The 511,934-nt window shown below is 43.4% G+C and overlaps 3 protein-coding genes across 4 annotated transcripts; 2 read left to right on the forward strand and 1 right to left on the reverse strand.

Moving 5' to 3' along the window:
* The first annotated feature begins 49,014 nt into the window (after window positions 1–49,014).
* On the forward strand, window positions 49,015–290,840 carry LOC139277203 (IQ motif and SEC7 domain-containing protein 1-like). The gene is made up of 14 exons (XM_070895348.1): window positions 49,015–49,052; window positions 200,915–201,197; window positions 219,146–220,428; window positions 240,455–240,616; window positions 245,456–245,578; window positions 248,765–248,931; window positions 255,177–255,316; window positions 264,287–264,316; window positions 268,851–268,976; window positions 276,806–276,905; window positions 277,064–277,225; window positions 277,513–277,689; window positions 282,566–282,615; window positions 286,966–290,840. Exons 1-14 carry the CDS (start codon window positions 49,018–49,020, stop codon window positions 287,551–287,553), a joined length of 3,426 nt encoding a protein of 1,141 aa, XP_070751449.1. The 5' UTR covers window positions 49,015–49,017; the 3' UTR covers window positions 287,554–290,840.
* A 12,611-nt stretch (window positions 290,841–303,451) lies between these two features.
* On the forward strand, window positions 303,452–370,891 carry acad9 (acyl-CoA dehydrogenase family, member 9). 2 transcript variants are annotated; one of them, XR_011596049.1, is made up of 19 exons: window positions 303,452–303,674; window positions 311,208–311,301; window positions 314,339–314,440; window positions 314,625–314,731; window positions 318,078–318,178; window positions 323,831–323,909; window positions 325,540–325,714; window positions 326,658–326,731; window positions 335,450–335,525; window positions 336,302–336,372; window positions 339,360–339,479; window positions 340,178–340,306; window positions 341,417–341,496; window positions 343,195–343,321; window positions 351,269–351,346; window positions 359,824–359,952; window positions 363,208–363,280; window positions 365,297–365,819; window positions 369,587–370,891. XR_011596049.1 is itself a non-coding variant. In XM_070895349.1 (18 exons), the coding sequence occupies exons 1-18, from the start codon at window positions 303,489–303,491 to the stop codon at window positions 365,395–365,397; spliced, it is 1,902 nt and encodes a 633-aa protein (XP_070751450.1). In that variant the 5' UTR covers window positions 303,452–303,488; the 3' UTR covers window positions 365,398–366,722. The 2 variants fall into 2 exon arrangements, 1 of the variants encoding a protein (XP_070751450.1); XM_070895349.1 differs by lacking the exon at window positions 369,587–370,891 and having other exon boundaries at window positions 365,297–366,722.
* On the reverse strand, window positions 365,781–491,805 carry cfap92 (cilia and flagella associated protein 92 (putative)). Its single transcript, XM_070894768.1, has 16 exons — window positions 491,629–491,805; window positions 488,814–489,033; window positions 487,774–487,893; window positions 483,274–483,340; window positions 476,169–476,293; window positions 462,133–462,255; window positions 452,282–452,466; window positions 404,762–405,657; window positions 402,261–402,455; window positions 389,149–389,422; window positions 387,795–387,959; window positions 380,496–380,708; window positions 378,264–378,408; window positions 374,320–374,519; window positions 366,665–366,846; window positions 365,781–365,895 (listed from the first exon to the last, which is right to left on the reverse strand). The coding sequence occupies exons 1-16, from the start codon at window positions 491,803–491,805 to the stop codon at window positions 365,781–365,783; spliced, it is 3,402 nt and encodes a 1,133-aa protein (XP_070750869.1).
* Between the last annotated feature and the right edge of the window lie 20,129 nt (window positions 491,806–511,934).

Here is a 511,934-nt window from a genome sequence, read left to right on the forward strand (position 1 = left end):
TGCAAAGAGATTTAGATAGGTTAAGCGAATGGGCTAAGGTTTGGCAGATGGAATACAATGTCAGAAAATGTGAGGTCATCCACCTTGGGGGGGGGAGGGAAACAGTAAAAGGGAATATTATTTGAATGGGGAGAAATTACAACATGCTACGGTGCAGAGGGATCTGGGGGTCCTTGTGCATGAAACTCTTTTGAGTTTACCTGCAAAACATAAAAACATTAAACGGTGCCACCCGACCTGGGTGACACTCCAGACATTTACAAGGCCCTTTCCCCCCCCCCCCCCCCCCCTTTTTTGTTTTTTTTTGGGCACTAAAATCACAATTTTTCCCCAGTGCCCCCTATAAAAGGGAAGGGGGACACTAAAAGCACCGGCAATTAAGACAAATGAAACTTAAACGTAAAATCAAATTAAAATTTGGTTGCCGGGCGTGATGATGCACTCCAGTCCCTCCGGTGCCCACCTCTTCCTTGTGCATGAAACTCTTTTGAGTTTATCTGCGAAAACATAAAACATTAAAGAGTGCCACCCGACCTGGGTGACACTCCAGACATTTACAAGGCCCTTTTTTTTTCCCCCCTTTTTTTTTTGTGTTTTTCTTTTTTTGGTTTTTTTTTTTGGGCACTAAAATCACAATTTTTCCCCAGTGCCCCCTATAAAAGGGAAGGGGACACTAAAAGCACCGGCAATTAAAACAAATTAACTTTAAAACGTAAAATCAAATTAAAATTTGGTTGCCGGGCGTGATGATGCACTCCAGTCCCTCCGGTGCCCACCTCTCGCGGAAGGCCGCGAGCGTACCGGTGGACACCGCGTGCTCCATCTCCAAGGATAAAGACAGTACCTCCAACAGTGCACCATTCCCTGGAGTACCAACCTAGATTTTTGTGCTCAAGTCTCTAGAGTGGGACTTGAACCCACAACCTTCTGACTCAGAAGTGAGCGTGCTACCCACTGAGCCACAGCTGACTTTAATGTTTCCACCCAGGATCGAACCAGGGACCATTTGCGTGTAAAGCAAACGTGATAACCACTGCACTGCAGAAACCTCTGGGTCCTTGTGCATGAATCCCAAAAAGTTAGTTTGCAGGTGCAGCAGGTAATCAGGAAGGCGAATGGAATGTTGGCCTTCATTGCGAGAGGGATGGAGTACAAAAGCAGGGAGGTTCTGCTGCAACTGTACAGGTTATTGGTGAGGCCGCACCTGGAGTACTGTGTGCAGTTTTGGTCACCTTACTTAAGGAAGGATATACTAGCTTTGGAGGAGGTACAGAGACCATTCACTAGGCTGATTCCGGAGATGAGGGGGTTACCTTATGATGATAGATTGAGTAGACTGGGTCTTTACTCGTTGGACTTCAGAAGGATGAGGGGTGATCTTATAGAAACATTTAAAATAATGAAAGGGATAGACAAGATAGAGGCAGAGAGGTTGTTTCCACTGGTCGGAGACTAGAACTCGGGGGCACAGCCTCAAAATATGGGGGAGCCAATTTAAAACCGAGTTGAGAAGGAATTTCTTCTCCCATAGGGTTGTGAATCTGTGGAATTCTCAGCCCAAGGAAGCAGTTGAGGCTAGCTCATTGAATGTATTCAAATCACAGATAGATAGATTTTTAACCAATAAGGGAATTAAGGGTTACGGGGAGCGGGTGGGTAAGTGGAGCTGAGTCCACGGCCAGATCAGCCATAATCTTGTTGAATGGCGGAGCAGGCTCGAGGGGCTAGATGGCCTACTCCTGTTCCTAATTCTTATGTTCTTATGTTTATGGTCACATTTACAATTGCAATTCCAGTGAATAAATGAAAATATTACACCAATTACTTTAGCAAGGTCCTGCCACTTTTTGCACTGGCCTCCAGACCTCTGGGTGAATACCACTGCACAGCAATCTTCTGCAAGTTGGTTCCAGCATTACTTCATTTCTTTTGGTGAAACTTTTATGTGAAACTTATGCTGGGGTCCAGCTCATGCCATCTGGCCTCAATTACAGTAACTAGTGCCTCCACTTCCTCTTATGAGAAATACTTGGTCCTTGAGCTGCGTTGCATATTGAAGCTCTGATTTTTCCACTGAGAATTATTGCGTTCTCACAATTCTCTCACAACTGGCCGAATGCACACCGGGAGGTGTACTGGGCATGTGCGCCCATAGCAGTCACGTTTATTAAAATAAAAATTCTCGCATGGGCAGAAGGAGGGGCATTCTCTTTTCGGTGCAGACATTAGGCTCCACCCACCTAAGCTAAAGGATATGCCGTGTGGTGCCAATTAAAAAAAATTAGAATGTGAAACATTCAAGTTATTTTTTTGGTGTAGTAGAGGCCAAAAAAAAAACAGCCATAACACTTGAAATACGCAAAAAAAACGACATTGGGGAAAATTGAGCCCCATAGCTTAGTTTTAAATGAAGGATGTTTGTTCAATAAATATTTGAACTTTATCTTAATTGAAGTCAATATGAGTGAGTTGCAAAGTAATGTTTCAATCACTGCCCATTGAAATTTGCAGATTGTTGATCTTTGTCATTCTTTGAGACATAGCTGGTGTTCTGTAACGTTAGCATAATAACTAACAGATTTTAGAAATCAATTGCAATTCAGTCACAATTCAAGGTGGCAAGCACCAGATGCAAAGACATATGAGCTGTACAGGCAGAGTTGCTTGGTACATTGGTGTTCCATTTTGGAATTCGATATCTTTGCATGTTAGACTATAGCCTTCACCCTTCTACTGCCACCCTTCGTGAAGAATCTATCCATCTCATTACTTCTGGATGACGTAACATTTTTTTCACTGTATTTTGAGTGTTTATTTCTTATTTACAACTATTAAGCAGAAACAAATTTGTGCCTTAACTCTTATTACATTATCTTACCTATGTTATAATTGGCCCAGAACTTACGATCGGAAATTTCCCAAGGGCGGATGCCTCCAACCGCAATAATTTCTACAAAAGTACCTGGTGGTCCAAGGTTCGGCAACTTGAGGTCCTGGGGCTCTACGTGAAGGCCAGCATAGGGGCCCAGGTATCTCGGGATCATACGGGTTTCGACGGATCTCTGGGATCACAGGTTGGGCCGGCCCAACCTATCAGAGTAGGGGGTATCCCCATTCACACTTCTAGTAATTCTGTATATACGGAACTGCGATAAGTATGAATGGGAATTCCCCCCCACCCCACCCCCCCAACACAAACGCTGAAAATAAATTTTTAAAAACAAATTACATATTTAAAATTAATTAAAATCTTTTATACAAATACGGGGCTAAAAATAGATGCGCCATAATGGATGATGTGGAGAAATCTTCCTTTCTCCTGAGCGGACCCACTGAAATAGAGGATCGACGCCCGATTTATGACAGACTCCAGAGAGAGATTCGAAACTTACCTTTATTCCGGCATATGCAGGGGAAGCTCTGTCTTAGCAGCCAAAGACAAAATCTTCAAAAACCCAAAGGGTTCACACACTATTATACAGATTTCAAGTAGGCTGGCCGACAACTAATCAGTGGCAGTGAGTCTAAGAAAAGTTATCTAACTGCCACAGATAAAACAAATGGGAGAATAGAGACAAAGCAGGGGATTCAGTCAAAGGGGTACTGAGATAATGATCAGCCATGATCTTATTGAATGGTGGTGCAGGCTCGAAGGGCCGAATGACCTACTCCTGCATCTATTTTCGATGTTTCGATGTTTAACCCTTATCAGACTGCCTGCTGAGTTGCCTGTGATCTCTTCACCCTCCATAGCATATGGAACCACTCTCTATAGGTTTGACCTTGCAGCCTCTTCTGCATTCTTTAAAAGATCTTTATGTTCCCTCAAAATCTTGAATATCTAAAGTTTCATTTTATGTTATGTGGCCATTTTTTTATAAGCAAGTTTTACATGCACTCTTTTGGTATTTTCCTCACCCACCTACAATGGACATGGTTTGTAAAATATAAATGAGTGATAACACTTATTTTTCTATTTTTTTTTAAAACTCTTGTGCTGGCAAAAACAGGCCTTGCGCCTGCTGTTACCAGCGTAAGAATTGGAAGGACATTCGCTGGACAGCAGTTGGGCAAATACAGCAGCAGCACTACAGATCATATAATTTGATGACAAGAGCCTGCTGGCATGCACATAGGTTTTAAAAAAAGAGAAATGTGGTAAAATCCACTGTGTTGAGCACACCTGTAATATATTATTATTGAAGACTGGATCAAAGATGTCAGCACATCTTGGTTGCAATAAATCATGAGGAAACTTGAATAGTTTATGAAGTCATCTCAATCATTCGATACGTCACTGTGTTGTAATCCACTCCAGATTGTGTCATATTGTGTAGCTATTACTTGCATAATAATGTATTAAACCTTCAACATTTTTGCCTGAATAGTTTATTGCAAACAACTAAAGTGCACTAAATTAGTGCAACTCAAAATGCATCATCATAGGCACTCCCTCGAAATCGAGGAAGACTTGCTTCCACTCTCAAAGTGAAATCTCAGGTGACTGTACAGTCCAATACAGGAATTACAGTCTCTGTCACAGGTGGGACAGACAGTCGTTGAAGGAAAGGGTGGGTGGGAAGTCTGGTTTGCCGCACACTCCTTCCGCTGGCTGCGCTTGTTTTCTGCATGCTCTCCGCGACGAGACTCGAGGTGCTCAGTGCCCTCCCAGATGCTCTTCCTCCACTTAGGGTCTTTGGCCAGGTGTCGGTGGGGATGTTGCACTTTATCAAAGAGGCTTTGAGGATGTCCTTGAAATGTTTCCTCTGACCACCAGGGGCTCGCTTGCCGTGTAGGAGTTCTGAGTCGAGCTCTTGCTTTAGGAGTCTTGTGTCGAGCATGCCGACAATGTGGCCCGCCCAACGGAGCTGGTCGAGTGTGGTCAGTGCTTCGATACTGGGGATGTTGACCTGATCGAGAACACAGACATTGGTGCGCCTATCCTCCCAGGGGATTTGCAGGATCTTGCGGAGACATCGTTGGTATTTCTCCAGCGATTTCAGGTGTTTACTGTATATAGTCCACGTCTCTGAGCCATACAGAAGGGCGGGTATCACTACGGCTCCGTAGACCATAAGCTTGGTGCCAAATTTGAGGGCCTGATCTTCGAACACACTCTTTCTCAGGTGACTGAAGGCTGCACTGGTGCACTGGAGGTGGTGTTGAACCTTGTCGTCTATGTATGCCCTTGCTGATAGTAGGCTCCCGAGGTATGGAAAGTGGTCCACGTTGTCCAAGGCTGCGCCGTGGATCTTGATGACTGGGGGCAGTGCTGTGTGATGGGGTCATATTGGTGGAGGACCTTTGTCTTACGGATGTTTAGCATAAGGCCCATGCTTTTGTACGCCTCGGTGAAGATGTTGACGATGGCTTGGAGTTCAGCCTCAATGTGTGCAGACGCAAGCGTCGCCCTTGTACTGTAGTTCGGTGACCGAGGATGGGACGGTCTTCAATCTAGCCTGGAGGCGACGAAGGTTGAACAGGTTCCCATTGGTTCTATAGTTTAGTTCCACTCCAGCAGGAAGCTTGTTGAGCGTGAAATGGAGCATTGCAGTGAGAAAGATCGAAGAGGGTTGGCGCGATGACACAGCCCTGCTTGACCCCGGTTTGGACGTGGATTGGGTCTGTGGTGAATCCATTGGTCAGGATCACTGCTTGCATGTCATCGTGGAGCAGGCGAAGGATGGCGACAAACTTTTGGGGGCAGCAGAAACGGATGAGGACACTCCATAGTCCCTTGTGGTTAACAATGTCAAAGACCTTTGTGAGGTCAAAGAAGGCCACGTCCAAGGGTTGCTGCTGTTCCCTGCATTTCTCTTGCAGTTGTCGCACCGTAAAGATCATGTCCATTGTACCCCATAGTGGACGGAACCTGCACTGTGACTCCGGGCGGAGCTCCTCCGCCATGGGGAGAAGACTGTTGAGGAAGTTTCTAGCGATGACTTTCCCAGTTCCTCTCTAGTTGCCACAGTCAGAGTTGTCCCCTTTTTTTTTTTGAAGATGGTCACGATTACGGCATCTCTGAGATCTCCCGGCATGCTCTCCTCCTTCCAGGTGAGAGAGATGAGGTGCCAATAGTGCCTCTCTGCCATACTTTAGTGCCTCTGGAGATTCCATTTGCTTCTGATGCCTTGTTGTTCTTGAGCTGACGGATAGCCTTTTCTACCTCGTGCAGGGCTGGGGTTTTGCTGAGATGGTGGCTGGTAGCATGTTGCGAGATGGAGTCGAGGACAAGGACAAAGACAGAGTCTCGATTTAAGGATAACTTTGAAGTGCTCCTTCCAGTAGGTCCTGACTGCCTCGGTGTCATTGATGAGTGTTTCCCCGTTCTTGGCCAGCAGTGGGGTGGGGCCTTGGGTGCTTTGGCCATAGGTGGACTTGACTGCAATGAAGAATCCTCGCACATCATGGCTGTCGGCCAGCTGCTGCATCTCCTGTGCTTTATCCACCCACCATCTATTCTTTCGGTCATGGATTTTTTGTTGGACCTCTGCTTTAAGCCGTCTGTAAAGCTGCTTTGCTGCTCCCGAGTTAGGTTGTTGTTTTAAGTTCAGAAATGCCCTGCGCTTGCAATTTATTAGCTCTTGGATCTCCTGGTCATTTTCATCAAACCAGTCCTGGTGTTTCCTGGTTGAGTGACCGAGCATCTCTTCGCAGGCATTGGTTATGGTGGCCTGGAGGGCAGACCAAGCGCTGTGGGCACTCTGCGTCTCGGAGTCAAGGGTTGCCAGGTTAGCAGTGAGGCGCTGGCTATATCGGGCTCTCTGAGCTGAGTCTTTGAGTGCCCCAGCGTTGATTTTTCAGAGGCACTGCTTCTGTTGCTGTTGTCGCTTTGGGGCTATATTAATGCTGATGATGGAGCGGATTAGGTGGTGGTCTATCCAGCAGTCATCGGCTCCTGTCGTGGCATGGGTGATGCGCACGTCCTTGCAATCCCATGCTCGCACGATGACATAGTTGAGCAGGTGCTTGGAGCGAGGGTGCTGCCACAATGCTTTGTACTTGTCCCTCTGGCGGAACAAGGTGTTGATGATGACAATATCGTGTTCTCGGCATTTTGTCAGGAGCAGGGTACCGCTGGAGTTGGTTTTCCCTACTCCCTATCTGCCGATCACACCTCCCCAGAGGTCTGTGTCCTAACCGACTAGCATTGAAGTCGCCAAGGAGGATCAGTTTGTTGTATGCCGGGACGCGGGACAGGGATTGTTCGAGGCTGGAGTAAAACCCCTCTTTGGCCTCATCTGTTGCAACGAGTGTTGGGGCATTTGCACTGATAACTGTGGTGCACTGGTTCCGAGATAGGGTGAGCCAGAGAGTCATGAGACGTTCGCTAATCCCACAGGGGGAGTCTCTGAGGTGATCGACCAGCTCGTTCTTGATGGCAAAATCAACTCTGGAGGTGGCGTTCTTCTTCTGGTTTGCCTTTCCAGAAGAAGGTGTAACCTCCACCTTGTTCTTTGAGCTGGCCTTCCCCTGCCCCCCGGGTCTCGCTTAGGGTGGCGATGTCAACATCGAAGCATCTAAGTTCCCGGGCAACGATAGCTATGCAACATTCCGGTCTGTCGCTGTTGGAGTTGTCCATGAGGGTCCTGATGTTCCAGGTCCCGAACTTAATTTTGAAGGGTGAAAGATGCCAGTGTGTGAGTTCTTTTAATGTGGGATGGTTGTTGCACACCAGCTACCACACGGGCTTAGCAGAGCAAGGTCTTGGTCCAGTGGCAAGGGGGTCCAAGACGACTGGAGACCAAGCCCTGCTGTATGAGCCTAGTTGCCTACGGCGGGATGCGAGCCGTGAGCTCGGCGCTGAGCCGCGCCCTTCGGTTAGGTGGTGAGAAAACCGAGGTCTGGCTGAGGGCAGGCATTGGGATGGTCAAAGGTCTACTTCATGGAAGGAGGAGATGTCAAAAAGGCCAGAGTGGCCACAGCCATTGTGCACACCTTGTGCTCGACAGTGACTCCCCGCCGTTGAGGAAGGCCAGAACCTCGTTGGAGGGATGAAGGCCAGGACATATCAAAATGCAAGGAGAAGACAACTCCTGTGGCCTGGGAACGTGGTGGAGAAAGGTAGGGGTGCAGACTCCCCCCCCCCACCCCCCCCCCCCCAAAGGCCGTGTATCAATAGGCCGGGGATCACCACTCCGAGTGGCTTTAGTACAGCTGCCCTCCATTGCCAGCACCTCCAAGAAAATGGGAGAGGTGGTTAAGATTGAAAGTTATTAAACTCAATGTGCCTAATAGAAAGATTAGGTGCTGTTCCTCATAATTATACAAATGAGCTCCTTTTAAGAAATTTAGAGTTTTGAAAGGAGAAAAGGCTCAATTATTTTAATTAATCTTTCCGTGGAAGATGTCCCATGTGCCCTTATATATACTTACGACTGAAATCCGTTATCGTCACCTGAGAGGAGGACAATATTCACTTGTTGTGGCAACCTATTGAGTTGGAAGGTAAGATTGACTAGTTGATTGTTCAAAAGCAGCTAAACTTCTCTACAATTGTGAACAAAGAATTTTATTTATTTTTTAGTGCTGTTCATTTATTTTTAGTGCTTTGATAGTGAGGTAACTATGTTATAATTTATGGGTAGGAGTTCAAAAATTTTTGTTTAAACTAGGAGATATGTGAAGTATGGCCATTCACCAAATGTAAATTGACTGATTAGGAAAAAAATTAGATGTGATTTGAATAAAATTAATTGATACCATGATCAAATGTAGCTGAAAATCATTTTGAACATAGTTGTTTGAACATAATTTGTCACAGTATGTTACTTACTTCCACATTTTACCTGAATGAATTCATCAAAGGTCTAACCTAGTGTCACTGGGTGTAGCAATATGCTGTCCTCTAAACAATAGGATGTGAGTTGGTTCCCAGTCTCAGACATCATCACGAGAGCCAACCGCCAACTGGAAGCAAAACACATTTCCATATGAATGCTGAATCTTGAACTAAATTGTAACAGCAGCAACAGGAGATGGAAGCTTGGAGCCATGCTTGGGGTGGGGTGGGAGATATATGATGATGCTGGTATGAACTGTGGGGTGGTGAGACAAAAGAGATGAGAATGTTGCCAAGAGTGAGACAGAGAAGATAATGCCAGCATAAATGGGGAGAGGAGAGGGGGAGAGTGCAGCATGAATTGGGTGGTGGTGGGGGAGAGGGTGGAGAGAAAGTGTGCCAGAATGAATGGCAGTGGAGGAGGAGTGAAGAGAGTATACCGATGAGCTTAAGCTACAAATACTTGTCCCATTGCACTTTGTGTAAACTACTTGCATGCACAAGCCGGAAACGCTCCTTCCTGTCTTGTTTACATTGCAGTGATGGACGTGTGATTATTGCAGGTGCAGGCCTAGCTCCACCCTTACCTCCCCCTGAAATCCCAGGGCAACATCAATGGCGGAGACCTAGTGAAAACTGGTCTCCACCCCTTTTCTTGACCTTTTCACCCGGGGAAGCAAAGGTCAAGAAAATCAGTTTGTGTATATTTTTACCAATCGTTCTTCCACAACCATGCAATTGTGATATTTGAAATATTCTTGCTGAGTATCTGAAGAACCTTTAAAGTATACAAGATTGTCATTCTCTAAATAGCTTGGCATAATTCCTTTTGGAAGTCGGCAAACTAATAATTACATGTCAGGCATTACATGTGCTTTTAAATTATAGCACTGGGTTAACTTTTCATTGAATTTCCTTTTTTAGGTCAATTGATAATCACTTTTAAGTTTTAAGTTATTTGAAATGCAGTCCACAAATCAGCCTCCTTCCTAAATGGTTGAATTTAGATCTTTTGATATAAGTTTTGACCCTTAATGAAGTAATGCAGTCAGTAATTTTAAACTGGCTTGAGCCCCATTCCAGGGTTTAAGTACATAATTTAGATTGGCACACTAATGCAGTATTGAAAGTGTGGTGCATTGTCATCAAACCCTTTCATTTGGATGAGAAGTTAAACCAGAGCCCAATCTCCCTGTTCAGGTGGATGTAAAAGTCCCATGGCTCTAGTGGAAGAAGAGCAGGGAGTTCTCCCTGTATCCTTGTCAACATTCCTCACGGAATCAATGTCACATTGAGACCTTGCCAGCTGTCACATTTGTCTACATAAGTGTACTTTGAAAGTAATCCTTTGAATCTAAATCACTGTGAGAAGTGCTACATAAATGTAAATTTGTTTTTCCCCCTTTCATTTCTCTATCTGTCTCTGCCTCTCTTTCATATCCCCCTTCTGTTAAAAAGAATCTTGTTTTTATTATACTTCTACCATTGTATGTGCTTAAAGCTTTTCACCACCAATAGCCTCAGGAATTTTTTTTAATTACATTTTGACACATCGTCCTTTTGTGTATTACTGTCACATTTGTTCCCCCAGTCTAAGTATGCATGTTGAATATAAATTCAGATGAACAGCTTGGTTCTATAAAAATCCATTGTGTATCTGGATGCAATCCTATTTTATCACACCCCTTAAACAGTGTTACCAATTTCATATTCTGGAGAGGATCATACAAGAGCTTGCATATATTTGCACAGTAGTTTTGAATAGGGTTCTTAAAGCTTCAAAAGACTAGATTTTTAACATGATTGCTTGGATTCCGTGGTAAAATCTTTGCTTCATTCTGCAGTTTCCTGTGGAGGTGCCCCATCAGCTTTGTATGGAACTGTTATATGTATATATTTTTAATAATGATGTGCTATTGTTCAAATTAACCGATGAGGACATTTGTTAAAGGTGCTTATTTTTAGTGAGTCAGCAAGTAAAAATCACTTCATGCATTGACACTTAAGGCCAATTTTATTTTGGATTCTAATACATTTCACTGTCGACTCATTACTGTTATCAGCAGAAAGTGAAGAACAAAAGATCATTGCCCTTTTGTGTCACAACTGATGTTTCCTGAGCAACATGCGTTCCTCTAGTGTGTCACAAGATTAATGACCTCCGATTTGGTCACTGGGAACAGTGGCATATGTTACTGGACTAGTAATCCAGAGGCCTGGACTAACGATCTGGAGACACGAGTTCAAATCCCACCATGGCAGCTGGGGAATTTAAATTCAATTAAATAAATCTGGAATTAAAAGCTAGTAATGGTGACCATGAAACTATTGGATTGTCATAAAAACCCATCTGGTTCACTAATGTCCATCTGCCGTCCTTATATGTGACTCCAGATTCACAACTGCCTTCTAAAAAGCTACTCAGTTATAACAAATATTAAGAACATCTTCACTACAGACTGCAGGTTCAAGAAGGCGGCTCACCACCACCTGCTCGAGGGCAATTTAGGGATGGGCAATAAATGCTGGCCTTGTCGATACCTACATCCCATGAACGAATAATTAAAAAAAAATTAAATTTACATGTTCATAAACAGGCTATAATTTTTGAATTCCAAATTATTTTTCAGTATCTTAAATTTTCATATTTAATCACCAAAAGTATTGATTTTTCTTGAATTAAAGAGAAAGTTATGCAGTCCCTTGTTACATATAAGATACTGCCTGTTCAACTTGCAATATGGCTCCCAGAGTGGATTTTCAAAATGCAGTGCCATCTTGCAACTTGGAAAGATTCCTCCCTCCTTGCTACACTGCTTCCAACCCAATTTAGGAATTTCAGTGGGATTACCAATCCAGTATTTTAAAACTGCTTCTCTTCAACGTGCTTCAATAACAATAATGTGGCTCCAAAAGCAGCGGAGGTAGAGAGACCCTGCTGCCAAGTCCTCCCAAAGCTGCACTGCTGTGAAACCCAGTAGGAATCTGCACAGTCTGCTTCCCATTTCTCTGCTGCAACTGTCCTGGCCCATCTCACTGACCCCAGGATTCTTGGACCCACTGTTCCGTATGTATAAACACCACTTCAGTAGCCTCAAATCCCCAAGCAATAAGCGAGAATACACATTGCATTAAACTGGTCAAGATCTACTGGACCACCCAGTTATACTGAAGTTCCCTTAGTTTAGCCAAAATGCTCAGTGCTCTAATGTCATCATAGAGAACTGTAAACTCCTCTTTGTCACAAATCATTTATTCAGTCCTCGTTCCTCCATAACCCTATATTCAGCTTCAACTCTAAATACAAGGGGCTTGTGGACCATTATATGTCTGAAATCAAAACCATCTACATAGCTGTCAAGTGCCTCCTCTAACTGTCCCCAGCTTCCTTCAACACCCAGCTCTCCCTCTTGCTCTTCATGCAACTCAACTGTCCTGTTCTGTTGTTTGTTTGCTATCTTGCTCCTCACTCAGACTTCAACACACACACTTTATCCATAATGTCTACCATCTGTTCCCTCAATCCTCACCCATTCATCGTCACCAATGCCGATTTATTTCCTCTCAACAAACTCATCCCTCTGGCAGTGTGACACATGACAACCAAAGTAAACCTTGGCCTATCTCCCCCCCCCCCCCCCCCGCCCCGCCTTGTGCCAGGTTTTGTAGGATATATTTCCTGCGTATCCTGATGAGAATAAAGTGAAGTTGCATGCGCTGGTCTTTTGTTGGAGTGAAGCTGTGTAAATGATTGACAGAGGATGTATCTTGGAGGTGGCGCAAACGATCAAGGCAATTTGCATGTAGCAATGTTTCAGTTAAAATCGGTGTAAATCAAATACAGTGTGTGAATTTCTTCACCCAGAAAAATGTGCTACACTGCTACTGCACTGTAGTTATGCTGAGAAGTTCTGCGCTAGCCATTCTTTTTAAGGGTTAAGAGATGTACTTGGAAACAACCCAGTCAGCTTACTAGAAGGTGCAGGAAGAAATATTTGAAACAATTTTAAGGGATCTAGTAGAGAAATTATTGGAAAAGCTATGTTTGATAAAGGCATGAATTCAAGAAGGGGAGCTCGAGCTCCACTAACTTTTGCAAAAGATTACTGCTATAATGGACAGGAGCACTGCAGTGGATGTTACTTACATATTGAAAAAGCATTTGACAGGTTTCATTTTAAGAGATCAATGGCTGATATCAAGAGTAATGGAATATATCTAGAGAGTGCTGGATAGAATATGGCTCGAAGGGTATCCATAAATGGGAAAACTACAATTTGAATGCCACAGGAGTTGGCTTTAGCATCCCTGTTAGATAAGGATATAAAAAGCAAAATCTCCTTGTTTGCAGAAAATTCTATGGTTTCAGGCAGAGCAAATAATGAACATTGCAATCAGATACAGAAGGATTTGAATTATTGGGAAACTGATGAACGAAAACATTTAATTCTTTATAATGTTCCAAATCGTATATTGATTGTAATATCCTCTAAACTACCTGAATAGACAGGGAAAGTCTATTATTTTATTAGTGAAACATCATGGAGGATGTGCTCCAGAGCATTGATTAAACTGTTTATATCCCAAGATGCCCACTTGTTTGATATTGGCCCTAAATTTGGGGTCGGAGGCTTCCCGCGGAGAAACGTCTCCGATCCGCAAATAAAATGCCTGCGTATCTTGTGGTCCAGGAGGTGCAGAGACTCGCGGTCCTGGGTCTCTCCAGGTACCCACGGATAGAAGCCCATATTTGTATGGAATCTCCATAAGCTTGAATGGGAATACCCCAAAAAATACATGAATACATTTAAAATGAATTAAAATGCAATTTCATTAAATATTTAAAACAACAATTTATTTTTTTGGAAAAGTAATGTAAATGTTTTAAAGGGGCGAAAAAAATAATCTTGCCTTATTGTACAGGTTTTTTTAATTATTTAAATGATTGAAAAAAAAATTAGTTTTGTGTACATTTAAACTCTTATGCTGGTAAAAGCAGACCTTACTCCTAAGAATTTCACGGGCATTTGCTGGGCAGAAGGATGCCCTTTTCCCGAAGAAGTGTTGGATTGATTAAGAAGATTCTTGACTGATCGCAAGTTCCAGGTTTTTGCAAATGTGCATTGTGCGCAAAAACCCAGAACTTGCGCAGCCCTTATGGGCACGTACACACCCGAAGGGGCTGCAAAATACAGGCCATTTGCTATTTGTATTCAAGTACCGTGAGTATTGTTAAATAGATGGTTTAGTGTTACTGGAGATGCAAGATGCATTTGCTACATACAGCTAGAGGGAGTTGGAGTGCAAAATACTGATTATTTAGTTGTTCATTTACTGTGCAGTACCTGATAATCCCAATAGAGGTTTTCCGAATATAGTATATCGTAAATTATCTGATAACCTGCTCCATGTTGGGGGCTAAATTTGATGTGAAAATCTTCTTCTAACAAGGATATAATTGGTGTCCAAAATGCTGTTCTCAAAAGATAACAGCTTTTAAATGGTTTCTTTTGAATATTATATAAAAGAATGAGAGAAATAATATAGAGTTTGAAAATTGTTGATCTCAGAACTTGGAAATTAAATTTTTGGTACAAAATAGTTACTGTAACTCTTGGTCAAAATATTTCAGTGTCTGCACTCTCTAAGCTAAGAGATATCTGAATGAAAGATGTTTTTACTTCCTTCAGACAGTATTACTGAAGATTGTATTTTATGAATACTTAAAATGGGTCCTGTACTTCATGAATAAATCAAAAGAATACATTTTAACTAAATATTATTTACATATGTTATAATTGAGATTCTGTTTTTATTTAATGTAATTAGAGTCTAATTTCAGGGACTCAAACAAGTTACACAGCCTAAACTGCAATTCACAAGTAAATTTTCCACAAATAGTTTGAACTCCTTTCATCTATAAATATCTCAAAATATTGCTATGCGCAATTATGGGCTGTTTTTCATCATAATGCTTGTTCATTTTTAAATTTCTGTTTTCTGTAATTGAATCTTCTTGCACAATGCATCAGATTAAAAGGGCAGGTGACCATATCCAATACCTCTCTGAAACTGGCTACTGGAAGTGCAAACAACCTAATGAAGATGATTTCCACCCACCCCCCTAATTTTTTTTATTTTGCCATTTCTGTATAGAAGTAGTTAGCCAGATTATCGAAGTCAACTCATTGCTGTGAACCCAAATCTCACCCCTTATTAGTGTTGCTCCAGCAATCCATTACTGACTGCAGTTGTATTGGTTACTCCATAATTTTAGTCGATTCACTTTTGCTTTTTAAATTCTTTGTTAACTACTGGATTATTATCACGTGATTGAGTCATTAAATTGTGCAATCTAATTAGATGTGCAATGTCATTGTCTAGAATTATTTTAATAGATTTATCAGAAACTGCAGAAAATGTATAGATTTACATGCTGTTGAGCTGATTGCCTAAAAAAATAGGGATTTGTTGCTATTATCAGGATTTCTTTTTATGTTGAATTATGTCCCATATATCGGTCAAAACCATTTTGACTAATAAATTTGTTGCTCATAATTTATAGAGCAGATGTCGGAATGTAGGTTTTGTATTGATTTGAAATTGTTCAGAACAAAGACAACTTTTATGAAACTTCTGAGTGCTGTACTTAAACTGCAAGCTTTATTTCCACTGACAATCCTCCATCTGGGTACTTAACAATTTACGTAGCCAATCTTTTATCTGTCATCTACTCAGAGTGTATTCTGTTTCTGAAATAGTACAGAATGGTAACCCTATCATTTTGATCCTGTGTAAACCAAATTTCAGAATTATTCTGAATAGTTACCATGCTGCGATACAATAGATGACCTTAATATTAGCAACATATCTCCAATTAGGTAACTATAGTGGTGTAATGGAAAATCTTAGTCCAAGTTGCAGTTTTTTTTTCCATAGAAGGGGTTGGAACAAAGCCCTCCTGGTATCACCTAAAGTGAAGCCTGAGGAAATTGGAAGCTCAGCTGTTGGGACAAAGACAGCATAATAACACAAATTACCCAGCGGAATAAAATGCTGTCAAAATACTGCTGGGGAAGGGTGTGAGGTTTTTAGTGAAATGTTTATATTGTGTATTAGGCTAATAGCCTGGTTTCAGCAAACTGTTTTCAGCCTTTAAAGGTAGAAAACAATCTAATTATTAGAACAATCTGGGTGTGGATTTATGGCAAAAGTAGATATTAATTCAGTTAACTCCCTTTAGATGAAACAATGAATCATTGCTGAAAGAAACAGCAGATGTTCCCTATTTAGAAAAGAAAGCGAGCAGCTTAGAGAGCTTGATAATCATATATTGCCTGTGCCTTATTTAATTGGAAATGAGTATTGTTTGAGGTCGAGTAATATCAGCTGGTGATGAAAATGTGTAACATATATAACGAGCACCACTTTAATCTAGTTAGAACACTTTGTAAATCTAATTGCAAAACAATGCAATAGTCATTACAGACATGACTGCCAATGGTGAGCAATTGATCACAAAATGGTAAACTTATTTACAGAATTCTTTTATAGGCCTTATTTCACAGACTGTCTCTAAATCCACTTTGCAGTTCATTATGAAAATTAAGACAACTTTTTCAAATATCAACAACTATTTGAACAAACTAACGAGAATTTCATTACAGCTGTACTTCATCAAATACTAACATGCATAGTTACTAGCAATTTATGTAACTGTTTCTATACAGATTTGTATGTACTACAACCTTTCAAATACATAGAAACTCTTCGATCAGAACCTGCAAGCCAGCTCATAAGAACATAAGAATTAGGAACAGGAGTAGGCCATCTAGCCCCTCGAGCCTGCTCTGCCATTCAAAAAGATCCTGGCTGATCTGGCTGTGGACTCAATTCCACTTACCCGCCCGCTCCCCATAACCCTTAATTCCCTTATTGGTTAAAAATCTATCGATCTGTGATTTGAATACATTCAATGAGTTAGCCTCAACTGCTTCCTTGGGCAGAGAATTCCACAGATTCACAACCCTCTGGGAGAAGAAATTCCTTCTCAACTCGGTTTTAAATTGGCTCCCCCGTATTTTGAGGCTGTGCCCCCTAGTTCTAGTCTCCCCGACCAGTGGAAACAACCTCTCTGCCTCTATCTTGTCCATCCCTTTCATTATTTTAAATGTTTCTGTAACATCACCCCTCATCCTTCTGAAGTCCAACGAGTAAAGACCCAGTCTACTCAATCTATCATCATAAGGTAACCCCCTCATCTCCGGAATCAGCCTAGTGAATCGTCTCTGTACCCCCTCCAAGGCTAGTATATCCTTCCTTAAGTAAGCTGACCAAAACCTGCACGCAGTACTCCAGGTGCGGCCTCACCAATACCCTACAGTTGCAGCAGGGACCTCCCTGCTTTTGTACTCCATCCCTCTTGCAATGAAGGCCAACATTCCATTCGCCTTCCTGATTACCTGCAAACTAACTTTTTGGGATTCATGCACAAGGACCCCCAGGTCCCTCTGCACCACAGCGTGTTGTAATTTCTCCCCATTCAAATAATATTCCCTTTTACTGTTTTTTTTTCCCCCCAAGGTGAATGACCTCATTTTCACACATTGTATTCCATCTGCCAAACCTTAGCCCATTCGCTTAACCTATCTAAATCTCTTTGCAGCCTCTCTGTGTCCTCTACACAACTCTCTTTCCCACTAATCTTTGTGTCATCTGCAAATTTTATTACACTACACTCTGTCCTCTCTTCCAGGTCATCTATGTATATTGTAAACAGTTGTGGTCCCAGCACCGATCCCTGTGGCACACCACTAACCACCGATTTCCAACCCGAAAAGGACCCATTTATCCTGACTCTCTGCTTTCTGTTAGCCAGCCAATTCTCTATCCATGCTAATACATTTCCTCTGACTCCTCGTACCTTTATCTTCTGCAGTAACCTTTTGTGTGGCACCTTATCGAATGCCTTTTGGAAATCTAAATACACCACATCCATCTGTACACCTCTATCCACCATGCTCATTATATCAAAGAATTCCAGTAAATTAGTTAAACATGATTTCCCCTTCATGAATCCATGTTGCGTTTGCTTGATTGCACTATTCCTATCTAGATGTCCCGCTATTTCTTCCTTAATGATAGCTTCAAGCATTTTCCCCACTACAGATGTTAAACTAACTGGCCTATAGTTACCTGCCTTTTGTCTGCCCCCTTTTTGAAACAGAGGCGTTACATTAGCTGCTTTCCAATCCGCTGGTACCTCCCCAGAGTCCAGAGAATTTTGGTAGATTATAACGAATGCATCTGCTATAACTTCCGCCATCTCTTTTAATACCCTGGGATGCATTTCATCAGGACCAGGGGACTTGTCTACCTCGAGTCCCATTAGCCTGTCCAGCACTCCCCCCCTAGTGATAGTGATTATCTCAAGGTCCTCCCTTCCCACATTCCCGTGACCAGCAATTTTTGGCATGGTTTTTGTGTCTTCCACTGTGAAGACCGAAGCAAAATAATTGTTTACGGTCTCGGCCATTTCCACATTTCCCATTATTAAATCTCCCTTCTCATCTTCTAAGGGACCAACATTTACTTTAGTCACTCTCTTCCGTTTTATATATCGGTAAAAGCTTTTACTATCTGTTTTTATGTTTTGCGCAAGTTTACTTTCGTGATCTATCTTTTCTTTATTGCTTTCTTAGTAATTCTTTGCTGTCGTTTTAAAATTTTCCCAATCTTCTAGTTTCCCACTAACCTTGGCCACCTTATTTGCATTGGTTTTTAATTTGATACTCTCCTTTATTTCCTTGGTTATCCACGGCTGGTTATCCCTTCTCTTACCGCCCTTCTTTTTCACTGGAATATATTTTTGTCGAGCATTAAGAAAGAGCTCCTTAAAAGTCCTCCACTGTTCCTCAATTGTGCCACCGTTTAGTCTATATCCCCAGTCTACTTTAGCTAACTCTGCCCTCATCCCACTGTAGTCCCCTTTGTTTAAGCATAGTACGCTCGTTTGAGACACTACTTCCTCACCCTCAATCTGTATTACAAATTCAACCATACTTTGATCACTCATTCCGAGAGGATCTTTTACTAGGAGATCGTTTATTATTCCTGTCTCATTACACAGGACCAGATCCAAGATAGCTTGCTCCCTTGTAGGTTCTGTAACATACTGTTCTAAGAAACAATCCCGTATGCATTCTATGAATTCCTCCTCAAGGCTACCCCGTGCGATTTGATTTGACCAATCGATATGTAGGTTAAAATCCCCCATGATTTCTGCCGTTCCTTTTTCACATGCTTCTATTATTCCCTTGATTATTGTCCGCCCCACCGTGAAGTTAACATTTGGGGGCCTATAAACTATGCCCACCAGTGACTTTTTCCCCTTACTATCTCTAATCTCCACCCACAATGATTCAACATTTTGTTCATTCGAGCCGATATCATCTCTCACAACTGCCCTGATATCATTCTTTATTAACCGAGCTACCCCACCTCTCTTCCCTTCTTGTCTATACTTCCGAATTGTCAGATACCCCTGTATGTTTAATTCCCAGTCTTGGTCACCTTGCAACCACGTTTCTGTAATGGCCACCAAATCATACCCATTTGTATTGATTTGTGCCGTCAACTCATTTACTTTATTTCGAATGCTGCGTGTGTTAAGGTAGTGTTTTAATACTAGTTTTTAAACCATGATTTTTAGTTTTGACCCCTCCTGCAGCCCCTTTATATTCATACATATTGTCGCTTCCTATCACCTTGTGGTTTACACTTACCCCAATGCTACTCTGCTCTGTTGCCTCCTGCCTTTTGCATTCTTCCTTGGGGTCCTGTTCATCTGCGCTCTCACTCACTCTAACTAGCTCAGAGCCTTCTCCTGGGTCCCGAATACTCCTCGCATTGAGGCACCGAGCTTTCAGGCTTGCCTTTTTATTACACTTTGACCCTTTAGAATTTTGCTGTACAGTGGTCCTTTTTGTTTTTTGCCTTGGGTTTCTCTGCCCTCCACTTTTCCTCATCTCCTTTCTGTCTTTTGCTTCTGTCTCCATTTTGTTTCTCTCTGTCTTCCTGCATTGGTTCCCATCCCCCTGCCATATTAGTTTTAACTCCTCCCCAACAGCACTAGCAAACACTCCCCCTAGGACATTGGTTCCGGTCCTGCCCAGGTGCAGACCAGACAATCCGGTTTGTACTGGTCCCACCTCCCCCAGAACCAGTTCCAATGCCCCAGGAATTTGAATCCCTCCCTGCTGCACCACTGCTCAAGCCACGTATTCATCTGAGCTATCCTGCGATTCCTACTCTGACTAGCACGTGGCACTGGTAGCAATCCCGAGATTACTACTTTTGAGGTCCTACTTTTTAATTTAGCTCCTAGCTCCTTAAATTCGTCTCGTAGGACCTCATCCCTTTTTTTTTAAACCTATGTCGTTGGTACCAAATGTGCACCACGACAACTGGATGTTCTCCCTCCCTTTTCAGAATGTCCTGCATCCGCTCCGAGACATCCTTGACCCTTGCACCAGGGAGGCAACATACCATCCTGGAGTCTCGGTTGCGGCCGCAGAAACGCCTATCTATTCCCCTTACAATTGAATCCCCTATCACTATCGCTCTCCCACTCTTTTTCCTGCCCTCCTGTGCAACAGAGCCAGCCACGGTGCCATGAACTTGGCTGCTGCTGCCCTCCCCTGATGAGTCATCCCCCTCAACAGGCCTATAAAGGCCCAGCGGCTGCAAGAGGCGGCGGCAGATCGGAGGCGGGAGTTCGAGGTGCGTGAAGAGGCCTATAAAGGCCCAGAGGCGGCGGCAGATCGGAGGCAGGAGCTCGAGGTGCATAGAGAGGCCTATAAAGGCCCAGCGGCTGCGAGAGGTGGCGGCAGAACGGAGGCGGGAGCTCGAGGTGCGTGGTGAGGCCTATAAAGGCCCAGCGGCTGCGAGAGGTGGCGGCAGATCGGAGGCGGGAGCTCGAGGTGCATGGTGAGGCCTATAAAGGCCCAGCTTGTGCAGCTCCAGCTGGGAGAAAAAGCAAAGAAGAAGTAGAAAGAAATCAAAAGGTGACGTCACAGCCAAAGGGGTAAGTGATTTGCTGGTGATTGGTGAGTAGCTTTTCTTTTTTTTTTATATCAGTAAGTAACCTGTTAACATTGTTGTTGCCAATTTAAGTGTATCTAAGGGTTAAGTCATGGCAGGAGAGCTCGGTCACGTGATATGCTCCTCCTGCACTATGTGGGAAGTCAGGGACACTTCCGGTGTCCCTGACGACTACGTGTGCGGGAAGTGTATCCGCCTCCAGCTTCTGACGGACCGCGTTGCAGCCCTGGAGCTGAGGTTGGATTCACTCTGGAGCATCCACGATGCTGAGAATGACATGAGTAGCACGTTTAGTGAGTTGGTCTTACCGTAGGTGAAGGGTCCACAGCCAGATAGGGAATGGAAGACCAGCAGGAAGAGCAGTGCAAGGAAGGTAGTGCAGGGGTCACCTGCGGTCAGCCCCCTGCAAAACATATACACCGCTTTGAGCTCATACAAAGCTATTTTTTTCAACTGACTTGATTTCCCCCAAAAGACAGCCAAGTTGTTTGAAATATAATTCAATTGGCAATAATCTCCTGAGTATTCGACTTCAATGATCCTTACATTTTTATTGGATTGTGGAAACCTCAAGTGTTTCACTTAATTAATTGCAGTGACTGATTTGCACATGCCTTCACATGCACTTCTTCAACCTTTCTGTCGGTGGACTGAAACATTTGAGACAATAATTGTTAAGTTGCTTTATTTTACAAGACAGCAAATGAACATAGAGTAAACCATAATCACATTTCACCCCTTCATTCAATTTACTACAGAACTCTTTTCGAAATCAAGAAAAATATATATGTTTAAATACACCACACTATCTTTTTAGCAGATTCACTTAATATTTCTTCGTCATTATTCTGATTCTGAATAAGTGTGCTTGAGATGAGAGCATTTCCTATTCCTGAGCCAGCTTTTCTTGCCAGATCTCGTTGGCTGGCCAATTGACCTGCCTTCTTTATTCTGATTATTCACATCTGTTGTGGGGAAGTTATTGGAATCTATTATTAAGGCAGAATGATTCAGCACTTCAGAGAAATTTGGACCAATTGAGAAAGCCAACATGGATTTATAACGGTTAGGTCATGTCTAACAAACCTAATTTAATTTTTTGAGGAAGTAACTGAAGTAGTCGACAGGGAATGTCTATGGATGTAATTTATATGGACTTCTAAAAGGCATTTGATAAGGTTCCATGCAAGAGACTATTAGCTAAAACTAAAGCTAATGAATTGAAGGCAAATGATTGACCCAGTTAGGAGATTAGTTAGGCGGTAGAAGACAGAGTAGGAATAATGGGTATATATTCAAATTGGAAGTGACTAGTGGCCTACAAGGATCTGTTTTGGGGCATCAACTATTCACTATATTAATGACTTGGATAACGCAATAGAGTCTCGAATTTTGCCAATGACCCAAAGATTGGTGGTATAATAAGGGATGTAGACTGTAGCATAAAATTACAAAGAGATATTGATAGTAAGTGAGTGCGTAAAACTGTGGCAGATAGATTTCAACACAGGTAAGTGTGAGGTCATCCATTTTGGACCAAAGAAGGAGAGATCGGAGTTTTTTTTTTAAAAAGGTGAAAAGTTAGGAACAGTGGAGGTCCATAGAAATTTAGGGGTTCATGTTCAGAGATCACTAAAATGTGGTGGTCAAGTACAAAAATAACCAAAAAGTCGATTGGAATGTTAGCCTTTATAACTAAAGGGCTAGAATATAATAGGTGGGGGGAGAAAGTTTTGCTACAGCTATACAAAGCCCTGGTTACATCACATCGGCAGTACTGTGCACGGTCTGGGCATCACACCTTGGGATATATTGGCTTTGGAATGAGTGCAGCACAGAATCACCACGGCTCCTAGGGTTAAATTATGAGGAAAGATTACCAACTAGGCATGTATTCTCTGGAATATAGAAGATTTAAGGGTGAATTTGATTGAGGTTTTAAGGATTTTTAAAGGAATTGATAGGATAGATAGAGAGAAACTTTACACTGGAGGGGAAATATAGGACATGGGGACATACCCTTAAAATCAGAGCCAGATCATTCAGAGGAGAAGTTAGGAAACACTCGTTTATGCAAAAGGTGGTAGAAGTATGTAACTCTCCTGCAAAAAGCAATCGATGTTAACTCTGTTAATAATTTTAAATCTGAGGTTGATAGATTTTTTTACTACCAAGGGTATTAAGGGCTATGGAGCCAAGGCTGGTGGATGAAGTTACGATGCTGCTCACTGTTCCAGATTAATTCTGGAATGCAAAGATCAACCCCGGCTTCTAATCTCTAATCTTTAATGTTCTAATCTCTACTGCTAGCCGTCGTCTTAAACCCCTGTCTCCTCCACCCTCACCTCTGACAACAAGTGGGAGGAGCTCATGGATTTCTTTGTCTCTAAGATTGAGACAATCAGCTGCCTCTGCCACTTCCCTTCCTTTCCCGAGCCCACCAGGCCAAACCTCCTCTAAGGTTCCTGTTATGTCTTGCATAAAGAATCTGACCAGATACTGTGAGCTCAAAGTAACGTGTGACCGTAGTCCTTTATTCAGGTCTCCAGAGTGCCTCTCGACCTGTGAGGCCTCCTTATGTACAGGTGCTCCCAAGGGATTTGGGATCCCTTGGGACTCCAGGGGATGAGCCTCTGGTGGTTAAACATGGTATTTACAGGTTTACATATATAACAGTTCCTTCATGACCTCTCCGTGCTTATCTTGTCTATGAGACCCACTTCCTGCTCCCTCGACCTTATTCCCACCAAACTGCTGACCATCCAAGTTTCTTTTCTGGCTCCCATGGTAGCTGACATTAAAGGTTCCCTCTCCTCTGGTACTGTTTCCCTCTCCATCAAATCTGCTGTCATCACCCCCCTCCTTTTTTAAAAAAAAACCTTGACCCCGTCCCCTACCCGACTGTCCGTGCAAACTACCGCTCCCTTCTGCAACCTTCCTTTCCTCTCCAAATTCCTTGATAATGGAGAACAGGGAAATGGCAGAGACATTGAACAAATATTTTGTATCGGTCTTCATGGTAGAAGACACTATAACATCCCAATAGTGGATAAACAAGGGGCTATAGGGAGGGAGGGAGGAACAATCACTCATGAAGTAGCACTCGATAAAATAATGGGATGGGACTAAAGGTGGACAAGTCCCCTGGACCTGATGGCTTACATCCTAGGGTCTTGAGAGAGGTGACTGCAAAGATAGTGGATGCATTGGTTGTAATCCACCAAAATTCCCTGGATTCTGGGATGGTCCCAGCAGATTGGAAAATTGCAAATGTAATGCCCCTATTTATATATTTAAAAAAAAGAGGAGGCAGACAAAAAGCAGGAAACTATAGACCAGTTAGCCTAACATCTGCCATTGGGAAAATGCTGGAGTCCATTGTTAAGGAAGCAGTAGCGGGATGTTTGGAAAAACATGATTCAATCAAGCAAAGTCAGCATGGTTTTATGAAAGGGAAATCATATTTGACAAATTTGCTAGAGTTCTTTGAGGATGTAACGAGCAGAGTGGATAAGGGGGAACCAGTGGATGTGGTGTATTTGGATTTCCAGAAGGCATTCGACAAGGTGCCACATAAAAGGTTACTGCACAAGATAAAAGTTCATGGGGCTGGGGGTAATATATTAGCATGGATAGAGAATTGGCTAACTAACAGAAAACAGAGAGTCTGGATAAATGGGTCATTTAAATGGCAAACAGTGACTAGAGGGGTGCCGCAGGGATTGGTGCTGGGTCCTCAACTATTAATGACTTGGATATATATTAATATATCAATCTATATTAATGACTTGGATGAAGAGACCGAGTGTAAAAATGTAGCCAAGTTGGCTGATGATACAAAGATGGGTGGGAAAGCAAATTATGAGGAGGACACACAAAATCTGCAAAGGGATATAGACAGGCTGTGAGTGGGCAAACATTTGGCAGATGGAGTATAATGTGGCAAAATGTGAAGTTATCCACTTGGGCAGAAAAAATAGAAAAGCAAATTATAATTTAAATGGAGAGAAACTACAAAATGCTGCAGTACAGAGGGACCTGGGGGTCCTTGTGCATGAAACACAAAACGTTAGTATGCAGATACAGCACGTAATCAGGAAGGCAAATGGAATGTTGGCCTTTATTGTAAGGCGGATGGAGTATAAAGGCAGAGCAGTCCTGCTATAACTGTATTGGTGAAGTCGCATCTAGAGTACTGTGTACAGTTTTGGTGTCTGTATTTAAGGAAGGATATACATGCATTGGAGATTGTTCAGAGAACGGTTCACTGGGTTGATTCTGGAGATGAGGGGATTGACTTAAGATAGGTTGAGTAGGTTGGGCCTACACACATTGGAGTTCAGAAGAATGAGGTGTGATCTTATTCAAACTTATAAGATAATGAGGGTGCTCGACAAGGTGGATGCAGAGAGGATATTTCCACTCATAGGGGAAACTAAAATTAGGGGACATCGGGCTCAATTTTCCCCGAACCCATTTTCTAGCGTACTTACCCGAGTTGCGCCGCTTCATTACATCAGGAGATGCTCCAGAAAAAAATCTTCCGACTTTCGTCGCTGTTTGGCCTCTACTCTGCAGCCGCACAGTGTGGCCAGTCGCCTCAGGGGGTGGAGCCTGCGTTCCGTGCTGGAAAAATGTGCCGGGACGTCTGCGCATGCACGGTGGAAAAAATGACATTCATAACGTCTCTAAAATGGCCGCGCAAGCGCAGTGGAAAAAAGTGACGTTCCTAACGTAGCGCTCAGAGTTGGCAATAGGCCATTAACCCCACACCAGAGCATTAGAAGGGCTTAAGTCCACAAGAGGAAAGTATTTACTTATTTAATAATTTATATTTGTTCTTGCATTGAGTACCCTCTCTTCTCTTCACCCCCACCCCCAGCCTCTTCGTTGACTGCCGCCCCTGCGGCCCCCAATGCTGGCCAGTTCGCTCCCTCCCGCCCCTCCCAGAGTGTTTTCCTGCCTCTAGCCCAGGCCAATATTAATTTTACATTGCTAAAGCTTGGTGGGTTTATATAATATGTGTTGGTTTAGTTTGTAGAGTGCTACATAATTTCAGAGTTCCTTTTTTTTCCAACTGGGCCCCGATGTCTGGTTTGAACTGAAATTCCGACCTTTTGAGGGATCTCTTGTAAAGCTGTATATGTTTTTCCCTACATGTTTTGCTTGATGCATAATCCCATGGTTTCTCTTTGTGGTGGACTGTTCAATCTCATTCTTTTTGTAGTTATGTCGTCATCATCATCATCATCATAGGCAGTCCCTCGGAATCGAGGAAGACTTGCTTCCACTCCTAAAGTGAGTCCTTTGGTGGCTAAACAGTCCAATGCGAGAGCCACAGATCCTGTCACAGGTGGGACAGACATTCGTTGGGGAAAATGGGGGGTGGGACTGATTTGCCGCATGCTCCTTCCCCTGCCTGCACCTGACCCCTTCATGCTCGCGGCATTGAGATTCGAAGAGCTCAATGCCCTCCCGGATGCACTTTCTTCACCTCGGGCGGTCTTCGGCCAGGGACTCTCAGGTGTCAGTGGTGATGTTGCACTTTACCAGGAAGGCTTTGAGGATGTCCTTGTAACGTTTCCGCTGCCCACCTTTGGCTTGTTTGCCGTGAAGGAGCTCCGCATGGAGCAATTGCTTAAGGAGCCTCGTGTCTGGTATGTGAACTATGTGGCCTGCCCAACGAAGTTGATCGTGTGTTTCCCCGTGCTTCAATGCTGGGGAAATTAGCCTGGGCAAGGACACTGATGTTGGTGCGCCTGTCCTCCCAGGGGATTTGCAGGATCTTGCGGAGACATCGTTGGTGATATATCTCCAGCGACTTGAGGTGTCTTCTGTACATCGTCCATGCATCTGATCCATACAAGAGGGCGGGTATTACTACAGCCCTGTAGACCATGAACTTGGTGGTAGATTTGAGGGCCTGGCCTGGTCTTTGAACACTCTCTTCCTCAGGTGGCCAAAGGCTGGAGTCGATGTTGAATCTCCGCATCAATGTCTGCCTTTGTTGATAAAAGGCTCCCGAGGTATGGGAAGTGGTCCACTTAGTCGAGGGCCGCGCCGTTAATCTTGATCACTGGGGGCAGTGCAGTGCGGCGAGGACAGGCGGGTGGAAGACCTTTGTCTTACGGATGTTAAGCATAAGGCCCATGCTTTCATATGCCTCGCTGAATATATCGACTATCTCCTGGAGTTCAGACGCAGGCGTCGTCCACGTACTGCAGCTCAACGACAGAGGTTGGGGTGATCTTGGACCTGGCCTGGAGGCGGCGTAGATTAAACAGCTTCCCACTGGTTCTGTAGTTTAGTTCCACTCCAGCGGGGAGCTTGTTGACTCCACAACGACATGCAGGCCGTGATGCTTAGCAGCAGTTCCATTCCAGACCCAATCCATGTCCGGATCGGGGTCAAACAGGGCTGCGTCATTGCTCCAACCCTCTTCTCAATCTTCCTCGCCGCCATGCTCCACCTCACAATTATGTTGTCGCCTTCAGCCTCCCGGTCTGCTCCCACGCCCCTAGCCCGGGCCGAAGGGCTTGCCGGTGCGTTCTCCCACCCCTAGCCCAGGCTGAGTGGTCGTCTCCCTCCAGGTCATAGGCTTCCCCCCCACCTTTCTCTCCCCCTCTGGGTGGCTGTCTGGGTATCGGCTGCACTTACCTGCGCCGATTTCCTTACCTGCGCTGATTTCTTTCTGTCTGCAAGAGTTTTCTCGAGTGGCCACATACCCTGGCCTAAGTAGAACTGGAGTAACTGTTAGCTGGCCAAAGTTGCCTAATGGCCAGAATTGGCGAAGGTGGCTGATAACTCCCCCTTTTGAGCAAAAAAAAACTTACCTAAAAAAAAAAACATAACTAAATCAGTTACACTGGTGCAACTTGATTGGGGAAACTGGGGATTTTTAAGTTCGGCCAGAAAAAGCAGCCTACTTTTAAAAAGAAAACAGAGCAAATACTGGGGAAAATTGAGCCCATAATCACAAAATAAGGGGCCGCCCATTTAAAACTGAGATGAGGAGGAATTTCTTCTGAGGGTTGTAAATCTATGGAATTCTATGCCCCCGAGAGCTGTGAAGGCTGGGTCAATGAAAATATTTAAGGCAGAGATGGACAGATTTTTGAGTGATAAGGGAATAAAGGGTTATGGGGAGCGGGCAGGGTAGTGGAGCTGAGTCCATGATCAAATCAGCCATGATCTTATTGAATGGCAGAGCAGGCTCGAGGGGCCAAATGGCTTACTCCTGCTCCTAATTCTTATGTTCATATGTTCTTCTGTTCTTCCAGCCTTGTTGCAAACATCTACTCCTAGTTCTTTATGTTTTATTATCTTGTGTCGCCTCCCAAATCCGTGCCCACCTTTCACGCAACTCCATATTTGAATCCCTCCAAACAGGCTTCCGCCCCTGCTACAGTACCGAATTTTCTGCAATTAAATATTGGGAGACCGAAGCCAGTGATTTCGGTCCCGGGCACAAACTCCATTCCCTAGCCATCGACTCCATGCCTTTCCCCAACATCTGTCTGAGTCTGAACCACACTGCTCGCAAACTTGGTGTCATATTTGACCCTGAAACGAGCTTCTGTAGCATAACTAAGCCCGGGTATTTCCACCTCCGTAACATTGCCCGCCTCCGTCCTTGCCTCATCTGCTGCCGAAACCCTCATCCATGCCTTTGTTACCTCTAGACTTGCAACGCACTCCTGGCCTGCCACCCACATTCTACACTAAGTAAACTTGAGCTGATCCAAAACCCGGCTGTCCGTGTCCTAACTCGCACCAAGTCCCGTTCATCCATCACCCCTGTGCTTGCTGACCTACATTGGCTCCCTGTTAACAAATGTGTTAATTTGAAAATTCTCATCCTCGTTTTCAAATCCCTCCATGGCCTTGCCCCTACCTATCTCTGTCGTCTCCTCCAGCCACCCCCCCCGCCCACCTCCCAAGATATCTGCACCTCTAATCCTGCCCTCTTAAGCATCCCTGATAATCACTCAACGATTGGTGGCCGTGCCTTCTGTTGCCTGGGCCCTAAACTCTCGAATTCCCTGCCTAAATCTCTCTCCTCTCAACCTCTTTAAGACACTCCTTAAAACCTATCTTTTTGACCAAACTTTTGGTCATCTGCCCTAATTTCTCCTTGTGTGGCTTGGTGTCAAATTTTTGTCTTATAATACTCCTGTAAAGCACCTTGGGATGTTTTACTACGTTAATGGCACTATATAAATACAAGTTATTGATGCAGATCAGCCTTGATCTCATTGAATGACGGCTTGAGGGGCTGAATGACCTGCTCCTGTTCCCATGTTCACAGGAAGTAGAAGGGTTGGCCTCTGACTCCTTCCTCAGTTATTTGCCAATAGGTCTGTCAACCAAACTGATTTCCCTTCTCTCGAGTATATTCTCAGCAGACACCTTGTGCTAGGCTCTCAAATAAAAATATCCGCATCTCAACAGGTGTGAATGTCAGATATCTCTACTAAGTTCAAACTCTTCATCTGAATGCAAAGCTATATTTCCTGTTATATATGCAGACGATAGATATACTCTCTGTGTAGTCACTATATGGTTGCATAAGATTGAGACTTAGTACATCAGGTAACATCAATAAGGTTTACACTGTGTATATACTATGCTGGCACCACTAGAGGGTGCAACTGGTGGAGACCGGGGTTTCCTGCCCCTATAGCAGAGGCTGCCCACCAGAGGGCACTGCAGTGGGAGACCTGAGGGTCACCTGCATAGGTGTGCAGGGCCCAGTATAAAAGGCTGCCCACCATGCTTGTGCCTCACTCTGGAGTTACGAATGAAGGACCAAGGTCACTACAGTTTGAGTACAACACATTGCCTCGTGGAGTCATTCATAAGTACATTACAGACTTAACATTTCCAAATTCTGCTGTTGTGTAAATTGAACCCCTTGAGGGCTACATTTAATTTAACAGTAACATCTCCTGTGGTGGCATGATCAGAAATCCTAAAATAGGACCATATATATCATTTTATTTCTCAAATGTGTGCAACGGTAAGGTATAATCTGCAAAATGGGGAGGAAGTGTGTAAAAATAAAATACATAAATAAATAAATACATTTTTAAAATTGTTTAATGGAATAATGCTAGAGACACACTGGTGGGAATAATACTTTTTGTCTATAACCTTGCATGCCACAGGCATATATTTGTTTTGAGTTCTGAATGCTGGTGTGATGTAATGTTACTGTTTATTTGAGGATTGAATGTTACTATGATGTGAATGCTGGTTCTACCGTTTCATACATTAATGAAGAGAATGTTACGAAACATATGTTAACTGACCTAGATAATTTTCATCACCAGATTCTTACTATTGAATAAAAGAATCATAGAAAATTACGACACCATCAAGGAGGCCATTCAGCCTATTGTATTTGTGCTGGTCGAATAAGAGTTAACCAGCATAATCCCACCTTCGAGTACTAGGTCCGTAGCCTTGTAGGTTACGGCTCTAAGTGCTCATCCAAGTACCTTTTAAATGTGGTGAGGGTTTCCGGCAGTGAGTTCCACCCTCTGGGTGAAGAAATGTTTCCTCATCTCTCCTCTAATTCTTCTACCAACTACTTTAAATCTATGTCCCCTGGTTACTGACCCCTCTGCTAAGGGAAATAGGTCCTTCCTAACCACTCTATCTAGGCCCTCAGAATTTTATACACCTCAATTAAATCTCCCCTTAGCCTCCTCTGTTCCAAGGAAAACAATCCTAGCTTATCCAATCTTTCCTCCGAGCTAATGTTTTCCAGTCCTGGCAACATCGGTGTCTCTTTTTTTCCTATCCTGACATGAATCCTCATACATTGGGTCCTGTCTAGGTTTTCCCTTTGCTTTGACTCATCTTTATTATTTAAAGCTTTGTATCTGTTAAGCTGTAGCATTGTAGTAAGACATATGTTATCTCTCCATTGAAACATTTCCAGTGCTTCACACACTGAATTACCTTTTGGATTGTTAGATAAGTGAAAACAGTAGCCATTAGTAGCATAGAATGCAGCTGTTTAAGACAATTATCAGTAAATCTTGATTTTCTTTGGTAGTTTTGCTGAAGAGCGAAATGTTGTCCTAAAACACGAAAACTTCCTGATCCTCTTCCAGAAGTGCAGTTGGACCCTTCACATGCACCACAGGCAGGGTGTTGGTTCATGTTCTACTGTGCTGCAGTACTACAGTATTGCAGGAAAGACCATTGTTTCTTTGACTATTGCATTTCAGTACTTTGACAAATCAGATCCCAAAGAACATCATCCTTTCAAATAATCTGATATTAGATCTCATGCAATCTTCATAAACTTGAGCTCATCCAAAACTCTGCTACCCATATCCTAACTTGCATCAAGTCCTATTAGATTCATAGTATGGCCACAGCGTGATAAAAGGCCATTCGGCTCATCTCCCTTGTGCTCACATTGGCTCCTGCTCCTCCAGCTGACAATCCTTCGAGGTCTCGCCATTCCTCCCATTCTGCCCTCTTGTTCATCCCAGATTATAATCACTTGACCATTGGTGGTCGTGCCTTCATCTGCCTTGGCCCTAAGCTCTGGAATTCCCTCCCTAAACCTCTCTGGCTCTCTACCTCTCTCTCCTCCTTTGATGCTTCTTAAAACCTACCTCTGTCCAAGCTTTTGGTCATCTGCCCTAATAGCTGCTTGTGTTCTGATATTACAACAGCAGCTACACTTCAAAAAGTACTTCAGTGGCTGCAAAGCGTTTTGGGACGTCTGGTGGTCATGAAAGGCGCTATATAAATGCCTTTCTGTCTTTCTGTTTTTCTGTCGGTCTGCCAAAGCTGTGAAGTGCCTTGGGATGTTTTACTATCTTAAAGGCACGATTTAAATGCAAGTTGTTGTTGACTAAGAGTGATCACTGAGGTGAATGGGAATGTGAGACAGGCCTCCTTGGGGGAAAATTAGTATGAGAAGGGGGAGAAAACCGAGATGCATGCGCACGCGGTTTTTGGAGATGGGGAGGAAGGAGGAGGGGTGAAGAGTGGAGTGGGCACTTGGTTGCAGTTATTTTTGCTGGGAGCAGGATGGAAGATTACTTTTAGCCTTAGTGGGCCCATGTCATAAAGCGGTGTCGTCTCTGACGTGGAAGATTGACTGACCTGTTAAATTCTTTAATGTGCACTTCATTCTAGTTCAGAAACTTTTCCTAATCACCATGGCAAAATATGAAAAATTAATTTACAACTTGAAATAAACTTAAATACCACAGGAGACATCTAGAAAAACAGTGGCCTGTGTGTCTTTTTGTGTTGGAGACAGGCTTATATATTCAGTTTACAAATTTCAGAACCTTTTTTTAATGTTACATTGTGAACAATCATTTTGTACTCCTAACTGAGCTCTTCAATGTTTGCCACAGGTTCTAAAGTCACTCGTTAGATTTCTAAAACAAAGAAAGCCAGAGCAGAGTCGCTCCCATTTGAGATTTGCCTAGCTTCTCCATCTGATGTGTAGGGGCATTTAATATATACAGGTATTATACTTTATTTGAAATACTTTTGGAGGATACTTCAATAACTTGTATTTATTGAAAGAATCCTCACTTTAAAGCTATCTTGCGCATTGTAGTAAAGCCACTTTTAGAAGTGTTTTCAAATAATGATACTTGGAGCAAAGCTTTGAGTAATTATTCAAATACAAGAAAAAAAATGTGAGGCATTAAGGGACTATTAAACCTATAAATGTAAAAATATTTTATTTTTTTTAATGACCCTGACTATTCATGTTACACTTGATGTATATTTGGCAAATCTAAATACACCGTCATTCTGTTGTGGTTGCTTGTCATGTCTGCATTTTTCCAATCACAAATGCATTATTTTACAATTGGTGAGTGAACTGCCACCCATGCTCCACTCCAGATTTTATCAAAGTGATCCAGTTGCTACAGCAACCATCATCAGCCTATCTATACAGCTTTAGCTTGCAACCTCCTACGGGTTGGGAGGTTGCCCACTGAGCACCATGTGGTACAGATGATTAGCTTCTCTGCTCACAGAGCTGATTGGCAAAGGGTGCTGGGAATTAGATAAGGCATAATTAACACCCTGATTGAGTAAGGTATTGTTTTCGTTGTCATTTTGGGTTACTGGGAAAGCCACATTTTTCATAGTCAGTGCCAGACAATGGAGCAGCTGTAGTTCTGAATTCAAGTGTCTGGTGAAGGCAGTTTTGTTCGTACTGTAATTACCACAGTTCAGCCTCTTATTTCTTTGACAGAAGAAGCCTAAATTTGAGATTTCTTGTCTTTTTTGGGAAATGATCATGCATTTTTTTCCAGATCTCAGTATTTTTTTGATGCATCTTTAGCAATCCAGGAAACAATGAACACTTAAGGTTTCTCACGTCTGGATTAAAATCGCACAGTAAAAGTAGGTTTCAAATGACAAAGAGGTACTGATTACCACGCTTAGTATGTTGAATAGGCTTTGCCAAGCACAAGTCGATTTTAAAAAGCCCAGCGACTAAAGTAGACATGTGCTGTTGTCCTTGTCCTAAGTTTTTATCCCAGGAAGCTAAATAAGGATACGAGGAACGTAACTATCTCCTGTAAATATTAGTGTTTTGAAGAATGGAGCTCCAAGATTTGTGGAAGAATATTGAGCTGCTTTGTGAACGTAAATACTGATGTGAACTCCACACTGAAACATCAAGAATTTCATGTGAATTATTTAAAACAACTTACTGAAATAAGAACTCAACAAATAATTTGTAAAATGTTGAAATTGAAAGCCTTCTGTTTGGATTATTGGCAGTTCTTGTGTCTACAACCAATCCATGGATTTTATAGAAGGTAAGGCATTATTTATATTGCATCATTTGAGAGGGATGATCCATGTACATCTTAATCATTGTATGAGAGTGCAATTTCTAGTTATGCTTTGTTGGTATATTAAGCTTGTTTCACACTTGAAAATAATTTAATACAGTGTGCTTCTACAGTTACACACATCAATTGTTAGCACAACTTGGTATATAGTTTACAGCATATAAATTTGAAAAACCAAAATGAATGACTTCAATAATACTGAATCACAGATCCTCATGTAAAGAAATCTGCCATGTAACCTTTGAAACTTGATACTTATACTGTTTCAGGAACTCCAAACAAGGGAGTTTTACCATTCATCTGGCAAATAGATTTCTAAAGAACAGCTTTGATGTGAGTGCAATGCCAATGAAGTTCATTGTTGCTTGCTGCTATGGTAGCCATTTATATCATAGCTACCAAAACAACAAAGCTGAATAGTTACAGTGCATACAGCCCTTCCAAAAGGAGTGCCCTTTTGTGATTCATTATAATTCAGGGGAGTTCTAGGGAGTATCAGCTAATTTTAAAATGGGTACCAAATAAGAACAGGAAAGGGAGGAGGCCAAACTTGCTTTTTTTTTAAAGCTTTGTACATGCTCCAAATTGAAGCACAAGTTTTACTATTTCTCTTCAATGTAGAACAGTAAATACTTTGGTTACGGTAACAACTGAAAAATCTGCTTTGTCCCAAATCTCTTGCCCTGCACCCTTCCCCCATACCCTCCACATCAAACCATAAGATTGAAATATAAAGTTATCTTTTCAGTGAACTTCACAATTCAGTGGAATTCTGTTGCATGTATTCAGTGTGCAGACAGACCACCCATGCAGTATTTTGTTTTGTGATATTAACTTAATGAAGCATGGCTAACGTTCTGGCACTGCATTATTGGAAGTTTCAGAACTTGTGAGTAAAACATTGCTTGTGGTGAGCATCAAACCAGCTTCGATCTGATTTTGATTCTGGCACTATCCTCGCTTTTCCAATGACCGTTCTCTTCAATTGGCAATTGTGTTCTTGTTCACTCTCAACTCCCCTCTTCCTGCCTGCTTTCTTTATCCCTTTCTCCCCTTTCTCATTTTTCTCCCCCTTTACACTTTTCTTCCCTTATCTCTCCACTCCTGAAGTTAATGACTGACTCTGGTAGTTCACTGCTTTCTTGCCTAATTGGCCAGTCTTCATGTGTAAGCATTAGATGGTGAATGTTGGCATGATACTAATGGGAGCTTCATAACTGATCTTCAGCATCCATACACACTCATTTCCAGCAGAGTATACCAGATAACAATCACGTGTAGGAATCATAACCACGTTTCACTCTTTCTCCCCCTCGCTCCCAATAGCTTGGATACACTGAACAAAAATAATTCCCTTGCTGCTGATCTAACTTCACTTTTCAGGCTCTCTCTCTCAAACTTAGGTGAGAAGGCAGAGGTTCACTAGCATTAGTCAATAACATCAAGATTTGAGAGAAACTCGATAGAAAAGCTGGGACCTTTCTTAATTAGTACTAGATTACACATGCATTTGCCCATTGTTATGGGGAAGCATTATTACCACTAGCCACCTTCATATCGAAATTGTGCCGAATTGTTGCTCCAGAAATGTGGAGGGGAACTATTGGCAAAACATTAAGAACTGAATTTTCAAACTTAGTTTTTGTAGTCTACATGATTCAGTTCCACACCATGTAGTGATTTTAACCACACAGCATTCGGAAAACTTACTCGCACTGTTTGATTGGTGTTCCTCTCCTTTCATCCCTCTTCTGAAAGTGATGCCTACCAGTATGTGTCTCTGGTGGCCAGTCTTTGTGTGAACCAGCCAGCATCTATAAGCAGGCTATTGTACTGTGGGACCATTGCAGCCTTGGCTGATCCTCTCATTACCCAACGTCCATCTGCACATTTAACAGCAGGAGCTATTGAACTTTCGTTGATTGAGAGAAGGAACTTTAGTTGATTTTCTTCTGACACCCTTGTTGAGATAAGATAACCAAGCAAAGACCAGGGATCAAATTTAAGACTTTCCTGGTTCTATGTCTAACTGGGAAGAAACACTTACATGTGTATAGTGCCTTTCACTTCCTTAAGATGATCAGCGAAGTATTTTGGGAGCACACATTGTTGTTACTTAGATAAACCGAGCAGCTAGTTTACACAGGAATGAGAAGGTTTTTTTGATATGTTGTGACTGTTAATAATAGAGGCACACATTTCACTTGTATCCTGACACCAGAATAAGAGGATTCTTTTACAGTTGGGAAGTGAGACAAGTTTTAATCACAAAGAATGGATCTCAGTGCTTCAGTTAGAGTTGAATTTCCAGGATTGTTTCTGTGTTACCTACATATAACGATTTGTCTCGATCAAATAAATCGTCCTAATAAGACTTGGATTGAAACACAGGAAATGTGCTTCTATTAATTCCATAGCTTTGATAAAGCGTCCAAGGCACTTCACAGGGGTGTTATCAAACAAAATTTGACACTGAGCCCAAGGAGATATTATGATAGATGACACAAAGCTTAGTCAAAAAGGTAGGTTTTAAGGCGCATCTTCAAGGAGGAGAGTCGGGTAGAGAGGCTCGGAGATTTCGGGAGGGAATTCCAGAGCTTAAGGCCTAGGCAGCTGAAGGCACGGCTGCAATAATGCACCAATTAAAATTGGGGATGCACAAGAGGCCAGAATTAGAGGAGGGTGGAGATCTCGGAGGGCGCAAGGGGCCGACTGGCCAGAAGAGGCTCAGATAAGTAATAAACTTTGCCTGTCTGTCAAGGAAGCCTTGAGCGCCCTCCTTTCCCGATTGAGGCCACAGCCTTGCTTTAATCAATCATAGTCAGACCCCCCCCTCACACTTCAACCAATCACAGCCAGACTTCCCCCTTCAGCCGATCATGGCCACATCCTCCCTTCAGCTGATCATCTTCCTGAAGTGTTCCTGGTTGGCCTAATTCACAGATTAGCAGGCTCAGGACTCTGGCCACTATTCCCACTTATGGTCACTATTTCCACCTATGCACTGACTGCTGGGGACCGTTCCTATGGGTCTGCCCTGTATAAATTGATGAGCACATTATGTTCTGCATGCATATGGAATAACCATGCTTAAAATTCCATTACTCTATAATAAACGTACAAGGAAATCCTTTACAGATCTTCTGTGCATGTTTATAAGAGTCAGAGTCGAACAATATTCTCGCAAATCATACACTTTCAATCTTCTGGATCACATATAAATAAATATAATAAATCATCTGTGTCAGGTCAGCACTGATGGAGCCTGGGGGAGCGAGTTGTGGGGTCATGGAGCATGAGGCAGGCACTGCCTTGGCACCTGGGGCTGCAAGCAAGGATAGCCAGTGAGGCTGGAGAGCAGGCAGCCTGACTTGTACAACTTTTAAATAAAATTAATTTTTTGGAGCTCTAGGAGCTGAATAAAAATTTATGTACAAGTATTTGGGCAGTAGCTGGCTAGTGGAGCAAACAACCTTGCCATTAACAAATGGGACTGCTGTGGGGTGGAAGACCTGGTTTGACAGGGTAGTATTTACAAAAGATGGAAGAGAGTTGGCGAAGCTCTCCTGAGGGGAGAGCAAGAAAATAAATGCATTTTTAAAAAAAACTTGTAAGTGCACAGAAAATGTAAAAACAAGTATAAAAAGAACCACATGTAGTTAGATCCTTATTTACTTGAAAGTAGAAAAACAACACACTGACCCAGTGCACAGAAACACTTGATTTTGCTCAAAAAGCCTTCCTGTGGTTGAATTGTGACCACAGCATGACCAGCTTACATAGGTAAATCCCACCATAAAGGTAAATGTAGAAAATTATAACGGGGAATAAGTTGACAGAAAAAGTGCAACAAGAACTGAAGTGCTGCAAACATTTTCCATTTTTTATATAAAATAAATTGTTTCATATTTGTTTACAAAAATCTCATTGTTTTGTAATAATGTAGTATTGATCGCAAGGTTCATCAGTAACTGCTCCTAATTTCTGCCCTTGTCCTCTCTAGCCAGCCGAGATGCTCCTGATCATGGCCGTCTGTTTGTCTACATGTTGATCCTGTTCAGTAGTTTCCTGATGTTTGTTAATCAATGCCATTACTCAGCAGGCATCCCAGCTCCACACAGATTCATTCACATACAAATTCACTTCACCCAGCTACCCACCTTGCGTGTTCTCGATCCCTCCTTGCTGTAGCCCTGGTCCTCGGGTCTGGTCCCCTGCTCATGCTGCGATCACTCTCGGCTTCTGATTCTTCCCAGCCCGGGCATTGCTATATTCCCTGCCATTAGTTAGTCTCTCTCCTTATGTTGCAACACCTCCTGCATGTAGCAGTACTGGTAGGCTCTGCATATCAATCCAACATGAGTAAGGTCACCCAGACAGCATTTGGTTCCAGTGGCTCCTCCTTAACCTAGGCCTCCATTTTCTTCCTCTGCTTCATGCATTTCAGCAATTCCTTTGCAGACTGGAAGCAGAAGGAGCAGTGTCGTGGCCTGGCCCAGCAGACTGCATGGCCCCCTGCCTGCGAGCACCATCAGAGCAGGCCGGGGAGTGGAAGTTGCAGTCTGACGGCCTGGCCCAGCAGTCTGACGGCCTGGCCCAGCAATCTGCGTAGCCCCCGGCCTGCGAGCACCATCTGAGCAGGCCGGGGAGTGGAAGGAACAGCATGGTGGCCCGGCCCAGCAATCTGCGTGGTCCCCGGCCTGCGAGCACCACCGGAGCAGGCCATGGAGCGGAAGGAGCAGTGTGACGGCCTGGCCCAGCAGTCTGCGTGTCCCCCGGCCTGCGAGCACCATCGGAGCAGGCCGGGGAGTGGAAGTTGCAGTGTGACAGCCTGGCCCAGCAGTCTGCGTGTCCCCCGGCCTGCGAGCACCATCGGAGCAGGCCGGGGAGTGGAAGGAGCAGCATGGTGGCCCGGCCCAGCAGTCTGCGTGGTCCCCGGCCTGCGAGCACCACCGGAGCAGGCCGGGGAGCGGAAGGAGCAGTGTGGCGGCCTACCACTCCAGGGAGCAGCACGTGCTGGAGCAGGAGAGCAACGGCAGTGAAAAGAGACATCATCAAGGTCCAGGTCGGTGATTGGAGCGTGGACAGGAACAGCAGAAGTGGCGAGAGATTGTAGAGGGACGTGATTGGGACCCAGGAGAAGGTGCGGGTTCGGGGCCCAGGGGCAGCACGGGCCAGCCCACACTGCGATATGTGTGTGCACTAGGTCCGTGCAGCAGAGCTGGTCCCCAGTCGTCGTGGTTAATCCTTGCTACTGGGCCAAGACCTAGCTCTGTCAAGCCCGTGTGGTGGCTGTTGTGCAACGGTCACCACACGTTTAAAAAAAAATCCAAGCACAGGCATCTTCCACCCTTCAAGATTTAGTTTGGACCTGAATTTTAGGTCCTTCATTGAAACACCTGTGAACTTTTTGGCGTGGAAGCAAGTCATCCTTGATTCGAGGGACTGCCTATGATGATGATGCAGACTGTTTCTGATGCTGTCCCCATTGCATTTCTTCTTATCCAGTACCCACTCATTACTCATTCCCAACCCCTCCTATAAACTGACTACCAAATACAAATATTTTAAAATGTGCAATATTTAAATAGAGAAAAAGAAATCCCTTTGTTGCTGTGGCTGCGTTGCCATCAACTTCTATTGAGGGTGAATCGTAGTAAACTTGTCCCCGTCAGATGCACAACATCGACGTGCATGCGTGCTCTCGTTCTTGCTCTCTCTGCCCCTATGCTTATGAGTAATGTTGGGCCCCCTTTAGGTTCCGATGTATCTCTCCCTTTCGTGAAACCTCTAGTGGACAAGTTTCCACTCCAGGATGGTACAAATTGAGCTATTTAACAAATTAATCTGAACTGCCCCATTCATTTCACCTTTCCCTCATTATTCTTCCACCAACAAATGCTACCCTGTCTGTTTTAAAAGTATACCCATGCATGTGTGGAGAAGTTGGCCTAAATGTATCTCAATTCGTTCTTTCCTAAAAGTTTGCAGTAAATATTAATTGCAAGTTCAAAATTAAAGTATCTGATTTGCACTGTTTTGAATAGGATAACATGTACTTGGACACACACATTTACTGTTACCATAACCTTGGTCCTAATGCTGATGAAAAAATATAGAATCATTCCATTCATGTCTGATCTGACCACTGCATTGGTAATTAAGAATAAACATAGCCTTGTATAGCCGTTTCTTGTGAGTAGCATATACACAAGCCATCTTTTTTTTTCTTGACAGCTGTTAAAATGTTCAATATAACTCTTCAGTGTTACAGGATGGTGATATTTAATTAACATTAACTCTGGTAATTTTTTTATCAAACATTTTTGGTACCTCAGAAAACAACCCAAATGTAATTTAATAAGTTGAATGTTTAATTTGTGACACATTTGTAATGGTTAATTATAGCAGTCATCTCCCTGACAAAGCATCTTAGCTAGTCTGTAATGGTCACAAGTAATGTGTATTGGCTTAAACCCAGACAGAAATTCTGCATAAAGGCTGTACTGATGGCCACTTCCCCTTTTTCTGGAAGAAAACTGTGTGTGGAGGTTTCCTGAATAAGCCACGAGAGACTGATTTGCAAGTAAAATGAGCTGAACTGTCTATGGTTTGGAATTTTTGCAACAAGCAGACACTTTAAGGACATTTGAAGACTGTATTGGATATAAAATACTGCTATGTGTAATCGGTGTTTTTGTAATTCCTATTTAAGCTATATTTTCTAATGTAGTTGAAGTGCTTCTCTATGAAGCTGCACAATTTTGACTTGATTTGAAGGTAATGGATTGTTTCAAGTTTTTGGTGCTGAGCACTTGGCCTTCATGGTAAGTATCTACGTTATGTGGATCACTATCTGGTTATTGCATGATTGCTAAATAGCATTTCCATAATCTCTGATTTTGTAATTTGTTAAAAATGAACTATGGCATCTTCACATGCTGCTTAGGTTATTGATAAAGGGTAGCATGTGAATGTACAAAGATTTCTCCTTGGGCAATTTGGTACATTGTTGGTTCTTAAATACATCTTTAGAATTTCTTGAAAGATTTCAAAATGCTAAACAGGCTCTTGCTTCAGCCCATCTGCTGCTGAAACACTCATCCATGTCTTTGTCACTTCCAGACTCGACAATTCCAATGTTCTCCTGGCCGGTCTCCCATCCGCCCACCCTCTTTAGTTCATCCAAAACTCTGCTGCCATTATCCTATCCTGCTTGCCTATCTCCTCTGTGATTGCTGACCTACTTTGGCTCCCAGTACCCGGAAGCTTAACATTTATAATTGTCATCTTTGTTTTAAAATCCATTCGTAGCCTCTTCTTCCTATCTCTGTAACCCCCTACCCACCCATTGAACTTTCCATTCCCCTGACTCTGGCCTCTCATGCATCCTTCATCCTCTCTTCAGCCCACCATTAGCAGCTATGGCTTCAGCCGATTAGTCCCCACATTCTGGAACTCCCTCTCTAAACCACTCAACCTCCTTCTCCTCTTTGAAGACCATCCTTAAAACTCACCTGTTTGACCAAGATTTTGATCACCCCTCCTAAAGTCTCCTTTGGCTTGGCATCCATTGTCTTTATGCCTCTGTGAAGAGCCTTGATTTTTTTTTTAATGTTCAAGTTGGTGTCTTGATGCAAGTTGTTGGTAGCTTTGGATTGTAAAACCTTTAGAAATTCAACACAGCTTTATGCATCGCCAAATGATCTAATTTCATCTCTTCTGTCATGAATATACTTCCTTTTCAAATTTTGTTTTGAAGAATGATTTATATTGCTGGCCTGCAATTTTACACTTGTATTCATTTTAAAATTCCAGTGTTTTTCAAAGAAAAATTGTAAGTGGATAAAACATCATTTGAAAACAAAGACAATTTGAAAGCAGTTTGTTTTGTTATCTTTGATTGTGTTGTTTGAAGCTGAACAAGTAGGGTCACACACAGCCGCAGAATGTTGTCATGACTCATTATCAGCAGCTGCTTGGCTTGCTCTGGCGTTGTTTGATGTCCTCATAGAAATGATAAAGAAGTACTGTTTTTTTTTCACAAATTGAAAATCTCTATAGCAGAGTTTTTAGTTTGATTAGTTTTTAATTTCTGGCTTGACTAGTTATTAGACAAGTAGGCTGTAATGCTATAATGAACTTTTGATGCCATATTTTATAAAATCCTTACAACGCCATGTATTTTGATTGTGTAGATGAATTTGAGTAATGGCCTTTGTTAAAAACGCAAGTAATGGATACCTGGAATATGTTGGTGACCCTGGTCTATTGTTTGAGGAGAGTAGTGATGACCTCAAATGGCAAAGTTTTATGAATCCTGAGATTAAATGAGAGCCTTGTACAAACACTGGCATGAGCCATTTTTAAAATTGTTCCAGTGACGGCCGAATTTGTGTTTCTTCCTTCAATAAGTGATTATATTGACAAAGCACTATTGATGCTGTGAAATTATTATAATAACTTATATTATATATTATATTAAATATGTTCCTGAAAAGCAATGCAAGCATAAACAACTGTCCCATAGTAAACCAGTGTAAAAAAAAATCTATTGTGAAATACTTCAAGATTTAATATACCCATGTGCTGAAGTGTACTGGTATGTTGGAGTATTAATAATACTCTTGAATATTATGGTCGGAAAATGTCTGCTCTGTGCTCACCAGCCCAGGATTGTTCCGCCCATTCACTTTAATAGAGGGAAAATTGTGGGCTGATGAGCACCGAATTAGAAAAACTCGAGCCTATAAATGTAGAATATGAATACATGGCTGTAATTTTCCCCTTTCCAATTTGGTTCTTAAATCTCAAGAGATTATCCAGCTGCCTCAGTTCTCGTCTGTGAATAATTTCATGACTGCTGTACTGTGGATGACTTTAGAATTGCTGCACTATGCTCTCAATGACACACTCGATGTTGGGTTGGCATGAGGTGCTGCTCAAATAGTATGAGACTGGGAATGTCCTTCCAAGTTGGAAAACCTTGTATCCATAGTGCTCTTTTTTTTCAAGCAGCCTGATGAAAAGATTAAAGCCAATCAGGTGAGGTCACCCCATGACCTTTATAGTAGAGGCAGCTGCTTTTGATACCAGGCTATACAAAGCACCTGACTCTACTCCATTCGTCCATCCATAAAGATAAATATTTGAACCAGTGATACTAATCAAACACTGCACTCTCCCGAACTAAGGCTCTGAAGCCACATACACAAAAAGACCAGCAGTCAAACCTGGTGCCTTTCCAGTCTGTGAGGCACAAGTATTGATATGGTAAAACATAAAAGATCAGATGTTCTGTCGGTCTGCAACAATGATGTGATTGAGGAACTGTGGTCCAACTAGACATTTTCTGGAGGGGGTTAAACAGTTAACTGGAGGAACCTTCACGTGTATGCATTCCGGTAAAACTCAAGTAGTGTTGGAATGCTAAAGCTTATATTTAATTTATTCTCATGTTTAGTTCTAATTTGGAACAAATTTATATTTAAATCTGTAATATAACATGTTGCTAATTCTGAAAAGAATATTTTGAACATGATGGTTCTCATGATTTTGCTGATTTATGGGACCTTGCTATGTGCAATTTGGTTGTTGCGTTTGCCTATATACCAACAGTGACTGCCGCCCTTGCCCGGTTTGGCCTATATGGTTGACTTTTAACTTCCCACTGAAATAACCTAGCAAGCTGTTCAGTTGTACCAAATCACTATGAAAAAGTAAATAAAACTGGACAGACCACCCGGCATTGACCTTGGCACCAGATTCACGAAGGCATACCCAGCCCAGTCAACCTTGCAAAGTCCTTCTCACTAATACCTGGAGACTTGTGCCAAAATTGGGACAGCTGTCCCACAGACTAGTCAAACCTCTACCACCTGGAAGAGTAAGGGCCGCAGATACATGGGAACACCACCACCTCCAGATTCCCCTCCAAGTCAAACACCAACCTGACTTGGAAATATATTGCTGTTCCTTCATCATTGCTGAGTCAAAATCCTCGAACTACCTCCCTAATAGTACTGTGGGAGTACCTTCACACACGGACTACAGCGGTTCAAGAAGGCGGCTCACCACCGCCACCCTTTTGCGGGCAATTGAGGATGGGCAATAAATGCTGGCCTTGCCAGTGAGACACACACCCTGCGAGGAAAAAAAAAGCTCAAAAGTAATTATCGACTGTAAAAGTGCTTTGGGACATCCCAGGACCCTAATAAAATCCTATATATGCAAATTCCTCCTTAATCCTAATTGCAGTTGGTACACAGACCATCTCAAAATACTCCAAATAGGTGCTATGTTCAAAAAAAACAATGCCTAATAGTCCATTTTACTGTAGTGCTGAATTTGCAGCTGAATTGGTAACAAGGCCATCTTTGTTTTATAGTGATAGCAATAATAAAGTCCTATTTGTGTATCTGCTGCCTGTGAAATGTTCTGTCATTGGTAGAATCCAATGACAAAGAGTAGGGACAGCACTTGAGTATGAACTGAACATTCCTAAAATCTGCTTCTGCAAAACTCTAATTTCTTAATGGATGCAGGAGAAAATCTTTTCACAGGATATCCTCTTCAGTCCTGCAGCTAAATCAAAAAAATACAAATTGGCAACAACTTTGGCAGCCAGCAGCTTTATACTGATCATGATCTATTTCCCTAATAAACGACGGAGTAGTGAGTTCTAAATCATTTAAAATAAATCTTTATATTTTAGGGGAATTTCCATTTAATACATTTTAAAATCCATCCTTTGTTATGTACATGCAAAAGTGAACGTAAATAGATTTTCCATCCTATTGGTAATATTTTTTTTAAATGTGTGTTGTTACCTTTGAATTACTGTGGACAGATTTACACTGGTCTGAATTAAATATGGAAGTCTCTTAGAATTTTGTTAGCTATTTATTCTAACAGATTTGTGAAGTTTGCATGAAAGGGCTAATGTCCATGTATTCCAGGAAACAGCAGGCAGTGACTGGTGCACGGGGCTGACTGTCAAAGAAATGTAGCATTGTGTCTGCTGTAAACAGCACTATTTTATCTCAATGCAATTATCATTTTTAAAGGAGAAATGTATCCTATTTTAAATTTCAATAGTTTATTCAAACAAAGTCATTCTGAATCACATGCTGTGTTGTGCAATTCAGTTGATCACATTAAACCATAGTGCCATTTATTTACTGGACAGAAGAACAACAAATAGTTTATTTTAATTTGTACCTCTCCAAAACTCAGACTGCAATGCAAAATTGTTTTTAATAGTCAAGTATCATAAAATTGATACTTGTCTTGTTTTTTTTAAACTAGGAACTAGATCTAACTTTGCATCCTTCCTTATTCGACATGCAGCATACTGATTAAGGAAACATTCCTGGATGAATTTTAAGAATCTCTTTCCATCTGACCACAAGCCTTTGGCTTCTCTTAGCCCAGCTTAGGATAGACAAAGTCCCCAATTATTCCAACTTTTTTACTATAGCATACCTCTCTCGATTGCCTATAAATCTTACCCACTCTTTCTTTTCCACTGTTGGGTGGCCCGTAATACACCCCACTTTGGAAAACATATCCATTGGTACTCCGGAACTCAACCCAGACAGACTCCTCCTGAGCACAACGATCATTAAGAACTTTTCCATGGATGTAATCATGTTCTTAAGAAGGCCACCCATCCTACATTTATTCCTTTTCTATCTCCCCCAAAAATTATATGTGGCAATATTCCGATGCCTATCCTTTATTGTCCAGCCGGGTTTGCAGATGACACTAAGCTGGGTGCACTGTGAGCTGTGAGGAGGATGCTAAGAAGCTACAGGGTGACTTGGACAGGTTAGGTGAGTGGACAAATGCATGGCAGATGCGGTGTAATGTGGGTAAATGTGAGGTTATCCACTTTGGTGGCAAAAACAGAAAGGTAGAATATTATCTGAACTGTGACAGATTAGGAGAAGAGGAGGTGCAACGAGACCTTGGTGTCATGGTACATCAGTCATTGAAAGTTGGCAAGCAGGTACAGCAGGTGGTGAAGAAGGCAAATGGCATGTTGGCCTTCATAGCTAGAGAATTTGAGTATAGGAGCAGGGAGGTCTTACTGCAGTAGTACATGGCCTTGGTGAGGCCACACCTGCAATACTGTGTTCAGTTTTGGTCTCCTAATCTGAGGAAGAACATTCTTGCTCTTGAGAGAGTGCAGCGAAGGTTCACCAGACTGATTCCCGGGATGTCAGGACTGACATATGAGGAGAGACTGGATCGACTGGGCTTGTATTCACTGGAGTTTAGAAGAAAGAGAGGAGATCTCATAGAAACATATAAAATTCTGACAGGATTGGACAGGTTAGATGCAGGAAGAATGTTCCCAATACTGGGGAAGTCCAGAATCAGGGGTCACAGTCTAAGAATAAGGGATAAGCCATTTAGGACTGAGATGAGGAGAAACTTCTTCACTCAAAGTTGTGAATCTGTGAAATTCTCTACCGCAGAAAGTTGTTGAGGCCAGTTCGTTAGATATATTCAAGAGGGAGTTAGATGTGGCCCTTAAGGCTGAAGGGATCAAGGGGTATGGAGAGAAAGTGGGAAAGGGGCACTGAGGTTGAATGATCAGCCATGATCTTATTGAATGGTGATGCAGGCTCAAAGGGCCGAATGACCTACTCCTGCACCTAATTTCTATGTTTCTATGACTACCCTCGTCTGGTTCCATTCTTGTCTATCCAGAGAATCACCTGCAATGGCTTCTCTTTCCACTCTTGCACTATTGCCTCTCGAGTCCCCCAAGGATCTATTTTTGCCCCCCTTCTATTTCTCATCCACATGCTGCCCCTCGGCAACACCATCCGAAAATACAGCGTCAGTTTCCACATGTACACTGACGCCACCCAGCTCTACCTACCACCACGTCTCTTGACCCCTTGATTGTCTCTGATTTGTCACACTGCTTCTCTCTCGCTAAAAATGCAAGTTGTTGTTCACCTCCCGGTTTCCCCCTAGCTGAATTTGAGTTTCAGCTATCCAAAATTTGCAGAGCTATGGGGGACGTGCAGGGGAATGGGACTAATAGGATAGCTCTTTCAAAGCACAGGCACAATGGACCGAACGGCTACAGTTTGTGCGGTGTCATTCTGAGCGCATGCTGGCAAGGCTGCATTTATTTTCCATCCCACAGTTGTGAGAAAAAGGAAGATTAGAAGATTGCGACCAGTGTCTCCACAATTTTCCTCTTGCTTCCCTCCGTAACCTAGGATGCATCCCATCCGGACCAGGTGACATTTCTACTTTTGAGCGCTGCCACCTTTTTAAGTACCTCCTTTTTATGCTCTCTAGTGAAAATAGATGCGAAGTACACATTCCGTACCTCCGCCATGCCCTCTGCCTCCACAAAAAGATGTACTTTTTGGTCCCTAATTGAGAACAAATTCAAATAAAATTGACACTTGTCCTCTTATAATGATTTGCTCACATGCTTACTCAGCTTAAGCAATGTTAATAGTTTTATACTTCATTACAAAATGAATTTAAACTTTCTCAAGCTCTTCAAAAGTACAGAAAATATTTTATTTATTATAACACTGTTGATGTAATTATCAAAATTGAACATTTTCCATGTTTTGTTGGGAAGGAAATAGTGGAATTCCAGAACTTGTGAAATCTGATGGAGTTACTGAAGAATATATGCTCTTAAAATCTTGTTTTTTTTATTCATTATCGGGATGTGGGCATCGCTGACAAAGCCAGTATTTATTGCCCATCCCTAATTGTCCTTGAGAAGGTAGTAGTGAGCCACCTTCCTGAACCACTGCAGTCTGTGTGGTGAAGATGCTCTCACAGTGCGGTTAGTTAGGGAGTGCCAGTATCTTGACCCAGTGACGATGAAGGAACAACGATATATTTCCAAGTCAGGATGGTGTGTGACTTGGAGGCGAATTTTCAGGTGGTGGTGTTCTCATGTGCTTTCTGCCCTTGTCCTTCTTGGTAGAGGTTGTGGATTTGGGAGGTGTTGTCGAAGAAGCCTTGGCGAGTTGCTGCAATGCATCCCGTAGATGGTGCACAGTGTGCTGGTGGTGGAGGGATTGAATGCTTAAGGTGGTGGATGGGGTGCCATTTATCTTGGATGGAGTCGAGCTTCTTGAATATTGTTGGAACTGCACTCATCCAGGCAAGTGGAGAGTATTCCATCAAACTCTAACTTGTCCCTTGTAGATGGTGGAAAGGCTTTGGGGAGTCAGGAGGTGAGACACTCGCCGCCGAATAATCCGCCTCTGACCCGCTCATGTAGCCACAGTATTTATGTGGCTGGTCCAGTCAAGTTTTTGGTCAATGATGACCCACAGGATTTTAATGGTGGGGGCTTCAATGATGGTAATGCCATTGAATGTCAAGGGGAGGTGGTTCGACTTTCTCTTGTTGGAGATGGTCATTGCCTGGCACTTGAGTGGCACAAATGTTACTTGAATTTGTTGCAAGTTACAATATCCTGAAATCCAGTCCATGTTTTACAATATTACTACTTAAGCTTTACTTGAATAGTTGAGTAAAATGTTTCCAGATTTGGATATATAATTAGATAAGAGAGTTGTGCTATAAATGTTTTAATTTGTTGAACTCTGAAATTGTGTAATCTTCAAGTAGTGACTTCACTGATGTAAACAATTTCTAAAACCACAATTTATGGTTTCTTGTCAAATGTTTTACAGGAAGACACACAGATCTATTCATCACTAACTACATATGAAATGTTTTATTATACGAGACAAGGAAGAAATTCTGCAGGCAGCTTAGAGTTTAAACAGTCCCCACCAGATGATTTAGGGCGTATTGTTGAATGCTTACTGTCTTCTGGTAAGTGATATTCAGGGGCCCACAGTCAGTCAGCCAGCCTTACCCAATGCCGAACTCGACTGTCAAACCTCATAGGACAGTTTGGGCTTTTACCTTACTTGGTAAATTGTGAGCGTCCGACGTTTTCAGTTACAGGGTTGCTTTCGACGATCAACAAAATAGGGATCAGGGAAACAAACCTATGTTGCGAAGTACAATGAAAAACAAAACTTAAGAAACTTAACAATGTTCTCTTGAGGCTTTAGGACATGCACATTTTCCTTAAATAAGTTGCAATGGAAATTGCTTCACGCCTGTGAGTCATTAACTGCCTGCTGGCTGCACCAGGCAATAACTTGCTTGCTCTTGAAAGCAGCCTTTTTTTCTGCTGCAACAGTAAAACCCCATGGTTTGTGCGAATAGTATGCTCAAATGGGTGATGCCATGTGGAATCTAATGTGGAAGTACTGCATCTCTGTGAGGACAATCAGGTAGGACATATTTTGAACTCATTTATCATTTGGTGTGGCAGAATTGCATGTGTATCATGTTCAAGAATTTGAAGACTTTTAAAGGTTTTATTTTTCCTCTGGAAAATTAGGCAGACACAGTTAAAACAGTTACTGGCAAACACAAAATTCCTGAGGCTTGATGTGAATCATTTCTAAACAGACCGCTTGTAATTTTTGTGCCTGGTGTAGATATGCAGAGTTGGTGCTTCTGACGGCTTATGTGGTAAATTCACTAGCCGTTATGTTAGTGAGCTGCACAGATCAAGAAAGTACAAGATTTAATTCCTGGTTTCTGCTGAGCTCGTGACTCTCAATGAGAGCATCACTGGGGTCACTACAATTGGCTTCAGTGCCCTGACCTGGTAAGTGTATACAAATCAGCTAAGGTTCTCGAGAATGCAGGAATAAGATCCATTCTGATGCCCTCCACAGTCTCTTAAAACCTTTCTGTCGAATCCGAAGCATGAAGAATGATGTCATGCTCGAGGTTACAAAGTATCCATGAGCGAGTGTCTCAAGGAAAAAGCTAAAGGGAATTAAAAAAAAATGTTTGTTGTGAAGTTGGCATTTTTAATGCAATTTGGTTATTATTGTGGTACAAGACCTGCATGTAAATGCAACTAGCAATATTGAGCACTGCACCTAACTCCAGTTAGAATCTGCATTGGGTGGATTGATGGAGCCAAAGCAAGTCATGTGTAATTATAAGGACCATTCCCATTGAATTAGTCTGTGGGTGAGAGAGTAAAAGTCTTGAGTTTAATACTTTAGGATGTAAGTTGTTCATTCTTTACTCCAATTTTGTTCATGTCCCATGACAGGAGAAAACATAGACAACCTATTCCTCTGCCTTTGTCAATGGCATTCTGCAACCAGCTTTTTTGTGATTTGGGAGCAGGCCTTTGTCTTTTGGGAACTACTTAGTCTCCTCTTCGTGTCTCAGTAGCATGACAGAGAATTTGAACTTGTCACATGAGAAAGGCATGAATCTAATTTTAATGCATTGTTTTCGTTTTGCTATTTGTCAGAAATATAATTTAGTTTTTTTTAAAGGTTTAATGAGAGTTTGTAGACAGCAGAGTTTGTCAGCAGCAGTAACGTGAAGAGGAAAAAAGCAGCCTGGGTGTACGCACTGCATCTCTTCCATCATGTTGCTCTGTGGTGTCTGGCGTGCTCCTGCTGCTAATCTCTCTATACAAGCATCATACAGTGATTGAAATATAATTTGAAGTTTAATTTCAGCACCGACCTAAATAAAGATAGTGTGGACAAAAACAAAGAAATGAAAGTTGGGACCGAACGTACAGGATATATTTGGTGTGGTTAGTGAAACAAAATCCCATCCCAGGATAGATAGGTAGAGGGAATCACTGCAAATCAGCAAGTGTAACAGTTTAAACTTGAAAGTTTGAGGAATAGTCAGTACAGAATAACCATTATACCTGGCATTGCTGATGGACTTCCACCCCCCCCCCCCCCCCCCCCTGTGCTGGAAGTTTTTATTTGTTTGTTTTAACTGTTCATTTGCAACACTTAAATCTGTCACTTTAACATTGAGAAATGTATCTGGGCCAATGAGTGTTTTGCAACTAAAAGTTTTTAACTATCACACGGCTGCCTTTCCGAACATAGAAGCATAGGATCTATAATGCAAATAGTGTTTTGTGCCTCGCGATTGTACTGCATACTGGTCGAATTTAATTCCATCAATTAAAGATATTATAAGAATGGGATGGTGTCAGCTGTTGGAACGAGGGTTCATAACATAAGAACATAAGAATTAGGAACAGGAGTAGGCCATCTAGCCCCACGAGCCTGCTCCGCCATTCAAAAAGATCATGGCTGATCTGGCCGTGGACTCAGCTCCACTTACCCGCCCGCTCCCCATAACCCTTAATTCCCTTATTGTTTAAAAATCTATCTATCTGTAGTTTGAATACATTCAATGAGCTAGCCTCAACTGCTTCCTTGGGCAGAGAATTCCAGATTCACAACCCGCTGGGAGAAGAAATTCCTTCTCAACTCGGTTTTAAATTAGCTTCCCCGTATTTTGAGGCTGTGACCCCTAGTTCTAGTCTCCCCGCCCAGTGGAAACAACCTCTCTGCCTCTATCTTGTCTATCCCTTTCATTATTTTAAATGTTTCTATAAGATCACCCCTCATCCTTCTGAACTCCAACAAGTAAAGACCCAGTCTACTCAATCTATCATCATAAGGTAACCCCCTCATCTCTGGTATCAGCCTAGTGAATCGTCTCTGTACCCCCTCCAAAGCTAGTATATCCTTCCTTAAGTAAGGTGACCAAAACTGCACGCAGTACTCCAGGTGCGGCCTCACCAATACACTGTACAGTTGCAGCAGGACCTCCCTGCTTTTGTACTCCATCCCTCTCACAATGAAGGCCAACATTCCATTCGCCTTCCTGATTACCTGCTGCACCTGCAAACTAACTTTTTGTGATTCATGCACAAGGACCCCCAGGTCCGACTGCACCTCAGCATGTTGTAATTTCTCCCCATTCAAATAATGTTCCCTTTTACTGTTTTTTTTTCCCCCCCCAAGATGGATGACCTTCACATTTTCCGACATTGTATTCCATCTGCCAAACCTTAGCCCATTCGCTTAACCTATCTAAATCTCTTTGCAGCCTTTCTGTGTCCTCTACACAACCCGCTTTCCCACTAATCTTTGTGTCATCTGCAAATTTTGTTACACTACACTCTGTGCCCTCTTCCAGGTAATCTATGTATATTGTAAACAGTTGTGGTTCCAGCACTGATCCCTGTGGCACACCACTAACCACCGATTTCCAACCCGAAAAGGATCCATTTATCCCGACTCTCTGCTTTCTGTTAGCCAGCCAATTCTCGATCCATGCTAATACATTTCCTCTGACTCCACATACCTTTATCTTCTGCAGTAACCTTTTGTGTGGCACCTTATCGAATGCCTTTTGAAAATCTAAATACACCACATCCATCGGTACACCTCTATCCACCATGCTCATTATATCCTCAAAGAATTCCAGTACATTAGTTAAACATGATTTCCCCTTCATGAATCCATGTTGCGTCTGCTTAATTGCACTGTTCCTATCTAGATGTCCCGCTATTTCTTCCTTAATGATAGCTTCAAGCATTTTCCCCACTACAGATGTCAAACTAACCGGCCTATAAACCTGCCTTTTGTCTGCCCCCTTTTTTAAACAGAGGCGTTACATTAGCTGCTTTCCAATCTGTTGGTACCTCCCCAGAGTCCAGAGAATTTTGGTAGATTATAACGAATGCATCTGCTATAACTTCCGCCATCTCTTTTAATACCCTGGGATGCATTTCATCAGGATCAGGGGACTTGTCTATCTTGAGTCCCATTAGCCTGATCAGCACTCCCCCCCCCCCCCCCCCCCCCTAATGATGGTGATTGTCTCAAGGTCCTCCCTTCCCACATTCCCGTGACCAGCAATTTTTGGCATGGTTTTTGTGTCTTCCACTGTGAAGATCGAAGCAAAATAATTGTTTACGGTCTCAGCCATTTCCACATTTCCCATTATTAAATCCCCCTTCTCATCTTCTAAGGGACCAACATTTACTGTAGTCACTCTTTCCCGTTTTATATATCGGTAAAAGCTTTTACTATCAGTTTTTATGTTTTGCGCAAGTTTACTTTCGTAATCTATCTTTCCTTTCTTTATTGCTTTCTTAGTCATTCCTTGCTGTCATTTAAAATTTTCCCAATCTTCTATTTTCCCACTAACCTTGGCCACCTTATACGCATTGGTTTTTAATTTGATACTCTCCTTTATTTCCTTGGTTATCCATGGCTGGTTATCCCTTCTCTTACCGCCCTTCTTTTTCACTGGAATAAATTTTTGTTGAGCACTATGAAAGAGCTCCTTAAAAGTCCTCCACTGTTCCTCAATTGTGCCACCGTTTAGTCTGTGTTCCCAGTCTACTTCAGCCAACTCTGCCCTCATCCCACTGTAGACCACTACCTGAGTACCTCAATGTCCTTTCTGGGCTCTCTGTGGGACCAGCACATGATGAGTTGAATCAGCTTTCTGCTGAGCATGGCATGAATTGTGTAAGGGGGCCTAACGCAAGAATATCTCCATCGAAAAGGAGGATGATGGAATGTGTGAAAGCCATGTCTGTGATTGACTGGAATACGTCAGCATGGTCACTCGTGTTTATGGGAATGGGAAGAGTTTGAGGGCAATGTAACCATGGTAACTAGATGATAGGAAGAGATTGAGAAGAGTTAAGTACATGTTTGTTATGTTCATGTTGTTCTGTTGTCATTTGTATGTATCTTTGTTTTACTATGATTTATTGGTGGTATGCATAGAATATAGTGATCAAAGGTAAGGATGGTATCAATTTGTGAATGAATTGGTTTTAGCAGCTCACTTACTGGACTGGTGTAGTATGAAAATACCTGAGCTCTCATACTGAATTCGTGAAGTACGATTCAATAAAGGCATTGCTACAACTGAATGTGTGGGTACTCTGGTGTTTAAAGTAACAAGATGAAAAGGATCAAGAAAGCAGTCCACATCAAGAAGACCAGTAGAGCTGATGAGCCTTGCTTGTGTGTAGTTCTAACATTGTGGAGCGAAATACTGAATGATATTCTGTGGTTGAAGATGAGTGAATATGCATAATCATCATCATCATAGGCAGTCCCTCGAAATCGAGGAAGACTTGCTTCCACTCAAAGTGAGTTCTTAGATGACTGTACAGTCCAATACGGGAATTACAGTCTCTGTCACAGGTGGGACAGATAGTCGTTGAAGGAAAGGGTGGGTCGGGTGTCTGGTTTGCTGCACGCTCCTTCTGCTGCCTGCGCTTATTTTCTGCATGCTCTCGTGACGAGACTCGAGGTGCTCATCACCCTCCCGGATGCTCTTTCTCCACTTAAGGCGGTCTTTGCCAGGGATTCCCAGGTGTCAGTGGGGATGTTGCACTTCATCAAGAAGGCTTTGAGAGTGTCCTTGAAACATTTCCTCTGCCCACTTGGAGCTTGCTTGCCATGTAGGAGTTCAGAGTAGAGCATTTGCTTTGGGAGTCTTGTGTCAGGCATGCGAACAATGTGGCTCGCCCAACAGAGCTGGTCAAGTGTGGTCAGTGCTTCGATGCTGGGAATGTTGGCCTGATCGAGAACACTGACGTTGATGCGTCTAACCTCCCAGAAGATTTGCAGAATCTTGCGGAGAGATCGTTGGTGGTATTTCTCCAGTGATTTGAGGGGTTTGCTGTATATGGTCCACATCTCTGAGCCATACAGAAGGGCGGGTATCAGTGCAGCCCTGCAAGACCATAAGCTTGGTGCCAGATTTGAGGGCCTGATTCTTGAACACACTTTTCCTCAGGCGACTGAAGGCTGCGCTTGCCAATAGCAGGCTACTGAGTAACGGAAAGTGGTCCACGTTGTCCAAGGCCGTGGATTTTGATGATGGGGGCAGTGCTGTGTGGCGGGGTTAGGTTGGTGGAGGACCTTTTGTCTTACGGATGTTTAGTGTAAGGCCCATGCTTTTGTACGCCTTGGTGAAGATGTTGACGATGGCTTGGAGTTCAGCCTCTGCGCAGACGCAAGTGTTGTCTGCGTACTGTAGTTAGACGACAGAGGATGGGACGGTTTTGGATCTAGCCTGGAGTCGATGAAGGTTGAACAGGTTCCCACTGGTTCTATAGTTTAGTTACACTCCAGCGGGGAGCTTGTTGAGAGTGAGATGGAGCATTGCAGCGAGGAAGATTGAGAAGCGGTGGAGGTTACACCTTCTAGAAAGGCAAACTAGAGGAAGAATGCCGTCTCCATGGAGTCAGTTTCACCATCAAGAATGAGCTGGTCGACTGTCTGAGACTCCGCCTGTGGGATTAGCGAACGCCTCATGACTCTCCGGCTCACCCTATCCCAGAACCAGTGCGTATGCACTAACATTCGATGCAACAGATGAGGTCAAAGACGGATTCTACTCCAGCTTTGAACAATCCCTGTCCCGTGTCCTTAAGGGCGATTAAACCGATCCTCCTCGGCGACTTCAATGCCAGAGTCGGTAAGGACACGGACCTCTGGCGTGGTGTGATCGACAGAGAGGGGATTGGGAAAACCAACTCCAGCGGTACCCTGCTCCTGACAAAATGCCTAGAACACGACCCTGTCGTCATCAACACCTTGTTCCACCAGAGGGACAAGTACAAGGCATCGTGGCAACACCCTCGCTCCAAACACTGACACCTCCTCAACTATATCATCATTCGAGCGAGGGATCGCAAGGACATGCGCATCACCCACTCCATGACAGGAACCGATGACTGCTGGACAGACCACGGCCAAGCTTGTTTAGTGATCAACATTAATATAGCCCCAAAGCAACGATGGCAACTGAAGCAATGCTGCAGAAAAATCAACGCTGGGGCACTTACAGACCCAGCTAAGACAGCACTATACAGCCAGCCTCTGACCCTGAGAAGCAGTGTGCCCACAGTGCTTGGTCTGCCCTCCAGGCCACCATAATCAGTGAATATGCAGGGCAGCAGTGAAGGATTTCTGACCGTGGGTTCGGTTTTAATATATGTATTCATGGGGTAAGAAGCTGCCGATCGATTTTGTTCAGCATTGATGCTGATTGTGTTTCTTTTTAATGACTTAAGTTGGAGTACATGGCTGAAAAATAAACTAGAGACAAGCCAGCACGGTTGCTATCTTACCAGTAGAATATCAGGATGCAAGAACTTTGAGGTGATGGATATCTGAAACAATACTACCTTACAGCTTTGTGAAATTTCAAGTTTTCACTTTTATTTCAGTGATCAATGTAATTAACTAAAGCACCTTTTATAGATGCCAAAAATGTCTATTAAGTGCAGTTTGCAGTAAAAAGGTAATGAATCTGAAACAAATGCTTTACGATGATATCCTCCTGAAAGAATGTCTCGAGCGTGCAAAATACATATTCCAAGCAGCAGAACTGCTCTCATTTTTATTAGTGTGCGTCTAGTATTAATTTGCAGCCAGCAAACTGAATCAAATTTGGATCGAGTCCATCAGTTTGGCTTTTGGCTGGCTGTATAAAACAAATGAAGTAATGGTGAAACTGGGACCTTCTGTTTCTGATTGGATGTTATTGTGTTCCTATTTTATTTGCTTGATTGTGTAGTTCTGTTTGTTTTGTGTGTCATAGTTCTGCAGCACACCTGCATGATGATTGTATACCTTCAAGGGTTGTTTGTGGATTTTGGTGAGCAGAGGTTCTCAAAAATAGCAAAACTGGAAAGTTCTGTACTCTCTCTCTACATGCTCAAGTCTCTAGCAGACAGTATTACGCAAATCTAAAATCTGGAGTCTACCCAAGCCGAAGGTAGGAGGCAACTATAATAATCCACAGTTTAAAAAAAATGGTTGTGAATGTGTCTAGAATCAGTGGTTGCAGGGGCTGCAAACTCTGAGTAAATTGGGCATGACTCACAGAAACAAACTTGTTTTTTCATATAGGCAACAGATGGTTTCAAGGCTAGTTTGAGGCTCAATTTTCTATTTATTTCCATATAAGCAACTAAAAAAAACTTGGTTTGTTTGTATTTGTTCCATGGTCTGCTCCCCTTTTCCTGTACTTTGCTATTCTAGTTTACAGTACTGGCCTTTCTATTGTGTATGTCAAAAAAATAAAAACAGAAAGAAAGAAAAAGACTTGCATTTATATAGCGCCTTTCACAACCACCAGATGTCTCAAAATGCTTTACAGCCAATGAAGTACTTTTGGAGTATAGTCTCAGTTGTAATGTAAGAAATGCGGTAGTCAATTTGTACACAAGATCCCACAAACAGCAATGTGATAATGACCAGATAATCTGTTTTTGTGTGACATAGAAACATAGAAGAAGAAATATTGGCTAGGGCACAGAGGATAACTCCCCTGCTCTTCTTTGAAATAGTGCTATGGGATCTTTTACACCCACTTGAGATAACAGACAGGGTCTCGGTTTCATGTCTCATCCAAAAGATGGCACCTCTGACAATGCACTACTCCCCCAGCATGGCACTAGAGTGTCGGCCTGGATTTTTTTTTGCGCTTAAGTCCCTGAAGTGGGACTTGAACCCACAGCCTTCTGACTCAGAGGCAGGGGTGCTAGCCACTGCGCCACAGCTGACAGTATGCCGAGATTTTGCTGTAGCAGGGCATCTGCTATTGGTTAAACTTGCCCTTGCACAATTGGGTTTTTAATTTCTTTGTGTGGCAAGTTGCTGAAAGTGCGAGCTGATGATGGTGTGGCAAGTGAAACCCGACATCTGAGACCTCAGTAAACAGGGAAAGCAACTATATAATATATATATCCTTAACCAATCAGATTAAAGGATTGAGAAACAAACAGGAACGACAGAGAAGGAAGTGTAAATCAGAGTAGGTAATTTCAATGCCAAATTAGAGGAAGGGATGGGAAATAAACATTGGATTACGATAGAGAAAAAGAGACAAAGGAGAGGTACAATTTAAAACAAAAATTATATTTGCCTTTTTAAAAATCTCCAACAATTAATACTTGAAGGAATAAAATTCCACATTTGTAATAAATTTTCAGGGAGGTTGATTGGCATTATTAAGTTATCGCACCATTAAAAGGCTACTTGCAGTTGTAATACTATGACTTAATTTTCTGTGGAGCATTTAGTTTAGGTCTACCGCGCAATTACAGCAACTTCACACCATTTCAATTGTGAGGCAGACACCAATGTCGGCGAAGTAGCGCAACCTGGACAGCAACATTTAGGTATTGGCATTTAACCGTGCATCTGCGCCTCTCAAAGTTGCTATACCATTTACGCTTAAATAAAGGCGAGCGCTAAAAGTCATACCGGTACTTTGACAGCCATTGTAATAATCCTTTTTCTTTAGGACTATAGTACCTTTATTATGTATTACATTTCTGATATGTTCACATATGTTCACTTCTGTGCATACTCTCCCACATAGTCTTTGGCATTTTTTTGTCTTGCATACAGATATTTGTGCCACACACAATCTGTCCATTCTCACATTCACGCACACATGTAGATAGATTTATTCATTCAGCAGTTGTAAAAAATTTTAAAATGTACAAATAACCTCCATAGATTTAAGTGGCTCAGTTGTTAGTACACTCACTTCTGAGTCACAAGATTCTGAGTTCAAGTCCCACTCCAGAAACTTGAGCACAAAAGTCTAGGCTGACACTTCAGCGGTGTACTGAGGGAGTGCTGCACTGTTGGAGATGCCGTTTTTCAGATGAGTAGTTCAACTGAGGCCCCGTTTAGTGTCTTGGGTGGATGTAAAAGATCCCATGACACTATTTTGAAGAAGAGCAGGGGAGTTATTCCCGCTATCCTGGTCAATATTTGCCCCTCAATCAACGTCACTACAAAAAAAATATTATCTGGTCATTTTCACATTGCTGTTTGTGGGAGCTGGCTGTGCACAAATGGCTGCCACATTTCATACATTACAACAGTGACTACACCAAAAGTACTTCATTGGCTGTGAAGTGCTTTTGGACATCCTGAGGTCATGAAAGGCTTGTTTTCTTGCTTGTTTGGATAACTGTTACTGTAACACATTAGGGCCAATGTCATACTGCATTAGATATTCAGCACAGAAATTCATAAAGTACCATGAAATAAATGTCTCAAGGGGATTTAGGGATTTTTACCAGGATCATAGAATCCTAGAATCTTGCAGAACAGAAGGAGGCCATTCAGCCCACCGTGCCTGTGCCAAATGTGTCGTGGTTTGCTAATTGGTCAATGGATTCTGACTACGATGAGCATAGATAGTCATATGCATGCTAAATATTTTATTTAGAGATAACCGATTCAGATCATTTCAATTGCCATTTCTTTTGTTTAAAAAAAGATTCTGCCTGCTGGCAACTTTGAGGTAGAGGGTTGCATGGTCAGCCGTGCAGTAGTGCGATTATATTTTCAATTATGGAGCTTTCACTCTCCTCTCCTTTACTTCAATATTGTATTATTACTCCAGAAAGCACAAGGTAAACAGTCCTTGTGGATGCATAGAATAGTGAGATTAAAAATAAGTCACTAGTAGAATTGTGAAATAAAATTAAAAATTGAGGAATATCTACAAATCAGTTGCATTAGTTGGTTCTATTTATTCAATTATCCTCAGCAATTTTCTTTTTAATTTTTATTTGTTTTAAAACCAGTCTTTCAAATGTTTTCTATTCATTTTTCCCTTTTATTTTTCTCATTGATGAGATAATCTCAGCCCAACAATAGGATCACTGTACATCTGGGTAGAAAGATGGCACTGTGTTTTGACAGCCACTGAATACTATTAAAGGGTAATCTTAGGACATCTGATGTGACCTCGTACTGATGCTGGGATACGATTGCACTACGCTGTACAAGTTTGTACAAAGCAACTTTGCTGTCCGTCAGCCCCGAGCCCAAATTCAAGCTGCTTTTATGCTATCATTATTGACTTGGTATCGAGGGCAAACCACTTTGCACCAGAGGTACAGTTGTCATGAGTGCTGTGAAATTGTGAAGAAAAATGTGTAGATCAGACTTTTGACACAGAAATCAACAGGAGCGAGAGCTTTGCCCTTTTAGATGCCACAATAAAGTCAGTGAATAGAAAAAGAGGCCCCTGCATTCAATGCACTGCATAAGGCCAAACTGCTGATTTTAAAGGGCAGTAGTTTTCAGTGGCGAGTGCGTAGTTTGTTTGAGGTATGACATTTATTTTTGAACCATTTACATATTTAGCCAGCTCACATGACATCTGTATATACTATATCAAGAATAGTGAACAGTGCATACTGTAACACCACATTTGAAATTGATAGTACAAATTGTGCTGTGGTATCTTATGTGCAAGTAATCTTGTGGTCAAATCATTTTTTTGATCAATATTTCATTAATGAAATTATGAGAATTTAAGGTGCTCATGGTGGACTAATTTGGAGTTAGTTTTGCCATTGACTTTAATCTAATCACCTGCTCTGCAATTGATAACATTTCTGGGAACAGTCTCCCTAAAATGAATGAGACACTGTTGCCTTAATTCCAAAATACAAAGTTTCAATGAAATTAAAAATGAAAAGCTACAAAGTATAACAAATCCTAATTATCTGATATATCACAAAGTATTAGTTTACGAATCAACTTATCTAATGTCTCTCTTCCTTTTGTACAATATATTCTCTACCAATTTTCTGTTAAGGTTCCAGGTGTCCAATCGAACAACTTTATTGGAGAAGGAAATATTTTCAAGATAAATTATTAACCCTCTGTGTGTCTCTTATTAATTAACTCCTGTTCATATGTTAGTTTGGCTCAGTGATGCACTCTTGCCTCTGAATCCTACTGTTGTGATCACCCAATGCATAAGATAAGCTGAGTACTGTTGGAATGTTAAACTGAGGCTACATCTACCTGTTAAGGTGGATGCAAGAAATCCCATGGCATTATTTGAAGATTAGGAGTTCTCCTGGTGTCCTCGCCAACATTTATCCCTCAACCAAAATCACCAACGTGCATTAACTGGTTATTTATCTCATTTGTTGTATATAGAACCTTGGGTGCTGCATTTGCCAAGACAATAACAGTCACCCTTTAAAATTCATTAGCTGTGCAGCAGTTTTGGATATCCTCACTAAAAGAATGAAAGACTTGCACCAAGCACTTTTCACAACCTCAGGACATCCCAAAGCCCTTTACAGCCAATGAAGTATTTTTGAAGTCAAGTCACTGTTGTAATGTAGGAAAGGTGGCAGACAATTTGCAGCACAAACAGCAATGTGATAATGACCAGATAATTGTTTTAGTGGTGTTGATTGAGGGATAAATATTGGCCAGGACATTAGTCTTCTGCTCTTCTTCGAAAATCTAAAGGTCCAGAATTTGCGGTCAACGGCGAAGTCACAGCAAATTGCCTCTGACCTCGAAGAAAGCTCCCCAAAGATCTTGCGATCTCTGTGATGAAGCCTTTAGCTTTCTCAACCTTAATTTGATGATAGCGCTGTCAAAGGGGGATCCACAGCATAGAGCAGTAGTGATGTCATCAAGCTGGCGAAACAGCCAATCACATTGAAAAATTCTTAGACAGCAAACCAGGAAATAAAATGCACTGATTATTGATTTAAAAATTTTTTAGAGAGCGAAATAAAGATTGGGATATACACATGGGGTTAAGGTAGAAGCTGAAATATAAAGTTTAAAAGGAAAAAATATTTTTTATTTAAAAAAAAATCTAATTTTTATTACCAAGGAGAAATTTGATCCACAAATATAAATCTAGGTTTTCAGGGCTAGAACGGTTGTTCAGCAGTCAATGCGCCATTTAAAACCCCAGTTAACACCTATTCCAACAAGGCTTAACTTTTTATGGAGTGTTTAACAGCGATATTTCTCGTCAGTTCAAGTGTACCTTTCACATCTTGCTATCAGCAGTGTTACAAAGAAGTAATTTGGTTGGTATCTGATTTAAAAATAAGGAAAGAGAAACTGAGCCTAAGCTTTTTTTGAAGGCTAAATCAATGTGATAATTAGCACCACGATGCAATAGTTTTATACTAATAGGTAAAAAGGAAATGAGTGCATCTAACAGAAGAGAAATATAAAACTGCAGCACATCCACTGGTAATTTTGGGTATTTCACAGAATAAGAGACTTGGATTTTAGGGACATATAAAACTAACTTTGAGCAGTAATTACATAGAAACATAGAAAATAGGTGCAGGAGTAGGCCATTCGGCCCTTTGAGCCTGCACTGCCATTCAATGAGTTCATGGCTGAACATGCAACTTCAGTACCCCATTCCTGCTTTCTCGCCATACCCCTTGATCCCCCTAGTGGTAAGGACTACATCTAACTCCTTTTTGAATATATTTAGTGAATTGGCCTCAACAACTTCCTGTGGTAGAGAATTCCACAGGTTCACCACTCTCTGGGTGAAGAAGTTTCTCCTCATCTCGGTCCTAAATTGAGAGTTATTATGCATGAAAATGCTATGCAACTCCAGTGATGTTTTGTTTGGCAATGTGTTTATTTTAGTTTCCAACTCCTGAATGTCTGATGGAAAAGCTAATGCACATTGTGGAAGTATTTGGTCAGAAGTAGGCGCAGTTGCATTCCTTTAGACATAGATTTCAGCAGAATTTGAGTGTTTACTGAAACTGAATATGTGAACATGATCGAGGTCAGTGGAAGTTGTGATCAAACTGTATAGTGCTCTGCTCAGATCACACTTTGAGTATTGTGATTAGTTCTGATGACTGAGAAATTGAGAAGATATTCAAGCACTGGAGGCAGTGCAGAAACTACAGTGATGATTCCTAGTTAGGGGGATGAGTTATGAGGAAGGACTTCAGCTTTTCAGTCTTGAAAGGAGGCATCGAGATGTGATCTTTAAGATATATAAATTAGTATAACCCCAGCATTCCCTAGCCACCAACTCCATCCCTCTCCCTAGTATATGTCTGAGGCTGAACCAGACTGCTCGCAAACTAAATGTGTCATATTTGAACCTGAAATGAGCTTCCGGCCACATATACGCAGCATAACTAAAACCACCTATTTCCACCTCCAAAACATTGCCCGTCTCCGCCCCTGCCTCAGCTCATCTGCTGTTGAAACCCTCATCCATGCCTTTGTTACCTCTAGACTTGCCTACTCCAATGCACACCTGGCTGGCCTCCCACATTCTACCCTACGTAAACTTGAGGTTATCCAAAACTCGGTAGCCCATGTCCTAACTCGCACCAAGTCCTGACTACCCATCATCATCATCATCATCATCATAGGCAGTCCATCGGAGTCGAGGAAGACTTGCTTCCACTCTAAAAATGAGTTCTTTGGTTCTCATATTGGACTGTTAAGTCACCTCAGTCCCTGTCACAGGTGGAACAGACAGTTGTTAAGGGAAAGGGTGAGTGGGATTGGTTTGCCGCACGTTCTTTCCGCTGCCTGCGCTTGGTTTTTGCATGCTCTTGGTGATGAGACTCTGTGCTCAGCGCCCTCCTGGATGCACTTCCTCCACTTAGGGCGGTCTTTGGTCAGGGACTCCCAGGTGTCGGTGGGGATGCTGCACTTTATCAAGGAGGCTTTGAGGGTGTCCTTGAAACGTTCCCTCTGCCCACCTTTGGCTCATTTGCCGTGAAGGAGTTCCGAGTAGAGCATTTGCTTTGGGAGTCTCGTGTCAGGCATGCGAACTATGTGGCCTGCCCAGCGGAGATGATCGAGTGTGGTCAGTGCTTCAATGCTGGGAATGTTGGCCTGGTCGAGGACGCTAATGTTGGTGCGTCTGTCCTCCCAGGGGATTTGCAGGATATTTCGGAGACATCGTTGGTGGTATTTCTCCAGCGACTTGAGGTGTCTGCTATATATGGTCCATATCTCTGAGCCATACAGGAGAGCAGGTATTAATACAGCCATGTAGACCATGAACTTGGTGGCGTTTTGAGGGCCTGGTCTTCGAACACTTCTTCAGGCGGCCAAAGGCTGCAGTGGCGCACTGGAGACGGTGTTGAATCTCATTGTCAATGTCTGCCCTTGTTGAAAAGAGGCTCCCGAGTTATGGGAAATGGTCCACGTTATCCAGGGCCGCGCTGTGAATGTTGATGACTGGGGGGCAGTGCTGTGCGGCGGGGCTGGTGGCCGACCTTTATCTTACGGATGTTTAGTGTAAGGCCCATGTTTTCGTATGCCTCAGTGACTATGTTGACTATGACTTGGAGTTCAGCCTTTGCATGTGCGCAGACGCAGGCGTCGTCCACGTACAGTTGCGCGAGAACAGAGGTTGGGGTGATCTTGGATCTGGCCTGGAGACGACGAAGGTTGAACAAGTTCCCACTGGTTCTGTAGTTTAGTTCCACTCCAGCGGGGAGCTTGTTGATTGTAGAAACATAGAAAATAGGTGCAGAAGCAGGCCATTCGGCCCTTCTAGCCTGCACCGCCATTCAATGAGTTCATGGCTGAACATGCAACTTCAGTACCCCATTCCTGCTTTCTCACCATACCCCTTGATCCCCTTAGTAGTAAGGACTACATCTAACTCCTTTTTGAATATATTTAGTGAATTGGCCTCAACAACTTCCTGTGGTAGAGAATTCCACAGGTTCACCACTCTCTAGGTGAAGAAGTTTCTCCTCATCTCGGTCCTAAATGGCTTACTCCTTATCCTTAGACTGTGTCCCCTGGTTCTGGACTTCCCCAACATTGGGAACATTCTTCCTGCATCTAACCTGTCTAAACCCATCAGAATTTTAAACGTTTCTATGAGGTCCCCTCTCATTCTTCTGAACTCCAGTGAATACAAGCCCAGTTGATCCAGTCTTTCTTGATAGGTCAGTCCCGCCATCCCGGGAATCAGTCTGGTGAACCTTCGCTGCACTCCAATAGCAAGAATGTCCTTCCTCAGGTTAGGAGACCAAAACTGTACACAATACTCCAGGTGTGGCCTCACCAATGCCCTGTACAACTGTAGCAACACCTCCCTGCCCCTGTACTCAAATCCCCTCACTATGAAGGCCAACATGCCATTTGCTTTCTTAACCGCCTGCTGTACCTGCATGCCAACCTTCAATGACTGATGTACCATGACACCCAGGTCTCGTTGCAGCTCCCCTTTTCATAATCTGTCACCATTCAGATAATAGTCTGTCTCTCTGTTTTTACCACCAAAGTGGATAACCTCACAATTATCCACATTATACTTCATCTGCCATGCATTTTCCCACTCACCGAACCTATCCAAGTCGCTCTGCAGCCTCACAGCATCCTCCTCGCAGCTCACACTGCCACCCAACTTAGTGTCATCCGCAAATTTGGAGATACTACATTTAATCCCCTCGTCTAAATCATTAATGTACAATGTAAACAGCTGGGGCCCCAGCACAGAACCTTGCGGTACCCCACTAGTCACTGCCTGCCATTCTGAAAAGTACCCAGGCATTAGCAAATGTTACCCCTCGGACATCAGTTCCAATCCTGCCCAAGTGCAGACTGTCCCGTTTGTACAGGTCCCACTTCCAGAACTGGTTCCAATGTCCCAGGAATTTGAATCCCTCCCTCTTGCACCACTGCTCAAGCCATGTATTTATTCTAACTCTCCTGCTCCCTCTACTCTGATTAGCATGTGGTACTGGTAGCAATCCAGAGATTACTACCTTTGAGGTCCTACTTTTTAATTTAACTCCTAGCTCCCTAAATTCAGCTTGTAGGACCTCTTCCCGCTTCTTACCTATATCGTTGGTACCTACATGTACCATGACAACTGGCTGTTCACCCTTCCTCTCCAGAATGCTCTGCAGCGGCTCCGAGACATCCTTGACCCTTGCACCAGGGAGGCAACGTACCATCTTGGAGTCTCGGTTGCGGCCGCAGAAACTCCTATCTATTCCTCTTACAATAGAGTCCCCTATCACTATAGCTCTCCACTCTTTTTCCCGCCCTTCTATGCAGCAGAGCCACCCATGGTGCCATGAACCTGGCTGCTGGTGCCTTCCCCTGGTAAGTCATCTGCCCCAACAGTATCCAAAACGGTGTACAAGAAGGTGGTGTAACCTCCATCTTGTTCCTTGAAATGGCCTTCCTCTACCCGCCGGGTGTCGCTTCGGGCGGCGATGTCGACATCGATGCGTCTAAGTTCGCGGGCAACTATGGCGGTGCGGCATTCCGGCCTGTCACTGTTGGAGTTGTCCATGAGGGTCCTGACGTTCCTGGTCCCGAACTTCATGTTAAAGGAGTGGAAGATGCCTGTGCATGCGTTCTTTTAACTTAGGGTGGCCGTTGAACACCGGCTACTACACGGGCTTAGCTGAGCAAGGTCTTGGTCCATTGGCAATGGGGCCCAAGATGATTGGAGACCAGGCACTGCTGTATGAGCCGAGTTGACTACGGCGCGATGTTGGCCACAGGCTCAGTGCTGGGTAGCACCCTTCGTTGAGATGGTAGGTGGTCCGAGGCTTGCCTGGGGGTAGGCATTGGCAAGGTCAGTGGTCCACTGGTGTTCAGAGTGGAAGGAGGTCAGGGTGGTCACAGCCATTGTGCTAACCACGTGCTGGAGGAGATGATGATTGCACCAGCCAGGTCGTCAGTAGTAAAGGAGAGACCCAGCCGCCGCTGGAGGGGAGGAGGCCCGAACCAGAAAAAAAACACACATTTTGAATGGATCAAAAAATTGCTACACCCAGTACATTCAGTACCTGAATGTTACAATAAAATGTTACAATATATATAATATGCCAAATGTCTGCCGACGGGTGCAGACCTAAATGGAACAAGCTGACCGCTTCTCACCAAGGACCGAAAATCCAACAAAAACTCTTCTTCTGTTCGTGATTGTCCCTCCACAGGTACAGTGAGCATAGGCACCATAACCCTGGCCTGCTGATTCCCAGAAGGTTTACAGAATCAGGGGAAGCAGACGAGGGAAAAAGGACTAGAAGAATGTACAGATAGGATTAAATGAAGAAGGGGGTGGGAGGAGGCTCGTGTGGAGCATAAACTCTGGAAAATTAGCGCATAATTTTAGTCCTAATTGCTGATTACCATCATTGAACTTGCATGGAAGTGCTCAACTTGAAACCAGAATTGTCTTGCAATTCACTTCCTCCAGCCTACTATCTCCTGTGTTGTGGAAGCGGCTTTGGAACATTTCTCTGTGATACTAAAATCTACGTTTTAAATTGTAGAAGAAATGAAAGCTTAAGGGAAGGGAAGTCTGCGACCTAGTGAGTAAACGCACCTATTTCTTGACTGCCAATCAAACGGTGACTGCACTTCAAAAAGTAATTCATTGTCTGAAAAGCGCTTTGGGATGTCGGTGAAAGATGCTGTATAAAATGCAGATGCATCATCGAGCAGTGCATTGGCATCCTTAAGCAGAGGTTCCATTGCCTGGACAACTCCTGTGGCACCTTGCAGTACTCTCCTCAATGGGTTTCCTCCATCGTCATGGTCTGCTGCATCACCCTGAGATGAGTACATTGGTGGAAGAAGGGTATCTAAGGTTACCGACAACCAGCCGACCTCCTGGGCCTGGTCAGCAGCCTTTTAAGTACCCTTTGTTTTTGACACTTTTTTAAAAAAAAAAGCTTTGGCGAGGGAAGAGTTGAAGAGAACTTTCATCATGCTACTTGCTGAGGGAGAGAGAGGGAGGGAACTACACATCGAGGTGCCCTGATCCTGATCACCCATCATCCCGATCACCCATCATCCCAGTAGTCGCTGACGTCCATTGGCTCCAGGTTAAGCAACACCTCGATTTCAAAATTCTCATCCTTGTTTACAAATCCCTCCATGGCCTCGTGCCTTCCTATCTCTGCAATCACTTTCAGCCCCACAACCCCACTCCTCAAATTCTGCCCTCTTGAGCATCTCTGATTATAACTGCTCAACCATTGGTGGCCGTGCCTTCAGCTGCCTAGGCCCTAAGCCCTGGAACTCCCTCCCTAAACCTCTCCACCTCTCTTTCCCAATTTAAGACGCTCCTTAAAACCTACCTCTTGGACCAAGCTTTTGGTCATCTGTTATAATTTCTTCTTGTGTGGCTCGGTGTCGAACTTGTTTTGTCTTATAACACTTCTGTGAAACACCTTGGGACGTTTTACTACGTTAAAGGTGCTATATAAATACAAGTTGTTGTTGTAGTAAATGGTATGGAAAAGATTAATCTGTAATGCTACTTTAAATTGAGCTGCTAGTTAGACAGGGGATGTAGGTTCAAACTAGTAAAAGGTAACTTTAGGATTGATTATCAGGAAGCTGTTCATATAGAAAGTGATCAACACTTGGAATGGATTACCAGACATCGTGGTGAAGGCATAAACCTTGGAATTAAGCAAGAAGGAATTAGATGCAGCAATGGGAGAAGTGTCCGGTTGTTCTGGATGGATGGATTCAAATGGAACAAATGGCCTGTCCTCATTTTCTAGTGATCTGCATGAGGACAGCATATTCTATGTTAACTTGCTGCAAAGTATATTGGTGCTATTATGGTTAATAATGCTACTTGCTTTTCAGCAGTTATTAAAGGGTCTAACTTTAATGTCTAGTGGGTCACCAGCATAATATTTGTGGGAAATATTAATTTTTTTGTCCACTGCTGGTAATAAATTTAGTTGTTAATCTTGAAAGGTTCAACTGGCTGAAAGTCATATACTAAAAATTAAAGGTTAACCACAAAAACTGGATATATTGAGTCCTAATTCTCACTTTGCTACTATGTTGAAATGGGGGATAAAGAAGAAAACACCAAGGGCTAGAAATTCGGTTCTCAGCGAAAACTGTATTTTTCGCCAAAATTACCGTGCTCGCTTTGCTATCGCTTTCAGGCCGGAAATTCAAGCTTTAATTTGTGCAGCGGTAAAAATCGGCATTACACGAGGATTCGTGGCGCAAACGGCAATCCTCGCCAACTTGAGTTCGAGGCTGATACCGCTGCACGTTGGGGCCGAGGGAGGGCAGAAAAACACCCAAATAAATTTGGGGGAAAAAAATTCACAAAACATTTACAAGGCGACTTATTAATCGAATCACTGAAAAAGAATTAAAAAATAAAAACTTCAACTTACCTTTTTTGCAGGTCTTCATACCTCTCCAAGGGCTGCAACGCAGCTTTTTCCCTGTCGGTATTTTTTGCGCAAAATACGGGTGCGCTCACAGCCAAATTTTTAGCGCAAACGCTATTTTGGGTCTTGCACGGCGGCGGTCCTCTCTCCAGCAGTATTTGAAAACTGTCACTTCAAAACGTCACCGAAATTACCGCAGACCAGTTTTGTGGCAAATATGGTGAAATAGCACCAAAAAAAAGTTACAACGTCAGCGAATTTCTAGCCCCAAATGCTTGACATCTGAAATGTTGGAAATACAAGTCCCTTCCTTCAGCATCTGAAACGTTGAAATGTCAACATACTCTTTAAGTGAAGACCCTATCTTCTCTCTCCAAATACTGATGGTTCTAATGCACATTTCCAGCATTACTTTTTTATTTTGAAATCAATTCTTCAAAATTGTAGCCATGAATAGTTTATTTGAAGTTTGCTTTCTCTTGAACTTATAAGTCGCCGTAATGACTTAAATTTACACGTTAAACACACTAAAGAGGCAGTAGAGGCCACAATAAAAGAAGGATGTATTGAGACTGTCGTATGCATCACAATTCTCATCTCAACTGTCTAAGAACTGCTTGATGCTTTTGCATAAAAGTAGTCGTGCCAGTTCAATATTTGGAAATAATTTGGTTACTTTTTTCATGTATTGTTAGTTCTCTACTGTGATTGCATTTGAGGTTTAATTGTAATAATATGAAGGGTATTTCCCCAATTTTCTATAGATCCAGTGATGGGGACAATGCTGGAGTAAATCCTCATAATTTTCTACCTCTAGCAAGAAATTATCACAAGTTTGGGCAGCATGAAATTCAGAGATCTGTTCTGATGGATTTAGATAATGTGAAATTAGCACTGCACATACAATAGGGTTTTTTCTGCATTAAATCAAGGCACTCATCCAGGGTGCAGTTAGTTCACAGATCAACCATCTGTCCTATTTACACAGAGCTGGTTTCTGAAAATATTCTCCCTCCAGGTTTTGCAAACCTTTTACTACTTGTTCTGTGTCTGCATCTAGTAGACTTGTCGATCCTTTGCAGAATTGTACATTTCTTCCTTCCTTTCCATTTTGCAGCTCCATCGTTCAATAAATTTGAATGCTTGTATTGTTTTAATTATTCTGTCATGGGCAGCACTGTTTGTTATGTTGAGTGACCCATTTATTGCTATGGAATGTTTATTTTATTAATGTGGTTCATCTAGTGATTCATAGTAACTATATAAATGCAAGCTCATTCTTTCTTTCATGGTAGTACTCTTAAACAATCCAGGGCAGCAGTTACCAGCACAAGGAACCAGTTTGTAGCTAATCAAAATCTGGATCTATATCAAAACAAGGTGTTTTTTTTAAACTGAAGTGTTAATTCTGTCTCAACACCCAGCAGCTGTCACGTCACACGGGATCTTTGTTTTCATACCTGATAATCTCATAATGGAGTAGGATGGTATACACAATCATATTTTCTGTCTCCTGGCAGCAGTCTTCCTTTATCCCAATATTTTGCCTTCAGCTTTGTAAATACCCAGTTTGAAGAGTGCAGCCTATCTACTTCCTCATACGCTAAAAGCTGTTTAGCTGGTGCCTTGTAATTTTGCAGCATGCACTCTAGAATCAAAGGGCCAGTGAACTCTCTCAACAAAAGCTACAAAATCTCATGGTACCTAGCCCCTCAAAGATCTGTCTGTCTTTGTGATGTGGTCTCCATCATGTCGATCCAGGAAGTAAAAATCCAGATCCATGTGTTGCACCAAATGTTATTTTCCCTCTCTGGTCAGTGAATATGTTTCTTCAGCTGAAGCAACAAAGTCTTGGAAGTAGTCCAGAAACACACTTTCCAAAGACCAGACTGTGTGTCAGCAACATTTAGTATTATTGAAGGGAGCTACTTGAATTCATTTGAGTGTTGTAACTTTATTTCCCCATAATTTTATTGATTTTGAATTAATGGTTTAAGGAGAACAGTAAAGCAGCTCTCACCATCTTCATTATAGGGCTGGTACCTTTCTCTAGTTTCAAACAAAAGCTCATAACTGCATCAAACTGAAGCACATGAAGAATATTGAAACCTGACCAAGAAAATGAAATTTATTATACCCCACCTGCTTAGGGATATAGATCAAAGAGATCATGTTGTCTTGAAAATATGCTAAATTACCAAATGTGGCAACAGCCATTTCTGTCCTCCATGTCTGTTTGCAGTCACCCTGCATACAGTGCCTGATCACAGGCATAAGGCAGTTACAAGCAGTAAATCTCTGCTCTTTAAGGTTGTCCCATAAAGAACTCTGGCAGTGCTTTAGCAATCCATCTTTCCCTTTTAAACAAAGAACTCAAACATACTACTTTTGTTAAGTTTGTTAGTGAAGACCAAGAGTTCAGAGTTAGCGCAATTATTTTGTTTTTGTACAAAGGAGACTAAGACATCAGGCCAATACAACATTTGGTGCAGATTTGCCTTGTTAATTTCTATTTGAAATCGGAAATCAGTACATATGTTGCTCTTCAACCACTGGCTTCTATAGTACACACTCCTGCAGCTAATGTCCGCGTCATCATAACGAAACTGTGGATTCTTTTAGAGCAGCAAAGAATAAGGGATGATTTTCATTGGATTGTAATGATTGCTATAAATCTTTTTGGGACTAATAAATGGACCATAAACCCACGTGATCTCTTCAGAGCGTAATTGGACAAGTAAAGCTATTTAATACATTTTTGTAACCTTTACCGGTCCTTTTGTTAATGCACGCTTAATCCCATGATTTACACCCATGAGAACATGCACACACCAGGGCACAGTCGAATTGTGTGGTATCCATACATGTGCCCTCATTGACGCTGAAGAATCACATGATGGCAGAAAAATTCATCTTTTCATGGCAGGTTGACATGACATTCCCACAGGCATTGATAGGGTAATTTCTTATGCCCTAAATGCTTGTGTTTTTTAAAAATCATTTTTCTTGCATAAAACATACAATGAATATGTTACAAAACATTACTCTCCAAGGTAAAGTTAGTTATTTGTGGTTTGCAAAATGACTGCACTCTGCCCCATACTTATTAGTTCCGGTGATAATGTTTATTGATCCGCTCCCATTGATGTGGGCTGATTTGTCACAAGAATACTTCCATAATGGGGAGGGGGAAGCCATCATGTAACTGGTGCCACTCACATCAGTCATGGACTTAAGTGGGACAGAAGTGACTGCTTTTTTAATTTTGATTTTGTTTGTTCCAAGAAAGAGAAAAAAAATTCTCTCATCCATTTTATGTACTTTTATATTCATAGAAGGATGACAACCTTTTTATATTTCTTTACCTAGATCTGTCTCTCTTCAGTCAAGTGTTGTGATTGTGTCCCAGTTTATGATTTCTTTACCCAGTTCCCTGATCTGTTAGTCTGGCCTAGTCTTTAATAATAGCTGCTACGATTGGGAAAAAAAAAATGGTGATCATTGATTCCAAGCTGCCACCACCTTTCTTTTCAACTGAATGATTAATATGGCTGTTCCAGCCCATGTCGTGATGACCCTATCAAGTCCATGTAACTGGCATGTCAGTGTTGTAATTATGACTTCATGATGAATGTTTGTTTGAAACTGATCCAATTTTTCATGGTAGCTGAAATTTACAACGATATGAACAAACGCCATGCTGAAAGTGTGGAGGAACAGATAATTTTGTGACTCTGTGGGTGGCACTGTACTGGGATGGATGCCCATTCTATAAAACGGAATACATGAATGCACTGTCGACTTGCATGTGCTGTAAAATGGTAGGGCAGCAAAAATCTACTCAAATGCATGTATGGAGCATGGTTTATCAGCCTCCAATTATTGGGCCCAAGTTTCCACACGATAAAAAACGGGCGCCCCCCCGAGCTGGGTGCCCGTTTTTCGCGCCGGAAAAAAAACGCGCGATTCTGGAGCACCCTGCAGCTCCATGTCCCCAGGGGGGTGGAGCCTACCACTCGCACCGATTTTGTAAGTGGGAGGGGGCGGGTACCATTTAAATTAGTTTTTTTCCTGCCGGCAACCCTGCGCGTGCACGTTGGAGCGTTCGCGCACGCGCAGTGTGAAGGAAACATTGGCACTCGGCCATTTTTGTAGTTCTTTGTAGCTGTTTAATTTTTGAACATTTTTTAATAAAAGCACATTGCCATCAGCACATCAGCACTGAGGCTTCTTGCAGCAGTGAGAAGGCTGCAGGAAGCCTCAAAGTTGAGGCAGCTGTTTCCCCCCGCCCGCCATCGGGAACGGCTGCCTCCTTCCCCCGTCGGGAACGAACGGCTGCCTCAACTTGTGAGGCTTCCTGCAGCATTGCTCCTGGTTGAAGCACTTTCACACAGGTAGGAAGATGGTTTATTTAATCTTTTCTTTGCTTATAAATTTTTATTCGGGTTGGATTTATTTGTATAAGTATAAATAAGGATTTATTGTAGAATTTAATGACTTCCCTCCCCCCCACCTCGTTCTGGACGCCTAATTTGTAACCTGCGCCTGATTTTTTTAATGTGTAGACAAGGTCTTTTCAGTTCTCCAAAAATCTTCACTTGCTCCATTCTAAGTTAGTTTGGAGTACGTTTTCACTGTGGAAACTTTGAAATCAGGCGTCAGTGGCCGGACACGCCCCCTTTTGAAGAAAAAATTCTGTTCCAAAGTGAAACTGTTCTAACTGACTAGAACTGCAGAAAAAAAAATGTGGAGAATTGCGATTTCTAAGATAGTCCGTTCTCCACCAGTTGCTCCTAAAAAATTAGGCGCAAATCATGTGGAAACTTGGGCCCATTGTGTTTTTTTTAACCAAAAGAAAATAGATGAGATTGTAACTCAGTTCAATTGATAGAATGGCCTTGAAAGGGATTGCCTACATTTAAAAAAAAATGTAAGTGAGGAAGTGGTCAGTCATTCACACGTAATACAGAAGCCAGCAATTTTGGACACACAATCTCAGTGACAAAGAAACAGTATAAAACTCCAAATAGATCTGCTCCCCGCAGTGTGCATGTTTTCTGTCTCTCATCTCCATTGAGCAATGGAGAAAAGGGAGCAAGTGTGGAAGAAGCAAAGCTAGTTGGGCCTGTTGCACTCCAGGTGAAGGGGGAACGGAAACACTAGTTAGAGAAATGACACTCTGCGGAAGCAAGGCAGAAACAAGAATGAGAGAGTGAATGCTAGCTGGACCAATCCCATCCAGTACTAGTATAGAACCAGCATTAAAATAGAATATGCTGGAAAGATGCAGCAGATTAGTCAGGACCTGTAAAGGGAAAAGACAGGTTAGGATATTTTGGGTAAGTACCTTGTATCAGAACACTAGTTTTGGTGAAAGGTACATACTCAAAATATCATAACCCATGTGTTTCTAGCATTTTCTGTTTTTATTTCACTTTTCCATCAGGTTCTGTTTTTCCTGTTAGTTTCATGGAACATACATTGACTTGGTCATGTATTAGCCTGTGGCTTAAATTATCTGCCATTCTGATGGGAAAAAAAAGTCTTATTGTGTTGTGAGGGATTTTGATTGTTTTAAAATAAAAATTGGAGTACAGTATTCATTTGCACACTGCAAATACAATTTCTGCATAGAATAATCTTTATTAAGCTGACCTATAGCAAATGAGTTACAAGCAAGAGTCATATTTAGCAGATAACAGATGAACTTATTTACTCAATTTATTATTTCTTAATTATCATCAATCAAAATGTGACGAGCAAGGGTCTGCAGATGGTGCATCCATTCTTTCGCCTCAGTATAATGAGCAGACTCGCATGTAACTTTTACAATGCTGATGGCTTTTCCTGAAGGGGTTGTCTGGGGCAGCTGGTGGATTTTCCCTTTGTTATACCTTTCAGCATGAGCACCACTGGAGGTCGGTGGTCTCCACAATGCAATCTGTCCTTTAGGACTAAATTAAAAGCAATTTCGCTTTGCGATCATCCATCTCACAAGATGTCATCAAGTATACAGAACAAAGAACACACAACCACTGACAGTAGCAAAATGGAGCCCATGATACAAAGTGACATACTTTATATTGCAGATATGTTCAATTTACCAGTCAAGTACTTTGTGAATCAAGTTGCTCTGCCTCAATGAAAATGATCATCTGCACATTTTTTTAGTAATTCAGCCTTGGTTTTGCAAATGCCTCGAGTTGGATACTTGAGGGTGCAATATCGTCATGTATCTTGTGTTGCATTTGGATGAGATGCAGAAATGCTGCTTGGAGAGATACTAGTTTCTAGTATTTAAAAATAAATTGAGGTTTAGGTAAAGCGTGATTGTATATTGACATAAAATGGATTTCCTCTGCTGGGAATTAATAAGACTTGAAACTTGAATATTTTGCTGTTATAATTCTTGTAACATCACATTAATAACATCATTCGTGTTTTACATTTGTAATTTTTATTTTTATAAGTATATTAACACTAAATTTGCATTGATAAATATATGGACATTATTATTCTAATTATTTATTAGTAACTGTTTTCTTATTTAACGCATGAGAAACTTAATGCATAATACATTAGTGCAGAATAATAAATAGCAGTAATGTGTGGATTTTTTATCATCTTGGGACAGAAGGGGCCTTGCAGTGCAGAGTTGAAGCCATATGAAAAATAGCTGAAGATAATGACAGCACGTTTAATGAAGCAGATCACCCTCCGGCCTAAAAATATGCAAAGGCTGACTTTGTTGCTGCAGTTCCAGCAGATGCAGAAGCTCTCCAGTCCTACACAAGCCCCTGAAGAGCTATTCTATTGGACGGAAGAACTTAAATATTCAGATTTTAGTTAACCAAGAATGGAACAGGAGCAAAATTGCATTTTGGAGTTCACTGTGTCCTGAAGCTAACATCTTGTGATGGACTGCAATCGTTTAAAATAACGTTTGTAACAAAAAAAATGATCAGCATTTCCCATCCTCTTGTGTTTCTCATAAATTTCTTGCCCACATATAGATGGTGCTGTTCAGATTTTTTTTTACTTTTATTTTAACGGATTGCAAAGCAACATTTAATAGCAATGAATTATTAGAAAACTGACTTCAGTGAAAGCTCCCGAGTATTATCACATGGTGACAGAGAGGCTATTTTCCACACCTCACTGAATCAGGCACAGCACCTGAACATATTCAATTGATCAGCATCATCAGGGTGACCTTAAAATGACATGGAGCAATGATGAGGACTGTTGTTCAACATTTGTCTGTATTTTGTTTTATTACTCATTGTCTGGAATAACATTAATTAAATACATTTTCAAAGGGGATGAAAATTGAAATAATGGGACTACATTTACTGTCCGTTGGAGTGGAGAGCTTTCGGGTGGCATTTGAGCCACAGATGCAGGGAGGATCTAGCCAGGGCTGCAGACTGGATTTTGAGGAGAGGGGTCAGCAGTGGAGGGATCTAGACTGCAGGCAGCAGAAAACAATGTGAAAAGGATGGACTTCCACCTTTCTCCTTGCACAATATCTCTCCTCATAGCTGCATACTCACTGTGTTAGTTATCTGTTAATCATCTCTCCCTCTCTCTCCTCTTCCCAACATTCATCTCTTCCCTACCACTTCTCACCACCCATCTCCTCCTCCTACCTTTTTTCATTCCCTCTGTATTCCCTTCCCATCACCCACCTTCCCTTCCCTGACAACTGTCTGTCCTTCCCACCACCCTCTCCCCCTGTATCCACCCTTGTCCATTTTATTCCTGTCATATCCCTTTCCTCTCTCAACCCTTTGTTGCCTCCTGAACTTTTCAAAAGAAAAGAAAGTCTTACATTTATAATAGGGCCTTTCACAACCTCAGGACATGTCAAAGCGCTTCACAGTCAACAGAGTTCTTTTGAAGTGTAGTCACTGTTGTAATATAGGAAACGCGGGAGCCAATTTGTGCACAACAAGCTCGCACAAACAGCAATGCATTGAAAAGAAAATCTGTTTTTTGTGACATTAATTGGGGGAATAAATATTGACCAGGACACCAGAGATAACTCCCCTGCTCTTCGAAATAGTGCCATGGGATCTTTTACATCTATCTGAGAGAGTAGATGGGGCCTCGGTTTAAATACTCATTCAAAAGACCACACCTCCAATAGTGCAGCACTCGGTTCTCAATTCTTTTACACCCCGATACTCCCCAATCTGTCACCTATCCTTTTGGATCTGGGACCTGTGTGAACAGGGAAAGCAGCTGTGCATTTCCTTAACTAATCAGAATGAAAAATTTGTTACTGAACACGGCAAAGTCTGAACCAGGAAGTGTCTGTTAAGAATAATTAATTCAATGCCAAATCATGTACAGAAAGCGAAATAAAGAGAGGGAAAGAAAGATGGAATTAAGAGACAAAGGGGAAAAAACATTTTTATTTAATTTTTTTTTTTTTAAATTGCAACAATAATTAAAAGCTAGAGGAATGAGACTCCATACTTGTAAAAGTTAATTTTCAGTGCCAGAGAGATTGTTTAGCAGTAATTAAGACCTATCACACCATTAAAAATGTACTTACACTTGAATGGATAATCCGTAACTTTCTCTGCTGACTTTAATGGGTATATTTTATGCAAGTACTGCAATTGCACGCCCTTCCAGATAATTCAATCTGGAGTGTCTTGGCGAGATACACAACTTCTGGAGGAGCAGGGCCTCTTGGACAGCAACTGTCTGATATGTGCGGTCACTGGAAGTTACTGTCTGACTTGCACTTTAATAACGGTGAGCACTGATATTTATACAGCAAAGTCTGGCCCATTATGGGGTACGGTAGCGTTGTGGTTATGTTACTGGGCTAGTAATCCAGAGGCCTGGACTAATGATCCAGAGATGGGAGTTCAAATCCCAGCATGGCAGCTGGGGAATTTAAATTCAGTTAATTAAATAAATTTGGAATAAAAAGCTAGTGTCAGTAATGGTGACCACGAAATTACAGGATTGTCATAAAAATCTATCTGGTTCACATGTCCTTTAGGGAAGGAAATCTGCTGTCCTTACCTGGTCTGGCCTATATGTGACTCTAGACCCACAGCAATGTCCTCTGAAATGGCTTAGCAAGCCATTCAGTTGTACCAAACCGCTGCAAAGAAGTATCATAGATTACAGTGGTTCAGAAAGGCGGCTTACCTTCTCGAGGGCAATTAGGAATGGACAATAAATGCTGGCCTTGCCAGTGACACCTGCATCCCATGAACACATTTTTTCAATAAATTGCCTTTGGGAGCAATTTGGATCACAAGCTTGTTATTACATCATATCTCTTCAGTTGATCTGCTACACCAATGTCTATCATTCTTGTCTTCATACAAATGATTTATTGAAAATACTTTGTGGTTGCGCTAAAGATTTATATCAATGTTTTCTTAGGGCAGTGTTTTTAATTACACTTTCGAAGCATGGTGATGAAAATATATTTGAATTCCAGTGGATTTTGCCACATTGTGAGCATGATGAATAGATTTGTGCTCGGTTATCCTGATTAACTCGAATTCCTAATCTTAGCCTTGATCTTGGAGGAGGCGAGCACAGAAGTGAGGGATGTTGTTTCTTGCCATCTTGTGGCCTGTGTGGAATGGCATTGCATGAGAGCTGGGGCTGAATGCATGTCTGGACACTCTTCCCATTTTGTTTTAAATTTTGAAGGTTTTTTTATTAGTAATCTGATCAATTTGCAGACTTTAAACACAAGAAGCAAGTAATAAATAGGAATGCAAGCTGCTCAAAAAGCATAAGCATTCATACCCCAAGCTCACATGCTTTCCTTCCAGCCAGCTGGAGTGATAAGTTGATGAACTCAAGGTATCGCGTGCGAAGCAGGAACGAGCTGCAGCGGATAGAATGTATAGCCCACCCATATTTTAAATGGCAGCCTTGGTAGGTAATTTAGAAAAAGTGGCATTCTTAATGGGTACAATTTATCAATTAAGGTATATGGATTCTTTAAGCGTGACATATGTTGCTCTTTAATGAATTTGAAAAGCTAAACTGATGACCAAAAGTATCTGTTTTCACTTTCTGATTCTAGCGCTATGTTCAATATTCTATGAAAAGCTTCACTTACGGGAAGAGAGATATTCTGGTATTATTTGAAAGTTACTGAAAAAAATGACTCAGGATAATTGCTCAAAGTAGCAATATCTAAATTTAAGGTTTGTTTTAATATCCTGTAATGCTTATGCCAGGAGGACTGGCCTTAATAGAAACAGATCAGTAATCATTGACACTTACTGCAAATTTGGTTTGCCCAGTCAATATGTAGATTAAAGTTCCCCGTGATTACTGTATTACCCTTGTTACATGAGCCTCTAATTTTGAGATTTGTATTCTGCCCTACATTACAACTGTTTGGGGGCCTATGAACCACTCCCACTAATGTTTTCTGTCCCTTGCTGTTTCTTAGCTCCATCCAAACTGATTCTACTTCTTGATTTTTGGAGCTAACATCCTTTCTCTCTACTCTCTTTATCCCATCCTTTATTATCAGGGTTACCCCTCCTCCGTTTCCATTTTGCCTATCTCTTCTAAAAGTTAAGTATCCTGGAATAATTAGTTCCCAACCTTGGCCACTTTGCAACCACATCTCTGCAATGACTATTTGATCAAACCTATAATTTCTATCTGTGCTATTAATTCATCTATTTTGTTGCGAATGCTTCACGCATTCAGATACAGAGCCTTTAGCTTTGACTTTTTTCTATTCTTCCCTGATGTTATCTTAGTCACTGCCTTATTACCTTTGTTACTCTCTCTGTCCCTTCCTGACCCACTCTGCTTATTTTTACCCAAAACTCTACTCTGCTCTAGAATCTTGACATTTCTCTAGCTGCTTTAACATTTACTCTTTCCTAAATCCTCTTTTCCCCCCCCCCCCCCCCCCGCCCCTGCCACCCCCAAACAACCTTCATTACTTTAAAGCCGGGTCTAATGCACTAGTTACTAGGTTTGGCAGGACACTGATCCCAGCCTGGTTTAAGTGGAGCCCGTCCCAACGGAACAGCTCTCCCTTGCCCCAGTACTCGTGCCAGTGCCCCATGAACTGAACCCTCTTCCTCCAGTACAACTCTTTGAAACCTCTAATCCGTTCATCCCTATGCCAATTTCCACATTGCTCAGGTAACAATCTAAAGATTATTAACTTTGAGGTTCGGCTTTTTAATTTAGATCCTAGCTCCTCAAACTCCCTCAGTAGAACCTCATTCCTGATTCTACCTTTTTGTTGGTTTCTATGTGGACCGAGACAACTGGATCCTCCCCCTCCCACTCCATCATGTCGTCCAGCTGTTTGAAAACAGTCTGTGGTGAAAACTCAGCGGGTCAGGCAGCATCTGCGGCGAGAAAAACAGAGTTAACGTTTCGGGTCAATGACCCTCGTCAGAACTGCCGAATGCTCCAAAAGAACACATTCTTAAGAAGCACTGAAAGGCGGAGGGGAAGAAAGAACAAAAGGAAAAGTCTGTGATTGGGTAGAAGGCAAGAGAGAGAAGAGACACAAAATGGGGTGATGGGCTGAATTGAAATGGTAATGGCCGGATGTAGAAAAAGATTAGTCTAAATAGGTTGTGACTGGTGGAATAATGACCAGATGCCATTGGAGACAAAAAGAAAATATAAGCTCGAGAGGGAGGGTGGGAAAGGGAGCCTAAGATTGGCAGCGGTTACGCTCTGAAATTGTTGAACTCGGTGTTAAGTCCAGAAGGCTGTAAAGTGCCTCAACGAAAGATGAGGTGCTGTTACTCGAGCTTGCATTGAGCTCCATTGGAACAGTGGAGGAGTCAGAGGACGAAGATATCAGTGGGAGTGGAGTGGAGAATTAAAGTGCCTATCCAGAGGAAGCTCGGGGTCACACTTATGGACTGAACGGAGGCGTTCCATAAAGCGGTAACCCAATCTGCATTTGGTCTCCCCAATATAGAAAAGGTCACATCGTGAGCAGCGAATACAGTATACTAAATTGAAAGTAGTACAAGTAAATCACTGTTTCACCTGGAAGGAGTATTTGGGGCCCTGGATAGTGGGAAGGGAGGAGGTAAAAGGCCAGGTGTTACATCTCCTGCGCTTGCATGGTAAGGTGCCGTGGGAAAGGGAGGGGGTGCTGGGGGCGACTGTGGAATGGACCAGGGTGTCGCGGAGGGAATGGTCCCTTTGGAATGCTGAAGGGAGGGAGGGGAAGATGTGATTGGTGGTGGGATCACGCTGGAGGTGACGGAAATGGTGGTGGATGATCTGTTGAACGTGGAGGCTGGTGGGGTGAAAGGTGAGGACAAGGGGAATCCTGTCATGGTTCTGAGAGGGAGGAGCAAGGGTGAGAGCAGAGGTGCAGGAAATGGAACAGACACGGTCAAAGACCATGTTAACCATGGCAGAGGGGAATCCTCGGCTCAGGAAAAAGGAAGACATGTCAGACGCACAAGTGTAAAAGGTGGCGTCATCGGAGCAGATGTAACGGAGACGGAGAAACTGGGAGAATACAATGGAGTCTTTATAGGATGCGGGGTGGAAGGAAGTGTAGTCCAGGTAGCTATGGGAGTTAGTGTGCTTATAGTGGATACTGGTTAAAAGCCTATCCCCAGAAATGAAGACAGAGAAGTCAAGAAAGGGAAGGAAAGAGTCAGAGATGGACTGTGTGCAATCCTGTGGCTCAATTTTGGAAGTTTTTATGGCAAATATATTCCTAGAAGTGCTTAATAAAAGTCTTGTTTTGCTTTACATTTTTTTGAAGGAATGTGTAAAGCTGATGTAGCCATCTTTTCATGGTCAGGAGGAAGAAAAATAAATTATATCCTAATTTAGTGTCACAAGTTTCACACATGATATAAAGATATAGATCACGTCAGTCTATTTTCTGCTGTTCCATCCCAAGCTCCTTGGAAGACACCCAAAGGGGTGGGGTACATTTTGATATGTCCAGCAATTAATGCAAGAAGGGAAGCGATCCATAATATATTAAAATTTTTGCAACTGCAGGCAATTGCCTTTGTCGCATTTAATTCCTGTGTCTCAGGTTATAACACCTGCCATCCCTTATTGTGTGGCACTGATTGCTTTTGGCACCACTGGCCTGTTCTAATTGGCTGTCTAATACTGTTAGTTCAAAACAAAACTGGGAAAGGAGGAAAGTATAGACTGGGCAGAGCTGGGAGAGGCACAGCAGTGCTGCAGAAGGATTGAATACCTCATCAAATGAAAGACTTGGAACTGGGAGAAGATTTGAGATTTGCAGTACAGCCAAGACCAGTTTATTGGAAAAGAAAACTATAATCTGGACAGAAGTGTGAAGCAAGTCAGAGGTTAAAAGGTGAGAAATGGAAAGAAAATACTGGTACTCAGTTCTTAAAAGTGGCAACCTGACTTTAAAAAGCTGCACTTCTGCCACACTTCTGCAATCCAGCTCAGATGGCAGTATCTTACTTTTGCCTTATAATATGCCTGACTCTAGATCTGTCCATCAAGGTAGTTGAATATTTCCTTAGCATTTTCAACCTACAAAAGTATCAGAGTACTATAAATGGATTGGGAGGAAAAGGTGAGCAGGAGATTGTACAGGGCCACTCAAGGTTTTTGCAGTATTTACAGATAATGAAATTAGTTTCAAGTAGCAGGCATCAAGTATAATTTCAGCATTGAGTATGTCTGTTAAAAATGTTTAAGCTTATTACTAATATGAATTTAAAAAAAAATAGTATTCTTACTTAGGGGGTGGGGGGGACAAAGTCCATTTACTTCCACCTCTGCAGTATTGCATACCTTTCCCTTTATCCCGACCCTTTCATTGCTGAAACCCTTGCACATGCCTTTGTCACTTCAAGACTTCCTTGCTCCAGTGTTCTCCTTGTTCTTCTATCCACAAGCCTTCATAAAAATGATCTAAGTCCTACCGTCCCTTCACCCCTGTTCTTGCAAACCTACATTCGCTACCTATCCTCCAAACTGAAATTGAATTTAATAACCTCCAATTTCTAACATCTTCGCACACACTCCTTACCATCTCTGCAAACTTGTTCAGCTCTATATCTGAATACTCCGTTTCTCTGACTAACCTTTTGCATCTCCACTCTTTGTCCGACCGTTGGTGCAAGAGCCTTCATTCGCCTGGATCCTACACTGCGGCATGCCCTCCCTAAAATTATACCCCTTAAAATTAAATCTGGAAGTGACAAAGACATGCAATAATGGTATTAAGCGACACTTGCTTCGGTAAAATGCATAAATATAATTACTTTAAGCTAAACATTGCAAGATCAATTAATCACAAACATTTACAAGGATAGAGTCTTGATTGTGAAAAGTTGAAGTAAATCCAATTGCCTCAATCAAACCAGTCTTCGTATGTCTTCTTACACATATTAACTTTTGGTAGTATTGCACATTAAGCAAACTTTTATATGCTCATTTTATTCCAGTTTTGAATATACCCAATAAACTGTGCTACTCTGTTCATCAGCAGTGGGGTGGGGAGCAGATGACAGAATTATCACTGGAAAAATGAAGGGAGAAGTTAATTATTTTTCCATAGTGGATTTTTAGAACATGGAACGCATTTCCATATGTGAAAATTGAGGCAAGGACAATAGGATCATTTCAAATACAATTAGATACGTTTTTGAAAATGATACTTCATGTGCTGAGAATAGTGGCTATTTTTAACACCAAGTAAGAATACTAATTTAGGCGAGCAGTGTCATTTCGGCTTCTCCCTCAAAACTTGGCCTGTCCCTACATATCCTGCTAACCTCTGCAACTGGTCACTCGGAAATGAATGAATACTTCAGGAGTGATGGGGTGGGGGGATTGATTTGTCCTGCTCTTTACTCTCCTTATTCTGGGGAAGTCATTGCATTGATTTTTAGTTTTATTTAATTCAAACAAGCTGTAAGCATTTCAGTATCAGCCAGATGCTGGCCCAGCAGGCTGAGTGGCCCCCAGCCTGCGAGCACCATTCGAGCGGAAGGAGCAGTGTGGCGGCACACCACTCCAGGGAGCAGCACGTGCTGGAGCAGGAGAGCAACGGCAGTGAAGAGGGATGTCACCAAGATCCAGGTCGGTGATTGGACCGTGGGCAGGTACTGCAGAAGCCACAAGAGATTGTAGAGAGATGTGATTGGGGCCCAGAAGAGGCGAGGGCCCAGGGGCAGCACGGGCCAGCCCACACTGATATGTGTGCGCACTAGGTCCGTGCAGCAGAGCAGGTCTCTAATCGTCTTGGGTAATCCTTGCCACGAGACCAAAACCTAGCTCTGTTAAGCCCATGTGGTAGCTGGTATGCAACGGCCACCACGCGTTTTAAAAAAAAAATCCACGCACGGGCATCTTCCAGGATTGAGTTCGCGACCTGGAATTTTAGGTCCTTCATTGAAACATCTGTGAACTTTTTGACGTGGAAGCAAGTCATCCTCGATTCGAGGGACTGCCTATGTTGATGATGACCCCATATAGTACCAGTGTATTCTATAAGTGTCATGTGCTTGGGTTTACTAGCCACCAGGTGATGCCACTGTCTGAGGTCATTGGGCTGTGTGCACGTGTGTGCAGCCCAGGTATAAAAGTACAGCCATCTTGTAATGTAATCACTTTGGGCCCTAATAAAGTAGAGCCAGGTTTGTGCCTGTTCGGAGTTTACAGTATTCAGTCTATTGAGTTATTGCATGCACAACAATAAGATTGAACATATCCTGTTATTTCTGTAAACTGTGTAATCAATTGCTGCTTCAGCCTAGTTATTTCTGCTTTCTGTACTGTCGCCTTGAGACACACGGGCTTAAGTTGTTTAACCACATTGTTTGATCAGAAAATAATTAGCAAATAAACATCCCAGTAGCATTAGTTGTTCGTCAAAAGGCAATTGCTTTGTAACTTGGTTGCCACATTAAAGTAGTCGCATTAAACTCTAGTCATATTGCAGCTGCTGTTGGTTCAATTTTGAATCCCTATGAAAGCTCATCAGCTTTTAAATTTTTTTTTACAAGTCTCTCACATCTCTGAATCTTTGGAATTGCCGAGTGTACACATTTGCATGGAGTTTTAAATTTTTTTAAATGTGCTGTAATCCCACCTCTCTTGAGCCACATACTTTCCGCATCATTGCTCCTATATCCTAATCAGACATTTTCCCATAAATGCCATTGTTTTCTTCTTATATTTTTCAATAGTAATATGAATGCAAATGCACCAAGACAAAAAGCATGGAAGCAGTTACTGTTGAATAGAGTTTCTGACTTAGAAGTGGAGAAATTGATTCTCATCGCTCTGTTTTGGGTGAAAAATTAGTGTGGGGTGGGTGAGAAGGGATCTAATTTGTGTCGTGGGCCTGCATTTTGCAGGGTTAATCGTCGTCATTACTCCTCTGAAACAGAGCGTAACTTCAGGGTTTAGGCCATGCGCAGATAAACGTGGAAATCCTGAAGTTGCGGTCAATCATTTACTGCTCCGCTACAGGCTGCGCTGTGGAATTCCCCATAGCTGGCAATCAGTGAAATCAGTTGAACTGATAAATGTAAGCTTTTCTGATCTAATATTGCTGTTAAACAACTCAAAAAGTTAAGCCTTGTTGGAATAGGTGTAACTGGGGTTTTAATGGCGTATTGACTAAATAATCATTCGAGCCCTCAAAAACGAATTTTATATTTGTGGAATGTCAGATTTCTCATGATAGATTTTAAAAATAATACAATAGTTTTAAAAAAAAATTAATGTCTGATTTTCAGCTTCTACCCCATGTGTATGTTGCAGTCTTTATTTTGCTCAACGTTTTTAAAAAGTGAAATGATAATCAGTACTTTTTATTTCCTGATTTGCAGTCTAAGAATTCTTCAACATGATTCGTTGCTTAGCCAGCTTGATGACATCACTGCTGCTGTAGGCTAGGGAACCCTTTTTGACTGTGCTATAATCAAATTGAGGTAGAGAAAGCTAAAGTTCTTGCCACAGAAATCACACCATCTTTGTGGACAACTTTCTTGGAGGATAGCAGACTCGCCGGCGCTTCTCTGTTGACCACAAATTCCGGGTCTTTTTTCTGGTTAAACATATTTGCCTTTAACAAATCCCCGCTGGCTTTCCTCAATTAATCTATCTTTATCCAAGTGAATGTTAATTTTGTCCCTGAATACTGTTTCTAATAGCTTCCCCACTCTGAGGTTAAACTCACTGGCCTGTAATTGCTGGGTTTATCTTTACACCCTTTTTGAACAATGGTGTAACACTTGCAATTCTCCAGTCTTCTGGCACCACCTCCGTATCTATGGAGGATTGAAATATTGTGGCCTGTACCTCCATGATTTCCACCCTCCATTCCCTCAGCATCCTAGGATGCATCCCATCCGCTCCTGGTGATTTATCTACTTTAAGTACAGCCAGCCTTTCTAATACAGATTGGACCTCCCTTATCTGGGGCTCCCTTATCCGACATCACCCCTCGTCCGGCATGATTCCGGCGGCTGGGGGCGCATGCGCAGAACGTTGCCGACCTCCACCCAACTTTGGGCCTGTGCGACAATCGGCCTGCTGGGGCCGCGGTAGGGCCCGCCAACACTCGGCCCGTCGAGGACCCGCCGACACTCAGCCCATCGAGAACCCGCTAACGCTTCCTTCGTAGCCCACCGACACTTCCTTTGCGGCCCACCAACACTTTGGGCCTGTCCGGTGCGCCGACCTCCTTCTCTTTCTTCCCCCCCCCCCCCTCCCCAAACCTCGGGCCGCTGACCTCCCCTCATCCGGCAAAATCCCTTATTCGGCGCAGGCAAAGTCCCGAGGGTGCCTGATAAAGGAGGTTCAACCTGTACCTCTTTCAATTTTTAATCCTATCGAGTGTCTCCACTACCTCCTCCTTCACTATCTATGGCAGCATCCTCTTCCTTGATGATGGCCGATGCAAAGGTACTCATTTAGTACCTCAGCCGTACCCTCTGCATCCATGCATAGGTCTCCTTTTTGATCCCTAATCGGCCCCACCCCTCCTCTTACTAACCTTTTACTATTTATATGCCTGCAGAAGACTTTTGGATTACATTTTATATTGGCTGTCGTTCTATTCTCATACCCTCTCTTTGCCCCTCTTCTTTTCTTTCTCACTTCTCCTCTGACCTTGCTATATATAGCCTGATTCTCAAATGTATTTGCAACCAGACATCTGTCATATGCGCCCTTTTTCTGCTTCATATTTTGTATCTGTTTTGTCATCCAGGGAGATCCGACTTTAGTTGCGCTACCTTTCCCCGTCGTGGGAATGTACCGAACTATTTCCTCTTTAAAGGCAGCCCATTGTTCCACTACAGTTTTGCCTGCCAATCTTGGATTCCAATTTACCCAGGCCAGATCCATTCTCATCCCACTGAAAATGGCCTTCCCCCAGTTAAATATTTTTACTCTAGATTGCTCCCTGTCCTTTTCCATAGCGATCTAAATCGTATGATACTATGATCACTGTTCCCTAAATGTTCACCTCCTGACACTTGCTCCACTTGACATACCTCATTCCCCAGAACCAGATCCAGCAGTACCTCCTCGTTGGGCCAGAAACATACTGATCAAAAAAGTTCTCCTGAATACACTTAAGAAATTTTTCCCTTTCTCTGCCCTTTAGACTATTACTATCCCAGTCTATATTAGGATAGTTGAAGTTCCCCATTATTGCTACTCTACAGTTCTTGTACCTCTCTGTAATTTCTCTGCAAATTTGCTCCTCCATATCTCTACCATTATTTGGCAGTCTATAGAATAGTGTAGTGGCACCTCTATTATTTCTTAACCCTAGCTACATAAATTCTGTCCTTGACCCCCTACAGGACACCCTACCTCTCCAGCATTGTAATATTCTCGTTAACTAATACTGCCACACTGCCTCCTATCTTTCCTTCCCTATCTTTCCTGAACACCTTATAACCAGGAATATTTAATACGCAATCCTGCCCTTTTTTGAGCTAGTTCTCAGTTATTGCCACAGTCTCATATTCTCATGTGGCTATTTGTGCCTGCAGCTCACTTACCTTGTTTACTACGCTTTGTGCGTTCACATGCATACACTGTAAAGCCATCTTAGACCATCCTGTATTCTCTTCATTGGACCCCACCTAATACCTTACTATTTCTTATTTTAGTACTCTCTGTTTCTCCCAATCCTTTGTGCATTTTATTTCTCCTTTCTAATGTTACATCCTGGTCCCCCATCTCGCTGCCAAATTAGTTTAAAAACCCTCCCCAACAGCATTAACAAACGTCCCTGTGAAGATATTGGTTCTGACCCTGTTGAGGTGCAACCCGTCCAACCTGTACAGGTCCAACCTCCCCCAGGAATCTGAAGCCCTCCCTTCTTCACCATCTCTCCAGCCATGCATTCATCTGCTCTATCCTCCTATTTCTATACTCTGTGTGGCACCGGGAGTAATCCAAAGATTACTACCTTTTTGAGGTTCTGCTTTTTACTCTGTTTCTTAGCTCCCTAAAATCAGGCTGTGGGACCTTATCCCTCTTTCTACCTATGTCGTTGGTATCAATATGGACCACAACCTCTGGCTGTTCACCCTCCGCCCACCCCACCCAACCCCCTTCAGAATGTTCTGCAGCCGCTCAGTGTCAACCTTAGCCCTGGCATCAGGGAGGCAACGTACCATCCTGAAGTCAAGTCTGCGACTGCAGAAATTCCAGTCTGCTCTCCTAACTATCGAATCCCCTACCACTATTGTTCTCCACTCTTCTTCCTCTTCCCCCCCCCCCTTCCCCCCCTTCCCCCCCTTCATGGTACCACGCACTTGGCTCTGGCTGTACTTCCCAGAGGAACTATTGCCCTCACTCAGAATAGAGAGCGAGATGTTCTCGGGAGACTCCTTTTCTGTCTGGCAGTCACCCATTCCCCCTCTGCCTGCTCACTCCTTATCTGCGGGATGACCACCTCCTGAAACGTGCTAGCCACAAAGCTCACAGCCTCGCGGATACACCAAAGTGAAGCCAGCTGCTGCTCAAATTTCAAAACCTGGAGCTCGAGTTCCTCCGGCTGATGACACTTTCTGCACATGTGGTTGTCCAGGACATGGGAAACATCCTGAATTTCCCATGTGGCACAGGGTATGAATTCCACGATACTGAGCTGCCCTGCCATGCTTTTATTTATTCAACTGTTAACTAGCTTTGCAGAAACATGAGAATAAGATGCATCTAATTCAAATTATTAATATAATACTGTATTACTGATCTGAGCAAAATATAATTAGTTGTCCCAGGTTCCCTTATTCAAGAAGAATTAACTAGTATCATTCAGTTAACACGGAGTAGTCTTTTCTATTAAATTCTCATTGCTGACAATTTTAATGGTAATCTTTTCCTTATTTCATATTTTTGTCAGCAACCATTTGTGGATCAGCAGGATTTCAGGTGCTGGTGCCTGTGTCAGATAGTGGCACCATGGAAGATAGTTGAACTGAAATGTTAGCCGATGACCTAGAAGAAAGTTAGCCACAAAGATCTAGTGATCTCTGTGGAGTCGATTTCACCACTCCAACATTAGTTTTATTTTGGTGCCAAGTCTAAGGGATCTCCAGCATCCAGCAACAGTGATATCAAGCTGGCGAAGCAGCTAATCACATTGAAGAGTTCTCACAGACAACAAGCCAAAAAGTAAAATACACTGATTTTCCTTCACTTTTAATCAAGTTTGGGACATACACATTGGATTAAGGTAGAAGCTGAAATCTCAAACAAACTTTTTAAAATATATTATTAAAAACCATGGTTTATCTTGACTGAAACATTTGACATTCCACAAAATATAAAATTAGTTTTTCAGGGCCAGAATGTTTGTTCAGCAGTAATTATGACTCAATGCGCCATTTAAAAACACAGTTCAACAAGCCTTAATTTTTGGAGGGTTATAAACAGCGAACTTCAAGCGTAAAAGGGGAAGTTTTCATCCATTCAGTGATTTCAATTGAGTGCTGGCTCCAGGGAGTTCAATAGCGAACCTGTGGAGAGCAGGGAATGACTGACGGCAACTTCTGGATTTCCATGTTTAACTGCACATCTGCATACTCCAGAAGTTGCTGCCTGATTCACTGTTGTAATGATGGCGTACACTGACACTTGCACCGTCATTGCAACCACAAATTCTGGCCTGTTATCATTTATGGAGAAGCCATTTGATTTTGAGTACCGACGGGGAAATCCAATTTAATAACATTGATTGGAACAGTTAACCAAATTGATTTCGAAGACATAAATAATTGGAACCATTAATTTAAAATCTGTCATTGGTGGGACCTGTTGGCTCATTCAGTTTCTGTAATTGATCATTAATAATGTAAATACAATATTGTCTCATTGCAATTAAATTTAGATATCATACGCTATAGTGTAAAGAATGATTACTGCCTTATCATTAAAGATTGTAGTGATCTATAGTTTACGCAATGAAGGAAGTTGTTCTGTTAAAGATTCTTGTCATCCTTCATCAAGATACTCATGTTTGTACAAAAGATATGTATGTGCAGAATGTATACCGGTGGTAAGGTAAGCAGAATTCAAGAATGTTCTTGAGGAAACGACAAAGCTGTTTCTGTACTATTTTGCATATGCTTTTCATCATTCTATTGTATAGAATCTACAGCACAGAAATGGTTGCTGCTACATTTTTCTTTGCATTCTTTTATTTGAAGGAAAATGCCTGGCTGATTATACAATTATAGCAATTCATTTTAAGTTTTCTTTAGCACCTTAATGATAACTTGGAGCCTGTGCTGCAAGTTTCTGTAAATTCCCTGAGATTCTTTTGAAAGATTTTTCTCAATATAATCCACAGGGTTAGTCGGCAAAACATGGCATTTCATAGAATAATAGAAATTTACAGCACGGAAGGAGGCCATTTCGACCCATCACGTCTGCGCCGGCCGACCAAGAGCTATCCAGTCTAATCCCACTTTCCAGCTCTTGGCCCGTAGCCTTGTAGGTTACGGCACTTTAAATGCATATCCAAATACTTTTTAAATGTGGCGAGGGTTTCTGCCTCTACCACCTTTTCAGGCAGTAAGTTCCAGACCCTCACTACCCTCTGGGTGAAGACATTTCTCTTCATATCTCCTCTAAACTTCCCCCCTATTATTTAAATCTATGTCTTGTGGTTGATGACCCCTCTGCCAAGGGAAACAGGTCCTTCCTATCCACTATCAGTCCCCTCATAATTTTATACACCTAAATCAGGTCTCCCCTCAGCCTCCTCTGTTCCAAAGAAAACAGACCCAGCATCTCCAGTCTTTCCTCATAGCCAAAATTCTCCAGTCCAGGCAACATTCTTCTAAATCTGCTCTGCATCTTTTCCATTGCAATCACATCTTTCCTGTAATGTGGTGACCAGAACTGCACACAGTACAGCCTTCCAGTCACAAAAACACCCATCAACCATTACTCTTTGCTTCCTGCCTCTGAGCCAATTTTGGATCCAGCTTGCCACTTTGCCCTGGATCTCATGGGCTTTTACTTTCGTGACCAGTCCGCCATGTGGGACCATATTTAAAAACTTTGCGAAAATCCATATACACTACATCATGTGCACTGCCCTCATCGATCCGCCTGGTTACCTCCTCAAAAAATTCAATCGTTAGTCAGCCATGATCTTCGCTTAACAAATCCATGCTGACTGTCCTTGATTAATCCATGTCGTTCCAAATGAGGATTTATCCTGTCCCCCAGGATTTTTTTCCAATTTTCCCACCACTGAGAGGTGAGAGAAATAGAGAAATATAGAAAATAGGTGCAGGAGTAGGCTATTCGGCCCTTCGAGCCTGCACCACCATTCAATAAGATCATGGCTGATCATTCACCTCAGTACCCCTTTCCTGCTTTCTCTCCATACCCCTTGATCCCCTTAGCTGTAAGGGCTATATCTAACTCCCTCTTGAATATATCTAATGAACTGGCATCAACAACTCTCTGCAGTCGGGAATTCCACAGGTTAACAACTCTCTGAGTGAAGAAGTTTCTCCTCATCTCAGTTCTAAATGGCTTACCCCTTATCCTTCGACTAGGTCCCCTGGTTCTCGACTTCCCCAACATCGGGAACATTCTTCCCGCATTTAACCTGTCCAGTCCCGTCAGAATTTTATATGTTTCTATGAGATCCCCTCTCATCCTTCTAAACTCCAGTGAATACAGGCCCAGTCGATCCAGTCTCTCCTCATATGTCAATGCTGCCATCCCGGGAATAAGTCTAGTGAACCTTCGCGGCACTCCTTCAATAGCAAGAACGTCCTTCCTCAGATTAGGAGATCAAAACTGAACACAATATTCCAGGTGAGACGTCATCAAGGCCCTGTACAACTGCAGTAAAACTTCTGTGTTCCTATACTCAAATCCCCTAGCTATGAAGGCCAACATACCATTTGCCGCCTTCACCCACCTGCTGTACCTGCATGTCAACTTTCAAAGACTGATGTACCATGACACCCAGCTCTCGTTGCACCTCCCTTTTTCCTAATCTGCCGCCATTCAAATAATATTCTGCCTTCGTGTTTTTGCCACCAAAGTGGATAACCTCACATTTATCCACATTATACTGCATCTGCAATGCGTTTGCCCACTCACCTAACCTGTCCGAGTCACCCTGCAGCCTCTTTGTGTCCTCCTCACAGCTCACACCACCACCCAGTTTAGAGTCATCTGCAAACTTGGAGATATTACACTCAAATCCTTCATCTAAATCATTAATGTATATTGTAAATAGCTGGGGTCCCAGCACTGAGCCCTGCGGCACCCCCACTAGTCACTGCCTGCCATTCTGAAAAGGACCCATTTATCCTGACTCTCTGCTTCCTGTCTGCCTACCAGTTCTCTATCCATGTCAGTACATTACCCCCAATACCATGTGCTTTAATTTTGCACACCAATCTCTTCTGTGGGACGTTGTCAAAAGCCTTTTGAAAGTCCAAATAAACCACATCCACTGGTTCTCCCTTGTCCACTCTACCAGTTACATCCTCAAAAAATTCTAGAAGATTTGTCGAGCATGATTTCCCTTTCGTAAATCCATGCTAACTTGGACCGATCCTGTCACTGCTTTCCAAAGGCGCTGCTATTTCATCTTTAATAATTGATTCCAACATTTTCCCCACTACTGATGTCAGGCTAACCAGTCTATTATTACCCGTTTTCTCTCTCCCTCCTTTCTTAAAAAGTGGTGTTATATTAGCTACCCTCCAGTCCATAGAAACTGATCCAGAGTCGATAGACTGTTGGAAAATGATCACCAATGCATCCACTATTTCTAGGGCCACTTCCTTAAGTACTCTGGGATGCAGACTATCAGGCCCTGGGGATTTATCGGCCTTCAATCCCATCAATTTCCCTTATACAATTTCCTGCCTAATAAGGATTTCCTTCTGTTCCTCCTTCTCACTAGATCCTCGGTCCCCTAGCATTTCCGGAGGGTTATTTGTGTCTTCCTTCATGAAGACAAAACCAAAATACTTGTTTAACTGGTCCGCCATTTCTTTGTTCCCCATTATAAATTCATCTGAATCTGACTGCAAGGGACCTACGTTTGTCTTCACTAATCCTTTTTCTCTTCACATATTTATAGAAGCTTTTGAAGTCTGTTATTATGTTCCCGGCAAGCTTACATTCGTACTCTATTTTCCCCTCCTAATTAAACCCTTTGTCCTCCTCTGTTGAATTATAAAATTCTACCAGTCCTCAGGTTTGCTGCTTTTTCTGGCCAATTTATATGCCTCTTCCTTGGATTTAACACTATCCTTAATTTCCTTTGTTAGTCACGGTTGAGCCACCTTCCCCGTTTTATTTTTACTCCAGACAGGGATGTACGATTGTTGAAGTTCATCCATGTGATCTTTAAATGTTTGCCATTGCCTATCCACCGTCGACCCTTTAAGTATCATTCGCCAGTCTATTCTAGCCAATTCACATCTCATACCATCGAAGTTACCTTTCCTTAAGTTCAGAACCCTCGTCTCTGAATTAACTGTGTCATTCTCAATCTTAATAAAGAATTCTACCATATTATGGTCACTCTTCCCCAAGGGGCCTCGCACAACAAGATTGCTAATTAGTCCTTTCTCATTACACATCACCCAGTCTAGGATGGCCAGCCCTCTCGTTGATTCCTCAACATATTGGTCTAGAAAACCATCTCTAATACACCCCAGGAAATCCTCCTCCACCGCATTGCTACCAGTTTGGTTAGCCCAATCAATATGTAAATTAAAGTCGCCCATGATAACTGCTGTACCTTTATTGCACGCATCTCTAATTTCTTGTGCGATGCTGTCCCCAACCTCACTACTACTGTTTGGTGGTCTGTACACAACTTCCACTCGTGTTTTCTGCCCTTTGGTATTCCATAGCTCCACCCATACTGATTCCACATCATCCAAGCTAATGTCCTTCCTTACTATTGCGTTGATTTCCTCTTTAACCAGCAATGCCACCCCACCTTCTTTTCCTTTCTGTCTATCCTTCCTGAATGTTGAATACCCCTGGATGTTGAGTTCCCAGTCTTGGTCACCCTGGAGCCATGTCTCCGTGATGCCAATTATATCATATTAATTGCTTGCTGCCTGCGCAGTTAATTCATCCACCTTATTATGAATACTCCTCTCATTGAGGCACTGAGCCTTCAGGCTTGTCTTTTTAACACACATTGCCCCTTTAGCATTTTGTTGTAACGTGGCCCTTTTTACTTTTTGCCTTGGGTTTCTCTGCCCTCCACTTTTACTTTTCTTCTTTCTATCTTTTGCTTCTGCCCCCATTCTACTTCCCTCTGTCTCCCTGCATAGGTTCCCATCCCCCTGCCATATTAGTTTAACCCCTCCCCAACACTGTCGCAAACACTCACCCTAGGACATTGGTTCTGGTCCTGCCCAGGTGCAGACCGTCCGGTTTGTACTGGTCCCATCTCCCCCAGAACCAGTTCCAATGTCCCAGGAATTTGAAAATCTCCCTTCTGCACCACTCCTGAAGCCATGTATTCATCTGAGCTATCCTGCTATTCATACTCTGACAAGCACGTGGCACTGGTAGCAATCCTGAAATTACTACCTTCTGAGGTGCTACTTTTTAATTTAGCTCCTAGCTCCCTAAATTCGTCTTGTAGGACCTCATCCCATTTTTTACGTATATCGTTGGTACCTATATGCATCACGACAACTGGCTGTTCACCCTCCCCTTTCAAAATGTCCTGCAGCCGCTCCGAGACATTCTTAATCCTTGCACTAGGGAGGCAACATACCATCCTGGAGTCTCGATTGCGGCCGCAGAAACGTCTATCTATTCCCCTTACAATAGAATCCCCTACCACTGTAGCTCTCGCACTCTTTTTCCTGCCCTCCTGTGCAGCAGAGCCACCCACAGTGCCATGAACTTGGCGGCTGCTGCTGCTGTCCCCTGAGGAGTCATCTCTTTCCCCCCCCCCCCCCCCCCCCAACAGTAGGGGGATGACCGCAGGGGACCTCTGCACTACCTTCCTTCCACTGCTCTTCCTGTTGGTCACCCATCCCCTATCTGGCTGTGTAACCTTTACCTGCGGTGTGGCCAACTCACTAAACGTGCTATTCACGCCATCCTCAGCATTGCGGATGCTCCAGAGTAAATCCACCCGCAGCTCCAGTGCCGCAATGCACTTCCTGCAAGTGTCGTCAGGGACACTGGGAGCGTCCCTGACTTCCCACATAGCACAAGAGGAGCATGACACGTGTCCGAGCCCTCCTGCCATGACTTCATCCCTAGATTAACAACATAGAAACAAAGAAGTTAGGTGCAGGAGCAGGCCATTCGGTCCTTCGAGCCTGCAACGCCATTCAATAAGATCATGGCTGATCATTCAACCTCAATACCCCTTTCCTGCTTTCTCTCCATACCCCTTGATCCCTTGGGTCATAAGGGCCATATCCAACTCCCTTTTGAATATATTCAATTAATTTGGTAACGACAAGTTTAAGGCTATCTCTGGTCACTTTAATAAACAGGATCGATTGTAAACCAATCTGGTGGATATATTGTGTTTAATTAGAGCTTAAGATGGAATATAACACATTAGTTATACAGCCAAAATATAAAATCGTCACAGATAGTTAATACCCATCCCGATCAGACAAACGGCTGGCGCACGTGAGCAGTTCTTGGGCTTGCAGTCTCTTTTTCTGTCCAGAACCATCTTTGGTGAGCATGGGATCATTCTCGAAGAGTATTTGACCAGTCTAACCTTTGGTTCTTCCATCCACTGCCTGTGCTAAACAGATCTCTAAGTGTTACTTTTATCTCTTTTTAGAACTGGGCCTGACCTTTTCACCTGTAGAAGTTTCCCGAAAAAACTTAATGAGCCCGAAATTGGTCGACATACTGCCCAAAAATGTGATTTTGGTCAAAAAGAATGCTCCTGCATACCGCCGACATACCACTCGGCGGAATACCGCCCAGAAGCTTATGACTGATTCCGAGAACTCAATACTGCAGAGACTCTAGAGGAGTATAAGAAGTGCAGGGATGTAATTAAGAAAGATATCCAGAAAGCCAAGAGCATGAAAGCATGTTGGCAAGTAAAATCAGGGAAAACCCAAAGATGTGTTATAAATACATTAAGAGCAAGAGGATAACGAGGAAGAGTGGGGCCTATTAGAGACCACAATGGAAATCTGCCTTCTGTCTCTATTACTCTTTTTCCTTTCTTCTGCTTTTCACTCCCATTAACTCGCTTTGCTTCTCTCTGTCCTCTCTCTTTCCTGTCTCTCTCATTTGGGTGGGAGTGGTGAATGGTTAAGTGTGGTGGGGTAAGGAACCACCAATGGCTATAATTGGGGTGGAGGTTGTTGGAAAAATGTGGCCCCGAGTGTGTTTCAACATTCCTCCCTCCTGGCTCCCATAGTGTCCCTTAGCCCTTCACCTTCCCATCACCCCCTCACTCCCATCATTATCTATACCTCTTCTCCTTTGTCCTACCCACTCCCACTCAATCCTTTTATTCTCCTCTTCCCCTCGTACCACTGTAACTCACCTCATCCTTAAACCTCCATCCATTAACACCCTGTAAGGATTTCTCCCCGCTCTCTTAGTTCCGAATATAAAAGGTCAAGGGTAAGGCGAGACATTAGTTATTTTCTAACTCTGAGGAACTTTATTCGACATACAACCGTGATAATTTCTACCATAAAGAAAGAAGTAGCTTCTCTTGCACCCTTTTTTAATGAGCACAACTTGAGAATAAGATTTGATCAAATCCTTTTTCTTTAGAGATAAGAATATTTCGGCCCATGCCATCTTGTTTCAATGTTGCAGTGTTCTCCGAAGAAAAATCATTATAAGCTGATCTTTTTATATCTTCTTTTCCAAGCTTGTTGCTGGACAGAACATATTTCGGATGAGACGTTAAACTGAGGCCCTGTCAGCTATCTCGGATGGATATAAAATATCCCAAGGCACTATTTTGAAAAAGAGCAGTGGTGTTAGCCCTGGTGCCCTGCCCAATATTTATCCCTCAATCAACATCACTTTTTAAAAAAAAATTATCTGGTCATTATCATATTGCTGCTTGTGGAACCATGCTGTGCGCAAATTGGCCACTGCATTTCCTACACGTCAAAGTACTTAATTGGCTGTAAAATGCTTTGGAATTTCCTGAGGTGCTATATAAATGCATGTCTTTCTTTTGGAACAGGCAAGCGTTCAGCGATGCATCTGTCCATGTTATTTGCTGCTTATCTGTCCCTTGCTCTTGCTAACAGACTGTCTTTCCAAGGCATTTTGAAACAATAGTAAGACATACTTTGCTCTTCAACATCTTTGCAAGTAAGCACTCTGTTTTTGGCCCAAGTTTAACATGGTCCTTTGATCCAGTTGCTCTTTAATACAATGAATTACTTCCTCGGCAGGATATCGACCCCAAATTAGTCTACCTGTAATTTTGTTTCGATTGTGTTGACTGCACGAGTTAATTCTTGAACCAGATTCTGCTTTATTGCCAATTCCATTCTTAGTCTTCCTTAAAATCACGTATGACAAGTCCAAAATCTTTTAACCTAATTACTCCCTCCAAACATTGGTGGTGAGATTAGAGGCATCATTATCCCCAACCCGTATCTCTCCTATTGTCCTTTCCTATCCATTGCCCTCTGAAGCTGTGTTTGCTTTTAAAAACATTAAATTATTTAATTTCTTTAAAAACAAATTAGAACGAGGAAAAACTCTGCCTTTCTCTTTCTGCCAGTCTTTCTTACTGTCACTCGGTTTAAAGGAGCCTGGAACTTGTGGTCCTGATTACGGCGAACTGGCAGCATTCCCTGTCATTTTGCCTTTGAAACTGACCGCAACTTCAGGATTTGGCGCACGCGTAGCCTAATGCGGAAATCCTAAAGTTGTGGTCTGTCATACACTGCTCCTCCGCAGGCTGTGTTGTGCTACTATGCCCCCTCTCTCCCCACCTCTCCCCTCCCCTCTCCCCACCTGATCTGGCAGTCCGTGTAATCTGTCAAATCATGGAAACTGATGAAAGCTTGGGCTCTTTCAAGGTAATACCACAGTCAAATACCCCATTCAAAGTTCGGCCCTTTTGAATTAGGTGTAACTGGGGATTTAACAGCATACTGATTGCTAAACAAAGGTTATGGCCCTGAAAAACACATTTAAAATTTGTGGAGTGTCACATTTATCCATTTTAATGCAAATTAAAATTTATAAGGAACTTAAAAATATATATATATTTGTTTAAAGTTTGTTGATCTTTATTTCAGGTTTGCCTTTTCCCCATGGGCGAGCCCCAATCTTTGTTTTGCTCTCTCTAACTTTTTTTTTAAAGTTAAAAATCAAAAAAGCTTTACCCACTTCCTGGTTCCCTGCCTGTGAGAATTCTGCATTTTGATTGGCTTCATAGGCAGTGTGTTAATGTCGCAGCAGCTCAGTTAGAGATTCCCCATTAACTTGTGTTGATTTCAATTACGCGTTGGAAAAGCTGAACTTCTCGCCACTGAGATCACGAGATCTTTGTGGGAACTTACTTTGGGGCTGGCAGCGAATGCCTTTGCTTCGCCGCTGACCGCAAATTATAGACCAATATAAATTTTACCTGAAAGAACTTTTGAAAATTGTTTACTTATAATCTTGGAAAAACAGCTGAGCAAAAACTGCTAGATTCAACAGATGACTGCTGTTAGATACGCTGCAAAATCCAAATTCAGTTCCCAGCTCTGGGCAAAAGTATTAACTCCAAGCCCAGGCTTTTGGGAGAGACTGAGGCCTTCAAGTAAGAACTTTAATTAAAGTGTTAAAAGATACAAACAACAGTTCAGTGAATATATTTAATCATATATGGAATATGCAATTTTTTGATTTTTTTTGTTGTTGCTTTATTTCAACTCTTATTTTGGACTTTATAAATCGCAGTTACTGAGGAAAAATTAACATGGAAAAAAACTGTAAAGGATTTTGAGAAATTTGCAGGAAAACACCATCCAGTGGTCAGAGCCTACAACTACATGCAGACTTGGTCTCAGAGCGTCAAGTGTCACATTGGGCCGTAAATTGCGGCATCCCCGGATGCGTATGATATGAGCACACGCCCGAAGAGACCTCGCAATACGCATGCGCCGAGAAGCAGCATTTGCGAACTGTCAGTTTATTTTGACAGATCGTACGCATCCCTGGGAGAAGGACATTCGCACGCAGAGATTTGGACTATTTGCCCAACAAATGTCCTTAAAACTCTTAGACCTGGTACCAGCATAAAAGTTTTAAAAGATTTTTAAAAATTAAATGTTATCACCAATTTTTATATTTAAAAATCCTGTCCATTAAAGTAAGTTTATTTTTACCCCTATTAAAACATATTTTTAAAAATTCTTGTCTAAAATATTTAATTAAATTCAATTTCAATTAATTTTAAATACGAGTTTTTTTTAATTTATTGTGTTCTGTTTCTGTGTTTTTGGGGGCATTTCTCATTGGTCATAATGGGAGATCGTACAAACTGAGCTCCCATTATTGTTAATGAGAATACTCCATGTTCATTGGTGATCCAGGCCCATGTGATCCCAGGTTGCGCTTGCGTTCCTGGGATGTGTGGGCCCATACGCTGGACTGCGAATGGAGGCCTCGGACCGCAAGTCTCTGTTCCTCCGGGACCACCAGGTACTTTTGTAAAAAAAAATTCAGTCGGCGGCGTTCGCCCACAGGAAGTCTCCTTCCACAAGTAACATTGGGAAACCATATTGGAGCAGTAGCTCTCAGCATCACAGGGCTACAATAGAAATGTGACAGATATACCAATTTTAATTATAGATAGATGTATTATTGGCACCGATAGTGATCACAGAAAAAGATTGTTACAATTCACCTATTTTCCTAAGGGTGGGGAAGATGATACTTAAGTGTGGATGAGTATGACGCTCATAAAGTTTACAGAATTTCTTAATATTTCTTAAAACAGGAGGTAGTCCAATACATGCAGACCAGCTATTGTTTCAAAATATCGTCTTGTGTAATGTCATTATACTCATTTGTAGAAGCTTGCCATTGATGTTTGCCATGATGTTTGCAAAATAAAATTTTAATAATGGGAAACTGTCTGCCTATATATATTATATACACCTGTGTGTGTTACAGAAGAAGAGGCTGGTTATTTGGTTTGATAAAGGGTTTCTACCGAAAACATTAACCTGTTATTTTTCTCTTTTTTAGATGCTGACATTTCACCTTACTTCAGTGCAGATTCTAATTTTTACCGAATCTCTAGTTAAATTCAGCATGCTGCAACTGAAGCATTGCATTGTGAAATTCAATGTTAAACTTGAGGCCAATGAGAATGATAATAGAATAACTTGGCCTTCCTGATGGTTTGGTTAATTCAGTTACAGAGCAGTCTGTGCCAAAATGTAAATGAATAACTCAATGTTCCCAATTTTAGAGCAGGTATAAATATAGCATTTAGTGCAGACTGTGGTGGTAAGGAGCCCTATTTTGACAATTCTGTTCATTTTCTAGCATGTATAGCAACTTTAATTATATTGGCAAAGGAACCAAAGGCAAAGCAAGAAAACACTTTTTTACTCAGTAAGTGGTTAAGATCTGGAATGCACTGCTTGAAAGGGTGGTGGAGGCAGACTCAATTTTATCTTTCAAAAGAGAGTTGGATAAGTATCTGAAGGAAAAAGAATTGCAGGGCTGCAGGGAAAGGGCAGGGAAATGGGACTAGCTGAGAGTCGGGATTGGCCGAATGGCCTCCTTCCATGCTGTAACCATTCTATAATTCTGTAAAACATCATACAATTCAATTCTTATGACAATTAAGATTTTCAATTATACTATCTATATTTTGCCATGGTGAACCAAAAATTGTCGTCGTATGATTCTGCTCAGCATGCTGCCTTGATGTCTAACATAGAAAGCAGTGGATTCTTGGGAGTGAATTGCAAGGGTTCCGGTGGACAAATCCAGGAAAGTGGCTATCAAGTGCTTGGTTTTTCCAGTTTAAAAAAAAATCTTTATATGATCTGTCACAATCTTAATTATTTTAGAGAAGCATTTCTCTGTCAACTATTTTGTAACTTATCCATTAAGTGGAACCTAGTCTCTCATGATCTGAAAATAATACTTTTCCTCGAGTTTCATGGTCTGTGGATTAATGATCAGCCTGTTGGTAATAAGATGTTTAACAGCTTATTGGCAGTCTCGAATTAAGATTCCTGTCTTTTAAGAAATCATGGAATGTTAAATGTTGTCCATTTGTGTCAACAACATGTTTTCTTAATATACATGAGCCATAAACCATTATTTTTAATTTCAAAATCTGCTGTATCATCAGTTCTGAGGTTATTTTGTACTTTAATTCACCGTTATAATCTTATAGGACAGAAGTCATCTCATTTTCAACAAGCTGACCTTTATTTTAAACTAACTGAATAACTCTACACTTAGTCATAGGGCTCAAAATTGGCAAGGAGTTGTTCTGTTTTTTTGGGAGCAATTTTAATTTTTCTGGAGTATCGTAAAAATCCCCATTTAGCACATTCAATTTGCGACAGTGTGAGTTCGTTAGGATTTTCTTAGTTTAGTTAAATTTTTTTCAAAATGGCCCATTTAGGCCAGCGTAGGTGGCCACTTGTGGCTGCACAGAAAACCCTTGCAGAGAGTTAAGAAATCAGTGCAGGTAGGTACATCGGAGGCCAGCAGAACTAGTGAATAGGATCAAACAGCTATACAGGATATCATATGACAAACTTCGCAAAGTTAATTTACTATACAACAGAAGTATTCATGGAAGCTTAAACTACAAAAATAAAAGTAAAGAGACAAAACATATTTACATCATTTTTTTCAAAATATCCAAATAAAAAATAGAAGTACATTCTGCTCGTAATTCTTATGTTCTCCCAGCCACCTAAGCTCACCCACCATCATAGAAATATTTTATACCATATAGTCAGGAAATTTACTGTTTATTTTATGCTTTTAAATATTTTGAAAATTCAAGCAAAATTATTCCACTAAATCTAATATTCAAGAATTGATAATGTATTTGAAAGTATTTTCTATCAACTTGGTTCGGAAAGTATTTTCATCAACAGGGTTAAGGAAAGTCTTGGGTAAGCTCATAAAAATTACTGGCTACACAGTTATCAACCCCCCCTCCCCGGGTCAAAACTCTTTCTCCCTTCCCCCCCCCCCGGATCAAAACTCTTCCTTGGGGCACCCCGCACCAACCTGTTTGTTGTGGCTTTAGCCCGGGAAGACAGCGGGCCGGCCTGTGCGGCAGGCAACTCATCCCGGGATAGGGGCCACAACTGGCCATACACGCTGGCCTAAGTTAGTTTGAAGCAACTATTAGCTATGCAAAGTGGCTTAAATGGTCAAAATGGGCGTAGGTGGCTGGTAACGCCCCCTTTTGAACTAAACTAAACTTTAAAAAAAATCCTAACTAACTCACTTACACTGGCACAAATTGAATGTGCAAAATGGGGATTTTTAAGATATCCCAGAAAAATCAAGTGGCTCCCAAAAAAACGGAGCAACTCCTGGCCAAATTTGGGCCATTTGAGAGGGAAAACAATGAAAGATGATTTCCACTGGTTAGTGAATTGGGAACAAGAGGACATCGACTAAAGATATCACAAAGAATGAAGGAAATAATTTTTCAAGTAATATAAGAAATGCTTTACCAAAAGTGGCTACTGAGTGAATTAAATAATCATTTGAAAAGATAGGATATAAAATAATACAGGAAAATATGGAAATAGGATTAGAGTGGACAGTGCTGATTGCACTTGTACCAATGCTATGTTTTCAATGAGTTGAATGGTCTCTTTCTATGATGTAACGTCTGATTCCAACAACAGATGTTTGCATTTGTATAGTGCCTCTAATGTAATACATTGTCCCAAGGTTCTTAACATAGAAGAGATCAGACTAAGCAGCAGTGGAAGACTTGATTGTCTATAAAAAAAAAAAATTGCAAAGATAGGAATCGAAGCATTGAAAATTACCAAAGCAGAGGTTTAAAGACTGAATCCCAGCGAACAAGACCAAATGTTTCAAACTCTGCCACCAAGTGTGGAATGTTGAAGGCAATGTACAGGTTAGAGTTGGGCTACGAGTGGCTGAGCCAGAATCTCTGCCCTATTTGTCTTCCATTTGTAATCAATTGCTAATAATATAAATGCCATTTCAAAATAAGTCTTAAATTCAGAGTATATTTAATAAAATTGCATTCCAAATTAGCTGAATTTGTTGTCATAATGGATGGTCTATTCTGCCATTGAAAGGCCATGTTATCATTGCATTTTTTAGTGGCATTTGGAATGTTGGCAAGGCAGATTTATTGTCCACCCCTCGTTTCCTTGAAAGGCATCTAGATCAACCATGCAGTGTCGGACTGGAGTTCTGTATAGGCAAGACCAGGTAAGGGCAATAGGTTCCTTCTCCTGAAGGACATTAGTGAACCAGTTGGCTTTTTATTGCAGTCCAGTAGTCCATGGTCATGTGTTTCTGGTGCCAGCCCATAAATTACCAGATTTTATTGCATTAAATTTCACAAGTTGAAATCCCACCTTGGCAAGTTATCACCTCTGGGTTCCTAGCCCAGTAGCAGAATCAGCAGGCTGTTCTATCCTTCCTTCCACCTCCCATTTGTACAGTTCCATCTCGTAATTCACAATAAGGTTGGCATGCTTTTCTTCCAGCGCCAGTTTGTGCATTTCCTTTTCAAACTGGAGCTTTTCCTTCGATGTAGGTGCTAGCTCTCTTTCATCACCAGCACCAATTTGCAGATTTCTGATTATTTTGTTGCCATTTTGGGACGTCTCTTATTCTTCGCACACTTTCTTCCGCTGTGTTTGTCCTGTTGCCTTTTGCTTCAGTTGGTAGAATTTAAACTTACCAGTCTGTTTGATCTGCATGTAATAAATAGCTGCTTCATTTTTCCTGTAAACTTGCACCGTTATAATGGCAAATCTATGATCTCGGGACCCTTAAATGGTGCAAAGGAAAGAGGAAGTTATGGAGTAAGTGACTTGCATCATCGCTTACGATCTTCCATATTTTCCTGCACCTTTTGCACCACTCGGCTATTACCCCACATCGATAAGTTGGAAATCAATTTTCCTAGCTCCGCTCACTCAGTGAAAACAATGGTGATCATGATTTTGCTGGATTTTGCATTTTTCCTTAGACTTAAAAATAATGGTGTTGGCTGCCATCTATTTAACACCTATTTCTATATGTAAAGCAGAGCAAAACACTTTACCCTTATTACCTTGCTCTGCTCAGTAATATACCAGCTTTATAGAGAATTGTATGCAAGTTTAAATAATAGTTGATGATGAGAGTCAAAGTTACAGGCTGGAATTTTGTGGCGGGTCGGCAGGCACGATCGATGTCGGGTCGGGTGGGAAAGTGTTTTTTTTTTAACAGCGGCTTGGGACCCCTCCAAAGGTGCGCACACATCTGTCCAAGAATGCAAAGTGTTGAAAATAAAGGTTTCAATGTTTGACAACTCATTACATGAACATCGGATAAAACACCCATGGGGCTACCCTTATGTGGTGTTAGTTGGCATGATTGCACTAGGGTGAAGGGTGGCTAGTGAGATGGGGATGTGATAATATAGATATAGAGAGGGGGATGGGTGGAGGTGCAAGCTAAGTTGGTGTGAGTAAGGATGTGCAGGATTAGGATAGGGAAGGCAGAGTGATGGGGATGTGATGAGCAGGATGAAAGCGAGTGCGGTTTTGTATTAACATTTCGTGATGTAATGAGATGATTGAAAAGTTTGCGTCGCTGCACCTAGGTCCTCCTGACGATATCCTTGCTTGTGCCCTCCTGTGCAATGTGTAACTCGGCTGTCTTGGTCTCTTCCGCCCATGGGAAGGGAAGAGGGCCTCAATGTGTGCTCTGACTCTCTGTATAAGCATATGGAGGGAGTCATGGGAGTACCTGGGTGTGCAGCCCTGCACCTCTGTGCAATGATTCAGTGTTTGCAACATTTCAATGCTGTCGAACAGCACAAATGTCAAAATAAAGTTGGCCATTGTCCCTTTAAGGAAATTGGCTGATGACACGTCATGAAATGATGTCACCAGACCCACTTCCTCTAATTGACCTGGGAAATGCGCTGGGTGGGCTTAACGAGCCCCATCAGCGGAAAGTCATTTCACAGAACAGGATGGAGCCAGCAGCAGGGTCAGGACCCGCCACCGATATCGCCTGCCATGGACCTGCCGAGGTAAGTAAAGTCGTGACCCAAAACTTGAGTTTGTCAGTGACCACTGCATTTGTATTAATGACCAGTTTTGTACAGAGAATTTAATGGTGAGAAATCCTTGAAAGGTTAATAAAGTCAACTCTGAGAGCAGCGGTTTCATATTCTTGTGGCATGGCAAATTCGGACATACCTTTTGATGCCAAGTTTGTGATGCTAGCTGGATTATTGATAAGTAGTGCACAAGTGTCAATATACTTCATGTAAGGAAGGTATTTCATATAGCACCTGCACGTGACCAGCAGAAAGATATAAAATAGGATACGCAGAGACATGCTTGCTGGCCTCTGTTGGGGATTAGAATTTAGCATAGGAAAAATATTTTAGAAAAGTTAAATGGGATGGGAAAGTAAACTTAATACACTTCCTCAAGTCCTTGTACAGTAGGGTTTATTTTTCTCTGTAAGACGAAACTGTTGTTTTATAATCAATTCATTAACTTGACACACAGAATAATAAAAGCCCTATCTTGGTACTTTTAATCAGTGATGTGGGTTATTGAATCAGTGATAGTACATTCAGTGTTCTAAGAGATCCAATGAATGAGAACTGCAAATACAAGTGACTTAGAAAAGATCCTCTGTTATCAACTCAACCAATGGATTACGGAAGGGAATAAAGCAATGGAGCTGAGAAATCAGGAGCACTCTAGGCATCTCCTTGAACTGTGAAGTGACATTGATCATCATAGGCAGTCCCTTGGAGTCCAGGATGACTTGCCTCCACACTAGAAATGAGTTCTCAGGTGGCTGAAGAGTCCAATGCGGGACCTACAGTCTCTGTCACAGGTGGGGCGAACGGTGGTTGAAGGAACAGGTGGGTGGGTTGCCGCGCATTCTTCCACTGTCGATTCTTGGCTTCAGCTTGCTCTCGGTGAAGAGACTCTGTGTTCAGCACCTTCCCGGATGCTTTTCCTCCACTTTGGGCAGTCTTGGGCCGGGGATTCCCAGATGTAGGTGGGATGTTACATTTTTTCAAGGAGGCTGTGAGGGTGTCCTTGAAGTGTTTCCTCTGCCCATCTGGGGCTTGCTTGCTGTGTCGGAGCTCCAAGTAGAGCGCTTGTTTTGGAAGTCTCGTGTCAGGCACGTGGGCGATGTGGCCCGGCCAGCGGAGTTGATCGAGCATGGTCAGTGCTTCGATGCTGGGGATATTGGCCTGAGGACACTGACGTTGGTGCGCCTATCTTGCCAGTGGATTTGCAGGATCTTGCGGAGGCAGCGTTGGTGGTACCTCGCCAATGTTTTGAGGTGCCTGCTTTGCATAGTCCATGTCTGAGTCATATAGGAGGGCGGGTATCACCACTGCTCTGTAGACCATGAGCTTGGTGCCGGGTTTGAGGTTCTCTTCTTCAAACACTCTCTTCCTCAGGCGACCAAAGGCTACACTGGCACACTGAAGGCAGTGTTGGACAACGTCGTCGACGTCTGCTCTTGTTGACAGTCGGCTCCAGAGGTATGGATAATGGTTCACGTTGTCCAAGGCCTCGTCGTGGATTTTGATAACCGGGGGGCTGTGTTGTGTGACGGGGGCAGGTTGGTAGAGTTCTTTTGTCTTACGGATGTTTAGTGTAAGGCCCATGCTCTCGTATGCCTCGGTGAAGGTGTTGACAATGGCTTGGAGTTCAGCCTCCAAGTTTGCCCAGGGGGCCAGTGAGATCAGACAGTGTGTAACCCGGGGGCCCAGTGAGGTGTCGTCTACATACTGTAGTTCGATGACTGAGAATGGGACAACCTTGGATCTGGCCTGGAGGCGACAGAGGTTGAACAGATCCCCATTTGTCCTGTAATTTAGCTCCACTCCAGCAGGGAGCTTGCTGAGGGTGAGGTGGAGCATTGCAGCAAGGAAGATCGAGAAGAGCGTTGGTGCGATGACACAGCCTTGCTTGACCCCAGTTTGAACGTGGAATGGGTCTGTGGTGGATGCGTTGGTCAGGATCAATGCTTGCATGTCATCGTGGAACAGGCGGAGAATGGTGACAAACATTTGAGGGCAGCTGAATCTGTGGAGGATGTTCCATAATCCCTCACGGTTGACAATGTTGAAGGCTTTTGTTGGGTCGAAGAAGGCCATATACAGGAGTTGATGCTGTTCCCTGCATTTCTCTTGTATCTGCCACACGGTGAAGATAATGTCCATTGTGCCCTTGGTGGATGGAATCCGCATTACGACTCTGGAAGGAGTTCTTCAGCCACAGGAAGCAGGCGATTTAGGAGGATTCTTGCGATAACTTTCCCGGTGGTCGACAGCAGGGAGATTCCTCTGTAGTGCAGTCAGACTTGTCACCTTTTTTGAAGATGGCCACGATTACAGCATCCGAGATCTCCTGACATGATCTCCTCCTACCAGATAAGAGAGATGAGGTCATGGATCCGTGCCAGTCGTGCTTCTCCGCCATGTTTTAGTGCTTTGGCGGGGATTCCATCTGCTCCTGCTGAGTTCTTCAGTTGTCGGTGTTTCCTGGTCGAGTGATCGAGCATCTCTTTGCAGGTGCTGATTATGGAAGCCTTGAGGGTTGACCAGGTACTGTGGACATTCTGCGTCCCTGCGTCATGGAGTTGTCAGGTTGGTAGCGAGACGTTGGCTGAATAGGGCTTTGTTAGCAGGATCTTTGAGTGCACCAGTGTTGATTTTCCTGCGGCAATGTTTCTGTTACCGTCGCTTTTTTGGTGCAAAGTTGATGGTGGTGATAGAGCAAATTAGGAGATGGTCCATCCAGCAGTCATCAGCTCCTGTGTAGGCGCGGCATATCTTTGCGGTCTCTCGCTCGGACGATGATGTATTCCAGCAGATGCCAGTGCTTGGAGCGAGGGTCTTGCCATGAAGCTTTATATTTGTCCTTCTGACGGAACAAGGTATTGGTTATTCCGAGGCTGTGCTCTAAGCATTTTGTCAAGAGGAGGGTGCCATTGGAGTTGGCTTTCCCTATCCTCTGCCGATCACACCTCCCCAGAGATCAGTGTTCATTCCGACTCTGGCGTTAAAGTCACCAAGGAGGATCAGCTTGTCACTCATTGGGATTCGGGACAGGGATTGTTCGAGGCTGGAGTAGAATTCCTCTTTGATTTCGTCTGTAGCTTCCAGTGTTGGGACGGATGCGCTGAAGACCATAGCACACTGGTTCCGGGCTAGGGTGAGCCGAAGAGTCATGAGGCATTCGTTTATCCCGCAGAGGGAGTCTCTGAGACGGCCCACTAGTTTGTTTTTTTACGGCAAAGCTGGTTTAGTCTTTCCAGAAGAAGGTATAGCCACCACCTTGTTCTTTGAGCTGGCCTTCCCCTGCCCGCCGGGTCTCGCTGAGCTGGGAAGTCGGGAGCACTCTCGGCATTTCCTTGAACTGTTGTGACATTCATAGAAACCTAGAAGTGGACGCGATCTCCTCATCTTATCTGAGAAATGAAGTATACAGTTTGAGAGCAATGAGTTATTGCTCATTGTTTCATTGCACTTTGTTAATGTTGTTCCTGAGCTGTGGAATAATACCTGCAGAGTTACCGATTTTATAAATGAAGTGGCAAGGAGTAACTTTCATCCTCTAGTCTTATAAATAGACATAAAAGATTACGAAACAAAAAAAACTTCAACACAACTTTGTCGGAAAAAGAGATCAGGCTATTATTTTCACTCACTTTGAAGTGCAGACTATGTGACTGTACAAAAGTAATTTGGTCTCTGATATCCTGGCAAAAGAAAAATGAAATAAAATCTTTCATGATTTATCAATGCATGCTTTGTGGATTTGATGTGCAAAATGTCATTGCCACTGACCTTACTGATGCTTATTGCACACATTGGCACTGCAGCCTGGTAGCTGATTACTTTCACCTGCAGTCTAAAGGATAGAAGGGGACCGCTCTATATCTGTAGAGTATTTAGAGCGAAACTAGCTATAGCTATTTCTATGTGATGCTTGGGCACGTGTGATGTTCAAATTCAATAAGTATTTGCCAGTTCCTGATTCCCACTTCTGATTTATACTGAAGCTTAGCAGGCGATGACCTTGAAGCATGATTGTTTAACAGAAGCAATTATCGGGGGAGCATGCATTAGGTTACACTAGATCATGAAAGCTGCTGAATAGGGAAAGCCACAAAATACAGCCCATCACATCGACGTTATGATTTTGCTGATCAGTAAATCCATCAAGTTGGGCCTGCCCTGAACTCCACAACGAGGCACTGTAACAGCTTCATCTTCCTCCGGGGCCACACAGTCACTGCAATTCCACTGCATCCAGAACCTTGACAGCTCCAGCTGTGTATTTTTTATTTATTCATGGTCTGCAAAAGCATGAAGTCAGAGGTAGGTGAATTATGCAGTGCAGCAAGTGACTGCAGTAACAGTAGTAATCTGATGAATAAGCAGTGTCTACAGAAGCTTCTACTTTCAGTGTTTACATACTGTACAACAATAGGACAATGGTGATATGAATAGATTTCCTTGCAGTAGCCTGTAATTTGTAGTCTGATATGAATGAAGGAAAGAAACGGAAGGAGCAGATAGAGGGCAGATTTGATGTAAGTCAGAACTCTGTTTTAGAGAAAAAGTGAAGCTTGGAGATACTACAGTGACCTTTCTTTTCCTGGTTCTTCAATTCAGTGACTTGATATACACTGTTTATATTTCCTTTTGAAGAAGCACACCTTTCAGTGAAATTGATGCGTGGCGATAAAGCTCAATAAACCCAGCATCAATTGCAGCTCTGGGCTGAGGTCATTTATTTGTGTCCTGTCAATGATGTATGGAGTTAAACTGAATGGGTGTTGGTTTATACTGAAGTTTTTAATTGATCCTGAGATTTTCATTATTTTCTATTTTGGAAATAGATAATCTGACTAAATTGGAATAAGCAGGGTGACCAGGTTATTTGGGCCGTGTGACCAGGTTATAACCGCCATAGATTTTAGATAAATATTTTAATAGGGGAGGGAGGGAAATCAGAGTTGTAATTTGAATTTATTCAAATTTCATAGTTAATAGATTAACTTGATATCTATATTAAATCATCAGTGCTACTTTTTTAATAGTTGCAAAGCTGAACATTTGTAGTAGTTTTGGCCCATTAATGTTCTGAAGTACATCATCTTTAAGCAGGCATAAATATTTGAAATGTTAGATATGGTGATGTTTGTAGCGGCGCTCCTTCAAAACAAAAGGTGAAATATGTAGGATAAGAACATTTTCATTTCTCAGACTTTAAACATTATAGGAATTAAATCTCAAACACTAATTGAACACTTCAATAAAAAAAATGTATTGTAGTTTATATTATTGGTACATTCTTATGCTTTCGCTCTGTGGCGAGGGATTGCTGAAGGATTATAGATGTTTCATTCTTTATACATAAAATATTGTGCATCTTTGAAATTCCTTTTCACATAAAGGCTCTCTCTGGGATGATGTACACAGGCCAGATTTGGTTTTTATTAACAGTAAATGGAGGAGTTTCTCTTGCAAATTTATGAGCAGAAGTTGTTTTCAATGAGTATTGCAGATGACTTCTTTGTAACAGAAAATCCATTGGGATCAGTCTGCTCTGACATTAGATAATGTTATAGAATGGTACATGTGAAGAGAGATTTTCAATTTCTGCCTGCATATTTCTCCATCCCATTGTGAAACGTGCGGAGAATTCCTTTTTTAAATGCTTCAACTTGGAGTGAAAGATCTGGATTTTTATAATTTTACAGCAGGCATTGAAAGGCATTAGAATTTGAAGATATGGCATATATGTTTAACTTAGTGAAATATCGTTAATTTATAATTCTTATGTTCAGTATGAAAAAAGCGTGAAAACTAAACGCTGACACTTCATGCAAATGAAGATGATATTTGATTTTGAATTCTAATTCTACATTACCATGTTTTCCTAACCGCCTCCCTTTGGTCTTCTCAAGCTAGGCGTAGCTTGCTGCCAATACAACGGTTGGGCCTAATCGCAAACCTCAACAAAATCTATACATATGAAGAATGCCATTCACACTACCTTAGTTCATGCATCCATAAAAAGCCGACAGTCTCCATTATAATATGTATCTTTCTTGCATTATTCTATGATTTTTGCTTCCACGACTTTACCCAGCATCCCATTCCAAATGTTGATCATAGTTTGAGTGAAAAGCTTCTTGCTGTCAATCTGAAATTTGGATTGGACCTATGACCTTTGTCTGACTGCCATTGTTTAATGGGAATGATTTACCCTCTATACAGGTACCATTAAATCTTGTACATCTCTATGTGGGCACCTCCTTAGTTGCCTGAATTCTAGGCAGAAAAGTGCTAGTTTCCCTCAACATCCAGAGGTATTCAACATTTAGGAAGGATAGACAGAAAGGAAAAGGAGGCGGGGTGGCATTGCTAGTTAAAGAAGAAATTAATGCAATAGTAAGAAAGGACATTAGCTTGGATGATATGGAATCGGTGTGGGTGGAGCTACGGAATACCAAAGGGCAGAAAACGCTAGTAGGAGTTGTGAACAGACCACCAAACAGTAATAGTGAGGTTGGGGACAGCATCAAACAAGAAATTAGGGATGCATGCAATAAAGGTACAGCAGTTATCATGGGTGACTTTAATCTACATATTGATTGGGCTAACCAAACAATGCGGTGGAGGAGGATTTCCTGGAGTGTATTAGGGATGGTTTTTTAGACCAATATGTCGAGGAACCAACCAGGGAGCTGGCCATCCTAGACTGGGTGCTGTGTAATGAGGAAGGACTAATTAGCAATTTTGTTGTGCGAGGCCCCTTGGGGAAGAGTGACCATAACATGGTAGAGTTCTTTATTAAGATGGAGAGTGACACAGTTAATTCAGAAACTAGGGTCCTGAACTTAAGGAAAGGTAACTTCGATGGTTTGAGACGTGAATTGGCTAGAATAGACTGACAAGTGATACTTAAAGGGTTGACGGTGGATAGACAATGGCAAACATTTAAAGATCACATGGATGAACTTCAGCAATTGTACATCCCTGTCTGGAGTAAAAATAAAATGGGGAAGGTGACTCAACCGTGGCTAACAAAGGAAATTAAGGATGGTGTTAAATCCAAGGAAGAGGCATATAAATTGGCCAGAAAACGCAGCAAACCTGAGGACTGGGAGGAATTTAGAATTCAGCAGAGGAAGACAAAGGGTTTAATTAAGAGGGTGAAAATAGAGTACGAGAAGAAGCTTGCCGGGAACATAAAAACTGACTGCAAAAGCTTCTTTAGATATGTGGAGAAAAAGATTAGTGAAGACAAATGTAGGTCCCTTGCAGTCGGATTCAGGTGAATTTATAATGGGGAACAAAGAAATGGCAGACCAATTGAACAAATACTTTGGTTCTGTCTTCACGAAGGAAGACACAAATAACCTTCCGGAAGTACTAGGCGACCGAGGGTCTAGTGAGAAGGAGGAACTGAAGAATATCCTTATCAGGCGGGAAATTGTGTTCAGGAAATTGATGGGTTTGAAGGCCGATAAATCCCCGGGGTCTGATAGTCTGCATCCCAGAGTACTTAAGGAAGTGGCCTTAGAAATAATGGATGCATTGGTGATCATTTTCCAATAGTCTATCGACTCTGGATCAGTTCCTATAGACTGGAGGGGAGCTAATGTAACACCACTTTTTAAAAAGGGTGGGGGGAGAGAAAAAACAGGTCATTATACACCGGTTAGCCTGACATCAGTGGTGAGGAAAATGTTGGAATCAATTTTAAGGATGAAATAGCAGTGCATTTGGAAAGCAGTGACAGGATCGGTCCAAGTCAGCATGGATTTATGAAGGGGAAATCATGCTTGACAATCTTCTGGAATTTTTTGAGGATGTAATTAGTAGAGTGGACAAGGGAGAACCAATGGATGTGGTGTCTTTGGACTTTCAAAAGGCTTTTGACAAGATCCCACACGAGATTGGTGTGCAAAATCGAAGCACATGGTATTGGGGATAATATACTGACATGGATCGAGAACTGGTTGGCAGATAGGAAGCAGAGAGTCGAGATAAACGGGTCCTTTTCAGAATGGCAGGCAGTGACTAGTGGAGTGCCGCAGGGCTCAGTGCTGGGACCCCAGCTCATTACAATATACATCAATGATTTAGATGAAGAAATTGAGTGTAATATCTCCAAGTTTGCAGATGACACTAAATTGGGTGGTGGTGTGAGCTGTGAAGGGGACACTAAGAGGCTTCAGGGTGACTTGGACAGGTTAGGTGAGTGGGCAAATGCATGGCAGATGCAGTATAATGTGGATAAATGTGAGGTTATCCACTTTGGGGGCAAAAACACGAAGACAGAATATTATCTGAATGGCGACAAATTAGGAAAAGGGGCAGTGCAACAAGACCTGGGTGTCATGGTTCATCAGTCATTGAAAGTTGGCATACAGGTACAGCTGGTGGTGAAGAAGGCAAATGGTATGTTGGCCTTCATAGCTAGGGGATTTGAGTATAGGAGCAGGGAGATCTTACTGCAGTTGTACAGGGCCTTGGTGAGGCCTCACCTGGAATATTGTGTTCAGTTTTGGTCTCCTAATCTGAGGAAGGATGTTCTTGCTATTGAGGGAGTGCAGCGAAGGTTCACCAGACTGATTACCGGGATGGCTGGACTGACATATGAGGAAAGACTGGATCAACTGGGCCTTTATACATTGGAGTTTAGAAGGATGAGAGGAAATCTCATAGAAACATATAAGATTCTGACAGGATGGGACAGGTTAGATGCAGGTAGAATGTTCCCGATGTTGGGGAAGTCCAGAACCAAGGGACACAGGATAAGTTGTAGGCCATTTAGGACTGAGATGAGGAGAAACTTCTTCACTCGGAGAGTTGTTAACCTGTGGAATTCCCTGCCGCAGAGAGTTGTTGATGCCAGTTCATTGGATATGTTCAAGAGGGAGTTAGATATGGCCCTTACGGCGAAGGGAAAATCAAGGGGTATGGAGCGAAAGCAGGAAAGGGGTACTGAAGGAATGATCAGCCATGATTTTATTGAATGGTGGTGCAGGCTCGAAAGGCCGAATGGCCTACTCCTGCACCTATTTTCTATGTTTCTACACTCTTCTTATAACTCAGATATGTACTATTAGTATTCTGGCTTTTCTCTGCACCTGCACCATTTGATCTCCTTTGTATCATGATGAGCAATGCAATGGGCAGTACTTTAGTTGGGTTGACCAGAGTACTGCACAGTTGAAGCATAATGCATTTAAACTTGTACATTTTTTGGTGCTATATATTTTAGCATTCTGTTTGCTTTGCAGATTGTTGCTCTACAAACGATTGCCAATATCTCTAGATATCTTAACTTTATTCTTGTTTATTTCGACACCATTTGTGGAGTCGGTACAGTGCTGAAAATAAGAGTTTTAATTCTGAGATGTGTATATGTATCAATTTAATGTTGTCATAACCTTGATGGACTCCAGCACAACCCTGAAACATTGTCATGGCTGCAGTTTGAGAGCTCTAGAAAGCTTTGTTCCAGAATTCACTCGTCCATTATATTGAAGAAGAAAGACTATTTTAAACATAATTCTGTGATCACGATCTCAACTGAAAGCACTGTTTTTAATTGTTGTGTCAATAACTCTAGTAAGGGTGGGTGTTCTTGCCTCTAAATTAACTGCTGAATGCAGAGGGCACTTCGATCCCATAAATTGCTAAGCAAACAGAGATCCGTTGTAAAGTGCGTTTTAGGATTGGCACTTTGTCACTGGAGCAAGACCCCATTATTGCTTTGATGCTTAATGTAACTAGGTTGATAATGCGCTAGTATTCAGTACAAAATGATTCTGTGCATCTCTGGTGAGGCCATTTTGCCCAAAATGCACAGCAGGAAGAAATATAGAGCTCAATTTTCCACAGTGATTTGTGCCAATTTTTTGGCGTGCGCTGCTTTTTTTGATGAGTTTAAAAAATGTAAGTTTCCCCAATGAATGTGCACCAGCGTCACTTGGTTAGTTACGACTTTTTTTTAGGTTCGTTTTTTTTGCGTCATGGGGGTGTAACCTCATGTTTGCGGCAGTTTTTTTTTTCAATTATGTAAGTTTGCCCCCCAAAAAATTATCCTAGGTCGGCGTATGTGACCACACCTGAAAAATCTTCTGGTGAGTTAAGAGAAACTAGCGCGCAGTGAAATGTCGGCGCAGAAAGACGCCATTGTTTTTCAGCGAAGTTTTGGAGGGAGTGAAAAACATATGCATAATAAAGATTAATTTTTGTTTACCTTAAAAAGCACAGTTTTACCTTAAAATGGAAGTTTGATGGAATTCTGTAAGTTTTCATTTTTTTTTTTTAAATTGACACGCCACCACCGAACGTCTGAAAACAGACCTCGAGGGTCGGAGTGTCGGCCGGCAGAATCGGATACTCACCCGGACACTGACTCAGGGCGCGGTTTCAAAAGAAGCCAGAGGGGATGTGAGGGGCTATAGAAGACACACAGAAGGAATCAGAAGCCTGCACTATGCATCAAATGCTGTTGGGGAGGAGTTAAACTAATATGGCAGGGGGATGGGAAACAAAAAGGAGACAAAAGCAAAAGACAAAGGAGATGAGGAAAAGTGGAGGACAGAGAAACCCAAGGCAAAGAACAAAAAGGGCCACTGTACAGCAAAATTCTAAAAGGACAAAGGGTGTTAAAAAAACAAGCCTGAAGGCTTTGTGTCTTAATGCAAGGAGTATCCGTAATAAGGTGGATGAATTAACTGCAAATAGATGTTAACAAATATGATGTGATTGGGATTACAGAGACGTGGCACCAGGATGATCAGGGCTGGGAACTCAACATCCAGGGGTATTCAACATTCAGGAAGGATAGAATAAAAGGAAAAGGAGGTGGGGTAGCATTGCTGGTTAAGGCGGAGATTAATGCAATAGTTAGGAAGGACATTAGCTTGGATGATGTGGAATCTATATAGGTAGAGCTGCAGAGCACCAAAGGGCAAAAAACGTTAGTGGGAGTTGTGTACAGACCTCCAAACAGTAGTAGTGATGTTGGGGAGGGCATCAAACAGGAAATAAAGGTGCAGCAGTTATAATGGGTGACTTTAATATGCACATAGATTGGGCTAACCAAACTGGAAGCAATACGGTGGAGGAGGATTTCCTGGAGTGCATAAGTGATGGTTTTCTAGACCAATATGTCGAGGAACCAACTAGGGGGGAGGCCATCTTAGACTGGGTGTTGTGTAATGAGAGAGGATTAATTAGCAATCTCGTTGTGCGAGGCCCCTTGGGGAAGAGTGACCATAATATGATGGAATTCTGCATTAGGATGGAGAATGAAACAGTTAATTCAGAGACCATGGTCCAGAACTTAAAGAAGGCTAACTTTGAAGGTATGAGGCGTGAATTGGCTAGGATAGATTGGCAAATTATACTTAAGGGGTTGACTGTTGGTGGGCAATGGCAGACATTTACAGATCGCATGGATGAACTACAACAATTGTACATTCCTGTCTGACGTAAAAATAAAAAAGCGAAGGTGGCTCAACCGTGGCTATCAAGGGAAATCAGGGATAGTATTAAAGCCAAGGAAGTGGCATACAAATTGGCCAGAAATAGCAGCGAACCCGGGGACTGGGAGAAATTTAGAACTCAGCAGAGGAGGACAAAGGGTTTGATTAGGGCAGGGAAAATGGAGTACGAGAAGAAGCTTGCAGGGAACATTAAGACGGATTGCAAAAGTTTCTATAGATATGTAAAGAGAAAAAGGTTAGTAAAGACAAATGTAGGTCCCCTGCAGTCAGAATCAGGGGAAGTCATAACGGGGAACAAAGAAATGGCGGACCAATTGAGCAAGTACTTTGGTTCGGTATTCACTGAGGAGGACACAAACAACCTTCCGGATATAAAAGGGGTCAGAAGGTCTAGTAAGGAGGAGGAACTGAGGGAAATCCTTATTAGTCGGAAAATTGTGTTGGGGAAATTGATGGGATTGAAGGCCGATAAATCCCCAGGGCCTGATGGACTGCATCCCAGAGTACTTAAGGAGGTGGCCTTGGAAATAGCGGATGCATTGACAGTCATTTTCCAACATTCCATTGACTCTGGATCAGTTCCTATGGAGTGGAGGGTAGGCAATGTAACCCCTCTTTTTAAAAAAGGAGGGAGAGAGAAAACACGGAATTATAGACCGGTCAGCCTGACACCGGTAGTGGGTAAAATGATGGAATCAATTATTAAGGATGTCATAGCAGTGCATTTGGAAAGAGGTGACATGATAGGTCCAAGTCAGCATGGATTTGTGAAAGGGAAATCATGCTTGACAAATCTTCTGGAATTTTTTGAGGATGTTTCCAGTAGAGTGGACAAGGGAGAACCAGTTGATGTGGTATATTTGGACTTTCAGAAGGCTTTCGACAAGGTCCCACACAAGAGATTAATGTGCAAAGTTAAAGCACATGGGATTGGGAGTAGTGTGCTGACATCGATTGAGAACTGGTTGTCAGACAGGAAGCAAAGAGTAGGAGTAAATGGGGACTTTTCAGAATGGCAGGCAGTGACTAGTGGGGTATCGCAAGGTTCTGTGCTGGGGCCAAAGCTGTTTACACTGTACATTAATGATTTGGACGAGGGGATTAAATGTAGTATCTCCAAGTTTGCAGATGGCACTAAGTTGGGTGGCAGTGTGAGCTGCGAGGAGGATGCTATGAGGCTGCAGAGCGACTTGGATAGGTTAGGTGAGTGGGCAAATGCATGGCAGATGAAGTATAATGTGGATAAATGTGAGGTTATCCACTTTGGTGGTAAAAACAGAGAGACAGACTATTATCTGAATGGAGACAGATTAGGAAAAGGGGAGGTGCAACGAGACCTGGGTGTCATGGTACATCAATCATTGAAGGTTGGCATGCAGGTACAGCAGGCGGTTAAGAAAGCAAATGGCATGTTGGCCTTCATAGCGAGGGAATTTGAGTACAGGGGCAGGGAGGTGTTGCTACAGTTGTACAGGGCCTTGGTGAGGCCACACCTGGAGTATTGTGTACAGTTTTGGTCTCCTAACCTGAGGAAGAACATTCTTGCTATTGAAGGAGTGCAGCGAAGGTTCACCAGACTGATTCCCGGGATGGCGGGACTGACCTATCAAGAAAGACTGGATCAACTGGGCTTGTATTCACTGGCGTTCAGAAGAATGAGAGGGGACCTCATAGAAACTTTTAAAATTCTGATGGGTTTAGACAGGTTAGATGCAGGAAGAATGTTCCCAATGTTGGAGAAGTCCAGAACCAGGGGACACAGTCTAAGGATAAGGGATAAGCCATTTAGGACCGAGATGAGGAGAAACTTCTTCACCCAGAGTGGTGAACCTGTGGAATTCTCTACCACAGAAAGTTGTTGAGGCCAATTCACTAAATATATTCAAAAAGGAGTTAGATGAAGTCCTTACTACTAGGGGGATCAAGGGGTATGGCGAGAAAGCAGGAATGGGGTACTGAAGTTGCATGTTCAACCATGAACTCATTGAATGGCGGTGCAGGCTAGAAGGGCAGGATGGCCTACTCCTGCACCTATTTTCTATGTTTCTATGTTTCTCTAGCCCGTGGGGGCGGGGAGAAGGGGGCAGTTTCCCGATCACTGCACCTGCTCATACCTGGGTGTGGTCCATACACACCTTGTGGGGAGAGAGAACAAAATTTAATCATGGGGGCAATACTTGTGCAAGCCTTCTGCATGATGGTGCTGCGGAGGAGACAACTGATTCGACGTCATCGCATGAGGAACTTCAGAGCACGTCGTGTGATGGGCAGGAGGCCTTACCCACGTCGGTCATATGGAGACGGGCGTTCGTACCTGCACCTGAGTGATGCAGACTGTGTCAGAAGGCTACGTTTCCGCAAAGAGGTTTAACTGAGATCTGAGAGTTAGTAAAAACAGACATTACTGCTTTGTGAGTTGAAGTGAAAGTTACAACTGTACTTTCATTCTATGCATCTGGATCATTCCAAGCTACAGGGCTATGGGATTCTCCAGGATTGTTGGCTTCCCAAAGGTATGGGGCTGCATTGATTGTACCCACATCGCCTTGCGAGCACCTTTTGAGGAACAGAAAAGGCTTCCACTCCATTAATGTGCAGCTCGTATGTGATGACATGCAGCGCATCATGTCAGTTGATGCAAGATACCCTGGGAGCACCCCTGATGTTCATCCTACGCAAGTGTGTTAGATCTGCCATGTTTTAGCAGCAGGCAGAAGGGCAGAGGTGACTACTGGGAGACAAAGGGTGCGGCTTTGTCACCTGGCTCATGACACCCCTACGAGTAACCAAGATGGAAGCTGACCATCAATACAACATGTCGCACATTACGATGTGCAGCATAATAGAGAGGACCATTGTCGTCTTGAAACAGCGTTTCCGATGCCTGGACCATTCTGGAGGCTATTTGCAATACTCCCCTGAGATTGTCAGTCAGTTCCTCTTGTTTTTGCTGCATGCTGCATAACTTTGCCATCATGAGCCAGTAGCAGCTGGTAGTCGAGGCCCACCGGAGGTGAGAGTGAATGTTGATTATGATGATGAGGCAGATGCAGATGACGAGGGTGAGGAGGAAGATGAGGAAGCCATGCAACTACCTGAACCTGGACCACAATGGCCGAGGAGGGCGGGCCGTCATGCCCCTTTAACGATTGCTCGAGCCTTGCGCCAGCAGCTCATCTGTGAACGCTTTGCTGCCTGAAGGCTCAGCGGCAACTATTCCACATGGACCATGTTTACTGTTTGGACCCGTTCCGTAATGTTGTGTTGTGTTAGTGGAACAAATTATGGAAATGATTCTTGTTTACTTCAAAAAGTTGCATTAATAATCGAGAAACAAATAATGGAAATGATTCAGTTATAATTTAAAATATTTGTTTGTACTTAACTTTAATAAAAATATTCTTGTATCAAATTTTAAAATTTTCACAAGATCACTTACTAACTTTTAAACTTATAAATTTACATAACTTTAAAAAAAACATTTAGTTTGAGAAGTTAGAACAGGAACAACAATAATAACAACAACACCAACAGCAGCAACAAAGAAAAGCTGCACCCATCTCCTCCACCTTATTCTACGTCCGCCCGCTGCACTTGGTCATGGTGACTCCACTCCTGACCGCAGGTGGCGGCGCAGTGTTTCTCAGGTTGGTACCAAGCTGCTTCTTCCAAACAACTCTGGTAATGCACACTTCTTGATGGGGAGAGGGGGGATCGGGTGGGCGCAGCCAGTAATGTGGAAGGCCCGGCTTGGGCCTCTTCAGAGGCTGGTCTGTGGATTGGAGTGGGAGTGGCAGTTGATTCTGTCAATGGGTGCGAGGTCTAGACATGTTCCCTTATTGCAGCAGCTAATTCCGACATTCCCTCCCTCATGTTCGCCGACAGTGTCTCACCTACCTGTGACATGTCCTCCCTCATGTTGAGCAAAAGTGTGTCAACTACCTGCAACATTCCCTCCCTCATGCACTGACATTGTTTCTGCTGACTGAGATATTTCCTCCCTCATGTTCCCGGACAAAGTTCCTATTTCTCGTGAGATTGCTGTTACTTCTGACAGTCCCGATACCTCATCACCCACCCCATTGATGGTATCCAGGAGTGATCGGGTAAGGTCAATGCTCTCCATCATGTGAACCACATCTGTTAGATCCTGTACTTCAGGAGAGTGTGGTCGAGCTCTCCTTCCCCTCCTCACTCTGGGTGTGGCTCGCTGCAATCCATTGGGACCCACAGCCTCGGACAGTGGGCTCCTGTTTGTGCCTTGTTGCACCACACCACTGAGACCGCAGAATCGGATGGTGGGGCCCTGGCTGTTCCTCGCTGCACCCCACGAATCCCCAGCCTTGGATGGTGGGAAACCATAGAATGTCGCACCAACACTCAAACCACTACTCGGGGAAGGGGCTTGCACTTCAATAGGCGGCACCTACACCTCCTTCAAAGTGAGTACAACAGTGGGTGCTTCATCCATCCCCTCCACCTCCCTCTCTTTCTCCGCCCCCCCCCCCCCTTTGTCTGGAAGGTAGGATTGGAAGATGTTCTCCTCTTCAGGCGTCCTCATCTGAATCATCTTCTACATCATCAGAGTTGGCCTCAAGGACGTGGCAGAGTGGCATGCATAGGCTCACGCAGTGCAGGCAGCAGGCTGATTTGGAGGACCACGATGCATGGCAGCACATTGCATCAACCTAGCTGAGAGAGACATCCCCAGGAACCGAAGTATGGCTAGCCCAGGCAGTACTTAACATTTAGGAAAGTCAGACTGTGGAATTTGCAGGACTTACACTCTCCCTCGAGTGTGGGCCCAACTTGTGCAGTGGTGGCTGCTTTTCTCCAGGCAGGATCCATCAAAGCAGCAGCCATCTCTTCCAAGGGTGTCAGTGAGTGCCGATTTGCTGGGCCTCCTCCTGGTTGAGTTCTTCCTCATTAGTTGTGTGCCACTTTCCTCTGCAAAGATGAAAATATCACTTTTTCGAGGATGTCTTTATGCAACATATACAGATGGTTAAAAATTACAATTGCAATTCCATTGAAAAATGAAAATATTACTTGTACTAACTACTTGACCAAGGTCCTGCCACTTCTTTTTGCACTGGCCTCAAGACCTCGGGGTGGTCACCATTGCACAACAATCTTGTGCAAGTTGGTTCCAGTGTTTCTTCATTTCTTTGGGTGAGACTTTTATGCATGTGTCCAGCTCCTGCCATCTGCCCTCAATCACAGTAACTAGTGCCTCCACTTCATCCTGTAAGAAATTCTTGGTCCTTGCGCCGTGTTGCATCTTGTATTGCAGCGCCGATTTTTCCAATCAGAATTCAAGTTCTCACACACAAAACTGTCTCTTTAACAATGGCCGATTGCAGACCATGCGCGCCCATAGGAATCACCCCCCAAATTTTTTTTTTTTGCGCATGCGCAGAAGGGGTAGCATGGTTTTTTTCGCCGCAAACATTAGGCTCCATCTCCCAAGGCTACAGGACAGACTGCGTGGCACCAATTAAAAAAAAATAAAAGGGGGAAACTTGGCACATTTATTTTTGGAGCAGTTCTGGCCTAGAAAAATAGACTTAACTCTGGCAATGCGCCAAAAAATGGCTTTGGGGAAATTTGAGCCCATAAATTTGAAAGATGGATTTCAGTGGAACACTTAAGGTTTTATTTGAAAATGAACTACCAATGTGTTGATGTTCCCCAATACTGAACTGTTGAGAATGGAAAATCTTGTGTGTTTCAGGAGAAATAAATGAGGTTGGATAAATGGCAGAATTAATATTTAAACAATTAAGCACTTTTGATTTGTGGGGTTTTTCCACAAACCTTGCATTTAAAGTTAAACCAAACTAATAATTTCTATTGACTGTAATGGAGGAGGAGAGAAAGATTGAAATACAGCAAAAAGAACCAAAGGCAGTGATGGAGAAGGCAAGGATAATTCTTAGATCAAGCATTAAAGGATTTGAAACTGAAGAGATGTGCACCAAAACTGGGGATATTAGATGCTCTCTAGCAAGCTTGAGTGACATTATACAGCCTGCTCGCCATAAAGTTGCTGGTATCAGCAGCACTATCATAAATGATACAAGTGGAAACTGGCCATCATAACCCATGATGCTGCTTCGTGTCTGTTCTGTGAAAAGGAATGCAACGTTCACTGATTTTATATCTTTGAAATGGGGATTATTGTGTTGCGAGATATCGTCCTGTTTGTTGACGGGATTAGAATGCAGATGAAAACAATAACTCTGTATGCAAGCTTCATGGGTAATTGAAAGGTGAGAAGGTCACTTTTGTGATTTTCAATAGCATGCCTCAAAATGATTGTAGATATTGAATGCAACAGCTCGGAGACAAGATCTTCCCTTTCCGTGATAAATTTCTTTTTACAGTGTCTCAGAAGTTCTGTTAGATTCACAATGCAATCATAGGAACAGGAGTGGGCCATTCAGCCCCTCGAGCCTGTTGAATTAAATCATGGATGATCTGTATCTTATCTCCATCTACCTGCCTTGGTTCCATAATCCTTAATACCTTAACTGAAGAAAAATCTATCAATCTCAGTTTTGAAAGTTTCAATTGACCTCGCCTCAACTGCTATTTGGGGGGAGAGAGTTCTAGGTTTTCATTACTCTTGGTGAAGAAATACTTTCTGACATATGTCTTTATTACTTAGCTTTCAACTACTTTAGAATGGTTAAATACTCATGTTTTGGTTTCTTCTCTCTCTCGCACAGAAAAGGAAAAACAATCCACTGGAAAGCAATAGTTTTCACTTCAATTTTTAATGAAACAGCAAATGTGGTGTACATTTCATCACATTTTAAATGAAATATTTTACAATATGTGTTAACTATTATCTGTTTGTCATGGCCTTTATAGTGATAATGATGTTGGCCTTCAACAATATGGCCTACATCACGTAACCTAAAAATATTGTAACTCACCCAACTATTTTGGATATCCTGGTCATCTCAAGTAGTGACGTAATGGCTGATTCAGAATTTCCGCATGTGTTGTTTTGTGCTGGGTTAATGATCAGATTAAACTTCTCCTCAAAGCTGAATGTTAATGCAAGCCGGTTGATATGATTTGCATTGATGTCATTTACAACAACAATTTTCATATTTATAGCGCCTTTAATGTATTAAAATGTCCAAAGGCGGTAGGTAGGAGCATAATCAGATATTAATTGACAACATAGCCAAAGGAGACGACGTTAGGACAGGTAAGTAAGCTTGATCAAAGAGGTAGGTTTTAAGCAGCACCTTAAAGGAAGAGAGAAAAGTGGAGAGATGAGGAGGTTTTACAGTGATGTTTATAAATGGAAACTCTGTTCTTGTAAAACTGACTGCCTTCCAAATCTGAGGCCAACATAATGAGGCTGGAATGTAATCGTAGCTGCACTATGTATACAATATTCAGTCATACATGCATGCTAATTCTAGGCCCACTGTATAGGAGACAAATTTCTTTGTGTTTGATATTTAAAAAAAATTAAATTCTGATGTTGGAACCAGTATTAAAATTCCATAACCACTGAAATGTTCTCACATCATCACAGTTGCATCCATTTAATTAAATCTCCCCCCATCAAAAAAAACCCCATCTCCATCCTTGTTGGTCTGATTTTAAAAATATTTGAAGATTTTTTTTGAGTCAGGATATTGTTTTTTACATTTTGAATCCACCCTGCTCGTCAGTGGTTATTGTGCTTTGGTAACTCCCTATGAAGTAATTTTGGCCAAATCATCCTTCTAGCAAAATACATTTTTCCAATGTTTCGTAATGGAAAATTTATTTCCTGCAAGGGAAACTGTATGAACTAATGATAGCTGCTTTTTAAAGAGTGTCATGGTTTTGTTTCAGTATTTGTGTTTATTGGGTGTTCTGCATAAATTCTCCTCAGATTGGGGTAGCAAATGTTTTTTCTGGCAGTAAAACAGCATTGAAACTTTTATTAATACGAGGACTCTCTGTTAGGATTGTGAGCTGCAGTTGCAATCTGAACTCAAGAAAGGCTATATTGCATCACAAGATCGTGAGCACAATGGAAGAGCCTGTCCTCTGCTATCTTTAATTCTTCCACGTCCTTATGATGATTTAAGCTAAATCTTAATCCAAGATGCTGCTTGTTAAATGATTATCAATGTTTCACATTTTCAGATGGATGATGCTTGTTTGTGAGTACAGTGTTTGGAACTTAATCTGCAACTAGAAAACATAAGAACATAAATAGGAGCAGGAGTAGGCCATTTGGCCCCTCGAGCCTGCTCCGCCATTCAGTAAGATCATGACTGATCTGATGATGGACTCGGCTGCACTTCCCTGCCCTCTCCCCATAACCCTTTACTCGCTTATCGCTCAACAATCTGTCTATCCCCGTCTTAAATATATTCAATGACTCAGCCTCCACAGCGCTCGGGCAGAGAATTCCATAGATTTACAACCCTCTGAGAGAAGACATTTCTCATCTCAGTTTTAAATGGGTGGCCCCTGATTCTAAGACTATGTCCCCTAGTTTTAGTTTCCCCGATGAGTGGAAATATCCTCTCTGCATCAACCTTGTCGAGCCCCCTCATTGTCTTATATGTTTCAAATAAGATCACCTCTCATTCTTCTGCACTCCAATGTGTATAGGCCCAACCTACTCAATATATCTCATCTCCAAAAATCAATCGAGTGAACCTTCTCTCAATAGCTTCCAATGCAAGTATATCCTTCCTTAAATATGGAGACCAAAACTGTACGCAGTACTCGAGGTGTGGCTTCACCAATACCCTGTACAGTTGTAGTAGGACTTCTCCTGCTTTTACACTCCATCCCCCTTGCAATAAAGGTCAACATTCCATTTGCCGCCTTGATTACTTGCTGCACCTGCATACTAACTTTTTGTGTTTCACACACAAGGGCCCTCAGGTCCCTCTGTACTGCAACACTTCGCAGTTTTTCTCCATTTAACTTATAATTTGCTTTTCTATTATTTCTGCCAAAATGGATAACCTCACATTTTCTCACATTATACTTCATCTGCCAAATTTTTGCCCACTCACTTAGCCTATCTATATCCCTTTATAGATTTTTTTTTTGTGTCCTCCTCACAATTTGTTTCCCACCTATCTTTGTATCATCAGCAAACTTGGCTACATTACACTCGGTCCCTTCATCCAAGTCATTAATATGGATTGTAAATAGTTGAGCACCCAGCACCGATCCCTGTGGCACCCCACGAGTCACTGTTTGCCAACCGGAAAATGACTCATTTATCCCGACTCTCTGTTTTCTGTTAGTTAGCCAGCATTTTGAAATACAAACCTCAAACTCTGTCCTAATAATTTAAAGTGCTTATAATTATAATTGTGGATGCTACATGTAATGCAATTCCTTTCTGATTTTTGTATTATATTAAACTTTCATGCCCCCTAATATATTTGCTAGAAAACTGTGAGCGGTACTAATTGGACAAATCAAAAGTTATTTGCTTCCCAATTTCAGTTCATGGTTATTTTCTTCTCGTTGATCTTTTTCTGAATTAATTATTTAACTTGGCGTCTGGAGGTCTTCACTGCTCCGTTGTGTTGCCAAGATATTAGATTGTTCATGGCCTCTGCAGAGCTGAGCCATGATTCGCTGACTGGTAAGTTTGATATGTACTTTTCAACTCCACCTCTCAATAGAACAGTGCTTCTTTACCAGAAAATGTTGTATCCCATAGACTAGCTCAGAATAAATACAGGGCAAGGCTACCACTCAAACTTCCGCCCTTAGAGATGCTTAAGTAATTTTAGTGTTGGTTGCTGGACTTGCAGTCTTTTTGAAGTTATGAGGCAGTCTTTCATTGTGTTGTATTTGAGAGTTAAGACTTAGTGCCATCTTCAGGGTTGGAGGGTGGGCGATAATTGGAGCAGGGCATGCAGATATAATTCAATGCCCATCTAAAACTTACTTTTATACTTCCATTACAAATTCTCATGGTCACATTTAAAATTGAAATTGCCGATGTAAACGTGTCGTGCTGTAATTGCACCCTCCTGCCAGTGGTGGTGCTACAGTGCTTCTATGGATAGGAGAGTACAGTTTAGTGTGACAAGTTTACATACAACCAGACAAAATTGGCAGACAGGAAAAAAAATAGCTGGTCCATCAAGCCTACCCCACACATGATGGCCGGAGCATCATAACTTAAACACTCACCCACCCCATCGCAGTCATGGATCCACCAGTCCCAAGAAGAGACCATAAAGGAACATCATAACATTCAGCCCTGAGAGTCTGTTCCACCGTTCAATGAGATCATGGCTGATCTGTGACGTAACTCCATGTACCTGCATTTGTCCCATATCCCTTAATACCTTTGGTTAACAAAAAAACTATCAATCTCCAATTTAAAATTCACAATTAATCTAGCATCAATTGCCATTTGCAGAAGAGAGTTCCAAACTTCTACCACCCTTTGTATGTAGAAGTGTTTCCTAATTTTACTCCTGAAAGATCTGGCTCTAATTTTTAGACTCTGCCGCCTAATTCGAAAATCCCCAACCAGCAGAAATAGTTTCACTCTATTCACGCTATCTGTTATGCTTAATATCTTGAAAACTTTGATCAGATAGCCCCTTAACCTTCTAAATTCCAGGGAATACAACTCTAATTTGTGTAATCTCTCCTCGTAGCTTAACCCTCTAAGTCCGAGTATCATTCTGGTAAACCTACGCTGCACTTCCTCCAAGGCCAATATATCCTTCCTAAGGTGTGGTGCCCAGAACTTCTCTCAGTACTCCTGGTGTGATCTAACCAGGGTTTTGTATAACTGCAGCATAACTTCTACCCCCTTGTATTCTAGTCCTCCAGATATAAAATCCAGCATTCCATTAGCCTTTTTGATTATTTTCTGTACCTGTTCATGACATTTTAATAATCTATGTACCTGGACCCCCAAGTCTCTTTGGACATCCACTGTTTCTAGCTTTTCACCATTCAGAAAGTACCCTGTTCTATCCCTTTTTAGATCCAAAGTGGGTGACCTCACAATTGCTTGCATTAGTCACAGTTTTGCCCATTCACTTAATCTATCGATATTCCTTTGTAATATGCTTTCATCTACACTGCCTGCAATGTTGCCTATCTTTGTGTCATCGGCAATATGATTCAACATCACGGGCTCAGACCCTTACCAGCACTGGGTCATGACGAAGGCTCTCTGCCCCAAACCTCAATCTGCCTCCTTTTTTTTCCCCTTGCCCCAAACTTACACCAGTTAGCTTACCCCACATTGTGAGCACTGCTGTAAAGAAAATGAAAGATTTGCCAACATCTGGAGTTACTAAAGTCAATATTCTGGTGAATCTCAAAGGCAAATCTAATAGTTCGGTTTGCTTACTATTAACAGTGAAGTAAGTGTCAGCACTCTACTTCCTCTGTCACTCATCAATGACAGTCCCTTGTTGGGAATGTTACACTCTGCATGACTGAGCTTTAAAGTAATATTTCTTCATTTGGCGATATGTAGCTCTCACTGATGTACAGGTTCTTGCAAGTACTCATTACCTCTGTTTAACCCTCATCTGGAATTTGATCAAAATGAGCTCCTTGCTGTAGAAAGTAGACTTGATTTTTTTCATGCCCAAAGACTCTAATCCAGCAACAATTTGTCCTGTTGATGTATCATGGATATGTGTCCTAAAGGAGATATTTGTCAAATAGAAATGAACAAGAAAGTTGGAAAATATAATTGGATTAGCACCAGTGATGCAATTTATTTTATTGCATACATAGGAGCAGGAGTAGGCCATTCAGTATCCTGTTCAGACATCCTATTAGATCTTGGCTGATGCGTACCGCAACTCCATTTATCCTTGGCTCCCTGTCCCTTGATACCCTTGCCTAACAAAAATTTATTGATCTGTCTTGAAAGCTCCAATTGTCCCAGCATCCATAGCTTTTTGGGGGAAGATAATCCCAGATATCTACTACACTTCCCTCCTGAATGACTTGGCTGAGTTCACTTTTTCTTGATTTCCCCCGTTCAGTTCTTACAAAGAATCAAGCTGCTATTAGTGTAAACAGGAAAATGAAAGGTACGTGAATACAGATCATGTAACATTGACTTAAATAAGCACTTGGTGTGTGAGCAGTTTTTTGTTGAGGGAAGAATGAGAGAAGATCATGAAATAAGTAGGTAATGACGGTCCTGCATCATTGCATCTGAAATTGAAATATCGCACTGCAACTGACAACAAAAACAACAACTTGTATCTATCTAGCGCCTTTAACGTAGTAAAACATTCCAAGGCGCCTCACAGAACATTAGATGTCAATTTTGTTTTGATCATCTAAACTGCATTGACACCAAACCTTTTTCAAGAGTCAATACTGTTCATGTTCCATATATAAAATATTTTGAGTCATCCTTTTCCAGTCTTTTGAATATATATTATTTTGGGAAGAGAAAGGGGTCGCTTTTTCCAAAATGTTAACAGTCTGAGCTTAAAGCTAGGAATCTTTGGACCCTGAACCCTAGTTTAGCACACCCCAAAATATAACCATGTGGATATATTATACGTACGTTGAGGCAATTAACTGAGTTTGCTTCATGAATGGTTCAAAAAAAGGTGACATAGAAACATAGAAAATAGGTGCAGGAGTAGGCCATTTGGCCCTTCGAGCCTACACCACCATTCAATAAGATCATGGCTGATCATTCACCTCAGTACCCCTTTCCTGCTTTTTCTCCATACCCCTTGATCCCTTTAGTCATAAGGGCCATATCTAACTCCCTCTTGAATATATCCAGTGAACTGGCATCAACAACTCTCTGCGGCAGGGAATTCCACAGGTTAACAACTCACTGAGTGAAGAAGTTTCTCCTCCTCTCAGTCCTAAATGGCTTAGCCCTTATCCTTAAACTGTGCGTTGAGGAGGAGGCGGAGCGGCAGAGTCGGGAGTTCGTTGGTGAGGCCGACACAAGGCACAGCAGGGAGTCCGGGGAGCAGCGTCGAGGGGGAGGCGGAGCAGTAGAGTCGGGAGTTTGTTGGTGAGGCCAGCCGGTGCAGCTGCAGCAGAGAGGCAAAAAAGTAGTAGAAAGAAATCGAAAGGTGACGTCACAGCCAAGGGGGTAGGTGATTGGTAAGTAGCTTTTCTTTTTCCTTTCTTTATCAGTAAGTAACATTTAACATTGTTGTTGCCCAATTAGGTTAATCTAAGGGCTAAGACATGGCAGGAGAGCTCGGACATGTGTTATGCTCCTCCTGTACTATGTGGGAATTCAGGGATGCATCCGGTGTCCCTGACGGCTACGTGTGCGGGATGTGTATCCACCTCCAGCTCCTGACGGACCGCATTGCGGAACTGGAGCTGCAGGTGGATTCACTCTGGAGCATGCACGATGCTGAGAATGATGTGAATAGCACATTTAGTGAGTTGGTCCTACCGCAGGTAAAGGGTCCACAACCAGATAGGGAATGGAAGACCAACAGGAAGAGTAGTGCAAGGAAGGTAGTGCAGGGACCCCCTGCGGTCATCCCCCTGCAAAACAGATACACCGCTTTGACTACTGTTTGGGGGGGATGACTCAGCAGGGAGGAGCAGCAGCAGCGAAGTTCATGGCACAGTGACTGGCTCTGCTGCACAGGAAGGCAGGAAAAAGAGTGGGCGAGTGATAGTGATAGGGGATTCAATTGTAAGGGGAATAGATAGGCGTTTCTGTGGCTGCAACCGAGATTCCAGGATGGTATGTTGCCTCCCTGGTGCAAGGGTCAAGGATGTCTCGGAGCGGGTGCAGGACATTCTGAAAAGGGAGGGTGAACAGCCAGTTGTCGTGGTGCATATAGGTACCAACGATATAGGTAAAAAAACGGGATGTGGTCCTATGAGACAAATTTAGGGAGCTAGGAGTTCAATTAAAAAGTAGGACCTCAAAAGTAGTAATCTCAGGATTGCTACCAGTGCCACGTGCTAGTCAGAGTAGGAATCGCAGGATAGCTCAGATGAATATGTGACTTGAGCAGTGGTGCAAAAGGGAGGGATTCAAATTCCTGGGACATTGGAACCGGTTCTGTGGTAGGTGGGACCAGTACAAACCGAATGGTCTGCACCTGGGGGTGAGTGTTTGCTAGTGCTGTTGGGGAGGAGTTAAACTAATGTGGCAGGGGGATGGGAACCTATGCAGGGAGACAGAGGGAAATAAAATGGAGTCAGAAGCAAAAGATAGAAAGGAGAATAGTAAAAGTGGAGGGCAGAGAAACCTAAGGCAAAAAACAAAAAGGGCCACATTACAGCAAAATTCTAAAGGGGCAAAGTGTGTTAAAAAGACAAGCCTGAAGGCTCTGTGCCTCAGTGCGAGGAGTATTCGGAATAAGGTGGACGAATTAACTGCGCAGATAGCAGTTAATGGATATGATGTAATTGGCATCACGGAGACATGGTTCCAGGGTTACCAAGGCTGGGAACTCAACATCCAGGGGTATTCAGCATTTAGGAAGGAGAGACAAAGGAAAAGGAGGCGGGGTGGCGTTGCTGGTTAAAGAGGAAATTAATGCAATAGTAAGGAGGGACATTAGCCTGGATGATGTGGAATCGGTATGGGTGGAGCTGCAGAATTCCAAAGGGGAAAAAAAGCTAGTGGCAGTTGTGTACAGACCACCAAACAGTAGTAGTGAGGTTGGGGACAGCATCAAACAAGAAATTAGGGATGCGTGCAATAAAGGTACAGCAGTAATCATGGGCGACTTTAATCTACATATTGACTGGGCTAACCAAACTGGTAGCAATACGGTGGAGGAGGATTTCCTGGAGTGTATAAAGGATGGTTTTCTAGACCAATATGTCGAGGAGTCAACTAGAGAGCTGGCCATCCTCGACTGGGTGATGTGTAATGAGAAGGGACTAATTAGCAATCTTGTTGTGCGAGGCCCCTTGGGGAAGAGTGACCATAATATGGTAGAATTCTTTATTAAGATGGAGTGTGACACAGTTAATTCGGAAACTAGGGTCCTGAACTTAAGGAAAGGTAACTTCGACAGTATGAGGTGTGAATTGGCTAGAATAGACTGGCAAAGGATACTTAAAGGGTTGACGGTGGATAAGCAATGGCAAACATTTAAAGATCACATGGATGAACTTCAACAATTGTACATCGCTGTCTGGAGTAAAAATAAAACGGGGAAGGTAGCTCAATCATGGCTAACAAGGGAAATTAAGGATAGTGTTAAAGCCAAGGAAGAGGCATATCATTTGGCTAGAAAAAGCAACAAACCTGAGGACTAGGAGAAATTTAGAATTCAACAGAGGAAGATGAAGGGTTTAATGAAGAGCAGGAAAATAGAGTATGAGAGGAAGCTTGCAGGGAACATAAAAACTGACTGACTGCAAAAGCTTCTATAAATATGTGAAGAGAAAAAGATTAGTGAAGACAAATGTAGGTCCCTTGCAGTCGGATTCAGGTGAATTTATAATGGGGAATAAAGAAATGTCAGACCAATTGAACAAATACCTCGGTTCTGTCTTCACGAAGGAAGACACAAATAACCTTCCGAATGTACTAGGGGACAGTAGATCTCGTGAGAAAGAGGAACTGAAGGATATCCTTATTAGGTGGGAAATTGTGTTAGGGAAATTGATGGGATTGAAGGCTGATAAATCCCCAGGGTCTGATAGTCTGCATCCCAGAGTACTTAAGGAAGTGGCCCTAGAAATAGTGGATGCACTGGTGATCATTTTGCAACAGTATATCGACTCTGGATCAGTTTCTATAAACTGGAGGGTAGCTAGAATGTAACACCACTTTTTTAAAAAGGAGGGAGAGAGAAAACGGGTAATTATAGATCAGTTAGCCTGACATCAGTAGTGGGAAAAATGTTGGAATCAATCATTAAGGATGAAATAGCAGCGCATTTGGAAAGCAGTGACGGGATCGGTCCAAGTCAGCATGGATTTATGAAAGGAAAATCATGCTTGACGAATCTTCTGCAATTTTTTGAGGATGTAACTAGCAGAGTCGACAAGGGAGAACCAGTGGTGTATTTGAACTTTCAAAAGGCTGTTGACCAGGTCCTGCACAAGAAATTGATGTGCAAAATCAAAGCGCATGGTATTGGGGCTAATGTACTGACGTGGATAGAGAACTGGTTGGCAGACAGGAAGCAGAGAGTCGGGATAAATGGGTCCTTTTCAGAATGGCAGGCAGTGACTAGTGGAGTGCCGCAGGGCTCAGTGCTGGGACCCCAGCTATTTACAATATACATTAACGAATTAGATGAAGGAATTGAGTGTAATATCTCCAAGTTTGCGGATGACACTAAACTGGGTGGCGGTGTGAGCTGTGAGGAGGACGCTAAGAGGCTGCAGGGTGACTTGGGCAGGTTAGGTGAGTGGGCAAATGCATGGCAGATGCAGTAGAATGTGGATAAATGTGAGGTGATCCATTTTGGGGGCAAAAACACGAAGGCAGAATATTATCTGAATGGCGGCAGATTAGGAAAAGGGGAGGTGCAACGAGACCTGGGTGTCATGGTTCATCAGTCACTGAAAGTGGGCATGCAAGTACAGCAGGCGGTGAAGAAGGCAAATGGTATGTTGGCCTTCATAGCTAGAGGATTTGAGTATCGGAGCAGGGAGATCTTACTGAGTTGTACAGGGCCTGAGTGACGCCTCACCTGGAATACTGTGTTCAGTTTTGGTCTCATAATCTGAGGAAGGACGTTCTTGCTATTGAGGGAGTGCAGTGAAGGTTCACCAGACTGATGCCAGAGATGGCTGGACTGACATATGAGGAGAGACTGGATCAACTGGGCCTTTATTCACTGGAGTTTAGAAGGATGAGAGGGGATCTCATAGAAACGTATAAGATTCTGACGGGACTGGACAGGTTTGATGCGGGAAGAATGTTAACGATGTTGGGGAAGTCTAGAACCAGGGGACATAGTCTTAAGGTAAGGGGTAGGCCATTTTGAACTGAGATGAGGAGAAACTTCTTCACTCAGAGTTGTTAACCTGTGGAATTCCCTGCCGCAGAGAGTTGTTGATGCCATTTCATTGGATATATTCAAGAGGGCGTTGGATATGTCCTTTACGGCTAAGGGGATCAAGGGATATGGAGAGAAAGCAGGAAAGGGGTACTGAGGGAATGATCAGCCATGATCTTATTGAATGGCGGTGCAGGCTCGAAGGGCCGAATGGCCGACTGCTGCACCTATTTTCTATGTTTCTATGACCCCTGATTCTGGATTTCTCCAACATCGGGAACATTCTTCCTGCATCTAACATGTCCAATCCTGTCAGAATTTTATGTTTCTGAGATCCCCTCTCATCCTTCTAAACTCCAGTGAATGCAAGCCCAGTTGATCCAGTCTCCCCTCATATGTCAGTCCTGCCATCACGGGAATCAGTTTGGTGAACGTTCGCTGCACTCCCTCAATAGCATGAACGTCCTTCCTCAGATTCGGAGACCAAAACTGAACACAATATTCCAGGTGAGGCCTTACCAAGGCCCTGCACAACTGCAGTAAGACCTCCCTGCTCCTATACTCAAATCCCCTAGCTATGAAGGCCAACATGCCATTTGCTGCCTTCACCGCCTGCTGTACCTGCATGCCAACTTTCAATGACTGGTGTACCATGACACCAGGTCTTATTGCACCTCCCCTTTTCCTAATCTGCCTCCATGCAAATAATATTCTGCCTTCATGTTTTTGTAATGATTAGAAGTGTATCTTTTGACTCAAGTTCTCTATTTTTGTATTTTTACTTTGTGCATCAGAAACTTATTCCTCTTTTTCTTGTCTTATAAATCTATTGACAGCATACACTCGCCATAATAACTTGGTTGGCTCTTTGCTAACAACATTACAAGCTTTGGTAGCACATGCTGTAAAATTGGAAGCACATTTCTTTCATTAAATGTGTTTGTCGCTGTAAGAATGTTTCTCTGTACCTGGTGGATTTTATTAGCATCCTCATGGGATAGACTGAAAAATATCCATGCCTTAGATGGCCACATGGAAAATGTAGCTAATTAGGTTCAATTGTATTTGTTGCAAGATGTGAAACAAGCTGTGGCCTGGCATTTTCTTGATTGCAGCCAAATGTTAAAAGACTCCAAAAAGAATTGTTTAAAAGCATGAATTTTTGCATGAGGTTTCTGCCACTCTATGCAAAGAACAAAAGCTCAAAAAGAAGCCTGTGTGTTTGTTTAAAAGAAAAATAGTTTGACAAAGAAATGGAGAGAAACGGGCAAAATTGTTCAGTTTAAAAAAAAAGGGCTTGTGGTATATTTGCTGTTGTACTGCTGAGCTATATAGACCAGTGTCGCAGCCAGGGAGATGATGCAGAAGGCTTCAGAGTTCCCAGGCAAGTGAGTGGAAAATCAGCCAGGGTTCATGGGGATTTCTTGTCATTAGTCAGCAACCGTTCTATTGCAATTTATTAACTGATACATACACTGATGCCAGGGCTGAAAACTAGAGATGTTCGAAAACCTTTTGAGAAAAAGATTTTCTTTTGTCTTTGGACATCATTCATGTTGATGACAATTTGTGATTCTCCAAGGCTCCCCTTGTTTTGAAATTAATTAGTATTTGTAACAGTCTCGGATGCATAAAGTAACATTTATGATCCCAACACTAACTGTACCAAAGTGGCTAAAACGTCATTGACCTATCGCTTCTTAGAACCAATATATAAAACTCTGGGGATGGTGTGATATTCTCTTAGCCTTTAGCGTTCAAATATTATGATGCTAGAAATATGAAGATTTGCTGTTCATAAATGAGAGTGGATCTGTATTGAGATGGGTGGTGTTTTTGACTCGGTAGGAAAGTATGAGAGCAGTACAAAAATCATTCCTGTTTTTTTTAAAATCAAATACAGATATCGTCATCATCATAGGCAGTCCCTCGAAACGAGGATGACTTCCAAAATCCACACCAAAAAAAAGGATAAGTTCATAGAAACATAGAAAATAGGTGCAGGAGTAGGCCATTTGGCCTTTCGAGCCTGCACCACCATTCAATAAGATCATGGCTGATCATTCCCTCAATACCCCTTTCCTGCTTTCTCTCCATACCCCTTGATCCCCATAGCCGTAGGGGCCATATCTAACTCCCTCTTGAATATATCCAATGAACTGGCAACAACAACTCTCTGCGGTCGAGAATTCCACAGGTTAACAACTCTCTGAGTGAAGAAGTTTCTCCTCATCTCAGTCCTAAATGGCCTACCCCTTATGCTAAGACTATGTCCCCTGGTTCTGGACTTCCCCAACATCGGGAACAATCTATCCGAATCTAACCTGTCCTGTCCTGTCAGAATCTTGTATGTTTCTATGAGATCCCTTCTCATCCTTCTAAACTCCAATGTATAAAGGCCCAGTTGATCAAGTCTCCTCATATGTCAGTCCAGCCATCCCGGGAATCAGTCTGGTGAACCTTTGCTGCACTCCCTCAATAGCAAGAATGTCCTTCCTCCGATGAGGAGTATACACAAATCCCCTAGTTCTGAAGGCCAGCATGCCATTTGTCTTCTTTACCGCCTGCTGTACCTGTATGTCAACTTTCAATTACTGATGAACCATGACACCCAGGTCTCATTGCACCTCCCCTTTTCCTAATATGCCACCATTCAGATAATAATCTGTCTTCGTGTTTTTTCCTCCAAAGTGGATAACCTCACATTTATCCACATTCTACTGCAGCTGCCATGCATTTGCCCACTCAATTAACCTGTCCAAGTCACACTGCAGCTTCTTAGCGTCCCCCTCACAGCTCACACCGCCACCCAGTTTAGTGTCATCTGCATACTTGGAGATATTACACTCAATTCCTTCATCCAAATCATTGAGGTATACTGTAAAGAGCTGGGGTCCCAGCACTGAACCCTGCGGCACTCCATTAGTCATTGCCTGCCATTCTGAAAAGGACCCGTTTATCCCGACTCCCTGCTTCCTGTCTGCCAACCAGTTCTCTATCCACATCAGTGTATTACCCCCAATACCATGTGCTTTGATTTTGCACACCAATCTCTTGTGTGGGACCTTATCAAAAGCCATTTGAAAGTCCAAATACATCACATCCTCTGGTTCTCTCTTGTCCACTCTACTAGTTACATCCTCAAAAAATGCCAGAAGATTTGTCAAGCATGATTTCCCCTGCATAAATCCATGCTGACTTGGACTGATTCTGTCACTGCTTTCCAAATGCGCTGCTATTTCATCCTTAATGATTGATTCCAACATTTTCCCCACCACTGATGTCAGGCTAACTGGTCTATAATTACCCGCTTTCTCTCTCCATTCCTTTTATAAAAAGTGGTGTTACATTAGCTACCCTCCAGTCCATAGGAACTGATCCAGAGTCGATAGACTGTTTGAAAATGATCACCAATGCATCCACTATTTCTAGTGCCACTTCCTTAAGTACTCTGGGATGCAGACTATCAGGCCCCGGGGATTTATCGGCCTTCAATCCCATCAATTTCCCTAACACACTTTCCCACCTGATAAGGATATCCTTCAGTTCCTCCTTCTTACTAGACCCTCAGTCCCCTAGTACTTCCGGAAGATTATTTGTGTCTTCCTTCGTGAAGACAGAACCGAAGTATTTGTTCAATTGGTCTGCCGTTTCTTTATTCCCCATTATAAATTCACCTGAATCTGACTGCAAGGGACCTACGTTCGTCTTCATTAATCTTTTTCTCTTCACAAATCTATAGAAGCTTTTGCAGTCAGTTTTTATGTTCCCGGCAAGCTTCTTCTCGTACTCTATTTTCCCCATCTTAATTAAAACCTTTGTCCTCCTCTGCTCAATTCTAAATTTCTCCTCGTCCTCAGGTTTGCTGCTTTTTCTGGCCTCTTCCTTGGATTTACTATCCTTAATTTCCCTTGTTAGCCACGGTTGAGCCACCTTCCCTGTTTTATTTTTACTCCAGACAGGTTTGTATAATTGCTGAAGTTCATCCATGTGATCTTTAAATGTTTGCCCTTGCCTAACCACCGTCAACCCTTTAAGTATCATTTGCCAGTCTAATCTAGCCATTACATGCCTCAAACCACCAAAGTTACCTTTCCTTAAGTTCAGGACCCTAGTTTTTGAATTAACTGTGTCATTCTCCATCCTAATAAAAGAATTCTACCATGTTATGGTCACTCTTCCCGAAGGGGTCTCGAACAACAAGATTGCTAATTTGTCCTTCCTCATTACACAGGGATGGCCAGCTCCCTGGTTGGTTCCCTGACATATTGGTCTAGAAAACCATCCCTAATACACGCCAGGAAATCCTCCTCCACTGCATTGCTACCAGTTTGGTTAGCCCAATCAATATGTCGATTAAAGTCACCCATGATAACTGCTGTACCCTTATTGCATGCATCCCTAATTTCTTGTTTGATGCTGTCCCCAACTTTACTACTACTGTTTGGTGGTCTGTGCACAACTCCCACTAGCGTTTTCTGCCCCTTGGTATTCCGTAGCTCCACCCATACTGATTCCACATCATCCAAGCTAATGTAATAATTTCTTCTTGCATTAATTTCCTCTTTAACCAGCAATGCCACCCCGACTCCTTTTCCTTTCTGTCTATCCTTCCTAAATGTTGAAAACCCCTGGATGTTGAGTTCCCAGCCTTGGTCACCCTGGAGCCATGTCTCCGTGATGACAATTGTATCATACCCGTTAAATGCTTTCTGCACAGTTAATTCGTCCACCTTATTCCAAATATTCCTCGCATTGAGGCACAGAGCCTTCACGCTTGTCTTTCTAACACACTTTGGCCCTTTAGAATTTTGCTGTAATGTGGCCCTTTTTGCTTTTTGCCTTAGGTTTATCTGCCCTCCACTTTTACTTTTCTTCTTTCTATCTTTTGCTTCTACCCCCATTCTACTTTCCTCTGTCTCCCTGCATAGGTTCCCATCCCCCCTGCCATATTTGTTTAACTCCTCTCCAACAGCACTAGGACATTGGTTCCGGTCCTGCCCAAGTGCAGACTGTCCGGTTTGTACTGGTCCCACCTCCCCCAGAACTGGTTCCAATATCCCAGAAATTTGAATCCCTCCCTTCTGCACCACTCCTCAAGCCATGTATTTATTTGAGCTATCCTGCGATTCCTACTCTGACTAGCATGTGGCACTGGTAGCAATCCTGAGATTACTACTTTTGAGGTCCTACTTTTTAATTTAGCTCCTAACTCCCTAAATTCGTCTTGTAGGACCTCATCCTGTTTTTTTTACATATATCGTTGGTTCCTATATGCACCATGACAACCGGCTGTTCACCCTCCCTTTTCAGAATGCTCTGCACCTGCTCCAAGACATCCTTGACCCTTGCACCAAGGAAGCAATATACCATCCTGGAGTCTCGGTTGCGGCTGCAGAAACATCTATCTATTCCCCTTACAATTGAATACCCCAGCACTTTTGCTCTCCCACTTTTTTTTTTCTGCCCTCCTGTGCAGCAGAGCCAGCCATGGTGCCATGAACTTCGCTGCTGCTGCTGCCCTCCCCTGGTGAGTCATCCCTCCCAACAGTATCGAAAGCGGTGTATCTGTTTTGCAAGGGGATGACTGCAGGGGACCCCTGCACTACCTTTCTTGCACTGCTCTTCCTGTTGGTCACCCATTCCCTATCTGGTTGTGTACCCTTTACCTGCTGTGTGACCAACTCACTAAATGTGCTATTCACGTTATTCTCAGCATCGTGCATACTCCAGAGTGAATCCACCCACAGCTCCAGTGCTGCAGTGCGGTCCGTCAGGAGCTGCAACAGGTGTTTCGAAAGAAGAACCAGAACTACATCCTCAAGGGTGGAAGATGCCTGTTCGTGGATTTTTTTAACGTGTGGTGTCTGTTGCACACCAGCCGCCACACGGGCTTGACAGAGCTCGGTCTTTGGTCCAGTGGCAAGGACTACCCAAGATAACTGGAGACCTGCTTTGCTGCACGGACCCAGTCCGCGCACATAACTGTGGGCTGGCCCGTGCGGCCCCTGACCCCGAACTCACGCCTCCTCTGGGCCCCGATCACATCCCTCCACAATCTCTCTCAGCTCCTTTTCCCCGATCTCGTCGCTCCTGCTGAATCTGCCCACGCCCCAATCACCGATCTGGACCTTGCTGATGTCACTCTTCGCTGCCGTTGCCCTCCTGCACCAGCTCACGCTGTACAGGTATACTGATTTATTGTCAAACATTGCCTTATTACATAAAGGACTACTTATGAGCAGGAAATGCGATGTTTTCTGTGAAACTTGAGTATGATTTGAAAGAATAAGTATCTCTTTCTGCATTATTTAAAGAATGATTTGTCTTTATTTTTCTCCTTACTCCTGATTCTCTTCAAAGTTTCACATCTATGTTATATTTGAGTCAGCAGATTCCCGATTGTGAACAACTCTGGACATCTCCCTAGACACAATCATTGGTTCTTTTAGATCACCCTCCTCGGAATGATGTCAGAAGGCATGCTCAGCCAAGATGCTATGTCGACGAGCAAAACTGCAGAGAAATCCGTATTTCACCTTTGGTCAAGATTGGGAATTCAAATACTCCCTGATGGAAGTCTAACTTATTTTGTAGCCACAAGACTACTTCCAGTCAGTATTTTCATTAAAACAAGTATCAAACACACATTCAATTTTGTAGTAGCTTATTAATGAATCGGAAGATCTGATCAGTTATCGTGAATCAAAAACTTAAATGCTGTTCCAGAGCTTGTTGCATTCATTGAAAATGGTCCTGTTGTTGAATTTGTAACCACTTCCCCTGCATCAGTGTGAATTGGTTTGCAGCTTTGTTCTAAATTTAAAACTGTTTTTGTTGCATTCTTAATCCTAAAATTTGCCAAAGTTAAGCCACCAGGATTATGCACCATTGAAGTCTCAGATCAATGTATTGTAAATTTTGATCATTTATGAGATTGGAATTCTGCCTGCTTCATCTGGGCTGAATTTCCTGCAAAGCAGAAACCTGATGCTGCAGGTTTTTAAGAATTGTCTCGTCCGCACATGAACATGCTGACGTTCAATGAACTGAAGTGGACTTTTAATAATGACTATAGAGGGAAAAGAACAGGCATCTGATTACAGAACTGTAACTGTACCTAAACGGAAGCTTGACACTTTCATTGCTTTTGTATAATGCAACAGTATATCCTGTCACATTTTGGGATTTTTGATCATTCTTCTACAGAAAGGACATGGAAAAGAGGAGTTACATTGAACAGCTTTGCTTTAGAGCAAAATTTATTCACATGCTCTATTTTTATTCACATGCTCTATTTTTAAAAAAACAAGATACAAGATAGTCAGAGTAGGAATCACAGGATAGCGCAGATGAATACGTGACTTGAGCAGTGGTGCAGCAGGGAGGGATTAAAATTCCTGGGGCATTGGAACAGGTTCTGGGGGAGGTGGGACCAGTACAAACTGGATGGTCTGCACCTGGGCAGGACCGGAACCAATGTCCGAGGGGGAGTGTTTGCTAGTGCTGTTGGGGAGGAGTTAAACTAATATGGCAGGGGGATGGGAACCAATGCAGGGAGACAGAGGGAAACAAAATGGAGACAGAAGCAAAAGACAGAAATGAGATGAGGAAAAGTGGAGGGCAGAGAAACTCGAGGCAAAAAACAAAAAGGGCCACTGTACAGCAAAATTCTAAAGGGTCAAAGTGGTAATAAAAAGGGCAAGCCTGAAAGCTCGGTGCCTCACTGCGAGGAGTATTCGGAACCCAGGAGAGGGCCCTGAGCTAGTTAGAGAGGGTGAGAGCGCAGATGAACAGGACCCCAAGAAAGAATGCAAAAGGCAGGAGGCAACAGAGCAGAGCACTGAGGTAAGTGTAAATCACAAGGTGATAGGAAGGAACAATATGTATGAATATAAAGGGGCTGCAGGAGGGGTCAAAACTAAAAATCATGGTTTAAAAACTAGTATTAAAACACTCTACCTAAACGCACGCAGCATTCTAAATAAAGTAAATGAGTTGACGGCACAAATCAATACAAATGGGTATGATTTGGTGGCCATTACAGAAACGTGGTTGCAGGGTGGCCAAGACTGGGAATTAAACATACAGGGGTATCTGACAATTCGGAAGGATAGACAAGAAGGAAAAGGAGGTGGGGTAGCTCTGTTAATAAAGGATGATATCAGGGCAGTTGTGAGAGATGATATTGGCTCTAATGAACAAAATGTTGAATCATTGTGGGTGGAGATTAGAGATAGTAAGGGGAAAAAGTCACTGGTGGGCGGAGTTAATAGGCCCCCAAATAATAACTTCACGGTGGGGCGGACAATAATCAAGTAAATAATAGAGGCATGTGAAAAAGGAACGGCAATAATCATGGATTTTAACCTACATATCGATTGGTCAAATCAAATCGCACGGGGTAGCCTGGAGGAGGAATTCATAGAATGCATACGGGATTGTTTCTTAGAACAGTATGTTACAGAACCTACAAGGGAGCAAGCTATCTTAGATCTGGTCCTGTGTAATAAGACAGGAATAATAAACGATCTCCTAGCAAAAAGATCCTCTCGGAATGAGTGATCACAGTATGGTTGAATTTGTAATACAGATTGAGGGTGAGGAAGTAGTGTCTCAAACGAGTGTACTATGCTTTAACAAAGGGGACTACAGTGGGATGAGGGCAGAGTTAGCTAAAGTAGACTGGGAACACAGACTAAACGGTGGCACAATTGAGGAACAGTGGAGGACTTTTAAGGAGCTCTTTCATAGTGCTCAACAAAAATATATTCCAGTGAAAAAGGAGGACGGTAAGAGAAGGGATAACCAGCTGTGGATAAACAAGGAAATAAAGGAGAGTATCAAATTAAAAACCAATGCGTATAAGGTGGCCAAGGTTAGTGGGAAACTCGAAGATTGGGAACATTTTAAACGACAGCAAAGAATGACTAAGAAAACAATAAAGAAAGGAAAGATAGATTACGAAAGTAAACTTGCGCAAAACATAAAAACAGATAGTAAAAGCTTTTACCGATATATAAAACGGAAAAGAGTGACTACAGTAAATGTTGGTCCCTTAGAGGATGAGAAGGGGGATTTAATAATGGGAAATGTGGAAATGGCTGTGACCTTAAACAATTATTTTGCTTCGATCTTCACAGTGGAAGACACAAAAACCATGCCAAAAATTGCTCGTCGTGGGAATGTGGGAAGAGAGGACCTTGAGACAATTGCTATCACTAGGGAGGTAGTGCTGGACAGGCTAATGGGACTCAAGGTAGACAAGTCCCCTGGTCCTGATGAAATGCATCCCAGGGTATTAAGAGATGGCGGAAGCTGTAGCAGATGCATTCGTTATAATCTACCAAAATTCTCTGGACTTTGGGGAGGTACCAGCGGATTGGAAAGCAGCTAATGTAACGCCTCTGTTTCAAAAAGGGGCAGACAAAAGGCAGGTCACTATAAGCCGGTTAGTTTAACATCTGTAGTGGGGAACATGCTTGAAGCTATCATTAAGGAAGAAATAGCGAGACATCTCGATTGGAATAGTGCACTCAAGCAGATGCAACATGGATTCATGAAGGTGAAATCATGTTTAACTAATTTACTGGAATTCTTTGAGGATATAACAAGCATGGTGGACAGAGGTGTACCGATGGATGTGGTGTATTTAGATTTCCAAAAGGCATTCGATAACGTGCCACACAAAAGGTTACTGCAGAAGATAAAGGTACGCGGAGTCAGAGGAAATGTATTAGCATGGATCGAGAATTGGCTGGCTAACAGAAAGCAGAGAGTCGGGATAAATTGGTCCTTTTCGGGTTGGAAATCGGTGGTTAGTGGTGTGCCACAGGGATCGGTGCTGGGACCATAACTGTTTACAATATACATAGATGACCTGGAAGAGGGGACAGAGTGTAATACAACAAAATTTGCAGATGACACAAAGATTAGTGGGAAAGCGGGTTGTGTAGAGGACACAGAGAGGCTGCAAAGAAATTTAGATAGGTTAAGCGAATGGGCTAAGGTTTGGCAGATGGAATACAATGTCGGAAAATGTGAGGTCATCCACCTTGGGGGGAAAAAAACAGTAAAAGGGAATATTTGAATGGGGAGAAGTAAGTGGAGCCGAGTCCACGGCCAGATCAGCCATGATCTTTTTGAATGGCGGAGCAGGCTCGAGGGGCTAAATGGCCTACTCCTGTTCCTAATTCTTATGTTCTTATGAAATGATGATTGAAGTGTTAATTTCCCCTGAAGAGTATATACAAAAATGATACACAATTTGTTAGCTGTCTCAGTAATCGATAAACACCTCATACCCATTTTGATGGTCATGGGCAAAAAGCAGGGATTGTCTGGCAACACAGACAAAAATAGGTAGCTTTTTAAAACAGAAAACTGTGAGGCAAACTCTTGTCACGCTCAGAGTTCAGCAAGTGACAACAGCATCAATTCGCATTTGTGTAGCACCTTTGGCTGGAAAATCATCCCAAGATGCTTCGCAGGTGTAATCAGAAAAACACAGTGCTGAACTAAGGTTACGAGGTTAACCAAGAGGTTCGACAAAGAAATAGGTCTTCAAGGAAGAGACGGAGGTTGGTTAAAGTTACTTTGTTTAATTCAAGAAAGAGAACCCGCTTATTTGGAGAAGCATTGCTGCAACAACAACAATTTGTATTTGTCTAGCACCTTTAACATAGTGTAACGTCCCAAGGTGCTTTACGGGAGTATTGAGAAACAAATAATTTGACACCAAGCCACATGGAGAAATTAGGGCAGGTGACCAAATGCTTGGTCAAACTGGTAGGTTTTAATCAGCGTCTTGAAGGAGGATAGAGAGGCGGAAAGGTTTAGGTAGGGAATTCCAGAGCTTCGGGCTTAGGCATCAGAAGGTATGGCCACCAGTGGTTGAGCGATTATAAATTAGGTATACCCAAGAGGGTAGAATTAGAGGAATGTAGACATCTCTGGGTGGGGGATGGGGTTGTGAGGCTGGAGGAGATTACAGAGATGGGGAGAGGTGAGGAAATGGAGGGATTTGAAAACTAGGATGAGAATTTTGAAATCGAGACGTTGCTTAACCGGGAGCCAATGTAGATGAGCGAGCACAGGGATGATGGGTGAGCAGGACTTGGTACGAGTTAGGACACGGGCAGCCGAGTTTTGGATCACCTCAAGTTTACGTGGGGTAGATTGTGAGAGGCCAGCCAGGAGTGCATTGGAATAGTCAAGTCTAGAGGTAACAAAGGCATGGATGAGGGTTTCAGCAGTGGATAAGCTGAGGTAAGGGTGGTGACGGGCGATGTTGCAGAAGCAGAAATGGTCGGTGTTATGCTACGGATATGTGGTCGAAAGCTCATTTCAGGGTCAAATATGACATCATGGTTGCGAACAGTCTGGTTTGGCTTCGGACAGAAGTTGGGGAGAGGGATGGAGTCCGTGGCTAGGGAAATGGAGTTTGTGGTGGGGACCGAAAACAATGGCTTCAGTCTTCCCAAAATTCAATTGGAGAAAATTTGTGCTCATCCAGAATTGGATGTCGGACAAACAGTCTGACAATTTAGAGACTGAGGAGGGGTCGAGAGAAGTGGTAGTGAGGTAAAGCTGGGTGTCATCAGTGCACTTGTGGAAAATGATGCTGTGTTTTCAGATGGTGTCGCCAAGGGGAAACATGTAGATGAGAACTAGGAGGGGGTCAAGGATAGATCCTTGGGGGACACCAGAAGTAACGATGCAGGGGCAGGAAGAGAAGCTGTTGCAGGTGATTCTCTGGCTACAATTAAATAAGAAGGGAACCAGGCGAGTTCAGTTCCACCCAACTGGATGACAGAAAGGCGATGGATAGAGTGGCCAACCGTGTCAAAGGCTGCAGACACGTCAAAGAAGGACGAGGTGGGATAGATTGCCTTTGTCACAGTCACAAAGGATGTCATTTGTGACTTTGCTGAGAACCATTTCAGTACTGTGGCCAGATTGGAGGGATTCAAACATGGAATTGCGGAAAAGTTGGGCACAGATTTGGGAGGCGACAACAGTTTCAAGGACTTTTGAGAGGAAAGGGAAGTTGGAGATGAGGCAGTAGTTTGCAAGGACAGAGGGGTCGAGGGTTGTTTTTTGGAGGAGAGGGGTGATAACGGCAAGATCATGATCATTATTATAAAGTAAACACAAGTATCTTCACTTGTTGTGAAATACAGCTGCATAGCTGGCCTTGATCTTAACAAGTATTTTTCAGTTCACCTTTGAAAAGATTGGAGAGGCACATGGAAGCATATGCAAAAGCACAAGTATCTGGTTCCAATCCCAAGGCGGTACTGCTGTTATACCCCTGGGTTATGTTATTGTACAATAAATATTGGATAGTGTGAGTGTACTCTGGCACCTCAGGGGCATGGGATCCATTTGCAGGAGCAGCTAAAGCTAATGAGTCTAAGACAGTATGTACAACAGACCCACATTTTTAACCAAGGCCAAAGCAGAATACAATAAAGATTTTGGTTTTGTGATATTGAAGAAAAAATATAGAAATAATTTTGATAGGAATTTATAAATATTGGCAAATAAAAATTAGGAGCAGGAATATGCCATTCAGTAAGATCATAGCTGATCTTCAACCTCAACTCCACGACTGAGCCTCCACAGCCCTCTGAGGTAGATTCACCACCCTCTGAATGAAGAAATTTCTCCTCATCTCGGTGTTAAATGGCCAGCCCCTTATTCTGAGACACTGACCCCTGGTTCTAGACTCCCCAGCCAGAGGAAACATCCTCCCAGCATCTACCCTGTCAAGCCCTGTAAGAATTTTGTATATTTCAATGAGACCACCTCTCATTCATAACGCTAGAGAATATAGGCCTTGTCGACTCAATCTCTCCTCATAGGATAACATTCCCGCCCCCCCCCCCCCCCCATTCCCAGGAATCAGTCTGGTGAACCTTCATTGTACTCCCTCTGGCAAATGTATCCTTTCTTGTGTCAGGAGTCCAAAACTGCGCACACTATTCCAGGTGTGGCTTCACCAGGGCCCTGCAGTAAGACATCTTTACTCTTCTACTCCAATCCTCTTGTAATAAAGACCACCATACTATTTGCTTTCTTAATTGCTTGCTGTACCTGCATGTTAACTTGCAGTGCTTCGTGTACCAAGGACACCCAGGTCCCTCTAAACACCAACATTTCTCAATCTCTCACCATTTAAAAAAAAATACTCTGCTTTTCTATTTTTCCTACAAATAGACATTATATTCTATTTGCCATGTTCTTGCCCACTCACTTAGCCCATCTACATCTCCTTGAAGCCCTTTTGCTCCTCATAACCTACATTCCCAACTAGCTTTGTATCATCAGCAAACTTGGATAATATTGCATTTGGTCTCCTCATCCAAATCATTGATGTAGATAGCGAATACCTGAGGCTCAAGCACTGATCCTTGCGGTACCCCACGAGTTAATCTACCAATGTGAAAATGATCTGTTTATTCCTACTCTCAGTTTTCTGTCCATTAATCAATCCTTAATCCATCTTCTCCCTCTGGCTGAGGAGCTCCTCCCGGAGTCATGGTGTGGATTTCGTCCCCTACGGGGCACATCAGGCATGATTTTTGCAGCGTGACAGCTGCAGGAAAAATGCAGGGAACAGCGCCAGCCCTGAAACAATGGCCGCCTTCGACCTTACAAAGGCCTTTGACACTGTCAACCGCGAGGGTCTATGGAGTTTCGGACGCCCCCGAATGTTCGTTACCTTCCTCCGCCTGCTCCATGACGACATGCGTGCTGTGATCCTTACCAATGGATCCATTACAGATCCAATCCACATTCGAACAGAGGTCAAACAGGGCTGCGTCATCGCCCCAACACTGTTCTCAATCTTACTCGCTGCCATCCTCCAGTCGACAAGCTCCCCGCTGGAGTGGAACTAAACTACAGAACCAGTGGGAACCTGTTCAACCTTCGCCGTCTCCAGGCCAGGTCAAGACTACCCCAACCTCTGTTGTCGAGCTACAGTACGTGGACGACGCCTGCGTCTGCGCACATAGAGGCTGAACTCCAGGACATAGTCGACGTATTTACTAAGGTGTACAAAAGCATAGGCCTTACCCTAAACATCAACAAGACAAAGGTCCTCCACCAGCCTGTCCTTACCATACAGCACTATCCCCCAGTCATCAAGATCCAAGGCCCTGGACAACATGGACCACTTCCCATATCTCGGGAGCCTCCTATCAACAAGAGCAGGCATTGACGACGAGATCCAACACTGCCTCCAGTGCACCAGTGCAGCCTTCGGCCACCTGAGGAAAAGAGTGTTTGAAGTCCAGGCCCTCAAAACTGCCACCAAGCTCATGGTCTACAGGGCTGTAGTAATACCTGCCCTCCTGTATGGCTCAGAAACATGGACCATGTACAGTAGACACCTCAAATCGCTGGAGAAATAGCACCAACGATGTCTCTGCAAGATCCTACAAATCCCCTGGGAGACAGACGCACCAACATTAGCGTCCTCGATCAGACCAACATCCCCAGCATTGAAGCACTGACCACACTTGATCAGCTATGCTGGGCAGGCCACATAGTTCGCATGTCTGACACGGGACTCCCAAAGCAAGCGCCCTACTCGGAACTCCATCACGGTAAATGTGCCAAAGGTGGGCAACGGAAATGTTACAAGGACACTCTCAAAGCCTCCCTGATAAAGTGCAACATCCCCACTGACACCTGAGAGACCTTGGTCAAAGACTGCCCTGGGGAGGAAGCGCATCCGGAAAGGCGCTGAGCACCTTGAGTCTCATAGCCGAGAGCATGCAGAAATCCAGTGCAGGCAGCGGAAAGAGCGTGCGGCAAACCAGTCCCACCCACCCCTTCCCTCAACGACTATCTGCCGACCTGTGACAGAGACTGTGGTTCTTGTATTGGACTGTACAGCCACCTAAGGACTCATGTTAAGAGTGGAAGCAAGTCTTCCTCAATTCTGAGGGACTGCCGATGATGATTTCTGTCCATTAACCAATCCTTAATCCATGAACATGCCAACTTTAGAATTTTAATGTAATGGTTTTACTGCATTTCATAATGAATCATGCTTAATGTAATATCATCATACGAAGAGATTTTCAAGTAGCTTTATTTGTTGCATTATTTGTGACAAATTTTATTTATAAAGGTAGTTGCACTTTTGTATCAAGATAGATATTACTCATACATAGATAGCATTAAAGAAAGTCGATATCTGATTTCTACCTAAACAGACTTGGCCTAGAATGTTCACATTCTGTTTTTTTTTCCCCTATTTATTTTTTTACTTGTGAAAAAGATAGTTGCTGTGATATCCTGTGCTCAGCCTGTGCAGGTTCTATTTATGTGTTATGTAACTGTAGCAAATGGTAATTAACAAATGGTGTCGAGAAATTTTATTTAGGTGTTAGCCTTGGCTCGGCAGAAACACACTCTCGGCTCGGCAGAAGCAGACTCGTCTGAGTCAGAAGTTCACGAGTTGAAGTCCTTCTCCAGGACTAGAGCACATAATCTCGGCTGAGACTTCAGTGCTGCACTGAGGGAGTGTTACTGGATAGATTCCAGTAGTGGCATAGTCATTTTATTCTTAAAATCCGTAAATCATGCGAGTATATGTAACTTGAACTTTGTTAAAGTTCAATTTAGTTAAAGACAATGGGCTAGAAATTGCGGTCGGATGCTTCTCGCGGGCTTCCCTTGGTGTCACATTTGACCCTGAAATGCGCTTTCAACCACATATCCACAGCATAACTAAGACCACCTATTTCCACCTCTAAAATCACCTGTCTCCGCCCTTCCCTCAGCTCATCTGCTGCTGAAGCTCTCATCCATTCCTTTGTTACCTCGTGACTTGATTTTTTCCAACACACTCCTGGCTGGCCTCCCACAATCTACCCTACATAAACTCGAGGTGATCCAAAATTCGGCCGCCCGTGTCCTAACTCGCACCAAGTCTCGCTCAGCCAGCACACCTGTGCTTCCTGACCTACATTGGCTTCCAATTGAGCAATGCCTCGATTTCAAAATTCTCATTCTTGTTTTCAAACCCCTCCATAGCCTTGCCCCTCCCTATCTCTGCAATCTCCTTGAGCATCGCAACCCACCCACCCACCAAGATGTCCGTGCTCCTCCAATTGTGCCCTCTTGAGCATCCCCAATTACAGTCGCTCAACCATTGGTGGCCGTGCCTTCTATTGCCTTGGCCCTGAGCTCTGGAATTCCTTGCCTTAACACCTCTGCCTCTCTTTCCTCTTTCAAGATGCTCCTTAAAACCTACCTCTTTGACCAATCTTTTGGTCACCTGCCCTGATTTCTTCTTATGTGGCTCGGTGTCAATTTTTTAAAATCTCATAATACTCCAATGAAACACCTTGGAATGTTTCACGACATTAAAGGTTCTACATAAACACAAGTTGTTGTTGTAGGACACTGACGTGTAGAGGAAAAAGGGGACCTTAGAGTGCATGTCCACAGATCCCTGAAGGTAGCAGGTGGTTAAGAAGGCATATGGAATACTTGCCTTTATTAGCCGAGGCATAGAATATAAGAGCAGGGAGGTTATGCTTAAACTGTATAAAACACAAGTTAGGCCACAGCTAGAGTATTGCGTGCAGTTCTGGTCACCACATTACAGGAAAGATGTGATTGCACTAGAGAGGGTGCAGAGGAGATTTATGAGGATGTTGTCTGGACTGAAGAATTTTAGTTATTAATAGAAATCCGCTAAAAAAACAAACTTACCTCACTTTAAAAAAAAAGTATCACATGGTTAAAAATTCATTAAAATGCAGTTTAATTAAACATTTAAAACAAAAATTACATTTTTTGAAAAATAAATGTAAACATTTTTAAAAGGGGCAAAAATAACAAACTAATTTTAAAGGCTTTTGAATGTTTAAACCTTTATACTGGTAAAATATGGTATAAGAGTTTCATGGGCATTCACTGGACAGTAGTTGGGCAAATAGCCCAACCCTGTGGCAGCGGATGTCCATTTCCTTCGAATTCGTACAATCTGTCGAGCTGAATCTTGACAGATCACAAGTTCTGGGTTCAAACCCAGAACTTGCAGGGCACTTAAGACAGCATATACGGTCATAGGCCCCAGAAAATCCGGCTCAGTGAGTTTGCTGTCATGTCTTATTTGGTCAAAGCAATAAATACAGCAATATAATGAACTTGCCAAATTATGCGAAAACCTGAGATGGAAAATTGTTCAATGTTAAAATTTAAATTGGAATTTTTCAATTTTTTATTCCCTTATTAATTGTCTGTATTCCTCTTCTATTCCTTACTCTACTTTTCACACATTGTCATTGAGATAATTTGCATGAATAAATAAATGGTCTGGAGGGATTATTTTATAGAAATATAAGAGTTCCAAATAGGAAAAATGTAAATCAATCTTTTATATCCCTAATGAAATACTTGTATTCTTGTAAGATGCACCATTCAGTATCCTCTGGCAGCGATCTCTTACTGTCAGCATATACTGTTTTGTGAGGAATTTAACTGCACACCAGAGCTTTGGCATATGTTATAACAATAGAAATCAACCAATGAATGGAATTAATCCTCCGATTCATAGTGAATTAAATGTTTGTGTGGAAAATTGCATAGTGTGCACAAAAATACTTGGGAAGCTGATGTTTTGAACTTTAAAATTGGACCTATGCAGACATGCACCAGCTGTTGTTTGCTGCACAAGCATGTCAAAATTTGTGCTATGTACAGGCCATTTCTGTCACATTTGAGCGGTAAATGGAATTGTTTTGTTTCTTCATTCTCAAGAAAAAGTGTGAACTAAATAGGAACAGTCAGTCTTGTAAAATCCAGGAGAGACACATCCCCATTCTGTCTTCAACTTAATAATGTCTTGGTGTACTTGTTTTCCCTGATGCGAGTTGTGTGGTATATGAAGTCGCACAGCAAGAATCCAATAGTTAAAAGTTTCACTATGGTCACACTTAAAGATTGTCAGCAGGAGTTGCTAATGGGCTAAAGCTTTAAAATGATTCATATAGTGAAATATCTGAAAAGTTAATCTGAAGGACGTAAAAGATGGATGAAATGTGGGAAGCAGTTTCTGTGTGACTGGCTGATAGCAGTCGAACAACCACAAAGCAAAATTATAAAGGACAGAGCTTTACCATAGAGGGATAGTTGTATGCACTGAGTTAATCTGATTGTATTCACTTGAAGTAGATAGGAAGGACTGCTTGTTTATTTTATTTTCTTTTTTGCCAGCACGGATCCCTTTTTAATTACATTAATTACACTGCAATTTGCTTACTGTCAGTGCTAATTGAACAAAATAATACCATGCTCGCCTGGCATCTTAGAAAAGGTATTATCTGAATATAGTCTTGCCACTATTTATGTTGCAACAGAAAATTAAAATTTTTCAATTAATTGGAGATGTGGAAATGCTGACAACACAAGTAATTTTTTATCTTGCACCGTCTAATTTTTGAAAGTTGCAATTAAGGAACTGGTATAAATATCAATATGCTCAAGCTTTGTATCAGAATCAGGCTTTGCATCAAATGCAATCTAAACTTATTCTACTCATTCTTTATAAGTCTTTCTCCCTTCTGTAATGCATTCACCTGCGAGTATGCTCACTGGTTTGTAGAGCTGTTGCATTGTGAATGGCTTAGCCAGTCACGTGATGTTCACAAGGCAGTTGGGTTGAGGTCATCCACAATGAGATATGTAGTTGTGAGCTTAGTGGATGAATTGGTAACGTGTAGTGTGATTGTTAAACCTTTGTTAATAAACCTACTAATTCTTAATAGCAATGTGTTGCTATGAATTCTTAAGCAAAGAACCCATGAAGCAAATACATTACACCCTCCGCCACAACATTTTATATAGCACATTTAACAAATGAAACGTGGGACAGAATGTGAGTAGCAGAATTTTGAATGAGTTGAAGCCTTAAGTGGAGGGAGGCAAGCAAACATGGTATTGGAGAAGTTAAGTCAGAAGGCAACAAAATTGTGGACAAGGGTTTCAGGAGCAGAGCTGGTGAGGAGAGCGATATTGTGGATGTGAAAGTGAATAAAGTGAAATTCAAAAATAGGCTCAGTCAAACAAAACACTGAGGTTGTTCAGTCGAAGAAAGCAGCCGGAGAGACTGATGGAGTCAAGCATGGTACAAATTTTTGATGACTTCGGTATTCCCAACGTTCAGTTGGAGGAAGGTCTGGCTCACTAATGAATTGATGTAATTTTATCTGATGCACATGTACTGTTTGAGCTGCTTGAGCAAATTACTTTCTGCTTGTGAGCAAAATAATTTATCCATGAACTCTGGCATGTGTCAAAATGAGGTCAAATTGCATTCTAAGTGAGTGAATGAATGTGGGACAGGCAAATGCAACAGATGATCAGGGATAACCACAAGTATAAAGCATTAAATGTTACGGTAATTATATATCATTTGTTGTCGACTATACGCTCTGTAATGCTCTAATAGTCAACTCCAAATGTTATTTTACACAGTACAACTATTGGAAACAGGGATCCATTGGTTAGCATCATGTGTATGGCTATTGGTGAAAAGTATGTCATCCATTTTCTTGACATACTTTTAGGTAATTATACTTGGTACAGGATACTGTGAAAAATCATAGGGATTTGGGGGTACAGATTCACAGGATATTAAAGACAGCACCTCGGGTTGATAAGACTTTCTTTTCCAAAAAAAAGCGAATGGAATTCTCTGTTTTATCATGAGGTATAGACTATAAAAACCAAGCGGTAACAATGAATCTATACAAATCCTCAAGATTACTGTGTTCCATATTATTGGAAGGGTGAAAGAAAAAGAAAGACAGACTTGGATTTATATAGCGCCTTTCATGACCACCGGACGTCTCAAAGCGCGTTACAGCCAATGAAGTACTTTTGGAATGTTGTAATGTAGGAAATGCGGAAACCAATTTGCCACAAGCAAGCTCCTACAAACAGCAATGTGATAATGACCAGATAATCTGTATTTTTTTGGCATGTTGATTGAAGGATAAATATTGGCCAGGACACCGGGGATACCTCTCTTGCTCTTCTTCAAAATAGTGCCATTGGGATCATTTAGAGAGAGCAGACTGGGCCTCGGTTTAACGTCTCATCCAAAAGACGGCACCTCCGACAGTGTTGAGAATATAGAGAGGATACAACACTAGAATGCTGCCTGGTATGAGGAAGTACAAATATAAAGAAAGCCGTGAAAAACTGAAGCACTTTTCATTAGAACATCACAGATTATGGGGGTGGGTGCAGCAGAGATATGATGGAGGTGTTTCATATCATGAAAGAGTGGGACTGGGTGGCTAGAAGCAGACTACTTCCAGAAGTCGAAGGATCTAAATCAAGGGCCCCAGATAAAATGCAAGAAATTTTGAACAAAGAGCAAAACAAAATTCCTTGCAGAATGTTGAGGCTGTGGCATTCACTTCCAGGATTAGTAGTTAAAGCATTTAACCATAGGGGGAATGAAGGGAGGGTGAGTAAATGTGATTAGGACTATTTGCTTGCATGGAGGGTAAACACTGACACAATTGGTTGAACCAAATGGCCTATTTCCGTGTTATAACTTTTATGTATTTCTATGCATAGATGAAGTTTCCAGCTTTTTATTGCTAGAGTCCATACAGGTCATTAATCCTGGGTGTAATGGGAACATCTTGGGTTGCAAGCTGTGCCTCAATTTGAGGTTTATTTGCATTGAAATGTTTCTCCTCATTTGTGCTGTGATTGCAGTATGAATACTGTCACAGAAACAAATCTCCTATGAGAGGATGGTGATGTAAAGAATAAAAAATGGGGAATGCTCCAAAATGTAGAGGGGAGTGCACTTTTTTGAGAATGGCATAATTTTATTTTGTACCAATCATTGAATATAAAACTTGATTTTTAAAAATAAGTTCCGTGACCCATCGTTACATACCAATGCACAGCAGGCTCTAAATCTGATAATAGGCTGCCTGCTCAAACGGCACTAAAGTTGCATTCATAATAGGTCTATGTATTTCCTAAGGAAGTGTATTGTTTGTTATGCCGCCAATTTATTAGTGTATTCCAGGTTCAGCATATCTCTTTCCACTCCCTTTTTATCAACTGCCAATCATTAATTACATTAACTAGAACTTCTAGGCAAATCAATTATTCACAAAGACCAGTCAGCATTTGCCTAATTTGGTATATATTTCCTGCATATTCAAAGGGGATGTAGGTCATGTTTGCTTATAGTGTTTTGTGGTATAAAAGCTGCATAAGTTCAAGGAGAGTAGATTGAGTCATTATGCTCCTATGTGGAAGGATTCCAGTTGTTCAATTGTTTTCCATTTTCTGATGGACATAGATAAATATTAATGCTTTTATTCCTAATAATGCGGTAATTAATGAGCAAATGTTCATCATTGAGTAACCGCACAATAAAGGGGCGAGATCAATGGTATTGAACACCACCAAATTTGAAAAGAGTAAAAGAGAAGACAAAGAAAATCAGGAAGTAACTAGTGGCTTTCCTGTAGCTCAAAGTTGGTTTGGGTCAGAAGCATTGTTGAGGTTTAGCTGCTCAAATGGCATGTTCCTTTTAAAGCATTTGCTCAAACACAATGGGCGTAGCTCCAGAATATGCCACCAGCCTACAAAAAGAATACATACTGCAACGGAGACTTCCTCTTCAGCGCTGCAGTTTTTGCACAGCATAAGACATCAGGAAGGCCAGGAGCGCAGCATACAACCTATGAGTCAGGAAAGACATGTTGGGTAAATCCAGATAATTGTATCTGCTGGTGAACTCGTGATGTGAATGTGTAACTGTTTTGAGCTCCCAAGTCAATAAATTGCATTTTTTTTCAAGAATGCTTTGCATCTGTAACAAAGTTGGAGTGTAACGAATGTGCAATATGGATATACGTACAGATGATACTAAGCTTGAGTTTTAAAGCATGAATACATTGGCGAGTGGATGAGGAGTGCCACAATTTTGAAGTCCTGATAGAGAATAAGTTAGAATAGGAGACTGAAAATTCTTGACTTCCACTTTGTGAGAATGTAGAGAGAAAGAAGGACTTGAGGCTTAGTTGGAAAAAGAAAAAAAAATTAAGGAACACTGACAATGATATTGAAAAAATAAACTAAGTCGAGAAAGGCTGCTAAATATTTAAATAAAAATATAGAGAGGTTGAAGGCAAGAGGTGAAAGAAGGATTGGCTTTCAGACAACAATTTATTTCTTCTGTCTTAGAGGTGCTAGAAAAGTCTCCCCAGATGGAGAACAGTATTCAAATTTTGGATAATTTGGGACTTATGAAGAGTTGAGAAATGCTGCGCGGTAAAGACGTGTCAGGTATGAAAGAAGAAACTTTGGCCGCAATTTTGCTAATCTCAGCGGGTCCATGGCGCATGATGTTAGTGAAGGGTCCCGACCCCGCTGCTGGCTCCATCCCACTCTAATATAAGAACGTAGGAGTAGGCTATTTGGCCCTTGAGCCTGCTCCGCCATTTAATAAGATCGTGGTTGATCTGATCATGGACTCAGCTCCACTTCCCTGCGCTCTCCCCATAACCCTTTACTCCCTTAAATCGCTCAAAAATCTGTTTATCTCCGCCTTAAATATATTTAATGACCCAGCTTCCACAGCTCTCTGGGGCAGAGAATTCCATAGATTTGCAACGCTCGGAGAAGAAATTTCTCCTCATCTCAGTTTTAAATGGGCAGCCCCTTATTCGAAGATTCTGTCCCTAGTTTTAGTTTCCCCTATGAGTGGAAATATCCTCTCTGCATCCACCTTGTTGAGTCCCCTCATGATCTTATAAGTTTCAATAAGATCACACCTCATTCTTCTAAAGTCCAATGAGTATAGGCCCAACCTACTTAACCTATCCTCATGTCAACCCCCTCATCTCCAGAATCAATCTAGTGAACCTTCTCTCAACAGCCACCAATGCAAGTATATCCTTAAATACGGAGACCAAAATTGTATGCGGTACTCCAGGTGTGGCCTCACCAATACCCTGTACAGTTGTAGCAGGACTTCTCTGCTTTTATACTCTATCCCCCTTGCAATAAAGCCCAACATTCCATTTGCCTTCCTGATTACTTACTGTATCTGCATGCTAACTTTTTGTGTTTCATGCACAAGGTCTCTCTGTACTGCAGCACTTTGCAATTTTTCTCCACTTAAATTCTCCATGTAAAATTACGTCCCATTGATGGAGCTTGTTAGTCCATCCTGCACATTTCCCAGGCCAATTGGAGGAAGCGGGTCTGGTGCAGACCTTTTTTATGACGTGTCATCAGCCAGTTTCCTTACAAAAACCATGTCCAAATTTATCTTGACATTTGTGTTGTCCATGTTCTAAAGCATTGAAGTGCTGCAAGCACTGACCATCACTGCACAGAGGTGCAGGGCTGCATCCAGGTTTTCCGATTGCTCCCTCCATATGCTTATGGAGGGCTCACTCCATATGCTTATGGAGGAAGTGACAGCAGTGGGGGGGGGGGGGGGGAGGCTTTCTTCCCTTCCACTGTGCAAAAGAGACCACCCCAGGGGATCAACACAGCCCTGTTGCAGAGGAGGGCACAAGGACCTGGGTGCAGTGGCGCGAATCTTTCAATCATCTCAGTAGATCACGAAACGTTAGTACAAAGCCACGCTCAACCTCCTCCTACTGTGCCTCTCATCACATCCACATCACTCTGCCTTCCCTACCCTACTCTTGCACATCCTTACTCTCACCGACTTACTTTGCACCTCCACCCATCCCTCTCTTTCTATGAACATTATCACATGCCCATCTCACTATCTAACCAGTCACCCTCATCCATTCTGGTTCAATCATACCAATTAACAACACACAAGGGTAGCTGCTTGGGTGTTTCATCCAATGTAATGTAAAATTTCTGTATATTTATTTTCAATACTTCATTCTTGGACAGATTTGTGTGTACCTTTGGAAGTGGCTTAGTAAGTTGCAGTGATAGCAATGAGTGTGAAAGGAATGGCTTGGATATTGTAGGGATGATTTTTGGTGCTGGTGTGGGGTGGTGCCAACCTGGCGCATTATGTGGCACTCAGGGTGTAGAGTGTCAAGTGAAGTAAATGTGGCCATGGTGAGGCCAACCCTGGCCTCCCGAGCATGCAATGTGCTCGGGTGATGATGCCCTCTGTCCTGTGCAGCATCAGGTAGTTGAGAAAGTTGGCAGTGTTGTTGGCCCTGCCAGTGTGCCTGTTTCTGCTACTGTTGGGGCTGATCGTAGCCAGATTCTGAAGACCAAGGTGAATCAGTATGCTGATGGAATAGCTGGCAGGTAAACCTGAGATGACAGATGCAAGCTGTCAATGGTGAGAGGCTGTCTAATGAGGTGACACTGGATCGAGAGTTTGCTCCAAACACTTGCAACCTGCATAAAGTTCAATCTGTGATCCAAATGCAGTAAGCAACAGCTTCTGAGCTTGGAAAACATAGAAATATAGAAAATAGGTGCAGGAGTAGGCCTTTCGAGCCTGCACCGCCATTCAATAAGATCATGGCTGATCATTCCCTCAGTACCCCTTTCCTGCTTTCTCTCCATACCCCTTGATGCCCTTAGCCGTAAGGGCCAGATCTAACTCCCTCTTGAATATATCTAATGAACTGGCATCAACAACTCTCTGCGGCAGGGAATTCCATAGGTTAACAACTCTCTGAGTGAAGAATTTTCTCCTCATCTCAGTCCTAAATGGCCTACCCCTTATCCTAAGACTGTCCCCTGATTCTGGACTTGCTCAACACCGCGAACATTCTTCCGCATCTACCTGTCCAGTCCCGTCAGAATCTTATACGTTTCTATGAGATCCCTTCTCATCCTTCTAAACTCCAGTGAATAAAGGCCCAGTTGATCCAGTCTCTCCTCATATGTTAGTCCAGCCATCCCGGGAATCAGTCTGGTGAACCTTCGTTGCACTCCCTCAATAGCAAGAACGTCCTTCCTCAGATTAGGAGACCAAAACTGAGCACACTATTCCAGGTGAGGCCTCACCAAGGCCCTGTACAACTGCAGTAAGACCTCCCTGCTCCTATACTCAAATCCCCTAGCAATGAAGGCCAACAAACCATTTGCCTTCTTCACCACCTGCTGTATCTGCATGCCAACTTTCAATGACTGAACCATGACACCCAGGTCTCGTTGACCTCCCCTTTTCCTAATCTGCCGCCATTCAGATAATATTCTGCCTTCGTGTTTTTTCCCCCAAAGTGGATAACCTCACATTTATCCACATTATACTGCATCTGCCATGCATTTGCCCACTCACCCAACCTGTCCAAGTCACCCTGCAGTCTCTTAGCGTCCTCCTCACAGCTCACACCGCCACCCAGTTTAGTGTCATCTGCAAAGTAAACAGCTGTAAGGTGGGAGCTTTTAGAGCACATTTCAAGCTGTCAAATCTTCAGCTGATTCAATGGCCATTCAGCTCCCTCCTCAGCTTAATAGACGTGATCCCCAAGCAGTGTGGACCCTGTGGGTGAACAGTTTAACAGAAAAGGTAAGGTAAAATGTATTGAGATCTCAACAAGGTAATACTCTGTTAAATTGGATCCCCGCTGCTACCTGTCATGTCTGTTCAGCACTGACAGATCTGACCTTGGGAAAGGCGCGTGGTAGCGGGTTTACAGCAGGGTCCCAACTTGCTGTCCAAAAAAAAAACCCTTTGCCCGCCCCACCACTGATCCTGCCCACTGACCCCCCCCCCCCCCCCCCACCCCCCGCACTCCAGAAGATTACAACCTATGATTTTGGAGGCAGGATTATCAGTACAGGAGATGTGGGAGTGTGTGGTCTAGAAGCGGGGTGGCTGAGAATGTCCACAAATGTGTAAGAGGTAGTAGCCGCCAACGACACTTGTGATGAAACTGTGCCTTTGAAGACTTAAAAGCAAAAATATTTTTATTGCCCCGTTGGAGGAGATAAAGATCTCGTGATTCAACTACTCACTGGGGCCTACTCAATATTCAGGAAAGCAAAGAGAGAGCATGCAAGAATGTTGGCAAGTAAAATCAGGGAAAACCCAAAGATGTTTTATAAATACATTAAGAGCAAGGGGATAACTAAAAGAGTGGGGCCCATTAGAAACCACAAATGAAATCTGTGTGTGGAGGCAGAAGATGTGGGTATGATACTTAATGAATACTTTGCATCTGTTTTCACAAGAGAGGGATGATGCAGACTTTGCAATGAGGGCGGAGCAGTGTGAAATATTAGACAAGATAAACCTAGTGAGAGAGGAAGTATTAAGGGGCTTAGCAGCTTTGAAAGTGGATAAGTCCAGAGGCTCAGATGAAGTGTATCCCAGGCTGCTAAGCGAAACAAAAGTGGAAATAGCAGAGGCTCTGAACATCATTTTCCAATCCTCTCTGGCTACAGTTGTGGTGCCAGAGGATTGGAGGACTGCTAATGTACCTTTGTTAACAAGGGATAGATTGAGTAATTACAGGCCAGTCAGCTAACCTCAGTGATGGGAAAATTATTGGAAAAAATCCTGAGGGACAAGATAAATCTTCATTTAGAAAGACATGGATTAATCAAGGACAGTCAGCATGGATTTGTTAAGGGAAGGTCGTGTCTGACTAACTTGATTGTACTATGGGGGAGCCTATTTAAAACCAAGTTGAGAAGGAATTTCTTCTCCCAGAGGGTTGTGAATCTGTGGAATTCTCTGCCCAAGGAAGCAGTTGAGGCTAGCTCATTGAATGTATTCAAATCACAGATAGATAGATTTTTAACCAATAAGGGAATTAAGGGTTATGGGGAGCGGGCGGGTAAGTGGAGCTGAGTCCACGGCCAGATCAGCCATGATCTATTTGAATGGCGGAGCAGGCTCGAGGGGCTAGATGGCCTACTCCTGTTCCTAATTCTTATGTTCTTATAAAGAAATTGGTTGGGATCACTGAAGCTGGATTGGAGTGAGATTTTTCATGTTGAAATGAGATTTGCATCAAAGGATGTCAAGAATTATCCTAAGGTGTTCTGTGAGACAGGCCGTCCAATCCAAGGCTTCAAGGAGAGTGTCAGGTTACAGAAGGACGTTAGATTGGATTACTGCAAGCCACGTTCTGTACCATATGCACTCAAGGAGAAAGTTGAGCAAGATCTCAAAAGACTAGAGACTGAGAACATTATTTCTAAGATAGATCGATGTAATTGGGACACACCCATTGGTGTTGTTCCAAAGTCCGATGGTAAGGTAAGATTGTGTGGTGATTATAAAGTAACGATCTCCTAGTAAATGAGTGATCACAGTATGGTTGAATTTGTAATACTGATTGAGGGTGAGGAAGTTGTGTCAGAAACGAGCGGACTATGCTTAAACAAAGGGGACTATAGTGGGATGAGGGCAGAGTTGGCTAAAGTAGACTGGAAACACAGACTAAACGGTGGCACAATTGAGGAACAGTGGAGGACTTTTAAGGAGCTCCTTCATAGTGCGCAACAAAAATATATTCCAGTGAAAAAGAAGGGTGATAAGAGAAGGGATAACCAGCTGTGGATAACCAAGGAAATAAAGGAGAGTATCAAATCAAAGACCAATGCGTATAAGGTGGCCAAGGTTAGTGGGAAACTAGAGGATTGGGAAAATTTTAAACAACAGCAAAGAATGACTAAAAAAGCAATAAAGAAAGGAAAGATAGATTACCAAGGTAAACTTGCGCAAAACATAAAAACAGATAGTAAAATTCCTAATTCTTATGTTCTTATGTATGTATAAATCTTCTCAAAGTTGGATCTTACGAATGCTCACTTGCAGCTTAAATTAGATGAGGAATCCAAGTCATGCTTAACTATAAATACTCATCTAGGCCTATATCAATCTAATAGGCTACCATTTGGAGTGTCTTCCGCCCCTGCCATATTCCAAGGGGTGATGAACCAGATTTTGCAAGGTATTGAAGGGGTAGTATGTTATTTGGATGACATACTAATTTCAGCACCAAATAGGCAAATTCATAACATATTGAATGAAGTCCTAAAATGGCTAGAGAAGCACAGAGTAAGAGTGTCTGCTCGCAAATATGAGTTACTTCAAAACTAGGTGGAGTACTTAGGGTACAGAGTAGACAAAGATGGTTTACATCCAACCAAGGAAAAGCTGGATGCAATCAGAAATGCACCCACTTCCAAGAATGTTACTGAACTTCAATCATTTTTGGGTCTTTCGAACTATTACGGGAAGTTGGCTACAGTATTACATCCACTGAATGAACTATTGAAAAAACAGGTCCATTGGAAGTGTTCAGAAGAATGCGATACAGCATTCAAGGAGTGTAAAAGCAAATTGGTAGAGAGCACCATGTCAGTTCACTGTGACGTATCTAAGGAGATCAGGCTAGCATGTGATGCCTCTCCGTATGGCGTTGGGGCAGTGATCTCTCGTATTACGTAGTGGGAAGGGGAGATCAATTGCTTTTGCTTCACACACACTCAGTGCCAGTGCGCGTAATTATGCGCAAATCGAAAGGGAAGCTTTGGCATTAATTTTTGGGGTCAAGAAGTTCCATAAATACTTATAGTCATAAGTTTACCATTGTTACAGACCATAAGCCCCTGACAGCAATCCTCCATCCAAAATCCCCAGTTCCAACATTAGCTACAGCCTGAATGCAGAGATGGGCTTTGATTTTGTCAGCATATACATATGATATTGAAAACAGACGATAGCTGATCATAGTAATGCTGATGCTATGTCGAGATGGCCTTCCCCATCACAAGTTATACCAGGTAACAAAGATATTCATCCATTCTTCATTCATAGGAATGAATTATCAGTCAATAAAGATTGTACCATGTGGGGTGCAAGAGTGGTTACACCAAAGAAATTCAGGTCCAAATTATTAGGAAACCTCCATGACCAGCACCTGGGAATGTGCTTGACCAAGAGTTTTGCACGCAGTTATTTATGGTGGCCAGGTCTTGATAAAGATATAGAGTACATCGTGAGTCAGTGTACGACATGTCAATCGGTAAGCAAGCAACCACCACCAGTACCATTACAGTCATGGAAATGGCCTCCCAGGGTTGGCAAAGGCGACGTATTGATTTTGCTGAGTTAGAAGGACAATTGTTCATTGTGATTGATAGCCATTCGAAGTGGATTGAGGTGTTTCCAATGTGGAAAATAACAACAAGTAAAACATTGGACATTTTACGAAAATTATTTTCTTCGTTTGGCCTCCCTGAAGATATTGTTTTGGATAATGGACTACAATTTAATTCAGAACAATTTGCACAATTCACGAGCAAAAATGGTGTGAAACATACCAAGGTTCCACCATAACATCCTGCTTCGAATGGTGCAGCAGAGCGCACTGTACAAATTGTAAAACGTGCCCTCATAAAACAAATGTTAGATCCAAATCCAAGGAAACGACAGTTGTCATTGCATCACAAATTGGTTAATTTTTTTCTTACATATTGAAATAGTCCTCATACAACTTACTGGTAGAACACCAGTAGAGTTGTTTCTCAAACGACAGCCACGAACCTGATTCTTATTGTTGAAGCCAAATTTGGCACAGTCCGTAGAAGAGACACAATTAAGACAGAAAGAGAATCAGGATAGAGATAGAGTAAAAGAGAAAAGTGTGAAATTAAACCAGAAGGTGAGAGTGAAGAACCATCACCATAAATAGTTAAAGTGGTTGCCAGGAAGAGTGGTGAAGATATGTGATCCTCACATATATTTGGTAAAGATGTTTGATAATGGACAGGTTCGGTTTGTTCATATTGATCATAATTTACCTACAGACATGGAAGGAGTTGAAGGTGGGAATGATTCAATTATTTCTGACTCATCAGATAGTTTTGATATGCCAGTAGCAAATCTGAAATCCAATGTACTGGAAACAAATCCAGGAGAGAATCAGGATGAAAGTCTGAGTCCGAGTCAGGAAAACAAAGAGCCTGAAGTTAGTGAGTTCAAATGAAAATCAAGGAAATTCCATGGAGGAAAACATTCCTCAGGATGAACCTTCTAAGGATAAGGGGTAAGCCATTTAGGACCGAGATGCGGAGGAACTTCTTCACCCAGAGAGTGGTGAACCTGTGGAATTCTCTACCACTGAAAGTTGTTGAGGCCAATTCACTAAATATATTCAAAAAGGAGTTAGATGAGGTCCTTACTACTAGGGGGATCAAGGGGTATGGCGAGAAAGCAGGAATGGGGTACTGAAGTTAAATGTTCAGCCATGAACTCATTGAATGGCGGTGCAGGCTAGAAGGGCCGAATGGCCTACTCCTGCACCTATTTTCTATGTTTCTATGTTTCTATGAGTGTGAAATCGACACCATATTTGGAAGGTTCTGTTCGAGAGCGAAGGTATCCTCTTCGAAACAGAAAACAAGTGGTAAAGTTAAATTTGTAAATATGGAAAAAAAAAGTTTATATCCTGTTATGTATAAACAGGAAAGTTATGTATGATTGTTTTGATGGCTTCTTCATTAAAGAGGGAGAAGTGTAATGTCTGAAAGCTTGTCATGTTTGTAGCGCCACACTGTGGATGTGGACGTATTGTGTACTGCAAGTGCAGGGTTAATAATAAACAGAACTCGGCAGATATTCCGGAGACTTCCGAGAGAGCTGCCTGCCATGTTAGGAAGCTGTGTGTGCTGTGCTCTGTGAAGATATCACACCCATGAATGAATTTTAAAAAAAAATACTTGTAACTAATAATTTGTCGATCTGTCTTGAATATTTTAATGAATTAACAGCAGTTTCCATAACTTTATGAAGTACCAAAGTAAGGACAATGTGGCATTGTTAATGAATAAGAGGAATTACTTTACAAAGGCTACAACAACAACTTGCATTTAAACATAGGAAAAGGTCCCAGGGCAATTTGACAGGAGCATAATCAAACAAAAGTGACGCCGAGCCAAAGAAGATACTGGGATTGGTGATTAAAAGCTTGGTTGAAAAGGTGGGTTTTCAGGAGGGTCATCAAGGAGGAGAGCAAGACCAAGAGGATTAAAAAATAAATGAAAGAGCTTCGGGCCGAGATGACTGAAGGCACAGACACCAATGGTGGGGTGCAGGAAGTGGGGGATGCACAGAGACAAGTTGTTGGAAGGTTTTGAGGCTGGAGGAAGTTAGAGATGGGGGAGAACTAGGCAATGGAGAGACTTGAACACAAGGATGAGAATTCTAAAACAAAGGCATTGGTGGACCAGGAACCAATGTAGGCCAGGGATTCCCAGATGTTGGTGGGGATGTTACACTTTATCAAGTAGAATTTGAGGATGTCCTTGAAACGTTTCCTCTGCCCACCTGGGGCTCGCTTGCTGTGTCGAAGCTCCGAGTCGAGCGCTTGCTTTGTAGTCTCGTGTCGGGCATGCGGACGATGTGGTCCGCCCAATGGAGCTGGTCGAGCGTGATCAATGCTTCAATGCTGGGGATGTTGGCCTGAGCGAGAACACTGACGCTGGTGTGTCGATCCTCCCAGTGGATTTGCAGGATCTTGCAGAGGCAGCGCTGGTGGTACTTCTCCAAGGCTTTGAGATGTCTGCTGTATATAGTTCACGTCTCTGAGGCATATAGGAGGGCGGGCCTCACCACTGCCCTGTAGACCATAAGTATGGTGTCAGATTTGAGGTCCTGGTCTTCAAATACTCTTTTCCTCAGGCGATAGAAGACTGCACTGGCACACTGGAGGGGGTGTTGGACCTCGTCATCAATGTCTGCCCTTGCTGATTGTCGGCTCCGAGGTATGGAAAATGGTACACGTTGTCCAAGGCCGCGCCATGGATTTTGATGACTGGGGGACAGTGCTGTGTGGTGGGGTCAGGTTGGTGGAGGACCTTTGTCTTACGGATGTTTAGTGTAAGGTCCATGCTTTTGTATGCCTCGGTGAAGGTGTTGACGATGGCTTGGAGTTTGACCTCTGTGCGCAGACGCAAGCGTCATCTGTATACTGTAGTTTGATGACAGAGGATGGAACGACCTTGGATCTAGCCTGGAGGCGGCGAAGGTTGAACAGGTTCCCATTGGTTCTATAGTTTAGTTCCACTCCAGCGGGGAGCTTGTTGAGAGTGAGATGAAGCATTGCAGCAAAGAAGATCGAGAAAAGCATTGGTGCGATGACGCAGCCCTATTTTATCCCGGTCCGGACATGGATTGGGTCTGTGATGGATCCGTTGGTCAAGATCACCGCTTGCATGTCATCGTGGTGCAGGCAGAGGATGGTGACAAACTTTTGGGGGCAGCCGAAACAGAGGAGGACACTCCATAATCCCTCACGGTTGACTGTATCAGAGGCCTTTGTGAGGTCAAAGAAGGCCATGTATAAGGGTTGATGCTGTTCCCTGCATTTCTCTCGCAGTTATCATGCGATTAAGATCATATCAGGATGGTGTGTGACTTGGAGGGGAACTTGCAGTTTCACGTGCGCTGGCTGCCCTTGTCCTTCAAGGTGGGAGAGGTCGCCGGTTTGGGAGGTGCTGTCGAAGAAGCCTTGGCGAGTTGCTGTAGTGGATCTTGTACAAGGTACACATTGCAGCCATGGTATGTCTGTTATGAAGCGAGTGAATGTTAAAGGTGGTGGATAGGGTGTCAATCAAGCGGGCTGCTTTGTCCTGGATAGTGTCGAGCTTCTTGATTGTTGTTGGAGCTGCACTCATCCAGGCAAGTGGAGAGTATTCCATCACACTCTTGATTTGTGCCTTGTAGGTGGCGGAAAGGCTTTCAGGAGTCAGGAGGTGAGACACTCGCTGCAGAATACCCAGCCTCTGATCTGCTCTTGTAGCCACAGTATTTGTGGTTGATCAATGATGACTCCATAGGATGTTGGTGGGGGATGCAGCGATGGTAATGCTGTTGAATGTTAAAGGGTGGTGGTTAAACTCTGTCTTGTTGGAGATAGTCATTGCATGGCACTTGTGTAGCACAAATGTTACTTGCCACTCATCAGCCCAAGGCTGAATGTTGTCCAGGTCTTGCTGCATGCGGGCATGGAATGCTTCATTATCTGGGGAGTTGCGAATGGAAGGGCCGAGAGTAACTCCTGCAGTCCTGGGCTGACATGATTGACTTCCAACAACCACAATCATCATCCTTTGTGATAGATATGACTCTAGCCAGTGGACTCACATTGACTTCAATTTTACTATGGCTCCTTGATGCCACACTTGGTCAAACGTTGCCTTGATGTCAAGGGCATGCACTCTCGCCTTACCTCTGGAATTCAGCTCTTTTGTTTGGACCAAGGCTGTAATGAGGTTTAACGCCGAGTAGTCCTGGCGAAACCCAAACTTAAGCATCGGTGAGCAGGTTATTGGTGAGTAAGTGTCGCTTTACAGCTCTGTCGATGAAACCTTCCATCACTTTGCTGATGATTAAAAATAGACTGATGGGGCGGTAATTGGTCAGATTGGATTCGTCCTGCTTTTCGTGAATAGGACATACCTGGGCAGTTTGCCATATTGTCAGATAGATGCCAGTGCTGTAGCAGTACTGGAACAGCTTGGTTAGAGGCACGGCTAGTTCTGGAGCGCAGGTCTTCAGCACAACAGCTGGGATGTTGTCGGGGCCCATAGCCTTTGCTGTATCCAGTGCGCTCAGCTGTTTCTTGATATCACATGGAGTGAATTGAATTGGCTGAAGACTGGCTTCAGTGGTGATAAGGACCTCAGGAGGAGGCCGATATGGATCATCCACTCGGCAATTCTGGCTGAAGATGGTTGCGAATGCTTCAGCCTTGTCTTTTGCACTCACGTGCTGGGCCCCGCCATCAATGAGGATGAGGGTATCAATGGAGCTGCCTCGTCTCATTAGCTGTTTAATTGTCCACCACCATTCACGACTGAATGTGGCAGGACTGCAGAGCTTTGATCTGATACATTGATTGTGGGATTGTTTAGTTCTGTCTATAGCATTCTGCTTCTGCTGCTCAGCATTCATGTAGTCCTGTGTTGTAGCTTCTCCAGGTTGGCACCTCATTTTGTAGGCACACTTTGGTGTTGCTCTTGGCATTCTCTTCTGCAATCATTGAACCAGGGTTGTTCCCTTGGCTTGATGGTAATGGTAGAGTGAGTGTCATGCTGGACCATGAGGTTACAGATTGCGGTGGAGTACAATTTTGCTGCTGCTGATGGCCCACAGTGCCTCACAAATGCCCAGTTTTGAGCTGCTCGATCTGTTCTGAATCTATCTCATTTAGCATGGTGATAGTGTCGCACAACGTGATGGAGGGTGTTCTCCGTGTGAAGACCGGTCTTCATCTCCACAAGGACTTGTGCGGTGGTCACTGCTACCAACGCGGTCATGGACAGATGCATCTGCGAAAGGTAGATTGCTGAGGACGAGGTCCAGTAGGTTTGGCCCTCATGTTGGCTCCCTCACCACCTGCCACAGGCACGGTCTGGCAGCTATGTCCTTCAGGACTCTGCCAGCTTGGCCAGTTGGTGATGGACATTGAAGTTCCCCATCCAGAGCACATTCAGTGCTTCTTCCAAGTGATGTTCGACATGGAGAAATAATGATTCATCAGCTGAGGGAGGGCAGTAATCAACAGGAAGTTTCCTTGCCCATGCTTGAGACTTCATGGGGTCCAGAGTCAATGTTGAGGACTCAAAGTGCTAGTCCCCCTCGAGTGTATGCCACTGTTCTGCCATCTCTGGTGTGTCTGTCCTGCTGGTACGACAGGACATACCCAGGGATGGGAATGGAGGAATATGAGACATTGGCTGAAAGGGATGATTCTGTGAGTGTGACTATGTCAGGCTGTTGCTTGACTAGTCTGTGTGACAACGCTCCCAATTTTGACACTTCCCCAGATGTTAATAAGGAGGACTTTGCAGGGTCGACTGGGCTCGGTGTGTCATTGTGTCCGAAATCAGTGCAGAGGTCGATGCTGGGTGGTCCTTCCAGTTTTATTCTTTTTCTGTTTTCTGTAGCGGTTTGTCGCAACTGAGTGGCTTGCTAGACTATTTCAGAGGGCAATTAAGAGGCAACCATATTGCTGTGGGTCTAGTCACATATGAATCAGACCAGGTAAGGATGGCAGATTTCCCTCCCAAAATACTCTCGTGAACCAGATGGGTTTTTACAACAATTCGATAATTTCATGGTCACCATTACTGATGCTACCTTTTTATTCCTGACTTATTTAATGAACTGAATTTAAATTCCCCAGCTGCTGTGGTCGGATTTGAACTCTCCTCTCTGGATCATTGGCCCAGGCCTCTTGATTACTAGTCCAGTAACATAACTACTATGCTAGTAATATTCTCCTGTTTACCAGATTAAGGGACAATTATCTTCATGTGCTAGATGTAGCAAACTCATAAATTTGTTTATAAATAACATGGTTACAATTATGTTACCTGGTATACAGAGGAATTATTCTCTCCGTGTTCTATTTTTCCTCTGGAGGGAGCATCTAGAGCAAGGGACATAACCTTAAAATTAGAGCCAGGCTGTTCAGGGGTGATGTCAAAAAGCACTTCTTCACACAAAGGGTGGTGGAAAACTGGAACACTCTGTCCTCAAAAAGCTGTTGAGGCGAGGTCAATTGAAAATTTCAAAACTGAGATTGATTTTGTCAGGCAAGGGCATTAAGGGTTACAGAACCAAGGCGGGTAGATGAAAGCTAGGATACAGATCAGTCATGATCTAATTGACTTGAGGTGCTGAATGGCCTCCACCTGTCCCTGTGTTCACTTATGGCATTACATAGTTGTCAGTTTCTACATTCAAAAAAAAATCTTGGCTATTTTGGTACTAGATGATCTAATGGTGATTGTTGCTGGTGCTTTGTCTTTGTTTTACATCAAAGTAGCTGGAAATCCCTTTTCTGCTGTGTTAGAGGAATAAACATAGCACACGAGATCCACGAATGAAAGTGCAGTGTAGAGAACAAGAGTTTTGGAATTAAAGAGATTGGCTTGCTTTAAATTTTTGTACCGTTCTTGCAGTACTTTTTGTTTGGTGTGCCTCAAATCTTTAAAGATGCAAGATAATTCCCTGTCAATAGTTTTAAGTTAATAAGTAATAGTAACTGAAGTTTCACTTGATCAGTGTTCCAAAGGTCAAATGTCAGATATCTGAATTTGTTCTGAAAATAAAGGTTATGTGCTTTTTTTGAGTTTTTATTAATTAAGGGCTGTTTTAGCCACTGTCACTTTCTTTGGCTGCAAGCTCCAACTTGAGTTGCAATATGACTTTTTTCCTTTGGCACAGATTTTTATTTTCAAATTGATTCAGGTTAAAAGTTTTCTTCTCTAGCGCTAAATTTTTTGGCATTTTGGTCTTTTCTTATTAACTGCCAACAATTACTGATTTATAATAAAACATTGAAATATAATTTCTGTTCTGATTTTTAACCTGCTGAGACAAATATTGCTCAATGCCAGTTGTGTGCAATTTGATCCAGGACAATTGATTTTCACTGTTGATGACGTTTTTCTGCCGAAGTGAAATTGCCAAATGATGGGCCTGGAATTAGTGGTCTGCAGCAGAGTGACTGCGATTGCCACTGGCCTCTAAGAAAGTTGTCCACAAAGATCTCGCAATCTCTGGCAAAAGCTTTAGTTTTCTCGACCTAAGCTGCTGTTGGGTTTGCAAAAATGGCATCTCGCTGTCTGCCTCACCATTACAATGCATTGATTGGTGTGAAGTTGCTGTATTTGCGCAGTGAGTACGATCAGTACCTGCAACTAATGGGATGGGGAATCCAGACAAGTACTTGAGTTAGTTGGATTCAAAGTCCATGTGAAAGTTGCATTATCTTTTCATTTCTTAATCTGGTATAAATTTGCCGTGATTCAGAGACTTCCTTAAATTTACATTAATCTATATACGGAAATGATTATTACTGTTGTATTTCATAGCCCAAATTCAGAAAGAACATTTTAGATAAGAATCTGGTAGCTTTTTGTACTTGTTGGTAAAGTCACATGCTTGTTCTGGTGAGTTATAGTTGTGAACAGGTACTTGATAAATTGAGGCTTTTCTTTTTTCTAGAGCCGTGAAGGTTAAGGAGTGAGGCAAATAGAGAGGTTGTTTCCACTGGTTGGCAGTACTGTGTTCCTAACACAAATGAGGCTGCACACAGGGAGGTTAAAATAACAGTGACCTCGGTCTTTAATAAGACACTCCAGAGTGAGGAACAGGCCTTAGGGGGCTGGCTTATATACAGTACTCCCAAGGGATGCTGGGATCCCCTGGGACTTCAGGGGATGAGCTCCCTGGTGGTGGAACATGGGAGTGCATGCTTTACAGATACACAACAGGCAAAATGGTAATAAGAGCACACATTTAAGCTAATTACAAATAATTCATTGGGATGTTTGGAAAAAATTTGTTTACACATATTGCTTAGAATGAGGAATTCTAATTGAGTACATAAGAACATAAATTCTTTTGAAAAGGGAATTAGATTTGAAAAAGAGGGATATTAAATATGAGCATACAGGAATTAAACTAGGTGACTTTTGGAGAAAAGCACGTTTATTGTTTAAGTATATTGTGTATGCCTTTATCTTTAGGTTCAACTTTATCCTCCCCTCTTTATCCATGACATCACATTCTTGGTTAGTTATTTTTTTAGTGCAATAAATTTCTCCTGATCTCACTTGATCTCGCCTTTAAATATTGTTGTTCTACCTCTTGGTATTTTTCTCCAGTTCTCCTTCCTTGGCTGCATCCCCATTCTCTCCCAATTGTTTTTTTTCCCATCCTATTACTTTGGTCCTTGCACTACCAAATCTCTCTGACTGTTATTACTGATTAACACATCTACCCCACCAACCCTCCTTCCTTATCTTTTCTAAATATATTATAGCCTGCAATATTTAACTGCCAATCCTGTCCTGTCTGCCGCCATGTTTTTATTATCCTATTACATCTGTTTTCTCACTACTAATTACTATTTTGTTGCTGCTGATCTGCACATTATTATACAGCCAATTAAATATATTTTTCATAACTCCTCCTGTTTTTTTTATTTGTTCCGGGATGTGGCCGTGGCTGGAAAGGCCAGCATTTACTGTCTATCCTTAATTGCCCTCGTGAGCCGCTGCCTTGAACCGCTGCAGTCTTTGTGGTGAAGGTACTCCCACAGTGCTGTTAGGGATGGAGTTCCAGGATTTTGACCCAGCAACGATAAAGGAACCAGCGATATATTTGCAAGTCAAGATAGTGCGTAACTTAGTGGGGAACTTGCAGGTGATGGTGCTCCCATGCGCCTGCTGCCCTTATCCTTCTCGGTCGTAGAGGTTGCGGGTTTGCGAGCTGCTGAAGAAGTCTTGACGAGTAGCTACATTGCATCTTGTAGATAGTACACATTGCAGCCACGGTGCGCTGGTGGTGGAGGAGGGAGTGAATATTGAAGGTGGTGGATGGGGTGCCAATCAAACGGGCTGCTTTGTCCTGGATGATGTCTAGCTTCTTGAGGTGTTGCAGCTGCACTCATCCAGGCAAGTGGAGAGTATTCTATCACACTCCTGACTTGTGCTTTGTCGATGGTGGAAAGGCTTTTGGAAGACAGGAGGTGACACACCCAGCCTCTGACCTGATATTGTTGCCATGGTATTCATGTGGCTGGTCCAGTTAAGTTTCTGGTCAATGGTGACCCACAGGATGTTGATGGTGGGGGACTCAGCGATGGTAATGCTGTTGAATATCAAGGGGAGGTGATTAGACTCTCATTTGGAGATATAGGTGCAGCAGCGAGAATCCGGAGTTCCGGAATCCAGACTCTTGACAGATCGGTGGCAGGGTCGTCTGGAATCCGTAAAATGTTCCGGAATTCGGACTCGCCAACCTCGGGGCTCGCCCTGATCGCTGCCGCTGCCCTTACCTCGGGGCGTCCTCACTGGCCCGCCTGAACACCACCTCCGCGACAGGGCAGCTCTGCCACACACCACCTCCGCGACAGGGCCCGGCCCGCCCGAACACCACCTCCGCGACGGGGCAGCTTTGCCGAACACCACCTCCGCGACAGGGCCCGGCCCGAACAGCTCCTCGGCGGGGAACCTCTCTTTTCCCCCCCTCCCCCCCCCCCCCCCCCCTTTTTGACGTTAAAAAATCTGGAATCCCAAAACTGGGCTTGGGTGTATCCGGATTCGTAACATCAAAGATGATCGAAAGTCCAGAAAAGCCCGGAATCCGGAACAGCCTCGGTCCTGAGGGTTACGGATTCTCGACACTGTACCTGTCGTCATTGCCTGGCACTTGCACGGCGTGAATGTGACTTGCCACTTATCAGCCCAAACCTGAATGTCACCCAGGTCTTGCTGCATGCGGGCATGGACTGCTTCATTTTCTGAGAAACTGTGAATGGAACTGAAAACTGCAATCATCAGCAAACATCCCATCCCCACTTCTGATGTGATGGAGGGAAGGTCACTGTTGAAGCAACTGAAGATGGTTGGGCCTAGAACACTGCTCTCACGAACACGTGCAGCGATGTCCTGGGGCTGGGATGATTGACCAACAACCACAATCATCTTCATTTATGCTCGGTCATCATCATCAGCAGCCCTTTGGGGTCGAGGATGACTTGCTTCCACACTAAACATGCGTACTCTGGTGACTGAACTCATTTTAAATGGTGGAAGATGCCTGTGCATGTATTCTTTTAATGTGGGGTGGCCATTGCACACCAGCCACCACACGGGCTTGACGGAGCAAGGTCTTAATCCAATGGCAAGAGGATCCAAGATGACTGAAGGCCAGGCTCTGCCGCATGTGCCAATACATACACACAAACTCAAACATATTCCCACTGTCCTCCTTCCTTCCTCCTTCCCACAGGTATTCTCTCTATGTGGAATTTATAGTATGCAATGTGAGCCTCGTGACCTCTCAGCCTTGCTATTGGCCTGTGCTCCACCTCTGGGCTCCAACCTCTCCGCTCCTCCGTGCCTCGTCCGTCCTCACCAATCCCGACCTCTGAACCTCTCCCATCCCAACCTCCACGTTGTTGATTCTGCAGCTGCGGTGGCTAGCTTTTTTTGATTTGCCCACAGCGCCAGCCTCGCACTCCAAACTACTCCTCTGACTATGCTAGGTATGACTCCAGCCAATGGAGAATTTTCCCCCTGATTCCCATTGAGTTCAATTTTACTCTGGCTCCTTGATGCCATACTTGGTCAAATGCTGCTTTGATGTCAAGGGCAGTCACTCTCCTTACCTCTGGAATTCAGCTCTCTTGTCTATGTTTGAACCAAGGCTGTAATGAGGTCTGGAGCCGAGTGGTTCTGGCGGAACCCAAACTGAGCAGGTTATTGGTGAGTAAGTGCCGCTTGATAGTACTGGTGACGACACCTTCCATCACTTTGCTGAGAGGAGACTGATGGGGCAGTAATTGGCCAAATTGGATTTGTCCTGTTTTTTGTGGACAGGACATACCTGGGCAGTTTTCCACATTCGGGTAGATGCCAGTGTTGTAGCTGTACTGGAACAGCCTGGCTTGTGGCACAACTAGTTCTGGAGCACAAGTCTTTTTAAAAGGTGTTATGACTACTTCCTATAATCTTTGTTTCCTGACCATATTTTATCTTTATCTCCTTTTGCACTCTGACCTTTGCTCTCATCCCTTCGCTCTCATTCCTTTTTCTTATCTTTTGGTTACTATTATTTCTACCCAAACTCTACCTCCCTTTTACTAGTTTAAAGTCCTTTCTACAGTCATATTTATTCTTTCCACTGGGACCTTAGTCCCAGCACCAGATAGGCAACACATCCTCCTAGACTCTCAATCACAGCTGCTGAGGATACCCTCCATCCCCTAATTATTGAATCCTTATTGAATAATTATTGACTACTACCTTTCTGTCCTGCTCCCCCCTTGAATTACAATCTGTTATATTGTGCCTTGGATAACATTCTGGCCATAGTCATCTTCCTTAGCCCCACAGGTAGTGAGTACAGCATACCTCTGGGACAAGATCAGTAAAGCACGTAGACTTTGATTAAGCTGCCATTTGATGACCCAGGACAGAGTAATCTTGCAGCTCACAAGTCATAGGCGGAATACCGATGAGAATTTCTGCAAATTGATGATGTGCATGTCGATCTGAATGGGCAAAAAAATGCTGATGTAAAAGAAAATCTGCAATAAGTTCGGGCGATGTTTAACTTGACACTAATTGAACTAATCTCTCCTGCTGCTTGTCACTTTTTTTTAAAGTTCTCATTCTGTTAAGTGCATTGAATTATGATTAAGCAAGTACATCAATCCTACCTTTTTATAATTTGTAATCACATATTCACGCACAATAGTGTAGGTTATTTGTGCCATTTCCATGCATCCACACCAAGAAATGAAGGTCCTGGGTTTGATCCCCAGTTTATGCTGAATTAGCTAATCTCACAGGGCAGTTGTTAGGGTGGTACAATTGGCCTTTAGGTTAGAGAGGGGAAAACTGCTAAGCGCCTTGCTTCTGATCACTGTTCAGTAATCCCTGAGTGAAAATGACAATTGAGGACAAGGGCTAAGCTGTGGTGATCCCTGTAGTAAAATAGCATGTTAATACTCGCAAATGGTTACTTGGATAAGTAGGACCTTTGGTGCTTGTGGAACTGTGTCCCATCAAACAGTTAATCAGTAGAGAAAGGAGAACATTGGTGGAATCAAGGAGGAGAGGAGTTGGTGAGGGAAAGTACATCAAGACTAATGAACCATTGTTTGAAAAGCTTCACTGAAATGGACCTGCTGTTTCAAATACAGTATGCTCTGTCTTTTGGAATCCACAAAAATATGTTGATGTAAGGGCATACTACAGAATAAAAGCTTTCTTTTCTTGATTAATTGAAGAGCCATAAACAAGTGAGTTCAGACCAATCTTTTGGTACTTCAAAAATCATTCCAGCTCGACATTGCGGCCACTAGTGTATTTCTATGATTAAAACAAAGTGAAACTCTTTCATTGACCCAGTGGGTAAAGATGTTGTGCAGTGCTGAAGTAAAGATAAGGTTCCCAGGCCCTGCTGTGTTAACTAATCTCGGGTGGGACAGTGGTTAGGATGCTACCATTCTCCCCACACAGAGCTGGGAGAGCAAAACATTTTAACCAGAATTTCCACTCTTAATTATGACCCAGTGACCTGCACCCCCCCACCCACCCACCCACTGCAAAGTGCACGTTTGAATGTTGACTGAGAACAGAATTGGAGATAGCTGAAATGCCCTCCTTTATTGAACAGCCTGTTGACACAATTATCTAGCTTGACATGTGAAGAATGGTCACTTGGGCAAAGAGTTACTAGCATCCAGGAAACCTTATTCTAATATTGCTCAATATCTTCGAGAGAAAGGGGCTGCAGGGCAGGACAATGAAAAGCATATTCTATACAAATTAATTCGATACAAATTAACCCTATGTAACTATTTCAGTTTAAGGAATTTATTGCTCATCACCCTGACAGCTCTGATCCACAAAAATACATGATAAAAATTACAACGACATTAAAAAGCAGTTTGGCAAGGACAGATGTGTTGGCTTCAAGTTTTTTTGGGGGGCGGGGGGATTCTTTTATGTCATCATCATTATAGGCAGTCCCTCAGAATCAAGGAAGACTTGCTTCCACTCTTAGAATGAGTCCTTAGGTGGCTGAACAGTCCAATACGAGAGCCACAGTCCCTGCCACAAGTGGGACAGACAGTCGTTGAGGGTAAGGGAGGGTGGGACAGGTTTGCCGTACATTCTTTCCGCTGCCTGCACTTGTTTTCTGCATATACTTGGCAATGAGACTCGAGGCGCTCAGTTCCCTCCCGGATGCACTTCCTCCACTTAGGGCGGTCATTGGCCAGGGACTCCCGAGTACAATGTACAGTTCTTCAATGTACATGTGTTGCAGTAGGTTAGCAGAAATATTTAGTTCTTCAGAATTTAATTTGCATAACCTAAAATAATTTACTAACATTAAAAGTAACTGCATTATAAATGCTTTCCAAAACAATGCTTACGATGTTGCTACATGTGCAATGAGAGCAACTCTTCTAAATATGATTGATACTATATAGTACTTAAAAAAAAAAATTAATCGTTAGCTCACAATAGGATCTGTATGCAGTTCTCTGATATTTAAGGTGACTTATACATCATATCATTATCGGTGGTCTCTCGAAATGAGGATGACTTGCTTCCACGCCAAAAAGGATGTTTCAATGAAGGACACGAACTACATCCTCAAGGGTGGAAGATGCCTGTGCGTGGATTTTTTTAACGTGTGGTGGCCGTTGCACACCAGCCACCACACGGGCTTGACAGAACTAGGTCTTGGTCCAGTGGCAAGGAATAACCAAGACAATTGGAGATCAGCTCTGCTGCATCGACCTAGTGCGCGCACACATGGCAGTGTGGGCTGGCCCGTGCTGCCCCTGGCCCTGAACTCACGCCTCTCCTGGGCCCTGATCACGTCCCTCGACAGTCTCTCGCTGCATATAGGGAGCATATACATATAGGCAGTCATCAGATGGGTATTTAAGATTGTTGATAATCCCCCATATAAGTAAATAACCTTCCTTTCAGCTGGACCATGTACCAATGCTCCGATCTAAAGTCTGAAGGGAATGTAGGGCTCATTTGACCCTCTTCTTTGCTTTTTTTCCAATGTGTAGGGATCAGTGGCTCTGAAAAGAGGGCAATGAAAAATGGAAAAAGTCCAAATTAAAAGTGAACTGCAATATTCAGTGCATATTTCACAACAAAATAAAAGACGTGCAGTATTATGGACATGAAAATTATTAAATAAGCTGATACTGCATCATTTGGTTGAGCTTGCTGGCATTTCCTTTGCTCCTTTTAGAAATATATGGTAATCCTACTCTTCAGTCTTCAGGATTGGGAGCAAAGTAGCTAGGATGGAAAATGTAGGTTATACAGTGCAGTGAGAGACACAATTTTGTTTTGATGCAAACTGAATCTGCAAAAAGCAGCACCAGAACTTTCTGCCTGAATAATGCAACTGCTGTTCACAGCATCTGCTGGCTGCAATCACCGGTTCCTCCCCCTCCTCATATCCCAACACGCACCTACACTATCCGAGGCCACAGAGCGCTTTGATCTGGCTCCCAGGACACCCGCATGGCCCAGCTCTAGCCGCTGCTCCTTAGTCTGGTTACCGGCGGCCCCCATTACTCTGACGTTTTGGCTCTGGGGCTGATTCCTCTTCAACTGAATTTCCCAGGACTAGCCAGGGCTTCGTGGTGGTGGTGGTTTCGTGGGTGGTGGGGCCCCTCAGTGAGTCCACCCTTTCTACTGGTGGAAAACAGGAGATGGACATTCCTCTCATCAATCGGAACCCTGCCCACTTTACTGACCCGGGAACATTGTTTGCCCGGGGATACAATCCCTCATCTGGGGACTGTGTTCGGAAAATGGGGACGTGTGGTCACCCAATTTAAAGACCACTATCGGGTCACCTCTCAGTCTTCTATTTTCTAGAGAAAAGAGCCCAAATCTATTCAGTCTCTTCCTGATGTACCCTCTCTGTTCTGGTATCATCCTTGCAAATCTTTTTTTATTTTCTCCTGTTTGTACATCCTTTTTGTAATATGGCAACCAAAACTCCAAGTCTGCCTGGTTCAGATATTTTAACTTTCTAAACCTTACTAGAAAACAGAATAAGAAGTTACTTGTATTGTGATGGCCAGACAGGTTTCGCTGTCAAAACTGGGCCAGTTATAGTTGTGAGCTTTCAATAACAGATCTAGAGTTGCGCTCTGACCATGCCACCCATGTGAGGCTCCTGGTTCGCGATGCTCACTTTTTAAGGGCTCAAACATGTATTCTTCATTTGTCTAATGACTATCCTCCTTGGAGAGGAGGCAAATGGAGCCTCTTTGAGTCGAGTTGGCTCCAAGATGACTCACCCGGAGATGAAAGTTCAGAACCAAGGCAATCTGCTATGGCAGACCAGTAAGTTGATACCTGAACCAGGCAGATTCTGGAGGGCAATTCCACAGGTCCTGAGATTCTTACACATCAACTCTGGATAACACTAAGCCATTAACTGATAGTTATCCTAGCTGGACAAACCGTGAGAAGCTTGTCAGCACTCTATTGGCAAACTGTGTAGTTTTAATCGTGCCCTTGTATATACTAGCAGGTCCCTAAGCCAGTCTATGTGACTAGTTCTCTAAATAAGCTGGCTGTGTTCTTACAAGGATAGTATCACTCCATATCAAGCAAGCAGAAACTCAAGATATAAGTTTTCTCAGTTGCTTAGAGATTAAAACATGATGGGCTTTTGCATGATTCAAACAGCAAGCTGGCCATAAAACAAAATTTGACAGGCCTACAATTACATAGTGACATAGACTTGTTCTGCTTATCAATTGGTTGCTCCTTAAAAAAAAAAAAATATTATCATGTGTGCTCTAGTTTGGAAATTTTTGAATCATAACCAATCAATCCTGGATGGAATGCTCAAAATGTTACTAAAGAGTTTTGAAGTTTCAAAGGTGCACTATCTTCATTAAATCCTAGAATGATACAGAAGGAGGCCATTTGGCCCACTGTGCCCATGAAAGACTATCCAATTAGGTACAGAATCTTCATGAAGAAATGTTTGAACAATTTTTCATTTTCTTACAAAACACAATGCCACAAAGTAAATTGGTTCGATATACCTTACATAATTGAAACACAGCATTGTGATATAGAGACTTCACTCAGCACAAGGTGATTTGTTGAACTATCATGAAGACAGTGACCCTTTAAAGAGGGTTTTTTTTTGAGTGTCATAGAAACATAGAAAATAGGTGCAGGAGTAGGCCATTCGGCCCATCAAGCCTGCACCGCCATTCAATGAGTTCATGGCTGAACATGCAACTTCAGTACCCCATTCCTGCTTCCTTGCCATACCCCTTGATTCCCCCTAGTAGTAAGGACTACATCTAACTCCTTTTTTGAATATATTTAGTGAATTGGCCTCAACAACTTTCTGTGGTAGAGAATTCCACAGGTTCACCACTCTCTGGGTGAAGAAGTTTCTCCTCATCTCGATAATGAATGGCTTACCCCTTATCCTTAGACTGTGACCCCTAGTTCGGGACTTCCCCAACATTGGGAACATTCTTCCTGCATCTAACCTGTCTAAACCTGTCAGAATTTTAAATGTTTCTATGAGATCCTCTCTCATTCTTCTGAACTCCAGTGAATATAAGCCCAGTTGATCCAGTCTTTCTTGATATGTCAGTCCCACCATCCCGGGAATCAGTCTGGTGAACCTTCGCTGCACTCCCTCAGTAGCAAGAACATCCTTCCTCAAGTTTGGAGACCAAAACTGTACACAATACTCCAGGTGTGGCCTCACCAAGGCCCTGTACAACTGTAGTAACACCTCCCTGTACCTGTTCTCAAATCCCCTCGCTTATGAAGGCCAACATGCCATTTGCTTTCTTAACCACCTGCTGTACCTGCATGCCAACCTTCAATGACTGATGTACCATGACACCCAGGTCTCGTTGCACCTTCCCTTTTCCTAATCTGTTACCATTCAGATAATAGTCTGTCTCTCTGTTTTTACCACCAAAGTGGATAACCTCACATTTATCCACAGTATACTTCATCTGCCATGCATTTGCCCATTCACCTAACCTATCCAAGTCACTCTGCAGCCTCATAGCATCCTCCTCGCAGCTCACACTGCCACTCAACTTAGTGTCATCCGCAAATTTGGAGATACTACATTTAATCCCCTCATCTAAATCATTAATGTACAGTGTAAACAGCTGGGGCCCCAGCACAGAACCTTGCGGTACCCCACTAGTCACTGTCTGCCATTCTGAAAAGTACCCATTTACTCCTACTCTTTGCTTCCTGTCTGCCAACCAGTTCTCAATCCACGTCAGCACACTACCCCCAATTCCATGTGCTTTAACTTTGCGCATTAATCTCTTGTGTGGGACCTTGTCGAAAGCCTTCTGAAAGTCCAAATACACCACATCAACTGGTTCTCCCTTGTCCACTCTACTGAAAACATCCTCAAAAAATTCCAGAAGATTTGTCAAGCATGATTTCCCTTTCACAAATCCATGCTGACTTGGAGCTATCATGTCACCTCTTTCCAAATGCGCTGCTATGGCATCCTTAACAATTGATTCCATCATTTTACCCACTACCGATGTCAGGCTGACCGGTCTATAATTCCCTGTCGCTCAGCTGGTAGCACCCTCGCCTCCTGAGTCAGAAGATTATGGTTTCAAATCCCACTCCAGCAACTTGAGTACAAAAATCTAGGCTGACACTATTGGAGGTGCTGTCTTTCAGATGAGACACTAAACCACTCGGATGGATGTAAAAGATTCCATGGCACTATTTCGAAGAGGAGCAGCGGAGTTATCCCTGGTGTCCTGGCCAATATTTATCCCTCAATCAACATCACGAAAATACCGATTATCTGGTCATTATCACATTGTTATTTGAGGGCTTATAGAGCGTCCTCCTGTTTTGGGTGTCCCCAAAAGTTTGTCAACATCCTTCACCTGCTCCACGACGACATGCATGCCGTGATCCTTACCAGCGGATCCGTTAAAGACCCATTCCACGTCCAAACCGGGATCAAATAGGGCTGCGTCATCGCTTCAACCCTCTTCTCAATCTTCCTCGCTGCCATGCTCCACCTCACAGTCAACAAGCTCCCTGCTGGGATGGAACTAAACTATAGAACCAGTGGGAAGCTGTTTAACCTATGCTGCCTCCAGACTAGGTCCAAGACCACCCAAGCCTCTGTCGTTGAGCTGCAGTACGCGAACGACGCCTGCGTCGGTGCACATTCTGAGGCTAAACTCCAGGATATAGTCCATGTATTCACCGAGGCAGATGAAAGCATGGGCCTTACGCTTAACATCCGTAAGACAAAGGTCTTCCACCAGCCTGTCCTCGCTGCACAGCACTGCCCCCCAGTCATCAAGATTCACGGCATAGACCATTTCCCATACCTCGGGAGTCTCTTGTCAACAAAGGCAGACGTTGATGCGGAGATTCAACATCGCCTCCAGTGCGCGAGTGCAGCCTTTGGCTGCCTGAGGAAAAGAGTGTTCGAAGACCAGGCCCTCAAACCTACCACCAAGCTCATGGTCTACAGGGCTGTAGTAATACCCACCCTCCTGTATGGATCAGAGGCATGGGCGACTTACAGAAGACACATCAAGTCGCTGGAGATATATCGGCAACGATGTCTCCGCAAGATCCTGCAAATCCCCTGGGTGGACAGACGCACCAACATCAGTGTCCTCGCCCAGGCTAACATCCCCAGCATTGAAGCACTAACCACACTCGATCAGCTTCGCTGGGCAGGCCACTTAGTTCGCATGCCAGACACGAGACTCCCTAAGCAACTGCTCGATGCGGAGCTCCTTCATGGCAAATGAGCCAAAGGTGGGCAGCGGAAACGTTACAAGGACGCTTTCAAAGCCTCTCTGGTGAAGTGCGACATCACCACTGATGCATTGGAGACCCTGGCCGAAGACTGCCCTAGATGGAGAAAGTGCATCCGGGAGGGCGTTGAGCTCTTCGACTCTCAATGCTGCGAGTGTGAAGAGGTTGGGTGCAGGCAGCGGAAGGAGCATGTGGTAAATTAGTGCCACCCACCACCCCTCCCCCCCTTCCCCGATGAATATCTGTCCCACATGTGACAGAGTCTGTGGCTCTCATGTTGGACTGTTCAGCCACCAAAGAACTCACTTTAGGAGTGGAAGCAAGTCTTCCTCGATTCCGAGGGACTGCCTATGATGATGACATTGCTGTTTGAGAATTGGCTGCCGTGTTTCCCACATTACACTTCCTTTTATCTTATTATTTATAGAATTTCCTTTAAAATTAGTGCTAGCTTGAAGTACGAATGCATGGGAGAAAGCAATTTAAACCTTCAGAAATGCGACTACAATACAGGTCCAGTTTGCACATTCCTGAATGAGTGTCAACAAACTTTAACGATAAGGAGACCCATCTCCTTTAACTGCAGGCAACTACAATTTCACAAAGCTGATCGGTATCAATAAATTGGTAAAGACAGACTTCAGCATTTATCAGTCTGAATACTTCTAATAATAGAGCTGCCTACACAACATCACATGGACCAACTCCCAGTTGTATTGCTGTTTGCACTGACAATCTGCATCAAATATGATTACAGCATTGCCTTCCAGTGGCAAATACCTCCCTGGGAAAAGCTTTTAACAAATCAGGTTGATTAACCAGATCAATCAACCACTCCCAAACAGGCCAATTGTTTCCTCCTCCATGCACTGTTGAATTTCATTTTCTTCTGAAACCAAAAGGATATTGTATACTGAACTGCTCGAGTCTCCTGGGTTCTGTTGGACTGATGTGGTTTTGCCACAACTGCATGTCGCACCCTCATTGTGATTTACAATGCTTGTGTGAATTGAAGTTTTGTTAACACGTTAGACTCCCCTTTCTGCTTACTGTTATAGCCATGTGGTGTTTACATTGCACGTCTGAGAGAACTCAATCTTTGCTGGAGCTTGAACTGGGCAGTAGGTAAGCATGTACTGTCTGTTATTTCATTATTGTAAATAAAACCGCACACCTGGAATTGGAATGATTAGGAAAAAATTTTTTTTTAAACCTGAACCTTTACTAAAAAGTATTTAATAGATGCTTGATTGCTAAAAGGTACATCTAATTTTGATGTTTCTAAAAATACATGGACACTTGTACACATTTTAAAGCCACCTTCAAGATGAGCATTACTACCAGCATTACCACTCATCAAGATAGTCCAATTGAAATGTGATTGAATCTGAAAACATTGTTATCTTCCAAATGTTTTGCTGTCTGCACCATGGCAAATGGGTAGGGAAAGCACTAGTGTAGCATTTTGTGCAATGAATAGTTTTCACCTCGTCAGAACGTACTATCAAACACGCTGCAAAAAAGTATCGACAAACTAGGTTATAATGTACAGGAAGCGATAATAAATGGCACAAAGCTTTGGCTAATGCGACACTTTTGCACGATATTTGAGTACACCATTTCTACAGATGTAGGAACAATTTTTGAATGTCACAGAAAAATAAGCCTTTCTAAATTTTCATGTCAAGTTGCAGTGAGAATGTCCTGAGGTTAATGAAGCCCCATACGATGAATTGTGGCTTCTAAAGACCTTTTCAGTCAAAACTAAATGTGTATAAATTACACTTGCAGACCTTGGGGAATTTCCACATTAAAGCGTCTTTCTGATTTGTGGTATATTTGATTTGAAGATTTTCTGAAGAGAGCTCTCTCAAGTACATAATCAGTCAAAGACATTCTATGAATTCAATAATAAATGCTTCGGATTCATTCAAGAAAGCATAATTAGGTTTAGACATAGAGAAATGTTTATCAGATTGAGGTTTTGAAAATATCTTCTGGGGTTGGGGGAAGCTGAATGATTTGCTATTTAAGAGGTCGCACTCCAATGTTCCCTATTAATGGTCTTCTTTCATCAGTTCAGCGATGAGACTGCTATGCAGGTTGATGTATCTGAGGAGACGGCAGTACAGCAGTTAATATGCAGTGGCTGCATCTTGCTCCTCAATTGCCAGTGGAGAAGGTTGTTTGCTTCATAAGCTGTGTGATTATTCCTGCTACTTATCTTTCTCTGTGCTCTACTAAAATTTGATTTCATAAAGTCCATGAATTTCACTTTAGGTGCAGCTACACGGGTGTTTCAGACCATCCATTTTTTAAGCATTATTAGCAATATTGCTTTTGGTCTTTAGTCTTTGCTGTAAATTTTAATTCACCTTGTATCAAATATGCTGGATTCCATGCATATGAGGAAATCTAATCACATTTCAATGAAATACTTTAGGAACAGTATTGTGCAGTTCATTTCCAGGTTTTCCCCTTACATTTCCTCCACGTGTTTTTCCTTTGGGTTTGAATTTCACTTGATTATTTACAACTGAATGACTTTGGCAGGATCACCCTAATCGCATGCACATTTATCTCTTGCAGAAGGGAAGTATGGCGGCTCATGCTGTAATATAAACAGCCCACTCCCAGATTTTCGATTGTTAACAGCTGCAGATAGGCTTTAATGATTTTAAAGTAACCTTCACGTAAATGTCAAGAAGCAGATTGTTATGCATCTATTACAAATCTTTCTGCTACAAAAATGCAATAATATGGAATATATTACATGAATATTTCTGTACTCTACTGCTTGAGGACTATAGGAAAAAATTGAGTTCAAGTGTTAATCATTCAGTCAACACTTGAGACACAAACTGGAATGTTAGATTATGTGGAGTCACAATGAGCTCAGTTTGATGTTTAAGTGCAAAAGCAATCGTAGTTCAATAGGGATAATGCTGGCATTGGTGTATCATTATTCTCATCAGAAATGCTTTTGAAATTCCATGGATATTCTGACTAAGCATTAGGCAGCATCCACCCTGATTAAAATGCTGTTATCACCGTGGGTCCTCTTTATGTGCTATTATTCTGTGTGTTCAGAAAGTAAAATGCATCAAGCAGAAAATGAAACTCATGATGAGGGAAGCAGCAATGGAAATAGCAGGAGATGCTTGATTTCCTGTGAACCATAAACATTAAAAAAAAACTGGATTTTATCTGCAGGCTATGTCATCCTATGTCGCACTCCTTTCTGATTGGTGGTTGTGAACAGCTGAAGACACGGGCTTGCAATGAAAGAAGCAGCAAGAAATGACATTAGAAGAATTACTGTATTGTATTCACTTGTCTCAGCTGTGGAAAAGATTAATCCATTCACCACTGTTTAAAGCAGAATGCACTTTTCTGCTCATCTTTAACGAGATCCAAGGCAGGTTGGCATTTTAAGTATCGGAATGGAGGCGCAAAGCTTTCAGTTTTGGCACAGTCTCAGCCACTGATTCAACTCGTTTTATGGATTATCAAGTATAGTATTATTTGACTGCGAGTGAATCTAGGTAAATCAAGTGTTAATCTGCACCATGTTCAATCCACCCCACCGGTTCAGCAGGTGAGGATGGGTTTTCTTAATATTGTTTTAGAAAGCAGAGCATTTGCTCGTATTGCTCTAGGATGTGCTCCATCACTCCTGTTTTGGCTGGAGTGCATTGATGCGTTAGACTTAGAAACTTTGATATACAGTATCTGTACTTCCTTTCCAATATTGCAACATAGCTTGTAAATTATTTAAACATAGGGTCGTATTTTTCTGAAATAGTGTGCAGACATTTGAGTGCATAATGCTTCATTGTTGAAATACTGATTGCAGTTGGCATCTCCAGATTCTCAAATGTCCTTGTTTGCTTTCAGACTGAGGGTGCATAACTATTTAAATACAGCATAATATTTAAAACATAGCCCATACACTACTGAAGAATTGATATACTAATTTCTTAGCGGCTGCAGGGCATTCTCGGGGGAGAGGGTGAACAGCAAGAGGTCGTGGGTCCATATTGGTACCAATGACATAGGTAGAAAGAGGGATGAGGTCCAGCAGGCAGAGTTTAGGCAGCTAGGAGAGAGATTAAAAAGCAGGACCTCAAGGTAGTAATCTCCGGATTACTCCCAGTGCCACGAGCTAGTGAGTACAGAAATAGGAGGATAGAGCAGGTGAATACGTGGCTGGAGAGATGGTGCAGGCGGGAGGGCTTTAGTTTCCTGAGGCATTGGGACCGCTTCTTGGGGGAGGTGGGACCTGTACAAGCCGGATGGGTTGTACCTCAACAGAGCCGGGACCAATATCCTCGCGGGGGGGAGTGTTTGCTAGTGCTGTTGGAGAGGGTTTAAACTAGCTTGGCAGGGGGATGGGAACCTGACAATAGATTTAGTAGGGAGGGGAGTAAAGCTGGAATTAGAAAGCGGTGAGTTTGAAGGAGAGAGGAAATAAGTAGGAAAAAAGGGTACAAAAACAAACCTAAAGGCACTTTGTCTAAATGCACGTAGCATTTGTAACAAAATAGATGAGTTGACGGCACAAATTGAGACAAATGGGTATGATCTAATAGCCATTACAGAGACATGGTTGCAAGGTGACCAAGACTGTGAATTAAATATTCAGGGGTACTTGACGATCCGGAAGGACAGTCAGAAAGGAAAAGGAGGTGGGGTAGCTCTACTGATAAAGGATGGAATCACCAATGGTAAGAAACTATATTGGCTCAAATGATAAGGGTGTTGAAACAGTTTGGGTGGAGATAAGGGGAAAAAGTCACTGGTGGGCGTAGTCTATAGGCCCCTAACAGTAGCAACTCTTGGTTGGAGCATAAACCAGGAAATAGTGGGGGCTTGGAGAAAGGGAACAGCAATAAGCATGGGTGATTTTAACATCCATATTGATTGGACAAATCAAATTGGTCACATAGCCTTGAGGAGGAGTTCATAGAGTGCGTAAGGGATGGGTTCCTTGAGCAGTATGTAACAAAACCAACCAGGGGACAAGCTATCTTAGATCTGGTCCTGTGTAATGAGGCTGGATTAATAAACAATCTCCTAGTAAAGGATCCCCTTGGAATGAGTGATCATAGCATGATTAAATTTCAAATTTAGGTGGAGGATGAGAAAGTTGGATCTCTAACCAGCGTACTAAGCTTAAATAAAGGAGACTATGAAGGTATGAGGGCAGAGTTGGATAAAGTGGACTGGGAAAATAGATTAAAGTGTAGAACGATTGATGAACAGTGGTGTACATTTGAGGAGATATTTCACAACTCTCAAGAAAAATATATTCCAGTGAGGAGGAAAGGGTGTAAGAAAAAAGATAGACATCTGTGGCTAACTAAAAGAAATAAAGGACGTTATCCAATTAAAAACAAGGGCATACAAAGTGGCCAAAACTAGTGGGAGGACAGAAGACTGGGAAACATAGAATCATAGAAAATAGGTGCAGGACTAGGCCATTCGGCCCTTCGAGCCTGCACCACCACTCAATAAGATCATGGCTGATCATTCACCTCAGTACCCCTTTCCTGCTTTCTCTCCATACCCCTTGATCCCTTTAGCCATAAGGGTCATATCTAACTCCCTCTTGAACTGGCATCAACAACTCTCTGCGGTAGGAAATTCCACAGGTTAACAACTCTGAGTGAAGAAGTTTCTCCTCATCTCAGTCCGTAATGGCTTACCCCTTATCCTTAGACTGTCTCCCCTGGTTCTGGACTTCTCCAACATCGGGAACATTCTTCCTACTTCGAACCTGTCCAGTCCCGTCAGAATTTTATATGTTTCGATGAGATCCCTTCTCATCCTTCTAAACTCAAAGCCAGCAAAAAACGACTAAAAAAAAAATGATTGAGAGGGAAGATAGACTATGAAAGTAATCTAGCACAAAATAGAAAAACAGACAGCAAGAATTTCTACAAGTATATAAAAAGGAAAAGGGTGGCTAAAGTAAATGTTGGTCAGTTAGAGGATGAGACCGGGGAATTAGTAATGGGGAACATGGAGATGGCAGAAACTCTGAACAAATATTTTGTATCAATCTTTACGGTAGAGGACACTAACAATATTCCGACAGTGGATAGTCTAGGGGCTCTGGGGGGGAGGAACTTAATACATTCACAATCACTAAGGAGGTGGTATTCAGTAAGATAATGGGACTAAAGGCAGATAAATCCCTTGGGCCTGATGGCTTGCATCCTCGGGTCTTAAGAGAAGTAGCGGCAGGGATTGTGGATGCATTGGTTGTAATTTACCAAAATTTCCTGGATTCTGGGAAGGTCCCAGCAGATTGGAAAACTGCAAATGTAATGCCCCTATTAAAAAAAAAAGGAGGCAGACAAAAAGCAGGAAACTATAGACCAGTTAGCCTAACATTTGTGGTTGGGAAAATGTTGGAGTCCGTTATTAAAGAAGCAGTAGCAGGACATTTGGAAAAGCAAAATTCAGTCAGGCAGAGTCGACATGGATTTATGAAGGGGAAGTCATGTTTCACAAATTTGTTGGAGTTCTTTGAAGATGTAACAAATAGGGTGGATAAAGGGGAACCAGTGGATGTATTTGGACTTCCAGAAGGCATTTGACAATGTGCCACATAAAAGGTTACTGCACAAGATAAAAGTTCACGGGGTTGAGGGTAATATATTAACATGGATAGAGGATTGGCTAACTAACAGAAAACAGAGAGTCGGGATAAATCATTCTCTGGGTTGCTGCAGGGATCAGTGCTGGGACCCCAACTATTTACAATCTATATTAAATGACTTGGAAGAAGGGACTGAGTATAACATAGTCAAATTTTCTGACGATACAAAGATGGGAGGAAAAGCAATGTGTGAGGATGACACTTGTGGTTAAGATCTCACATGGTGAAGTATGAGGGGGCTGCTGTCATATTTAGAATCCTACCCCAGCAGCAGTTGGCACCTGTATAAAAGGAACAACATTGGGGTAGGGAACTGAGTGTAAAGCATGCAGGTACAGCAAGTAATTAGGAAAGCAAATGGAATATTGGCCTTTATTGCAAGGGGGACGGAGTAGAAAAGTAGGGAAGTCCTTCTCCAACTGTACAGGGCGTTGGTGAGACCACACCTGGAGTACCGCATACAGTTTTGGTCTCCTTATTTAAGGAGGGATATACTTGCATTGGAGGCAGTTCAGCGAAGGTTCACTAGGTTGATTCCTGAGATGAAGGGGTTGACTTATGAAGAAAGGTTGTGCAGGTTGGGCCGATACTCATTGGAGTTTAGAAGAATGAGAGGTGATCTTATCAAAACGTACAAGATTCTGAGGGGGCTTGACGGGGTAGAGGCAGAGAGGATTTTTCCCCTTGGGGAATCTAGAACTAGGGGGCGTAGTCTCAGAATAAGGAGTCGCAACATTTAAAACAGAAATAAGGAAGAATTTCTTTGATTGTGAATCTTTGGAATTCTCTGCCCCAAAAAGCTGTGGAGACTGGATCATTGAATATATTTAAAGTGGAGATAGATAGAATTTTGAAAGATAAGGGAGTCGAGGGTTATGGGGAGAGGGCAGGGAAGTGGAGTTGAAGCCAAAATCAGATCAGCCATGATCTTATTGAATGGCGGAGCAGGCTCGAGGGGCCCAGATGGCCTACTCCTGCTTCTATTTCTTATGTTCTTAAAGCACGTTTGGGACATTTAGGGACCGAATACAATAGCAAAAAAGTTCAAAGATGGGTTTACTACTTCACTTCTGATTTGATTCATTCTGATGTTGTTGGCAAGGACTGCAACGGTTCAAGAAGACTGCTCACCACCACCTTCTCAATGGCAACTAGGGATGGGCAATAAATGCTGGCCTTGCCAGTGGCATCCACATCCCAGGAGCGAATAAAAAAAAAAAGGACTTGAAGATGGTGATTCCAAATACATGCTACTCGCATGCTTCCGTCAAGCATGGGGCCGTGGAGTCGAACTGCTGAGGAAGGATCAGCGAGCAAGAAAGGACGGATTGGACTTTTACTGTGATTGAAAAGCTGCATTAGAGGGAGCAGCGTGCGGCGGCGCGGTACCGGCCTACAAGATCATCAGCAGGCCGGGGCCATCAGAGGGCACAGCGTGCGGCGGAATACCACTGCAGGAGGGCTGCGAAGTCAGGTCGCTGATTGCAGTGTGGGCAGGCACAGCAGGAGGGGCGAAGGAGCGGCAAGAGTTTGTAAAAGAAAGTGAGTAGGGCCCAGGGGCAGCACGGGCCAGCCCACACTGCTATATGTATGCGCGCTCTGTCTGTGCAGCAGAGCTGGTCTCCAGTCATCTTGGGTAATCCTTGCCACTGGACCAAGACCTAGCTCTGTCAAGCCCGTGTGGTGGCTGGTGTGCAATGGCCACCACATGTTAAAAAAATTCAAGCACAGGCATCTTTCACCCTCCAAGATATAATTCGGGATCTGGAATATTAGGTCCTTCATTGAAACGCCTGTGAACTCATTCACTTTTGGTGTGGAAGCAAGTCATCCTCGCTTTGAGGGACTGCCTATGACTTGTGGAACCAGACATATCAATTATAAAAACTTGCAATATTATATAGGTGTGTCTTATCTAGAAGTTTGGTGAATTGAGTATTTGTTCTGAAGGTGTGAGGGTTTGAATACTCAACTATAAGTAAAGCAATTGACCCAACATGTTTGAAAGCTTAAAACAAATGTGTTATGTCTTTAATACTCTTATGAATGACTCCACGAGGTCTAGTGTTGCACTTGAGCTGTTGTGACCTTAGTTCCATTTATTGTAACTCCAGAGTGAGGCACAAGCATGGTGGGCAGCCTTTTATACTGGGCCCTGCACACCTATGCAGGTGACCCTCAGGTCTCCCACCGCAGTACCCTCTGGTGGCACACCTTATGTGACTATACAGTCAGCACACATGGTCTACATACATGACAAAATGAGTGCAACAGAAGGTGCACTGGGTGCAACAGAAGGTGCACTGGGTGCAACAGGTTAGAGAGGCTGAATGGCCTACTCTTGTTTCTATGTAGATCATGTTTCTCTGCATCCACAATGTTTGCTGAGGTGTTAAATAACTGCCCCCTAAAAGTCCCTATTTGCTTAAGGCATCAGAATTTATTTCAATAATTTCACTAAAGATAATGAACCTGGTTATTGTTGCAGGATTATTATTGGGCTTCTCGGGTGTGTAAATAGTGGGTTTGGATGTAATCTTAATGTGTATTCTGTGCACCAACTTGCATTTCTCTGCTTCTGATAAATATTTTACATTTCTTTTCACCAAAAGCTGTAGGTTGGGTTTGGCTCCCAGTCTGTACTCAATTTTCTGCAATGTTCACTTTTGTGGAGAGTGCATCAAAGTGGACATCAAATGAGGTTTGGCTGTGCACCTTTCCACAGTTGAATAGCCTGCCAGCACTCTCTGTCTAGGTTTACACATATCGGCCCAAGTTTCCACACGCGGTAAAACAGGCGCCCCTCCCGAGCTGGGCACCCGTTTTTCGCGCCGAAAACGGCGCCTGAAAAAAAAGCGCTATTCTCAATGTCTGCTTGGCGCGGCGCCCAGGGGGCGGAGCCTACCACTCGCGCCGATTTTGTAAGTAGCAGGGGGTGGGTACAATTTAAATGAGTTTTTTTCGTGCCGGCAACCCTGCGCGTGCGCGTTGGAGTGTTCGCGCACGCGCAGTCTGAAGGAAACATTGGCACTCGGCCATTTTAAAAAGTGCTGCAGAAAAAGTGAAAATTTGTTTATTGAACCCTTGCAAAGGCTTGAATTTTAATTTTCTTGATATTTCTGTGTGTGAGGGTGAGGGAGTGCATTCTGTAATTAAAGATAGACTGTGATAAACGGGACACATGCACTTGTTTGAGACTATTCAAATTCTTTGTAGCTGTTCAATTTTTAACATTTTTTAATAAAACCACATTGCCCTTCCATGATCAGCACTGAGGCTTCTTACAGCTTTCTCCCCCTGCCGTCCGTCGGGCCCGATGGTAAACGGCTGCCTCAAGTAATGAGGCTTCCTGCAGCTTTCTCCCTCCCCCACCCCCCCCCCCCTCCCTCTGCCGCCCATCGGGCCCAACGGCAAACGGCTGCCTCAAGTACTGAGGCTTCCTGCAGCCTTCTCCCTCCCTCCTCCTCCGTCGGTCGGTCCCGACGGCAAACCGCTGCCTGAAAGGCCTGCCTGAAGCACTTTCACACCGGTAGGAAGATGGTTTATTTAATCTTTTCTTTGCTTATAAATTTTTATTCAGGTTGGATTTATTTGTATAATATTTGTAGAAGTATAACTAAGGATTTATTGTAGAATGTCATGACTTCCCTTCCCCCCCCTCCCCCCTCCCCCCCCCACCCCACCTCGTTCCCGACGCCTAATTTGTAACCTGCGCCTGATTTTTTAATGTGTAGACAAGGTTTTTTCAAGCCTTCACTGTGGAAACTTTCAAATCAGGCGTCAGTGGCTGGACACGCCCCCTTTTGAAAAAAAAATTCTGTTCAAAAGTGAAACTGTTCTACCTGACTAGAACTGCAGAAAACTTAAATGTGGAGAATTCCAATTTCTAAGGTACTCCATTCTCCACCAGTTGCTCCTAAAAAATCAGGAGCAAATCATGTGGAAACTTGGGGCCCAGGGGCTAGAGCACATAAATCTAGGCCGACACTCCAGTGCAGTGCAGAGGGAGTGCTGCACAGTCAGAGGTGCCATCTTTCGGATGAGACGTTAAACCAAGGCTCCGTTTGTCCCCTCAGGTGGATGTAAAAGATCCCATGGCACAATTTCAAAGAAGTGCAGGAGAGTTATCCCTGGTGTGCTGGCCATTATTTATCCCACAATCAACATAACAAAAACAGATTATCTGGTCATTATCTCATTGCTATTTGTGGGAGTTTGCTGAGTGCAAATTGGTTGTCGCTTTTCCCATATTACAACAGTGACTACACTCCAAAAGTACTTAATTGGCTGTAAAGTGTTTTGAGATGTCCGGTGGACATGAGAGGTGCTATATAAATGCAAGTCTTTCATTTAGACTCACGGCAATCTTGGCCTTTGCTGTGAAGTTCTCTGAAAATGGATTGAGAGTTTAGGCGAAGTCCTACATTCATTTGCCTCCCATACAGGGAAATGTTTGTTGAATTTTGTGCAAAGGTAAGGCAAATGCTCCAGAATTACATGCTTAACCTCTAGGACCAACATTTCAGAGTCCATTATAACAGAAGACAATGTCAGGAATGCAGCTACAGTGTCTTGTAGCACATAGGGCCCAAGTTTCCACATGATAAAAAACGGGCGCCCCTCCGAGCTGGGCGCCCGTTTTTCGCGCCTAAAACGGCGCCGGAAAAAAACGAGCGATTCTGGAGCCCACACTCACACCGATTTTGTACATGGGAGGGGGCGGGTACTATTTAAATTAGTTTGTTTCCTGCCGGCAACGCTGCACGTGCGCGTTGGAGCGTTCGCGCATGCTCAGTGTGAAAAAAACATTGGCACTCGGCTATTTTTGTAGTTCTTTGTAGCTGTTTAGTTTTTGAACATTTTTTAATACAAGTACATTGCCATCAGCACAGAGGCTTCTTGTAGCAGTGAGAAGGGTGCAGGAAGCCTCAAAGTTGAGGCAGCCGTTTCCCGACGACCTCCCCCTTTTGCCGTCGGGAAATGGCTCCTCAATTTCTGAGGTTCCTGCAGCCTTCTCTCTTTCCCGCCAGCCGTCTGGAACGGCTCCATTCCCTCCCCCCCCCCCCCCCGTGTTCGGTCGGCTCCCTCCCTCCTCGCCCCCCGCGTTCGGTCGGCTCCCTCCCTCCCGCGTTCGGTCGGCTCCCTCCCTCCCCCCCTCCCCCCCCCCCCCCTCCCCCCCCCCCCCCCCCCGCGCATTCGGTCGGCTCCCTTTCTCTCCCCCCCCGCGTTCGGTTGGCTTCCCTCCCACCCGCGTTCGGTCGGCTTCTTCCCGCCCGCCCGTGTTCAGTCGGCTCTCTCCCTCCCGCGTTCGGTCGGTTCCCGCCCGCCCGCGTTCGGTCGGCTCTCTCCCTCCCGGGTTCGTCGGCTCACTTCTCTTTTTCCCCCCCCCCCCCCCCCCTTCCCGTGTTCGGTCGGCTCCCTTCCCTCCCCCCCGCGTTCGTCGGCTCCCTTCCCTCCCCCCCCCTGTATTCGGTCCGCTCCCTTCCCTTCCCTCCCCCCCCCCCCCCTGTATTCGGTCCGCTCCCTTCCCTTCCCTCCCCCCCCCCCCCCTGTATTCGGTCCGCTCCCTTCCCTTCCCTTCCCTCTCCCCCCCCCCCCCCCCCTGCGTTCGGTCGGCTCCCTCGTTTTGTGAGGCTTGCTGCACCATTCTTCCTGGCTGAAGCACTTTCACACAGGTAGGAAGATGGTTTATTTAATCTTTTCTTTGCTTATAAATGTTTATTCAGGTTGGATTTATTTGTATAAGTATAAATAAGGATTGATTGTAGAATTTAATGAGTTCCCTTCCACCCCCTCCCTCACCCCCCACCTCGTTCTGGACGCCTGATTTGTAACCTGCGCCTGATTTTTTAATGTGTAGAACAGGTTTTTTCAGTTCTCCAAAAATCTTCACTTGCTCCATTCTACTTTAGTTTGGAGTACATTTTCACTGTGGAAACTTTCAAATCAGGCGTCAGTGGCCGGACACGCCCCCTTTTGAAGAAAAAATTCTGTTCCAAAGTAGAACTGTTCTACCTGACTAGAACTGCAGAAAAAAAAATGTGGAGAATTGCGAATTCTAAGATAGTCCGTTCTCCACCAGTTGCTCCTAAAAAATCAGGCGCAAATCATGTGGAAACTTGGGCCCCTGGAGTGGGACTTGAACCCACAACCTTCTAACTCCGAGGCAAGTGTGCTACCCACTCAGCCACAGCTGACACACTGAGATAATTTAAGTCCTGTCTCTTGATCAGTTTTGGTGCTCAAATCAGAGTTCCCTGAGTTTTTCCAAAGAGCTGTTGAAATACTTGTCCACATTGCCTCAGCATATCTATGTGAAGTAAGATTTTCTTAATTTATTTACATCAAAAACAAGTTTAGAAGCAGCTTTGAATATAGGGACTGATTTGCATTTGAAAATCTCCAAAATCAAACCAAGGTTCCACAATTTGTGTGTTAGCAAACTGGCTCATCCTACTCCGAGTTTCGGGTGAGTCATCAAGTGTTTGTTTATGTTCAAGTTTATTCTGTTGTGTAGTACTAGTACTACGCTATCTCAAACAATGTTATGTTGGTCGAGAAAATAAAATTTGCTTTTTCAGTGGATAAATCTGGGATGGGAGGGTGAAATTGGTCTTTGCCAGTACTGCAAGATGTGCTCATAGCGATTTAGCAGCCCATTTTACACCTTGCCCAATTTTGTTTATCCATTAACTTTTATTTCTTAAGAGGGGAGTGAGCATGGGGTGTGAATCTCTGAAGGAGGAGGTTAGCAAAAAGGTTTGGGAACTGCTGACTTAACCCATGGTGTGCTGACCAAGCCACTTCACTTGTTTTTAAAAAATTATTTCTAGGATGTGGGCATTGTTGGCAAAGCCAGCATTTATTGCCCACCTAAGTAGCTGATTCTGGGTCTTGAAACACTGCAAGCAGTTTTGATACAACTGAGGGCAGGTAAAAATTAACCACATTGGTGTGGCACATATAGATCTTGCTAGGGTTCCTTCCCTGAACGATATTAGTGAATCAGTTGGGGTTTTCTTTTTCACTAATTGTGGTCATTTTTACTAATACCAGTATTCTATTTCTAGATATTTTAAAAAAAAACTTAATTCAAATTCTGGAACCTCAATTTGGGTTTACAAAATTATTCTATAATAAAGGAAAGTATTCTATTATATGGAAAGGTTTTGGTAACTCTGCCAAATCTCATCTGAAGGTGTTATGCTCTTTCACCCTAGAAGTATTGTGATGGTTGTCTCCATTTCTACCTATTCTACTTTACTCTCCTCCACCCGCCCCACCCCCACCCCAAGAAAATAATAAACCCAGGTCAATGTTAGGTAGCTAATCCCATTGCTCGATGTGCAAAGATAAACTTGTCCACTCTATACTGAATAATTGATATTTCTCTTATATTAAATGACAAAGTAAGCCCATGGTTTATTTATTATCAAGTGATGAATGAAATGATTTATGATTGTTATCAGAATGTGACTTGGTTGTCAGCTCTTACACTGAACAGAAGTAAAATATCCTGGGTGTTAGCTTCAGCTACATTGCCTAGAACATTGTCAAAATGCACAGTACTTCCTGTATAAAATTGCAACTGCTATCTTTCCCACAGATGTAATTAAAGATAAAATTGTATACGTTCTCTGCATGTGTTTATTGAGTCATTTTAGTTATACTTTTCACACTTCTGTCAGATTACAATACTCAGAACATAGTATGACAACCATGTAGAACAATTCCATGGCAGGAGTAGTTGAAGCAAAAAATAAAATTTGTTTGGGATAAAGTGTTTGTGTTGCGGAGTTGGCCTGATGTTTTCACCAGGACCATGAGAGAATATTTAAGTTACACTGATACTGACCTTGGATATTGTGGTTGGAATCAGTCACCCAAAACATGGCGTATGATGCTCATTAGAAACTCAATGATGCGGGGAGGGGGAGGTGGTGAAAACTCCTTGACCAATAGCCACTTCAAAAAGCACTAAGACAGTGTAAAATAGGAGGTAGACAAATAATATATTTTGTAATTGTGTAAGTAACTCAGGAGAGAGGTTTTTTTGTAGCTAAATTTTAGGACTGAACAACAAACTTGAGCACATTTTGTAAAATGGTAGGTAAATAGTATTTGTGAAGCTCGATTTTTTGTTGTTGTAATCTGCACAGAACAGTGGTAAACAGCAACAACTGCCCTCCAGGTCCTGGGCTACTCATGAGCAATGCCACAAGATATCATTTTAAACTCAAATTCTGCAATGTTGTACCAGGCACTTACCAGTGTTTCTGTTAAGCCTTATGGCCAGCGATCTGGGGATTCCGCGCAAACCGGTCACTGGCTTTTGAATGGAACAACGGCAGAAATTTGATTGTGCTGTGTAGCCCGTTGCAGGAGCTGTGCACCCAAAAAAATTAGATGGAACGTTGCCAACTACCCTACTTATTTTTCTGTTTCGATTATTGCAGGTTTTATTGCTGCTCGGCAGTTTCAGCTTTTTTTTCCTTAATTCACATTCACAGGATGTGGGCATCGCTAGCAAGGCCAGCATTTATTGCCCATCTCTAATTTCCCTTAACTGAGTGGCTTGCAAGGCTATTTCAGAGGGCAGTTCAGAGTAAACCACATTGCTGTGGGTCTGGAATCACATATAGGCCAGACTGGATAAGGATGGCAGATTTCCTTCCCTGAAGGAAGTTAATGAACCAGTTGGGTTTTTCTGACAATCCAGCAGTTACATGGTCACCATTACTGATGCTAGCATTTATTTATTTATTTATGTATTTATTTATTTATTGGAATTTAAATTCCCCAGCTGTCATGGTGGGATTTGAAATCATGTCGCTGGATTATTAGTCCAGTAACATAACCACTATGCTCATGTTTAGGTTCGCAAAAACTCTTCTGGGTAGTGAATTGTGAATTTCTTTTGGTCTGAAATATTAAAATCCTTATTTTGTTATAGTGTTCCTGTTGGAGAATCCTCCCTAAGAATATTTTTAAATGAGGATGTCGAAGTACATTATTCTTATAGACTCTGTTTGCTCCAGCTTTGATGAAGCTGTCATTAATCTGCCTGTTGAAATAAAAGTTTCAAAATATAATTAGAAACAATTTTTTATCGAAGTACATCCCTGTCTGGCATAAAAATAAAAAAGGGAAGGTGGCTCAACCGTGGCTATCAAGGGAAATCAGGGATAGTATTAAAGCCAAGGAAGTGGCATACAAATTGGCCAGAAATAGCAGCGAACCCGGGGACTGGGAGAAATTTAGAACTCGGCAGAGGAAGACAAAGGGTTTGATTAGGGCAGGGAAAATAGAGTACGAGAGGAAGGTTGCAGGGAACATTAAGACGAACTGCAGAAGCTTCTATAGATATGTAAAGAGAAAAAGGTTAGTAAAGACAAACGTAGGTCCCCTGCAGCCAGAATCGGGAAGTCATAACGGGGAACAAAGATCTGGCAGACCAATTGAACAAGTACTTTGGTTCGGTATTCACTAAGGAGGACACAAACAACCTTCCGGATATAAAAGGGGTCAGAGGGTATAGTAAGAAGGAGGAACTGAGGGAAATCCTTATTAGTCTGGAAATTGTGTTGGGGAAATTGATGGGATTGAAGGCCGATAAATCCCCAGGGCCTGATGGACTGCATCCCAGAGTACTTAAGGAGGTGGCCTTGGAGATAGCGGATGCATTGACAGTCATTTTCCAACATTCCATAGACTCTGGATCAGTTCCTATGGAGTGGAGGGTAGCCAATGTAACCCCACTTTTTTAAAAAGGAGGGAGAGAGAAAACAGGGAATTATAGACCGGTCAGCCTGACATCGGCAGTGGGTAAAATGATGGAATCAATTATTAAGGATGTCATAGCACATTTGGAAAGAGGTGACATGATAGGTCCAAGTCATGGATTTGTGAAAGGGAAATCCTGCTTGACAAATCTTCTGGAATTTTTTGAGGATGTTTCCAGTAAAGTGGACAAGGGAGAACCAGTTGATGTGGTGTATTTGGACTTTCAGAAGGCTTTCGACAAGGTCCCACACAAGAGATTAATGTGCAAAGTTAAAGCACATGGGATTGGGGATAGTGTGCCGACGTGGATTGAGAACTGGTTGTCAGACAGGAAGCAAAGAGTAGGAGTAAATGGGTACTTTTCAGAATGGCAGGCAGTGACTAGTGGGGTACCGCATGGTTCTGTGCTGGGGCCCCAGCTGTTTACATTGTACATTAATGATTTAGACGAGGGAATTAAATGTAGTATCTCCAAATTTGCAGATGACAAAAAGTTGGGTGGCAATGTGAGCTGCGAGGAGGATGCTATGAGGCTGCAGAGTGACTTGGATAGGTTAGGTGAATGGGCAAATGCATGGCAGATGAAGTATAATGTGGATAAATGTGAGGTTATCCACTTTGGTGGTAAAAACAGAGAGACAGACTATTATCTGAATGGTGACAGATTAGGAAAAGGGGAGGTGCAACGAGACCTGGGTGTCATGGTACATCAGTCATTGAAGGTTGGCATGCAGGTACAGCAGGTGGTTAAGAAAGCAAATGGCATGTTGGCCTTCATAGCGAGGGGATTTGAGTACAGGGGCAGAGAGGTGTTACTACAGTTGTACAGAGCCTTGGTGAGGCCACACCTGGAGTTTTGTGTACAGTTTTGGTCTCCTAACTTGAGGAAGGACATCCTTGCTATTGAGGGAGTGCAGCGAAGGTTCACCAGACTGATTCCCGGGATGGTGGGACTGACATATCAAGAAAGACTGGATCAACTGGGCTTGTATTCACTGGAGTTCAGACGAATGAGGGGATCTCATAGAAACGTTTAAAATTCTGATGGGTTTAGACAGGGTAGATGCAGGAAGAATGTTCCCAATGTTGGGGAAGTCCAGAACCAGGGGTCACAGTCTAAGGATAAGGGGTAAGCCATTTAGGACCGAGATGAGGAGAAACTTCTTCACCCAGAGAGTGGTGAACCTATGAAATTCTCTGGCACAGAAAGTTGTTGAGGCCAATTCACTAAATATATTCAAAAAGGAGTTAGATGTTGTCCTTACTACTCGGGGGATCAAGGGGTATGGCGAGAAAGCAGGAATGGGGTACTGAAGTTGCATGTTCAGCCATGAACTCATTGAATAGTGGTGCAGGCTCGAAGGACCGAATGGACTACTCCTGCACCTATTTTCTATGTTTCTACATTTCCGCTGCATGCCATAATTTTTTTCTGTAGAACGATTCTCAAAGTACATGCTTTAACAATGTCATATTGACTTAGAATGGTTTTATCTGACTCAATTGCAAATTGTCACCTTGTTTTTTAGTTTTATAAATTTGCTTAAAATGCATTCTCACTGCGGTATATTCATTTTTTTAATGACAAACATGGCTTGTCTCTGATAGTTGGTTGAACAGTATTGTGGAAGCTTGCATGCATACCACAAAAGATAATTGCTTTGCTATTGCTCCAAAGGTCAGGAGAGTCAGGAAGAAATGTACTTGCAGGATGGGATCAGCACTGCCTGTTTTTTGGAGGATTATTTCAGTTGTCAGAAAGGGGTAAAATGATTGTATCCTATCGTATAATATGTTTTAAATTACTTTTGGAAGAATATTAGTGAAGAATGCTGTACATGCGGAGGTAGTGTGTATTTTTAAACTTGTGTTTGATGTTGATCATTTTTGATTAAAAAAATGTTGGATCACTGTGGAAGGCAAGAACGTAGACTGTTTTAAACTTCACTTTTAGCAGAAGGAACGTGAGTTTGGTCAATGCTGACTGAATTTAGGAATTCTACCAGCGAGCCATTCAACTGAAATGACTACCCTGATCCCTCCAAAGCATTCGAATATTCTGTGGTCTTACGAGCCGATGTGTACTTTGAACTGTTATATAATAGAAAAACCACAAGACTGATGCTCGTGGCAGTTTGTATTAACTGTCTTTGGGTACAGCTAGACATTTAGTATATAATTGCTGACTTTAGCAAATAGAGTGGGGGAAAAAAAGAAAATGTTTTTATTCATTAGTTGCTGAACTGTTTTTTTTTCCCCTGTTTTTTTCAGTGTGGAGGGTGATGCTCCAGGAAGTGAGACTGGCACCTCTCTCGACAGTCCTTCAAGCTATAGCCAGGGCCCAATAACTCACAGCGCTGCTGCCAGTCCTGATCAGTTTGACGGTGGTTCTTTGATATCATTCCCTGTCTCACCTGGTCAGCAACGCCCTAGGCGGCCCAAGCTTCAACATTCCACCTCCATACTACGAAAGCAAGCAGAGGAAGAAGCAATCAAGCGTTCCAGATCTCTGTCAGAAAGCTATGAACTCTCCTCAGATCTGCAGGATAAACAGGTAATGAGCATGTATTATACTGTTGCTTTTTTGCTACAGTGCTTATGCGAAAGCATTGGACACATGAATAAAAATATGAATAGATGGAAGGTGGTATAATATATGCTGGAGCTCTAACATTGTATACCATTGAGTTAGAATGTGGGTTTGCACCTTTAATTACTCACAAGCTCAGCCAAACCACACTCCCACAGGGAAGAGTGAGAGGGGGAAAAACTGAAAGTAACCAGTGGGCAGACTTGTGCACACATTCGAGAGGGTTATTAACACATTTTTGGAAGCAGCTGTTACCCGTTTGTAAAATCAGCTTCATGGAGGTGAAGTTTCTAAATCACAGCAACATCTTAGCCCCAAATATTTATTTTTCTATGATTATCTCATGGATACAGAACGATTATTCAAAAATGTGAAAATATTCCCTATATTTGCTAATGTACGGAAAGAAATGGTACAGTAATTGTGTATATCATGCTGAGTGTGTTCATGGAAAGAAGAGAGGCGAGCTGCTACTTTCAAACAACATTCTTCTTTTTGTCTCTAAAAGAATCTTGTTTGGTTTTTCCTTATGACTCAATAGCAAACTTGCAACATTCATTAGGGAGTAATGACTGGCCCTCTCCACAATTCCCTTCAGAAAGCTCGCTGACTTGCGAACAAGGCCCTTGCCATCCATAACCTTGTTGTGGTCTTAAGCATTGACATTCTGGCTTTGATGGAAACTGATATTCCTATGACTATAGAAGATTAAAGGGTGATGTAATTGAGGCGTTGCAGATGATTAAATGATTTGATAGGGTAGAGAGAAACTATTTCCTCTGGTGGGGAAGTCTGGAACATGGGGAATACCCATAAAATTAGAGCAAGGCCATTCAGTGGTGATGTTAAGAAGCACTTCTTCACACAAAGGCTCGTGGTAGCCTGGAACTCTTCCCCCAAATAGCAACTGAGGCTATATCAATTGAAAATTTCAAAACGGTGATTGATAGATTTTTGTTGGGTATAAGGGTATTATGGTAAATGGAGTCGAGAGACGGATCAGCCATTGAACAGGCTCAAGGGGCTCAATGGCCTACGTTTGTTCCTATATTTACTTTCAAGTGGAGACCTTGCCCCCCCTACTGAAACCTCTCCACCAGGCTTTGTACCTCTACCATCTGTCCCACACAAACTACTGCCATAGTGGTATGGCCATTATTACCAAATTACACCATGGTTTCTCCCCCTATTCTTCTGGTTCCTTCTGCTCATATAAGCACCTCACCACCTTTTACCCCTCTTGCCTCTCCTTTTAAAATCTTTATTCCTATTATTCCCCCAAACACCATCCCAATTTCCTCACCGAGATATCATCTCTCCTTTCCTCCCTCAGCCTCTGCACTGGCTCCTGGTTAAGCAACGCCTTGATTTCAAAATTCTCCTCCTTGTTTTCAAATCCCTCCATGGCCTCACCCCTCCCTATCTCTGTAATCTTCTCCAGCCCCACAATCCCCCGAGATGTCTGTGCTTCTCTAATTCTGCCCTCTTGAGCAACCCTGATTATAATCGCTCAAACATTGGTGACCGTGCCTTCTGTTGATGAGGCCCTAAGCTCTGCAATTCCCTGCCTAAAATCTCTCCGCCTCTCTACCTCTTTCCTCCTTCAAGAAGCTCCTTAAAACCTACCTCTTTGAGCAAGCTTTTGGTCACCCGCCCTAATTTCTACTTATGCAGCTCGGTGTCAAGTTTTTAATATCATAATACTCCTGTGATTTGCCTTGAGACGTTTCACTACGTTAAAGGCGCTCTAATAATACAAGTTGTTGTTACACTGAGTGAATCATCATTCTCCGTGATTTCAACCTCCATCTCAACTCACCTTGACCTCACCGCTGATTTCACTGTTCTCCTGTGCTCCCTTAACGTCTCCCTCATTTTAACGTCTCCCTCATTTTTACATCTCCTACCCATATTCATAGTCACTCACTCGACCTATCTATCTCCCATGGCCTCTCTCCTTGAATGCTCTTGATCACAGGTGAGACCATTCTGACCACTTCCTTGTATCCCTAATCAATCACAACCCCTACCTTCTTCCAACCCCATTTCCTTATCCACCTGCCCCTGGGGGGAAAAAAACTTCCCCTTGGGTCATTTACAATTGTACGTCCACATTTACAACTGCCTCGCCTTTGGCCCTCTAATCATCATAAAACCTACGCAGTTGATCTCCTTTTCATTCACCTTTGATGTCCTTGTCCCCAGTAAAACCTTTACTTTCTCCCATCCTTGTCTTTTTTCCCTGATAGGGCCTGTATCTTTGCTCTGTAAAGCCCAAGAAGTACTGACTTGAGCATATCTGGTGCATAACTGGTTTAGCCATCTATCACCAGATCTGACTAAACCACATCAAATGCTGTCAGACCTCGCTCTCTGCCAGAAACACATGCTACTCCAGGATCAACCTGGGAGTGAAGAAAACGTTTGGCGGCTTTAATCTACTACCATCTCCTTAAACCCCAATCTTATGCCCCCTCCTTCCTCGCCTCCAACAAGTATGAAGACTTGTCGTTAAGATTGAGACCATCTATTCAGCTGCTTCCCCCTTTCCCACCAAGCTGAATCTCCCCCAAGGCCTCCCTCATCCATAGCCCTGAACCCACATCTTTCTGTAGTTTCTCTCCTGCCTTCCCTCATCGAGCTCATCCTTTTTCATGAGCCACTTCCTGCTTCTTTGAACCGATTTCCACTAAACACTTTATCCCTATGCTAACTGACATAAATGGTCCCTCTCCTTTTACCATCCTGTCAAAAAAACAAATACCCTCAACCCCTCTATCCTTGGAAAAATACCATCCCATTGGCAACCTACCTTTCCTCTCCAAAGTTCTTGAATATGTTGCTGCCTCTCAAATCCGTGCCCTTCTTTCTGGAAACTCCATGTTTGAATCTCTCCAATCTGGTTTCTGCCCCTGAAACAGCACTCAAACAACCCTAATCAAAATCACAAGTAACAATCTCTCTGCATGTGATCATGATTCAATATCCTTCCTTGACCCCTTTGCAGTCTTTGACTGGTCCACCACACCATCCTCCACCAAGGTTTCTCCTCAGTTGCCTGGCTCAATGGGACTGTCTTCATCTGATTCCAATCTTACCTGTTCAATCGTAATCAGAGCATCTCCAACAATGGTTTCTCTTCCCACCCTTGCACCATTGCCTTCAGAGTACTGCAAGGATCCACCCTTGGCCTCCTCCCCTTTCTCAATTACATGCTGCCCCTTGGAGACCTCATCTAACAATGTGGTGTTAGCTTCCTTGTGTACGTTGATGACACTTGCGTCTATCTCTCCACCGCTTAACTCGACCCCTCCACTGCACCTGCTTGCCTAACATCTAGTCTGGCTGAGATGCAATTTCTTCCAATTAAACATTGGGAAGACTGAAGCCATTTAGGCCCCCATTACATATTCCATACCCTTGGCACAGCTTCCACCCCATCCCCAGTCACTGTCTCAGATTGAACCATACTGTTCACAGCCTCGGCATCCTGTTCAACTCTGAGCCAAACTTCTGATCCCATATTGTGTTCATCACAAAGACTGCCTACTTCCACCACAACAATATCGCCTGTACTGCTTCAACCCATTTGCTGCTGGAGCCTTCATCCATGCCTTTGTCATCTCCAGACTCAACTATTCCAATGCTCCCCCTCCATAAGCTAATTCATCCAAAATTCTGCTTCCCATATCCTACCTGACATTCAGCTATCGCTAATGTCCTTGTTGACCTAACTGGCATCAGACTCCACTATGCCGCCATTTAAAAATTCTCATCCTTATGTTTAAATCCCATCATGGTCTTGCTGCTTCCTATCTCTGACCTCCAACAGTCCTACAATGTAACTGCTTTGTTCTGCAAAGATGGGAGGAAAAGCAATGTGTGAGGAGGACATAAAAAAGCTGCAAAAGGACAGAGACAGGCTAAGTGAGTGGGCAAAAATTTGGCAGATGGAGTATAATGTTGGAAAGTGTGAGGTCATGCACTTTGGCAGAAAAAATCAAAGAGCAAGTTATTATTTAAATGGCGAAAGATTGCAAAGTGCTGCAGTACAGCGAGATCTGGGGGTACTTGTGCTTGAAACACAGAAGGATAGCATGCAGGTACAGAAAGTGATCAGGAAGGCCAATGGAATCTTGGCCTTTAGTGCAAAGGGGATGGAATATAAAAGCAGAGAAGTCTTGCTACAGTTATACAGGTATTGGTGAGGCCACACCTGGAATATTGCGTGCAGTTTTGGTTTCCATATTTACGAAAGGATATGTTTGCTTTGGAGGCAGTTCAGAGAAGGTTCACAAGGTTGATTCCGGGGATGAGGGGGTTGACTTGTGAGGAAATGTTGAGTAGGTTGGGCCTCTACTCATTGGAATTCAGAAGAATGAGAGGTGATCGTATCGGAATGTATAAGATTATGAGGGGACTTGATGAGGTGGATGCAGAGAGGCTGTTTCCACTGGTGGGTGGGATAGAACGAGAGGGCATAATCTTAGAACAAGGTTCCGCCCATTTAGAATTGAGATGAGGAGAAATTTCCTCAGAGGGTTGTGAATCTCTGGAATTTGCTGCCTCAGAGAGCTGTGGAAGCTGGGACATTAAATAAATTTACGACAGAAATAAACAGTTTCTTAAACGATAAGGGGTTATGGGAAGCGGGCGGGGAAGTGGAGCTGAGTCCATGATCAGATCAGCCATGATATTGAATGGCGGAGCAGGCTCGAGGGGCCATATGGCCTATTCCTGTTCCTATTTCTTATGTTCTTGTGTTCCTCAAACTCTAGTCTTGTGCATGTTCCCTTTCCCTGCCATTGGCAGCTATGCCTTCAACCGTCCAGGCTCAATGCTCAGGAACTGCCTTGCTAAACCTCTCTGCTTCTCCATCTCCCTATCCTGGTCACCTTTCCTCATGTCTCCTTCTTTAGCTTGGCATCCATTTTTATCTGATGACGCTTCGTGATGGAGTTATTTGAATCACTTTACACAAGAGGGGCATCATTTAGTCCATCTTGGTCCATCCATTTGGTTAAAAACGGTATCATTTCTAACTCGCCACCTCCTCTTCCTACATTAAGGTTAATAAAAAGAAATGTTTTTTTTTTTAAAGACTCGTGTTATGACATGGTCTCTCCCACGATGTGGCACTTGACGGCTTTAGTCGCTTTTTGAATAAGTCCCGACTCTGCGTCTACCCGATTGGCCGAGCCTTCTGTCAGTCTTGCCCAGTTGCCAGCTCTCCGCGCTGGATTCCCGCCGCTGATTGGATGGTTGCGGATGACGCACGGCCCTGTGCAGTCCTGTGGTGTTGGGCACATTCTGAGGCTGAACTCCAGGATATAGTTGATGTATTTACTGAGGCATATGAAAGCATGGGCCTTATGCTAAACATCCGTAAGACAAAGGTCCTCCACCAGCCTGTCCTCGCTACACAGCACTACCCCCGCCCCCCCCCCCAGTCATCAAGATCCACAGCGGACCCTCAACAACGTGGACTATTTCCCATACCTCGGGAGCCTCTTGTCAACAAAAGCAGACATTGATGCAGAGATTCAACACTGCCTTCAGTGCGCTAGTACAGCCTTCGGCCGCCTGAGGAAAAGTGTTCTAAGACCAGGCCCTCAAATCTACCACCAAGCTCATTGTCTACAGGGCTGTGGTAATACCCACCCTCCTGTATGGCTCAGAAACATGGATGATGTACAGAAGATACCTCAAGTCGCTGGAGATATATCACCAACGATGTCTCTGCATGATCCTGCAAATCCCCTGGGAGGACAGGCACACCACCATCAGTGTCCTCTTCCAGGCTAACATCCCCAGCATTGCAGCGCTGACCACACTCGATCAGCTCCGCTGGGCAGGCCACATAGTTCTCATGCCAGACATGAGATTCCCAAAGCCATTGCTCTATGCGGAGCTCCTTCACGGCAAACGAACCAAAGGTGGGCAGCAGAAACGTTACAAGGACACCCTCAAAGCCTCCCTGTAAAGTGCAACATCACCACTGACACCTGAGAGTCTCTGGCCAAAGACCGCCCTAAGTGGAGAAAGTGCACCCAGGAGGACGTTAAGCACCTCGAGTTTCAACGTCGAGAGCGTGCAGAGGTCAAGCGCAGGCAGCGAAAGGAGTGTGCGGCAAACCAATCCCACCCATTCCTTCCCTCAACTACTGTCTGTCCCACATGTGACAGATTCTGTGATTCTTGTATTGAACTGTTCAGCCACCAAAGAACTCACGTCAAGAGTGAAAGCAAGTCTTCCTCGATTCCGAGGGACTGCCTATGATGATGATGGGAACAAACACTAATTTCACGCGGCCCGGGGTTGCGATTTTTTGCTGACCATTCACTCCTGTGCACTGCCGATGTCCCTGGTTCGCCTTAATCCTGTTTGGAGCTGAGGATGGAGTGTTTAGTTTACAAATACTGATGGCTTAAACATAATTTTAGCACTTTTGACAATGAAGGTAAAGCAACTTTGCAGTGCTGTTAAAGTTCCTTGGCGTGAGCTGTTTGATCCAGTGATACCATGCCATGTTGCAGACACCTTTAGCAGCTGATTATATGTTTGTAGAATAATCCACGTCATTTATAGTTTACATTTTATGCAAATGTAACTTGGTGAGTCCTGACCTCAGAATCAGTATCAGTATTTAAACCTCGTTGGAGATTGGTTTTCAGTGACATTGTTCAGAGGTGTAATAATGTTTTTGGAGTAAAGATGACAGATTGATTAAGAAAGAATAATTTACGTTATGTGCGTACATATTTCCATTAAGTTTTTCACCAAACTAATTATCCTATGTTGTGGAGTGAATTTGATGAAACTTGACATTAAATGGCGATGTACTGAAAAATCAAATAGTGGCTAATGCGACTGCACTGGGGTGCAAATGGTAGGGAGATGCAAGTACTTAAGTACATAAATAATAGGAGCAGGAGTAGGCCCTTCGAGCCTCCTCCGCTATTCAATAAGATTATAGTTGATCTTCTACCCCAACTCCAACTTCCCTTGTGGGGAAGAGCATAACTATAAACCATCAATATAAGATAGTTGCCAAGAAATTCAATAGAAAATTCAGAAAAAACTTATTTGCCCAAAAGAGTGGTGAGAATACGGAACTCGCTACAACAGGGAGTGATTGAAGCAAATAGTATACATGCATTTAAGGGGAGGCGAGACAAGCATATGAGGGAGAAGGGAATAGAGGGTTATGCTGATAGATATAGATGAGGGAGGAGGCTTGAATGGAAGCATAAACACTGGTATGGACTTGATGTGAAGTGCCTTCGGATATTTCACAACATCAAAGGTTCTATATAAATACAAGTTGTTGTTGTATATCCTATGTAATCTTCCACAATCTCATCCTGAAGCTGTAACTTCAAGGAATCTAAAGTTTTGCCACTACTGCCCTATCTTAAGTGTTGATCCCTCATTATGTTATAAAGCTTTTACAAATATCTGTCCTAAATTGTTGCTGCATTATTAGCTTATGCCCCTTGTTAAAGTGACTTGGCATACATTTAAGTCTTGTAGATTTGATCAAATTACAACATGCAAGAGTATTCCATCTGTCATGCCCATGCTCATCCTAGGTTGTTAACTTCAAATATGTACTCCTAGAATGATACAGCACAGAATCATAGAATGATACAGCACACATGGAAGCCATTCAGCCCATCGTGCATGTACCAGCTCTATGATGGAGCTATCCATTAATCCCATTCCCCTGTTTCCTCCACATTGCCCTGTAATTTTTTTTCCCTTCAAGCATTTATCCAATTCTCTTTTGAATTGTAACTATTGACTGTTTCCACCACCCTTTCAGGTCGTGCAGAACAAATTGCTATGTAAAAAAAAAAAGGTTTCCTTATGTTGCCGCTGGTTCTTTTGCCAATCAGTTTAAATCTGTGTCTTCTGTCACTGGAAACAGTTTCTCCTTATTTTCTCTATCAAAACCCTTCATGATTTTGAACACCACTATCAAATCTCTTGTTAACCTCTGCTATAAGGAGAACAACCCCATCTTCTGCAGTCTCTCCACATAACTGAAACCCCTCATCGCTGGTACCATTCTAGTAAATCTCTTCTGCACCCTCTCCAAGGCCTTGACATCCTTCCTAAAGTGTGGTGCCCAGAATTTGGGACACTATTCCATCTGAAATCTAACAAGTGTTTTGTAAAGGTTTAGCATAACTTACTTGCTTTTGTACTTTATTCCTCCATTAATAAAGCCAAGGATCCTATATGCTTTTTTAACAGCCTTCTCAACTTGTGCTATTACCTTCAAAGCTTTGTGTACATGTACCCTTGTTCTCTCTCTTCCTGCACTCCCTTTAAAATTGTACCATTTAGTGCATATTGCACGATTTGCCTTTACCCAAAATGTATCAAATCACACTGCTATTAAATTTCAACTGCTATGTGTTTGCTTATTTCACCAGTTTGTCTATGTCCAGAAGTCTGTTACTATCCGCCTCATAGTTTATTACATTTGAGTTTTTGTTGTGTATGCAATAACTCAATAGACTGAATACTGTAAACTCCGAACGGGTACAAACCTGGCTGTACTTTATTAGGGCCCACAGTACATACATTACAAGATGGCTGGCCTTTTATACCTAGGCCACGCACACATGCGCACAGCCCAATGACCTCTGACAGTGGCGCCACCTGGTGGCTAGTAAACCCAAGCATGCATACGTGACAGTTTTGTATCATCTGCAAACATTGAAATTATGCTCTGTATCCCCAAGTCAAGGTTATTAATATAATCAAAAAGAACAGTGTTCCTATTACCAACTCCTGGGGATCACCACTCTATACTTGCTTCCAATATGGAAAACAACCATTCATCACGGCACTGCTTTCTGCCCTATAGCCAATTTTGTATCCATTTTGTCATTGTCTCTTTAATCCCATGGGCTTTTATTTTGCTAACACGTGATGCTTGTCAAATGCCATTTGCCAAGAAGAATATCTCAGTGAACTGGCAAAGTGGGGAGGGGTAAAACATAATTATTGCGAACTGGGCAAGAAAGAGAAGAGTGCCTCAGAACTCGGGGGGGCGGGGGGGTGGCGGAGTTGAGAAGTAACAGGAAAGGTGACAGCATGAAGGAATATAAACAGCCAAGCTGAGTGGGAAAGATCGTTCATTGCTCTGTGAAAAATACTTACCCTTCATGTAAGTTATAGCTGTAAATGACTTGAAACAAAACGATTTGTTGCTTGCAATCTCTGAGGCTTGAAAAATGACAGCATTGCTTTGCTCTGATGCTCAAGTTGTGTTACGTAATTTTCCTAAACATTTTGTTGCATTATTGCTAATACTTCACAATATAACTTCAACACACTTGTACTTATTTGGGAAGTCAATACCTCAGAGTCAGTAACATTTTTGGTCAGTGGCCTTACTGTCAAATATATTGAGTATCTTTATTCTATACCATCCATAGTATACCAATGACACCCAATTGTTTTGTGTCTCCCCCCCCCCCCGCCCCCCAACCAGCCCCAAATTGCTTTAGTAACGTGCCTACTGCTTCCTTTCCTTAAGTCAATTTCTCTCATATACAGATTTTGTCTTGAATTTTCACTGCTTCCAGATTCAGCTTTCTTGAATGTCATTAAAGGCTTATGTTCTGTGATTTATTTATTGTAGAATTTCATTGCTATGTAGCATAAATGAAAACTGAAGATATAACACACAATTCCTATGAGATATAAAGGTACTTTTTAGCACTAGGTTTATTGACATTGTTTCAGGTGTAATACAGTATAAAGTGGCATTCATATGGCACACATTAGTGATATACTGCTTATATGCATCCTATGCTGACATAGTATTAAACAATGCTGAGGTTACAGTATCAGCTGTACTCAAAATCGAGACGTTAAAAAAATATATCATCATTGTTTCCACCAACAAGGATCTGACACTAACTCATCTGAGGCACATCATAATTGGCAATGAAGGACCTGAATGATGTCCAGTAATATTTCTCAATCTTTCAAGTAAATGTTTCTAATGATACATAATCGCTCGTAAAGGTAATTATTGTACAAAGATTGGAGACAAGTAAACACGACATTCATCTTTCTTTAAAGATGTGGCAGTACATATGTATAGTGGGGGAAGAGTTGCTATTTTTATTAATTGTATGGATGCATACCAGTATTTGGCATCAATAAGATATAAAAACTTTATAGCTCTGTTTAAAAAAAAAAATTCCACATCAAGATGCTATGTGAAACATGTATATTCATAGCACAATAAATTTATATTTTTACCCTCTTAAGAATCTCAGTCTAAGGATAAGGGGAAAGCCATTTAGGGCCGAGATGAGGAGGAATTTCTTCACCCAGAGAGTGGTGAACCTGTGGAATTCTCTACCACAGAAAGTTGTTGAGGCCAGTTCACTGAATATATTCAAAAAGGAGTTAGATGAAGTCCTTACTACTAGGGGAATCAAGGGGTATGGTGAGAAAGCAGGAATGGATGACTGAAGTTGCATGTTCAGCTATGAACTTATTGAATGGCGGTGCAGGCTAGAAGGGCCGAATGGCCTACTCCTGCACCTATTTTCTATGTTTCTATGTTTCAGTATGTTCCTGTGACGGAGTGATTTGGAATTGGAAAATAACATTAATTACTACAGTTAAATGCTGAACAGGGATTGTTATGAGATTGTTTTGGAATATCTGTGATGTTTAGTGGATTGTTACTAAATTTCTGGAATTTTTTGAAGATGTTTCCAGTAGAGTGGACAATGGAGAACTAGTTGATGTGGTGTATTTGGACTTTCAGAAGGCTTTCGACAAGGTCCCACACAAGAGATTAATGTGCAAAGTTAAAGCACATGGAATTGGGGGTAGTGTGCTGATGTGGATTGAGAACTGGTTGGCAGACAGGAAGCAAAGAGTAGGAGTTAATGGATACTTTTCAGAATGGCAGGCAGTGACTAGTGGGGTACCGCAAGGTTCTGTGCTGGGGCCCCAGCTGTTTACATTGTACATTAATGATTTAGATGAGGGGATTAAATGTAGTATCTTCAAATTTGCAGATGACACTAAGTTGGGTGGCAGTGTGAGCTGCGAGGAAGATGCTATGAGGCTGCAGAGTGACTTGGATAGGTTAGGTGAGTGGGCAAATGCATGGCAGATGAAGTATAATGTGGATAAATGTGAGGTTATCCACTTTGGTGGTAAAAACAGAGGCAGACTATTATCTGAATGGTGACAGATTAGGAAAAGGGGAGGTGCAACGAGACCTGGGTGTCATGGTACATCAGTCATTGAAGGTTGGCATACAGGTACAGCAGACGGTTAAGAAAGGAAATGGCATGTTGACCTTCATAGCGAGGGGATTTGAGTACAGGGGCAGGGAGGTGATACTACAGTTGTACAGGGCCTTGGTGAGGTCACACCTGGAGTATTGTGTACAGTTTTGGTCTCCTAACTTGAGGAAGGACATTCTTGCTATTGAGGGAGTGCAGCAAAGGTTCACCAGACTGATTCCCGGGATGGCGGGACTGACATATCAAGAAAGACTGGATCAATTGGGCTTGTATTCACTGGAGTTCAGAAGAATGAGGGGGAATCTCATAGAAACGTTTAAAATTCTGATGGATTTAGACAGGTTAGATGCAGGAAGAATGTTCCCAGTGTTGGGGAAGTCCAGAACCAGGGGTCACAGTCTAAGGATAAGGAGTAAGCCATTTAGGACCGAGATGAGGAGACACTTCTTCACCCAGAGAGTGGTGAACCTTGTGGAATTCTCTACCACAGAAAGTTGTTGAGGCCAATTCACTAAATATATTCAAAAAGGAGTTAGATGTAGTCCTTACTACTCGGGGGATCAAGGGGTATGGCAAGAAAGCAGGAATGGGGTACTGAAGTTGCATGTTCAGCCATGAACTCATTGAATGGCGGTGCAGGCTCGAAGGGCTGAATGGCCTACTCCTACACCTATTTTCTATGTTTCTATGTTACAGAGCTTATTTCTTCCTATCTCAACTCTCTTTTCTCCCCTTGTCCAGTCTCTTCTGACCTAGATCTCTGACTCTTCTGATACCCTCTGCCACTTTAACCATTTCCGATTTCAGGGCCCTAACCATCTCCTTTTCATCATGGGCATCCAATCCTTCTACACCTCCATTCCCTCACCACAAAGGCCTGCGGGCCCTCCACTTCTTCCTTGAACGGAGGTCCAACCAGTCCCTATCCTCTTCTTCTTGGGCAGTTCCCCGGCGCCGAGGATGATTTGCTTCCACATTAAAATGAGTTCTAAGATGAGACCAATGCGGGCCTGATTTTCCAGGTCCTGAATTCATTTTGAAGGGTGGAAGATGCCTGTGCGTGACTTCTTTTAACGTAGGCTGGCTGTTGCACGAACTTAAGAGAGCAAGGTCGAGGTCCAATGGCAAGGGGATCCGAGATGATTGGAGACCAGGCTCTGCTGCTTGGGCTTAGCGCGCACAGTGACATGCAGGCGCAGACAGACAGATACGCACACGCAGACGCACCTACTGACCCCCATCTACCATCACCCTCCTCTGCCTGGCTGAACTTGTTTGCAATGAACAATTTTAACTCCATTCACTATGGGAACCCGTATAGGTCCTAATTATGTCTGGCTTTTCATGGGATATGTGGAGCATACTTTGTTCCAGTTTTACTCGGGTTCCCTTCCTCAATTCTTTTTCCAGTACACTGCCACTTCCTGCTCTTTCCCCAAACTGGAAAATTTCTACCCTCCCTCATCTTCAGATAATCCATCTCCGACTCTTCCTTTCCCTTCGTCGACTTCTCTATCTCCAATTCTGGGGCTAGGCTGTGCACCAATATCTACAATAAGCCAACCAACTACTACAGCTATCTCGATTATACTTCCTCCCACCCTGCTTCCTGTAAAGACTCTATTCCATTCTTCCAGTTTCTTGGTCGCATCTGCTCTGATAATGCCACTTTCCAAAGCAGTGCTTCCGATATGCCTTCCTTTTTCCCCAACCGAGGATTCTCATCATCATGGGTAGTCCCTCGCATCGAGGATGACTTGCTTCCACGCCAAAAAGGGATGAGTTCAATGAGTTCACAGGTGTTTCAATGAAGGACCTGATATTCTAGGTCCCGAACTACATGTTGAAGGGTGGAAGATAGATGCCTGTGCGTGGATTTTTTTTTAACGTGTGGTGACTGTTGCATACCAGCCACCACAGGGGCTTGACAGAGCTCGGTCTTGGTCCAGTGGCAAGGATTGACCAAGACAACTGAAGACCAGCTCTGCTGCACGGACCTAGTGCGCACACACATCTGTGTGGACTGGAGCATGCTGACCCTGAGCCCTCTCCTCTTCTGGGCCCCGATCACGTCGCTCTGCAATCTCTCTCTGCTCCTGCTGTACCTATCCACGCTCCAATCACCGACCTGGATTCTGGTGACATCCAATCCAGTTGCCCTCTTCACAGCCGTTGTTCTCCAGCTCGCCCCGTACCTTGCAGTGGTCCTTGCAGGTTGGGGCCACCGCGCTGAACGCTAAGCCCCTTACTTCCCCTCTCGCTATGTTTATTTCATCTAATATTTCACACTCCTCATCCCTGATTGCAACGTCTGCATCGCCTCTCTCTTTTGTGAAAACAGACGCGAAGTATTCATTAATAATCATTCCCAAGTCTCCCGCCTCCACATACACATTACCCTCATGGTCTCTAATAGGCCCCACTCTTTCTTTAGTTATCATCTTGCTCTTAATATATTTATAAAACATCTTTGGGTTTGCCTTGATTTTACTTGCCAAGAATTTTTCATGCTTTTGCTTTCCTAATATCCTTTTTAATTTCACCTTGCACTTTCTATACTCCTCCAGAGATTCTGCTGTATTGAGTTCTCAATATCTGTCATAAGCTTCCCTTTTTTTCTTTATCCTACCCTGTATGTCCCTAGACATCCAGGGGGCTCTAGAGTTGTTAGTCCCACCCTTTTTCTTTAAGGGCACATATTTGGCCTGAGCCCTCCGGATCTCCTCCTTGAATGCCTCCCACTGTTCCGACGCTGATTTACCTTCCAGTAGCTGTTTCTAATCCACTATGACTAAATCACCTCTCAGCTCAGCAAAGTTGGCCTTTCCCCAATGTAGAACTTTTATTCCTGGTCTATCTTTGCCCTTTTCCATAACCACCTTAAATCTGACTGAGAGGATTCTACTCCACTGTGGTTGACATGGCCCTCGACCGTGTCTGTCCCATTTTCCACACTTCTCCCCTCATACTTTCCCCTCCCTCCCAGAGACACGATATGGTTCACCTTGTCCTCGCCTTCCATCCCACCACAACTCACAGTCAATGGATTATCCTCTGACATTTCCGCCACCTCAAGTGTGATGCTACCACCAAAAACACCTTCCCCCTCCCCTCCCTTCCCTTTTCAGCATTCCAAAAGGCCCATTGCCTCCAGGACACTCTGGTTCACTATTCCATCACATCCAATGTCCGTACCTTTCCTCTGGCACCTTCCCATGCAAGCACAAGAGGTGAAACACCTACTCTTTTACCTCTTCCCTTCGCACCCTCCAGGGCCCCAAGCACACATTCCAGGTGCAAAACGATTTGCTTGAAATTCTTCAAAATTAGTACAAGTGCAACGTCATGAATCTGGAGTTCTGGAATGATCCGTAATCCGGACTTCGGGATGATCGGTGCAGAGTCGTCCGGAATCCGTAAAATGTTCCGGAATCCGGATCCGACGATCCTGCCGAACTTGGGGCCCCGCCGCTGCCCGACCTCTGGCCTCGCCTTGCCTGCCTCACCGCCGCTGCTCTTACCGCGGGGCCTCCTTGGCAGGGCCCGCCCGAACACCTCCTTGACGGGGCTCTGCCCGACGACGACATCCTCGGGGCTGGATGGCCCGAACAGCTCCTCAGCGGGAATTCCCCCCCACCCCCCCCCCCCTTTCTGATATTCCGAAATCTGGAAATATCTGAACCTGGGCTCGGGTGTTTCTGGTTTCATGACATCAGAAATAAATCGAAAGTCCGGAATCCGGAACGGCCTCAGTTCTGAGGCTTCCGGATTTTAGACGCTGCACCTGTATACTGTATTTGCTTCTCACAGTGTAGTCGTCTCTATATTGGGGAGACCAAATACAGATTGAGTGATCGCTTTGCTGAACATCTCCGTTCAGTCCGCAAGCGTGACCCTGAGCTTCCAGTCACTGCCATTAATTCTCCATCCCGCTTCCACTCTGACTTCCCTGTCCTCAGCCTCCTACACTGTTCCACTGAAACTCAACACAAGGTTGTGGAACATAAACTCAGCATTCGATTCGGTACTTCATAGCTTTCTGGCCTCAAAATCGACTTCAACAATTTCAGATCATAACTGCCACTCCCATTTTGGCAGACAGCAGGAGCTGGTAATGGTTCTGCTGTACAGCTCCTCTGGACCCATCTTTTATCTGTTACTGTTTTGTTATTGGCCGTTATCAGCCCCTTTTCCCTGTACCATCATTTAATCACGCTTGCCTTCCACCCTATCACAGACCTTCCCTTTTGTGCTTTTTCCTGGCTCTATATTTGCTTACAACTCTAACTTCTTTAAGTTCTGATGAAAAGTAATTTACCTCAAACATTAACTCTTGTCTCTCCGTAGATGCTGCCTGACCAGCGGAGTGTTTCCAGCATTTTCTGTTTTTATTTCAGATTTCCAGTAGCCACTGTGTTTTGCTATGATTATGAGAGCATTTAATGAGGAGGAGTGTGTGGATAATTTGAGTTTAGATTCAGGACCCTTAAATTTGAGTTATCTACAGCAATGCACTCAAATAATGCCTGAGCAGAGTTATCCTTTGTAAGATTACCAGGGATAAGTGGACCTTTATTTCTAGCCCCAAGACATTGGATCCAGGGGTACATTGTCACACGTCTTGGGAGGGAGTGGCAAATAGAGAAATTGGCCAAGCAGATGGAAAACTATCCATTTATGTATCACAAATGCTACACTAGTCAGAACATTCCATGTTAAAGTGCTTTGTCATTGACCAAATCCATTTTAAAAGTGACAGCATGTAGCTGCAGTACTTGTTATGTATGTAGATGACACTTTCATTAACCTTTACTGTGTTAAATGCGCATCAGTTAACTTGGTTTTTTTTCTCTCTATTCTTTCTCTGCCATCTCTCGACCCTCCTTCTCCTTCACCTACCCTTCTCTACTCCCCTCCTTCTTTCTTTGCCCCTCCTTCTTTCTTTGCCCCTCCTCCTTTCCTTGTCTCCTCCTCCTTTCTCATCTCTTCCCCCCCCCCCCTTCTTTTTCATGTCCTCTTCTTTTTCATGTCAGTGCCACTAAAATTAGGTTTACAATTCTGGGCTGTACTCTTTGATACTTGTACAAGTAGTGACTCTTAAAATATGAAAAAGTGTATATAGAGAGATAAACAAAATGGCCTTAATGCATTCTGGAGCCAATCTGTGCCAAATCAAAATTAATTCAGCTACTGTTCTTTCCTCCAGTTTAATGTCACAAAGGAAATGTGCCTACTAAACATAACAGCCTAGCTTTATTATTCCAAACGATGCATTTTTGCATGAAATGAGATTTTGCACATAGTTTTCAGTCATTCTTGGTTATAACTGCTAGCTAAGCAATATTTTTAAATTCGTTTGTATATTTTTTTTCAATGTTGGTAAATTTTGTGGGATTACTGGGTAGATCAACAATACCATAACACATTTGCAGAGCACTCCTATGCAGGTTGTTATTTCAGAGCCCTTTACAATAAGGAGGAGAGGGATGGGATGCACAACAAACCATGGAGAGGTGAGAATAGAAAACTGAAAGCATAGTAGAAATAATGGGATTTTGAGAAGTTTCTTGAAAGTAGGGATGAAAGTGACAGTATGGTGGGAACTAGGTAGATGATTCCGCAGGGTAGAGTATAGTGGCTGAATGGCAGCTTGAGGGGTTAGGAGAAGTTCAGTGTTCGAGGAGCGGAGGGCGCATGAAATGATGTAAGGCAGCAGGAGATCACGAAGGTAAGGTAGAGCAAGGCTAAGGATGGATTTGATGATGAACTTTGAAATTGATATGCTGGGACATAGGGAGCTAATAGAGCTTTAGAGAAGATGGGGGTGGTGGGAAGATGGGACTTAATGCAGGTGAGAATGTCGGCTGTGATGTTTTGGATGAGTTGAAACTCGTCTAGGGTCGATGTCGGGAAGCCAGTCAAAAAACATTGTAGATGTCAAGCATTGAGGTGATAAAAGCATGGACTAAAATTTCAGCACTAGTTGGGAAGTGAGTGATGGGGACAGAAGCAGGAAATGTTGCACGGTGGAAGAAAGCAATTTTGCTAATAGAATGGATTTGCCGTAAGAAGCTGAGCTTTGGGGTCGAACAGAATGCTGACACTACATTATCTGTCGATGCTCTTGATGCATTTATATGGCCTCCCAGAAACAATATCCAGACCATTATTTCCATGGAAGAAAATATACACATGCGCATCCATCATTCCTGCAAGGAAAGATGCATGTTCGCAAACCTCTAGAATAGCTACAGTAAAATAGCCCTGTTTCCTTCATAAGAAATATTGAGTTTAATCTATCTAATCTTTTGGTGTGCAATTTAACAACTATAATTTCGATTATATTATTAGTTATCATTTTTACCTTTTTATTACATTAGAATTTATTCTATTCTTTATTTGAATACTCTCCTGTTAGAATGCCAGTATAGCAACTGATGAGTAATTACTTTGATCTTTTTATTAAAATGTAATAATATTAGTGTTGTAAATGAAGGAATTAAGCCATTTCAAATTATGCAAAATTAGGATCTTCAAGTACATCACAAAGTGATACATTGGCTTGGTCAAATTTCTATACAGAATTGGGTTATTAAATATTTGATTTTTTTTCTTCAGGTGGAGATGCTTGAACGTAAATATGGAGGACGTTTCATAACCAGACATGCAGCTCGAACCATTCAGACAGCATTCCGCCAATATCAAATGAACAAAAACTTTGAAAGACTGAGAAGTTCTATGTCTGAGAATCGCATGTCCAGGCGCATTGTTTTGTCCAATATGAGAATGCAGTTTTCTTTTGAAGGACCTGAGAAAGTCCACAGCTCATTTTTTGAGGGGAAACAGGTGTCTATGACTGATGATGCAGGAAAATTAGGAACTATTGTTCAGTCGGATTGTGAAGATTTAGGAGGTACAGCAGTGATCAAATCTCCAGCTACAAACAATGATTTTGCAGATGCAATAACTGAGCTTGAGGATGCTTTCTCAAGACAAGTCAAATCACTTGCAGAATCCATTGATGACGCACTGAACTGTCGCAGCTTGCACACAGATGATGGACAACCTATTGACCAGGGCAAACGTTACAAAGAAAACTTACAAAAAGAAGAGGAGATGGATAGTGTATCTTATGCTAAATCCACTCGTGATGCTGAGCGCAGAAAATTGGATGAAATGTCTGCTTCGTACAGTGATGTCACCCTGTATATTGATGAGGAAGAGCTATCTCCTCCACTTCCTGTGTCATTGCAATCTGTAGACAGGCCATCCAGCACTGAATCTGATTTACGGCTCCGGTCAGTGAATTCTGCCCAGGAATACTGGTCCATGACCCACAGGGATGACAAGCTAGACACTGACACAAGTTGCAGGAGCACCCCTTCGTTGGAGTGCCAGGAATCGAGGCTTCGTGTTGATCATCTTCCTTTACTAACTATCGAGCCACCCAGTGATAGTTCAGTAGATTTAAGTGACCGTTCAGAACGAGGTTCACTAAAGAGACAGAATGCATATGATCCGAGCCCCAATAGCCAACGTGGAAGCCCCAAACATATCCCACATTCAATTCCTACAAGAGTGCATCACCGTGATGAAGAACCTGCTCGGCATCGACCACGGCAGATTGATAGCCATCTGGCTATCAATGGCTCAGCGAATCGCCAAAGCAAATCAGAATCTGATTTTTCTGATGGGGATAACGACAGTATCAATAGCACTTCAAATTCCAACGATACAATAAACTGTAGCTCTGAGTCCTCTTCCAGAGACAGTTTACGAGAGCAAACTTTGAGCAAACAAACATACCACAAAGAAACCCGAAACAGCTGGGATTCCCCTGCATTTAGCAATGACATCATAAGAAAACGTCACTACCGGATTGGTCTAAACCTCTTCAATAAGTATGTAATAATCTTTCTATCCCAAATGTTGTTCAGATTCTAATGTTGGACTGTAGACTTTAAAGCTGCTAACAGTGCTGTTCTGTAATTAATCTGCCGAATGTCATGGGCAACATCACCATGGCCCATATTTCTGCAGCTTTTGTGGATTTGTTGATTTTTTTTTTAAATTGCGAAGGAGGAAAATTTTAATTTGGAGGTTTGCAGTGTTCTCCCACCGTGATAGTGTCCTGCCATAATGGATACACCTTTAATTCACCTTATTAAAAAATCAGCAACATTTGCTTGAAATCATGAAAACCTGTTCATGTGCACCCTATAGCCAGAGGATGAACATATAGCCCACTCCCAGGCCCTTACCAGGGTCATTTTTCAGCTGTTATATATTATATCAGAGTAGCCAATTTCAACACCGCCTTTTTGGTCTCCTCTTCCTTGCTCTCATTCTTTTCAAAATCTGGACCTTCGGGGGTGGAAGTATACGACAGATTTTCAAGAGTTGTAACTCCACAGGGTATTGGATGGCTTTTAATTTTGTCACTGTTGCCCTTTGTTCAGTTTGTTGCTTAAATGTTTAGATGTCAAGTCGCAGGTATTTCTTTTAACTTTCAATGAGGGTAGTCAATTTCCTTATAAATCCACATGTCTCCTCTTCCAATTCCTTGTTTGTTTTTTCTTTGGAAATCATAAACTTCCAAGAAAGTGACTTGTAGATGTTGAACCCTGGGTTAGGGTAACAGATTTCGATGACAACATGAGGGGCTCGTAATCTGTGATGTGATATGTACAGTATTTAAAAAGTATTGGAAGACTACTCGTATTTTCTAACAATGATGGAAAGTGAATATTTTCAATATCTGAGGATTAGTTCACCTCTATGAATTGAGTGAAACTCAAGTGAAAGCTCTTTATATTGCACTCAATGTAATTATTTTTCTAAAAATTGGAAAGCGCAATCTGTTTAGTTGAGGTATAAAATCCTGTGTCACAGATGCTGGAAGAAGAGCATTGCAAATCTGCTGAGCTAATGCTGTAGAATTTATTCTTTTCAGATACGTTTGCTTGGCAAAGTAAGAAAAAAAAAAAATGACCCACATGAAGAATATTTTGGAGAATTTTTCTTTCCTCAAATTTCCCCATGGAGATATCCAAATGGTTAACCTTTACATTTCTATTTCTCTAGCATGTGTATTTTCCTAAATAGTATAAACACATGTTCAGTATGCAATCCTTGTGTTGTGCTAAATCAGTGATAAATTTCATTGTAAAGTGCATGAAGAGAATGTTCCATTGTCCAGATAGAATTCAATTGTGATCTTTTACTCAGTTTGTCTGATTAGCTCCATGTGGTTGCAGTTATTTTAGCCATGACTAAACTCAAGACACGAAAAGTTATGGATTTCTTCACTTGATAAATTTTGAACCTTCTAAAATATTCTTATTTTAGTCGTGAACAGTGAGTACCAAATATTGCCCAGTTCCATTTACAGAGCTTACAAGTAAAGCATGATGTACTTTGTATTGCAATATAAAGACAGTAGATTATAGTTCTTTTAAATGATATGCTGGATTGTGCGTTCAATTGCTGGTGCATTCAAGTGAAGCAGTGAAGAGATGTACCCAAATGTCGCCATAGCCAGCAAGTAACTTGGACAAAGATAAATGCAATGTAAACAATTGTGATCTTTTACTCAGTTTGACTGGTTACCTCCATATCGTTGCATTTATTTTAGTCATGGTTGGCCCAAACTAAAACCAGTCTATATTTTGGGGTTGGTTGAGATATTGTGGCTAAGTTCAGAAACTTTCCGTCTCGGACACTAGTACCAACTTGTCCAAAAGGGAACACAACTGAGGCTCATTAAAGCAAGGGAAAATTGAATACATTGGTACTGTTGAGCGTCCCAAATCCGGCAACCTCGAGGCCGAGGTCGAGCCGGTTTTTGTGTTTTTCCGGACTTCGGAACATGCTTCTGGTGTCCAAAATCCGGAAACATCAGAGTCCAGGTTTGGATATTTCTGGATGTCGGGGGGGTGGGGGTGGCGGGGTGGTTGCTCTCTGAGGAGCTGTTCGGGTCGCCGGCCCAGTCCAGGAGGTCATAGGTGGGGCCCAGCTGCTGAGGACTTGTTCGGGCGGGCCCTGCTGCCATGGAGCTGTTTGCGCTGGCCCCACCACCGTGGAGCTGTTCGGGCGGGCCCGCCGCCAAGGAAGTGTTTGGGCCGGCAGGTCCCGTTGCAGAGGAGGTATTGGGCCGGTTAGGAGACCCTGAGGTAAGGGCAGCTGGGGCGAGTGTTGGCAGGGTAAAGTCAGTGTCGGCAAGGTGAGGCCTGAGGTCAGGCAGCGGCGGTGCCCCGAGGTCAGCAGGGTCGGTGGGTCCGGATTCCAGAATATTTTACGGATTCTGGATGACCTGCTACCAATCGGTCCGGAGTCCGGATTCAGAAACATTCTGGATTCCAGAACTCCGGATTTTGAACGCTCAACCTGGATAACAGAAAATTTGGACAATCAGGCAACCAAGTTCCATAGATGATTGCATTTATCTTTGTAACCCCTATAAATGGAACTAACCATAAATATTAGAATAAAATTAGGCTTAAGTATTTATATCTCAATACAGTTATAAGGGACTGAATTTTGTGGAATGCAGTTCAGGACTCTACCTGTGGATATGGAAAACCAGTAATACCTGATACTATCCTGTCCTTAGTGATGAGCAACATTTCTCATGTTATAAAATCATACAAATTACAACACAATTTGGGCTCAATTTTTCCCAATTATCTGTCGTTTTTTTGGCGTGCACCATTTTTTTTTGGAGTAAATAAAAAATCTCCAAGTTTTCCCAAAGTTTTTGCGCCAGCGTAATTCAGTTAGATGCGATTTTATTAGGTTAAGATTTTTTGCGTCATAGCCTGGACTCTGGGCTCGGCTTCAAAAGAAGCCCGCGGGGGGGAAGGGGGTTGGAAGCCATGTCCATGTCCGGGCGAGGGAGCGATTCTACCGGTGGACGCTCCGACCCGCGAGCCTGGTGAGGAGACGTTCAATTGTGTGGTGATATTTTGAAAAAAATCAAAAATTAAAGAATTGCATTCGACTTTGTTGCCCCAAATGTCTTCATTGAATGCCTAGCTTCCTGTTCTAAGCATCCTATTGTGCATGCACAGACCAGGATGTGACCCATACTCGGGCACCTTGGGGAGAGAGAGGAAAGAAGGTGTGAGTGCTTTATCCTGCTGTTTTGAGTTTGTTGCAAACTCCAATTAAATTATGGGGACAGTATTGACTGTCATATCTCGTGCAAGCTTGCTGCGGAGGAGAAGATTGATTAGGCATCATCACCTGAGGAACTTCACAGCACGTAGGATGATGGACAGGAGATCTTACCCCCATCGGGTATTTTGAGACAGGTGTTCATACCGGCACCTGAGTGATGCAGACTGTGTGAGAAGGCTGCGTTTCCACAAAGAAGTTGTAACCAAGATCTGTGAGTTAATAAAAGCAGACCTACGCCCTAGAAGTGTCAGGAGGACGGCTTTGTCAGTTGAAGTTAAGGTTACAGCTGCACTTTCATTTTATGCATCTGGATCATTCCAGGCCACAACTGGGGATGTGTGTGCCATTTCTCAACATGCAACACAAATCTGCATTTAGCAGGTGACAGCTGCACTATATACCCAGAGGAATGACTGCATAAAGTTTCCCCATGACCACCCAGGCAATGCATGACAGGGCTGTGGGCTTCTCCAGGATTGCTGGCTTCCCAAAGGTACAGGGCTGCATTGATTGTACCCACATCGCCTTGCAAGCACCTTTTTGGAGGATTCCGAGATGTCCAGGAACAGAAAAGGCTTCACTCTGTGAATGTGCAGCTTGTCTGTGATGACATGCATCACATCATGGCAGTTGATGCGAGATACCCTTGGAGCACCCATGCTGCATTCATCTTACGCGAGAGCGCTATATCTACCATGTTTCAGCAGCAGCTAGAAGGGCAGAGCTGGCTGCTGGGGAACAAAGGGTAAGGCCTCATCACCTACTCATGACGTCCCTACTCATAACCCGGATGGAAGCTGAGCGGGAATACAACATGTCGCACATTGCGACGTGCAGCAGCTCATCTGTGAAAGCTTTGCTGCCTGAAGGCTCAACGGCAACTATTCCAAATGGACCATGTTTACTATATGAACCTGTTCCTTAATGTTGTGTTAATGGAATAGATAATGTAAATGATTCTTCAGTTCAAAAAGTTGTTAAAAATGGAACAAATAATATAAATGATTCAGTTATAATTTAACATATATTTTATTCAAAAGTTTAATACTTTGTACTTAACTTTAATAAAAATATTTTTGTATCAAACTTTAAAGTTTTCAGTTAAGATCACTTACAAACTTTTAAACTTGTAAATTTACATCACTTACAAAAAAACTTTTAATTTGAGAACAGTTAGAACAGTAATAACAATAATAACAACAGCAGCAGCAGCAAAGAAAGGCAGCACCCACCTCTCCCCACCTTATTCTAAGACCGCCTGTTGCGCTTGGTCTTGGTGACTCCACCCCTCCCCGCAGGCGGTGGTGCAGCATTTGTCTGGTTGGTACCAAGCTGCTTCTTTCAAGCATCCCGGGTAATGAGCACTTCTTGATGGGGGCGTGGGCAGGCGGTAATGTGGAAGGCCTGGCTTGGGTCTCTTCAGAGGCTGGTCTGGGGATTGGAGTGCGAGTGGCAGTTGATTCTGTCAATGGTCGCGGGATATTGCAGCAGCGAACTCTCACATTCCACCCCCCCCATGTGCGCCGACAGCGTCTAGACTAGCTGCGACATTCCCTCCCTAATGTTTGCCGACAGTGTATTCGCTTCCTGTGACATTCCCTCCCTCATACATTGACAGTGTATCAGCTACATTCCATCCCTAATATGTCTGGACAGTGTTCCCATTTCTCATGAGAATGTTGTTGCATCTCCCGACAATCCCGCTACCTCATTACCCACCCCACTGATGGTGTCCAGGTGTGATTGCATTAGGTCAATGCTCCTCCCCACTCATTGCCATCATCTGAACCACACCTGTTGCATCCTGCACCTCAGGAGAGCGTTGTCGAGCTCTCCTTCCCTTCCTCACCCTGGGTGTGGCTCGCTGTATCCCACTGGGACCCACTGCCTCGGACGGTGGGACCCTGGGTGTGCCTTGTTACACCCCACTGGGACCCACAGCCTCGGACTGTGAAACCATGAAATGCCCCAACACTCGTACCACTCAGGAAAGGGGCTGGCACCTCAATGGGCGGCACCCGCATCTCCTCCAGAGAGAGTACAACAGTGGCGGTTCATCCTCTTTACCCCCCCTCCCCCCCCCCCCCCCCCCCCAATGCTGTTGGTCTGGAAGGTCAGATTGGAGGATGTTCTCCTCGTCAGGCTCGTCTGTGTCAAAATCATCATCTGCATCGGCTTCAGCCTCGTCAGGGTTGGCCTCAAGTTCTGCAAAATATAACAGAACAGATAAATGGTTAGCAGCAGAGGAGGGGGCAGGGTGGCCTGAGTAGGCTCACAGCGCAGGCAGCAGGCTGACTTGAAGGACATCGATGAATGATAGCATATTGCATCAACTGAAGCGTAGCTGACGGCGACATCCCCATGAACTGAAGCATGGCTAGCCTACGCAGTACTTGACTTTTAGCAAAGCCAGACTCTGGAATTTGCAGGACTTACCCTATCCCTCGAGTGTGGGCCCAGCTTGTGCAGTGGTGATTGCTTTTCTCCAGGCAGGACCCATCAAAGCAGTGGCCCTGTCTTCCAAGGGTGTTAGTGGGTGCAGATTTGCTGGGCCGCCTCCTGTTCGCGTTCTCTCTCTCTCTCTCTCTCTCTCTCTCTCTCTCTCGTTGTGTGTCAACTTCCTCTGCAAAGATGAAAATATAACTTTTTAGTGAGGATGTCTTTCTGCTGGGTGGGACATACAGATGGTCACATTTACCATTGCAATTCCAGTGAATGTGAGAATATTACTTACACGAACTGACCATGGTCCTGCTACTTTTTGCACTGGCTTCCTGACCTCGGGATTGTCACCATTGCACAGTAATCTTGTGAAAATTGGTTCCAGCGTTTCTTCTTTTCTTTTGGTGAAACTTTTATTTGACCTTTGTTGGTGTCCAACTCATGTCATCTGGCCTGAATTACAGTAACCAGAGCTTCCACTTCGTCCTGTGAGAAATTCTTGGTCCTTGAGCCGCATTGCATATTGCAGCTCCGTTTATAAGTTCTCTCACACCGCTCGGAATTATAGTTTTCACGCACAACTGGCTCTTTAAAAATGGCTGAATGCAGACTGGGAGGTATACTGGCCATGCGTGCCCATAGCAGTCTTTTTTCTTTGCACATGTGCAGAAGGGGGAGCATCCTTTTTTCGGCGCAGGCATTAGGCTCCACCCCCCCCCCCCCGAAGCTAAAGAACGGGCTGCATGGTGCTAATTTCAAAAATTAGAATGGGGAATTTTACAAGTTTTTTTTTTGAATTAGTCGGGCTCCAAAAAAAACTCTTGAAATACGCCAAAAAACGGCATTGGGGAAAATTGAGCCCACAAGGAGGTCATTCAGACCATTGAATCTGTCCTTGTATTAGCTTCGTAACTGAAGCCATGTTCATGTTTTCCTGCCCTTTCCTCATTCTTTTATACGTTGCCTTTCAAATACGAACTGGATTTTTAAAAAGCAAAAGCTGTTATCGTCACTACTTCAAATGCTAACTGACGTTCCATGTTCTAATAACTCTCCAGGGAAGAGGGAGATTCTACTAACCACCTTTTCATGATAATCCTTAATCTGTTAATGATTTGTGAACCAATGAAAATAATGTTTCACTATTTAGGCTCTCAACCTTTCGTGATTTTGAAACCTTTGTTAGATTTCCCTTTAACCTTCGGTGTTCTAGTGCTGGGGGGAGGGAATTAGTCGTTTTTCATAACTATAACCTCTTTTTATAAATATCATTTAAATTTTCACTGAACCACTTTCATCAATCTAACCCCTCCGTCCTTGCAAAGTACCACCCCATCTCTAACCTCCCCTTCCTCCCCAAAGTTCTTAAACATGTTATCGCCTCCCAAATCCGTGCCCATCTTTCCCACAACTTCATGTTTGAATACCTCCAATCAGGTTTCCACACCTGCCACTGTACCGAAACCACATATCTGCAGTATAACTAAGATGGCCTATTTCCACCTCCGTAACATCGCCCATCTCCGCCCTTGCCTCAGCTCATCTGCTACTGAAGCTCTCATCCATGCCTTTGTTACATCTAGACTTGACTATTCCAATACACTCCTGACTGGCCTCCCACATTCTACCCAATGTAAACTAGAGGTGATCCAAAACTCGGCCGCCCATGTCCTAACTCTCACCAAATCCCACTCAGCCAGCGCACCTGTGCTCACTCACCGACATTGGCATCCGATTAAACAGCGCTCGATTTCAAAATTCTCATCTTGATTTTCAAATCCCTCCATGGTCCCACCTTTCTCTATCTCTGTAACCTCCTCCAGCCCCCCAACCCCACGAGCTGTCTGCGCACCTCTAATTCTGCCCTCTTGAGCATCCCTGATTATAATCGCTCAACTATAGGCGGCTGTGCCTTCTGTTGCCTAAGACCCAAGCTCTTGAACTCTTGCCTAAACCTCTCCGTCTCTCTAATTCTCACTCCTCCTTCAAGGCGCTCCTTAAAACCTACCTCTTTGACCAAGCTTTTGGTCAACTGTGCTAATTTCAACTTACTGAGCTCGGTGTCAAATTTTTTTATCTCAATACTCCCGTGAAGCCCTTGGAACGTTTCAAAAGAATATAAGAAGTAGGAGCAGGAGCAGGCCATTTGGCCCCTCAAGCCTGTTCCACCATTCAATAAGATTGTGGCTGATCTGATCAGCTCCACTTCCCTGCCCTCTCCCCATAACCCTTTACTCCCTTATCGTTCAAAAATCTGTCTATCTCTGCCTTAAATATATTCAATGACCCAGCCTCCACAGCTCTCTGAGACAGAGAATTCCATAAATTTAAAACCCTCAGAGAAGAAATTTCTCATCTCAATTTTAAATGGCCGATCCCTTATTCTAAGACTATGTCCCCTAGTTTTAGTTTCCCCGATGAGTGGAAATATCCTCTCTGCATCCACCTTGTCGAGCCTCTTCATGATCTTGTATGTTTCAATAAGATCACCTTTCATTCTTCTGAACTCCAATGTATAGGCCTAACCTACACAACCTATCCTCTCATAAGTCAATCCCCTCATCTCTAGAATCAACCTAGTGAATCTTCTCTGAACAGCCTCCAATGCAAGTATATCCTTCCTTAAATACGGAGACCAAAACTGTATGCGGTACTCCAGGTGTGGCCTCACCAATACCCTGTACAGTTGTAACAGGACTTCTCTGCTTTTATACTCTTGCCCACTTGCGATAAAAGCCAACGTTCCATTTGCCTTCCTGATTACTTGCTGTACCTGCAGACTAACAGTTTGTGTTTCATGCACAAGGATCCCCAGGTGTCTCTCTACTGCAGCACTTTGCAATTTTTCTCCATTTAAATTATAATTTGCTTTTCTATTATTTCTGCCAAAGTGGATAACATCTCATTTTCCCACATTATACTCCATCTGCCAAATTCTTGCCCACTCATTTAGCCTGTCTATATCCCTTTGCAGATTGTTTGTGTCCTCCTCACAATTTGCTTTCCCACCTATCTTTGTATCATCAGCAAACTTGGCTACAGTACACTCGGTCCCTTCATCCAAGTGATCAATATAGATTGTAGATAGTTGAGGACCCAGCACCGATCCCTGTGGCACCCCACGAGTCACTGTTTGCTAACCAGAAAATGACCCATTTATTCCAACTCTCTTTTCTGTTAGTTAACTAGTCCTCTATCCATGCTAATATATTACCCCCAACCCCGTGAGCTTTTATCTTGTGCAATAACTCTCTTGTGGCACCTAATCAAATGCCTTCTGGAAATCCCAATACACTGTATCCACTGGTTCCCCTTATCCACCCTGCTCGTTACATCCTCAAAGAACTCCAGTAAATTTGTCAAACGTGATTTCCCTTTCATAAAACCATGCTGACTTTGATTGAATCATGCTTTTCCAAATGTCCCGCTACTGCTTCCTTAATAATGGACTCCAGCATTTTCCCAACGACAGATGTTAGACTAACTAGTCTATAGTTTCTTGCTTTTTGTCTGCCTCCTTTTTTAAATAGGGGCATTATATTTGCGGTTTTCCAATCTGCTGGGACCGCTCCAGAATCCAGGGAATTTTGGTGGATTACAACCAATGCATCAACTATCTCTGCAGCTACTTCTTTTAAGACCCTAGGATGTGAGCTATCAGGTCCAGGGGACTTGTCCGCCTTTAGTCCCATTATTTTACCGAGTACTACTTCATTAGTGATAATAATTGTATTAAGTTCCTCCCTCCCTATAGCCCCTTGATTATCTATTCTTAGAATGTTCTTGCTGTCTATTGCATTAGGGGACCGAAGGTCTGGCGAGAAGGAGGAACTGCGGGAACTCCTTATTTGTCAGGAAATGATGTTAGAGAAATTGATGGGATTGAAGGCCGATTAAAACCCCAGGGCCTGATAGTCTGCATCCCAGAGTACTTAAGGAATTGTCCCTAGAAATAGATGCATTGGTGGTCATTTTCCAACATTCCATGGACTGTGGATCAGTTCCTATGGATTGGAGGGTAGCTAATGTAACCCCACTTTTTAAAAAAGGATGGAGAGAAAACAGAGAATTATAAACCGGTTAGCCTGACATTGGTAGTGGGGAAAATGCTGGAATCAATTATTAAAAATGTAATAGCAGCGCATTTGGAAAGCAGTGACAGGATAGGTCTAAGTCAGCATGGATTTATGAAAGGGAAATCCTGCTTGACAAATCTTCTAGAATTTTTTGAGGATGTAACTAGTCGAGTGGATAAGGGAGAACCAGTGGATGTGGTATATTTGGACTTTCAAAAGGCTTTTGACAAGGTCCCACACGAGATTAGTGTGCAAAATTAAGGCACATGGGATTGGGGTTAATGTATTGACGTGGATAGAGAACTGGTTAGCAGACAGGAAGCAGAGTGGGAATAAATGGGTCCTTTTCAGAATAGCAGGCAGTGACACGTGGGGTACAGTGCTGGGACCCCAGCTATTTACAATATATATTAATGATCTAGACGAAGGAATTGAATGTAATATCTCCAAGTTTGCAGATGACACTAAGCTGTGTGGCAGTGTGAGCTGTGAGGAGGATGCTTAGAGGCTGCAGGATGACTTGGACAGGTTAGGTAAGTGGGCAAATACATGGCAGATGCAGTATAATGTTGCTAAGTGTGAACATTATACTTTGGTGGCAAAAACAGAAAGGCAGATTATTATCTGAATGGTGACAGATTAGTAAAAGGGGAGGTGCAACGAGACCTGGGTGTCATGGTACATCAGTCATTGAAAGTGGGCATACAGGTACAGCAGGCGATGAAGGCGGGAAATGGTATGTTGGCCTTCATAGCAAGAGGATTTGAGTATAGGAGCAGGGAGGTCTTGCTGCAGTTGTACAGGGCCTTGGTGAGACCACACCTTTGAGTATTGTGTGCAGTTTTGGTCTCCTAATTTGAGAAAGAACATTCCTGCTATTGAGGGAGGGCAGCGAAGGTTCACCAGACTGGTTCCCGGGATGGCAGGACTGACATATGAAGAAAGACTGGATCGACTAGGCTTATATTCACTGGAATTTAGAAGAATGAGAGGGGATCTCCGACAAGCATATAAAATTCTGACGGGATTGGACAGGTTAGATGCAGGAAGAATATTCCCAAACTAGTGGTCACAGTCTAAGGATAAGGGGTAAGCCAAATAGGACCGCGATGAGGAGAAACTTTTTTCCCAGAGAATTGTGACCTATGGAATTCGCTACCACAAAGTTGTTGAGTCCAGTTCGTTGGATGTATTCAAAAGGGAGTTAGATGTGGCCCTTATGGCTAAAGGGATCAGAGGGTATGGAGAGAAGGCAGGAGTGGGGTACTGAAGTTACATGATCAGCCATGATATTTAATGGTGGTACAGGCTCGAAGGGCCAAATGGCCTGGCTCCTGCACCTATTTTCGATGTTTCTAAAGGTGCTATATGAATACAAGTTGTTGTTGTAATATCCTTCTTATACCCGGCTGCCCAGAACTGCCGCAATACTCCAACTGTGACCTAGCCAATGTCTTATTTAAATTAAGCATGCTTTTGTAGTTAATGCCTCTATATATAAAATTCTGAATTCCATTTGTCTTTTTTATGGCAATTTCTTCCTGCACTCCCGCTTTAAAAGATCTTAGCTGCTTTTCTATACATCCCTATTCTGTTACTCTGAGCCACCTTTCTATGCGTGTGCCTATGTTTTTAATAACATCTATCTCAATGTTCATAAAAAGTCTCTTCTAAGGCAAGTTGTTATGTTGCACCTTACCTCACACCTCTGCAATCCTTATTTTCAATATCCACCAATTCCCTTTCACTGTCCTACAATTTCTTGGCTTATCTTTTCAATGTAATAAGCATGCATTATAATTCCAGTGAAGTTGATCTATGATAACAGCAAGTAGTTACAGTACTTTACCCTGCATAAAATGCATTAATGAGAATGGAAATTCATTTTTTTTAAAGCTTCAGAGGAAATTGATCAAATGGAAATCCAGCTTTCAATTAAATTAAATTCATCATTATTTAGCTCCTCTGCTGGCTCATACATTTTATCTAATGTGCGTAAAGATCATCAAGGTCTAGGGTTCAATTCCAACTTATGAGTGAATTAATTGATCTCCGTTAGGGTGGCAGTCGGGAACAGAATTGGCTCAACACACCAAGGATACGAGAGGAGAAAATTGGCCAAGGTTCCAGCTTTTGTTTGTTATTAAGCAACAGCTGCTGGAAGTCTAAGTCAGGTGGGGATAGGATTGAACTTGGTTCTGATGCCTGCAGAAAGGAATTGATGTCTTGTATGTATAATATTGCAAATAGCTGAGGTCCCAGCACTGAGTCCTGCGGCACCCCACTAGTCACTGCCTGCCATTCTGAAAAGGACCCGTTTATCCCAACTCTCTTCTTCCTGTCTGCCAACCAGTTCTCTATCCACGTCAGTACATTACCCCCAATACCATGTGCTTTAATTTTGCACACCAATCTCTTGTGCGGGACCTTGTCAAAAGCCTTTTGAAAGTCCAAATACACCACACCCACTGGTTCTCCCTTGTCCACTCTACCAGTTACATCCTCAAAAAAATTCCAGAAGATTTGTCAAGCATGATTTCCCTTTCATAAATCCATGTTGACTTGGACTGATCCTGTTACTGCTTTCCAAATGCGTTGTTATTTCATCTTTAATAATTGATTCCAACATCTTCCCCACTACTGATGTAAAGCTAACCGATCTGTAATTACCCGTTTTCTCTCTCCTTTTTTAAAAAGTGGTGTTACATTAGCTATCCTCCAGTCCATAGGAACTGATCCAGAGTCGATTGACTGTTGGAAAATGATCACCAATGCATTCACTATTTCTAGGGCCACTTAAGTACTCTGGGATGCAGACTATCAGGCCCCGGCGATTTATCGGTCTTCAATCCCATCAATTTCCATAACACAATTTCCTGCCTAATAAGGATATCCTTCAGTTCCTCCTTCTCACTGGACTCTCGCTCCCCTAGTACTTCCGGAAGGTTATTTGTGTCTTTCTTCGTGAAGACAGAACCAAAGTATTTGTTCAACTGGTCTGCCATTTCTTTGTTCCTCATTATAAATTCACCTGAATCTAACTGTAAGGGACCTACGTTTCTCTTCACTAATCTTTTTCTCTTCACTAATCTTTTTCTCTTCACTAATCTTTTTCTCTTCACATATCGATAGAAGCTTTTGTCGTCAGTTTTTATGTTCCTGGCAAGCTTCCTCTCATACTCTATTTCCCCCTCATAATGAAACACACTGTCCTCCTCTGCTGAATTCTAAATTTCTCCCAGTCCTCAGGTTTGCTGCTTTTTCTGGCCAATTTATATGCTTCTTCCTTGGATTTAACACTATTCTTAATTTCCCTTGTTAGCCACGGTTGAGCCACCTTCCCCGTTTTATTTTTACTCCAGACAGGGATGTACAATTGTTGAAGTTCATCCATGTGATCTTTAAATGTTTGCCATTGCCTATCCACCGTCAACCCTTTAAGTATCATTTGCAGGTCTATTCTAGCCAATTCACGTCTCATACCATCGAAGTTATCTTTCTTTATGTTCGGGATCCTAGTCTCTGAATTAACTGTGTCACTCTCCATCTTAATAAAGAATTCTACCATATTATGGTCACTCTTCCCCAAGAGGCCTCACACAACAAGATTGCTAATTAGTCCTTTCTCATTACACATCACCCAGTCGAGGATGGCCAGCTCTCTAGTTGGTTCCTCGACATATTGGTCCAGAGAACCATCCTATTGCTACCAGTTTGGTTAGCCCAATCTATATGTAGATTAAAGTCACCCATGATGACTGCTGTACCTTTATTGCACGCATCCCTGATTTCTTGTTTGATGCTGTCCCCAACCTCTCTACTACTGTTTGGTGGTCTGTACACAACTCCCACTAGCGTTTTCTGCCCTTTGGTATTCCGCAGCTCCACCCATACTGATTCCACATCATTCAAGCTAATGTCCTTCCTTACTATTGCGTTAATTTCCTCTTTAACCAGCAACACTACCCCACCTCCTTTTCCTTTCTGTCTATCCTTCCTAAATGTTGAATATCCCTGGATGTTGAGTTCCTAGCCTTGGTCACTCTGGAGCCATGTCTCTGTGATTCCAATTATATCATATTCATTAATTGCTGCCTGTGCAGTTAATTCGTCCACCTTATTACGAATACTCCTCGCATTGAGGCACAGAGCCTTCAGGCTTGTCTTTTTAACACACTTTTCCCTTTTAGAATTTTGCTGCAATGTGGTCCTTTTTGATTTTTGCCTTGGGTTTCTCTGCCCTCCACTTTTACTTTTCTTCTTTCTATCTTTTGCTTCTGCTCCGATTCTACTTCCCTCTGTCTCCCTGCATAGGTTCCCATCCCCCTGCCATATTAGTTTAACCCCTCCCCAACAGCACTAGCAAATACTCCCCCGAGGACATTGGTTCCGGTCCTGCTCAGGTGCAGACCGTCCGGTTTGTACTGGTCCCACCTCCCCCAGAACCGGTTCCAATGTCCCAGAAATTTGAATCCCTCCCTTCTGCACCACTGCTCAAGCCACGTATTCATCTGAGCTATCCTACTATTCCTATTCTGACTAGCACGTGGCACTGGTAGCAATCCTGAGATTACTACCTTTTGAGGTCCTACTTTTTAATTTAACTCTCTATAATATCATAGAATTGTTACAGCACAGAAGGAGGCTATTTGGCCCATTAAGCCTGTGCCGGCTCTTAGCAAGAGCACTTCAGCTAGTCCCAGTCCCCTGCCCTTTCCCAGTAGCCTTGCAAATCTTTTCCTTCAGGTACTTATCCAATTCTCTTTTGAAAGCCACGATTGAATCTGCTTCCACCACTCTTTCAGCAGTGCATTCCAGATCCTGTGTACCTTCCTCTAGTCCGATAAACAACCATTCACTGCGACTGTTACCTGTCACTTCGCCAATTTTATATCCATGCTGTCACTGTGCCTTTTATTTTCAACTTTGCTGGCAAGCCTAATATGGCACTTTATCAAACGCCTTTTGCCAGTACATGTGCACCACATCAGCTGTTTTGCCCTCATCAACAAATCCGTTCTGGCTTTACTTAATCAATCCACACTTGTTCAACTGACAATTTTGTCCCGGATTATTATATATTAAAATGTCTTGTTCCTAGCACATCATTGCATCTGAGACTTTGGCCCGGATTTTGTGTTGGGAATAACGGTGAGGCTGTCGCTGTTTACTGTTGTGGAGTAAATCAAAAAGCAACTACCTGAGTATGTACATGCGCTGCTAAACGTGCAAATCAGAAGTTGCAATCAGAGTTATCCTGCTCCTCCATAGATGACACTATTGCAGTACCTTGCCAATGGACTTGGCATTGAAATCCATCTAAGGGCATGAAGTTGCTGTACTTGACCGCTAGTTACCCACTAAACACACCACAAAAAGTTAGGGTTGGTGCATTCAGGTGTAAGTGAATTTTTAATGGTGATGAATTGTCATTATTGCCAAGCAACCTCTCTGGCACTGAAAATTTAGTTTTACACATTGTAGAGTCTCCTTCCTTCAGAATTTATTTAGTGTTGGAGATTAAAAACATTTTTTTAATGTTATTACTTTTTCTGTCTTTTTTGTATCTCTCAATCCCATCTTTCTTTCCCTCTATGTTGCTTTCTGTACATGAATTGAATCTAATTTATATTTCCTGGTTTCGACTCTGCATGGTCTCAGTGAGGATTCTGATCACTTCTGACCCTCCCAACCATGCTCTACCCACCCCATCCACGGAGATCTCTACCCCCAACAGCCACTAAACCTACCTGTTCCTGGACTGCAGCCTTGTGCCGCAGGATTTCCCTGCCTGGCAGGCAGCCAAGCCTATCAATCAAGCTGGCTTCTGTTTATTTAAAAAAAAAACACGCAGTTAAAACTCCTTCCCTGCGTCTCTCCCCACACCACTCTGAAATGACTGTCTTCAATTGCGCATTACTTTCACCAGTGAATATCGGGGCCCATGTATCTGTCATGCTTCTAAAATGGTTGTCAGGATTTGCAATATTATAATGCAAAACGAAGGTGTCCAATTAATGGTCTTCAAACTTCAAGTTGTGCATTCCTTTTTCAATGTGCAACACCTCAGGTTTATTTTTGTGCCCATTAATAGATAGTATGACAAAATTGATAAGTGGGCATTGTCTTAAGTTATTTTTAATGTGTGCTATCAATATAGGAAGGTTATAGCTTTGTCACCAACACTGGCTATCGGAGTCACCTTGCTATTGTGGATTGATTCTGCTGCATCTTGTCGTGAAAGAAATGCGCAATTGTAGACGGTCATTTAGGACACCACAGCAGGCAGCATCCTGCTGTGTTGTCGCCATGCTGTAATTTTACAAAGACACAGGCAGATGAAATGTATAGGAGCAGAAATGATTGTCTTCCTTTAAACAAAACTGCTGTTCAGTACTGCTCTGGCACAGCATATTGCTGTTCTGTGGAGCTTCCATGTTGGGTACCAGATATCAGCTGTGTGCTGCCTTTGGGTGGGGTGGAGATTGGTCACTTTCTCATAAGCATGGAAAGATTGAAGTGTTAATCCCGCTTGGCTGCTGTCATGCACATTGTAATGGTTGGCTACAAAACAGCATTGTCAGAAGTTTGAGAGACGGTCTTCAGGGTGTTCTGTCAGCTGTGGAAAGTGGTGTAGTCTTGGCAGAATGGAAGGAAGGGGCATAAAGCAATAATAGAAATAAGCATAAGAACATAGAACATAAATAGGAACAGGAGTAGGCCTTACGGCCCCTCGCGCCTGCTCCGCCATTCAATAAGATCATGGCTGATCTGATCATGAGCTCAGCTCCACTTCCCTGCACGCTCCCCATAACCCCTTATCCCCTTATCATTTAAGAAACTGTCTATTTCTGTCTTAAATTTATTCAATGTCCCAGCTTCCACAACTCTCTGAGGCAGCGAATTCCACAGATTTACAACCCTCTGAGAGAAGAAATTCCACCTCATCTCTGTTTTAAATGGGTGGCCCCTTATTCTAAGATCATGCCCTCTAGTTCTAGTCTTCCCCATCAGTGGAAACATCCTCTCTGCATCCACTACCTTTCAAGCCCCCTCATAATCTTATACGTTTCGATAAGATCACCTCTCATTCTTCTGAATTCCCATGAGTAGAGGCCCAACCTATTCAACATTTCCTCATCAGTCAACTCCCTCATCCCCAGAATCAACCTTGTGAACCTTCTCTGAACTGCCTCCAAAGCAAGTATATCCTTTTGTAAATATGGAAACCAAAACTGCACACAGCATTTCAGGTGTGGCCTCACCAATACCCTGTATAACTGTAGCAAGACTTCCCTGCTTTTATACTCCATCCCCTTTGCAATAAAGGCCAAGATTCCATTGGCCTTCCTGATCACTTGCTGTACCTGCATACTATCCTTTTGTGTTTCATGCACCAGGACCCCCAGGTCCCACTGTACTGCGGCACTTTGCAATCTTTCTCCATTTAAATAATAACTTGCTCTTTGGCAGAAAAAAATCAAAGTGCATGACCTCACACTTTCCAATGTTATATTCCATCTGCCAAATTTTTGCCCACTCACTTAGCCTGTCTGTGTCCTTTTGCAGCTTTTTTGTGTCCTCCTCACACATTGCTTTTCCTCCCATCTTTGTATCATCAGAAAACTTGTCTCTTAATCTGTGTAAAGATATTACTGGTACAAGGCACTGTCATTTTTTAACCTATCAAATAATATTCCATTTTGAATTTGTTCACTGACAACTGTATGCAGTATACACAAGGATGGTAATTTCCCCCCTCCTTTCTCCCCTCACAAAGAGCACGAGGCAAGGTATGAACATTGGGACTTTAATAGTGATTTCAGTGGAATTCAGGCAGTACAAATTTGGAACAAACTTATCTTGATTATTACAGCTCTGATGTACATGTGTCTAGCCCAATTATACTCTGGAATGCTGCAGTAATGTTTCCTGCCTTTCAATCTGCAGAAGTGCATTCACTGAGATGGAAGTGAGTTATACCTGGCAAGACCTGAAATCTTAAACAGTGAACAAACTGCAATTTTTTACTGCTTCCTTTCACTGTACTTTCTGATTGAGAAGGCTTGGCAGGGCAATCACTTAATTTTAATCAGAAGGATATAGAATTGTGATACTGAAGGCAGCATACATTTAGAACATGGATAAATAGGTGCACAGAGTTTTGTCAGAAGTTGTATCTATGATTGCAAGGAGCAGCAGCACAGCACTGAAGAAGGGGTCTATTGACATCTTTAATGCTGCATTAAATGAGAAGGAAGGGCGGGATGGAGTGTATTCTGTCCAAAGTACACTCCATATTGAAATAAAAATTCCCCAAAAAACCCTTTACGATATGGAAATTGTATTACTGTATTTTCCATTAGCACTTTGAGCCGCTCCCATGATTTACAGTATGGGGAGTATCCGGGAAGTAGCCTGGCATACCAATTACACACTTGGGTTACAAATCAGCTGTTGCAGTGCAAACTCGAGTTCTAGTAGGTGATTTGCTGCCTCAAAGGATCTTGCTGGAAAATGCTGCTTTACTTCCTGATGCTCTTTCATTGCCTGTCCCAGTTGTACATTGTAGGTGGTACTAAAAAGGATACTCACCCCAATAGCTGTCATATCGTCCAGATCGGAGTGTCTGTACCCTGCTTGCAGCGCCAAATGTTGGGGTAAAAAGAAGACTTCTCTTTTTCAAGGTGGACTCACTGAAATAAGGAGTCGACACCAGCTTGTAAAGTGATCATGGAATCACTCAGACGAAACCTTGGTACAACCGATCTTTCTTCAAGCATATGCAGGGGAAGCATTCCAAATGAACCTTCAAAGAACAAAGGTTCCCCGCACACAGTTACACAGTTTTCAAGGTGTGCAATCCTCCTACAAAACCTTCTATGACCACCAGTTGGCCTACAGCTCATCAGCAGAGCTATACTGATTCGTTGACCCTTATCAGACAGGCTGCTGAGTGGTTTCTCAACCTCTCCATCTCCCATAGCATGTGGGGCCGAATGTATTGTTCTACAGTGTTAACCTTGTCCTGGTTCCCCATGGCTAGTTCTGCACCTGGTTTCTTATCAGCTCAGTTGCTGCTACAATAGTATTATTATCCTATCTATGTTTCCAGACAGCTTACTCCTTACTGTCCTTGGAGATTTCTTAGTAGGTGTTGTCAACTCTGCCCTTCATTCCTTTAAATGTACTGAATATGTAAAGTTTTCATTTTATGTTATACGGCTATTTTCTAAAGCGAGTTTTACATACAATCTGTCAATAGGCAATATATTACAATCCCTGCCTTGAGGTGGGGGAACTCCCAACTCCTCACAACCTCCTAATACTGATAAGCCCTTTTAATCTGAACCATCTTGTGTATCAGATCAATTCACTACCTTCAATATCCACTTTGGTGACCATCTGTCTGTCTACTTTATACTTTACCCCTTTACATACATACATGCTTTATTCAAAGATCAACTCCTTACTGTAGACTGCAATTATGAATTCCAGTAATTTGGAATTGCTGCCTGCAGCACCGAATCTGCTCCCAAAATACTGATCTGGATAAAGTCAAATATCATTTACTTTTCCTTTTTATTAAGGTTAGAAATTTACCAATTACAAAATTAAAAAGGGTTTTAAAATTCAAAACTCTTCAGGCAACTTTTAGAAGGAGTAAATGCAATTGGAAATTTGTTGATATTTCCTTGGATGGGGGCTTGTGTATTCTGAAGTGTTTCTTGATTTCAGTGTCTTTGAATCAGGCCAGCATCTAAGCTGGCAAAAGTAAGTCAGGTGGGTCCTATCATACACTCTGCTAATACTAGCTTTTCGTAGTGCAGGTGCTCCCAGATTAGGATCCATGTTATTCTAAATGAAGGTGAGGCTGACATTTGCCCATCCCTAGTTGCGCTGAGATGATGTTGGGTCTTCTCCTTGAACTGCTCTACTCCTTTTTATGGTGCTCTCATAATGGTGTTACGTGGGGAATTCCAGGATTTTGACCCAACGATGGTGCAAGAGCAATGATATATGTCCAAGTCAGGATGTGTAAATTGGAGGGAAACCTGGAGGTTGTGGTGTTTCAATATTGTGCGTTGGTTTACATGTGCATCCTTGTCAACAGGTTTCAAAATGTAGATGTACAATCAAATTGTAAAATGATAAATATGTTTGTTCAAGATATATTTCAGCACACAACATATCTAGAAATGTCTAACTAATTTTCATTGTTTTTGTATAGGAAACCTGAGAAAGGCGTGCAGTATCTGATTGAGCGTGGATTTGTTCCTGATACCCCTGTTGGTGTCGCTCACTTCCTCCTTCAGAGGAAAGGCCTTAGCAGGCAGATGATTGGCGAGTTTTTGGGCAATCGGCAGAAGCAGTTCAACCGAGATGTACTTGAGTAAGTATTGCACAGAAAAGAATCATGAGCTTCTCCAGTTTGAAAATACTCAGCTCTCTTGTGTTTTTCTACCTTGGGCGATAAACCTAAAGACCAAGTAATCTGTGGTTTGTTGCTGAGGAATGAATGCTTACCATTAACTGAGAGAGTTCCCTGCTCCTCTGAACAGTGCTGTGGAATCTATTACATCCACCTGAACAAGCAGACAGGCCTTGGTTTAACATATCATTCAAAATATGACACCTCAAACAATGCCGTTTTCTCTCCGTGCTACATTTTATTACACATCCCCATTTCCCTTGAGAATGAGGTACTCCTGCAATGTTGTTAGGTAGGGAGTTCCAGGATTTTGCTCAAGCGACGATGAAGGAACAGCGGTGATGTATCTCCAAGTTGGGATGGTGTGTGACTTGGAGGGTAACTTAAAGTTGATGGTATTCCCATGCACCTGCTACTCTTGTCCTTCTAGGTGGTGGACATCGCAGGTTTGGGAGGTGCTGCTGAAGAAGCCTTGGCGACTTGCTGCTGTGCATCCGGTAGATAGAACACACAGCAGACATGGTACGCTGGTAGAGGAGGGAGTGAGTGTTTAAGCTGATGATTCCACAGTGTTCATGCCCATTCAGAAAAAAAGAAAAGATTGCTCAGATAATGAAACAATCTGTGTTCGCCTGCAACAGGATCTGGACAACATCCAGGCTTGGGCTAATAAATGCTGAGCTTATGATGGAGTTACGGTCATTGATAAAACAGCTTAAATAATTGAGCCTAGGAAGGTGCCCTAAGAAACTCCTGCAGTGATGATCTGTGGCTGAGATTATTGGCCTTCAATGACCACAACCATCTTTATTCATACAGGTATGACTCCAGTCACTGGAGTTTACCGCCGATCCCCACTGTCTTTACTAGGGCTCCTTGATGCACACTCATTTGCATGCTGCCTTGATGTCAAGGGCAGCCACTCTCAGCTCACCTCTGAAATTCAGCTCTTTTGTCCATATTTGGACCAAGTCTGTAATGAGGTCTGGAGCCGAGTGGTCTTTGCGGAACCCAAACTGAACATCGGTGAGCAGGTTATTGATGAGGAAGTACCGCTTGATAGCACTGTTGACAACTCCTTCCATCACTTTGCTGATGATTGAGAGTAGACTGCTAGGGCTGCAATTGGCTGGGTTGGATTTCACCTTCATGTTAGATTCCTGCGCTAAAATGACAGGATCTGGAATTTGGCTACAGTCTTGATTTGTGAAGAACAATATAAATAATTTGTTTTGACAACTCAGCAATTTCCTGATCCTTTTATGTTTCTACCACATTTGTTCCTTTAAAGGCTTAATTAGTCTTTTAACCCTTGTCTGCTGCATACAAAGCTAAAGATATATATATTGGATGCTTCTTGCTCCAATCTACCTTTCTATTGCTTTCCCATTTTTTTAAATACTCATTTGAATTATCTTTGATTCAACCTAATGCTGTTGAGGGCTGTATCTGTAAAATATTATCCTGAGCATTACAGACATGCATGTGTATATTGCACTTTTTAAACTTAAATAGATTATTCTCTCATAATCAACAGTGAGTCTGCACTCCATTTGAACAAAAGTATAACTTTATATACACCTGGTAATATACAGTTGTCCAGGAGTCAAACTGAAATCTATATGACTGTAATTAGAAGTTGGCATCATCCTAATCTTCGGATAGTGGAAGAATCGACACACTATCAGACCATACAACACAGGCTATAAACAACTAAGCTGATTTATTAAAAATGCAAGTTAACAATAGCAGAAAGGTATGTTTCATTTTACAGAAATTCTAACTTACACTTTTTCCTCAGGTACAAAAATAAAAAATACACAACACTTCGCTATCTCTCCAAACCTAACCTGGACCAGTGACAATAAGAATAAACTTGTACATTAGGACTAATCTGTATCCTAAGAGTCTCCTGACTTGCACCTCTATCTCAATAGGCCCAGAAGAACTGGAGTTACAATAGGCTTGGAGGAGAAATACCTCCCAACTCTCAAAGTACAATATAGGACAAAGGCAAATAGTTTTTTTTATAATTAAATAAAGCTGTTAATCATCTATAGAATAGACACACACGCACACATACTCCCTGATGTGTCAGCCAAATAAAAGCTTGATGCACATTCACGTCATCTGCTTTCAACACACCCTTTTGATTCCAGAACAAAGCATTCGGTTGTGTCAAGTGGTTACTTAATTAAGTTGTATATATTAATGAATTTGCAATCAAAATATTTTCACATACAAGCAATGCAATATCTATCATTCCTACGCAATGACAGTTTCCAGACAACCATAAGCCTGTAGAAACAGCAAATTTCAAATGCTCGGTCCTATCTCATAAATAGATATTAAATTGATGGAGATTTTTTAATGATGTGAAATGTGACCAAACTCCCTTTCTGTTACATGTCGCAATGACTGAAGCAGGACAGCGTGGATGACTAATTAAAGCACTAAGTTCTGATTAGTATTTACTATTTCCTTGGGATTACATTACTTTGTTCTGAGTTCACTCACTAAAGACAAATAACAGGAGACAAAATTTAGCATTCCATTCTTATAAAATACTGTAATATAGAAACATAGAAAATAGGTGCAGGAGTAAGCCATTTGGCCCTTCGAGCCTGCACCACCATTCAATATGATCATGGCTGATCATGCAACTTCAGTACCCCTTTCCTGCTTTCTCTCCATACCCCTTCATCCCTTTAGCTGTAAGGGCCACATCTAACTCCCTTTTGAATATATCTAATGAACTGGCCTCAACAACGTCTGTGGTAGAGAGTTCCACTGGTTCACAATTCTCTGAGTGAAGAAGTTTCTCCATCTCGATCCTAATGGCTTACCCCTTATCCTTAGACTGTGACCCCCTGGTTCTGGATTTCCCCAACATCGAGAACATTCTTCCTGCATCTAACCTGTCCAATCCTGTCAGAATTTTATATGTTTCTGTGAGATCCCCTCTCATTCTTCTAAATTCCAGTGAATATAAGCCTAGTCGATCCGGTCTTTCTTCATATGTCAGTCCTGCCATCCTGGGAATCAGTCTGGTGAACCTTCGCTGCACTCCCTCAATAGCAAGAATGTCCTTCCTCAGATTAGGAGACCAAAACTGTACACAATATTTAAGGTTTGGCCTCACCAAGGCCCTGTACAACTGTAGTAAGACCTCCCTGCCCGTATACTGAAATCCTCTTGCTATGAAGGCCAACATACCATTTGTCGTCTTCACTGTCTGCTGTACCTGCATGCCAACTTTCAATGACTGATGTACCATGACACCCAGGTCTCGTTGCACCTCCCCTTTTCCTAATCTGCCACCATTCAGATAATCTGCCTTCCTGTTTTTGCCACCAAAGTGGGTAACCTCACATTTATCCACATTATACTGCATCTGCCATGCATTTGCCCACTCACCTAACCTGTCCAAGTCACCCTGCAGCCTCTTAGTAATAATGTTACTATGCAAGTAAATTGTCTTTAAAACAAAAGCTTGTCAATGGTTGGCTCATCAGAGTTGGCTGTCCCCAGCCTGCCTAAGTATATAGTATGATCTGCAAATGTGACCAATGTTCATTGAGTTCCTGAACCTTAGTTGTTGATATAAATTGGAGTCAATTGGACTGCAGGACTGATGGTTGGGCCCCTTCTCTCTAACTTTACAACTGAGGATCTGTTCTTGCATAATTCCTTTTATTCTGCCATGTTGTTGGTTAATGTAATGCAGAGTTATAGAAAGTGCACCAACAAGGATTTAATCAACATAGAAAGTACCATACACTGGGACTGTAAGAAATAATTAATTTTCTATCTGGAGTCTTGATTCTCATGAGTCTGTTTCTAATCAGATACCCAAGCCCGTTGCTGGAACCCTTGGCGACATTCACATGGCTTCTCACCTTCAGTAGATTTCTGGAATTGTGTTCTTTTCTATTGGCTGAATTTGTGCTGTTAAGTCTTCCTTGTTCCCATCAATCCACAGAAGGTGCTTAATTTCCTGCAACCCCATATCACTCGTCTTACAAGTATATGATGATTATTTACTTTCAGCCAGTTATCTCAAGGTTTTACATTGAATTTCTACCACTAAGTATATGTAGCAGCCTTTTTTTGTGGAACTTTATCAGAGGCTTTCCATTCGACCAGATGTACAACATCTAAAGGCTTTTCACAGTTTACTTGGGATGTCACTTCCCAAAATATTAAGATCAATTACATTAATGCATAAAAATTATTTGTGAGAACAAGTGAGGTGTGAGCTTATATTTGTCCTCATCCATGCCTTTGTTAGCTCCATACCTGACCATTCCAATGCTCTCTGCTTCACAACCGTGTGAGGAAAATCGATGTTGAGCCACATGAGATATTTGGAAGGGTGACATTGGTCAATGAGGTGGTTTTTAAGGAGGAACGTAAAGGACGAGGAGGAGATCGATGGGTTTAGAAAAGTAATTCCATTGAGTGAGTCTTGGGTGGCTTTGCTATGAATGGTAAACTGCTTAAGGAAGAAAATTATGGTGGCAGCAAAATTCCAAGGCAGTTTCTGCAGCCACAGAATTGCAGAACCCTAGGCCCTGAATATATCTGCAACTTGAATGACAATCATAAACACTGAGCAATATTAGCAGTATCTCAAAATGTAACTTTTGTTCTGAATTTTTTTGCAGTATGAAGATTAGCTTAATACATTACAAAAATATTCTCACTTTTTAAAGAGGTATCTTTTGCCCTATAAATACCAGAATATTTTCCATATTTTTAAATCACACCAAATAATCACTGGTGTATGTTTTATTTCAGCTGTGTTGTTGATGAGATGGATTTTTCAGGAATGGAATTAGATGAAGCCCTCAGAAAGTTCCAGGCACACATTCGGGTCCAAGGAGAAGCTCAGAAAGTAGAACGTCTCATTGAGGCTTTCAGGTATTGTGGTTCATGGTCCACATGATTTTTGACGTCAAATGATGAGCGTTCTTGCATACTTACCACATGCAATCAATGTTATTTCTGTGTGACTCTAAGTAACTCAGCAACAGAGTTTTAAGTTGGGTTGCACCTTGTTTCATTGCTCTGCATAAATTTGTTTTCGAACAAAACTAATATTCTTTAGCAGGACCATTGCTGCACAATACAAATGAAAGGAAAGCTAATTTTCTTCAAATATCAAGAGATTTATTTTTGAAATTCTGGTTGTGACTTCAAATAAAATGAAATTGATTATTAATCATTTAGAATTATTATTAATAAATGTGATCAAACCATTTCACATGCAAATTCCATGAACTTTCCATACTACAGTTGCAAATATTGTTCTCAACCTCAAACACATCAATCTGTAAATAACTCAACTTCTGAGCTTATTGTTTAATAATTTCTTATTTGGATTGCAATACAATATTTCAATTGATGTTTACTGTAATGATCAAAGGAATCATTTAAGGTTTTCTGTTTTATCGATTGTGTGAATAGCCCTATTTAATTTGATCAAATCTTACCTAAAAGTTGGAGACCTTCTGGCTCAACACATTTGGTTTTGTACTTTGTATATTGCCATTAGCTGCAATTTATACTGAGTATGATGCGTTCCCCTTGGAAGCTTAGATTTTATGACCACTTGATAACTGCTTCCTGCTCCCCGGCCTGCTCCATTCCTGGATTATTCCCTTGTTCATCTAGTTCTTGCCTATTTAATCTAACTTATCGGCTTGATTTTCTACCTGGACAAGCTCTTCCTTCTGTTTTTACTCCCCCACCCATTCCCGGCGAGGCGACGATTACATTTCTCAGTTTCATTTTTGCTATCAACTCAAAGTGAAAGTGTACTCTAGAATAGGAATTTCCCAATCTAATGCCAAGAAGCTGAGAAATCTTAACAAATTGCTTCCTCTGTATGCCAGTAAGAGATATTTTGGATATTCCAATGAAAGGGGCTGGCACGGGGGTCGGTGTGTTTTTATGTATGATTCTTGCATTCATCTTTATCTGCCATGAAAAACTTAGAAACACAAACCAAAACATAGAAGACAGATATATTCTTAGCTTTTACTACTTTGCTGTATTAGCATTATGCTGAATATTTGCATACCACTGTGGGATTTCAAATGTGAATGAGGATCTTCAGGAATTAAGATCTTAGAAATGTGGAGTAGCTGGGAAGGGGAAGGTGATCTCAGAGTCAAGGAGCTTCAGCACCTTGGAACATGAAGCAGGTCGGAGTGGATAAAGCCCTGTCCTGTTGACTCCAAATGCCTTCCACTGTGTTCTAAAAGAAAATTCCAATCAATGTTTTGGGATCAGCCAGTGACTTTTCACATCTTTGATTTTAGGAAAGGTTACATTTCATTGCAAGGCTTTCTTAATGTCTGTGATCGAATAGATTATGCAACCCATTCTGTTTTCTGTGTATGTCTGACATAGGGAGGGATTGTGTGCATGCGTGTGGGAAGAGCAACCTGCAATCTCAAATATAAAAACCACCATCATAAGGGAATTTTAAAAATTGTAAAATATCACGCAGAGTAACTTTGATCATTTTTACAAAACCAATTGCAAAAATTCATAATTTGATTTTCGGTACATCTGTTATGTTTCTGTCTGAGCAAGTGTAGAATTAAAACTGCTGTGGCTTCTGTTGTTCCTAAAATATGGTACCATTTCTCAAACTCAATGATAGAAATCACAATCAACTGGAATTTTTTTGTCCCATTGATTGATCTGTTCTAGCTCTCTTTCAATGAGATATTTTGCCTCTGCTGCTTCTCTCTCCACACCCTTCCCCTTTGTCACCAAGCCAAGCTGTTCTTCAGTCTCCTCCATGTCTTGCACTCGGGTTTCTCTCCTGACTACAGTCATGTAATCTCCAACCTCATCCGTTGCGTGAGACCCACTGCAAACATTGGAACAGCTTCCACATGTTCTTATGACACCCAGCTCTACTTCTCCACCACTTGTCCCAACCCGTCCACTTCCTCTATGCTGTCAGACTGCTCGTTCGCCTCCATCAGTGTCTCAGCCTATCTGCTGCTGAAAACCTCATCCATGCTTTCTTCACCTCCAAACTTGACTGATCTAATGCTCTCCTGGCCAGCTTCCCATTCTCCACCCTCCATGAACTTCAGCTCATTCAAAAATATGTTGAGCATGTCCGATCCCACACCAAGTCCCGCTCATCCATCACCCCTGTGCTCATTAACCTCCCTGTTCCCCAATGCCCCAAATTTAAAATTACCATCCTTATTTTTAAATCCCAGGATGGCCTTGCCCTCCTTATCTCTGTAACCTTCATTGAATGTCAAGCACATTGGGATACCTTGAAGTTGTGACAGGTACATATGTAAACACAAGTTATTTTCCATTTCTTTTTCCTTCTCTTCCATTTTCTTTTTCTTTTTCTTTTTAATTCTCCATTTGTGCATCAAGTATTCGCAGCTGCCATGGTTGTGTGAATGCGGTTTAGGGTTGCCCATAGCCTTTGCGAAAGATCGAAGCCAGGGATCTTCTGCATTGGTTCTTCATGAGATGTTTGTTTGTGACTTCTTGTGAACTCCATTCGGCTTTCCAAGCATCATCAGGGTTGAAGTCACATTGTCAAAGTTTAAGTGCGTGGGTCCAAAAGGGCTTGCACGGCTGCAAACGGTGGTGAGGGAAGTTGTTGCTGGTGGGTGGACACGTACGCTTATGCGCTCTGACATGTACATTGATACATTCACACGTATACACATACCGCTCCTTGATCTTTACTGCAGTGAAGTCATTCTTTTTCACTGATGTGGCCGTCACAGGCATATGCTGTAATAAAGTTGTTCTAGTTTGACATCTGTAATACGGAAAACTATTATTGATCATCTTTCTGATACTTTCACTGGACATAATGGCATTTTTATTGCATCACAATCATATTTACTAGTTTGAAAATAAAACCACAGCAGCAAATATAGTTTTGTATACCAAAAATAAAGCCTATGTGTACTAATGAAAGTAATAGATGATTACTTGTGACATTTAATTTTCCTTTGATCCTGAGGAATCTCTATTGTACGTGTTACTGACACCTCGATTATAATAATTTCACTGTATATAACATGCGATATCTTCTATCCTCTATTGTAGCCAACGCTACTGTATCTGCAATTCTGGGGTTGTGCGACAGTTCCGAAATCCTGATACCATCTTCATCCTCGCCTTTGCAATCATTTTGCTGAACACAGACATGTATAGCCCCAATGTGAAACCAGAACGCAAAATGAAACTGGAAGACTTTGTCAAGAATTTGCGAGGTTAGTGGCACTGAAATACTTTCTTTGAATTGTTACTTTCTTGAACTGGCCACTGATTTTTTTTTTTCATGTTAGTTCCATCCATTACCATGATGGGGTCCTGTGACTACATTGTAGATCAGTCATGTACAGGGCCACTGTACAGCAAAATTCTAAAAGGACAAAGGGTGTTAAAAAAACAAGCCTGAAGGCTTTGTGTCTTAATGCAAGGAGTATCTGTAATAAGGTGGATGAATTAACTGTGCAAATAGATGTTAACAAATATGATGTGATTGGGATTACGGAGACGTGGCTCCAGGATGATCAGGGCTGGGAACTCAACATCCAGGGATATTCAACATTCAGGAAGGATAGAATAAAAGGAAAAGGAGGTGGGGTAGCAGTGCTGGTTAAAGAGGAGATTAATGCAATAGTTAGGAAGGACATTAGCTTGGATGATGTGGAATCTATATGGGTAGAGCTGCAGAACACCAAAGGGCAAAAAATGTTAGTGGGAGTTGTGTACAGACCTCCAAACAGTAGTAGTGATGTTGGGGAGGGCATCAAACAGGAAATTAGGGGTGCATACAATAAGGGTGCAGCAGTTATAATGGGTGACTTTAATATGCACATAGATTGGGCTAACCAAACTGGAAGCAATACGGTGGAGGAGGATTTCCTGGAGTGCATAAGGAATGGTTTTCTAGACCAATATGTTGAGGAACCAACTAGGGGGGAGGCCATCTTAGACTGGGTGTTGTGCAATGAGAGAGGATTAATTAGCAATCTCGTTGTGCGAGGCTCCTTGGGGAAGAGTGACCATAATATGGTGGAATTCTGCATTAGGATGGAGAATGAAACAGTTAATTAGGAGACCATGGTCCAGAACTTAAAGAAGGCTAACTTTGAAGGTATGAGGCATGAATTGGCTAGGATAGATTGGCGAATGATAGTTAAGGGGTTGACTGTGGATGGGCAATGGCAGACATTTAGAGACCGCATGGATGAACTACAACAATTGTACATTCCTGTCTGGCGTAAAAATAAAAAAGCGAAGGTGGCTCAACCGTGGTTATCAAGGGAAATCAGGGATAGTATTAAAGCCAAGGAAGTGGCATACATATTGGCCAGAAATAGCAGTGAACCCGGAGACTGGGAGAAATTTAGAACTCAGCAGAGGAGGACAAAGGGTTTGATTAGGGCAGGGAAAATGGAGTACGAGAAGAAGCTTGCAGGGAACATTAAGACGGATTGCAAAAGTTTCGATAGATATGTAAAGAGAAAAAGGTTAGTAAAGACAAACGTAGGTCCCCTGCAGTCAGAATCAGGGGATGTCATAACTGGGAACAAAGAAATGGCAGACCAATTGAACAAGTACTTTGGTTCGGTATTCACTGAGGAGGACACAAACAACCTTCCGGATATAAAAGGGGTCAGAGGGTCTAATAAGGAGGAGGAACTGAGGGAAATCTTTATTAGTCGGGAAATTGTGTTGGGGAAATTGATGGGATTGAAGGCCGATAAATCCCCAGGGCCTGATGGACTGCATCCCAGAGTACTTAAGGAGGTGGCCTTGGAAATAGCGGATGCATTGACAGTCATTTTCCAACATTCCATTGACTCTGGATCAGTTCCTATCGAGTGGAGGGTAGCCAATGTGACCCCACTTTTTAAAAAAGGAGGGAGAGAGAAAACAGAGAATTATAGACCGGTCAGCCTGACATCGGTAGTGGGTAAAATGATGGAATCAATTATTAAGGATGTCACAGCAGCGCATTTGGAAAGAGGTGACATGATAGGTCCAAGTCAGCATGGATTTGTGAAAGGGAAATCATGCTTGACAAATCTTCTGGAATTTTTTGAGGATGTTTCCAGTAGAGTGGCCAAGGGAGAACCAGTTGATGTGGAATATTTGGACTTTCAGAAGGCTTTCGACAAGGTCCCACACAAGAGATTAATGTGCAAAGTTAAAGCACCTGGGATTGGGGGTAGTGTGCTGACATGGATTGAGAACTGGTTGTCAGACAGGAAGCAAAGAGTAGGAGTAAATGGGTACTTTTCAGAATGGCAGGCGGTGACTAGTGGGGTATCGCAAGGTTCTGTGCTGGGGCCCCAGCTGTTTACACTGTACATTAATGATTTAGACGAGGGGATTAAATGTAGTATCTCCAAATTTGCGGATGACACTAAGTTAGGTGGCAGTGTGAGCTGCGAGGAGGATGCTATGAGGCTGCAGAGCGACTTGGATAGATTAGGTGAGTGGGCAAATGCATGGCAGATGAAGTATACTGTGGATAAATGTGAGGTTATCCACTTTGGTGATAAAAACAGAGAGACAGACTATTATCTGAATGGTGACAGATTAGGAAAAGGGGAGGTGCAACGAGACCTGGGTGTCATGGTACATCAGTCATTGAAGGTTGGCATGCAGGTACAGCAGGCGGTTAAGAAAGCAAATGGCATGTTGGCCTTCATAGCAAGGGGATTTGAGTACAGGGGCAGGGAGGTGTTGCTACAGTTGTACAGGGCCTTGGTGAGGCCACACCTGGAGTATTGTGTACAGTATTGGTCTCCTAACCTGAGGAAGGACATTCTTGCTATTGAGGGAGTGCAGCGAAGGTTCACCAGACTGATTCCCGGGATGGCGGGACTGACATATCATGAAAGACTGGAACAACTGGGCTTGTATTCACTGGACTTCAGAAGAATGAGAGGGGACCTCATAGAAACGTTTAAAATTCTGACGGGTTTAGACAGGTTAGATGCAGGAAGAATGTTCCCAATGTTGGGGAAGTCCAGAACTCGGGGTCACAGTCTAAGGATAAGGGATAAGCCATTTAGGACCGAGATGAGGAGAAACTTCTTCACCCAGAGAGTGGTGAACCTGTGGAATTCTCTACCACAGAAAGTAGTTGAGGCTAATTCACTAAATATATTCAAAAGGGAGTTAGATTAAGTCCTTACTACTCGAGGGATCAAGGGGTATGGCGAGAAAGCAGGAATGGGATACTGAAGTTGCATGTTCAGCCATGAACTCATTGAATGGCGGTGCAGGCTCGAAGAGCTGAATGGCCTACTCCTGCACCTATTTTCTATGTTTCTATGTAATATTGGACAAATAGCCAAACTCGGCACTAGGAAACATGATCTTTGGATCGGTGCTAAAAGACCTGTCAAGGCAAACCTTGACAGATCGCAATTTCCGGAATTTTCCAGTACATATGCCATCATGGGGAATGAAAAGTCAGGGCCATTGTTTTAATTCAGGTTCTGAGAGTTTGTAAACTTGATGCTGACATTTATGGTGTTTGGGTCTATTTTCAGTAGCCCAACAAAAGACTGGTAAATCCACTTTTACTGAGATGTACATCATAGGCAGTCTCTCAGAATCGAGGAAGACTTGCTTCCACTCTAAAAATGAGTCCTTAGGTGGCTGACCAATCCAATACGAGAACCAAAGTCCCTGTCACAGATGCGACAGATAGTCGTTGAGGGAAAAGGAGGGTGAGACAGGTTTGCCGCACGCTCTTTCCGCTGCCTGCGCTTGATTTCTGCATGCTCTCGCCGATGAGACTCGAGATGCTCAGCGCCCTCCTGGATGCACTTCCTCCACTTAGGGCAGTCTTTGGCCAGGGACTCCCAGATGTCAGTGGGGATGTTGCACTTTATCAGGGAAGCTTTGAAGGTGTCCTTGTAGAATTTCCTCTGCCCACCTTTGGCTCGTTTGCAGTGAAGGAGTTCAGAGTCGAGTGCTTGCTTTGGGAGTCTCGTGTCTGGCATGCGAACAATATGGCCTGCGGAGCTGATCAAGTGTGGTCAGTGCTTCAATGCTGGGTATGTCGGCTTGGTCGAGGACGCTAACGTTGGTGCATCTGTCCTCCCAGGGGATTTGTAAGATCTTGCGGAGACATCGTTGATATTTCTCCAGCGACTTGTGGTGTCTACATGGTCCATGTCTCTGAGCCATACAGGAGGGTGGGTATTACTACAGCGCTGTAGACCATGAGCTTGGTGGAAGATTTGAGGGCCTGGTCTTCAAACACTCTTTTCCTCAGGTGGCCGAAGGCTGCACTGGCGCACTGGAGGCGGTGTTGAATCTCGTCGTCACTGTTTGCTCTTGTTGATCAGAGGCTCCCAAGGTATAGGAAATGGTCCATGTTGTCCAGGGCCACGCCATGGATCGTGATGACTGGGGGGCAGTGCTATGCGACGAGGTGTATAATCCTGCCACTGAGCTACAGAAAATTTATGTAGCAGCATAAACACAGACTCTGATCTCTTGGAATTCAAATTAAAAGAACGATATAAGAACAGCTCGAATATGTATCACTACTGGTACAGTGGACACCAGCCGAGCTGAATCATTGGAAGTGTTGAAAACCAGTTGTTAAATTAAAATGGCCATCTGCTCACCACCTGTGCCATATAGATCACAATTTGTTCAATTTAAAGACAGTTATTTTATCTTCTTTTAATTGTGATGTAATTTGTCAAATATGTTTAAAATGTTAATGTATCCCACCTGTTTATGCAAACCATGGTATTGCAGCTGAGTCCACTTATGTGTATTGGTTAAGTTGAAAAATAAATTGAGAACTCTGAAGTTTAAATACTTTAAGGATATATATTTGCTACATGTTTAGCTCGCATAAGGTGAAAGTGCAAAGAAGAATTGCAGAGATATTGACATTACACAGGCAAGTTGCAAAGCTTTGAAGATATTTGAAAGACATGCAGACAAATTGGGAGTAATGATGGGGGTAGAACTAGAGCCGCCTTCAGCCTGAGGTTAGTCAAACCCGTCAAGCTACATGGATATAGATGATGGAATGACGAGAAGCAGTGATGGAATGTAGACCTGGACTGGTGGTGAGCAATTGAATGCAGAAATAATGAAAGGAAGAAGATAAATGCAGACAGTAGCTAATAGAAAAGTTAGAGTGCAAATAGGTACAATTGTTTTGTTCCACCTACAACTAGGAGTTATCTGAAGCAAGATTAAAAAAATATGAATCAGATAGAAAATGTTTACTGAAGGTGGAATAATCAGATGCTTATGGCAGTAATTGATCGAAAATGAAGTACCCATATCACTCTGATTGACAGTGTAGGCAGCTACAGGCCCAACATTTATCTTGTGTATTATGAAATCCAGGAAGGAAAAATATACAAAATTTCAAAGCAACTGTAATATTAAATGTTTTTTTCTGATAGACCTAATGTACATGAAATGAATAAGTTTAAAAACGGCAGCATGTTTGAAAAATCACAATCGTGAAACAGGACTCCTAAAGAGTTTTAATAATCATTTTTAATGTTCATCTTACTAACTTTGTTACCTGTTCCACAGCTAATACCTGCATTGTTGTAATTCAGGGAAGTTTGGCTTCTTTTTGTCTGCTCACCTTTGGCTCGTTTGCCATGAAGGAGTTTCGAGTAGAGCGTTTGCTTTGGGAATCTCGTGTCTGGCAATGCTGGGGATGTTGGCCTGATCGAGGACGATAGTGTTGGTGCGTCTGTCCTCCCAGAGATTTTGTAGGATCTTGCGGTGACATCGTTGGTGGTATTTCTCCAGCGACTTGAGGTGTCCAATGTACATAGTCCATGTCTGAGCCATACAGGAGGGCGGGTATTACTACAACCCTATAGACCATGAGCTTGGTGGCAGATTTGAGGGCCTGGTCTTCGAACACTCTTTTCCTCAGGCAGCCCAAGGCTGCACTGGAGGCAGTGTTGAATCTCGTCATCAAGTGTCTGCTCTTGTTGATAAGAAGCTCCTGAGATATGGGAAATGGTCCCCGTTGTCCAGGGCCGCGCCGTGGATCTTGATGACTCGGGCCTAGACAGCGAGTGTTAGCAAGCCAATAGAGGTCACAACAGCCAAGCCTAACTCTGCCCTCATTAGATAAGTATATATGCACACTTTCCAGCTAGGTCATTTGATAACTGTCAAGAGCAGAAACCTTGGGTAGTTTCCTCCCACTGAGGCTAACTGTAGCACCCATAAACTAACTATCACCCTGATTATATTTTTGCAGATAAATGTAACCATTTTCTTTAAGTTTAGACCTACATTAAATTGAGAAGTTTATTAATTATATTACAATTCTACTGTACATAAAACTGTAGCAGCAAAATCTGATCTGTACCGATTACCTTGTAATACTTTGGAGCGAAGACCACCCTTCACCTGTAAGAACAGAAGTATGATAGATAACTCCATTTTGGAGCAAACAGGATACTAACCAGATTGTTGTGTTCTGCAGGGGTGGATGATGGAGAAGACATCCCTCGAGAAATGCTTATAGGAATTTATGAACGAATCCGCAAAAGGGAACTCAAGACCAATGAGGACCACGTGTCTCAGGTTCAGAAGGTTGAGAAGTTGATCGTAGGAAAGAAACCAGTAAGTTCCTATGCATTCAAACTATAGCAGATTAGAATGTTATTTGAGTAATAGTGGGGTTGGGAGTGTAGGTTAACAGTTTAGATGAAGTCACTCAATAAAAATGTTCTCAGTACAGGTCTGAACCATGGGTGTTAGACATTTCATCTGAAAACATTCCATTTGTATCAGCACATTGTTCTGCAATTGATCCATTTTTGGAAATAATTTCAAGTTATTTCCCATGAAAGACAATTCCCTATTTAAATTGCAACTGCAGTTCTGAAAATTTGCTTAGTGGTGCGTACTAATCAGTGCAATATCTGCACTCAGACAGTCGTGGTCAGTTAACTTCGGATATGGTTTGCTCATAGCAGTGTGTTCCGTGCATGCTCTTACTTTAATCTGGTAGAATTTTTTTAAAGCTTTTTTTTAATATTCTGGTTTTCTTGCGCAGCTCTCCAATTCAAATTATATGTTTGAACAAAATGATCAAACTCTCTTAAGCACGATTATACATTGGATATGTACAGTGTCACTCCTCTCCCACTCATGACCATTTTGATAAAATTTGCTATGTTAGTTCCAGTTCTGTACTGAATTTTATTTAAAAAAATGTTAAAGTATGGAATGCTGAAGGGGGCAATGGACCATTTGTTCCAGCACACTGTAGTTTGTGCACTTGTTCATTCTCCTATTTAGTTTTCTGAGGGAATAAACACAGTAAAATCTCAAGATAATTCGGGTGGGGGGCTGTGTACATGATTCAAGTAACTGGTTTTGAGCAATAATCTAACACATTCAAGATACACCCGAGTATTTAATTAGCATTATTAATAATTGCAAGTCATACTCAAAGGGCCGTAGCATACATGTCATGCAGGAAATGGAACTGGTGACCTTGTAAAGTAGATGGTTCTCTTCTGTGGATGGAATGGAGTACGATGATAATAGACATAAAGCTTTATTCTCTAACCCACGTAATAGCTGACCTGTGAATGCTTGATGCTGACACTCGGTGAAAAATTTAAAATGTTCATTCTTTGACACTGAAATTGCTCACTCAGAAGAAAAATGCTTAATCATATTCATGCATAAAAGCTTTATTAACTTGTGGCAAAAGTACAAGAGGCAGTGTGATGTTACCAAGAGGAAAATGCAAGCAGATTCTTGGAACTTGAGATCTGAGAATCTTCACAGCAATCTACTGAAATCCCAGGTTTGAAAATTCTTTGAGGAATTGGACTATACAAATGGAGTGTCATTCAGACCTGACATTATTTACAGAAAATGCTGGAAATACTCAGCAGGTCAAGCAGCATCTGTGGAGAGAGAAATAAAGGTCACGCTTTAGGTTGAGGACGTTTCGTCAGAATGTTCATTGTATATATAAAAGAAATACAAACTTAGCTAATCTTCAAGTCGATTACCTTACGAAAGGTCATCGATTCGAAACGTTTACTGTTTCTCCCTTCACAGATGCTGCCTGACCTGCTGAATATTTCCAGCATTTTCTGTTTTTATTTCGCATTTGCAGCATCCACGGTATTTTGTTTTTGCTGAGATTATTTACGTTTTTATACAGTACAGGTACAGCATCCAAAATCCAGAGTTCCGGAATCCGGATCGATTGGTAGCAGGGTTGTCCAGAATCCGTAAAATGTTTCAGGATCCGTAAAATGTTTCGGAATCCAGACCTGCCGACTGAGGTCCCGTTGCTGGCAGACCTCGGGTCTCGCCTCACCGCCCCTCGCCTCGCCGCTGCCGCTGCCCGACCTCTGGCGTCGCCTCACCACCCCTTGCCATGCCGCTGCCTGACCTCGGGCCTCACCTCTCTGCCGCTGCCCTTACCTCAGGGCCTCCTCGCCGGCCAGCCCGAACGCCACCTCTGCGATGGGGCCGCCCACCAGTTCCTCTTCGGCGGGACCCCACCCGAACATTTCCTCCTTGGTGGGCCCGCTCGAATACTTCCTCGGCGGCAGAGCCCGCCCGAACAATTCCTTGGCGGCTGGGCCCCACCGATGGGGCCGGCGACCCGAACAGCTCTTCGACAAGCTCACCCCCACCCGCCCTGACGTTCTGAAATCCGGAAATATCCGAACCTGGGCTTGGGTGTTTCCGGATTCATGATGTCAGAAAGACGTTCCAAAGTCTGGAAAAATGCGGAATCCGGAATGGCCTCGGTCCCGAGGATTCCGGATTCGCGACGCTGCACCTGTATTCAGCTTGTTAACACCTATATAAAAAAAAACTACTGTCTCATTAAATTAAGGTAATGGCACATAAATTAAGGTAATTAAACTGGAGAAAAAAGCCACCTGCTAAAATGCCGGATTCTGTACAGCTGATTTCCCAGTTGCCAAGGCTGGTGACACTGGAGTGGAACGTTCAATTAGGGCTGAGAAATTGGATGGAGATTGCTCTTTGTGCCCATTGTGCGTTTCACATCCCTTTTCAGATGGCCTTGATTAAAATGACTGAGAGCCTCATTTTAATACAAAATCAATAGAAATTATATGCAAATTATTGCCAGAACGATTTCACATTTTCACCATGACTACGCCATATAAAAGTCAGTCTATGACTGGGTGGTTTATGCTGAGAAAAATACTACCATAATCTTGAACTGCCAAATGACCTGTTTCTGTGTGGAAATAATCTATGATTCTGAGATCCGGGGCAGATTGCAACAGCAACAGTGAATATGCAGCAAGGACTGTGCAACCACAAGTCATTATTCAATACATTATCACCGACTTGAAGCAGATCTGGGGATGTCTAATAATACTACCCCACCAGGATCTCCAAGATGAGTGTAGTTTGCTGCATGTTGCACAATGTTGCCACTTAGGGCACCCAAACATGGAGTTGTGCAGGATGAGGTGGTGGCCCACTTGCAGCCTAGGGCAGAATAAGACCCTGATCATCGAGAAGTTGTTTCTGCCATAATACTATTCCAATCCATATCACAGGATATCATTAAGGAGATCGTCAGTAAACTGTCGCTTCAGTTCAGATGGTCCTCTCCATATCTATACATTAGAATGGATCCAAGCATCTTAACCAGGATTAGTGTCTGCACTAACTCAACTTTTAAAAATATTTGATTTTGGGATATTTGGGCAATGCTGGCAGGACAGCATTTATTTCTCATTCATAATTACTGTGTAAAGGTGGTGGTGGGCCATCTACCTGAACTGTCTTAGTCCTTGTGTTGATGGTGCATCTGTGAGGGTGTTTACTATGGAATTCCAGAATTTTGATGCAGTGCAGATGAAGATACAATATACAGGTACAGCGTCGAGAATCCAGAAGCCTCGGGACCGAGGCCGCTCCAGATTCTGTGTATTTCCGGACTTTGGAATGTCTTTATGGCGGGAGAGAGGTCGGTGGGGGAGAGGTCAGCGGCAGCCCGAGGCGGGGGCGAGGTCGTCAGCGGCCTGAGGTGGGTAAGAGGTCAGCAGGGGGAGAGGTCAGTGGTGGTCCGAGGCGGGGGGAGAGGTCGGCAGCGGCCCGAGGCGGTTAAGAGGTCAGCAGGGGGAGAGGTCAGTGGTGGTCCGAGGCGGGGGGAGAGGTTGGCAGCGGCCCGAGGTGGTTAAGAGGTCAGCAGGGGGAGAGTTCGGCGGCGGGGAAGTGGTCGGTGGCGACCCGAGGCGGGGGTCCAGATTTCAAAACTGTATGGATTCTGGAACTCCGGATTCTCGACGCTGTATGTCTGAGTCAGGATGGTGTGTGACTTGCAGAGGATCTTGCAGGTTACGGTGTTCCTATGACATGACATTGCTGTTCTTGTTCTTGATGGTAAAGGTTGCTGGATTGGGATATGCTGTCGAGGTAAGTTTGATAAGCTGCTGCAGTGCATCCTGTAAATAGTACATACTGCAGCCATAGCATGCCAATTGTGGCATAGTGGTTATGCAACTGGGCTAATAATCCAGAGGCCTGGGCTAATAATCCAGAGGCCTGGACTAAAAATCCTGAGAATGTATTCAAACACCATGGCAGTTTGAGAATTTGAATTCAGTTTAAAAAAAAAAAAATCTGAATAATGTGCTGGTATCATTAAAAGTGAATGTTAAGCAGTCAGATTGTCGTTTAAAAACCCAACTGCTTGACAAATATCCTTTCGGAAAGGAAACCTACCGTCCTTCCCACTCTGGGCCATTTATGATTCCAGTCCCACACCAACGTGGTTGATTCTTAACTGCCTTCTGAAGCAGCCTAGCAAGCTACTTGGTTGTGTCAAACATTACAAAGAAGAAAAAGACGACCAGATGGATCACTCGACAGCGACCCAGGCATTAAATTAGGACATAACGAAGGCAAATCCAGCCCAGTGGACCTTGCAACGTTCTCCTCTGGGGACTGGTGCCAAAGTTTGGAAGAGTTGTCCCACAGACAAGTCATGCAATAGTCTGACATAATTATACTCACCCCTCAGCCAATGTCCCAGACTCATCCATCACCATCCCTGGATATGGATATGTCCTGTCCCACCAACAAGGTAGACCCAGCAGAGGTGAGGGCACAACGGTATAGAGTCAGATGGGAACGGCCCTGGGGGTCCTCAACATTGATTCTGGATCCCATGAGATCTCATGGCTTCAGGTTAAACATGGGCAAGGAAACCTCCTGCTCATTATCACCTATCTTCCTCCCTCAGCTGATGGTTCAGTACATCATCATAGGCAGTCCCTCGGAATCGAGGAAGTCTTGCTTCTACTCCCAGAGTGAGTTATTTGATGGCTGAATAGTCCGATACGAGAGCCACAGACCCTGTCACAAATGGGACAGACATTCGTCGAGGGAAGGGGTTGGTGGGGCTGGTTTGCCGCGCGCTTCTTCCGCTGCCTGCGCTTGATCTCTTCACGTTCTTTGCGTTGAGACTCTCAGAGCTCAACGCCCTCCCGGATCCACTTTCTCCACCTCGGACGGTCTTCGGCCAGGGTCTCCCAGGTGTCAGTGGTGATGTCTCACTATACCAGGGGGCCTTGGGGGTGTCCTTATAACGTTTCCGCTGTCCTCCTTTGGCTTGTTCACCAGGAAGGAGCTCTGCATAAAGCATTTGCTTCGGGAGTATCGTATCTGGCATGTGAACTTTGTGGCCTGCCCAGCGAAGCTGATCGAGTGTGGTCAGTGCTTCAATACTGGGGATGTTAGCCTGGTCGAGGACACTGATGTTGGTGCTCCTGTCCTCCCAGGGGATTTGCAGGATCTTGCGGAGACATCGTTGGTGATATATCTCCAGCGACTTTCTATACATCGTCCCTGCCTCGGATCCATACAGGAGGGCGGGTATTATTACAGCCCTGTAGACCATGAGCTTGGTGGTAGATTTGAGGGCCTGGTCTTCAAACACTCTTTTCCTCAGACGGCCGAAGGCTGCACTGGCACACTGGAGGCGATGTTGAATCTCCGCATCAATGTCTGCCTTTGTTGATAAGAGGCTCCCGAGATATGGGAAATGGTCCACGTTGTCAAGGGTCGCGCCGTGAATCTTGATGATTGGAGGGCAGTACTGTGCAGCGGTGACAGGCTGGTGGAGGACCTTTGTTTTACGGATGTGAAGAGTAAGGCCCATGCTTTCATATGCCTCAGTGAATACATTGACTATATCCTGGAGTTCAGCCTCTGAATGTGCGCAGACGCAGGCGTCGTTCGCATACTGCAGCTCAACGACAGAGGTTGGGGTGATCTTGGACCTGGCCTGGAGGCGGCGTAGGTTAAACAGCTTCCCACTGGTTCTGTAGTTTAGTTCCACTCCAGCGGGGAGCTTGTTGATTGTGAGGTGGAGCATGGCAGCGAGGAAGATTGAGAAGAGGGTTGGAGCAATGACGCAGCCCTGTTTGACCCCGGGCCAGACATGAATTGGGTCTGTAATGGATCCATTGGTAAGGATCACGGCCTTCGTGTCATTGTGGAGCAGGCAAAGGATGTTGACAAACTTTTGGGGGCATCCGAAACAGGAGAGGACGCTCCATAGACCCTCACGATTGACAGTGTCAAAGGCCTTTGTAAGATCGAAGAAGGCCATGTATAAGGGCTGGCGCTGTTCCCTGCATTTTTCCTGCAGCTGTCGCGCTGCAAAGATCATGTCTGTTGTGCCCCATAGGGGACGAAATCCGCATTGTGATTCCAGGAGGAGCTCCTCGGCCACAGGGAGAAGTCGATTGAGGAGAACTCTAGCAACACCTTTCCCAGTGGCTGATAGCAGGAAGATTCCCCTGGAGTTGCCGCAGTCGGACTTGTCCCCTTTTTAAAAAATGGTCACGATCACTGCATTTTTGAGATCCCCCGGCATGCTCTCCGCCCTCCAGATGAGAGAGCTGAGGTCATGTATCTGTGCCAACAGCGCCTCTCCGCCATATTTAGCGCCTCAGCAGGGATTCCAACCGCACCCGTAGACTTGTTATTCTTCAGCTGTTTTATGGCTTTGCCTGCCTTGTGCAACGTTGGAGTTTCACTGGGTTGGTGACGGGTCGCATGCTGTGGGATGGAGTCGAGAACACTCGAGTCAAAGGCAGAGTCTCGATTGAGAAGATCTTCAAAGTGCTCCTTCCATCGGGCCCTGACAGCTTCGGTGTCCTTGATGAGTGTTTCCCTATTCTTGGCCAGGAGTGGGGTGGGGCCTTGGGAGTTTGGACCGTAGGTGGAGGAGTGAGGGACATGCCAGGCCATGTACACTTCCATGTTGAACACCACTTGGAGGAAGCACTGTACGTAGTAAGGGCACAGAATATTGCTCTGAGTGGGTGACGTCAATGACCGTTACCAAGAGTGGCTCAGTAGTACTACCACTGACCAAGCTGGCCAAGTCCTGGAGGACATGGTTGCCAGCCTGGGCTCACAGCAAGTGGTGAGAGAACCAACATGAGAGAATAACCTACTTGATATCATCCTCACCAATCTAATTGTCGCAGATATGTCTGTCCATGACACCATTGGTGGAAGTGACTACAGCAAAATCTTTGTGGAGTCAAAGTCCCATCCTCACACTGAGGACACCTTCCCATTGTGTTGTGTGGCATTACCACTGTGCTAAATGAGACAGATTAAGAACAAATCTAGCAGCTCAAATCTGGGTATGTATGAGTTGCTGTGGGCTATTAGCAGCAGCAAAATTGTATACCACCACAATCTGTAGTCCCATGGCCTGGCATATCCCTCACTCCTCCATCATCACTGGTTCAATGAGGAGGGTAGAAGAGCATACTGGCAACAACACCAGGCGCGCCTGAAAATGGGGTGCCAATCTGGTGCAGCTACAGCACGGCTACGTGTATGCTAAACAGCAGAAGCAATATGCGATAAACAGAACTAAACAATCCCACAATCAGTGGATTAGTTCAAAGCTCTGCAGTTCTGCCACATCCAGTCGTGAATGGTGGTAGACAATTAAGCAACTAACAGGAGGAGGGGGTTCCATGAACATCTCCAACCTCAATGATGGAGGAGCCCAGTGCCTAAGGACAAAAGACGAGGCTAAAACATTTGCAAACATCTTTAGCCGAGTGGGTGATATTTCTTGGCTTCCTTCTGAGGACCATCACATGCTGTCTTCAGCCAATTCAATTCGCTCCATGTGACATCAAGAAACGACTGAGTACACTTGATACAAGGCTTATGGGTCTCAAGCATATGCTTGTTCCTGTGCGTGCTACAGAAGGAGTGAGTCATGCAGGATGCTATGAGTTGCTGATTTTTCAGCAGTATTGGGATCTGTGGTTGGCTCTTGGGTTGATTGAAAGTCACAGAAAAGGAATGTATGTTAGAATGCTGGCTGCAAGACAATGCATCAGTCAGAGGTTACATTGCTAATAAGGTGTGTCATGGTGGTGTCCTGGAATGTATGCATGAGTGAGTAAGGGAAGAAGAATGTCGTGAAAAGGGTGAAATATTAAACCCTGAACTTCGGGGAGTCCTTCAAATTCTGCCCGGTCCACTCTGCTATATTCTCGTGCCCCAGGATGTTGAGCACATTCTGTTCGACTTGACTCGATTGGGTTTGCTCCCAATTGTTATGCGCCATCTTGTCCTGCTAGCAAGGAAGTTATATTGAGTTCTTGGAAACTTGAAGAGCACATAAGGGACTCTCAATTGTTAACCATGCATTCCAACTGTGCATGAGTAAATGAATATGAATTATTGAGGTATATTGTATTGTAAAGTTGGTTCACTTTTCCAAATAACAGTTCCATTTTAAAGCAGCAATAATGAAATATGTACTGCTAGAGTATGAGCACGCATGTAAAGCTTGAGAAGAGGTGTTTACTGAGATCTTAGAATTCAGCTGCAATCATGGTATAATGGGGTGAGATGAAACCTGTAAAGTCCTTACTCTACAGTATGAAACCACACGAGACACATTCTGGGGACAAGGTCACTCTGTGACCTTGACTCTTGATTCACTGGATTCCAAAGACGATGACCCTGCATGGGACCTCCCTTTTTATACCTGTGTGATCAGGTAAGGAGTGTCTCCCATAAGTTCACCCCTTGTGGTCAAGGAGTGCATCTAGGTTGCGTGAATACAGTAATACAGTGGTGTTACATTGTGGTCACATACATGACAAAACCCTTTGGGATTTGCACAATTTTTCCATCGACGTTGCATAGAAAATTACGTTGGCAGATTTCTTGAGAGTTATTAAGCTTTTTTCCAATGTCCTTTGGCTGTTCGACCCACATCTTCTGCCAAGCAGACTGTGTACCTTTGTTATGAAGATGTACTGGGATCCCAAATTAAGAAATTCTCCTTTGCTGCGTTTTGGCAAAAACACCTCCAAAAACGGCATCTGGAAATTAAAATTAGAATAACTTCCAACGGGCAGTCAGATTAAATTACAACCAATGCACATATGATATGTGGAAATATTTTTTTTACTGTTGTCTAGGATTAGTCTTAAAGTACCATATACTTATTTTGTTGTGATTTGAAATCCTATGCTTGTCTCTAAAATTTAATGAATTGTGTCTGTCTTTCCACTGTAGATTGGATCTCTGCATCACGGACTTGGTTGTGTAGGTATTTCTTATCATTTTGATGGCTAACAATTTTCATTGAATTTATCTACAGCATAGACAATCCGATTTTAAAATAACTTCATTTAACACCACAGGAACAATGGAAACTACATAGGTCTTCTGTACTGAGAATGCAATGACCATAATGTTAATTTCTAGACATGTCAAATTTCGAGGCAAAAACTTTTTCTGCAGACTTCCTGATAGTTACCCGCCCGTCCCCCCCCATCCATTCTGCTCATGAGAGAGATCACAGTAGCTATATAATCTGTTTGCTATTGGCATGCAATCATGTTGGCAATGCTGGCAAGGCTGCATTTACTGCTCATCCTTAGTTGCCCTGAATAGGTTGTGTTGGGCTGCCCATTTGAACTACTGCAATACAATGTTTCACTCCTGTATAAACTGTTTCCAAACAACCTCATTAGTTGCAAAGAAATATTGTTAAAAATAAATTGGCCCAAATTTTGTGGTCAGCGGCTAACGAACGGTGCGAGCCGTTCATTATACTTGCACTTGCCCACAGACTATGGGCATTTGCACTGGAATTTGCTGTGATAAGAAAGCCATTTTGGTGCAGCGCTCTTTACAGAGGATCTGGGGCCAGTGAGAACAGGGCAACCAACTGTGTATCTCCTCAACCTATCAGATTAAAGAATTGTGAAGTTAATAGTATAAGAACCGAGAAGGAAGTGTAAGTTAGAGTGGCTGAATTCAATGCCAAATTAGTTACAATAAGAGAAATAAAGAGACGGAAAGAAAGATTGGATTCAACAACAACAATTTTTATTTATATAGCGCCTTTAACGTAGTAAAACATCTCAAGGCGCTTCACAGTAGTGTTCTAAGACAAAACAGATAAATTTGACACCAAGCCACATAAGAAATTACGGCAGATGACCAAAAGCTTGGTTAACGAGGTAGGTTTTAAGGAGCGTCTTAAAGGAGGAAAGAGAGGTAGAGAGGCAGACAGGTTTAGGGAGGGAGTTCCAGAGCTTTGGGCCCAAGTACCTGAAGGCATGGCCACCGATGATTGAGTAGTTCTAATCAGGGATGCTCAAGAGGGCAGAATTTGAGGAGCACAGACATCTCGTGGGGTTGTGTTGCTGAAATAGATTACAGAGATAGGGAGGGGTGAGGCCATGGAGGGATTTGTAAACAAGGATAAGAGTTTTGAAATCAAGGCGTTGTTTAACCAGAAGCCAATGTAGGTCATTGAGCACAGGGGTGACGGGTGATCGTGACTTGTTGCGAGCTCGGACATGGGCTGCTGAGCTTTGTATGACCTCAAATTTATGTAGTATAGAATGGGGGTGGCCAGCCAGGAGTGCGTTGGAGTAGTCAAGTCTAGAGGTAACACAAGCAAAGATGAGGGTTTCAGCAGCAGAGGCAGGGGCGGAGGCGGGCAATGTTACTGAGGTGGAAATAGGCGGTTTTAGTTATGCCATGGATATGTGGCCAGAAGCTCATTTCAGGGTCAAATATGATGCTTAGGTTGTGAACAGTCTGGTTTAGCCTCCGATAGATGCTCGGGAGAGGGAACGCAATTTGTGGCGGGGACCAAAGACAATGGCTTCGGTCTTCCCAATATTTAATTGGAGAACATTTCTCCTCATCCAGTACTAGATGTCGGACAAGCAGTCTGACAATTTAGAGACCATGAAGGGGTTGAGAGAAGTGGAGAGGCAGAGCTGGATGGTCGTAAGTGTACGTGTGGAAACTGACTCCTTGTTTTCGGATGATATCGCCAAGGGGGCAGTATGTGGATGAAGGGGCCAAGGATAGATCCTTGAGGGAGATCAGAGGTAATGATGCGGGAGTGGGAAGAGAAGCCATTGCAGGAGATTTTCTGGCTATGATTAGATAGATGAGAATGGAACCAGGCGAGTGCAGTCCCACTCAGCTGGACGATGGTGGAAAGGCGTTGGAGGAGGATGGAGTGCTCAACTGTGTCAAAGGCTGCAGACAGGTCCAGGAGGATGAGTTGGGATAGTTTACCTATGTCACAGTCACAAAGGATGTTATTTGGTCCCACACAGGCCGCTCACCAGCTTTTCTATGGAGGAAACCAGGCGTGCTCGAAAATTTGAATGCCCTGCGCAGCAAGTTAAAAGGACTGTGCAGGAAAAATAATTAGATGCAACGTTGATCGTGAGAGGTGGTGGTGGGGTAGAGCTGGGTGTTGTCTGCCGACACATGGACAATGTGGACAGAGCCCAAGGTGGGCAGAGGAAACATTTCAAGGATACCCTCAAAGCCTCCTTGATAAAATGCAACATCCCCACCGACACCTGGGAGTCCCTGGCCAAAGACCGCCCTAAGTGGAGGAAGAGCATCTGGGAGGGTACTGAGCACCTCGCGTCTCGTCGCCAAGAGCATGCAAAAACCAAGCGCAGGCAGCGGGAAGAGCTTGCGGCAAACCATTCCCACCCACCCTTTCCTTCAATGACGGTCTGTCCCACCTGTGACAGAAACTGTAATTCCCGTATTGGACTCTTCAGTCACCTAAGAACTCACTTTTACAGTGGAAGCAAGTCTTCCTCGATATCGAGGGACTGCCTATTATGATGATGATGATTATGATGGTCAATGTGTTTTTGAATTGTCTTGCCAATTTCTCATTTGGATGAGAGAGGGGGCCAAGGATAGATCCTTGCGGGGGGGACTCCAGAGTTAACGGTGCGGAAGCGATAAGAGAAACCATTGCAGGTGATCCTCTGGCTACGACTGATAAGATAAGATAATGGAAGCGGGTGAGGTCAGTCCCACCCAGCTGGATGCCGAATGAGAGACGTTGGAGGAGGATGGTGTGGTCAACCATGTCAAAGGCTGCAGAGAGGTCGAAAAGTATGAAGGTGGTTAGTTTACCACAGATACAGTCACATAGGATGTCATTTGTAATTTTGATGACTGCTGTTTAGGTGTTGTGGTAGGTTAGAACCCTAACCTGATTGGAGTTGCATGAAAGATGGCATGGATTTGGGAGGCGACAACACATTCAGGGACTTTAGAAAGGAAAAGGAGATTGGAGATGGGGCGGTAGTTTGCAAGGACAGAGGGGCATGATGATGGCAGATTTGAAGGGGAAGGGGATAGTACCTGAGGAGAGCAAACTGTTCAGTCATGAACTCATTGAATGGTGGTGCAGGCTAGAAGGGCTGAATGGCCAACTCCTGCACCTATTTTCTATGTTTTCTATGTTTCTATGTTAACAATATCAGCTAACATGGGGCCAGGAAGAGAAGTTGGGTGGTCAACAATTTGGTGGGAATAGGGTCAAGGGAGCAGAGCATGAGTCTTATGGACAAGTTGAGTTCTGAGTGGACATGAGGGGAGAGAGAAGAGAAACTAGAGAAAGGGGTGAGTTCAAGGCTAAGATGAGGGGTATGGGGGAGGGGTGAAGGCAGAGGGAACCTTAGGGGACATTTGGCTTGGTGGGCTGGGGAAGCAAGGAAAACAGCTGAGGCAGCTGAACAGATAATTACAAAGAAGTCCTTGAGCTCATCGCACTTGGTGATGAGGGTAGCAGAAGCAGGGGAGAGGGGTTTATGTTTGTAAAAAGGAAGAAAGAATTGCATTTATATAATGCCTTTCACAATCTCATGACATCCCAAAGCGCTTTACAACCAATGATGTACTTTTGAAGTGTGACCACTGTTGTAATATTGGAAACGTGGCTGCCAATTTATGCACAGCAAGCTCCCACAAACAGCAATGCGATAATGACCAGATAATCTGTTTGTAATCTTGGTTTAATGGCTCATCCAAAAGATGAAGAGAAGCTGGAGGGGGGGAAGGGTGAGGGGTTATCTTTGCATTCCAGAGTGATCCTTGAATTGTGAGCAGTTTTGGAAAAGGAGAGTAGGACACGATAATCCTTTATATCCAGTTCCAGTACAGAACATCCTGCTCTGGCTTGGAAATGTTTTATTTAATGTTTCATCACATTTGCAATTGCTTGGGGTCTTATCCTCTAGCAAGGATGCAGCCCAGAATGAGGTATTTATATAAAACACCATGAAGAAAGTTCTGATTGCACATGATACAAAATTAAAGCGACCGATTCCCAGTTAATGGGTTGATATAAATTCCTATTTGATCATGGAGGTCAAACTTCTTAAAAGAATGTGAAAGAATGTGCTTGTATCTTATAATGTACCATTTTTGAAAGATAGCAAAAGTATATAGAAATAGAAATTTTATTTTCTGCAAAAAGGAAAGTATTGAAAGAGGTTCTTGTGTTCCAATGAAAGTTGACGTGGCAATTTATATGCTAATATATTTTGTGACTCTAATACTAAATCTAAACAATAAATTTGGTGTAGTCGAAAGGTTTTCATGGCAACAGCACGGCTTATCCCAGGTTTTGAATATTTAAGTATAAAATATGCCCATAGTACCTTGATAGATTTTTAAACATAAACCTTAATAAAAATTAGTTAAGCTTTTCAAGGTCACCTACATGATATCTGTTCTTCGTTGTGACAGTATGATTGGTATTAAATATCTCTGCTGATCTTTGCCATTTCAGGTACTTTCCCTACCCCATCGAAGATTAGTCTGCTACTGCCGATTATTTGAGGTTCCAGATCCTAACAAGCCACAGAAACTTGGCTTACACCAGCGAGAAATCTTCTTATTTAATGACCTCCTTGTGGTATGTAATCATATAACTTAACTAAATGGATCCAACTGGATGCTGAGATTTATTTTAAACAGCAGAGGTGTGCCAGTGCATCTCTCCTATTAATCAAGAAACTGTTCCTTCATGCAGTGCATTATAAAGATATGTTCACCTCTTTATGATTCTGAGGCTTTATTCTGGTAAACTTCAACTGTCTCACTTGTGTGTTCCTCTGATTTGTATTAGGATAAATCAACACTGCCCAAATATTAAGATAAAAATCAATTGTACTTTAGATGGAGATTGAATTAATTTTTCTATCCTTAAATAAATGTCCAGTAGTGAAAGCCTATTGATTCACCACCTAAGATTGACATAGTTTTGCAAAACCAATATAAACAAATAACAGAACATTTTCACAAATATTGAAACTTCCAATATATAATTGAAAAATAAAGCAAATTTCTCACCTATTTTTCCTCATATTTCCCCCCCCCCCTGCAATAAAGGTTAACATACAATTTGCCTTCCTAATTGCTTGCTTTACCTGCATGTTAACTGTCTATAATTTGTGTACAAAGACACCCAAATCCTTCTGAATATCAACATTTGTGTCTCAGCTTAAAAAAATATATATTCTGTTTTTCTATTCTTTCTACCAAAGTGGACAACTTCACATTTCCCCACATTATACTCCATCTGCCACCTTCCTGCCCACTCACTTAACCTGTCTACATCCATCTGCAGCCTCTTTGTGTCATCCCCTCAGCTTACATTCCCCCCTAGCTTTGTATCATCAGCAAACTTGGATATATTACACTTAGTCCCCTCATCTAAGACATTCATGTAGATTGTAAATAACTGAGGCCCAAGCACTGATCCTTGTGGTATCCCACTAGTGAGTTATTTGGTGGCTGAACAGTCCAATACGAGAGCCACAGACTATCAAAGGTGGGACAGATAGTCATTGAGGGAAGGGGTGGGTGGGACTGGTTTGCCGTACGCTCTTTCCGCTGCCTGCACTTGATTTCTGCATGCTCTTGGCGTTGAGACTCGAGGTGCTCAGCGCCCTCCCGGATGCACTTTCTCCACTTAGGGCGGTCTTGGGCCAGGGACTCAAGACCGTGGGGATGTCGCACTTTATCAGGGAGGCTTTGAGGTTGTCCTTGTAACGTTTCCGCTGCCCACCTTTGGCTCGTTTGCCGTGAAGGAGCTCCACATAGAGCACTTGCTTTTGGGAGTCTCATGTCTGGCATGCGAACTATGTGGCCTACCCAGCAGAGCTGATCGAGTGTGGTCATTGCTTCAATGCTGGGATGTTAGCCTGGACGAGGATGCTGATGTTGGTGCACCTGTCCTCCCAGGGGATTTGTAGGATCTTGCGGAGTCATAGTTGGTGATATTTCTCCAGCGACTTGAGGTATCTAATGTACATGGTCCATGTCTTTGAGCCATACAGGAGGGTGGGTATAACACTTCAGGAGTGGAAGCAAGTCTTCCTCAATTCCGAGGGACTGCCTGTAATAATGACAACCTGCCAACTCAAAAATGACCCATTTATGTCTGCTCTCTGTTTTCTGTTCACTAACCAATCCTCAATCCATCCTAATATATTACCCCCAATCCCATGAGCCCTGATCGTGTGTAACAACCTCTTGTGTGGCATCTTATTGAATGCCTTCTGAAAATCCAAACATACTGCATCTACTGGTTCCCCTTTATTAACTGCTAGTTACACCCTCAAAAAAAAACTCCAATAGATTTGTCAAACAGAGTTTCCCTTTCATAAAACCATGTTGTCTCTGTCTAATCATATTATGATTTTCTAAGTGCCCTGTTACCATGTCTCTAATTCTAGCATTTTCCCTACTACTGATGTCAGGCTAACTGGCCTATAATTTCCTGCTTTCTCATTCCCTTTCAATCGGGTTACATTTGCGACCTTTCAATCCATGGGAACCATTCCAGAATCTAGAGAATTCTGGAAGACCAAAACTAATGCATCCACTATCTCTGCTACCACCTCTCGCAAAACCCTAGGATGTAGGCCATCATGTGAAGGGGATTTATCGTCTTTTGGTCCCATTAATTTTCCATTACTTTTTCTTTGCCAAATTAATTACTTTAAGTTCTACACGCTCATTAGACCCTTGGTCCCTCACTATTTCTGGTATGTTCTATCTAAGCCAACTCGCCCCTCACTCCTACATATTTGGCTTTGTTTAAATGTAAGATCCTAGTTTCGGCCTTAACCACATCACTCTCAAACTCTATAAAATTCAGCATATTATCTTTGAAAATGACTAATTAACCCTGTGTCATTGCACAAAATGATAATTTTCGTGATTGTCCAGCATAGATTTTAAAGGGCTTAGTTTGTTCTTCAAAAACACATTCAATATCTGTACAGGTTGAACCTCCCTTATCTGGAACCCTTGGAACCTCGTCGGTTCTGGATAAGGGATTTTTCCAGACGGGGGGTGGTCACCTTAAATTGGATGGTTCAGGTACTGAGCAAGGGGATATCTGGGCAGGCTGGCTGGCTTGCGGCAGAGAGATCATGGGGCGGCGGTGGATCGCGGGGTCAGGCCTGCGATTGCGGGAGTCGGCAGCGAGGAAGGACTTCAATTGGCTCATGTTGGAGTTCTGCGCATGCGCTACCCAGTGGCCAGGGGTGGTTTCGGATAAGGGAGTTCTGGATAAGGGAGGTTCAACCTGTATTTCTAATAACTAACGGTAGAAGGAGTGAAAGGAACCTTGCAATAAATTTATATAAGAAAAAAAAAGACTTGGATTTATATAGCGTTTTTCACAACCATCAGATGTCTCAAAGTGCTCTACAGCCAATTAAATACTTTTGGAGTGTAGTCACTTTGTAATGTAGGGACCGCAGCATCCAATTTGCGCACAGCAAACTCCCACAAACAGCAATGTGATAATGACCAGATAATCTGTTTTTTGTTATGTTGATTGAGGGATAAATATTGGCCAGGACACCAGGGATAACTCCCCTGCTCTTCTTCGAAATAGTGCCATGGGATCTTTTACATCCATCTGAGAGGGCAGACGAGGCCTCTGTTTAATGTCTCATCTGAAAGACGGCACCTCCGACACTGCAGTGTTCCCTCAGCACTGCACTGGAATGTCGGCCTTGATTTACGTGCTTAAGTCCCTGGAGTGGGACTTCACCCACAACCTTCTGACTCAGAGGCGAGAGTGCTACCCACTGAGCCACAGCTGACACTATATGTTGTTGAAATGTACAGAATGCTTTTACAATAAAAATAAAATTAGAATCAGAATGTTTTAGTGTTGAAATTCTTCTTCCATGTTCCACAGATAACTAACGGGGAGAAAATCATGCTACTTTTTCCTTTCACTGCCTAAAGCTTTGCACAATTCTGGCTGATCAGAGCAGCGGTATTAGAGAGAGACATTTCTGTGCTCAAACAGAATTGAAATAAGAATCTGCTTTGTCTGAGATTGTTTTTAATGAACAGTTAATTTTTAATATGTATAGCTTTAGCAAAAGTGGGTTACAATTAACTGATCTCATTGTTAGAAAGCAGTAATTAAAACCTTCCTAATATTGAAAGTCAGATCTAATGCATCGTTAGTTAAGCATTTTAAAGAACAGTGAAATAATTTGTTGTTCAAAGCAGGTTGTTGTATCTATTTGTGAAGGTCACCAATTGTGCTTTCAGCATCTGCTGTGTTGTTTAAATATCATTCAAAACAATTATGGGGCAATTCAATTGTATGGAACTTAAGTATCAAAATATTGTAATTAAGATTATTAGACTGTTTCACCATTTAAATTCAAATTCCTGCAAAATGTTACGCTTAATACCTTTTGATTTTTTGCTGCCTATTGATAATTTTTTGTGTCAATTATGCTGAGAAACTACTACAGACCTGTTTCCTAACTATATCATCACACTTTGCACAAACACTTTTTATCCCAAATCAGCAAAGATCGACAACGGGACTTTTAAGTTAGTCACAATTCTGTGTGACATTTGTTATTTTTAAAGTGATTCTCACTTTTTAAGATCAAGAATATAAGGTCCCATAAAGAGGAATTGGTGGAGCCATATATTCCATGTTTAAATTTTTGATCCATCCTTCACTAAGAGCATGCTGGTATGAAACTGATGTATTATACCTTTGCTAGTATCATCCCGTGCAGCTGTGTTGGTGATATGACTGTTTATAAGTTTCTTTTCTGTACTGGATAAAACTTTCCATAAATACAGACTATATTAAACCTTGAAATCATCTTGTTTGTAAAAAAATGTATTAGAATTAATAAAAGATTTCCTATCCAATGTAAGACAGATTTACAGCAAATAAGGGCAAGAATCTGTTAAACTTTCTAGAATTATAAGTAAAGCAAGGCAATTTGATTGGCTGGCTTCCCAATCAGAATTTTGAGGAAGTATGTTTTAGCCTTTGCTAAACTGCCCAATCAATTATTTCAGTCTGCATGGATGTAGAAGTACTAACTGAATGAAAATGTGCTATAATGTAGGTGCACATTGACAATGCAAATCATGTTCAGATAACTACCAACCAATATCATTATTTGCCAAATTGAGGGGAATAGAGGATTATGCTGTCAGAGTTAGATGAGGAAAGACGGGAGGAGGCTCGAGTGTAGCATAAACACAGGCATGGATTGGTTGGGCCAAATAGCCTGTTTCTGTGCTGCATATCCTATGTAATCCTATGTGAAGGTACTTATGACAACTTAACCTGGTAGTGCTGCATTCTTTTTAGTCAAGATATCAGATTAGATAATGGGAATATGTGGTTCTATTTTTGGAGTTTAGATTTGTCTCATTTCAGCGTATACTCCAGGATATAGTCGACGTATTTATTGAGGCGTACGAAAACATGGGACTTACGCTCAACATCTGTAAAACAAAGGTCCTCCACCAGCCTGTCCTCACCCCACAGCACTGCCCCCCAGTCATCAAGATCCACGGCGCGGCCCTGGACACTGTGGACCACTTCCCATATCTCGGGAGCTTCCTATCAACAAGAGCAAGCATCGACGACGAGATCCAACACCGCTTCCACTGCGCCAGTGCAGCCTTCGGCCGCCTAAGGAAAAGAGTGTTTGTTTGAAGACCAGGCCCTCAAAACTGCCACCAAGCTCATGGTCTACAGGGTTGTAGTAATACCTGCCCTCCTGTATGGCTCAGATACATGAACCATGTACAGTAGACACCTCATGTTGCTGGAGAAATATCACCAATGATGTCTCCGCAAGATCCTACAAATCCCCTTGGAAGACAGGCGCACCAACATCAGTGTCCTCACTCAGGCCAATATCCCCAGCATTGAAGCACTGACCACACTCTGATCAGCTCCGCTGGGCAGGCCACATAGTCCGCATGCCAGACACGAGACTCCTAAAGCAAGTGCTCGACTTGGAGCTCCTTCATGGCAAATGAGCCAAAGGTGGGCAGCGGAAATGCTACAAGGACACCCTCAAAGCCTCCCTGATAAAGTGCAACATCCCCACTGACATCTGGGAGTCCCTGGCCAAGACCGCCCTAAGTGGAGGAAGTGCATTCAGGAGGGCGCTGAGCACCTCGAGTCTTGCCGCCAAGAGCTTGCAGAAATCAAGCGCAGACAACGGAAAGAGCGTGCGGCAAACCAGTCCCATCCACCCCTTCCCTCACTGACTATCTGTCCCACCTGTGACAGAGACTGTGGCTCTGGTATTGGACTGTTCAGCCACCAAGGAATCACTTCAGGAGTGGAAGCAAGTCTTCCTCGATTCCGAGGGACTGACTATGATGATGATGATACATCTAATGCCAGTTTAAATTATTGTAGAGATAGAGCAAACAGCACATGATCACCACATCAGTACCTTTTCAATCTTGTATTGAGCAATCAACAGGATATATGGGTTCTATTTTGGGTATTCTGCTCCAAAATCTGTTTGAATGGAACTTTGGAGACAGATAGAAGAAATAACTTAAATCTATAGCACCTTGTCATTTCCTCAGAATGTCCCAAAGTGCTTCACAACTAATGAATTACATTGGAAGTGCAGTCAATGTTATGTAGGCAAACATTGCAACCAATTTGTACATGCAGAAAATGAAATGAATGACCAAATAATCTGTTTTGGTGGTGTTGGCTAAGGGAGGTCACAAACAGAACCTCTTCTTGGAATAGTGCAGTGGGATCTCATGTATCAACTTGAATCGCAGGAACAGATATCCAAGAGGTATCTGGCAGTGCAGTTCTTCACTGAAATGTTAGGTTAGAGTATGTGTTCAAGTTCTGGAATGGGGCCTGAACCCACAACTTTTCTCTGAGGTAACAGTGCTACCAATTGAGACAGATCATTCAAGTTCTTTGTCTTGGATATCAGCAGAGTAATGAGCACAGCATGCAACTAAAGCCCCTTGCTTTTTTTTTTCAACAGTAGAATTTCTTTTTTTTTCCCAGTCTCAGTGGGGCACACATTTGCCCTTTGCTGAGAAAATGAATAGGCACCTTCTCTCCGTTTCCTGTTTATCTACTAGGAATACCACAAGGAGAAAGCAGGGCCTCTTGTTCAAACTGGAAACATTTGAAATTGAATGTTTGTCGTACATTATATTAAAAAGGGAATTCTCATTTTTCAGAACAATTTGCAAACCTTTGTTGGTAAATATAACCTAAAGCTATTGTTTTTAAGATAGCAATGTTATCAGTATGGTTTAAATGACAAGTGTATAATTTGGAGTGTGGTGTGGTGGCACAGTGATATAGAGCACCAGGCAATGTAGGGTGATGCAAATAGCAGGATTCTTAACACAGCCAAGTCCCTGACATCAGTGGTGCTGCTGTGTGGAGGTATGGATTAGAAATAGAAAGGGTCTTGCACCTGTTGCAGATCAATTACCGATGGTTTCCCTTTGGTTTTTCAGGGACTCAATATAAGTTTACTCTTCCTTTTTTTGGGCTTGTTTTCATTTTCATTTTGCTTATTTTTAATCTACAGGCATGATGGCTATGTCGTCATTTTCGATCCTATTTGGATTCATGATAACTTCTTTCGGGTTTGTCCTCACTATGAGCAATGAGAGTATTTGTTTTCCAGCTGAGTCTTCATCTTTTGTTTCATAAAAAAGTAATATTGTTTGTGAAAGGTATTGAGAATGTTTGTTTTAGAAGTTTGTTTGTCCAAAAAAAATGGTTTGGTTTCCAAAAAATCAAAAACTGAAAATTCAATCGATTTGCTAACTTTCAGTTTTAGGACTATATTTTGCAATGACTATGATCAAATGTTCAGCTGACAGGAAATAAATATTTGAGCAAATTTTGCACTTAAAGAATTACAATTTGCAATACATTTGATGATCTAAAGTTTACATCAATCTGCAATGATTTCCAAAATCCTGTACTTCCTATCAATTGATTACTGGGGATTTTTATGACCACTCTTCATTACTGTCAGTGGAATTACATCAGTAGCAGAATTTCTGATATTGATTTACTACTTGATTTGGTGATAGATAGAAGTTTCAACATAGGAAAACCAGGAATGTGTGTTTGTACAAACCAAACTGCAAATGGACGTTTGACCATGAACACAGTTCAAGTGCAAGCAAACATTTTAAGTGAGGAATGCAAGGACATCATTTAAAAGTACTGACTAATGTTTCCAAATGATTGAGGACTTTGGAAAGGTCACCATAAATAAATATTTTTAGTTATGAAATCTTTGCTTCATAGAATGAGTTGAGGATCTCACACTGCCTATTCAATGGCCAACATATTACAGCACATTTAAATCATGTTTGTCAGTTAATTTCTGCATGATTAGTTTGTAACCTCAAACCTTATTTTTCCAGGTTACAAAGATCTTTCAAAAGAAGAAAAATTCAGTGACCTACAGCTTCCGGCAATCCTTTTCCTTGTATGGGATACAAGTTCTTCTCTTTGAAAATCAGTGTAAGGATTCAAGAAACTTTCAGTCTGCATTTTGCAATATTTTAAACATATCAGCAAAACCTTCTAGAAAGCATTATAACTCTGACAGTGATAATTTATGTACTGTAATAGATAGCAACATTTCTAACATAGAAAGTATTGCTTTATGTTTTTCTTAGATTACCCAAATGGAGTCCGACTTACTTCAGCTATTCCAGGTGCTGACATCAGAATCCTTATTAATTTCAATGCCCCCAACCCACAGGATCGTAAGAAATTCACTGATGACCTACGCGAGTCTATTGCAGAAGTTCAAGAGATGGAAAAGTGCAGAATAGAATGTAAGTACAAAATTGTATGAGATAGTCTTGACCTCCATGTACAGTTTTTACTTCAAGGTGTGAAGTTCAATAAATTTGGTTTCATTGATTTAAAATTACAATTCTGCCTTGACTATCAGTTTGCTATCTGACGTATGTTCATGTTGAAAGTTCCATTGAAACATGAGTACTGAAATTAAACACCACTAAACCAATCACACTCTTCAATGGTATCTCTTGTATTAATCTGACAGTTATTCATTCTCATCATGCACTATAAAAAAAATAATTCAACATTTTATCTTCAGCCGAACTAGAAAAACAGAAAGGAATTGTACGCCCAAGTATCTCTCAGAGCTCAGGCCTGAAAAAGGAACCTGGTATTGGCACATTAAGCAGGGCCAGTCTGGATGACAGTTATACCACTGGGGAGGGGTTAAAGAGGACCGCACTAAGTAGTTCCCTCAGGGACCTCTCAGAAGCAGGTAAGAAACCATCTATTTATTGTGATTTTTGTTTTTGTGTTGTAAAGCTAAATATAATTCTGCTGTCACTTGACCAGGTGAAATTGAGAAGAAGTGAGGAAAAAAGTTTAGTTTTTGTGGCTTGCTTAGTAATGTTTGGTTCTGCACTCTAACAGATGTTGAAGTACAAAACGTCATCTTTGATTAACCTTTTTAACATTGTAATGTGTCACATACAGAACACACATTTGCAATCTGTTCTAGGCTTATTCCAAGAATGATCCAGTACATGTCCTAATTTTCAGTCTTTGAAGTTGTGTATTAACTTTATTAATGTTACATGTTGACTTTTTAATAATAAGCAAATTTGGTACTCAAATTGTGAGCAACATCAAAGAATGTTGAATGCATATTGCGAAATAATTTTTGTTGATATAGTTAATAATCAGTGCTGACATGTTATTTTATTATGGAAAATATGAAGCTGTTATTTCAAGAGCACTTAAGTTGCATATTCATTTGAAGAATGTAAGCTTTGATCAAGAGTAAAAAATTTAAGTTTAGTATTGCTGGATGATGAAGAACCCAGAAATACATTCTGCCGCATCTTAATCTGACAATTAGGGTGCATGCATTTTAAATAAAATTATCTTAATTCAGATTTTAAAATCCATTGAAATGGTCAGAACTATAAACTGTACCTTCTCTGTTGTCTGGTTAACATGTCGTGTGATCTAATCAGTCGGTGAATGTTCCACTTGGATGGATCACATTTAGGGTGGAGAGATCCTGTGTAATGTACCTGGATGGAAATTCTCTGTGTTATGTGCTTGGATCAAGTATATGTTCAACCATTCTTAAGTGTATTGTTTTTGTTTAATGTGGGGTGCGGCAGTGTGCAATGGCAATCCTATATCAAAGTGAGCTCCAGAGAAAAAAAAGTTTGGTTGTTGTGGCTTGCTTAGTAATGTTTGGTCTCAAGTCTGTTTCTTTATTTTTTAAAGCTGATTTTAATTCTGAATGTTAGTTATTTTCTGACATGATGTATACTTATTCTCTAAAAGATAACTGATTTAGTTTTAATGGGCCCAAGTTTCGAGCCGCGCCGAGAACGGCGCAGTCCCGACCTGGACGCCCGTTTTTCGCGACACAAAGTGCGCCTAAAAAAACCCTCCGTATTCTCCAGCTCCCTGCAGGTCCTCTGGCCCTCGGCGCAGCGCAGCAGGAGCTGTAGGGGGCGGAGCCAGGTCCCTGCGCTGAAAACAGTGCCGGGACCTCTGCACATGCGTGCTACATGTTCAATAGCTCCAGGCGCCCAAAACTGTGTGGGAGGGGCCGAAGCACGCAGCCCCTAGCCCTGGCCCAATGGCCTCACTGGGGCTGCGTGAATTAAGGCTCCTCACACGGCCAGCTCCTGCTTCCTCCCGACCTGACTCGACTCCCGCTCCCGCTCTCCCCCCCCCCCCCCCGACTCCCGCTTCCCCCCCTCCCCGGACCCCGACCCGACTCCCGCTCCCCCCCCGCCCCCGGACTGGATCCGACCTGACCTCCCTCTCCCCGACCTGACCTCCCTCTCCCTCCCTCCCTCCCTCCCCCCGACCCGAACCGAACCGACCTCCCTCCCACCAACCCCCCGACCTGACCCAACGCCACCTACCTGTAAATCTGGTGCTGGGGACGGGCCCGACCCAAAGTCTCGGGCCCGGCCCATTCAGCCTCCCTCCCCCTTCTCCTTCCCCCCCCCAATCTCCTTCCCCCCCCCCCCCCAATCTCCTTTCCCCCCCCCCAATCTCCTTTCCCCCCCTCCCAATCTCCTTTCCCCCCCTCCCAATCTCCTTCCCCCCCCCTCCCAATCTCCTTCCCCCCCCCTCCCATTCTCCTTCCCCCCCCTCCCATTCTCCTTCCCCCCCCCTCCCAATCTCCTTCCCCCCCCCTCCCAATCTCCTTCCCCCCCCCTCCCAATCTCCTTCCCCCCCCCTCCCAATCTCCTTCCCCCCCTCCCAATCTCCTTCCCCCCCCTCCCAATCTCCTTCCCCCCCCTCCCAATCTGCTTCCCCCCCCTCCCAATCTCCTTCCCCCCCTCCCAATCTCCTTCCCCCCCTCCCAATCTGCTTCCCCCCCTCCCAATCTCCTTTCTCCCCCCTCCCAATCTCCTTCCCCCCCTCCCAATCTCCTTCCCCCCCTCCCAATCTCCTTCTCCCCCCCCTCCCAATCTCCTTCTCCCCTCCTTCCCCCATCTCCTTCCCCCCATCTCCTTCCCCCCATCTCCTTCCCCCCATCTCCTTCCCCCCCATCTCCTTCCCCCCCATCTCCTTCCCCCCCATCTCCTTCCCCCCCCATCTCCTTCCCCCCCATCTCCTTCCCCCCCCATCTCCTTCCCCCCCATCTCCTTCACCCCCCATCTCTTCACCCCCCATCTCTTCACCCCCCATCTCTTCACCCCCCATCTCTTCACCCCCCATCTCTTCACCCCCCATCTCTTCACCCCCCATCTCTTCACCCCCCATCTCTTCACCCCCCATCTCTTCACCCCCCATCTCTTCACCCCCCATCTCTTCACCCCCCATCTCTTCACCCCCCATCTCTTCACCCCCCATCTCTTCACCCCCCATCTCTTCACCCCCCATCTCTTCACCCCCCATCTCTTCACCCCCCATCTCTTCACCCCCCATCTCTTCACCCCCCATCTCTTCACCCCCCATCTCTTCACCCCCCATCTCTTCACCCCCCATCTCTTCACCCCCCATCTCTTCACCCCCCATCTCTTCACCCCCCATCTCTTCACCCCCCATCTCTTCACCCCCCATCTCTTCACCCCCCATCTCTTCACCCCCCATCTCTTCACCCCCCATCTCTTCACCCCCCATCTCTTCACCCCCCATCTCTTCACCCCCCATCTCTTCACCCCCCATCTCTTCACCCCCCATCTCTTCACCCCCCATCTCTTCACCCCCCATCTCTTCACCCCCCATCTCTTCACCCCCCATCTCTTCACCCCCCATCTCTTCACCCCCCATCTCTTCACCCCCCATCTCTTCACCCCCCATCTCTTCACCCCCCATCTCTTCACCCCCCATCTCTTCACCCCCCATCTCTTCACCCCCCATCTCTTCACCCCCCATCTCTTCACCCCCCATCTCTTCACCCCCCATCTCTTCACCCCCCATCTCTTCACCCCCCATCTCTTCACCCCCCATCTCTTCACCCCCCATCTCTTCACCCCCCATCTCTTCACCCCCCATCTCTTCACCCCCCATCTCTTCACCCCCCATCTCTTCACCCCCCATCTCTTCACCCCCCATCTCTTCACCCCCCCCCCATCTCCTTTCCCCCCATCCCTCCCCCTTCTCTCCCTCTACCCCCCTCCTCCCCCTCCCCTCGCTGTCAGAAACACAGACACTGACAGACAGAGAATGAGAGACACACACACACAGACAGACAGAGAGATAGAGACACTGACAGAGACACACTGGTGGGGGGGGGGGCATCCCAGCATGCTGTTAGAGTGCTCCCAGTGCTGCAGTCGGTAAGTAGAAAATGTTTTTTTTATTTGATTTTTTTTTTAAAGAATTATTTCTTCTTAATTTTTTTTGATTGATTTATTGGTTGATTTATTGATGTATTTATCATTTATTATTGATGATGGCTCTTTATTTGTAAAACTGAAGTGTTTAATGTTTGTAAACTTCCCTTTAAACCCCTCCCCCCACCATTCCCTACGCCTGATTTGTAACCTACGCCTGATTTTCTAAAGTGTAGACAAGGTTTTTTCGAGCGTACAAAAATCTTCACTTACTCCATTCTAAGTTAGTTTGGAGTAAGTTTTCACTGACGAAACTTTGAAAACAGGCGTAAGTGGCCGGACACGCCCCCTTTTGAAAAAAAATTCTGTTCCAAAGTGAAACTGTTCTAATTGACTAGAACTGGAGCAAACTAAATGACGAGAATTCCGATTTCTAAGATACTCCGTTCTACACCAGTTGCTCCTAAAAACCAGGAGCAAATCATGTGGAAACTTGGGGCCAATGAAACTCTAAAATGACTACTTTCCTGAATTAGGCCAGTATCTCTGTTCTCCTGCTTTTTAGAAACTTTCGTTCTCTGAAATGATTTCAACATTTCTGATAAAGAAAAACATTAACACAGAATGTTCAGCTCTACACATCCCACATTTCAGTAAAACATGCCATATTTAGGCAAGGTCTTTGGTTACAAGATGGGATTTGCACCTCTTTTAAAGAGACTCTGTCATCTTTCACCATTTGACCTGGGTTCTGCAGGTTCCTTATTAGCCATTGTTCTCTCCCAGAGTAGAAAAATGAAATCCACTAGAGGTCCAGTTTTTCACAGATCAATGGATGCTGCTTTTTTAAAAATTCAGTGCAAGATCACATTAAGAAAGAGTGTAGTGATGTGTTCGTTCTGTTGCCTCTACTTATCCACAAATGCTGGTTAAAAACTCGTCATTTATGTAGTTTCCATTGGTAATAAAATAGCCATTATCCATGTTGCTGATGTTTTCATTTTCTTTTTTACGTCTGCAGCATATGTTTTTATACAATATACACCCGTATTTGTATGAATTCTAAACAAAAAAGCAATTTTTAAAATTAACATTAAATTTTTTTGAATTATTTCATTTAAAAATGCTAAGTTTTCTCAATCAACAATTAGATGTAACAATGATGCATTGTTACTTTTCGGTCATTTTTTTGACTAATTAGATACCCTGCAGCCATCCCCCTGCTCAGTTTCCTTCAAGTTTGCCTGCTAGTTCCCAATTAGATGTGCTCAACTTGTACTGTGTACAGAGACCCTTTAATGTGCATTGGGTACAAGGATGTGGCCCCGGGTTAATTCTCAGTTTCTAATCTTTGGTATTGCATGTCCTGGGCAGGCAAGCGTGGGCGCCGCAGCAGTGCAGGATCGCTAGACAGCAATATGGAAGTAAGTAGGAAGCAATTGATCTGTAGCTGGATGTATAATGTATATTTTTTAAAGCATTTGTTTTGCATCCTTTTGCTTTCTTCCAATAAGTAACCTGCCTGCCACATAGAATATGCATGTGTGAACTGCTTGCCATGTGCACCTAATGCTCGCGCGCAGTCAGGCTTCTTGTCAAGGCACACTATTTTTGATGGAATAAGCTGAATGTGGTTTTGCTGGCAGCGATGAGTCTGAAGCTTTTGAAATCATCAGCATGTGTAATGCTGAATAAACTAATATGGTGCCATGTTATAACATTGGAACATGGACTCAGTTTATTATTTTGCTTTGTATGAGCTGCACTTATACTTTCTCCTTTGTTTTTATTGGCTATCAGTTTGCAGAATAACACTTAAGATTCTCAGTCAGGGTTTTGAGTTCTTAAGTTGTTAACTTTTTTTGTGAAAGCACCATTGTGCTTCTGTTGAAAGCATTATATGGAAACGCATAGAAAAACTGGATAGAGTAGATGAACTGAGTGTGGATTTCATTCATTCATTCTCCAAGCATTTACCTAAATCCCCTGCTCCAAGTTCATGTATTGCCCATGCATGCTTACAATGTAATGGCATTCGGATTAATGGACTTGCTACTTTAACATAAATGCTAGTAATTGTGTATACAACTTTTTATTTCTCTCAAAACCTATTTTTTTCTCAATGTCTTCACTAATTTTTGTCTGTGCAAGTGTCCTTGTTGTGGTAGTCTTGTACATTCTGAAAGGTGGTGTTGAAATCTGTTTCTATTTGTAAATGGCTGGTGGCACAATCTTCCAGTGCATTAGTCCTGTTTGTACTAAATTCCTGACATGAACATTTAGACCGTATGCACAAATAGGATGCCAAAAGAAAAACAAAATGTAAATGTCTGTTTGTGTCTGTGTGAGAGTTGACAGTTAAAGAAAAATACCTAGAAATTCACCATGGCAACTGCTGAATTTTGAAATAATCTCGAGATTGCTGCTCGTTGAGCGTCTGTAACACTGGATTCATCCTTTGTAAATTTTGCAGTTATAATCGAAGGATATATTTAGATACAGCAAATAGTAACGAAGACAGTGTGTGACAGCACAGCATCTCACACTTGAACTCCTTTTAGTTAACCTATTAATCAAAAATTAGGAAATTGTTTGAGAGTGCTGCATTTATCTGTGTTCTTTAAAATATATATAAAGTAGTTAACATGTATATAGCCGGTAGCTCCAAAGCAAGAGTATTGGAATCTTGACTAGATATTCACCCTGGAGATTGAGTTTGACAACACTCTTATCCAAGACATAGGGAAGGAAAAAAAGAATAACTTTGAGTTCTCGTGGAAGAGGGGATGTTGGTTCCTTAAACACTGCTATCTTGGAGGATCAACAAAACACTGGAAAATGTGCCTGGTTAGATCATCATGTTCTCCTGACTTAAGATAATCAGGAAGTCTGGGAATGACGATAGGGGGATTACTACAGTATAAATGTGTACAATCAAAAAATAAATTAATTGTAATTGAAAAATAACGTAAATGCATTCAATAAGGACATATTACATATTTCAAATCCTGTAAGGCAATGTGAAAAGTTGTATATAAAACTGACAATTATGGTTATAGATTTTTTTCACTGGACAAAGAGCAATTATATGCTTAAAATTTTGCTTTTTTAAAAACTTTAGAATTGTGATACCCTGACAACCATTTTGTTTTTACAACATGCATATTTGAATTTTTTGTCGATCATGGTCCTTTGCAATTTTATCTGTTTATATCTGGTAGATGTTTGTATCCAAACAAAGCCAGACAGTATAGTCGATGCATGCTGTGACACAATTGTCATAATTGGATATAAACTATTTTTAGAATCCAATGGCCCTGAAATTGCGGTCAGAGGCATACCTCCAGAGTATGCCTCCGACCCGCAAAATATTTTTGAACTTCCCTTCTGGCTCTCTGAACTGTGGAGAGTTCGGGTCTCGGGTCTCCAGGCATATGCCTGTGTAAAGGTCCATGGATCCCAGGCAATTTGGAAGCATCCCTGGGATCATGTGGGCCAGGTCCTCCAATCACACAGGAGATTCCATTGCAATCATTTCCGAAATGAATCCCCTAATATGCAATGGAAACCCCAAATAGTTAAACAATTTAGACAATTCTAATATAAATGTTCTGATTTTCACATTTAATTAAAAGTCCCTTTATTACACCAAATACAATAAAAAATTAAAATGTTTGAAAAATAAATTTTAACATTTTAATCCGGGCTGATATTTGCATAAAATAATTTTAAGTGTTTGTGCATCATTTTTAATTTTAAAATATTTAATTTAACATTTATAATAATCCTTACAGGCCCTATACCTACTTTTACCAGCAGTTGAGTTTTGTGGGCAATTGCTGGGCAGTTGTTGGGAAAATAGCTCAAATCTGTGCCAGTGAAAGTGATTTTCCAGTTAGTTCGTATGATCTGTCAAGGCATACCTTGACAAATCGCAAGTTCTGGTTTTTCGCGCATGCACAAACCTTGAAGCTGCGGGGTCTTTCAGAAGGATTAGGACGGCATATGCTGAGCTTACGAAGACACTGCAGTTTCCGCCCCAATAACCTTTTTTAAAATTTGAAAAAGTCATTGATTTACTTGAGCATTATCATGCCCCTTACAAGGTGAGGGTAGCACACTTATTAAGAAACCAGAGTGGAAAATAACTCAATTTTCAACAAATCTTCAGTTTTGCAAGATTGAGGGCAAAGTCTATTACTGCAATGTATTTGTACACTTCTGTAGCCATTCAGTGAGTAGATCACTGCACTCTAAGATTGCTTTGGTATTCAAGTTCAGTCATGCTCAATTAATGAACTTTGCCAGATTGCTACTAAGACATGAGACAATTTCCTGCATTTGTATAATACCATTATCAGAGAAAATGTAGCAAAGCACTTTACAGAATGACAAGAATAAAATAGATAAAGGGAATGGATGTCAAGCCATCGTAGGAAACTTGGGATGATAACTTAAAGCTTAATCGAAAAGATGAGATTTTGAGAAGGTTTTTGAAGGTGGGGAAAAGAGTGGAGGGATTCAGAGAGAGGAAGTTCAGAGAGCAGAGCAAGGCAACTGAATGCCTGTCACCAATGATGAGGTGAAGGAAGGGTAAGTTTTATAAATGGCCAGAATCAGAAGATATCAAACCCTGCACTAGTTAGACCGGCCTGTTCCCCTCCCTATTAGCTCAGACTATTGTATTTTAATTCATCACTACATCACACTGTTGTCATGATATTGAGGATTCCTCAATCCAACTAATTTTCAAGCTATCCTTATGCAAGAGACTTTTAGCTTTTGAATTAGGTGTGGTTGACTTTGAGGCATGTTTGCATTAGCCATTGGTTACAGTTCACTTGCTCAATGTTTCTTAACATGAAGAAATCCACTGGTCAGTTATTTCAGAACTCCTGTGCAACATGCACATGTATGTAGTCCACAGGAAGTGTGGGTTAGCTATGGATCATGCCACCTCAGTGATATCTAAATTCAAAACTTAATGCTGATTGCAAAGGAATTAGGTAAATGAAGATTGCAGTTACAGCTGTAGATTTGAAGATTGTGGTGCATAAATGAAAGCTTTAATTCAAGATCATTATATTATTTAAGTTTTAGTGTTCAAAAGACTCTGGCAACATCATGCATGAAGATATTTACTCTAATCGTAGGCCAGAGTTTCTGTTCACTCCAAATGCAATTTTAACAGCATTTGACTGTAGGTTACCTCGGCTTGCATGTTACTTGCAATGCATTTGTTAAATAAAAGTCACCTTAAGATTAATGTAAACCACTTCTTGCACCTACTTTCAGGTGATATGTTTTAGGTTTGTTTTTTGCTGCAAATTATATAATTAAAAATATACCCAAATTGAAAATGAAGATTAAGCTGGAAAAGTACAAAAACTTGTTGTTTTCCATGAAGTAAATAGTGCCTGTGAAGACTTATGACAAGAGATTATACATCTTTGGATTCATCTATTAGGTGTATTAATTAAAAACCATAATATATACAGAATTTTAGCATCCCTGAGAAATTCATCATTCATTCAGAAATTCAATCCTATTCGTGCGTTCTAAATGAATTATATGAAATGTTATGACACAATACATAAATAATCCATGTTACATTTCATTGAAGAAAGTATACAATTGTTATAACGATGCATAGATCTTGAAACATTATTTGGTCCATTAAAATATATAATAAAATTACATGTCAGAAGATTTTAGCAAACTATTTTTCAACAGTTTTTTCAATAATTAAAATATTTCTTTCTTTTTCCTCCTAGGGGTCAGTCATTAACAGTCCTCATGTACGTCGAAGAGCCACCACATCAACACGAGGAGAATGTCCAGTCCGTCCTCACCAGACAATGTCAAACTCATCATCACTGCTTGGTTCTTTGTTTGGTAGTAAAAGAGGAAAATCCTCTTCCCAGGGTTATTCTGTACCAGGGTCGTCTCAGCAACTTCAGTATCCTCCACATCAACAACATTCCTCAGCTGCGCATCACCCAGGCCAGACAGAGGTGCAGACACAGCAGCTGCATGCGCTCCACTCCCAATTCTGTCACATGCAACAGACCCAGCCTCTCCCACCTCCTTATCATCATCATCACCACTACCACCCTCCTCAGCTTGCACAGCTCCCCCATCAGCATCACCAGCATGTACAGCATTCCCAGCATGTGTCACATTCCCAACACACTCCCTATCTGCAACAGCACCCCCATGCAGCTCATCCTCCTGTGCCCACTCCTCATTCCCAGCATCCTACTCTCACTCAGCACGCTCAACATCTCCATGGCCAGCAGCCCCCATCTGCACCGACCAGTAGCAAGACCAAACACACGAGTGGCATCAGCACAATAGTCTAGGAGAAAAGGTAGAACTAATAGGACATTGTACGCTTGTAATATCACAAAGCTGCACTGACAGTTGTGAAGGCACTTAAATGCAGCAATATGTGAATCTGACTCCCTAATTTTAACCAATGAAAGCACTTGAATTACTACTGTGTGCTATAGATAGCATCCCATCAGAGAAACAGAATTTACATTCCCAGTGTAATGTCAGAAAATACAATAATTGGCTTCAATAGGTTGCCCAGGGGAAAGTTTTCCTTGGTATCTTTCTTTGCCTTGCTTGAGGCAAGCTGGGAGCCTTCTGTGCTGCTTACCATTCAGCGCTTGTGCTGTTACTCTTCCAGCAGTTGTTACTGCATTTTTTTTCTTTCCCTTGGAGTATTGCCTGACAGCTCTTTTGTTATTTCCGATTTAGGAGCCTGTAACAAAAGAATATGATGTGGATCAAATTATTCTAGACTTGCTTGGTTTCTGACAAAGGATGAAACCCCTGTGTAGACAGAAGATTGTTATGGTGGCTTTGTTTGAAGTCTGTTATTGATAATTTAATTGCACATGGAAAGTAATACAAAGCACCCTGAAGTTGCAAAACTAGCCTTGAGTTTAAAAAAAAGTAATAGGTTCAGTTACTTTTAGAAGATAAACTATCCACAGAGACTTAAACTAAAATTGTAGAATTCTGAGCAATGTTGAACAATTCCAGTATTTATTCAGCTGTAGCCCCCTGTAATTAACAGATACATCATGATTGTAATCTTTATTAAGTGTGCCAACTATATCATCACTTACTATTTTAATCAAAATCTGCTTTATGTATAACATGCATATTTTAATAGAAAAAATGGAAAACCTATTTGATTTCAGTATTGAAATTAGTACATTGAATATTCTAGGTGAGCTAACTAGTGAAATTTGATGCAGTTTGCTGTTGAGATGACATCTGATCATCTGAATTTGGCATCCTTCATTACAACAGTAATAGCTTATCAGTTGGGGAAAATGAAGGCAAACCATATAGAATAGATCGATATTTAATTCATTCGTTTACATATGAGAGTACAGTATAAACAAAATTCCATGTACATACATACACACTCATGAACATTCAGAAGCCCACTCTCAGAGCAATTAGCAGGAGAAAGCATTAAAATCTTCAAAGATGAAATTCCTTGTTTTCGTATAAGATAATTTTCAGGGGAGAGATATATATATATATTTTTTTGCTTCAAAGTACATTGCACTCAGCAGGCTGAGTACATCTCACACTCGCATCACTATCATACTTGTTTTTGAAATTTAAAATATGGTCCCTTTATTTCAAAAATGGATTGGTGATATCATCTAATATCAAATTATTGCAGCAGACACATTGTTGAAGTGACAGCAACAGTAAGCTTGCAAAGTAATGTATTCAGTGATAAAGTGAGAGGTCTGCTGAAACTGAAGGAACATCTCTGGCTCGGACCATTCTAAAATAAAAGACTAGCTCAGACTAATATTTTTTTCTGGAAAAAGCAAAAGTCAACGAACATAAATACCAGCAAACCTATGAACTGAGCACTTTGTTAGCTGCCATAGTGAGCAAATACAGCAAATCGAGTTTAGCCTTTTTTTAAGTTTTGTTTCCTGTATGTGCAATATTTTCTTATAATTATGTACTGAGAAGTGAGAATAAATGTCAGGTTTGTTAATTTAATCATTCTTGAACATCTTGGATCGTGAAGTCTTATATCTCGGAGTCGGACTGATTCCCGAGGCTCTGTTCCTTGCAGTATAAAGAATGATATGTTCTCAATGAAACAGGCTATCTTGCATGTCATTTAATGTTAATATTGTGAGGCTACACTCTACATACTGTATATTTGCAAAAATTTATCAGTATTGACATTAAATATAGTTGAGGTAAGGTGATCTCCTATTAAAATACTTAGACTGTTTCTTCATACCTCTGTATCTATAAGTATAGTCTAGCTGTAATCTCAAATCTGTTCCAAAAAAGATCTGGTTGCCATTCTAGATGATAGTGGTGGGGAGGGTTAGTTTCAAGGTCCAGTCCCTATATAAATTGCACAATGGCTCCTTCATGAAGACTTTTGTCTGTTACATATACTGTGCATAAATTGTTTGAAATTATCATGAATTTTCATTGTAAATAAAAATGTATTAAATTGGGAATAGTGTGGATTTTTTATTTATACTGCTTAAACGTCTGTATAATCAGTTTGTCCTAGCTAATGTTTAGATATGCACGTTTTTGTGAGTGTTGATGTGTAAATGAGTTCAAACACGTAGGGCATATTTGGTTTGTCAAAGTCGGATTAGACCATATATTTTCGTCAAGATGTGGGGTATTTAATATACATTTTTGGTTTATGCAAGTAATTTCTACCAGGTGATGCCAGACCAAGAAGAATACACTATGTGGCCTGTAATTCACCCACCTTATCTTGCAGACCTGATCTTTTCTGGAATAACCCGAATAATGTGTATTTGTATTTGTTTTTTAAGTTAAGAATGAAATGTATGACAATGTAAAATTTTTTGAATAAGATCACTTTAATATTAGTGTACAAGTATTGTATTGCTTAAAAAAAGAGAAAACCGCAACCATCTGATGTCAAACGTTTTCCATCATGCACTGCATGCCGCAGAAGCCTCTTGTTTCTTGTAACAACGAACTGAATGAAAGTCAGCAAATACAAAGTGCAACTCTTGATGTTAAATTACTGTCTCATGTAAAGCTGTGTGTTACTGCAGTCCAGCATGCATTTAGGTTTGTACTCATTGTACAATATCATTTGGCAATGCCACTTCTGCCTGCAAATATAGAGAAGTAATTGTGTACATACTCTAAGAATGGAATATCTTATCTCAAGGGTGAGATGGGGAGGGGAGTGGGAAATTAGATAGGAGGTGGGGCTAATGAATAGGCAATCCTTTAATTTGTACATAGTGTGTAAATTAATACTACCAATATGTCCACAGTCACTTTGGGGTTGCATTCCTTCTGTTCCTACTATCGTAATGCTTAGATCTGTTGTACTTCTGTGGCAGTCCATGTCAATCTGTTTGCTTATTGCAAGTGATGAGTTCTTGAAAACAAACTGTTAATTAATCTTCAGATGCTTTCAACTATTCATGCATTGCAACTGTTCTACAAGGCTCAAGATCCATTTTGTATGTACATGAGGAGAGAGGAGTGCTTTCATTTTATTATGCATTATAGTTGTAAGTAGTATACAACCCTATCCATGTCAAACTATGACTGTGATAATGTGGAGAACGCAAAATAAACCATACAAGACTACTACTTTTGTCTTTTTTTTTTATTTAGTGGTTTGCTTGGAATTTTGACAAAGTTCCAATATTTTTGAAGTTGCCTGCTATTTTCCTACTATGCAGTTCATATTTTATAAACAAGATTATAATTTGCTGTAAAGTTTTAGATATTGGAATTGTTATAAAGTACCTCTGCTGTGTAGTATATTTTATATCTTTGATCTTCTTGGTAACATGTTAGTATAAATATTGTAATATCAGCAGGCCTTCCAGTTATGAATTCTCCCCAACTTATTTAATTTCACGAGGAAAAATTCTGCGAATCTTTTATTCACCCCTTCCTAGAAGGTAATCAAGCCAAATTCCATGGCATGACATTCCATGTTCACTGCAGTTAAGTAACAGTGGAAGGTTTCTCGCAATAGTTTGGCTTGGATACTCTTGAGCATGGTTATGGGTTTTCATGTATGTCAGATATCCAGCTGACCAAAAGAATTTCAGGAAGCATTGTGTTCCAATTCATTTCATCATCCATTTCACCTGTGCTTTTGCCATTTTATTGTGTGCTATGAGTTCCTTGACCTATTTGAAAAGTGCTCCATAAACTTAATTGAGAAGTTTCATTAAAGCTAAAAGGTATGCATAAATATTAATGCACCTTGGCTTACACACCAAGATTCAGATTACAATCATAAACAACTGAGACAAAATAAATTGGTAGCAAAAAGGAAAACCTTGGTCAAAAATTGTCAGTTTTATATAGCTTGTGATTTTTTGGATATGTACATATAGATTATTGAACACAAATGTCATTTATATGCATTTACATTTATTTTCATACTAAATCTTTGTTATTGAAAAGCCATATTCCCTTCATTTGAACTCTTACAACAACTTGCTACTTGTGAAGTGCTTTTAATGTGGAAAAATGTCCCAAGGTACTTCAGAGAAGTAATCAGACTAAACTGGACACCAGGACAAAGAAGGACATCTTAGGAGGGTTGGCCAAAAGCTTACTCAAAAAGTTGAGATTTGAGGAGGACCTTAAAAGAGGAGAGATGGAGAGGCGGAGGGATTTAGGAAGGGACTTCGAGAGTTTTGGACCTTGGAAGGTGGCTGAAAGCACGGTCGCCAATGGTGGGGTGTAAAGGGTGGGGGTGCATAAAAGGACAAAATCAGGAACTGAGAGTTTGGTGGGTTGTAGGACTGGAGGAGGTTATAGAGACATGGAGGGGTAAGGACATAGGTATTTAAACACAAGGATGAAAATTTTTGAATGTGACGCTTTGGGGAACCAGGATCCCAATATAAATCAGTAAAGACAGAGCTGATAGGTAAGCAGGACTTTGTGCTGGTTAGCATATGGCAGCAGAAATTTGGATGAGCTGAAGTTTATGGAGGGTTCAGAATAGGAGGTTGTTGAGGAGAGAAATGGAATAGTGGAGTCTGGAGATGACCGTGATATGGGTGAGGGGTTTGGCGGCAAATAGATTAAGGCAGGGACAAAGGTGGGCAATGTTAGAGGTCAGAAGCTTGACTTGGTCAAATAGGCTGCTGAATTTGCCAATAGTTTGGTTCAGCCTGAGACAGTAACGGGGAGGGTGATGGAATGGATGGCGAAGGTTCAAACTTTGTAGCAGAGGACAAAGATGATGGCTTCAGTCTTCCCAATGTTTAACTGGGTGAAATTACTGCTTATCCAAGTGGATATCGAGCAAGTAGTCTGACAGCACACAGATAGTGGACGGGACTAGAGAGGTAGAGCTGGGTATTGTCAGCGTACATGTGGAAGCTGACCTTCTCTCTGGAAGATGTCACCAAGGACCAGCTTGTAAATGAAGAGGAGGCAGTGGCCAAGGACAGATCCTTGGTGGCCTCCAGAAGTAACTGCATGGGAGCGGGAAGAGAAGCCATTGCTTGAGATTTTGTAGCTACAATCAGATGGATAAAATCAATACTGTACTGGCGTGGATTACTGTTGAGATTGAGTCACATATTATAAGTTCTGTCATCATCATTGGCAGTCCCTCGGGATCGAGGAGACTAGCTTCCACTCTTAGCATGAGTTCTTAGGTGGCTGTACAGTCCAATATGAGAACCACAGTTTCTGTCACAGGTGGGACAGATAGTCGTTGAGGGAAAGGGTGGGCAGGGAGCCTAGTTTGCCGCACGCTCCTTCCGTTGCCTGCGCTTGATTTCTGCATGCTCTCGGCGACGATACTCGAGGAGCTCAGCGCACTCCCGAATGCACTTCCTCCACTTTGGGCGGTCTATGGCCAAAGACTCCCAGGTGTCAGTGGGGATGTCGCACTTTATCAGGGAGGTTTTGAGGGTGTCCTTGTTATGTTTCCTCTGCCCCCCTTTAGCTCGTTTGCCGTGGACGAGTTCCGAGTAGAGCGCTTGCTTTGGAAGTCTCGTGTCTGGCATGCGAACTGTGTGGCCTGTCCAGCGGAGCTGATCAAGTGTGGTCAGTGCTTCAATGCTGGGGATGTTGGCCTGGATGAGGACGCTAATGTTTGTGCATCTGTCCTCCCAGGGGATTTGCAGGATCTTGTGGAGACATCGCTGGTGGTATTTCTCCAGCGACTTGAGGTATCTACTGTACATGGTCCAAGTCTCTGAGCCATACAGGAGGGCAGCTATTACTATGGCCCTGTAGACCATGAGCTTGGTGACAGTTTTGAGGGACTGATCTTCAAATACTCTTTTCCTCAGGCGGCCGAAGGCTGCACTGGAGGCAGTGTTGGATCTCATCATCAATGCCTGCTCTTATTGATAGGAGGCTCCCGAGATAGGGAAGTGGTCCACGTTGTCCAGGGCCATGCCGTGGATCTTGATGTTAGGGGGGCAGTGCTGTGCGTGAGGACAGGCTGGTGTAGGACCTTTGTCTTACTAATGTTTAGCGTAAAGCCCATGCTTTTAAATGCCTCGGTAAATACGTCGACTATGTCCTGGAGTTCAGCCTCTATGTGCACAGACGCAGGTGTCGTCCGCGTACTGTAGCTCGACGACAGAGGTTGGAATGGTCTTGGACCTGGCCTGGAGATGGCGAAGGTTGAACAGCATCCCATTGGTTCTGTAGTTTAGCTCCACTCCAGCGGGGAGCTTATCAACTGAGAGGTGGAGCATGGCAGCGAGGAAGATTGAGAAGAGAGTTGGGGCGATGACGCAGCCCTGCTTGACCCCGGTTCGGACATGAATTGAGTCTGTGATGGATCCGTTGGTAAGGATCACGGCTTGCATGTCGTCGTGGAGCAGGTGATGTACTTTTGGGGGCATCCGAAACAGAGGAGGACGCTCCATAGACCCTCGCGATTGACAGTGTCAAAGGCCTTTGTAAGGTCGAAGGCGGCCATATATAAGGGCTGGCGCTGTTCCCTGCATTTTTCCTGCAGCTGTTGCGCTGCAAAATAAGTTCTGTACTGATGCCTTATATAACATACTTAGGCTGAAATCTATTTGGGGGGTGGGGGGAGATGTTGCGTATGCCGGTGTAAGTGGTACGATGTGTACACGTATGACATCTGTCACTCATGCCACAAAAATTGCCTTCATTGCCATGTTAATGGTGGATACCCACCTGCACCTGGAGGCTGAAAACTGTGGTATACTGTACTGGGCCCAGGTGGGGGTGTTGTAGAACCGCCTCCCGCTCCCTGAGAGGATACAATGGTAGCAGCTCGGCCCCTTTTGTAAGGGGGGAGGGTGGTCACTTTTTGAAGAATTATACAAAGATAGTGCCAATTATTAAACTTTTGGGAAAACAGGCCGCAATCCCAGCATCATCCCCCAGGTGGGACCATCATGTACCATTTGATGGCCTGATATGCCTTGATCATGTGCCCAGCTTAATGGGAAGCTAGGGCCGTGGAAACTCTAGGCCTTGGTAGTCCCACCCTCCAACCCTGCCGTTCATATTGCTTAGCACTACCCTTTACAAAATGTGGAATCCACTACATAAGACTGAAACCTGGTCTAATTTCTGGCCCTTCTTGGCACACTCTGACCAGAGTTATGGCAGGAGTACGTTGGAAGGGCTGCAGATTTTCAATCCTTTTCTCTTGTAGATTAAACATCATAAGAAAACAAATGAGGAAGGGTGATTTGATGCACTGAGCCGCCTCCTTCCAGCAGACCATGAACAGATTTGCACTGGCGCTGATGGTGTCCAAATGATTTACTATCTTGAGGGAAATAAGTAGCTACAATTGAAATGCTGACACTGATTGTGCTACAGATTTGTAATCCACTCCAAACAACTGCACCATTTGTAATTCACACTGCCAATCAAAAAGATATTTATTTTAATATACAGCAATATTCTGGAAGAAATACATTTGCTTTGTAAATGGTTTCCTCAAGATTTAGTCTGAAATTTGCAAAATCCTTGTGGCACGTTAATCCTGAAGCAACAATTGCTAGTAGAGGTATAAAAGTCTCCTATCCATGCATCTGTTCATATCACCTTGGTCTCAAATGTGATATTAGGTGTTAAAGTGTCAATATACTGTATATGTTTGAAAACATTGCACTGAGGAGACAAAAGGCTAGAAATTCAGTTTTTGGCTATTGGTTTTTTCCTGTTATTTTACAGACAAAATACCATTTTAAAAACTACCATTTTTTTAAGGGGGTAAAATTGCCAAAAAAAATGCACCTGACGGTAAAAAATTGGCGTTGCACGAGGATTCGTGGTGGAAACTGCGGTCCTTGTCAACTTTAGCCTGAGGCCTATCACCGCCAAAAATACAGGCCCTGAGAGAGAGCACACAAAAATTGCAAAAATAAAATTAAAAAAATCAGAAAAAATTCACTATACACTTAACTAATGAATCGCTGAAAAAGAATTAAAAGATAAAAACTTCAACTTGGCTTTTTTGTAGGTCTTCATACCTACTGCTGTTTCTGAGGCTTCAACGCAGGCTTTTCTCGGGCGTTTTTTTTCCACCGAGTACGGGTTCCCCGAATGGCCAATTTTAAGCGGTGCAGTTTTTTTTGGCATTGCATGTGGTCGATCCGCTTTTCGGCGCTATTTCAAAACCGCCATTCATTAACTTTGGACAATTTAGGTAAGTACCTTTTATCGGCAAAAAAGGCTAAATATCGCAAAAAAAAACGTGCACAAGGCTGGCTAATTTCTCCCCTATTGGGAGTTAATCAAAAGATCAGATTAAAACTATAAATTCAACCCGGTTGAAAGGAATCTAGAGAATTCACTGAAATGAGAGGAATATGACAGCAAATTATGTTTAGAAATTGCATTCACTGCATTAAAATCTCCACCTGATGACTTTATACAAATGACTAATGATTTTAAAATGGAGTTGCAGATCCACAGCAAGGCATTTTCCCAGAGGAAAGGTAAAACATCAAAAGGAAAGTTAATCTACACAGCTTTCTCGCAGAGACCAAAGAGTAGGCTATTTGCCACTTGATTAGAATTTGGTATGGTGGCACAGTGGTTATGTTACTGAGAATGAGTGTTCAAATCCCACCACAGCAGTTTGCGTATTTGAAAACAGTTTTTTAAAGTCTAGAAATAAAAAGATGGTATCATTAAAAGCTGTTAGATTGTCGAAAAAACCCAAATAGTTCACTAGGTTATTTAGGAAAGGAGCAGGATATCCTTACTTGGTCTGACCTACAAGTGACTCCAGTCCCATGCCAACATGCTTCTCTCAAGGCTGTTCTCTGGAGTGGCCTAGCAAGTGCCTCGCCAACTTCTCTGGGATGGGCAATAAATGCTGACCTTGCCTGCAATGCCCACATGCTGAGAATGACTTTTTTTTAAATGAGAATGGGTGTGCAGTCTGAGGTCTATGGCAAGAAGATGCAAAAGTGCAGTAACAGGTTTGAATGCGATACATTTGCTCCATTAATGAGACATGTTTCAAGTCTTCATTATTCTGCATGGATCAATATAATGCCATATTAGTTGTACAGTTATTCCATCTTTTTTCAAAATATTGTGTGGTACAAATTCTCAAAAGGGTACACCATCCGAACATTTTATTCAAATTCAGATTTCCCACCAGTACCAAGTTGATTTAAAACTGATGAGGCATATCTACTTTTGAGGAGCTCTCATTGTGGATAGGGGCTGGAGGTGAAAATCTCCCAGTGCTCTCTCTGTCAGATGCAGTGAGAAGCAAGGTTATGTATAGGCAGAGAAAGCACCACAAAAATTGCAAAATGTAATTCCCAGTTGCTAAAATTGCTGTTGAAACACTCTGCACTCTTCCGACTCTCAAACTCCACAATTCTCCCTGTTTAGCCTGATTCTGACAACATCTGCACCTTAATAATTCTCATCATAACCTACCCTGGCTGCATTATGAGCTTAATAATGGTAAACTCGGAGCTGCAGCACTAGTGACCCTCATTATTGACTAGGATGATACCATAACTGAGAGGTTATACTTATCAGGAAAGATTGAATATGCTGGGTCTCTTCTCTAGAAAGGAGAAGGCTGACCAGTGATCTGATAACAATCTTTAAGATTATGAAAGAGTTTGATAGGGTAGATAGAGAGACGTTTCCACTAGTGGGGCAGACTAAAACTAGGGGCCATAAATATAAGACCGTCACTAATAAATCCAATAGGGAATTCAAGAGAAACTTATTTATCCAGAGAATGGCTAGAATTGGAACTCACTACTACAAGGTGTAGTTGAGGCAACTAGCATGGGTTCATTTAAGGGGAAGCTAGATAAGCACATGAGGGAGAAAGGAATAGAGTTTTGGAATTCTTTAAGGATGTAACAAACAGGGTGGTTAAAGAGGAACCAGTGGAGGTCGTGCATTTAGACTTCCAGAAGGCATTTGACAAGGTGCCACATAAAAGGTTACTGCACAAGATAAAAGTTCACGGAGTTGGGGGTAATATATTAGCATGGATAGAGGATTGGCTAACTAACAGAAAACAGAGTCAGGATAAATGGTTCTTTCTCGGGTTAGCAATCAGTAACTAGTGGGGTGCCGCAGGGATCAGTGCTGGGGCCCCAACTAATTACAATCTATATTGACGACTTAGATGAAGGGACTGAGTGTAACGTAACTAAGTTTGCTGACTATACAAAGATGGGAGGAAAAGCAATGTGAGGACGACACAAAAACCTGCAAAAGGACACAGACAGGCTAAGTGAGTGGGCACAAATTTGGCAGATGGAGTATAATGTTGGAAAGTGTGAGCTTATGCACTTTGGAAGAAAAAAATCAAAGAGCAAGTTATTATTTAAATGGAGAAAAATTGCAAAGTGCTGCAGTACAATGGGTCCTTGGAACATAAAAGGTTAGTATGCAGGTACAGCAAGTAATCAGGAAGGCCAGTGGAATCTTGGCCTTTATTGCAAAGGGGATGGAGTATAAAAGCAGGGAAGTCTTGCTACAGTTATACAGGGTATTGGTGAGGCCACACCTAGAATACTGCGTACAGTTTTGGTTTCCATATTTAAGAAAGGATATATTTGCTTTGGAGGCAGTTCAGAGAAGGTTCACTAGGTTGATTCCGGGGATGAGGGGGTTGACTTATGAGGAAAGGTTGAGTAGGTTGGGCCTCTACTCATTGGAATTCAGAAGAATGAGAGGTGATCTTATCGAAACGTATAAGACTATGAGGGGGCTTGACAAGGTGGATGCAGAAAGGATGCTTCCACTGATGGAGACTAGAACTAGAGGGAATAATCTTAAAATAAGGGGCTGCCCATTTAAAACAGATGAGGAGGAATTTCTTCTGAGGGTTGTAAATCTGTGGAATTCGCTAACTCAGAGAGCTGTGGAAGCTGGGTCATTGAATACATTTAAGACAGAGATAGACAGTTTCTTTACCAATAAGGGAAGGGGTTATGGGGAACGGGCAGGGAAGTGGCCCTGAGTCCATGATCGGATCAGGCATGATTGTATTAAATGGCAGAGCAGGCTCGAGGGGCCGTATGGCCTACTACTGCTCCTATTTCTAATGTTCTTATGTTATGCTGATGGGGTTAGATGAAGATGGGTGGGGGGAGGCTCATGTGGAACATAAACACCAGCATAGGCAGTTGGTCCAAATGGCCTGTTTTTGTGCTGTACTTTCTATATCATTATAATATATGTAACTGAGCTCACTCTGGATTCTGCAGGTAGATTACAGGTACAGCAAAAAATGGAAGTGGATTTGAAGGGATTGATTTGGGGGGAAATGGCTTTCACCCTATTTTGCTGCCCAAAAAAACACTTGTCTGGATTATCACTGAAATTATGTCAACTGGTGTTGAATTTCTAGGCCCTGGTCTTTTCTTCCAACAGAAATGCCTATTTCCTCCTCCTCGTATCTGGACGAATAGGTTAAAATGCCTTTAGCGCCACAGACAAATATGCAACAGTTCACCTTGGTAAGCACAAAATTTGAAGAAATACTCCAGAGTAAGGTTCCACAATGGCGATACTCCAACTCGTCTTCATAATATATCTCAGCTATATATATTTTTTGAAAAAAATCATTTATAAGTTTGAGAAAAGAATGACTGGCTTCTATATCAGGACCACCATCTTTGTACTGTTTTAAAGGCCAGGATGCCAAAACATGATTTGGGGCAGAACCCTGACCTCGAGCACCTAACCCTCATTTTCCTGATCACTCCTTTAATCCTTTCCAAAGTTCAAGCTTTAACAGGTCCTGAAGCTGAATTCAGCTATTATGTGGTCCTTAAGTATAGCATTTATCCACCCAGGGTTCATTTTTGTTTAGGCCCACTAAAGAGATAAATCACACGGTTTCTGTTTGCTTTTGAGATGAAGAGTTGACCATTTTGCAGAGATTAGGTCATTGACAAAGATGGAACATAATAGCATATTTTCCTAAGGGAATTGTTTGTAGCTATTGATAAGAAGCCAAATATCCATTTATCATGAATAGATGTTCATATCATCTGAGGAAGTCATTTATGAAGTTTAACAGCTCATTATACATCGCACAAGAGGCTAGCTTCTCAATAAGGTTGCTTTGCCATAGTCTGTAGAAACCAGAAATGTTGAAGATTATTGCTTTGACCTTTGGGCATGAAGAGAATCATTCCATCTGCACCAGAAAATTGAAAATCTGTCATTGCTTTGCTCTGGAGCCAAATTGGTAACCAGGCTGTGACATGTGTTGTAGCAGCTTTCTCATTCACTGTGGCTTACCTGATCTTTAGCATACTCAGCACTGGGGATTTTGGTATGTGTTCCTTTGTTTTATGCTTTAAAACTTGCTGGTCAGAGGTAACCTGGGAACAAAGGTCTTTTGAACAGGATATTTGTCAAGTATTGTAGATTTGGTTGGGACTAGGATTACTGACTGAATTACAATATGGACTTACCTGCACTATGCTGAGCACAAAGAAAACTGAAGTTTGTAGACCCAGAAGTACATTAAGTTGGAATTCCAACTTCTTATAATAATGAGATACTATACCCAGTTCTGTTATCACACCAGTTGCTTCGATACTGAAAATTGTGTGTTGCCAATTAAAAAAAAAAATTTACATTTTTTAACCCAAGGGAATCATCTGGAATTGCTTTGTGATGCCAAGTTGACCAGTTTGGGAATTACATTAAATTAAAATTATTGGGTAGATGGATCAATCCTGTCATCCTCATCATCTGTCCCACATCGTCATCTGTCTGTTTCTATTTTTTTTTCTTGGCTTTTCCTCTGAATTTTTCTGCATTTGAGTAAGGATATACGAACAAAAATGTGATGGGAACTGCAACAATAATAATTTTTTACTCACCTAACTTGTTAGTGCTTTGCATGCTCTCGCTATCAATTTCCTTATGTTTTCTAAGCCTCAATTCTCTGCTTTTTAAATGTCATTTTAGACTCTCCTGTTTTTACAGTTTGTTTTTGTTTTATTTTCCTCTCGGCCTCTTTTTTCAGTTTCTATCCAATGTTGCCGTATTTCCCATCCATCTACCAGTAAGCTCTGGGGTTCCCAGAATCACCGGGAGTTTCCCGAAATCGGGTTCCTCCCATGAGCACTGCCTCCAGGAGTCCGAGAGATTCAGTGATTTAAATTTACAAAGCAATCCTCCCCCCCACCCCCCCCTCCCCCAGGTAATCAGACAGAGATTGACAACCAGCCAAAGGAGACATTAGGACAAGTGACCAACAGCTTGGTTAAAGAGTTACGTTTCAAGCAGCATTTTAAAGGGGGAGAGGCTTTGGGGAGAGTAATACAGAGCTTCGGGCCTCGACGGCTGAAGGAATGTCCGCTATAGTTGGAGGAATGCAAAGTTCTCGGAGGGTTGTGTGGCTGGAGGAGGTTATAGAGAGAGATAGGGAGGGGCGAGGCCATGGAGGGATTTGAACACGAGGATAAGAATTTAAAAATTGAGGACTGGAGGACCAGGAGCCAATGTTTTTAAACATATTAGGTTTCTATACCATATAAAAGCTTGGCTTATACAAATAGATTTCTGCAAATGTGTGCACTGATCTTAATGCATGAGCATCAATAAATTATGGTGCTAGCCAGAGATGGGGATATTATTACCTTCACTTTACAGAACAATAGTTACATTTGTTGTTCACTGCTAACTTACTTAATGATTGTAATAGTTTTTTTTTGTTATGGTTGTACTTTTATTCACAGTAAATCTTTCTTTTAAAATCAGTAAGATTTTAAATATTGAAGTGAGCTCGTTAGAACAGCAAGGTTTTATGTTGATAATGTAGAAACTAGTGTTGCTCCACTCAATTATTGCAAAATGTAACTGAGCTCTTAATCTTGGAGAAACATTACTCTGAACATTTATGATCAGTCTGAGAAATTATAAATGTATTCAAACAGGCGCTACTGTTCACGTTTAGTAATTGTATACATGTCTAAACAGGACACATGAGCGAGACTCTGGCTACATTATCCGAAGGCTGTCAGAATAATTTGCAGCAGCACCTCACATGTTGGATCCACCTACAGATCCAGGTTGGATACGGCCAGTGGAGGTGGTCACTCTTGCTGCCTGCCTCTCTTCCGTGATCCTGTCCACGTCCAGGTAGCCTTGGAAAAGGAGCACGCGGTGTCCGCCGATACGCTTGAGGCCTTCCAAGACCGGTGGGCACCACAGGGACTGGAGTGTGTACTGGACACGAGTGATATTTAAGTTTCCTTTGGCTTACTTTTTTAGTTCTTTATTAAATGTGCCATTCTAAAAAGGGGGCACTTTTGATCGTTTTTTTGTTTGAGAAATCTCGGCTGACACTCAGTGCAGTACTTAGGGAGCACTACACTGTTGGTGATGCCATCTTTCGGATGAGACATTAAACCGAGGTCACACCTGCCCCCTCAGATTGAGGTAAATGATCCCATGGTACTCTTTCGAGAGCGAGCAAGGGAGTTAACCTCGGTGTCCTGGTCAATATTTATACAGGTTGAACCTCCCTTATCCGACACCCTCGGGACCTGGCCTGTGCTGGGTGAGGGGAGGTTAGCGGCCCGAGGTTGGGGGGGGAGAGGAGAGAGGAGGCAAAGGAAGTGTCGGCGGGCTGAGTGTCAGCGCAACCCCAGCAGGACGCGTGTCGCCGCGGCCCCAAAGTTGGGGCGGAGGTCGGCCGTGTTCTGCACATGCGCTCCCCGGCCGCCGGAATCATGCCGGAAGAGGGGTGGTGCCGGGTAAGGGAGGTGCAACCTGTACCTCAATCCATACCTCAATTCAAAATCCCAAAAAACAGATGATCTCGTCATTATCACATTGCTGATTGTGGGGCTTATTGCGTGCAAATTGGCTGATGTGTTTCCTCCATTGCAACGGTGACTGCACTTTAAAAGTACTTAATTAGCTGTAAAGTGCTTTGGGACATCCTGAGGTGGTGAAAGGCATTATCTTTTGATGACACCAAAAGACTTGCATTTTTTTGACGCCTTTCACAACCACTGGACGTCCCAATTAAGTACTTTTTGAAGTGTAGTCACTGTTGTAATGTAGAAAATGCAGCAGCTAATTTGCGTACAGCAAGCTCCCACAAACAGAAATGTGATAACGACCAGATACCAGGTTCTTGTTATGTTGATTGAGGGATAAATATTGGCCACGACACCGCGATAACTCCCTTGCTCCTTTTCAAAATCATACCATGGGCTTTTCTACGTCCACCTGAGAGAGCCGCCGGGGCCTCGGTTTAATGGGAAAGGGCACACAGACACCTGTTTGACGGTCGTCTTTGTCTTCTTTCGCATGGTGGTAGCAAAGCAAATCAAATGTCAATATCTAAGACTGATATCCAGGCCAAAGCTTCTGGTCTAACAGCGTGGCTATCTTGCAGGCGGACTGCAAATTTCCTCCGAGGGTGGTGGTCATTAATGTGCTGCACTGTCGTATGCTGGGGGAACGTTTTCATTTTCTATCCCTGGAAAAATACGACCCGGTTCCAGTGCTTGTGAGGAGGGTTTGATCCTACAGGTTGAATTGTGGGGACCTTTTAAGAAATCCCTTCTCTCTGTCACGGTTGTTCCAAGCATTACGCCATGGCCTGAGAGGAGATGGGCGCAGGGTCATTCCAAAATGGCCGCCGAGCTGCGCGACGGTTGGCGGATGACAGCAGGCTGCCCCCTGCCGGCGGCGGGCAGGAGCTCCAGCCTCTGTGACGTGAGCAGAGCGCGACAGCGGGCGGCGGCGCGGGCCAGCGATTTCGGCGCCTCGGGGGGGAATGAGCGCCGCGGCATTACTCCGTGTGTCCGTCAGCCGGTTGCTGCCGGCCTCCGGCAAGCGCTTGCCGAAGCATCCCGGCGCCGGCCGGCCGCTGCTCCTTGCCTTCTGTCACCGCCGCGGCTTCACGACTCACTGCCGGACTCTGGCTTACGCCAAGGACTTGTTTCTGGGCAAAATTAACCAGGTACCCGGGGGACGGGCTTGCAGCTGCTGGGGTGGGTCCATCACATTGCTCTCTCTATCTCTGTCTTATATATATTTAGAGAGAGAGTCACGTTGTACTCGGTACAAACCTTGAAGAACGGTGGGGCACGGACAGAGTTCAGCTGCTTTATTTGTTGATGGAAAAATTAGCAGGAAAATGATTTCACCCTCATGGCCCGGTTATATTGTAGACACCTGCTGTAAAGTGGCACAGCACAATCCCGTTACTGTGCTAACTCCACATTGCTGCCTGCTCAGACAAAATGAAGCTCTGTATGTGGATGCATATACATTTTGTGCAGAATTGTGTTTGACAGTAAACAGTTGGTTGTTACATTTTTCAAGTGTCACCTGGCTCATTTAGCAGGACTCTGACCTCTGAGTCAGTAGGTTGTAGATTCAAGCTCTGCTAAAAGACTTGAACGCATAATTAATGTTAACACTTAGTGGGTGCTGCAGTGACAGAGGTACCATCCTTCTGACGAGACGTTAAACTGCCCTGCCTGCCAACATGCCAGCTCAGAGAGACACGATCACACAGCGCTATTTGAAGAGCAGGGGAAATGTCCGTGTGTCCTAGCCAATATTTATTCACCAATCAAAAACAGATTAACTCCTCATTGAATTCAGTTTGTGAGGACCCTGCTATGTGCTAATTGGATGTCACACATTTGATGGCAGATTTACTTTTTTAGAAACTTTTGGGCAGTGTGTTGAAAAACTATTATTACCCAGTCGAACATGCGTTGAGCAACTTTTAAAAAAAAACTATCAATTTCTATCCAACCATGATCATTGTGCCTATATTCTATTAGAACCTCTTGGGTGCACATTTTCAATTCTTAAAAATACATCGAGTAAGAAGAACTGTCACTGCCAGTTAAAACATAAGTTACCATCTGAATGAGAGGTGTGGCGAAATGGGAGGATAATAGGACTTGGGTAGAAGCATAAGGAGGCACTATTGCAATTGAATGTGTTAGATTATGTATGTTTGTAATACTAAATTGACTCTATGCCAAGAATGAGTTCTCGGACACAGAGTCAGACACTTGCAGTTTATTAAAAGTTACATATGCGTGGCCAATTCTGAGATTACAAAAGATGCTTTGCCACAGTGTCTAGCTGTTGAGCTTTATCTTGAATGAGTTATTTTATATTATCTTCCTACTATGAAAGGTTAAAACTTCAGTTGATCAAAGATATCCAAAAATCATCTGAATTACATTGATCTGTCAACTATAAAAAGTTTTTAAAGTATATTCAAAGAAAGAGGATGACTAAGGATAATGTGGGCCTCTGAAAGATAGATGCAGGTGATACTGTATCTGAAAATAAGGAAATGGCGGACTTGCTAAATAATGACTTTATTGATCTTCACAGTAGAGGGAGAGGATAAGGTACAAGAGATAGGAGGAAACATTAAAATAAATCAAGGGGGGGAACTTACTAGATTTAATATAAAGAGAACGATGGTTATGGAGAACATAATGAGACTGAATATTGACAAATCTCTAGGTCCTGATGGTTTCCATTCCAGGCTTCTAAAAGAAGTAGGTGAGAACATAAGAAACAGGAGTAGGCCATTCGGACCCTCGAGCCTGCACCGCCACCCAACAAGATCATGGCTGATCTACCTCAACTCCACTTTCCTGCACTATCCCCATATCCTTTGATTCACTTAATATCCAAAAATCTATCGATCTCTCTCTTTAATATACTCAACAACTGAGCATCTACAGCCCTCTGGGGTAGAGAATTCCAAAGATTCACAACCCTTCAAGTGATGAAATTTCTCCTCATCTCAGTCCTTTAATGGCCGACCCCTTATTCCTTGACTGTGACCCCTAGTTCTAGACTCCTCAGCCAGGGGAAACATCCTCCCTGCATCTATCCTGTTAAGCCCTATAAGAATTTTGTATGTTTCAATGAGATCACCTCTCATTCTTCTAAACTCTATAGAATTTAGGCTTAGTCTCCTCAATCCCTCCTCCTAGGACAATTCCCCATCCCAGGAATCAGTCTGGTGAATCTTTGTTGCACTCCCTCTATGGCAAGTATATCCTTCCTTAGATAAGGAGACCAAAACTGTACACAATGTTCCAGATGTGGTCTCACCAGGGCCCTGTATAATTGCAGTAAGAAGTCTTGGCCCTGAAATTCCGGAAGGATTCCGGTGATAAGGCCTTCTCTTCCCGCGCTGTGAAGTGCACTTGCGTCCTCGAGGTTCGCACATGGAAGGTGCAGTTACATGTGACTACACAACCAATCAGGTACAGTATTCCACAGCATTCTCATTAATAGTAATGACAACTCCGTGTCTACGAATTCTCATTGCTGTTAATGAGAAAAAACAAACAAACTAAATACCATAATTAAAAAAACACACCTCACATAATTAAAATTAATTGAAATTAAAGTTAAAAAATGCCTCAGAAAAAAATATATTTTTCCGATTTAAAAAAAAAAAAAAGTTTTGTAATTAATGTTAAAAATAAACTTACCTTAGTGGGCAGGGGTTTTAAAAAAATGAGTTTTAAAATTTTATTTTTATATGTTTTTATTATGTTTTAAAACTCTTACGCTGGTAAAAGGAGCAGGCGCAAGAGTTTTCAGGACATTTGCTCGGCATGATTTGGGTAAATAATGCAATTTTGCCCATGCGAATATCCTAGCTGTGGGAATACAGAGGATCTGTCAAGCCAGAGCTTGCCAAATTGAAAAAGCCGTTTTTTGGCACATGCACATTGCGCGCCGAAGACCGGCTTTTGCGATGCCTTCCCGGGTCCGTACACATTCCGTACGGACCCGGGAAGGCCGATATTTCTGCCCCCGTTACTCTTATACTCAAATCCTCTTGTAATAAAGGCCAACACACCATATGCTTTCTTAATTGCTTGCTGTACCTGCATGTTAACTTTCTGTGATTCGTGTACAAAGACACCCAGGTCCTCTGAACACCAACATTTCCCAATCTCTCACCATTTAAAAAATACCCTGCTTTTCTAGTTTCCTACCAAAGTAGATAACTTCACATTTCTCCACATTATGGGCCCAAGTTTCCACACGCGCCTAGAACGGCGCAGTCCCGACCTGGACGCCCGTTTTTCGCGCCACAAAGTGCGCCTAAAAAAATCCTCCGTATTCTCCACCTCCCTGCAGGTCCTCTGGCCCTCGGCGCAGCGCAGCACGAGCTGTGGGGGGGCGGAGCCAGGTCCCTGCGCTGAAAACAGTGCCGGGACCTCTGCACATGTGCGCTACAGTGGGCACGCAAGTGCAGTAGCTCCAGGCGCCCGAAACTGTGTGGGAGGGGCCCGAAGCACGCAGCCCCTACCCTGGCCGAATGGCCTCACTGGAGCTGCGTGAATAAGGCTCCTCCCACGGCCAGCTCCTGCTCCCCCCCCGGACCAGACCTGACACCGCCCCCCCTGCCACCGGACCAATTCCCGCTCCCCCCCCACCCCCGGACCCGACCCGACCCTCCCCCTCCCCCGACTGGACCCGACCCGACCCGACTCCCGCTCCCCAGCCCCCGGACTGGATCCGACCTGACCTCCCCCTCCCCGACCTGACCTCCCCCTCCCCGACCTGACCTCCCCCTCCCCGACCTGACCTCCCCCTCCCCGACCTGACCTCCCCCTCCCCGACCTGACCTCCCCCTCCCCGACCTGACCTCCCCCTCCCCGACCTGACCTCCCACTCCCCGACCTGACCTCACCCTCCCCGACCTGACCTCCCCCTCCCCGACCTGACCTCCCCCTCCCCGACCTGACCTCCCCCTCCCCGACCTGACCTCCCCCTCCCCGACCTGACCTCCCCCTCCCCGACCTGACCTCCCCCTCCCCGACCTGACCTCCCCGTCCCCGACCTGACCTCCCCCTCCCCGACCTGACCTCCCCCTCCCCGACCTGACCTCCCCCTCCCCGACCTGACCTCCCCCTCCCCGACCTGACCTCCCCCTCCCCGACCTGACCTCCCCCTCCCCGACCTGACCTCCCCCTCCCCGACCTGACCTCCCCCTCCCCGACCTGACCTCCCCCTCCCCGACCTGACCTCCCCCTCCCCGACCTGACCTCCCCCTCCCCGACCTGACCTCCCCCTCCCCGACCTGACCTCCCCCTCCCCGACCTGACCTCCCCCTCCCCGACCTGACCTCCCCCTCCCCGACCTGACCTTCCCCTCCCCCCTCTCTCGCCCTCTCGCCCTCCCCTCCCCCCCTCCCCTCCCCCCCTCTCTCGCCCTCTCGCCCTCCCTCCCCCCCTCTCTCGCCCTCCCTCCCCCCTCTCTCTCCCTCCCTCCCCCCTCTCTCCCTCCCTCCCTCCCCCCTCTCTCTCTCCCTCCCCCCTCTCTCTCCCTCCCCCCCTCTCTCTCCCTCCCTCCCCCCCTCTCTCTCCCTCCCTCCCCCCCCTCTCTCTCCCTCCCTCCCCCCCTCTCTCTCCCTCCCTCCCTCCCCCCCTCTCTCTCCCTCCCTCCCCCCCCCTCTCTCTCCCTCCCTCCCCCCCCTCTCTCTCCCTCCCTCCCCCCCTCTCTCTCCCTCCCTCCCCCCCCTCTCTCTCCCTTCCTCCCCCCCTCTATCTCCCTCCCTCCCCCCCTTTCCCCCCCCTCTCTCCCTCCCTCCCCCCTCTCTCTCCCTCCCCCCCTCTCTCTCTCCCTCCCCCCCTCTCTCTCCCTCCCCCCTCTCTCTCTCCCTCCCCCCTCTCTCTCCCTTCCTCCCCCCCCTCTAGCTCCCTCCCTCCCCCCTCTCTCCCCCCCTCTCTCCCCCCCTCTCTCCCCCCCTCTCTCCCCCCCTCTCTCTCCCTCCCTCTCTCTCCCTCTCTCCCTCCCTCCCCCCTCTCTCTCCCTCCCTCCCCCCCTCTCTCTCCCTCCCTCCCCCCCTCTCTCTCCCTCCCTCCCCCCCTCTCTCTCCCTCCCTCCCCCCTCTCTCTCCCTCCCTCTCCCCCTCTCTCTCCCTCCCTCCCCCCCTCTCTCTCCCTCCCTCCCCCCCTCTCTCTCCCTCCCTCCCCCCCTCTCTCTCCCTCCCTCCCCCCTCTCTCTCCCTCCCTCCCCCCTCTCTCTCCCTCCCTCCCCCCCCTCTCTCTCCCTCCCTCCCCCCCCTCTCTCTCCCTCCCTCCCCCCCTCTCTCTCCCTCCCTCCCCCCCTCTCTCTCCCTCCCTCCCCCCCCTCTCTCTCTCTCCCTCCCTCCCCCCCCCTCTCTCTCCCTCCCTCCCCCCCCTCTCTCTCCCTCCCTCCCCCCCCTCTCTCTCCCTCCCTCCCCCCCTCTCTCTCCCTCCCTCCCCCCCTCTCTCTCCCTCCCTCCCCCCCTCTCTCTCCCTCCCTCCCCCCCTCTCTCTCTCCCTCCCGCCCCCCCCCTCTCTCTCCCTCCCTCCCTCCCCCCCTCTCTCTCTCGCTCCCTCCCCTCTCTCCCTCCCTCCCCTCTCTCTCTCCCTCCCTCCCCTCCTCTCTCTCTCTCTCCCTCCCCCCCCTCTCTCTCTCTCTCTCCCTCCCTCCCCCCGACCCGACCCAACGCCACCTACCTGTAAATCTGGTGCTGGGGACGGGCCCTGCCCGAAGTCTCGGGCCGGCCCGTTCAGCCTTCGGTCCCGAAAGCCCTGCCTGAAGCACTTTCACACAGGTAGGAAGATGGTTTATTTAATCTTTTCTTTGCTTATAAATGTTTATTCAGGTTGGATATATTTGTATAAGTATAAATAAGGACTTTTTATAGAATTTAATGACTTCCCTTCCCCCCACCTCGTTCTGGACGCCTAATTTATAACCTGCGCCTGATTTTTTAATGTGTAGAACAGGTTTTTTCAGTTCTACAAAAATCTTCACTTGCTCCATTCTAACTTAGTTTGGAGTACGTTTTCACTGTGGAAACTTTGAAATCAGGTGTCAGTGGCCGGACACGCCCCCTTTTGAAGAAAAAATTCTGTTCCAAAGTAGAACTGTTCTACCTGACTAGAACTGCAGAAAAAAAAATGTGAAGAATTGCGATTTCTAAGATAGTCCGTTCTCCACCAGTTGCTCCTAAAAATCAGGCGCAAATCATGTGGAAACTTGGGCCCTATATTCCATTTCCCATGTTCTTGCTCAGCCTGTCTATATCCCCTTGAAGCCTCTTTGCATCCTTCTCATAATTTACATTCCCACCTAGCTTTGTATAATCAGCAAACTTGGATATATTACATTTAGTCACGGTATTCCAAAACTCTCTGGATTCAGGAATTATCCCCTTGGATGTCATTCCATTATTTAAGAAGGGTGGCGGAGTGAAACCAGGAAATTAGACCTATTAGTGTAACGTCTATTGTGAGGAAGTTACTTGAATCTAGATGCCGTTGGATGCCCTGCTACACCAATTCTGGCCCATGATCTCAGGACTTCCCAAAATGTTTTACTGCCATTGAATTACTTTTGAAGGGTAGTCACTGTTGTAATGTGGACAGATGTGGTAGCCAATTTTCACGCAGCAAGGTCCCACAAACAAATAAAGATCAGACCATCTGTTTTAGTGATGTTGGTTGAGGGATAAATATTGCCCAGGACACCAGGAGAGTTTACCTGCTCTTCAAATCGTGCCATAGAATCATTAACATCTACGGGATTGGGCAGACGGGGCCTCCTCTCAGTACAACAGCAACAACACAACTTGCATTTATATAGCGTCTTTAGTGTAGTAAAACATCCCAATGCACTTCACAGGAATGTTATCAAACAAACATTGACACCAAGCCACATAAGGAGATAATAGGGCAGATGAGGGTCAAAGAGGTGGGTTTTAAGGAGCATCTTAAAGGAGGTAGAGAGGTTTCGGGTGGGAATTCCAGAGCTTAGTGCCTCAGCAGCTGAAGGCACGGCCGCTAATGGTAGAGCGATTAAACTTGGGGATGCTTGAGGCCAGAATTGGAGGAGCGCAGAAATTTCGGAGAGTTGTAGGGCTGGATGGGGTTACAGAGATAGGGAGGTGCGAGGCCATGAAAACAAGGTGAAGCATTTTAAAATTGAGGCATTGCTTAACTGGGAGCCGATGTAGGTCAGCGAGCACATTGTGATGTGTGAACAGGACTTTGTGTGCATTAGGTTACGGGAAGCAGAATTTTGGATGAGCTTAAGTTTCGGGAGGCTGGCCAGGAATAGTCAAAGAGTAACAAAGACATGGGTGAGGGTTTCAGCAGCGGATGAGCTGAGGCAGGGGCGGAGTCAGGTGATGTTATGGAAGTGGAAATAGGCAGTCTTAGTGATGGCGTGGATATGTGGTCGGAAGCTCATCTTGGGGTCAAATATGACAACAAGGTTGCGAACATTACAGTACTGCACTGAAGTGTCAGCCTGGATTATGCGCTCAAGTCTCTGGAGTGGGCCTTGAACCCCCAGCCCTCTGACTTTGAGGCGAGAGTTCTATCATTGAGCCAAGACTGACACTAAGGATGAGAAATAGCTGGTTTTAGTTTGTGTTATAAAAGGATTGTATATTGTAAGCAATTTCAAGTTTAACAAATGTTAGCATTTAATATGTTAATATATTTTCTAGAAAGAAGTTTTCCCCTATCCAGAGATCAGCAAGGAAGAGTTGGAGGAGATTAGTCAACTTGTTGCACCCGTGGAAAGATTTTTCAACGAGGATGGTGTGTTTTCTTTTTGCTGAACGTGGATTATGTAAATCTTCCTCGTGGTTAAGCTTTGTCACTTATTCTAATGATAAGTGCCGTGCAAGTCCATCCTGTAGAGATCAAACCATTTAATGCAAATAACATTGCCAGGTAGTGCTTATTCTCTGTGCTCTGGCAAAAAGAACCAGAGGCCACATGAGAAAACATTGTTTTACGTAGTGATTTGTTATGATCTGGAATGCAATGCCTGAAAGGGTGGTGTATGCAGATTCAATAGTAACTCTTGAAAAAGAATTGGATAAATACTCAAAAGGGAAAAATGTGCATGGCTATGGGGAAAGAGCTAGAGAGTGGGAGTAATTGGATAGCTCTTTCAAAGAGCTGGCACAGGCATGATGGGCCAAATGGCTTACCTTCTGTGCTGTTTCATTCTGTGATGTGCCAGAAAGGAATTGTGGCAGAATTTCCATCCTGTAATCATCTACCTTAATCAGAGTGGCACTGTTAGGATTCCTTTGCCTGATACTTACATTTTGGAATTTAGAATGTAATACGAGTAGATCTCGTGGGGTTGGCCAAAAGAACATTTGATAACCAGTGTGATCTATCAAGGAATATGTGTAAATTATGTCACCAGATCTGTCCTTGTTGAAATCACCCCCAATTATAATAGTTCCATTTACTTAAATGAAAACAATGCATCATTGTATATGTGCGCATGGAGGCAGAATGGTGCTTTAAACTAGAAAAACTCAGCTGACACATGATTTAACTGTTTTTCCTTGTAAGTGGGAGATATTCTAGCAATGTAGCTGACTTAAATAGTTGAGCATAAAGTAGTGAGACAAGAAAAATAAAAATGACTAAAATATTTATGTTTATAGAGAGAAAAGCTAGTATTGTAATGAAAATAACGATCCAAGCATTGGAAACTAGATTAATTTTAAGAAGCTAACTATCTTATTGTATCTTTTTTAAAAATGGTTTTTATTTTATTCTGGTATACTTCGGAAATAATAAGTTTCAGTGTCTCCTCCAGTTGTAAAATCATACTGCCCAACATAAATCCAATGTTTTTCTAAATGACCTTCAGGTCCATCCTGTAGCGGGAAAACCATTTTAATGTGCATAGTCACGGAGATCAGCATTGCCAGATAGTGTTCATTCTCCAGAAAGGAATCTCATTAGGATGCTGATGATACAAGCTTTGTAAAGACTAACTTTATTACTCGTTAAAATAGTATTTCTTAAAAACTAATGAGTACAGCAGCGAATTGAAGGTTAGGACAGCAGTAAGGTCTTGCAGTCCTATCTCTCGTGTGCCAGCAAAAATAGTAAAACAAAAGAGAAAGTGGGGCTCATTCCTAGAGAATTATAACATATGGTTTCTTTGTTGGGTTTCTTTGTTCTACTAGCTTATAATTTTTGTTCTCCTCCATTGTTCCTCCCTCTATTGTGAATTGATCCATATACTGTAAAGGAAATGGCATTATTAATGTACAAGTCTGATTTGAGATATGGGGATAAAATTTCTGCTTTGGGCTCGAGCAGCGATCCGGGCACAAGTTGCATAAGTTTGTTTTTTCCTTGACTTTCCGTTCAAACTCATTTTCATATCGTCAAACTCAATCTCTGCCACGAACCAGCACAATCAAGCAGCGGTTTAAAACGTGATTTTAAAAACATCATAATTTGCTTTAAAAAATAATCTTTGATATTTCTAAGAGTGCTAACTTAGTGCAGTTTGATTAATACAGCTGAAAATTAGTTTCTCAGAAATAAGCATTTTTAATCAGTGTCAATCCTGTGAGTAAACCGATTTTAAATGACTGAAAATTACTTTTAAAAACACACAGAACCATTTACTAGTTATAGTGGGGTACAGTAGTCAATTTCCTAGTAAATTAAAAGCAAAATTCCATTCAGAAGCTTGTAAAATGTGCCCAAAAGAACCAACTTAATTTTTAGAGTCTTGTCAAAGGCCCGCAAACGAGCACAATTAGCGGAAACTCCCAAAGGCAATTAATTCATCCTGGGGCCGCGGTGTAAGATTTGGATCACAGGTCTCACACAGATTATCCAAAGGGTCTTAAGAGTTGTAAGGCATTTTAGTAAAGAGCTACAGTTTTAAGCATAATCAGATACTACATGCGATTGAGATAGATATAGTAAACATGCAGCCCGTGACAGATGAGAGATCTATGGTCCCAGATCGAAACGAACGGAGGGACGGTGAGGCAAGATGGTGGTTTCGGATTGGGGGGATCTGCGGCAACGGTCATTTCAATTGGGTTGTCCCTTGAGCTGTTGGCGGTGTTGGGCGTTAGCCAGCATCGATCCACCCCAGAGGCTACTTGCCCATGTGTCCACCTCGGGGAACCCGTCTCCCCTAACTACCTGTTTTTCCCTCTCGGTCGCCCGTTTTTATATCTTAGTTCGATGGGCTGGTGGATAGCTAGTGGCAATCATTTTTACCCATCCCATTGTGCAATTACAGGGGAGAGGGTCATTCTGACAGCTTTCTCTCATCAGCTTTTTTCTTATCTCTGTTCTAAATATCTTATTATATTTCTAAAGACATTTGCTTATCCTTTTGCTCCGTGCTGTCTTCCTTATCAGTTTAGGTATGTCTGCTGGGAGACCTGTCCTTATCATGATCTGAGTCTGCTGAATTGGCACACGTACTTTTATAAAATCATTATTTTTATCATTCGCAATTTCTTCAGATTCTTGATTTCTTACAGTGGCTAGTTTTTTGGGCGGGGCCTGCTTTGAGCATATATTTTTTTTAACTAGCACAAAAGATAGAGGAAACTCAATTTGCGATTAACGTAATTTGCACTTACAATTCCGTGGTCTTTCGTGTGGGTTACCCTGATTTCGGACAAATTGTGCCAATTAAAACCAACGCAACTGAGCGGAAACTATCCTTAATTTGTTACTTATCTTTTTAAATAGTGGTAAGATTAATTAATAGTGGCACATGCATGTTATCATATCTGGTGACAGATATTCAGATGAATATCTAAATTAACTTTTTCTTTTTAATCAGTTGATTCAAAGAATATTGATTTGGATGCAAAGATTCCACCAGAAACTTTGAAAGGACTCAAAGAGCTGGGTCTCTTTGGACAACAGATTCCTGAAGAATATGGTGAGTTATACATAGTGAAGGACAAAATTACTGCTGATGTCTAACCTTGCATTTCAAGTATTTTGCCTCCAAATAACTATACATAATTCATAATTAGTACTATTCTTTTGACCATTTGATTTATTTGTGTTTTAGCATCAAAATGCAGTGATTGTGTTAATCTGTTGATGCATATTCTCTGCAGGTGGTCTTGGCCTATCAAACACCATGTATGCACGACTTGGTGAGATTACTTCCTTGGATGGGTCCATTGCTGTTACCCTGGCAGCTCATCAAGCTATTGGACTTAAGGTAATTGAGATGTTTGTGATACTTTTGACCAAATAGATTGTAAATTGATTTGAATCGAAGAAAAAGACAATAACTTACTGTCTCCCTCAGACTGTCCTTTGGAAAAAAAACTTCTAAAATAAAGTGCTTATGACATTGTGGGTATTGGTTTAGACTTGCTGACACTGACTATGGGAGTTGAATTAATGTATAAAGTTGAAATTGAAAGAAATGTAGGTTAATTATAGTTCCTTTCAGCCAGTATTTGAAACCTTAGTTTAGTGTTGCATAACATAGAAACATAGAAAATAGGTGCAGGAGTGGGCTATTTGGCCCTTTGAGCCTGCACCACCATTCAATATGATCATGGCTGATCATGCAACTTCAGTACTCCATTGCTGTTTTCTCTCCATACCCCTTGATCCCTTTAGCCGTAAGGGTCACATCTAACTTCCTTTTGAATATATCGAACGAACTGGTCTCAACAACTTTCTGTGGTAGAGAATTCCAGAGGTCCATAATTCTCTGAGTGAAGAAGTTTCTCCTCATCTCGGTCCTCAATGGCTTACCCTTTATTCTTAGACTGTGACCCCTGGTTCTGGACTTCCCCAACATCGGGAACATTCTTCCTGCATCTAACCTGTCCAATCCCATCAGAATTTTATATGTTTCTATGAGATCCCCTCTCATTCTTCTAAATTCCAGTGAATACAAGCCTTGTCGATCCAGTCTTTCTTCATATGTCAGTCCTGTCATCCTGGGAATCAGTCTGATGAACCTTCGCTGCAGTCCCTCAATAGCAAGAATGTTCTTCCTCAGATTACTGTACACAATATTCAAGGTGTGACTTCACCAAGGCCCTGAAAAAACTGCAGTAAGACAGTAACAAGTATTACTTGATTTATCCCGCTTTCTCCCTTCCTATTCTTTTAAATAAATAAATTCAGTTGAATCATCACGTGAAAAGTGGCCAATAAATCTCCCTTTGATGATAAGTATGTAGTTAGCAGGGACCAACCTGGTGTTGTATTCAGTATATATCAGCTGCGTTTTACTTCATGCCCTCAACTGTGCAAAGCAGGGGAGGACTTGCACTTGCTGTGGCTCAAGAATCTGGCCCTTTTTCCAATTTTTCCTGACCTGGCCTGACTGCTTTTCCACAGTATCCAGCCTTCTCACTCTGAGCCCAGGACCCTTGCTATCCTGGTCTTTTCAGTCTTGCTGTGCACAGTTCATTATATTAATCATAGTACTGGGCGTAGCCAAGCACTTTTTATAAGAACATTCCCGATTAAGTCAGATTATATCCTTTGAATGCAGAATTTGTTGATTATTCACATTAATGATGCTCCACTAATTATTTATGTTGCTAAGATTTTCTATTGAAGTTGTTATTAATTGTTGCTAATTTCTTTTTTTAATTGAATTAACCTCACCGGTTTCAGCTTGTTTTGAACCCTGTAGATATCTTGACTGCTGCCCAAATGGTAGAGAATTCATGCCAGCATAGTGCAAAATTCTATTATTTGGGCAGGATTAGGTAGAAAGTGAAGATGGTTTTGAGGGAGAAATAAGGTAGAGAGGCAGAAGGCAAGGCTGGAAGGAGGTGGGAAGCGGAGCAGAGGTATGTGGTTCTGGGGCAGCAGCTATTTGGGGCAAATAACAGAACAGCAAAAGCAAACAAGATTACAACTGCAATGAATCCAAATATAAGGGAAAGCACAAATTTATTTTTGGAGGAGTCTAGAGAAAAGTTGGAAGAATCTTTTCTCAGAAAAAGCTGAATATTTAAGGTGTGAAAAGTGAGCAGGTCAATAGATTTAGACTCAGTGGCTCATATGGAGAAAAACACTGGTGCAGACTCATTGAGCCAATTGGCTTTTTTCTATGATTCTGGATCATGGAGAATAAAGGCTGCTTATTGGAAATAAACAGTTCTATAACATACCTGAAATTAAAAAAGAGGGACAAATGAAAATGACGTGAGACTTGTTCAATAGACTATTTTCTTTGTGAATGACCAACAGTTTCTTGTGTCTTTGAATGAGATGAGAAACTGAAAAGAGACTAGAAGCCCCGAAACTAAAACTATTTTTTGTTCTGGTTAATGTTTGCCCAATCGCCTTTAGTGTCTTTGGGCCCAAATTTGGCCCACCCGTTTTTTCGGCGAACTCACGTGAGATGCGCCGACTTCCTAGGATCAAAACGGTACCAAAAAAGATGTTCCCGGATTCTGGCCCCTGTGTCGACTCTCCCGGGGCTTGGCGCGGTGTGGTGAATCCATTGGGGGGCGGAGCTTGGGCCCTGCGCCTAAAAGAGTGCCGGCAACTGTCCGCATGTGCAGTAGAGCGTTTGCGCATGCGCAGTAGCTCCTCCCATGATGATGATGCGTGCTGCAGCAGATGTGTCCCGGGCCGAGTGGCCTGCCGCACAGGCCGGCCCGCTGCCTTCCCGCGAAACAGGTTGGTGCGGGGAGAATTTTGATCGAGGGGGGAAGAGGAGGGGGAGAGTTTTGATGTTTTGATGCGGGGGGCGGGGGGGGGGTGGCCGGGGATGAAGGAAGGAGGAGAGTTTTGATGTGGGGGGGGAGAAGGAGGAGAGTTTTGATCCGATGGGGGGAGGAGGGTGTGATAACTGTATAGCCAGTAACTTTAATGAGCTTACTCAAGACTTTCCTTAATCCTGTTGATGAAAATACTTTCCTACGAATATTTTTTATTTGGATATTTTGAAAAAATTATGTAAATATGTTTTGTCTCTTTACTTTTATTTTTGCAGTTTAAGCTTCCATGAATGCTTCTGTTGTATTGTAAATTAACTTTGCAAAGTTTATCAGTCCTGTATAGCTGTTTGATCCTATTCACATTCTTTAGTCAAGTCATTAAGTACCTACCTGCGCTGATTTCTTAACTCTCCGCAAAGGTTTTCTCTGCGGCCACAAGTGGCCACATACACTGGCCTAAGTTAGTTTGGAGCAACTATTAGCTGTCCAAACTGGATTAAATGGCCAAAATGGTAATGCCCCCTTTTTGAATAAAACGAAACTAAACTTTAAAAAAAATCCTAACTAACTCACTTACACTGGTGCAAATTGAATGTGCAAAATGGGGATTTTTAAGATACTCCAGAAAAATCAAGTTGCTCCAGAAAAAACGGAGCAACTCCTGGGCAATTTTGGGCCCTTTGTGTTGTTCTGCTATGGTCCATTTTGGAAGTATATTTGTGGTTATAAAAGTGGTTTCAGAGACTACAGCTATGTGTCATTGTATAAGTGATTTGGCCATCCTCTTTGAATAATATGATTACAGATGAATTATCAGCACAAATGTAGCAGAAATTGATGCTCATTTATTTTGCATGTGTTTAGGGAATCCTAATTGTTGGCACTGATGATCAGAAAGCCAAGTACCTACCTAAACTGGCAACAGGAGAATATGTTGCAGCTTTTTGTCTCACAGAACCAGGAAGGTAAGATAGGAGCTAACTGGATCAGTTAATTATTAAATGATTTGGATTCATTTTCTCTAAGGAAAGAGCAATTTTTTCATGTTTTATATAAGACATGTAATCTGGCGTATGTTACATTTTGAACATTTTTAAGAATCCTGATATAGAGAACTGTGAAAAATTAAACTCGTTTTATTAATGTCTCAACACCAAGATGTACTACTGCTTTATAGCAAATGTGATTTAAATTTTTTTTAAATTTTAATGACTTTCTAGTCTTTGGCCATTGGTGTTTGAATTTAAAACGTTTTTGTACCATGCAATAGGACCAACAGTGATATTTATGAAGCTTTTTCACTGCATTGTTACAACAAAATAAGGTTATATGTATTACACGTTTTTCAGCAAACACATGAAATTCATACTTATTGTGGTTGGCCTCTATACTCTCCAACCAACTGTTTAAAACAACAACCGATGTTGTATTTATTTCTGCTCACAGGGAACTGAGATGACCATTTTAATAGTCACAATTTTGTTTCATGTTTCCAGATTGTTTTGTGGAACAGTAGTTTTTAAACCTTTCAAAGTGGGGAACCCTTGTAAGTTTGACAGAATCAAAGGGGAGGCTAGACAAGCCTATGAGGGAGATGGGCGTAGAGGGTTATGCTGATAGATTTAGATGAGGAAAGACAGGAGGAGGCTCGAGTGGAACATGGAGTGGTGGGCGAATGACCTGTTTCTGTGTCGTTAATCCTTTATAATCCTATGTAGTTAAGACTACTAATCCAAACTTCTGAAACATATATGGGCCCAAGTTTCCACATGATTTGCGCCTGATTTTTAGGAGCAACTGGTGGAGAACGGACTATCTTAGAAATCGCAATTCTCCACGTTTTTTTTCTGCAGTTCTAGTCAGGTAGAACAGTTCTAGTTTAGAACAGAATTTTTTCTTCAAAAGGGGGCGTGTCCGGCCACTGACGCCTGATTTCAAAGTTTCCACAGTGAAAACGTACTCCAAACTAAGTTAGAATGAAGCAAGTGAAGATTTTTGTAGAACTGAAAAAACCTGTTCTACACATTAAAAAATCAGGCGCAGGTTACAAATTAGGCGTCCAGAACGAGCTGGGGGGGGGAGGGGGGGGAAGGGCAGTCATTAAATTCTACAATAAATCCTTATTTATACTTCTACAAATAAATCCAACCTGAATAAACATTTATAAGCAAAGAAAAGATTAAATAAACCACCTTCCTACCTGTGTGAAAGTTCTTCAGGCACGGAGAATGCTGCAGTCAGCCTGAGGCACCCGTTCTTCCCGCGGGGGGTGGGGGGAGGAGACAGTGAGAAGGCTGCAAGTGCTGATGTGCTGATGGCAATGTGCTTTTATTAAAAAAATGTTCAAAAATTAAACAGCTACAAAGAACTACAAAAATGGCCGAGTGCCAATGTTTTTTTCACACTGCGCGTGCGCGAACGCTCCAACGCCCACGCACAGCGTTGCCGGCAGGAAAAAAACGAATTTAAATAGTACCCGCCCCCTCCCACTTACAAAATCGGCGCGAGTGTAGGCTCCGCCCCCCTGGGCGCCGCGCCAGGCAGACAAGGAGCTGCAGAACGCTCCAGAATCGCGAGTTTTTTTTTAGGCGCCGTTTTATGCGTGACAAACGGGCGCCCAGCTCAGAGGGGCGCCCGTTTTTTATTGTGTGGAATCTTGGGCCCATAGTGTCAGCTATGCAAAGGAAACATACGCTTTTTAATTCATATGCAGTGACAGAAACAATGTGCTTATAAATCAAGAAATGCAGAAACATTCTGAAATCTGATGACTTCACCGAGCCCATGAGATCCTCTTGTGGACCCCTTAGGGTCGAGTAACCCCAGTTTGAAAACCGATGCTATGAAGTGTATATATACGCTTGGCCTGGTGTAGTCATCTAGTCACCTATGCCTTTATTCAAACAGCATTTGGACAAACCTATATTAAAAGCCAATTGTTTACCACAAGGAAAAAAAACCTATAAAAAAGCCTCATAGAATAAGCTCCTGGTCACTCGAGTATTATACCGGAATTGCAGTAATTCAAAATGTTCCAGACAGTGTTAAATCTGGAGAATGGCTGCTGCAACAGTGTAATGCCAGTTCTCTCTCAATAACTTGTCCAACACAGCTGCCTACATGTTGTAATGCCCTGTGGTAAAACTGGGCATTGTTGTAAAGAACTTTTATATCTCCTTCCTCTCAAATTTCAGTGCCAACAGTAACAATTTTACTTTATCGCATAATATTATTAGGATTATTGAGGGATGTTATGTTATGTCTCATTTGTCAAAACCAGATTGAGATAGACATCACATCGCTTGCCATCATTTCAGCTTCTGTCAGCTTTCATAGCCTATTGTTCCCCTTCCAATCAACTCTTCCCACATATCGACCCCACACTTCTGTTTTGGCCTTCTAATTGGCAAAAGAACTAGAAGCGATATAAGAAAATAATTTTTTACATAGCGAGCTGTTATGATCTAGAATGTATTGCCTGAAAGGGAGATAGAAGCAGATTCAATACTATTTCAAAAGGGAATTGGATAAATACTTGAAAGAAAAAATTTTGCAGGGCTACGGGGAAAGAGTACGGGACTGGGACTAATTGGATGTGCTGTACCAGTCTATGATGTCTTCCCAGCTATGATTGATCTGCCCATATTTAGTCACGTTCATGTGCCCTACCAGCTGTCTCATTGTGCTATAAAATGCTCTTTACTAGTGTAGACCACTTCTCAGTTCCATTCTATTCATCATTTTGTCATCCTAACTGATAAATTAAAATAACTTTTATTTATATAGCGCCTTTAACGTAGTAAAACATCCCAAGGCGCTTCACAACAATGTTACAAGACAAAACAGATCAATTTTACACCGAGCCACAAAAGAAGAAATTAAGGCAGATGGACAAAAGCTTGGTTAAAGAGGTAGGTTTTAAGGAGCGTCTTAAAGGAGGAAAGAGAGGTAGAGAGGCGGACAGGTTTAGGGAGGGAGTTCCAGAGCTTAGGGCCCAGGCAGCTGAAGGTACGTCCACCGGTGGTTGAGCAGTTATGATGAGGGATGTTCAAGAGGCCAGAATTTGAGGAACGCAGGCATCTTGTGGGATTGTGAGGCTGAAAAAGATTACAGAGATAGGGAGGGGCAAGGCCATAGAGTGATTTGTAAACAAGGATGAGAATTTTGAAATCGAGGCATTGTTTAACTGGGAGCCAATGTAGGTCAGAAAGCACAGGGGTAATGGGTGATCTTGACCTGGTGCGGGTTAGTACACGGGCTGCTGATTTTTGGATGACTTCAAGTTTACGTGGTGTGGAATGTGGGGGGCCGGCTAGGAGTGAGTTGGAGTAGTCAAGTCTAGAGGTAACAAAGGCATGGATGAGGGTTTCAGCAGCAGAAGAGCTGAGGCAAGGGCAGAGGCGGGCAATGTTACGGATGTGGAAAAAGGCGGTTTTAGTTATGCCGCGGATATGTGGCTGGAAACTCATTTCAGAGTCAAATATCACACCTAGGTTGCGAACAGTCTTGTTCACCCTCAGATTGATGCTAGGGAGAGGGATGGAGTCAGTGGTTAGGGAACACAGATACCTAAAAACCTCCTTGAAATGAACTTTCTAAAAGCATCAGCACCTGTGTCATTAGGTTTCAGCAACATACTGAAATATTGCCTGGATGTTAGCCTGGATTGTTCTTTTCACATTATGTGATGCGTCTGTCCTCCAAAGTGGTTCCTGTCAGAATCATTTCAAGATAGAACTATGGATCCTTTCACTTCCTCCTTTATTTCCTGTTTATCAGGTGTACAACTTCATGTATATAAACTCGTCCACCACCTCCAGTATTATATAACATCACAGTTTACATTTTTTGGGATATCTATGATTCTTTATCCCCTAATGCAGAAAATGATAAATACTGCAAGTTCTTTTCTTTCTCTCTATTTCTCCTGCTTGTGCTTATGATTGCTGTGCTTCGTTAGCATTCTCTTTTGCTCTCCCCTGAAATAGCAATGTAATGATGCAATTTCAATAGTGCACGAGCCTGTAAATCCAAATGGCTGTTCTTCATGTGCCAGTGGGATGTTTACTATGGGGGTCATCACAGCGAAGCTGATTCTGTCATCATCTAGTGTTGAAAATGCACTTAAAGCAGTATTTACTGAATAGCAGTCAAAAGAAGGACCTTCAAGTTCTGACCCGAAACATTGACCCTGCTGCAAAGACTTAGCTGAGCTTGAGAAAGTTAGTGATCAAGGATTGGATGTATGACTTTCCTGGTCTGTTGGTTTAGTGCCACACCGTGACATGCCTTATTTTAAAATTCCACGTATTCTATTACATGGAAGCCATGAACTTGGCATCTGAAAAGCATACTGCATTTCTTTCAGAATAAAAGTTAGTGTATTTGTTGGATATTAAAACAGCTATGATGAGAGAGATCGTCCCAAGTTTATTGTAAATCTTTATTATTTCATTATTTTTTTACATTCTTTGGATGCAGCCGTCACCGGCATTTATTGTGCATCCCTAGTAGCCCTGAGAAGTTGCTGATGGGTTGCCTTCTTGATTTGCTGCAGTTTGTTCAGTAATCATTGGAGCAGTTTGATACTACTGAGTGGCTTGCGAGGCCACTTCAGAGGGCAGTTAAGAGTCTACCATGTTGGTGTGGGACTGGAGTCACACGTAGGCCACAGGTTTCCTTCCCTAAAAGACATTATGGTAATCTGACACCATCATGGTCACATTTAGCTTTTTATTTCCAGGATTTAAAAAACTGAATTCTCAAACTAGCATATGTCCCTGCTCTCTGCACTTAGTCCAGGTCTCTGGATTGCTGATACAGTAACATATTCACTGCACTACTGTACCAGTAGCTTCAACAGCTTAAACAGCTTCCTTCCACATATTTACTTTTTCAGATGATATTTTGTTACCGTGCTTTTGTAGCAGATTCTTGGGTTCCATAGTAACAGTTTTGTTTAGTAGTAGCCCCACTGCAAGATTTGAGCACATAGTCTAGGCTGACATTGCAGTGCAGAACTGAAGGAATGCTGCATTGTTGGAGGAGTCATCTTTCAGACAAGAAGATCTATTTGCTACTATGCAAAGAAGATCAGGAAGTTCTCCGAGTTCTGGCTGACCACCAATACCACTAAAGCAGATTATTAACTAGCCACTTGTCTCATTTGCTGTTATGAAACCTTGCTGAGTGCACATTGGCTGTCACATTTTCCTCCAAAATAACAGTGACTACATTTCAAAAGTAATTGGCTGTAAAGCGCTTTGGGACATCCCAAGGATATGAAAGGCACTATATGAAATACAATTTCATCCTTCCTTTGAGAGAGTTTCAAGAATAGCTTGATCCATCATGCAATAAATTTAAATAATTTTACCTATGAATCATAATATATGTCATAATGGTTAGGAGTAAAACAGGGACAATCTGTGTCTACCCCAGCTATACAAGGGTGTCTAGTTAACCTGAGGCATGCTCACTTCATGCATAAATTTCAGTTCCAGTATGGAAAAGGCATGCGCCTGCTGATTTAAACTACCCGTTGTGGGGACCATCCATAAAGAAAGGGGATGTCCAATTTTTAACCTTGTCACATGTGTTCATTAATGTGTTTTCAGTGGGAGTGATGCAGCATCGATTCAGACCAGGGCAACTCTCTCAGATGATGGACAGCACTACTATCTCAACGGTTCAAAGGTGAATTCAACACACATCAATTTGATAAGCCCAAACTTAATTTTTTTTTACGTGATATATAGTTGGATTCAAGAATAATGACATAGTGCAATAGGATAGGTGACCTGTAGTGTTCTTTTTCTGTTCCTGTATATTACTACAGAATAATCATGTTAATAAAATACAGAACTATGTTCTAAAGCCTTGTACTTTGGAATTAAACCCACTCCACCTATTGTACAACCTTCTGTACCATAATAGCTCATCCATTATATTTAGTGTACTCGTATGGACATTGCACAATGAGGATTGCTGTTTCTTCATTCTATCTTGCTGACCATAATTTCATTGCACTTATTTTCGCTAAGAGTAAATGGTAAGAGTCCCTGATGGCCAAGTAATTAAAAGCAGTGAGTAGCTGAGCCATAAAGACCACGGAAATCCCTGGTTTGATCTCTGGTCAGTGTCGAGTTCGCTGATCTTGCTCGGCTGCAACAATTGAGCTAGGGATGTGAAAAAAAATATCAGCTATGATTCTTGTTGCTGTTGGCTTTCCATTGATTTCTGCGGGATAAATCTGTGATGGGGATGTGAGAACAGGGTTTTCATGGTTGTAGTTTTACTTGATATTTGAATTTATACTGTAAACTTCAGAAAGTATATTAAGCTGAGAGAACGATAAACTATCTCTCCTTGTCCTAACTTTTTTTTAAGAATCAGTTGCATTATGAAAGCAAATAGAAAATTTCTAATTATTACTTGTGTTTTTTTTGATAGAAAATGTGAACTTTCTCATTACTGACACCTTTGAGACAGATAATGAGACAGAATTTTATTCCTTGTTCTAATATGAATTCTTGTCTAAAAGAAATGCTGATCCAAATTCTAATGACTGATTTCTGTGAGATAGGGTTATAGATAATGAGGCAGACACAAATACACTTTCAAGAAGCAATCACAGAAGGGGACTAAGGGTGGAACCTTGGAGTATTCTGGAAATGAATATGCGGGGCTAGAGGAGAAACTGTTGCAGAAGATGTGCTGCCTCGGTTCAAATAAGTAGAGTATCTTCTGACTCACTTTGAGCAATGGCACGGCAGATGGGTATCTGAGCTCAGTGTTCAGTATATAAATGGAAAGTTAAAATGCCTGGCCCAGAGAACCTGAAATTTTCTTTTACTGTACTGGAGTATTAGTCTAGATTATGCACTCAATTTCTGGAGAAAGGCTTAACCCAATACATTCTGACTCCACGTCACGATCTCTACCACTTAGAAGGACAAGAGCAGCAGGCGCATGGGAACATCACCATCTCCAAGTTCCACTCCAAGTCACACACCATTGTGACCTGGAAATCTATCGCCATTCCTTCATTGTCGCTGGGTCAAACTCTCGACCTAACAGCACTGTGGGGCTGCCTTCACCACACAGACTGCAGCGGTTCAAGAAGGTAGTTCACCACCACCTTCTCAAGGGCAGTTGGAGATGGGCAATAAATGCTGGCCTTGCCAGTGACGCCCACATCCTGTGAATGAATAAAAAAAGAGTGCGATCAACTGAGCTAAGATAACTGTATAAATTGTGCTGGGGTGGGGAAAAATATCAGCCATTATTCTTGTTCCTGATAGTTATCCAATGGCTTCTGCTGCAGATCTGGATATCAAATGGCGGAATTGCAGATATTTTTACAGTGTTTGCACGGACAGAAGTAGTTGACAAAGATGGTACAACCAAGGACAAGATCACGGCTTTTTTGGTGGAGAGAGAATTTGGTGGCATTACCAGTGGGAAACCAGAAGACAAACTGGGAATCCGTGGATCTAATAGTAAGACGCTCATAATGACTTGAAAACATTAAATTTTCTAGATGGTGTATAAAAAATCTGCAAATTTGAGTTTTGGCTCACTATATATTGAGTAAACTTAATGTGCTGTCATGAAATAAGTTTCGTGTTTTAATTTTAAAATGCCCAAGGTTAGAAAACTTAGCCTGGTTCTGTACCTCTAACTCTGAAGACTTGAGATATTTGTGCATTTTAACCACCTGCAGAATATGTTCAGTATTGGCATTTGGCCATAATTTGCCAAAGCAGGGCATCTAACGATGTCTGCTGTTAGTTAGACTAGCCCTGCACCATTTAGGTTTCTACATTTTTTGCGTGACAATTTCTTGAAAGTGCGAGCTGATAACAGCGTAGCAAGGAAAACCAGGGCATCTGGGACCTATGTGAACAGGGCAACCAATGGGGTATCTCCTTAACCAATCAGATTGAAGGATTGAGAAATAAACCGCACCAGACTGAAAGGAAGTGTAAATTAGAGTGGGTGAATTCAGTGTCAAATCAGGCACAGAATGAGAAATAAAGAGAGGGAAAATTGGATTAAGAGAGAAAGAAAAAAGAGACAGAAAGGAAAGCAAAGTTAAAATGTTTTTAAAATCTCCATCATCAATTAATACCTGATGGAATAAGACACTACACTTGTAATAGTGGTGACTGCCACTGCTATATCACTACTCCTCATCCAGCTCATACATGTCAGAGCAAGCAGACAATCATTCCAGGCAGAGGTCTGGGAACAGCTTGCCTTTTTCTTTACCAATTAGTCTGTGGAAAAATGAGTACAAACTCTTACCCACTGCAAACTTCTTGATCATTTCAGAAGGTTATTTTGATGAAATCTTCATAATGAATATCAGACTACAGGTGTATTAATTTTCATACATTCTGTACTCTGTAAAATGCTCATTGCTGGTTTTATCTTTTTCAGCATGTGAAGTTCACTTTGAGAATACCAACGTGCCAGTAGAAAATGTCCTGGGAGAAGTAGGAGGTGGATTTAAGGTAAATAATAAGGGTTCACTCCATTTGTCAGTTGAAATATTAATTTTAAACTACTGTTCGTTCTGTCATTAAATATAACAGTTATATTTTTATTACTACTCGGGGAAATAAACAATTGCACATTCTTGAAATGAGCAATGCTCAATTTAGTGAATTAGGTTAATTTTTAAACTGTAATGTTGGTCTTTAATTGTATTGCTCAGGAGACGTAAATTTAAAAAACAGACTGCCTGATTGTGTCTCACTCTTGAATTCTCTCAAGATCTTTGTTCTGCATTCATTTGTTTTTTTTCTAAAATAAAATGACAAAGATACATAATTTGATTCCAAGTGCAATGCTCTAAGTTGTTGATCTCTCAATCCAGTACCTGTCTTTGATTAACACACAGTCACTTCTAGCACCCTCACGTATTACTGCTAAATACAGTCACTACTAACACTGCATTACTCTTGTGTTCCACTGTATTTTTTTTTACAAATCCTCCTAAACAAAATTATTAACCCACCATGCCACTACTGTGCGTTGTCAATGCCAGCAGGAACCAGACAGATAGGAGCGGAAGAGAAAGATTCATGGTTGCCAGTCTGCAGTGGCTATGTGGTACCATTCTATATTCTGTGAAACCTGCTGAATGTACCAATAAAAAGAGGAGAGGGAAAACAAATCAAATCGCTTATTCAACAAAAAAATGCTTTCAGCCACCATTCAGTAGAAATATGCACTTCCTTATCTTGCTTCTTGCCCTCGCTTGCCCCCTCCCCCTCCCCCAAATAGGGTAATTTCTAGTTCACCATGAACAATGCCACAGGTGATCTTATTAATATTACAGGTTGTACCCCTCCAGTCCGGCACCCTTGGGACCTGACCAGTGCGGGCCCAGAGAATCTTCCGAACCATGGGAGGTCAACTGGTGACATTGCTGCTGGCAATGACCCGGATGTGTTCGCCGCATGGGCTGCGTAGAAGCCTACTGCACAGCATTTAGTCGTCCAGCAGACGAGAGAAGTGCCAGAGAGAGAACCGGCAGGGTGGGGAGAGAGCTGAGCCGCAAGCCCCCGAGCTCCAAGCCTCCGACCGGGCCCTGAGCCTCCCGCTGAGCCGCGGCGGCGGCAGGGTAGCGACGGCAGGGGGAGAGGGAGAGAGCTTGGGACCAGGCCCAACTTCGGCACCTCAGTCAGCCACCTGCCCTTCCCTTCCTTTCCCAGCCCGCTTAGCTCAACGAACAGCGGGGGACACCATCCACACTGGGACTGATGCCGGACTAGGGATGTTTCTGGACTAAAGAGTCCCGGACTGGAGAGGTACAACCTGTACTACAAATCTACTGTAAGATATACTAGCCTGACCATTATAGGAGAGTGTACTTGGTACCTGTAGTGCTAGCATTTAAATCCCAGCAAGGACAGACAGTTGGACTTGGGATTTTTTTAAGGTTAGGAATGTCCCTACTTAATGCACAATATGGATCTATTATCCAAATGATCATCTTGCATGTTGTGAAATGTACATCCTGTGAGCAGTAAAGGCATCAGTTGCACTGAATGAATGTGGGTGAATACATAGGGCTGGATATTCAGGTAATTTGCGCCCTATTTAGTGCCTCGGCGGAGCACAAAAATGTGTTTTTGGGCATCAAACGAGGCGCACAAGATTTTGCGCCTGGGTGGAACTTGCGGCAATGGTTTTGCGGCGGCGCTAAAACTTACCGCCCTGCCACTGTCTTGACTGTTGGGATGGCGTAAATCGTCGTGCATTGCTGCGCTAGCGCCCCGGGTGGAACTTTCAAGCATTTTGCCTGATTTAGTGTCCGCCCGAGGACCCACCTAGAAAAACCAGATGGACCCAGGGCACACCAGGCGCTAACAACGCCATAGAAACATAGAAAATAGGTGCAGGAGTAGGCCATTTGGCCCTTCGAGCCTGCACCACCATTCAATAAGATCATGCTTACTCTTCATACCCCTTGATCCCTTTAGCCGTAAGGGCCATATCTAACGAACTGGCATCAACAAGTCTCTGTGGTAGAGAATTCCAGAGGTTAACAACTCTCTGAGTGAAGAAGTTTCTCCTCATCTCGGTCCTAAATGGCTTACCTCTTATCCTTAGACTGTGACCCCTGGTTCTGGACTTCCCCAACATTGGGAACATTCTTCCTGCATCTAACCTATCCAGTCCCGTCAGAATTTTATATGTTTCTATGAGATTCCCTCTCATCCTTCTAAACTCCAGTGAATACAAGCCCAGTCGATCCAGTCTTTCCTCATATGTCAGTCCGTGTTGAAAGCGAAGGAGAAAGTTGCAGTAGTGGGTGAATACGACGATTGGGAGAAGAATGCTGCGTTACTGCATACTTTTGATTATGAAGTTTTATGAGCATTTCTAGGTTTATTTTATAAAGGGCATTTTAAAAGATGGGGGCATTGCTACATCGGAAGCAGTTCATCCGGGCTGCTATTGCCATACGGCTTCAAGCTGGAAGAAGGCTTATTGATCATTTGCAATGTAATGGAAGAGGTCGCAGACATATGGAGAGGAGGCCTTACCCCACACAAGTTTACAGGGAACATCGCTCATACCTCCAGCTCTCTGAGGCGCAGTGCATTAGAAGGCTGCACTTCCAAAAAGAAGTGCTGACAGAGATATGCCAGCTCATACAGGCAGACTTACAGCCTACCAGTGGCAACAGGACTGCACTGCCCGTTGAGGTGAAGATGACTGTGGCACTTGCCTTCTATGCTTCCGGCTCCTTCCAGGCATCAGCGGGGGACATATGCTCCATCTCGCAGCTCGCTACACATTGCTGCATTCGCCAGGTGACTAATCTTCCCAATGACCAGGGAGACCCAAAATGAGAGGGCTATAGGTTTTGGACGGTTTTCTGGCTTCCCCAAGGTTCAGGGTGCTGTTCACTGTACGCACATTGCCCTGCGAGCACCTATAGAGCATCCAGAGGTTTTCTGAACCAAAAGGATTCCACTCCCTAAACGTACAGATCATCTGTGACCATACTCAGCACATCATGGCAGTCAATGCTCAATATCCAAGGAGCATCCATGATGCTTTCATCTTGTGTGAGAGCAGTGTCTCACCCATGTTCCAGTGCAAGCACAAGGCCAGAGCTGGCTGATCAGGGACAAAGTTACGGTCTCGCCTCCTGACTCCCCCTCTGGAACCCTCAGACAGAAGCCGAGCATCGCTATAATGAGAGCCATGCAGCCACATGCAACATCATCGTATGGTGTGCTGCACAACTTAACCATCATGAGGTGACGGGGATTACAGGACCACCTCCGGAGGAAGAGGAGGAGGAAGAGGAGCTTGGCGAGGAACCCATGTCGCCATCACCACCTCAACCACAGGGGAGGCATCGTGGAGATTTTGCCTCTGCAAAAGCCTTATGTCGGCAGCTCATAATTGAACGCTTTGCTTGAAGAGTGAACGGCAGGTTTGAGTATTGCTTGGCTACTCTATCCCACCGTGTTGACTATTCCTCTTATTCTGCAAATGAGACACTACACAGGAATGGAAGAAAACATTGATTGAACATTGTAACATTGTAAACTTTGTAACCTTCATTGTGATACTTAAATTAAAAAAAAGAAAATAATGAGCTGCATCCAGCAGTGTGATAATTCAAGAACATTATCAGAACATAATCCAGCAGTGTGATAATTAAATCAAGTCCTGCCCCACTATTTTTTCCCCACCGTCTTTTCCCCCCCCCATCCCCCCCTTCCCCTTCCCCCTCATTCCCCCCTTCCCCTTCCCCCTCATTCCCCTCCCTTGCCTGCTGCTCCTCATCAAAGTGGCACCAGGGCATGCAGTAAGGCTGCCAGAGCACTGCTGTGTTGGGGGGAGAGACAATGGACCAGCTCGTGGTGTGGAAGGCCCGGCTCCTGACTGGCTAGCCTCTTCATCGGTGTTGCCAGTCACAGGTGCTTTGGGTGACAACCATCGTTGATGCTTGGTTAGCGATTGAGTGGGGGGAGACGGAATGCTGTCATCCGGAGGAATGACACCACCTCCCATATCCCTGGAGCCACTCGGTCACCGACGGGGCTGGCCCCTAACAACTGGAGCACGATGTAAACTAACACCTTGCTGGCCTGTTTTGGAACTGTCACTTCCCCGTGTGACAGTGGGGAACGCAGAGGGTATGGAGGCAGGCAAGGACTGCATCACTTGCCCAAGCTGAAGCAGAGCTTGTGCCTGTGATGCGCCATATTCTGCAAGGGCTTGCGCCACACTCCCCGGGACTCCAGTGTCACTGCTGGAGGCCACCAGCCTCGTGTGGACATTGATGGCCTTGCTGGTATCACGTCTCGCACTCGCAATCTGCGACACTACCGCCGTAATCGTCGCTTTCAGACTGTCAATGCTCGCGGGAATCCTTCCCAAAACATCAAGGAGCTGTCAGCTGATTAGGATGCTCTCCCTGGACATTCCCACAATGTCCAGGTCCACGTCTGCCTGTCTGTCAGCAGACCGACTTTGCCGACTCACCCCCCGGAGAGATGATCTGCGGGTTTCAACCCCAGCACTGTGTTGCTGCACGGCACGGGTCCCAGGAGCCTCGCAATCCTCGAACCCCAAGAACGTCACGTCGTCCCCAGAGGAGCTGAGTGCCGATGGTGGAGCAGGGGTCATAGGATGCTGCGCCGGAGTCGGCTCATCCGTATCCTCTTCCTCCTCCTCCAGATCATGGCCTGACGTGGAGGGGTCCCTTGAGGGTTGCGGCGCATGGGGCTGGTCATCTGGCAGTATAAAGCAACAGACGAATGGTTAGCAGCAAGGGAGGGGGCAGGGTGACATGAGGAAGATCACATAGCACAGGCTCATTTGAAGGACTGCCACTACTCCATTCTATCTAGTCCTGAGGCACTGCAGGACATTGCCCTAACCTGGTCTAGAGGCACTGCAGGACATTGCCCCAACCCAGCCCAGGTAGTGTGCAGGATTTACCTTCAGTATCCGAGCGGGATTCAACGCCCCCATTGGCAGCTGCCCGCCCTGTGATGCCGATGAGGTCTGCCACTCTCTCCTCGATGTCGGTGAGTGGCAGTGTCTGAGGCGGTCCGCACCTGCTCGCGGCGATTATGAGATTTCTTTGTCTGCAAAGATGAAAAAGGAAATGGTTACAAGAGGGTCCATCTGGTCTTGTGGCACAAAGCCATCAAAGCACTTATACCATCATCATCATAGGCGGTTCCTTGTATCCAGGATGACTTGCTTCCATGCCAAAAAGAGACGAGTTCACAGGTGTTTCAATGAAGGACCTAATATTCCTGGTTCCGAAACTACATGTTGAAGGGTGGAAGATGCCTGTGCATGGATTTTTTTAACATGTGGTGGCTGTTACACACCAGCCACCATACGGGCTTGGCAGAGCTAGGTGTTGGTCCAGTGGCAAGGATTAACCAAGACGACTGGAGACCAGCTCTGCTGTACGGACCTAGTGCGCACACATACCGCACTGTGGGCTGGCCTGTGCTGCCCCTTAGCCCTCGCCTCTTCTGGGCCCCGAACTCATGCCTCTCCTGGGCCCCGATCACGTCGCTCCATGATCTCTCGTCGCTCTTTCGCCCCGACCTCGCGGCTCCTGATGTACCTGCCCACGATCCAATCAGCGACCTGGATTTTGGTGACTTCCAATCAAGTCACCCTCTTCACAACTATCGCTTTCCTGCACCAGCACGCGTTGTACCTTGAAGTGGTATGCTCCACGCTGCTCCTCCTTTAAGGCCCCGACCTGCTGCTGATGGTCCTCGCAGGACCCAAGGACCATTTAACAATACTGGCCACTTATCACCCCAGACAAATGGACACAAAGGTGCTTCAGTACTGAAGCTCTTTCAACCTCTCGTGAGGGAACAAAAGGAAGCTTGTGGATACAGATAGTCAAGAATAAGTTTCTCTGGCACAGCAAGTCGAGGCATTTCAATGTCGTACACCATCACAATATCATCTGAGGAGCAGCCATCAGGTGGAGGAAGGTAATTTGAAATTTCCCTCTACTGGTCAAAATTCTAAAATAACCAACCTTCATCCAAATGTCCAGATTAATGTTATCTCTCTTTGTATGGTTGAATTAATCCAAAAAAATGAATTAATCCAAAAAATAATAGGTTGACCGTCCATATTAGAACTCGATTCTCTGCGGGGATTCTCCAGTATTATACTGAAAGAGCACATCAATCTCCTAATATTGCCAACGTTTTCTTATGTATCAGGTTTTGCAGCACAGAATGGTTCCAGTGCTGAATTGGTGTTGGGGGCCCTTGAGGTATTGCATCTGGTCTGGTCGTATTCTGATGTGTCACTAGCTAGTACCTGTGATTTTTCAGAGCACTGTTTAAATGTGCTTTTGTCTCCCTGTCTTTGAGAATTGAGTCAGGAACCATCAAAGCAGAGTGTTCTAACTTTCTAATAGCGCTAGTCATACTGTCTGAATGTAATACAGTCCTCTGTTTAATGGCCTTGGAAGTTGCACGTGGTTCATCAAGAGGACATCGAAGTGGGGAGCCATCTTATGAGATCTCAGAAAGCAATCTTAATAATGTGTAAAGATCATTCATGGCAAATAGGGTGCCGAACTAAACCTACCTATGTGTCATGCATTTTAGGAGGCAAACTACAGAGTGTTGAGAGGCACCAACAGTTTGAGAACAAATAGTGTGTCAGATTTATCCTTGACATAATGAAGGAGTACATATATGAAAATGGTACTCACTGACGACCCTGGTGAGATCATTAAATTTCTTTTGGCACTGTGTGCCAGTCCTCACCATAGTGTCTGAGGCAGAGTCCTCCTCTGCTATGTTTCTCCAAATTCTTTTGAATATGGCGGGCAGTGGTCTATAGCCACCCCGAAGATGCAACTCCTATCTGTTCCACAGTCCCCACTAAAGCTTAATTAGCCTTGTGGCTGAATCGTCTGGCACGCTGTCTTCCCTCGTCCTCTTCCATCGTTGAATTCAAAATGTGAAATGGCTGATTCAGCCCCCATTGTACTGCGCATGCATGCGCAGGATGTGGCCGCGCCCTGCATTAACGTTTGTGACAGGAAACCAGAAGGTGGAAGCGCGGGGAGGGGAGGGGAGGGAGTGGGGGTGGAAAGCGCATGCGCAAAACGGCAGATTGCATCAACACCGAAACGTTCAGCTCCGGCGCACAGAGTCTGTGGTGTAACACCGGAGTTAATGCTAATGCTCCTCGTGAACTTTCATTCGATGAAAGTTTCTCGCTCTAGCACTAATGTTATCCTGGTGCTAAATTTTTTGCTCTGCCGCGAATTGCGCCCAGAAAGGCTCAAACGCAAAAAAAATGAAAATCCAGCCCATAGTGTATTACAAGGCAGTTAAAAGCAATTCCAGCTTAAAATGACATTAAACTGCTTGAGTTTTGCTCTCGTCGTTGATATCATTTCAGCTTTTGTGATATGTTGATGTTTTTCAACATGTTCCAGAGTTGTGGTATTTCGTGTGATGCAGTCACACTTATATCAGACATGGCTATTAGGAACTGTTGGTTACTCTGAACATATTTTTAATCCCAAACCAAAATAATAGAGTTCAATAGGGAATCAGTTGCTTAAAACAAATTTTAATGCTGCTTTAATTGGATGATAATTAGCAACCACTATTGTACTCTGACCAGATCAATTGTAGTGTGACTATGCACCACACTACAAGTACAGCCAATCCACACTGATCCCAGCACACAAGTATGCAGAATTGCAGAATTAAATACCTGTATGTGCATTGGTACCAATTTGGAGAATAGAAACTCCACAAGTTACCTAGGGATGTAACCTATTGCCGCTTATACCAAGAGCTATACCGTATTGCTGCTTATACCAGACAAATTACTTATGGATGAATGAATCTGTTATAAGGGGCTGGTATAGATATATTGATCATGCCTGTGTTGGCTCTTTGCAAGAGCTATCTAATTAGTCCCACTCCCATGCTCTTTCTCTTTCGCCCTGCAATTTTTCCCTTTTCCTGTATATATTCAGATCCCATTTGAAAGTTACTATTGAAACTGCTTGTACCACCCTTTCAGGCAGTGCATTCCAGATCATAATATCGTTGTGTTTTAAAAAAAAAAAAAAAAAAAATTCTCCTCATCTCCCCTCTGGTTCTTTTGCCAATTATCTTAAGTTTGTTCTCTGATTACTAACCTTCCTGCCAGTGAAAACAGCTTTTCCTTATTTACTCTATCAAAGCCCCAAATAATTTAGAATGCCTCTTTTTAACCTTCTCTGCTCTAAGAAGAACAATCCCAGTTTCTCCAGTCTCTGCACATAACTGAAGTCCCTCATCCCTGGTATCATTCTGGTAAATATCTTCTTACTCCATTTTTCTTGTTGGTTGGAGCAATAGTCATGACAGATGGCTGGCTCTTGACATCGAATCATACGTGATTTAATAAGTGGTGATGTCTTGAATTATTGTACTGATACAGGGAAATATAACTTGTATATATTGCATTATAATGAGACTACTTAGAGGGGCTGTGAAACTAGATAAGATGGACCATGGTCAGTTTAAAAACTGCTTCTTGTGTATCAAAGCTATCCAAATAAATTGTTTATTAGTGCTGAATTTTGGGCAGTAGTCTCATAGTTGAAAGTAAATGGACCAGTATTATGTTTTACCCAGCAGAAATTTTGATTGATAGAAATGAAATTAATTCTTACTCCTAATCTCCTCCAGGTAGCTATGATGATCTTGAATAGTGGACGATTTAGCATGGGTAGTGCATCGGCAGGAATGATTAAAAAGCTTATTGGTGAGATTACAAAAAAATGAATCGTGCTTGCATGCAAACTAAATACTGAATAAGGATTAACTTGAACCAGTTGGTAACACTCTAGCCTCCGAGTCTTTACTCCATAATTTGAGCATGATTTTTAAAAATCTAACATTGGCAAGACCGCGTTTATTGCCCATCCTTAGTTGGTCTGAAAAAGTAATGGTGGGCTATCTTTTTGATGTTAATCACGTAGTTTGAACCAGAGTCACATAGAGCCATGTTCTCTTTCCTGAAGGACGTTAGTGAATTTGTTGGAGTTTTATGAAGACCTAGTTAGGTTTGCTGATCATTTTTTCTGGTGCCAGCCCACAATTCATAACTTCCTATGGTGGGAATTGAACTTACAGTCCCTCGGTTGCTAGTCTCCTATCATAAACAGAACACTATCATACCCTACCATAAAACTAGGCAGCCCTTCTAAATTAAAACGAGATTAAACTAAAGCCCCACATGCATATTCTGTTGGTTCAGGAGTATGTTGAAGATCCCATGGTAATACCTGTATTTAAGGAACAGCAGGGAATTTTCCCAGCTTCCTGGCCTGCATTCCTCCCTGAACCAACATCACGAAAAATACATTAACTGTTCAGTCATGTTATTGAAGATAGTGGGATCTTGCTGTGCCAATGCAATTGTCTACATAATGACACTGCTCTTCATAATTTATGTGTGAAACACAGCAACATTTTGGAGAGGCAGGATAAAGCACTATATAAATGCAAGTCATCATTTTATGTTTTGTCTTTTTGTAGAGATGACAGCAGAGTACGCTTGTACCCGCAAGCAATTTGACAGGAAGCTGAGTGAATTTGGATTGATTCAGGTACATCTTTTTTTTTTTATTTGTGCAAATCATTACTGCTTATGACTAGCTGCCTAATGAGCCAAAACTTTGACAGAACAAAGTGGCCTTTTATGCTCAGTACCCAGAATAGAGTTATTCATCGTTTGTCATTTACAAATATAACTCGTTGATTTTGTGGAAAGTTGTTCTTTCATTTTTTCCTATTTAAGAAAAACTTGTCTGTATAAAGATACATTGATGCACATGTCCTGTAGTTTCTTAATATAAACAACCATTCTTAGTGGCAATATGCCCAAGTCCTATGGACTACACTTCCTTCCTTTATTTTTCACTGTGTAAATTCCTAGGAGTGAAAATGGATAAAAAGTATGGCAGTAATTAAAGGGCTAAGTGTTTTCATAAATTACTGTTTAAAATAAATTTTCCTCTCCTGCCCCCTCCCCAAATAGAAACTGTTCAGAAACAAATCTAGATTGGGAGTGCCAGGTTATATTTCTGGAGATTGTGTGTATTCTGTCTGATCTGAGGTAGCTACAATGGGCCCAAGTTTCCACATGATTTGCGCCTGATTTTTAGGAGCAACTGGTGGAGAACGGACTATCTTAGAAATCGCAATTCTCCACATTTTTTTTTCTGCAGTTCTAGTCAGGTAGAACAGTTCTACTTTGGAACAGAATTTTTTCTTCAAAAGGGGCGTGTCCGGCCACTGACGCCTGATTTCAAAGTTTGCACAGTGAAAACGTACTCCAAACTAAGTTAGAATGGAGCAAGTGAAGATTTTTGTAGAACTGAAAAAACCTGTTCTACACATTAAAAAATCAGGCGCAGGTTACAAATTAGGCGTCCAGAACGAGGTGGGGGGGAAGGGAAGTCATTAAATTCGACAATAAATCCTTATTTATACTTCTACAAATATTATACAAATAAATCCAACCTGAATAAACATTTATAAGCAAAGAAAAGATTAAATAAACCATCTTCCTACCTGTGTGAAAGTGCTTCAGGGACGGAGAATGCTGCAGTCAGCCTGAGGCGCCCGTTCTTCCCGCGAGGGTGGGGGGGAGGCGCCCGTTATTTCCCGTGGGGGGAGGGGAAGAGGGAGGCGCCCATTCTTCCCCGCGGGGGAGGGGAGGAGGAGGCGCCCGTTCTTCCTGAGGGGGGGGGAGGCGCCTGTTCTTTCCCGCGGGGGGGGGGAGGCGCCCGTTCTTTCCTGCGGGGGGGGGGGCACCCGTTCTTCCCGCGGAGGGGGGGAGGCGCCCGTTCTTTCCCGCGGGGGGGGGGAGGCGCCCGTTCTTTCCTGCGGGGGGGGGGGCACCCGTTCTTCCCGCGGAGGGGGGGAGGCGCCCGTTCTTTCCCGCGGGGGGGGGGAGGCGCCCGTTCTTTCCTGCGGGGGGGGGGGCACCCGTTCTTCCCGCGGAGGGGGGGAGGCGCCCGTTCTTTCCCGCGGGGGGGGGGGGGCACCCGTTCTTTCCCGCGGGGGGGGGGGGGCACCCGTTCTTCCCGCGGAGGGGGGGAGGCGCCCGTTCTTTCCCGGGGGGGGGGGGGGGAGGCGCCCGTTCTTTCCCGCAGGGCGGGGGGGGGGGGGGGGGGGAGAGGAGGCGCCCGTTCTTCCCGCGGGGCGGGGGGGGAGAGACAGTGAGAAGGCTGCAAGTGCTGATGTGATGTGCTTTTATTAAAAAAAAATGTTCAAAAATTAAACAGCTACAAAGATCTACAAAAATGGCCGAGTGCCAATGTTTTTTTCACACTGCGCGTGCGCGAACGCTCCAACGCGCACGCGCAGCGTTGCCGGCAGGAAAAAAACTAATTTAAATGGTATCCGCCCCCTCCCACTTACAAAATAGGCGCGAGTGTAGGCTCCGCCCCCCCTGGGCACCGCGCCAGGCAGACATGGAGCTGCAGGGCGCTCCAGAATCGCGAGGTTTTTTTTAGGCGCCATTTTTCGGCGCGAAAAGCGGGCACCCAGCTCGGAGGGGTGCCCGTTTTTTATCGTGTGGAAACTTGGGCCAAATATCTCATTGCTAAAATCATTGCAGGCTATTAATGCGTTTGAAAATGGAGCACCAGGACAGCATTTCTTTCCTTCTCATTTGTCTAGATTAGACTCGCGTATAAACTATATCTGGATAATTTACAGTGTGCACTACCTAGGAATGAGAGGGATTTTATTCTGGGTGCCTCTGCAAAGCAAGTGATAAACTGCAATAAAACTCGAGGGGAAACACATTTGACTTGTTAAAGATTCACTAAACAATGCAAGGTTTTTTTTTATATGTATCCAGAAAAGGCTATTAAACATGCTCACCCTATCCCTCAGCTGAATGTATCCCGATCTGAGGGAAAAAGAAAGAACTTGTCTTTGCCTTTCACATCCCCATGACGTCCCAAAGTGTTTCAGAGCCAATTAATTACTTTTTGAAGTGTAATTACTGTTGTGTAGGCAACTCAGAGACCTGTAGCCAATTGGTGTTTAAGAAGTTTGAATTTACACATCACAAACATATCACAGTAAATTTGAATCGTTATAGAATTTACATCAAAATTCTTTCAAACTTCTTGGGACTGAGGCACTTAGTTACCTTAAAGCACCTGTAGTTCTTGAATCAATCATTTGAATTTCTGAACTAGTTTCTGAATCTTTGGTTTTACCTAGAGAGTGGTTAGAGTGTGGAACTCACTACCACAGGAAGTGGTTGAGGCAAATAGCTTCGATGCTTTCAAAAGGAAAGTAGACGAGTACATGAGAGAAAAGGGAATAGAAAGATATGCTGAAAGGCTGAGATGGGATGGGGAGATTCGTGTGGAGAATAAACACCAGCGCAGACTAGTTGGGCCGAATGGCCTGTTTCTGTGCTGTATATTCTATGTTAAAAAGAAATTCGTATCACATTTGTTTGCCCATTAAAAGCAGTGGGAACAATGTTTTGATGTACCTGAAGATGATATCTGAGTAGCACATTTGCTATTCGGTTTTCATGTATCTTACAGTTTGAGGTTTCTTTTAGGAGAAATTTACGCTGATGGCGATGCATGCGTATGTAATGGAGAGCATGGCTTACTTGACTGCAGGAATGATGGACCGGCCAGGAGAGCCAGATTGTTCTGTAGAAGCAGCCATGGTGAAGGTAGTGAACTGAAGTTTAAAATTATTTTTATGAAACTAGTTCAGATGCTTCCATTGTGATTTGTGACATTTGAGCTGGAAGAGGAACTGTGTTATATAAAAATATTTTCATTTTACTTGAGGATTAGATTAGAAACGAGTAATTAAATTTACCATATGTCACTATTCAGAACCAATGTGTAGTCCTGTAGAATGTCAACTGTATATAATGTCAAAATGTCAACTATATAACTGGATTATATAACTGGATTTAATTAAAATGGTCCTCGCCAGGCCCCAAGCAACTATTTGGAGTTAGGAAAAATATTGCTTTCCTACCATTTTCCAGTCAGGCACAGGCGGTGACATTTTTCAGCTACTGTTGATAATGAAATACTGAATTGGAGTGTTGCTGTTTGATAATGTTCACATCACAAACTTGTACCTACATAATTGGGTCTGCATTGCTTACTGTATGTGTTATAGTGGCTAAGTGTCTTGCCACCAGTGCTCTTTTTAAAAAAAAATCACGTCATAAAGAACCAAAATTGTAACCTTGTTCATTTATTATAGTTGCAATTTCTCCAGAATGCCAGTAAGTTACAATCACATCTTTAAAAAAACATTATTGTGCCCTGAATTTCCTTGCTGCTCTGATGTTATTATGTAAGCAGTGTGTCTAATCCTGATGATTTCTAACTGAGGCAGTCTTTGGATCAGGTTTTCAGTTCTGAGGGAGCATGGGTATGCATAAGTGAAGCACTGCAGATTCTAGGAGGCCTTGGCTATATGAAAGATTATCCTTATGAACGATTCCTCCGGGACAGCAGAATTCTTCTAATTTTTGAGGTAAGCTATAATAAATTCAGTGGTTTGGATTTAATGATAAGGATAATTGACAGTTGAACATGTTGAAAAATGGAGAGGTAGCACTTAGCCAGTAGATTGTGTAGCTAATTTAAAACATCTTTGCATCTAATATGAGGTGTCAAGTTGTACTTTTTACCAACAGTTGTACTGAATTGACTAAGTCTTAGATTTTTAAATTGGATCGGCTAAAGTAGTTTCTAATAGGCATTTCAGTTATTTCAGATGTTAACGTCAACTAGCTTCAGTTTGCTTTGTCGCAGTCCATAGAAGTAAATATGCTTACGGATTCAAAGTTATGTTTACAAACAATTCTTGTGACAAACCTGCTAAAGAATTTAGAAGTCAGTGTTGTGATTGGATGAAGAACATCAATGTTGTCGTCGTCTTGGTGTTTTGTAATGTAAAACTCTCTTCATTTCTCCCACCTCAAAGATCAAGCATAATTATGCTTGTTTTTGGGGGAAAAAACTGGCAGCCTGCAGTATATTCAAATCTCTTTATTTCATTAATAAATATTTCTTACAGAGAAACATAATACCCTCCAGCATTCATTCAACAGGCTTGTAGTCTGGTGGTAGAAACTGGGGTGTCATAATGCTGTGCAGTTTTAACCTGAGATGGAACATTTCTGGTATTAGTGCAACAAGCAGGCATCAAAAGGCATGCAAACGTTGTGTTTTTGTTAAGTCAGTGGAGGTTAATATTTTAAATACAGATTACAAAATCTCAATTTTAAGAAGTGACTTGTAGATGAAGACATACATTTCTGGAATGGCCACTGATGTGAATGTTGAATAATGACATAAATGGATATAAGTATCAATCAATTTTCTGAATAGTATGGTTGTCGTGTTTGGCAGCATAATCAAATTGCAGTATACGGATCTATCTTGTACAGAATGATAGTGTAATATATTGTGAAATTTGGTGGGTGTTCCGCACAAATAATATTGTGAATCAAGTGTTTTTGTACTAGTTGGATTATCAAATGTATCACATTAATTGAAAATGTATTTAATGTTTTTAATTATAGTTGGTAACTTCCATATTCCTTGGATGTATTGATTTCATATTTTTCATGTATTGCAGGGGACTAATGAAATTCTACGAATGTATGTGGCCTTGACTGGATTGCAGCATGCAGGAAAAATCCTTACCGGAAAAATAAAGTATGCTGGCCCTATCATTCTTTTCACTCTTCTAAAGATCCTCCTTCTAAACCACATCTTGAAAAATAATCCATACTTGAAAAAAATGCCCCCTACATTGACGTTCAGTCACTGAGATGTAGCTGTATAAGATTATTTTTTTCACTGAGTCAACCATGAGTAGTGTGACTTAGACCTTTGACTTCATTGTAATGAGAGTACTGAACCCTGATTCAATGGCTTTAATCATGCTCATTTTAAACTTAAATGTTTCATCAATTTTACCAATGATGGCCTGTAATTAAAGGAATTTGGAGGATAATTCAAGCATGTATTTACGCTACAATTGCAGCATTGATACAAAGCTAAAACTGCAGTGGAAATCCAGAGGGATCATTCTTGCTGTGCAGCAAAGTAAAGTGTGGCTTTTGGAGAAAGTATCAGGTTGGATCCTAACTTGGGATTTACACAAAACAAAACAAAATTTTAAAACTTTGACAGATGATGAAACTGGAAATTTTGCAGTACTATGTTACAAAATGTGATCAGGTAAAATAGGCTCAGTTATATGTGAAATGGACTTGGGCAGTCTCAATGCAATTCTTTTGATACTGATAACAGCATTTTTGTTGAGAAGTCATAGAAATAAATGATGTATCAAATGAACATGTCAGGTGGGTAAAGTAAGGAAGAGGCATCTTATCGGGTTAAATGTTTGAAGCTTTCAATTACAGTTGTTCAGATGTTAACTTTGAGAGTTTCACAGATTGAGCGAATTCAGAAATCCCCTTCCTTCCAACAATGTATATTTCACTGAAACTGTATTCTCAACCATAGGAGTGTTTGAGGAAGATGCTGGCTACAAAGAGGGGTGTGTTCATATTAGAGTATTTTTATGGGAAGGGTGAATATGTTCTTGATCTCAAATCTTTTCTCCTGTATAGGCTTTGCCAGTTATGCACTTTTTGCTTCTGAGTTTTCAGATGGCTTATGTGACCATTGTGGAAACACTTGATATCACACTTTAAATTCTATGGTTTTTGATGCCTGGGATCCTGTTGCAGTATTACTGATCATAAATCAAAAGATCATAAATCAAAAAAAATCAACATTCATTGTGTCTAACTGCCAAATCAAGCCATCTCATAAAATTATATAACGCTGCTACAGATTGCGTGTTTAAAATGAGAAGTAAACCATAAACCTAAAATTTAATAAAGTAATACACCTATCTGTCTCCCAGAAGTTAATGCCCTTTCCTGCTTGGTTAATGGCTTTAGATTCCAGTAATTGGTACACTATATTTGAGAGATTTTAATAAAAGTTGTCACCTTTTGAGATGGTAATAACAATAACTCGGTTGGTAGAATCCTTGGCTCTGAGGCAGAAGGCTGTGGGTGAAGCCTTACTCCATTTGAGAGCATGTCTAGTATGATGGCAAAAATGAGTGAGTTCTGTCTTTCTGATTGCTGTTCAGGTGACCATAACATTTCTCAGAGCAGAGTTCGAGCAAACATTATTTCTTAACTAGCATCACCAGAAAAAAATGGATTTACTGGACATTCATCTCATTTCCAGTTTGTTGGATCCTTGTTGCCAATCTCGGTTGCATACATAGCAACAGTCACTGTATTTCAGAAGTAATTTGTTGGCTGCGATGTGCAAGTTCTTTCTTTCTGACCTACATTTTTAAAACAAGATTTTTGTGTTTGCTTCCAGAGAGATGAAGAAAGGAAACATCGGAGTTGTGTTGGAGCTTTTAGGAAAAAGATTAGGAAATTTTATGATCAAAAAGGTGGATTACGGCCTCACAGGCAAAAATGGCATAGTGCACCCCAGTTTGGAGGTACTTATTCATATAAATCACCATTTCTGCTCTTTATTTAATACAGATATATTTTGGGAAGTATTTTTTCATCTGTGGTTTCACTCATTAACTTGAACCAATATTTAGCATGCAGAGTAGATCATCAAGCATATTGAACCTGAAATTGCGGCCTCTCCAAGTGTGTATGATGTGCGCACGCGTCTGAAGAGGGTCCCACAAGTTCCACGTTTCGGCACACAAAGTGTATACATCGAAATCCGGCACTTGTCAAATGTCAAAATGTTCTTTGACAGTTCCAACACATCCCCGGGTGAAGGTCTTTCACGGGCGGAGATTTGGGCGATTTTCCCAACTCTTGCCCAGCGAATGTCCTTCAAATTCTTATGCCTGGTACAAGCAGGCATAAGGCCTGCTTTTACCAGTGTAAGAGTTTTAAAAGATAGAAAAATAAAATGTTATCAATAATTTTTATTTTAAGAACCCTGTCCATTAAGGTAAATTTATTTTTTACCCCATTAAAACATATTTTAAAAATTTCAAAAAAATAAATTTTTGTCGAAACATTCAATTTCAATTAATTTTAAATCCGAGTAGTGTTTTTCTTATTTATTTAAAACGTATGTGTTTTTGAGGGTATCCCCTTTCATAGAAATGGTGATCTCCGTATAAACAGAATTCGCCATTACTGTGAATGGGGGCTACACCATTTTCATTGGTTGGTCCAGCCCAAGTGATCCCAAGATGCACATACGCTCCTGGAATACGTGGGCCTCTGCGCTGGGCTGCGAATGGAGGCCTCGCAGCGTAAGTGGTAGTTCCTCTGGGACCACCAGGTACATTCGTAAATATTTTTGTGGTCAGAGGTGTCTACCCACAGGAAGCCTCCGACCGCAATTTCAGGGCCGTTATGTAATTGATGACTTCAATTATTTTATTTTATAAGATTTTTAATTTGATATATATATATATATTTATATATGTAAAGAGAGAGAGATGTTATAATGTAAAGCCTATTATTTGATCCACTAATTTTCAGAATTGAATAGGTCAAATTGTGTTCTATGAAATAGTATTCCAGGTTTGTTATTTGTTTTGGTGATCAAAGTCTACAATTCTATATATTTTCTCTAAAAATTCTAAATCAGTGATTTATTACCCGTGTCCGAGCGGGAAGAGTAAATAGGGAGGTAGCACAGGCTTTAAACTGGTAAGACGGGGGGAGGGATCTGCAAAAAATGAAACCAGCCTAAGTATAAACAAAACAGAAAAGGAGAACGTAGGAAAGAATAAAGGGCCCAAGTTTCCACATGATTTGCGCCTGATTTTTAGGAGCAACTGGTGGAGAACGGACTATCTTAGAAATCGCAATTCTCCACATTTTTTTTTCTGCAGTTCTAGTCAGTTAGAACAGTTCTACTTTGGAACAGAATTTTTTCTTCAAAAGGGGGCGTGTCCGGCCACTGACGCCTGATTTCAAAGTTTTCACAGTGAAAACGTACTCCAAACTAACTTAGAATGGAGCAAGTGAAGATTTTTGTAGAACTGAAAAAACCTGTTCTACACATTAAAAAATCAGGCGCAGGTTACAAATTAGGCGTCCAGAACGAGGTGGGGGGGGGGGGGAACTCATTAAATTCTATAATAAATCCTTATTTATACTTATACAAATATTATACAAATAAATCCAACCTGAATAAAAATTTATAAGCAAAGAAAAGATTAAATAAACCATCTTCCTACCTGTGTGAAAGTGCTTCAGCCAGGGAGAATGCTGCAGGAAGCCTCACAAGTTGAGGCAGCCGTTCGTTCCCGACGGGGGGGAGGAGGAAGCCGTTCCCGACGGCGGGAGGGCGGGCGGGCGGGGGGGGAAGGGAGGAAGGGAGGGAGGGAGGGAGGGAGTGCGGCACCGACCGACCGCAGCGGGGGGAGCGGGGCGTGGGGGGTGGGGGGGGGAAGGGAGGGAGGGAGGGAGGGAGGGAGTGCGGCACCGACCGACCGCAGCGGGGGGGAGGAAGCCGTTCCAGACGGCGGGAGGGAGTGCGGGACCGACCGAGTGCAGCGGGGGGGGCGGGGCGTGGGGGGGTGGGGGGGAGCCGTTCCAGACGGCGGGAGGGAGGGAGGGAGTGCGGGTCCGACCGACCGGCCGGCCGACGCAGCGGGGGTGGGGGGGAGGAGGCAGCCGTTCCCGACGGCGGGCGGGGGGGGGGGAAGGAGACAGTGAGAAGGCTGCAGGAAGCCTCAGAAGTTGAGCAGCCGTTCCCGACGGCAGGGGGTGGAGGCCGTCGGTAAACGGCTGCCTCAACTTCTGAGGCTTCCTGCATCCTTCTCACTGCTGCAAGAAGCCTCAGTGCTGATGTGCTGATGGCAATGTGCTTTTATTAAAAAATGTTCAAAAATTAAACAGCTACAAAGAACTACAAAAATGGCCGAGTGCCAATGTTTCCTTCACACTGAGCATGCGCGAACGCTCCAACGCGCACGTGCAGCGTTGCCGGCAGGAAAAAAACTAATTTAAATGGTACCCGCCCCCTCCAACTTACAAAATCGGCGCGAGTGGTAGGCTCCGCCCCCCTGGGCGCCACGCCAAGCAGACATGGAGCTGCAGGGCGCTCCAGAATCGCGCGTTTTTTTTCCGGCGCCGTTTTCAGCGTGAAAAACGGGCGCCTAGCTCGGAGGGGCGCCCGTTTTTTATCGTGTGGAAACTTGGGCCCAAAGTGAGGGAGCACATTGATGGCCAGGGAATAAATAGAGTTATAGAACAGGAGTGTAAAAAGATGGTTAGAAGTATAGTGAGAGGCACTGCTCTTAAAAAATGAGTTAAACTGTACAGCAACACACATAAAGCTGGAAGCAATAATACGTTGCAAGGAACCAGACATAGTAGGAATTAGAGACATGGCTGCAGAAAAATCAGCAGTAGGAATTAAACATTGCAGAGTATAACGTATGTAGAAAAGATAGAGAGAGAGAGACTTTCATTTATCTTGCACCTTTTACAATCACCGGACGTCTCAAAGGGCTTTACAACCAATGAAGTACTTTTTGGAGTGTAGTCATTTGTAATGTGGGAAACGTGGCAACCAATTTGCGCACAGCAAGCTCCCACAAACAGCAATGTGATAATGACCAGATAATCTGTTTTTTTTTTTGTTTTGAGGGATAAATATTGGCCAGGACACAGGGATAACTCCCCTGCTCTTCTTCGAAATAGTGCCATGGGATCTTTTACGTCCATCTGAGCGAGCTGATGGGGTCTAATCCCTCAGCACTGCACTGGAGTATCAGCCTAGATTTGGTCTTGGGACTTGAGACTTAAACCCACAACCTTCTGACTACTGAACCACAGCTGACACTGTAAGAGGAAAAAAGGGAAGATGGTGTAGCTGTACTTATTAGGGATAACATAATGGCAATAGAAAAAAGTGACGCAGCTATCAGCAAGGCAGAAATAGAATCCACGTGGATAGTGATAAAAGATAATAAAGGACCAATCACACTAATAGGTGTAGTCTACAGACCACCTAATAGTGGAATGGAGTTGGAGGAATAAATATGCAAACAAATTAGGGAAATGAGAAAAAAAACATAGAATAATAATCACTGAGGATTTCAACTACCCCAATATTAATTGGACAGAAGAAGTAGGTATAGGGGATAAGGGATGAAGTTCCTATATTGTGTACAGTACTCCTTTCTAACCCAATATGCAAGAAGCCCAACAGGGAGGATTTGCTATTGGATCTAGTGATGAAGAATTAACCAGAACAGATAAAAGAAGCAAAAGTAGGGGAACATCTAGGCAATAGAGACTATAATATAATACGCTTTAAGATAATAATTGAGACGGACATAAGTACGATGAAGACCAGGCTAATAGATTGGAGAAAAGTTGATTTTGAGGGTTTGTGATTAGAACTTGGGAAAATAAAATGAACAACAATATTGGCAAACAATGATGTAGAACAGCAATGGAAAACATTTAAAATGGTGTTCAACAGAGTCCAGAAAAAATATATTCCGCTAAGAAACAAGAACAAGCTAAACGTTAATGAGACATCGTGGATGAATAAAGACATAAGGGGAAAACTGAGTGTAAGGAAAGAGGAATACGCTAAGCACTAAAGGTGGTGAATCTTTGGAATTCTCTACCCCAGAGGGCTGAGATGGCTCAGTCATTGAGTTTATTCAAGACAGGGATCGTTAAATTTTTGGTATTAAGGAATATGGGGATAGTGCGGGAAAGTGGAGTTGAGGTAGATGATCAGCCATGATCTTATTGAATGGCGGAGCAACCTCAAGGAGCCAGACGGCCTGCTCCTACTCTTATTTAGGAGAGCATGTTGAGGGAGAATATGAAGAGATTAGGAGAAAAGTAAAAGAAAAAACAATTAGGAAGGCAAAGAGGAAATATGAAATTAAATTATCAAGGAACCTAAAACAAAATAGAAAAATATTTTACAGGCACATCGATAAAAAAGAAAGGGCGGAATGGGGATAGGGCCACTAAGAGATGGGCAGGATAATACCACAGGCAGTGAAAGAGAGATAGCATAAATATTAAATAATTACTTTGCTTCAGTATTTACCAGGGAGACAGAACAAGTAGACATGACATCGGATGATGAAATTAGAAATAAAATAATTGCATTTAAAATAAAAATAGGAGAAATATTAAATAAACTAAACAAACTCACCAAAGAAGATAATACCTTTGATCTGGATGGATTACATCCATGCATTTTAAAAGAAGAGATTAGGGAAGAGATATCAGAGGCATTATTACACATATTTAATTATTCGTTAGAACAAGGTTTCGTGCCAGAGGACTGGCGGATAGCGAACGTAATACCTATATTTAAAAAGGGATACAAAACACGTCCAAGGAACATCGGTGGTAAAAATACAAGAACATCTAAAACCAAAAATATAATAATGAATAGTCAGCATGGATTTCAAAAGGGAAAGTCTTGCTTGACCAACCTCATTGAATTTTTTGAAGAGGTAACAGAGAGTTGACGAGGGTAACGCAGTAGATGTAGTTTATCTTGATTTTCAAAAGACCTTCGATAAGATACCACAATATAGACTAATAAATAAGATCAGAGAATGCAGAGTCGGGACAAGTAGCAGAATGGATAGCTAGCTGGCTTCAAGACAGAAAGCAGAGAGTAGGGGTAAAGGATAGCTATTTACAGTGGCAGAAGGTGGGTAGTGGCGTTCCACAAGGATCAGTGCTGGGACCACTGTTCACAATTTATATTAATGATTTAGACTTTGGAATCAAAACCACAATTTCTAAATTTGTGGGTGACAGCAAATTGGGTGGGGGGGGGAGATAGCCAATACTGAGGAGGACTGCAACAAATTACATTAATAAACTTGCAGAATGGGCATATAATTGACAAAATGAATTTCAACACCAATATATATATTTTGGTAAGAAAAATAGGGAGGTCACATTATTTGGAAAATATGAATCTAAATGGAGTAGAAGAGCAAAGGGATGTCGGAGCACAAATACACATCACTAAAAGTAGTGACACAGGTTAACAAGGCCTTTTTAAAAAAAAAAGCAATCAAGCACGGATTTATTTCTGGAGGGATAGAATTGCAAAATAGTGAAGTTATGCTAAACTTGTATTGAACCTAGGTTAGACCACACTTGGGAGTGCTGTGTACAATTCTGGTCGCCATATTATAGAGGCACTGGAGAGGGTGCAAAAAGATATGCAAGAATGGAACCAGAAATGCGAGGGTATGTCTATCAGTAAAGGATGAACAGGCTGGGTTTCTTTTCTCGAGATTTTCTCAATTCTTTATGTAATGAGATCAGTGTATAAAGAACTGATTTACAGTATCAACAATATTATAAATCAGTTCTTTTTAAACTTTTCCCCATTTTGAGCAGACAGAAATTCCCTGTGTGGAGTTTGGTTTGAAGATTCTTGTGCATGAGTTTCTACATGTGGCAGGTGCCCAGCTGACCCAAAGAAATTAATCTGTATTTGGGGCAGAATGCTATGAGTGGTGGTGCTAGAATGTGGGTTCGTTATCACAATTTCCTCCAAATGGTTAAGTTTCAGATTCCCTATTTGAAAATGAGGAAGAAAAGTTTAGAGAAGTGTTTTATTCAAAGTGCTTTTCCTGTACATTTTGGAAGAAAGTTATCAAAATGTTTAGTGACTTGAAAATATCAATTCTTGACTTTCAACTGAGGTCAATGAGGGTCAAGTCTTCCGCAAGGTCAGTTTATGACAATGCCAACAAAAAGTAAGCCCATGTGTCTCCCAGCAGCTGGGAGTGTGGGTTTGGTATCATGCAGCATTGTTGACTGTCAGGTCAGGTGAGGCTAGTGCAGTCAGTCCAAAGCTATGGTCCATTGCTTTCAAAGAAACTGTTCCCTGGTGCCTCCCTTTGTTGGTGATGTCACAAAACCACGTAGTGGCAAGCAGGGTAGGTACTTCAAAGTTAAAAGCACTTCCTTTTCCCTTTAAATTTAAAAAGAAATAATTGTGTATATTGATTTCGTAAAAAGTTTATTGTAGTCTGCAATCAGAAAGCTAGTCTTTTGAAGATTTAATTAAAAGGTAGCCCAATAGCTATAGTGTTGGCATGCCCGTTTAGTGGGTAGAGCTAGAAGCGCAGATTTGAAAGATATTTGAACTTAGCTATCTTATCTTGGTAAATTTTGCCTCTGGCTGCTTCATTGGGCAACCTTATGATAGCAAAGAGATCTGTGTCTTGGCAAAGAGGTAAAAATCTGGTGAGAATCATAGAATGATACAGCGCAGAAGGAGGCATTTTGGCCCATCGTGCCTGTGTCAGCTCTTTGGTAGAGTTTTCAGTTAATACCCCTTCACTGCTCTTTCACCATAGCCCTGTAAATGTTTTCCCTTCAAGTATTTATCGAATTCTTTTTTTGAGTGTTACTATTGAATCTACTTCCACCACCCTTTCAGGCAGTGCATTCGAGATCTGGAAACAGTTTCTCCTTATTTTCTGTATCAGATTTTGAACACCTTTATCAAATCTCCTCTTAATCTCTGCTCTAAGGAGAACAACCCCAGCTTCTCCAGTCTCCAGATAACTGAAGTCCTTCGTCCCTGGTACCATTCTAGTAAATCTCTTTGTACCCTCTCTCAGGCCTTGACATCCTTCCTGAAGTGTGGTGCCCAGAATTAAACACACTACTCCAGCTGAGGCCTAACCAGTGTTTTATAAAGGTTTAGAATAACTTCCTTGCTTTTGTATTCTATTCCTCTGTTAATAAAGACAAGGATCCCACATGCTTTTTCAACAGCCTTCTCAACTGATCCTGCCACCTTCAAAGATTTGTGTCTCTCTGTTCCTACACTCCCTTTAAAATGGAACCATTTAGCTCCTATTGTCTCTCCTCACTTTTCATACTAAAATTTTCTGTTATTTTCATTTGCCATGTATCTGCCCATTTTACCAGTCTGTCTGTATCCTGCTGAAGTCTGTTACTATCATCCTCATTGTTTACTACATTTCCAAGTTACGTATCATCTGCAAACTTTGAAGTTATGCCCTGTATACACAAATCCAGGTCATTAATATATGTCAGAAGAGCAGTGGTCCTAATCCCTGATCCCTGGGGAACACCACTGTATAGTTACCTCTAGTTTGAAAAACAACCATTCACCAACACTTTGCTTTCTGTTCCTTAGCCAATTTTGTATACGTGCTGCCACTGTCCCTTTAATCCCAAGGGCTTTAATTTTGAACGTCCATATACACATCAACCGCACTACCCTCATCAACCCTCTGCGTAACTTCATCAAGTAACTCGATCAAATTAGTCAAGCATGATTTTCCTTTAACAAATCCATGCTGACGTGCAGCTTGTACAGATGGAAATTGATAATGGCAATGAAGGATGATGAGATAGAGATAGCAAAATTGTAAACAGTGATTAAAGGGAATATTTGAATTTGTTTCCTACAGGAGAGTGCCAAAAAATTGGAGGAGAATGTGTATTTTTTGGGATCCTCAGTGGAAAACTTACTGTACAGATTTGGCAAGGTAATTAGAACGTTGCTATTCTAATAGAATATATTTGTGGCAAGAAAATATTTAAGTATTCTGTAAAAATATTAACACTTTAAGCTGAAAGTTGTATTTTGACAACATCTTTATTACATAACTAGTGGATCTCCATGGAATTGTCAACTGTAAATTGAAGAATACAGTTTCTGTCTCACCTGTGTCTGTTGTTCACATGTTGGCCCCAAGTTTCGCCATGATTTGCTTCTGATTTTTAGGAGCAACTGGTGTAGAACGGAGTATCTTAGAAATCGGAATTCTCGCCATATAGTTTGCTCCAGTTCTAGTCAGTTAGAACAGTTTCACTTTGGAACAAAATTTTTTTTTCAAAAGGGGCCGTGTCCGGCCACTTACGCCTGTTTTCAAAGTTTCGGCAGTGAAAACTTACTCCAAACTAACTTAGAATGGAGTAAGTGAAGATTTTTGTACGCTCGAAAAAACCTTGTCTACACTTTAGAAAATCAGGCGTAGGTTACAAATCAGGCGTAGGGAATGGTGGGGGGGGGGTTTAAAGGGAAGTTTACAAACATTAAACACTTCAGTTTTACAAATAAAGAGCTATCATCAATAATAAATGATGATAACATCAATAAATCAACCAATAAATCAATCAAAAAAAATCAATAAATAAAACATTTTCTACTTACCAACTGCAGCACCGGGAGCCCTCCAACAGCGTGCTGGGATTCCCCCCCACCCAAGTGTGTCTCTGTCAGTGTATCTATCTCTCTGTCTGTCTATGTCTCTCATTCTGACAGCGATGGGAGGGGGAGGGATGGGGGGGAAAGGAGATGGGGGGGTGGGGAAAGGAGATGCGGGGGGGGGGGGGGCGGGGGGAGGCTGAACCGGCTGGGCCCGAGACTTCGGGCAGGACCCGTCCCCAGCACCAGATTTACAGGTAGGTGGCGTTGAGTCGGGATCGCGGGGGGATGGTGGGAGGGAGGGAGGTTCGGGTCGGGGGGAGGGAGGTCAGGTCGGGTCCAGTCTGGGGTGGGGGGTGGGGGGAAGAGCGGGAGTCGGAGTGGGGGTGGGGTGGAGCGGAGTGGGAGTCGAGTCGGGTCCGGTCCAGGGGCGGTGGGGGGGGGAAGCGGGAGTCAGGTCGGGGTTGGGATCGGGTCCGGTCCGGGTGTCGGGTCCAGTCCGGAGGTGGGAAGCGGGAGTCGGGTCGGGAGGAAGCAGGAGCTGGGTGTGGGAGGGGCCTTATTCACACAGCCCAGTGAGGCCATTCGGCCAGGGCTATGGGCTGTGTGCTTCGGCCCCTCCCACACAGTTTTGGGCGCCTGGAGCTACTACACATGCGCGCCCACTGTAGTGCGCATGTGCAGAGGTCCCGGCACTGTTTTCAGCGCAGGGACCTGGCTCCGCCCCCTACAGCTCCTGCTGCGCTGCGCCGAGCTGCAAACGACCTGCAGGGAGCTGGAGAATCTGGAAGTTTTTTTTAGGCGCACTTTGTGGCGCGAAAAACGGGCGTCCAGGTCGGGACTGCGCCGTTCTAGGCGCGGCTCGGAACTTGGGCCTGTTGTTTCTCTCTCCTTCACTCTTGTTCTTTCCTTCTTTCTATATTCACTTCTATTGTGTTTTTCTTTTTTTTCCTTTCAGTGACATGGTGGGGGTGTGACATGGTGTAGTGGGGAAAGGAAACAATGAAAGTTATGGGCTGCATTTTGATGGGGGTTGTAGAAAAGTTGTAACCCTCAGAAAGACACACTCTCCCTGTCTCTCGCGTATTACCAATTAGAATATTTCATTTTCAGTCATTAAAACAGTGAGATAATTAGGGAAGTTCTCAATTGATTGAAAATTCAATTGGTATTTTATTGAAAAATTAACTAAATTACCCTGAAAAAAAGACTCGGTGCCTTATTCATGCAAAAATGCTCATTGTAAACTTTACAAATACAAAGAATAAGCTTTTCAAATTTGACCTCTAGCTTTTCTTCAAATAAATTTGAACACAGAACTGAGCACAAACTGCTAGCATCTAAAGCAGAATACTCCCATCAGTACAGATCACTGGCACTTGTCCTTTCTGGGAAATTAAGTACACTGTACATGCTCAGACTTCACAATCTGAATTCCACTTCAAAAATATTAAGACCAAGCCTCGGCTTATGGGGGAGGCTAAGGCCTTCAAGTTAAACTTTAATAGAGATATTAAGAGACAAAAGACAACTCATTGGATAAATGTAATCATGCTATTGTGAAGTATGTAATTTAAAAATAAATGTTTACAATCTGGTTTTGGATATCAGAAATTTTAGTTATTAAGGACCAAATTGCAGATGAAATAATATCAAAGCAGTATGTCAGGAAAATGTAATGCAGTGCCATCTAATGGCCACAGCCTATAATTGCACACATAAATATGGACATAAGAATTTATAATGGAAAGAGTTGATACAAAGTTGTGACTACAGTTTAAAAAAAAGTAAAAATAAAGCTCTGTAGACAGAAAGTGTACACAGATGTAAAATCTTACGATGTATAGATGTATGTATGTGATCATTTGTTTCTCTTTGGGAATAGTCACATACCAACAATGACAGTCAGGTAAACACCATTTGGTCCATCGAGCCTGTCCCACACAATTGCGATACCTTGTGTATCACAACTTACACTCTCCACCCCACCCGAAACCCAGTGACCATGTGATCTCCTGGGGGAGGCCAAAAAACAAATTTAAAAACCCAGGCCAATTTGGGGGGGGAAATGTGGGAAATTCCATTCCGACCCATCTAGGCAATTGAAACTATTCCAGGAGATCACTCTGACCGTTAATTCCCTGCAGTACCTACCTTCTGTAAGAGATGATCTCCGCCCAAACCAGAAACAAATCCAGCTTTTGCTTGAAGGAATTCAGCGAGTCTGCATCCACCACATGAAATGGCAGCTTGTTCCAGAGGTCTTCTATTCTCTGGGAAAAGAACCACCTCCTGACGAGACCAAAACTGATCACCGTATTCCAAGTGCGACCTGGCTAAGGTCTTGTACAAGGACAAAATAGTACGCCCCGTCTTATACTCAGTTGTCTTATGGAAACACCCCAAGACCCTATTTGCTGTAGCTATCGCTGCACGGCATTGCTCATGTACTTTTAAGGAATAATGCACTAGAATGCCCAAATCTCTTTCTATCTCCACCATCTTTAATGCCTTTCCCTGGAAGGTGTATGAATGTTGAGCATTTGCTCTGCCCACATGCATAACACTGCATTTATCGAAGTTATGCATCATTTTCCAGTCTTGAGCCCAATCTCCCAACACATTAAAATCTGCCTGAAGCAGATGAGCATCTTCTACAGTTCTAACACTCACACAGATCTTGGTATTATCTGCAAATTTGAAAATTGTGCCGCCAACCCTTAAATCCAGATCATTAAGAAAAAAATAGTAAAAAGCAACAGTCCCAACACTGATCGCTGTGGGACACCACTGGTGACTAATCTCCAAACAGATCCAAATCCATCTGTGCCTGCATCCTGCCAGCCAGTTCTGAATCCAACTCAATATATTACCACTAATACCAGAGGCTCTGATCTTGTAGAGAAGTTTCTTATGTGGTACCTTATCAAAAGCTTTTTAGAAATCTAAGTAGACACTGTCTACTGGGCTTCCCTCATCCACCAACTCTGTAACTTCCTCAAAAATACAATCAGATTTTTTAAGACATGACCTCTTTTTTATGAAGCCATGTTGGGTGTTCGTAATATGTCCCTCCCTATCCAAGTATTCATATATTGCATCCCTTATGATTCCTTCAAGCATCTCACAAAAGCGCACTTTTACAGAAGAGAAAATGCAATTATAGAGCGCGGATGCACGTGGAGAACATGCCTCCTGGAAATTAACTCGTGAAACATAGAAACATAGAAAATAGGTGCAGGAGTAGGCCATTCGGCCCTTCTAGCCTGCACCGCCATTCAATTAGTTCATGGCTGAACATGCAACTTCAGTACCCTATTCCTGCTTTCTCGCCATACCCCTTGATCCCCCTAGCAGTAAGGACTTCATCTAACTCCTTTTTGAATATATTTAGTAAATTGGCCTCAACAACTTTCTGTGGTAGAGAATTCCACAGGTTCACCACTCTCTGGGTGAAGAAGTTTCTCCTCATCTCGGTCCTAAATGGCTTACCCCTTATCCTTAGACTGTGACCCCTGTTTCTGGACTTCCCCAACATTGGGAACATTCTTCCTGCATCTAACCTGTCTAAACCCATCAGAATTTTAAACGTTTCTATGAGGTCCCCTCTCATTCTTCTGAACTCCAGTGAATACAAGCCCAGTTGATCCAGTCTTTCTTGATAGGTCAGTCCCGCCATCCCGGGAATCAGTCTGGTGAACCTTCGCTGCACTCTCTCAATAGCAAGAATGCCCTTCCTCACATTAGGAGACCAAAACTGTACACAATACTCCAGGTGTGGCCTCACCAAGGCCCTGTACAACTGTAGCAAAACCTCCCTACCCCTGTACTGAAATCCCCTCGCTATGAAGGCCAACATGCCATTTGCTTTCTTAACCGCCTGCTGTACCTGCATGCCAACCTTCAATGACTGATGTACCATGACACCCAGGTCTCGTTGCACCTCCCCTTTTCCTAATCTGTCACCATTCAGATAATAGTCTGTCTCTCTGTTTTTACCACCAAAGTAGATAACCTCACATTTATCGACATTATACTTCATCTGCCATGCATTTGCCCACTCACCTAACCTATCCAAGTCGCTCTGCAGCCTCATAGCATCCTCCTCGCAGCTCACACTGCCACCCAACTTAGTGTCATCTGCAAATTTGGAGATACTACACTTAATCCCCTCGTCTAAATCATTAATGTACAGTGTAAACAGCTGGGGCCCCAGCACAGAACCTTGCGGTACCCCACTAGTCACTGCCTGCCATTCTGAAAAGTCCCCATTTACTCCTACTCTTTGCTTCCTGTCTGACAACCAGTTCTCAATCCATGTCAGCACACTACCTCCAATCCCATGTGCTTTAACTTTGCACATTAATCTCTTGTGTGGGACTTTGTCGAAAGCCTTCTGAAAGTCCAAATATACCACATCAACTGGTTCTCCCTTGTCCACTCTACTGGAAACATCCTCAAAAAATTCCAGAAGATTTGTCAAGCATGATTTCCCTTTCACAAATCCATGCTGACTTGGACCTATCATGTCACCTCTTTCCAAATGCGCTGCTATGACATCCTTAATAATTGATTCCATCATTTTACCCACTATCGATGTCAGGCTGACCGGTCTATAATTCCCTGTTTTCTCTCTCCCTCCTTTTTTAAAAAGTGGGGTTACATTGGCTACCCTCCACTCCATAGGAACTGATCCAGAGTCAATGGAATGTTGGAAAATGACTGTTAATGCATCAGCTATTTCCAAGGCCACCTCCTTAAGTACTCTGGGGTGCAGTCCATCAGGCCCTGGGGATTTATCGGCCTTCAATCCCATCAATTTCCCCAACACAATTTCCCGACTAATAAGGATTTCCCTCAGTTCCTCCTCCTTACTAGACCCTCTGACCCCTTTTATATCCGGAAGGTTGTTTGTGTCCTCCTTAGTGAATACCGAACCAAAGTACTTGTTCAATTGGTCCGCCATTTCTTTGTTCCCCGTTATGATTTCCCCTGATTCTGACTGCAGGGGACCTATGTTTGTCTTTACTAACCTTTTTCTCTTTACATATCTATAGAAACTTTTGCAATCCGTCTTAATGTTCCCTGCAAGCTTCTTCTCGTACTCCATTTTCCCTGCCCTAATCAAACCCTTTGTCCTCCTCTGCTGAGTTCTAAATTTCTCCCAGTCCCCGGGTTCGCTGCTATTTCTGGCCAATTTGTATGCCACTTCCTTGGCTTTAATACTATCCCTGATTTCCCTCGATAGCCACGGTTGAGCCACCTTCCCTTTTTTATTTTTACGCCAGACAGGAATGTACAATTGTTGTAGTTCATCCATGCCGTCTCTAATTGTCTGCCATTGCCCATCCACAGTCAACCCCTTAACTATCATTCGCCAATCTATCCTAGCCAATTCATGCCTCATACCTTCAAAGTTAGCCTTCTTTAAGTTCTGGTCCATGGTCTCCTAATTAACTGTTTCATTCTCCATCCTAATGCAGAATTCCACCATATTATGGTCACTCTTCCCCAAGGAGCCTCGCACAACGAGATTGCTAATTAATCCTCTCTCATTACACAACACCCAGTCTAAGATGGCCTCCCCCCTAGTTGGTTCCTCAACATATTGGTCTAGAAAACCATTCCTTATGCACTCCAGGAAATCCTCCTCCACCGTATTGCTTCCAGTTTGGTTAGCCCAATCTATGTGCATATTAAAGTCACCCATTATAACTGCCGCACCCTTATTGTATGCACCCCTAATTTCCTGTTTGATGCCCTCCCCAACATCACTACTACTGTTTGGAGGTCTGTACACAACTGAACTACAAGTGAGATGTGGGTCTCATTGCCACTTATTTACTTTGCCATGCAGCATTGTTATTTTGAGCTGTATTCTATTTTGCAGCATCATTATTAAGTGCTTAATGGTGTGTTTAATAGTGTTATGTGATCAGAGTTCAATACATTAGTGATATGGCCCATTTCAGTTGGGTGGATACTGGGACCTCAATCATTGTTCACTTAAATCTCTGTTAAGAGAATGCATCCTGAAAAGAGGACAGCAAGAGTAGAAAATTTGAATGGGAAATTGATCATTCAGACCAGACTATTAGTAAGGAGTAAATGACAAGCAAATAAACCAAAGCAGGTAGGAGTGCTGCAACCATAAAGAGAATGAGTAGTAATTGGACTTAATACTGGAAATAAATCAGGGGCTCATGAAATGGATCAGCATATTAAACTACCAAGTACCCTCTGTGCAGCAAATCGTGTTATAAAACACTCGTATTTTAATAGTGTTTCTGCATTTGACAGTGAAGCTAGATGGTTTGTATAAAGACTCTGAATGCACTATTTCATGGAAAAGTACACCGCTGGTAACAGTCTTCACAATCTATATTAATCTGGATATAGAAGTTGAGGGAACCGTCGACAAGTTCGTAGATGACACAACGATTGTGCTAATGTTAAAAACCTTGAATGAGAAAAATATGACTACAAATCAGATCTAGGTGAGATGAGGGAATGGGCCCACTTTTGACAGATGACATTTACTCTAGGTAATGATGGTGTTATTCTTGTGGATGGGACTAATGCCAGCATGTTTATATGATGCAGGGTTCTGAACTTAAGTCTGTTCAACATGGAAGAAACCTAGGTTTGATAGTGCATGAGTCTCTAAAGGTTCACACCCACTGCCACAAAGTAAATCTAGTATTGGAATATATTGCTAGGATAATGCAATATAACACAAAAAAAGCCAAGACTTTGGCTGAGCCTTATCTAGAATACTGTTTCCAGTTTTGCTCTCCTTACATGGTGTGTGTTCATCATAGGCAGTCCCTCGGAATCGAGGAAGACTTGCTTCCACTCTTAACATGAGTTCTTAGGTGACTGTACAGTCCAATACGAGAACCACAGTCTGTCACAGGTGGGACAGACAGTGGTTGAAGGGAAGGGATGGGTGGGACTGGTTTGCCGCACGCTCTTTCAGCTGCCTGCGCTAGATTTCTGCGTGCTCTTGGCTCAAGGTGCTCAGCGCCCTCCCAGATGCACTTCCTCCACTTCGGGCGGTCTTTGGCCAGGGACCCCCAGGTGTCAGTGGGGATGTTGCATTTTATCAGTGAGGTTTTGAGGGTGTCCTTGTAATGTTTCCGCTGCCCACCTTTGGCTTGTTTGCCGTGAAGGAGTTCCGAGTAGAACGCTTGTTTTGGGAGTCTTGTGTTTGGCATGCGGACTATGTGACCTGCCCAGTGGAGCTGATCAAGTGTGGTCAGTGCTTCAATGCTGGGGATGTTGGCCTGGTCGAGGACGCTAACGTTGGTGCGCCTGTCCTCCCAGGGGATTTGTCGGATCTTGCGGAGACATCGTTGGTGGTATTTCTCCAGCGTGTATTATAGAGGCACTGGAAAAGGTTAAGAAGAGAACCACTAGATTGATACAAAGTTTAAAAACCCTTAGTTATCACAGTAGGTTTATAGAACTAGGTCATTTTACTGATAAAGTGTAGGTGTCAGGGAAATTTGTTTGAAGATTTTAAAATAACAAAGTGATTTGACTGCCTGCATGTGTATGGATTATTTGAATTCGATAAGTTAGGGAGAACATTGCATATAAGTTACATAAGCATAACGAGTAGTTAATTATGGTAAAAACAAGACATTCTCTTGCTTTTCAAGAAGGAATTTCACCCCCATATTTTTGAAACCTATTTATATTTAAGCAGATCGCGTCAGATATTAAAATGGTCAAACTTACTAAATTTCCAGTGAGTTTCATTTTTACAAGATAAGTTTATCATAATGAAATGATGTGTCTCTCCCTCTTCAGACTATAGTGGAAGAGCAACTGTTAGTGAAGAGAGTGGCTGATGTTCTTATTAATCTTTATGCCATGACGGCAGTTATCTCGAGAGCTAGTCGCTCTATCAGCATTGGCCTCCGCAATCATGACCATGAGGTAGGTGCATACTATCTAAGCAATGAATATCTGTCCCTTAAATCTACAGTGAGACCATCTGAATTATGATGATCTTCTGAATTTTTGGGATCAAAACCTTGTTTTCAGTAATTGAGTTAAATATGTACAATTATGTGGAACTTTACCTTAGTAAGAATGTCTTAAAGAAAAAAAGGAACATGGCCTCAAAAATAATAAAGTATTAGTGCTGGTATAAGAAATGAGTCTTTTCTTCATTCCAATAGTTGATGAATTAATTCAGTTCAAATTTCTTGTGGGGGGAGGGGAGGGGAGGGGAGGGGAGGGGAGGGGGAGGGGAGGGGAGGGGAGGGGGAGCGGAGGAGAAACACCTTGGGCTAGAAATTGCGTAGCATCCTGTTTGGGGCGATAACTTTTTTGCGGGAGCGTAAAGATATTGCCAGCCAGTTTCTACCGGGAACTCACAATTTAGCACTCCGAGAGAGGTGGAGCCCTAAATTAAGCGCTGCCACTTCCCATCGAGCGCTAAAGGGTGTGAGAGGGGCGGTATCGGCAGAGCGCTGAGCAATATACGGGGCAGCGTTGCCGTCTTCAAAGGCTTCTTCCCTCCCTTAAAAGGAAAGGCCACAATGCTGCGTGGAAGGAATCTTCAGACTGTGTGGTGGAGGATGGCACTTGCGCTACGTGCATAGCAGCCCCAAGCACTCAGAGTGTAGGGCTGAGCAATCACGGGAGCAAAAGACATCAGGAGGCACCAGAATGCAGACATAAAAATGTTTTGCTCTGCCTGACCACTAGCGGCCAGCCGAGGTGACAATGCCTCCTGCAGCTGCCTTTGTTGGCGCCCGGTGATGCAGGGCAGAAGCGAATTTTACATCTGGGGCGGTGCGCACTGGATGACATCACGCGCACTGGATGACGTCACGCTCTCTGGGGTGCAAGAGATCAAGGTGATACGTATTAGCTCCAGTGCAGGTGTCAGTGATTTGCCACGCCTGGTCGGTAACCCCTTAGCGCCCGTTACTGCCCTCGGAGGCGCTAACGAGAGGCGCAAACCAGCCACTTTCTCCCAACTTGTCTATGAAGTTCACGGGAAGCCAACAGAAAATGTGACTATTACAGATGGGCTTTTGCAGTGGGTCTTAATTGAGTAGCTTATCTCAGAATTTGTAAATTTCTGTTGTTCCGACGAGAAAATCTATTCAATTAATTGTGACCAAGATTATGAACTACCAGAGATTGAATGGGTAGTGAAAGTAAATAAAAAATGGAGAAGAAAAATAATTAAGTCAAGTGTGGGTGGGGGGTGGGTGGGGGAGAGAGGGAATGAGAAACCCTGTGACTCTGTTGGCCAAAGAAAAACACATTACTATTTTCCTTACAAATATTGCTTTTGAAACTGATTTGTGTGTGTGTGTTCCCTTTTACGTGGCTCCCTTCTGATTTTCTTTTCACCCATTCTTAATTTGTGCATTATTCCCTGTCAAAAAATGTCATGTTGTTAAGTTTCCCTAGCACTATAACTGGCCTCTGGGACGTATGCAGGAAACGGGCCTTGGATAAATCGTCCATTTTTTCCCTTTTTGTTTCCTTCACTTGGTGTGCAGCAACTCCTGGCCTCTGCTCAATGACTCCCCCAATAGGATGACCAAGAGATTACAACTCCCTGTGCGGGGAATTGCAGATGCAAAACAATTTCCTTACACTCCATAGTACAGCAGGAGCCCCCTGATCCCAACACCATTGCATCAATGTGTTTGTGTTAGACCAGTAGCCCAGAAAATAATCAGCTTGGTTTAACAGTGATGATGATGATCCACCTTTTTTCAATTGTTTCCTACGTGCCTATGTGCCACATATGAAATATAATTCAAAATATTCCACATTTTTGGAAACTGTTACTTTTGCCTACTCTGACACTTATCCTGATAATAGACCGTAGTAATTCAACAATTCTTCCTTTATGGAATGTGTATTATACCGTAGTTTTTTTTAATCCACCTTGGCAGCTACTGCAGCTTTCCAACTAATACTTTCCACTTGATTCCTCTACCTCACCTCATCTGTGATTGATCTAGATGGCTGATTCTAATGGGTCTACTGATTGATTTGCCAGAGATGGAACACTCCCATGATACTCCAGACTGGTAGTCGTTCAGCAGGCTGGCTGCTTTTTCAAATTCAGCTCATAAACAGAATATGGACTTTTATGCATGTATGAATACAAATTTGCATAATAACCACATACCATTGGACTCAAGTCTTGTCCAGTAAGAAGTCTATGCTTTCAGAACAGTAGTACAGACAAATCACAGTATGCATTTCATATGTAGAATTATCTAAAATAAAATAATTGAACTGACAGTATACGATTTCTACTGGAAAGGAGAAAAATGTTAAGCGCATAATCTTAATTTTTGTAATTTTTAAGTGAAGTAAAATGGCAGATTGTTTTAAACTCTTGCTTGGTTTTCTGTCAAACAATTGGAGGGTAAATGTATTTTTTTTTACAGTTTAAGCACTGGAGCTACCTATAGAGCAAATAACTGAAGGAATCAACAGCATCATATTTGGTTCCCTTTCTCTACTTCTGTTGGAATTCATGAGAAGTGTGTTCCAAATAATCAACAATCTGTTGTTTCAACAGTATTTGTGTCTAATTAAATTCACAAAAAGAAATCACTACCTAGGCTCATTTCTAAAATTATTCTTTGTGTAGCATAGTTTTATTTTTATTGAATAAACCAGTATGTTGAGACAAAAGCCCCAGAGTAAAACAGATCCTAACTTTCAGGAGATTGAAATTGATTGTAAAATTGCAAAGAATCAGTTAAAGGAAAAATTGCATTCAGTACTTGTGAAGTAACCAGTCATAAACATAGTTTCTGTTCCAAAAAAAGAGTTTACATAAATAGATTTAGAAAAGTTACATAATTTTCATAACAGGATTTTTCTGGAATAGAAATAAGAAAATCATAGGTTTAGGTTTAATTTAATGTCTAGTAAGTGCTTTGGCTTTCTTTCCAAAAATGATACAAACTTTTCAGTAAGACATTTCAACATCATTATACGGCTATATATTGTTTCTAGATTGTTTGTTATTTAGCTTGCATTTGTCGATGTTTCTGTGAAATTATGTATTTTCTCCATTTATAAAATCATGATTTAATGCATTCTGCAGGAGTAAAAGAGGAGACAGACAGCCGGCGTCTGTTTTCTCTTTGGTTTGACATGATTTCTTGAAAGCTTTTCCAGATGTTCTATTTCTATCACCAGGTTTTACTTGCCAACACCTTTTGCTCTGAGGCCTATTTCCGGAATAATTATCTATTGGCTCAACTACAGAAAAGTAAGTTCTTTCATGAATTCAATAATGGTAACTGCTGCTAAGAAGTGGCTATCTATTCTGTGTGCATAAAGCAGACCTTGAAATTCTGTGATCTGTGGCGATATGCTTTGGGAGGGGTAGTTTTCAATAGTAAATTCTAAACAGAATGCCAATAATTCTATCTCTTTTTTTTAAACAAAAAAAGATCATGCACCATATTGTGATGGGTTGATTTCTGACTAGTCTCCCCTGTGCAATGAAATATCCAGTGTAACTCTGCTGCTAGAGGAATGGATTAGACATTCCCAATGAGCAGAGGGAGGTAATCAGCAAGTCCAAGTTACCTGGTGCCCATCACTTTTATCAGCTGGAGAATGATAGAAGCTGAACTGAGGTGATAATGCAACGGTAACATTATTTATTTGATTATGCACCACTTAAAGATGGAAAGACTGGGAGAAGTACTTGTCGAGCACAATGCTCTTTTGCTTTCTTTCCTTCCCAGTCTGCCTAATTTAAAAAAAATGCCTACTTGGCAGAGAGAGATCTTTAAGTGGGTCGTTGTTTCTCTCGTAGAGGCTCAGTATTTTAGATCTCTGCTGACATAATCAAGCAGTGCTGCGTGCAAGTTACAGGATGACTTGGAGTAGCTTCATTCAATATTGCAAGAGTCGACGCCTCGGACTCGTATGAATACCGAGCCAAACACACCAGCACTGAGAAAACATAGCTAGGTACTGTTGTGCATCCAGCCAGCACTAAGTTTCTTGGCTTGGAATACAGGCTAAAGTACCTGTATGTATGAATGAATGAAGCTACTGTCGGTCACATGTAGCTGTCTAGTAACCTATGCCATCAGATGTGTCAGGTGTAAGCGCAAAATAGTGAACTGAAATGAGCTATTTCAACAAAAGGTAGGAATTATTTTTCGATTATATTTCAAAAGATGGAGATAATTCTCTTTACTGCAAATAATGAGGGTTATTGGTTCTCATCAGTGCTGCTTTAAGAAATAAATACTCCTGAATTATTAACCAAACACTATCTGTCATCTTGTCAGTTGATCATGAATTAGCAGAGAAAGGATTTTTGCATCTCGGTCCACTTTTGCCCTTCCAGCTAAACCTTGGGCAAAGTTAAAAAAACATTAGCATGTATTTTGGGGAAAAATATTCCCTAGAAGTTGCTTTGTTAAACATGTTGCACAGATAACACCAAGTGTATAGAAACTTACAACACAGAAGGGGCCTTTCAGCTCATCATGATTATTGCCAGTTCGCTGAAAGAGTTATCCACTTTTAACCCATTTATGAGATACTTTCACGGACAATATTAAAAAAAATAATGGAAAGTTCCTGGTATAAGTTGACGTGACTATATTTCTGAGAAATTAGTATTCTGCTGCACAATGTTTATCCATATTATTAAGCAATACACTTAACTTAGACCACACTTTGAGGGTTGTGCCCAATTGTTGTCACTAAAATACAAGGGAAACATTCATGCCCTGGATGCACTGTATTGAAACGCTATGAGGCTACTCATAGTTTCAGAAGACTGACTTATTACATAAGACTAGAAACACTGGGCTATTGAGCCTCAAATGGAAGTGACTGATAAATCCAGGCACTAAAGTAAACCTTGGAGGACAAAGGGGCACAAGTTCAAACCAGAAAAAATCAAATTTAGGTCTGTTATGCAGAGTTCTACACAGTGATAAACATGCAGAATAGATTTCTTGATGCGATAGTGGAAACAAAAACACTAAGAATCATTTAGTTGCTGTGATGATGGGTTTGTGGACTCACTCTGGACAAATGGCTGCCTTCATCTTTGTCAAAATTTGTCAACTGTTTAAAGGTAGGGCTATGGAAGGCAGAGCGTGTGGTACTGTTGTAATGTTGACCTGTATCTTAGATGTGGGTCACCTTGTATGTGATTATAACAGACTGTAAACTGTCAGAAAAGACTGGCCTTTTCAGACCAAGATCAAGTGTTTTTTTTCTAACGTATTGGATTTTTTGTTTTTCTTATTAGATTCTTCTGAAAACCTTGATGACAGCATTAAAAAAATAGCACAGCAGGTGCTGGATAAGAGAGCATACGTTTGCTCACACCCACTTGACCGAACTTTCTAGGAAATATTTGACCATAAACTGACTATAGTTTTCAAAGTGCTTGCATATAAATCTGGATATGAAAACCGGGCAATAAAACTGAATAGTAAAGATAAGAGTGATGATGAAAAGCTAATTTACTGAATTTAACTAAAAAATTATGAAATATTTTATAATGTCTGGTTTTATATTTGAAAATGCAGTATAATTCAGCACTTCTGTTTAGTATTAACAAGCCTGAAGTGATTCTACAGTTAATTTACTTCAATGGTAGAAATGATAGCAACTCATCATGGACCTGTATTAAAGTGCGTCAGATATCTGTTTAATCAACGATATGTACAAAAACACAATGTCATAAACAATCAGGTTAGCTGTGAGTCCATTTCTGTTTTCACAGTGGATTAGAGTACTTCTCTGGGAGGATTGTTCCTTTGAAGGAGGTGGGTCTTCTGCATTTCATTATTCAGTTGACTGAGCTTTCGGTTATAGATACGTGAGTGTTCATTGCAGTATACACTGAAGGAAAAAGTGTGAAAATAGGTTAATATGGATCGTAGGAAAATGAATAAAGCTATGGTATTGGTACAAATTAAGAGTGAAATCATTACAGGTTTCACAAGAATTAAGACTTCACTGATGAGGGAATAGAGGATAGGAAGTTGAACTACAGTAATTACATAATGAGTCCATAATATGGCACACTGAAGCAATCTGTGTACAAAAATGTACAGAGCATTCTTTTAGAGAAAATAGTGAGAGAAGGGCTGATAGTTACATTAATACAGCATCTTTGCATCTGGGACCAGCATTGGAGTCTGTCACACATTTATGGAGGAGACAGATCTTCTCTCTGGTTGTATGGATCTTATATTTTTTCACTGGTTTTAAACTGTTGGCCTCTGCTGGTATATGTGTCAAGACCGATCAGTGGCATCCTTTGATCACTCAACTAAGTGATGCACTTAATTGCTGCCCAAGGGACTCCCACCAGAGTTCATTCAAGGATGGACATTCTTCTATTGAGGAAGCCTGTTTGTAGTTGCATGGTCAGAAACTGTCCCAATTTGGAGTGCAGTGTAATAGCTACATTTATGCTGATTTAGTTTACAAATTTTAAATAACGGGGAACCATTAAAGAAGTTCCATTAGTTACATGTACATTTAGAAACATGTACATTAACTTTAATCAGTGGAACCAAATCATTTTTATAATTCTATTTAATTTTTGTTTCAAATCAATTGTGCCAAAGCACCAGTGTTCTAGATGCAGTCGTGGTTCTCTTACTTGAAATCTTGTCCTTTGAGATCAATAAACTTCTTGTGCTCCATGTCATAACGAGGAATTATGTTGCAGTTTACTTTCCAGCTATGCTTATCACTTAAACCTGGAGTGAAACCTTTGGTGATATCTCGCTGATCCGGGGACTTGCATGTTACTAAATCTCCAACAGTTGAGGACGGTGCATACTAGGGCAAAAATGATACATAATTGGCTTTGACCTGTAATCACAAAACTGAAGAATTTTATTTATTAACTGATTTTTTTTTTAAACAATTACTGTGTGCATTAGCAGATCAAAGATCAGGGTACCCTTGAGCAAATTTGGAGACATTGTTGGAAGCATATTTCAGTATCCTATATCCAGTGGTATTTTATATCACAGTTATTAGTGGTGTTTGAAGGGCTGAATCAAGACAATCAACATTAATAATGCAGACCTCTTAAAGGTGCTACATAAATGTAAGTTGTTAACAGAAAAAGTGCTTCTCAGAAGTGTAATAAAAAATACATTCCAAGCCAAAGAAGGAGATATTAGGCAGGGTGACCCAAAAGCTTGGGTAAAGAGAGGCAGAGATATGGTGGGAATTCCAGAGAGTAGGGCTTAGGCAGTTCCCCTTCAAACAATGGTGAGGCGAAGGGAGGGGGAAGTAGAAACAGCCAGAGTCAAGAATGGAGAGTAAGGTGGAGAGTTGTAGAGCTGGATGAGGTCACAGAGTTCGGGAGGGGCAAAACCACAATGAGTTAAACATGAGGATCATTATTTTAAATGAGGTATTTAAGAGCTAGAGGCCACGGTAGGTCAGTAAGGACAGGGGTGATGGATGAGTGGGACTTGCTGGATAGGATACAGGCAGGAGAGTTTTGGATGGGCTGATGTTATGGAAGGTGGGAGGCCAGCTAGGAAATCATTGTAATTATTGAATCTGGAGATAGCAAAACAAATGGATAAGGGTTTCAGCAGTAGATGGGTTGAAACATGTGTGAAATAGGTGCTCTTTTTAATGGAGAGGATATAGGGTCAGAAGCTCAGCTTGGCGTTGAATAGGAGATTACAGTCTGATGCATCCTGAGACAGTAGCCAGGTAGGGAGATGGAATTGGTGGTAAGGGTACGGAGTTTGTGGTGGTAGCTAAAGACATTGGTTTCGGTCTTAATGTTCAGCTGGAGGAAATTGTGCCTCATCTGGATGTCATGAGTTTATATCTGGAAGCTGAACTAATGTCTGCATGTGATGTCATCAAGGGAAAGAGCTGTGGGGGATACAGAGGAAACTGAACAGGAAGAGAAAGCATTGCTGGAGATGCTCTGGCTACAATTGAACCGGTACATGAAAGCAGTCCCACTGAGATGGATAGCAGAGAAGAGGAAGATGGTGTGGTCGACTGTCAAAGGTTACATCATTATAGGCGGTCCCTCGTATCGAGGATGATTTGCTTCTATGCCAAAAAGGGATGAGTTCACAGGTGTTTCAATGAAGGACCTAATATTCCAGGTCCTGAACTACATGTTGCAGGGTGGAAGATGCCTGTGCATGGATTTTCTTTTTAACGTCTGGTGGCCGTTGCACACCAGCCACCACACGGGCTTGACCAAGCTATGTCTTGGTCCAGTGGCAAGGATTAACCAAGATGACTGGAGACCAGCTCTGCTGCATGGACCTAGGTGCACACACATTGAAGTGTGGGCTGGCCCGTGCTGCCCCCGAGCCCTCGCCTCTCCTGGGCCCCAAACTGATGCCTCTCCTGGGCCCCGATCACGTCACTCTGCGATCTCTCGCCGCACCTTTGCCCCAACCTCACTGCTCCTGCTGTACCTGCCCACACTTCAGTCACCGACCTGAGTTATGGTGACGTCCAATCCAGTCGCCCTCTTCACAGCCTGCACCAGCACGTACTGATTCCCTGGAGGAGTGGTATGCTCCACGCTGCTCGCCTTTTAAGGCCCCGACCTACCGCTGATGACCATCAAAGGTTACACAAAGGATGTGGAAGGAGAATGCATCACAATTACAGAAGATATAATTTGTGACTGGTTAGGACCATTTCAGTGCTGTGGCAGAAACCTGAATCTCCAGAGATTCAAAGAGCGTTGCAGAGAAAGATGGGCAGTTATTTGGGAGGTGTCAACACGTTCAAAGAGAGAGGAGATGGGATTTAGTTTGCACTGGAATAGAAGTCGTGTTGTATTGAGGAGACTGATGGTGGTTTTAAAAGGGGAAGTCATTTACAATTTCAGCTAGAATTAAAGGCCAGGAAGGGAAGTTGGATGGTCAGCGGTTCAGTGGGATTGGGTTCTATGAAGCAAGAGGTGACTCTCGCGAACGAGATGAGGTTAGAGAGAGCATGAGGAGAGACAACACACATAAGAGATAGACACAAGTTCATGGTTGGGGCGGGGGGTGGGAGGGGGCGGAGTCTGGGGAGAGGTTTAACTTGGGCAATGGAGAGGTGAGGAGGCGGCTGAACAATAGTCTCAATCTTAGGAATAATGTCATTATCTGAATTTTAAATAGGTCACATGAGACTGGCCTGAATTTTGTAGCTGTTTTTCAGATCTTGTATACTAATAAAAAAGCATGGAAAAATTGCCTGCTGCTGTTTTGTATTGTAATCATAAGTGGATTGGAATAACCTTCAAATGGTTCAATGTAAGTAGATGCAGTGCTAGCAATTTCGGACACTGAACAGGAAGCCAACGCTCTACCAGAAAGAGGGAACGTCATCTATTACTCTTTTGTGCACACGTCCTGCTAACTAGTCAGTATTGGGTTGCTTTCCTTTCGCAGGGTTTGTGTGGGATGTGGAAGGAAATGTAAAATAACACATTTAAAAAAATCTAACATTATGATTTAAAAGACTATAGCTACATTGTGGTTGATTGCGAAATGTGACCATTTCTCGCCTTTTTCACGTGTGTCTTTTGTAGAGTTGCAACATTTGTGGGAAACCCCCACCCTCCCCAGTGTTTGGACTCATTGGAAAGGAAATTTAATTTGGAACTATCTACCAGAAAGTTTGAGATCCTAAAGTGCACATGGAAGAAACTATGAACTTTAATCGAATTTGGGATTTTACTAGACAGAATGGGTCTGTGTGGGCAGGGCTAAGAACTAAAGGAACCATCCTTCAAAGAAGCCAGTTTGAGTATTGAAACTGTCTGGGGTATTGAAGCTAAAGCATATTGTCTGAGAGAATTGTGTATACTCGAAAACCCTTCTCCCCAGGAGACATTAACATAGCAACAATTAACCCAGAGATAGCTACCATCATCCTGAACTGGAAAACCATTCCAGCACATACATAATAACAATGGCACATCCAGCCCGCATGAAAAACCCAAACACTGGCAGACATTGCAAATACCAAAGCCAATATTTCCATCAAGAAACAGATTTAAAAGATCAACACATCCGAGACAGATTAACTTTTAATGGGCCCGCCAAAATATGACACAGAAATATCAAGCCCGCCAAAATTAAACAAAGAATCCGGGCTGATTTGGCGCGAAGATTAGAACAGCTCCAAAGGTATAACTGGGCCCTGCTCTAACAAAAGGGTATGCTTATGCTTACGCCATGCTTAGCAGAAGGTATGCACACAGCAGCCTAGCATCATAGAGCACCAAGAAGGGAGAGAGACCACTGCAGCAGTTTTAACTAGCTTTTCCAGCCTCGATGTCCTGTAATCGAAAAGGAAGAACATCACCATCGTGGCAGCAACCGACCAGTGCCAATGTGGTACCACCAAAAACACCGCGATCGACCAACTTCAAAACAAAACTCTGCAAGGAAGAAACCGAAGAATCGAAAGTTTCCACTCTACAATCTAAGTTCTGACTACCAACAGGTGAACACAGTACCTAAGAGACTTTAAAACTTAATTCTAACGAAAGAAAGTTGGTACTTACCACATACATCCAAAACGCGCCCTACTGCATCAGCGGACACTACCCAACTGAAGACTACGCAGTGAGAAGTCCTCTACGACGTCCGGGGTATGGCAAGCAGAACCTACAGAGTCCAGCGAACCCCGAAATCGCGAACCACCAGAAAGGATTGGTGAGCATAGTCCCTGTTTGCCCTGGAGTTTAACCTAGTCAGAGTTAGGCATTGGGAGGTGGGGGGTGTATTATTCTCTGTAATCCCTTTGAATGTGTGATGTAGTGTTCTTTATTCAAGTGATTATAAGTTTGACATTGTATTTTCTTGTCCTTAATAAAATCAAAGTTCTTTTGCACCAAACCAGCTGTCTCTTGCGCTTTATCACATCCCCCAAATAAATCCAGAGTCTAGAACCCAGGGAGTGGGAGCGATTCGAACCGCTCAGACGGTCAAAAGCGAACCTGACCCCACACACCACCCCCTACACTTTTAAGATTACAGTTATATATTAATCATTTTTATAATTAACCCATAATAATTCAACAACTTTTTATTGTCCTCATTTTTTCCTAAATACATTGACAAGAAAACCAGACGAGTTACTGATTTTTTTTAAACCAATGTAAATTGTTCTTGCGATAAGATTCTTTTGGATTTAGACAGTGTAATTTATCATCTGTACAGCAGAACAGGGTTGATAGGTGCTTAAATACCAAAACTGGCTCAGTTTATTCAAATAAACATTTGTGTGGATTTATGCTTACACACACAGCTCAGTGGTTTAATCACTAAATACGTTATTTATTCTAATTAAATGCAAAAGTTTTGAAAACACTGAAAAATAATTAGCAGCAAGTATACTTTTGTTACTGTATAATATGCCAATTTGGTGTTTTCATCTGAACTAATCTCAATTGAGAACCTAGTATGAGGAATAAGATGGCTGAACTGGAGGCTGTTGTGGCATTAGGGAACTAAAGAATATGAATGATACCAGAGAATGGTAATGAATACAACATACTAAGCTATATATTCCTCAGGCTAGTGCATACAAGAAAGAAGGTAGTGTAGGCCTATATTAGCGGGGACATCCGGAACATTTAAAAATGTTGATCCTGTGGGAGGTGGAAATTTACATAATGAATTGCTATGGTTAAACAACTTTAACGGCTCAAGCTAACCTTGAAAATATGCTACAGTCCCACCCTTCTTCTTTTCAGGTCTCTAAGAATGAAGACAGCTTATTTTACAGAGATAAAATTGAGATGCGAAAACAACCTTATTTTAATGAGAATTCAATCAACTAAATATTAATTGGGAATACCCAAGTGGATGAGTCTGATTTGGTACATACAATGCATCACTGTTTCACAAGCCAGTATGTTTGAGAAACTGAGGCAGTACATATAACTTGCCTTGGGCTTTGGTAATGGTAAGTGACACATATAACACGGCAAATAGAAATCATTGCACCCTTCAGGAACAATGATCATAAAATGGTCAAGTTCTATATGGTCTGAGATTCAGAAATGCTGAAGATTAGAAGACACATTTTTAATTAACATTAAAGAAATGAACAGCTTATGTAAATTGATGGAGGGGGGTGGGGGAGGAGAAGGACTTGATCAACATTTCATGCAGGGCCTTTAAAAGCATAATGCTGAGCATGCAAGATAAATATATAGATAGGGATCAACAAACAGACTAAACCAAAGATTCAGTCCTCAATGGATTATCAAATTATTCAGAAGCAAAATGAGGATGAATAATATAAATCTGAAGGCAGAAAAGTGAAGAGATTACTGGGCTGAATATAGGGACAATCAAAAATATGTGAAACAGGTATTTAGATGGCCAAATGGAGGTCTGGAAAGAAATTTAGCTGCATATGTAAAACAACACTAAAAATTCTTATAATACTATAACAGCAGTTAAAGAGTTGAGAATCTATCCAAAGTGCTCATGGAGTTGAAAATCAAGGCTGCTAAATGATTATTTGCTCCAGATATTTCTAGCGAAGGCATAAGCAACGTGCTAAACTCTATTAACCCAACCAGAATTAATTGCTTCAATTTAAATTATTTGGAAGTTGAAGAGCTAAAAGAGATCAATATTAATTGCTCCCCAAGGATGGATGCTATTTATCCTAGAGTACTAAGACATGAGAGAAAAGATTTATGAGATGTTTGTGATCACGAGGGAGTTGAACGTACACTGATGAGGCTTGGAATAGACTGAAAACTGACTAATGAGATGTACATTTTCAAAAAGGATGACAAACCAGACACAGGCAACTAAAGATTCATTAACCTCACATCGATGCTAGGTAAAGTAATGGAATTGACTTAACCTCCTTGACTTCATTGAGGAAATAAAATCTCCAATAGACTGTGGAAAGCCTACCAAAATAGTATTCCCAGACTTCCAAAAAATACTTGACAAAGTTATGCACGAATGGCTTGAAGCTCAAAGTAGAATTTGGGGTTAGAATTTGCAAATGGATAAGAAACTGGCTGAAGATCAGAAAGCAGCAAATACTTTTTTTGAAGAGTTATGCAGGGGTTGAATGGAACATCTTGGGAATTGCTTTTTTGGCACTTATTGTTTCTATTTTACTTTAACAAATTGGATTTGGAAACTCATTGCCATTAATGTGAGGCAATTGATTGAGGAGGTAGCTTGCAAACTCTAAAATGAGTTGAACAAAACAGGCAAGTGGAAAATTGGCTAATGAAATCTAATCCGGACAAATGTAAAGTAGCCCATATAGGAATAAAAAATAGACAAAATAAATAGAACGTTGAAATATGTAGACAAAACTGTGGGGTGGAGAAAATCATTCAAATTATATTGTGCTCGGGTTAAACCACACCTTGAGTACTGTGCCTGAGACACAAGGATGGCCTTCAAGCCCTGAAGGCAGTTCAGAGAAGTTTTGAGGCAGATCCCCAGTATCAAAAAGCTGGAGATGGCTGAGAAATGAGGTATGCCAGGTTTAAGGAATTGATCATATTGAGTGCTAAAAGTCCAGGCCCCGGAAGGCTACTGCCCCCAAACAGGGCGCAGCGCCATTTTGCTCCCATTGTCTTTCCACAATTAAGTTACTTTATTGTGTGAACAGATAAGCTTAATTAGTGGTTGAAGCAGAGATCATTGTATCTTTTTAGGAAAAAAAATTGATAAATATTCGAAGCAAAAGTCAGATGGCTACAGGGAGAGAGCGGGGCAATGTGATTAGTCTTAGATTGATCTAGCAAACACCCGGCACAGACACAATGGCCTGAATGGCCTCTGTTGTAAACTTTTACAATTTCAGGTATTGAAGCTTGTGTGCATGCATTGCTAAATCCACATAAATACTTATGAACTGTAATTTTAGCAGTTTTCATTTCACAGATAAATTATCTTCCATGCTAATTGTCATTTAATTATTCAATTAGTAATTTACAGAGGGGTGGGAGATGTTCATTTTGTGGAAAGAGCTTCAACAAAATAATAGTTTTTGGTTTGAAATGCATGACTACATCATTGCACCATGTTTAGTAAAGCATTGGGGACAACGTAAGCTGATTATTTTTCAGAGCTGACCACCTCTAAGTTGCAAACATCAGGATTTTGTTCCGCATGAACTATGTAATGACTTGAAAAGAAATCAAAGATTTCTGTAACAAAAACAGAAATGCTGGAAACATACAGCAAAGAGAACAGAGAAGTTAGCATTTTGGCTGCAGATCCGTCAAAAATGTGTGTTCTTTATAATAAACTGTAAGCGCAGTACCTTTTGAAAAGTGTGCTGCTTGAGAGAGGCTCCCATGGGCGTGTCTAGCTGTGTGTTGGCTTCTAGCCCAGTTGTCTGTAACTCAGAATCTATGGCATGTCTGCAACTTGTACGCCTGGTTTTCTTTGCTATAACCTTTGAGCGCCAATCCTCATAACCTTTGTAAACAGTTTCAAGTTGTTCAGCTCTTAAAGTATCACCTAAAATGCAAAATTTTGTGCCGTTTTTTTAATTAAAAAAAGTAGGTTTTACAAAAAATATTCACTGCTATTATATACAAAAATACCATACAGGAAAGACCAGCTGGTCCATCTAGGCTGTTCCATACAGTCATAATGCCTTAGCCTTATGCAATATAATTAGGACACTCCCTACCCACTGGGATCCGTGTAGTCTCTTGAGGGGGGCATAAAACCAGATGAACTATATTTTTCACACTTCATAGAATGGGTGATTGTTTAAATTTGGATTAGGAAGCAATCATAAATGGTGTAGTAAAATACAATAAAGAACCAGACAATCCAGTGAGGCAAACCATATGTAGATATTCCAATGCTCAAGTCGGATTATATTTAATGGATTACTCTTCAGAAAGCAACACTACCATTTGGCATGAGAACACTCCATATGGAGAATTGATTAGGATTTTGGTGTATTCAAAAAACTTACAGAAATACTTATTCTTTTATGGCATTCTTCAATTATACTTTTCATTAAACAAAAATTCCTTAAATGATTTACATTGGCATGGCTACACTGTACCTCTACTGCAAAAGCTATATATTAAAAAGCCTATTTTTGAAGGTTTTCAAAGTTAGATTACTTTAAAATAGAGCAAACGTGATTTTTTTGTAAATATCTGCAATTATTTTAATGCCAAATGCAACATTTTATGCTCTCGGGCTGTGATATTTCTTTAAATTTGTTTTATAACTTAATCTAGTATTGACATCAAGAATTTTATGTCTTGATAAATGGCAAATACATATTCTTTTAATGATTTTCAAAGCCACCATAGCTTTCACTGCCATAACATGGAAACTTTAGTCAAATTTGACCAATAATTCATAGTAGTTGGTTAATAAAATATAGTGCAATGAGAGCAAGTTGCATGTTTACTTTTCTCCTTTCCCTGTCCATTTTCACCCCTCCCCTTTCAAAGGTGTTGATTCTTTGTTGTATACTGCCTAATACTTTGTCTAATTAGCCATTCTTCAAACGGTGAGTTTAGACATTGAGGTGTAAGATACCACATTCCACCCTCCACTACTCTGGCGCAGGTTGAGGCAAAAAGCTTCTCAGGGAAGTGCTCAGCCTTCTTAGTGCTGCTTTCTGGGCCGGTTCTGTTGAGGCGCATTACGCCCAACTATGTCGGCATGCATATGACGAGTCCTTGCAAATGAAGGAAACGCGACATCTACCACGTTTCCCATGTTGGGGCCAACCTTTAGATCCCGGCATCCAAGTGTCAGTGTAGGAGATCTCAGTCCAAAAGGAGAAGAGGGGCAAACATTCTCTGAGCGTGAACATGCACAGGCCCCAGCAGAGCAATGTCCAATTTTTAGCTAGTTTTTTGATTTTTTTTTTATAAATTGGCTGCCACTGCTTTGACCAAGTTTCCACTCCAAAACTGGCACAATCTGTGAACGGAGACCAAGGAGCCCACCTTCCACCTGTTAATCACACTGAGACCAGAAATATGATCTGGTACAAAAACAACAACTTGTATTTATATAGTGCCTTTAATGTAGTGAAATATCCCAAGGTGCTTCATAGGAGTATTATGAGATAAAACATTTGATACCGAGCCGCATAATTAGAAATTAGGGCAGGTGACCAAAAGCTTGGTCAAAGAGGTAGGTTTTAAGGAGCATCTTGAAGGGGGAAAGAGAGATGGAGCAGTTTAGGCAGGGAGTTCCAGAATTTGGGGCCTAAGCAACAGAAGTTACGGCCATCGATGGTTGAGCGATTATAATCAGCGATGCTCAAGAGGGCAGAATTAGAGGAGCGCAGACATCTCGTGGGGTTGTGGGTCTGGAGGAGATTACAGAGATAGGGAGGGGTGAGGCCATGGAAAGATTTGAAAACAAGGATGAGAATTTTGAAATCGAGGCATTGCTTAACTGGAAGCCAATGTAGGTCAGCGAGCACAGGGGGTGATGGATGAGTGGGACGGTGCGAGTTAGGACACGGGCAGCTGAGTTTTGGATCACCTCTCATTTAAGTAGGGTAGAATCACCTCTAGTTTATGTAAAGTATAAATAATCAAAAAGATTACTGGAATATTAGCTTTGTAAGAGGAAAATTTGGCATTAGGGGTACCAACGGGACAAGGGTTAAAGTGCTGGTTCCTGCACTGGCCCATAAGGAGGTAAAAGGCCTCTCTTCGGCCTTGTACCAAGGCTCCAGAAGTTATCAATTCAATAATATTCCGACAGGATACGATGTGAGAACCTAAACAGACATTGATAAGACCTTGCGAAGAGGCTCGAGGCGGATTCACGGGCACCAAGGAGAATCAACAAATTCTGACCTAATTAAGCCATTCTAGTCATGGCCTAAAGTGGTCACGAGGGTCTTGGCCTGTCAATCCAAAGTAGCACTAATAAGGTAGTCCAATTAGAGAAGTAGCACTGATAAGGTAGTTCAATTAGAAATCTAGGGAGGTTTTGTCCGGGAACAGAGGGGTTTTGAAATGTATAAAAGTTGTATGATTGTGCTGTTCGGAGAGCATCTCCACTCACAGGCGGCTGTGATAAGGGGTGTTCCCGGACGTTCGTAATAAAGATCGTTATACTTTGCCATCCGTCTCTGTCTGCTAACTTCGAGAATTGCTACGTGGGCTGGGGCGAGCGTCGACCCTCTGTATCAGTGGGCCCGCTCGTGGGAAAAGAAGCCTTCCCTTTCTCCCCCAACAGCTTTTATAACTAAAGGGCTAGAATATAAAGAGGAAGTTTTGCTAAAACTATTCAAAGCCCTGGTTAGACCACACCTGGAGTACAGTGTATATTGGCCTTGGAAAAAATGCAGCGCAGATTCATCAGAATGTACCAGGGCTCCAAAGGTTAGATTATGAGATGAGATTACATTAACTAGGAAGGTTAAAGGGTAAGTTGATTTAAGGTATTTAGGATTTTGAAAGGAATTGAGAGGGTAGATAGAGCTAAACTTTTTCCGCTGGTGGGAGGATCTGGGACAAGGGAACATACCCTTAAAATCAGAGCCCGGCCATTCAGGGGAGAATTTAGGAAACATCACACAAAGGTTGCTGGAAGTGTGGAACTCTCGCTAACAAAAAGCAATAGATCCTAGTTCAACTAATAATTTTAAATCTGAAATCGATAGATTTTTGCTAGACAAGGGTATTAAGGGATATGTTACCAAGGCAAGTGGATGGAGTTAAGATACAGATCAACCATGATCTCACTGAATGGCGGAACAGGCTCGAGGGGCTGAATGGCCTGTTCCTGTTCCTATAGTCAATGGAAATAAAAATAGGGTGGTTTATATATCGGGAGGCCAATCCGCAATGCCAGTTTTATGACTAGGCGGCAAACTGAAAATCTACACCGTTGACTTTGAAATGGTGGTGAGTTGTGTACAAACACTTACCGCATTTGTGTGAAATCCCGGTCTACTAATTTAGAAGAGGCAGTAACACATTTTAAATATATGAATTAGCATCTCTACCAATTTAGTAGAGAGAGGAATTTAGGATAATCTGTCAAGTGTTTATACACTAGTATCCTAGAGACTAATTTAAAGGCCATTAAAAATTCTACTAAAAAATTAGCTATGTCATTTATATACATACAAGTGATTTAAGTAGATATTCTTTTCTGTACTTTTGTTTTTATTGATTTATGTAAATATTCTGCAACTGACCATGCAAATTTTTCAGTGAAGTTCAGTATTTTTTAATTACTAATCACTAAAGCACATACCTGCCAAATGAATACTGACTGGGGCGGGTACATAAGATACCTTCTTGTATAATTCAAAATCTTTATGCCTTTCATTCCATTTCCATCTGTCACGCTGTATGATTGGCACAGTTATATTACCATGGAGAATATTGTCCTTCCAAGCCTAGAATCAAAACACTAGTGTTCATACCATCAACAGTAACAAGAAAACGTCTCTGTGGAAGTGAGTTATGCAAATCACGCCGTAAATGGAACAACCATGTTCAATAGCTTCATCTGTGTTAGGCGTGAAATGAGTGGCATGCTAGATTTGCGTGCCAGAACTGAGGCCTGACGACTGCCCTAAATGCATCCTCAGTCCTCACTGGAATAAATCCAGTGAGCAACGGTTGCCAATCGAGTTCTCCAACACAGCTCGCTGGTCCTGGCCATTCAAAGTTCTGCTGGCTCGGACACAGAGCCATCCCACAGGTTAAGTCCAGGGTGGAGGGGACGAGTGCGGATCGACAGCAACCCGCAGTGTTAATGTGGAGGCAGGAGGAGCATTTTAGGAGCACTCTTGCTCCTAAAATGCTCCTCCTGCCTCCACATTAACACTCTTGCTCCTCCTGGCTCCAATTTACGGTAAGTTTAAAAAAATCTTTTGCAGTTTATTTGGCTACCTCCACCACTGCTTAGGCCACTGTAGAATCTGAAAAACTAGTCGGAGCTTGCACAGTGCAATATTGAAATGAGGCCGGTGCCAAGGCCACCTTAAAAAAAAAGGCCCTGACTAATTTAGCAGCGACCCGAGCACCTGTGCAAATTGGGTGCGGGCTGTTGCTCTCCTTGGTGGCCATTAACAAGTCCAGGCAGCGGGCGGTTGAGGGAGTCGTTCAGCCCAACTACCTACCTCTCTTCCGCAGCTATGCTCACGCCAGGGTGTCTCTGGAGATGGAGCACGTGATGTCTACCGGTACGCTCGCGGCCTTCCATGACAGGTGGACATCGGAGGGACTGGAGTGCATTATCACCCCCGGAAACCAAATTTTGATCTGATTTGTTAAGTTTTCTTACACATTTTTGGTCAGTTTGCAGTTTCTAATTGTTGCACTTGGTTGAATTGTATAATTTAGAAGAGTTGTTGCTCTCCTAAATCCGTCACCATTGTACCCATTTTACGCCTATAAAATGGACGCAAGGATGTTGAATTTATGCCAGTGTGTGTGGTATATAGCAGCACATGGTACCTGCAACATTAATCGGTGTCTGGTAATTGAAAAGCATGCAGTAAAGGAGTGCATGTGCAGGTGCTGGTTATTTCAACTTTACCCTTCATGAAGAAATGTAGTTCTATTTCATTTGAATGGTGGTTGTATATATTTGTTGTAGGTCATTTAAATAATTTTACTAGTCTGCTGTGTATTGCAATGAACTTTATTTTTTGATATTATTGATAGCACTCCAGAATGCTTTAGAGCACTTGTGATGATAAAATACCATAGTTAAATCTATGTTACAGAATGATTGAAATGTCGGTTCAGAAGGAGGCCATATAGCCTATCGTGTCTGTGCTTGCTCTCCAGCACAGCTATCTTTAATGTTTTTGTTCTTCATGTGTTTATCTAATTTCCTTTCATGTCCCAATGAATCCTCCTACATTTTCCTCTGTTTCCTATTGTTCTTTAATTTGATATTCATGCTGGATTTTAATATTCTTTCCATGCCCATATCCAAATTGTTTATATATAGCGGGAGAGTTCTATCACAGATGACTGAAGCACAACACCAGCTACATTTTGCCAATCCCAGTAATATGAATTTGCGCCTGCTCTTTTACAGAATAAATGACCTACTCTATATATGTAAAATGACAGACATGTAACATGCAGTTGAGGGCCACATAGAGTACATTAATTCCTCTTACGACTGGTAATGTAAAACCAAGGGGAAATTTCATTGCTTTGTTCATATATATTGCATCCCTCATGAATCTCAAAGGTTGCTTTCCTAATTCACCAAACATTAACGCTCTTCATCTGTAGAATACTAAATTGGTTAATGGATGATTTTGTTCTTGCATGTACTAAAAATGTAGATATCAAACAATCGGCAATGTAAAATTTACTAGTTTTATCTTTTCAGAAAAGTTAGGAGTTGACATTAATGATAATCCATTCTTTATGAATGTTGATGTCATTAGTAAATTACTTTAGTTCTGGTACTGAAGCTGAAAAGCCATTAACTGAAAGATTCAAGCATCGATGGTACCTTTTTAAGCTCGTTTATCCGTGCTTGATCGGGTTTTTTTGGATGCTCATTGGACTGCAGGCTGCTCCTGAACCCTGGGTATCTGAATCCATCAAAGGTTAGCCAAGCTGCCTTTGATCGTTCCTTAGCTTTCTTTTGCTCTTTGTCAATGTCCACAGGAGCCAGTGTCGCTGACAAGAACTCTTGGCTGTATGTGTAGTACTGGTTTGGCTTCTGTGAGGGAGAAAAGCCATTTACAGATGATCCTTAATGCTTTGTCATTTGTTACGATGTAAAGATGTCTAAAACCACATACTCTTCACACATGTGCCTGCACGTGTTCAATAAATGGACATGTTTGACTCTTATTCAGATTATGTCTATATAAACGTATAAAGCTTTGGTGTGTGCCTGCCCTATTCAATTTGAGTTTGTGGAAGGGTTGCAGACAATGGGGGTGATTTTCCTCTTGAGCAAACAGGTGGTGAACAGGGCGATCACACCACCCACCTCAGTGATTGAACCTCATTAAAATAAAATCAGTAGGCTAAACGAGCACTGAAATGGGTAGCAGGCGGTAAATCCGGTGGCTGCTCTGTGGAGCTCGTCCGCCAGGGACGCATTAAGGGGGTAGCAACAGAGAGACTGGTTGTAGGCGAAATGATTTTTATGAGCAACATTTGTACTCCTCCTGGCACCACAAAAATAATTTATAAAAACTTACCTTCAATGTTTCTAGAGTGGTCTCCAGTGATCCCTATAATGACCCCCGGTTTGGCTACTCAACGTTTAGTTCCACTGTGCAGAGTGTGTACAGCACACATCAACCCAGTGGAAGACTAAACACGTAGGGATCCTAATCAAGTCTTTGGACCCTGATTTAAATATTTTAATGAGGATCCCGCCTGTTTTGGACAGGAGCACCGGTCACTTAAATTAAGGCCCACTCGAAAGTCGCATCGGGCGGGCCTTAGTCAGAAAGTGAGTGATAGGTTTCTTAAAAATGTTTCAGATGTCACTGCCAGATTACACTGAGAAATTGGGCAGTAGGGAGATGAAAATCACCCCCAGTATATGCTATTACATCACTTGCTTCTTACTCCACTGGTTAAACTTTTATCAAGATTATTTTAAATCCTGCTATATGGGCATGCAACTGTGGCTTAATATAAATAACCTGTGGCACAATCATGAAAAAAATGTATGCACAGGAAAAATATATATTTTGCAGAATTTTCCATTGCCACACATAATGCTAGATTTTCCACTTTTTATGCATGCTTAACGCCCACTTAACGTCCATTTTACCGCTGAAATGACCATATATCGCCCATTTAGCCACAAAATGACATTATTCAGACACTTATCGCCGAGTGTTACTTTCCCCATGTGCGTAACACCGGGAAAAAATAATGTGCCTGTCAACTATTTTGGGCGGAATCATCAGAATGGGCAAAATCAATGGCCATAATATCGGCCAGCGTTAGTTTCCGCATGGAATTAATGCCGAGATTCAATAATACCGACCGCCCACTTTATTTTGTCGTAAAGATGACATTTGCCGAAATTAACGGCCAGGAGATCGCCCAGCGTCACTTTCACTACCTCGCACACATATCGGCCACAATATCGCTCGCCCAAAAAACCGCCTGGAAAAAGTGGAACTAACCGGAACTACTCACAGCGTTATGGACAGCATGTTCTAAATCACATGTCACATCATTTAAAAGACTGCTCTGCTTCAACCTCAGGGGAGTTCGGATGTACTCTGGAGGTATTTGGAGGTGATGTGAACATCTGAACAAACATCTTTATTATACTGTGAATGATTGGAATTTAATAGGTGTCTTCATCGGGACATTCATTCTTTGTGACCAATCGGTGGAAACCAGATAGCCAGTGCAATGGGGCCTGTGCTTTCTCACCCTCTCTCTTGATGACCAATTATATGCTGCAGACTCAAGGTGGCCGAAGGTATGCTCCACAACATTATGTGCCCAATTTAAGACATGCCAGACTGATGAGGAGGACCAGATGTTACACCCCCCGCAAGTACAGGAAGAAGCTGTCTTACCTCAACTTGCCCGACACCACCTGCCTTTGGAGACTGCACTTCCACAAAGAGGTTATCACTGAGGTATGCCAGCTCATCAGGGGAGATCTTCAGCCTGCCAGCACCATTAGTCTGCACTGTCCGTCGAGGTCAAAGTCACCAAGGCACTGTCGTTCTACGCGTCGGGTTCTTTTCAGGCCTCAGCTAGTGACATTTGCGGTCTGTCTCAGCAGGCCACGCATTGCTGCATTAGGTCACTGAAGCCCTGTACACACGCAGGAGGGACTTGATCAGCTTCCCTAGGGAGGCACAGACTGAGAGGGCTCTAGGATTCTCCAGAATTGCAAACTTCCCCAAGGTGCAGGGAGCAATAGGCTGCATGCACATCACGATGCAGGCACCTTTTCAGGATGCAGAGATTTTCAGGAACCGCAAGGGATTCCACTCCCTGAATGTACAACTCGTTGTCGACCACCAGCAAATTATACTGGCAGTGAATGCTAAATTTCCAGGCAGCATCCATGATGCTCACATCCTGCGTGAGAGCACTGTATCTGACTTGTTTAACAATCAGCCCCAAGGTCAATGCTGGATGCTTGGTGACAAAGGATATGGCTGGTGACCCCCGCCTGCATGACACCCACACCGAAGCTGAGAGGCGATACAACGAAAGCCACAGAGCCACTCGCAATATCGTGGAGAAAACCATTGGAGTGCTTAAGCAGCACTTTAGATGCCTGGACCACTCAGCAGGCGAGCTCCAACACCACCCTGAGCAAGTAGCTCAATTCGTGGTGGTGTGCTCTATGATGCACAACTTGGCTATCACAAGGGGATAAGAATTGCCTGAAGAGTCTGACAGTCCACCTCACCAGAGAGAGGAAGAGGAGGGCGAGGAGGTGGATGCTGACATCGGCCCAGATAATCAGGCTGATGCTGAAGCCATGCCACCCGCCCCCCTGTAGACCACATGAAAGGGCCCGTGGTGGCATGATTGCTACAAGACTCTTGCGTCAGGAGCTCATCAATGAGCCCTTTGCCTGAAAGAGTGGTATTTACAAAGCTGACACACTGCTGAGTGTGCAGGTCATACATAAATGGTGGACATCACCTTGATGACAGTTAAAGTTTAAATTGATTGAAGTTAAGTGTAATTATACTCTTTGATGTTATGGAATCACCAGCGTGTAACAGTGCAGCTATCAGAGCCAATGCGCAACAATGTTTTGTTAAATAAAAAACATTTAAACTGAACATTTGTCTGAAATCATAAGTATTTCTGTAAAAACCAGCCCTCCCCCGCCCCCCTCCCCCCCCACTTCTCCTCCCTACCTCTGCCCCTTCCCCTTCCCCTACTGACTCCAAGCGCCTGGCTGAGGAGCTCCTCAGGCGATGCTTCATTGGGGGTGGGATGACGACCGAACCGCTGCTTGGACAGATACAGGAGAGGACGGTCCCAAGGTGGGAACGTGCTGAGCCAGAAGCAAGATGTTGCTCCTGGCTCTGATGTGTCATTGGCAATGGGGGTGCAGCACCTTGGGGTGCAGTGCCATGCTCCGGGACCACTGGGAGCCCTCTGCCACCAGTGTTCCTGGCTACCAGCTCCAGGGCCTCCTCCATCCCTTCCATGTTATGTATTATTTGTTAGACAAAAACTCAGTGTCAACTGTGTTCTTGGTGCTTAGTAGGCTTTTTGCTGCTGGTGAATCTCCCTCATGCCTCCCACAACAGCCAAACAAGCACACATCACAGCCACACACGCCTTCAGTCCCTCTCAGCTCCCTCTCTCTGTGTCTCCTCTTTTGCGCATGTCATGATGACCCTTGACCTCCTGAACCGTGGGAATCGAGCGTTGCCATGCCGTTGCTGAGGACAGCGACACTTTACGCTGGAAGGTCAGAGATTTAACACTACCGCCCCTTTCATATCGTTCACAGTAATGCCCAATTTAAAAATGGAGACTAGGGGCTTTGAGAATGGGCGACAAGCCGGCAATCTGAAAACCCATTTTTACTGCCCACGCTGGAAATAACGCCCATTTTTGTGCAATCTGCACAAAAGTGTAAAATCTAGCCCTTAGTCCCTACAATACAGTTAACCACAAATTTATCTTTTTTGTGAGGGAAGAGAAAGAAAAACCTGTTAATTACAGTATAAACATAGTACACATTTGTTTCGGTTAGGTGTAATACTGTAGTTATCTAATATTTATAAAACATCTTGTGCTTTGTTCAGTTAGGTTGGCTCATTGAATCAATTCTGGTGCACCCTGATCGTAATAACAAAAGCCTTCCTCTGGGAATTAGATACCAATTTTTTAAAAATTCTTCATGGCAAAAGGAGTTAGGAAAGTTATATGAAGACTTTGAAAGAAAATGTTTTCCAATATAAGCTGGAAATGGAAGCTCGAGTTTTTGAAATTTTTGAGTATTTTACAAAATGTTAAGTTTAACATTAAGCAAGCATTCACGCTTTCCCCAGTCTGATGGAACTTTCAATCCCAGCCTCACACCATGACACATAGTTCACTCTACTGAACTCACTCTCTGCGGTCATAGCAAACGGGTCTTGAAATATATTCAAAATAAAGATCCTAGCCCTGAGTTCTCTCTAGGATTTTGAATTTTTCCCTGGGATTGGGGTAGAATGCTAATGTAATCAAGGCGAGCTGGGAAATAGGATGGGATTGAGTAATGCCAGCTCTGTACCTCGAGGAAATTGACACCAGGATTTCCTGTGGGGTTGGGACTGGATGGTAGCAACATCTGTACCCTTACAGTTTTGACGCAGCGAGACTGTCATGATCGCATCACCTGATGGAATTCCTCCTCGGCCCAGCTCCTGTCCATCAACATACTGTATGCCTGCAAGATACAGGTGTGCAGTACCTGTCATGGGCAGAAGTGGGGTCAACAAGAGTGTTTCAGGTCTGGAACATCAGAAGAAAAAAATTAGCCTTAATACGGCATTTTAATTTTATTCCTCTGCCAGCCCTTTGGTCGCACATTCATGTTTGAGACGGCTTAGTCCAGTGTATGGGCCATCACAGCTAAACTTGCTCCAGCATCCACATGAATGCATTTTCTAACTGGGATCACTGGGTACAGATTATGATCAGGAACCCTTGCTCAATTAAGGACAATAATATTAAATATAGCGTCCTATTGCTGCGATCAATACAACCAACACAGATTAGAAAGTGAACCCAAGAGCTTCCTGGCCTTTATGGCTTGGCGATACTTCAAATTTTTCCTGTGGTCAGGAACAGGAGGGTGTGACTACGAGTGAGGCAGGTATGGGGATCCAGAGGGTAGCATTGGAGGAGCCTCAGTCCTTGCTCTTTTCCAACAGGTACAGGGTTCTTACTCCCTGAGTGGATGAGAACAAGGACTGCAGTGAGGATGAGCAAACTGACCACAGCACCGTGGTACAGGGGGCCATTCAAGTTGGGGGAGAAAAAATAAATGTTGTAGTGGTAGGGGACAGTACAGTTAGGGAGATAGATACTGTTCTTTGCAGTCGAGAGCGTGTTGCCTGCCAGGGTTAAGGACATCTCCTCTGGGCTGGAGAGGAACTTGCTTGGAGTGGGAGGAGAAAGATCCAGTTGTCGTGGTCCACGTAGGTACCAACAACATAGGTAGGAAAAAGAAAGAGGTTCTGCTAAGGGAGTATGAGCAGCTAGGAACTAAATTAAAAAGCAGAACCACAAAGATAATGATCTCTGGATTACTACCTGAGCCACGAGTAAATTGGTATAGGGTAAATAAGATCAGAGAGCTGAATGCGTGGCTCATAGATTGGTGTGGGAGAAATGGGTTTTGATTCATGGGGCACTGGCACCAGTACTGGGGTAAGAGGGAGCTGTTCCATTGGGACAGCCTTCACTTGAACCGTGCTGGGACCAGTGTCCTGGCGAATTGAATAACTAGGATTTTGGGCTCAAAATTGGTCAGGAGTTGCTCAGTTTTTTTTGGAGCAACTTGATTTTTCTGGAGTATCTTAAAAATCCCCATTTTGCACATTCAATTTGCACCAGTGTAAGTGAGTTAGTTACGATTTTTTTAGTTTCGTTTATTTTTTCTCAAAAGAGGGCGTTACCAGCCACCTATGCCAGTTTTGGCCATTTAGGCCACTTTGGCCAGATAATAGTTACTCCAAATCTACTTAGGCCAGAGTATGTGGCCACTACAGAAAACCACTACAGAGAGTTAAGAAATCAGTGCAGGTAGGTACATCGGAGGCCAGCAGAACTTAATGTTTTGACTAAAGAATGCGAATAGGATCAAACAGCTGTACAGGACATCATATGGCAAACTTCGCAAAGTTACTTTACTATACAACAGAAGCATTCATGGAAGCTTAAACTACAAAAATAACAGTAAAAGATAGTTGAATTAAATTGTCCTAATCTCACAACTAATTTAAACAACTATTTGTTTGCAATGATTATACTGGGCCAAAATTGAGCCCATATTATGTAAATAAAGTCTACTTCAATAAATAAAATATTCTCTCAGTGTTCCTCCGTCACTTATGTTCTTCTTTCACAATAGCAGCAGGTGAATAGGCTTGACAAATGGTCACCACTATTCATAAGAGTCAAAACATATTTACACAATTTTTTCAAAATAATCAATAGTCCAGGAAAATGACAAGCCATTAAGAAAGTTCAAAAATAGCTACATTGCATAGGAGTAGGCCACTGAGCCCCTCGAGCATGTTCCGCCATTCAATGAGATCATGGCTGATCTGCGACCTAATTCCATATACCCGCCTTTTGTCCATATCCCTTAATACCTTTGGTTAACAAAAAGCTATTAATCTCCGATTTAACATTAGCAATTGATCGAGCATCAATTGCCGTTTGCGGAAGAGAATTCCAAACTTCCACCAACCCTTTGTGTGTAGAAGAGTTTCTTAATTTCACTCCTGAAAAGGCCAAGCTCTATTTTTTAGACTATGCCCCCTAGTGCTAGAATCTCCAACCAGCAGAAATAGTTTCTCTCTATCTACCCTATCTGTGTCCCTTGATACATTGAAAACGTCGATCAGGTCATCCCTTAACCTTCGAAATTCTAGGGAATACAGCCCTAGGATGTTGATAAGTTTTATTGCTGTTTATTTTTAAACTTTGATAACAATTCTTTCACTTTCACAAATGACTGGTTTATCTTGTCTGAAATTAACGATGTTAATTTACAAATGAGAAAATTACCAGTGTGTAAAAGATGTTGTATACGTATAGAACCTATTAAGTTGGTCCCTACCGTAGCCATTTCCTGCCGCAGCAGGCCCTTTGCCTGTTCAGTACAGTTCAAGGCCTGATTGGAGTAGTTGTATATTGCTGTGCCTTCAGGAAGCTCAGCTACTATTGTTCCTTGCTTGGTTTCCTTCAGCTTGTTGCTAGCTTGATAAACCGCGTCAATGTTAGCCTGAAACATGAAAACATTTTGTGCTCAACCAAATAAGTTGCATTTGAAAAGGGGGCAGAAACAAGGGTGAAATACTTACATTTGAAAATATTTTACCTTCTTATGTTACTAACCCTAAGGCCCATCTGGGACTGAATGCCTTTTGGTGATTTAGCTTGGAGGCTTTTACAGGCTGAAATCATAAGAGTGTAGCTGTTTTCACCAAATTAGTTAGTTGGGGTCCATGAAAGAGCCCCCTAGAAAACTATTACACTTGAAATGTAGGTCTATGTTCAATACTAACTTTCTGGGCCGTCCAAAATATTTCCTCTTTTGATAGTAGCAAAATGTAAATTTTTAGCTGTTAAATTTTTTTTGTTGACAATCATGAGTGAATGAAACAGTCTTTTGTATCCTCTCATCACCAGTAATGCACAGCCTCAGTTTATGTTTATCATAACTGTACTTAAGTTGTGAAAAAGAAATTGCTGGCAAGGTTAATGGTAAAACCTTGTGCTTTTGCAACTATTTTGTGACAATACATATTTAGAATGTTGTATCAAGTGTTAAATACATCACCTAGTTCCACATAATTCGCACACCAGACACGAGACTCCCAAAGCAAGCGCTCTATTCGGAACTCCTTCATGGCAAACGAGCCAAAGGTGGGCAGCGGAAATGTTACAAGGACACCCTCAAAGCCTCCCTGATAAAGTGCAACATCCCGACTGACAGCTGAGAGTCCCTGGCCAAAGACCGCCCTAAGTGGAGGAAGTGCATCCGGGAGGGCACTGAGCAGCTTGAGTCTCACTGCCGAGAGCATGCAGAAATCAAGCACAGGCAGCGGAAAGAGCATGCGGCAAACCAGTCCCACCCATCCCCTTCCCTCAACGATTATCTGTTCCACCTGTGACAGAGACTGTGGCTCTCATATTGGACTGTTCAGCCACCTAAGAACTCATTTTAAGAATGGAAGCAAGTCTTACTCAATTCCGAGGGACTGCCTATGATTATGATGATGTACCCCAGGAATAATATTGGACAGAGATGTAACAGCAAAAGGGATTTTTCTATATTTTTTCTTGGGATATTTTTTTCAATTGATGTAACAGAAAAATTCTGATTTCCACATTTGCAGATTTTTTCTTTTTATCCCTAGAATAATCTCTCCTATATCACTGTGCAAACCTTGATTTTGCCTAACCAATACCTGAATGTGATCGGTGAAGATTCTTTGATCCTGTTTCCTCTGCACATACTTTTCATTGTAATTGTCCAGTGGAGAATAAAACATCCGTGTTGGTGGTTCAAATTTGGAAATAGGTAGTAATGAGGGTTTTGGAAAGATCTTGATGGCAAGTGGATCTGTTTCATAGGCTGGAATTCCAAACTCGCGACTCAGGACCTTTACCATTTCTGCTGTTGGGAAGAGGTCGTTCTGTACTACTTCTCTCAACTTTTTAGCAGAGCACAGGTTTTGAAGTCTGACAAACAAAAAAAGTCTAAATTATAAGTCAACTGGTACATATGCCTTGAAGAGTCAGGAATTCAACATCCCAGCAGTCAATTTAAATACCACAACTGTGCTATAAAATAGACTTCCATCAGTCACTAAATACTGAAATAATATAAAGCTTGATGGAATTTAAAGGGTACCTAACTTATGCAAAAACTGGATCTTACACGTAGAGATTGTTTGCAATATTTTCCTGCTCCATTTGTTTTTAATCCTTTTGCTAAGTTCCCTTTTACAATGTGCCACCATACAAGGAAAGCTATCAGAGGGGTTAAAAACAACTGTATGGGGACCTCTGCGTGTGAACCTGCATTCTGCATAGGAAGATCAATCAGTTCCGCTGTTTACTCGAATACAGCATGCCACTTTACAAACTGCTTTTAAATGGATAATGATGTTGTTTATAGTTTGTAAAGCACCTAAATAGTTTATCCTTGAACTTCTGACACATTTGAACTTTTATATGTTACCATAAGCAACTGGATGGTAGAAGAATATGACAGAAATGTGCTGTTTTCATTTTAGTGTAATCTCAAATTTTATTGACAGCCACGTTATTCTGCCTTTAGGCTAACATCCATTTCACAAAAAGGGACTCAAAACTTAGAAATGTTTTTGCTTAGAATTGCGGAGTGCTGTTAATCTGTGGGGCATAACGCCGCAAATTCCTATACACAGTTGGTCAGTTTAAGATGAACAAATATGTCAGCGGACACGTGAGTTCACTAGATTTTTCACAAAAGAATTGTTTCTGAAATTCACTATGTGAAGCACAGATATTTCAACAGCATGTTAAAACACCATATAAAGGCAAATATTTCTTTTGAATAGTTTCAGTTGTGAGGCAAATTGATGTCTGGAATTTTTCCACTGCCGTGCGTGTGGGTTTGGAGGTGGGTAAAAGTGGCATAAAAGGGAACGTGTCAGGAACCCGCCTCCTCACACCTTTAACTCAGGTGCATTTGCCAGCGTGGCACGGACCCGAATGGCAGAGGCAGGCAACCTAATTAAGATCATTATCAGACACTTAGCAGTGTTTTTAACCAGGCGTTTTGAATTTCAATGGATGACCAGGGGAATCATGCAACTCGGGGAACCACGTCTGTCAACGTGAGGCAGAAGCTCAATGGCCATTGTGCGAGATCATTAATGCAGAGCATGGAAATACCAATAAATACTCATGTGATTTCTCATTACTTGCCTAAGGGAAAGGCTCTTGCTGACTAACAAGATTTTGAGCACAGATTTAGGTGTCTAGAATTTGCAAGTCTTTTCTGCAACCTTGGAAGCCACTCTCACCCCATTGCTACTATCACAACATTGAGATTGCTTCTCTGATCTCTACTTGACCTGCCATCTATTACATCAGCATGGGTCCCCCTTACATTGTCTCACCTTGGTCCTCAGAATCAGGCCAGGATGAGTCCCAATACCAGCAGCAGCAGCCTTCTCCACAAGACAGAGGGCATCTGCACAGGGCTGCATACCCGCAACATGGGGTATACAGGCAGAGGATGAGCTTCCTCAAAGGAGCCAAAGGAGGCTCAGGCTATCACACCAGGTCGTCGCAGACATTTGCAGCCTGCTGGAGCCAGTCCTGCAGCCCAGAGGACCTGGTGGGCACACCTTACCAGTGGCTGTCAGCAACGCCCTCAACTTCTGCGCCCCTGGCTCCTTCTAGGGATCTACAGCAGACATTTGTGGCATCTCGCAGTTGGCCGCCCATAGATGCATCACACAGGTCACCGATGCCACGTTTGACAAGTCAGCCAATTATATCAACTTTGCCACTGATGAAGCCCGTGTTACTGAGCGGGCGCTCGGCTTTACCGCTCTGGCTGGCTTCCCACGGGTGCAGGGTGTCATCGACTGCACACATTACCCAGGAGTGTTTGTCAATCTCAAGGGCTTCCACTATCTCAATGTGCAGCTCACCTGCAACCATGGGAAGATCATCATGCATGTGTGCACCAAATTCCCTGACAAATGTCATGACTCTTTTGTCCTGCGCCAGTCCACCCTCCCTCAGCTCTTCGCACCGCCAAACACACTTACCAGCTCACTGTTTGGAGACCAGGGCTATCCACTGAAGATGTGGCTCATGACACTCTTGAGGAGGTCAAGTACTGAGAAGCGGTATATTGAAAGTCACATGTCCACCTGATGTGTCATAAAGCAAATAATAGGCATGCTGAAGATGCGCTTCAGATGTCTTGACAGAATTGGAGGAGCTCTTCAGTATGTACCAGCCAGGGTCTCCAGAATCATTGTTGTCTGCTTCGCGCTGCACAACATAGCGCAGCAACGAGAATTATCTTGCTGCATGAAGAGCATGGTGTACAGCCTCTTCAGAGGAGGAGGAGGAAGAGCATCAGCTGGAAGACAAGAAGGAGGAGCAAGAGGAACATGAAGTCCTGATGCCAGCAGCACTGGAGCATATTGCTACCCGGGAGGCCTGGGATGGCCTCACCTTGGCCAAATTTACTTAATTTCCTGCATTACACCCACATGGCTGCCACATGCTGTGCAAGGTTCCCCCCTCAAAAACACCATAAAGCATCCCTACAATGACCAAGCCATTAATTTCACAATAACCACCATTGCTGGAGGTAACATGCCTCACATTCACTGCAACTCAGAGCCACTTTCAAAGTAGCATACAAAAATAGGCAAAAATAGAAAAGTGGTGAAAATAAATAGTTTTAGATGTGTCATAACATTAACGGAACCTTAACAATAGCACTTCTTTAAACACCCATGTGCTTACCCTTGTGCATCTACTTCTGTGTCATTTTTCATTTATGCGTGCTTCTACGAGGTGCAATCCCTGTGGCTTCAGCAGAAGTAGAGGCAGGCTGCTCACTTCTCTGCTGCGACTGTATAGACACTTTTGGTGGATGTCCAATGGGATTTGGAGCCTCTGATAGCCCCACCAATGTTGCTACTACGACTGCAGGCGGACACTCGGCCATCGTGTTCCGAGGAGGCATCTGGGACTGTGATTGAGGAGGGACCAACAGCGGAGAGGTGTGAGCGCTTTGAGATGAGCCCCCACTTTCCTGTCCCCTCTCATCATCATCCCCCTTATGGGCCACCTGTACTTCACTGCTAACAAGGAACTGAAGAGCACCTTGCTGCACAGCAGTGGGGCCACGAGGACCCAAGTCTACATTTATGTCCCTCCTAGAGAGGAGGTCTAGAAGCCTCGGCTGTCTGTTCCATAGATAGCATCTGCTCGAGTGAATGGCGCATCAGCTGCTCCATGCAGGTGGCCATCCTTTCCATGGAGAAGCACACCGTCCCCATCGCCTGCGACCCGGCGCTGCTCATGTTGGAGATGGACTCCTCCGTTCTCTGCACATTTTCAGACATCGCGACCGCAAAACCTGTCAGAGCCTCCTGGACTTCTTCCTGCACCTCCAGGATCACCCTCTTTCTCGAGGTTCAGAATCTGCATACAGCTGAGCAGAGCTGGGAGCGTCCTGCGCCCTCCAGCGAGGAGTCTCCACTGCTGTCCCTGTCTCCACCATCTCCTCTTGCTCACTTGTGGCTTATGAGACACCAGGTGACAACATTACTCATCTTGCGTAGGACCCACTGAGGTGTGTGTATCTGCACTGGTGCTGGATGCACTTGGGTCTGGTGATGGTGCACCCTCAGAGACTGAAGGCTCCTCTGAGGTGTCGTTTGTACAGTGGGGGGAGAGGGGGACTCTTGATGGACCTGAGAGAAATTAAAGAGAGGATTTCGAAATGTTATATTAAGAATGGGTAACGATACCATGATGCACATGATGACCACTCACAGGCTGCTGACATCAGTCCCATATGAGTGACTGCTGTATGCCATGTGGCTGTATGAGATGTAACTCTGTCACCAGGTTGCTGAGAGGACACCCTCTCTCCTTCTCCCACCTCCAATAGCTCTGCAACTCGAGACCTCCTGGGTGACCCCCCTGCTGCAAAGTGGCGAAGGATGGAGTACCATCTCTGGTTCTCTCCTCCCTGTTGTGCACTCATTTCTCCTGCAAGGAGGGAAAGAAGAGAAGTTTGAGTGTGAATGATGGCTTGAATGTAAGGAATGTGTGGGTTATATCTGTAGATGGTGACTATGAGGGAGTGTGGTGCCAATGCCAAATGGCCTCCTTGTGTGGTGTTACCTGGTATGATTGCATGAGGATGTGGGTGAGGGGTGGATAGTCTGAGGGGGATGTGAATATGTACATAGAGAGAGAGGGATGGGTGGACGTGCAAGGGATGTTGTTGTGAGTAAGGATGTGCAGGAGCAGGCTTGGGAAGGAAGAGTGATGGGGATGTGGTGACAGGCACAGCAGGATGAAGATCAGTGTGGCTTTGCACTCACTTTTCAGATCTCATGAGATCATTCAAGCAATTCCGGCGCTGCATTCAGGTCCTCCTGAACACATCCCTGCTGTTCACCTCCTCTGCAATTTGGAACCAGGCTCTTTTTGTCTCCTGCGGCGGATCACTTCCGCCCTTCAGCAGGGAAGAGGACCTCCCTGCCTGCTTGGACTCCCTCAACGAGAATATGTAGGGAGTTATCTGAAAACCTGGGTGCAAACCTCTGTCTTTGTGAAGCCATGTTTTGAAGTCTGAGCAATAGGCAGATTGTGCAATATCCTCCCTGCACATTCCTAGATGGACCTTTAAATGCAATGTGGCCAAGGCTGTTTTAAATATCTCTGCTGGAAATGAGTCACTGATTATGTCATCAGACCCGTACCATTTAATAGGGCCAGGAAACGCGCATGCCTGCCTTAATAGGAGCCATTAACTGAAAGTTGCACTGGAGAGAGGGTTCATCAGAACATCACAGTTCCCACCCGCACCTGACCCAACTCAGAAAGGAAAATTCTGGCTGATGTCAGAACACCGTCATTGGTGAGCCTGAAATTCTCCACATGACTAATTCCTGATGTCAGCTGTGCCAGTAAGGAGAAAAACGTAACATATTCTAGGTAATCTTCAAACATAGAAACATAGAAAATAGATGCAGGAGTAGGCCATTCGGCCCTTAGAGCCTGCACCACTATTCAATAAGATCATGGCTGATCATTGCCTCAGTACCCCTTTCCTGCTTTCTCTCCATACCCCTTGATCCCTTTAGCCATAAGGGCCAAATCAAACTCCCTCTTGAATATATCCAATGAACTGGCATCAGCAACTCTCTGCGGCAGGGAATTCCACAGGTTAACAATTCTCTGAGTGAAGAAGTTTCTCTTCATCTCAGTCCTAAATGGCCTACCCCTTATCCTAAGACTGTGTCCCCTGGTTCTGGACTTCCCCAACATCGGGAACATTCTACCCGCATCTAACCTGTCCCGTCTCGTCAGAATCTTAACTCATCCTTCTAAACTCCAATGTATAAAGACCCAGGTAATCCAATCTCTCCTCATATGTCAGTCCAGCCATCCCGGGAATCAGTCTGGTGAACCTTCGCTGCACTCTCTCAATTGCAAGAACGTCCTTCCTCAGATTAGGAGACCAAAACTGAACACAATATTCCAGGTGAGGCCTCACCAAGGCCCTGTACAACTGCAGTAAGACTTCCCTGCTCCTGTACTCAAATCCCCTAGCTATGAAGGCCAACATACCATTTGCCTTCTTCACTGCCTGCTGTACCTGCATGCCAACTTTCAATGATTGATGAACCATGACACCCAGGTCTCATTGCACCTCCCCTTTTCCGAATCTGCCGCCATTCAGATAATATTCTGTCTTCGCGTCTTTGCCCCCAAAGTGGATAACCTCACTTTTATCCACATTATACTGCATCTGCCATACATTTTCCCACTCACTTAACCTATCCAAGTCACCCTGCGTCCCCCGCACAGCTCACACCGCCACCCAGTTTAGTGCCATCTGCAAACTTGGAGATATTACATTCAATTCCTTCATCTAAATGATTGATGTATATTATAAAGAGCTGGGGTCCCAGCACTGAGCCCTGCGGCACTCCACTAGTCACTGCCTGCCATTCTGAAAAGGACCCATTTATCCCGACTCTCTGCTTCCTGTCCGCCAACCAGTTCTCTATCCACGTCAGTATATTACCCCCAATACCATGTGCTTTAATTTTGCACACCAATCTCTTGTGTGGGACCTTGTCAAAAGCCTTTTGAAAATCCAAATACACCACATCCACTGGTTCTCCCTTGTCCACTCTACCAGTTACATCCTCAAAAAATTCCAGAAGATTTGTCAAGCATGATTTCCCCTTCATAAATCCATGCTGACTTGGACCGATCCTGTCACTGCTTTCCAAATGCGCTGCTATTTCATCTTTAATAATTGATTCCAACATTTTCCCCACTACTGATGTCAGGCTAACCAGTCTATAATTACCCGCTTTCTCTCACCCTCCCTTTTTAAAAAGTGGTGTTACATTAGCTACCCTCCAGTCCATAGGAACTGATCCAGAGTCGATAGACTATTGGAAAATGATCACCAATGCATCCACTATTTCTAGGGCCACTTCCTTAAGTACTCTGGGATGCAGACTATCGGCCCCCGGGGATTTAATGGCCTTCAATCCCATCAATTTCCCCAACACAATTTCCTGCCTAATAAGGATATCCTTCAGTTCCTCCTTCTCACTCGACCCTCAGTCCCCCAGTACTTCCGGAAGGTTATTTGTGTCTTCCTTCGTGAAGACAGAACCAAAGTATTTGTTCAATTGGTCTGCCATTTCTTTGTTCCCCATTATAAATTCACCTGAATCCGACTGCAAGGGACCTATGTTTGTCTTCACTAATCTTTTTCTCTTCACATATCTATAGAAGCTTTTGCAGTCAGTTTTTATGTTCCCGGCAAGCTTCCTCTCGTACTCTATTTTCCGCCTCTTAATTAAACCCTTTGTCCTCCTCTGCTGAATTCTAAATTTCTCCCAGTCCTCAGGTTTGCTGCTTTATCTGGCCAATTTATATGCCTCTTCCTTGGATTTAATACTATCCTTAATTTCCCTTGTTAGCCACGATTGAGCCACCTTTTCTGTTTTATTTTTATTCCATGTTGTTTATCTGTAAAGCATGCACTCCCATGTTCTGCCACCAGGGCGCTCATCTCCTGAAGTCCCAAGGGATCCCAGCATCCCTTGGGAGCACTGTATATAAGCCGGCCCCTAAGACCTATTCCTCACTCTGAGGTCACTGTTACTTTAACCTCCCTGTGTGCAGACTCATCTGTGTTAGGAACACGATAACTGGCAATGAGAATACGAATCCAATGCAAAGATGCAGCAAACTGTGGGCATCCTGGAGAAGTTCTCAGAGGGTGAGGACTGGGAAGCCTATGTCGAACAGCTAGACCAGTACTTTGAAGCCAATGAGCTGGAAGGAGAAGGAAGTGCTGCAAAAAGGAGAGCGGTCCTCCTCACAGTCTTCGGGGCACCAACCTACAGCCTCATGAAGAATCTTCTGGCTCCGGTGAAACCCACAGATAAGTCGTATGAGGAGCTGCGTACACTGGTTCGGGAGCATCTTAACCCGAGGGAGAGCATGCTGATGGCGAGGTATTGGTTCTACACGTGCCAGTGATCTGAAGGTCAGGAAGTGGCGATCTACGTCGCCGAGCTAAGGCGACTTGTAGGACAATGTGAGTTTGATGGCTACCTGGAGCAAATGCTCAAAGACTTTTTTGTACTGGGCATTGGCCACGAGACCAGTCTATGAAAACTTGAGACTGTAGAGACACCGACCCTCAGTAAGGCCATTGCGATAGCACAGGTGTTTATGTCCACCAGTGATAACACCAAATAAATCTCTCAGCGCACAAGTGCTAGCAATGTTCATAAATTAACTGGAACTGTGTTTGCGAGCTGAAATGTACAGGGCAGAAACCACGAGTCTGCAACTGCCAGCAGGCCTCAGGTGACCCAGATGACTCAGAGTCCCCAACAAAGCACAAATGCAAGGCAATTCACACCTTGTTGGTGTTGTGGAGACTTCCATTCAGCCTATTCATGCCGCTTCAAAGGGTATGTTTGCAAGAGCTGTGGAACAATGGGCACCTCCAACGAGCTTGCAAATGAGCTGCAAGCTCTGCAAAACCTGCTTACCACCACGTGGCAGAGGAAGATCGGTCCATGGTGGATCAAAGCAATTTCGAGCCTCAGAGGAAGCAGATGCTGAAGTACACGGGGTGCACACATTTTCGACAAAATGTCCACCTATAATGCTAAACGTAAAATTGAATGGCTTACCCGTAGCCATGGAACTGGACACTGGCGCTAGCCAATCCATCATGAGTAAAAAGATGTTTGAGAGACTGTGGTGCAACAAGGCATGCAGACCAGCCCTGAGCCCCATCCACACAAAACTGAGAACGTACACCAAAGAACTTATCACTGTCCTGGGCAGCGCCACGGTCAAGGTCACCTACGAGGACACGGTGCACGAACTGCCTCTCTGGATTGTCCTGGGCGATGGCCCCACACTGCTTGGAAGGAGCTGGCTGGGCAAAATCCGCTGGAACTGGGATGACATCCGAACGCTATCACATGTCGATGAGGCCTCATGTACCCAGATTCTGAAACAAATTTCCTTCCCTTTTTGAGCCAGGCATTGGAAACTTTTCCGGGGCGAAGGTGCGGATCCACTTGTCCCAGAGGCACGACCCATTCACCACAAGGCGCGAGCGGTACCTCACATGATGAGGGAGAGAGTGGAAATCGAGCTGGACAGGCTGCAATGCGAGGGCATCATCTCCCCAGTGGAATTCAGCGAGTGGGCCAGCCCGATTGTTCCAGTACTCAAAAGTGATGGCACGGTCAGGATTTGCGGCGATTATAAAGTAACTATTAATCGTTTCTCGCTACAAGACCAATACCCGCTACCTAAGGCAGACGACCTATTTGTGACACTGGCAGGAGGCAAGACGTTCACCAAGCTCGACCTAACTTCGGCCTACATGACGCAGGAGCTGGAGGAGTCTTCGAAGGGCCTCACCTGCATCAACACGCACAAGGGACTGTTCATCTACAACAGATACCCGTTTGGAATTCGGTAGGCTGCAGCGATCCTCCAGAGAAACATGGAGAGCCTACTCAAATCGGTACCACACACGGTGGTCTTTCAGGACGACATATTGGTCACAGGTCGGGACACCACCGAGCACCTACAAAACCTGGAGGAGGTCCTCCAACGACTGGATCACATAGGGCTGCGGCTGAAGAGGATGAAATGCATCTTCATGGCAACAGAAGTGGAATTTTGGGGAGAAAGATCGCGGCGGACGGCATTCGGCCGACGCCAAGACAGATGCCAAGACAAAGGCTATCAGGAACGCGCCCAGGCCACAGAACGTCACGGAGCTGCGGTCATTCCTGGGATTCCTCAACTATTTTGGTAACTTCCTACTGGGGTTAAGCACCCTTTTAGAGCCCCTACATGTGTTATTGCGCAAAGGTGAGAACTGGGTATGGGGGAAAAAAACAAGGAATTGCTTTTGAGAAAGCCAGAAACATTTTATGCTCCAACAAGCTGCTTGTATTGTACAACCCGTGTAAAAGACTTGTGCTAGCATGTGACACGTCGTCGTACGGAGTCGGTGTGTATTACACAACAAGCTAACGTTGCAGAGAAGTTGCAACCTGTCGCCTATGCTTCCAGGAGCTTGTCTAAGGCCGAGAGGGCCTACAGCATGATTGAGAAAGAGGCATTAGTGTGTGTGTTCGGGGTAAAGAAAAATGCATCAGTAACTGTTTGGCCTCAAATTTGAGCTGGAAACCGATCACAAGCCCCTCGCATCCCTGTTCGCTGAAAACGAGGGGATAAATACTAATGCCTCAGCCCGCATACAAAGGTGGGCACTCGTACTATCAGCGTATAACTATACTATCCGCCACAGGCCATGCACCGCGGGGGTGGAAATGGCGCAGCCTGCAAACTTGTTGATGGTGGCGCAGCCCGCAGACTTGTTGATGGTCATGGAAGCGTTTGAAAATGATAAATCACCTGTCACAGCCCGCCAGATTAGGAGTTGGACCAGCCATGATCCTCTGCTGTCCCTAGTAAAAAAAACTCTGTACTGCATGGGAGCTGGGCCAGCATTCCCGTTGAAATGCAAGAGCCAACCAAGCCGTTCCAACGGTGAAAAGACGAGCTGTCCATTCAGGCAGACTGCCTGTTGTTGGGTAACCGCATAGTGCTACCAAAAAAGGGCAGGGAGACGTTCATCTCGGATCTCCACAGCACACACCCGGGTATAGTAATGATGAAAGCGATAGCCAAATCCCACTTGTGGTGGCCCGGTATCGACTCTGACTTAGAGTCCTGTGTACGGCAATGCAGCGTATGTGCTCAGTTGAGCAACGCGTCCAGAGAGGCACCACTAAGTTTGCGGTTCTGGCCCTCCAGACCATGGTCGAGGATCCATGTCGACTATGCGGGCCCGTTTCTCGGTAAAATGTTCCTGGTGGTGGTGGATGCTTTTTCAAAATGGATTGAATGTGAAATAATATCAGAAAGCACCGCCACCGCCACCATTGAAAGCCTGAGGGCCATGTTTGCCACCCACGGCCTGCCTGATATACTGGTCAGTGACAATGGGCCATGTTTCACCAGTGCCGAATTTAAAGAATTCATGACCCGCAATGGGATCAAACATGTCACCTCGGCCCCGTTTAAACAAGCTTCCAATGGGCTGGCAGAGCGGGCAGCACAAACCATCAAACAGGGCCTTAAACAAGTCACAGAAGGCTCACTCCAAACCCGCCTGTCCCGAGTACTGCTCAGCTACCACACGAGACCGCACTCGCTCACAGGGTTGCCCCCGGCTGAGCTACTTATGAAAAGGACACTTAAAACCAGACTCTCGCTGGTTCACCCGAACCTGCATGATCAGGTAGAGAGCAGGCAGCAGCAACAAAATGTAAACGATGGTCGCGCCACTGTGTCACGGGAAATTGATCTGAATGACCCTGTGTATGTGCTGAACTATGGACATGGTCCCAAGTCGATTGTGGGCACGGTGATAGCTAAAGAAGGGAATAGGGTGTTTGTAGTCAAACTAGACAATGGCCAAATTTGCAGAAAGCACCTGGACCAAACCAGGCTGCAGTTCACAGACTGCCCTGAGCAACCCACAGCAGACACCACCTTTTTCGAGCCCACAACACACATCCAAAGGATCAACGACACCACGCCGGACCAGGAAATCGAACCCAACAGCCCAGCAAGGCCAGGCTCACCTAGCAGCCCTGCAAGGCCAACAACATGCCAGCCCAGCGAGGGCACAGCCAACACACCAGAACAGACATATGTACCGAGGCGGTCCACCAGGGAAATAAAGGCTCCCGACCGCCTCACCTTGTAAATAGTTTTCACTTTGCGGGGGGAGTGATGTTGTGTATCTGTAAAGCATGCACTCCCATGTTCCGCCACCAGGGAGCTCATCCCCTGAAGTCCCAAGGGATCCCAGCATCCCTTGGGAGCACTATATATAAGCCAGCTCCTAAAAGGCCTGTTCCTCACTCTGGAGTGTCTTTTTTAAGACTGAGGTCACTGTTACTTTAACCTCCCTGTGCGCAGCCTCATCTGTGTTAGGAACACAATACTCCGGACATGTCCTGATGGTCTGTTCAGCAGAAACAAGTCATGGAGGCAGGTTTTCCGTATGCCTTCACAGCCAAGTAATTCTTGATCTTTCAAAAGAGAATTTAAAAGTTTTAAAATAGTTTTTTTTAATTTCTAAGTTCATTTTTAAGCAGATATTTTGACATGGAAATGTTATTATCTTTGGAAATTATTCAGAAACTGGGATGACTTTCATTTTTGCTCATTCTTAACTGGATAGTGTGGAACTAAAAGGTTTGAGGCAATTGAATGAAAGAACTCGCATTTATATAGCATTTATTTTACAGAATATCTCAAACCACTTTATAGCCAATGAAGTACTTTTGAAGTGTAGTCACTGGAAGGAATGTGACAGCCAATTTGCACATAGCAAGATCCCACTAACATAAATGAAACAAATGACTGGATAATTTGTTTTCATTGTGTTGATTGAGGGATAAATGTTGGACAGGATGTTGGAAGAGCTCCCATGCTCTTTTTCAAATAGTGCCGTGAGATCTTTTATATGAGAGGGCATATTGTGCCTGGGTTTAACGTCTCATCTGAAAGACGGCACCTTGAACAGTGCAGCACTCCCTCAGTACTGCACTGAAGTGTCAGACTGGATTATGTGCTCAAGTCTCTAGAGTAGGACTTGAACCTACAACCTTCTCACTCAAGAGGCGAGAATGCTACCAACTGAGCCACGGCCAACACTCATTGTACCTTTGCTTTCTATCATGCGTCTTAAACTTGTCTGACAGCTGACGTCATGTGAAGAGTTGCCAACTGTGTATATCCTGTGAATCCCATTGATGATTAGCTTTTTAAAATCATTTCATTGTTAAAAGTTTTGGGGGCTAAAATTGCCCCTTTGAGCAGGGCCAGTTAGCGCCGGTGGCTGGCGGTAAGGTTTTCGCCCGGGTGCTGCTGCACGGAATCGCCCCCGGCCAGCGAAAAGGGGTTTGTTCTGCGCCACAGCGATGACGTCACCGCCGTGCACGCCAACCCCTTATCACTTTGCGCCCCGCATGAGAAATTGCCCCGTGGGAGCAAGGTTTGCACAGGGCGATGCCACCGATAGATTCTCGGGATGAGAGGCTGCGGTGGCTGTGGAGCCCCGGCTGTCCTTAAAGGGGAGGTGTCATGGCGGTGCCACCATTTTTTTTTGTGTCGGCCGACTTTTCAATTGCAGATTTTTTCAATTAGTTATAACTGTAAAGGAAGATCTCACCTGTACAATGCTTGAAAGCAGTCCTTAGGAGACATGTTCCTGATAAACAGCAACGGGTGCTTTGTAATATCATGCAGGGGCTCATGGAGGTAGATATGATAAAAATTATCATCCAAATTTGCATACAGCCGCTGATGGAAACTGAGGTTAGAATTGTACAGAACATTAATCCTGTCTTCCTCTTGAGTCATCAAACTAAAAAATATAAATAAAAGGAGAAAGATTAATTTTTACAAGTGGATTCCCCATGTGGGGACGCAGGCACAAACCAATTTCTACTACTATAAATTTCAGTTTCTGAGAAAGATGAGATATGTTTTTCGAAAATGCATTTTGAGTGATTTTACTGGTTCAGCACAAAACCATCAATGGGAAATTTGGTCATAGAAATTTTCAATGGAAAAAAAATTGACACAATATGTGACAACAGGAAATAATGTCTCGTAGACAGGAAATGTGCGCAAATGTAAGGTTTTTAATAATATTACACATAAACAAGTACACCTGCAGTGAATGATCTTATTCGTGTGTAATTCACCACCAAAGATTTTGCACAATCACGATTATTTTACATGATCTGTCTGCATAAAATCTTTCATCATTTATGTCCCAAGAATATTTAACATCTTTGGCTCAATTTTCCCCAATTATCTGCGCCATTTTTATTGGTGTGCACCATTTTTTTTTGAGTATATTAAAATCTGCAAGTTTCCCCAAAGTTTCTGCGCCAGCATAATTCACTTGTTAGTTTTTTTTAGGTTACGATTTTTTTACCTCATTGGAGGCGTAACCTGCCACCCGTGTCATTTCTGGCTATTTAAGCAAGTTTGGCCAACTACGATTTTTCTTGAGACGGCGGATGTGTCCGTTCTGAAAAACCTTCTGGGCAGTTAACAAAATCAGCGCAGGTCAGGGAATCAGCACAGAAGATCCAGTTCCACGGCCAGGACAGCAGCGACAGAGAGGGAGAGAGAGAGAGAGGGTAATTATAACCTCTTTTACTTATGGGTTCTGTAGTACTGTAACAATCTCCTTTTTGTCTTTAATCTTGAATTAACTTTAATCTGGGGCTTTTGGTCTGGTCTGTCTACCGGCTCCTGGTGGAGGGAGGCCCTTTGGCCTGGGCTAGGAGTGGCACCGGCTCCAGGGGGAGGGAGGCCTTTCGGCCTGGGCTAGGAGCAGCACCGGGCATTGGCAAAGGGGTGAGGGGGGGGGGTGGGTGAGAAGGGAGGCCTTTCCAACTCAGTTTACTTTTCGCACAGACTCTTTAATATTTTCATGTTGGTAAGCTGCAATGTGCAAGGTGCTTATGCAGGTTGCAGTGAGCTGGCCAGAATATCTTGTATGTTTCACTTTCCAGCCTCAGCCTGCAGTGTATCCCTTGTTATCCCTCGCACATCTTAGGCTGCACCCACAGAGCTTAAAGACAATGTGTGCCAGGCTACATTCACAAGTTAAAACGGGGAAACTTTCAACTTTTTTTTGGCATAGTCGGGCCCCAAAAGAATGGGATCAATTCTTCAAATACACAAAGAAAACGGCATTGGGGAAAATTGAGCCCATAATGTTATAAAAATATAATGGGGGTGAAATTGATCTTGCCAGAATGTGCTCAGAGCAAACCAGCATCCTGTTCTACATGGCCTCCGATTTTCTGTTGCATCAAGCACGGTGTAAAACAGGCTGCTGATTCACGTGTTTCACACTACTGCCAAAGACCGGTTTCATCCCCAATTTATCCAAAGAATTAACATACTAAGGGCTTTGTAAAATTGCAACTTTTTCTTTGAAGTCTCTTATATTCAGTGCTACTTGCTCACTTTGACTGTTGGGAAGATTTGTTTAATTAAATGTCACTTCCTCGCTGTGATTGTTTTGATATGTCTGAGATTTGTTTCCCACTCTGGAAGAACAGTTAACTCAATTTATTTTATTAAAATTGTAGATTGCACAGCTCTGCTCATGGAATTCTCTGCATGAGACTTAGTACAGAGGATGTAATGAGGCATCTTCTTCCTCTTTCCCCTCTAGTACATGTCCTCTTTGCCTCAGCAGCCAATCTCCTCAGGCCATAAGCCAAATGCTAAGCAGGCTGTGTCAGCCTTTCCTCCTTTCTTTTCTGGGGAAAGTCAAGAATGAGGCTTGACGTCCCCTCACACTATCCCTTCAGAGTGAAATGTTCTACTGGCTATTAGTCATCCACTGACAATCAGCATATGAGGTTGGGGATTGCATGTTGGATAGGATCATGCCCGAGCTCCTGCCAGCTTACTTATTGTTACAGTACATCCTGCTAGATACCACCGAATGGGCACTTCACCACTTACGGAAACGTTTTGAAAGCATTGCTTTTAACCCTTTGCCTCTTTCTTGGATTAGTTACCACTTTATCAGCAGTCCTTCCTTTTTTATTAACTGGATATATATTTTAAGCATACATTTTTAATAACTTTGTCTTTGTAAGATATCATTTTGCGTGATGTTGCACTGGATCATCTCACCTGATTGGCAGCTTCTTCCACAATTTCTTGAGTCCATTGCTTTTCAATCCCTCCAAAATGAAGAGATGGATTTTTCCATCCATTACATGAAAACCTGTCAAAATATCCAGATTGCACCTGTCCTTTTTCTCAAAGTCCATCTTAGACGCTGCTTCATTTTCATAATTTTGCTGAGAATCCAGGCAAAGAGCTATTGAATTTATTGAACTAATCATCTCTAGCAAATCATTAAGAAAGGTTGTGTTTTTATAGTCAAAAATGTAAATAATTCGACCAAATTGGCAATCCTCTATTTCACCTGACACATCAGTTCTTTGCGGTAAAGGATAAGCTAATTCAACTCTCACATTAAGCACAGAGTTTGATTCCAAGTAATGCCCTTTAGGTAACGGGTAGTCTTCTGGACCATCAACAGCTCCTGCAACACCTAGAATATGTCTATCCAATCCATCAGTTTGGTAACCTATTGGGTCCGGTAAGCTACTGTTCTGTATAGGTAGAACAATATTCAAGCACTTTTCACCATATACAAGGTCGGAAAAGTTCAGCTTAGCAATACCGTAAGGATTCCAAGATTTATTTGTATCCATGAAAGGATCGTGAACAGTTCGTTTGCTGCTGACAAGGCCCACGTTACTCAGTTTAGTATCTTCAGGCTCAGTACCAAACAACGCTGGTGGTTGGGATTGGGCCTCCAACCTTCGGTCACGGTCATGGATCTCTATGTGGAGTGGAGGCCCACAGAGATACTCTCTGAGTTTATCTGGATTGATGGTCCCTGTTAAAATCACATTCACATCCTTGAAGGAAATCTCTGTCCCATGCCCTCTGCATTTAGTCTGATGACATGGCAGATCATAGAATTGATACTGACAGTACACAGGGCCACATCTTTCCTTGAAAAAGAAACAATATTAGTCATTGTATTTCTCATAGTATGGTTAGATTAAAAACTTCAGGACATATACTTATTGAAGCTGGTCTAAAATCACAGGTAAAGTGAGAAAAATCTCATGTTTATATAGGTTTAAAAACTACCATTAACTGCAATGTTAGAATAAAAAATCTCCTTAAAATATTGCATATGCTTAATATGCAATTATTAAATATTTTGCACTGAACTAGTCTTATTTTCTTTGCCTTTCCTAATTTGGGAGAATTTGCTTTAGAAACAACATATTATTTACCTGACAATTACACTCTTGAGTGAGGGGGTGCAATTTATTTTTAAAGTAGAATATAGAAACATAGGGCCCAAGTTTCCACAGGATAAAAAACGGGCGCCCCTCCGAGCTGGGCGCCCGTTTTTCGTGCCTAAAACGGCGCCAGAAAAAAAACGCACTATTCTCAAGCACTCTGCAGCTCCTTGTCTGTTTGGCGCGGCGCCCAGGGGGGCGGAGCCTACACTCGCACCGATTTTGTAAGTGGGAGGGGGCGGGTACTATTTAAATTAGTTTTTTTCCTGCCGGCAACGCTGCGCGTGCGCGTTGGAGCGTTCGCGCATGCTCAGTGTGAAAAAAAACATTGGCACTCTGCTATTTTTGTAGTTCTTTGTAGCTGTTTAATTTTTGAACATTTTTTAATAAAACCACATTGCCATCAGCACTGAGGCTTCCCTTCTCACTGTCTCCTTCCCATCCCTCCCCTCCGCGGCAACAAGCCGCTGTCTCCTTCCCCTCCGCGGCAACAAGCCGCTGTCTCCTTCCCCTCCCTCCCCTGCGTGACAACAAGCCGCTGTCTCCTTCCCCTCCCTCTCCTGCGCGGCAACAAGCCGCTGTCTCCTTCCCCTCCCTCCCCTCCCTCCACGGCAACAAGCCGCTGTCTCCTTCCCGTCCCTCCCCTGCGCGCCAACAAGCCGCTGTCTCCATCCCCTCCCTCCCCTGCGCGGCAACAAGCCGCTGTCTCCATCCCCTCCCTCCCCTGCGCGGCAACAAGCCGCTGTCTCCTTCTCCTCCCTCTCCTGCGCGGCAACAAACGGCGGTTTCCTTCGAACGATGGCTGAAGCACTTTCACACAGGTAGGAAGATGGTTTATTTAATCTTTTCTTTGCTTATAAATGTTTATTCAGGTTGGATTTATTTGTATAATATTTGTAGAAGTATAAATAAGGATTTATTATAGAATTTAATGACTTCCCTTCCCCCCCCCTCCCCCCCCCCCCACCTCATTCTGGACGCCTAATTTGTAACCTGATTTTTTAATGTGTAGAACAGGTTTTTTCAGTTCTACAAAAATCTTCACTTGCTCCATTCTACTTTAGTCTGGAGTACGTTTTCACTGTGGAAACTTTGAAATCAGGCGTCAGTGGCCGGACACGCCCCCTTTTGAAGAAAAATTCTGTTCTAAAGTAGAACTGTTCTACCTGACTAGAACTGCAGAAAAAAAAATGTGGAGAATTGTGATTTCTAAGATAGTCCGTTCTCCACCAGTTGCTCCTAAAAATCAGGCGCAAATCATGTGGAAACTTGGGCCCATTGAAACATAGAAAATAGGTGCAGGAGTAGGCCATTCGGCCCTTCGAGCCTGCACCACCATTCAATAATATCATGGCTGATCATTCACCTCAGGACCCCTTTCCTGCTTTCTCTCCATACCCCTTGATCCCTTTAGCCATAAGGGCCATATTTAACTCCCTCTTGAATATATCCAATGAACTGGCATCAACAACTCTGTGGTAGGGAATTCCACAGGTTAACAACTCTCTGAGTGAAGAAGTTTCTCCTCATCTCAGTCCTAAATGGCTTACCCCTTATCCTAAGACTGTGTCCCCTGGTTCTGGACTTCCCCAACATCGGGAACATTCCTCCTGCATCTAACCTGTCCAGTCCCGTCATAATTTTATACGTTTCTATGAGGTCCCCTCTCATCCTTCTAAACTCCAGTGAATACAGGCCCAGTCGATCCAGTCTCTCCTCATATGTCAGTCCTGCCATCCCAGGAATCAGTCTGGTGAACCTTCGCTGCACTCCCTCAATAGCAAGAATGTCCTTCCTCAGATTAGGAGACCAAAACTGAACACAATATTCCAGGTGAGGCCTCACCAAGGCCCTGTACAACTGCAGTAAGACCTCCCCGCTCCTATACTCAAATCCCCTAGCTATGAAGGCCAACATACCATTTGCCTTCTTCACCGCCTGCTGTACTTGCATGCCAACTTTCAATGACTGATGTATCATGACACCTATTTTAATGCAATGGGTTGCAAGTCAATAAGGGTTTTAACTAACTAGTATTCTGCCTATTAACAAAAATCAAAAATATCAAATAAAATCATTTAAAATTCTTAGCAACCGTGACTTTTTAAAATGAATTTATTCCATGCCAGAATTTAGATTTTGAAAATCAACCTGTGATTATTTCACTGGCATGAATAGCAATTGTAAGTAATTGACCTTTCCCTCTCCCTTTCACACACACACATACCTCTTTGACCCTTGAATACAGGGACTTTGCGATCTGATTTCATAAAGAGATTTTCTGTTTCATTCCCCAGCACCTTCTTCTGGGGAGAGCTCCCATTTCGTCAGACTATAATTTTACATCCTTGTCTCTGCAAATGTTTCTTGAGCTAGATCCCTTTAGTACCGGATATTCTTGCCACATTGCCACAAGCAAACCATCTGACTTGTTCTCAATACAAGAAACAAGTGTAAACAACCTACAAGAATTTGGTCTTCCCCATTCTTGTTATTTATTTGTACTCAACAAGATAAGAGAGGGCAATACTTGAGAATGAATGTTGGAATGAACCACTCTGTTCACAAGGTAAATATACATGAGGAAGGTCATTCAGTCAATCATAAAGATCCTGTTGGAGCATCTAATTTTTTTCTTAAACTATTCTCAGATTTTTGACTTCAATGATCTACCTGAAAGGTCAATCCAGGTACTGTGCATCAGGGCGTCCTGCCATGAGTCTTTCATTTGCCTTTTAGTAGCTTGAACTTGTGTCACCTTGTCCTATTTTCACAATTTACTTTGAAGTAATATTCCATATTAACCGTTTTCATACCCTTTCTTTCCGTATGTATGTCTAAAGATCACATCAGTTATCTTTTAAGGCTGATCAGTTTCTCCAATATCCCTTGTAATTCAGACATCCGACGCTGCCAAAGCATCCAATATGGTGGGTGGTGTGCACATTCCCCGCTGGAAGTGTACCGCATGCCATATTGGTATCTGCCCATGCCTGAAACTGATATTAGCTCCTTTGCATATGCAAATAAGGGGACATTGTTTAAAGCATACTTATATGCGGCCTAAAGAGTGGTCCTTAAAGGCCGCTACCAAAAAGGTAAGTTTAAAAAAATAATTGACCCGATAGTGGAACCGTAAGGAGCAGTGCTACTCTTGGTTTCATATTAAAATATTGAGACGCTACCAGCCATTGCTTGCTCCCCCCACACTTCTCACAGTTACTCCCTCTCCTGATCCCCTCCATCCCTCCCTTTCCCGGGTGCCACTTCTTCCCTCCTGTGGTCATTTCCCCCACCCGCCCCCCCACCCCCCCTTCTCCCTTCTCCCCAAACCAATCTGACCTACTAGCATGCACTGGCCACCAAATTCAAGTTCGCTGGTGAGCTTCCTTGGGTTCACCCTGCAGGTGTCTGCAGGAAATGAGACCCGAAGCCCAATATCAGTTGGGCCTTGGGCCTACTTGTTCCTGCGCATGGATCATTCCCTGCGCCAAGCAGGCTGGCACAAACCAACTTGTAGGCCTAAGGATCACCCTCATGGCTCTTCTCTGTAATGCTTCCAGCACCCTTCGCAACGCCTCAGATAATGCAGCAGTTTGTCCCCGCATACAGCAAGACCTGGACAACATCCAGGCTTAGCCGGATAAGTGGCAAGTGCCACACAAGTGCCAGGCAATGACCATCTCCAACATGAGAGAATCTAAACACTGCCCCATGACATTCAATGGTATTACATCGCCGAATCCCCCATCATCAACATCTTGACGGGTCACCATTGACCAGAAACTTAACTGGACCAGCCACATAAATGCTGTGGCAACAAGAGTAGGTCAGAGGCAGGGTATTCTGTGGCAAGTGTCTCACCTCCTGACTCCCCAAAGCCTTTCCACCATCTACAAGGCACAAGTCAGGAGTGTGATGGAATACACTCCACTTGCCTGGATGAATGCAGCTCCAACAACACTCAAGAAGCTCAATACCATCCAAGACAAACCACCTTAAACATTAACTCCCTCCACCACCAGCGTACTGTGGCTGCAGTGTGTACCATCCATAAGATGCACTGCAGCAATTCGCAAAGGCTTCTTCGACAGCACAGGAACATACAAACAGGAGTAGGCCATTGAGCCCTTTGAGCCTGTTGCACCATTCAATGAGATCATGGTTGATCTGCGACCTAACTCCATATACACGCCTTTGGCCCATATCCCTTAATACCTTTAATAAACAAAAAGCTATCAATCACAAATTTAAAATTAACAATTTATCTAGCATCAATTGTTGTTTGCGGAAGAGAGTTCCAAAATTCTACCACCCTTTGTGTGTAGAAGTGTTTAGACTATGCCCCCTAGTCCTAGAATCTCCAACCAGCAGAAATAGTTTCTCTCGCCTCCCAAACCCGTGACCTTTACCACCTAGAAGGACAAGGAAAGCATGTGCATAGGAACACCATCACCTGCAAGTTCCCCTCCAAGTTAACACATCATCCTGGCTTGGAAATACATAGCTGTTCCTTTATTGTCGATGATTCAAAATCCTGGAACTCCCCCCCCCCCCCCCCCCCACACACAATAGCACTGTGGGAATACCTTCACCACACAGACTGCAGCGGTTCAAGAAGGTGGCTCACCACCACTTCTCGAGGGCAATAAATGCTGGCCTTGCCAATGATGCCCACATCCCAGGAACGAATAAAAATAACTTGAATATCTCTTGCATCTCAGTGATGAGAAGTGAACCCGATATTCGAGGTGTGGTCTGACGAGTGCACGATACAGCTCAAGCTGGACTTCCTCTGACTTGCACTCTACAATTTTGGCTATATATTTCAGCAATCTATTTGCTTGCTTGATTGCAATCCCATAGTGGGTGGACACATTAGCTGGAATCTTGCTCAATGGCCTACTCCTGTTCCTACACTGTCATCTCAACTTCAGCTGCCATCTATTCCAACAGCATCGGTGCCCTTGAGAAAATCTCACCTGGTCCTCTGAATCCCACCACAATCAGCCCCAACACCAACATCACCAGACACACCAACATCACCAACAATAGCAAACTTCTCCGCAATCACCTGATGCTGCACAGGGCATCTGCACATGACCACATTGCTGCCCAGGAGGCAAGGGATAGCCTCATTATGGCCATATTTACTTCATTTCACGCTGTACACCCTGACTGCCACATGATGCGCCAGGTTGGCACCACTCCACACCAGCACCATAAAGCATCCCTACAATGCCCAAGCCATTTCTTTCACACTCATCACCATTACGGGGCTTAGCATTATGTCTCACCATTCACTACAGCTTGCTAAGCCACTTCCAAAGGTGCACACAAATCTGTCCAAGAAGGCACAGTGTTGAAAATAAAGATATCATTAACAGAAACTTTACATGAACATTGGCTAAAGGACACAAGTGCCTATCCGTGGTGTATTGTTAGTTGGTATGATTGGACAAGGATGAGAGTGAATGTGAGGGGTGGCTAGTGAGATGGGAATGTGATAATGTAGATAGAGTGCGAGGGATGAGTGGAGGAGCAAGATAAGTTGGTGTAAGGATGTGCAGGGGTAGGAAAGGTAGAGTGATGGAGATGTGATGAGTGGCAGAGCAGGATGAGGTTGATTGTGGCTTTGCAGTAACCATTTATGATCTACTGAGATCATTGAAATGTTTGCGCCACTGCAGCCAGGTTCTCCTGATGACATCCCTACTTGTGCCCTCCTGTGCAATGTGCAACCAGGCTGCGTTGGTATCTGGGGGAGGTTCCTTCTGCCCATTGGAAGGGAAGAGAACCTTCCTGCTTGTTGTGACTGCCTCAATAAGCATATGGAGGGTGTTTTGGGATAGCCTGGATACAGCCGTCACTTTGTGCTGTGCTCGTCAGTGTTTTCATCACCTCAATGCTGCAGACCATAGACAGCACAACTGTCAAAATGAATGTAGACATGGCCCCTTTCAGGAAACCGTCACCAATTGACGTAATCAGACCCGGTTCCTTTTAATTGGCCGGTAACCTAGCAGGGCGGGCTTAACATGCCCCATCAAGGAAAAGTTGTGGGGGAATCTGGCATGGAGCCAGGAGAGGGGTCGCAGCCCGACACCAACCTCAGCCGGTGAAATCGTGCCCATTAAGTTGTTGAGCCAACTAAATCACCTAGATCTCTTTCACTATCATCCTTAACTATTTCAACATCATTCATGAAATACATAGGATTATGTAGGATATACGGCACAGAAACAGGCCATTCGGCCCAAGCAGTCCATGCTCCACTCAATCCTCCTCCCGTCTTTCCTCATCTAAATCTATCAGCATAATCCTCTATTCCCTTCTCCCTCATATGCTTGTCTAGTCTCCCCTTAAATGCATCGATACTATTTGCTTCAACTACTCCCTGTGGTAATGAGTTCCACATTCTCACCCCTCTTTGGGTAAAGAAGTCTGAATTCCCTATTGATTTACCTGGTGACTAGCTTATATTGATGGCCTCTAGTTATGCTCTTCCCCACAAGTGGAAACTTTCTGTATCCACTTTATCAAAACCTTTCATAATTTTAAAGACCTCTATTAAGTCACCCTTCAGCCTTCTTTTTTCAAGAGAAAAAAGACCCAGCCTGTTCATCCTTTCCTGATATGTATAATCCCGAATTTCTGGTATCATCCTTGTAAATCTACATGTGGTGGCCGCATTTTCTTTTAATGTACAATACTTTTTTTTATTCATTCGTTAAACGTGAGTCCCGCTGGCAAAGCTAGTATTGCCCACCCCTAATTAGTTGGTGAGCCGGCTTCTTGAACTGCTACATATGTCTGTATTAAATTTCAGTAAAGCACATTAAACGTAGTGCTGGATTTGCCTTAATCTAATCTCACAGGGTTGAGGCAGGACTTGCGCCCACCATTCTGAGCTCACCATGACTCCAGCCCATTTATTGGATTGGGGTTTATTATGCATGGCAGGCTCCCAGTGAGAATCCAGCTGTAAATTGGGAGCCTATCAGTGGCTCCAGGAAGATCAAGACAGTGCTGCAGAGGGACTGCCTCTGCACCAATAGAAAAAATGGTAGCAAGCATTCAAGGGAACACATGGCCCTGAAGAACAAATCCACCACTGAAGGCCTCAACCAAGACCGAGGTTTTCAGTAGATAAGGAATCAGAGGTAGAGGAGGCGTCTTTTAGGTTCTCTCACTCAATTTATATTTGGAGAGATTACTGCTGCTACCCTGAGGTTATCACCACCTTACACCAGGCATTCCCAGGGAGAGGCGGTAAGAGGGATGGATGGGAGCGAAATGGCATCCCCTCCTTCCGGAGGTATTTCCATGTTGCAGACAGGGAAGGGACAGCCAAAAGTGATCCTCGTTTGAGCAGCGGCCAGAAAATCACAGTTGCAGTAGACCATGTTGCTTGATATTTCTGCCACTACCTTGCTCAATTTGGGGCAAGATAGTACAGGAAAATCCAGGCCATACATTGCCTCTCACATGTTCCTAATAATGAATGAGTCCCAATCTCGCATGTACACTCCATGCTACATTAGCTTGAATTTGATAGTTTGACAGGTGCCCACTCTAAATAAGTGCAGAAATTGACAGCACGTCAGGAACCTGCCAACTTCTGTGTTTAACTGGGGCGCGTTTCAAAGGACCCGCTCGGGAGAGGCGGGCGACCTCATTGAGGTAGTCAACTACTCATTTAGAGAGCCCTAACAGCCTTTTTAAAGTGAGGTTTCAACTTTAATTGGTTGCACACAGGATTCACGGACCTTGGGAACCTCGCCTGTGAAAGGGAGGTGGGAGTTCAGTGGCCATTGTGCTACTTCATTAAGTGACAGCTGGAAAAAGCACATACATACACTCAACTTACACCTGTTGCCTTGCCTAACAGATAGGCACTTGCTGACACCATTTTGTGCAGAGATTTTGCTTTCAGGATTTTGCAGTGTGAATAATCAGATCGGGATGTGAGTAGGTGCATAGAGAGTGAGGGATGGGTGTACCTGCAAGATAAGTTGGTGTGAGGAGTGATATGCAGGAGTAGGCTTGGGAAGGCAGAGTGATGGGGTTGGGGTGACAGGTACATCAGGATGTGGTTAAATGTGGCATTGCACTCATCTTTCCTGACCTCATGAGATCATTAAATCTCTTCCGGCATTGGATCCAGGAGCGGCTGACAAAACCCCAGATGCTCACTTCTTGGGTGATCTCTAGCCATATACTTTTGGTTTCTCTGGCTCCTCTTTTCCTGCCGCTGCCTGGGAATACAACCTCCCTGCGTGCTCTGACTCCCTGGAACAGGGCTTCAAGGGAGGCATCGGAGAACCTGGGCACAGCCGTTTGTCACTGTGCCTCCATGTTTGCTTGCATCGACACACATATCTGCAACCTACACCAATAGCCACCTCTCCCAACCACCTTTATGCCTCCTCCAACAACCTTCAACTGGGATCTGTGCAAGACTCCTTTAAATATCTGAGCTGGAAACAAGTCATCGGTGATGTCATCAGACCCGCTCCATTTAATCGGGTCGGGAAACCCACATGACTGTTTCAATTGATTAATTGAGTTAAACGCACAGCGTGCGGTTAAAAACTTCGGGATGGGGGACCCAGTACACAGTCCGCATGCACCCGCCCCGACTCTAAGGTAAAGATTCCGGCCATTGACTGTCCTCACTCCTGCTTTCAAATAAAGGCTAAACTAAAATGTAGAACCAGTTAAACAAAATATCAAGTAACAGACCAAACATTTTATACTAATATCTAACCTAGTGACCAACGTTCCCTCTAGGCTACGTGGTTGTGCAGCTGTCTGCCGGGCCCACACAGCCCGGACTGGCTTTACAAATGTGAAATTTTGCGTATGCGCGAAACTTTGAATGGGCCGTGCAGCCCATTAAAGGAACCGCCCACCCAAAAAAAAATTAGGGAGAGCATTGCTAGTGAACAGAAAACTAAGGCCAGGAATTCCCTCGGAGCTGCACCTGCTCCACTAATGTTAAACGGGATTTCTGCCGCACCTCCGCCAATGGAGTGGGAGCAGCACCAAGAAACTCCACAGCCTTTGTTGTAACTGAAAGTGTAGAACTAACCAGCTCTGTAATTGATCCCTTAAATAAAGTTATGATGATCACGTAAACACATGTAATAGGTAAACACAACACGGTAAACAGAACAATTATAATCTGCCTTCCTGTTGTTCACATTGTTATATGTAAACCAGATTCTAAAATGCCTGACAGTGTATATTTTCCAGTATTAATAGCAGTGGGGCAGGAGTACAACAGGCGCGAGAAAACCAGAAAATCTGGCTCAGATCAATACAACAGGATTTGCATTACTTTAACACAAAGTTACATTTTCAGGCAGGCTATTTAAACGCGCTGAAAGTGATCTTGCTGAAGAGGAGATGTAGATCCGTTTAAATGTTTTAATAATAATATCTATCACAATTTTCCATCTGCTTAGTACAGGCATGTGCTGCGCAGATCTCCCTGGTGTGTGCCTAAGGAAAGTCCCATGAGTGGTGACGCTATTAAATGGTCCGAGGCCCATTATTTATATTTCCCACTGTTACAGTAACTTTTTAGTACTGGCTGCTGTTGTTGGCATTTTATGGAATTTCTTTAAACAATTGTTTTTAGACATTTTTGAAAGGAACAGATTGTCCCAAACTTTTTTATGCTGAATTCCCCTTTCTGAGATTTTTCTCTTAAAAGCTCACTGCTTGTGGCTGGTCGAGCATCTATGTCCCAAAGCAGAGTTTTTACACAGTAAACAAGTATGTTTTTGAGCTGTTTAAAGTGGAACTTTCAGTAAAAAGGATCGATAACTACACAAGAACTCCCTGCATCAGCATTTATCCTCCAATTATGCAGCTCCAGCACAAGTCACAAAGTCCTTAGAATGCAATGGCAAGTACTGCTCATCAATCTTTCAGGCCAAAGAAGCAGTTCAAAGGGTAGACAATCTTTAACTATTCTCAGTGTTGCCATTCAGCTCCCTGCCTCTCCACAAGTGGGGAGTGTCATGTATCTTTCATTATTATATATAACTGTATCCTAACATGCTCTACATGACTGTAATAAGAGATGACCTGTAACCACCAGCATACCTTACCACCAGGGGTGCACTTGCAAGAGACAGGTATATAAGGACAGGTCTCAGGCAAGTGCAGCATTCCAGAGTTGTGAAATAAAGGTGCAGGTCCAGAGTGACCTTGACTTCACTACATGCCTCGTGTGAATCTGTACTGAGGGGACAGGACCTTACAATGGCGACGAGTTACGGGATTACAGAATCCAGAGAATGGCGAACAACGGATCAGATGAAAAGTACAATGCGGGAGACAATTGGGAGGACTTTATAGAAAGGCTCCAGCAAAGCTTTGAAACCAAAGACTGGTTAGGCGACGATAAGGCAGACAAGAGAAGAGCCCATCTCTTGACCAGCTGTGGCTCGAAAAGATACACTTTAATGAAGGATCTGTTGGCACCCGAGAAACCAGCAAGCAAGTCGTTTGAAGAATTGAGCACACTGGTAAGAGACCACTTGAAACCAGCGAGCAGCCTACACATGGCCAGACACAGGTTCTACAACCACAGACGCTGTGTGGGCCAGAGCATACCCGACTTCATGGCAGAACTTCGGAGATTGGCTAGTTTATGTGAGTTCTCCGATGAACTGAGGAGAGAAATGCTTTTTCATTGAAGGAATAGGCCACGCAGGCATATTCCAAAAGCTCATAGAGACCAAGAACCTGACATAGAGGCAGCAGCACTGGTTGCACAGACATTCTAGGTAGGGGAAGAAGAAACGAGATTGATTTACAATGCAGGTACGACAACTAACGAAATATCGGAACAAGAAGTTCACAGCACTAAACAAGCTGCTACCCCCACACACAGACAGGCTCTCGACAGCAGGCAGAAGCCATCAAGGGCCACAGGAACGGCCATTCACACCTCATCAACTCACAATGCGAGCAATCAACTACAAACTGAGAGAAGCTCAAGAGAGATCAGCCAGACGCAGCTCATTCTTTGGCAACACTTTGAACAATGGATCAGGTCTGTGCTGGAGGTGTGGGGGTGGGCACTCGTCAAGGGGATGTCGATTTCAGCAGGCTGTTTGCAGAAATTGTGAATATACAGGGCATTTGGCCCGCATGTGCATAAAAATGGCAGCTCGGCTGGTATACGAATCGGATGGGTCAGAAAGCGAACCAGAAGATGGTGGGGACAGTACCCGGGACACTGATGTACAGCGGGTCAACACAATCAATGGCCGCTGCTCCTACAACAGGTCGCCTCCTATAATGATGAGGGTCCTACTCAACGGGATATCTGTCAACATGGAGCTGGATACGGGAGTGAGTCAATCTCTCATGGGCGCTCAACAATTTGAACAATTGTGGCCGCATAAAAAAGACAGACCAAAACTCATAAGGGTCGACACCAAACTAAGGACCTATACGAAAGAAATCGTACCAGTCCTCGGCAGTGCCATGCTCTCTGTCACACACAAAGGGACAGTGAACCGACTTCCCCTGTGGATTGTCCCCGGAGACCCCCCAGCACTGCTGGGGAGAAGCTGGCTGGCAAAACTAAACTGGAAATGGGATGATGTCCATGCCATGTCATTAGAGGAACGGACCTCCTGCTCAACAGTTATAAAGCGATTTGAACAAATCTTTCAGCCAGGTGTGGGCACTTTCAAAGGGACCAAAGTCAAAATCTACATCACACAGGATGCTAGACCGGTCCATCACAAGGCCAGAGCTGTACCCTATGTGATGAGGGAAAAGATTGAACACGAACTAGACAGGCTTCTGCGGGAAGGCATTATATCACCTGTAGAATTTAGCGACTGGGCAAGTCCCATCGTCCCAGTCATGAAGCCTGATGGATCCGTATGAATCTGTGGGGACTACAAATCTACCATAAACAGAGTCTCCCTACAGGACCAGTACCCGCTGCCCAGAGCAGAGGACTTATTTGCCACATTGGCTGGAGGTAAACTTTTCTCAAAATTAGACCTCACATCTGCGTATATGACGCAAGAATTGACCGAGGAATCCAAGCTACTCACCACCATCAACACACATCGAGGCCTTTTCATGTACGATCGATGCCCATTCGGCATCAGGTCGGCAGCTGCCATATTCCAGCGCAACATGGAGAGTCTGCTCAAGTCCATCCCGGGGACGGTTGTATTTCAAGACGACATACTTTTCACGGGCAGGGACACCGACTTTCATCTCCGTAATTTGGAGGAAGTACTAAAGCAGTTGGATCGGGTAGGCCTACGAGTCAAGAAATCCAAGTGCCTGTTTCTCGCACACGAGGTTGAATTTTTGGGCAGAAGGATTGCCGCTGATGGAATCCGCCCAACAGAGTCCAAAACAGAAGCAATTCGCCTGGCACCCAGGCCCCGGAATGTCTCAGAACTGCGCGCCTTTCTCGGGCTACTCAATTACTTTGGAACTTTATGCAGAACTTAAGCACGCTGCTGGAGCCTCTCCACGTGCTACTCAGGAAGGGGTGCGATTGGTTTTGGGGGGACGCACAGGAACACGCCTTCAATAAGGCACGCAACCTTCTGTGTTCCAACAGTGTTTTGACTTTCTTTGATCCAGGTAAAAAGCTAGTTCTCACATGCGATGCATCAGCGTATGGGGTCGGGTGCGTTTTGCAACATGTCAATAGTGCGGGCAAATTACAAGCCATAGCTTATGCCTCCAGGTCACTTTCGCGGGTGGAACGCGGGTACGGAATGGTAGAGAAGGAGGCGCTCGCGTGTACGGTGTCAAAAAGATGCACCAATACCTTTTCGGGGCCAAGTTCGCGTTAGAAACCGACCACAAGCCCCTCACATCCCTCCTATCCAAGAGCAAGGCAATAAACGCCAACGCCTCGGCGCGAATTCAACGGTGGGCACTCATGCTGGCATCCTACGACTATACCAGACACAGACAACTGAGCCGATGCGCTTCGCAGGCTACCCCTGGCGACCACGGAAGGGTCTGATGAACAGGACTGTGAGATAGTCATGGCAATCAATGCCTTTGAGTCCACAGGTCCGCCCATGACGGCTCGCCAAATCAGAGCCTGGATGGCCAGCGACCCCACGTTATCCTTAGTAAAAAGATGTGTCCTATCCGGTGACTGGGCAGAGGCTCGCGATGCCTGCCCCGAGGAATTAAAACCCTTTCACAGGCGCATACATGAGCTATCACTACAAACAGACTGCCTGATGTGGGGCAGCCGAGTAGTCATGCCTCTGCGAGGCAGAGAGGCATTTGTCCGGGAGCTCCACCGTGAGCATCCGGGGATCATTCTCATGAAGGCTATAGCCAGATCCCACGTCTGGTGACCTGGTATTGACGCGGACTTGGAGCTCTGCGACCGAAGGTGCACCATTTGTGCCCAACTCAGCAATGCCCCCAGGGAGGCTTCACTGAGCCCCTGGCCTACCAAACCGTGGTCGCGGGTGCACGTAGACTATGCGGGCCCATTCATGGGCAAAATGTTCCTCGTAGTTGTAGATGCATTTTCAAAGTGGATCGAATGCACCATTTTAAACTCGAGCACAACCTCCACCACTGTGGAGAGCCTCGCAACCATGTTTGCAATGCATGGAATCCCTGACATATTGGTCAGTGACAATGGTCCGTGCTTCACCAGCGCAGAATTCCAAGACTTTATAATTGACCACGGCATAAATCACGTCAAGACGGCACCGTTCAAGCCGGCCTCCAACGGCCAGGTGGAGAGAGCAGTGCAAATCATTAAACAAGGCATGCTCAAAATCCAAGGTCCCACTCTGCAGGGTCGCCTGTCGCGACTGCTGCTGGCATACAAATCTCGTCCGTACTCACTGACTGGGATCCCCCCCGCGCAACTGTTGATGAAAAGGACTATAAAAACAAGGCTCTCATTAATCCTCCCAGACATGCACGAAATCGTTGAGGTAAGCTGATTGAGTACCATGACAGAAATTCGAGGGGGAGATGGAATGAGATAGGGGACAAAGTGTTTGTACTAAACTATGGCAGGGGTCCCAAATGGCTTGCAGGGACAGTAACGGGCAAGGAAGGAAACAGGCTACTGGTAGTACAAATGGACAATGGCAAAACCTGCCGGAGGCAAGTAGAGCAAGTCAAAAGCAGATTTACCAACACTGCGGAACCAGAGGCAGACTACAATGTGGAACTCGCACCACACCTGGTGGACAGACAGAGGGAACAACTTGAGGAAAGGGCAATCCCAACAGACAGCCCAGGCGAGTCAACAACAATCACACCAATTGAAACAGACAGCCCAGGCGAGATACCAGCCAGCAAACCCAAAGAAAAACAGACACCAAGGCAAACAACTGAACCACAACTCACGCGAGAGCGTAGACCACCTGAGAGACTGAACCTATAAAGACAATAAGACCTTGGGGGAGGGTGATGTCATGTATCTTACATTATTATATATAACTGTATCCTAACATGCTATACATGACTGTAATAAGAGATGACCTATAACCACCAGCATACCTTACCACCAGGGGTGCACTTGCAAGAGACAGGTATATAAGGACAGGTCTCAGGCAAGTGCAGCATTCCAGAGCTGTGAAATAAAGGTGCAGGTCCAGAGTGACCTTGACTTCACTACATGCCTCGTGTGAATCTGTACTGAGGGGACAGGACTTTACAGGGAGGAGCTATGAAGTCAAAACTGTAACCAAACTATTGCAGGCTCATATTGTGCACATGGTCACAATACACATGGGAACTAGGACTTTATCATCCCAGGGACAATGTTTCCTACCACGATGGCACACAATGTTCAATAGTTTGGGTTGTGGAGTGTTCAGTTTCAGCATGTGATAGTTCAATGATCTTTGAATCAAGCCAGACACATGGGTGCTTTTCGATAACTGAGCAATCTTCTTGTCTGAGACTAGCGACCACCCTGTACTGCTCTGCCCCTCTTGTCATGCATTCAGTGTTGAATGTTTTGTCTTTCCTACATTTGCTTTATTGGAACAGCAACCCGACAGCAGATTTATAGACCTGCATTTTTCCGGCTCTCTGCTGCCGATGGTTTCCTGCAGGTCATGCCGTTTTATACTTACGAGTGCAGCTGACAGCGAGTCTGCAGTAAGCTGTGGTCCTAACAAGAAAAAATTGTACTTTGTTTCCACAATACAATCTTATCAAAATATAGAAAACAACAAAAACATTATACATAGACGTTTCACTCATACAAGTGCTTTTCAAAAACAAACGTTTTGTTCCTTACTCAACAGAGCTTCCATGCAGCTGTGATAGGACTAACATCCGCTTCTAAAAATCATTGGGGATTTAAATATCCCGATCTGTGCTGAGAATGTCTCATACTGCACCTCTTCTGGCTATACGAGGCTGCATCAGTGATTCTCTCATTGTTAAGTCTGTCCTTCTCCCCATAACCTTGTTACGCCCCAGTTTTGGAACCTCTTCAATACAAATCTTCCTGGGAACTCATTTAGCAACAAAGTATACAAGTAAAGAGTTTCATGGCAAGTCAAAATAAAACGAATGATGGAGGTTGGCTTTGAAACCCCAGAAATGAAGTATTTTATGGCTAAAGTGGTATCAGATGGAAGAAGACATGCCAGGGAGATAAGCAGACACCATAGTTGGACTGCCACCATATCTGCATGCTCTGATACACCGACCTGGCAATCACTGGCTCTTCAAGTCCCAGGTCAGCAGGAGCCAGTTGCAGATCTGTGCCACCTGCTATGTGGACCATTGCAGCCAACCTGCATAATAGGGATGGCACTGCCAGTGGCATTCAAGGTCACATCCTTCCTCAATATTTTTGCTGCTGCCTTCGTTCAGGCCAGCATAAGGTCTGCAGTATTGGCCAGCATATTGTCCACATGTGTATCGACCAGGTAACATGCACTTTCATCTCCGTTCCCACTAAATATCAACAATGTCACCACACTGCTGTATATCCCACAGTAGAGGGATCATTGATGGTCACCCCGCAACCCATCCTCTACGTTAATAAATGCATCATATGCAGTAGGTCTTGTTACAATGCTTATGTGTGAAGCTTTTTGAAGATGTAACAGATCAATGGTGTTAGCTGCAGCTTGAATATTCTGGAATATACTTCCTGGAGTATAGGTATGCATGATCAGCAATGAAAGTTGTAAGACTGTGTGAAAGCCTGGTATAGGCCAATGGTAAATGTGAAACAAGTTAATAGACAATGCTATGTGTCATGCATATTCAGTTTGGTAAATGGTACTATTTGGTACTCTATTCTTGCAATTTCTTTAAGGTGTGCCAGCTTCTTCAATATCAACAACAGCTTGCATTTATATAGCGCCTTTAATGTAGTAAAACATCACAAGATGCTTCACAGGAGTGTTAGCAAACAATATTTGACACCGAGCCACATAAGGCAATATTAAGGCAAATAGGTAGCTTTTAAAGAGCGTCCTAAAAGGAGGAAGGAGAGTTAGAGAAGCGGAGAGGTTTAGGGAGGGAATTCCAAACTTAGGACATTGGCAGCTGAAGACATGGCCGTCAATGGTGGAGCAATTAAAATTAGGGATGCTTAAGAGGTCAGAATTGGAGGAGTACACAGATCTCGGGGGGGTTTGTAGGGCTGGAGGAGATTACGCAGATAGGGAGGGGGCGAGGCCATGGAGGATTAAGAACATAAGAAATAGGTGCAGGAGTAGGCCATTTGGCCCCTCGAGCTTGCTCCACCATGCAATAAGATCATGGCTGATCTGATCATGGACTCAGCTCCACTTCCCCGCCCGCTCCCCAAAAAACCTTATCGTTTAAGAAACTGTCTATTTCTGTCTTAAATTTATTCAATTTCCCAGCTTCCACAGCTCTCTGAGGCAGCAAATTCCACAGATTTACAACCCTCTGAGAGAAGAAATTTCTCCTCATCTCAGTTTTAAATGGGCGGCCCCTTATTCTAAGATCATGCCCTCTAGTTCTAGTCTCCCCCATCAGTGGAAATATCCTCTCTGCATCCACCCTGTCAAGCCCCCTCATAATCTTATACATTTTGATAAGATCACCTCTCATTCTGCTGAATTCCAATGAGTAGAGGCCCAACCTACTCAACCTTTCCTCATAAGTCAACCCACTCATCCCCAGAATCAACCGAGTGAACCTTCTCTGAACTGCCTCCAAAGCAAGTATATCCTTTCGTAAATATGGAAACCAAAACTGCATGCAGTATTCCAGGTGTGGCCTCACCAATACCCTGTATAGCTTTAGCAAGACTTCCCTGCTTTTATATTCCATCTCCTTTGCAATAAAGGCCAAGATTCCATTGGCCTTCCTGATCACTTGCTGTACCTGCATACTATTCTTTTGTGTTTCATGCACAAATACCCCCAGGTCCCGCTGTACTGCAGCACTTTGCAATCTTTCTCCTTTTAAATAACAACTTGCTCTTTAATTTTTTTCTGCCAAAGTGCATGACCTCACACTTTCCAACATTATACTCCATCTGCCAAATTTTTGCCCACTCACTTAGCCTGTCTTTGTCCTTTTGCAGATTTTTTTGTGTCCTCCTCACACATTGCTTTTCCTCTCATCTTTGTACCACCAGCAAACTTGGTTACGTTACACTCAGTCCCTTCTTCCAAGTCATTAATATAGATTATAAATAGTTGGAGTTCACACTGATCCCTGCAGCACCCCACTAGTTACTGATTGCCAAGCAGAGAATGAACCATTTATCCCGACTCTCTGTTTTCTGTTAGTTAGCCAATCCTCTATCCATGCTAATATATTACCCCCAACCCTGTGAACTTTTATCTTGTGCAGTAACCTTTTATGTGACACCTTGTCAAATGCCTTCTGGAAGTCCAAATCTGCTGGTTCCCCTTTATCCACCCTGTTCGTTACATCCTCAAAGAATTCCAGCAAATTTGTCAAACATGACTTTCCCTTCATAAATCCATGCTGACTTTGCCTGACTGAATTTTGCTTTTCCAAATGTCCTTCTACTGCTTCTTTAATAATGGACTCCAACATTTTCCCAACCACAGATGTTAGCTTAACTGGTCTATGGTTTCCTGCTTTTTGTCTGCCTCCTTGAAAACAAGGATGAGAATTTTAAAAGCAAGGCATTGCTTAACTGGGATCCAATGTAGGTCAGCGAACACACATGATGGGAGAACGGGACTTGGTGCGAGTTAGGACATGGGCAGCAGAGTTTTGGATGACAAGTTTGCGGAGGGTTGAATGTGGTCGGTCGGCCAGGCGTGTGTTGGAATAGTCAAGTCTAGAGATAACAACAGCATGGTTGAGGATTTCGGCAGCAGGTGAACTGAGGCAGGGTCGGAGTCAAGCGATATTACAGAGCTGGAACTAGGCGGTCTTTGTGACCATCTACATTTATTCTCTAGTGTCGGCCTTGGCTCAGTTGGTAGCACTCTCGTCTCTGAATCAGAAAGTTGTGGGTTCAAGTCCCACTCCAGAGATTTGAGTACATAATTTAGGCTGACACTTCAGTACTGAGGGAGTGCTGCGCGGTCAGAGGTGCCATCCTTCAGAGAAGACGTTAAACCGAGGCTCTGTCTGCCCTCTCAGGTGGATGTAAAATATTCCGCAGCACTATTCCGAAGAAGATATTGAGGAGAGTTCTCTCCGGTGTCCTGGCCAATATTTATCCCTCAACCAACACCTAAAAGCAGATGATCTAGTCTTTATCACATAGCTGTTTGTGGGACCTTGCCATGTTTAAATGGCCTGCCATATTTCCTACATTACAACAGTGACTACACTCCAAAAATACTTTATTGGCTGCGAGCGCTGTAGGATGTCCCGATGTCATGAATGGCGCAACATATATGGAAGTCTTTTTCGTTGTAGAATATTACAGCACGAAACATGCCGTTCAGCTGAATAGGTCTGATGAGCCACTCGCTTTTACAGGCTACTTTTCTTGTCTGATGTAGCCTTTAGAAAAGCTGAGATATACTTCTAATATATTTATTGCCTTTGTAACATTTCTTTTTCTTTCATACACAGCTGCTTCTCTTCAAAGGCTGCTGACCTCCACAATTTCCAAGTGCATCCCTTCCCCTTTGGTAAGATTCCAGCACCAGACCTCGTATGGGCCAGGAGTTTGGCATGAATACATAATTGAGGACTCTTTGGGAAATCCTGGGAATTTGGCCGAGTGAAGTTTAGCAAGTGTTAGTCTCACCACCCTCTGGTCCCACTGCTTTATTTCCCGGAGCAGAAAACACAGCCCTAGATATATTCTGAGCAGAAGGTAACAGCAGACGCCAATTAGTTTATAGATTTCTTTGACAAACAGAGCAGAAATCAAAGTTAGTTTTTATTAATTTAATTAGAAAATATGTTCCTGAATAAGAAAAAAGGTGATTCATGCTATTTGATAAAGTTGGTAAATCAAGAGCTTAAAATGACTCCATCACATCACTTCCTGAAAGGGTGGTAGAGGCAGAAACCTCATAGCATTTCAAAAGTACTTGAATATGTGCTTGAAGTGCCGTAACCTACAAGGCTACGAACCAAGAGCTGGAAAGCGGGATTAGGCTGCTTAGCTATTTGTCGGCCGACACAGACACAATGGGCCGAATGGCCTCCTTCTGTGCTGTAAATTTGATAATTAATAAATATAATTTCTATGTTTTATATGCTAAGAAATCTGCCTAATCTGTAAATTACAGCAGAAATACAGTGTACAAGGTTCCTCCTTGTAGTTAATGTACATTAGGAGCAGATGTCGAATTTATTTGAATCACATATGGACATGGTCTGAGGAACAAATACATGTTCTACATACACCCAACAAGAGTGGTTCGTTTTCTCCCAGCATAACAACAATCTCATCTTCCAGAGTAAATTTAGACACAATTATTGTTAGTTTATTGTCAAGAAATGAGGAGTTTCAACCATTTCAAAATGTTACCTGAATCTGCAAATCTGTATGTTTTTCCTCACATAACAGGAACGAACATTTTAATTTCCATTTGTTTCTGAACTATTTGTAAACTATATATTCCTCTTACAGATGTAATTTTTTATGAGCAGGATTCACTGTCAGCTATTTCTAAATATGTTATGTGGTCATTTTTATAAAGAGTAAAACGCTGTACCAACAACCTAAAGACCTAAAGGATGGAAGTTGCTTCCATGCATGGATTTTGCTGTTGACTTAATTTATCTTGAGTCTTGTTGGGGGCAAAAAAGTTTATCTAACCCTCTAAGATCAAGTATTTCAGCCAATCTTGTGTATATTTCTGCTGACAGCCTGAGCTCTATAGATATCAAGCGGACAGCACACCACAGAATGAGCTGGTAATGAAGTAAAATGTGAACAGTACTTCCAAAATGGAGATTTGCCTAGAGTGGGAATTCAGTGGTGAGTAGGGGCAAGTAGTTGATAAATAATCTAGCCACGATTTTAACTTCTGGTGAGTTTTGGGCGGGTGGATAGTGGTGCGAGTAAGAAACTCACCCGCTGCACCAGAAATGAGGTCCGGTATATTTTAACTCTTGGGCCTCATTTAAATCTTGTCAGCCGACTTCACACCCGAGAAGTGACGGCACATCACGAGGCAAGGAAACCGACCGACGACACCAGATCGGTGGCAGAATGAGCTGCCATGGCCATCTCGCGAGGGAAGGTGGAGCAAGTCCACGACAGGGGATTCCCAAGCTTCTCTTGGCCCCACAATGAAGTATTTTTTTTAAATTACCTGTTTGGGCCGCTCTCGCCCCAATCCTCTACCACACTGTCTTCACCTCGCAGGAAAGCCACTGCTGCTTCCCGCTCAGGCCGATGAATTATAATTGCAGTCAGTCCCACGGCCCTGACATGCATATATAAAGGACCCTGCCACCTTCGGGCACGAGTCCTTGCCACCTGCTCAGTAGAGTCAGCTTCCTGCGGCTCCAGGAAAGGTGGGCACCGGAGGGACTAGAGTGCATCATCACCCATGGCAACCAAATTTGAATTTGATTCAAGTTTACTGTCCAAAGTTTAACTTGTTTAAGTTTGTCAGTTTTAGTGCCCCCCCCCTCCCACCTTTTATTCAGGGGGCACTTGTATGATCTGTGTTTTTAATGCCCTCAAAAAAACAAAAACAAAACAAAAAAAACCAAGGGGGCACTTGAAAAGTTCTTGGAGCAGGGGGCACTGGATTGTTTCTACACAAAATAGTTGTAGAGCTGTTGGAGGCATGGCTTATTCACTTGGAGCAGTGAGTTGCTGAAGAGCACACTTGCATGTGCTCCAGCCTGCAGACCTGTGAGTGCACCCAGGGAGAGGAGGAGAGCAGAGACTACTCCTACAACACTACTGTTAGAGAGTTGGAGAGAGGGGAAAAGAACAAACATCATCAACTTGGAAAAAATACCATCCAGTATCGAAAGAGGGAGAGCCATTACACAACATTCGACAGGTGGGTGTATTGGTGCACTCCCCAAAAATACTTTTTTTAAAAATCGGTGGGGGGAGGAACATCGCGGGGTGGGGGCGGTGTCTAACTGTGTGTGGGGTTCTTGCCCACAACCAGGCCCCACTCACCACTAAAGCACCTCTCCCCCATTGCCTGGCTGGGGTTAGCTGGAGCTGACTGGGTGAAGGCTCATTAATCAACAAATTAACATCGTTATGAGTGCAGTGCCTGGGTAGTTCCAGCTATCCTGGGTGAAGACATCTTCTCCCCCGACCCGAAGACCATCTACAGAGACTGTGTTTTGTTTACCGGGGCAGCTAACACCTACCCAACACTGTGAGGGGAGTCCTGCTTTCGCAGCTTCCCTATTTCCCACCCCGCCTCTCTCTCTCTCTCTCTCTCTCTCTCTGTCTCTCACCTCTCTCTCTGAGAGGCCCCTTTCTCCCCTTTAATTATTAAAATTTAAAAAAAAATAAGATAACTGAGCAGAGGGAAAAGGCCTCTCCTCAAATTGTTAAGTAGGGGAGAGGAGTGCCTTATTAAGAGCTCCCTCTGCTCAACATGGACAAGGCCATTAAGACCTATCAGGCCTGTGACTTTGGGGTGGGTGAAGCCCTTAAAGGGATCCCATAATGGCGACCCCATCTACGCCCGTGGCAGGGCCAGCAAGAACTTATGCAAACATGGTGTCCACAGTCACGGCGCCTCTTGCGCATCCTGCTGCCCTGCCACCATTCAAGTTAATTACAAAAAACACGGGGTCAAGAGCTACACTCACCCCAACATGAGTATCGAGGAGTGCGTGAGGGCAATGGCTGGGGTGGTCGGCCCCTCGGCCATTGTCGCAGCCTCCAAGATGTCCGGCAAGGCTGTGTTCTTCCTGGGGTCGGAGCGGGCAATGTCCCTCGCCCTTGAAAAGGGGCTCACGGTGGGCGGGACCTTCTTGCCGGTGGGCCCTTTGTTCCCGTTGAGCTCCTCCTCCCCCACCTACATCAACTGGGGGAGGTAAGGTCGGAGATCAACCCCCTACCGCTCGGCCTCAGGGAGATCAGCCTCTGTCATGTGTTCTCCTTCCACCGCCTGCTTTGTGTTCGGCTGGCGCGGGAGGAGACAACGGAGGGATCATTTTGTGTGGTCCACGAGGGGACTGCCTACTGCGTCTTCTGGACGTCGGATGGCGTGCAGTGCCACGCCTGTAGGGAGGTGGGGCCGGTTCGTAAGAACTGCCCCGCCTCCAAGGCCATAAAAACACCTAAAGTGCCGCCGCCACTCCTCCCCCTAGTACCGTCCACGTGCAGGGAGCCGTAGGTGCGCGAGCATCGTCGGAGGTCTTTGTCTTCACGGCCTCTGGCCGGGGGGAGGGAATGCGTCCAGGCGGAACGAAGGCGAGGCGGAAATCTAAACACCTCGAGGCGGGTCCCCTCAGTGGACCAGACAGCCCCATCACCACGCTCAACCCACCCTTTCACCGGCGAGCGCGGGGTATCCCGAGCCCGTGCCTGAGCCCTTGACCGCTGCCGCGGAGAGCTTACCACCCGCGGTCGGGCTCGGGCAAGACAATTCAAAGGGGGGAGCAGAGCCGCCAGCCTCGGCAGACATGGAGGTCTCCCCGCCTCCGTGCCCCCCCAGACAAAAAAGGAGGCACCGCTCAATGAAGCGCAGGAGGAACAACGTACCTCCGTGGAGGAGTTGGTGCCTGCCACGTGTCCCGCGTCCCCCACCAGCGCACCCAAATCGCGCCAAAGGCGGGGGGGGGGGGGGGGAATCTATCCGTTGGGAGGGTGAGACAGCCATGGCTGCCCAGACTCTTCCTCCCGGGAATAGTGAAGAAGATCTGCCTGTTGCGGGGGGCGCAGGGCTGCCACAAGAATGCGTCGCCGCTGGGTCGAGCGTCCCGGGGACTGAGGCGGGCGAGGCCAAAAGGTCCGATCCTGAGCCCGCCCAGCCAATAACCAACATCCCCTGGGATTTGCTCGACCTGGCGGAAAAACAAAATGAAACAAAAAATCAATTTCAAGAACCCGCACTCGCTGGGCCGGGGGATGGTGGCGGGGAGGGTGAGGAATCCCAACCTTCATCCCTAACTTTGGAGCCGGGGGTCTTGGAGGAACTGGAGCGGTACTTCAGCCCAGTTTCTCCGTGTTCCCTGGTGCCTGAGGCGGAGGGGAACCCCCTTCTGCTGCTGCTTCCTGACCCGGCATCCCAACCAAAAGAGCCCAGGAGGGAGTCCTCTGCCGATGATCCTGGGGGTGGGATCGGGGCGGAGGTAGGGCCGGATGGTGCGGCCGGGCCGTTTGCCGTACCCCATGTGGTCGACGGACCGCCTGCGACCTCCTGGAGGGGGACGGGGACTCGGTGGAGGGCGCGGGAGAAGAGCTGGGGTCCATCACCAGTGAGGTGGTGGAACTCCTCATGCCCGTCGCTGAGTCCCCCCTCATTCCTGCCAAGGAACTCCGGGACTCTTTGGCCCAATGCCAGGATCGCCGCAACCGAGCCCATCTGGCCCTGGACAGATGGTCCGAGCCGGCGCTGCTCATCAGGTCCGTCCGCACTGCCGCTAAAACCATGGGAGCGGGCGGGCCCTTATCAAAACCACAAAACTTTTTGAGCTGCGTTGGCTCAGAACCTTCCTCGCTGGGTTGCTGAGTGAGTGGAGGTCAACAAATGACTCCGCTCCCCCCCCACCCCCCACGGTAGATTAAGTTAGAGGTTGCACGATGCTTTTGCCATGAAGATAACCATAGCCAGCCTCAACATCAATGGCGGCAGAGAGGCACGCCGTAGATTTAATTAACAATTTTTCGCTCCTACGGGAGGGGAAATATGCGGTGTGCGGGAGACGTTCCGGGAGACGAGGCCACTTGGCTCCTGGAATGGCAAGGAGAGGTCCGCATGAGCCACCTCATTGCCACTTCTTGTGGGCTGGCTATCTTGCTGGCCCCATATTTTCAGCCGGAGATCTTGGAGGTCGAGGAGCCTGTGCCAGGTTGCTTGCTCCATGTCACGGTTCACCTGGGGGAGGTGCCGCTCCATCTCGTGAACGTGTACGCCCCTCAGACCGGCCCGCAGCAAACGCGCTTCTTTGAAGAAGTGTCCACTCTTCTTGGCTCCGTCGACGTCGGCGACTGCATTGTCCTCGGCGGGGGGGGGATTTTAACGGCACCATCGAGGCGAGGGACCGCTCCGGTGCCCCGCAGAGCACGAAGGCAATAGAGAAGTTGAGGGACCTGGTCGGGTCCTTCGACTTGGTGGACGTCTGGCGAAATCTCCATCCCGACTCCAGCGCCTTTACTTTGGTGAGGTCTGGAAGAGGATGGTCCAGAATCGACCACCTTTACGTGTCTCGGGCGTATGTCTCCTGCGTTCCGGCGGCCTCCATGTGGACGGCGCTGTGCTCGGACCACCACCTGGTGTGGGCGGAGCTCACTTCGCTTCGCGCGAGGACGGGGTCCGTGTACTGGCACTTTAATAAGGTGCTGCTGGAGGACGTGCGGTTCCAGGATTCGTCCCGTCGTTTCTGGGCCGACTGGAGAAGGAAGCAGGAGGGGATTCCCCTCCTTGAGGCTATGGTGGGACATGGGCAAGGCTCACATCCGTGTCTTCTGTCAAGAGTATGCGAGAGGGTTGACCAAGAGGCGGGTGGCCAGGCTGGGGCGCCTAGAAAAGGAGGTGCTCGACCTGGAATCCCGTCTCGGTCAAGTCGTCGAGGACCCAGCCCTGCGGACAGTGTACGAAGTGAAGAAGGCCGTGCTGAAGGACCTGGAGCTCGTCGGGTCCCGAGGCGCGTTTGTGAGGTCGTGGATCTGGTGACCGCGGCTGCCCCTTCTTCTACTCGCTGGAAAAAAGACAGGGGGTCCGTAAGCAGCTCTTGACGCTGCTGGCTGACGACGGGACTCTTGTCTCAGATCTGGAGGGCATCAGCAACAGGGCCCGAGACTATTACGGGGCTCTGTTCTCTCCGGAGCCGTCCAACGAGGAAGCGCGTAGAGTTTTGTGGGAGGACCTGCCGGAGGACACCGAAAATCTGGAAGTTCCGCTAAGCTTAGTGGAGCTTTCCAGTGCCCTCGACCAGCTCTTGAGGGGAAAAGACCCGGGGTTGGACGGGCTGACCGTGGAGTTCCACAGGGCGTTCTGGGGCGTCTTGGGGGGTGACTACGTGCGGGTCCTGGGAGAAAGTCTGGCGACCGGGGAGATGCCCCTCTCTCGGAGTAGGGCAGTCATTGTCCTGCTGCCTAAGAAGGGCGATCTCCGCCTACTTAAAAACTGGCGCCCGGTCTTCCTCCTCAGCACGGACTACAAAATCTTCGCCAGGGTAATGTCTGCTCGCTTTGGCACTGTGCTGGACCACATGATCCACCCCAACCAGTCCTACACGGTCCCGGGCCGGACAATCCACGGGTAACATCCATCTGGTCCGGGATCTGATCCATCATTCCCAGGAGGCTGGTCTGTCGGTCGCCTTCCTATCCCTAGACCAAGAGAAGGCGTTCGGCAGGGTGAATCATGAATATCTATTCGGAACTCTGCGCGCTTTCGGGTTCGGGACGCATTTCGTTGCCCGGATCTGACTTTTGTACGCCACCGCGGATGTCTGATTAAGATTAACGGGTCCTTGACGGCGCCCCTTCGCTTGAGGAGAGGGGTGCGCCAGGGATGCCCCAAGTCCGGCCAGTTATATGCCATCTGCGTGGAGCTTTTCCTGCGCCTCCTGCGGACGAGGTTGACGGGACTGGCTCTGCAAGGGCCGGGCGTGGAGGTCATCCTCTCGGCTTACGCCGATGACGTGCTCCTCATGGTCGAGGATCCCGTTGACCTGTGGAGGATGCATGAGTACCAGGAGATTTACTCGACCGCATCCTCCGCCAGGATCAACTGGGAGAAATGTTCCGGACACCTGGTGGGTCAGTGGCGGGTGGACTCCCTGCCGGAGGAGCTCAGGACTTTTACCTGGAGCACAACCCATCTCCTCTATCTGGGAGTCTATCTTAGTCCCGATGAGGAAGCCTGGCCGGCGAACTGGCAAGAGCTGGAGGCCAAGGTCGCCGCTCACGTAAGGCGCTGGACAGGACTGCTCCGATTGCTGTCCTACAGGGATCGAGCGCTCATCAAAAACCAGCTGGTAGCCACTATGCTGTGGTACCGGCTGGTCACTTGACCCCTCCCCCTGCGTTTGTCGCCAAGATACAGAAAAAGCTGGTGGACTTCTTCTGGAACAACAGGAAGCACTGGGTCTCCGCTGCGGTCTTGAGTCTCCCGCTTAGGGAGGACGGTCAGTCGTTGGTGTGCATAGGCACCCAGCTTGCGACTTTCCGTCTTCAGACCCTGCAGGGATACCTTTACGTCGAGGCCCCTCCTCAGTGGCGTGCACTGGCAACGTATTTCTTCCGCCAGCAGTACAGCCTCAATTATGACACGCAGCTCCTGTTTGTGAGCCTGGGGGGCGTCAGGACCGCCATGCGGGGGCTGCCTGTCTTTTACCAGGAACTCATCAGGGTCTGGAACAGAGTCACCACCAAGTGCAGCTCTCCCCCGTCTGGAGTGGCGGCTGTCCTGCAGGAGCCGCTGCTCAGGAACCCGTACCTCCACGACCGAGGTTTTAGGTGGCAGGCGGACGAGGGGGCTGTGGCTGGCGAGGTGACCCGGGTCAAAAACCTGCTCGATGGCGGAGGAGCGGGTTGGATGGCGCCAGATGAGCTGGCACGGTGCCTATCCTGGGCTGATGTCTGGCGCGCGGCCAATGCCATCGAGTCGCTAAAAACAGCACTGGGCCCTGACTCCATTAGGTGTGTCGAGGAGGCTCAAGCACGTGAGGAGATCCCGTCCGAACTGACCCCCGTCCGGACGGAATTCCTCATCGCCGCCAAGCCCCGAAACCTCCCTCGGGAGCCGGCGCCTCACAACTTGAGCCGCCTTGGGGGATGCCTTTCAGTTCTGCGCGGAGGGGTTTCCTGTACGGGCTGCTCCTGCACACTCTCCACCTTGCCATCCTTGCCTGCCGTCCGGACACACCATGGCACACCATCTTGCTGTTTGGAGGAGGGGGGGGGGTCCCCAATGGAGTGCACTCTACGCGGGAGTCCTCCCACTATTTATTGGGGACTTGGCCTGGAGGGTGGCGCACGGAGCAGTCCCGTGCAATAAATTTTTAAGTCGGTTCACGGGCTCCCAGGCCGCCTGCAATTTCTGCGGTCTGGAAGAATCCGTGTTCCATGTTTTTATGGAACGTGCGAGGTTGCAGCCCCTGTTCCATTATTTAAAGGGGCTGCTCCTCAAATTCTGGTTGCACTTCAGTCCCACACTCCTGATCTTTGGGCACCCTGTGTGGAGGGGAGCGGGTAGGTCCGAGGGCCTCCTCGTAGGACTGCTCCTGGGCACGGCCAAGGGGGCCACCAGCCGGTCCAGGCAGCGGGGGTCGAGGGGGTCGTTCAGCCCGACTGCCTGCCTCTCTTCCGCGTGTACATCCGAGTCAGGGTGTCCGTGGAGATGGAGCACACGATGTCCACCGGTACGCTCGTGGCCTTCCGCAAGAGATGGGTGCTGGAGGGACTGGAGTGCATCATCACCCCTGGCAACCAAATTTTAATTTGATTTTATATGTTTTAAAGTTTAATTTGTTTACTGTGCCAGGTTTTAGTGTCCCCCTCCGCTTTTAGCCGGGGGCACTTGTATAATTTGTGGTTTTAGTGCCACAAAAAAAAAGACACTTGAAAACTGTTTGGAGTGTCCCCCCCCCCCTTTTAATCCGGGGGCACTTGATTTAATTGATTTTGTTTTTGCAACAAAAGAGTTGTAGAGCTGTTGTGGGAGTGACTTAGCCACTTGAGAGCTCTGAGCCTGGTGGAAGGAGGTGCTGCAACTACTGTCTGCTTGCCTGCAACCAGAGGGACAGTGAGTCTCCAGGAGAGGAGGAAGAGGCATGCAGCTCCAGGGCATGTGAGTAATCAGGGCAATTCTAACTACCCATCTGCGCAGTTTACGGTGGGTGGCTCGGATTAAAATCACCACCTTTGTCTCTTTTGCGTGCATGTGTATTTTTCACTCCTTAACGGAACTTTATATTTAAATTTGTGAATTGGCAATTAACAGATAGCAGGAGATCATTCATCACTGGCTGGGTGTTAATTAATCTACTGTGTCATTGGGCTGACTGAGCAGCTGAAATTGGTTTGTGTACTAATTTGGTAGAAGTATAAAAAGATAAACAGCCCACAAGGGTGAGAACAGAACTTAAAAAGAAAAATGGTAATTTGGCTAGAGTGGGAATTCGGAGCAGAGGGGCAAACAGAGTAGTTTAATTGAAATTTAAGATAAGAATATAAACTAATTATAACAAGAATGGCAGCACAGGAAGCGACAGTAATGTATAGTTCCTGTAGGAGATTTGAGGAGTAGCAGAAATTAACTTACATCTGCAGGAACTGTCTCCAAGTTAGATTAGTTGCTCTAAATCCCTAAATTTGAGGTAGAGTTGGTAATACTACAATCTGAAACATCAGGGAGGGAGAAAAGTTTCTGGAGCAAGAGTTTGAGGGTAGTCAATCCTGGCAGTGGTAGAGGAAGATATTGTGACCATTCACAGGTTGGCAAAAGTGAGGATGGTGACAGGCTAGAGCAGAAACACCCTGAGCAAATCACCTTCTTTAACCAGCTTGAATCTCTGGCTTCCTGTGGAGAAGATGAGGGCTCTGGGCATGACCATCAAATGGATTATAATGGCACCAAAAGACCAAGATGGTTTGTGGGGGGTTGGTGAGATAGATTAGCCGTTCAGTTAGAATTGTTCTGATTTGACCTGACTCTTCAGTTACTACTATCTTCAAGAAAATATAATTTTAGTATGTTTTAGGGTTGAAGAAATTGTAGAAAGAAAAAGACTTGCATTTTTTTAGTGCCTTTCATGACCACCAGATGTCTCAATGCGCTTTAGTCAGTTAAGTACTTTTGAAGTATAGGCCCCAAGTTTCGCCATGATTTGCTCCTGATTTTTAGGAGCAACTGGTGTAGAACGGAGTATCTTAGAAATCGGAATTCTCGCCATTTAGTTTGCTCCAGTTCCAGTCAGTTAGAACAGTTTCACTTTGGAACAGAATTTTTTTTTCAAAAGGGGGCATGTCCGGCCACTTACGCCTGTTTTCAAAGTTTCAGCAGTGAAAACTTACTCCAAACTAACTTAGAATGGAGTAAGTGAAGATTTTTGTACGCTCGAAAAAACCTTGTCTACACTTTAGAAAATCAGGCGTAGGTTACAAATCAGGCGTAGGGAATTGGGGGTGGGGTTTAAAGGGAAGTTTACAAACATTAAACACTTCAGTTTTACAAATAAAGAGCCATCATCAATAATAAATGATGAAAACATCAATAAATCAATCAAAAAATTATCAAGAAATAATTTTTTTTAAATCAATAAATAAAACATTTTCTACTTACCGACTACAGCACCAGGAGCCCTTCAACAGCGTGCTGGGATGTCCCCCCCCACCCCCCCAGTGTGTCTCTGTCAGTGTCTCTATCTCTCTGTCTGTCTGTCTGTCTGTCTGTGTGTGTCTCTCACTGTCTGTCTGTCAGTGTCTGTGTTTCTGACAGTGAGGGGAGGGGGAGGAGAGTAGAGGGAGAGAGGGGGGGGGAAGGAGAGGGGTAGAGGGAGAGAGGGGGGGGGAGTAGGGGGAGGGATGGGGGGGAGTAGGGGGAGGGATGGGGGGGAGTAGGGGGAGGGATGGGGGGGAGTAGGGGGAGGGATGGGGGGGAGTAGGGGGAGGGAAGGGGGGGGAGTGGGGGAGGGAAAGTGGGGGAGGGAAGGGGAGGGAAGGGGGGAGGAGGAGAAGGGGGGGAGAAGGGGGAAGGGGGGGAGGAGGGGAAGGGGGGAGGAGGGGAAGGGGGGGAGGAGGAGAAGGGGGAAGGGGGGGAGGAGGAGAAGGGGGAAGGGGGGGAGAAGGGGGAAGGGGGGGAGGAGGGGAAGGGGGGAGGAGGAGAAGGGGGAAGGAGGAGAAGGGGGAGGGGTGGAAGGAGAAGGGGGAGGGGGTGGAAGAAGAAAGGGGGAGGGGGTGGAAGAAAGGGGGAGGGGTGGAAGAAAGGGGGAGGGGGTGGAAGAAAGGGGGAGGGGGTGGAAGAAGGGGGAGGGGGTGGAAGAAGGGGGAGGGGGTGGAAGAAGAAGGGGGAGGGGGTGGAAGAAGAAAGGGGGAGGGGGTGGAAGAAGAAAGGGGGAGGGGTGGAAGAAGGGGGAAGGGGGAGGAGGTGGAAGAAGGGGGAAGGGGGAGGAGGTGGAAGAAGGGGGAAGGGGAGGAGGAGAAGAAGGGAGGGAAAGAAGAGGGGGGGGGAAGGAGAGGGGGGAGGAGAGAGCGGGGGGGGGAAGGAGAGGGGGAGAAGGAGAGGGGGGGGAGGGAGGGGGGATTGGGGGGGAACGAGGGAGGGGGGTGATTGGGGAGGGGGAGAAAGGAGGTGGGGAGGGGGGGAAGGAGAAGGGGGAGGGAGGCTGAACGGGCCCGGCCCGGCCTGGCCCGAGACTTCGGGCAGGGTCCGTCCCCAGCACCAGATTTACAGGTAGGTGGCATTGGGTCGTGTCAGGGGGAGCGCGGGTCGGGATCGGGAGCGCGGGTCGGGGTCAGGGGGTGGTGGGAGGGAGGTGAGGTCGGTTCGGTTCGGGTTGGGGGGAGGGAGGGAGAGGGAGGTCAGGTCGGGGGGAGGTAGGTCAGGTCGGGTCCAGTCTGGGGGGGGGGGAGCGGGAGTCGAGTCGAGTCGGGTCGGGAGGAAGCAGGAGCTGGGCGTGGGAGGAGCCTTATTCACGCAGCCCCAGTGAGGCCATTGGGCCAGGGGCTGCGTGCTTCGGCCCCTCCCACACAGTTTTGGGTGCCTGGAGCTACTGCACATGCGCGCCCACTGTAGCGCACATGTGCAGAGGTCCCGGCACTGTTTTCAGCGCAGGGACCTGGCTCCGCCCCCTATAGCTCCTGCTGCGCTGCGCCAAGGGCCAGAGGACCTGCAGGGAGCTGGAGAATCTGGAAGTTTTTTTTAGGCGCACTTTGTGGCGCGAAAAACGGGCGTCCAGGTCGGGACTGCGCCATTCTAGACCCAGTTCGAAACTTGGGCCCATAGTCACTATTGTAATGTGGGAAACATGGCAGCCAATTTACACACAGCAAGCTCCCACAAAAAACAATGTGATAATGACCGGATAAACTGGTTTTGTTATGTTGATTGAGGGATAAATATTGGCCAGGACACCATGGATAACTCTCCTGTTCTCCTTTGAAATAGTGCCATGGGATCTTTTACATCCACCTGAGAGAGCTGACAGGGCCTCGGTTTAACGTCTCATCCGAAAGACGCCATTCCTTCAGCACTGCACTGGAGTGTCAGCTTAGATTTATGTGCTCAAGTCCCCAGAGTGGAATTTGAACCCACAACCTTCTGACTCCGAGGCAAGTCTGCTACCCACTGAGCCACAGTTGACACTGTAGCCAGTATAGCACAGCAGGAGGCCATTTGGCCCATCATATGTGTGCTGGCTCTTTGAAAGAGCTATCCAATTACTTCCACTCCCCTGCTCTTTCCCCATCTCCCTGAAAATGTTTCTTTTCAAATATTTATCCAATTTGTTTTTGAAAGTTGCTATTAAATCTGCTTCCAGCACCCTTTCAGGCAGTACATGCCAGATCATATCTTGCCGTGTTTTTTTTAAAATTCTCCTCCTCTCCCCTCTGGTTCGTTTGCCAATTATCTTAAATCTGTGTCCTCTGGTTACTGACCCTCCTGCCTGTAAACCGTTCCTCCTCATTTACTTTATCAAAACCCATCATAATTTTTAACATCTCTACTCATTCACCGCTTAACTTTCCATGCTTTAAGGAGAGCAATCCCAGCTTCCCTTGTGTCTCCACATAACTGAAGTCCCTCATCCCTTGCAGCATTCTAGTAAATCTCCTCTGCACCCCCTCCAAGGTCTTGACATCTTTCCTAAAGGGTCGTGCCCAGAATTGAACTCCATACTCCAGCTGGGGCCTAACCAGTGGTTTATAAACGTTCAGCATAACTTCCTTGCTTTTATACTCGGGAGAAATTGGCCAGCCTTGTGCATGTTTTTTCGCCGATATTCCGCCTTTTTTTGTATTCCCCTAAATTGGCCAAAGTTAATGAATGGCAGTTTTGAAATATCAGTTAAATGTGGATCGACGACGTGCACCGCTTAAAATTGGCCGTTCGGCACACCCGTGCTCGTGGTGAAAAAAAAGCGTCCAAGAAAAGTCTGTGTTGCAGCCCCAGAAACAGCGATAGGTATGAAGACCTACAAAAAGGACAAGTTGAAGTTTTTATTTTAAAATTATTTTTCAGCGATTCATTAGTTAAGTGTATAGTGAATGTTTTCTGATTGTTTATTTTTTGATTTTTGCAATTTTTTTTGTGTGTGTGTGTGTTTTCTCCCTCCCAGGGCCTGCATTTTTGGCGGTGATAGGCCTCAGGCTAACGTTGGTGAGGACCACAGTTTGCACCGCGAATCCTCATGCAACGCCGAGTTTTACCGTCGTGCGCAATTTTTTGCCAATATCACCCCCTTCAAAAATGCGACATTTTTAGTGGTATTTTTCCTGTAAAATGGCGGAAAAAATCCGATATCGCCAAAAATTGAATTTCTACCTCATAGCCTTTATTTGTAAAGCCCATGATCCCGTATGCTTTTTTCAGCAGCCTGATCAACTTTGTCCTGCCACTTTCAAAATGTGAACCCTCAGGCCTCTCTGTTCCTACACTACCTTTAAAATTGTAGCATCTAGTTTATACTGCCATAACTTGAAATTAAAAGTTTGGATGAAAATATTGTTTTAACAGTGGTGTTCTTTGGAAATGTTTAGAAGATGGTACAACAGTAACATTAATTTGCATTTATATAGCATCTTTAATGTAGTAAATATCCCGAGGTATCTCATTGCAATAGAATAGATTATAATAGGAGAACTAGGGTATGTGACTGAAAGCATTGTTAAAGAGGTAGATTTTGAAGTGACTTTTGAAGGTGGGGAGAGAAGTCGTAAGACAGAGGAAGTTAGTGAGTGAGTTCCAGAATATAAGAGTCCTGGCCGCTGAATAAAATTACAGTTACCACCTTTGCATTTCTCCAAGTTTAGTTTGCAATATACATTAATAACTTTGAAGCGGGACAGAAGTAAAACTGTCCCTGGTTTACGGATGATAAACTAAAATGTAGCAAGACATTTGGAAAAGCAAAATTCGGTCAGGCAGAGTCAGCATGGATTTGTGAAGGGGAAGTCATGTTTGACAAATTTGCTAGAATTCTTTGAGGATATAACGAACAGGGTTAGATAAAGGGGAACCAGTGGATGTGGTGTATTTGGACTTCCAGAAGGCATTTGACAAGGTGCCACATAGGAGGTTATTGCACAAGATAAAAGTTCACGGGGTTGGGGGTAATATATTGGCATGGATAGAGGATTGGCTAACTAACAAAAAACAGAGAGTCGGGATAAATGGTTCATTTTTGGGTTGGCAATCAGTAACCAGTGGGGTGCTGCAGGGATCGGTGCTGGGACCCCAACTATTTACAATCTATATAAACAAAATATATTGGAGCAAGGGACTGAGTGTAATGTAGCCAAGTTTGCCGATGATACAAAGATGGAAGGAAAAGCAATGTGTGAGGAGGACACACAAAATCTAGAAAAGGACATAGACAGGCTAAGTGAGTGGGCAAAAGTTTGGCAGATGGTGTATAATGTTGGAAAGTGTGAGGTCATGCAATTTGGCAGAAAAAATCAAAGAGCAAGTTATTATTTAAATGGAGAAAGATTGCAAAGTGCTGCAGTACAGCAGGACCTGGGGGTACTTGTGCATGAAACACAAAAGGATAGTATGCAGGTACAGCAAGTGATCAGGAAGGCCAATGGAATCTTGGCCTTTATTGCAAAGGGAATGAAGTATAAAAGCAGGGAAGTCTTGCTACAGTTATACAGGGTATTGGTGAGGTCACACCTGGAATACTGCATGCAGTTTTGCTTTCCATATTTACAAAAGGATATACTTGCTTTGGAGGCAGTTCAGAGGTTGATTCCAGAGATGAGGGGGTTGACTTATGAGGAAAGGTTGTGTCGGTTGGGCCTCTACTCATTGGAATTCAGAAGAATGAGAGGTGATCTTATCGAAACATATAAGATTATGAGGGGGCTTGACAAGAGAGGATGTTTCCACTGATGGGGGAGACTAGAACTAGGGGGCATAATCTTAGAATAAGGGACCGCCCATTTAAAACTGAGATGAGGAAAAATTTCTTCTCTCAGAAGGTCGTACATCTGTAGAATTCGCTGCCTCAGAGAGCTGTGGAAGCTGGGACATTGAATAAATTTAAGACAGAAATAGACAGTTTCTTAAACAATAAGGGTATAAGGGGTTATGGGGAGCAGGCGGGGAAGTGGAGCGGAGTCCACGATCAGATCAGCCATGATCGTATTAAATGGCGGAGCAGGCTCGAGGGGCCGTATGGCCTTTACCTGTTCCTATTTCTTATGTTCTTATATAACAGGGAAGAGATTGATCAAATACCGAAGGAGCTGGATAGATTGGGGAGCTGGGTTGCTGAAATTTAATGTGGATAAATGGAAAGTCGTGAGGTTAGGAAAGGATAATAAATAGTGGCAATATAAGCTAAATGGTGTTATTGTACAGGACATGACTCAGGAAAGTGTTTTGGGAATACTGGTGGAAAAATCACTGAAACCATCAGCACAGTATGTGACTGCAGTAGAAAAATGTAAAATAAGGGCTTGGCTGCATGGCCAGAGGAATAGTGTAGAATCTCAGAAAGTGATTGAGTTTATACAAAGATTTAGTCCAGCTCCACCTAGAATGCTGTGTACAATTCCAGTTACTGAATTATGAGGAACAACATCCTGGCATTGGAAAGGGTGAAGTGAAGGGCAACTGAATTGATAGCTGGAATTAGGAACCTGAGTTATGAGGAGAGGCTGCAGAAGCTGGGAATGTTTACATTGGAGAAGCAAAAGCCTGGGGTGATCTTACTGAAATATTCAAGATCCTAAAGGGCACAGGCAAGATAAACATCAATAGTAACAGATTCTACAAGAGGACACAACCTCAAACATAGAAAAGACAAGTTTTGATCTAACTATTTCATGCAGAGTTCGGTTAATGTTTGAAATGCAATTCCAAGAGGGGGCTGATTGCATCAGCGGTTTCAAGAGATCACTGGATAAGTACCCGGTTAAACATTTAATGGAGGGATTTGATAAGTGGGATATAATATTTACTAGACATTGGTACAAACCGGATGGATCTCAAAATAGTCTTTTATGGTTCTGTATATTTCTATATTCCTAGTAAAATCCAAACATGCAAGAAATCACTCGGTGGGTCAGATTTGACCTCTCCAAGCCCTCTGTAAAAGAGTTTTTATCTTGGCACTGTGAATGACATCATCTTTTACCATGTTGTATTGGTGATCTATGGGACCAGACTGGGGAGATTTTTGATTTGGATGCTTTCATCTGGCACTTAACATAAATCACATGGGAAATGCCGTGAAGTATTTTCCTTTAATCTCTCAGCTGGATTGTTGCTTACAATGTCCATCTCTGATTTCAATGTACAGATTTACTGTGGTTTATGTGCGTTTGTTAATCACTGAGAGGGAGGAAGGTATGGAGGGGAAAAGTGCAATGTTGATCACATTACTGTAAATTGCTAGCAGTGTACACATCAATAATAATTCTAATGCTTTAAGAAAAATAAACACAGCTGTGAGTTTTAAGTTTACCCTTAGTTTTGACTGATATTCCAAACTTGGTGAATCTCAGGGTGAGTTTTCTCAATTCTTGGGCAAGTCACTAGATACAGTGCACCACCTCGGTTAGGGGGCAGGAGTGGAGAAAGTAAGGGGAAGAGAAAGAGCAAAAGCACTGGCATAACTAATTTGGCTCATTACCGATTAGCAGTGAACATGGACACCGATAACTCTACAGATATGATATTTTGCCCTTCCATACTGACTGAAATATGGGACCATGCGGCAACCTGAAAGGGCAGGATATAGTGATACAAAATACAAATCCGAATACATTCAAGAATTATTTAAAATCATACTTTAGCTACAAGCCAACCAATAATATAGTATCAACATTATTATCAGTTTAATAGATCTACATCTTAGCCTGCATGACTGTACTGGAAGTCAGTCTGAGGATAAAATCTGTAGTCAAACAAAAGTTCTTAATTCCCCATACTAATGCTGAAAGCTTACGTTCAGTAAAAACATCAGAGTATAACACAGTGGCTTTCAAATGTATTTACATTGTAAGAAAATGAGTTCCTTCTGTGTAGTTGTACACAATCCATCTTCTGGGGCAGGAAGCAGGATGAAGCCATGGTGAGTGATGCTGTCCCTTCTGACAAAATCTATGGTATAACTAGGGCATAAGATACAATAGGTTGAGGCTGGGTTACACACTCTGTTGACACAGGGGATGAATTTACACATTTCAATTTGTCTACAATCTGATCTAATGTTTGCTTAGCATTGAGCACTGTAGGGATGAGGTTGATTCAATTGAGTATCCTCCACAGATTCTATTATACCTGCATAAAATGACTAAATTGGGGTGCTCATCAGAGGTTAAGTGTTGCCATTGTGACACGGAAGACGCTACCCTTCTTTACATATTGCGGTATTGCCCTAAAATCGTCATCTTCTGGGGGGTAGGGAGAGGGTTGTGGTCGGTGTCATGGCAGGCCAGGAGGGAACAGCTATTGATAATGATCCTAAAATATGTTTGTTAGAATTCATTTCGGAAATGAAAACTGCACCATGTTTATAGGAATTATTCTATTGACATTATCTGCACTCAAAGGAGCCCTCTACGTATTCACACTGGATGAATGAGGTTCACTAGAATGACACTGGCATTTTGTAATAAGGTAAAATGGGGTGGTGGCAGCGGCAGGAGTCAGAACTGTACCACCAGATTTAGATGAAGAGGCCCTTGAAGTAGAGAGTTAAGACGCAGAGTTGTTATAATTTAAGGGGCAAAACATTCTTCTGTGTAGTTGTCCAGATTCCGACTTCTAGGTTAGGAAATGTTGGGCCCACCTTGGGATGGAGCAACATACCTGTCTTTTCTATTTTTTCTTTAATTTGCTGAATCCTCCTTGTTTCTATTTTGGAACATTAATTAGAAAGGGGAATTCAGGTATACAATAGGGGTTTATTGCAATATCTGCACTATATTTTATGATTTATTTCATGTTTGTAACTACAATGTAACACCACTGTATTACTGTATACACTCAACTTAGATGCACACCTTGACCACAGGGGGTGAACTTGTGGGAGAAACTCCTTACCTGATCACACAGGTATATAAAGGGAGGTCCCACGCAGGGTAATCACTTCTGGAGTCCTGTAATAAAGAGTTAAGGTCACAGAGTGGCCTTGTCCCTGGAATGTGCCTCGTGTGGTTTCATGCTGTAGAGTAAGGACTTTACATTGGCGGTGAGAAACGGGAATTCACGACCCACGAGAATGGCCACCGGTAGCACAGATGAACGGTACTGTGTTGGGGAAGACTGGTACGATTTTGTCGAGAGGCTTCAGCAAAGCTTCGTAACTAAAGACTGGCTAGGGGATGCAGCGGCCGACAAGCGACGGGCTCATCTCCTGGCCAGCTGCGGGCCAAAGACTTATGCGCTCATGAAGGACTTACTGGTACCCGAAAAGCCGTCGGACAAAACCTTTGAAGAGCTCAGCAAATTAATCGGAGAGCACCTCAAACCGGCGAGCAGCATACACACGGCTCGACACATTCTACACACACCGACGTCGTGAAGGACAGAGCATACCGGACTTTGTAGCAGACCTCCGGCATTTGGCCAACCTCGAAGTTCACAGACGCCTGCAGGGGGGAGATGCTAAGGGACTTCTTCATCAAGAGTATCGGTCATGCGGGAATTTTTCGCAAGTTAATTGAGACCAAGGATTTGACCTTGGAAGCGGCGGCGTTGTTAGCTCAAACTTTCATGGAAGAGACGAAAATGATTTACGCGCGCAATTCTGCCTCTAATGCGGCGATGGATCAGGGAGTCAACATCATAAATGCTACTCAGAGCCCCGCAGGCAGGCAGGGGCAGTCCGACATTTACCAGGCAGCAATAGATCCCAGAGCAGAATCTTAACAGAGACAATGGCAGGCTGAACGGACGTTCACGCCATCACAGTGAACAATGCGGCCCGGAATGGGGCCATTGACACCCAATAGGGTACTTAAGAGCAGTCAAAGGGACAGTCAGCGCGGAATTCCTGGCCATAGTCCCTTTGTCCCCAACAATGGAAACTTTAACTCATGCTGGAGGTGTAGGGGAAAACACTCAGCCAGATCTTGCAGCTTCCAACATTTTGTCTGCAGAAACTGCAATCTCCGTGGCCATTTAGCACGAATGTGCAGAAAACCTGCAACCAGACTGATGTATGAGACAGAGGGACCAGAAGAGGGTTCTGTGAGGCAGGATGACTTTTGGGGCAAATCGATGGACGCCGAGGTTCAGCGGGTCCATGTGGCGAATATTCACAGTTCATACACCAAAACGCCACCAATGATGATGAGGGTTTTGTTGAACAGTATCCCAGTACGCATGGAGCTGGACACTGGGACCAGCCAGTCACTCATGGGTGTTCAGCAATTCGAGAAGCTATGGCCACTCAAAGCCATTAGACTCAAATTAGAACGTATTGAGACACAATTACGGACTTACACCAAGGAAATCATTCTGGTGCTAGGCGGTGCTAGGCAATGCAATGATGGCTGTCACACACAATGGGCTAGTGAACCGGCTGCCACTCTGGATTGTCCCGGGCAATGGTCCTGCTCTGCTGGGGAGGAGCTGGTTAGCCGAGATGAACTGGAAATGGGGGGATGTTCACGCAATGTCCTTAGTGGAACGAAGTTCGTGCTCACAAGTCCTACAACAATTCGAGTCACTATTTCAACCAGGCATCGGGACTTTCAAAGGCACTAAAGTAGTGATACACATCACCCCGGACATCAGGCTAGTGCACCACAAAGCCAGAGCGGTGCCGTATGTGATGCGGGAAAAAATGGAGAACGAATTGGACCGGCTGTTGAGAGAGGGCATCATCTCGCCTGTTGAATTCAGCGACTGGGCGAGCCCCATCGTTCCCATTCTAAAAGCAGATGGCTCTGTCAGGATCTGTGGCGACTACAAGGCCACCATCAATCGGGTGTCCCTATAAGACCAAAACCCGCTCCCAAGAGCGGAGGACCTCTTCGCCACGCTGGCAGGTGGCAAGCTGTTCACCAAGTTGGACCTCACTTCAACCTATATGACCCAGGAACTGGCCGACGAATCCAAACTACTGACCACCATCACCACACGCAAGGGACTGTTTGCGTATAACAGGTGCCCATTTGGCATTCGATTAGTGGCCGCGATTTTTCAATGTAACATGGAAAGCCTGCTTAAATCCATTCCTGGAACGATCGTATTCCAAGACGACATCCTTATCATGGGTCGAGATACCGAGGAACACCTCCACAACCTGGAGGAGGTGCTACGCCGACTGGACCGGGTAGGCCTGCGACTCAAGAAGTCTAAATGTGTGTTTTTAGCTCCTGAGGTTGAGTGTCTGGGCAGGAGGGTTGCCGCATATGGGATTCGGACCACCGAATCCAAAACAGAGGCGATTCGACGAGCCCCCAGGCCCTGCAACGCATCGGAGCTGCGTTCATTCCTGGGACTGTTGAACTATTTTGGGAACTTTCTGCTGAACTTGAGCACGTTGTTGGAGCTGCTACACATGCTCCTGCGTAAGGGTTGCGAAAGGTTTTGGGGTACTGTCAGGAACAGGCTTTTGATCGGGTGTGAAACCTACTTTGTTCAAACAAATTGTTGACCCTGTACGACCCCCGTAAACATTTAGTTCTGACTTGTGATGCATCGTCCTATGGGGTTGGGTGTGTGTTGCAGCAGGGTAATGCTGAGGGTCAGCTACAACCTGTGGCTTATGCCTCCAGGTCGCGCTCTCAAGCAGAACGGGGATATGGCATGGTCGAGAAGGAAGTGCTTGCATGTGTCTATGGTGTAAAAAAAAAATGCATCAGTACCTCTTCGGTAGGAAGTTTGAATTAGAGATGGACCACAAGACACTCACATCCCTGTTGTCAGACAGCAAGGCTGTCAATGGCAAAGCATCAGCTCGCATACAGCGGTGGGCCCTCACGCTGGCTGCTTATGACTACTCCATCCGGCACCTGTCCGGCACTGAAAACTGCGCTGACGCACTCAGCAGGCTCCCACTGGCCACCACCGAGAGGGCAGCTGAGCAAAGCGCTGAGATGGTCATGGCTGTCGATGCCTTTGACAGTGCAGGCTCCTCCGTCACAGCCCGCCGGATCAAAATCTGGACAAACCGAGATCCCCTCCTATCCTTGATTAAGAAATGTGTCCTGACTGGGGATTGGGCGCCCGCACACGGAGCATGCCCTGAGGAGGTCAGACCATTCCACAGGCGGATGTATGAGCTCGCCATCCAAGCCGACTGCCTACTACGGTGCAGCCGGGTAGTCATGCTCCAGAAGGGCAGGGAGGCATTCATCAGGGAACTCCACAGTGAGCACCCAGGCATTGTGATGCTGAAGGCCATTACCCGGTCACATGTTTGGTGGCCTGGAATTGATTCAGACCTGGAACACTGTTCGCAGGTGCACGACCTGTGCCCAGCTGGGTAATGCCCCCAGGGAGGCCTGCTCAGCCCGTGGTCCTGGCCCACCAAGCAATGGTCACGCATTCACATTGACTACGCGGGCCCGTTCATGGGGAAGATGTTCCTCATTATAGTAGATGCGTACTAGAAATGGATCGAGTGCATCATCCTGAATTCATGCACTTCATCCAAACTGTGGAAAGCCTACGTGCGATCTTTGCAACCCATGGCTTGCCGGACATCCTGGTTAGTGACAATGGCCCGTGTTTCACGAGCTATGAATTCTGGGAATTTATGTCGGGCAATGGCATCAGCCACGTCAGGACGGCGCCGTTCAAGCCGGCCTAAAATGGCCAGGCGGAACGGGCAGTACAAATCATTAAGCAAGGTATGCTCAGGATTCAAGGACCCTCCCTACAATGCCGCCGATCCTGCTGGCCTATAGATCCTGCCCACACTCGCTCACAAGGATCCCGCCCGCAGAGCTACTCATGAAACGGATACTCAAAACTCGGTTGTCCCTCATCCACCCAGTCCTGACCGACATAGTTGAGGGCAAGCGCAAGTCACAAAACGAGTACCATGGCCATAATTCAAGGGGGAGATGTATAGAAATAAATTATCCTGTATTCATCCTCAATCATGGCCAGATATACCGTAAGCATCTGGACCGAGTAAAAAAAAAGCTTCAGCATGGACACGGAGGAACCTGAAGAAGACCATGAGATGGAGCTCACACTACCACCAGTGAACGAGCAACAAGAACAATCAGAAGAATGCACAGTCCCCGAGGTCAGCCCGGACAGGCCGGAATCACCACAGGTGACAGACACTCACGTCAGTGTCCAACAACCAGAGCCCCAACTGCGGCGCTCCACGAGGGAGCGTAGACCAGCTGAAAGACTGAATCTATGATCCCAGTAAGACTTGGGGGCGGGGGGGGGAAGGTGATGTCATGTTTGTAACTACAATGTAACACCACTGTATTACTGTATACACTCAACTTAGAGGCACACCTTGACCACAGGGAGTGAACTTGTGGGAGACACTCCTTACCTGATCACACAGGTATATAAAGGGAGGTCCCACGCAGGGTCATCACTTCTGGAGTCTTGTGATAAAGAGTTAAGGTCACAGAGTGGCCTTGTCCCTGGAATGTGCCTCGTGTGGTTTCATGCTTTAGAGTAAGGACTTTACAATTTACATGGTGAGCTGTGTCAGCTTGTGTTTCTTATTTAGTTTGTGGAATAGATGGTGTTGAGATAGTCAGCGTGTTGGGCTAAATGATCTTTTCCTTTTCTTGAAATGTTTTATGTACTTTTCGCAGTAGACAAAATAGTGTTTATCAGTACAGATTTTCTACAGTTAAAATCAAATGCATCAAAGTAATATTTGAAAAAGTACAGAATTTATATCAAGCCGTTTTGCATTGAAATTTTAAATTATTCAAATCTTTTGCACTTTGTCTAACTTCTAGTATCAGTATGTAAAACAGGCAGCTTCAGAGTAAAGGGATTTTCCTCAATCATCTGAAACAGAAGTCTTTCTGAAGTCTTATTTTTTTTAAATAATGGCTTTGCTATAATCTTTAATATTCCATAAACTCACAATAGGACTAAAGGCATTTCTGACACCAAGAGATCATTCATTACATAGCAGCATCTAGACATTAATCCTTTCAATGCAAACGTCCCGAGATTTCACTTATCAGTTATGCTCTTCATGAATGGTTTTATTATTTGAGAACATTAAAGTACTCATCGGAAATATATTTACTCTGTAGGTAAAAATGAGTTTTTTTGTAAATCACAGCATGTTGTTCATGCAATAAAAAGCATGCTAAAAATATGCAAATGTTTTTTCCTTTAAGCTGATCTGAATGTACCTGTGCTTGCCTGGCTGCAGGCAATTAGAACTGTGTTCCATCAATGAACTAGCTTTTAGCTTTCACTTTTTATAGATTGTAACCATAAACCTTAAGCTACGCAGTCAATGAAGATACAACAGTTTCACTAAAATACACTAAGAGGCTTCATATTCACAGAATACCAATTTTGTTCAGTTACTGGTCAGTGTAGATTAATGATCCCTAAGTACTTCATGAAAATGGATCAATTATGCATGGTTTGGATAGCCTTCCAGGTAAACTATACCATTTAATTACACTACAATGTTTGACCCAGAGTAAATGGATTCAAGCCCAGTGACATAATTGTTGGTTGAGCTGTTGTAGAATGTAATTCAGAAAATGAGGACTCAACTTTTTGGCCCTGAGGAATGGAGGTCTGCAAAGAGTGTGATCCAGGTCAGTGGAAGGAGGTGGGATTGGCAATGAGTGCCACCTCCAGCAACCGCTACACAGCTATCTATTTCCAGAAGATATTCACTGACTTCGTCAGGACAGCAAAAGTAACAGAAGAGAGTCAAACCATACAACATTGTACTGTAATAAGCATGTTTTCCAGTTTCAGCAATTATTTTGCACGTTCTACAACTGACCACTTATATGCAGGAGGTACCCCAGTACTTTCCATACCCCTTCCTTCCCCTCTAAGTGTTCCTTTATTCAGAATTTAACATATTGAGAAGCAGTGGAAGACACAAGATAGGTATTTAATTGCCAGCACCTGTTCTCATTCCTATGAAGAAATGTTTTCTGAAATGTGGGTTGTATTCCATAAGTTGACAGACACAGTGCCTTCATTTTTTTTAACTTTCTTCTTAAAGGGGAAATGGACCACAACCAAAGACAAGAAAATAATACCTCAAATTTATGAGTCTCCGGCAGCAAATTATCAAGCAGCCACCTCAGAATCCCCTGCTGGAGGCTAGGACTGAAAGGGCACTCAGCGGCAGGTGCCAATAGGAACGCAAAGTGGTCTTAAACAGTAAAAAGTTTGTCAGATTTGTTTTCTTTGGCTAACAATTTTAGCACAGTGAGAGCAGGCCTGTACAAAAGAGTAGCAACATAATCTCCAACTGAAGCTTTAGTAGCTATGGAGGGAGGCTACCTGTCAGCGAGTGTCTGAATTGCCTTTATTGCCAATGGGGAACCAGGGTGATGAAGCTCATTTGGCAGTGTGCCGGATCATCGTCAGCTGAACATCTCCCTTCAGAGCTGTTCCCGCAGCTGTCTGTCAGCTGGCACAACTCAGCTACTACTTCAGGAGGGGGAGGTAGCCTTCAGGATATATATCAAAATAAGTATACATTTTGAAAATCAAAACGAATATCATTGCAAATGGTAAAATCACAGCCAGCAAAAGCAGATCAGCCAGCCTCCCTTATGCCTCTCCGTTACTCTACTTTGAAGAGGATGGGGAGGAGGATCAGGTGGACCACTGCAGAGATACCACAAGTTGAAGAAGCACTGTCAGTAGCCTGTGGCTCCTATTCACTGGTATCCATGCTTACCTGTTTGCAGATGCAGACAATACTACTTCACCGTGTTCCCTCAGAAATATTTTCAAAAGCTGCATTTTCCTCACAAAGCTATAACTAATCGGTTCCCCAGGCTCAGTTGGAAATCTTAAAACTTAAAAAAAAATTTAAATATTTAAAAGCACTCTGAGGGGACAGGGTGGGGGGAGTGCCACACAGGTTATTGAACAAAATTAGGGCTCATGGGATTGGGAGTAATATACTAGCATGGATTGAGGATTGGTTAATGGACATAAAACAGAGATTAGGAATAAACAGGTCATTTTCGGGTTGGCAGGCTGTAACTGGTGGGGTACCGCAAGGATCAGTGCTTGGGCCCCAGCTATTCATAATATCAATGATTTGAATGAGAGGACCAAATGTAATATATCCAAGTTTGCTGATGATACAAAACTAGGTTGGAATGTAAGTTGTGAGGAGGATGCAAAGAGATTTCAAGAGGATATAGACAGGCTAAGTGAATGAGCAAGAACATGGCAAATGGAATATATTGTGGAGAAATGTAAAGTTATCCACTTTGGTATGAAAAAGAGAAAAGCAGAGTATTTTTTAAATGGTGAGCAATTCAGAAATGTTGGTCTTCAGAGGGACCTGGGTATCCTTGTACACAAATCACAAAGTGAACATGCAGGTACAGCAAGTAATTAAGAAAGCAAATGGTATGTTGGCCTTTATTACAAGAGGATTTCAGTATAAGAGTAAAGACGTCTTACTGCATTTATATAGAGCACTGGTGAGACCGCACCTGGAGTATTATGTACAGTTTTGGTCTCCTTACCTAAGGAAGGATATATGTGCCACAGAGGAAACGCAATGAAGGTTCACCAGACTGATTCCTGGGATAGGGGGATTCTCCTACGAGGAGAGATTGAGCAGACTAGACCTATATTCTCTGGAGTTTAGAAGAATGAGAGGTGACCTCACTGAAACATACAAAATTCTTACAGGGCTTGACAGGGTAGATGCAAGGAGAATGTTTCCTCTGGCTGAGGAGTCTAGAACCAGGGATCACAGTCTCAGAATAAGGCGTCGGCCATTTAGGACGGAATTGAGGAGAAACTTCTTCACTCAAAGGATGGTGAATTTTTGGAATTCTCTACCCCCGAGGGCTGTGGAGGCTCAGTCTTCGAGTATATTCAAGACAGAAATTGATAGATTTTTGGATATTAAGGGATATGGGGATAGTGCAGGAAAGTGGAGTTGAGGGAGAAGATCAGCCATGATCTCATTGAATGGTGGAGCAGGCTCGAGGTGCCGAATGGCTTACTCCTGCTTCTAATTCTTATGTTCTTATAACAAGCATGCAGTGGCCAACTAAGTCCAAGTCCATCCCCGGCAGGGAGCAGGTCGGGGGGGGAGGGGGGAGGGGAGGAGAGGAGAGGAGAGGAGGAATCAGGACAGGTGACAGAGGAAAATTTATCCAGCACTTTTCTGAGGTAGGGAATCAGTGATAGGCCTCCCTGCCCCATTTTCCTCCTATTAACACTCTGAGTCTGTCTGAATATGGATGGGGTCAAGCAGGAAAATCCAGCCCATTCCATGTTTAATACAATTTGAATGACCCAGTTCCTAATCACAATATTATATGTTTGAGACACTTTAATTTAAAAAAAAAGATATTTCCAAATGGTAAATTTAACACTAAGCTTTTTCATTTTAGCCATTTCGCAATAAGCTGGTATGTCAAGCTTACCTGCAGCACATAGATTGGTACAGGGGTTGATGGCATTGAGCTGGCTGAAATAATACGAATGACCATTGGATTCAATTCCCTCTCTATTTCCTCAGTCATGACAGATTTATCCACTGACACAGTGAAAAGGGCATCCAGTATTCCAGGGATTAATGTGTCCATTTTATTTGTGACTGATTTATCTCCTGGTGGTGAAAAGGAGAGAATCATTAGCAAAAGCAATTAAATTAAGTAAAATAAAAAGATGAGCAGTGAATCACTGCCACTTAGAGCTTGGTGTTTTTCAGTAGAACTGCATACAAGGGAGGCCATTCAGCCTATCATATCTAGACTGGCTCTTTGCTAGAGCAATCCAAGACTAGTGATGTTGCCATTATCTCTTCTCAGAATTTCCTCTCCTTCAAATATATCTCCACTTTTACCTTAAAAGGGATATGAGGCCTGACTCAATCGTGGCTTTCAAAAGGGAATTGGATACGTACGTGAAGGAAACGCACTTGCAGGGCTACTGGGAAAGGGCGGGAGAGTAGGATTAGCGGAAGTGCTCTTGCAGAAAGCCAGCGCGGGCTTGATTGGCCAAATGGCCTCTTTCTGTGCTGAAACCATTCGATGATAATCTCTGACTCAACTACTCCAAGCATTCCAATGTTCCAATAACTCTGTGTAAAGACATTTCTCTTAACCTTTCTCCTTGTTTTCTTAGTACACAGCCACCAATTTTAAACAGACTAATTAATTTTGTTATTTGACTTTGTGTTTGTAAATTAATTTTGTGCTCATCAAGGTAACTGAAAGTGCATTAAAGCATTTTTTTTTTCTCTTGCCACCTGGTATCAGCAATAACTATTCCCAGGTCAGGTACAAAAATCTGGCTAGTGTTGATAGCTCTCTGTAGACATCTCTAGACACACAGTCACCCTCTTCACCATCTATTTGCCTTCGCAACATCAGGAAACATGGCGCCATCTTCCATTTGTATGCCAACAATCCCAGCTCTACTTCTTCGCTTCCTCCATTGGTCCAAAGGCTGTTGCTACATCTCCAACATGACTGACATTAAGCCTGGATAACCAAAATATGCTCCAGCGCAATGTCGATAAAATCAAAGCCATCTTTTTTTGGTTCCTACCAACACTTCCATGTCTGTGGCCTTCACTCAATCAATCTCCCAGCTGTCAGCTCCTCTGGTTGAGATAGGAAAAAAATACTTTAATTTATATACCATCTGTCACAACCTCAGGATGTCCCAAAGCGCTTTACAACCAATGAAGTACTTTTGAAGTGTGGTCATTGTTGTAATGTAGGAAACACTGCAGCCAATTTGCAGCCGGCCATCTGCCTCTTTATGCCTTTTTTGACTGGGCTACTGGCCATCGAAATCTTAATGTGGCCCAGCTGTTAAAATCGACCAGACCTCCCACAGAAACTCCTAGACGAGAAGTCTGGCACATCTCCTCCTCCTGCCTTCTGCCTGGGAGTTAAAATCTCAGCTTCAGGAACCTATACGTCACTCTATGTATTCTTATTCTCAAGGCCATTCCTAACCAGTGTCAGCTGTGGCTCAGTGGGTAGTACACTTGCCTCTGAGTCAGAAGGTTGTGGGTTCAAGCCCTACTCCAGGGACTTGAGCACAAAAATCTAGGCTGATACTCCAGTTCAATGCTGAGGGAGTGTTGTACTGGAGAAGATGCCGTCTTTCGGATGAGACATTAAACCGAGGCCCCGTCTGCTCTCTCAGATGGACGTATTTCCATGGCACTATTTTGAAAAAGAGCAGGGGAGTTATCCCAGTGTCCTGGCCAATAGTTATCCCTCAATCAACATAACAAAACCAGATTATCTGGTCATTATCACATTGCTGCTTGTGGGAGCTTGCTGTGCGCATATTGGCTGCCGTGTTTCCTGCATTACAACAGTGACTACACTCCAAAAGTACTTCAATAGCTGTAAAGCGCTTTGAGACACCAGTGGTTGTGAAAGGCGCTATAGAAATGTAAGTCTTTTCTTAAACAACTTAACCAACTTTTAAATTGATTAATTAATAGAGCAATAACTGCTTTTGCTTGTGCTGGGAATGTATTCTAGATATCCATTACTATTGTGGATTAAACAATTACTTTTAATCTCTTGCCTTGCTTGAAGTTTGTTAATTTTGTACTCGGATCCTCTAGTTCTATGCTCACAGACCAAGTTAAATTATTCATTTGTCTGCGCATTTAAAAGGTTTTCAGAGAAAACATGTCCTGTTTGCTAAATCTGCAAATGAATCTCTTTGGAGTAGTAGGCAACTGTATTTTAAAATATTTTGTGAATTAAGAACAAACGTTCATATCTTGCATATGTATGCAGACCTCCCTAGATGCTGTGCTGCCAATTACTGTTGCGTCAAGTGTAGCACTTAGTGGAGGTGAGATGCCTTGGCAATGGAGGAAGGCAACATTTATATGTTGTCACACATCAGCACTCCAGCAACTGGCCAGAGTGCAGTACTCTAGAAAATGTGGAGATGTCCACAGTTATCCACTGTTCTCAATAATAAAAGATTAAACAAAACTCCAAAACAAAAATATCAGTTTGAGTATCAACGAATGTAAAATACAGATGGAAAGTTAAAAGTGAAATCACCATTCAGTGCAACAAGCACGCTGCTTCTGGATTTGGAGGCAATAATAGTTCACCAACTACTTACGTAATTACAGTAAAATCAATTGGGTCTTTTGAAGTGCTGTGGCTTACCACAAACGATGTGTTACCACATTTCCAGAGTGAACCTTCCACATGATTGAAGCTGTTCCTGGAACAGCACAAATACAACCAGCTGTATGGGCCACAGGCAATATAACAGAAGCAAAATTCATTGTTGGAAGTCTAACATACATGTAGTTATTTGTTATACTATGCAACATTTTCCATAGTTAAATATGCATATTAGTCTCTGTGCACTTTCAAGGGAATGTTAACAAAACAGTGATGGAATAATGATTTAAATTAGCTGTCACTGATTTAGATGACTCCATGGCTATAAAGTGTGCATTTGCCACGCACAAATATTCTGTGTATTTACAATCAAACAATAGCTTTTCACCCATGGCACATCCATAGGTCTGACTAATTCATGTTTTGTCTGGATAATAGAATGATTTAGCTGGCACAGGACAATTGAGCAAATACAAAAGATTTTAAGCATGAGAATAATTGCCAGCATTTCCCTTCGTTAAGTATATGGACATAGTATGCATGCCACAAACTGTTTAGTGTTAACATGCTGCACCTTGACTGAGGCTACATCTCAAGCACAGCAACCTTTCACGTTTTTTACATATTGACATGTATACCTATACTGATGCAGCACACACTTTCTAGCTGGTGCTGAAGCATAAAACTTTTTGTACAGAAAACCTTGGAAGTTATGCCCACAAATTTATGCCTAGGTTAAGCACTAAGCACAAGTGGAGGTAACCGCAGAGGAACAAGAAAGGCTAGCTGCACGCTGCTTTGGTCATGGGCTTACATGCAAATTGGGATGAAGGGCACTTGAATCAGGCTTCCACCATCGCAACAATTTGTATCTGCTTGCAGAATAAGACTACACCTAACCGGAGAGAATGGTGTGATGCCAGAGGAGGCCCCGCCCAATTTAACTTCCTTAAGCTTAGAGAATAATAAATCCCAGAAATGCTAGCCCTGGAGTGGGAGATGGTGTCATAATCAAAACTACTACCGTCCTTTTCTTACTCTTCCTCTCTTTACTGACTCACTCTGTAACACACAGGCATTCGGTGCATCACAGCACCGTGGTACACTATAGATTAGCATGTCAACTCTGTTAGAATACTGGCAGCAAGAGACCTCTTCTAACATGCTCTTTCTGTAATTCGACAGGCATCCCTGCAGAGCCAGAACCAGGGAAGACAAAAAAGCCATCATGGACAGAACCATTTCACCTGTCACAGGTATCAGAATAGCCACATCCATTCTGGTCAGAACCAACTAGTCAGATTGAGGAAGTACCACCAAGTGAAGCATTAAGCACAAGTGAGGAGGAGCAAGTGAAGGTAGCGGCAGAGGAACAAGAAGTACGTATCCATTTTTGGGAAGATGTATGTAAATGATGCAGTAATAATGGCGTTATTATTTCTACCTCTTTTACGCTGAGTCTTAATCACACTAGTATAAAACTGGCATCCAGGCTTGTTGGGTGCTATTCTGAAGATGGAAGTAAGTTTACTCTTGTAGTTAAAACCTAATTATTTTATTATATCTTTTTTTTTTCTATCTACTTTGCCATCTCCTTTGTACCTTTTGCTCAGAGGTTGCCAATTACATTTTTTTTTTCAGTTTCGTTGTGGGTCAGTCTGGGCCCCAGAAGGAAACCTTGGGACTCCCCTCCATCCTCCGATCAGGATTCCCCTCCAAGAGCATTTATCATCTACACGAGACTGTACCCTGGGTCCCCGGCGGTAGTCTCACGTCGCCTGATTTCAACAGCCGGGCAGTCACTTCCCACCAACATCTCAGCTGTTTCACCTCCAAATTCAGCAAGCAGTATGCTAATGAGGCCCAGCAGTTAAAATCGGTTGAACTGGTTTACTGCCGCTCCTGGATGGGCTGCCACATGCTTTGTTGTATTCCTGCCTGGGAGTTAAAAATGAGCCATAGTGTGTATATATACCTGCTTCAGAGTAGAGTGCTTGTTTTGGGAGTCTATCTATCGAGTATGCGGACAATGTGGCCCGTCCATCGGAGCTAATTGAGCGTAATCAATGCTTCGATGCTGGGAATGCTGGCCTGAGAGAGAACACTGATGCGCCTATCCGAAACAAGCACTCTACTCTGAGCTGCGTCATGGCAAGCGAGTCCTAGGAGGGCAGAGAAAACGCTTCAAGGACTCTCTCAAAGCCTCCTTGGGAAAAAAATTTTATATCCCCACCGACTCTTGGGAATCCCTGGCTCAAGACCGCTCAAAGTGGAGGAGAAGCATTCGAGAAGGCGCTGCATTTGAGACTCTTCGTCGGGAGCATGCGGAAGCCAAGTACAAACAGGAGCATATGACAAATCAAGCACCCCATCCACCCGTCCCTTCAACCACCACCTGCCTGCCTGTCTGTAGATCCCGCATTGGACTCATTAGTCACTTTAAAACTCATATTAGTGTGTAAGCAAGTCATTCTCGACTTCGGGGGACTGCCTAAGAAGATGAAGATATACCTGCTTAGACATCCTTTCTAGTTATTGTATGCCAGTTAAATAGTTAGCATATTTAGATTAGTCTGGTTCCTTTTAGGTTTGTAATGTTGCTTTCATAAGAGAACTCTTCTCAAGGTTATCCGCTTTGGCAATGACTGAAAGTTCACATCAAAAGAAAGCTGTCAAGCAGACGGGCCAGGTCTGGTACCAGTCTGCAGGCAGTTATTAAAACTTTCCAGTCCTACCTCCTGGAGAAGACTTCAAAGTCATGCAGTAAACACAGCCTCAAAATAAGCATTATTAAATCTTTAAAGAAATGCTGAAGAATTTAGGAAGTGCAGCATGTGTTGCTAATTTGTCACAGGATGTAGGATAATGCTTGTGCATTTTCTTTGATAAAAGTCTGTATTTTTATTTCAGTTCAATGAAAAGAACCCCAGCAGATTTTGGAGGCAGGATTTTGACATCAATACATCTGAAATTAGTGCCAGTGAACAAAGAGAATGCCTCCCTTCCCCCATATGCAGAATTTAAAGTTGCATTATTAATTTTTGCTAGAATTTCTAAGCTAGTACAAAAATAAATAAAATGTATCAACACTTGCATAATTGTAACCACGGTCTATAAATTGTCGGACTGCTTGTCCGACATCCAGTTCTGGATGAGAAGATATTTTCTCCAGTTGAATACTGGGAAGACTGAAGCCATTGTTTTCGGTCCCCACCACAAATTCGTTCCCTAGCCACTGACTCCATCTCTCCCCAACTCCTGTCTGAGGCGGAACCAGACTGTTTGCAACCTTGGTGTCATATTGACTCAGAAATTAGCTTTCGACCTCATATCTGCAGCATAACTAAGACCGCCTATTTGCACCTCCGTAATATCACCCGTCTCCACTCTTGCCTCAGCTCATCCACTGCTGAAGCCTTCATCCATGCTTTTGTTACCTCTAGACTTGATTACTCCAACACACTCCTGGCTGGCCTCCCACATTCTACCTTGCGTTAACTAGAGGTGATCCAAAACTTGGCTGCTGTGTCCTAACTCGCACCAAGTCCCGCTCACCCATCACCCCTGTGCTCGTTGACCTACATTGGCTTCCGGTTAAGCAATGCCTTGATTTCAAAATTCTCATCCTTATTTTGAAATCCCTCCACGGCCTCGTCTCTCCCTATCTCCAGCCTCACAATCCCCACCTCCACCACCTCCCCACCACCCCCCCCCCCACTCGCCCCGAGATGTCTGCGCTCCTCTAATTCTGCCCTCTTAAACATCCCTGATTATAATTGCTCAACCATTGGTGGCCGTGCCTTCTGTTGCCTAGGCCCTAAGCTCTGGAAGTCCCTGCCTAAACCTCTCCGCCTCTCTTTCCTCCTTCAAAACGCTCCTTAAAACATACCTCCTTTACCTGCGCTAATTTCTATTTATGCGGCTCGGTGTCAAATTTTTAATCGCATAATACTCCTGTGAAGTACCCTGGGACATTTCACTATGTTAAAGGCGCGATACAAATAAAAGTTGTTGTTGTTGTTGTAATTGTAAAAGCTGTTCAATTTTAAATCGATACAGAATTGATGGAAGAAAGTGCGGAGATGGCAGAAATTGGTGAATAGGTCATTTTAAAAGTAAGGATAGTTTGCAAATAAAGTCTATCTTCAGCAGGAAGGTTGCAAATGACTGTGCTGGATATGTTGGCAGATTATGGATTAGTTCAGCATCTGTCAGATGAGGAACTGAAATATCTGATGCACAGATACCATGACAGATGTTTCCTCATTTTAATGTAATGCTTTTGATTATCGCTAAATCCACTGGAAGATAATAAAATGGATACATTCAATTGTGCCAACTGCATTATATATTAAAAACATACAAAAAGTGGATCATTATAACAATGTAAGCTAAAGAATCCATTATTTTGAATACAAAAATAGTTGTGGAGCCTTAAAACAAGCTAATGGAAGCACTGCAGATCCTGATTAACGCAATGACAAAATAGCTAATTGCAGCGGCATTTGCTGCACTAACCACTGCTGCATTATCTTGTCAGCTAGATGGAACACCAGAACTGCACTCAAAAATGCAGGAGAGGTTTGACCTGGTTGATTCAATAAAGCTGAACTTTATTTCAGCCAAATGTGGGTCCTAGCTCAGGAATTGAGGCAAAAATAAAGAATTAAGGATTTAAAACTAAAGCAAATTAGTTAAAAGTAAAATAAATATAAAAATACCTATGGTAAGTTTAAAAAAAAATTATAATCTAAATAGTCGGGAACAATAGCATAATGGTTATGTTACTGGATGAGTAATCCAGAGGCCTGAAATAATGATCCGAAGACCCGAGTTAAAATCCCACCACGGCAGCTGGTGAATTTAAATTCAGTTAATAAAAAACATTAATCTGGAATAAGAAGCTAGTATCAGTAATGGTGATAATGGGGTAGAATTTGGCCAGTACAGATTTCTGGCGCATTCACCACAGATGAGCCGCTTTTGTCTGCCTCGAAGTGCTCCAAAAATCTTCGAGCCGAGTTTGGCTGCTCCCCAGCCTCTCCTCGATGGTGGTGTAGCATGGCCACTGGATTCAGGGGCGGAGCCTGGTCCCTGCGCTGAAAACAGTGCCGGGACTTTTGCACATGCGCGCTAGAGTGTGTGCGCATGCGCAGTAGCTCCTCGCCTCCAGAATCTGAGTGTGTGTGCTACAGGCTGTGTGGGAGGGGCCGAAGCGTGCCGCCCCTATCCTTGGCCAAATGGTCTCCTCATCGGCAGCCCGCTGCTTTCCCGGGCCGTGTTTTGGTAGGACTTCTATTTTTTATTTGTTATTGATTGATTGATTGCTTATTACTTTGGTCTTGGTGCTTTAGGTGCAGGGTTCCTTCTATTTTTTATTAATTAATTGCTTATTACTTTTTGTGCTTTGTTTAGTGCTTTGTAAGTCTTGGTGCTAGATGCAGGTCCTCTCAGCTTCCTTGTATTTTTTATTATTGAATGCTTATTTTTGTGCTTTGTTTAGTGCTTGGTGCTTTAGAATGTACTTAACTGCGCTGATTTCTTAACTCTCCAAGGGTTTTCTGTGCGGGCCACAAGTGGCCACGTACGCTGGCCTAAGTTAGTTTGGAGCAACTATTAGCTGTCCAAACTGGCTTAAATGGCCAAAACAGGCATAGGTGGCTGGTAACGCCCCCTTTTTGAAAAAAAAACGAAACTAAAGAAAATCCTAACTAGCTCACTTACAATGGCGCAAATTAAATGTACAAAATGGGGATTTTTAAGATACTTCAGAAAAATCAAGTTGCTCCAAAAAAAACGGAGCAACTCCTGGCCAAATTTGGGTCCCATGAAACTACCGGATTGTCGTAAAGACCCATCTGGTTCTTTTAGGGAAGGAAATCTGCCACCCTTACCTGGTCTGGTTTATATACTCCAGACCACAGCAATGTGGTTGACTATTAACAGCAATTTGAAATAGAAAGCCACTCAGTTAAGGGCAATTAGGGATGGGCAATAAATGCTGGCCTTGCCAGCGATGCCCACGTGAATGAATAATTAAAAAAAGAAAAAGGAGACTTGAGAAAATAGAGAGAATACTGAATAAAATGGAGCAGAAAACAAGTTATTGCATTGTTCATTCCTACTTAATTTGTTTAGGTGTTTATAATAGTTATATAGCTACTCCTATTATTGTGTGGCATATTATTGTAATATTAGGATTTGGTTCAGCATCACAGCGGGTTTCTTAAAACATGGCTCGTCCAGGGAGCTTGGAGATGCTAGCAGTCCAAGGATTAATTAACTATAAGGCAACCTTATATTTAACCTATATAACCCTACTGTTATTATAATACAGGTCGCACAGCTCTGAATTGCATTATGACAAAACTAAAAAAAACTAGGCTGATTCCGGAGAACTAGGCTGATTCCGGAGATGAGGGGGTTACCTTATGATGATAGATTGAGTAGACTGGGTCTTTACTCGTTGGAGTTCAGAAGGATGAGGGGTGATCTTATAGAAACATTTAAAATCATGAAAGGGATAGACAAGATAGAGACAGAGAGGTTGTTTCCACTGGTAGGGGAGGCTAGAACAATGGGGCACAGCCTCGAAATACGGGGGAGCCAATTTAAAACCAAGTTGAGAAGGAATTTCTTCTCCCTGAGGATTGTGAATCTGTGGAATTCTCTGCCCAAGGAAGCAGTTGAGGCTAGCTCATTGAATGTATTCAAGTCACAGATAGATAGATTTTTAACCAATAAGGGAATTAAGGGTTACGGGGAAAGGGCAGGTAAGTGGAGCTGAGTCCACGGCCAGATCAGCCATGATCTTGTTGAATGGCGGAGCAGGCTCGAGGGGCTAGATGGCCTACTCCTGTTCCTAATTCTTATTTTATGTTCTTATGTTCTTAAAACTTAGAAATAAGTTGAAAAGTCTCACTTTCAGCTTAAAATCATAACTAGTATATCTACCATGAAGAAACACAAAAATTATTCAAATTAGCGCACAAATCCCACAGAGAAATATAAACACAAAAAAATATTTCATTTAGTTAAAAAAAAGTGTTTTCCCTTAAATAGAGTGCAATTACAGAAACCAGAGCAGGATGAATGTGGAGTAGACTGCCAGCTGAATAAAAGTTTAAACCTAATTATTATCTGTGTCCACTCACCAGCAAGAAGGAGCCTGAAGTCCAGGTCTATCGTACCTGAGGCTAGTTTCTCTTTCTTTTTCTGACTTTGCTGCTCTGTTTTCGGAGGCACAGTTTGTCTTCCGGCCTTTTCCGTTGGTGCTGCTGCAAAGAAATCTGGACATGTTTAGGTTCAGCTAGAGACACAGGGCTGGATTTTCCTGGAAATTTGCACCGAAACAACGGCGTAACTATGGTGTAATGCCAATCTTCAGTGGAAAAGAGCGAGGAAATTAAAGCAAAAGTTATTTATGCTATTTTACAGGTTCACACAAGTTTCCTCTATCTTTTGCGCTGTTTCCGCAAAACATTCACTGAAGCCATATGCGTACACTAACAAAACTCCACAAAGCTACACAAAGAGCAGTTCTTGGGCTGTAAACTTACACCTAAAGGTTTCGGCGTAGCAGAACCCAGTCATATATTTAGTGTTTTCTGGGGGGGTTTTCTTGTATTTTATGTATTTTTGACCAGAATTTGTTACATTAAAAACTGCAAAGCTTTCACAATTGCATTTTTTGAAATATGTTATGTCTAGTATGCATTGGTTTGATGACTTCAAACCTTAACTTTGATACCTAAAGAGGAACTTAAAGGAGGAATATGGCATAAGCTCTGAGCTTTCCTCAGTCCCCAATTGTTTATACTCATTTCTGCCTGTTTTATACTGGATTTTAAGTTCTGGTATATGCTAATGAGAATCTCAAAGTTTCAACGTAAATTGCTGACAACAAGATTGGCATAAATTTCGGCATCAATTTTGGCTTAATTTTCCAAATACACCACTCTAGGAAAATCAGGCCCGTGATATCCTTTTCTTTGGTTTATCTAGACTACTTAATCATAGAATGGTTACAGCACAGAAGGAGGCCATTCGGCCCGTCGAGCCTGTACCGCCTCTATGCAAGAGCACTTCAGCTAGTCCCACTCCCCCACCCTTACCCCGTAACCCTGCAATGTTTTTCCTTCAGGTACTTATCCAATTCCCTTTTGAAAGCCACGATTGAAACAGCCTCGAATAACAATCAAAAGTCAAACCTTATTCATGTATTGTATTAAAGGGAACATTACTGTAGGGATAAGTATTTTTGATATCAACTATCCTCTATACATAATAGATTAGGGGAGAAAGAGTGTTGCCTGTTGGGAGAAAGCTTCTATTTTATCTTCTCACTAGCAGCCCGCTGGGGAACTGCCACATTGCTTCTCAAAAACAGAAAAGAGCTGCTCGGCTGAGGAGGGGACCAGTAATGAGCAACTCTCATTAGAGTACTGAATGTCAGGATCCTTCTTGGTCCCAATGTGCGTCAGCAATGTAAAATATAATTGGCACCGAACTTGCCTTGGACTAAAATGGTTGGGGACACCATATCCATTACCACAATAAGAGTTCTCTGCCTATGAGCACCTGGTATATGTCAGCTGATGGGCTGTTTGGCTTTTGGACTCAACCTGGCAGATTATCAGCAAATTACAAGGAACGGGAGAAAGGAACCTCTTTTCTTAATACTATGAAAGGGTTTGTTTTGTTAGCAACTTTTCACCTCACCATATGGCGAGTATTAAAAAAAATGCATTTCCCTTTTAACCATTATTGCCAAAAATGGCACTAAGTTGTAGTAGCACAGAGTAGTAGGCATGTCAGGTTCCTCCCAGCATCCCCAATACTACAAGTTCCCAAGTTGAGCATTGAGGAAGCTACCAAGTATTTCCCCATATGCAGGGGGAGAACGATTCTCTGACCATGCTGACCCTCAGCCCATCTGGAGTGACAGGTGCAGCGGGAGTGACATGTTTCGCCTCCTCTCAAGATGTCAGCACATCTGCTTCCTCACCACCCACTCGCCCAATACCAACCATGGTCCAGGAAAGCCAGCTGGGCCAGACTGCCCCAGGCAGCAGCCGGAGTGCTGCAGTCTGCAGCCAGGCCCTCAGAGGCTCGAGCTCCAAGAAGTCGCCAACCACAAGCATCACTCGGGTCCCCACATGAGTAACAGCAGCCTCCCACTAGCTCTGCTAAAAGCACTGGGTACAGCACCTCGTATAAGCGATAGTTAACCTTTTAAGAAAAGTATTAAGGGTTGGTCACTAGAATTCACTAAAATATTATGTATGGAATTAAAATCAACACCTTTATTACATTTACAACTTGATCTATAGTATTTTCAGGTTGGCTGTCTGTACTGTCAGAAAATCATTGACATAAAGGTTGGCTGAATGTTCTTGAATGCAGAATCAATGGAGTGGTGAAGGAGAAACAAAGCACTGTTAATGCTGAGGATCTATTCCTGACTTTTCAGGCAAGGGGAATGAGGAGGTGACTGCAAGCATTGTGTTATCAACTGGCCTGTCTAGGTGATGGCCCTCAATCATGTGGTTTTCCCCTCACCTTTATACAACATTCCCTCATCTGATGATGCCTCATCTTGCTGCTGTGCCTCCTCAAACACCAGTCCTCTTTAAATTGCCAGACTGTGCAGCAAAGTACAATGATGCAGCCCACTTTGTCTGGACCATATTGTAAGGAGCCCTCAGTGTGATCAAGGCACCTGAATCTATGCTTCAAAATGCCTATGGGATGTTCCATTATGTTCCTGGTGGTCCCTTGGCTCTCAATGTACCTGTGATGCTTTTCCATGGTGGAGTGGAGGAGAGGTGTCATCAACCAGGTTTGGAGGGGGTATCCTTTGTCCTCTAGCAGTCATCCTCTGGCGTTACTGGATGGGTAGAAAAGTGGATGGATCGATGAGTGTCGCATAATAAAAGTGTCATGGCAGCTTCCAGTGAAACTCAGATTTGAATTATCCTTCGACAAAGATCTCACACCAGTTGAATAATAGAGTGGAAGTACCTCCTGTTCACATAAGCTGGCTCATCTTCTGTTGCTTTGATAGCTGCATGAATGCAGTCTATTATGTCCTGGACACAAGGGGAGCTGGCCACTGCTTCAAATTGCAGAGCTCTTTCATTCTGGCTGTAGGCACCCATCGCATAGGTAATGTAATGGTTTGCTCTGGTAGGTAGGGCACTGGTGAACTGTTTGATACAACTCACACCAGACGATTCGGGTGATGTCCCTAGTATCAGCCTGAAAGGAGAAAAAGTTAAGTGCGCTGTTGTCTTTGACAGCCAATGTCAAAGCATGACCCATTGGTGAAACACAATCTCCTGACCTGCTCCTCAGAAATATCCAAGAAAGTGGCTCTTGGCCCATGGGCTGGGTAAGACCTTCTACAAAGAGTCCAACTCTTCATACATCCAAAGGAGGGAAGCAGAAACAGAATCCGTGATAAGCAGTGAGTGCTTAATGAAGGCAGGTATGGAGAAAAAAAAGCATAGTGGAAGCTCAGAACTACCTTAGACATGCACTGCTCATGATTACACACGGATCCTAATGACCTATATGCCTGCAGGTGAGTGCCACTTTAATTGCAGCTTCCAGTCATGTGAAGCCAATGGTTTTTCCACTGGAAGGGACTTCCGACCCATCCAGTTAAAATCGCACCACGATTCAAATGACGTCATCAGTTCCCTATTTGAATTTATTCACGAGGCACCCGCCTTTTTCCAGTAGCTGCATTTTCGATCTGAGTCAGCTCCACTGTAACCCACAGTGGCGGGCTTCTGGCAGCAATGGGGTGGTAATTTGTCATTCATGATTTTAACTGTTCATTCACCCAGTTCTCGCTGGGCAGTTTGGGTTAAAATTAGGGCCAATGTTTTAAATCAATTTTTATTTGCAATCTACTGTCTGCCACCTCGCATTTATGGATTAATTATTCATATGTTGGTCTAGTGCAGAAAAGCAAAGCTTTATATCAGATTTGTGGACAAAGGAACAGATTGAGTGGCTACATATTGAAAAGGGCCCTTTTTTGTAAAACCCTCTTTTCCTATCAAATGATGTAAAACCAAGTTGCTACATTTACTAGTCCGCACTTACCTTGGGAACAGCAGAAAGGATAAACATGATTGAAAGGTATAGAAGGTACAACATTCAAGTGGTACAAAACTTGTAGCAGCTACAGAATGAAATGCAGCCAAACTATGTGGAGGGTACCAGAGACAATGGCCATGAACTTGCGGTCGCTATGACAGCGTACTTTCAGAAACTGACCAGAACTTTGGGATTTGGAGCATGCACAAGTGCATGTGGAAATCCCGATGTTGTGGTCTGTCAATGACAGCTCTGAAATTGGATGCGTGTGCACCCCCACCCCACCCCAGATCCAGCAATCAGTGAAATCTCATAAATCATTGAAACTGATGAAAACTTTGGCTCTTCCGCAGTAATTACGCTGTTAAATTCCCCACTAAAAGTTAGACCCAAAGGAATTAGGTGTAACTGAGTTCTAACAGCACACTGAATGCTAAGCAAATGTTAAGGCCTTGTAAATTAATTTTAATTTTGTGCAGTGTGAAATTTGTCCATTTCAATAAAAATAAACATTTTTAAGAAACTTTTCCAAAAAAAAAGTAATTTTTTTTTAAGTTTGTGCATCTTTACTTTAGGTTTGCCTTTTCCCCATGTGAGAGCCTCAATCTTTTGCTCTCTCTAATTTTTTTTAAAAGTTAGCATTTTAAAGGCTTACTCACTTCCTTGTTCACTCTCTGAGAATTCTGCCTTTTGATTGGCTGTTTAGACAGCCTGTTGGCGTCACAGCACTTCGCACAAGGGGATTCCTATTAAGTTCCGTTGAATTGAATTCAAGGTCGGAAAACCCTAAGTTCTCGACACAGGGATTGCGAGATCCTTGTGCAGAGTGTATTTCGGAGCTAGCATTGAACACCTTTGCTTCGCTGCTGGCCAAAGATTCCAGGCCATGAACTTGGATGATAATGTTCGTCCAATGACAAGAAATTGAATGTATATTTTTTGCTGGGAGTTTGGTACAGGCTGTGACATAAGCTTAGTGTTCTGATGGTTGTATAAACTGTTATATTGTTATTATTCATACCCCTACAATCCTTTGTTTTATTAATTTACAATACAGCCTACTCTCCATACTCCTTACTCTCCATAGGTACCTATATTGCACTTGCCTAGCTCTTTTATCTGTCTAGTTATCTATTGTTGATCCATGCAACTACTAAAGGGAGAACTCATTACAAGATTTTGCATATAATTAGCCATGAGTTGTGGACTATTCTGAATAGATACTATAACATTGAACATTGAACATGCAATTTCCTTAATTTTAGGGTTTGGGTTTAGGCTTCACAGGTGTGTAAATTCCAAACTGAATGCATACCTCTGACCTTCTATACTGTCAGGAGGGGAGACTGACTCCACAAAGTACCAAGGGGGAGATAAGGGAAATACATTTACGCAGCAAGTTGTTAGTATTATCTAGAATGCACTGCCTGAAAGGGTGGTGATAGCAGATTCTTTCAAAAGGGAATTGGATATATACTTGAAAAGGAAATATTTGCAGGGCTATGGGGAAAAAGCCTCATTCTGTGCTGCAAGATGCTAAGAACTCTCCACAGGGCCAGAGCAAATTCAGTGTTCCTCACTTTATGCAGGTGGTGATAAAATTAGCATTTAGCACCAGTTGGTCTTTTTTCAATTCTACTCGTTGCCTTCCACCAACCTGTGGAAATATTATTGGATGGAGGTTGCTAATGATAGCTGGAGATTGATCAGGGTGCACAGACTGGAAGCAGGTATGAGTGCCTGGACACAGAGCCCATGAAATTTCTGTTGCCTAAACTCATTAAGGTAATTATTTTAACATCTGTTAGATTTCAGGTCAGCACTGCAGTATTTGAAATGCAGTATTTGATAAAACTGTTGTTTTTAACATTGCAGTTTAATTTGTCAGTCAACATTGTTTACTTTTTCAAGAAAAGAACTTAGTGAAATCAGTGTCTTAGCTAAAGCCACGGCACACACAGATATAACAATAATTTGGAATGATATTTTGTTGAGAATGGGAAAAGTTGTAATCAACATCATTGCTCACTAGGTTCCAGTCAGTGTTTTTGCAGTTGTTGAGACCATGCTGTTTTCTAATGGAATTTCGCCTTGTGGGGATTAGCCAAGCTTCAACAACAACTGTTTTTCTCTTTTGAACAGGATGTTTCAATTGTCCTGTGGCATGTTTAACATAAAAGTGAGGATGTGTGCACTGTTAAACAGCACAGTTAATGTATTACTGCCGGCCAATTTCCAAACTCCATGGGGATTTCTAATTCAAAATGCACAGTCTTTCATATCCCAATTTCAATAATGTAATGAAAGGAAGATATTTTCCCTTCGACACATTATTTTTTTATCTTATCTTATATATTCATTTAGTAGAAGCTTGCATTTTACTATGCATTATGATGACCAATTAACATCTCCCTGAACACAGCAGTTAACATATTACCATTCTTTGCAAATCATTATTAGTTTTTTTTAAACATTTCATGTCGTATTGACTTTAGAAGGTTTTCCTGAATCACTATGGGTTGATTTTCAACTCGTTTCATGCCATTAAAATGTGCGACTGCCAGAGGAAAATCGGGTGGGCTACTTTTCCATGTCATACTCCATTAAGGAAATACAATAATTCTTGTATCACACCACTATATACATCTCAGCAGGAATAAGCAGCTTACTAGGCACTGGTGGCTGTGATGTGAAGATTTCATTGACTGTTTTTTTTCAGTGAATTCTGCAATTCGACACTATTATTTTATTTGAATAAATTTACAAATTTAGAACTGTTATTTGCTATCCCTGTATGTATTTGCAAAGGTTTGATTGTTTTTGTAAACTGTAGCTTAATTTTCTTCAAAATGAATGAATGAAGATATCGTAACAGTGAATTATTTGTATTCAATTGTGCAATGTCAGTGGTGTGCACATTTCTGCCATGTTTGCCCCATGTCTGTTATCAACTACTTCCTGCTGATTATGAATGTGTTCCACTAAGCGCTCCCCTAGTTGTATCGCTGCCTGGCCAACTTCAGAGCTACAGGGAATACAAGATAACATAAGAACATAAGAAATAGGAGCAGGAGGAAGCCATACAGCCCCTCGAGACTGCTCCGCCATTTAATACGATCATGCATGATCCGATCATGGACTCGGGTCCACTTCCCTGCCCGCTCCCCATAACCTCTTATCCCCTTATCGTTTAAGAAACTGTCTATTTCTATCAAATTTATTCAATGTCCCAGCTTCCAAGGCTCTCTGAGGCAGCGAATTCCACAGATTTACATTTCTCCTCATCTCAGTTTTAAATGGGTGGTCCCTTATTCTAAGATCATGCCCTCTAGCTCTAGTCTCCCCTATCAGTGGAAACATGCTCTCTGCATCCACCTTGTCAAGCTCCCTTATAATCTTATACGTTTCGATAAGATCACCTCTCATTCTTCTGAATTCCAATGAGTAGAGGCCCAATCTATACAACCTTTCCTCATAAGTCAACCCCCTCATCTCTGGAATCAACCTAATGAACCTTCTCTGAACTGCCTCCAAAGCAAGTATATCCTTTCATAAATATGGAAATCAAAACTGCATGCAGTATTCCAGGTGTGGCCTCACCAATACCCTGTATAACTGTAGCAAGACTTCCCTGCTTTTATACTCCATTCCCTTTACAATAAAGGCCAAGATTCCATTGGCCTTCCTGATCATTTGTTGTACCTGCATTCTAACCTTTTGTGTTTCATACACAAGTACCCCCAGGTCCTGCTGTACTGCAGCACCTTGCAATCTTTCTCCATTTAAATAATAACTTGCTCTTTGATTTTTTTTCTGCCAAAGTGCATGACCTCACACTTTCCAACATTATACTCTATCTGCCAAATTTTTGCCCACTCACTTAGCCTGTCTATGTCTTTCTGCAGATTTCTTGTGTCCTCCTCACACATTGCTTTTCCTCCCATCTTTGTATCATCAGCAAACTTGGCTACATTACACTCGGTCCCTTCTTCCAAGTCGTTAATATAGATTGTAAATAGTTGAGGTCCCAGCACTGATCCCTGCGGCACCCCTCTAATTACTGATTGCCAACCCGAGAATGAACAATTTATTCCGACTCTCTGTTTTCTGTCAGTTAGCCAATCCTCTGTCCATGCTAATATATTACCCCCAACCCCGTGAACTTTTATCTTGTGCAGTAACCTCTTATGTGACAGCGTCTGGAAGTCCAAATACACCACATCCACTGGTGCCCCTTTATCCACACTGTTCGTTACATCCTCAAAGAATTACAGCAAATTTGTCAAACATAACTTCCCCTTCATAAATCCATGCTGACTCTGCCTGACTGAATTTTGCTTTTCCAAATGTCCTGCTACTGCTTCTTTAATAATGGACTCCAACATTTTCCCAACCACAGATGTTAGGCTAACTGGTCTATAGTTTCCTGCTTTTTGGTTGCCTCCTTTTTGAAATAGGGGAGTCACATTTGCAGTTTTCCAATCTGCTGAGAGCGCCCCAGAATCCAGGGAATTTTGGTAAATTACAACCAATGCGTCCACAATCCCTGCTGTTACTTCTCTTAAGACCCTAGGATGCAAGCCATCATGTCCAGGGGATTTATCTGCCTTTAGTCCCATTATCTTACTGAGAACCACCTCCTTAGTGATTGTGTTAAGTTCCTCCCCCCCTCCCCCCCCCCCCCCCCCCCTGCCCGCCCATAGCTCCTTGACTATCCACTGTTGGAATATTGTTAGTGTCCTCTACCGTAAAGACTGATACAAAATATTTGTTCAGAGTTTCTGCCATCTCCATGTTCCCCATTACTAATTCCCCGGTCTCGTCCTCTAAGGGACCAACATTTACTTTAGCCACTCTTTTCCTTTTTATATACCTATAGAAACTCTTGCTATCTGTTTTTATATTTCATGCTAGTTTACTTTCATAGTCTTCTCTTTCATAATCATTTTTTTAGTCATTCTTTGCTGGCTTTTAAAAGCTTCCCAATCTTCTGTCCTCTCACTAGTTTTGGCCACTTTGTATGCTTGTTACATTTACTTGCCATTAGTAATGTTTGCTCTGGGATCCACCGTCTGTTGCATACTGTGCCTTCCTATTATGAGAGTTCATCTTTAAACAGTGTAGATTGGGGCAGTTCCTTCTTGCAATGCACTCACTCCCAATGTAATTTGCACAACCCTGTTATTTTCAATTCTAAAGCCTTGTGCTATATTCTTGTTAACATTTTGCTCAGTACAGTATGTTTTTGCATGTATATCTTTTATAACTGCAACTTTTCCTTGTGTGCATACAATTCCTGTGCTCTTACTTTGCAGTATATTTGTGCCTTACCTTTTAGGTTTTCTTTTAATTTGTGTGCTGTCTTCCGCACCCCCTGCTAAGTCCTCTGAATGGAGGACATACTGCCAGTGACATACTATCACATTTGGTTCCTCTTTGCAATTTAGGGGGATGACTTCCCTCCACCAAATATGGATTCTGATCTTTGCATAACAATGTTCACCAGCACTTGCAGAGTCTCTTTGCTTAAAATGGTTTTGCTCTGCTATGATTGAGCCATTTTCCACCAGTATTCTGTACTCCCAGACCATGTTCTTGGACCTTTCAAAATTTATAGGGTCAAGTGACTTGCTAGTTGTTTCAGGAGCATGAAAAGATCATTAGTTCAGGTGCATTGAAATTGACTGTAACTTTTTGTTTGCACCTACATTTCTCAGTCACCAAGGGAATGTGGTGTGCTATGGCATATTCGTAATGGGCTCATTAAAAAGTAGAAAAACAGGCTTTTATGTTTGTACAAATTGAGGAATGTCAGGCCTTAAAGTGTTTTAAGATGGATTTTATTCCCAACTAATAGGCCTTTTTTATCAAATAAATCTGTGTCATAAACTGACATTTTTTCATGCCCATTCTATAATAATGAGGGGAAAAAGTATGAGGAAGAAATACTAAAAAAAAACACTTGGGAAAAGTAAAGATACTGTACATGTTGATTACTAGGTTTTAAATCACATTTACAAACCCTGCAAACACAGCCCATCTAAAGTCTGAGAATTAATTGGTATCGGTATTTCATGTACTTTTTTGTGTCCTAATTTTGTGAATAAATAGAACACTTTACATTAAGAACAAGCTTCAAGTAATTGTGTAGCTCTCCAATGACTTGCAATGGCTGCCCACACACTCATTCCAAAGGCACAGTGATTTGGCTCCGTGCAGTCACTACTAACCTCATCACAGAGAAGCCATCAATCTTAAATAATATCTTCAGTATGGCAAGCTCTCCAGCCACTTTTCTTTTTTAAATGGAGCAAAGAGATAATTAAATGTTGGTTAATGGGCAAAAAATTAGGAATTTTTGGGGTCTCTTATTTATTATCCTTGTATGAATCCATTCATCAGCAGTTCTTGAAAAATTACAAAATCCAAAGACAGTCAAATGTAAATGTAAAATATTTAATTACATCGATACCAGTTCCTTTGTATTCCATTTTTATTGAGATGTGGACAATAGTGGATTAATTTGGAATTTTAAAATGAGAAATAGAATAAGGATTCTCTCGCACAAAGAAATTCTCAAACTCATGGGCAGGGTGCGGGGTGATTTTCATCTTCTTACCGCTCTGTTTGCACTCAAAAACAGGGCAGCAGCAGGTTTAAAATAAAACATCTGTTCCTCCCGCCCACTTACTTCTGCTTTTAAAAATGGCCTGATTGTTTCTAGGGCCATTAATCCTGGCGGCCTGAGCTCCTATATTAAACAGATAGGAGTCTTGTGATTAAATTCAAATTGAGATCAGATGACATAATTACGACACGTACCATTTTTCAAACTTACCGCTTGACAAACGCCATGTCCTGATCCCGTCTATCAATCATGGATGATACAAGTCTTGAAGTAGCCATTTCAAGTGCTATTTAAAGGATTCTTCAGCTGCTCTCGGATAAAGCTACATAGAGCTTTTGGAACATTTACCTTGCAACAGCTTGTGTGTTTTTTGACTTTAAAGGATTTGAAAGTACTCATCGCTATTGTAAATTCTGAACCATTTAAGGGGCTTTTGGCATTGCAGTTGTTTCTTGTTGGGGGTTCCTTCTACAAATCCCACTCTGTCACAAGGAGCAGGAGGAAAGAGCAAACAGAGGTGCAGCAAAAGCAAATAAAAAGAGGCATGCTAGTAGGAATTCTTACCTGGATTCAGGACAACATACCTGGAGTTTTGAGGAACAATGCTCTCGGTAGGCACTGACAGAGTGAAGAATTAATTGGGCGGCCCACATTGTCCGCATGCCCAACACAAGACTCCCAAAGCAAGTGCTCTACTCGGAACTCCTACATGGCAAGCGAGCCCCAGGTGTGCAAAGGAAACATTTCAAGGACACCCGAAAAGCCTCCTTGATAAAATGCAACATCCCCACCGGCACCTGGGAATCTCTGGCCTTAGACCGCCCTAAGTGGAGGAAGAGCATCCGGGAGGGCGCTGAGCATCTCGAGTCTAGTTGCTGAGAGCATGCAGAAACCAAGCGCAGACAGCAGAAGGAGCGTGTGGCAAACCAGACTCCCCAACCACTGTCCCACCTGTGACGGAGACTGTAATTCCCATATTGGACTGTACAGTCACCTGAACTCACTTTTCGAGTGGAAGCAAGTCTTCCTCGATTTCGAGTGACTGCCCATGATGATGATGATGATGACTGACAGAGTTGTCTCACATCCAGGAAGAAATCCTGCAGCCAATTGCTACAGCTCACACAGCAACGCCTATTGCAGTCAAGGTCACTGCTGCTCTCAACTCCATTGTCTTCAGCTCCTTCCAGGTCACCACAAGGGATATCAACAACTTCAGTCAGTCTGCAGTCCATTCTTGTATCAAACAATTGATTGACGTCTTGCTTTCTAGAGCAAACACGTTCATTACTTTCCCTATGGATATCCAGAAGCAGCAGGGATAGGGCTTGCAGAGATGGCAGGATGCCACTGAGACCACAGTGTCAATGACTGCGCCGTCACTCCGTGAGGTTCGTCACACAATGCAACTACCTTCATGAATCGCAAGGACTTCCACTCAATTAATACTAAATTTGTGTGTGATGACTAGCAGCACATTATGCAGGGGCCTGCTTTCTTGGCAGCTGTCATGACGCCAATCGTCCACCCCCCCACTTGCACAACAAATTAAAGGCTGTCTGCTTGGAGACAAGGGCTATCCCCTGCACACTTGGCTTATGACTCTTCTAAGGAAGCTACGCTCAGCTGCAGAATTCTGCAAAAATCACATCCCTAGGTCAAGTAAAGCCCTTATTGAGCAGACTGAGTCTTCAAATAATGATACAGATACCTGGATGGGAGCAAGTCTAGTGGCTTCCTGCAATATTGCGCAGAAAGTATGATTGTGGTTTGCCGTATGCTGCGTAACTTTGCTCTGCAGTGGGGACTACACATGGAGACACTATTGGAGGAAGATCTTCATGATGAGGGAGAAGACACTGATGACATAGAGGATGGCAAGGAAGTGGATGGGCTCAAACAGTTGCCTGCAGCCACAGCTGTTCTGCAGAAGTTTATTGAAGAGAACTTCAGATGAACAATCCGTGCTCCCCTACATTAACAGTCATGTCCAACATCTCTCCCAGACCTTTCATCTTTAAAATGAATTGTTTCCACCCAAAGAACAATATTGATGATCACATCACCTAACATTGCAGGATCATCAACTATGACAAGAACACTCTACACACACAGTTCAACCACTGTTGAGCTTCTACTAACTTACAGAAATACCTACAAACTATTCCTCATCTCACTGCGAGCCCCTAGTGCCTGTTTGAAGTGCTCGTTAACCTACTCTAGTGCTTCTAAGAGTTTCTCACCCAATGGCTGCAACATGGGAGAAGGGAGGTTGCTGTGGCTCATGCAGGGGTCCATGAGATGCTCATGGTTAGCGACCTCTAGATTTGACATTATCAGTCTGTCTGGCATTAGTGACTGGGTGGTCTACCTATAAAAAGGGAGATGGATATGGATTAGGATGTAGTTGCAAGGAAAGCAAGTTGCCATGCTTAGTGTGTGACAGAGTTAAGTAGAAAGAGAATAGGAAGGGAAGTTGCTGTGACAGACCTTCAGCCCCACTGTGTTTGATGCTGAATGCGGTGTGTCTTCCAATGATGTTGATGGTGGCCTCTTCCTTATCGGTGAGTGTTTGCAGTGTGGCAAGATCTCCTCTTCTGCTGCTTGTTGCCCTCCCTGTTCTTGTGCAAGAAGAGTGAAAGTTGGATTATATGTGCCTGGGCCAAGGGCTTTCGACATATAGGAGCCAGATTACCATAGTGTGGATGATAACAGTGAGAAGCAGCAAGTATGGCCAAGAATGAGAAGTAGCTGTGAGGGCAGTAGCAGCATTTGAGGGTATGAGTTCAAGTCAGAAGCAGGTGCTGTGAGGTCTTCCCTGCTGACTAATGGAGAGCCATGGTAAGTGGAGAAGGGAAGGATTGATAATGCTGAAGCAAAAGGTAGGGTTCTGCAGGGCTGTGCATAAAGTGTGAAAGATACCTAGTACGATCATTACATTTCTTTCAGCACTGCAGCCAGGTCCTGGAGAAAATGCTGATCGCATTTACATGTTATGCCACCTCTCCCTGTGCCTGTTCACCAATTTGCCATGCTGCCTGCCAACCATCCCGCTGGGAACAGGACCACCTTTCTCCTGTGAACTTCCTCCACCAGCATCTCCATGGCTGCATCTAAAAACCTTGGGGCACTTCTGGAACTCGTGTTGGTCATAGACATCTTCTTTCAGCTTTATGGTATTCCTTCCCTGTTTTAGCCACACAAAAGCACCTCCCCTTTAAGCTGCTACAGGCCTACAAGAACCTGCAGCAGTGCCCATTTTCCCACCTCTTACATGGCAAGCTGCGTATGGGAAAGATGGGGGAACCCGGAAACTGAGACCGGTGCCTTGCTGATTCCTCCGAGCAGCCATTGCTCTCGCCTCACTCGCTCACCTGCCCGTTTCCTGCTGGGAGCCAAAAACCATAGTCTCTCATTTATTAATCTAAATAACAAGAAATTATATTTGCTTACCTTTTGTGGGTGAATTGCGAGAAGCTCCCATTGTAGGTACCTGCAATGCTTGACTCTTTTTTCTGATCATCTTCTCTTTCTTTAGCACATTACTTTTCTTTAGATCTGCACACTGGTTTTTCACACTGAACAAGCAATCACATGACAAGTGGGTAAAATTACCAAAATCCTGCACATTACAGTAATGGGCATTTATTTGTCGGTGTATTATTTTGGGTGAATATTTTAAGCTGTTTTCATGATGCTACAATTAACCATTACCTACTGTAACGAGCATTAGAAACAAATTGCTACCAAACATTTATGTTAAATACAAGTAACATCCTTTGATCACAGATTATCAGAAGTCAGGATTAGAATTCATTGGAACATTTACTGATTTTTAAAGAATCAACTAATCTTGCTTTAACCAAAACAGCCTGTTAATGTTTCAGCCAACTACACAAATACTCAACCCCATAACATAGAGCTCGTGACAGCATTATGACAAATATCCAATAGCAGATATTATATATTAAAAGATTTTTTGTAGGACCATGATGAGCAAGAGTGCTGTTGCTGGCCCATGCTTCATCCCAGCATGGTAACGGCTGATTTCCTGTCCTCCCACAACCGGGGAGTTGCAGAGTTACAGTTGCAGCTGAAGTATGTTGGCCCAGAAATTGCAGTCGGCCAATTAGTTACGGAGTTCGCCGCCAACCTCCGAAACGAATACGAACTTGCCTTGTGCGAGGCCCAGAACAGAGACTTGGGTTACGAAGTTGCTCCTCGCCCCGATTGGGGGCGGTTACCTTCCGGGGCCAGGACTTTTATCGCTCAGCCCGGAAGACCCACACCCGACACGAAATTGGGCAATTGCGCCCCTCAAAGAAGGCAGAGCTGTCTCAGGCACTCCGCTTCCTTGGAGGGGCACCTTCCGGGGCGGTAACGTTGCACTGAGTCCAGCGCCGTGTTCAGGAGTCCAACGCTACACGTAGTGCTGACACGCTACAATGCCCCTCCCCTTCAATTAAAGAGGAGGGTTGCTGCGCACTCTGCAGGCCCTTTGGTGGCCGCAACTGGGCCAACAGGGATGCCATCAACAAGGCCAGCAGCCTGGCACCGTAACTGAGTGCCGGGCTGCATGACAGCGGCCCAGTCGTCGCGAGGGCTGCCATTGTCGGGCCAACGCAAGAGTTGGCTGATTAAAAAAAAAGGCGGCTCACAGCACTGAAGGCCTTGCCTATAAGGGGCGCCATGGTGATAGATGTCCACCAGCTTCACGTCCTGCGAAGCTAGCGTTGACATCTAACCGTGCCAGCCTCGTGGCCTGCGCGGCAATTTCCACTCCGGGGTGCAAAGGGTCGGCGCTGGACGGTGAGGGGTCGGCATGCACGCCGATGACATCATCGCTGGGCGTGCGCTGACCTGCGGCGCTAATCGCGGGGCGCAGTGCTGCCAAGACAGCGCTTCTCAAACCTCCGAGGCAATTACCTGGAAGACGCAATCACTCCCCTGCCCAGGGGAAAACGGCCTTGTGTCCCGTTAGCACCCCCCGGAGGCACTAACGGGGCTGTAAAAAGGGGCAATTTCAGCCACTTGCTCTTCAGCACTGCAGAGATGTGCGCAGCATGTTACATCACGAAGCCCAGCGTACAGCTTATGCCCACAAAATCTGTCAAAACTAGTCCACGCCTACAGAAACTTCTCTAAGTCTCTTGCATTGAAATTACTTTATAAAGCTTTTTAAAACTTTTAACTAAACTTGTACTTGGACTTATTTCATATATCAGCATTTAAAAAAAATCCAAACTCACAATTAGTTAGTCCGTTCCATTTCCTGCACTTCTGCTCTCACCCTTTCTCCTCCCTCTCACAACCAAGATAGGGTTTCCCTTGTCCTCACTTTACACTCCAAATACCAGCCTCCACATTCAACAGATCATCCTCTGCCATCTCTAGGGTGATTCCACCACCAAATACATCTTTCCTATCCCTCCCCTTTCAGCATTCCGAAGGAACCGTTCCCTTTGTGACACCCGACTCCATTCCTCAATCACCCCCAGCACTCCCTCCCCTTCCCACGACACCTTCCCATGCTAGCACAGGAGATGCAACACCTGCCATTTTACCTCCTCCCTTCCCACGTCCAGAGCCCCAAACACTCCTTACAGGTGAGACAGTGATTTACTTATACGTCTTCCAATTTAGTATACTGTATTCGCTGCTCATGATGGGGAGGCCAAATGCAGATTGAGTGACCGCTTTGTGGAACACCTCCATTCTGTCCGCAAGCATGACCCCGAACTTATGGACGCCTGCCACTTTAATTCCACGCTCCACTCCCACTCTGACCTCTCTCTGTCCTCGGCCTCCTTCACTGTTCCAATGAAGCTCAATGTAAGCTCTAGGAACCTTGACAGATCACAAGTTCGGAATTTCACGCATGGAAATCCCGAACTTGCGGTATATCTCAGAGTACAGCGTCATACCCACCGCAAATTCTGCCCCAACGTGTCTTGCGCTGAGTTTTATGAATAGGTCACAAAGTCTCCAGAATCGCTAAAAGCATAGAATGGTTACAGCACAATCTGGGCCGACTCTTAGCAAGATCACTTCACTTCCTCACCCTTTCACCCAACAAATTTTTTTCCTTCAGGTACTTATCCAACTTTCTTTTGAAAGCCATAATTCAATCTGCCTTCACCATCCTCTCAGGCAGTGCATTCCAGATCCTAACCACTCGCTGCATAAATCTTTTTTTCATCTGTCTGCCAATCACCTTAAATCTGTGTTCTCTGCCCCCAGCAATCTCCTGAATAACGTCCTTCTTGTCCTCTGGTTTGCCAGTATAACATTATATTCTATTCATAGCAATACACGAGCTTTAAATAAAGTCATTGTTGATTTAACAGTATTTGCAAACTGGCAAACAAGAACATCGTTATTGGTGGACCACAGGAAATAAAATGGGGAATATGGTCAGGCATTTGGAATGGGAGCAAGGGTGCAAGGCCTAAGCCCAGATGGGTAACTGAGCTAAGGTTGTGGGGAAAGGAAGGAAACAGGCAAGTAGAGGACTTGCAATGAGACCAGTAAAAGGGAAGTTCTGCAAAGGTGAAGCTCTGGGATCATGCTGGTGGGGGAAAAGGGGAGGGAATGGGCATTTTGGATTTGGAGCCAGTTTTGCCTATGTAGAGCAGTGATCATAGTAACAGAGAAAAATCTGAGGAAAATACAATGGGGCAATGGTGGGATTTCCTGCACTCGGCACGGAAGTTCCGCCCGTCTGCGTAATTGGGATTACTGCCCCCTAGAGGAAGTGGAGCGTAATGTCGGGCGCTCCAATTACTCTCGAGGGCAGGACCAGGGCAGTAAGCTTGGGGATTTTCTAGCACTACACAGTCTCTCTGTGTAGCACTGGCACGCGCACAGGGCCCTCCCCTTTCCCCAGCGAGAAATCATTTGCAAACTATTCTAATTTCTCCCCCTATGTATATAAGAATTTAAAGAAAAAAATAATTGAGACATATGGAAATATTTTACTCATTTTGGATTTGTTGATAGGTTTTAGAAATTGTATAAATTCTGCAAAGGTGAAGCAAATCATTTGAAAATGTTACTATTACAGGCAGCATCTGTGCTTAAAAGCTTTGGATGCCATTACAAAATGAGAGGAATCAGAAGTAAGTAGAAGAAAGTATTATTTTGCTTTTGTTTAAGTAGAAGAAATTTGGTTAGATTAGGATAAATTGGGGTTTTACAGTAAATTTGACTATGATTACAAGTAACTGAAAAGTGTGACAAAAGTTATAGAAAATAAAGCAACACTTACAACAAAGACAGCTTTTTAACCACTTTTTGTGTACATGGATCAGCAGTATTCCCATAACATTGCTCACAGTGAGTCAGAGGATACATTTTTATAACGATATAGATACAGAAAGTATATGTGACATTTACAGGAAGTGCACAAGAAAGACACAACATTTAATATACTAATAGAAAGATATATGAAAATAAAGCAACTTTTCCATTATCTGTACAGCACAAAACCGCGTATGTATTATACCCACATCATAAAGATCAAATTACTGAAAGACCTTGCCTCTTACAATAATTGCAATTATGTAAACAGCTGGAAGATATTTACAAGAGTTAGCCATAAAAATCTCTTGGAATGGATTTAATAGTTACATATAAAATGTCGAACAGTATACAATAATGTATATTAGTTGCACATTTGAAACTTTCCTCTATAAATGTTAGATTTGTCAATACATCCGGTAAAAATTGGAAGACCTCACGACAGCCACGGGCATATGCACAATTAAAATGCATATAGAGTTCCATTTCAGTTCTGTGTTGAATTTTATTGGAATGTCAATGTAGCTTAAAATTTAAAAATAATACTAGTTATAAAAATAACATGCACAATTTTTAAAAGATATGCAAATGGCAGAAAGACTGTGGTCTCGATATTTACCAGGTTGGAATATCCAAGCATTGGGGGAAGGGGGGTAGCGGGATAGGTCTGATCAACTCCAAAGCAAGCATGTTTTCTTATTAACAGGTTCCCTGCTCGGAAGCCAGCCTGAGAGGGAACCAAGCCTGTCAGTCAAGCGGGGAACATGAGAACATAAGAAATAGGAACAGGAGTAGGGCATAAGGCCCCTCGAGCCTGCTCCGCTATTCAATAAGATCATGGCTGATCTGATCATGGACTCAGCTCCACTTCCCCGCCCGCTCCCTATAACCCCTTAATCCGCATATCGTTTAAGAACCTGTCTATTTCTGTCTTAAATTTATTCAATGTCCCAGCTTCCACAGCTCTCTGATGCAGCAAATTCCACAGATTTACAACCCTCCGAGAAGAAATTTCTCCTTATCTCTGTTTTAAATGGGCGGCCCCTTATTCTAAGATCATGCCCTCTAGTTCTAGTCTCCCCCATCAGTGGAAACATCCTCTTTGCATCCACCTTGTCAAGCTCCCTCATAATCTTATATGTTTCGATAAGATCACCTCTCATTTTCTGATCTCCAATGAGTAGAGGCCCAACCTACTCAACATTTCCTCATAAGTCGACCCCCTCATCCCCGGAATCAACCTAGTGAACCTTCTCTGAACTGCCTCCAAAGCAAGTATATCCTTTCGTAAATATGGAAACCAAAACTGCACGCATTATTCCAGGTGTGACCTCACCAAAACCTTGTATAGCTGTAGCAAGACTTCCCTACTTTTATACTCCATCCCCTTTACAATAAAGGCCAAAATACCATTGGCCTTCCTGATCACTTGCTGTATCTGCATACTATCCTTTTGTGTTTCATGCACAAGTACCCCCAGGTCCCACTGTACTGCGGCACTTTGCAATCTTTCTCCATTTAAATAATAACTTGCTCTTTGATTTTTTTCTGCCAAAGTGCATGACCTCATACTTTCCAACATTATACTCCATCTGCCAAATTTTTGCCCACTCACTTAGCCTGTCTATGTCCTTTTGCAGATTTTTTGTGTCCTCCTCACACATTGCTTTTCCTCCCATCTTTGTATCGTCAGCAAACTTGGCTACGTTACACTCGGTCCCTTCTTCCAAGTTGTTTAATATAGATTGCAAATAGTTGGGGTCCCAGCACTGATCCCTGCAGCACCCCACTAGTTACTGGTTGTCAACCAGAGAATGAACCATTTATCCTGACTTAAACTTGTCACTGACAGATAATCAATCCAAATTTCAAGGACCAAGACAGTGCTGTATTCGGTATGAAGGAATTGGAAACACCGGTTTTACATTATCGATGGAAAATACAGCAAACACCTGACCTCTCCATGCCCCCTTCTCAAAGACATCTGTAACATGTGGTGCAGAGTTCTACTACAAAATAAATCATCTCAAAGTGACAAACTGCACACACAATATCATCCACCATTTGGGTCATCTGTGGTGGAGTGATGTAATTCTGTATCATGTTGCACCAATGCAAATTTTATTCAAAGATCACATTTTTCGGATTATTTTCTTCACTAATCGCATTCTACAAAGTTCTGTATTTAAACCTTCGGAGAGAATCCTGTAGTTATTGTGGTCTGGGAGTTGCGTTCTGGATTTTAACATGCAGACAAAGTAAGATATATCCTGACATTTTACTCTGTGGGTTAGTTTTTACAAATTCATGTTCACATTGATTCTGAAATTGCTTGGCTGTTGCAGAATACTCTTGTCATAACTTCAGCAGGAGTTTAACGGAACGGCCGCAAATACTTGGCAGCCTGCCCGTGATTTTCCAATATGAGCAATCAGCAGGTGTAGCTCCTGGCCAGCAGCGCACATTTGTAAAATTAGCCCTTGGATGTCAAGTGAAAAAATATTCCATTCGCCAGTATTAACATCCCTCACCTGGTTCAGCAAAATATTTATCTCAAACATTTAAGTGAATGTTGGCTGCTTCCTGGGCATTCTTGGGATTTGTTGCATTTGGGTGAAGAGGAATATGCAGTTAAATAGCCTTTTTAAAACTCATTCTCTAATTCATTGAGGCTTACAAATATTTTCCTGCTTAAGCATCTAACTATGATGTAAACTTCTTTTATTGTATTCTCAAACAGCACACTTGGTAAATTTGGTCATTATAATCATACTAATCAATATACCAGCAATCAGGAAACATTTCCATCAGTTCTTTACGAGCATTATCTGTGCCCAGGTGCCAGACACAGCAGGAGACACAAAAGACTCGCATGTCACACTTTGAGTACAGTTCGTGTTTGTGCTTTGTGATGTTATTGGGTAATGGCCTCTATTTTAATATTCCCTCATGTTACTCAGTAAACAGAATGGTCACCGACATCTTTTCACAAGTAATAGTAAAAACTCTGATCACAAATTATAGTTCTTCAGCCAATCATTGAGTGTTTAACCCTATGGGTGTAAACACATTTAAAGCTAGTTCTCTCTGTATTACAGTAGTCTAACACTGTAGCGTAACACTGCCTAAAAGATAAAGTAGATTTCAATATTTAATTATTTTTTTTGTAGTGATAAAGGAAATCTATCCTTGCTGTCTTTATGTATTGCCCAGTGCATATTCAATAATGGTCTTTGCAGAAAGTGAATGGCTACTTTACCTCTGTGGTTTCCCGTCGTCAGAAATGGATATTTCAGTATCGAATACGTCTGCTGAGGGATCGGTATCTGTGCGGCATGATAGAAAGAATTTGAGGAAAAGGGACAATGCAACTTTAAAAAAGAAACTGGAACCAAATCCCGATGATAAATAAACATATTTCAATACCAGCCACAATCTTCCAGCACCTCATGAGCAGGGTTATGAGGGCTACAGGACTTGATGCATTCAATAGGAATAAAGCTAAGTCCATTTTAATATTTTAAAAATTGTGTTCTCCAGCAATCTCATTAACCAATAATGATAATAGATTTATTCAATTGAATGATGATTTTAAGCAATCCATGTGACCATTCTATTCATGTCACTTTCTAGCAATCTCATTGATTGCAGCTAATTATCTGACTGACTGTTCCACATTTGAGAGTTGATTTAAAAATACAACCGATATGGTCAGAGATTTTGCAGGATTCTGTTTATACAGTAATGGTTCATTAGTGTCCGATAGCCACGTAACTGCTGCCCACTGGTTTGAATCCTGTGATTAGTCTGTGGGAATAGTGTGTCTAAAAATCTTACCAATCATTGTCTGTGGTGAACTCTACTCAAAACACTTAAAATGTTATAAATATAAAAAGGATGGAAGCATACAGATATGTAGTATAGGGAGGCCAGCAGTAATGGATATTATAAAATACACATTAGCATGGTTTTTCTCATGATATAATGCGAGTGTTGCGCCATGTAACGCATACATGTGACTGAATTAGTCAATTCAGTTTTTATTACACGGTTCTGGGATTTTTACTGGTGTTTAAAGGATCAAATTGCATGATCTTTTTTATTTCTTTATGAAAGCCATTACCTTTATTGTTGATGTATATACCTTTAACAGTGCACTCTTTTTTTTAAATCTCTGACCTTTTTTAAAGGTCAGGGGTTCAAAACAAGATGATAAGCAACAGGTACCAGGATGTACCAGCCAGGTAGAGGCTGTCAAGGAAGTGAAAGAAAGTGTAGTTCTGAGGACTCGGGCTGAGTGGTGAGTCAGGGAATGGTGGTGCATTCACAGAATACCAGGGTCTGCAAATGAATTATCAGAGAGGGTTGCCATCTGGGAATGCTCTGAGGTGCAGTCTGAAAAAGAAAGTCTGAGGTTTGAGAACCAGTCAGTCAGGCGGAGCCTTGGGTGTCTGGCACCACTTAATGGGTGGGGTTGGAAGAGGCTTAAATGTGGCTTTGTCCCTACTCTGTGTGAGGCATAAGTCTGCTACACTAGGAATTACTGACATTTGGAAATACTTGGGTGTGATCTAGGGTCTACGAACATTCAAGGGAATGTAGACGAGTTGGTTGGAGAAATGTGGGAGTGCCCCATGTGGGGTGCTAACTTTTAAAAGTTGGAAAATTAGCGGCAAGCACGAATGTTTTCTAACTTAAAAAAAAATTCGGCATAAGCGCTCCAGGAAGTAAGTGGAGCACTAAATCAAGCGCTCCACTTCCTTTCTGGAGCACAAGAAGCAGCAGGCTGGGCGGTAGATGTGGCGTGCTGCACAGTGCCACGTTGGAAGGCTCCTTCCTTCCCTTAAAGGGAAGGGCCATTGCTGCAGGCTCTGAAAAAGAAGAACTTACTTTCTCCCCGACGGCAGCTGCGATCCGGACCAGTCAGCCCGATGCACTGCAGCAGAGTTCCGGGCTCATCGATTGCGGGCAAGAAACACCAAAAAAAAATCGAGGGGACTGAAATATTTTTTTTTATTTACCTCTGCCACCTAGCCTTTAAGCATCGCCCCCGAAGCGCCCGGCCTCCCGATGGACGACTACTTCAGCTGCCGGTATTTTCGCCCAGCGATGCTGCAGGGGGCAGAACTGAAGTTTGGGTCTGGGGTGCTACCGGGGCGACGCTCACGGCGATGACATCACAATCTCCGGGCGAAGGAGATCGGTGCTCTACGTCATACTGCCGCCACAAACCTGTGTCGATCTTCTCGCCGCGCCCAGTAAGTGCTCAGTGCCCCGTTATCGCCTCCTGGAGATGCTAATGAGGCCAATTTCTTGGCCTTGGAGTCCTGAGAATTAGCAGTAAGGGGAGTGCTAGAAATTGGAAGCAATGTAAGGATTCCTGCAGTTTAGTGGCACCGGGAGGGAAGGTCATGGGGTTTAGCAGCATTGTGAGGCCTGGCAGCACTACAGCATTTTAGCGGTGGGGGTTCCCAGGGTGTGGCAGCACGAGAGAAACAGTTCAGCAAGGGCACCATCGACTAAGTACAGACACACTGAGAATAAAAACAGCCACGGCCTCTACACCAGGAGCACAGTGCAAATAATGTTGGCAGATAAATGGCACAGATAAAAGCAACCACAACAGGAGCACAATGTCTACAAAGTAACAATAAAAGCAAATGCAGAGGAAATAACAGCAGCAATAACATGGTGCACTTTGAGAAGCCATTTTCACCAAAGCAAACTTCAAGTTCAGAATATCAACTCAAGCTAAGTGCTCCAAATTGGACCTCAGGCACCTGAACCAGAAGAAAGATTGGCAAGGAAACTTCTTCCAGGGATTTATAAAATCACACAGGCAAATCTATAAGTATGAACAAACCTTTTAGTCAGAATTGTTTTTTTTATAGGTTCTAATGTTATAAATGTTTTTACCAGCAAATGGAGAAAAATACACATTATAAAATATTTTTAATTGATTTTACTGGTTCATCTCTTTTCTCTAGTGGTAGACTTCATTCACTTCTTTTTGGTGTGGGAAAGCCCTATAGGAATCCCACCCTCATGTTCAAAAAGGCAGGCTACATGCTGTGATTGGGAACCGGTTTTAAGTTCTTTCAGCTCTTTTGAGTTCTTTTAAAAACGACCTACTTTTGAATCACAGCTGAGAGGGCTCAATGGGAAACAAATATAAAACATAGATAAATTGAAACGTGACAGGCGCTAACTGGCCTACTAAGCCCCCAATATGGCGGTCTGAAAGCACGTGCACTGTTCTGTTTGGAAGTGCACTGACTACCTTATTAGGAAAAAAGTAAAATAGGCATCCAGGGCCCACAACTGAAACACGCATTAGGCCCTTTGCAGATGTTGAAGGCTCCCATTTCTAGACTGGTTTGCTCTGAATGCTGGCTGCACTCTGTAATACCAGACATTCAGATAACCTGCGACCTACAAGGTAGGTTTTTCATATTTACTTTCAGGAGTATTCCTCCCGTCCCCATATTTATTGAAAGCTCGCCACCGCTACCGCCCTCACCCCCCCTCCACATCACGATCGCCTTTGCTCCTGATCCTTGCCCCGACCTCCTCTCCCAACCCCCCCGCCCCAGACCTCGGCCTCTTCTATTTCCTCCCCCCACCTGACCCACCGATTCAGACCTCCTCGCCTTCCTCTATGGTCTCCCCAAGAAGTGGCCAGATTTTGGTCGGTCTTCGCCTTCTGGCCATTCACACTGCGCCAGCTCCATTATAATGAAGCTCCAGGCACAATCGGGGGTGCCTTGGGCCTCACCATTCAGGTGCAGAATATGAACCCTGTGACCCCTGTGCACCCAAAAATGGGCATGCCTGAATTTCTAGCCCTTGATGTCTACACTAACGGATCTCCCATTGCTTACACTCTATCGATTGATACACCACATTTTAGCAACAGGAGCATTATACCATGTAAGGCATAATGTATTATTCCACTGCTGAAGTGGAGCTGTATTCGCTTTAGGACACACATCATAAATTTTTGCAGAGGATCTCCCAACCTATGGCAGACGATCTGCGGAAACCTTACTTCTCCACATTTCCTGCGGATCTGCCGAATATACAGCAGACAATCGGGAAACACCCTGTGGAAATTCTACCCCACTAGGACCAGTTTCTGTTAAGTACGCACTTCATGAGTTCGTTAAGAGATTAATTGCTGCCAGGCGGGAAACAGAAGAAACAAATGATAATGACGCCTGCCCTCTCAGGTGAATGTCAAAAACCCCATGGCACTATTCAAAGAGCAGGATAATTCTCCTGGTGCCCTAGTCAATATTTAACACTCAGCCAGTATCATTAAAGCAGATTATCTGGTCATCAATCTCACTGCTGTTTGTGGGATCTTGTTATGTGCGTTTTTGTTGCTGCATTTGCCTACACTGAAACAGTGGCTACGCTTCAAAAGTATTCTACTGACTATGAAACACTTTGAGATAACCTGAGGTCATGACAGATGCTATATAAAATCAACTTCTTTCTTTCTTCTTCATAGGAGAAAATCTATTTATGCAGAAACATTTAATGAAATGCTACCATTGTTAATATTCCATTGGATGCAAAGAGTCCCACAACCATACTTTGAAAAGCCATACATTGTTCATGGATTAACCGGGTATCATGCTAGATACTGGGCTTTCTTATTACTACAGTATAATTTTTTTTTCAGAAACTCTTCATAATGTACTAATTTCCACAATGCCTGTCGTGCCAACTAGATTTTGTATCCTCTGACTCTTACCTTGCCCTGGGAACTTTATGAGTTCTATAGGGTACATATCATCAATTGGTTTATAGGTTTTCAAGAGGGGACTCTTTTCCAACAGTGCCAACTGCTCCTCAACCAAATATTTTACTCCACCTGCCAAAACGAAGATCAGTCAGTCGGATGAAATCTTTATGCACTGTCTCAGAAAATGACAATAACACATGCCCTGTGTGTTATACAGAATGCTCCTGAAGAGACTATTGGTGCTCTTAAGATTTTTGTATTGAAATATAAGTAACAAACGAATGCTTTTTTTAAATAAGAGGATAAATAAATAATTAAAGCAAAATCCAACCAATATATTTTCCAGTGAATTCCTTACCCTCTACTTTGTGTCTCTTTCGATGGCACAGCTAAGAAAGAAATTTCACTCCCGTGGCAAAGTATGTTGACGGACCAATCTACTGTCCCACCATGCAGCCATTTTTACAGCACATAGGACTGAGATGAGGAGAACTTTCTTCGCTCAAAGGGTTGTGACTCTTTGGAATTTTCTACTCAGAGAGCTGTGGATGCTCAGTTTTTGAGTATATTCAAGACAGAGATTGCTACATTTTTGGGGAACTAATGGAATTAAGGGATATGGGGACAGTGCAGGAAAGTGGAGTTGAGGTAGAAGATCAGCCATGATCTTATTGAATGGCGGAGCAGGCTCTAAGGACCAAATGGCCTTCTCCTGCTCCTATTTCTTATGTTCTTATATTAATAGCAATGGAAGATAACATAACAAATAACATATTTTATCATAATTGTAAGATCCAGTCTGTTCCTTCTTTCTAAACTCAACCATCTAATCAGCATCATTTTCCTTCAGATATTTAGATTTTAAGATGGACTTTTAGTACCTACATATAATAATTATAACATTATTCACATCTTACAATGATAAATCACTTTGTTTTTCTTGTTTAATGATATGTTTATTTTTTATCAATTGTGCTCTTCCATAAAAACTGCCTAATTATTTACTGGATTTATTGAGACAGCAGAACAATTCATAGCCTCTTACTCACCTCCATATAGTGCGCTGGCTGCTTCCTTCTCCATGTTAAGACGTAAACCGGTGGGCCGATCAAACTTGGCCTTTGAGCACACTTTATCCTTACTGTCCCATATTTGAAATGTCATTAGATGAGGGACTAGTTTTAACAGTAATTTTTTAGTGATTGGCAACTCCACTTTATGACTGAAGACCAACCACATCTGTTCACCATCATTCCATGGCTTTAGAACCTGCAATTTATTGTAATTATAGACATAATTTCAAACATGCTGTAAATATATTTTATATTAAAACTCTGTATTTTCATTTATTTTATTATAATGGAAATAAATGGATAGCTAGTAATGTCAGAAAATAATCCCACTGATTACTGTTTCAGATGCTGTCACGAGTGAAGCTCAAATGGTTTATACATTGCATCTGAGCAACAACATGAGATTACAGTTTTCAAATAATTTTCACGTATGTCTTATTAGATCTGCGCACATTCTCTGTCCCAAACCCTCCTTCCTGTTGTCACACTTTTGTGTCAGCTTTTCATAAGAACATAAGAATTAGGAACAGGAGTAGGCCATCTAGCCCCTCGAGCCTGCTCCGCCATTCAACAAGATCATGGCTGATCTGGCCGTGGACTCAGCTTCACTTACCCGCCCGCTCCCCGTAACCCTTAATTCCCATTGTAAATTCCAATGTCTCCATTTCCCATTAATTTTCCTATCTCAACTTCACGATTTGTTGATGAACCAATTAACTCAAGCTCCATTTAAAAAAAAATGTCTGCCATTTTATTCTCAGTATCTGAAATTTCTAACGTCTAAAATAAGGTTTTAAAAAATAAATTTCAAATTTCAAAAATTAGACATTCCACAATCACATGATTTCATTTACCCACTGATTTGTCTTTTGTATATTTTAATAGCTTAATTAAAGATTTTCCTTCAAGGTCTCAGACTGTCTTAAAAAGAGCTGGGCTTCAACTACGTAAAACCATAAAAGCTTAGAAGGATGTCATTTGGTCCATTGTATCTCAGTGCCAGCTCTTTGCTGAAGCAATCTAAAACTAACCCCACTGTCCAACACTTTCCCCAAGCCTTATTTTGTTCTGCTTCAAATATTTAGCCAATCTTACTTTAAAGATGCAACAGTCTTTGCCTCAACCACTCCATGTGGCGAAGCACTCCATACTCCAACAACCTGCTGCATAAAGAAGTTTCTCCTAACCTCGCTCCTCATTCTCACTGACAATTTTACTTAATGACCACTCATCACTGATACCTCTATTCTTTTTCTCTATATTCACGTTATTTTTTTAAAACTGTATTAAACCTCGTCCTTGTCTTCTCTGATCCAGTGGACGTAGTCCTGGTAGCTCAAGTCTCTCCTTATTACTACAGTTAATCAATGTCAGCCAGCATGGCATTATTCCTGTGAATCTACACTATATGCTCTCTATGGCCTTGATGTTCTTTCTATAATACAATGCCCAAAATTGCACTCAAACTGTGCCCATCCAATGTTTTGTGCAAATTAATCATTCTTTTACTATTGTACTCTATCGCCTATTTATGAAACTCAAAATGCTGTCAGCCTTCTTTTATGACTTTATCTACCTTCACTCACACTTTTAGGGAATTGTGTTTTTGAGGTGCCTCTGCTCATCCACCCTTCAGCAAGTTTCCATTGAATGTATGCTACCGTTCCTTGTTTGTTCTCCTAAAATGTATTACCTCATATGTATTTACGTTATTCATGTTAAATTGCATTTGACATCTGCCTGTCTAACTCGTTTATGTCTTCCTGAAATATCTTACTGTCCTCCTTGCTGTTTGTCAAGACATTGGGCTCTATTTTCCTCTTTGCCGATTTTTGGCGCCCAGGAGGATTACGACCGATTTTTTTTGTGCCCGATTGAACCGGAAAACAAGTTGCGACTTTCGCCAAAGTTAAATTTCATTTTGGCACTGCGGTTCCTGAAGTTAAATCTGGGGGTTGAGCTTCGAGTCTGCGCCAAAAGCTGAGGTTGCCAGGGTAACGAGAGACACACTGAGGGCTGAAGCTCCCCCTGCGAGTTGAAGTTCCATGGCTAGAGCTTGGAGCGGCAGGGGAGCGGGTGGGGGTGGGGGGGCGGCCATTCAGCCTGGGGTTGCAGCGCGACCGGGAGCAGGGTCCTTTCAGCCCGGGATTGCAATGGTTCGGGAGCGGGGGGGGGGGGCCAACACCAAAACAAGTAATTTTTAATGTAAAGAGATAAAAAAGAAGCGTACTTTAACATGATCATTATAAACTATCTTTATGAGCAAGACTAAACTGCAAAGAAATCGCTCCAATACAGACCTGAGCGCCGATTTTCTTAAGTTAACGTCAGGTTTTCCTGAACGGTACTTATTCTGTGCCGTCCTTAAAAAAAAATCGCTGTTGGGGAAAATCGCTTAAATGGCCAAAAACGGCACGGAATCCAGTTTTCAACCAGACCGGTGCCAAAAAATCTGGAGTACAAAAAATCTGCTGCTGACAATTGCCGCCGACATATAAACTTTGAGGGAAGTTGCAAATTCATAATTACTCAAAAAAAATCAGCGGACGCCAAAAAAACAGCGCCCAATGGTGGCGAAGATAGAGCCCATTGTCATCAGCAAATTTCAAAATTTTGATCCTGACACCCAAACCCAATTCATCTTTCTATATACTGAAAACAAGAGAACCAGCACTGATCCCTAGTACTTCCACAACTCATCTCCATTCAGAACAACACCCATTTACCCTAACTCTTTCTTTCCATTCCATCAACCAATTTTCTCTCCACACTGTTATATTCCCTCTTATACCATACTCTTGCATTTTCTAACAAGCCTCATGTCATACACATTATGAAATTCCATAGACACTACATCTAATGTATTCTCTTTATCCAGCCAATCAATCAGTTCTTCAAAAAATGTATTTGTCAAACACAACTTGCTTTTAACAATCCAATGCCAGCTGTCCTTGATTAACACCCGCATTTCTAGATGCTTACTTATTTTTATCTTGAATTATGGTTTCAAAGTGTTTGCCCACAACTAACGTTAGACTAACTGGTCTATAGTTAGCCAGTTTATATGACTCTCACTTCTTGAACAAAAGTGTTAGGTTGGCTACTCTCCAGTCCAATTGCACAATTTCTCCAGTCGAGTGGCACAATTTGCATATTTAAGAAAAGTTGAAGAATCTGCAAACTTCTCTCTGTCTTCTTCCCACAGCCTAGGGTACATGCCTTGATGCTGCACCTTGAGATCTGCTATTTTTTTCTGAACCATTTCCTTCTCTATAGTTGTTTCATGGTAGGAAAAATAGAAAAGCAGAGTATTATTTAAATGGTGAGAGATTGTGAAATGTTGGTATTCAGAGGGACCTGGGTGTCCTTGTACACGAATCACTAAAAGTTAATATGCAGGTACAGGATGCAATTAAGAAAGCAAATGGTATGTTGGCCTTTATTACAAGAGGATTTGAGTATATAAGTAAAGACATCTTATTCGGAGTTCGGAGAGGCGGGAGTTCGGACGGCAGTTCGGAGAGGCCTATAAAAGGCCAGTGAGACCAGGAGTCTGGGGAGTTCGGAGAGGCGGGAGTTCATGAGGTAGTCGGAGAAGTCTATAAAGGCCAGCTGTTACAGCTGCAGCAGGGAGAGAAGGCAAAAAGAAGTAGTTAGAAATCGAAAGGTGACGTCACAGCCAAGGGGGTAAGTGATTGGCTGGTGATTGGTAAGTAGTTTTTCTTTTTCTTTTCTTTATCAGTAAATAACCTTTAGCATTGTTGTTGCCAAATTAAGTTAATCTAAGGGTTAAGTCATGGCAGGAGAGCTCGGACACGTGTTATGCTCCTCCTGTACTATGTTGGAAGTCAGGGACGCTTCCGGTGTCCCTGACGACTACATGTGCGGGAAGTGTATCCGCCTGCAGCTCCTGAGGGACCGCATTACGGCACTGGAGCTGCAGGTGGATTTACTCTGGAGCATCCACGATGCTGAGAATGACGTGAATAGCACGTTTAGTGAGTTGCTTTTACCGCGGGGAAAGGTTGCACAGCCAGATAGGGAATGGGTGACCAACAGGTAGAGCAGTGCAAGGAAGGTAGTGCAGAGGTCCCCTGCGGTCATTCCCCTGCAAAACAGATACACCACTTTGGGTACTGTTGGAGGGATGACTCATCAGGGGAAGGCAGCAGTAGCCAAGTTCATGGCTACCTCTGGGTGCCTCTGCTGCACAGGAGGGCAGGAAAAAGGGTGGGAGAGCTATAGTGATAGGGGATTCAATTGTAAGGGGAATAGACAGATGTTTCCGCGGCCGCAACTGAGACTCCAGGATGGTATGTTGCCTCCCTGGTGCAAGGGTCAAGGATGTCTCGGAGTGAGTGCAGGGAATTCTGAAAAGGGAGGTTGAACAGCCAGTTGTCGTGGTGTATATAGGTACCAACGATATAGGTAAAAAACAGGATGAGGTCCTACAAGACGAATTTAGGGAGCTAGGAGCGAAATTAAAAAGTAGGACTTCAAAAGTAGTAATCTCAGGATTGCTACCAATGCCACGTGCTAGTCAGAGTAGGAATCGCAAGATAGCTCAGATGAATACGTGGCTTGAGGAGAGGTGCAGAGGGGAGGGATTCAAATTGCTGGGACATTGGAACCGGTTCTGGGGCAGGTGGGACCAGTACAAACCGGACGGTCTGCACCTGGGCAGGACTGGAACCAACGTCCTAGGGGGAGTGTTTGCTAGTGCTGATGGGGAGGAGTTAAACTGATATGGCAGGGGGATGGGAACCTATGCAGGGAGACAGAGGTAAGTAGAATGGGGGCAGAAGCAAAAGATAGAAAGAAGAAAAGTAAAAGTAGAGGGCAGAGAAACCTAAAGCAAAAAGCAAAAAGGGCCACATTACACCAAAATTCTAAAGGGGCAAAGTGTGTTAAAAAGACAAGTCTGAAGGCTCTGTGCCTCAATGCGAGGAGTATTCGGAATAAGGTGGACGAATTAATTGCGCAGATAGCAGTTAATGGGTATGATGTAATTGGCACCACGGAGACATGGCTCCAGGGTGACCAAGGCTGAGAACACAACAACCAGGGGTATTCAACATTTAGGAAGGATAGACAGAAAGGAAAAGGAGGCGGGGTGGCATTGCTGATTAAAGAAGAAATTAATGCAATAGTAACAAAAGACATTAGCTTGGATGATGTGGAATCGGTATGGGTGGAGCTACGGAATACCAAGGGACAGAAAACGCTAGTGGGAGTTGTGTACAGACCACCAAACAGTAGTAGTAAGGTTGGGGACAGCATCAAACAAGAAATTAGGGATGCGTGCAATAAAGGTACAGCAGTTATCATGGGTGACTTTAATCTACATATTGATTGGGCTAACCAAACTGGTAGCAATGTGGTGGAGGAGGATTTCCTGGAGTGTATTAAGGAAGGTTTTCTAGACCAATGTGTCGAGGAACCAACTAGGAAGCTGGCCATCCTAGACTGGGTGATGTGTAATGAGAAAGGACTAATTAGCAATCTTGTTGTGTGAGACCCCTTGGGGAGGAGTGACCATAACATGGTAGAATTCTTTATTAAGATGGAGAGTGACACAGTTAATTCAGAGACTCGGGTCCTGAACTTAAGGAAAGGTAACTTCGATGGTTTGAGGCGTGAATTGGCTAGGATAGACTGGCAAATGATACTTAAAGGGTTGACGGTGGATAGGAAATGGCAAACATTTGAAGATCACATGAATGAACTTCAGCAATTGTACATCCCTGTCTGGAGTAAAAATAAAACTGGGAAGGTGGCTCAACCGTGGCTAACAAGGGAAATTAAGGATAGTGTTGAATCCAAGGAAGAGGCATATAAATTGGCCAGAAAAAGCAGCAAACCTGAGGACTGGGAGAAATTTAGAATTCAGCAGAGGAGGACAAAGGGTTTAATTAAGAGGGGGAAAATAAAGCATAAGAAGATGCTTGCCGGGAACATAAAAACTGACTGCAAAAGCTTCTATAGATATGTGAAGGGAAAAAGATTAGTGAAGACAAACGTAGGTCCCTTGCAGTCGGATTCAGGTGAATTTATAATGGGGAACAAAGAAATGGCAGACCAATTGAACAAATACTTTGGTTCTGTCTTCACGAAGGAAGACACCTTCCTGAAGTACTAGGGGACCGAGAGTCTAGTGAGAAGGAGGAACTGAAGGATATCCTTATTAGGCGGGAAATTGTGTGAGGGAAATTGATGGGTTCGAAGGCCGATAAATCCCCGGGGCCTGATAGTCTGCATCCCAGAGTACTTAAGGAAGTGGCCCTAGAAATAGTGGATGCATTGGTGATCATTTTCCAACAGTCTATCAACTCTGGATCAGTTCCTATGGACTGGAGCGTAGCTAATGTAACCACACTTTTTAAAAAGGAAGGGAGAGAGAAAGCGGGTAATTATAGACCGGTTAGCCTGACATCAGTAGTGGGGAAAATGTTGGAATCAATTATTAAGGATGAAATAGCAGCGCATTTGGAAAGCAGTGACAGGATCGGTCCAAGTCAGCATGGATTTATGAAGGGGAAATCATGCTTTACAAATCTTCTGGAATTATTTGAGGATGTAAGTAGTAGAGTGGACAGGGGAGAACCAGTGGATGCGGTGTATTTGGACTTTCAAAAGGCTTTTGACAAAGTCCCACATAAGAGATTGGTGTGCAAAATCAAAGCACATGGTATTGGGGGTAATATACTGACGTGGATAGAGAAATGGTTGGCAGACAGGAAGCAAAGAATTCTTCCAGGACTAGACATAGAAACGTAGAAAATAGGAGCAGTAGTAGGCCATTCAGTCCTTCGAGTCTGCAATGCCATTCAATATGATCATGGCTGAACCTCTATCTCAACACCATATTCCCGCTTTTCCCCCATATCTCTTGATGCCTTTTGTTTCTAGAAATCTATCTATCTCCCTCTTAAATGTATTCAGTGACTTGGCTTCCACAGCCTTCTGTGGTAGAGAATTCACAGGTTCACCACCCTCTGAGTGAAAAAATTTCTCCTCCTCTCGGTCCTAAATTTCCTACCCCATATCCTGTGACTGCGACCCCTTGTTCTAGACTTCCCAGCCAGGGTAAACATCCTCCCCGCATCCATTCTATCCAAACCAGTCAGAATTTTATACATTTTAATGAGATCCCTTCTCAATCTTTTAAACTCTAGTGAATACAGGGCTAGTCGACCCAATCTCTCCCCATACGACAGTCCTGCCATTCCAGGAATCAGTCTGGTGAACCTTTGCTGCACTCCCTCTATGGCAAGTAAATCCTTTCTTGGGTAAGGAGACCAAAACTGCACACAATACTCTAGGTGTGGTCTCACCAAGATCCTGTATTCAAATCCTCTTGCAATGAAGGCCAACATACCATTTGCCTTCCTAACTGCTTGCTGCACCTGCATGTTTGCTTTCAATGACTGGTGTACAAGGACACCCAGGTCCCTCTGTACATCGACACTTCCCAAGCCATCACCATTTAAATAATACTTTGTCCTTAAGTTATCAACTTTGGTAGGAAAAACATAACATTTATCCACGCTATACTGCATCTGGCATGTGTTTGCCCACTCACTCAACTTATCTAAATTGCCTTGCAGCGTTTTTTCATCCTCCTTACAACTTACAATCCCACGTAGTTTTGTGTCATCAGCAAACTTGGAAATATTACATTTGGTTCCCTCATCCAAATCATTTATATACATATTGTGAATAGCTGGGGCCCAAGCACGGATCCCTGTGGTACCCCACTAGTCACTGCCCGCTACCCCGAAAAAGACCCGTTTATTTCTACTCTCTGTTTCCTGTCAGTTAATCAATTTTCAATCCCTGCCAATACATTACCCCCAATCCTATGTGCTTTAATTTTGCACAATAACCTCTTAGGTGGGACTTTATCAAAAGTCTTCTGAAAATCCAAATACACGACATCCACTGGTTCTCCCTTAACTATTCTATCAGTTACATCCTCAAAAATTCCAGTAGGTTTGTCAAATATGATTGTCCTTTCATAAATACATGTTGATTTTGTTTAATCCCGTGGATATTATCGAAGTGTGCCGTTATCTAAGTGTGATGTTATCTAAGTATCCCACACAAGAGACACATGGTATTGGAGGTAATGTATTGACGTGGATAGAGAAATGGTTGGCAGACAGGAAGCAAAGAGTGGGAATAAACGGGTCCTTTTCAGAATGGCAGGCAGTGACTAGTGGGGTGCCGCAGGGTTCAGTGCTGGGACCCCAGCTATTTACAATATACATGAATGATTTAGACGAAGGAATTGAATGTAATATCTCCACGTTTGCAGATGACACTAAGCTGGGTGGCAGTGCGAGCTGTAAGGAGGATGATAAGAGGCTGCAGGGGAATTGGACAGGTTAGGTGAATGGGCAGATGCAGTATAGTGTGGATAAATGTGAGGTTATCCACTTGGGTGGCAAAAACAGGAAGGCAGATTATTATCTGAATGGTGACAGATTAGTAAAAGGGGAGGTGCAACGAGACCTGGGTGTCATGGTACATCAGTCATTGAAGGTAGGCGTGCAGGTACAGCAGGCAGTAAAGAAAGCAAATGGCATGTTGGCCTTCATAGCGAGGGGATTTGAGTATAGGAGCAAGGAGGTCTTGCTGCAGTTGTACAGGGCCTTGGTGAGACCACACCTCGAGTATTGTGTGCATTTTTGGTCACCTAATCTGAGGAAGGACGTGCTTGCTATTGAGGGAGTGCAGAAAAGGTTCACCAGACTGAGTCCCAGGATGGCAGGACTGACAGATGAGAAAAGACTGGATCGGCTAGGCTTATACTCACTAGAATTTAGAAGAATGAGAGGGGATCTTATAGAAACGTATAAAATTCTGACGGGACTGAAGAGGTTAGATGTCGGAAGAATGTTCCCGATGTTGGGGAAGTCCAGAACCAGGGGATACAGTCTAAGGATAAGGGGAAACCATATAGGCCCGAGATGAGGAGAAACTTTTTCACCCAGAGAGTTGTGAGTCTGTGGAATTCTCTGCCACAGAAAGTTGTTAAGTCCAGAACCAGGGGATACAGTCTAAGGATAAGGGGAAACCATATAGGCCCGAGATGAGGAGAAACTTTTTCACCCAGAGAGTTGTGAGTCTGTGGAATTCTCTGCCACAGAAAGTTGTTGAGTCCAGTTCGTTGGACATATTCAAAAGGGAGTTAGATGTGACCCTTACGGCTAAAGGGATCAGGGGGTATGGAGAGAAGGCTGGGGTGGGGTACTGAGGTTGAATGATCAGCCATGATCATATTGAATGGCCTGCTCCTGTACGTACTTTCTATGGGCCCAAGTTTCGGGCCGCGCCTAGAACGGCGCAGCCCCGACCTGGATGCGTGTTCCTCGCGCCACAAAGTGCGCCTAAAAAAAACTTACAAATTCTCCGGCTCCCTGCTGGTCTTCTGGAGCCGGGCGCGGCACAGCAGGAGCTGTAGGGGGCGGAGCCAGGTCCCTGCGCTGAAAACAGTGCCGGGACCGCTGCACATGCGCGCTACAGTGGGCGCACATGTGCAGTAGCTCCAGGCGGCCAAAACTGTGTGGGAGGGGCCTGATGCACGCAGCCCCTAGCCCTGGCCAAATGGCCTCACTGGGGCTGCGTGCATAAGGCTGCCTCCCACGCCCAGCTCCTGCTTCCTCCCGACCCGACTCGACTCCTGCTCGCCCCCCCCGTCCCCCGCCCCCGAACCGGACCTCCCGGACTGGACCTGACCCGCGCTCCCTCCCACTCCCTCCCTCCTCCCCCACCCCCGACCCGAACCGAACCGACCTCCCTCCAACCACCCCCCCAACCCGACCCGCGCTTCCGACATCCCCCCACCCGGACTCGACCCAACCTGACATCCCTCCCTCCCCCCGCCCCCGACACGAACCGACCCGACCTCCCTCTGCCCCCCCACCCCCGACCTGAACCGACCCGACCTCCCTCTGCCCCGCCCCCCCCGACCCGAACCGAACCGACCCGACCCGCGTTCCCTCCCTCCCACCCCCCCCCCCCCACTACCCGAACCAACCCGACCTCCCTCCTCCCCCCCCCAACCCGACCCGTGCTCCCGACCGGACCCAACCCGCGCTCCCGACCCCGACCCGCGCTCCCCCCGACCAGACCCGCGCTCCCGACCCGACCCAACGCCACCTACCTGTAAATCTGGTGCTGAGGACGGGCCCTACCAGAAGTCTCCATCCACCTTCCTCTTCTCCTCTCCCCCCCCTTTCCCCTTCTCCTCCCCCTCCCCGTCTCCTCCCCCCTTTCTCCTTCTCCCCTTCTCTCCCCCTTCTCCCCCATCCCTCCCCCTTCCCTCCCTCCCCCTCTGCCTTCCTCCCTCCCCTCCCCTGCCCCCCCCTCTCCCTCTACCCCCTTCCTCCCCCTCCCCTCGCTGTCAGAAACACAGACACTGACAGACAGAGTGAGAGACATACACAGACAGACAGAGAGATAGAGACACTGACAGAGACACACTGGGGGGGGGGGGGGGCATCCCAGCATGCTGTTGGAGGGCTCCCGGTGCTGCAGTCGGTAAGTAGAAAATGTTTTATTTATTGATTTTTTAAAAAATTATTTCTTATTAATTTTTTTTGATTGATTTATTGGTTGATTTATTTATTGGTTGATGTCTTTATCATTTATTATTGATGATGGCTCTTTATTTGTAAAACTGAAGTGTTTAATGTTTGTAAACTTCCCTTTAAACACCCCCCCCCCACCATTCCCTACGCCTGATTTGTAACCTACGCCTGATTTTCTAAAGTGTAGACAAGGTTTTTTTGAGCGTACAAAAATCTTCACTTACTCCATTCTAAGTTAGTTTGGAGTAAGTTTTCACTGATGAAACTTTGAAAACAGGCGTAAGTGGCCGGACACGCCCACTTTTGAAAAAGAAATTCTGTTCCAAAGTGAAACTGTTCTAACTGACTCGAACTGGAGCAAACTAAATGCCGAGAATTTGAATTTCTAAGATACTCCGTTCTACACCAGTTGCTCCAAGAAATCAGGAGCAACTGAGGCCGAAACTTGGGCCCTAGGTTTCTATGTTTATCACATCCTTTATAATAGACTCTAGCATTTTCCCTACTACTGATGTTAGGCTAACCGGTCTGTAGTTCCCTGTTTTCTCTCTTCCTCCTTTTTTAAATAGTGGGGTTACATTTGCCAGCCTCCAATCTACAAGAACTGTTCCATAATCTATAGAATTTTGGAAGATGACAACCAATGGCTACCTCTTTTAGTACTCTGGAATGCAGATCATCAGGCCCTGGGGATTTATCAGCCTTCAGTCCCATTAGTTTCTCCAGCACTATTTTCTTACTAATAATCATTTCCTTTAATTCCTCTTACTCACTCGATCCTTGCTTCCCTTGCATTTCTGGGACGTTATTTGTGTCCTCTTCCGTGAAGGCAGAACTGAAGTATTTATTTAATTGTTCTGCCATTTCCTTGTTCCCCATTACAAATTCTCCCATTTCTGTCTGTAAAGGACCTACATTTGTTTTCAATAATTATTTTCTTTTTACGTACTTGTAGAAACTTTTGCAGTTGGTGAATGCAGGGAGGATGTTTCCTCTGGCTGGGGAGCCCAGAACAAGGGGTCACAGTCTTAGAATAAGGGGTCGGCCATTTAGGACTGAGATGAGGAGAAACTTCTTCCCTCAGAAGGTGGTGAATCTTTGGAATTCTCTACCCCAGAGAGCTGTGGATGCTCAGTCTTTGAGTACAAGGTATATTCAAAACAGAGACTGATAGATTTTTGGATACTAAAGGAATCGAGGGATATGGGGACAGTGCAGGAAAGTAGTGAGTTGAGGTAGAAGATCGGCCATGATCTTACTGAGTGGCAGATGAAGGCCTGAGAGGCCGAATGGCTTACTCCTGATCCTAATTCTTATGTTCTTATGTCTTCCTCTAGTGGGCAGTGTTAGGTAGTGGAGTTAGTTTTAGATTGTTCCAGCAAAGAGCTGGCACTGACATACGCTGAGCCAAATGGCATCCTTCGATGCTGCAAGCTTTTATGGCTCTACGTAGTTGAAGCCAGCTTTTTTTAAAGACAGGCTGAGACCTTGATGGAAAATCTTTAATTTAGTTATTAAAATATACAAACGACAATTCATTGGGTAAATGTAATAGGTAAATCGACAGAAGATCACAATGGGAGATGTTCAAAAAAGAATTTAACGTGATACAGAACCAGTTTATACCCATAAGGAGCAAGACTCAACTTGCCAAAAAAAAAAACAGCCATGGACGACATAAAACATAAGGGGGCGGGAATTGATGAAAGCTAAGTTGGCTTCCAAGTTGTGCGCATGCAGCTGTCAAGTTCCCCTCACCACCACTACACCACCCCCCCCCGCAGAAGCACCGACGAGAGGCCAGAGACTGCCGACCTGAGATCGCTGTGGGGGTGGAGGGGGGAAGAGATTGCTGTTGGGGTGGAGGGGGGAGAGATTGCTGTGGTGGGGTGGGGGAAGGAGACTGAGGGGGGGGGGGGGAGGGAGGGGGGGGAGACTAATTACATTTTTATTATAGTTCATTAATAAGGGAATAAATAAGGCTTTATTAGACCACTTATAAAATAAGATAACTCTGGTGAACACACATAATTTCCAGATTCAGTGGTTATATTGCTATTCAAACTGTGTTATTGGTTAACATTAAAAAATACTGGAAAACCAATCCATTTAAAAATACATCAAACAGTGGAGAACTATAAATATCTGTGTAATATCAAACATGCCACACTTCTGTGGAACAGTTATACCTGTCAGCTCTGTGTCCATATTTAAGATCCACTTACGATCCAGTAAAACCTGCTTTTTCAGGACGGTATTAAGGTCTGGTGATAAACGGATCTTAATGATGAAACTTCCATTTTGGGCTGTATTTGGGCGGTAATATATGGGCGGACAGTATCGAATACTGCCCGGCGGTAATGACTGATGAATTTACAGCCGGGCGGTATCTGGGTGGTAAATGTGTTTTTTTTTGACAAAACTTGTATTTCTGGGTGGTAATTGGGCATTAGTGGGCTGTAAGTTGTTGCATTTTGGGCCCCAGGACAACATAAAATCAAGAGAAAAAGGCTACAAAAATGCAAAAAATAGCACAGATCACCTTCTCTTTCCTAATACAATTGAAAAAATTGTGTTGATTTTGATAACCCTTGCAAGTTTCCTTTCACACTCCCTTTTTGTAGCTCTTACTATTTTTTTTGTTGACTTTTGTTGTTCTGTGTGTCTCTCCCAGTTGCCAGGATCTGTACTATTTTTTGCATTTTTGTATCCTTTTTCTCTTCTTCCCTACCCATCCTATACTCTCCCCTTTCAATTCTCTCCTATACCCATCCTCTCCTCCCTCCCCATCTCCTTTTTTCCCTTCCTTCGCACCTCTCTGTCCTTCCTCTCCTTCCCCTCCTATTCTCATGCGGCCATGTCCTCCTCTCTGTGACTTGCTCCGTGGAGTTACAGGTGGTAAACATGATGCTCAGAGTTGGGTGGGGGGCTTATTTTAATAATATTCGATTATATGAGAGGGGGGTTAGCTGGAAATCTTTCATTATGCAATCAGTAGCTTGGGATTACTAATGACTCATTTGTAGCTTTCCTCCACTGGTGCAAATTGGGCTGCTGTTAGCCAGGGGTGATGAAGCTATAAATATAATCCGATATGGGGCTGAGCGCCTGGTATTGCACAATGGCGGGTTCGACAACAAGAGGGCAGCTGCCGATTGGGAATGGGCAGACCCGCCAGCAAGGACAACACAGTGGGAAAGAAAGGGTTGAGTAGTTGAGAGGTACAGATGGACAGGGCTTAGAAAGGGAGAGCAGCCAGCAGGGAAGAATGGGCTGACTGGTTGGATTCAGACAGCACAATGGGGCAGGAGTGGGGGGTGGTGACAATGGACAGGCAGTCGGCAGCTACAAACAGCCTTCGTTCATGTGCTATGGATTTAAATCTTCGTAAGGAAGATAATATGAACAAGGAATCCCATCTTTCACTCATCTGTATCCTATTTTATCCCTGAATTGCGAATAGTTGTTCGACTTCTCATAAAACTCCTACCTGGCTTTCATTTGGCGTATAGATCTTAGCAGCCAATCCAAAGGTCACTAAATCAAGTTTTGTTGTTTCAACATTTGGGAGAAGAGACCACTCCATGTGATAATACTTGTTGGGTTTCAATGCTTCCATTGCCTTCACTGATTTAGACCGTATGCGATTTTTCTTTCTCTCACTTTCTTGCTCTAGGAGATACATGTTTTATAATGAATAAAAGTGTTTGGTCAACCAAAAGCAAATACTACCACAAAAGACATTGCACTGCAAATACGTTAGATACATGAACAGTATGGTTGCTATTTATATAACTGTTAATTCATGAAATTCTAGATGCACTTGCCATGAACACAGGACAAATCCATTACTAAGTGTTCACTGTTGGATGATTTTTTTTCTAGACACTTTCCATGGGCACAAATGTCAGAGTCTGAACAGAAACTCTAATTTAAATATCACCAGTGATGGAATTGGAGGATGCATGGGGAAACATCCCTATACTAAGATTAATCAAAATATAAAATATTAGTTTAATAGGCATCTCAAGTCAGTGCGCACTTTGACCTTTCCATTTTTCAAATCTTGGCAATACTGTGGGGCCTCTGTTTATTGCATATTAAATTGTGGCATATATAAAATTGTGAGCCCTTTCATTTACTCTTTTTATTTTGCATTTAAAGGGAACAATTATTGTTGGCAATGTTAGCAGATTCCTCTGTCTGCTGTATTATAATTAGGCATTAAACCAGTTGGGGTTCATGTCGCCATTAAAATAGCAGAACATAAAAACACAAGAATTAGGAGCAGGAGTAAGTTATATCGCCCTTCAAGCCTGCTCCATCCACCATTCAATAAGATCATGGCTGATCTTCGACCTCAACTCTACTTTCCCATCCAATCCCTATATCCCTTGATTCCCCTAGAGTCCAAAAATCTATCTATCTCAGCCTTGAATATACTCAACAACTCAGCATCCACAGGCCTTTGTGGTAGAGAATGCCAAAGATTCACAACCCTCTGAGTGAAGAAATTCCTCCTCCTCAAAGTCTTAAATGGCCTACCCCTTATCCTGAGACTATGCCCCCTAGTTCTAGACTCTCCAGCCAGAGGAAACAACCTCTTAGCATCTACCCTGTCAATCCCCCTCAGTATCTTTTCTCTCTCCCTTCTTTTTAAAAAACAGGTAATTATAGACCGGTTAGCTTGACATCAGTAGTGGGGAAAATGTTGGAATCGATCATGAAGGACAAAATAGCAGCGCATTTGGAAAGCAGTGACAGGATCGGATCAAGTCAGCATGAATTTATGCAAGGGAAATCATGCTTGGCGAATCTTCTGGAATTTTTTGAGGATGTAACTAGCAGAGTGGACAAGGGAGAACCAGTGGATGTGGTGTACTTGGACCTTCAGAAGGCTTTTGACAAGGTACCGCACAAAAGATTGTTGTGCAAAGTGAAAGCACATGGTATTAGGGGTAATATACTGACGTGGATAGAGAGCTGGTTGGCAGGCAGGAAGCAGAGAGTCGGGATAAACGGGTCCTTTTCAGAATGGCAGGCAGTGACTAGTGGAGTGCTGCAGGGCTCAGTGCTGGGACCCCAGCTCTTTACAATATACACTAACGATTTGGATGAAGGAATAGAGTGTAATATCTCCAAGTTTGCAGATGACACTAAACTGGGTGGCGGTGTGAGCTGTGAGGAGGATGCTCAGAGGCTGCAGGGTGACTTGGACAGGTTAGGTGAGTGGGCAAATGCATGGCTGATGCAGTATAATGTGGATAAATGTGAGGTTATCCATTTTGGGGGCAAAAATACAAAGGCAGAATATTATCTGAATGGCGGCAGACTAGGAAAAGGGGAGGTGCAATGAGACCTGGGTGTCATGGTTCACCAGTCACTGAAAGTGGGCACGCAGGTACAACAGGCAGTGAAGAAGGCAAATGGGATGTTGGCCTTCATAGCTAGGGGATTTGAATATAGAAGCAGGGAGGTCTTACTGCAGTTGTACAGGGCCTTAGTGAGGCCTCACCTGGAATATTGTGTTCAGTTTTGATCTCCTAGTCTGAGAAAGGATGTTCTTGCTATTGAGGGAGTGCAGCGAAGATTCACCAGACTGATTCCAGGGATGGCTGGGCTGTCATATGAGGGGAGACTGGATCAACTGGGCCTTTATTCACTGGAGTTTAGAAGGATGAGAGGGGATCTCATAGAAACATATAAGATTCTGACGGGACTGGACAGGTTAGATTCGGGAAGAATGTTCCCGATGTTGGGGAAGTCCAGAACCAGCGGACATAGTCTTTGGATAAGGGGTAGGCCATTTAGGACTGAGATGAGGAGAAACTTCTTCACTCAGAGAGTTGTTAACCTGTGGAATTCCCTGCCGCAGAGAGTTGTTGATGCCAGTTTACTGGATATATTCAAGAGGGAGTTAGATATGGCTCTTACGGTTAAGGGGATCAAGGGGTAGGGAGAGAAAGAAGGAAAGGGATACTGAAGGAATGATCAGCCATGATCTTATTGAATGGCAGTGCAGGCTCGAAGGGCCGAATGGCCTACTCCTGCACCTATTTTTCTGTTTCTATGTTTCTGTCTTGTAAGTTTCAATGTCACCTCTTATTCTTCTAAACTCCAGAGAGTATAGGCCCAATCTATTCAATCTCTCCTTGTAGAAGAACTCTCTCACCCCAGTGCTCAATCTAGTGAACGTTTGATACACCGCCTCTAAAGGTAAGTCTGTCCTTCCTCAGATAAAGAGGACTGTTAAATGAATAAATTAAATATTTGTCTGCTAATATCAACAATGGTAATTTCTAGTTTTTACTCCTTTCTGTAACATTGCCCACAGGCTCCCTGTTAAAGATAAAAAGATTCAACTGGATAAGGGGAGTACTGGCATTTTGAAGAAGGATGATATATGAGAGGGCTGTGAATCACAGGAATATCACATTCAAGCCATCATTTTTGTAGTGACATTTTCAGAAAACAAGTTATATATGAATTTTGTGATTGTGCCATGTGTTTATTAATAGATCAGAAGGATTTCCAAATAATTTAACAATAAAACGTTGAAACAATTTGCTTTGAGACATAAAGCAGAAAATTTGATAACTGAAAATAAATAAAAAAAGCACACACTCAGCTGTTGTAAATTGAAGTGCTTGACTTGTGCTGTCAGAAAACGCGATTTTTTCAATTAATTTCAGAAGTTTTGAACTGCTGAAACCATATGGATCAAACATTTTACAGTTTATATTTAACAAGTAATCCACGGTTTTTGACCTTTAACGCTGATGCATTAAAAAAATCGAAAATATATGTATGTGTACGTTTTTTAAGCAGGGACATTCACATTTTGTAACAGTTTAGGATGGTTTTCCTACCGCTGTGAGAGTTACCGGGTTAAATCACGTACCATTCGGAATGGCCAGTGTTACAGTTACGGTGAATTTGACAAGGTGAGAGGGTGCTGTGCTGGTCTCGTCCTGGGAACTAGCTGGAATCTCGGGCACCACCTGACTCGGCTGTGGGTTGCTGAACTCGGTCTGAGCGGAGCCTGGCGTCCTTCCTCTCGTGTCTTCGTCGCCATCGCCCCTGGAGGTATCACTGCCATGCACCCCCTGGATCTCATGTTCCACATCTTCGGCAGACACCGAATCGGTGAAACTGACGTCTGCCGAATCAACCTGTAGCACAATTGCAATAATACTGTTATTAATATCAAAAGGCAAAATATTTCGCTGTAAACTCAGATTTCTTTTTACAGTGCTTACAGTATCCAGACGCTGCCTTTCCATTCCGAAATTGGGGAGAATTACAACCCTTTGGTGTTTTTTTGTGATAACGGAATGTGTCTCACAGAGTTGTTACAGTTCAAACGGGGGTCAGATCAACACAGACTGCGAGGGACAGTGGCCATGCGGTGCCTTTGTAGCCCATGCTGTGGCGGCTGCCGGTGGGGCTCTTGCGATTCCTCGGCTCCGGCGGTGCGGCCAATTCCACCCGCTTCCTGCTTTCCAAAGTTTTATTGCAACTTTCCGTCGCATAGCAACAGGCCGCACCACGCCACGCCACCCAACGCCGCGCCGGGTATCCCTCCGCAACCAGCACAGTTGCAATAATATTCTGCACGGCAAAGGCAACATATCTCACGCTAAATTCTGTTGACATATTCAATGCTTGTGTCTCAGCCAGACTACAACCTCAAGGACAGTGACAGAACAAGCTGGCACTGACTGAACACGTTTCGTGTTGGTGAAGCGCCCCTATTTGGCCATTCTTTAAGCATCTGTGCAGATGAATAGGGAGATACTTTGCAGTGTCCTCCGCCTAATCCAGAGGCCTGGACAAATGATCTGGAGACATAGAAACAGAAATCTACAGCGCAGAGGACGCAACTTTGGCCCAACGTGTCAATGGCAACTGACAAAGAGCCGCACGGCCCTCGGTCAGCAGCCCTGAAGGTTACATATAAACCTATGAACAATGGCTGAAATTAAAGACCAGCCCAACCAGTCCGCCCCACACAACTGCAGCCATGTGATCTCCTGGGAGAGGCAAAAATCAGATAAAAACCCAGGCCAATTGGGGGAAAAAAATCCAGGAAAATTCCTCTCCGACCCATGCAGACGATCAAAACTAATCCAGAAGATCACTCTGGCCGTATTCGATTCCCTGCAGTACTTACCATCGTATCTGCGCCGGTTATCCAGTCTAATCCCAATTACCAGTTCTAGATCTGTAACCCGGCAGGTTACAGCACTTTAAGTGCCCATCCAACCACCTCCTAAAAGTGGTGAGGGTTTCTGCATCCACCATTCTTCCAGGCAGTGAGTTTCAGACCCCCACAACCCTCTGCGTGAAGAAGCCCCCACTCAAATCTGCTCTGAACATTCCACCAACCACCTTAAAACTATGCCCCCTCATAATTGACCCCTCCAACAATGGAAATAGGCCCTTGCTATCCACTATATCCAGGCCCCTCAAAATTTTGTACACCTCAATGAGGTCTCCTCTCAACCTCCTCTGTTCCAATGAAAACAAACCCAGCCTATCCAATCTGTCCTCATAGCTAAGATTCTCCATTCCAGGCAGCATCCTAGTAAATCTCCTCTGCACCCTCTCTAATGCAATCATGTCCTTCCTATAATACGCTGAGCAGGACTGCACACTGTACTCCAGCTGTGGCCTAGCCAGAGTATTATACAATTTAAGCATAACCTCCCTGCTCTTGTATTCTATGCATCGGCCAATAAAGGCAAGCATTTTGTATGCCTTCTTAACCACCTTATCCACCTGGCCAGCTACTTTCAGGGATCTGTGGACAAGCACTCCAAGGTCCCTTTGTTCATCTACACTATTAAGTGGCCTACCTCTTAATGTGCATACCCTTTCCTTATTAGCCCTCCCAAAGTGCATCACTTCACACTTCTCTGAATTAAATTTCATTTGCCACTGCTCTGCCCACCTAACCAGTAGATTGATATCCTCCTGCAGTCCATGACTTTTCTTTTCATCATCAACCACATAGCCAATTTTGTGCCATCTGCAAACTTCTTAATCATACTCCTTATATTCAAATCTAAATCATTGATATATACCACAAAAAGCAAGGGACCCAGTACTGAGCCCTGTGGAACCCCACTGGAAACATCCTTTCATTCACAAAAACATCCATTAACCATTACCCTTTGCTTCCTACGTCTAAGCCAATTTTGGATCCAACGAGCCACTTTGCCCTGGATCCTTCCTGAAGGCTTTAACCTTCGTGACCAGTCTATCATGTGGAACTTTATCAAAAGCTTTGCTAAAGTCCATATATACTACATCATAAGCACTACCCTCATCAACCTTCTTGGTTACCTCCTTAAAAAATTCAATCAGGTTAGTCAAACACGAGCAGGACATTTTGAAAAACATAATTCAGTCAGGCAGAATCATGCATGGATTTATGAAGGGGAAGTCAAGTCATGTTTGACATATTTGCTGGAATTCTTTGAGGATGTAACGAACAGGGTGGATAAAGGGAACCAGTGGATGTGGTGTATTTGGACTTCCAGAAGACATTTGACAAGGTGTCACATAAAAGGTTACTGCACAAAATAAAAGCTCACAGGGTTGGGGGTAATATATTAGATTGGATAGAGGATTGGTTAACTAACAGAAAACAGAGAGTCGGGATAAATGGTTCATTTTCGGGTTGGCAATCAGTAACTAGTGGGGTGCCACAGGGACCCTAGTGCTGGGACCCTAACTATTTACAATCTATATTAACGACTCGGAGGAAGGGACCGAGTGTAACGTAACCAAGTTTGCTGATGATAGAAAGATGGGAGGAAAAGCAATGTGTGAGGAGGACGCAAAAAACCTGCAAAAGGACATAGACAGGCTAAGTGAGTGGGCAAAACTTTGGCAGATGGAGTACAGGTTCGACCTCCAAAATCCGGAGTTCTGGAATCCAGAATGTTCCAGAATACGGACTCTGGACAGATTGGTAGCAGGGTCATCCAGAATCCGTAAAATGTTCCGGATTCCGGACACCTTGTCAAACCGTTTCTGCCGCCAGCCGGGCCTAGTGAAAAGTCAAAAAATGAAATCCAACTGCTGTACAGTTAATAAAATTGCAAGAATAAAAACGCCAATCCTACCTGTTCCAGGCCAGATCTTCACAATCACCACATCGCTGCTCCTGGGTCCGCAGCAACTTTGCAAAGCACACAGACCCTTCGGCCAGAATTATCTCTGCACAGCACACACCCTTCGGCCAGAATCAACTCGGCACAGCACACAGACCCTTTAGCCAGAATCAACTCTGCACAGCACACAGACCCTTCGGCCAGAATCAACCAAGCTCCAGCGCGCAAGTTCCCTCCCGCCCGCGCGCAAGTCCCCTCCCGCCCGTGCGCAAGTTCCCTCTCGCACGCGTGCAAATTCCCGGCCAGAACCAACTGCACAGCACACTGCAGCTCCCCAAAGCAGCAACCGCGCGATCGGATCGCCACACCCCATGACTCTGAGCGGAGCTGACCTGACCTCACCCGAGCTGACCACTATTTTAAGTTTGCACACTGTATATGTTCCTCTAACAAAAAAATGCTACCTGCACCTGTACTGTACATGCACTTTTAAATTCAGCATTTTTTAAAAAATTAGTGGCATTAAACATTATAGGGCTACCCCAGCTGACCCACTTACACCCTATGATCAGACCCCACCCAACCTGGCTCTATTGCTGTGGTGTTTTTCCTGATTTAAAGATCTGCACAGGTAAAGATTGTGAATTGTGTTGTCATTGCAAACATGTCAAAATGGTCAACAGATACAGGTACCTGTATGCACCCCAATGGGTTCAGATAAAGGAAAGAGGAAGCAAAGCTCACTTTCAATTGTCAAGAAAGTTGAGTTACTTCAGAGATTAGATAGAGGTGCATCAGTGAGAAGATTGAGTAAGGAGTATGGTGTTGGACTCTCCACCATCTATGATATTAGAAAACAGAAAGAAGTTTTATGCGGAAAGTGATGTTCATAAGGAAATGAGTAAGAGAAAAAGTATGCATAAGCCGAAATGTAATTATTTGGATCGAGCAATGATGGAATGGTGGCGACAGAGGTGAAGTGAAAAGTTTCCTTTGTCTGGCCCAATAGTGGTGCAACAAGCTAAAATATTCCATGCACGATTGGGGATTGAAACTCCATACGAGTACTTGTCTGGTTGGCTAGCCAAATTTAAAAGGCGTCATGGCATCAGGCAACTAAAAGTATACGGTGAGAAAGCCTCAACAGATCATGAGGCAGCTGAAAATTATATTGATGAGTTCATCAAATTAATTGCTGATGAAAACATTTCACCTGAGCAAATGTACAATGCTGACGAGACAGGACTGTTTTGGCACTACATACTGTGAAAGACATTAGCAGCAGCAGAAGAAACGTAGCCAGCAGGTGTAAAAGATCCCAAGGATAGGTTAACTGTGCTTGCTGCTGCAAATGTGGCTGGGACACATAAGTGTAAGTTTATGGTCATTGGGAGAAGCCAGATTCCAAGATGTTTCAAGGGTTTGAGAGTATTGCCAGTGCATTACTATGCCAATAAGAAAGCATGGGTAATCAGGGTAATCTTTCTGAACTGGTTTGAGAAGAATTTTGTCCCTCAGGCACGTGCTCATTGCATGGAAGCTGGCCGTGAGGAAAACTGCAAAATATACTTGCTGCTAGACAATTGCTCAGCACATCCCGATGCTGAGCTTCTGGTAAAGGATAATGTCCATGGAATCTACTTACCTCCAAATGTTACATCACTGTTACAGCCAATGGACCAAGGAATTTTGAGATCGATGAAGTGTCTCTACAAGAACGTATTTATGAAGTGTTTGCTTAATACTGTGAACACAGGTATGGGAATAAAAGCATTCTCAAAAGCTTTCTCTATCAAGGATGCCATATGGGCAGCTGCGGATGCATGGAACTTGGTAACTGCAGACACCTTGGTCAATGCTTGGCATAACATCTGGCCGTCAACTATGTTTGCTGACGATGATGCTGATGATGCTCCTCGGGATTTTCAAGGCTTTCATGTGTCCAAGGAGAAAGCAATGATTGCTCACCTTTTAGATTATGCAAGAGGGCGGACTTTCGAAGCTGCGCAGGAATTGAATGTCGCAGAAGTCATGGACAGAGACAACGATGCTCCCATCGTGCATGCAGTGACAGATGAAGAAATCATGCAGAAGGCTTTGCATCCAGAAGAAAAGGATGAAAGCAGTGAGGATGATGATGCCTGTGATCAAGTCAAAAATGTGCCGATTGACAAAGCAATCTTTGTCAAGAATTATTTTACGCCTTCGAGCAATGAGTGAAGAAGAAATATTGCAGGTCTGCAGAATTCGGGAAAGATTAGTGAAAGAAAAGCCCAAATTAATTAAACAATATTAAATATCTTTCAAAAGAGGTCACAACAGAAGGCGCAAGACCTACAGCGTACACCAGCAATTTCCACATTTGATAATCCTATTGTTGG

This window comes from Pristiophorus japonicus, chromosome 12 (genome assembly GCF_044704955.1).
Source record: "Pristiophorus japonicus isolate sPriJap1 chromosome 12, sPriJap1.hap1, whole genome shotgun sequence".
NCBI lineage: Eukaryota > Metazoa > Chordata > Chondrichthyes > Pristiophoridae > Pristiophorus > Pristiophorus japonicus.

Bases quoted from the DNA above. Each gene is read 5' to 3' on its own strand.
- cfap92 (XM_070894768.1), bottom strand. From the start codon at position 491,805: ATGCGGGTGTTAATCAAGGACAGCTGGCATTGGATTGTTAAAAGCAAG. The intron at 462,256-476,168 runs GTAAGCAAATAT...ATTTCTTTGCAG, and splicing joins TCGCAATTCACCCACAAAAG to CAGCACCAACGGAAAAGGCC. The intron at 365,896-366,664 runs GTAAGAGAACCA...TTTTTCCTTCAG, and splicing joins CTCAAAGGACAAGATTTCAA to TGTATACTGCAATGAACACT.
- LOC139277203 (XM_070895348.1), top strand. From the start codon at position 49,018: ATGTGGAAGTACTGCATCTCTGTGAGGACAATCAG. The intron at 201,198-219,145 runs GTAATGAGCATG...TTTTTTCTTCAG, and splicing joins CAGATCTGCAGGATAAACAG to GTGGAGATGCTTGAACGTAA. The intron at 277,226-277,512 runs GTAAGTACAAAA...TTTTATCTTCAG, and splicing joins GGAAAAGTGCAGAATAGAAT to CCGAACTAGAAAAACAGAAA.
- acad9 (XM_070895349.1), top strand. From the start codon at position 303,489: ATGAGCGCCGCGGCATTACTCCGTGTGTCCGTCAGCCGGTTGCTGCCG. The intron at 314,441-314,624 runs GTGAGTTATACA...TATTCTCTGCAG, and splicing joins ACAGATTCCTGAAGAATATG to GTGGTCTTGGCCTATCAAAC. The intron at 351,347-359,823 runs GTAATTAGAACG...CTCCCTCTTCAG, and splicing joins TACTGTACAGATTTGGCAAG to ACTATAGTGGAAGAGCAACT.